This window comes from Cydia pomonella, chromosome 7 (genome assembly GCF_033807575.1).
Source record: "Cydia pomonella isolate Wapato2018A chromosome 7, ilCydPomo1, whole genome shotgun sequence".
Lineage (NCBI taxonomy): Eukaryota > Metazoa > Arthropoda > Insecta > Lepidoptera > Tortricidae > Cydia > Cydia pomonella.
In genome coordinates, this window is record NC_084709.1 from 16,192,446 (window position 1) to 16,695,287 (window position 502,842).

The following is a 502,842-nucleotide window of genomic DNA, read 5'->3' on the forward strand; positions in this document are numbered from 1 at the left end:
TATTGTTACCAAAGAAATTAATGTACTTAAGAAATTCAAATGCACATTTCCTAACCCTTTTTACGCCGCTAATCGGTGTTGATCAAATATTTATTCTTTGACCGTCGCGATGGGAGTCGTCGACACTGTCAATGAAAACTCGTCCTAAGAAAACAGTGTGTTCCAACAGGGAAAAAGTTACCTTACTTCATGTTAATACGGTTCAATTTTACACAACGTCCAAATTTTACGATATTGATACCAAAAAGCTTAATCTACCTTGTCAACATCTGAGAAACGAAATACATGCAAAAATAAGCTAGCTCTTTTTTGATATCTATTTACTGATTTTGAAGCTATAACTTAGTTTTTGTTCTCAGGAAAGAAGACAGCAGGCGCCATCTATTGTTTGACCACTACATTTGGACGCGGGAGGCAACTGGTGGGAGGAGCAGCCTGCATGTCGCGTTACGTAACTTTGTTGTGGACGCGGAATGTTGTATAACATCGCATTACATAAACAAACCAAGTTATTGATCAAACTACATTATGTAACCTGATGTGGTCTTTTGTAATCACTGAAGATGCTAATTTATTTTATGGCTAGTTGTTTCTTACAATAATATATATTAGTAAAGTAATTTAATTAAATATGTCCATTTAAAGGGAATTAAAATACAGTTCATAGTTGACCATTTATATTTATCAAAGTTGTTCACATTTTGAAAAGAGTATAGACACATTTTGGTATAGTGGGTTACATAGAAGCATTTACATAACAATATTATATTAAATATATGTATTCCTTACATATTATAACTATAGATTATTAAGGATCCTCTGGATCTTTAGTTTCTGAAATTGAATTAGCCTTCATTCTCTTGGCCTGTGTTGCTTCGCCATCATTATTTTCCTCCTTACATAATTCATGTAAATTATATTTCTTAAAGTTATAATAATCCTCCACAATGCTCAACAAGCAGATTCCTTTTATAATTTCAACAATCACACAGAGCCTAGGATTCTTCAAATCAGCCTTGTTATCACCATTCTTTAGCGTTATCATCTCCGCAAGCTCCTTTATGACCAAGTCGCGGGACACACTACTGTTAAAGCGTTTATTAAAAATCACAGCAAATGTTGAAGACTCTTTCAGAAAATATTTGTCAAACAGTTTCCCAGCACACTCCATGATGTCAGGCAGGTTTGCTTTGCAAGTCGCCATGATGGGAAGTAAGCGCAGGACATGCCGGGTTTTTTGCACTTTTGTTTCCGACAAGTCTTTGATTATGGCGATGGTCAATTCTTCTGGACTAGGCAGATTAGTTTTAATGAAAATGCAGTTCGATGCGCCGGTCTCCACGACCTGGAAGCGTTTGTGCCTGAGCGACTTTTGCGAGTCCACTTTCATAGATTCTACTTCTCGTTTTAGCGCATCGCCGATATCAGTCTCTTCTTCAGATTCACTGCCGGAGCGGTCCTCCGCCGCGCCTGCCGCCGGCTGTGACTTTTCACTTCCCAAATCTGGATACACCTTCTCTGTATACTCATTCAACAGATTGTAAACTTCTTTCACGCAGTCTTTCTCCCTGTAGTTACACGTGCAAAAAAAGCCGCGAAAGCCGGGCTGTAAGAAATATTTGTTCCTACGCTTCCGAAAGTAGAACTTCTTCTTTTTTCTTGTGTCACCCATTATAACCGTTTATATGTAGTGAACTAAAAGTTAACTTTTGACGAAGCCTGGACTCTGGAGTATGATATAACAGATTATTACGTATTGAATTGGAATTATAAACTCACAATCATACCATCAACATGTCAAGTTGTCAACAAACGTCAAACAAGTTGTCATTTAGGTTGAGACATTTTTACGAATCTTAACCGCAAACAGGTATCTCATCTTAGGCGCTCTTCACACGATGAGGTAACAGCAGAGAGTAGTATAATGATAAAGTATGTGCCCTGTTGGGCCCAATACATTCCACGACTCTTCTCTTTCCGAACAGACTAACAGGTGTCATATAAAAATAAAAATTACGGCCATAAAATGTTGACCACTCATAATAGACCGAGAGCCAGGAACAATTTTCATTACCAATCGCCTCCCGGCTGAAAACTCGTGTAGTGGTTAACGGCTAGGTATGATGAATCCTGGTGGACGTCAGCTGCCGCTCCGTTGGTGGGTTGAGGAATGGCAACCACCGAAACACATAAAACAAAAAAAATTGTCATCGCCTCCCGTTTAATCCTTTTGTCAAACGATAGTTCAGATGCTGTTATTATTTAAAAAAAAATTCGTCAGCCGGTTATATCGCGGTGGTATGAACATCAGCTGGTCGCATGAACATGTAAAAAATAAGCGCTATATCTTTTATGCCAGCAATAACAAATCATAAAACTTTGCATGTAGCATTTCATCAGGCGTAAACGCCTGAAAAGCCATCAACGGATTACGCAATTTACACATTACGCATACTTTGCCGCACGTGTGGTAAGGCGCATATTTTTTACATGTTCATTTTATAGCTGACGGTCATTCCACCGCGATAGAACCGGCTGACGATTTTTTTGGTTTAAAACAGCATCTAAACTATCATCTGACAAATTATCAGCCGGGAGGCGATGACTGACGAAATATGCTCCTGGGCCGCGGTCTATAATATCTGGGGGCACGGTAATGCCCCACCAAGACGAGCGCGATAGTAAAATTAGGTTGTTAAAATCTAAAACTAATTTCGTGGTGTTACCGTTTTCTCTCGCATCGTAACTTTTATAATATATCACAAATTGGGGGCAGAGAAAGGAATAACGCAGCGAGAACAAACTATGAGATGAATATATTGGAGTATGTACCAATTAGGTCTTGTGTATGTGCACTTACCTCTATACAGAGCAAGTAACAAGCAAAAAAGGTGCAGACTCTACGTACAATGCATTTCTGCAGCTTGAGCAAAATCGAGTATGGTTAATTTCAGAAGAAAAAGAATTTATTAGCACAAAAAGAACATAAATTAATATATAAAGGAACAGAACAGAAAATTGTGCTAAAAGGTCTTCACTCAGCTTGATACCACGAAATGAGTCCTAGAACACACTACGTGACGCTGACGCTTTATAACTCAAAACTAATATTACTATATACATTCCTCATTGTATTTTTACTAGTATATGACAGAGATGGGCGCAATTATGGTAACCCGAGGCACCCCGAGGTCTATACCAGTGGGAACAGAAGTGAAGTCAGATGGATTTTTTATGCATTCTAAAATAAAATTCTTTATTTAGTACTTTATTTTTAAATCACATATCTTTTTTTCTGTTCATAAAATTATGTTATTCATAAAATAAGTATACTTAATGTTCTATATATAATGTTATTTTTTTATATTTACAATCTTACGTAAAAGAATAAAAAGACTTAGACATAATTCATATAAAATAGTAAAGTAAATTAATTATCAATAATGGTATTAATTAGACTATGACTAATTAAAGACAAAATCTAAAAATTATCCATAAATACTTTATAAATACTTTCAGTATAGATTTTGCATTGAAAACCGATTAATAACGCTAAACATGTAGATAACAATAATTATTAAAAATTATGCTCACACATAATAATCCAATGCATGAATTTTATTCACATTGAAATAAGCGCTGGTCAGCGAGTCATGTCACAAAAAATTCGTTAGGAAATTTAAAAAAATCTTTACCTGGCAGTAATTAGAATTACCATTAGAAGACTATGCTTGAAATTTACCTTATTTTTTTCGCCATATTTATGGGATAAATAAAATTATTGTGACATGTCCCTTTGGCCGAGCTTTAATTAGCTGATGTTGTTCTAAATAAGTATGAGAATTTTCATAGAACTGCACCTTATGAGTGAGATCTTTAATTGTAATATTCAAAGCTGTGTGACAGCTTAAAATCTGCAATATTTAGTCTTCATCACTGAAGGAAGGTTTGCAACCACTGGTTTATTCATTTTTGGACACACGGTGATACTGAAACAATTAAAAAAACATTGTAAAACTCTTAACATACGTGTTTTTTTTTTAGTTATTACACTTATTTCTTAAGAAATTCAAAGGTGTATGTGAAGTCCTCAATCCGCATTGGGCTACCGTGGGAACTATAGCCCGAGCCCTCTCGCGCATGAGAGGAGGCTTGTGCCCAGCAGTGGGACGTATATAGGCTGAATTATTATTTATTAATTTTATTATTATTTTTTACACTTATTTCTATTAACATATTATAAATACCTATTAGAAGTAGGTAATATCAAATCAAGATATTGAAGTCCAAATGCTACTCTTATTTTATATCCTTGGTCCTGACAATTTTTTGCACAACTACGTGTTTACACATAGATGCAATATTAATGATAATGACAAAAATAATGGGAATGGGAACCGCGTGTGAGTTCCGAACAAGCAACATACACGAACAAGTTGCCTTAACCAACAGCCAACTAAACTACCGAAAATTTCTAAATAGTCAATCCTTTTATTATATTACCAATGACATAATAATTAATAAAGACTTACTCAGTATTGTATTCAATGGAAGACAGCTTAAGGTACTCGACGTAGACGCTCGGGGATTTGAGCAGCCGCCACGTGATGGGGTTGAACAGGTTGGTCTCGTACTTCCACTCCACCATCACCGACAGCGGCGGCAGGCCGGTGTCCCTCACCGCCACCATCTGTTTATCTATGTCCCCGGGTTTGTAGTATTTCCTGAAACACGTAAGAGGTTAAGAAAAACGCCGGTCAAGATTTCAAAAAACGATGTTTACATTTTAAAACAATTACACCATTAACCTTTCGTATCGTATGCCTTGTCCCGTATACGTCCCAGACAATTTGGACTGTAATTTACGTTTCAGGGTTATTAGCCCCAGCGACCTCCAAGGAGGAGTTTTGGCCGAAGGATGTCAAGTTTCGTCGGTTCCGAGGCTGGCTTCCTGACACTGCGGCGTTGCGTAATGCATCACAACCATAATGTGATTGGTAGTGTTTAATTTTAAGATATATTGTTATAATATGTATGTTAGTTTTAAGGTATTTATTTATGGGCCACTAGTTGCCTGAAATAAACATTTTCATTCATTCATTCAGTAGTAATTTTTTAACAAGGGCATACGAAGGGATAAGGCAGCTAGAGTTAGGCCAAGCTAAGTTGGCAGCAATTTTGTTAGCCGAGACTATGCAAGGGTCAACATCAAACGTCTATCATATTATGACGCTTAAATAATACTTTTACAGTTTGGACTATCAAAATCGCTGCCATCTTAGCTTGGTCTAACTCTAACTATGTCTTTACAGAAAACCGCAACTTACAAGAAACAAGAAAACGACCTCTCACCATAAACGCATATGTACCGTCTCATTTCCATCGTTGGTAAAATTCGTGTTTATAGAAAGCAAATTTTCACTAACATGAAAATTTTAAAGAAAACTTGCTGATTAAGAAAATCTTTTGAGAAATAATAAACACTAGGGGGCTTAGCCAAAATGAGAATCATAGGTATAGGTACATCGATATGTCAAACGAAAAGTCACGTGACAATTTCCATGCGTTATTAGTAATGGTTGGCGTTGTCTATCAACTACTGGAATACAAACCTAGCAGACTCCTAGTTATGTATGTATTTCAGTATCGCAGCGGAATATTTAAAGATAACGGTCAAGGCTAAATAATGAAATAAGATAATCATCAAAACAAACATACATATTGACGCAATTTAGGAAATGCAATCAATAACGAAATTAAACAACAATATGTTTTTATTACGAAACTGATGAGGTGTGACCCGTGTGACGTCAATGACCGAAGCTGGAAGGTATGATTCGCGATAATGAAGGGAGATAATACAGATCCGGCAACAAATACGTCATGATGTCTGTGATCTGTTACGACCTGGCGTAACCTGATGATCTTAGAGCGTTTTCACATTGTGCGATCCGACATCGGATGTTGGATACGGCCACACAGAAGTAAAAATTTAAAGCACCCGTTTATATTTATTTATTCATTTCCGTTTATATTTAATGTTCAGAAAATAAACTTAAACAAAAAAAGGACTTGACGCCATAGGGCACTCTCTAGCAGCTGCTTTTCTCCAAAGATTATCCGACATATCTGATATGGGATCGGATTATATGAAGCTCTTATGTGGACATAAATACCGCAATACCTACAGCTCGTTTATTGTATCATTACAACTTATAATATAAAACAAAGTCCCCGCCGCGTTTGTCTGTTTGTATGTACGTTCGCGATAAACTCAAAAACTACTGAACGGATTTTCAGCTATCAATAGTGTGATTCTTGAGGAAGGTTTAGGTGTATAATTTAGTATGGTTTTGTGTAACCCCTGCGAAGCCGGGACGGGTCGCTAGTTGTTAAATAAGTACCCAGTTTTACAAAAATGTCACTTAGAATTTTAAAAGTCCATCCCAGACGTATTGGTATTACGATGATTTTGAATAGTGTTCTTCTCATTGATTGTTGCAAGGCTGTGTCAAGAGCGGTGTCTTCTATGTTAGGATATTTTTTGTGGGTTTATTCAATAGGTAGCTACAGATTCAGAGTTCAAGAACATAGCAATAGTGGTTTTAGGAATCTGTATTTTGCAATGCCTAACATAGGTGCTTCTTGCTTATTTGCGCGAAGTAAAATTATTAAATTTAACTTTCAGATTGTATAAGGTTCCCCCAACGTGCAAGGGAGCGTAAACTTTAGGGGCAGCACCTGCATATTGGCATAAAGATGTCAAGTTTGAGTTTTCAATTTAGGTCACAATGTCCGGTACACTCCTGCCTACACATAGGCCTGTACCGGAAAGGTGTATATGTAATAGTACATTATTGCAGAGGCCGGGAAAGGGCAATTCGTGGAAGAACTTCTATTGCTGTTCCTGCCGAGGCATATATAGTGCTTTTCTCCAAACATGCGAGGAAATCAAGTAAAATAATCATAATTTAAGCATCAACCAGCACTCAAATCGAACCTTCACATGAAAAACGTCAAAAACAATTTCCCTCTTTAATAATTTTAAAAGTTAAAGGCACAACTATTCTGCCATTCAGTACCATTCAATATTCGCTCAATCAATACAATTATGCAATACGAGTATGAGCTGTATTTGCACGTATGAGATCCTTAAAGTGCCCTTATGCAGTATTCACACGACCATACACAACGGTCTTACACGACTCTATCATATAGCTAGAAATGATGCTGACCGGGTCATGTAGACGCAGCCTGCGGCTATAATTAATTGGCTGTTTGCGTTTTTCTTAGTGGATTCATGTTTTTAAAAAGTAAAAAAACAATACAGTAATAACTTCCTGTCCGCTAAAACACGACAACAATGGTTTGATTTTTTTTAAGTTGAGTTTGACCATAACGAAGAACTTCCTGTACTATTTTTGCTACAATAAGGTGAACATTTCCGAGCATATTGGAGAAAAATTGATATTATTGATACTTACTGTTCCTCGTCCAAGAACTTGTGATTGCTCTTGTTGTTATTTCTGTCTATGAGAGTGATCTGCACTCTTCCCACATCAGGTCCGTGCGTTCTGCTAGCCGTCGAGTTGGACACCTTCAGCACCACTTCGTAATGCACTCCTGAAAATGATACATATTTCGTTATTATCAGTGTCGTGGCTAGGCGTGGGCGAAGCGGCCCCTCGACCACGGCCTCGCACTAAAGGGAGCCCCGCGGGAGCCTTTTTACCTTGGGAATACACATTGAAAGAAAAAGGCCTCGCAGTTAAAACTGCACCCACGGCTAGATTAGTTCATTATACGCTACTGGTTATTATCATTAACGCTGGTTATTTAATTCACTGGGCAGACACCATTCTTCGGAAATCGAAAATAATTAAATAAACATGTTTTTACTGTCTTTTAATTACTTAAGCGTAAATGCCAAAAAAGGGTAAGTACTTACTGCAGTATGGTTTCTTGCTTCCAGTTTTCCCGTACAGCGCGACGTTCGAAATGGTGTCCACAAGCCCTCGATCCAGCAGTTCCTTGTACGCCTTGTACGAATGGTATCCCATCGGGATACAGAGGTGTGTCTGACTGCATGATGTACAGTTCCCGGCCACGAATGCCTGAAAGACAGGGTTATGGTTTATGGTTTAAGATATTTATTTCTCAAAAGATTTACATAAATCACTTACTGAGAAAACAATAATTTTGCTTAAATCTAAATAGGAGAGGGTAGCATGCAAAAACGGTGAACGACTTACGTACAAAGACGCTTGGTAACAACATGCGCAATGCAATAATATCTTATGTTATGTGACTATCATCTAAGTATGGTCAATCTCTCAATCGTAATGTAACAAATCATTAATATAGGGAGCGTGCATAAATTGTGGGGGCAGTACAGGAGACGTCAGATTTTCGGCGTGAGGTGTAAATGTGAAGTTTATGCTTCCAATGTAGGCAACAAGATGGCAGAATTTACTATGCACAAGAAAACGTACGAGGACAGTAGATTAGGCAGTTTTAGCGTGAAACGTGCGCTACAAACCTTTTTAAAACTATTTTACGAAAAGACTATATAATAAAAGCTCTTCGGTCACAATTTATTTAACGCAATGTTTCAAGACCCCATTATTAAGAGTTTCGTAGCTAAAACGACAGATATAGAACCCTTATCGTTTCACCACAGCTATTTTTAAATGAAAGGGAACTAGTTATTTGTTGTATCAAATCATGCCTTTGTGATTACTCTCATAAGATATTTGTAATTACATGTAGACTTACAGGTGTACAATATACGTGAATAAATATAACAAGACTGACCTCATAGGACTCGCACTGTATGAACATAAACGGGCAAGACGGCGAGATGCTCTCAGTGAAGAACTCGTAGCTCCTCTCGTGGTTGCAGCCCACGGACTTGACCATCCACTTGTACATGTCGTCGTTGAGGGTGGTGACGTGGTTGTCGACCTTCTTGCAGCCCGGCTGGATGACGCCGCCGTTCGGGTAGAAGTCCACGTGGCCTATTGCCTCGGACATACCCAAACCTGGAAATTGTGAATACTGTTTTTTGACTGTGAAATTGTGATTTGGAAACCGTGAATTTTTAATTGGATAATGAGAACAAAACAGGTGAATTTAATATAGACACAGGCGTATAAATTTAACTAAATGTATTATTAATTCAACTATTTATATATTTAAACGAAACAAGTACAAATGGCGGACTTAGTGGTATTTAAACAAACATATCTGCGTTACTTTCGTCACTTTCCGTTATTAAGAAAACGGATGTATTCTAAATATTTCGTCAAAACGGCAAATAGGCAAGTGTGATTCTGTAACAGATTTATGGCAGAATAGGTAGCAATAAATAGTTGTACTGAAGTTTATTACCTGCATAATACAACGGCATGGCGTTACTGTGTATGATGTCCACGTACTTGGCGTCCGACCGGTCTAGTCGCACCAGCGTCACGGTCTTACTGAAGTATGGCGCAGCGGGATCCAAGCCTGTTATTCTTCCTAGTTTCAAGTTGAATTTCTGGAATAGGTACGATTAGGTGATTATCAAATGGTTCGAAAGGAAAAGACTCGGAATAGAATTTTCAAATTCAAAAACTTATACTCTGTATATTTAGGTATATAAATAATAGTAAACAAAATCTACCCTCAAATGGATATTTGGTAGCGGGTAGATGAAAACATTACATGATCAAATAACGTAGGACGTTAAACTCAGGTCGTTCAGTGACAGATCCAGGTGGTTTTGTTTTTGGTTGGTTAACCAATAAATGTTATAACTACCCCAAAATTTACAAATTGTTTGTTTACTTTTATTTAAGTACCTAAAGATACAGTCTCAAGTAAATATCGGAATAAGTTATATAATAAACCTTTTGTAAAGCGTGCCCGCAGTAACCGCCCAAATGCGCACCTAGAGAATGTCCGATGAAGTGGAAGTTGTCCAAATTCTGCAGCCCCAACACTTCCTGTAACAAAAAAATATACATTATTGTGGAGGCGGGAATATTTTATTGAACAACGACTACTGTTGCGGCATCTTTGCCTTCAGTGAGGCATGTGGCAGTAGCTATGTAAAAGGTCCACTTTAAAAAGCAAAGACTATACCTTAATGTCTTTGACGAGATGAGCTGTCATGGCGCCAATGAGCCTGATGTTGGCAACAGCTTGTCCGTAAGGCGGCTGGGAGCCTCCACGCCAGTCTACCACGAGTACTGTTGCCGCATCGTTGCCTTCTAGATTCAGTAAAGCGTCCGCCATGTTTTGGATCTGAAATAGAACAGTTTGTTGTAATGGTAGTTGTCATTTAGATTTTTTATACTACGTCGGTGGCAAACAAGCATACGGCCCGCCTGATGGTAAGCAGTTTCCGTAGCCTATGTACGCCTGCAACTCCAGAGGAATTACATGCGCGTTGCCGACCCTGACACTCCGCACCCTCGTTGAGCTCTGATTTAGATTTTAATCTAGAAGAGTAATCTTAGATAATTAAGTTAACTACCGAAAGAGACCATATTAATAAAAAAAAAGTTGGTTACGGGTGGTGTATGAGTAAACTAAACCAGCATCTCTTTTTCTCAAAATATTTAATGAAATTAAGTCTAAGTCGGGAGGAGTAGAAGAGGGAGCTGGAAGGGGTAGACCTCTGTCGACTTTCTCTGATCAAATCGGGTAAATCCTGATGAAAGGCCAGGTCAAGAGCACCCTATACCGGCGAGCGTATCTGAGGAATGTTATGAAAATGAAGGAAGCGAAAGAGGTATGTCAGGATCGTAGCAAGAGGAAATCCTTGGTCTCTGCCTAATACCCCTCTGGGAAATAGGTGTGATTATATGTATGTAAAGTCTAAGTGCAAGTTATAAAGCAGTTTACCATATGTAACTTCTGAAAGATACCTTAACCTTCTGAAGGCGACGCCTCTTACAATCCGAAGGTTAATAAAATACACTTCTTATATTTAATCGTGCGCGTCTGTGGACATCTTCGGTGTCAAAGATTTAAAAATATGTAACTACCGAAATACAGCTTATTTAAAAATAGCAGTTCCATAATACAAGAAAAGCATACCCATTTCTTATCCCCGCCTTCCAAAAACCCGTGGGAGATCAGATAGAAAGGTCCTCTCGGGTCCAGATTCGCGTTTCGAACTTTTTCAACGTTGTCAGCTTCTAGTAACACTGGTATCTTCCTGTTCCGTCTGGTAAACACTGGATATCTGAAAGTAAAGATAAGTTTTTACAATAAAATATTGACTTTGACTTTACATTATTAAATACAATACAATTCTAATTCGTAACATTAGTGTGAGGATGAAAGGGTTTTAATATAATTATAATTGCTATAATTTAACGTCCGATCCGTTTCATGTCTACCCACCAACGCTGTCACTGAGCATATTTTTCAAACGAATTCCTATAAAAAGACGTAGACGTAGTCATTGAACTAGGTATATTCTATTTTAAAATAACCCAATCCACCCATACAGGATACCATCAAAACTTGCATTTCCAACATGGTTTTAATCTGTCAGACCTGAACATTGATATTGAATATTGATTGAACTCTTCAAATAATGTTATGGATTATTCTAAAGTTTTTCAGGCATTTGCTCTTAAATATATAGTTATTTCAGATAAGATCGAGACATAATCGTATTGTTTTAAAAGGTTTCATAAAATTTTAATATTCGTAATTTAAATAAGACCAATACCAATGCTGATGTATTAATTCCGAATAAACCAATTAACATATAACTATTTAATTCCGAATAAACCAATTAACATATTAACATTATCTAGTTTAAACAACAATACGTAAGTACAGTTGTTTACAGCAAGCTAGGCTGTTTCATTTCTTATTTAGTACGGACAAAAGATTACGGCCAAGCCATAAGCGTGATAAGGCGGGGGCTCGTCCGTGACATCAATCATTAACAGACATAACAAATGTTTACGTCCCATAATTGCATAGTGACGTGCCTTGATAAACAAGCTAGCTATCCACGACAGCACCGTGCGCATCGTGTGCAACAAGCCAGTTAGTGTAGAATCTTGCAAGTTTCCAATAGATGTTCTTTTTGTGAGGATTAAATATTTATAGAATTAACTTTATTAGTAACTGCACTAAAGAAGTAAAATGAGAGCCAAACTCATGGCTTTCTTCAGGAAATCATACGGTTAATATCATGTTTTATCGTACTGTGGTGTCTGTGTGACGGGAATTAGGTCGTCCACTAGCTGGCGCGGTTGCACGGAACGGGTGAACGAGTTAATGAAAAATAGTATGAACAACGCTAACTGGCGCGGAAGGGTGCGAAGGATTTTACCTACAATAGCACCCGCGTGCGTGCACCCGTGGCAATTAGCGGACGCCCTTACAGTGTGAAGACTATGAAGCGTTGTACGTTTTTAAAAAGGGTCAACTTTTCTTAAGGGCGTAATTTTTGTTTTTATTTAAATTTATTTTTTAAAGATACTTACGTCCTACGTATTTAAATAAAATCCTAAAAAATGGAAACAGATGCATTGTATTTTTAATTCATAACACCGTTTTCATTTTTGTTTTCAATTTTCTAAAATTGGCCGTTTTATTTATTTATTTAAACTTTATTGCACACATAAAGAAAAATGTACAAATGGTGAACTTAATGCCAAAAGGCATTCTCTACCAGTCAACCATTGGGTCAAACAGAGACATTTGTGTATGTTGGTGCTGGGAAAAATAATAACAAATAATAAGGAAAAAATTAAACGTGAAGTCAAATAATCATTGATCATTTTTAAAACACAACTCTCTACTTATGAATGCAGTAGGAGTTTTGAGCTCAAGTAATACCGGACGAACTCAAACGAGATAAAATGCATAGTGAATTACGTGTTTGTACTGCATGTGCATTATCGGTTCTGGGTTTGGGTCTAACGACCTTTGCGCGTGGGCGTGGCTGATAAGAAACGGATCTCATTGTCTTGAAAATAACCTCCGCGTAGGTCGGAGTTCGGCTCTCGAAAATTCTAATGACAGTTCTAGATTATTTTCAGATTCGTTAGATTGGCTTATGTTAAATATTGTATTTTTGTGTATCCATTTGTTAATTTAAAAAAATGCAAAATATATGACTGAAAAATTCGATCAGGGTCCTTATCACGCACAGAGAGAGACAGTTATGAATTTTAACGGCATTAATGGTGAATGATCTATTCACAACTAACGTACAGGAGATCCCCCATTAGGGTTAAAAAGGGGTTGAACATGTGTAATGGGATCGATTTGAGCAGGGACTTGAAATTAGTAGGATGAGAAAATATTAGAAAGTACCAATACAATTGTTTGTACTTTTTAAATTTAGTTAAAAATGGGAAGTTAAAAAAGAAAAGTGTGGGAAATAAATGCACGCGGGTGAAGTCGTGGGCAACAGCTAGTCAATTAAAATGCGAAGTGGATCTTTATTTGCATGTTCTCGCAATCAGTATGAAAACCACAAGAATACCTTTATCAATACGATTTAACGCTGAATTGTAATGAGGATAAATAACAACCAATTAGTTGTAATCGGAGTAAATTATATTAATTAATAGTCTTAATGGTCTTTCAGGGATATGTGTATTTGCGTAACAATTAATAATTGTAGCAAAAGAGCTTGACATCGTTTTAGTTTAGACTAGCGTATAAGTAGAAATATACCTAAAGCTGTAAGTCATATCTCGCAGACAGCTAATAGTTAGCTTCGAAATGGCATATAATGCGGGTGCTGGTCTTATAGCCATTCACTGGCTCCTTATAAAGCAATGGGAATTATTTTTTCACCTCGTAGTCAGATTTGGTGGCTAGCTTAGAAATCGGAAACGTTTGAGTATAATAACCAATTAAAAATGCGCACGCGTGTCCTAATCTGTTAGCCAGAATAGATAGCTTTTGAGAAATGTCGCCGCTCGTATTGTAACCAGATAAGAAATAGGAACGATATTCCCATTTTGTAGCGAGAAAGCGAGATCTAATGTAACTAAATTCAAAATGAGATATATGGCTTACCGTTTCGTAGGCAGTTATGAAATAAACTATTCGATCGAGCTTCGAAATAGAAAATTTTATTTCCCGTCTTATAGCCCTAAGGACAAGGAAAAGAGGGAGCAGAAAAATTGGAAGTGCCAACTAGACGGCGGAAGTATCAGAATGTCTAACCCTGGCCTCAAGGCGTGTATAATTCACCTTCTATACGTCCCATTGCTGAGCACAGGAAGGCACAAGCCTTCTTTCATGTAAGACGCCTTTGGCCTAGCTCGTACATAAGTCGGATTAGTAAGGATCCTAATTTTTGCGAATTTCCTCATGGTGTTGTCCTTCACCGATTGTAAACATTAATTTAATTTAATTAAGTTAATTTAGTTGTAAATACCTAATTTATGATTGAAGCCTTTTGTTAAATAAATAAATATTTGTAATATTTAGTTATGCATCTGCCTAACTTTATAACACTACCAAGAAACTTAAATCTTGTGATCTAAAATTCATCTCCACCAACTTCTTACTTGAAATAAACAAACTACTAATTGTAAGTTAAGTTTCCTCACATGTATTATGGCTTCCGACTTTCTTTATAGGGTTCCGTAACTCAAAAGGAGAAAAGGAACCTTTATGTTTAATGTACGTAGAGACAAAGTTTCATTCTATGATAAAATGCGTATTTAACAGATGTCGATTATGTTATGTGATAGGTGCGTAATTTGAGATAGGATAGGCCTGTTCGGGGCATTGTACCTACTGCGAAATTAATTCCTAAGCGCGATTTGTACCAATACTACAAAAGCATGACGCGTCAAACAAGAACGAATTAGTTCATAAAATTGTAAGTTATTACTTACATATTATACTTTTGTACATATATACGTAATTAATTTTAAAGTTACCTACACGCCAAACTGCTTATGCAGACAGTGTTCACTTTTTTATAATTTTATACTGCACCTAAATGAATCAAGTAGAGTAGAGAGCGGTTTATTCGTGGCAAAATAAAAGAAGAAAACAACAAGTAACAAAACATAACTCAGCATGGTACTAGCCTGACTGGGCTAGCGCTGGTCTTCCGTCGGGGCCATTAAGTAGATACCGTACTTAAGTTGCTACTGGACTTATCCTAAATTTAACTATATTGTCTTCTTATAGGGTGAATACATAAATACTCAAATGGTATAAAATGCAGGTTCATCAAAGTACATTAAATTTATATCATGGTGTTAGGTGCATTAGTTGGGGGAAAGAGACAGTATGCTTGAATATACGTTAGAAATAAAGAGAAGAATGATTGATTGAATGAGAGAGATAGAAATAGGATTAGGTTAGAGTTAGATAAAATAGAAATATATTCATTATGGCCGAAAACTTGTTTCAATCTTACAATGGGACTTTTTTTCTTAAATAGAAGCGGCTCGTCACTCGGCGAGTCCCGCAAGGGATGTGAAACAAGTGCAGTGAGCGCCAAAAAAATAACTCCTTAATTAGTATCAACGCAATCATGTTAACTACATTACTCATTTAAAAATAATAAGCACCTTTTACACTACAAGGATGTGTTGATAAAAAGAAAACAATATACTTAATTGTAATGACCGTAATTACTAAAGCACTTGCGATGACAAAAATTTCATTTGATTTTCGACTTTACTCGCATGTATAGAGCACCGTTTCTTGAATGCTCTTTTTGTTTAATCGTAGAACGTAGACGATTTTAAAATTAACCGCCGTGAGAATTTTAATTGGATAAAAAGGTCTAGTTGAGGGGAAAACGCTGTTAATGATAATTAGGTTTTAAACATAACAATGTCTCGGATATAAATTACCTAATACATTTTTCACCACAACAGCTTGTAAAGGCTTTCTTTATTCTTACGAAAACTGAGGAATTTACATTTTATCCACAACTAATTTGAAGCAAATTTTGAGTTGTTTCCTTAAATTGGTGGAATTTACTTTTAAGTGATAGTTTTGAATGATAAATATTTAGCGTTTAATAATAGCGTTCGTTCGGATTTGATTTGTAATTAGTATTTTAATAGCGTTTTGGTGCCGTAATAATTTTGTTTGGCTCGGTAGCAAAGTTTATTTAACCCTCGTGCCTTGAAACCTTCGCAAAGCTTGCAAATCAGTTTTTTAACAATAAAGAAAGTCTTTATCAGCCCGGTATAGTGAAATAGTTATTTGTTTTACAAGGGGGCAAAGTTGTTGTTTAACCGCTCGTGCTAATATTGATACCCGAGCAAAAGATTCCAAAATTAAACCACGAGCGAGCGTAGCGACGAGGAAATGGAATCTTGAGCATTACGAGGGTTTCAAGCCATGAGGTTTAGACAAATTTTGCCTCCGAGTGAAACAAAAAATTTTACCACACCAACGCGAGGAAAATATTAACTATGAAATACCAATAAAAACAAACCACATCAAATCCAAATAAACGTGATAAAAAAAGTATCATTTAAAAGTCAATTCTACCAGCTAACATAAGGAAACAACTCACAATTTGCATCTGCTTACTTTGCCCGAATGCAACTTTCTCATTAGTTTTTGAACAATCAAGAGGGCCTTTACCAGTTCGTGTAGTGAAAAATAATAGAATGGGTTTTGCATATGTTATTATTGTACTTATGCGTGGTGGGGCAAGACAGCGGTGAATGAAGCCAAAAGAAAGGAAAACGTACCTTATGCGCATGGATTGAGGAGACTCTGGGAAGTAGTTGTCAGGCCGATGTTCCGTCCAGGGATACGCCTTCGAAAAGCACCCGAATGATTCGTAGCATCGCTCCAAATCCATATCATCTACAAAATGATAACAATAACTACTCGAAATGATTAGGACACTATTTAAAATAGGTACCTTGTTGTTACATATAGATAATTTCAGTAGATAAACAAAATAAATTTTCTACTAAATATTCAAAGACAAAAAAATTTTTAGGTATTTATTATGTTTATTGTTTATAACCGTAAACTCGGCAACGGATAGATCGTAGTTACTACAATGACCATAATAATATAGGTACATTACTGTGATTTGAGATACACATTTCTACTGCCATGGTAATAATGACGAGTTCGGTTATAAATATGTAGTTTAGTTTATAAGTAGGTACTTTAGTTAAAACCAAAAGGATTCTTTAGATTTCCAAGGAAAATGAATTTTAAGAAAATTACGTTGAAAAAATACTGTAGTTCTTTAAAGTAGGTATTTAAATTTCACATGTAGGTAATTAGATAAACTTGGCGTGTGGTACAATTAATCTCATAAAGCGAATAAATGGTAGCAAAAAAAAAATCGGAAACTATCTTTAAAAAATTAAAACATGTACTAACCATTAACACTAATCTGAACTCCAGTAGAATTCTGTTTCTCCATCAAGACCAATATGGTCTGCACCATGAGAGACATACTTTTGTTGAACATTTTGATCACTTCACAGCACGTGTGTTATCGAGACGCGATTGATTTGAACTAATTGTTCCGAGTGTGTATCGTTGAATGAGATGCGACCGCGAAGTTTGTTGTTTAAATAGACGCTGAGGGTGCGAGCGCGAGATACGAAAGGGTTCCTGACATAAATTTGTTTACCAAGGCTATTATCTTAAACAGGTAGGTAAGAGGAAAACTTGCATTATGCACGAGAATACGCAATCAAAAAGGATAAAGAAACCCTTTCATATTATGAAAGTGCCAAACTTAAAAGAAAATTAAGCGCTTGATGCTGTGCGCATTCCACAAAAAATTGGATACAGGTGAAAAAATGAAGAGAATAGTCAAAAATTTTAAGGTTTTCTTTGGTATTGGTAACGCATTCCGCATCCAGCTAATCTTCTTTGTGATCTCGCGACGCCCCTACTGACCATTACGCGTAGCAATACCAGAGCGTGCAGATGATCCGGTGTAGATATATTAGGTACTCAAAAATAATTTATATTAAAAACGCGAACTAGACCAAGCTGAGTCAACCAGACCCTTAACAGTCATTACCTAACAGACCATGTATTCCCTTGATTGGACGTGCGAGTATTTAGAATTATATCGGGCCAATGTAACATGACACAAAGATCCGTAGCAACATGTAATGTATGTAAAATGCTTTTATGCTGGTTCATCTAAACCTCGTCCGTGTTCGGGAGCAATTAGATTGACACAACAGATCCGACGGCAGACGTTCCGGGAGTCGATAACAGGGGTTACACGTTATCGTGTATTTGTTGAAAACCATTGACGCACGAACAGTCTGGACGATTGTGCAAGTACACACTATCTACAGAGAACTATCTACCTATAGTGCAAAGCTTCGTCTGTCATGTGGTCTGCACTGAATAAGTATGTATATATGTACCTATATGTAATACGCCTGTTCATGAGATAGGTAGGCAGATGTCGGAGATATTATTTTTCTTTTAATTACTCTTAGACCATCTCTTGCTAATACATATTAACTACATAATCTGTTAGTAAACTTAATACCTACGATGACCCATTGACATATATATCTAAGGACAGGCCTTACGGGCACTAAGAATGGCGGTAGTTCAGTGGTGTCACTCACGAATTCGAGCCAATCGTGCAGTCTAACGGAACTAGTTACGACCAATCGCGTTGTGGCATTAAACTGCACGATTGGCTGCGCCCCATTCTCATTGCCCGTAAGGCCCACCTTTAGATATATATGTCAATGCGCTGACCCGATTTCGTATAATTTGAGTATTGTAAGGAAAAGACATATGTAGAATATTTTTTTTTTTAATAAAGAAGGGGATTAAGTCGAGAGTGGGATTTACTAGGCCTTATGATGTTCTTATTCTACGTGACGAAGTCGCGGGCAAAAACTAGTGTCTATATGTTTTTTTATTGAAGATATTTTTTGTGATACAAAAGGGAGTCACCTAAAATTATTGATATTCACACCGGCATTAGACGCAGACGTTTATGTCACACATCTTACTGAGTAAGTCCAGGGATCCCCAAACTATGGCCGCGAGTCCTCTAATCTGGTGAAAAGAAAAAGGAAATAAAGACCTAACCCTAGCCCTCAAATCAAAAAGTTTGGAGAACCCTGTCCTCATCTATAAATCCTTTTTGTAGGTACTTTGTGCCTACAATGATTTATGAGGGTAGTTTCATAAGTCGAATGATCTCTATAAGCAACCTACCTTTTCAGTTAATAAACAGATTTACATTACAATACTTCACAATGAATTGCCTTATTAAGTACAGCTGCCACTACAAAAGGTTTATTTTGCAACAAGATAAGCCAAATATAAGACTGGACTTTGCATCCGCCTACTGTTATTGACTAAATAAACTAATTAAGTTTAACGATGTTATTACAGACACAACAGAAAAGGGGTATAAGCGAAAATTTATTCTTACGGTAACAACTTTACAATTGAAACCATTCCGTCCATAGCAAAAACATTGAAAATATAAATCCCCATCAATACTAGCAGCTGTTCCCGCGAGGATGGGGGTGGAGGTATTTCAAACCTTGTGACATATTATCCGAAAATGGATTCCGTGAAACGATCTAGCACACAGATTGACAAATTTAGTTTCGATTTTAAACATTACCTAGTTCATGGATATATGAACGGACATTGTTTATTGTATACCAAGATTCAATCCTCATCTCGGGAACTCGATATTGAAGTTCTTATGTGGCAACGCTCGCACCTCCTCATAATTGTGGAATATCCGTTACACGAGTTTCTACCCTTATCTGTTATTTGATTCAGACTAAGACTATGTTAGATAATACATACACGGTGTTTCACAAGGAAACCGAAAGATTTTAATAGTGTATTCCTGATCATAATTAAAGACTTCTGGAATTCGCCTCATTTCAGTTATCCATTATTGTTACTTAGTGCTAGCCGCCTTTTTGATGGCGATGTTGCTACTATTGAACGTAGTCATAATATCCTTATTGATAGATGCAAAAAGTGAAAAACGACACTTTGCAAAAACTAAGAATTAAGAAAAAAAACATTTTAAGCGACAGGTTTATTTTACATGACATTTGATTTTAATGTACAAATATTAAAAAAAAAAAGAAGATCAAACCAAAAAATATATTTTTCCTTCTTTTAACCTCAGAAATGCGTGGTTATGATTTTTCGGGTTCCGCATGATACACCGTGTATATGAGAAATTGTACAAGGGTCGCCAACGCCTATAGTCTGTATCTTTAGGTATATACAATAATGTAAATAAACAACAATTAGGTATTTTATTGGGCAAGAAAATGCTTCCATTTGATTAATTTCACTTGATGTGCCAAAACTTACAGAAGTTTTACTACGGTATATTAGTTACTCAATGTAACAACGAAGCTGCTGTTATCGTGCTATTTTGTTAATAGAAATATATCGGGATGATTTGATCAATAGTAATTTCGTTTTGTAATATTTGCTATTACTTCGCCCTAGTAAAGAACCTAAAACGAAATCGAATATTTAGCTCTTTGAGGGTAGATGAAAACATTACACGATTAAATGAAAAGGTTAAAGCCGATGAAGGAACAGATCCTGGCAGTTTTCTATGCGGTTGGTTAACTGATAAATGTTTCAAGTACCCGATGAATAAAGATACAGACTAAAGCTAAATATAGGAGCCAAGTAGAGAAAAATAGTTGATCTATATTGAGATTTTTTTGTTTATATTTTGTGATTGTTTAAAAAAAATATATTTAAGTGTCCGCAGCAAGTTCGGCCGAATTTCATCTTCCCATACAAACGGAGTTTCTTACTCATTTTAAAACTACGTGTTGGATTGTAATGAAACTTTGCACATACAATGACATGAGGTATATCTATGTATATAGCTCCAGCTTATAAAACAAACGACATAGAGAGAGAGAGAGCAAAAACAAGTTCTGTATGAAATCTTAAATTCGCTGTGTTTTTTAACTATGGCATACCTTATCCTATTGTAAGTACAAGTTTCAGAGCAATCTAGCTAGTCGTTTAAAATAAAGGCGTAACTGTAACTACGTTTGTATGGAGAACCGAGCTTGTTGCTACCCAAGTAAAAATAAGCGTGGGGTTAAGGCAGATCGCAAGGGAGATGGCGGGATGACATGGACGCATTTTACTCGGAATGGTGGGAAAATACCAAGGGAGAAAAAGGTAATCGTGCCTTGCCTTCCGTATCAGTTTGTAACTTAAATCAATTATGGCTCGTGCGAGCTCCATCCTTAACTAGATAACGAACCTAAATTTAGCTGCACATTATTATTAGAATACTATACCACAATTCTACATGTTTGTCTGCTGTCAGTCATACTAAAGAGGTCAGAAGGCAACAGGATAGCAGCGCAACTAAATGATGCTAATATGCAAGATGGGTGCCCTTCAATCGAAATCATCGTTTATGAGTGTGGTTGACGTATAGTGTTGCTTGCTAGTTAAACACTGGCACTTTTTATAATGAAGTAAATGAAGAACTGCATTTCGTGCAAAGAATAAGTTATTGAGAGAAAGAGTGAGATGGACTCTGTTTCAGCTTGGGCAAAAATGCTTTCGTATGTAATCGATTCTCGTGAAATTTGGTGAGGAAGTTCGAGCACTTAGGTGCAAAACTGTCCCAATAGTAGCATCTTAGTAGAATGTGGAGAAGTTGGCTCTGACTCGCGTCTCTAAGTTTTAATCGCTTAATGCGGGCGATAAACTTCAATGACTAAGTTACAAGAAAAATTTATATTTTTCACTAGTTTCAGTCTTTAAAACTTTATTAAATTTTTACTTGACTCAAGTAAACAATCATCAAAACTACAAAATACAAATTTCATGCATTATTATTATCTGCTAACTCTTTCATTACATTACCTTTGACCCGACGACCGAGTTCATATTGTATAGGCTGGCAATGAGTGTTACATTAAGCTCACAAAATCAGACATAATCCAATAAAAACATTAATAATTATTCTACGTAAAAAAATATCTAGAATTCACATAAACGCCTAAAAAATAAGTTTTCTTATAAAAGCTCATAAGTCGTAAAATTGGCACTACAGAACACTACAGAATTAGAAACAGAAAACTGACATTTGCGTGTGTTTAATGAGATAACTACGTTATTAAGATTGTTTTCCAGTAATTAAATTTTAATTTCATTGGATCTACGCTTTGTCATATACTTACATTTTTATATAAATATTCATAACTCAGACAATAGTACAAACTTTAACTCTATCTCTGTCTATCTATAGTCCGTTTTTTAGCATTAGAAAGAAGGTAGGCGATTCTGATGTCTTTTTATTGAAAAACACGGTTGAAAAATAAATCACGACAATTTAGTAACAATTATAAATAATATGCGATCATTTACATTATTTTGCATTTAAATAGTTACAGATTTTTAAAAAGTATTTTCATCACACTTGCTCGAAAAAGATCTTATTTCATGCAGGTGTACTGAAGGACAAAGGGCTATATTGATCCCGCGGGAGTTATGGATTGTGAAAAAAAGCTATAACTCCCTAGAGAGTTATAGTTTTTTCTTTTAATTCTGTCACTAATTCATATGAACCATGAAAGTTTACTTTTAAAATAATTTATTATATAACGTTTATTATTTAAAATATTTTTTTATGTTTAAAATTATTTAATTCTATTTATTTAACAGCCGTTTAAAATATTTTTACATAATTTCCAATCGTGGCTGAATGCCGAATAGGTCTGTGCCTTCCATACCTAACCTGTCAAGAAAATACAAAATGGCAGACGAATGTTTGATATGTCACCGTATTTAAGGATTATTTCGCTTAAAATTTAGTTTTTTCTTCACAAGTGTGATGAAAAACATTGTGTGTAACTCCGGGGGTAAGAATATTGCAAACTCGGGTCTTTAATTCCCTCCAGCCTGCAGATGTCGAGAATTACCACCCTCGTATCCAAGAGTTCACTTACCCTCCTCGTTGCACAATGTACTATTTTCAATAAAAAGACATGATTGTTTCCTTGTTTCGATACCGATTCCTTCTGAGATACCGATCATCCCTTAATCATTTATCTCAAATGCTTAAAAGTATAATTCTAAATATCAGTTTAGCTGTTAAGTGTTGGGTTTGCTTTTGGAAGGGGTCGAAGAGAAGTTACAGGTGAAAGTCATGTCATCTGGGAACAAATCAGACATTGACATAACCTCACCTTTGTTTGAAGGTTGGTTCAGAAACCCGCTGAAGTTTCCAGTCATTAGATTTTCCTTGTCTTCTAACTTAGCCTCAGTGAAGCGAAATACTTTAGATTTCGAGTCAATCGTAGAAAACTGAGTATTGTCTGAAGATGTCTCATCTTTGAACCCACTGTCCACTCTTGCCCAGTGTACATTAGAGATTTCTTTTAACGCCGACGCATTAGTATTAGTAATAGTTAACTCTGAGGGTTTTATGGCGCATTCGTAGTAACTAGAAGCGTTCGTAAAGAAAGTGTTCTCGTTAATTCCACTATCCAGTTTCTTAAAGCTAGAGGTTGCGTCCGTCGCGTTCTTAGTAACTTCCGTGGCAGTGTAATCGAACTTAGTAATATTTTCAGTCAAAAATTTGAGATCAATGTTGTTGAAGTCTATCTTCTTGTCCTCCATGCTGAGGGCGTTATCTGAGATATCTAAGCTATTATCTAAGGACATATCCATTGGAGTCATGGTCAATGGTGCCCGAATTTTGCTAATTTCATGTCGCCCACTGTTCTTCGTTTTTCCTTTGATAGGTGTATTGTCCATAGTTTCCAAGCTATACTTCTTGGCAGGCCTCTTAGTGTGACTGAGCTCCTTGTGCGATTCTTTCTCTAAATGGCTGACGCTGGCGTCTCCGACTAGTGACCACGAATTGGGTGCATCTGGTGATGGTGAAGATTCACAATCCGCTGAAAATTTATTCAGGTGTAATAAGTAGATGTATAAAAGGTTAATTTCTTCTAAAAATATTTATGTTTTTCTATCCAATCTGTAGGCTGGGCACAGTAATATCATTATGTATATCAAAATTAGAAATTGATTTTCTTTTTAATACTACGTCGATGGAAAACAAACCTACGGCCCGCCTGATGGGAAGCGGTCTCCGTAGCCTTAGTACACCTGCAACTCCAGAGGAGTTACATGCGCGTTGCCGACCCTAATACTCCGCACCCTCGTTGATTGATGTGATTTTTAATATTTCGAAGCAATACACTGTAGGTACTAATATACTAAATTCAAAGAAAATTGTACAGTAATTTACAGTACATATGGGGCTACTTTATAGCACTAGTGCGAGAAGTAGCATATTATGTTACTGTGTCGAACATTTAAAGGGCCATATGTACTGTAAAACGTTGTACGATACATGTGCGAATAGGTAATTCGCAACTCGTGTCGATTTAAAACACTCCCTTCGGTCGTGTTTTAATTTATCGCCACTCGTTTCGAATTTCCTATTTTTCGCACTTGTATCGTAATGTACTATTCTAGATGAAATCCATTTTAGGCATTTATAAAGATATTCAAGAGTGATAATCTGGTAATGTAAGCGCACGTACTAAATTTGGACATAGAATGATCACTTGCACCCCTATTTGAGTGCCGGATTACTGGGTGTACCGGACCATCGAAGAACCGGATTATCGAGATGTCACTGATACATTTTACTTTTGATTAACGATTTTTTTCCATAGTAGTGATGATTTTGTTTGCGAGTAAACCCTTAATTCCCTAATTTTCAAATAAAATCATAAAATGTGACGTTTACAACTAAAAGGTAAAAACCACATTGTCGGTTGTCTATGCCTTATTGACAATCGACGATAAGTACCCTTTTGGTTGAAAACGTCAGAAATAAGGTAAGTAAGCGTACATACCTTGCGAATGGTCATGCAGCGAGCCGTCCACACTCATGTTCATGCTAAAGTCGAGCTTCTGCACCGACCGACTCCGATGCAAGCTCGACAGACTCAAACTCCGCTTGCCCGCAAACGAGAACGAATGCTTCCTCCGCGGCGGCGAATCCTTTATTATGGATTAATAAAAATTAATACTGCGAATGGCATTTTTACATGATAATCGTAAGGCATGTCTAGATATGGTGAACGCCATTAGGCGGGTCCACACAGAGCGAGCGAGCGAGCACGTACGCGCGAGGCAATTTCCTCACGCACAAACCCGCCAGTGTAGACGTGCCTCGGCCGAGGCGGCGCGTGCGTACGTCTACACTGGCCGGTTTGTGCGTGAGGAAATTGCCTCGCGCGTATGCTCGCTCTGTGTGGACCCGGCTAGTCGACTACCAATGAGCAAGAAGCAGCGCGCAGATAGTGTGCGAGCGAACAACGAATGAACAAGATCTAGACGCTCATTCACACATTCATATGTAGTGTAGGGTTGGTTAAGACTCAAATTCTTCACAAATCCTCTGCACAAATCATTAAAAAAAATCCTTTGTGTTACTCATAGATGAAACCTATAAAAATGTGGACGAAGTCTTTGTTCGAAGATTCAAGTCCTTTTGAAGGACTCGACTCGGGACTTAAGACTCGCAATATTCTATAATAACGACTGCAGTTCTTCAAATGTAGACTTAAAAGACTCAAGTTCTTACTAAATTTAAATCCTTCTCAAGATGCTGTTGTTGCAGACGTCCATGGCCGTCCTCGAACTAAAGTACCGCTAGACTTCTGGTTTTTCATACAACTGCATAGGTCTCTGTGCACATTTACCGAGAGATGTACTGAGCTTTCAGGTCCATTGCCTAACAATCATTGTAGACTTTAATTAAGAGATATATCTTTACGCCTCGGAATTCGGAATTATGCTGTGTAAAACTAATAGGTACTATGCTCGGCTTACTATTACTATGTAATTACATAGGTACGTAGGTTTCGTAGGTAAATTTAGATTTTATTGTATTTTGGATTTTTGTTCAATTTTGTACAGTCAGTGGTGGAATTGCATGGCTACTTTATGAATGAATTCCATTCATTATATGTCTATGCAGTTTTGCAGCTTGCTGTACACACTAACCTTGGCTTGTGCTGTAGGTAGGCACTTGTGTGTGTAACTGAACTGCAATTTTATTATATTTGATATTTTATGTTAAATTAAATTGTTTATAAGTGAGAACCTGTAATTAGCTCTGTATTTCTATTATATCGTATAGAAATGTTTAAAGCTGTTGGTTTTCCATGTATGTAATAAAAAATAAAAATAAAATAAAACGTCTAAGTAAAGATAAATGAAGTACCTTCAGCGAAGCACTACGTTTTAAGCTAATGTTGGGCGTGGACTTGCAGAAGCAGCGGCCTTTCTTGCCGCTGTCAGGATCCGAGTCGGAGGCGATGCAGTCTAAACATGTCGCCATGGCCTCGGATTCGGGCGAGGTGAAGTTGTTTTTCTGTAAAATACAAAAGCGATTAAAATTTATCGTATGATCCTCGAAATCTGTAAAACGCTGCTACTAGTGTGTGCTGTCAAAACAGCCAGAACATGTTGCAGTGAGGCGTGCGAATTGTTCAGGGAACTGGATCAGCGGCTGAGAGAGGGGTAACGACACCCGTTCTGGGTCTTGGCTGGTCCAACAGATCTCCATCGCCATACAGCGCGGCAACGCTGCAACTGTGATGGGGACTTTTGGACTGGGCATGACACAGAACAGGTTTTAGGTTAGGTAGTTATAAGTACGTGTAATTTTGGGTTTTTTGTTGAAATAATAGTATATATAAATTTAAATATAAAATATAAATAAATCTGTAAAAAATATAATGACGATCAGTCGCATGGGTTCGCCAAAAGGTGCATTCAGAACAGGCGAATGAAAGCGGCCCTTAGTGGCCTATTCAAACGTATGGGATCGAGACAGACATCCATCAAATTTGTAGGTAAACCAATGCAGATGAAGCACACAGCCGTGTGGTATACTTACCTCACGGATCAACTTAACAACATATAAGACAACTCCACAACTCGCTGCCAGCATAGTTACGCCCTCCCGTACTAATTTTGGTAGGTATGAGAGCGCGAGCGCTAAGAGAAGAAGATCTGTACTAGTTGTGTAGGATTCAACCCAGTAGCGCTACTTGCGTCGTTGAATTGGACAAGTAAAACTGCACATATTTATTTGTGATGACTTCGTTACGAAGACGTAAGCGCTTCATGATGCGGGTCTGTGTAGTCCGGGACTTACTTCTTCATAGAAGTGACTTTAGTGACCAGTGATATAGAGGTTGAAGCGAACGATGGCGTGAATGACTGCTGATCGAACCTCTTCGATGGGCTGTTGATCTGTATAGGGCTTAGACAATGGTCTCCAAAATGTTATATGATGTATACCTCTTCATCACTAGAAGTGACTTTAGTGACCGGTGATAAAAGATGTTGAAGCGAACTATGACGTCGAAGACTGCTGATCGAGCCTCTTTGGTGGAATGTTGCACTCTATAGGGCTTAGGTAATTGTCTCTAAAATGTTATATGAGGGACTTGTATTACCCCTTCATCACTGGAAGTAAATAAATATATATAAATAAATATTATAGGACAATATTACACAAATTAACTAAGTCCCACAGTAAGCTCAATAAGGCTTGTGTTGAGGGTACTTAGACAACGATATATATAATATATAAATATTTATAAATACTTAAATACATAGAAAACACCCATGACTCAGGAACAAATATCCATGCTCATCACAAGAATAAATGCCCTTACCAGGATTTGAACCCGGGACCATCAGCTTCGTAGGCAGGGTCTACCCACTAAGCCAAACCGGTCGTCCAATTGATTTTAGTGACCAGTTATAATATACGTTGAAGCGAACTATGACGTCGAAGGCTGTTGGGTGAGCCTCTTTGGCAGAGTTTTGTACTATTCAAGGCTGAGGTAATGGTTAGCAAAGTGTTATATATTACCTCTTCATCACTAGAAGTGACTTTAGTGACCGGTGATATAGACACCGAAGCGAACGATGACATCGATGATTGCTGGTCGAGCCTCTTAGGTGGAGTGTTGAAATGTATAGGACTTATGCAGTGGTCTCCAAAATCTATAACGTCGAGGATTTTGTTGTGTAGCTTGCAGTGGGACTGGCCTTTTCCTACAGGCGTGTCGAATGTTCGCTTCATGCCTTTTTTAACTAAATCTTTGTACTGAAAAAAGATAAAAAAAGGAAATTTAATATTTTGTGTATAAGACATGAGTTTGTTTCACTATTTTTTACTTAGCTTTGACGTAAGCAATAATGTCATTAGCTTGTTGAATGGGTTTAATAAAATAAATACATGATATCCCAACAAAAACCAATGTGAAATGAGAGCTAAGTACAATATTAAGAATATGTGTCGTTGTTGACTCGCCGACAATAGAACGGAGATTACATGGGTGCCAACTTCTGTGTTGAGTAATTATAAACGATTTGACTTGGCTAGTTTTTACCAACATACCAAAGTTTAGAAAAGTAATATAGAAAAATATGGTTATTATATATAAGTAAACTATCGCGTGTCTAGATTTTATAATATAATGATAAAAAACTGCGAATTCGAGAGATAGAGAGAAGTGAATAAATATTTGTAAAGTCTATTAACTTTTCACGCAAACCGCTGAAACAATTTTAATGAAATTTGATATATAGATGAACCAGGGGAAGGACGTAGGATAGTTGTTATCACGGATATCATCTCTACGCAGACAAACACGCAGGTAGAAGCTAGTGTTGTATACAAACTTAAATACGTAGACAACACAACACGCAACGTACGGTCGAGGAAATTGATTCTTTAGCATTTTACGATTCACTTTACATTGGACATCAGCTCTTAGCATAAGTATGTACAGTCAGCAATACTATGCAAGAGGGGGGGGGGGTCACTTTTTTCTGCAGCTAACTGTACAACCAAAACTTGAATCGCAGATTGCTATAGAAACAATTTCCTCAACCGTACAAATATTTATGTGCATTTCTCAAAACAAATCCTTATACGTAAACAAAATGTTTAGATAGTGACTTTTATCTCTCTGTCCTGATTTTCTTTTCCGCACCAATTGTAAGTTTCTGTTTGGCCCAATGGTTGACTGGTAGAGAATGCCTTAAGGCATTAAGTCCGCCATTTGTACTTTTTTGTATTGTGCAATAAAGGTTAAATAAATAATAAATAAAATGTATAGTTATATCATTACAACATCGTACAAAACTTTGAAAAGTAAAGATAAAGAGTTATCAGATAAAGATAATTTATTATTCAACTAGTTTTAAATTACAATGCGCTTATGAACGAGAACGTCAAATAAAGCTACACCGGCTCTAACCCTACACCTCTGACCCGAGAAGATTTAAATCCTCCCTCAATAGGATGAGGGTATCCCAATATGGACCGGCAAGAAACTCAGCGGGACACATCTTTTCAAAACATGCATCTTATGCAAAAAATACAATTTAGATTACTATAGAAATCATGCAATTATATACTGTAGCTACCTTTGTTTATAGTTTGATTAAAAAATATACATGTACATCGAATCATACAAATACGTAGCTCATTCAGAAAACATATCGAATTCTTACAAAAAGAAAAGAAAATACACTGAATAAAAAAATGAGAATATTGTAGTGTGTCTATGAGAGTAGTGAGGACACCCACACACAATCACACGTAACTCATGGTATTACGGTAAGTAATTAAAGATGTTGATTTAAAACAGCAGTTTTAATATTTACGTAAAAGATTGTGAGTTATGGCATGCCTTGTCTGGTTGCTCTGTTATTATTGTTTTGATTTACACGTGTTTTATACTCATAATATAATAAATCATATGACACACGGTAGTTTGTACCTACTAGCTTATTATATATGCATACTGTTTTAATTTACTCATTTTGCATGTATCCCTGTTAAAAATACTCTCATCGTTAATAGAAGCATGTCAGCGGTCGCGTTGTTGTCTCGTTATGTTTACGGAGTATATACAATCTGATAGCTGACATACAATTCCAAACATTACAACAGGCGTTTACACGAGCGTGTCTACGTGTGTACGCAGCGGAAGCAAGGCTACGGAATGTATGCGATGGGGCAGCTACAATACCGTAAGCAGTCGCGGCCTTAGGGGTAGGCGAGCAGGGCAGTGGCCTGTCGCATCAACCCGGTCACATGTTGACAAGGGCCTCGCAGAGCAGATTTATACAAGGACCGCCTGGGCCTCGCGAAGGTTAAGGCCCCTACTGACCGTAAGGCGGGGTGGAGTTACCCCCAACAGTTTAGTTATAGTAATTCGACATCGTGATGTTCATCATCAGTTTGATCCCCACTGCTGTGTGAACCGTTTCTATCTATTAGCCGTCTCACTCACCAAGTCAGAACTGAACGTGACCGGGTCGTGCGTCTCGAAGCTCGATGGCGGCCGAGCGCCGTGATGTTCGTCATCGGTTGGTTCCGAATCGCACCCGCTATGTGACGCCAGTGTGACAAGTTTCTCTCACTCACTCACCAAATCCGGGCTGGATGTGAACGGGTCGTGCGCCTCGAAGCTCGATGGCAGCCGAGCACCGTGATGTTCGTCATCTGTTTATTCCGACCCGATATGTGACGCCAGTGTGACAAGTTTCTCGCTCTCACTCACCAAGTCTGGGCTGACCGTGACCGGGTTGTGCGGCTCGAAACTCGACGGCGGCTGAGGGTCATGATGCTCGTCATCAGTTTGTTCCGAATCGCACTCGCTATGGTGCCCGATGTCGCTATGCTCGAAGAACAACTTGCGACGCAGCGAACCGTTTGCAGTGATTTCGTACTCGCCGAAGATGTCTCGGCCCTGTAATGTCGAGATGAGAACTGAGGGCCTAGTTGTCTTGGAACAAATGTTTCAACTTAGGGAACAAATCAAATTATTTTAATAAATGTTTGGATTTGTGTCTTTTAAGTAGTCACACTACTTAAAAGAGCTGAAATAGCCTGGAGGTCTATGGCGAAGGCAGCTTGCCGGTTCGATTCCTGCCTCCGCCACCGGAGGGCTTGCTAACTTTTTCTTCAGTATATGACCTCTATAAATAAAGCTTTTGTCGCCTTCATTGATAAGTAGCGATGGCTTTAGTTCCAGTAGTCTAAAGCCTCTGGTGCAGAAAAATGGCCGCAATTGACGAACTTTGATTTTTGCGGTTATAGCCACAGCAGAGCCCAACTGGGGAAGTATGTCCACCTTACAGAAAACCGCAGCCAAATAACACTAGACCCTACTCAGTGTTGTGTTCCTGCCAGTGAATAAGGTTGCCAGAGCTCAACGAGGGGAGGGAGGGTTGTTAGGTCGGCAACGCGCATGAAACTCCTCCGGAGTTGCTGGCGTACATAGGCTACGGAGACTGCTTACCATCAGGCGGGCCGTATGCTTTTTTGCCACCGACGTAGTATAAAAAAAGGTACTAATTGTTTTAGTAATAACCACAAAAAACGCGCGAAACAGTCCACTGATTTTTGATGTTTTGGTGGGCACTTTAATCTGCTTACAAAGTAATAATAATAAATCAGGATATTGAGATCTTTACAAGTGATCCTTGCAAAGGATTTCACTTATTTAATATCTTGTCTGTACTGTGAATTATACGGATGCTGACCAAATTCTTAGTCATCTTTTTGTATTCTTTTTTCTACGTTTTTTTTTCAGCTCTGTACAGAAGCGATGAATTTTGACCATCACACATATGAAAGGTAAATAAATATAGGAGAACTTAGTATGTATATATTATTACCTGATTGAATGTGAAGTATGGAGCTAATATTTTCTCTAACTCTGGAGGTAGTTCTGGAGGTAAACTGAGGGTGGTCTGAGCTGAAACTGGTAAAGCACGTCATAGCTTTTCATTGCAGTAAACAAATTAAAAAATATGTCTAAGGTAAATTTGGATAAGACCATTTATAAGGAAAACCGTTTACAAGATGTTTCGTCGCTTTTAGCAAGAGCGTTTGTATACATACTTCTGATCTGTGCAAGATTGTTCCCAAATATTTATTTATTTAATTTTAAAGTGGAATAATGACCTACTTACCATCTTTCAAAATCACAGTGCTGTCTTTAAAGCTTTCAATCAGCTTCTCACTTTCAGCAAGAGGCATAAGTTGTGGTTTCTTCTTTGAGGACTCCATTGGACTTGGCATTACCATTTCTTGCGAAAAGAATCTGAAAATGAAATAAAATATTTACCCACCTCTCTTCTACGCATTGCATACGGTCCGCCTGATGGTAAGCAGCATCCGTAGCCTATGGACGCCTGCAACTCCAGAGGATTTACATGCGCGTTGCCGACCCTAATGCTCCGCACCCTCATTGAGCTCTGGCAACCTCACTCACCGGCAGGAATACAACACTATGAGTAGGGTCTAGTGTTATTTCGCTGCGGTTTTCTGTAAGGTGGAGGTACTTCCCCAGTTGGGCTCTGCTCTAGATCTGGAATGACATCTGCTGATCTGTGCCCTACCACACAAAGCGAGATGACATTCACAATACCCATACCTCTCTTTTGGACATAGTTAAGGACATACCCGGGGTCAACTTCTTCATTAGTGGTTAAACTTTCATTTCTATTTATAAATTTACAGGCAGATGATTCCAGGGATAACCTATGGTCAGCGGTCCATCAGTTAAGAACCACTCCACTACAGTGTAGGTGTAAAGTCAGCATCAATAATAGCACATAAAACAAGGTACCAAAAGTATCTGCCATTCTGGAATACCTTTCCAAATAGATATCTCTACAGTTATAATTATTTTCATTGTCTTGTTTTTGTCCCCAATAAATGTGATGGAGTGGAGCTTTCTGTATGAGATGAAATTTTGTTTTTAATTTATCTCATGTTAAAATAATCTACAGCTAGAAAAACATACAATAGCACTGAACTCTTTTTTATTTATTTGATAGAAGACATAAAAGCATGACATCTCACCTCTCGGTCAGAAACAAGACAATGAAAAGAATTTTGCTTCATCTGCTACAGTCTAATTGTTCAACATATAGACGTCTCTTTTTGTTAAGTTATTATAGAATGGTAGATATTTTTGATGCATAGGCTGATCCACTACTTTTGATGCGTACTACTAAGAGGTGAAATCATTTGTATTGGAAGAAATGACTGGAAGGAACTGCACTGACAAGATATTCCCTAGTTTTAAAGCGAATATGGGACTTAAAACTATGAACGAAAAACATGTTGGTTTAAATCAATATAAGATATTCTCTCTTAAATTTTAATAGAATATAGTTCAGGTGGCAATAAAGTGCAACAAAAAAATGGTGTTTTTTCCGTCTGCCCCCACCAGGCACAGATGGTAATAGGCGCTACATAAAAATCATTCTCATCTGTGCCTGCCTCTTGTATGGTGTTGGTCACAGGGAATACACAAAAACATGTACAGTCAGCAAAGCTATTAGCTAGGCACCCCTGCATACATATTTGTACTTACTGCAAAACCACTCAATCATAAGTCTGGTACTACAACTACAAGTTCATCACAAAATTGAGTACCAATACCAATCTTCTTTGCCATACAATTGTGACACTCAAGTAATATTCTTCACACCTGAATGAAGATATATGGCAGCTTTCTTCACAAAGGTAGTAAAACCTAGCCTAAAGTTAGTCAGCCTCCCAAATATTGGCAATCTACACCTTTTTACAAGTTTTTATGTAACTTGCCGTTATTATGTTGGTTTGGTAGTATGGATCAAATCTTGGAAGCTATAAATTTGACACGCTTCCCAATTTCCGATAATGCTGTAAATTTGCATACATATCTAAGCCGGGTGACAATGCAATATTATGGTACCATTGCACTAACCTGATGATGGAGACAGGAGGTGGCCATAGGAACTCTGTAATGAAACAACGCAACCTAATTGTCTTTCGGGTTTTTAGAATTGTCTCAATGAGTATTAGCTGCCTGTGGTAAGAAAAGTACAGTCAGCAATAAAATCTTTTACCAAAAATGAAATTTATGCCAGAAACTTATTGTGGTGGTTGTTTAATAACAACACCCAATGTAATCAGGGTTGAAATGAGTAACCAACTTTAAGGCATTAGGAATGATACACCCTGCCTGTTTACAGTGACAATTAATATTTGACCTTAGCCCATGAACACAGACTGAAATCTCATGTAGCGTAGCGACAGTCTTAAGACGGATTTTAACATCTAAAGACCACATGACAATACTCACATTTGTTACAATACAATACTCACATTTCTGTAGCCTCCTCAGCTATTTGATCTAAATTAGGGTCGGGGGAAGGCTCGAACTGACTGCTGCATGCGACTATGTCCGTCGGCTGTAACGTACATGCCTGGTCTATATCCCAACGGAACGATCCCCGCCGTTCTTTCTTATAAATTTTGCACATTGAAGGACTGTAAAAAATATTTCATAACTTTCCTGAATATTTAACATAACAGTGTCAACTAATAACGAAAATGCAGATATAAAAATATGCAAAAGTAAAACGTTAGCTACGCAGCTTGCAACGAAGTTTTTTTTATAACATTACTGGAATTTCACCCACCTGCATATTGGTTTGTGTAATTTATCGATCAGTACTCTATCAAAGGGATTTCGCACTTTTTTATATGTTGGCGGAGTAGATACAGAACTATTTGGTGGGCTAAGATTTTTGTCGGTCATTTCGAAATTAACGTTACTTTTGGTTTTGGCATGAGCACAATGACCCTAAGGACATGTCAACCAAAATGCATGACCACAGATGGCATGGCAGGATGGCACAGATTGTAGCTGGCGCTCTAGTCTTGATACAAAAAGCTCAATACCGTCTGTAGCACGACGAAAGCGCCACCTATCAACAACTAATTTTATGACATTCGAATATGCCGATCACATGTTAATTCACTTCGTTAGATTAATTTTCTTGGATTGCTATCAACTTACGGAAATAAATAAATACTGTCACTTGAATCGATGGTTAACGAATACGTAGGACCTAACTCTTAGTGTGGTTTCTTATTATAGAAAAATACTCCAAAACAAAGCTTTTGATAATTTTAGGACTTGAAAACACTTTATATCATTCCTTTTTTTAATAAGTTAAAAAACAGCAACATAATTATGTGAGCGAAAAGAATTCGTCGACCTTTGTTAAACCTGTCTGTATGTTTTAGTGAATATCAACGATCGTTAGTTGGCGTTCGTTTGGTTGGTGTGTAGATCGGATGTACCTTCGAAAGCCAACGAGTGAAGGAAAGGAAGGAAGCTGTCGTTCGAGCGTTCATTGGCTTGGTATGTACGTGGTATCAAATGTTGGTTGTTAAATCTCACAATATATAAAGTTAGTTCTTGTTTGGAAAAAATATTATCAACGTTGATGTTGATACGTTGGCTCAGTTGGCTGGCTATACAACGTCACTACTGGCAATACCACGAATACAAAGAGAGCAAGTGACCATTGAAAGGCAATATACGTGACAGCGGTGTTAGTAGCTTAACTAGCTTATCATTTCATGTGCAAAAAAATACAACCATTAACTATTTTTAGCAATAAGAGACAAAGTATTTTTTACAAATTAAATATTGTTAACGATGTGCTGATTTTCCGTGAACCGGAAAACGATTATCTGGGGGCCTACCGCGAAAAGTTGCTACCAAGTTGCCGAAAAGTGGCCACTGGTGGCCTCGCACTATGGTAGTAGGTTCTCGAGGCGGCGCAGCATAACAAAATTTTGACTTCATTAAAAATGATTGCAAAAATATAATAAGCGATCGTGTCATGACACTTTTTTACAACTCTTTTTTTTTGCAATTAATAGATATTTTTACGGACGTTTAAGAGTCCGACTTAGATAACTTCTGCATTGACTCTACTCATGTTTCACGTAAAAAACGACTCAGCCTATTCCGCGAGGGTCCCCGCAAGCGCGAGGCCCCAGGCGGTTGCCCCGTTCGCCACTCCCAAAAGCCGATATGGCGCCCCTGTCGCCATGGAAACAGAAATTTTAGAAAATGTACGGTGATACCAACCTTTAAAGTTGTATCTTGCTTTATCTGTGGTTTTGACAGCCAGATCATTTACGAAGTAAGGCATTGATTTATTCTGTACGCAAAAAAATATTTATTAATGTTTTTCTTCAAATCTGATGATAATTAAAAAATATGTCTGTATAATCTTTGAAACAAGAAACATATAAATATTTTCATTTTATATTAATGAATGTCAATCTCTGATCTCTAGAATTTAATAATCAGTAGCTACTTATTTAAACTCAAGCATTCCGTTGTTTTTGAAAGTTTTGACAGCAAGTTATCTCATGTGTAATGTTATGTTATGTTTAATTTGAAGACTGAATTGCACATAGAAGAAATCGATTACATATGGATTCTCAAAATTTGGATGTAAGTTACGAGCCAATGGACGTAGATTTAAGCTCCAATACCATCAAGAATATGGACGATACACATTCTGAACCTGAAGACCGAAAAACTATTTCAAGATCGTCTTCTCCTATAACATTTTTTACAACTCTTATTAAACAAGAACCTGTAATGGAAAATATGAACCCAGTTTCAGTTTGTGACAGTGAAGCAAAAGGCTTCCAAAATGTTAAGAAGTACCATATTATTATGCAGCCAAAAAAGACAATAGGATCATGCCTATTGGTAAAACTTTCAGTTTTATTTGTACTCTTCGCATGTGCGTTAGTATATCAGAATACATTCACGTGTTGTGAAGGATTAGATACAACTAATATGAAAGAGATACTTAGTAGACAATTGTATGGGCAAAAGAGGGCTATTGAGTTAATATCAAGATCACTGGATGCTCGAGTAAATAGCAAGATCTTATTTCTATATGGTGGTACAGGAGTTGGAAAGACATATGCTACCACTCTGATGTTTGAAGAAGTGTGGAACATGACAAATGTTTACCACTACTTGATGCCTAGTTTCATGGAGACATTTCCGGATGATTTGTTATTAGGTATGTCCTTTTGTAAGTCCTCCATATTGATTGTTGATGACTTATCACGCAATGACTTCCATATCAAGGAGCACATAAAAAATGTTATTGATAAAAGTGAATATTTAAAGAAGAATATAACTGTTATTCTGATCTACAATTATGATAACATTGAAAAGAATTTAATGAAGAATTCAAACGCAGCTTTCTTTGAGTTTGAGCTGAGAGAGGCTTTTAGTGACATAGATGCTTATAAAGAATTTATTAAATTCGAGCCACTAACTGAGGATCATCTGAAATTATGCATAACGTATGAATTGGGGTATCACAATGTGGCCAACATGGAGCAGATAGTGAAGAATTTTAATGTAACGCTGGACGGCTGTAAAGGTGTTCACACTAAAATGAAGCTTTTGAATGTTTTCTGATATTAGGTATGTTATAATTTTGATTTAAATTTGTAGCTAGACGCTTGTAGTTATGTTGATTATAAAATTATTAAAATGATGATTTACAAATTATACAAATCCCACATGAATTATTTTGTACACTGCCCATTCCTATTCTCTCTAACGGCTAACTGATACCTATACTCAACAAAAGGGTATACAGGGTGATAAATTCATAAAACCCACTTAGGGAAATTTCAATTGCCTTGTAGCACCATTTTGGTTGCAGATATATTTTTCCATAGTTATGTTACGAAATAAACAAACAAGGAATGTGACAAGTGATGATGATGCTGTTGTGTAGTATAGTTAGACTGCATTTCTAAAATAGGTTGTGCAGTTCCTAAGAACAAAATGAAGCTGTATAATGGTTTCCGACTTTATTGCATTGTTGTCATGGCACTATTTGGATTTAAAACCCTGTATACACCAAATAGAATTTGGAATAGAGGTGGATTGTCAAAGAAAACTTTGTAGCCACAGTAAATTTACTGCCATCTTTGACACATGATTAAAACTTTTAGAATGATATTCGACTTTGATCCTTATCCTTTCACTGATATGTGTTAAATTTGTTAAATATCAAAAATTGGCGCCATCTTACTGGGCATAACCCAATGCACCAGTCTCACATAACAAAAAGGAATATATCTCTTAACTTCAAACTCTGATATAAATCCATTCGACTCTCTTAGGAAATATCTACCTATCGTATTACTTACCAAATAGTACCAAAATCGCAAAATCTTTGGATTTATCAGAGTTTAAAGTTACGAGACATATGTAGAGCAATTAGACTGTACCAGATACTTATGAACGCAAACTGTAGAAATATATATTCCTATTTGTAAAATTAAAATTAATCTAAGGTGGCAAATATAGGTATTATTAATATAGGTAAGTAGGCTTCGGTGTCTTGTTTTATGCATTGTATTGATGCTAACTGTACTATCTACAAACCAAAATTACAACTAGAGCAGCTGTAGCCGCATTTTTATCATTTGTCACTATGCCTGTCACGTTCTAACAAGTATGTAAGTGCGAAAGTGACAGCCATAGTGACAAGTGATAAAAAGGCGACCATGCTGCAGCCGGGGTTGCAAAACTTCTCGCTATCTGAGGTGGTTGTTATAGATGTTTCGCGGCGATTTTCTTGTAGAAGGCAGCTGAGGTTTTAGACTATTTAAAACTAGTATAAGTATTTTTTTTTTCTATTTCATATACTTACCTAATAAAAATCAGCTTCATGCAGCCAAGTCTTCAACCAGTACATAGCTGACCATATTAATAAAATATTAGCAACCGCCTCAGTTAAACAGTAACCCTATAATTATGTCATCAATTTGGTTTGAACACATACATAAGTTAAAAAAAACCGGAATAGTGCGAGACGGACTCACCCACCGAGGGTTCCGTACTTTTTAGTATTTGTTGATATAGCTTCAACAGACATTATCTGTGAAAATTTCATGAGATACAGCCTGGTGACACTGGTGACAGACGGACGGACAGCGGAGTCTTAGTAATAGGGTCCCGTTTTACCCTTTGGGTACGGAAACCTAAAACAAAAGTGTAAAAAATTAAATATACCTACTATAATTTTGAAAAAGCCTTAGTATTTAATTTACTGCGGGTCGAGGTCGATTTGTATAAGATTGTCCAGTATTTATTTTATTAATGAAGAAATTCATAAGTGGTTTGTCAAATTTTAACCACTTTTACTACCTTAACACGAACCAGCTCACCTTTTTACAAGCTTTTATAAGTATGTATGTATGTTAGCGGGGGTCAATTCATGGAAGCTATATTTGACCCACTTCCCGATTTCCGATTGAGTTCAAATTTTGCATAAGTACCTATATATCCATACCCTAGTTCAGAATGGTACTTAATTACGTGAAAATTTTGGTTGTAATTAAGACTAGGTATGTCTGTGCACTACAGTACTAATTAGTACCTACAACAAAAAAAATCGCGTAATTAGTACGATTGTGAGTTGTGAGCTAGGGTATCGATATGTAAGTCGGATGACAATGCAATATTATGATGACCTGGAGCTGATCTGATGATGGAGACAGGAGGTGGCCATGGGAACTCTGTGATAATACAACCCAAAGTAATTGTTTGGGTACCTATGTTAGATTTGTCTTAATGAGTATTAGTTGCCTGATGTGCAAACAAAAGTACAGTCAGCGATAAAAACTTGTACCAAAAATGATATTTATTTCCAAGCATGGTGACAAAAATAGAAGGGGTGTTTACAAAAAAATATACTGGCTGACACCTATAGTCGTCAATAATATTCCTGGTTAAGTGTCAACCAGTGTACTCAGCGTTGTTTTTGTAAACATCTCTTGAATCGCTCTATTTAAGTATTGGCAATGGTAGGTGATTGGAAGGGCATAGGTTAGCTATTCCTTTAAAAGCGATTTCTTTCAGACAACCTTTGGGAGTGGAAATTAATTTTTAAATAAAATTAAGTATAACAAAATATAATGCAAATAAAGGAAATGAAATATCATTGGCTACTTGACAGTTTTTTGTAAATAATGTCAATCTATCTTGATTTTCCTGAGGATCAAATGTCTATATAGGACTCATGGCATTTAAGCAACACAAAGGTCAGAAATGAGAGTTACGAGTAAAGTCTGACTCTCGCACTTGACGATTGAAATTTGAAACGCCTTTAACAAAATGATATTGTGATGCGACGTCACATTACATTAGTCTGTCCTAAATGTATAGAAGATCAAGAAAATTGCCATTTTGAGCCTGAAATATTGCGTTTATGCATATAGTTGTCTAACATTTTATTTTTCAATAAAATGTAAAAAATTGAATGGTACCATATTCTTTTTTTTTGTTAAAAATATATATATTTTTTTTATACTAGAGCCTTGTATTTTTTTATAATCTCAATATATTAAATAATCTTTATACATTTCACTTTTTTTATATAATGGATGGCTTATTTTCTATCCATTTCGCTAAATTTTGTTATAATATTCAACACGTGTCAAGTACCCAATTGCTAAAAAAAATCCGATCCTAGGGAATTCTAATTACGCCTTTTGAAAACTTCGGTGTTCGCGGTAGGCCCCTGGTTTCGCTGTGTTCGTCTTTTCTGTGGCTTTCTGCAATGACCGGTTTTACCAGGAATTTGTAATTATTGTGACATTGGTTTACACAGTCAGAATCAAATAGTGACGGCCAAAGTGGCCAAATATATCGCAACACATCCTTATATGGTAACGAAGATGTGACACGACCAAACCCCTTTATCAATGTTGAAATTTACTGAAAATAAGGGTTGGCAGGACTACCTATCGTAGAGAACACTAAATTCACCGTTGGTGCCCGACTTCGGCCAAGTAGAATAATAAAATAATAACTTTACCAAGAAATATATATCTATTTTGAATTCACAATTTATAGAGCTGCGTAAATATAATTACCTAACTTTGCCACACGTCCCCATCTTTATATATATATATATATATATATATATATATATATATATATATATATATATATTTTTTTTTTTAATTATGTGAGTTATATATATAGGTACGGACGGTCACGTCTGAAAATATTGATACGAAAAAAAGTGCCAAAAAGATGTATACTTACACAACTTCATTGCCCATATATTAAGGTAGTGTATACATATTTTTGGACGTGACTGTACATACTAACTTATTATTAAGAAGAAAGTGGACGTGGAGTGGACTTATAATGTAATTGTCTAGGTACTTATAATTTAATGCCAAGCGAATTTACGGTAAGTACGTAGTTTTGCCAACCCTTATTTTCAATGAACTGTACTACTTATTTGATGCTAAAACTGCTGAATGTACATCAATCATGTCGACAGTAGAATTTTAATAAACTGCAAATTTTTAAAAGCAACAAAAACTGCATAGGTAATAGAAAAGTTAAGCTTTTTGTTAGGTACTTATTATTTCTCATACCTACCCCACAACAAAAAAAAAAGAAATAAAAAGTAGAATAATACCTAATTTTAATATCCTTGAAGAGAATTAAAATAATTCACTAAAAAAATTTAATTTAATAACAAACTTAGATATTTTAAATTGTCTCTATTTTAGTTACCTTTTCAAAAGTAATTTTTGTTGTAGGTATTTGATGAAATGTATTTGAAAGCAAGGAAAACCACAAGGTAATAGAAAAATTAAACTTTTCGGTAGGTACCTACTTATTAATATTTCTCATTCCTAACCCAAACAAAAATCCCAAATAATACCTAATTTTATATAGATATGGTCACGTCTGAAAAAATCGATACGAAGAAAGTGCCAATAATATGTATGTGTATGTACTTTATTGCCCATATATTAAGGTAGTATATACATATTTTTGGCACATTTTTCGTACCGATTTTTTCAGACGTGACTTATTTTAGTTAGCCTTGTGGGTATTAATTAGATTGTAATTGCCGTTAATTACTTAGTTAAAAAAATAAACGTATAACTGTAGTTACAAAAAGTAATTAGGAAGTGGATATTTTAATATTATAGATTTATTTATATCTACACGAATACCTACCTATAAAGCAAATATTTATACTCGCAACAAATAAAAATTAGCCTGGAGTTCAAAGTTACCAGTTATGGCAGTAATATTATACAAATATACATAGGTACCTACAAGAGTATGACAAGAATGAAATATAGTTTAGATCAAAAGAACTTTATTTTAGAGAATGTTACATGGTAATCGGCAATGCAGAGGTTGAAGAAATTATTTTGAATACGAATATACTGACATTTTTTTCAATACACCTACACTTGCACATATGGAAATTATGCTACAACATTTTAGCCTTCATCATAACAATGTTTGAATATTTAAAAAAAGTGGTGCATTTAAAGTACTTAATGTAAAGTTCGTTAATCACTATACCAAAAGTAATCTCCAAAGTTTTATCTAGACACGGATGGGTGTCAATATTAGTATTTTGGACAAATAAGCTAAACATACACCCTAATTATAATTTCAGTACAGGGTACACATCTTATAATGAAGAGGCATAAGTAACCAAACATGCAAAATAACACAAAACAGTAACAATAATGTAGGTTAATTTAATACAATTACTAGCTGAATGGTGAAAATTTTAACGCTATGAAGAATTGTCAATAAGCTTTATGACTTGAGTTAAGTATATATGAAAAACATAATTAAAATCTTAACATGTTATTTTTTTACTTCTGGTTTTTTTTTATTGCACTGTACCCATTAGTTGGTGTTTCAGATAATTTTTACTTGCGAACAGCACTTAGTTCCATTCCAAGTTATAGGTTACTTTATAACGAATAATTTTCAAATATAGGTAGCACTTGGCATCCAAACAAGTTCTCATTAAGAATGACTAAATATTTATATGCAGGCATTATAAAAGTAGCCAAGAGAAGAAAATGAAATCTCATTTCAGTAGCTCTCCTGATCGTAGAAGCATGTGTAGTAAATGCAAGCAAAGAGATTAACGTGCAAAAAGTAGTAGACAGCTGTGTGTACACTTTGAAATAACCAAATGTTGGCATCCCTTTTGTAGGTATTATAGAAGAGCGTAACACTGGAACACTGTTTAGGGAAGACAATGCATAATGAAAACGTCTGATAACTTGGTAAAGAATTCTGGAAGATACATGATATATTTGTGCATCTTTTATTTTTTATTTATTGTTACATCATTCAAGGAGACTTCCAATGCTTTGTTATATTATAAATAGTTAAGTAGTTAATAATACTTACTAAACATGTTATTGAGATATTCTGGTAACTATGTTCCTTACGTACATTTATTTTAAAAATAATAGATGAAAATCGGTTAGAGATTTAAGTCTTATTTGGGATGGCTCCATTAATGAAGTATCTCCCTTAAGTCACGAGCAACAGGTACTTAGGTTATATTTTCAAAGCAAATAAAAATACTATATTTTGCTAAATTATCTCTGAAATGTTCAGATCATAATTTTTGCATTATCCATTATTAATGGTCACGAAAGCTTAGTTAGATCTTGTTTTGTAGCAAACAAGACAAAATAAGCAATAATTTCTCTTTTCACTCTATTTGTTTTATTAACGTATTTTTGATATTTTGTAAAGGAGGATTATTTTATACAAATCATACAAGTAAACTTGATAATTGATAATTTTACCATTCAGTTAGGCTCAAGAGATTCTCAAAATTTACTAGTCTATCCAACACTGTCGTGATACAAGATTCCAAAAGAAGGCAGGTTAGGTACTTAACACTTGCTAGACCTAGATATTTAATTGTGATAGTTAATTTCCTGTGACGGACCCAAAGTACAACAAAAACAAATTCTACTACCTAAATATGCGTCTGTTGTGAGCATGGCGGTAAAGTTGCTTAACAATATAATTTAATAACTTCTGTATATTTGCTTTATATGCCAGGGAACCACAAAAAAATAAGTTTAATAAATTATGACCTAAATACAATCGGTTTGATAGATGAAGGGAGGTATGTAGAAGACGACACTCTTAATCACACAATGTGCAAATCAATATCTATTTACATAATGTTACTATTAACCTATTTATAGATCAAAATTAAATTAGAAACGTTGATTAAATACTAAATATGCATAACAATAAAGACTAGAATACATCTTTAGTTTTTACAGTTATTGGCACTAAATTCATGATAATGGCACAACTATGTACTCCGGTTACGTGAACATGATGGTAACCATAAATATTTTTTATTTATATGCATTGCATTTTATAATTACAATTCCAACTCCTTTCAGGTTTATACAAATTAAGTGTTGCTAACTATACTAAAATCCTAAAATATGTTACAAAATTGTAAAAAACACGGTTCAATGTTATTTATATCTAAATATATTTCTAGGAAATACTGAATTTACTGCAGACTTACAGTTAGGTTTAGATCCAATAGTTAAAGCACATTTTCTTAAGTGAAACTGTGCAAAAAACACTTTATATCTTAATACACATTAATATCACGGTTGACAAAGCTCCTCTTATTAATGGCTAAAGTACCAACAACCAGACCATTCTCTTGCACAGTTTTCACTTTCAAATTATTAGCTATAGCATGAATATAGTAAGTAATACATATTTTAATAACCAGGTATAACAATGTACGCGTTGAACAATAATAACGCAACATAAATAAAAAGCTGAATAATACAACAACATTAAGAATAAATCTAAAATTGACGAAATTGATATAATTTCACTTAAAATATGTAACATGTTACAAGAAATCCACTCAAAGCTAATAGCTAATTGAAGTAAAATCTTACGAATATTCTATAGAAACATTCAGTGTAAGATGCGTAGTGCCAATAACTGTACCATCAGTTACTTAAACCTTACTAACTAGGTATTTGATAACAAATAGAACACCATTTTTAAGCACGACAAAACATTCATAGTTAAAAATGTAGAGAGACTTACTGAGAAATGTGCTAATAATTCTAAACTTCTTGAAATTCTTGACGATCTTTTATATTCAATATAGATTCATTTTTATCAGATCTGACTTTGATTAGATCGAGAATTTTAATATTACATCGGTAAGTTTGCCTCGATGTTTGTTTCGATCGTGGAGATCAGAATGGTTGTACACTCTTCTAGAACTAGTACAAAGCATTAGGTATTTAAACGGTATCACATTTTAGTCACATTGTGATGTAAAAGACATTAATAGTAAAGTGACTTTTAACGTTATAAGAACTTTTGAAATGCTTATATTGGTGTAGATAATAACATTTACCTATATGTAATTAACATAATTCCTTGAGATTACAAAGAATTTCTAATAAAATTCGTGTAATTTTATAGCAGGATTGGATATTAAGTATTTATTTATAATTTACGTCGCTGCCGTAGGACTTTTGAAGGGTCTAATTACATAATATTTGATGTTTGAACTTACGCGTGTTGCTATGGCTTCACCTTTACATTACAAATACTTTTCTTCGTTAGACCAACATCCTTCGGCGTAAAAGTTGGGATCGAAAAAGAGACTAGTTAGGAGCGATGAAAATGTATCGCTGTCCACTTGTTGTGGCGTTTGTGCCAAATACGAGTTTCTTTAGTTTGTTGTGTGGATCGCCTACCTTCGGCATCGACGCTCTGCGTCACACACACATATGCTATAACAGCTCCATCGTCACCAATAAGGTGGACGCGAGGATTAAGTATGGTTGTATTGGCCTTTACGTGCTGAGGGGTGTTATCAATGAAGAATTTATGAAACTCTACTCCCTCAACCATGTTACCTAGTACATCAGGATCAAAAGCAGTCACATTAGGATCACATAATTTGGAATATGTATCGTAGTCGCCATTGTTAATAGCGTCTATAAGTACTTCCGTGGCTTTGATTACTTCTGAGCGACGCTGTGACGCATTGCTATCACCGCGGGCTTTGCCGAATGAATCAGCTTTAGTAAGTCCTTCGTCATCATGCTCTTTGGAGATTACAGTGCAAGCACGGTCTACACCCTTCTTGTCCTTGTCCAGATCATCATCTTCCAAAGTAGTACTGCTGTCAGTCGACTCCTTTACTTGTGAGCCGTCTCCTTTTTTGTTGACCATAGACTTCCCGGAGAAGTTTCGTGTAGCAAGCATAGTAGTTAGAATGGCGCCTTTTAGTTTGCGACGTGCATTGAACTTCTTCAAGCAGTCTACAGTCTCTTGCCTATGCATCACAGATGCCACGCGTTCGCGGTGGCAAATCCACGGGTGCTTCAAAGCTTCAGATGCAGTAATCCTCTTACTGGGATTAACGGTTAACATTTGGTTTATGAGGCTCTTTGCCTCAGGCGTTACCGTATCCCATTCAGGAGAAGGGTAATCATAGGCACCTGCTTTAATTTGTCCATAAAGCCGGTGCTGGTCCTCGTCCCAGAAAGGTGGATAGCCGACCAATAAAATATAAAGAATCACTCCACACGCCCATATATCTACTGGTTTACCGTATGGTTCTTTTTTGAGAACTTCAGGTGACAAATATCCAGGAGTTCCCGCGAACCCAAACCATGCCTGCTGGTCACCCTGCACTTCAATAGCTAAACCAAAGTCGGCTAACTTGACTGCAGCCCCTTTAGCTTTGCTAGCCAATAACAGATTTTCAGGCTTCAGATCCCTATGCACTACCCCGTTATGGTGGCAGTGATGAACGGACTCCAAAATTTGTTGTATGCAGTGAGAAGCGTCAGCTTCGGAATAAAACTCACGTGCCACGATGTCTTCAAACAGTTCCCCGCCAGTGACGAGATCGAACACTAGGTAATGAAAATGCTCCTCTTGAATGGAGTCGTGTAGTCTTACAATATTAGGATGTTGCAGCTTACGACAAATTCGGGCTTCTCTTTCCAATTTTTGAAAATCCCTGGCTGAGAGTTTCTTAGTGTTGATTATTTTGGCAGCGAATTCATATCCCGTCGACTTCTGGACAGCACGTCTCACAATAGAGAATGCTCCTTTTCCTAGTTCTTCTTTAAGATCATAGTTATCAGAGAAGCGTGTGCTGACACCATCGCGATTCGGATTTGCCATGATTAACACACGATACTCACTGTTCTAGTTTTAGTTGAAATAAAACCGTTACTTTGAGCACGAATATTTCAGATTTAGTAACTGCAACAAAAAGAAAAGAAAATACGTTATCAACGGGTAGCTAAGTATTTTTTTACTCTTATCTTAATACCCTTAAAATTGATTCAATTCATCTCTAAATTTTTTTTCGTTTCCGCACTAATAAACATTAACATATTTTAGAAAAGCATGAATTATTAATATGTACATATTTTAAATAATCAGTTTTACGATATGCTTATTGGGAAAAATATTAATTATTTTCCTTTAAAACCACGATAATTGTTGCTTTTGTATTAATAAAAATATCATCATGTTATTGAATTATTGAAATATGATTCATTTATGTACATGCACAACAGCGGAATAAATAAATGTTGATGATACCGAGAGAGCAGGTCACAATTATCCGAATGAAAATCTTTGGCAGGCACTATTTTTGTCACTCATTCTAAATCGAAGATCTGCAAGCTCAATATAAAACGCGTAGATACCTAGACAATTGTAATCGTGGTCACAAACATAGACTTCTAATATTAACACAACGGCACCGGGATGACATTTCGTTTGCGCAAAATAATCGATACACCATTGTCTCGACACATTCACCAAAACTCGAGCATCTTTATTATAATCCACTTATGGATGAAATAATTCCCACGAGCGCCCGCCGATGCATCGCGGCTTGATAAAATTGCGGGGATAAAATTTAAAAATAACACTGTTATAAATAATGTAGTAATGTAGCGATCAAAGCGCGACATAAGATTATATTCTTAGCAATAGTAGTCTGTATGAGTACGGTTCGGTCATGATAATTTTCGATGATAAAAAATACTACAATCACTCCGCGGCGTCACGTACAAATAATGATACATTTTTGAATTACGATAATATTATTACCTATTTATGTGCCCATTTTATACAATCTCCAACGAGATGAAGATCAAAATCGAAGGGCCAGGCCCTACACTACACTCTCCTGCTCGTTCGGGACACGAGCTTCGGGGTCAAATTCATAGACATTCTGTGTTGCCCGAGTGCCGCGCTAAAAATATTTTTATTTCGTCATCGCAAAAACGACCTATTATTTTACACAGACGTGTTAGTCTTACTTTGCGTACTTAATGAGTTATGTGTCAAATGCAATTGTTTGCATTTCTCGCGTATTTCTTGTTTAAAATGTATTTTTCTGCTAACGTATTTGCGGGTGTAAACACAGACGAGTGTTGGTAAATCGATACACTAGCGCAGCGCTAAACGTGTTCCAGGCGGCATCTACCGGCTTGGACGGGTAACCGAGAATTTCGTTCAGAAATAGACTTATTTATTATAAATTGAAAATATGATATTATAAATCTTTTATTTTTTTACAGGAAAAACTCTTTTAATATTGTACTATACTAAACACAGTATTTAGTTATATTTATTTCACATATCTATATAATTCTATTTCGTGCTATAGGTAATTCAAGATAGGTGGAGTTTGTAATACGTATAAGGCTAAGCAAGGCTACATATACCATGATTATTTATGATCCATGATATTACAAAAACCTACATGGTTATTTAAAATGACTCGTAACTTGGACCTATACTTATCTCTCGGTATTTAGTTTTTGTTTATCGGTAGGTAATTATAATTTTAGTTTAAGATGTATGTATTACCACAAAATTTTTATTTCTAAATAGATTTGGACTTTTTAAAGAAAAATAAATTGAATAGTGGGATGTACTGTACTCTGTTATCGAGTATTTTCTTCTTTGTCGGTCTTCTTTCTTGTCTGATGTGATGATTGTGGCACTCTTCACCAGTGCGCTCCACGCCCGACATGCTCGTGGCTGGTTTTTTTATCTTCCCGCGCAGTATTAGTAATAGTAACTTGACCTGTCATACTTAGTACCTTATTATTTAACAGTAAATAGTTGAACCTGTACATATCCCTATTAAATATTATACGAAAGTAACTCTTTGCTTGGGGTAAGCAATAGAAAAATATACAATGCGTATAATAATAAAATGTATAATTGTATTTGTTTAATAATGTGTATTTATTTATTAATTTAATTTATTTATTTAACAATGAATAATGAACTTCAGGTATAAAATCGTTTACGATAAATTGTATTCCTTTAAACGAGCAATTCTTGTACAATATATATATGTATATATATATTTCGGGGGTCTCGGAAACGGCTCTGTCGATTTCGATGAAATTTGCTATATGGGGGTTTTTGGGGGCAAAAACTCGCTAGGTCTTATCTCTGGGAAAATGCGCATTTTTTTAAAAATATAATATAGAAGTGGCCTAAAGGTAAGAGCGTGCGACTTGCAATCCGGAGGTTGAGAGTTCAAACCCCGGCTCGTACCAATGAGTTTTTCGAAAGTTATTGGTACGAGCGTATTATATTTACCAGTCGCTTTTCGGTGAAGGAAAAAATCGCAAGGAAACCGGAACCGGACTAATTCCAATAAGACCTAGTTTACCCTCTGGGTTGGAAGGTCAGATGGCAGTCGCTTTCGTAAAAACTAGCGCCTACGCCAATTCTAGGGATTAGTTGACAAGCGGACCTCAAACTCCCATGTGCCGTCGCAAAAAATGCCGGAAAACGCGAGGAAGATGATGAGAAAAGCATTATACTGGAATTTTAAAATTTCTGCTTTTTGGAAAATTCTTCTTTTAAGGGGGTTGAGAAGGTACATATCCAGAACAATATTTATTTGAGTGAGGAACTTGAAAAGAAATACATTTTCACAGTCAAATGTCACGTGTTGTCAAATTATTAACTCTACTGCTATCATTTGCTGCACTATGTTTATGCAGAAGATATAACAACCAACATGTACTTACAATCCACGCGTACGAACTTACGAAGTCATGGGTAATGGCTAGTTACTATATATTCAGATACATTACTTTTATAAATGAGGTATATACATATAATTTTGCATGTCGGATAATTCCGAAAATCAAATTAAATCACCCAAAATTCCATCATAATATGAGTCCCTTTTCTGAATTGTCAAACTGCTTTCGACATTCGGAGTTACCCGAATACACCATACTGGTTTGATTTATCGAAATTACTTTATTTCCTGAAAGTTTCATTAAGACCTTTGCATGGTGGTACTAAAATATTCAAACCACATTTTTAATTCAATATGGCTATACGTCTAATTCTTGAATTAATAATGTAGAATGGAAGAAAGACTCCACAAGCACCTCAATATGTGTAGTGGTCATATAAAAGAGACTTAAGCGCGTTTATGCTTATGTTCTTAACATTGCATTTGTCATCGATAACGGCGTAGGCGCCTGCCACGCTAGGGCCCCTTTTTTGCAGAAAACCTCACCCGTATCCTTAACGCAAATAATGATAATTGGGACTTGACACATGTTGAATTTTGTAACAAAATTTATCTAAATGGATACAATATGAGCCATCCATTATAAAAAAAGTGTAATTTAAAAGAACATATTGAGATTATAATAAAATACAAGGCTCCAAAGTAAAAAAAAAATTGCTTTCTTACTTTCAGAAAGAAAAACGAAAATGGTACCATTCGATTCCTTACATGTCATTGAAAAAAAAATTGTAGGCCAACTATATACATAAACGCAATATTTCAGGGTCTAAATAGCAATTTTCTTGATCTTCCATACATTTAGGACAGACTAAACGTTATGTGATATCATTTTGTTAGAGGCGTTTCATTCAATCGTCGAGTGCGAGTGTCAGACTTTAACTCTCATTTCTGACCTTTGTGTTGCTTAAATGCCATGAGTCCTATATAGACATTTGATCTTCAGGACAATCAAGATCAATTGACATTATTTACAAGAAACTGTCAAGTAGCTAATTTCAGGGCTTAGGAAATGTTATGTTACAAAGATGACGTCAAAATGTAACTACAAAGTGTGAAATTATCAAAACGTAATAAGATTTTTCACGAAATATTTGTGTATCTTTTTGAATGTATGCATTAATGATAGGAGCACCATTTACATTAATCAGCCAAAAACAACTTACTTATGTTTATAGAGGATATAGTGTTAAAATACCTGACTTTAAAAGACACTTAACTAGACTTCCTTTACACTTAGTATTCCTTTACCTATGTGTTGGTCTTACGGTCTGTACCGAAAAAATATTCTAAATTCTAATTCTAATTTTGTTTCTAAGCAAGATGACTACGAATTTCTTACCGCGATAATAAGGTTAATTATTATATTATATGTATTCCAATATAAATAATTCTGTTTTACGCTGTGCGACGTTACACCGGTAAATCGAAGAGATCACTAAAAATTTGGTCTTTTCCATTTGTATTTTTTTTGGATTTTTGACTATGTAGCAAGAAAATTTGCAACACCCTACATATATGCTTGATTTCGAATCACTTAAAATTATCTCCAAGCTCGAGCATTTCATAATAAATAAATCATTTAGTATGTTGGCCTAGAAGCGGCAAACCTTTAGGAACAAGTAACTTAGACTCAGAAAGATTGCTAATAGAATTTGCAAAATCGAAGCATGCCTGTCATATTTATCGTAAAAACTGGGGTACATATGCGGCTAAAGTGGAACGAACTACGACGAAAGTCAGTTCAGTTCTTCGTCCGCAGGTTGGGATAGTTAAAGGAACCGAACATTTAACGCGAATGCAAAATTGTAGATAAGTAGAAAATCATAAAATTCCCTTCGTACAAAAATCGCATTTGGTAATTGACGAAGAGCAGAGTAAGAACATCAAACGTCCTGCAGTGCTGTGCTCTCAACTATTATTGGGCTCAAATCAAAAGTGTACCAGAAGAGAAGAATCAAACAGCCAAAAAAGTATAACAATTCCAGCAGGCGATGGGCTGATGCAGGCAAATATGAATTATATGAAAAAGGGTCCGTAAAAAGCTGCCACTAAATGCGCTAGGAAGTAGCTGCCTATCACTCCTAAAGAAAATAAATATAACAAAAAAAACTGTCATATGTCTTAATTAAATGTCGCGTTTTATTGTAGTTATTCTAAAAACCTTAGTTTGTTCTCAATCGCCTCAGTTTTTTCATTTGAAATTTACAGTTTGTTTTCGGTACACCCCTTACTTTGTTTTGCTTACTATTCATCTGAAAAATTAAAATAATACTTAGAGTACAATGAACAAAATAGTAGATTGTTTAGCTGGGCCATTTTATTTAAAGCTGTACATACCACTTTTTTATTTTGGGATTTGTTATGTTATTCCTACTCAGAGTCACGAGCTGTTTCGATGCTATTAGGAGAAAAAGTGTTCCACATATCCCATACTTTTTTCGTTCCGTCAATTCCGTACGTTACCGTCATATAAAACGAAATGGTAAAAATCTTGAGACACTTGTTTCTCCTAGTAGGATTGAAAGAGCTTGTGATTCTGGGAAAAAATAATTAAAAATATTTTTATTTTAAAAATTTGGCATTACAAGTGATCCCCAGACTAGGCTCAGCCTGTAACGTGGGAATCTCAAAGAAGTATTGAAATGGTGCGGTTCTTATTTTAACAGTAATGAAATGTACAACTTTAAATAAAATGACCCAATGCGAGTAAAGTTAGTTAAATCAGCTACTTGCACCGCGTTCTCCGCGATCTGCAAATTAGCAGTCTCTAACGGTGGGCTGAACCCCCTCGTCAACGGGCTAACTCCATGCTTAATACACGAAAATCAAAACTGGTTCGCATCTTGCGCAAGTAGAGGGGGAACAAACAAGGGCTTCGGAGCGGGCCCTTCCGAAATTCGCCGGTGCACAATGCACCCTCTGTACCATCCCCACGCGTAGAGTACTCTTATTATTACGCGACTCCTGTTCCTGTCCCCATATTGTTCACATTCAGATTATTTTTATATCGGTATACGCATGACGCGTCGCGAATTCGCAGCTCCGTTTAAAATACCGCCAGCAAACTGAAAGTGAAAATTGTTTTTTTAAATATTTATTAAGTGACTGGAAATTGTGCAAATTATTCCCTCGGTATCCGATCGGGTTTGTAGCGGCATCTGTCACCTAATATTTGTAGCGAAGGGAAGTATTAAGGTTTCGAACGCTGCGGTCGTCTCAGGTTGCTTTTCTCATGAGTGGACGTGCGTGTAAAATAATAAGTTGAGAATATTACGAGGTGTTGTAGGTCGGTCCGCGAGCGTCGCGCGTCGGGTGCCGGCGAACGGACGCTCCGCGTACTGACCGGGCGTATCGATCGTCTCCCTAGCTACTCGCTACCCGTGAGATGCGTTGTGTTCGGGTGTTCAATTTGGCGGGACGCCGGTACCCACTACGAAGTACGGATTAGTTGGTAAGTTCATGAACTTTTGCTTATTGACAGAATGTGTTCAATCAACTTGTTACTTTAGTCTATCTTGTTTTTGTTCGTATTTTGATGTTGTTTTGCAATATTGAAACGTTTTGTTAGTTTGCAACTTGCCATGTGACATTTGTATTCGTTATGGTTTAAATTTTTAAATTGCTCCGCCCAATTGCCACTTCTGTACCTATTTATAATGTATACATGGTGCGAATAACATGTGGATCTTGACAATATCTAATTCTAATTTTCACACATGGTGTTGTTAAGTCCTAACAAGCACATCTTATTTTATCTGCACCGTTATTTTGTGGTCGTGTAATAACTTTTCTTAACTTATTATTTCTTTTTATTAAGTTTTTTCATTACTAAATACCTTTAATTGGGGGAAATCGGCTTCCCAATTAACTGTTCCATTTACTTGGCTCAACTTTAATTTTTGCAAGTTGTTTGCTCTTAATTTGTTTTTGTGGCAACCTTACAGGATAATATCTTTATCGGTCGATCGCCCGCCTTCCTGATTTCGTTTTACAGAAATTCAATTAGCAAATGTCGGTCATCCATCCGCTTGCAGGAAGCAGGGCCTTTACTGCTACTGATTTTACCTCAACTATTTGAACGATGTGAATAATACCCTGCTAATATGAAGATATATATACAACATACAACTTATGATATATTTTTTTGATTCAAAGGTCACCGGGATAAGTGGCATAACTATAGTCCATAGATCTATTTACATGCACATCACACCACAAGGATCTATAATACTGGTCCTATTGTACACCTTTTAGCAACCAAGTTTGATCAAGCTTAATTGCTTCATAGGATGTAATCTAGGATAGACACTAATGAAAAAAGTTTTCAGAGCTTGAGCTGTTTAGCTCCAGTTTATTCCCGCGTTGTTTAGGATAATGCTTAAACAAATTAAATAGGTACCCTGGGAAATATGATATCTTTATACGCTGACAGTTACCTATATAAGCTAATGGAGCCCCTTTAACCATATTTTTAATTCAACCAGCGTCATGCAATTGACATAAACAAGATATCCGAGTCGGATTTGTAGAATTGTGAATCTTCCGTAACACGGTTATGTACCTACCTTCGTAATTTTACATAGATTTTATGCTTGTTATCCAATAATAATTGCATGTTATCCAGTGGAGTATGTTTTTTTGTTCTTAGGACTCCCATGGGTAATGTTACATCTATGTTAAAATGTTAAATTTCGCAGATCCGAAACCGTTACATACGAACGGACAGAACTATGAATGACTAAATTTGTAAACCATATTAGATTTGAATTAGACTTGCATCATATAGGAGCGTTCGCTTCCTCTTATGCATGTAACCTATTCTATTTTGTTCTACCATCATATCCTATTAAATTAATTGGTATTTTCTTTAACAGAATGTTTCTCTTTCCATTTCGTATTCGGAAGTCGTTTAATTATCCGTGAGAGAATAGCGTCAATACCACGTTCTGCAGTCTCGTTCGCTTAGTTAGCAGTAGTTAGAACTTAGACTACCCTTCCAAATAACAGTAGGTCGTTACCCTCGATCTCCCTCCCGGACTGAACCGAGGGGTAACATGTTGACCATTGTGGGTCTCTCAAACGACTGATAGCATCATGAAATCATGATACTCTGGTCCAATTGAAATTTAAGGAATCAGTATTTAGACGAGATATTCGTTAGCAATTTTATGAAACAGCGCAGCGTTAGTTTTTAGGTAAATGTTTTTTATAAGTTGGAGTTAGAATAAATTGAATTTAGTTTTCAGTTTAAAGAAAAAGCTACCCTAGATCGTCTCTAATAGGTATCTTAACCCTTTATCGATACGAGGCGGATATGATATTCAACTGTATTGACAACTATTCAAGTTCAAATTTCAACAAATATTTTTTATTACACGCGGTAAGGGATTAATATTTTTTTCCATTTTAAAGGACCTGTTGTTATTTTTATTGGTTGTAGTTTTGGTCAGTTCCTCCATGTAAGAATCCGAAACCTACATTTAAAAAAAAGTACCAACCTAATTTATTTCTTTTGAGCAAAGTCATTCCATATGAAAATAATAAATAAGTGTTAATTACATAGGTTTGAGTTAAAAAGGACAATCTTGGTAGTCCCAGAGCCCTTAATGTAAATTTATTCGATAGCGAAACGTGACGTACGCGATTGCGTTAAGTCTCTTTTTGTACGGGATTTAGAAACAGCGCGCCAAGCTGGACATTTTGGAAACTCAAAATCCGATACAAAATGAGACTTAATGCAAACGCGTACGTCACGTTTCACTGTCGAATAAATTTCCACTAGGGGTACAGAAATGCTCAACAGCCAATTTTTATTGAACTGTTTTATGTTCAGAGATCAAATTCCACTAACATTCACACTTTTATGTATAAAACGCGCTTTGGCTTAGCTTATTCTAGATCGTGTCATTCACAACGACGCGTACCTTGACTTGTATTGTCAATTGTCATGTTATTAAAGGTTAGATTTGACAAATCTGTGCGTCATCGGGGATGACACGAACTATACATAATTATGTACACCCGATGCCAAAAGTATGGAAACAAGCTTATGACAATACATTTTCATATGATGGATTGTTATACTACTCATGGACAATTAGAAAACAAAATAAGTAGAAAACTTATAATCGAACATTATTTTTAGAAATGAATAAGTCACGATAATTGCCAGTTTAACATTTTGTAAAGCAATTAAAAAGGGCGATATGTTACTTTTTCAAATTTATATTTTTTATCTTTTTTACAATTTATAAGGAAGTTTTAATAATTAGGGTGTATTTTTTTTCTTTTTGTGGTTGCATTATGCAAAAGTTTTTGGTTGGATATCAATATACAATAATAATTATAGACGCATTAAAAAACAACGTTTGTTTCTATACATTTGACTGGAGATGTATGCCTATAATAATTAGGATGTTGATATAGATTGATGCTTTGTTCAATAGGTTAGTAAATTATTCAATTCAATGTATTTATATCAGACTCTGGGTCCATAAAATTGTTAATAATACAAGTACTTAAATTGAGGAGCTACTAGCCTACATACTACAAATATATTCAAATAATAAATAATAACAAATATTAAAAATTAAATACATTTTTTTCATATTATAATATGAAACTATTCTTAATTATAAAATGCTATGCTTCTCGAAAGGCTGCGATAAAATTAAATAGAAAGTCATCAAATATGTTAAAAATAGAGCTCAATACAATAAGTACATACTTGCCTATTTATTTTTTGCGTACCTATTGGCTATCGCGTAACCGTGACGTGTTTTACCACGTTACGTTGCCGATGCGTGGGTCACAAGAAGCACAGATGTTGCTAATGAGCTATTTTAAATTGAGTGACAGACCCTCTGTAACCAATCCAAGCCATGTTTTATAGGAATATTGAAATAAATTTGCCTTAATATGGTAACGATTAACCTGGGACACAATTATAGTACAGGTGTTTGAGATAGCTTTGGTCATTGTATTTTACGTAGTTTGCGATACTATATTTATTTTAACTTTTTCAGGGTGTAGCGTTCATCATGGGTGAAGCGAAGGTCATTGATAATAGAGGACCTGACCAGCGGTGGCAGCATGCATGGTTGCATTTTTATCACCTGTCACTATGCCTGTCACTTTCACACTTATATACTTGTTAGGACGTGACAGGCATGGTGACAGGTGATAAAAATGCGACCTTGCTTAGCCCGCAGGAAGGCCAATGATAGGAAACTATTAATTTTCGCTTTATACCTACATATATATGGGCAGGGGGGAGAAACTGTTCCTTTCGGTCGTTCTGGGCTCCGTTCGGCTCAGCATTGCTAACACAAATAAGATAATTACTTGAATTTTGACAACCCTAAATAGCCGAAAGGGATAGTACCATACACAAGAAAGGGACAGCATGATTTGTCCCTGAATCGCTGTACTGCTCGCCTGAACTTCTGTTTTGTAGGAATTTTCTTTTCTGTACGGTAGTACTATTACTTATTCTGTGATATGGGGGTCAAATCGGTAGCTCTTAAGGTCCTCTATCATTGGCTTTGACCCGTAATGAATGCGACTCCCTGTACATGGAATAGCAATAATATGTACTATCGAACAACTTGATACCTAACCCACTGTAAAATCTTTTCACGTTTTACTACGTCATTGGCATTACATTGATTGCATACCCACTTTATGAATGAAATTTTTTATTAAGTGGTTATGCACTTTTGCAGTTCGCTGTACATATCACAAGTAGGCTTAGCCGATCATAATACATAGTAGCCTTAGCTGTGAATAAAAAAGAACTTCGGTGAAATGTGAACCACAGGACAATAACAACCACCACTAAACCACCAACACAAAATACAACATACCAGCACCAAACATTAATACCACTTAAGTACAGAACATTTCCGTTAATAATATAGTCGAAAACTATTATCGAATTCACTCACACTCCCTCTACAATTATGCATACAATTTCTAAAAACTACGTTTTACTTGATTGTCTAATACAAAAGCAAAGTAACATAAAAGGCTTTTGTTATGTGTGAACGTAATCGTTTTGGGTAATAATATCAATCTATAACCGAGGAGGGGAGGGCGGGGTGCAGTGGTCGTTAATCGTGTACGTGATATGATAACTAATTAGTAAATCGAGGGTTACACTCATTTATTACGAAACTTGGTTCTCTCTACGACGCGGTGTAGAGAGACGAGAGACAGGTGCTTTTACCCACTATGCCAACCTTCTGTTAATTTTAAACGAAAAAAGTGACCAGGACCTCCATTCTTATGACTAATTTTGACTTTTATCTAACATAAAAGTTAATATCAAAATTAGTGGACTAATATGAGAGTAATGTTTTGACTGCATCGCCTTTAAAACACGATACAGGTAGGCAGGCGTTTGAACACGAATACCACGATCTCACCTGATGGTAAGTGATGTGCGGTCTACGGTGGAGCACCCTTACCAATGAGATACCTATTTCCTCTAGCCTTGACATTGTACTCATGCGAAAACACAGACTCGGGCAGGGTATTCCACTCCTTGGCAGTTCGCCGTAAAGGATATTGAAGCGAAACGCTTCGTGCGGTATTTGTGGAATACCTAACATGAAGCGATGCCAAAGTGCCGATTGTCTGGTAGTCCTATGGTGAAATGGGGACGGAGGTATAGGTTGTGCAGAGTACACGCTCTTATCCTTGAGGTTGTGTTCAGTTTATTCTGAACAGCAGCAAGTCCTGCTGTTGTCTCTACCCTCAGCACAGACCGGTTTACAATAGAAGGCGTGCAGTTTTTATCAGACACTTTAATTGTTAATTATAATGGAATTATCTTATTTAGCATAGCCAAATAATTTACTTCAAAACTTTACCGCATAAAGTGCCCGACTTGAAACCACAAGCATACTTCTGCGAAGTTCTTTCTAATACTTAAAAAAACAAAGTATAGAGTCTGCCCTCTCAAATATACTCTAGTTTCCGAGTAATTTTTTGCCACGGCAATTTCCCTTGAATTTAACGTGTAAAAATTCAATATAAAAACTGCAATTTTGCGGAATCCCCTTCTTAAAGCTATTCTCGAAAAACTGGCGAAAAAACAGATTGCGTTACGTTAGGCTTATCGCCAACGGCTATTAGTTCGTAGGCCTGGTGAGATTGGGCTTTAAGCTCGTAACATTAGGCAGAGCCTACATGGAGGCGGAATTGTTTTTCTATTGGTAGCCTTTCGCCAAAGTAGATTTTTAATATAGAGTAGTCCAACTTCTTACAAGGCACGTGTGAAGCCAGGCGCAAGAAAACAAGTCACGATACAAGCTACATGAGCACCGTTCTGGAATAGTGAAGGGTGTAATCGTCACGTCCGACATTTGAACGTCGAGGGCCAAGAGAATTTCTGAACGTCCGGAGATAGGTTACTCTAATTATCCCTATACTGTGTTTTTACTGTGGGTTGGGTTGGGTCCATCATTTACGCTGGGAAAACTATGTCTTAATACATTAGGAAAGCAAAAAATAATAATGAGTATCTAGTTTTTTTTTTTTTATACTACTTCGGTGGCAAACAAGCATACGGCCCGCCTGATGGTAAGCAGTCTCCGTAGCCTATGTACGCCTGCAACTCCAGAGGAGTTACATACGCGTTGCCGACCCTAAACCCGCCCCCCCTCGTTGAGCTAAAGTAGAGCAAATTTCTTGCCGCTGTTTGTCTTTCCCATCACGAAATAATGGTGTTCCGGACCTTTGAGAGGCGTGCGCGGAGCCGAAGCCAACACCTAGAGGCCCTTTGGACACTTTAATGGAACGTACGCAGAGGCAGCACCCGCCAGGGACTATTGAGAGTTGATAAAATCTAAAATCAACTAGGTTATCAGGTCAAACTGGTGAAAGCGATGGACTAGGACTGAGTGCTGCGCTATGTTGCTGCTGTTTATTATTAGTGAAAATGAAACTCAACTTTACATAGGTGTCTAAGTTACACAAGGAGAATAGGGTCCTAGCCAAGATAACATCTTTGATAACAATGCCAATCGGAACTTAAATAATCTATGGTATTAGTTGCGTGACTTTCTTAGCATCTGTCATCCCGATAGGTACATTTCATCAGGTAACAAGCAAAACTCACTAATTACCACCACAAGTCATAGCCATAATGAACCATATTACTTCTGCAATATAGTACATTACGATACAAGTGCGAAAAATGGGAAATTCGAAACGAGTGGCAATAAATTAAAACACGACCGAAGGGAGTGTTTTAAATCGACACGAGTTGCGAATTACCTATTCGCACATGTATCGTACAACGTTTTACAGTACATATGGCCCTTTAAATGTTCGACACAGTAACGTAATATGCTACTTCTCGCACTAGTGCTATAAAGTAGCCCCATATGTACTGTAAAGGTTATTTTTAATAATTAGTGAGTTTTGTTTGTCACCTGACGATTTTTTCTTGGCTTCGTTTGGCGTGTATCGATCTACGATTGTCTTCTGGGATAGGTTCCCTGGCGATAATACACGGGGCTAAAATAATTTTTAGTTTAAAGCTTTTACAGGTCATCAATTTAAAAAGCGGCCAAGTGCGAGTCGGACTCGCCCATGAAGGGTTCCGTACCATTTATGACGTATTAAAAAAAAACTACTTACTAGATCTCGTTCTAACCAATTTTAGATGGAAGTTTGCATTGTAATGTATAACATATATATTTTTTTAGATTTTTCATTCTATTATTTTAGAAGTTACAGGGGGGGGGGGGGGGCACATTTTACCACTTTGGAAGTGTCTCTCGCGCAAACTATTCGGTTTAGAAAAATATTATATTAGAAACCTCAATATCATTTTTGAAGACCTATCCACACGTATGGGTTTGATGAAAAAAGATTTTTTGAGTTTCAGTTCTAAGTATGGGGAACCCCCAAAATTTATTGTTTTTTTTTTCTATTTTTGTGTAAAAATCTTAATGCGGTTCATAGAATACATCTACTTACCTTAAGCTCTTATAGTTTCGGAAAAAAAGTGGCTGTGACATAAACGTAAACGGACAGACAGACGGACATGACGAATCCATAAGGGTTCCGTTTTTAGGGTTCCGTAGCTTGCCATTTGGCTACGGAACCCTAAAAAGACGATAGCAAAAAACGTATAGTTTTACTCTGCCTATTAGCAGTATTGGTAGTTATTACTATGGACCTACAAATACACATTATAATTAATAACTTTATAAAATTATGAAGTCTTTAGAGTTCCTATTTTTCATATAAATTAAATAATATATACAATGTACGCCATCCATTGCGTTGCTTGTCACGCCTTAAACCTAAGAAAAATCGAAGTATACTAAAAATCAAACCACTAGCTATTTTTAAATGTCGCTGAACATAATGTTCGCTGGTCAATATGAATAGTACAGCATACAGTTTAATTTTTTGCTCCTGTCACAACCTTAACCGGTATTATCAAATTGTAAATTTTTAATAAAGCTTTAGGTAGAAGTTCTCACAAAGTATGAACCTTGACATCTCCTGCGCTTCCTATCTAGCGCAGTGGCATGTCCTTGACAAGGCCATCGGTTCACCTTGTGGGAGGCCTTCTATTACGCATCAGTTTAAAATTGCATTTATAATGCAGATATTTCTTTTTAGAACCACTTAATCAATAAAAAAGATATAATTATTGTTAGCTAGAGAGTAGAATTAGGGTGCAAAGTGATTAAGGGCATGGTTTTGATTTTAAAACCTAAACTTTGGTTGGTCGCTATAGGTAAATATTTGAAGCCTACCTATGACCGATCTTTCTTCAAAAATGCACGAAGAGTGGTTATTTGAGCTATGAGTCTATGTATGTATATTTTTCTTGCGTGTTCAAACGTGGCGTTGACGCTAGCAACTCGAAACTACTTAGGCGAAATTGACGAATGAGGTGTCAATCGATTCGTCTTCAGGAGGCCTATTCTGGTTGTAATAAACGTTATGAATTTGATCTGGATTTATTACGTATCTTTAACCAGAAATGTTACTTTTGAAACTGACTGATCACAACGAAACAAATCCGGGTCAAATTCATAACCTTTTATTACAATCAGAAATCCTTTTTACCTGTGCCTGACCTAAAAAAAGCATATTTGATATCGCAACGTTTACACTTGGGTACAGTATACATACATACTTGTCATATCATGTTAACAATATTGCGATCAATCATTTGCCTAAAAGCTGTTCAGTGCACATATCAGCTTACCAATGCGATGAACTCTATAATCGAATGTTCTGGAATAGGATACAATCTAAATTGCATGTAGGTGGACATCTGTATAAGATAGAAATGTGAATTTAATACTAAATTAACGAATTACCTACCCAAATAAGTAAAGTTAAACCAAGCTAAGTTGGCAGCGATTTTGATGGCGCTGGCGGTGCAAGTATTAAACGTAAAACTTCTATAAGATTATGATTATGAGTATTATGACACTTGCACTGTCTGGGCTCTCAAAATTGCTGCCTATCAAAAACATTATTAACTATTTATCATTCAAAAACATCATTTTATCAGATAGGTATTAATCATTCAAAAGTTAATTTTACCAGCCAACATGAGAAATCAATTCAAAATTTGCATCAACTTACTTTGGCACTCTTGTGGACAAAATGTAAATTTCTCATCAGTTTTTAAAGAGTCTTTACGAGCTTGTGTGGTGAAAGAGGTGTTCTTTTTCTAGTAGGTAGGTTTTTCACGTTCGATTTCCACTCTGAAGGAAAACGAGCCTGATTTTGGGGCAAAAACACAATTTATTTGGCGTTTATTTTTCATGTACCGTCAGCAAAACTATGCAGATATGTATGCAGGGTTGCTGGTGCCGACTGTAATTAGTTGTTAGTTACTAATAATACTTATTATTGAATATCGCTTTAATATGAATAGCAAAACTCTCTCCATGTTACAGTGATGTCTGATTAAGATGATTAATTATATAAAACCGTTAGATATTTTTGCCAGTCAATGAATCAAAGTTGTATTATCAATATAAGTATGACCAGCCTACATACCTCCCACTTCTGGCATTATCTCATTGTCAGACATAGAAGTTTTTGTGGCAAAATAAAGTGATTGGCAAAATCAAATATTGAAATGTCTATTATCGATGTTACCTTAGCATTAAAGATATTAATACGCGAAATACACAACACGTTTGATATCTTCTTTGATACACCCATTGGAATAAGAAAACTTTCTTATTTTTTGACACTGAATTCTACAGTTTACGTTTCTATTTTTAAATACATAATATATGTGATAAAGAAATTATGGTCGGATTTGTAATTGATTTGCATTCTTGAAATTTCCCGGGAAATTATGGCAAGTAGAATTTACATCTTTTAATTTATCTATGGCTGACTTATCGATGTTATTATTTGTCGATGTTTCATTTTCTCAAGCACTCGTATTTGCCACAAAAACTTCTATGTCTGCTCATTGTAGAAGAACGATAAATTTATTTTATACAGTAAATAAATTCTTACCTCGATATCTTCGATATTTATCGGAGCCGAAGCGACGACACGAATCAAACACACGACTTACATTGAGTAAAAGTATGTGGTACCTCCAATCACGACATCTTTTTATCCTATTGTTCATTGTAAACTATTTAAAGCGTACGAACGCCACATAACTAATTACGACAATTGTAGACCTTAAGTAAAAGCCTCAAAGTCTATTGCACATAATTGTCCACGCTGTGTGGTGCACCATACCTATTAAAAGTGTTTAACTAGAAGGCCGAGCACTCGGAGCTCCAGATACAGGCTCGGAATAAAAGATACTTTAATCAATATGTTTTCTTTGCACAGCAAGCTTCGACAACATTGATTAAAAGACGAGTTTATTTCGTCGGGTGTTTGCTTAAATTGTACCTGGGTTAAATAAATAAAAAGTCGAATGAAACCGATTTTTCACCCAACCAGCATTGCTTACAGACGAAATTGTTTTTAGAATTAAGTTGCCAAAAGAGAGACCATTATTACGAGCGGAAAGACCATTATGTCTCTATTGTTTGTCTTTTTTCTACCTCGTATTTTTAAAATCATATTATATTAATTTGATAGTAGGCATTTCTTGGCTGTTATTATAAAAATGCTGTCAAAACCAAACATACTCGATGCCCGACTTGCACTTGACACAAAGATAAACTTAAGTCACGTAATTATGATACCGACAAGAATGTACAACAATTTCTATGAAGCAAAATGTTATTGAGAGGCAAAAAATTCTTACGCTATGCTTTGAATAATAAGTATACAGCCACATGTTCAGAGAGTTTTAAATATTTAACATTGGTACTTTGCCAGGGTAACATGTGTCTAAGACAATTTTACTTGCGATTTTCAGATCCCATATGATGTACGGGACATTAGCTTAATGTTAGGTATATTTGAAGATTTGATATACGAGAAATTGCAAATCGAATCGCAAGTTCCCGTTATATTTGAATATTAAGTTCGAGTGGTGTGGTACAAGGTAGGACTTAAGAGTATAAGGTTTATTGTGGATATTACGTTAGGTTTTTCGGCGACCTGAGAAGCTAGTAATTGGACTCAATGTGATTTTTTCCCCTAAAACTGATGCCATTATTGTTTAATTGGCTTTATTTAACCATGCTTGATGAAAGTACTGTTCAAAAATTACTATAGACGGAGGAGTTCCAGAACAGTAAGTTCTGATGATGAAAAAACACTTAAAAGCAGTCGGCTGAAATTTATCACAGCACATGTACCCCTATTGCGAGATCAGTACCCCTAGTGTAAATAAATTCGATTTCGAAACGTGACGTACGCGTTTGCGTTTAGTCTCATTTTGTATGTGATTTAGGAAGAGCGCGCCAAGCGGGACGTTTTGGAAACTCAAAATCCTATACAAAAATGACACTTAACGCAAACGCGTTCGTCACGTTATGATGTCGATAAAACTTACACTAGGGGTACAGATATATAAGTACTCGTACATACCTAGCATCTAGGTGCCAGTGAGTCAAGTATTACTTAATTAAGGATATTTTCTTGAAGTTATAATAATTTAATATCATTTATAATGGAGTCAAAAGCCGTTACTTTCTCTTCTACGTTGTTATTATTCCATCGATCTTCAGCTGTCGCCTGTTCTAGGAGAAAGGACACTGATCTGAAAAGCTTTCCTCGTAACAACCGATCTTTGTAAGTTACGGGATTTTTTCAGCCAGTGTTCAACATATTCGATTCGCCAAACAATTGCCGCTTTCTTGCTGCTGAATTTCTTTTGGCAAGCTTACCTTGTTACATTGATGTGTTTCCGATTTGCTCTTTATTTTGTTGTCTAGGCATTTGAAACGTACGGCCATGTCACGTGTCTCGTTCAGGGTCGGAAGTTATTGCGATGGCTTTCTACACATTCAAGCGACATAAGTAGGTATAACTGTGATTTCAAGATCTAGGTATAATGACTATTCTTGAAGAGCACTTCGGGCCTGTTACAACAAACCTTCTGCAATCGCAATGAGGTTTTATAATTCCCTGCTATCAGACCTTCAATCGTGGTTGATGATGATGACTTGGTGCAAACGGGTGTTCTGTTCCCTTGAGCGTTTAAATTTAATCTTATGGCCGTATGCGCTCGATAAGTCATTGGCTGGAATATCTGTTCTGCCCATCCGTAGGCGAGCGATAGCCTAACACAGACCAGTTTAAAAATATAATTCAGATTAAGCAGACTTATTACTGGTCTGAGATCACAGAATTCTGGTTTACTGACTCTAAGGATGTGTTGCGTTCAGTAAACGATTGAAATACAGAGGCAGCTGAATAGCATGCTTACGTAGGGTCGGGTGTGTTGACGTCACTCGTCCGTGTTATCGTAATTTTCAGGCCCTCTGTTGTTTCCATAACTGTTATTGACCCAGCACATCTATTCAAGCATCATAAACCTGAACTCCAATTAAGCACACTTTGTATGGAGCTCGAGCTCACACTTATATTGGTTTTAGACGATTGATAAGCGTTCAGAACATTCCAGCTCGTATTTCAGGATTGCGTTTGTTTTTGCGAAGCTGTATTTATAAGGTGTTTTATAATACCAAGTTAGCGTTTATCGCCGACAGTATGTGAATTACTACTGTTCTGTTGTATGCATTTGCATATATTAGTTTCATTGCTTAGTTATTTTAAATACCGCATGAAGGTAATTATATTCCTGGACAACACTAGAATTACTTTGTTATTTGTAAATTACAGTAGATATATCTACTATCTACTACTACATGTGTAGTAGTATTAGGTAGATGTATACAGTATACATTTATAGTGACGACCGGTCTGGCCTAGTGGGCAGTGACGGTGAACCAATGAAGCCGATGGTCCTGGGTTCGAATCCCGGTAAGGGTATGTATTTGTGTGATGAACACAGATATTTGTTCCTAAGTCATGGATGTTTTCTATGTATTTAATTATTTGTATATTATTTATATCGTTGTCTGAATACTCACAATACAAACCTTCTTGAGCGTACCGTGGGACTAATTTGTGTAAGATTGTCCCTATAATATTTATTATTTATTTATACTTAGCATCAATAGTAGCGGATGAAACAACGCTCCAAAAGAATCTCTACACTTTGCGTTCTAAACTATCACTCACAATCTCAATTATTTTACACCAGTTTTTGTTAAGCTATTAGAGAATAGATATTTTTGACGGGTAGTCACTAGTCGGATCCGTTACTTTTCATGGTGACTATACAAGATACATTTCCCAATAATCTAAATGTAAAATAGTAGCTAATACCTAAATTACAAGCGAAATTACGATGCCAGCTTATGTAAAATATTTACCAGCTCTAATTCCTTTGTTACAATTTCTAGCAACAAAAACTAGCTGCCATGTTATTCGAATGATCATGCAAATTTCAAAATACATTATGAAAAATAGCTATGCTTAAATCGAATACTACTACTTTCTTTTTCATTCTTTCACAACTAGGTATATATTTACGTTGACTTTATTATTTTTGTGCATCAACTTAATCTTAAGGTATGCGAAAAATTTCGATCCTACCTTCGTAAACGATTTTTACCTTTCCCTTGGGAATTCCCGTCCCAAGTTTCTGGGGAAGGAATCCTTAATTGGATGAATGAAATTGAAACCGTTATCGAAATTAGGGTCTTGAATATGCACAAAACATTGCGAATTTTCGCCCCGGTTCGCTTTTGTGGGAAATAGGGTGACATAATGCGGACATGGCGACTAAGCCAATATAAATGCTAATTCTAGATTAGACGTGAGCCGTGACGCGACAAAGGTAACGAACAACTATTGTATTATAAGCGTTAACTTGAAGAGGGGTACATACTGTTTGTTTAAAAAACTTTGATTCCGTTATTGACTGTCTCTTCATCTAAAATCGAAGTAAATGTTTATTTTCATACGTAACTTCATATGTTATACCTAAGTTGTTTAATAAGCTAATTAGGGTTCCGTAGTCAACTGGGAAACCTTATGGTTTCGCCATGTCTGTCGATCCGTCCGCGGCTTAGCTCACTAACCGTTCGCGCTATAAATCTGCAATTTGGAATGGGTATTTAAATCAATTACGCAAACGAAGTGGTATAATAAACTCGAAAAAAAATAAGGTATCTCCTCTATACGAAAAGTGGAGGTGTTTTTTTTAATATGGAAAAAATCATGAGTCTTTAATTTTTTGAACATGAAATGTGACATTTAATGAAAATTATGCCGACTATGATCGGTTAAGCTGTGTTTGAGTTTTCGCAAAAAGTCTTCTCTTCTTTGTAAAAAGACGTTACGTTGCGAGTGCTGCGAAGATACCTAATCCCTTTTGCCACCGTTGAAAGCAGTTTATTGTGACGTAACTACGGAACCCTACACTGAGCATGACTCGACATGCTCTTGACTGGTTTTTTTTCTAGGCTTTATGTAGTGAATTAGCCTTAATTCATTCATATATGCTGTATTTACATTAATATGGGCGTTACTATGGGCCATTGGGCCTCTTGTTGCCTGAAATAATATGTGGATTGGCCCTTTCGTTACCGTCATATGGGCTTAAGGTGAAAAAATTATTTTCAACACACTTGCTCTAAACGACGTTTTTATTCCACCGATTTTTGGCTTGTAATCCTAGATATTAAACACGCGTGCTTTTTCAGTATATTATAACACTTGGGCTTTTTCATTATATTATCTGACTGAGTTAAGAAGGTAACTGATTGCAAATAATATGCATGGAAACGGAGCCTTCTTAATTTGTTCGAGTAATACATTTTTTTAACCAACTATTACATTTCAAATGTTAGTTCAAAGAGGTTTTATCACACCAAACATAATTTATAGATTAAATTATCTCGTAAATTACATGAATGAATAAACATAATATTTTATCGATTTGATCTCCATCCGTCGAAAAGAAATACGAAAATATTAGCTTTTTTACATTTTTTTAATTGGCTGTTTGGCGAATTCGTGCGCGTATTTGTCTTGCGCGCGCATTGGAATCGTGCGTAAAAAAAAATAACGCGCCAGCCATTTTCCGTATTTGTCATAAAATTGGAATAGTTTTGCATGTTTTTAGTTTATATATTGACGAACATGTCATTTTCAAGCATTGAAAATGAAGAACACATAAAATTGACGCTGCCAGTAATACTAATAGAGGCAAGAGCCGAGAACGATAGCTTTTTACCATCAAAATCGGGTGAAAAATAATTGCCTGCATATGAAACTTTTATTCAATGGAAAATCAGCAAAAACGCCCAGTCTTTCTTGGAAAACGTGTTGGTAGCTTATTCCAATGAACTGGCGAATATGTGCTTACAAGCCCAGCAAGCTTTGGTGCAATTATTCGGTGTTAAAACTGTAAGCCACCATTTTGAAAATTGTAGGTACCTTTACTGTTTTGACAAAAAAATCTGATTTATTAGTTTTGTTTTTTCCTCGCAAGTGTGTTTAAAAACGTCGTATGACGTACCCACATCGGCTTTCTTATTGCGCGCTCGCTTACAGCTCGCGCGCACAATATCGCCTCGTGTGTAATGACCAACTTAGCACACTTGTATCATAATGTACTATTACTATTTATTACTTTTTTGTTATAGTTCATGTAACGAAACGGTATTTTGACTAATGAGTAGAGTCTGTGAAGTTAGGGCTTGTAGAGTTAGAAGCTTGGCTCTACATGAGATCTGATAACTTTTTGACAGTGCAAGCCCTTTGGTTTCGTCTCGGCAACATTTTACATGACAATGATTTTGGTGGGATACAAGTTGACAGCTTATTCTATTTATTTTTACCAACAGATACAACACTACAAAAAATACAGATAAAATCCCAAAAATACACGAGTAAGTGTCTATCCAATAATAGGTAAACACAACATGCGACACGACACACATTCGACGACATTTACATGCATGTAACTTAAAGTAAAATTACCAATCTTGGTAGCATTATAGAATTTTTAATATATTATGTATTCTTTTTTGCAATTTATTCATAAAGAATAGAAATAGGTAGCACATTCTCAATTCAATTACCATTAAGCATAGGCAGTAGTTGTTCGCACCTGGCTATTCCAAGTCCGCACTTAAACACTTCACTTTTATTATAACACTATATAGAATTATAGATCGTGTCAATCACGCGTGCCTTACCATACTGCTAACTCATCCTCGTTACTGAATTCACCTAGGATGCCAATGGTTTAGAGTTAAAATTTCGTTAGCTAGTTCATATTTTAAAAAGAAACATCTAGCGAGCGATTCAGTAACTAATACATAGTATTTTGTACAGCTGCGTTCGTGACCCACAAATAGTCTAGCCGGAAGATCAGCGCTGACTTTTGGGTTAGCATTTATGCTGAGGCGGGACCATTTATTTATTTTATGTATAATAATTTCTTTCTTTTCCTATGCTATACTTTTGTATGTTATAGTTTATCACGAATAAATGCGATGATTTCTGATTTCTAAAAAATTGCCGCTATTTTAATTCTCAACAATATTCATTTTTTTGCTTTGTAGTTCTGTGTACAAGTAGTATTTGTGAAAACTATCAGCTCATACTTCTATTTCCCATACATTACATAAGGTGTAATAACACGCTAGCCGCTAACCTGAAGTCGTATAAGAGAGCATGTGGTTAGGATTAGAAATTGTTTCATATTTTTAACACTTGACCTTTAGCCTATTGATTTTAGATGGTATTAATATCGTACGTGCTCACTTGCCTTAGTTGGGTATTCGGAACGTTTGCTAATTACTAATTAACTACGTGCTTGTTTCGCTAATTTTGTATACCATTCATAAGAAAATATGAAAAAAGAACAATCACCACTTTAAATATAAATTAAGAAAACTTTTCATATCTTTTTTTTGTTTCATTTACCGAACAATAAAATAAATCACAAACATACAATACAATAGTTCTCATAATCTTTGTTAACTTTACAATACGAGTATTAGTAAATTATCCTACTTTAGTATGGCCTCGATAATTCGTACATAAAAAGACAACCCCTGTTTGGACTTACGGAACGTTCGAATTATAGTATGTAAGATATAGAACAATAGTACATTCTTAAAAAATATATTTAAGAGACTCAAAAATGACAAGAACAAATAAATAAAATAAAAGCAAACTTAACACTACATAATTTTGAAATGCGAATTAATTGTACGAACTCATCTAATTTAGTCTGCCGGATTCTATTTATTGACCACGGAAAGGCTTTGTCCCTCAAAGAAAGGGGTCACTCGGCAGTTCGGATTACAGCGATATTCGGATTTGCTTGTGTATGGATTATCGAGGCCCTATCCTATTACTACGATAATATCGATCCTATAACCTCTTATTAAAAATTACAGGTTTAAGTACCAATTATTTCAAGCGGCGGCGGTCAGTCAAGTTGTGCGTTGATTTTATAGTAGAAGTTAGCGGAGTTTTGAAACTAAGGGCCTCCGCTAGCTGACGCGGATTATCTGGAACGGACGCCCCGTCTAATAAGAAATTTTATGAACAGCGCTAACTGGCGCGGGGGTGTGCGACGGATTTGACCTGGGAGCAGGACCCGCGAGCGTGCGCACGCGGTGGGCGTCCGCGTCAGCTAGCGGAGGCCCTAAGGGCCACCCCACGCTAGCGGCTTATGAGCTTCGGCGTCTAGTCAGCGCTATGAAAAACGGCGTCGCCGTCGCAGCGCAGTTGCGTCAACGTTGCGTCGAGCAGCAGCCATAGAGTTGACTAGACGCCAACGCTAAGCAGGCGCTAGTGTGGGGTGGCCCTAAAAGTCCAATAATACAAATCAGCTTCATGTGGCCAAGTGTTCGGCCAGTTCGTAGCTGACCATTTTTTTAAAAATACTACGACGGTGGCAATCAAGCACACGGCCCGCCTGATGGTAAGCAGTCTTCGTAGCCTATGTACGCCTACAACTCCAGAGGAGTTACATGTGCGTTGCCGACCCTAAACCCGCCCCCTCCCCCCTCGTTGAACTCTGGCAACCTTACTCACCGGCAGGAACACAACACTATGAGTAGGGACTAGTGTTATTTGGCTGCTGTTTTCTGTAAGGTGGAGGTACTTCCCCAGTTGGGCTCTGCTCTAGATCTGGAATGACATCCTCTGGCTGTGCCCTACCATACAAAGCGAGATGACATTCACAATGCCCATACCTCTCTTTTGGACGTAGTTTAAGGACGTACCCGGGTCCAGAACCGGGTGACCATAACTTCTTCCTACCAACCGCTTAAATGGCAGAGCTACAATAGGGTGATTGATAGTATTTTAACTTTTCGTAGTATGCTCCTGACAAAAAATTGCCATTTATATAATGTTACAAATTAGCTACCAATATTTTGAGAGATGGTTCTTTGCGTTATAACAATTAACTTTATAATATAATAATAATTTAGCCTATATACGTCCCACTGCTGGGCACAGGCCTCCTCTCATGCGCGAGAGGGCTCGGGCTATGGTCCCCACGCTAGCCCAATGCGGATTGGGGACTTGACATACACCTTTGAATTTCTTCGCAGATGTATGCAGGTTTCCTCACGATGTTTTCCTTCACCGAAAAGCTAGTGGTAAATATCAAATGATATTTCGTACATAAGTTCCGAAAAACTCATTGGTACGAGCCAGGATTTGAACCCACGACCTCCGGATTGAAAGTCGGACGTCATATCCACTCGGCCACCACCGCTTCTCATTTTATATATATACTTCTCATATCAATTAACTTTAGTCCACTTTAAATATAAATTAAGAAAACTTTTCATATCTTTTTTTTGTTTCATTTACCGAACAATAAAATAAATTATAAGTGTATCTAGAAATAATCACATGTGCATTTAAGAGGAAAGGGGACGGCCGCTTCTCCATACAAACGTAGTCCCTATTTTGCTCTCTGGATATTGACATTATGGAAAATATTTTATCATAATTTGATGTATATTAACCCACGTTTGCTTTTTTAGAATTTTTGATTGCTGTTAAAATTAGGAGCAAAAAACACATTTCATACATTTATGTAAATGCTCCTAACTCTTATAATAATTAAAAAATTGATAAAATCACGTAGGGCATAGTCGGCTATGGTTCGTTCAATGAGGTCTCATTTAATTATCTCAGGGTGTTTTCTCCAAAAAAACATCATAAAACCTACAATGTTTCATATTTAAATATACTCCAGGAGTCGAATACTATCAGCTGTAAAAATCTTGGTAGCTAATTTCTTAGCACCTCATATAGTAATCATGATAAATTCATGTTTAAGTCGAATATATATGGAGCATATCTGCTACTAAGAATACCAAAGGTTAAGGAGACGATTGGTGCCCTTCTCCGCTCCGCTAGTTGGGCAAACCTGGGCTATTCGGTGATACTTGGTTATTCAGTGATAGTCAGTTTTATTGTCTTTTAGCCGAGTTGCCCTGTAATTTTATTGCTTAAAACGATGTCTAAGAAATAGCACGAATGTGGCTAATGTGGTGTAATATGGTTCCAAGTCATAAAATTACCAGGTAACTTGGCTAAACGACAATAAAACGGACTATCATCGAATAACTATGTATCACCAAATAGCCAAGGTTTGCCCTACATTACAGCCAATGCTTTATATTAGTGCAAAAGTTACCTCGCTTGTTCTAGGTGTGTTTGTTTGTCTTTAATTAGGTAACCTATACTAGATTTTGTAAAAGTTAACTCAATACGAGTAACTTAGGTATAAGCTGGTCGACACTGGATACCGCGGTGGCTCGGGTTACACGCAACAGTGGGACTGATGCAGTCACATTGACCATATTTAGAGCGTAGAAATATACAGATTATTTATTGATAATTATTAATTACAACCATGCCATGCGTAGAGGTAATGTTATGAGTAGAGGTGATAAAAGCTTAGAAAAAGTGATCGTGGTCGGAAAAGTGGAAGCTGAAAGACAAGGGGTCTCACCAACTACATGGTTTGACTAAGTTAAGAAGGCCATCTCAGGCCAACTCCATCAAGTGAGGATTACGGGAAATCGAAACCGATGAACATAAATCACAAGAACTGCAAAACCAAGTGGTCATGACTCTCAGTAATGAGGGACCGACAAGAAGAGAGAGACGAGATAAATTACAAGTTAACTTACCCGACTAATTCATAATAAATAAAAATCAACTAAATAATGTCTGGAACGGATCACGTCACTTTTGGTTGCATCTGTCATACCGATACGACGATATATTATGATTAATTAATCAATCGACGAGTACCTATTAAATCCCTAACAATGTAAAACCTTAATGTAAATCTCTAGCCATAATAGTTTTGAAAATATGGCGCAGTAAAATGATGATAACATACCAGCGCCTCCTGCGAAAGTTTTCCGTTCAATACGTCCAGGCAGTAAAGGTTTAATGAGATGCTGTATGTAAACAGTATTTCATTACAACTTTAATTTGTAATGAAATACTGTTTACTTTGTTAAACTTGCCTAACGGAAAGTTAAAGTAAACCGGCACACCATCTTTCCATGAACTCAACCCCAACTTGAGTTGGAATTCAAAGTATATAGTACGGTCGCCAAATCTCAAAAGCCCTCTAGAAACACGATTTAATTGACTCGGCTCGGCCTTACCCACAACCGGTATCAATGTGTTCGGACAGTTCTCCTGATCACCGTACATGCGGTAGTAAAGCGGAAAAATGGTGGAGGGGATAGTAATGACGTCACAAAGATGGCGGCCGGACCTATTCTTTTTGGCGGTGTATCTCGAAAACCACTTAACCGGTTTTAATCATCGAGGTGTCAAATAATAGCTTATATTATGGAGATTATTTCCTTTTCTACAAACATTTACGTGAAACCTATAGGAAAAAAAATAATCACAAAAAACAGTTTTTTTATAAAATTATTATTTTTTATTTTGTAAAAATCTCCGTAAATATTAGCATTTCGCAAATTTTGTTTAATATAAAACATATTGCTTCATTATCAAGGAATATAATGAGCCTTAAAACATACAGATCGAGTAATAAACAATGAAGCTACACTCATTTATTTGCGCATGGGTAACGATAACTGGCTTTTACCGGTCGAAACTGTGGTGACTGTTACGATACGTATTGAATGGAATTTATAGAGTATCGGTTTTAATTACTGAAATTATAATGACAATTATAAAAACCAGACACAATAATGTTACCTTACTTCGACGTTTAGTCTCTTTTTTCGTCTTAATCATAGGTAGGTACATATTTCTTTTTACTTAAAAATTTTATACAGGGTGAACTTTTAACCACCAGTCATACTCTGCGCAGCGACTTTATAGGTCATACTGAACAACTTTTACTATTAGTAGTCCCCAAGCCGCTCCGAGGCCAGATTTAATTGACTCAGCTCGGCCTTACCCACAACCGGTATCAATGTGTTCGGGCGTTTCTCCTGATCACCGTACATGCGGTAGTAAAGCGGAAAAATGGTGGGAGGGGATAGTAATGACGTCGCAAAAATGGCGTCCGGACCTATTCTTTTTGGCGGTGTATCTCGAAAACCACTTAACCGATTGTATTCATCGAGGTGTCAACTAATAGCTCTGTTAAGTCCCATTGATGCTTGAACTACTAATCTGTGAGTATATTATAGCGGCAACAGAAATACATCATCTGTTAAAATTTCAACCTCCAACTATCACTTAATGGGAAACATACAGCACATAATAAAACAAAATGGTAAAAACTAATCTAAATTAAAATATATCTAAATAAGGCCCCCGCGGCATTGTGCCAAAGATGCTGGCAGCATTCCCTCGCTGAATGGCAATACTAATGCGCTGCGAGAGAAAGCTGCCAGCTCTCTGGTCACCGGTAGAGTCTATGAGCCTTTTACTCATTTCCTTAAAAAGTATCTTGGCGCTTGGACCCCACGGCCCTAGTGTCTCGACTCCAAACGCCACAAAGTGGTATTGGGGGCCGAGACTTCGATATTTGAAAACCTTTTTGGTTTCAGCCGCCTCGGCAGCTGCCTCAGCCTTGGCCGAAGTTCTTGGTAGATGGGACGGTGCCAGTGTATCGACGCATGTGGCGTCCCAGACTAGCACTCGACCCATCTTCCATGGGACCAGGGTCATACCGTCCGGTCTCTTGCCATCGTCCCTCGAAACGCCGTTTGGTTCAAGGATAGCCGGCGCGTTGACGGTAGCAAGAGATCGGCGGATGATATCGTTTAGGGCAGCGTGCCTGGAGAGGCGACCGGCACTTAATTGACAACAAAGGCCGTGGTGTCCAAGCACGTCGACGGTTGCGCCGCAGGGGCATCTGTGGGGGGCGCAGACCTTTACTCCTAATCTAAGGCTTGCGGCTAAACGGAGGGTATCCGGCTCTAGATATGTACCGGTGGGGGGGGAGGGGTAGGCATGCAGCCACTGGCCGGATTCTAGTTCTGCAGCTGCGAGGAGCCGCGCGCGTGTAGGACCAACTGAGCTGGAAAGTAGTTTATCAAAGTTAATTTTGCACAACGTGTCGTCCCAGCAACGTTGAATGTTTAATTTTGAAGGTAAATTTTGACCCGGACAAGCCGTCAGCCAGGCGTTTCTGGCCTCCGTCAAGCACGCTGTCTCGTAGTTTAAAGTTTAGTTTTTCTCGTCTAATAGCTTATATTATGGAGATTATTTCCTTTTTACAAACATTTACGTGAAACCTATAGGAAAATAATAATCACAAAAAACATTTTTTTTTATACATTTGGTTGGTAGGTTTGTCTTATGTTTTAAAGCAGTAAAATCTTTCAAGTCGAAACACAGTATAAATATACATTTTGTTGTCTAATCTAAAAGTATGATGTTCATTGTTTAAGACTGATTAGTGATTACTGAATTAAATAACATGCTATTTGTTATTTTTGTTTTATTTTTTAAATCAGGTATTAATTTATTCACTATGTATCACTATACAGGCAAAATGTGTATCATAGTTGGTCTGTAAGTACTTACTACTTGTGTCGAATATAGGTATAAGATGAAATTTTAACCACCAGCCATACTCTGCGCAGTGACTTTACAGGTCATACTGAACAACTTTTATTATGGGACCAATGCCGAATCACGCAAGAAAATTTGGATCTGGAATGACACCCACTGGCTGTGCCCTACCACACAAAGCGAGATGACATTCACAATGCCCATACCTCTCTTTTGGACGTAGTTTAAAGACGTACCCGGGTCCATGACGCATGCTCGCCACACCGCTGCTTAAAATAAGCTGACGCACCGTAAATTGAACTGCGCAAAAATCGCAAAAAATATTACACGGAGATCTTATGGCAGACACCGTACCGGTGACGTAAAAGACGCAACTGTTTTGCGAACAAAAAAGATTCGCGTGAAGCACGTCACTGCGATTCCGTACCGTCACCGTTTTTTAAACAGCGGTGTGGGGAGCATGCGTCAAAAACGGTACGCATACGACGCGTCACTGCGATTCCGTATCGTGACCGTTTTTTAAGCTGCGTTCTGGTCGCACCTTGTATTGTATTGTATTGTATTCGGGCGATTTTTCCGCAACTCGACGACTTGCGCCTATTTTGCGTGATATGTTGGGGGTGGGCTAGTCCTGCCAGCCCAGCTCCTCGAGGAATCCTATCAAACCTTTGATGTTGAGTAGGACCTCGGTGAGGTCTCTCGGAGATCCGAGATGTTTAGCCCTGTATGGAGTCACTCCGCTGCATTCCAGCACCACGTGAGAGGCTGTTTCTTCTGTCTCCATGCAACCTCGGCACAGGGGACTGTCTGTGACACCTGTTGTGAAAAGATGTTTGTTAAATAGTCCATGACCTGTTATGACACTGGTTACCATACTCAGTCGGACCTTCCCTAGTTGCAGGAGCGCCCTTGTGAGTTTTCCGTTGATGCCAGGCATGGCTTCTTTTGCCTGTCTGCATCCAGTCTGGTTCAGCCAGTGTTCTGTGTGTAGTTTCCCTGTACGTGCCAGCAGCATTGAGCGTACCTTGCTAAATGGTATCGGAAGAATCGGTTCCGGACCAATCGCCCCCGCATTCGATCCTTGCCTGGCAAGCTCGTCCGCAGCATCGTTACCTCGGGATCCACTGTGTCCCTTGATCCATTGTAGGGTGATCTTGTTATTATGACATACCTCCATTAGTCGTTCGTGGCATTCGTGTATAAGTTTGGATGTAACTATATGGCTATTTAGAGCCATTAAGACTGCTCTACTGTCGGAGAGTATGCGGATGGAGGATCCTGCTACCTTCCTTGCAGTGATGGCAGCCGCCGCGTTTATGATGCCCATGCACTCAGCTTGGAATACCGAGTTATGGGCTCCTAGCGGAGTGGTGATCGACATGTTCAGGTCTTCTGAGAAGGTTCCAGAGCCCGATCCGCTGTCTGTTTTGGACCCATCAGTGAAGATTCTCAGCTCCCGGGGATTGAGTCCTTCATGATTGTCGTCCTCATATAACTGTATTTTGTACCTTTTATCGAAGATAGCTTGTTTGTGAATCCGGTCCGTGCCTGACCTAAGCACTGGAAATTCGTCATACACCTTTTCCAGGCATTTTGTGTGAAGAGCTCCTGTGATGTTAGACCATATCTTGAGGGTTCGCAACCTTACCGCTGAGAGACTGGCCTCTTGCTGTATGTGTAGGTGCAGCGGTGGAAGGTTTAGCATGACCTCCATGGCTGCAGTCGGGGTAGACCTCGTGCAGCCAGTGGTGGCCGCGCATGCGAGCCTTTGAAGTCTTTGTAGTTTGTCTCGTACGTTGCCTAGGTTTGTTCTTGGCCACCAAACCAGAGCACCGTAACAGAGTAAGGGGCGGATTATCGTCTTATAGAGCCAGAGGGTAATTTTCGGGTTGAGTCCCCACCTCTTACCAATCATCCTTCTGCACTGCCAGAAGACAACTCCCGCCTTGTCTATCCGTTTGTTGATGTGGTTGTTCCAATTGAGTTTATTGTCGAGAGTTAGTCCTAAGTACTTAACTTCATCGGACAGCTGTAGCTCAGTTTGGAAAAGTGTTGGTCTGGTAAAGTTGGTCGCACCTTTATATGGGACAGTCAAAATTTTTTTCGCGATTTCGGAATTGGTCCCATAGTAAAAGTTGTTAAGTATGACCTATAAAGTCGCTGCGCAGAGTATGACTGGTGGTTAAAAGTTCACCCTGTATAAAATTTTTAAGTAAAAAGAAATATGTACCTACCTATGATTAAGACGAAAAAAGAGACTAAACGTCGAAGTAAGGTAACATTATTGTGTCTGGTTTTTATAATTTTAATTATAATTTCAGTAATTAAAACCGATACTCTATAAATTCCATTCAATACGTATCGTAACAGTCACCACAGTTTCGACCGGTAAAAGCCAGTTATCGTTACCCATGCGCAAATAAATGAGTGTAGCTTCATTGTTTATTACTCGATCTGTATGTTTTAAGGCTCATTATATTCCTTGATAATGAAGCAATATGTTTTATATTAAACAAAATTTGCGAAATACTAATATTTACGGAGATTTTTACAAAATAAAAAATAATAATTTTATAAAAAAACTGTTTTTTGTGATTATTTTTTTTCCTATAGGTTTCACGTAAATGTTTGTAGAAAAGGAAATAATCTCCATAATATAAGCTATTATTTGACACCTCGATGATTAAAATCGGTTAAGTGGTTTTCGAGATACACCGCCAAAAAGAATAGGTCCGGCCGCCATCTTTGTGACGTCATTACTATCCCCTCCACCATTTTTCCGCTTTACTACCGCATGTACAGTGATCAGGAGAACTGTCCGAACACATTGATACCGGTTGTGGGTAAGGCCGAGCTGAGTCAATTAAATCTGGCCTCGGAGCGGCTTGGCGACCGTACTAATAAGGCTGATTGCATGAGAGCTTATAAATGTGCCAATTCGGTATTGCGGAAAACGCGGTAATTGAAAAAAAGACTCGGGACCGTAATTACTAGTCTTGACTGAAATAGTATTAAACTTTTTTCCTTGCTTGCTCACGCAAAATGAATTTTATCACAACAATAAATAAGGATTATGACAGTTCGGTTATGGCCTCTCATAAAACTGGAGATATATTAACAGATTTAGATGAATTATTCACATCCTTTGTATGACTACCTACTTTTTCATAATGTGTTAATTTTCTTTTATTTGAGGAATATTGTCACAAATCAATATCGTCAAAGATTAAGAGAATTTATTTGAAATGATAAAATACTCGTATAGTAGATCACATACTTACAAAAAAAAAAACCACTGTATTAAGTCTGCGTGCAGACAGGCAAAGATTACAGAGGAGCACATTCTAACATCAAATCATAAAGCAATACAAACATGAATAAAAAATAGTATAATAATTAATAAAAAATATGAAAATGTCTATGAAAAAAATTAAAAAGAATTAATTGCAAAGTCAGTTACTCATAAAAGCATCTGTCCAAAAGCCAGCTAGTCAATTTGCGCTTGAATATGTTGCCTCTGAGTATCTTTAAGTCATCAGGTAGTCTATTATAAATTAATATACACATGTTATATACATCATTGTCATTCATCATTGGATTTACTGGGAATTCTATAAATATACGACAATATCTCGATCCTAACCACCAGCAATCAAGAACATTAATCAGTCAGGGTTTGAAAAGGATAATCAAAATTAAATTAAAACTATAGGTACATAGACGTGTGTTTGAAGCTTGTTTCCATTTGGCGGGATCGGCATGTATTTGGCATAATTCAGTGACGTGTACATTTACATTTTGATTCGAGCGGGTTGCGGTTTGGTGGTTGGGCGAGTTTCCGTGGCTGAGCGAGCGTGAGCGAACAGGGTTATTGGGCTAACAAGTGTTATGTGACTTTGAGATCCATAGACAACTGATAACTTTAAAACGCACTAAAACTGGTAAGTCTTCGGTCTTCTACTTTTCTACTCGGTAAGCATTTGAAACCAAGGGGTCGGATCGGATGGGAAGGAGCCCGGCGGCGACGCGATGATTCGCAATATGCGAACCAAGTTGATTGGAACAATTTATACTTAGATATATAAAATTAGCTTCTACTCGATACTTCTCCTGCGTCGGATGATGATGATGATTGATATAAACTATTCTATGTAACGTATAAAGTAACAGAAAGAGTTGCGTTTGTGCGTATGTACCTACATAAAAATCGAATTTAAGCCATGACTTTTGATTCGCATCAATCCTAGCGTACGAGTAAATACTATTTTATGCGATAGAATATCCGCCCTTAATCCCTTTAGTGTAGTTTTTTCCTTGACATAAACGCAACTCTGAGATGTCTTCTTTCCTTTCGCCAAATTTGAGTATTGACGTAATTTTACGACGAACATGGATAAGTGTGAAGCAACCCAAAAAAAACATATTGTAACCTCGATTATGGTGTATATTTACTGGGCTACATTTGAGTAAATACGGCTCTGCATCGATTTTGTTTTTCCATAGAAAGAAATTCAACACAACATTTAGGTAAATATGGAGAAGTAATTAAACTTACATATATACTTACAATAATATTTACAAAGAGTCCTGACCACCAATGCTTAAACTAATTTTACAACTTACGTCTTTTGAATACTCATGGGATGTTTTTTTTTACAATTAGCCATAGTTTGTGCGTTGATGTCCTGAGCTAGGCCAAATTGAACAGCTTTTATATTTAGTACATTTCCAAAACAGCGTTGTTTCCTAGTTTTCAACCACTCAGATTCAGGTAGCCTTTTTGTCAATTTTGGGAATAGTCTCATAGTGGAAGTTGTTTGTAAATCTGTATATTCACCTCACAAGCATGGCCAAGGGTTAAAAAAATTCTATTTACAAATTAGGAGATATTTATTATTATAGTTCGAAATACAGGCGATTTCAATTGCACTGTCCGACAGCATACCTACTGTTGAAAGCTTTCACTGGAGAAATATAATTAATTATTTAATTGAAAACTACAAGATTAAAGCATCACGTAAGTTAGTTTTCGCGTTACGTTGAATAATCAACGTGTTTACTTGTTAGAAGCCATGATTAACTAGGTACTAATTAAATCCTGCCATAATACATTAGCTACCCTTCCACGTTTGCCTAATATATTCCCGTGTACCGTGATCTAATGTTCTCGTTATGTCTTATGTCTGATCGTCGATTTTCATCACTTGACTTATTGGCACGCAAATCTTTTGAACATTTCGCCAACGACTTGTGTTTGTGTGATTCGTTGCTTATTTCGATTTGTTACGCGTGCGTGATTTTTACGCTAACATATTTTTCTTCTAACGTTTTCACACCGGGGAGTGCTATAGCAATCTAAAGGCGGTCCAGAACGTTAAGCTGTGAGAGCTTACTTGATAGACTATTTTAACAATGACTTTTTATCTTATTCCAGGTGGGTGCAGACAATTTAGCAGACAGGTATGAATCCTAATCCGGAGGCGTATTTAAATACGTGTACTAACTACTAATGTAGTGTAATTAGATATCAACATTGTCGCGCATGCCTTCGAGCGCGGATTTAATACTTGTTTCTCACGAGATATGATTTTAACGGCGTATTTTATACCGCAAAATTTTGTGAAGACCAACCTGTCCAGGGACTGATTTCGGTTACGGTATAACGGTATGGTAGTGGTATAAAATTATGACACCAATACATTATACCGGATAGGCGGCGCGGCTCTAATATAAAGGTATCGCTACCGTTTTAAAATAACGGTCCCGGTATTTTTCCAGTATATACCTTAACCGTTATTATAGCCAAACTGAGAGTATTAAGTAAAATCAAAAGGGCTTACCTACGGGCTTACACTTACATAGACAACTTCATCCAATAGGAACCAAGTTAGCGCAAGGCGCACGACGCCTAAGCCTATAGGGCACCTTTATGAAAGCGGTTAAGGTACCCGAAAACGGTACAGTTATATTTCGGTTACGAAATAAATTTATTCGGCTACCTAAATGGTTCGGATTAAACCGGTATGATGTCATACCGTTATATAAAGGTTTTTTCGGTTATGCAGTCCCTGAACCTGTCTGTTCTTTAGAATCACTTTCTTCTAGAGAATCAATCAATCTCTTTCAAGCAAGGCAATGTTTGCTGTGCGTAAAAAGCACTTATATAGAGTTAATTTTGTACGATCGTATAGGTATATAAGCCCGATTCGCACTTGTCCGGTTTTTTAAGGTTGAAAATGAAATAAGTCAAGTCGACTTCAAAAGGTACTCGAGAACTGCAGCATAACGAGGCTTGCTTACTCGATCGTAAAATGCGCTGGCAGTCTAAAAATAGTCCTGTCTGAGAAATCGATAAGACAGAGGTAGAATACAGGAGTGATCCTGCCATAGATTAACTCATGCTTAGTGATGAGACTGGGAACCTAGCGAAGATGACTACAATCGTTGTTAGAAAAAGCAATCAAAACCTCATGTTGGACCTCCTTACGTAGTCGCCATTCAGGAACCATTCTGTCCCAGACGTCCTAGTGGCTTGTAGCTAGGTCTGTTTTGAGCGGCTGTAAGGCGTCAAAACGTTACAAGACCACATTATCTTATTATGCAATTGCATAATAGATAATGTAGGTACTTCTGAGTTAAATACTTTCCTGAAAGAGATCCCTTCCGTGGACAACATACTAAAAGTTAACGACCCGGGTTCATATACATATATGACGTTTTTCTTATTTCAGTCTTAAGTACTGAAAAAATGCACCTACGTGTCTCCCGCCTGTTAGCGTTAAATTTGCCTTAGGTTCTATTAACTTTGCGAAGTCTACAGGAAAGGAAAGACGCGAACGAGTTAACATACAATTAAATGTATATGGCACTCCCACACTATTACTAAAGTGGACAATATTAGTAATATATAAACTCACTCGCTTTAACATCTTGTCGGTTTAGGCTTAATTTAATAAATACAAACGAAATTTTTTACTTTTACCGGAACATTACGTAAATTAATTCAGTAAATACAAATGACGTCATTTTAGTTAAGTAATGTAAACACGCAAATGTAGTCAAATATGAAGTTTGTAAAATATGTAGTCACTTGGGAATTAACGCCAATTATTTTTATGATTTTGTTAATATCACAAGTATGATAAAAATTTTGTGTAGTTATACTGAGTTTGGCGATGTAATGGTTAATTGAGTATAAAAAAATCTTTGACTGGAGCGTAGAAATTCGCAACAGCGGCAGTGCGTGCCTTATCTATTCTTCTCGGAGCTTACGGCGCTTGTACCCTTTCCGGTAATAATGGGTTGGTGCAATTTTCTTTTTCATTTAAGGTTATCTTTGGCTTTATTACTGCGGTGCAGAAATACTACACCGAATAGCATTACTGTTACTCTACCTACAACAACAAGCAACAAAATGATATATTATAATTATTAATCTACTTTACAAAAAAAAACAATTTTTGTTTAAAAAAATGTATTAGTGTCATTATTTCGTGGTCATATTTATGGTGAAGTAACTGTAGATTAATATATATACTAATATATAATAATATATAATACCTATACCTATATTTGTAGGAGACTTGACCGTCTAGCATGAGTTGCGTTCTCGCCCGCGAGTCCATACTTGAAGTCGTGCAAGATGTATGGAGTCGCGCACGAGAACGCAACTCATGCTAGCAGGTCAGTATATTTTTCAGATAATCGGGAAGATCATCAAAAATATTGCCACCTTTTAAAAATGTGCCCATGAGAGTTTATTGGAACAAAAGGTCAAATAACGGGTTCTCAACCCCAAGAAATATGAACATACATTAACCATTTTTTTAAATTTGTTTCCATACCGTGGTTAACCGCTATGAAGCGATCACAATACCCAATGCGCATTCTGAAATTGCTAGGGCTCTCAGCTATAGAAGCGAAATTACATTTAATATCAAAGATTCCATATCCTTTTACGATCGGCTTAAATCGTGGCTCTGATTTTCGGGTTTTGCGTAGACTCTATTGAAAGCAAATTTCTGACATAGGTTCCGTTTGTAATGTAAGGGTGGGCGTTCAGATTCTTTTGCACTTGATTTGTAGAATATGCTTGAATTTACTCTGTTAATAAAAGCGTAAAGAAATTTGAAGAACGGTAATTACCTATATTATGCGATATGGAATTTCGTGTCAATCTTTATGAATAACATCTTTGACATTGAAAATCTCCTCGATCCCTTGATGATTTTACTTTACGACAGACCATATTGTTAGCGTTATAAAAGCTGTACATTTCTAAAGAGAACATACATTTTTAATATACGAAGTAATAAGTAAACGCAAATACTTCATTCGTATCCACCTTCCATTTGGATTTCACTGGTTTAATTTAAAGTGAGTTTTCTTGAAGTCTTTTAAAGCGTTCTATTGAGACGACGTAGTCATATAAGCACTCTGTTAACTATTCAGTTGCTCGCTCCACCATTTCCGTTGAAGTCTGGAAATATTACCGAGCTATTATTGATGGGATTACAGTGTATGGCAGGAGCAGGGTAGGCGCTTGACGCCTCCATCCCCCTGAGCCATCTCGCCCGCATATTGATGACTACTAAAAACATAACTTTACTAACAGCCGCACTTCTCGCTGGCTGCAAATTCCCTTTACATAACTTATTCCTCTCGTGTAACTCATTTCCAGTCGACTGTCATTCAGATCAGTCAATTTGTAAAAAAATCCACGGTACGAGGCAAGTTTCGAGGATTGGAGATACTTTTTGGGATAACTTTGTTGACGGATTCAATCAAATATTGTTAAAAGAAACTAAACATAGTTGAAGTAAACTCTCACTTTTTCCGCTGATGTTCTCAATTTAAAACGCTGTTGAAAGTCAATACATTAATTTTACCTTTGTACTTAATTGTGTTTGGTCGAATAAATTTACTAGAATTATCAATTTATCAGCAATAATAATCTGTTTTTACATAATACATCTCCACCAAAATCTAACATAAGTAGAGTAAGCTGCGGAGATAACTGGCTCCCCTGCAAACAAGTCTCTATGCAGCCCCCCCCTGCAGTTATCTCTGCAGCTTACTGTACACAATTTCACATCTATCTATAACAGAAGAATGCATCTTCTTGAAGAGTTAGAGTTAAGATCCTTTTACGAGTTTAGGTAAAGGTAGGTTTCTCACTTTTCCCGTTGATGTTCCCATTTAAAACGCTGTTGAAAGTCAATAAGTACATTTTACCTAGGTACTTAATTGTGTTTGGTTGAATACATTTACTAGAATTATCAATTTATCAACAATGTCCGCTTCACAGAATGTTTGTATATTTTGTGGTTAGATCATGATCACGACCTGCGAAACTTATCTTGGTGGTACCTATAACAATTTACTTTGTTAGAGATCCAACTGGGGCGAACGCACCACAGTAAACATTGATACAGTGTTTCGACTGTTTTTAACCTAACCTTCCATTTATAAACCAAAGTTATACCAAAGATACATTGATTGAGTAAGTAAGTTTGACAAGTAAACGAGATGGCGCTGTAGAGCTCCACGCACTTTGCGGTAACTCTGATGGTCAAAAGTTGACGTTTGATAAGTCAGTGACCGCAAAACATATGGCGCAGTACAGCGCCATCTGTTTTGGATGGCAAACTAATGGGCACATTTTTTCTTAGATTTTACCTCTCTATTTCAATCATTTCTCTTTGCTTATACATAGGTCTTGCATGTATAAGTTTTACAGTACCTTTATCATTAGTTTTAGAGTTAGACCAAGCTAAGTTGGTAGTGATTTTGATAGCCCAGACAGTGCAAGTGCTATTTTAAACGTCAAACTTCTATCAAATTATGATGTTTAAATAACACTTGCACAGTCTGGACCATCAAAATCACTTCCAACTTACCTTGGTCTAACTTTATCTCTTTTCTATGTCATAATAAGGTATAAATATGCCTATTTGTATGGAGGCACATACAGTTTAATTTGTGTTTAATATATAGGTAGTCCCCCACCGTAACATTTATCGTTCGACAATTCTTGTCACGTCTCCGGTTCAAGGTATTCGAACTTCTGTATTTTATATAAGCTGTGGTAAAGCGAAGCGTAGGTCGATAAAAGTTATTTAATAACAAGAAACACTTCCCTCAGTGAAGTTGTGGGGCTGCTAACATCTTCATACAATCCTTTCACAGCTAACCGCCTGGTGCAATGCTTTTAATAAGTAGACGCCTTTAAAGACCTAGCTTTGGCTTTATACGAAGAACTAGTCGCTGCCTGTGACTTTTGACACTGACATATCTTAACCATATCGTATCTTTTGTAATTTTTTGACGTATCTTAAAGTTCGAATCGGGCCGTTTGTCCATAAAAGTCGTTAAATCGTTAGACCAAATCACGCCCATATCAAAGTTAGTAGGGGAGTAATACCCCTTCCAAAAATTTGTGCTCTCATTTCACATGAAATGGGAGCCTAGGATAAAATAAATCCTGTATCTTCGACATCTTCGTCCAGGTTATACGATATTTCAAATCAGTTGATCTGTTTTTACATAATGGAACGCCAAAATTTTACATGAGTAAGCCGAAGAGATAACTGACCCCCTTGCCAACAAGTTACAGGGCGGTAGAATGCATCTTCATAAGGAGTTTAGCTATTCATTAATATATTTTAAATAATTTTAGATAGCGATCTGAGGCCCTACCGCGAAAAACGAAAATCGAAATTTCGTTATCTGTCTCTCTACCGCTCTTGCATATTCGAGCATAGAAATTCCAATTTTTTGTTTTTCGCGGTAGGTTCTCAGAACCGAAAGGCTTATTTTGTAATTAAGACCAATTCAGTAATTGGTCTCAAAATTTTACAATATCAGGCAAGACAAAAAACTTAGAAAACTAGTCTTTATGTATAAAATTTCTATGCAATAGTACACATTTATGTGTTACATACTACTATGGTACCCAACTACTACATTGGTACCCAAACAATTATATTAGAAGCAAGGCAAGGTCACCTCTAGATTTGTGAAGGTCTAATAGCTACAATGTAGGCTACAGCCTATGCCAGTAAGTTTGGTCGTAACCCTTTCGGAAATTGATGCAAATTGAACCGCGCTAGCAATATTGTTGGGCGAATTTCGTGAACTGTGTTTATGTTGGGTTATATTCAATGTTAACGCTGTTTTCATTTACATTACTTTGTTTGAAATAATTTAGAGAGTCATTTTGTTTATCTTCAGGGGTTAGTTATATATAATTTATGAAATATAAAAGAAGCTAATATTACTTATTAGTAAAGTAAGACTACGTGACTATACCTGAGTGTGCAGGTAATACCTAAAAAAAGAACACCCCTACTTTTCATTTAGGGGAGTCATCCAAAAAAAAAAATGTTTTTCGTTACATCATTTTGCCACATACCTATAGTCGGTATGATTCATTACTGTAAAAACCCGTTTTTAGTGAAAACGCTTAGTTGAAACTAGTTTTCCGTATCGCCTCTATGAAAACGGCCTTTCATTAGTTAAAACTAGTTTTCGCAGTGTCTCTCTACCGTGAAAATCCGTTTCCACTGTCGCGATAACGCATTTTCACTGTCGCGTAACGGAAAATTTGTGATAGGCAGCAAACGAGCAGACGAGCCACCCGATGGGAAGGAGTCATCGCCGCCCATGGACATAAATAGGGAAAACGCGTTTTACTAAGGAACGGGTTTTCGCGACTTACCCATGCCAAATTTCAGTATTGAGCACCAACGATCAGTGCGATACGCTGCGGAGTGCCAAACGGACAGATTGGCAGATAGACACGGCGAAACATTTTATCTTTGAACCCTAAAAAAAAACATTTTTCACAAGGAAAATTGCTCTAGCTACACAATCGGGAACTTAAATAGGTATTCCCAAAGATTTCCTTTTCCAAACAAATTGGGGCAAACAAACAACTCGTCACAATCAGCGACCTGGTAGATTCCTGTTGAATCTTCAATACGGGCTCATTAGTTACAATTCTTTGTCGGTACTATTATCCTTGTCCTACTTTTACGAAACTCGACCAAAAAGGACAACCTATGTATGTAGTCAGACCAAGCGAACTCTGCAGCGATTTTGATAGCACAGACTGTGCAAGTGTTATTTTAAACGTCAAACAGATAAGAGCTTATGAGAAGAAAAACATTTGATTGCTGAAGTCGCCGTCATCGAAATCAAAGATAATTGATTGTAATATAAAGGTAAAGTCTAACAAAAAAACTTGCTCCTTATTTTGACATCCAAAAAAGATGGCACTGTACTGCGCCAAATGTTTTGCGGTCACTGAATTGTCAAACGTCAACTTTTGACAATTACAGGTACCCCAAAATATATGGAGCTGTACAGCGCCCTCTCGTTTACCTGTCAAATTAGAAGGACGAAATCGTCTTAGATTTTACGCATGTATCTTTGTCGAAATCGATGTGGAGGACTATAATATAAGTACTTCGACCAAAAAGCTCGCGATTTAAAATCTCTTATACCTTACGGCTTTGTTGAAATTGTGCACAAGATATCTACTACTTGTATGCTAAATATATAAGGGTTTAAGAATGTTAGTAGCTATATACTATGCCTTTGTTTTTTTCCGCATTTGTCGCATTGTGTTAGTCTAAGTGTAGAGCTGTAATAGCCCTGAAGACACCGCAGTGGCATCGTGCCGGCTGGCACCGTGTTTGCATTAAGCCATTTACCTTTATTATAATTAATTTAGCAGAGTACGAGTTGCAGGCTGTCTGCTCCACATAACTGGGTCAATGACAGGCCCCCCGAGAATAGATCCTCTGCTGTAGGGGAGGATGTGTTCTATTGTTAACTCCAATGAAACTGGGGATGAATTTAGGAATATATTCCATCGAAACTTTGGCCTATTGTACCTATTTAAATTTTGAGCGAAATGCATCTCTAAATCTCTATACCTATTTGAACATCATTTTTCTTATTCAGTGTAATAATATTAAGAGCCACTTGCACGTGACAGGGTCAGGCAACAACTCGGAGTCAACCGTTTAAACTCGGACTTAAAAGTACATTTTAACCCTGTATAAACGGTTAACCGAGTTAGTTGGCTACCCCTAGGGGCCTACCGCGAAAATCTAAGTTCATCAATTACGGGCATTTGTCTCTGTCACTCTCATTACGTCTTAGTGAGAGTAAAAGAAAAAGATCCCCGCAATTAGCGAATTTCGGTTTTCGCGGTAGGCTCCCTGGAACGAGAAAGTGGCCTGATCAAAGACTTTTATTAGGGCAAATTAGGAAATAGCCAGGATATTAGTAAAATTTCTACCTTAGGCGTGTTACAGTTTTTTTAATGGTAGGTATACATATATACCTCTATATATATTGGAGGACGACCTGCAACACACCAACACACAACATGTTCATCGTAGCCATACTAAAGTATTCTACCACGTTACCGATCAGAATTTTATACTTTTCTCTTCTCTTTAATTTTGACTAGCAGTAATTATATGTATTATACTCGTAATATTCACATTGTAAATTACTATTTGTGTCAATTAGACACTACTGACTCCCGAAACGCTAAATAACTTTTAGTTTAAAGGTATAAAAATTTCAATCCATCACCAGTAAACAAATAACAAAACAAAATAAAATAATTTCTTATTTACGCGTGTAGTATACGCGTATAAAAAAGGGTTTCATTAAAACAAAAAGCTTTTGATAGCGCTATTTACCCAACCATTTAGAACAATTTAGTAACGGCGATCCTAGTTGGCCATTAAAAGCTAAATTACTTCATGACATAGCGTTTAAAAACATACCTACAGTAGTGAAGTAGTCTAATGGGGTGAATGACGGAAGGTATTCGATATACATCCAGGTAATGTGCGTAGCTTTGTCTAAAATAAATTGTGTACAATCTTACCAAGTAGATGCGCTGCATTTGTGTACACTCAGTATTAGAGTCCAGTATTAGACTAACAAGGAAAATTACCCAACTGTCCGGTTCCGATTTGATTTATATTTATATATGTTATACAGTAGTCTAAAATAACAGACACGTATTTTTTTTTAGCTGCCCAAACTCAACCTATTGGGAGAAATTGTCCTCCGAAGTATTAAAAAGTTACTAAATCTTTTAACTCCTATAGAAAGTGATGCTCAAGCAACTTGCTAGTTGATGGCTGGTTTGCGAAAAAAATCGAAATTCGATGTTTTATAATATCTTATCGCTAAAGTTACACATAAAGACGGGTGTTTTTTTAGGAAAACTTGAGTTTAAGCAGATATAACAAAACACGTGTACATTTTTTTTTCTGTTCTCAAACATATACTCAAACAAGCCATTAACTAGCAAGTTGCTCGAGCATCACTTTCTATAGGAGTTAGAAGATTTAGTAACTTTTTAGTACTTTGGAGGACAATTTCTCCCTATAGGTTGAGTTTAGGCAGCTAAAAAAAAATACGTGTCCATTATTTTAGATTACTCTATAACATATATAAATATATAAATCAAATCGGAACCGGACAGTTGGGTACCTTTCCTTGTAAGTATAATAGTTGTATGTTGTTATGGAAACGTGGAGAAATTAGTCCCTAAAGTACAATATTAGGTAATCGGCTTTTTAAATAAGGTGGAAACTTTAAAAAAATCCAATCCATTTTTGATAACTTGTAAGTAAGTAAGACCAGCAACTATTTCGATTCCGCTGTGATCCCAATGAGATCTATCTACGATATTTCTAACGTCAAAGTGAAATTGGTTGCTCGAATCGAGCTGCATCTGTCAATTATACGACATACAAACGATATCTAAATGAGAACTTATCTAAACCAGAACTTATCGTTATCGTATCTCATTCTTCGAATCGGGCCGCTACTTTTGCTTGATGCCTAAAAATCGAAAACTTCGGAACTTTGGGATAATGTATATCTCGATAAATGTAGGTAGATTGCTCTTCTAGGTTTTGTTTTACTAGCTAGCTCATTTTGTAGCCGTTTAGCAAGTAATCTATTAAAAAATTCATCATCCCAATTTACCGCACGGCATTTTCCCCAGGCTTTCAAAATTCATACTATTAACAAGTAGGTAATACTTATTAACGGCAACGGCAGTGAAAACAACATGGAAGCTGAGGGCCTGCCGCGAACTACTTTTGAAGTGTTGCCTCCCTGTCACACTTACGTATAAAGTTACATTTGCAACAGAGAGGCAACACGTCGAACGTGGTATGCGGTTAGGCCCTCTGTTGTCACGTACGTAGCAAGTGAGCTAGCAACGGGTTTTGACTACGGCGTTACATTTTTCGAAGAAAACGATAAACATGCCAATTGGAATGTGCACTGACATTAAACCGCTATTTAAATGATATTGGAATCATAACAGTTAGCCGTCATTCGCGCGGGCATCTCGCTCGCACTAATCCTTGTGCTGACAAGACTGAGCGAAATGAACGCGCGAATGACAGCTAACTGATATGATTCCAATATCATTCTAATATCGGTTTGATGTGAACGCACGTTCGAATTGGCCTGCTTTAAGGGAACGAGAGTCTAACGAGCCGTTGATTTTATAGTAATAACGTCGTAAAGTCGATTAAGGCCCCGTAGATTCGTGTTCTTCTCTCACATTAACTAAGCGTAAAGCCTGAGCGAATTGGATGTGAGTGCTCGGGAACCGCGAATATAACTATAATAAAAAAAAAAACGAAGAGTTCCCTCAAAAATAAAAATAGCACATTTCTAAAAGCAATTTTCATATGTTTATCTTTTGTGCATAAATTGTTTCAATTTCTTTAAGTGCGTTTTAGACCTATATTCGTAATTTTTTTCTGTAGAGGGAAAACAAAAAATCTGAATTCGATTCGATGAACTCACTAGAGAAAATCTTCAAGGTTGCTAATTGATTGAAAAATGTGGCAGGTCATATGTCTGATGGCCAGGGAAGGGGGAGGGGCATAAATTTTCTGAGTTAAAGCACGTGAGGTGTTAATGCAACGTACTTTTAGATTTGCGAATTTTTATAAAACCTATAACACCTACCCACCTAAGCTTTAGATTCGCCTCGCCTCGTTGATGGAAATTTAACGTATCGCAGTAACATTCAAAATATTGTTTTGTTTCTATTTGCGAGTCATGAAATGCCTACAATGTACAAAGACAGCGGGGTGTGCCAAAATGAACGAGCTAAAAAGCGGGCGAACGAGGTCCCAATTTGCCTACTTATTTCATTCTGGAACACTCGCCTAAATATTTTGTTACGTTCTAATAATTTAATTTAGACTGATCCCCGTGTTTTTTTTATTAAATGAGCAAAAGGTAGCCTACCCCCGGACTGTAATTACATCGTACAAACTAAACAATGTATCTAACTCAGGCGTAACACAGACTGCGTTAAGAAAAGGGAAACAAACGACTAGGAACAGCCATTTGTCTTATTACCTCCAATTTACTCGCTGCTCTATACGAACGAATGATTTTGCCATTTTTAGTCTCATATTATATGGGATAGGGCTGAATTACACGCTATTCAACGACAATATTTCGACGGGGTCGTAATCAACGGAAATGAAAAAGTTGTTTATCAGGGAATCTTGCGCTGGAAAATAAGTTTCCTTTATAAAACCTTTCCTGAATATCAAACATTACAATTTTCTGAGCTTGTTTCACCAAATTGACTGATGTCAATTGGCCATACCTACTTTTAACAATTTGCCGTTCTTTTAACATTAGTTTATTGTTAATGTTAAATAATGTATATACACCGTGGGCTGGTAAAACCCTACTGATTTTTGAGGTGTATTCTTAACCGCATTTTGAGACTAAAATGTTATACAAAGTTTTCTGAAATCTGTCTTGTTTTAGAGATAATATCAATTCTTGTGAAAAATTGTTTTGTAATAACTTAGTGAAAAACGCCTTTTTGCTTGGGACGCTGCCAATGCCACTATGTGACTTGGTTTAGACATACGTACTGACACACGTCAAAGTTTTAAAGATAACTCACAATGTTAATCAATAAAACATAAACGGACAGACAGACGGACATGACGAATCTATTAGGGTTCCGTTTTTTGCCATTTGGCTACGGAACCCCAAAAAAAAAAGCCTAGATGTAAAAGAAAAAGTTACATCTTCAGCACACGTTATTGAGCTGAATAAAAAATTGGCGAATTTGACCACAACGAACGTGTGCAAAAATAACAGTTGGCCAAGTAATAATAAAAATATTGCAGGTATAGTATTCCCAAAGTTAAACTCGCAAGAGAAGGTGGTGCCGAGCGATTTTAATTAAAGTTGGTAGCATTTGAAACATAAAATTGCACGATAAAACTTTCTTTAAAATTAAGAGCAAACTAAACTCATAAATGTTATTAGATCTGAACTCTCTTGATCGATAAACTCAATTCTCGATACTTATCGTGTGTATGGGTGTTTATAGCTTTAAGGGATGGGTGTCGGTAACCTGTTCAAATTAAGGTCTGTTTTTCTAGAATAAGTTTTATGCAACATTTTCAGACACTTATTCTGTTAAAGCCGTTTTTATATTATATTAGTTATATGTATATTATGGTGATGTAAGCCCATTTTAAATTAAGTTGCGGCGTTTGCATTCTTATGGCCAACCTTAGTCTCTGTGATCAGCTTAGTTCTATGGTACAGTCAAGTGTAAAAATATGGGTGTATATAACTTACTCAAACATGTCCTATAGTTCTTCCTTCGCATGCATGAACACCAGGACAGCTGAGATTTAATTCAGTCCTAAGAAAATACATATGTAGTATAAAGTCTGCTAGTTTTCTACTGTATCAATATTTTTGCCTTCGTAGCTCCTTGCTTGTATTAATACGTCGACTATCATTAAATCCTACCCATTTAAAGGTTTTCAAAGGGTGGAATTTGAGGCAATTCTCGTTAATGAGCTCTCGTAATGAGGGAAAATTAAATATCTTTTGTAAGCTCATGTTTTTAATCCCAGTATAAAATATTATTTAAGACGAGTATAATACAGTGTATTACCAAACAGGCAGCCGATAGATTTACACACAGAACAAAAAAGTTATCGTTCCTAAACTTGTTGAACATTGCCTACCATACCTATCAAACGGCTGGGTTTAAAAAACAGTATTTCTCCACTGGTACCATGACACCCTTTTTGTTGGTGCTTTATACCACAACTTTTTGGTTTATAGCGTATCCTATTCAAGTCAATTATAATGTTAAGCACACCATGTTGCCCTTCAACGTTTGTCATGTTTTATATCATCCCAAAGCGCGCTTGATAACTTAGATATCATGAATTGAAATGAATGTCATATACTAAATAAAAAGTAACCAAGCCTTCGCAGCTATCGCCCTAAGAATCGTTAGGCACAGACACACACAACACTAATAACAAAATTTAATAATATCATTGATTATTCCCTAGTTGAACTCAGAAGTTATTACTCTGTGGTAGTTACTAACGTAGACAACTCTTTATTTGTTTTGTACGAACAACGGCGCTACGATTATGGGTTTTTCGCAGGCCGTTAGTCCTAAATTACGTGGAGTCATGCGTTCGCCGCGCCATCGCCTTACCGCACAATTTACGACTACATGAATATTATTATGTTTCAGCTTGTCTGAAATTATTTTCCTTGTTAATTAATGTTGTACCGGTCTTGCGATGAAACATTGTTGTTTCTTTTATGCGCCTTCTATTATTTTTTTATTTGGTGTCTAGATTTTATAACACTTATTTTTCTCTGGGTACCAGCTATAAATTATACGCTGTATGTTCAGTGCTTTTAGTTGTTGGTATTATTATATGAGGTCTAACAAAATCGATGATGGACACCTAAACGTAAACCATGCTACTTTTACACAATCATTGCTTAAAGTTGCCTGCGTAAAACTAAATATGCTACGCGCCCTGCCACTATTAAATAAATCCCAGCGAATGACGCTTTGTTGTTCAGCAGTGTTGGCCGAACGTTAATTAAAATTGAATATATTGAAAATTAACTATAAGAAATCGAACCGTAAATCGTAACGGATGGTGACATTATACAGTGTAATGGTTAATTTCTAAATTTAAAAAAAAATCTATATAACTTTCGGCCAACACTGTTGTTTAGCGTCCAAAAAGCTCAATTGCTTACTAAATTTGTTCGAGTAGCTTATCTATTGGCTTCTAAATGCCTGTGTTATTTAATAATAATGTTCAATTCATTATCTTATTTACCTCGGCAACGTTAGGCACATTTTATTCTCGTTATATTAACCCGGCGAGGCCGCTGCGCCGCAAGGGCGGTCTCCAAGGATGTTCATATTTCTGCAGACTGTGCCATTGGACCTTCCACTGAAATTTATGGAAGTGGCGTTAGCGTAATGTGATACCTTGACTTGCTTTTCAACTCTGTACCTACGTTATGGCTATCATTTGAAGTTGTGAAGTTCGACTTATTTTGCGCTTTTGAAATCGATCATAATTGTTTTAATGGAAAGCAAAATTAAAATCTCCGTAAACGCTTTTAAAACGAGTCGTCGCAACGCTCAGGTACACGCAAAATATCAAACAACATTGCATATAAAACCAACAACCTTAATAACATAAGGTACAGGTAGGTAGGTATATAATTATAAAAAGTAGGTATATCTAACGCAGTTAAGCGTCCATGCCACGCTATATACGACGTTAAACTAATACGAGTATATGCGGTGCAACCTAATTATTCTTCATTTTTCCTAGTTTTCGCAGTACATCTTAATTTAAGAAAATTGTGTAGTGTTTTACATAATTTTCTCGGCGAATTCTTGTTTACATGGCGTATTACAGAGTGTAATTTAATTAGAATTTTGCATATTTAGTACCTATTCTTGGCTGCGCTGGATAAGTTTTTATTGTAAGTCCTTATTTACAACTTACACATTACCTAATGTTGTTGTTAGTTATACATTAACTTAAAAAAAAAAAAATTGAACCTATGCTGTTCAGTAATTTAGTCATAACTAAAAACATTTAAGATCAATTGGTATTTAACCTATTGTAAACAAAAGTAATATATTATAACCTTTTAGGAGCTGCAATCCCAAAACTCATCCAAATTTAATTTTTTTTTTTTCACATGTACATGTACTTATAAAGTTAATAGTAAAACTGGCACTGAAAATGAATTTTTACGTTTTTTTTTTGTAAAACCTTGTTTTTGCAATGGTTATTTGTCACGTTTTGACATCTATCAATAAGGATACCCATTACGACCCATAATGCCATTTAAAATGTCGTTTTGCACTAAGTTACAATGAAAAGATGTTTTTTTTTTTAATTGCTATTAACTCTGAAACTAGGCGAAATCTAGAAAAGTTTATATAACATTTTAGTCTCTAAATGTGATCAGGAGTACACTGTTAAAATCTTTTGGTTTCCTCATGTTACACCGTGTATATGTGACGATAGTGACGAAAAATTAAATTATTGCAGATATTTTTGAACGCAAACTGTCGAGATATTGTATATATTTTGATTCTGAAAAGTATTCGAAGGTAGCAGATACTTTTGGTGCGTTGTTGCATACGCCACTATTGATGCTGACTGTCAGCTCTATAAGTTAATTTTTCAATTTACCTCCAACTGAAGACATTACATTAATTTAAATGTAACAAAACAAACCAGAAAAAGTTTATTCCATTTAATTGTACACCAAAATGCTTCACTTATAGACGAGGTCATTCTGAATGTAAGAGACTTAACCGCATTAAATATTAAAGGAAATTCGTCCAATTGTTCGGATGCTCTCGCCCCCATTTCGGTGCAGTTTCAATTTATGCTTTCCAATTGAAATGAAATATCGAATCGTTGTCAACGCGAACTTCGCGCCCAAAGGCCGGTTGGCAATACTAAATTATGTTCGACCTAAATTTTAGAAATTCAGTCATTTCAATATATGCTGAAATAAAACAGAATGAAAGGCAGATGGTCGGCTACGCGCATGCAATATCTCTGGTGTTGCAGGCGTCCATAGGCTACGGTGACTGCTTACCATCAGACGAGCCGTATGCTTATTTGTCACCGACGTGGTATAAAAAAAGAGAAAGGCACATACGTAGATCAAATTAAACCATTTCTAAGGATTGAATAACGTTTTGTTTTCAGGTAATCTACAAGAATATTGAGTTTTACTCTAAAGAAAAACCTCGGGGTAAGTTAAGCATGATTATTTTCTACTAGGTAGTAACCACGCTAGCCAAGCGGGCGTTTTTTTTATATTTCAAAATATAAATCTTTGTGGTTTTCAAAGGACGAAAGTACTTAATTATGCCTCTTAACTTTGTAATCTAAGTTCGTCAAGTCAAGCCAGCAGTGGTGACATACACCCGGGATGTATGCCACGTTTGCGGTCCGTCAAAGGCAAAGTTTCGCCTGTCCTTTGCATAACTCCTGTGACACTTATTAGTCGGCTCATTAACGGACAAAACAAAAAGGGCATAAAATGCTCAAGGCATTGTTTACTTCAGACCGCTGAAATTTTGGCAGGCCTAATTAAAATAATGAACATCGACTTTACTATCTGCCCACCGCCCCGAGCGCTCTTCAAACTATAGAGTGGGATAGAACCACGGGTCTTAGTTAGGCCAGAGTGAGAAAATAGAGATGTCGCTCGAGGCAGTTGCGGGCCGAGTGGCTGGACTTGTTCATTGTCACACGTTACTTACACTGGCTTGCTCTAATTTGCTTGTGCTGCCAGGTGAAAAACAATAGCCGCGAGCGGCACTTTCGTAACATTCGCTTACATTGCGTTCTCTTTATATTTTTTGAAGGTAAAATTTTAATTGATATTTTTAACTTGCAAAATCACCAATGCTTATTTCATTTGAATGAAAAAACCTTACAAAGGCACCGTGTCTCAAAAATCGAATTTAAATATTTGGCATACATTACCTAAGACGGATAGTGTCGAGCGATTTTATATTAAGTAAAAGTTAGACTAGGGTGATATAGGTGGTGACATGGTGGTAGATTATTATACCTGTATTTGATGCTATAATCTCGTACTATGGAATTCAAGTTAAATAAAAGCTTATAAAATATATGAATTATTAACCCTTTTCCAGGCCGCACCAATCTACAAGATTTTCCCAAAAAATCTAAATATATTCCATTTAATCCAGCTTTGATGATTCATTTGAAGACAAGTCACATTTCCTGAAAGTGTAATCTAATTTGAACCTTAAATCGAAATGCTAAAGTTGAAATTCTAATGGCGCGTATGTGGTCGATAAATCGTACTATGCCTGGAAAAGGGTTAAAAAAAAAAACATAGTCTGGCGTGCCTCAAGGAGGTATCTTATCTCCACTTATTTTTTCTACCTTTATTAATTTTATCACACCTGGTCTTCGCTGTTCCTACCATCTGTATGCTGATGATTTGCAACTCTACGACCAGTGCTCCGTGACTGACGTTCCAACTTGCATTGGTAAACTAAACCTGGACCTTTTACATATCCAGCAGTGGTCCGAGAGGTTTGGCATCTTTGTAAATCCGTCTAAGTGCCAGGCTATTATTATAGGTAGTTCTAAACAACTTACTAAACTAGACTTAGACGCACTTGCACCAGTAAACTTTAATGGCTCCCCGATAATATTTAGTCAAAGTGTTAAAGACCTGGGTGTTCTTTTAGACAGTACCTTGAGTTGGAGAGCACAGGTTACTGAAATCAGCCGTAAGGTCATGGGCTCTCTTCATTCTCTCAACAAACTGAAGCACTTCTTACCGATCAAAACTAAAGTTGCATTAATGAACACCTTTATACTGCCCATTATTGATTTTGGTGATGTGTGTTATCCGGACTTAAACGAAGAGCTTCTCGATAAATTGGACCGCCTGCTTAATAACTGCATTCGCTTCGTTTTTTGCCTCCGCAAATATGATCACGTTTCTTCTTTTCGCGCACAACTTAGCTGGCTTCCTATTCGTCAACGACGCAATATTCGCTTGCTTTCCACTCTTTTCTCTGTGCTTAACGATCCACATTCCCCTGAATACCTCAAATCCTTCTTTCAATACCCCAAATACCCGATACCCCAAAAATGTATGTAGTAATTCTGTAGAGCGGTCACCACGATACAGGCCTAGCCTAGTGTGGGACCACTGAGCTAGTTATGTAATTTTATCTTCTTTCTTTTAATAAACGATTTTTATTTATTTTATTTTTATTTAATACATATTATGGCGTTGCCCGCGACCGTCAACTTCGCTCTTCTGGCAATATGTCTCTGTCCATCCCTTTTCACCGAACCGGGTTCATGTCAAATTCGTTCACCGTGCAGGCGAGTCTTTGGAATGGACTTCCTTTTAACATCAAAAATGCGCCAAATAAGTTCGCTTTCAAAAAATCATTACGTGCTTTCTTTGCTAGCAGAATGAAAGATTCCTAATGTATTTATTTATTAGCTTCATATGTATCGTCTTTTTTATATGTATATGTAGTATATTTGTATATTATATTTGTATGTGTATGTTACTATATGTATTTTTGTTTGATTTGTTTTGCTGTTGTAATTGTAGCACCGCTCACAATATGTCTGCTTAGCCTTAAGGTTGGCTGGTAGAGAATGCCTCGTGGCATTAAGTCCGCCTATTGTACTATAAGATTGTTTTTCTTTTGTGCAATAAAGATTAAATAAATAAAATAGTCATCTCAAGTTAATCCATTTTAATTTTTGCACCGTTAAATGCAGTTATGCTAATAAATGCATGGGTAACACTACTCGTAGCAAACTTCTGAAAATTGTAAAACAACAGCAATTTTTTCAGCCGGTAGCCAGCGAAAGAGATAAAGAAGCATTTAGAACTTTTTACTGTTTAATCTGCAGTGTTTTATGGGTCTGCTAGAAAAGATAAGTCGTGTTTATACAGACAGAGTATTACATTGTGTGCTTTGTCATAGCGATCAAAGATAGCGGCCGCGGTCCTGTGTCAATAAAGCTTTCGCCAAATACTGCGGTTTGTAGAAGAGGCACATCGCTTGTAACTATTACTTTGTTTTCTTTCATAACTATCTGTTGTTTTTGTATCACAAGCTACACAGCTTGTATTTTCTGCCGAGCTCTAATATTTTCCGTTGGTATTTTAGGATGTTGTCTTGATAGTTGTTTCTGAACAATATTTGAACATTATTTTTGATTATTTATTTTTATTGCTGTTCCATTGTTCCATGTTTGTCTCATGTTTTTACGTAATACATTGATATGTTATAGCTTTATGGGTTTAAGTGATTAAGTTTCTATTTTTGGTTAGCTGGTGCTGTATTTAGAAGGTTTTTACAATAATAGTTATTTACGGTACAAGTGCAGAAAAGAGGAAATTCGCAAAGAGTGGTGATACTGATAAATTAAAATGTTTTAATCGACACGAGTTGTGAATTACCTATTCGTGCGTTTTACAGTATATATGGGTCTTTAAAGTTTAGACATATGCACAGAAAGTGCTCATTCCCGCACGGTTGCCGGAAAGTACAACGTCCTTATAGCATTGACACAAGGCTTACATTCACCTAAACCCAGAGGTTTTTTCCTCTTAGGAAATATATCCTCTTTACACTAAACTTGTTTATGGCGGCTAGATAAGTTTCTGCTTTGAAACTAACTGTCAATGTCTGTCACGGAACCTCAAAACAAGTATAGTATAGAGGTGACACATGCGTGCGGCTGTAAGCAATCCGACGAAATTATAAACACCATTTAACATTTCTGACAACATCATTTTTTTTCTTGTCAGGTTCAAGTTTATACTCGTATTGCCGGGTTTCTCAAAATTGTCGGGTTGTTTAGTAATTCTATTTGCACTTTCATGTCATAATCTAGATTTACGATTCATTTCATACATATATAATTAACACCCCTAGAATGGAACAGGCATCGGTAATGGGATGGTATAGACAAATACCGTAAATCAGTTTCTAAACGCTGGCACTATTTACCATAAAAAAGAGCCAAAGAGCTACTTAAGTTTATTTTTCATTGATATTTGTTAGTTTGAAAATTAATGACACCATACATCCCGTTACTGGAGCAAAAAACCATAGTTTTAATTGTTTAATAAAATTAACCCCAATTGCAGTAGCTGTCATTAAATACATAGAGGACGAATTGGACATTCAACTTTTAAAGCATAAAGCGGCAGAAATTTTACAGATGTCGATGAAATATCAACAATACTCCAGCTTTTCTCTTAAATATCCCATGATTGGTGCCGTTAACAGTATATATTACATATATGTTGTATTTCATAGAGGAGGCTCAATCAATTAACAAAATTGACGATCTCCTTTGAAGGTGTCTATTAATCGAGAAGTGGTATTGAAGATTTTAAATGCAGTCTCGTGTTTGCCTCACAGTAGCGCTAATATCATCGTATTTATTAAAACTTTTATATCGCGAGAAACTCATCAAAAAGTTTTACGAGTTCGAGAAGTGAAGATTTTTTATGTAAGTTCTTCAACTACTTCAAGTAGTCAGCAAGGTAGCCAGTACAAAAAATGTCCTCTGTCACCAACGCGGAACTTTCAAAGGTTTCTTTAATAAAAATCTAAAATCGCAGTGGAGTCACGAGCCGTGAAGTGAAAAGTTTCAGTTGCTACTCGGGTTTGCTTTTCCTCTTTTCTTTGCCGACACAAGAAAATATAATACTAAAATATTGCTTTCAATACTAAAACCTCTCCGCCTAGTTATTGTCACGAACATAATTCAGACGGAAGTGCGGCAATAATGCGCGGAACACTGTTCCAGTGCTTGTTTTTATGTTAAGAAGCACTTCTTATTTCTTTCTAGGAGCAAATGTAAATTTACTACAATGCATTTTATTGTCTCATTCAGACAAAAATAGAACCTTCAGCTACCAAAAGTCGGACGGTACCAACTCATTTATAGTTGCATACTTATCATCAACTACAAATGATATTTGCATATCATCAACTACAAATGATATTTGCATATCATTTATAGATGGTTAATTTTTTAGAGCCATTTAGGCATGTATTTGATTCTCATACATATCAAATTTTAAGAAAAGATTCTTGTAAAGAAATAAATTATCCACATATAGTCCTCATTTATTAAAAATAAATTATCTTCAGTATTTGTTAGTTAACTAAACGTAAACTTGCTTTTTATAATTTAGTAATACTTACACACCGCACATGTCAAGCACAAGTTACAAATACAGGTAACCGAAGGAATTGAATTAACCCCAACAAAGCGTTCATGATGTTTTCATTCACCGAAAAAGGCAGCAATAAATTTCGTACGTGATTCCGGCGCAGGTTTCAGGTGGCTCGGAAGAATGCCCGCATACGAGATTATCTTATCTTCAGGATTCGAATAGTTACGATATGTATCTTTATTTTTATATGCTACTTATCATATAAATGTAAAAGATTGTATGTGATTGTATATTTTGGCTGTTAAAATTAGGTACCTTAATCATTTATATCCAATAGTTGTGTTATTGATAATTACGAGTAGTATCATCTTTATTAACACAAAATATCTATAGAATAGCTACATGTTTTGAGAACCATCATCTAAAGCTCATGTAGTCGTGTAGGAGGGCAACATATAAATATTTCCTATTTATGTGAACTTATCTTTGCTTTTTAACTAATTAACTGTCCAAGAAAAAAAAAATCGCTTGGCTTGCAGTATTTAAATTATACGGCGTGATACAGGCGACACAGTTAATCTACTCGTAAATAAATGAGTTTTTACCTGACTGCAATGTTTCAAAAGTTAAAAGTACTTATTCGTCTACAATGATATTTATTTGAATGCTTGTTAACGGCTAACAGTAACATATATATGCAAACGGTAAAGTACGTAATATTTGGTAAACAAATACCAAGCACATGTATCGTAATTCGTATTGGGTCCCTTAAGAAACATTATGTGAAAATAATCTCGTATTTTCACCAAGTTGGAGTGGTTTAGAAGCCGCAGCACTGTAGATTCTCCTTTGGCGTTCGAAACCTAACGTGAACAAATTATGATTGTTGTTCGAAATGATCCTGCCTTATTGCTTTATTGATGTACAGAAGTCGATAAAGTTTTCTATTCAGCAGATAAGTAACGACATACTCGTGCTTTGGACGTTCATTGGTAGCTTATTAAGAATGAAAGAGCCTGAACATTTTATCGCTGGCGGCGTGATACAGGTACATAGGTAGCCGTACCGGTCTGGAGGGTACTTTAGTGGGTCACACAGTGACCGATGTGCGAGTCGATAGGGGGAGGCGTTCCACCTGTGTGTACCGGCCATTACACCTCTTGTGCTGTTTAATCTGTTTACATTGCGCCATTAATCGAGTTTATGTGCCACTCGCCGTGAGACTTCCGCGACTAAAATAATACGGTCATTACACGACTACCCTTGAACTCTGATGCCTATTAATCCGTATTGATGTTTTATGCTTATCTGAAAATACATTAATAGTGTCTATGAAATACACTTTAGTTTTATTACGTTTTATATTCGATAACGGTCTTATACTTCCTTTTTAGGGTTCCGTACCAAAAAGGTACAAAAGGACTGCCATGGTGCGACTCTGTTCGTCCGTCTGTAACATTGCTATTTTTAAATGAATAAATAATAGGTATAGATAGTTTGGCAAGGCATTTCTGTCAGTATAAAAAGGCGATAAATTTGAAAAATGTAGGCGCGAACGAATAGTCTTCCATACAAAATTTTACTAATTGATACACAACTGGTTTTATCAGGCTAACAAATAACACATATACAGGGCTAAATATATAGGTTATACTGAGCAAGTTTTACTTATGGGACCAACCCAGAAATCGCGAAAAAGTTGCTCAGTATGACCTATATATTCACCCCGTAAATTATTGCAGGTAATTATATAAACATCCTGTATTACGAGTATTTTAATGATGACGATGTCTTGAAATGTCATTAAAAAAAAGAAATTGAAAAATATGTGTTTATAATAGATATTGTTAATCTCCACGAGATAGGCGGGACGTCTGATTTAGGTATTCCTTGTGGAGCAGCGCTACCAGCCAGTACGTAATAGGGAATTTATTATTTCATGCCATTGTTGCCACACGGATGCTTGAATAACAGAAAAAACAGGTTAAAAACGATAACAAGCGCTTCGTTGTTTTCCAACACAGGAACTTACTACAGACCCACGTCCTACATTGATCCATGTAGGTTAAGAAGATTTGATTTACTTGATATACAACTTGTATTATCAGGCTAACAAACAGACATATATTCTATGAGCTTATGTTTCAACTATGGGATAAAGAGAATAAAAAGTCACGTTACAAACTAAGGGAGTAAAGTGAACAAGAAGTCCTACGAGCACAGTGGGATCTATTTTCAAAGATCAAATGTTAATACCAAAGGTTTACTTACAAGCTCTTTGATATCGAGCGCCCGAAGTAACGTCGGGACAAAGGAGAAAATGATTAAATAAAATCGGTCGTAGAACCCAAATAATATTTTGTACATTCCTAAAACGATTTGTAGAGTATGTAAGGTAACTGTAGTCTAGCACTGAATATTAAAATATGGAGATCAGACACAATTAGCAAAGTAAACTCAGTAAACTGAAGTAAACAAACTGTAGATCTCAATTTAAATTATAACCACAAAATTTGAAGTAAAGGTACCCGAGTCAATACAATTCACCAATCAACATACGGCGTGATCCCCATTCGCTCGAACGCGTCTACTTTCTTACTTTTATACAAATACTTTTAAGCTACGAGTACCTACAGAAAATATTTTCAAAGCTAAGTTCCACGCCGGAGGACTTTTGAAGTCAAATTGCCGGAATCGCAACCTTGAATAATAATTTTATACGCTGGTCGTCAACATAGCTGTTCTGAAAAAAGTTTCATTACATTTTTACAGGATTTGTGTCGGAAAACCTTGTAGCTTGTTAATCTCGAACCGCGAGCGTTTTAATAAAGTATAAAATCAATGTCAACCAAATCAAAGAAACTTTTACTGACATAGATTAATATCATCTACTCGTCGTATCCGGTGCTTGCCGTAAATCGTTTCAGAAATTCACCGCTAAAAGCGAGTATAGATATTAGATATTATTACTTGGCTGTTAACTTGGAAATTCCGAAGCGCGGAAGTGGTAGTACAGTAAAGGGTGTTTATCGATACACCATACCCACCTCTTGTCTCATATCTGTTTGCTTAGAGAGATTTTACAAAGACTGGTAGGTATTACCTCTAGTTCTGTTGTTCTGCGTCGATTGTTTCAACGGCTCCGAAATTTGAGCCTCCTCCGGGTGAAAATTAAATTGTATTTCACTAAGCCGTGCTGATCTGTTTATCATGTTTCAGTGTCTAAACCCGAGCGTAAAATTACTTGGGACGTTTTTCAGTAGTCAAAGAGGCATCTGGCTTTTTTGTTCCCAGTTTTATATACTATTTTTTTTGTACTTAAATTAAAGAAGGAATAGGTTCGTGAATTGTAGTAGGTAGGTATCCGTAAATGTCTGCACCTGGCTATGTATTATAATAGTAACTTCGTTCGAATAAACATTAAAGGAACACTCTCCAGGCTTCATTTCGTATTTGAAAAACGCGTTTTATTTCTTTTCAGTTATATTGAAACGCGGGCGTAATATTTAGGAAGGTATTAAAGTTATAAGATTTTCTCTCACCATTCCTTACCACAGTTTCTGAAATAGCTGACGCTTACAGTTCGTAATACGAAACAAACTTGTGTGTTGCGGATTGAACAACTACTTTCTCCGACTTGGGCGTAGGTAACTACTTTATTAAATAGCCATTCCGCAAGTTGCCGCAGCGGGCACTTATAATGAGTTACACACTAAGCCATTTGCTTAGTTTTAGCGACCTATATACAGGCGGAGCTGAATGGCCTGGTTTCTATTATTTCTTGCAGGGTAAGGGTAAACAGCGATAGGCATTGTATTTTGCTCGGGACCAAGATGAAAGACACCTCTGAAATACTTGACACCTATTTATACGTTCCGGTTTATTGTTCGCAAAGGCGCCGCTCCCTGTTTGCGAGGACGAGACGAGTACTTACTTAAAGCTATTAAGTATTTTGTCGATATTTTATTTTTCCTTCAGAATACAAATTTCGGCTTGAGTTAACTTTGACTGTAACAGGGTAATATATATGCTTACATTGCTGGAATGTAAGCATATATATTATTCTGCATAGATTATGACCTTCTTTTTTTAAATAAATATACATTAGTGAAACTTTATGGCGTTTAGTAGCGTATCTAAATTAATATAATTTTTGATGTAGGTAATACTAAAGAGGGTCGTAAAATATTCTCAAAGGACACAAAAATCAAATCATCATTTTGCTTATAAATACATTTTGTAGCTCTTTGTACATCTAATGGAACAACGTTAAATAGCTGTACCTACCTATATTGCCTACTCGGAGGCTTCAGACATGTGTTCTGTACAATAAAGGTAGGTAATACATACGGACACACAAGAACATGCGCTCACATCCACATTCGGCCTTATAAGCAAAGACGAAGGTGCAAAATTGTGAATTTCACACGTCAGTTGACGTCAGTTGTACACTCGGTTTAATTTACCGTTGACAGTTTGGACCGTAACCCTAGAATTGCGGCGACAGTGCCGGCTTCAGGATAGCCACTCTCTATAGAAATTAAATCGCTTTGAATGGGAAACATGACGCTCTACAATGTCTATTCATAACGGTAGATCTCCCTTATCGGATGACAAAGCTAGGCGCTCGGGGCTTGGCGCTTGAGCACACCCGTACGTAGGACAGGATTCGGATTTCGGAATATAAAACTCAATATGGATCAATACGAATATATATCAAATATATAAATGCATCGCACTGAAAGACCTATGTTCCAACCGAAACCGGTTTTTTGCGAAACCTTTGGCCGAAACATGTTTTAAATAAATAAATAAATATTATATGGCATTCTTTATGCCGAAACCGAAACCAAAACTTCGTTTGAACACTACTGATAATACAGTTTCGGCGTTAGTTTTTTGACTGAAACCAAACCTTCAGCCGAAACATGATTTTTATACCGAAACCTTCCGAAACCCAAATAAAAGAAAAGGTTTTAGGAAAAAAATCATTAATGGAAGTCATATTTTCGTGGAAAGTAGTTATTAAGCTGCATTTTTCTGATTTATTGTACGCCCAGTTAAAAAAGGGGATGGGCGGACATTATTTTGGCCTTGAGGCGGCAAGTTTTCGATGTTGAAAATGGCGGCCGCCACATGGGCTGTTGTCGGAGAGCGTCCATCGAGGCTTCTAGCTGCACGAGGGGTTATAAAAGAAAACGAAAATTCATGACAGCAATCTTTTCCAAGAGTTGTGAACGATGAGGGATATCATTACCTATACTATAAAACTTATAGGTAATACAAGAGGGCACATAGTGGGGCAGAACGTAAAATATTCTTCGCCCCGATATGAACTTTAAGATACGTCAAACATTTCCTAAAGATACTATATGGATTGGATATGTCAGTGTCAGAAGTGACGTTTTTGTTTGAAGAATCGTCACTTTTGACACTGACATATCTTAAAGTTTGAGTCGGGCCATTACTATACACATACGTATGTATTTTCTGAAAACGCCCTTGGACTGCCTACAACGACGCCCTAAGAACTTACCTAACTTATTTTCCCGCAATACGGCTAAAGCAAATTTGTTTTAGAACTAACAGGGTTTCAAGGCAGTCTACCAATTAACTTTTTATTAGATTTATTATTACCTTTCAGGGCTCTACCTTACTCCGAGAGAGAACGTTAACGAACTTTAGACATTTTCGGTTCGAAAGGCTTTTCTATTTCTAAGACTCTTGAAACTTTTTGGTGCCGTCTGTATTAACACATTCACTGCCGGGAACCCACCTAGTGGGCGCTCGTGAACTTTGTTCAGATGCCGGACACCCACTGGGCGGGTTGTTTTGTACGCAGCTATAGACCACCGGTTTCTGGGGTAGTGCGCCGTTTTTTGTCTGGCAGTGAATGTGTTAAAGGTTTACATAAAATCACTCCTGTTTCCCGGGTGACAGTCAAACATCATGGAATCTCCACTTACAATATTAATAACATCTTTCTCTTAAAGGCCCATTTTTAGGGTTCCGTACCCAAAGGGTCAAACGGGACCCTATTACTGAGACTCCGCTGTCCATCCGTCTGTCCGTCCGTCTGTCACCAGGCTGTATCTCATGAACCGTGAGAGTTAGCCAGTTGAAATTTCTACAGATTATGTATTTCTGTTGCCGCTGGCTTTTCTAACATTTTCATCAATTTATACACCGTAGAGCGTTCAAGTAGAGCATATAATTTTTCAATTGGCACGCTCTATAGAACCATTTGTGTGATATATGTACGTCTGTGACAGACATGCCGAATATGCTGATGGCTTTGCAGTGAGGCGACATGACATGAATATTACGAACGATTTTGGTAATAGCGCTAGAACGCTGCTACATATTTCGCGTAAGTGCACCCCTTTAACACTTATTAGCTCTGTAGGTAATTGACCGATCACGTGTCAATCAAGTTATCGTATAATATAACATTTTGGCCCGATTCCTTTAATCTGCATGTAGGACGAAAGTGCAAGAGCAGGGAACCACTAAAGAAACGCTCTGAGCGAATTCACACGACGCTGACGTTTGAAGCGTCGACCGATATGCATTTAACGTTGCTTGAGGTAGGGTAAGGTCATGTAAATGTTTGTCGTTACCTACTTTAGACTTTATAAGACAAACTTACAAGAACATGCATTTATGGTAACTTTGAGGAAGCGGGACGACAACATTATTACCGTACGAGTATTACATTGAAATTTGATTTGAACTAAATTAATTTAACAAATACCTATAAAAGTCGCAAATAATACTTTTATAAAATATAAAGAAATACCTTAATCTAAAAACTTCCACGGCAAGTGGAATAAATATATAATTTGCTAGGCACATTTATTTCTCTTAGTTCTGAACCATCATCACCAGTTCGGCCGCTACCTCTACCGACCGCACCGTACGGCCAATGTGCCAAGAATCGAAAGTGCTGACGCACGTAGCATCCCATAGACAGCTGTAATTCTCCCACGGGATCAACGTTAACCTTAAAATTTATGTACCTACATAAACTGTTGACCCTATTGTCTAGGTTGTCTTGTATTATATGTATAATACAAATACATATATAAAGGAAAATTACACCCGACACACAGAGATAAATAAAAACTTGGTTTGCGCCATTAGTTTCTAGTGGGAATCTAGTTTCTCGTAGTTTAGATCTCGTGTCTTGCTTGCCCTAGTACACAAATTGTCTTACCGGAGTGTTTAGCAAGCTCACTTAGTTCTGCCATATAGTCTATCGTGGCTTACGCAGACAAAATAGGTACCTACGTGTGCTACCAAAAATATCAAAAATAGCATCATTCTGAAACAACTTATTAAAAAGGTGCTTTGTGGGGTAGGGCACAGCACAGCGGATGTCATTCCAGATCTGGAGCAGAGCCCAACTGGGGAAGTACCTCCACCTTACAGAAAACCGCAGCCAAATAACACGAGACCCTACTCATAGTGTTGTGTTCCTGCCGGTGAGTAAGGTTGCCAACGAGGGTGCGGAGTTTTAAGGTCGGCAACGCGCATGTAATTCCTCTGGAATAGGCTACGGAGACTGCTTACCAACAGGCGGTCCGTATGCTTATTTGCCACCGCCGTAGTATTAAAAAAAGGGATGGTTCTATATTGTAGAACCATTAAGTAAAATATATACTTTTGAACGTGAATTTTAGACACGCAGTGATTGTTCTGAAAATTGGTCAATTTCTAACTTTTCTGAGATTGTGACATCGTTCTTTTCAAATCATTTTTACTGATAAGTTATTTCAACATAGATACAACCGTTGTATGTATATATTACGAGTTTATAGAAAGAATTTTTTTCGAGAAAATTACATGTGAGATTATGTTAGGTTAGAGGACAGAGATTCCTTATAACGGATCTTCCACTGTAAGTGTGCATTTACCATCGTAATGCATATATACTTAACACTCATATAAGTCCATAAGTACAAACGTTTCTTACAAAAACAGCATATAGACAGGCGGTTTAAATTTCACCGGGGAAATCCTACACGACAGCCCCACCCGGCTTTCGTGCTTTAGTTTTTCTCCACAAAAACAGGAAAAAGCTGAATCTCAAGTATCAAGTTAATGTATACACAACGCCCTGGTTCTATATGCTAATTTCATTACTTTGCACGGTTACATTCGCATCAGCGAACTACTGATTACCAAGTACTTAACTGGATTTGCATTTCAGTTTCATTAAATTACCCACTTTTGCAGTATATATATTAAGGCTATACGGGCTTAAAACTGTAAGTTGAAACTTGGATTACCTGAGGGATTCAAGTTAAGCCATTTCGGGCAATTAAGAAAGTGGTTATTTCGTATTAATTAAGCGTAATATTTTATGAATTTTATGGTACGGTTTATAAGAGGATTGGATGGAATACGAAATGAACTTGTTACTGCCGTTGTTCAAACGTTTATTGGCCGTAATGTAAAGCTATATTTTAAAGTTACTAAGAAGAGCGATATAGAGAGTACCTGTAGAGCCTCGATAATCCGTACATCGGCTAATCCGAACTCCTTTTTTTCCGCCATAACAACTGACCCCGGTGATGTTTGTGGTTTGTAATATTGTTTTGCAAAGATGCAAAGTTACTGTGCTGTATTGTAATAAAGGTGGTTCTTATACCAAAACGTAAAAACTTTGATCATTGCTGAAAAGTGTGCCATATTAGACAGCTTGAAAGATAGAGTGTGTGCAACTTGCTTTTTCAAAAGTATGGTGTTGGAAAAGTAAAAATTACCTACTGATTTGGAGAAAAAAGAACAAAGAATTTGGTCATCTGTTACTATAACAGAAACTGGTGCTGCTCGGCAATTTCTAAATCTGTTTAAATATACTTTTTCAGAATATACTTATGTTTTATTTCTAACAAGTACTATAATCCGACCACTCCGTGAGTCCGAACACTTCCTGAAGCCCTAGTGTTAACTTCACTGTATCTGAATCAGTTTAATAAATATACTTACGTACAATACCCAATAAGTATAATGGGACGTATGTAGTTTAGCGAAAAGGATCCATCCTCTTAAACTTGTCACTTAAATAAATGACTTTTCCTTTTGGCAGAAAGTTCAAATATTATTAACAGTATTTTGTGGATTGGATCCTTTTCCCTTAATTACGTCCTCTATATCCTTCTCCGCAATGCAGTTTCGCCAATTCGAATAAATGTGAGCGTAGTAATATAAACGGAATCAAAGTTTCACCGATTAACTCAATAAAACACGCGGGCTCGATACCAATTAAATAACAATAACTACGAATCCTATTACCCCAGTGGCACAAGGGAAAAGGTAAACATGCCTTAGCCTAGTTAAGGCTACGTTCTTCGATTAGCTAAAGTGACGATTAGTACCGTATTAAAAGCTACCTCTATCGCCCAGTAAATACGGTGAATCGTGGATCGATGTGTTATGAATATTTGTGTACCTAATAAAATTGATTTAAGTAAAAGCCGTACATATATAAGAGTATAAGTGTTTCGAAGCCTTATTAAAACTTTACAAATTGAACACACTTTGATCTTGTTTTGACACTTGCAGCGTAATTCACTAGCAGAGCAACATACACTGATGTCAAAATTAACATAAATCATAATGAAAACAAAAATGAGATAATTTTGTCCCTACATTTTGTAATTACATATATGCGCACCCACGGCCTCCACGCTGGCATTTTTGGCCTCCCTAACCTCCACCTTTCAGTTATGTTGGGTATTCGTTTACAGATGTTTTGACGATGCTTGTTATAAAAATAATGGGTTGTATTTAGTAATTATATAATAGGGTCATGAACATGCTTGTGCGAATTACATTTGTGTATGAAGCATGCTGTGGCGGATTACCTGTGTGTTTGATAATGAATAAAATATATGAGTAAAATTATTTTGACGAAACATCAAGTCATTTCTGAAAAACCTGGCCTTAACTCCGTAACTTGAAGTCCCTAGACGCTAGAACCTTTGTCAGGGAAGTATCATCTTACTAGCTTTGTGAAGCGGCAGGATGCGTCGCAATTGTCCAGGACTCTCGGCGCGGAACCTCGCCCGCTTTATAAGACTATCCCAGAGCGCGCAGCAGCAGTCCAAGTTGTGTCATTTGCTGAGTTTGTTTCGTGTGTGTTTTATTTAGATTTTTAGTTAATTGAGTTGGTAATTCACAGAATATGTTTGGTTACGTTTGAGTTTTAATTGTTTTTCTGATGTGTAATTCAAAGTTTTGCGTTTGATCTTCTAATTAATAAGTGTAGGAGGTATACTCAATTAGGAGTTCAAAGAAATTAGTACGATAACTTCCGTAATTACAAAATCAGACTTCCTGGCCTCTACAGTATTTATAGGTAAACAATATTTCACGTGAATTGATCAATTGCGATGAAAATACATAAAAAATAATGTTTTTTTTTTGTGTAAAGAAAGTTAAAGTATGAATGTTACCATGTTATTTTTGTAAATGGCGAGTCGTTTAAAAATGTTCACATTTCATCACTCATGGTTCTTTTGGGTGTGTAATTAAAGAAATAATTAATGTGTACAGTATATTATACATAAGTATATGTCAACGTCTAGTACCCACAGCACAAGCCTTATTCAGCTTATTATGGGTCCAGGTTGATCTGCGTGTCATATAATATTAATTAATTAATTTAATAAAATTATCGTTCCTTTTGAAAAGCACTCCTGTCAAGTCACCTGACCAAAATCTTTCCAATTGGAAAATTTTGTACTAGATACTGATAGTGGCCATATTACATGATTTGCAATATCCTGACCGGTCGAAATTGACCGTCAAAATTAGTTGACTGACGACCCTAAAGCTTGATAGTGTAAAAATGTAGACAGACTTAATAGAGAATATTCTATCTTGGCGAGTGTTATACCTGAGGACCGTAAGCGTGATGTAGAAAGTGCTAACGCCATCTGTTACAATCTTGTGGCACATCGTTGAGACAAATGAAACGCGACAACACTGCGAAAATCTAAGTTCGCAAATTGTGGGCATTTTTCTGTCACTCTAATTAGGCCTTCATTGAAGTAAAAGAGGGGGTTGTCGTTGAGATTCAACAAAACGTTTCGAGAATATTTTTTTGTGTTTTGCTCATTAATGTTGTTTAAAGTGTAATATTGATAGCTTATTATGCAGTGAACTAACGTAGAAGTGTGCAGCTAATGAAAAACTAATCTTGAAACGCGTTTAACCATGTTTTAATCAACACCCGGCAATCCCTCGTGGCTTTTAGTAAAGTCCAGCTATCTCTTTACTAAAAGCAACTACCGAACAACGTCATGCTCTACGAGAACACTTAAGTAGTAACTACAGAAAACCACTTGACAGTGGCAAAATCATCATAGATTTGATTTAGGTCATATTTTAAAAGAAGAAGAAGATGTAAAAGAGATTTGCGAATTTCGGTTTATCAGCCTCAGTTTTTAAAGGAGAAATAGGACCCCTAATAAAAACCCTTCAACCAACGGAAAATCCTTACACTATGTCTGAAACGGAAATTGTAATATCGGATTACGGTATAGGCGGGACATCCGTCGCTTCTCAAATATTTAAGATAACATTTCGCACCTTTAAGTTTCTAGTCCCTAGATTTTTACATAAAAGATGTAGCAGGTATATTATTCGTCGAAATTTGCTTTTGATACTTACATAGGTCACCAACAAGCACCGTTATCAAAGTTGTAGTACATTGAAAATAACGGTTGGTAAAAATACGTAGGCTAAATTCGGCTTTAGTACTTACATAACTTCGCCTTAACTAGCACTAAATCATAATTCCACTAGCTATAAATTGTAATATGGGCGCGTAGTAATTTCTAATTTAGGGTTTGGAATAAGTTTTAATATAAATTTCACAGTTAAAAAAATAAATTTAGGTGAAGTTGGGGACGTAAATTGACATAATTGAAGTTGACTTTTTATTATAGTACAAATAAAAAAGCAGACTTTTGTGCTGACATAATTGAAAGAGTTAAGCGCAATATTTCTGACCTTCATAGAATCAAATGTAAATCAAAATTCCTGACGGGTTTCATATTACGGGCCGACATACTTTTTCGAGTGATCCGCCTCGTGACGCAGATTTCGTTCGCGGCAAATTGTTCAAGTGGAAAGAATTTGTTATCTTTTTTTTTATAATGTAAATACGGATAAAGGATGACTAACCCTATTAGAAAGGTCCGGGACCGGGCCGAGGCGTCCGACACTGCATTTTATATGACGGGTGTTCGGTGATCACGTGGTGCTTTGTATGGAAAATGAAGTGCCGTACGCCTCGGCCCGGACTCGGGCATTCGAGCGTGACCCAAGTGGCATTCGGGGTTCTATATGAGATGTCTAGTCGTTCACATGTACTCCACAAGCTGTGTAAGTCAGCTGTATAAGAGCTGTATAGCTTGCTATAATGCTCTTATAGAACCAGTTTGGGCACAAATTAGACAGCCTTAAGTTCACTATGGCTGTACATTAGCAGTATAATAGCATTATAATAGCAGTTTAAGTAGTAACATCGGACTTAAGGCTGACTAATGGCACTATATGGGACGCAGTGTGAACCATACAACGTACATGAGTGTAATAAAGAGTAACAAGTGGCTAAATACACAGCTATCACAGTTATAAAATCCGACAAAAGTACTCCAGTGCTACCTAAAATTCACGTGGGTCCATTATATTTCTTTATTTTATTTATTCCTCATTAGTTTGGTTTTTTGTGTGCCATCAGAAACACCGGCGGATATCCTTTAATTGGATAAATTTTATGATAACACGCGGTAAGTACCTGTTTTAAATTCTTAATAATGTTAAATGCTATGGGAATGCAAGTTTATCGTGAAATGTATACATAGTTACAGCTAAAATATTCACGCGCCTCTGTAAAAACGCGATATTCATTTTAAAATATTTAAAACTGGCTGAGAGGAAATCAACAATTTTCAGTTTTTGACATTATATTGGCATTATAATTATACTACGGTAATTAATTATGGCATGAAACCAAAACTCAATCGCTCTATCTGCGTATTTTGTGATAAATCTGCATGATAATTTTGGAGATTTATTTGGTAAATATTTTAGGTTACGCAGAACAAAATGGTGGAAATGAAATACGGCTATGTGAACTGATATAACTCCAATTTAATGCATTTTCAGCTTACAGCAAATTAGAGTAGTACTTGTGGACAAATAAACTGCTATTGATGTTAATGGACAACACATATAATCCTTTTAACAGCCTACAGTGCACATGCGAACCATTTAAACACTTCTGTACAGCTAGTAAAAAAAGGTTATTTCAATGATCACAAACAAGTCCTACCACAGCTACTAGCTGTATAACAGTCTCAAACAAGTAAACATAACAGCTTTTGGCTTTATAAATGACCATGTGTGTTCTATTAAAATGCTAGCTCTACAACATCGTACAAGTAGGCTGTTAAACAGCGGTTGCCGTATCTCTACCCTCCTATAATGCTCTTAGTCAGACGGCTGACTAAAGGATAGTTGTTAGAGTATTATAACACCAACAGTCGTATAAAAGTATAACTCTACCCTCCTATAAGTCCCTTAGACAGGTATAGGTGTTATTAATCGCAATAATGCAGCTTATACATCACAAGTGAACTGTAATAATGCTTCAAGTACACCTGGGAACTAAATGTGTACTCTTAAATGGAGTAAAATGCTACTTGGGGAGTTATCCTTTTAGTGTGGGTCCGGGGCCACAGGGGCTGCGGTGGGTGGGAGTGCGGGCGTGCGATAAGGACAACTGCAGTTCGGGCTAAAATTCCCACGCAAAAAACTCAAAAATGGAGGTTTCGCTGTCGACTGTTTCCTCCTCCAAAACGCAACTAATCATTATGAAATTCTGGAAACTGCAAGAGGAAGAAATAATCTATGCCGCTATGTTTTGATTTTTTGGATATTTGATGTCATATTTGTATACCTACTGCGCCTTTTTTGTAGCCAATTCAATTGTGCCGTTTTTGCGATTTTCGAGCCGCCGTAAGTTTCTTCAAAATAAAAAAAAATCTAAAAAAGCAAAACATAGTGGCACGGATATTGATGATATTGATCTGATTTGAAAAAAATATTGCTCTAGGTTAAAAATCCAAGGAGCAAACAGTCGAAAGCGTTTGTATGGAAAAATCGCAACTAGGAATTCCTCTTAACACATTCATTAGTGTTTAGTGCGAGTTCATACATTTACCACTAAAACGCAAGTAGCAGGTAACAAACGTATGAACTTGCAATAAATACTACTAATCAATGTGGAAACAGGCCTCAATGTAAAAGCTTGCCACACTTATCCCGCAACCATATTTAAATAACAACTTAAATAAATATTATAGGATATCCTTACACAAATTGAGTAAGCTCAAGAAGCCTCGTTTTGTGGGTACCTACTCTGACAACGATATATATAATATACAGTGATCGGAATAGGTAGTGCCATTTCGGGTGAATGACCTTAAATATTGTACATAACATGGATAAGACTTGAGATTCTCCAACTCGTATTTCTCACAAAAATAATAATTTCAAAACTCAAAACTAAAAAAATGTTATTATAAATACATCATTAATTTAAAATTACTTTCGTTTAACAATTATAATTGACAATGATATAATTATAAAATAAAACACGATACATCAACATCATTAAGTATATAAATGAACATTATTAAATTATTAGTTATTTATTTAACATTTTTATGCCTTACTTTCTTTGAAATTAGAGTAACAAATCATAATTTTTTCAATATTTTAGTAGTAGTATATTTTCTACTGTCAATCAATTTATTTTGACGTCTAATATCCATTTATATGTATAAAATGACCTTTCCACCTCTACTGATGTCAGGACTGAAAATTTATAAAACGAAACGTCACCGGATGTGATTCTTTTGAAATAATTTCTCTGAATTCTCTTATAGTATCTAAATCCGGATTTCGAGACATGGCCGCTTTAAGTTTGCTTTCTACGGGAAAACTAGTAGACCGATTTATGACCATCCTAACTTGGTCAAAATCTATTGGCATCGACCATTGACATATTACGTTCCTGTAAACGAGTTAAAACCACCTCGATTATATTAACATTTTTTATGAATAAAATATAAATCTCCTTTAGGGTTTTTAAGCACTTGTTTAGCCTTTTTAATCGAAAATGCATCTGAAGTTTTTAATCGTGACAAGACCGTATCTATTTCATTAAAGTACTTTAAGTAGTAAGACACTGCAGCGAGCCAGGTACCCCACCTAGTAATTACTGGCTTAGGAGGTAATGGCAAATTTGGATAAATTTCCTTTAACAGTTGCACTCTACTAGGAGACTTTAAAAATACTTTTATCAAATTAGCGATCAGGGTGTCTACATCCGGATATTGACATCTTATTTGGTCTGCCATCCGATGCAGAGCATGAGCTAAGCATGTAATATGTTTCATTTTCGGTAAAACACTTTTTAAAATTCGCCCCGACTTCAACATATACGCAACGCTATCAGTACATAATAGAAGCACATTATCGAGTTAATTTTCAAAGGATTAACCCCAAATATTTTTTAAGCAGTCGGTAACAAACTTAGCAATAGTCTCCCCATTCTTTACTGCTAGCACTTTACATGCCACTGAATAAGTTTTTGAGGAAACAGTTGCATCCAAGGGCTTCACCAAGAAATGGACCACATATCTGCCTAAAAAGTCTGTCGTTTCATCAATCGATATCCATTTTTTTTATTTGCTACTTCACTGTGTATAGTAGATATTCTGGCATGATAAAACTTATCCTAGAGGTCCGCGGTTCTTTAAAACATTTTTTACTAAACACAAACTTTTACATTTTCATATCAAATCCCGGGGTTAAAAACTATATCCATACTAAACTTACGCACCGAAGTCCCGCGAAATGGCACTACCAATTCCGATCACTGATAATATACAACAACAACAAACACAAATATCCGTACTCATCACAGAAACAAATACCCTTACTGGAGTTACTGGGATTTGAATCCAGGACCATTGGCTTCATATTGTATTGACCTTAAATCTTAAAGCTATTGTAACGTTTCAGTTGGATTTTCAGAGTAAGTACCTACCTACAGGTATGTTGTCATAGCGGATATATGTATACAGGGCGTCCCAAGACTATGGGACATCAAGGGAAAGTACCTTAAATATCGTAGATAGGATATTTTGCTGAAAGAAGAATTTATTTTATTTTTAAAAGTAAGAAATATTACATTCAAAGAATTTCTAAAAAAAATTTGAGAATTGCTTACTTTTTCTGGGAATTAAACCGAATCTTGAAATGTTAATCAAAAATGTTACTCTATTCATTTCTTTTGCGATATCATATTTCTGAAATAACTTATTTTTTATGCATTCTTTCGATTGGCATCATAAAAATACAGTATGTTTTTTTTCACATTTGAGTCGGTTCGATTCCAGACAAAGGTACTTATTTTTTTTAAATCTTTGAATGCACTATTACTCAGTTTTGAAAATAAAATAAAGTCTCCTTTTAGCAAAATATCCTATGTCTTATATTTAAGGTATTTTCCCTTGATGTCCCATAGTCTTGGGACACCCTGTATACGCGAATAAAAAGGACATAGGTGTGTATACGTTTTATTTATTTATTAGTTTTAATTTATTACGTTTATACTTAATTTTAATCGTCGTTGACCACAGTTTTTGGTTTGGTGAAACAAGAAAATATATCTGAATATTCATTGTATGTTAACTATAGTATTCAAGTCACGAAAAAGCATTCCGAAATTAGGTCTTAAACTCTTCTTGAAACAGATTTAAAAGTCTTTATTTTTTCACTTACTTGTGTAAGCCGCCCGGTTACGTTTAAGAAGACTTTTGGTGTGAGTCTAAGTAAATGAATCTGTGTTACTTAGACGAGTGAAGCGATGTTTTAAAACTCATTAGTTTTCTGTGTAAAAGGAATCCCAAATTTTCAGGCGCGACGAAAAATATGCCAAAGCTTCCATTAGGCAAAATATTATTATGAGACAAAAAATGTTACGCTTGCCGTGCTCTGATTAATAAGTAGCCTGCCATATATATGGTTTTAAGTATTAAAAATGTACACCTTACATTTTTAAGACAATGCATGCAACAAAATGAAACAGCAACAGTGGGAAATGAGCGATGCTACTGACAATCTGCTTGATTATATCAGTGCTTCGAGCAACACCGGGAAGGGAGTCGGCATTCGCACTATTTCCCCTCTGCCGAAGCACATGCCCAACTGGGCATAGCGCGATCCATGTTGTAACTCGTCCTCAAAAAAAGATCGACGTGTGCAAGGTTTGTGTTTGACGTGTGTCATTTTATATGTATTTGTGTCGTCATTACAGATGGGATTTTGTATGTAGTGAGTGGAAGTTTCCCCCCGCAAAAAAATGGCAGAACGATTTGTACGGTAAGATATCGCTTGGGCTCCTCCCTTCTGACGTGTCGGAAGCCGGTGTTGCTCGAAACCTCAGTGACGGATCATCATCATCTTGCTAGGCCTTGATCCAATTTGATTGGGATTGGCCTTCCCTGTTCTTTTCTTCCATTCTATTTTGTTTCAGTGTTCCTAAGCAAACTATTCCGTATAGACACGTAAACCTTATAAATACATTATGTAGCACCCACTCTACATACGTATATTATGTGTTGACCTAATACATTATATAATATTTGTTGCTTTTAATTCAAAACTTGGATTATGAAATCATTTGAACAATAAAAGGAAAGGAAATAAGGACCAAGGACATTTGGTTTTTAATTATAATCAATTAAAAACCAAATGTCCTTAAAAAGATACCATGTTTTCTCGCAGTTTTCGAAATTCAACAGACCTACATAGGTTACGACATACCTACGTAGGTTACATTATAATCTTACACCCGAAAAATAAAATGCATTACCTACCTAATATTTTATTTTTCGGGTGTAAGATTAATCCTAGTTTTTTTTTCACACCTCACTTTCAAGTGTAATACGGATGAGTACCTATATTTAAATTAAACAACCTGTTAATGTGTTCCGTTTAAAACTCGGGCGGCTGAAAGAAAACTTATTTACGTGGAAATTTTAATTTGGTTCGCCTCAATTGGAGTAAACTCATTACATTCCCACGTACTGCACTTAATGCGTTTATCTCACTCAACCATCCTTCAGGCATAATCAGGTTTTGAAATATGATACCAATATTCTCGTAGTTGGTTTTCACTAATGGATTGGTTCGCACCAGATGCAGTAGACATCATAATGGTATAATATTTTTAGAATCTGAATAACACTCCTGAACGTACGTGAAGCAATTATGAAATTTTCGTATGAAGTCGGCTCTTGATATTAACAACGCTCACCAAGCGCACTCCCACAAAATACCAGTATAAGACTGGTCTCGGTATTGTTGATAGTTGTATGCATGAGCGGTCAAGTTAGAGTAGCTACGAGTTAACGGGCGAGACAGAATGTATTGTGAAGGCTGGATCGCTGAGGGTGGCGCAGATCGATAACCGGACAGGTAGACCTGCGTAAATAATGAAACCGCTTCGAGCTGTTCAAATGTCAATAGCGATCTGATAGGGTCCCACTGTGTTCGATACCGTAATATAGCATAGTATGCTATTTACTTCGAGGTGCATGAATCGACGATATACGTGGGCAACGCAATGTCTGTCGTTGTATAGATCCTTGGGGAAGGCCTTTATCCGTTACTGGACGTCTTTCGACCGATAACATGCCTCTATGCCTAATTTACCTTGTATCTTATAAGTACCTACATAAATACTCGTATTAGAAGAGGGATTAGGAACAGTGATTGCAGATTTCCTTGATAGGATTGCAACGAAGTATCCTCAAGCTAAGAGATTATCTTCTAATTTATATGTAATAGGTAGTTGTTTTCTTCAACATGCGCAATATAATTCTTACGGTCGTGGTAATAAAAGCGTGCCGTGAATCGAAACGCCGACAATGCAGTGCCATATAACATTGCCGGCCTAGACTAGCAGGGCATTGAACTTTTAAGTATATAGTAGTTTTAACAGAATATCTTTTCCCTTCTTCGTTAACCACGATAGTTACTCAGCATCGAATCGTTGGGATGTATTTTAAGTTTATTATTCGAGGGCTGGGAGGTCAAACCCGATAAATCAAAACATTTCTTTAAATTGGAACTCCACGTACGTCACATACTTAGTTCCAATTTCAAAAACCCTTTTGCTCGAGTTATCGGGTTTGACCACCCACCCCTCGATATATGAGATTAATAAATTCATAATATATAGATCCGTTAAAATAGTTTAATTTCATAAAATCTTTTGTCATTCTTTGGAAAAATCATACTTATACCTAAACGTTTCGTAACAGGTGACAGTCAGGGATTGCAGGGATATAATTATGCTGTTACAATATTCGACAGATTTTCATGTCTGGTTACTAATTAATTCTTACTTGTAAACAATTGAATCACATAATTAATTGATATCGTCGTGATAAATAATTGGAACTAAACACTTTATTAAACTGTAGAATAAGTACTACCTGCAGTTATTAGGTTATTATGTTAGTTATAGGCTTTCAATGTGTCCAGTTTTCGCACACATTGTCCTTAAGAATTAATCCAATTACAATTTTATAGCTCTATAGAACTTGGTCGTTTGATTGGCTGTTTAGGCACTAAAACTTACTCGCTGAAAATAGAAACATGGAACATGCTGGAATAATATTCCTTTTTCAACTTTGCAGAAAATTCGCTGAATATTGTACATTCGTCTTATGTTGCAGGATATCTATGATTGGATAAATCACATCTCTCTTTTTCTTGAGACAACCGGAGTCAAGATGGTGGACTTTTTTGACAACTAGATGAAAATACATTTATTTCCAATTCAATATATACAATACATAATGGTTTACAATACAGAGGATTACTATAACTAGCTTAAATCTAAAATAGCCCCTTGAGGCAATGTACCAAGGATGCTGGCGGCATTTCCTCGTTGTATCGCAACTTGATTAGAATTGAAGCAATGAGCTAACAATGCGTTGAACACTGAACTTTAACGAGAGCCAACCATTCAGCAACAGTCACACTCTACTCGCTACTCAAAACGCAAAAAACATGTCACTGTGTCGTGTATGTAGACGCTTGTTTTTGCAATGGTGCGGCTGGGTAACCATGACTTGGCACCTTGATAATTAGAAATCGAAATGAGGCGACGGAAATCAAAAACTGCATTGGAGATAAGCCGGCGAGGTAACCACGATTGGACAATTAGAATCGAGATATGACTATGATTTCACATCTGGATTCGAGACAAGGCGGCGGGTAACCATGATTTGACAACTGTATTCGAGTGCGTGGGTAGAGTTTTCATTCTCTAGCACCATTCGAATTCAGTGCTCGAATTTGGGCTTCCATCGTAGATCGAGATTGGGAAAAGGAACTACGAGCATCGAGGATTATGAAGAAAATACGCTCTTAAATTAAAACCGATCTTTCGCTTTTTTGTATTTATGTGTTATATTTTAAGATTTCCAATGTAAAGGTAGAGTATTTTATCACATTTCATAATTTGCTGCCAATTCACTTTGTGTTTTTCTTGTCAGGATTCTCTCAAACATTCGTATTGAATCTTTTTCCATTATACGCAAAACGAAAGTAATGCAAATGCACTGCTTTACATAATGCATTTGTATACACATATACACAAAATGTACCATTAAGGCTATAAAATTAGTGAAAGGTTCAAGCCTAAAAGCCTTTTTGACATTTTGACTTTTTTACCCTCACCCCCTGCAAAGACATGGAGTCCATTTCATACTTACATTATAACATCAAAATGATATCTAAATAATATTAGTCTCCCGTGCGTCTCGCACATGTACGGAGTACCTACGAGCGAAATGCACACGCGACAGAGATCATTTGGATATAATTTTGATGTCGAAGCACGTCTACATCTATCGTCTCCATCAATAAGATGCTCCGCGTAGCTTTCTCAAAACGTGCGGAAATGTCGAACAAGCTTTTACGGGGAGAATATATTGTTAGTCTATACTATAAGAGTTTATATCTTTATAAAGATATTCAAAATTTAAAAGAATAATTTGAAATTTGTGTTGTTTTATAGAAATAATTGTATATATCTAACTTATTATGATAAATTTTATTTATATAATAGGTACAGAGATACTTCTATTAATAACTAGTATAAATCTAAAATAGGTCCTTGAGGCATTGTACTTTTTATGGTTCATAGATTTGCGTTAATTTTGCCTTTAATTTGCATAACGAGTTATATTAATTCTAATGTTATAACTAAAGGGGCTTATTTTATTTAGTTCATAGTTTTACACATTGCAATTTACTCTAAAGATTAATAATGCTTATGTTTAATGTTTAATAATAAATTGCTGTCCTTACAGAGTCTGTATACTCGTATACAATACAATAAAGATGTTTGAGTTTGTGATAATATTACTCTTTCTCATATCGTCAGGGGACAATGACAACCAAAACTCACAAATTGCAAAAAAAAAACACACCTCGTTTTGTGTACTATCGTAGGGTACAATATGGCTCTGAAGCCGCGGTAGTAATTAGTAAGTTTTGGTTGTCACCTGACGATATTTCCACCGAAAAATGTATAAATTGCATCTTTTTAAATTGCTGTTGGTTCGCGCTGTCTTCTGAATAACTCTTAACGTGTGTAGCATTCGGATAAATTAATTAAATTAAATTGGACACATTAAAGATACAATTGACTGTATCTGACGCTGAACCCATATTGTAACATTTTCAGCTGACCCCCACTACACAATGCCTGCCGTTTTTATTACTCGCATCGATTATAAAAGCCATGAGGCGACAACACACAGGCGTCTTTGTCCTAATTGTTATAGAGCCATAAAAGCGAGGGGACCAAACTTTTCCTTATCATCCAGAATTCTGTCCGTCAAGTTTCAAATGAAGTTCAGAGAGCAATTGCTAGATTTTACAATTAGATTGAAGGAATACCTGTGTTTGCAAAGGTCCTATTTAAAAATGCGTTTTTGGCTAACAATATTTCGTGATATTATCAAGCCACTTAACAAACACACGGACCATACAAAAATATGGTGGCAATTTTTTTCTCACAGTTCTTTTAAAAAAGCGATATACATAAATCTATAAACGCAGATTTTTATTGGACACATTCATATCTCTATATGCGTTTCATTGACGCCCTTGGCCACTATTCATAATTACCGGGCCATATTAATACTGCCCTGCAAGTTGCCCGTAAATACCTACAGAGCAACATCATATTTCAGCAACGTTAGGTAAGTTAGGAAAACGTGATTGCTTTTGTGACAACTGCGGTCGAACTGACCGCAGCACCGCAGGGCCGGCGCCAAACCTATGCTTCCGTTAGGACACAATTAGAATTTCGATCCCAATTTACGTTTCGCTAAGTTAACGATCCTTCGACATGTGCAGGTTTAGTGATTAGATTGCTATTGATCTCGCTCTTACACATTCGACTGATTGAACATGTAAGAGTAAGCTAGCATGCTACGAGTATATTCCAACTTTATCTAAAATACATAGGGAGCAAAATGCTCTAACATCAGCCATGCATTATTTAGCTCTTCCAAACACTTAGAGAATCGATAGATTTTCAATAAACATCCTATAACGATTCAATAAATATTTCCTCATACAAATCGACAATGACAAAGACAAATACAATTTATTGGTCACCCCCAGACGAGTTAGCGAGAGTGACAGCTTGAATACGCAATTGTAATCAGGTCCTGTAATACCATCGTTTACCAAGCTTAAGTACCAGGGTAAGTAGGTCCTTCATAGCTTTGTACTGAACGTAATTGAAGATCATGCCTTAAATTGGTTTGCCTAAGGCGAGCGTGGCTATGGGAATCGCCTCGCCTGTTGCTAACTCCATCATACAATTCTGCCACGTTTTCTTAAAAGATTGTACTATAATAGGATATCCCGGGCACTTAAGCCCTTTTTCTATAGAGATAAATAGTTTGAGGGTTGGCTAAGCAGCTGCGACAACCAGTTCTACTTTAAATAGGTGCACCTGGAGAAAAACTAGTTTAACTAGATAGCAAAGTTTAATCAAAGCAATTTTTTTATTTACTCCTTTGTCCCGGTCTTAATATTGTTGTGAAGTATTTCGCAGTTATATTTATTTGAACCGAAGCACGGCCGTCGTGAACGCTGCTCGCACTGTTAGTGCTTGAGAAAGGAGACCTAGGCTCTCCGAAACATGTCGCGCTGATGACTAGACACACATGAGTGTAAACCGTAAAATTAGTTTATATTTATTTAAATCAGTATGGATACAATATTGGTTAAAAACTGAACTTCGCAAATGGATAGTCTACTAGAGACGTCTTGTTTGTAATTTTCTGTACAAAACAGTCTGCCGATTTGGCGGGGGAGGAGAACGTCAAATGTATTTGTACGTAACGTACAAATAGCCATGTCAGAAAAACGTGCTGACCTTATGTATGACGTTGGCTGACGTTATGTATGATGGGCTGCCATACAATACATATGACCAATTGACTGTTGGTCGTGGTCTAACTCGAACGTAATAAAATAATTAAGGTTACACTTATGCAAATTACCAGGAGGCACTTATTTATATTTAGCTTTAGTACAGCATATTATTATTTGGTAAAAAATGTTTTTTATTAATTCGTTTTCAATTCAATTAACAATAATTGCACCACTGACGGCGGTCGTTGTTATTTTTAACGTTAAGGCGACCGACGACCCCTTTCATTTTATGTAATTACCCTGCAGCTACGGCCATGAAAGGGGTTGCTAACCAACTATAAACTAAACACTATTTTCTATAGTGGATTTGACGATGTATAAAAATGCTACACTAATTACGCCTCCATTTTCATTTCATATGTCCTACAACGCTCAGGGAATTTATAAGTAGAATACAATTTATTAGAATATCAAATTCTACAGTACCGGACAAAAATATATCACCGGGAACCATATAGGGATAGAGTCCCGTAGTCACTTAAAAGGTTTGGTTAAACCTGAAGGATTTTTGGTCGATATTGTAGCGGCATAGATCGTGTCATTCACGAGAACGCTTGCCTTGACTCGTATTATCATGTCATTAGAGGTTAGATAGTTGTAGGCATAGCTGTTGTTGATATACAATAAATTCTGTTAAAATATAAATATCCAGAATATTCAGAGGAAAATGAGGACTAAGTTTGTATGAAAAGGCGATTTCGCATGGGTCCTCCACTTTCGTCTTAACGGTCCAAGTTCAAAAAAATACATGATTCAGTCCATGAGGCTCTCGACACCTCTTTGAAGTCTTAAAATTCGGCATAAGAAAAAATACAAAAAGATAATGTTTTAGGGTGCCCATTTTTGCCGTATAATAATATCTAAGTGTGCTATATATAGCGTTAAAGTCTGTTTGAATTTATAAGTACTTACCTTTTGTTATTCCACACAAATCACTTAACTAATTTTACTGTAAGTGAATAAGCATTTAACTTTAATGTGATGAGTGAAATTTTACCGCTATAAAAACGAATTACTTATTAATAATGAAATCGACTGATACAATCTATCATTAAATTGTTGTCGAACACGAATGTCTCTTGTAATTTATTACATTAGAAAAACACATTAATCTTGATTTGACATTACATTATTAACGGATGCCATTCAGAAAATGGCGGACATAATTTGATGGGATAAATAAAAGGACGCAATAAGAGATTGGAAAAATATTTATCATTCAATATGTTCAGCGTTCATATTCAACCATCGTTGGCTGTACAGGCAATGTCAATAGTAGCGGATAAGAATACGCGTTAAAATTTGAAGTATATGTATGTATTAATATAGTCCCCAATTAGTACCATGCTGTACACCCACTGGTTAACAGTCCGGCGGACGGTATCGGCGTGTCAGTGAGAACAAAAAGTTAACGGTTCCGAACAACTGACAGGCCGATACCGTCTGGCGGATTACAATAGGAGACTCAGCATATTACTAAAAAAACTAATAAAAAATTAAGTTGTCAATATGTTTAAAAAAAAAACAAGAAATAACCATTACATGAGACCAATTTTTGGGGTTGTCGTTGAGATTCAAGATGGCGAAGACGTCTCGAGAATATTTTTTTGTGTTTTGCTCATTTATGTTGTTCAAAGTGTAGTATTGATAGCTTATTATGCAGTGAACTATCGTGGAAGTGTGCACTTAATGAAAAACTAATCTTGAAACGCGTTTAACCATGTTTTAATCAACATCCGGCAATCCATCGTGGCTTTTAGTAAAGTCCAGCTATCTCTTTACTACAAGCAACTACCGAACAACGTCATGCTCTACGAGCACACTTAAAACTTACAACGAAACTTGACATTGGCAAAATCATCATAGATTTGATGGAAGCCATATTTTAAAAGAAGAAGAAGAGACCAATTTTTCTCAACACTCGTACAAAGGACTACTACAGGACTACCTAAAGTAGTGAGGTGGAAATTACTTACAAAGATAAAATGGTTCTACCGTAAGAATATGGAGGTAATATATTATTGGCCGGTACTGTGTATTGTGTAAAACTATTAGAAGGAATGCTTTTGACGCGTTGTTCTATCCGACCCGCTCCTATGTTAACTGTATGTCTCCAATGCTCACTATATGCATTTATACCCACCTATGTATACAAGGTGCCCACGAGGAAACCGAGAGATTTTAAACTTAACCACGCATTAATTAGGCTAAAAGAAGGAAAAAATGTTATATCAGTTTAGGTCAATTTCACAACAAAAAAAAACTATTTTAAGTAAGTATTTGTACATAAAATGTAATAGTACATTATGATATAAGTGTGCTAAGTTGGTCATTACACACGAGGCGATATTGTGCGCGCGAGCTGTAAGCGAGCGCGCAATAAGAAAGCCGATGTGGGACACGCGTTTCATACGACGTTTTTCAACACACTTGCGAGGAAAAAACAAAACTGATAAATTAGATTTTTTTTGTCAGAACAGTAAAAGTACAATTCACAAAATGGTTGACACCTATCAATAAGGATATTTGGACTAGGTTAGGTATAGTGGCAACATCGCCATCAAAAAGCATTTTGCACTAAGTAACAATAAATATATTTTTTTATAAGTGGCTTTAATTTTGAAATTAGGCGCATTCCAAAAAGTTTATAGGACATTTTAGTCTTTAGATATGATCAGGAATATACTGTTAAACTCTCTCGCAATGCTCACGTGCACCGTGTATATTGCTGGCTTTATATCTGGTTTGTATATCGATCAGTAAATACATATAGCAAGAGACGAACGAACATAAAACATAAAAATATAGAACATACTAGGTCATGAACAACTAAGGTAAAAATGGAAGCTATATTTCAAGCAAGCAAGATTAAAGAAATTGCGCGTCCCGTTTTTTATTCGTTCCATTATTTTCATGGCAGGAAATAGCTGTGTCAGTTCCATTATATGCGGCCGTATTAGAACCCTTCAGTGTAAGTATGAAGTATTCGAGCTTTTAGGTCAACGGGCCTTCACCGTGCTCTGTTTTAATAATCGCACAAGTGGCGGCTGTATGTCTTAAGCAGCAAGCTCGGTTCTCCATACAAACGTAGTTACGCTCTCATTTTAAAACTAGCTAGATTGCTGAATCTTTGTACTTACAATAGGATAAGGTATATCTATGCCTGTGATTAGTTTATGCAGCTTCAGATAACATAGTTAAAAAATACAGCGAAATTAAGTTTTTCATACAAAACTTTTTTCGCTCTATTTCATTGGTTTTATAAGCTGGTGCTATCTAAACTAATAACAGGCAGAGATTTACCTCATGTCATTGTATGCGCAAAGTTTCATTACAATCCAACACGTAGTTTCAAAATGAGAACGAAACTCCGTTTGTATGGTGAAATTCGACCGAGCTTGCCGCTGACTCTTAAGTTCAGATATCCTATCCTATAGGGTCAAGACTTCACTTGAATAATGACTTCTGCCATCTAATTCGTATTGTTTAGAAAATAAATGAAGTAAGGGGAGACTTGCTGCCCATAGGTGTACAGTAAGAACTGTTTGTGTTGCAGGTCTTTACAAAGATAGACTAACAAAAAACATGAAATTACATTACTCAAAAATATTACACACCCTTCCTTGTTAGTCAAGTAGAAAGAAAATCCTAAATACACCGTGGGCTCATATAACCTGACAGATTTAAAGGTATATTCTTGACCGCATTTAGAGACTAATATGTCATACAAAATTTTCTGAAATCTGTCTTGTTTTAGAGATAATGATTTTTTTCTCCAATATATAAAAAGAAACAGCGTGTCGTGTGCAGAAAACGCACACACATATTTTTTTTGCTAATTTGACCAAAAGTCATTAAACATTTTTTTCTCCTTATGACCTCAGGAATGCGCGCTTAAAATCTGTTGGGTTATGTGGGCCCACGTTGTATATTGTCTCTAACGTGCCCGAATTAATGAGTAATTTTTGAAGTACCTACCTATTTTTCATTTACAAAAAATATATATAAAAAACACAAAAAATACTTCCATATTTATTTCATTACCTGCGAATAAATCTGTTTCTGTTAAATAATTTTCTCATACGGTATGAATAAGGGTATGAGTCATACCCTTATTCATCTTTGTCATACTCGTTGTTAAAACATAAGCTTGTCTCTTTCTCTTTCGGTGTGCCCGTCCCGTTAGCACTTAGCGCGGTCACAATTCTCACTTGGCTAATCGCGACTAAAGGCAACTTGTACAAGGTAAGCCCTTCAATTTTGAAACGCCTATAACATATCTGGATCTGGACTATATATATCATTACAAAAACAGTGATTATGATCTTTTTATCTGCAGTATAAAAAACACAGATATCTATCTGCGGTATTATTACCAATACCACCCAATACCTATATCTGTATCTTTCGTACCTATACAAACAATAGCCACGTATCATTTTAGCATTAAGCACGAGCCAGCGGATCCATTGAACGTTTTTCTTACGCTGCCTATTCTCTTGATTGTATTTTCACAAATATGATTTTGCATCTCGTTTATTTTTCTTTACTAAAGAAAGAGATGGAACACGGATATTTGGGAAAATACGAAATGAATTGCCGCCCTATTGGCCCGGCAATAAAAGGAATGCTTGAGCAGATCGCAGAAAACGAGGATTTTCTTTATTTAGTTTACCTTTCAGGGAATTTATACATACATGTATGTAGGTGTACTATTTGTTGACCGAGTTCTGGGGTTTATATTCTTGTAGAACATACTGCCCGCGTAGCCAACATGCCAAGCTCCGTACCGAACGAAACGCAACTGTCACTGTCGCACTAATCTGGAAGAGTGATAGAGAGAGTACGCTACTCTGCAGTGCTTTAACGATTGGCATGTTGGCTACGCGGGCTGGTCTCCGCTTGCGACTTCGTCCGCTTAGTGGTGGTTATTACCTATCTAAAAACAGCTGTACACCACTTGAAAAATATACAATACATATTTATACTATTATGTTACAAAGAACGAGGTCATTCGCCTGGCGTTATTCATAAACGTAATATTAAGTAATTCGTTTATATTAATCTGTCATTTTGACTTATGTATTTATAAGAAAGGGATAACCCATAAATTAGTTTTTATATAGATCGCTTTAAGGGTTACGAAAGTACCCGAACTGTGACGATCGGAACCCTATTGTTTATTGACGCCATCTTTAAAATAAACAGCAGCAGAACTAACAAGCAAGGCGGGAGAAGTTTTCAAAATAGTTTGACGACCGGTTTGGCCTAGTGGGTAGTGACCCTGCCTACGAAGCTGATGGTCCCGGGTTCAAATCCTGGTAAGGGCATTATTCGTGTGATGAGCATGGATATTTGTTCCTGAGTCATGGGTGTTTTCTATGTATTTAAGTATTTATATATTATATATATCGTTGTCTAAGTACCCTCAACACAAGCCTTATTGAGCTTACTGTGGGACTTAGTCAATTTGTGTAATAATGTCCTATAATATTTATTTATTTATTTATTATTTATTTAAAGCAACATTGCTTGTAAGAGATTAAAAGCGTCCACAGTATCATTTTGGACACTTGATCCGCTTAGCTACATCTTCGGCTGATGTCCACACACACACTACACACACAACAACAAAAACAATATACACTATACATATTCTTATATCGTATTTACTTCCTATGTACATAATAAACCGACCATCCTCCTTCCATCACTCGAGGGTCACTTGATAACTTCACCTTTGAGACCGACCTTTCCAGGCGCGGATACAAGGGGGGGGGGCATAGGGGCAATGCCCCCCCCCTAAAACCCTGGCTCTCACATTACTAAATTGAGTAAATTTTTTTTACCTTATTTTCTGTGCAAAAATATATGATTTTCTCAAAATGGCCCCCCCTAAGCCAAATCTTGTATCCGCGCCTGGACCTTTCACGGACCTACGTCACAGTACTTTTAATTAATTGTCGAACTTCGATAAAAAAAATCTATTATTGCAGACACCTACATGTTGAAACCCACTTTTTTTCAAATAATAGTGTTCGGATTACACAGGTTGGTACTAGGTACATACATACGAATGTAGACTACGGGTTCATGATCACATTAAATTACTATTAATATTATCTACGTTTTCACTTACCTATCCAATTTTAAAAAAAATATGGTTTTAATCTTTTTCATTTCTTATGCTCTGAAAGTGGGTCGGTGTTGTTCTCAAAAGTATGCAGAAAATGATATGTTTCTGCTCTAGAGCACTGTACTTTCTAAGTACGGCTTTTTTTACGATAAGCAATTAAAATGTTGGTTTTAAATGGATTTGTTGTACAATTTCCCTCAAGAAATACTACTGAAGTTTACTTAGCCGTGTTTTTTTTTGTGCACACGTATTTTACTTTCCTAAATGATCCTATAAATGAAAAGTAGAGTGTTTAACTCAGGTGAAAGGCACCATATCAATTTATGGTACCAATTTAATTTGCGTTTTATCAATTATGATCAGGTTCAAGTTTAATTTTTCATGCACGGTCTTTTTATTATAAGTAAAAAAATTGAATTATGATACTCTAAAAATATAATAAGTTTTTTAACTCCCCGGATCTGGTAATCAAGTGACTTAAGGCGGGGCGGGCTTCTATTTTTCTCTGGGAGACTACACAGGTAAAGGAATAATACCCCGGGGTTGCCAGGCCTATTCAGGTAGATTATCCAGTTAAGAGGGGCTAACGATTTTGCGTCCAACTCTCAACCGAGTAAGATCTTCTCACCTACTTTAGATTAGGTAGTGGTAGAGTAGGTACTTATCTTATCTTACCTACTGCGCTGCGAATACATACCTATACTTTAGGGTTGGGATACCTTGTGTGGTGGTGTTTCGCTGAACTCTTCTGGAAAGTCTCCCCTGTTGTCCTAGCCGATTTCTACCAACAGCGACTGCATAATATTTCTATTTCTGAACAACAATGACCCACTTTCAGTGTATGAGAGATGAAAAATGTTTTGTACTTGCTCGAAGGTCCGTAGTAACCACTATTGTCATAATCGTGTAATGTATACCTCTGTAATATAATATAATTTGTGTGTTCACTGTGAGATACTTCTATGGAAATATCTGTATTCAAATATGTAACCAAAATTTGACTGTAGGTATACGTATGTTTCTGTGTTATATCCTTGATAAATAAAGACTAAGGACCCTGAAAAGCGTATTTGTTTCCGCGGCCGGCAAAACGGCCCACTTTGTCACTTGCGATAAAGACGCTTTGTCAGGTAATCCGTATATAGATACAAGCAAATCTCGTCCTTATGGCAAGCGCCAAAGTGAGACGTTTTGCCGGCCGCGGACACAGCGCCAGTAGGTTATAACGCTTATAATATGGTCTGGGGAGGGCGCGCAGTTTATACGTAAATGGTTTATCCCTTTTTGACCTCCAGAGTTGCGTTTTTCCATACAAACGCTCTCGACTGTTTCCTGCCTGGATGTTTAACCTAGAGCAATGATTTTTTCAAATAAGATCAATATCATCAATATCTGTGCCCCTATGTTTTGCTTTTTTGGATTATTTTATTTTGAAGAAACTTACACCGCCTCGAAAATCTCAAAAACGGCTCAATTGAATTAGCTGCAAAAAAAGGCGCAGTATACCAATATGACAAGAAATATCCAAAAAATCAAAACATAGCGGCATAGATAATTTTTTCCTCTTGCAGTTTCCAAAATTTCATAATGATTGGTTGCGTTTTGAAGGAGGAAACAGTCGAGAGCGAAACCTCGATTTCCGAGTTTTTTGCGTGGGAATTTTAGTCAGAGCTGCAGTTGACCTTATCGCACGGACGCAATCTCGCCCACCGCAGCGCGACAGAAGCATAGCTTCAATAATTCGATATTTGAAAAGTTGCTCAGCTAGGAATTGCTCTCAATGTAGCTTGGTTTCTCTCCCCGGAAGTCAGCGCCCGCATTATATGGGGCAAAACAAAGTTAAGCCGTTAAGTAAAGCCATGCTTCCCTTACGTTGACTACCCCTAATAGACTCTGAATTATCAAGCCGCCACGCTTTTATGTTTGGGGTAATCAACTTGTTCTATGCTGTTTGACTGTTAGAGAAATGCTCCAACACATGCCTACTACTTACAGGATTAAAGAAATGATCTTAAAATTACCATTAAATGCCTGTTTGATGCGATATAATTATTATATTTTAAAGTGTGACCCAGGTGACGTAACCCTGGCAACCAAGTGAACCAAAAATTTGATTCACCCATTTGCATGACTGAACTGAACAGGTGTTATCGAACTATAGATTGTGTCATTCACGAAGACGCGTGCCTTGACCCGTATTATCATGTTTTAAAAAGTTACATTTGACACATCTGCGCGTCATCGTGAATGACACGAACTATAAATTAGTAAGGGAGCGCAAATGCGTGTTGACTGTGAGTCTTCTTTTGCTCCATCTATTTTTTTTATAGGTCAACTTAGCCCCAAACTAAACAAAGTTTGTACTATGAGTATTAGGCGATATTATACATACGAACATATATAGATAAATACATAGAAAACACCCATGACTCAGGAACAAATATCTGTGTTCATCACACAAATAAATGCCCTTAGGTACTAGGATTCGAACCCGTGACCATAGGCTTTATAGGTAAGTAGGTAGGGTCAGTAGACCAGACCGGTCGTCCCATCTGTAATTTATTAGTTATAGTAGGAAAGTGCTCTGTAATTATTAAGTAAAGCTGTCTTATAAAACCAAGTTCCAGAACTCCCATTATATCCAAGGAAATGTAATAAAACACAACATTTCTTCAGGCTTATTGTGTATTTGCGTATGTTCAACGACATCTTACAATATAAAGTGCATAAATAGTAATTATTATTTACAATTATTATTTTTATTAGAACCGGACCGGAGTTTTCATAGCACCGTACGAAATTAGAGAGATATGGTGCCTAGATTATGTTTACAAGGAATCCTTGAGAGAATATAATTATCTTTCTTATTATAGATTATATAAAATTAATAAGTAACACTTAAATTTCAAGTACCAGAATATGATGTTCGCTTTGATTGACAAGACAAAGAGTAAGAGGTAAATTCTGTAATAATATTTCATGTAAAAGTATATTTCAAAGCAATAATTCATTTTATTAATAAATTAAATATTGCTTGGCGATCTAAGGGTTAATAAATCAATATATTTAATTAATAATTTTGTTCTTTGTATTATGTTGTATGCTTGCATGTTAGTATACAGGTACGTTACTATTGCTAACATGAAAGCATACAACGTAAAATACCAATACTACCGTGCTCCCGCCAAGACGAGCCAAGAGAAGTGCAAGGGCACTACCTACCCTTTCTCGAAGCGCTTTGTCGTTTTCTTAAATCCTCATAACTTGGGTTTGGATTACACTTATAACAGATAAACATTCTCAGGATATGATGTCAATAGTGGACTTATTAAATAGAAAATATACGAATATGAAATCATTCGTTTCTGTTACTATTTCAATATACGGAGTGGCTTTGTTCTCCAGAAGCCATATCTCACGTTTCGCGGTGCTATGGAAACTCCGGCCCCTTATCAGACACACCGCAACCCTTTCGTAACAGCCACTTATCTGAATCGACCTCAAGGAACATGTACATTGCTAACAGTTTCCGTTGAAGCTTCGTTTTCTACGTTGGTTTTACCGTAAATAAGTTATTTTGCGTATTATTGTAAGCAAAAACATTTAAAAGCCTCTTCAGGTTTTACGTGACAACGTCTTAAGACTTTAATAATAAGAATAGGTAATTACAACTCGACGTTTAAATTCTATACGGCTTGCCATCTTGATCTATTTCGAAATAAATGGACAAAGATGTGCGTGTTTATTATGGCAAGGCCCACTATGGTTGCGTTTAACACGTGATAAAAAAAAAAAAAACATTTAAACATTATTCAGTATTTTAGTATAGAATTTTCTATACATAGGTACGCTTTGTTGTACCTCGCTATTGTTATGCGATAAGCGAAGCCATCATACAGTTGCAGGTGGATGATAACCGAATTATTTTACATTTTTGATCTGACGCTGCACGGTTATACCCTTGGCATTTGAATAATTTGGCTTTGGTGTACGTGGCTTCAGCCCTTACAATACCACACGTACTTATCGCTTTCAGGGTATTATTTTAAGGGCTAAGGAGTTTTGACCTGAATTCCCTGGTCTTTCACCCTACAAAACTAAGTAAATTTGTTCCAAATGACGCTTTTTTTACCAACTAAACCAGTTATCCTCAGTTCTCATCATAAATATATTTTTTTTCCATAAAACATCATCAAGCATAGTTACCTAATCGGAAATAAATCCGAAACAACAGACATCTATGATAGGAACACCTTTTCTTCCATTGATTTAGCCCTATCTAATTTATTAGTTACTATGTACTATGTACGCTCAATAACACAATCAGAGAACAATGAAATCTTTAGCTATAAATATATCTTATATTTACTTAACTTTATTTACACATAGTAGGTACTGACATTCAATTTCGATGGGTACTTCATTGTCGCTTATTCGAATCAGAATCCACTGAAACCTAACTTATAATATGAGGAACATTACAGTTACAAGAATAGTTACACACGACACCTTTACCCCACCGAACGCTAAAGCTTAAACAATAATAAGTGACTAATATTTACAACACTTAATCCTAAGTACAGTGAATCGTGCAGAAGCGTTTATATTGAGGTAATAACTTATATAGTGTAACTGGTGACTACTAATTGACTAAATAACTTTAAAAAAATACTTCCCAAAGCCTAATAGGTAACAGATTGTCATGGATTCGGATGTCGAACGTAAACGTTACGAGCCACCGCGCTCACGGTAAATAGCTTAATATTAAACAAGTGGGAATTTATTGATACTCGAGCTAGTATCGTGAAATGACTCGTAAATACCGAGTCGTTAACGGAACCGCCAGGCCGCAACGACGCTATTATATCACGACGCCGCTTCTCGAAATAATTTTCGTCGTTTGATCTTTCTTCTCGTCGTTGAGATTGAGTTTCGGGTTTTGTATTTTCTTCCACGTGTCGCCGAGCGCTTTGCTGAAGTGGTCGTCGACGCCGCCTTTGGCTTGTGTTTTCTCCGTTTCCCTTAATCTGGAGGTTTGTATTTGCCTCCACGTGTCGCCTAGGGCTTTGGCGAAGTGGTCATCGACGGAGAGAGAGGCGTCGTCGACCTCCATGGCGATGATTTTGGCGGGTTTGGGAGGCTCCTCGGGTTTGAACTGGATAGGGCTGCTGGCGCGGTCCTTGGTGTTGGGCTTGGGGCCGGGCTGGCTGTTCTCGGTGTTCTTCTTGAACAGGTTCATGTAGTCGTCGCCGAGCGACCTTCTGAAGTGCTCGTCGATTACTGGGTCGCACATCGACATTGAACCTGAGGAAAATACAGACTTAATAATAAACACTATAGACAAGACAAGTTTGACAACATTGTGTGGTAATAATCATGTAGTACTTACAATAGGGGGACTGCTATAGTTATTGTTTCCTCCATAGTAATTGGCAACTCTTAACAATAACTATAGCCGTCACCCTACCTATTCCAATTTTAGACATGCCAGGGCATCAAACATCGCTAAATCAAATTCGTAAAGAGCAGGAACTAAGTACGCTACGTCCGTTCATAATTAATGTAAAGCCTATCGTTTAAAATTAGAATAAATTGCTCGCTTCGACACTAAATTGCTTATGCAAATACTTATGTATATTAATAGCTTCAGCCCGGCAGTCGGAAAATGTTGTGGTAATAAACATCATGGTAATTTCTAATTGGGTGTATAATTGGTAAGTAGGTAGTAGGTATAGTTACCAGGCGGCGTGTCGCTCTTGGTGATGACGGAGGGCCGGTTGTAGGGCGGCGGCGCGGGCCGCGAGCGCAGCCGCATGTCGATGGGCGCCTCGTGCTTGCCCGGGTACTCGGGGGGCGCTGCGGGCGAAAGGGATTTGTTCACTAAAGTTTTTAATCACAATGGAAGCATAATGGCGTAAAAGGAAACGATAAATGCAACGTTTTTAAGCAATAGTTAACTGTTCAGTTGGTTGTATGAATATATATATAATGGCCTTTTTTTTTACATATATTCTACCTATATTTGAAATTGATAGTTAATAAACACAATTTTTTTTGTGTTAACTTGCTAAGGCCATTGAAAAAATATTTTGCCTAGTCTCTGATGGGTAAGTAATGAAACGTATACGTACTTATGGTATATTCCATAGAACATATAAACTCTAATAGTATAATATTTAAAAGTATAACATTCACTAAGAATAACGATTATAACGAATAACAACGAAAAATATAATTTCATAATTAATAACACCCTTTAAGTATACTATCATTTATGATAAAATTCATGTAATATAATGTTGAATTAATATAACTTTAAAAATATATAACAAACATTACCAATAATAATATAAAAAAGTAACATACTAATAAACGCCGAACTTTCTCTCTTTTCTGTCTATTCAATTCAATTAAATTCAAATATACTTTATTCATGTAGGCCTAGCAACAAGCACTTATGAATAGTAAGACAGTATTACATATAATTATATTAATCTAATTATCAGAGCAATTTATTGATGTTGTAAATATTATTCCATATATAATACTAATGAATATAATTCATAGATCAAATTTAATACTAAAACTTTCACAAAATACAGTCATACAAAAAAAAAATGTATAAAAAATACTAGTCTAGATTGTTTCTAGAATAAATTCTAAATGTCAAACAAATATAATAAAAACAACAAAGGAAATACATGCATTGGAATATCCATTTCATCATCATTATTCAAATATAACAAATAATTAATCATTTCGAATCACAATTAATCCCACGTTGTTTTATTCATTCATGTAGTCTTGTGTGGTATAATAAGCTTTAGAAATAAGTTTACGCTTTACATGATTTATTATTTATTATTATTATTATTTCTCTCCATTAGGTACCCATGTTTCTCTCTATTCCCCGACAAACTTTGTCTCTAAAATCTGTAGGGTTATGATGAGTAGAAACTAAAATAGTAACACAAAGAGTTTTATACGAAAATCAATAAAAAAAAATAAGTCAGTTCAATTAGCTCGCAGTTCACCTAACACGCTCCTCCTCGCTTCGCTCGTCGTCGCACCTATCTGTACTCTGTCAAACAATACTCTTCCGTGACAGTATCTACACGCTCTGCTGCTTTATATTCAAATATTATTTAAAATGTTATTCGACATTTTGATATGTATACTAAATCGAGATTATTTCAAACGGAATTATTTCTTATGCTCGTTAGGCGAAACAATGATATATTTTATGTATGTTATATCATTATGAGCTTATACTATTTTGAAAATAGATAATTCGTACATTATACTTAACGTTATTATACGTTATGCACGTTTGTAAAGTAAAATTATACCAAAAGTGCGAATACGTTTCATGACGCACCCATCTCTGATCTCTTAAGTTCTGGAGTCATTTTGCAGTTTAAAATTAGGAACATTATTTAATATCATTAATTCAATTTGAACAGTTCCTTTACAAGGACATTGGCACGTACTAGATAACAGACAGTAGTTAAGTATTAACACCAAATATTTACTTCGCACCGACCTTTAGTACTTGTTTACAACAATAAGTACTTCTCACGTTAAGATAACGAGGAATGTCGATTACCGATTGTTATTCGAGCAACGTGCGAAAACCAATCAGACGCCTATTTTCCTATAACTAAGGGGGAGTTTTCCCATTCTTTGATTCAGCAACAGGTGGCGACCACCTCGCGCTCGTGTACGTTGACAACATAAATATTAAGAAGTCTTTGTGACATTCATACATGATTTATTGGCACTCATAACAATAAAGCAACAGCTTTGATTCAGTAATTTGTTGGCTTTAACTTTGTGCAACTTCCGTTAGAAAACAATTTTACAGTTTAAGGTTATTTGGAATCAAAAGTCTATCTTTTACTTTCGTAAAGTAGGTGTTATACACGTAGCATCATAGGTTAAAAAGGGGCGAGGGTAATATTGACAGCGATATTCCCTAAACGCCAGTAAACCCTTAATAAACTTCCGCAAGAAGTTTTGCCCTACTTATGGAATTGTATTCGCTCATGTAGTCAAGATAGCCGCTTACCATCGGGCGTACTTTTTCCAGTATCATATTAAAGAAGTGCAGAGTATTTCATATTACATTCCTAAAAAACTATAAAGCGCTCCTTTATAACATCTTTCAGCTATTTCATGATCATAAAATTTATTCAATCTCTCAAAACTTGACAACAACTATTTTATACGTGTAATCTGAAATCCTTTTCAGCAAGGCGCGCGTGTAACCGAGACGTTCCTCCGAGGCGGGTAACAAACGCCCAACGTAATTAAATTTAGAGAACGTGGCTGGAAAGTACGAGTCGAGAGACTGTTTTGTATGTTTTCTGCGAAAACTATTATTTATCCGGGCGAGCGTTGAAGAGAATACATAAATTCTAATGGACACAGTTCTTGTCTAATAATGTTTTATTTACTTAGGTTATTAAATAGCAGTTAGGGAATGCCCTTGGGACTGAACGGGATTTGTGTAGGAAAATAGCACCGGCAGTACACCTTAATAACAACAAATTATTTTGTTTATAGATACAAGTAGGTAGAGAAGGACAGATACAAGTAGGTACACAAGTGTCTGGTCTTGCTAATTTCGCAAAGCATGCAATGCACACGTAAACTAATAGTTTTTATTATTATTATTAGCATGTTTACATTAAGCGATAAAGATGATTAAATATTAATGTATGTTTAATTTTCATGAATAAGTCTATAATTTCTATCATTATGTTTGAGGTTTACAACTGCATAATTCGTGTTTTCCTACCTAGAATCAATATTCTGTTAATTTATACGAATAATTATTATACTTGATGATTAATGGTCTATAAATTAAAATGGCGGCTGTTTAAGAACATCACAAGAATGTCTACCTTTATTACTCTTTCCTCGGGGCAATCGAGAATAAGAGTTCATTTACTTGTAATAAGGGTTTTATGAACACTTTGTTGAATTTGATGAGCAAATTGTATTATAATCCTATTTAGGCTATTTAGCTGGGGAAAAATGGGTCGTTTACACGTGCGACTCGCTTAATGTGTCGGCGTTTGATGCTATTTCGGAAATTTGGACAAGGTTTTATGTCATCAAACAAAACCTTATGAATAATCAAACGGTTGTAGTTTTAGTTAAAGGCTACGTACTTATACGTATATCTTAGTGTAATAGTGTTTTCAATAGTGGGATCCAGAATCAGATAAAACAATGTTTTTATTGTTTCTAAAGCTCAATGCCGGGGGTGTCAGAATTCTCAGCACCTGACTGTATAAAATTAGCGAAATAGCGCTTTTTTTATTCAGAGAAACACTTTTTCAAAATCTTCTTCCTCACGTTGTCCCGGCATTTTGCCACAGCTCATGGGAGCCTAGGGTCCGCTTGGCAACTAATCTCGACAACTGGCGTACTTTTTCAAAATAAATGAAATTAATAATTATAGGTATTATTTCACAAGTCCCCAAAATCTCTTAACGTTAGGCGGCGCACTGCTGTTGTTAGGAACGTAGCCAGTAGGCTCAGGTGCAAAAGCACACATAAGATGATTAAATTGAATACCTACCTATTTTAAGTAGCTGTCAATGCTTAAATCGTCCGGTAAAGACGTAAATGCCACTAATGATGATGATATCTATGTGTAGGGTACATTTAAAATTACATATTACACGCGATAATAATCGGTTCGCAACATCAATACAAAATTCTAAGAACTCAATATACAATTCTCAGTGAAGGTTTCCAAGAAACGTAGATTACACTTCATATATAATTCGCTATACCTACTGCAGAATAGATAGGGATTCTAGTTGTTCGTATCTTTACGCTATAAATATGTATGACAGTTTGAATAACACAATTCGCTGTGAAAAAGTGTGGGTAAGTATTGGGGTAAAAAGCGACAGGTGTTGTATTTTCTAAGCCGGATTTTCAGAGAGAATTTATTTTTCTCGATTTATACTCTTAAAACAGTATTATCTATTAATGGCAGCTTTTATTATAATTTATGCAGTTTGATTTCTGTTCCTTATGCCAATAGAGTAGACTAAAAAAACACTCGTAACAAAAGAAAACTTCACACCGTCAGATTGCACAATGGGTGCTGTATTTCGACTATGAAGTCGGCAGTATTTCTTTCATGACTTATATATTATTCTTATTACCTTTCCCATAGAGGTAAAGGTTGGTGCAGTTCGCCTTCCTACGCGACCGTTTAGCTGTTCATTAAATGACCTACTACAAATTCACTGCCAAATGAAGATGATGAGACCTAAATAAATTTATTTACTTTAAACTTTATTGCACGTAGCAGAAGTACAATAGGCGAAGTACAATATAAGTCATAAGGTGTCGATACGGACCCAACAGAATTTAACGACATTGGATTTATGGAATAAAAGTCTTACCTTTCCCATTAGTAGTCAGGTTGGCGGGCGCGTCATCGTCATCCAACTCGCCATCGCTGTGCGGCGCCCGCGACAGTGCGGGACCACTCCTCCGCTCGTTGAATGATTGCGAGCGGAGCGCCATCTTGCCGTTTTCTCTGGAAATTTAAATTTACATTTCAAACGTCGTCGAAATCAGTAGGTTCAAGTTCGATTATTGCTTGCTTCCAACGAAATGAAACAAGTGAAAAAGTAGGCGATCCCTGCTTTGTTCGGGACATACAGTGCTCACGAAAAATAGTCCTCCCATTCCGATATTAGATAGCCAAGGCATCTACCTACGTCTGGCACTTTTCTGTACATGATCTTAAAGGAAAAAACACGACTCGGTGATAAATAAACCTTTGTTCGAGAAACAAGTAGGGACTAAATGTACCTACAATACATATTTTAAGAAAATGTAACCAACGTAGAATAGTTAGATAAAATATATCAGCAAGAATTAAGAACATAATTAGCGACTAACATCAGATCCCCATGTCTGTGCCCTGCGGTTACAAACTTAGCTTAAATCAAAAATTCAATTTCACCTGACATCGCCTACACAAAGCCGAGGAAAGGTGAGAAAAACGATTCTAATAAATTCATAAGCTAACACGGGTGCACCATTTCCATATTAATACCTGAGTGGAAAGCAAGTGAAAGTTGAAGGTCTAAACTCTAGGGAGTCTAGTTACATGTAGCTTGGATAATGTTCTACGCACATTTGATACAACGTGGCTTATTAATTTCGGCATAGGCAGTTGTGTAGTTTGGCAAACCAACTAAGTATGGAGAAAAGCTAGGGAATAATGCCTGCTTGAGCTAGTTTGTGAAAGAAATTGTAATAATAATAAAATAAAATAAAAAGCCTTTTATTTCCTTAGGATAGGTATACTTGCATACATATATTAAAGTAATATCTTTTGGTTTTCTGCTCTAGTAGTGTATAGTGCGCTAAAGGCCAGACTGTTTACTATTCGAATAATAAGTGTAAATCACTCGTAATTTACATGGTGACAGGGCGGAGTAAAAATTACCAAAATATTCCTTACGTAATTATGTCATAAATCATCCCAAGGAGTTACAACATCCCAAGCAAAGGTTCGCCTCTGGGATTATCTACTTTTTGGGTAGGTAATCTAATCTAACATCCTCGTGAGAACAACTGTGATGTGATGTGTTCTAACCTGGACCTGTAGTTGGGCTGCCTACTGCCTAGTCCGGCGCTCACGTCTCCGGTAGCCTGTGAGCTTTTTCAGCTGAGCGCGGCGTTTCCATTGGCAGTGTCCGATCGTACTCTCACTGTAGCAACTCTTGTTTATCATCCTCGTGTCAACAACAGTGATGTGAACTAACCTGGGCCTGTAGTCGGGCTGCCTGGTTCGACGCTCGCGCCTCCACTTGCCCGTGAGCTCCTTCGGCTGAGCCCGCGGCGTTTCTGGCGACAGCGTCCGATCACCCTCCGACTCGCCGCTCGAAGCTGTGCTTGGAGTTTCTATAACAATACAAAGCGCTATTAGAACCTGAGAATCTGCGGTCAGTTATTGGTAGTCCAGTAGCCTATAGATCTTTTGGATTTAAATACTTAAGAGCAAAAATTGTGTAATACCTAAGGGGATTTATGATGTTGATGATTGTCATTACTTATGTCGTTTCATTACGTCACACTTACTTGTACAAAACGTTTGAAAACTTACATTACATATTTACAAATACAACAGAAATATACAATCTCCACATGTGTTTCCATTCTTGGGGCGTTTTTATTTTGCGGAAGTTGCGAGACGTTTTGTATCTGAACTTATGTATGTTGCACTCTATTTTTTGCACATAGGCGTCAAATGCTATGAATGAAATTAAACTATGGTTCGTTACCTTAATGTGATGCGATGAAGTATACTAGAACAAGCTTAGAGTAATATCTTAATGAGAAATATTCATTGTTAAAATAATTACAATAACATATAGACGAGATAACACAGTGTGAAAATGATTATTGGAGGAAGCTCCAGCCCTGTTGTGTAAACTCGAGCTGAGCCTAAACTTTTAATTGGAATCCGGTCCAATCTTATTCTCATCAACTGATTTAGATAGACAGTAATTTTATAGAGACGAACTCATTAAGGAGCGTGGTTGGCGCCACATAACTACCTACCCACTTAGTTAATTACCAAAATAATTATGAATCAGAATAGCGCCAAAATATTGAGGTGCTCCTATTGTTTAATGATCATATGAGTACGACGTAGAAGAAGACGGTAAAAAAATATTTTGAAGTCTATTGTACATAACAAATATAAAAGGCGTATTAAAACTTTGAATCTTTCATATGAGCAAAGTCATATAAAAAATGTAGGCCATGTCTATACATACAGTCTAAAATCGTAATATTCTTTGAAATACTCGTAAATTTTAGATTATACCTTTTTGAGGAGATGCTACCCACGGCTGCCATAAAGGCAGATTGAACTTGGGTGAATGAGGAGGTTCCATTTGTAGAAGATCGAGGTTGTGCAACGAAGTCCGAGCAAGAACCAGCAGATAATCCAGCGATTCCATCATCACAGCCCGCAGGCAACACACAATCAAACACTAGTGCACCTAATGCTGAACCACAAGAACATATTCTTGAAAATGTAGCACTAAAAAACGCATGTAATCGCTAAGCACTTTCACACCAGCTAATTAGATTGAATTTGCAAAAAACTGATTATCCAAAGACAACGGGGAGCGAACCGATAGACAAGGCATTGGCGTCCCGGCACAGGTAACACTGAAGGCCGACTGAACAAAAAACGAGCTGGAAGAGATTACATCGGAATAAATAAATGAGATGAACAAAAAACAAACCGAAAAGCAAAAAGAGCATCACGCTACATCCACGCGGCCGGACGTTGCGGCGCTTCCTTCGAACCCTCACATACAGGACGTGCACAGGCGGCCACCAGTTGTGATACCAAAAAGAATCTTAAACTTAACGATGACAAGCGTTGATACAAGCAGACAAATGATAATGTTTTCGGGATTCAGAAAAATATTTACAAGAGAAGTATAAATATTCACTAAAAGCATTTTCACCTGACGGTAAGTAATAATAAGATTGACGGATCTTAGGCCCTAAGCCAGTGTTTAAAGCAATAAACATATACAGTGAGGTATAATACCGAAGACGAAGACAAATTGAGAATACCGTAGCCGTTACAATAACTTTCGACGTTGTACCTACAATAAATGTACACACGCCCATTGTGTTTCGGTCAATTCCGTTTTTATGTCACGAATGCGATTGCCACTCATCTCCAAGGCACAAAGGAATTGATGACATCACACATTTTAAGTCAGCAAAGTGCCAATTTTGCATTAAACATTTTTGTTGGTACCTCGATTTTGTTTTTCTCGCCGATCGACCTGAATTTCTCAAGAATGTATAAGTAAAGAGGTTTAGATGGCACACGATTGTCTATTCCACTTTATGTGCTATTGTTCTACGAACGATTAAAACATTTAGGTTTGGTTTTAAACATGGTATGGCCATCACACTCACACATCAATGTGTTTACTTTATAGAGCCTCAATTTTTAACAAGTCACTAATTTAATCATCCTGTGATTGGAATACATCAACCTGTTCGGTCCATTCATGAAAGTGCGTGAGCGCAGGGCGCGGGGATTAATGAACCCCCTTTACACTTCCACCTTCCTTCACCTTGCTACTAACTCCAGCCATCCCATCGACTTCAAAAACAAACCTTGCAAACCGGAAATAGAGTCTAAAATCGCTTGCGAAATCAATAAAGTGCAGTGCAGTCTCAGCTAGACAAATCGAATTCTATTCTTTGCTCAGCAGAGTTCGAATTGATTCGCAAACACTGAGGTAAGCCGGGTCTTAAATTACGGTGGTTGTATCCTTGGAAGGTTGTTTTATTCTATGGCGGAGCGGGAGAGGGGAGGTAAGAAACTGTGAGAAGTTACTGGGATGCTGCACTGTATAGGCATTAGTTTTTTATTGTCTAATAGAGGCAAAGGCTCGCCGACAGGTAAGCTTTGGCGCCGCTCTTCATTAAATGCCGAAGGGATTTGCAGAGATAAATGAGAAATTGAGGGACAGACTGTAGTAAAACTGTATCACGGTTTAATGTTTCTACTTTAATTGCATTGGTAGGTTGCTTTTTCCTATGTTTTCTTTTTTAAGAACGGAATGTACGACAGCTGGGTACACTAAACTCTTATTTATATTCAGAATCAAAACTTAGGGTGTGATTGACAGTTTAATTTTGAATATAAATAGTAATATAATAAGACAATATAGTTCTAACTGTACTCTTAGATGTACCTAGAGCAATTGAAACGAGTCACTTTTTACAGAAAAATCCATAAAACGTATCGAGTATAAATAGTAAATAAGCAAGGAAATAGACAAGTACAGTATTTTTTTCTTCGGGTCATGGAATGATGTGAATTTCTATCCAACCTTAATAGTACCTATTAGGTACCTAACGTAGCTGTAGGTAGCAAAGTGGTTATTGTGTAAAACGTAATGGGTTCTATATCTGAAGATGCTAATGACCAAACTTCCTTAATTAAAAGTTAGCGAATTGTGGCCTCGGGACAAAAGGTTCCGCCAAAACATTTCAATATTCCTTAGGTACCTACTTATTATACATTCTCCCTATAAGAATATAACGAAATACCTACTCAATTTACTTGTAATAAAAATATTAATTAAATGATTACTATTTGAAGAACAGAAAGCTATTCAGTTATTAGGTAAATTGTGTCTAGAGTATTTGTTTCGCTCACTTCATTAAAATACCTACTAGCTAATTATGAATATTAGGAATTTGTACCTTGCGAAAAAAATTGCAACTTACGCGTGTGGTATGACAAGACTTGTACAATGACAATTCTTGTTGTTTTACCTCTACTTCTTTACTTGATTTAATATATGTATATAAATACTACATACTTGCATTACCTTAGTGTTTGAGATAAGATAAAATAAATGTTTATTTGCAAGAATGTAGGTACATAGATTACAAGATGTTAGGGTGATAATTTGGGTTTCCATTTACATTTAGCCATTTATTGGCGTGCAACATTGTGTCACATTTAATACACAGTAAATAAATGTCAACATATCTAATGAAACTAATTAGCAATAATAACACTATCTTATATAAATTAGAAATACATACATCAAATTCATTTACAATTAATTATATGTCAAGTTACCAAATTTAAATTATAAAATCAATTATTAATAAAATTATCATAGTATAATAGATATGAAAACAGGAGAAGTTAATTATTACATACATATTTGATTAGTTGATTGAAGAGTGGATTCAGAGAATATTCCACATTAAAATTGAGTAACCTATAGGGGAACGTCACATCAACTTCGAAATTAGTAGGTATGTGTATGTGGTCTATTTGCATTATCAAACTTATTATCGGCGTAAGACCTGTGTCACAGATACCTATTTAAAATACTTAACTGCTTCAAAATAACAACACTTAGCTCTCAACCTTCATTATGACAAATATACTTATCATTTATTCTTAGCCTGTCCCAATATAAAACCATTTAACACAACTTATAAAACAGGCTAAAAGATAAGATCCAGAGGAACCTCGCTCAGCGGACTGTAATTAAAGGGTTGGGCGTTATTTTTCCCAATTTCTTTTTCTTTTTGCTCTTTTGTTGGTTCGGCGCCATTGGACCGGAGCGAGGCGAAGCTACAGCCGTAGGACGAAACTCATTATGTCAAGTAGAATGAGAAATTTAACTACTAAGTAATCGTGTACCTACTTGTAAATAAAGCAGATTAAGAGCTTCTTGCACCAACCACATTTAGCAAACTGACCAACATCACTCAGGAGTGAGTTATACAATACAATACTCTTTATTGCACACTTTACCTTCAATACAGAAACAATACAAATAATACATCACATTATGAGGAAAACAACAGGCGGTCTTATCGCTTATCAAATTATGTAACTTCCCGTACAATAAACTTTTGCGAACGCTTTAACGATGACAGACGGTTCGGTGCCACCCTCTCTAACTTATTTGCTGTTAGTATGTTGAATGATACATATATAAAAAAAAAAAAATTTTTAACCATTATGCCTGCTGTAGTACCTTGATTAGAACCTGCTAGGCTTTTAATCCTTTAAAAAAAAGTTGGTCGATTAACTTCAAGAAGTTATTTTTTTAACTACAAAAAATCGCTGGTTGTCAATAAAATATAATTAATAACACATCCAGATCCAAAGGTAGCGGCGTTATATCCAGGCTCCAGTAGTTAGTGGCTGATCCGTTAGGAATATTCACTCTGCATAGATAGCCAAAAATCGTAAATACTTATACGCTTGAATCATATAACTATGTATTTAATAGGAATTAGGAACACGACACAGGATGTATAATGTCAAAATCAAAATAGGTTTTATAACCCTAGGACTCCTGGAGTTGCAGGCGTACATAGGTTACGGATACTGCTTACCATCAGGCGGGCCGTATGCTTGTTTGCCACCGACGTCGTATAAAAAAAAGGTAGTGTGGATTGTGGAGCGTCCAAGTATGCAAGCATGATATAATATTCGTATTTTTTACGAGATATGCATTATTATTTTTGATTTTTTATTGAATTATTATTAAATATCTGAAAGAGACAGATTAAGCGCTTTTAAAATGTGGATATGGAGAAGAATGGAAGATATAAGCTGGAAAGAGAGGAAAACAAACACGGAAATATTAGATTTGGTACTTAGATGAGAAGAGACCTCTGCTGAGAATGATTGAAAACAGAAGAGCAAATATGTTGAAGTACCTGATACAGCATGATACTTTCATGAAATCTATAATTGAAGGGAGAATAGCAAAAAAGAGAGGCAGAGGAAGACAGAGACGTGAATTTTTGGACTAAGCTAAAGAAAAGATCAACATAGTGACGTATCAGGAACTCAAAACAGTGGCAGAGAGTAAAGTAAATATTCTTTATTGCACTAACAATTATACATTTTACATACATGTAAAACTACAAATGAATTTTAAAGGAAAATAGAACCAGGTAACAACAGGCGGTCTTATCGCTAAAAAGCGATCTCTTCCAGACAACCTTTAGGTAGCAGGAAATTTCGAACTCATACAAAAGTCAACAGGTAGTGCAAGGAGCTAAATATGGAGACTATTAAATACAAACACACATACTACTTAAATAAGTATTAAAACAATACCTAATATACTAATAAATATACAATATAATATAATACAATGTATATATATGTATACTTACACATATACAATATATAAATGGCAACTTAAGGTAGGGATAGAAAGTATAGTTTCAGCTGATTTTTGAAAATGGGGAGAGATTTAGCTAATCTTAATTCTTCTGGCAGAGCATTCCATAACCGAACAGCCCGGAATGTAAAAGAGCTATTATAAAATTTTGAAGTAGATAAGGGAGGAGCAAGAATATGAGTCTGAGAACATCTGATAGAAGAGAGATACTTGAAACGCTCTTTGAGATAAGGTGGTGTAGCGGGGTTAAAGAGAATGCCATAAAGGAGGGCAAGAACATGAGAGTCACGGCGAAGACGAATAGGAAGCCACTTGAGCTGAGAACGAAACTGAGACACATGGTCATATTTGCGCAAGCCAAATATAAACCTAATGAAAAACGGAATGGCGATTACTCCAATGACAGGAGCCAGACTCTTACAATTAATATGATTATCATTAACACATTTTGAACAGATATCCAAAACGGGTTTTAAAGTCTATTATAATATAATAATTAAAGTAGGTACTACTATACATAAAACGCGTCTCCGATTGCTCTGTTCGCGCAAATTAACTGGTAGAAGTTGAAAGTTTGAAACATAGTTGCATATATGAAGGATGTGTAATTCAGTGAGCCAGTCCGCCGCGGGGCGCGCATCCGTTGCGATTTGCGAGCAACTAATCGCTACGGGGGATGATTATTTGCACGCAGAACACTTGTTTAATTTGACCAAAATTAAGTGTTGTACGATTTTAACATTTGAGGAGTGTTTTTTCAAACAGGCATGGTTTAGCAAGATTTTTTTAGAGAAATAAGCCCTTTTGAAAAGACACTCCTTAGTTGCTCTTTGGGTACCTTCGTGATTCTAAGCCCAGTAAAAGCCTATTATTTTTCTGAGTTTTAATGTCATTCTGGAGGATATAAGTATTCAAAGTGCGATTGCGTGGCTCCTGAGCAGGTCATCGAGCATGTCATTCAGTACGTAGCAAATTCGACGGAAATCCAGCAGACTTGTTTGCCCTCGCCAGTGTCGTAATCCAATGGATACATAACCATAAAATATCCTTATAAACGACTGACCAATTATGCCATACGAATAAATAAAATATCATCCTAGTATTAACACCAGTTGCTTATAAATTAAATTAGAAATAACTAAAATAATTGTTATAAATATTTACCGACCTACTACCGATGATAATAATAAAATCATTTATTTCAGACCAAGTTGATCCATATATGGTTAGTATCCTAATAACTATGTTAGTGGCACAGTACAAAAACAAAAGCAAAAATAAAAAAAATACTTGTATTAATAGTACAACTATTGCCAGGGACAAGCAGGGCAGAGAACCTGCTCTACTTGGCCCTGCCAATCGCCACTTCCACCCAGTAGCGAGTGAGAGGAGAGTCGAGGCGCTCTGCCAACTCCCTCAGAAGGCTGTATAGCTGCTGCCCCGCATACGATTCAGCAGTGATCCAACTCTTTTTCTCCTGATGGCCAAAAAGTCATCTGTACGCGCCTCAGCAAACATTCTGGATGCACTGTTATGTCTCGGCAGCCGCAACAACATAAAACCGCGTATAAGCATAAGAGAAGTTGAATAAATTTGCCTATCTTTCCTTCACTTGGCCCGTAGAGAATTGCTGGGCACGCTTGCACGCTTACTGAGCGCTTCGTCTCAGTTCCACCAATATCAATATGATCTCCCTTTACGTATAGTTGACAAGGAATTAGGGATCTGGAGATGATGTAACATGGGAGTTATGTATTTTGTGAATATCCTTGCTGAGGGTGGCTGCAAATAACGACGGAAATAAAAGTCAAGACAGGCTTTGAGGTCAGAGCGAATTTCTCGTGGGTTCTCTGTTATTCACATTAAGAACATACACTCAGAATAACGTAAGAGCGACTTTGTGGTGATAAAATTTAACTCCAATGTTATCAGGGAAAAGATAATTTTATGGATGAAAAATTTGCATCATGGGAAATGTAATTAATTTTGCGGTGTGGATAAAACATGAATACTCTCGCCTCTCGCCTTTAAATACAAGACAACGTAATGAAGATTTTATCACAACGACAAAAAACAAACATTTTACTATTGCTTAGCTCGTACTTCGTAGCATACCCAAACAAAAGAAATTTCACAACAATTGCTATAGATAATCTTGCAAATCTTATAACCACACATTCTTGAATAAATTAAGTTTAACGTGGGTATAATTAAAATACCAGCGCTGTTTTTACATCTGCGTTCGCGGAATGCCGATGACGCGTATGCTAAAGTTGCGGATTCCGCATACTTGCTCATTACCTAGGGGCATGTTCAGAAACTGGCACTTATATATCAAATCCAAGCCCTCACTTATGTCCATCATGCTCACATTAGAGCGAAATCACATGTGTGCGAAAGCGATGCAGATATATTCAAAAGTAATTGGTATCATAAAATAAGTTTCTGGATAAAATCCAATGCACATTTCGTTTTCAACGTCACACAAGGTTAGGTTTAGAATGTGAATGTTGTAGACAAATGCAATTAAATTTGAAGAAAAAAGTATGCTTAGGTAAGTATAGCATTTTATTGCAGGTATGAAAGCATGAAGACGTACCAACTGGCAATATAACTGACATGAAACCGGTAATAACATAATTAAAGTAAGCCAACTTTTAAAAATAATAATTAAAAAGCTTTTATTTCGGACATGAATTCATAATAAACTTAATACTAAATTACAAGACGATAAAATTTAATATAATTAGGCAAAACGATAATTAATTAAATAATTTATAATATACATTCGCAATCTCATATTATAATAATAACACAAAAAAAACGTATGAAAATTTAATAACGAACCATGTGTCATCACAAGGTGCTATTTACTGTTTACTTATTTAAGAAATCGTTAAGAGCGCAATAATCATTTTCAGTACGTGAATGTTTCATAACATATATGTTGATTACTCAGAAATATTTTTTTTTTTTTAGAAAACCAGCTTGTTACATTTGCGTGTTATTATTATATTAAAATCGATGAGGAAACGGATGCAGGATGCTCTTAATTTCAGTAGTCGAAATTCAAATAGCTAAAAAACAAAAACCCAGCGCCCAACGGCCACGGGCGCGAATTATTTAAAATTCGAATGCAATTCGAACATGATGTAGGCATCTAAAATTCTAATCGCTTCGCGTGAGCCGGTAGTCGTTGCCTGAGGCTGTATGAGGTAAAGTGTTCGGCAGAAGCTGAATTTAGTACCATCGTCCACACGTTTAATTGGCAAGATTTGTAATCCTTATTGTATGGACGTTAGGTCCACCGAGAGCTAATAAAAAACGGGTCGAAATTCTTTTCGTTATCTTGTTTAGGACCACTCTGTCACGCTTGTATTTCTGTATTTTATCAAATAAATAGAAACGGCGAGTGCATGTCGTTTTAGCTGTAGAATTACATTTACCATGAGAAAAATTAAAAACTCATCTCTTACTCGTACAAAAAGCTACACTCCGTCACATTTTTTGGGGACAAAAAACAAGACAACGAAAAGAATTGTGACCCAAATGCATGAGTGCTATTCGTTAGTATTAGTACAGTATGTAAAATTCTAAATGTCTTCAGACAAAATTTGCATCTTTTTTTTATGGAAATATATTTTATTGGAAGTTACTAATAATTACCTCGCATAATTATCACAATACAACGCTTACGCTTCACTGAACAGCCGGCTTTTTCATGCGTTCAGTTTTCTAATACATTAGGTATACCTACATCTAAATAAATTCGTTATACTTCATTTTTTTTTAAATATGAGAAACAATGTTTGTATTTGTTCTAAGTAAGCTTACAGGTAGGCTTATCGGAGCGGCCAAGGTTATCAATATCTGAACACCCACTCTAGAGTGACGCTTTGATAATAGAGGCGTGTACAGATATTTGTGAGCACCTTGGCCGCTCCGATATATCTGATGGCGATCGTACAAGATGAGATTAACCCACGACCTCCAGTTGAATGGGTTATGGGTTAGTCCAGTTAACCTATTGGTTAAGAAATGCAATTACTGTCCATTAAGTAGGTTATCCCTTAACTACAGTAAAAAAAAAATTGCATTAGAAAAAAGGTAAACAATCTTGACGTGTCTTTTTATTGAAACACGCTTATTTAAAATTAGTACAAATTAGGTACTTACGAAAGCAAAATAATGTAAATAATCGTATAATATTTATAATTGTTATTTTTCCAAAGTGTTTTACATAAAAAGACACGTCGAGATAGCTTGTCTTCTTTCTACTGCAAAAAAAAAAACGAACTATAGGTAGGCCAGTGAACAGTGGATCTTATTACTTACCTATGTCTCTGTTAGCTATGTTATCAATATCAATGATGTCAGTTAATAGCGTGGTACGACTACACAATATGGCACATGATCGCACCCCGCAGGGCGACGTTCACAATGTTTACATAACCGAGGCGCCGGCGCAGCGCACGGAAGGCGGATGTTTGCGGCGAAAGTACGGGAAGGCGCACTTTCCGCATTCCGCTCGTCGACTTGTTGCAATCAAATGTCTAGTCTAATTTAACCTTACTATGGACTGGATGAATCGGGCACAAGATCGACAGGTGTGGAAGAAGAGGGAAGAGGCCTACATCCAATATTGGATCACCAAAAGGGCACAATGATGATGGTTGTTATAATACCGATAAAGGTATTTAAAAAATTTAACAAATGTCGGTGACATTCTTTGTTTAGACATATTTAAAGGTTAAACAAGCAATATATGCCATATGTAACTAATATGATACGGGTATGACGAGTTGCAAAATTGCATGGAAACATAACGAATGAATTCATTCATATACAGAGTGTTTTTTTAGTCACCTGCAATATTTATTATTTGGGGACCGAGCCCGAAATCGCGAAAAAAAATTTACTCTCCCATACAAAATTTTAACATCAGCCAGCCAAAACATATGAAACAGAAATTCTTTTTTTTTTGCGATTTCGGGTTTGCTTCTATAGTAAAAGTGGCTCAGTAAGGCCTATTATATTCACCACGTAAATTGAAAGGTTTGCAACAATACAGCCAACATAGTTACAATGGGGATTTCGCTGTCAAAGCAAGCCGTAGGTAGTTTCATAGTTTGACACCCAAGTCCCAACACGGAGCATTCGCTTTGCACTCTGAGTGCTGCAGTCAGCTATTTTGGGCGGATTAAGGTGGATTACCTTGTCTACTCTGTACGAGCTTACATGCGAGTTGAATGACGTTGTGCTAATACCTTTTTTAAATATTTCATACAGTCTTGATGTGCGTAGCGTTCCCACACAGTTTCCAAGTGTGAGAGTGATTCGCTTAAATTGATAGAGTCTATCTATTCTAACTTCGCGCCGATTTGAATAGAACATAGTGTGAAATTTGACAGTATTTACGACATTGTGTAAGCATCACAATAGTTAATATCCTGTATGTGTCTTTATACTGATAATAACGTGTAGTATGCACCTGGCTTTATACTTTTTGGTTGTTGTGTTTATGGTCATTTTAGTTTATATAGAGAATTGTCAGATTTTGGCGGAATGCCGTCGACCGATGTTACGAGTATGTACGATTTGATCTTATTTAGTTAATACGGTGTATCGATTTAATAAAAGAAATATTAACTGGATGCAGTGGTTTGTGTGCTAAACCCCATTTACTGAGCATTAAATCAATGGATGTTAACAATTGCCACACTTTATCATTGCAAATGCCATTCGACTCTAGGCACTTGTGATAGGTTTGTAAAATTGACGTGACATAAAGCTTTTTAAATTGTTGCAAACTGGTCCGGTAGCGAGAAACAAGGAGAGATATGTATGACTGGTTTTAGAAACTAGTAGCTCGTCAATTAGATTGTAGGTACACTAGGTACCTACATAAATGTGTTGAATAAAACTGACAGGAAGGCTATAACCGCTCACGTCGATCAAGCAACGACGTAAGCCAATTTTCCAACCCCACTAACTTTATTTCCCTGTTTTGCATCACGCCGGTGTTGTTCATTATTTATTCAGCATCGTGCACGGTATAGATTTTCTGCTACGCGCTTGCGTTATAAAAAACACTCGATCAAAGTAATTTCAAACTTGTTTTGAACAGGGTTAGCAGCGCCATCTTGTGACCAGACTCTGTACTGCAGAGAGCGCGCCATCTGTGTAACGGCGAAAAAATGTCGACGCGACGCGGTTGAGGTTCCAATTACATTCCGTAGATGGCGTGTTTTTACTTTTCAACTAAATATAAGCTCATAATTTTAGAATTGGAATAATGGGATCTGTTGGTAGATAACGCTAATTGATTTTAGCATTCTTTCACGACACTTTACTTCGCACTAGCATGTGAGGAGAGGATAGCGGGTTGGTCGTTTAATATATAGCCGCTAAATACCACATGCGGTACAAGTAAATACCTGCTCGAGAATACTTGCAAATTATTGCGAATACACTGACCTCAAGTAAGTGTATTATCTTAAAATTAAATTACCTATGCCTTTGTTGTTGTAATACTTATATGACTGTATTTCAGGCCAAACCAACCAAGTAACGCAGCCGTATCTAAGGGTAACTAGATAAGTAGATTATTATATTTATATCTTTTTGTGTTTTAATTTCTATTATTCATTCATTTATTTATATGTGTAGATTAACAATAACAAATCAGTATTTATTCAATAAAAAAATATATATATTCACATTTTATATCATTGACTTAAATATTTAAGGACTGACCTTACGGGCACTAAGAATGGCGCTAGTTCAGTGGTGTCACTCACAAATTCGAGCCAATCGTGCAGTCTAACGCAACTAGTTGCGACCAATCGCGCGCGTGATGCGAAGTCATCAACCAATCGCGTTGTGGCGTTCGACTGCACGATTGGCTCGAATTCGCGTACGTGACACCGTTGTACTGGCCCTATTCTGATTGCCCGTAAGGCCCGTCCTTAGATATATATGTCAATGATTTATATAGACTCTTTGGATCCTATTTGTAGCTACATATTTTAGGATTGTCAAAAATATTAAGTCCAAAGAAAAAACTATCCTTTCTCCATGTGGTATATGGCCCGGATGTAGGTAAGTACCTACACAGAATCGGATAGTACGTACTTACTGTTTTTTTTGTATTCAAAATTTACCCCTATCACCGAGCAAGACCATCTTAGGATCATAGGAAACTAGAGAAAATGGTCCGAAATAGAAAAACTAGAGGACTGTGTCCCACTCGCAAAAAATTAACATAATGACTTATTGTAATAAGATAAGATACTTATACAATCAATGTTGGAATTATTGTCTAATGACGTCATTGCTCCCTTAATCAAAACGAGATGCGATGCGATCCTCTAGTTTGACTTCTCTTTCGCTCACACTTTTATGACGATGTACTCAGCAGTCCGGGTATACATGTCCGTGGTGGTATGACGGCCATGGTGCGTGGTCGATGGAATAACTATAACTTGCAACTACCCCGGGAGCGTGACGGACACAATCCGCTGCGCTCAGTTGCGCAATGTGCATTTCGCCCGTGACCTCACCTCGCCTCCCAAATGACGTATCTGACTGTAATGTACTACTACATGCACCTTTTCAGACGCAACCCTGTAAAATGCGCCGAGTTCAGTTGTAAGTTAAAGATGGTTAAGGAAATTGTAACTTATGTTCTTTAATTGTTTGATATACGAATATCAGCCGAATAGATTTTGGTAGCAACGCCAGGGTGACTGGTGCCTATGGTTCCCGGTAGTTTTGTATCGTCCTGCCGAATGTGCTTAATAAATCACATATGTTCCTTCGCATTAGTCTGATGCATTTTTAGTTCTACGGTTTCTGGTAGTTTCATCAATAGGAAACGCCACATATTTTCTTTTTCAAGTATAATCTAGCTTATAAAGCGAAGTTAATAAAAACTAACTATTGTTTCTCAGATAACCTATCATGATGCACAATGATCAACTCCTGAAGGTAAGCAATTGCTATCGATTAAGATTCAATATAAGCGAGGCCATCGCTTATTGTTGCACGCGACAATACAAAGCCATACAAAGCTGTTATAAGGATGTGTAGCTGTAGATATATAAGGATGCGCGATAAAAGGCGAGTTATGTACCAATAGCACATAGCGCCACGTACTGGCACGGCATGGCGTAAACAGTACCATGACTTCATACAACTTTGAAACGCGGACTTGGGACTCCGTTTTGAGACTGGTCAGACGTAGCTCAAAACAGGGACGAATGGAAGAGGAGGGAGGCCTTCTCCCAGTAGTGGGACACAATAGACTCACAATAAATAATAATTATAATAAAGATGCTTGCATAGCAACAGGTCAGTACGAGTAGAGCAGTTACTGTTATACTCGTACTTTGATGATTCTTTCTTTATAAGGATGGGATGATATAATTGATATATTAAACAATCATCCAATTATAATAATTATATTTTTGGACATACGAAACTGCATAAGGGGAAAGTGCGGGCGAAGTGTGCCTACCGTCTAAGTGCGCCTAACTTTCATAGATATATAGGTGTAGGCGCACTTCGCCCGCTTCATCTTATGATTTTCAACTTCTATAATTTTAGAATAACACCTTATTTTTGACTAAAAATTTAAGAAATATCCATCACGTAGGTAAAAATGACTATGCTCTTGTCGGTCGAATAAGGATTATACAAGGTATAAAACTCAGTGAAGAACAGTGATACAGTTATTGTCGTTATTGTTTACGAAACTTAAAGATATGGGAATCAGTTCCCTATATTGGGATTTAACCAGAAAGTATGTTTTTGTGTGTCGGCATGAGTCTGACATGAGTCCCTAATACCCTAAAATCTATTTGCATCCAACCAATTGAACAGTGTAATCGCTATCTTAGCTTGTTTAGAAGTTAGTCTTTTCCGCTCCGATGGGGATGGGGGTTTAGGCCCATACTTAAATAGGTACTTACTTAAAAAGTCTCGACCAGAAATTACGCTATTTAAATAGGTGTATATGGCCCTAATACGAATGAATTGAGAAGTTTCAATGCTACCCTAGCTTGTTAGACGCTAGCTAGGGCTAAATTTTCCTTACAATTGCTTTAGTAGTTTGTTATGGTGTTGCTCTAAGTAACTACGAAATAACCGCATAAAGATATGGGGAACCAATTACTCTACGTAGCGAGCGGTTTATGTCTACAATAACCAGAATTTAGACTTTTCCATATTCGTATCGAGCCTGATATTACAAGCAAATTCAGCAGTGTAAACGCCAAAAAGGATAATTATTATTGTAGCTTTCACAGTTTTCATGGAAATGAATGTAAACTAAAAATAGGGATATAAAACTGGAGGCAGTGTTTCTACTTCTATTTAGTCTTGTAAAAGCTATATGCATGCCAAGCCGCAGAAAGCATTAATCTTGGCAATGCCAAGTTACGTGCTTTCTGCCGGAAGGACCATAGCTGAAGCTAAGAAGCCGCACTATATCCAAACTTATTACTCTTATTAGACATTAAGGTTAAAAATGTCTACGTAAATAAATAAACTTGTTCTATTTGCTTCTCTTCTCTCAATACATCAAACGAAATTGACGCAGAACGAAAATATGGATATGGGAGAATGTCCTATGCTGCGCTTTATGCCCAACACAAGTAATAAGGAGCAGCTTATGCCCATAATGGCCAATATTTAGGCTTTTTTATGTCTTTATGACCCCAATACAAACGGAATGAGAAGTGTAAACGCCACGTTAGCTAGCTAAGGCTACTGATTACGATACTGCGTGCCGGCACGCTACGGTTCGGCGCGGCTAGGATCCCTTACAGGCCATCGGACACGATAACGTTCTGACATCAGTGGCACGTGCTGTCATTGATACGATATGATTACTAATCTGTTTTTAAATTCCCGGGGGCCTAGCCAAGATGACAACCATATATCGACAAACGCCATACGAAAATGAAATACCTCAGTATCGGGATGACAGATGCTACGAAAAATCATGTGACATTTCGATACATTAATTCAATACACGGCGGGAAGAAGTTGATAACTCGAGATATACATACAATTAAAGAAATTTGAACTTAAAATACAAGGTTCAAATTTCTTCACTTGCGTATCGAGATACGCAATCAACTTCTTCCCGCCGCCGCCGGGTACCGATTTAAGGTTCGATTGGGGTTTTCTATCAACGATTGTCATCTTGGTTAGGCCACTGATACTAAAATGATGTATCAGCCAATTTACTACCTGTAGGGCTAAGATGGTCGGCTCTTTATCATTTGTCACCATGCCTGTCACGTTCTAACAAGTATGTAAACGCGAAAGTGACGGGCATAGTGACAAGTGATAAAAATGGAACCATGTTGCCACCGCTGGTCCCTTTTTTGTAGCAATTTTGTGCTGTAATGACAGAACAGCCGTAAAAATTGGGGCATAGAACTGTCGTTTTAGAATCTGGAATATAATAAAAACACAGCCTTTAATAATGATCGATTAATTTAGGTTTTGAGAGATGAGTCCCTAAAGTTGTACTAAAGGTAGACTCGGTGCCTAACATAAGTACCCATTTTACAAGCTTTTATTTACTTTCACCTGACCGTTGTCTGTTTGTAATCAAATCTTGCAAGTTAGATTTGATCCACTTCCCGGTTTCCGAGCTGAAAATTTGCATACATATGTAAGTCGGGTGACAATGTAATATTATGGTACCATCGAGCTGATCTGATGATGGAGACAAGAGGCGGACATGTATGTACTGTGATAAAACAACGCAACCTAATTGTGTTTGGGGTTTTTAGAATTTGCTCGATGAGTATTAGTGGAAAGAAAAGTACAGTCAGCGATAGAAGCTTGTACCAAAAAAGAAATTTTTGCCAAAAACTTATTTCTATACATCTTAGTATGATGACGTGGGTATAGGTACTTAAGTTGAGGCACTTCCTGTACATATATTATAGATGAAAGCTGGAACATGCTTTTGATGAAGATTATGAACAGCTCGATGTACTTACTCGTATTACTCGTTAGCTCTTTCGGTTGCATAGTCTAAAAAGGCCCGGTAGGCTATGCAATTGTGACATTTTTAACCTTTGCTCTGAAACTTAGTATTTACAATAGGATATTAAGGCACATCTATGCCTGTAATTATCTTCAGATACCATAGTTAAAAAATACAGCGAATTCAATTTTTCATACGAATCTTGTTTTTGCTCTATTTCGTTTGTTTTATGACTAAGCTGGAGCTATATAAACGAATTACACACATAGATATACTTCATGTCATTGTATATGCAAAGTTTCATTACAATCCAACACGTAGTTTTAAAATGAGAACGAAACTCCGTCTGTATGGGAAGATGAAATTCGGCCGAGCTTACTACGGACTCTTAAGCGACTGACGATTCATTTGGCCCTCCAACTCAAAGAGGAAACCAGATTTTGGTGGGGATAGGCCCATTTTCAGGGAATAATTAAACTAAGTAGATCGTCGTATCAGTAAACTTTATATAAATTATTACTGATCCCCCTGCGACTTGTTTCGCGTAGTGCTCGTCAAAGTGATCCCACCCCACCCCCTTGATATTACTCTCGTGCTAAATTGCAATTCCAACTGCATCCCCTTACAGAGTTAATTCCAGAATAAAGAATATCCTTTTCCAGGTTTAAAAATCTGTGTTGTAAAATAACAAGTGCCCTAATGTAAAAAGCGTTCATATTTATGAAATATTAGAAGGATAGAATTTTGTATACCTAAATGCAAGGCAACATATGAAATGTGGATTCCGCGAAGTCACTTATCCTCAATGATTTAGTAAGATAACGATTGACTAAGTGGTAAGTGGTCTTATGAATGACGCGTCCCAAGGCATCCCCAACTATTTCCGCAGCGCATACATATGACTAACACATTGAACGACGTGCAATCTCTACCTTACCTCTCTATTGCATCAGGTCTGCAGAGTCACACTTGCATTCCATAGATTAGTGTTATATTATACCATGATCGAAGTCTAAAAACACAACAAGCCTGATGATAACTGTGGTCTCTATTTTGTACGGTGATTTTTCCTCCTTAGGATGAAAAATTGCTTCGCTCTACCCCTGCCCTTAGGGCAAGCGACAAAGTGGGACGTTTTGCCGGCCGCGGTCACATATTTCGACAAGACTAAACAAATCGGCGGTATTCTCCGTATCTCTTCAACCGCTGACGTATCGGTGTCGTAACTGGCGGAAGCAGAGGCTACTTGGAGGGCAGATCATTCCGTCGATCTGGTCCCGGAGGAAAAGTCAAGCTAAGCGGCGTGGGACGTTATTAACGTTAAACTACGACACCAGCTCCTCGTGCGGGAATCCCGTGACCACCATGAGCGAGCTAGACTACGAGTACGAGTTTGCGGCGCTTGAAATGGAAACATTGGGTTCTTGGTCGACCGACAGCAAAAAAATTGTAAGGTAAGTGTCGGTTCGACTGGTAGGCGTCTCGGGCGACCCAAGAGCAGGCTCGTTCTTTTCCCAGATGCTAGGCTTGGCTATTCAGAGGGGGAATGTCGCTAGCATTTTGGGGAGTTTTCCGGAGGCGGGTGATTTTGGGGAGGTTTTTTTTATTTTTAGTTTATTTTTGTTTTTTTTTTTAATATTTTCATTGTATCTAGTTATTGCTTGTTTAGTTTTATGATTAGTTGTAAGTTTGATTTGTGTTTGTTCTTTTTATTGTGTTCGTCTGTAAATTGTATAAGTACCCATGTAAATAAATAAATAGGTACAAGTAACAAACTAATGTTGGCGAAAATTAAAAGTCAAGCCTGTGGCGATTTACACGATTAAGAAAATCTTTCTTATTTATTTATAATAACCCTCATAAATAATTATTGTCACTTTCAACAAAATCCCTTGTAATGAAAATTCATGTAAGACTATGTTTATTTTATACATGCTATGGCGACACAGCCATGTTTGCTTAGGTATAGTTTTGACCAATGTATTTTTACGGTCGGCACCTACTTTATTGATATAAGAATAACATCCAGACATAGTTTTGTAAAGTATTCGGAATTCAGTTTTATCTTACGCCTCAAGCGTCCACATACCAGACATACTTAATGTAGTAAACATCCTCGTATTAAAAGATATGCCGATAACGCCATATTGAAAGGTCACAAGAAAAATCAGTCTTTAAACTGTTAACATTCCGGCTAACTATTAAAATGTATTTAAATAAAGCGTGGAAATTTGTGTAAGAAAAATGTAATTTGTATGTACAAACATAAACAAGTACAGACCGAGAGTCTTCATACAAAGTTGTGTTTGTCATCACGAGTAAATATACTGGTATGTAGAGATCAAATGAACGTGATCCATATACATGAAGGGAAGACCACTTCCGTCTAGTCACTTTTTTTTCATTAAATGAGTTTTTAATTTCAATGAGCCATTACTTATATCTTCTGTCACCACTGCACAATGCACATTGTATAATATATATATATATATATATATATATATATATATATATATATATATATATACTTTAAAAAGCCTGATCAGTCGGAATCAACGTACAGACCAGTATTCAAGACTAGTAGCATATAAATCTTAACGCGTATATAATAAGTATTATCATGTCATGTTTGTCGATACTTCATACTTATTCAAAAGTTGTTATAAACGTAGAACGTGTTTTACATTGTGCTTTTCACCGAGTGTTTTGTAAATCTGATTTCTCAAATTCTGTGTAACCTCTTACTATTTAGCTGAACCTAAACGTAGATAGGTACTTTTCGTGCTTCTATATAAAGATATGTTTAACAAACATGGAAACTATAGGTCTAGATTAAGATAAGAAACTGTAATAATATTTTTTGTATGACCGTTTGTTTCATATTTAAATTAAAATAAAAATATTTTTTTTACATGGATCCAAACTTAAGAAACATGATTACTTAAATGTTACCAAAGTAACTATTAGACATGTTCTTTTACATATTTTGTATTAAACTCCGATTAGAGCTCAAAATCGTAACATAATCCATTTTTTCTTCCTTAGATAGTTTTTAGATTAGCATTTTTATAGCATATTTGAGGAGTCTCGACTTTGTATGGAGATTCAAAGTCTTTATTTTCAACTTGGCTCTGGTAAAGGCATTCCAACGTGTGTTAGAATGATCATGAACGGCTCAAATAATTTGGAGGTCGGTATCGTTAATATTGTGCATTCCAATCTTGTACTCGGACGTGCTAATGACTGTATTATACCTAAGGTTTCGTTGGGTAGTTTGATCCCAATTAAGGCTTCATGCCATATGTGGAATATGTACTTATTATGATAAAACATACACTTATTCAGCATATTTAATCTAGTTCGAAGTCAACTAGTAACAACTGCGACTTGTAAGACGTCCCGAGTCCTCTGGGAACTTTCTAAAGCTTTTGATTGAGTAGATCACCTTAATAACCGCCGCCTGTTGTTACCTAATTGTAATTTGTGTTCTCTTTGTATTCTCCTTTTCGATATGTGGTGTACAATAAAGAATATTTATTATTATTCTCTTTATTCATTGCATATCTTAGATTAGGTTTTTTTATAATATGAATATAAAAGTAAAATATAAAAACACTTACAAAACAATACAAAATACATATAAACACATTATAAAAAACCTAACCTAGGGTGCCGCCAGCAGCGGGGCAGGGCCCAAGCTGCCGGTGGTCAGGGCCGCAGAGAGAGGAACCGACGTACTATACGCGTCGTGTCCAAGATCACCGCCTTTTGCATCTGACCCTTGATCCAACCACCTAGCGAGAGTCTCTCAAGGTGTTGGTCGAGTCGAGACTCATCGCTATGAGACCGTTCGCTGAAACGACTATCGGGACAATGATCGTCGAATCAACATCCCACATGGCGGTGATCTCGTGAGCCAAGTCTAAGTACTTACTGGACTTGTCCTTCTCGGCTTTCACGAGATTCTCATCATGGGGGACGGTGATGTCGACGAGCACGGCCCGGCGTTGCGATCGATCTATTATCACGATGTCAGGCTTATTGGCTACAATAGTCCTGTCACTGATAATAGATCGATCCCAATAGAGCGTGGCACGACCATTTTCGAGAACTGATTATTATTATTATTATTGTATTATTAATAAGTGAACTTAGTAGTAAAATAATTTTTACCACACCAATTGGTAAAGACTCTCTTGATTGTTCATAAACTGATGAGAAAGTTACAGATGCATTGTGATCAGATGCAAATTTTGAGTTGTTTCCTTGATTTTTTGAGCTGGTAGAATTGACTTTTAAATGATAATTCTTTATTAAGTTCATTTGGATTTGATTTGGTTTAATTTTTTTGATATTTCATAGTTAGCATTTTCCTCGCCTTGGTGAAGTGATTTTTTTTTGTGTTTCACTCGGAGGCAAAGTTTGTTTAACCCTCTTGCCTTGAAACCCTCGCAACGCTCAAGATTCCACATATCGAACCACTCGCTACGCCCGTGGTTCAATTTTGGAATCTTTCGCTTGCTCGAGTATCAATATTAGCACGAGCCGTTAAACAACAACTTTGCCCCCTTGTAAAACAACAACTATACGTATTACATTGTATCCCGATTCCCATAAATAATATAATTACTTTAATGAATATTTTACACCACAGAGAGAACGATATATCAAGTGGTATCAGAGAGCTGTTAGAACTGGAAATACCCCAAGGATCAATTTTAGGCCCATCCTTTTTCCTTTTTTTGTAATTAATTTGCGAAACAATGTAACATCTGATCAGACAACGTGCGACTAGCTAAAATATCCGTACTCTCACTTCGTCAACGAAATGGAATCCGTGGCTATTAGAAATTCTACGTGATGACTTCATTGGTATCGGGATGCCAGCGATGCGTGCGAGTGCCCGTGTCACCTGATCACGCCACCTCGCATTTTTGCTATCACACTGATCAATTGGCGAAGGAATTTACTAACGACAAGCTTTCATGTTTGAATTACGTTTTTGTAAACAATCCATATGACATGTTATTTGGTGAGGGAATGTGTGAGCAAAGATGTAAGCAAGACACGATGCTAGGTCGCGTAACTAGAAGATGTATCAGTCATGTTTGTCTCGTAACTCGTATGTGTGGCTAAAACTATGTAGTGTTTCTGGACTGTGTGTCAAGTAAAACATTCTGCTTTCTTACCAAGCCCCATATAAGTGCATAAAAAAACTACCCTTCCCTTCAAATCCCAAAACCTCCATAACTCGAAATGGACCCGGGTACGTCCTTAAACTACGACCAAAAGAAAGGTATGGGCATTGTGAATATCATCTCGCTTTGTGTGGTAAGGCACAGCACAGCGGATGTCATTCCAGATCTCGAGCAGAGCCCAACTGGGGAACCTCACAGAAAACCGCAGCCAAATAACACTAGACCCTACTCATAGTGTTGTGTTCTCAGTCTACTCTACTACTCAGAGCTCAACGAGGATGCGGAGTGTTAGGGTGGGCAACGCGCATGTAACTCCTCTAGAGTTGCAGGCGTACATAGGCTACGGAGACTGCTTACCATCAGGCGGGCCGTATGCTTGTTTGCCACCGACGTAGTATAAACAAAAAAAGAAAAATAAAACCTCATTAGGACGAAGTAACCAACGATAAGAATTTTTTTTTATGGTAGAGGAGGCAAACGAGCAGACGGATCACCTGATGGTAAGCGATTACCGCCGCCCATGGACACCTGCAACGCCAGAGGGGTTGTAAGTGCGTTGCCGGCATTTAAGATGGGAGTACGCTCTTTTCTTGAAGGTTTGAAGGTCGTATCGGTCCGGAAATACCGCAGGCGACAGTTCATTCCACAGTTTAGCTGTGCGAGGCAGAAAGTTCCTGGAAAAACGCACAGTTGAGGACTGCCAACCATCTAACTGGTGAGGATGGAAATGTTGTCGCGTAGGGCGATGGCGAAAAGAAGCGGCAGGGATTAATCCGAACAATTCCTCGGAGCACTCCCCGTTGTACATGCGATAGAAAATGCAGAGCGAGGCCACATCTCTACGCAGCGCCAAGGAGTCAAGCCGATCCGAAATGCACTGGCAGTCGACAATTCGAGTCGCTCTTCGTTGGATGCGGTCCAGAGGGAGAAGCTGGTACTGGGGTGCCCCTGCCCATAGATGAGAACAGTATTCCATGTGCGGGTGCATCTGCGCCTTATAAAGCTGTAAGCGTTGGGCCGGTGTGAAATACTGTCTCGATCTGTGGAGCACACCGAGCTTTTTTGAGGCTAATTTAGCCTTACCCTCTAGATGGCCGCGGAACTGGACTTCACTCGAGATGTCGACGCCAAGGATTCCGATACCGGGTGTGGCAGTCAGGGGAGTGCTCTCAAAACGTGGTGATACGACAAACTCTAACTTTTTTGCGGTAAACGCGCAAACTTGTGTCTTGGTAGGGTTGAAACGGACTAAGTTAAGTCGACCCCATTCAGAGACTTCTTTTAGGGAAGTCTCAATTTCAGACACAAGTTTGTTCCGGCTCTCTATGACGTTTTCCCGAGAGATATTGGTGCGGCCGGTGTAAGACGCATCACCCGTACTATCATCAGCATAACAATGAATGCCGCTGATTTGCAGCATGTCATTGATATGAAGAAGGAATAGGGTGGGTGATAGCACACAGCCTTGGGGGACACCAGCATTCACAGACATGGAGTCTGAGCATTTACCGTCAACTACGACCTTTATGCTTCTGTCTGCTAGAAAGCTCCTGACCCATACACATAATCTCTCGGGAAGCCCATAAGATGGTAGCTTCGAAAGAAGTGCTTTATGCCAAACGCGATCGAAGGCCTTCGCTATATCCAAACTAACAGCCAATGCTTCACCCTTTGTCTTGATCGCCTGTGCCCGAGAGAATCGTTGGTTACTTCGTTCACGACTAACCAGTACATTGTTTATCTCTATGACTCGAAAAAATAGGCGCGTTGCGTTATCCCCTCTAACTAGAACCACGCTAGATTGCATTATACAAAGTAAAATGTACTCAGAAATAAAGTAAAATGTACTCAGAAATAATAAATAAATATTATGTGACAATCTTACACAAATCGACCTTGCCCCTCAGTAAGCTCAATAAGACCTGTGTTGTGGATAACTTAGGAATAGGAACAAATATCTGTGATAAACACACAAATAAATGACCTTACCAGGATTTGAACCCGGGACCTCCTGTTTAGTAGGCAGGGTCACTACCGACTAGGCTAGGAGGCCGTTAATAATAGATATATTACTAGTATTTGGTTTCGATTCTTTTATTACATCGTCAAAACAGCTATTAGGTATCTTACTTCCGGAGCTCTGGAATTAGCCCTTGGAAACCCCTTTAAAGTTCTCCGCTGAAAGTTATGACAATGTTGATAATTTTTCACATCTCAACTTTATGATCAGTAAAGAGCGATTGCATGCCTGTGAATGCTCGTAACTGTAGTCGGCATGTCGGCGCAACCTACATTCTGCATTCTTTCCGAAACCGTAACACGCCGCCTCTGCGTACCGGATATATATGTACATGCCACATTCAGTTCAATATCTTTCACAATAAAACTCACTTCTCTTACCATTTCCTACTCTGCCTAGAGAGTTATCGTGGTGTTTGGTCGATAAGGATATTGTTGATTAATTTGGTGAATCAATAGGTATTTGACTTGTCGTAAACAGATTTTGCAAAGGTTATGACCTCAAATTTGGCCTGAAATTTAGAGCTCATACTCATAGGATCGTGTACGCAGGCATGGATTTATATCAGTGTTAGTTATTTGGTCCAAGTATTTATAACTTGAATAAAATATTACAAAAATATAATAACATTAAAATGCTTTAAATAAAGTGACAAAGCCAAAAACGAGAATGTCAATCTATCAAGTGATATGAGAGGGATAAATACTTCATTTCCTTGTCACTCGATAAAAGCGCCCAGGATTTTATTACGAAGTTTCAAAATGATATTGAATTAAATACACAGAAACGAGTATATTAGGTATAGTCTGCCATTAGATGGTTAGATCAACGAAAAATACTCTCATTTTTGTAAATTTACTCCAAGTATAGATCACCCAATGATGACCAAAATCCTCAAATCAATCTTGAAATTCGTGACAAAACGACACGGAAAAATATTATTTTTATAGGATAATTTGGCAAATTTCGTCATAACTATCTATCAGATTCTTACTAAAAAACATTGTGAAATTGTGCCCATGTTCAACTCTGTGGGACGATGTGGCCCGACCAAATTCCTGAGCGCTTTCTCTGGCCGCGCACGAGCTATGCGCGCGCAACTAAACTAACGAAAGTGAGCGCCCGCGACGCGCCACTGTCATCGCGTTGCATAATTACTCGCAATCTGACCACTGTTTGTAAACACAAATAAGTGAGCACGTATAGCATGATCGTATTTGATAAGTTCATTATTTATGGGCGTAGTTGGGTTTTGATGAGAAGACGTGTAAATTTTTCAAAGATGAGGAGTTTTATTGTTTTCACATTAAGTGAAGCGTAGGTGCTATGTTAATAAAAGCAGCCAGCAGTAAGTTTATCTGCTGGAGAGTCCAAGTAAAAGGTCAGCTTGTGTAAAGGAAAAATATGAAGATTGCATATAATGTCCAAGTTAGGCTTGTACCTACTTGTTCACTACAAAGAACGCTCCGCTCTCGGTCAATCGGTCAAACGAACTAGTTCGGTCTTTTGGTTCCTTTAGTTCAGTTCGGTTGTTCAGAGCCAGGAACGAATAGGAATCGGTTCAATCTTTGGTAAATGAATATAATTCAAGGTGCAAGATAATATTAACACACCTTAGTCCTTAACTCAATAAGAAAAATATATATGGAAAAATATTAGATTTTCCTTCATACTTTTCGGGCTTTGGCGTGTCTCGTCGTTCTTTCGTTCTTAGTTGAAGACCGACTCAAGCCTAGTCCAAGTGTTAATTTTGCCTCGGTGTTCCTAGTGCATGAACTTATTCAAAGAAGGAGAAGAGTGCAGTTAATAGATTGCAACCTACCAATAGGTAGAAAGTACCTAAGTAACTGTTAATACTTATACCTGTTAAGTAATTGTCCTAATGACCAATTTACTACTATAGAAAAAGCCTTTAGGCGCTAATTCCGCCGTTGGTATATTTTTTATATTGAACTAGATCTAAAAATGAATCTAAACATTAGATACATGTTGGAAATTCAACAAAACTCATCCAAGATACTACGAGAAATTGAAAATAATGAGACGAAACAATAAACATATACGTGAAACGTTATTGGGCACTTTTTTCGCGCTGTTACTAATGTTGCTGATCTGAATTACTGCTTGTACAATAACTACTTGTAGAGACTAAGTCTATAGGAGATTCTCATCCAGGATGTTTATTCGTGCAGATCCGTAGAGGTAAAAGACATGTCAACAGGATGTAGCAGTTAGTAGGGCGGCGAAACGCACAAGGGAGTGCGGGACGCTCTGGCTCGCTTTCAGCTAGCTTTCTAGACAACATTTACTGCCATTGTTCAGAACAGAGAAAGGAAGGTACAGTGAGGAGCAAAGGGTTGTCACTTTTCCACTTTATTGTCATGCCGTTGTGGTTCAAAACATAAGTTAGGTATCCTAGACTGTACAAAGCGCATTCAGCTTCGCTGTTCTGTTGTTCTTGCATTCATTTTCATGCACGTGATTTTAATTATATGCTATTATACTGAGTGTATTTTCAGTTATTGACACGCTTCAATCTAAACTCACTGTTGTTTTTGCTGCTAAAAATCTCCGTACGGAATTTATATCTACTTACTGAAATACGATATTTTCATTTAATAACTAGGTATTTGTTAGACTCAGTGAATTGGTTGCCTATATTGAGTATACAGACTATACATACTTTTAAAGAAAATTGTTAAGAGTTTTCGGTTTTCAAAAATTCCATTGATACGCTTTTGAACGCTCAATTCAGTTCGGTCTTCCGCGCATACGTAAATATTCCGTACCTATTGTAATTGTATTTCTTACGAGTAAGTATTTTAACTAAGTTTGATTTATCGCATTGTTTGCTAAAAGTCAGACAATTTTAAATAAGTTCAAATCGTCGCGAATTTCCTGTAATCCTGGCTCACCCGGATATATCGCTCGGCTGCGCATCGTCATATAAAAAAACAGCAAAAAAACGCGACGGTCATAATCCGGCAATAGAGATCGGCTGTGTTGCCAATGAAGCATTTCATCGTGAAACCAGTTCACAGCAACAATGGCGCATTGTTAAGAGCGGGAGTCGTGAACCCTGTCGAAGAAGCAGCTAGAGCCAATGTCTTTCACAACTGTGTATTATCATCGTCATCGAATTAAAATCAATTGCTGCTCATCACATCGGACACCTAAGTTCTTCGGCTATTAGATGCAGGGGTCTGGATGGCTTTTAGGTCCTATTCATTGATGTGTTCACCATCCCTAGACGGTAACATGTCGCCAATTTGCTTTTCAACACTGGCATGCCGTTATTACTGTTATCCATTCAGCTATGGAAGCTCTCATCATATGGAAAAGGCCTCTGCTTAATTTCTAGTTTTTAAACCAGATTTGTTTTTGTAGAAATATCAGAATCACGTGCTCTGCGACGCCCGCAGCGGGTAACTATCAAACAATACGAGATGGAATCTGGAATGTGATCCGCCTACAAGGCCGTATCGCATCTCAAACAAACTCCAATATAATACACAGAAAACGCCGTATCTACATTCGAGTCTCAACTGGACAAGACGTTACCGTAGTCGCTCGAGTAGGTAGATTCCATTGCCATACGGTAGCTGTTGAATTCCTAGACGATTCATTAGTGTTCGTTGATTAATTGATAGCATAATAGCCATGTTTAATGCATGAGGACAAGTCAATTCGGAATGTGTAGCCGGAAAATATGCTACTGGAAAAATTACCCGACATTCTGGTACGCGTTTTAGACATGCGACTTAATGTTTTAATTACTTACCGAAGCCATCAGAGTCACTGGCTGGATACGCCGGGCATGGTTGTACCATAGTCGCAGCTCGGGACAATACGTCCAACGGGGATTCAATCTTCTCCATTTTATGTACCTGAAATGAGAGCGGGTTTTAAAACCATTGTCTTGAGCGAGTATTTAAAACATTCAGAAAACAAAACAAGCCAAATTGCCCGCCGATACTGACTCCTACTTTAATAATATAAAAATATTTGAGCATTGTTCGACTCGCACATCATAATATGCTGTCATTGTTTTGGGTTGTAAGTACGTCATTTGCTAAATATATTTGACACGACTGCTGTTCGGTAAGCTAAACAATGACTGCTTTAAACAAGGGGTCTTAGCGACCAGTATTATAAACTGAAACCGCTTTGATCGAGCGAAATATCCAAAGAATTTATCGGCAGACTTGTCTAATGGAGTATAAATATTTTTGGCGACGGGGCAACGATGTCTATTATAGTATAAATATTTCTGGCGACAAAGCATTGCAAACATGTCGCAAAGGCCGCATGCAAATAGTTCGGCGGCGGAAATTCCTAATCGCACGTAAACGACTAGACGGTGGACAGACGCGAGCCAAGCCGTACGAGCACTCACGTAAATAAGGCGTATCCTGGTAGCGCAACGTCGTATCTATTTATGTGTTAGAGGCATATACGTCTTTATTCTCCCACGGGCAAGAGGAGGCAGATCGGATCAAACAAAGAGTTGTGAAACGTGGATCGACCGCATACCGCGGCGGGATCGGGAACGCGGCCAATGGTCCACGCTATGGCAGATAAGACATTCTCACTGCGTTGTAACGGATTTGATAGATGGTACGGTTGAACGGTTGAACACTATGGCTTTCTATTAAATTCCATATCGTTATTTTCTTCGAATGTGACAGTTTTGTTTTATTAATGTGACAAATTAGTCGCTCCTCTAAGAACATATTAGTGTGTTGTACCTAATTGATTTGACAGAGTGTCCACGATCCATTTAATAGAATATATTTTAATATTAAACAGAAAGCATTTAATCAAAAAGACATGTAAATAGTTTGCTTCGATCAAAAATTAATATTTCATTTTGGCAATGTGTGGTAAGCTAGAGTAAATGAATAAATATCACAGAGTAAATTAACCAACTAGGTAGTAATGGATTTTTTGATCCAGTAAACATTAGGATAAACAACAACATCATTTATTATATTATCTCTTATACCGTGAGAATGCGAATTCAGACGATATTACAGATATGATACGACATTATGATTTGATTGCTTGGGAAGCACTGCAACAAACTGACCTTACTAAAAGATGCAGAGATTGAATTGTACGGAGCAATTACTATCATTATAGTAAATGAGTACGGTGGCAAAGTCACGGATACAATTGACCACCATGAAGTTCCCAAGCACACGACAGAGTTCGTACACAATAAGAAAGATAAAATTCCCATATACAATATAATCACAGATCTCATTTCACTAACTAAGAAAGCTAAAGGTAAATAAACTTTGAATATTCATAGCTAAATCAAAACGGGATTGTTAGTTCTTTACTGCATGATACTCGCCAAATATTGTGATAATAATAAACGAGATTCGCATGGTTAAATTGGCATACCACGCGAAATATTTCTGCGACGGCCAAGCGAGGTGATAAATAAAGAAACATGCTTATTAAATGATTATCATTAGCTAAATCATTCAGTTTTTACTGTTCACTTATTGTGTTAAAGCCCGAATAAAATATAATAAGTACTACGTTCTAGTAGTCTTGTCTTCATTGTCTTTGTAGAAAACCACAACAGTAAAACATCTCGATTTTCGTTAGTTGTGAGCCTGAGAATCTTGAACCGTGTGGTGTGAGTGTGAGAACTTTCTTTTATCACATGTCAGCGACACTGCATGAAACGGTCTACGATTAAACGGATTCCACACATATCTGTAACATTTCAACGGATCCTGATGAATCATAATGAGCACAATAATGGATGTCAAATTCCTGGAACGCAGGATGACATTGAACTTACAGAAGTGGACATTCCTTTAGACAATCTTGGACAAATAAGAGGTTTGGATGAGTGCGGGCAAACAAGATTCTGGTATGACGAGTGATGGGTACGTTAATGATGAAGAATTTGGTTGATACATTAGGCACAATAGAATTTTTCTGGCCAGAGGCGAAGTCACGAATTGTGCGGGCACGCCGACTGAAGAATTTCGTTTCGACACATAAGTACCTAATGTTTTAGTTACAAGGCAAAATGAAACTTATAGTGCAGATAATAGTAACATAAAGGCCAGTGTAGTTGGCACGCAATTTTGGGGAAAAATGAATTAGAATGGAATTTTAATACGTCGCTAGGAAAGCATCAATCATTGGAAGTTTGACATCAACATTCAACAAGCGAATTAACAAAATGAAATTCATGATTTTAATTGCTATCTATTCCTTACGTAGCACGCTTTAATTGAATGTCTAACAAATAAATGTGGGTTGATTATAATTAATTTAATTTGTTGACATTTCATACATAGAGTCATTAACCGTTCCAGAAAACGGGGTGTATCCTGTAAACTAAATAACACTTAACTATTTAGATACCTACAATTTACAAATGCTTTCATCTTAAAGCTTTTAAGAAGTTCAAGTTCTTACGATTTTATCTTATTTCCTCCACTAAGTATTTCCTGTATTAGGTAGGATAGGTGGTGTGTACATAACATATAATTTCCATTGCTTATTTCCATGAAATAAATAACTTAAATTCTTTTATAATCAGTTGTTACATCTGAATGATATTTAGATATCGTGCGTCTTGCTCGCGCCAATACGTGTACACTTGTACAGATATCAGTGTAAATTCGAATTGGCCTGCCATTATGTTCGATTTAAAGGCAATAAAGATTAGTTGTAACTGAAAGGAATTTTAACATAGGGATATTCTACCTAACTGGGTGTAATTATGTGTGTTGTCTGTATAAGTGTGTGTTATTTTATGTGCAAATGACAAAATATACAGTCAGCATTAAAAGCGTGTATAAAGATACAGAAACTTGGTTTGTAATATTTTGCAGTAATCAATATATCAAGTTAAGGAAATATCAGTTAGGCAAACTCGTGAATACCTAACTTAAAATCATGGGGAGGATAATATACCAATGGAATGTTAAGTTATTATAGTACATTGTTTAAAGTAAGCACCTAGTTACCTAAGTACAGGTGGCGTGCCAGTGCGTTATTTTTTTTTTACAGCAAGCCGAAAGTAATTTGTCTCTTTTTCCATGACCTGTCGTAAAAGCGCTCAACTGTTTTAAAATTCGACAAGCCGATGGGTATTGAGTCCTGTTAACGCTCCGCCACTGCTATATATGTACTATTAATTTTTCTTACCTACACCATATAAGCCCTGCTTGAACTGACGGTCGATTATGGTCGATATCCGCACCAAATTTGCGCGCATGGTTTTCTGATAAATTTCTACAAGAATGTCTTTTCAGGACAGATGTTCGTTTGCCTAAAGTTTACGTAAAACGTTATCACCTGCTAGTCTCCTGACGAAAACCACATGGTGGTCGAACCTTGACATTCCGAAAGTTAAAAATAATAATCATTCTCCTACTCCAGTCCGATGGAAATGCTACCTTATTGCCTTACATTTAGGTAGCATTTGCGTTGTTATCGGTAGTCTTATTAGGGCTAGCCTGCATTTTGGGGTGCGGTGCATTTACGCCGGTTGGTAGGCTACCCCTGCTGCGTAAGTGTTTCGTGGAGTAATGTCGTAAGTATTTTTAATTTTGTATTTTCATTCCACGTTTTTATTCTGAGATGGCAACGCGCACGTGGCCGGAGGGGCCGGCGGGAACGAGCAGATGTTCCCCTTGAAGTAGGGTTGCCCAAATTCTGTATAAGTAAGCATCCCTTTTATATCTATGCATGGTCGCCTAGTAAGGTCTCAAATTAGATGGGTTGCTAACGCGAAAAATACATTCTAAAATGCTACTTTCGTAAACCACTTGCCATGTCCTGCAGTTTCAGTTTAGTAAACTGTCCTGTAGTTTGGCACAAGAGTTGTTTTGTAAAATGGGGTATATTTATTCTAAATAAATGAAATTTTATTTTTTTATTTGTATAAAATTAGTTGAATTACTCCTACTAATCAAATGTAAACTCATTCAAATGTTGCCTATAAGAAAAATATTGAATAAAAAAATATTATACCTACTTACTTTTTTAAAATAAGATCGTAAGTAGGAATAAGAATGTATAAATCCAAGAATTAATACCTACCTATATTTAAGGAATGTAAATGAATTATAGTCCTACACAACTAAAATAAAAATAAGTATCCCAAAAAACTTCAGTTATATTCGGGTTGCCAAATCGAAATACAAAGATATCTGGATGCATTTTCTAAATTTCATGATTCTGGAGTCCATGGCAGAATCAAGAAAGGTTCTATGACAGGAATAATAAAGATTCTCGGCTTTAATACTTTCCCTTCCCAGACGCATTTATCGGGAGATTTTTATTTCTCGCCGGGAGGCAAACGCTGGGAGAGTTCAGACAAATCACAACCATCAGTTCTGCTGCTGAAAGTATCAGCAAGACGACATTCCACCGAGGTTTGCCAGATAGTCAAGAATCTGCTGAAATTTTGCGTGGTCTTCGATTCCAGGGTCCATGTATGTAACATATATTGGTATGCAAATAAAGATCTCTATGTCTAAAATATAATTAGGTATATTATATGGTATTGATATATGAATCTCCTTGATGGCAAGATCTATTGCAGATTTAGAAGATTTGTATGTTTAATACTAGATTCATAGATATTTAATTCCCGCGAAACTGACTCCAGCTGAACTTATAAATTCTATCCTATATCCTATAGATATTTTGGGGCTTCCATCTAGCAATCCTAAAGGCGTGATCTATAAGTAATACGGCAGATGCGACCTAAGGCATATGGGAAATGAATCTGCCGGGTCACATTGGCTAATCAGGCGTTATCGACGCGTTATCTGCCAGTGCCACATGCGTTCGCACAGGCCGAGCATTCCAATTATACAAGCGAGTTCACGTTGTCCCCAGAACCAGTATATTGAAACCTCTAGAACCGTAACAACTATGCGAGGATCGGAGCGTGCTCTTATAATGGTTAGCATGAAAATTTTACTCTGTAAGCGATCGTAATGACACCCCTATTGGTCGCATTCCGCGCTATTATGTTCGCGAGATTCCACGCTCGAAAATAAGGCCATTACATGCTCCTTACAGCTTTGACATAAGGTCGTACTCGCATGAACATTTTTTTGCGGTAAGTAGCGGCGAATTTTTTGCTCGCACTCGCAAATCAAACCGGTAGGTAAGTACTAAGTACGTTGTGAGTTGTACAAGTAATGGAAATCAAAACAGTGGGCGACTTGATCTGATTATGGCGGCGTGTTATTGTAAAACATAGAAAAGTATTATCAAGTATAAAAATTCATGATTTTAAATGATTAAATTGTATATTATATTGAATAAGCAACAAGTATACGCTGCATAATTATACATTTTCAAGTAAACGCTATGTATTTTTGTATTGTATTTTTTCTTACAGGTGTTTTAAGCTTGGAAAATAACAGATTATCTACCAAAAGCTGTAAATACCAAATAATAAATAGATATGTATGAACATGGCAATCATAAACAAACATGGTCCTGAATAAATATGTGCCTATATCGTAGATATGAATTTAATCTATAATTGTTTAACTACTTCTTAATAAAGGTTGTAGAATGCAATAAAATCTGTATAAATCCATATCTGGCATAAATGTAAACATCAAGGAATTCAAGTAGGTAGAGAAGGTACTTACTTAATTTATTCCCAATTCGATATCCCGTCCTCGATAAGCACCACTTAACAATGTCCTCGCATAAATACAAAGAACAATACGTTAATCAACATTAGATTACGACCAGTAAAGTGTTTTAACTCGAATAAGTTAGGAAAAAGTTCATAACAGCGTAACAAAACCGGTGACGAACAAAAATCAATACGGCATTGCAAAAACTGTTTAGTTTCACACAACTCGCTACCAGTTCACTCGGCGCAAAAAAACACACTGGATCTTAACGTTGAACATCCATTTTACTTTAATTGCACTGCCGTATTATTTGTTGTTATTTCATAAAACCCAACTAGCGCGCCACGACACTGTTGACGAAATAATCGCGTTTGACATTTGAGCCGAGCCCACAGCTATAGGAATGCAGGGAATGTCAAATATTTTCAGTGCCGCCATCTATGCAATGGAATGTTAAACGTTACAACGGCGGCGCACTGGAGTGCTTGCTTCTTTGAGCATAAACGGCATACACTTTTTACAAAGCCTGTTTTAAGCAAAAACATTGAGCAAAAACTGACAAAATTAATAAAACTATAATCTTATAATGGATAGCCGCAAGGTAGTACTAATATATATCACTGAATACAAAAGTAAAGTAGCACATTTGCGAATCTAATGGAATGCGACCAAGCTAAGGCCGCCGTTCCTACGTCACAGCCGCGCAGGCGTGATGTTAGTCCGTCTGCTGCAGGGTTATCGACACACGTTGGAAAGAACCAGGGTCAGGCTTCATTCCTCAGTGCACGTAGCATAGCGAATAAATGCTTGGTTTCGGTTCGGTACTTTAATAAACATTTATAAGCTGTAATTAAGTAGACAGATATTCTTAGAGTTTTGCTACGAATTTAAAAATGAAAACTGGCATGAAATATTCATGTAATTATTAGTCTCATTAATTTTCGGTACCAGTACCTGCTACTCACTAAAGTGCTTTTTGCAAGTTCATTAAAGTAAAAAAAAAAATGTGCTTGTAAGCATTTTACATTACGTTGTACTACCATTATAGTTTTTAGCGCCATCTGTTAGAAATATGTGATAATAGCAGCTAAACTTGGTAGCCTTTCTTACAAACATTGCTGATGACATTTATTTAATTCAATACTTTTTCTCGAGATGGCACTATAGACCGGCAAATATTTTTTTAAAATTCATAAAAGTTGAAAGTCGTTGGATAAATCAGTTTTACTTTAAAAAAAGTAACGTTTATAGTTTAATGTACTTATTTATTTCTGTTTAAAATATTTAATTTGATTGATTTAATAGCCGTTTAAAATATTTTAATACAATTTTTAATCGTGGCTGAATGCCGGATGGGTCTGTGCTTCGTTGCCACAGAAAACTTCGTTGCCAAAACTTGTCAAAAAATGACAATATGGCGGCCGAATGGTTGAAAACTGAAATGTCCCGTATTAAGAAAAAAATCGTTTAAAATTTAGTATTTTCATCGCAAATGTGACAAAAAACATTGTGTTCAACTCTGTTGTAAACTGAGTCTTTATTTCACGACAGTTGCAGGCTGGAGTGAATTGAGCCTAGGTCCGCTTGGCAAACTAATCCCGAGAATAGTCGTAAGCACTAGTTTTTAACTTTTTACGAAAGCACAACTGCCATCTGACTTTTCAACCCAGAGGGTAAACTAGGCTTTATTGGGATTAGTCCGGTTTCCTCACGATGTTTTCCTTCACCGAAAAGCGACTGGTAAATATCAAATGATATTTCGTACATAAGTTCCGCTAGGCCGGATTAATCCCATGCTCATTTTCTCTTGTAAGACCTATATTATTCAGTTCGATGATATTTAAATCATATTCAATTGGAACAGAGTTGCATTTGAATGTTTCTTTCAATTATCAAACAAAATAGAATCAACTCTATACCTTGCACCATGGGTTCCAATTTCAGTGGCAAATTTTGGATTTTTCATTCGTATGGCTGGACCTTAGGGGGGTATTAGACACTGTGGGTACTGTAGTCATATGAAATGAAAATCTTTATACATGACACAATATTTATTCCACCTAACAAAACACTCGTTATAAACCTCAGTACAAATCAACAGATTTTATCAACATAAAACAAGGGTATGGATATCTGCATCCCTACTCAACAACTGAAATATAGTGCATTTCAGTAACTAAATTCAAAAATATTTTAGATGAACATTATTTTACGAAATCTGTCATGGCCATTTATTTGATCGTTCTTACCTAGACAGTAAGGTTGATTTTATAATAGATTAAAAGGATTGGCCACGGCCGCTTTTCCATTCAGACGTAGTACCCATTTTTCTCTCTGGATATTGATATTATGGAAAAGGTTTTTTTATGTTTTGATGTATACTAATATTACTAACCATAGCTACTGTGTAAAAATTATGAGCGAAAAACAGATTTCATACATTTTTTTTTACATATTCAACGCTGAGCGGTCATGGCTTTACGTCGTAGCCGATAACATAGGTTTCCCGGTACGTAGAGGAAATGCTTCGTACAGGCGAAACGACAACGTGTCGTGATAAGCGTCCTAACTTTAATAATAATAAAAGATTCGAAAAAAATTAACATAGGGGCGTAGTTTGATATACAAAATATTATTTAATAATGTTGATATCTAGAGAGGAAAATGAGCACTACGTTTGTATGAAAAGGCGGTTTCGGGGTGGCTGTGGCGTATCTCTTAAGCGACTCGATTGACTAACCCTTTGCCGACTTGTAGGTACACCTGCCTGCAAGTGCATGGTCACGTTATGAATGAGTTTCAGTATCGATACAGTGTCATGCACTATTTTGTTTTTAAATGGCGCGGTACGCGGTAGCATACCAATACGTGCGAGTGAGATGCCTTGTGACACGACTAGCAGTGCATTTCGCGCGCACAAATAAGCGCGAGCAATTTTATCATATCGAACCCCTGCCCTGCACCGTGCCGAACTGGGGGCCTAGCCAAGATGACAAACGTACATCTACAAATGCCGATCGAGAATAAAAAATGTAATATCGGGGTGACAGATGATACATATACATGATTTCACTTCCAATTGGCGTTTTTTACCAACTAATGTCTAGGCCCCCAGACTCATGTCGCCCCGTTACTGCCAAGTTAAGGGACTAGTAATTTAAGGCTTGTGTCATATTACTGCCAAGTTAAGGGATTAGTAAATTAAGGCCTGTGTCATAATGTCCAAGTAAAGTTCTGGATAAAGTATTTGCCACTTATCTGACGAATAAAGTCATCGTTGGCGTTTTTCAATCTTCAAATAAGCTTAACTGGTAGATAAAGTGCTAAGTATTGCAGGAAGTTTTATTTGGCAGTAATACTTTAATTGGACATTGTGAAACAGGCCCTTAGTATATCTATGTTTTAATCGGACACTTTCTCCTACCTTGCTGCTAAGAAAACATATAGGTACCTTATATCTTACTCTGTCCCTCAACAAAGCGTCCTAAGGATAGATGTTACCCCTTCAGCAAGGGCCTTATTCCGTTCTGTTCTGTTCACCTCAAATAATTTAGATCATAGATACACAATGTAAATAATGTTCATAATTTGATTTTCCGGAAGGCAAATAAAGTTTCTTGCTAATTAGCAACCTAGTAAAGATTTAAAAACCGAACGGATTAAAGCACCTAACCTAACAGTGTAAGTTACAATAATAGCTCATTGAAAAATTCGTTTGAAGACCTTACTCTGACTAAAGATTAAGTAAAATAAATCTGAGCGTGATATCTGCTCGGACAGACCCCAATTAAAAATTTAACAATAGTGCAAAGGCGAATGAATAATTGATTTTCAAATCAAGCAGATATGTGTGCAATATTATATAACTCCTTGAAAACGGGCCTATAAATCCCGGTCTTTTGATAGGCTTGCGTGGGGATATAGATCCAACTCGTAGAGGCCTCTTGGAGAGCTTGAATATCATGTAGAACGCCTGCTTGAACCCATTCACAGGCGCAACAATAAACATCCATATACCGGTCGCAGCAGGCATTGGTACTATTGTAGAAAAAGTGAACAGTATAACGGTCTATGGATTGAAGTTTGGGTGGACACTTTTTTTTAATAATCTTTATTAAATTAAGGGGTTTTATCAGGGTGGACAATAAGACCGGGTTATTGCAAAGACGTCCGGACACCTGCCATAACAATGTTTTCACATCGAGGCAGGCGGTGACTCGCCGCCCACGAGATGGCCCCTGAAACTGCTGTCATGAAGACGACCAGGAGCAACACCGAAATTTGTTTTCATTGAAATATATGAAGGTTTTTTATTATTGTAATCACTAATTTTATCTCACGTTACTTCATGGTAGATTTAAGACTTTTACGGTGTTATCAATAAGAACTAAAAATGTAGGCCTTTTAATAGAAGCGTGTGAACATACAAAGTAACTTTAATGAGAGAAAGGCCAATTTTAAAGTAATGATCACATTCATATACTATTTTTTTATTACATGTAAGTATATAATAAACATCTCACTTGGGATTCTTAATAACTATACTATACCTAAACTAATAATACTCGTAAATACATAAATAGGTATTTATGGTAATAATTTGGTTCCGTTAGTTTATTCCAAAAATCGTAAGGTATAACAAAAACATTATTTAAATTAGAATTAAACAACATAGTGGACATGATTTATTAAATACTTAAGTAAAATTTAAGGGCTCTTATAAATAGTATTAACATGTAATTTGATATTTTTTATTCTATTTCACAGAAAAATACAGGAAGGTTTAGGCAATAATGATTTTGAATCATGGGTAGATATATTTATTTCATAAATATAGTATATTTTATCCTTTCAACACATCCATAGGCATTCTCTAAGTATATGTATAAATAAGTTATAGGCAGATGAATAGATATCTTTAATCCATTACAAATGTAAATACAAATACCTATCAGAAATATATGCCTAATAAATTAAATTCTGTTATCAAACTAAAAACCTTAGAAAAAAGTAAGTACCTACCGGAAAACAGTGAAAGGGCCCGAACCTTACGAAGTTATTGCAATGACGAGTTTTTAATGTTTGTACTCTACCTCTTTTGCATAGTGGCGTAGCATGAACTAATCTAGCCGTGGGCATAGTCGCATCTGCGAGGCCCTTTTCATTCAATGTGTATTCCCAAGATAATGAAAAGAGTTGGCTTCTGCGAGGCCCCTTTAAGTGCGAGGCCGTGGGCGAGGGCGCACTTCATCCACGCCTAGCTACGCCACTGTTTGCTTCATTTCAAATGTTTACAAAATTATGAACGGTAAGGGATTCAAGATATCATTCATGTCATGGGAACTTCTTAGGTATCACATTCATACGTTTTCTATCTAACTAAATACGTTTATCGTACTTTGTAAATAATCTCCATAGTTGTTACGTTACGTGCTCTATCATACTCCGGTTAACGTCCTACTTGTATATTTTACACTTATTTTAACTTGTAATACAATTGGGGGACGGTTCGTATCAAATTAAATATTTTACGATAACTTATATGGATTAGTATTAGTTTGGGCCTGAGTTAGAGAACCTGTAATAGGTACGAAGTTAACAGGTTTCCTGAAGGCTTAAGAAGGATTTGTGCGGATAAGTCGAAACACTTTCAAATCAGTACTTAGGTATATTTAATATTAGGAAGGAATATTGAAGATTGTATTGAGCTCAAAATTATTCTAGTGAAAGGACAAATGTCTACAAAGCAAAAAAGGCAAATGTGTAGTACGAAAATTTTGTTTTTGCATGAAAATCTTTTGTGAGGCGATTAAATGGCATTGATTTGTATCTTGCTCTTTCTTAAGCATATTTTAGATGCTGGTGAGAGCTCCACATCATCAATGCCATCGCCATTATTATTGAACTTGTTCGCCTTAAATGGATGCCGAAAAACGATAGGTAAGGTTGACGTCAAAAATATGTTTGTGAAAGTGTAAACATATAATTGACGTCGACTGTACCTACCTACCTAGTTCAACAAAACATTATTTAAGAGGCGACATGTAAATAATGTAAAAGTATGCAATTAACATGTTTATCGATGTAATCATAGGTTGCATTCCTAACTAGAAAGTTCTACATAGTCAAGTTGCTAGAAAAAAAATACACATGCTACCACATATTAGGAACGCCATAGTTTATAGAATGGGCGACTATGAAACGTACGGTACCACTACAAGTAAGTGGTACCACATAGAGGCCAGAGACCACATACACACAGAGCCATGCTTGTTGGAGAAAAAAAATCGGGTTTAGTTTATAACTTTCTGATAAAGGCTGGAGAGCCTTTTTACGATAACGACCACAGTAGCTGCTGCATTCATTCTGCTTCTCTGCTTAACTTTACGGAACTACCCCTTCCTTATTTTTTAATTAGTTATCATTACAGTGCATTAAAAAGGTTTTCAAACCCTGCGCAAAGGAGGTGCTGAGGACGTGTCGTGTCTGTATCTTTAGGTAATTCAATAAAATTAAATTAAATCTACCCTCACATGGCTCCTTAAGCCAGTTGAGGGTAGATCAAAACATTACATGATCATTTAATGAAGGTTAAAGTCAGGTCGTTCAGTCACAGATCCAGGCGGTTTTGTATTTGGTTGGTTAAGCAATAAATGTTACATCTACCCGAAAATTTACAAATTGTTTGTTTACTTTTATTTAAATACCTAAAGATACGGAGTTATAGGTACAATTGGGGCACGACAAAATGTTCAGAAAAGCCGTTCTGTCAAATCTACCTACACATGACTCGGTAGTCAACCATTCCAAATCACACACATCGAGCAGGTAATCTAAATTATTTTAACACCAACATTCCAACATAAAGTCGTTGGGCGAAGGCCTATCTAGTGCTCCGGCTACCTGGTGCAGTCCACCCACTAAACTAAAGCTAATGAATATACCGATTTCATAAGCAAAACCGCAGCAATGGGACCTAGGATCACATTAAGTTCTATATTAACTATGTAATAAGCCAGCTTGTTTGACAGTTATTAAAAAGCCAGCTGATTCGTCTTTTCAATTTCAGTCAATAAATTGTTTCTAAGTAAGTAATATTGATATTATTGACCCATTTCATATTGGTATTAAAACCAGATGGTATTAAAATAAAGACGTAACTTTAAAGAGCATTGTAAAATTTGTAGGGTTCTCGCATTTAATTACCTACCTATACAAATACATTCTTTTTTGCCACTTTACCTCACTATATAAACTTTCGTTGTTAATCGCTCATTTAGGTAATTAGTCCTAAATCTCTAGAACATTATGTTTTCAATAAAATTTTACATTTGTCTATAGCAAGAACACAGAAGTATTATAATACCAAGTCCTTCTCTGTTTTCCTCTAGAATTAAAACAGCAACGTTGTATTATGTACCAGTTTGGCTAATGTTCAAGAATGTCGACCTACCGAGAGCGCAACTAACGTGAAACGTTCCGTTGAGATTTTGTCAAGACTTTTTTTTAGAATATTTTATTTTATAGATAAAATCAGTAACCGGTAATAGATAATCGTTATTTAAGTAAATCGTATTACCTTGATTGGAATGTATTACGAAACTAATATCTTATTACGGAAAATTAGTGGAAAAAACAACTCAAGATGCGAATTCAATTTATTGAATATGTATACAGGATAACTTTATCTATTGCGCGTTGACTTCAAAGATTATAGCGCAAATTCGAACTGTAGGTGTAGGTACTACGTCAATAAATTTGCTTCCATCTTGTTAAACACGAGCTTACTTCATAATTCGTGTTTTCTCTTTGGGTCTTGGAAACTATGTGTTTCCTAAGATACCTACGGGTTGTTATTATTATTGACGATTTGTTAATTGTGTATCGGCAATGCCGGACCAAACAGGAAAGATTGAAGACATCCCAACGTTACAGCATGGAACAAGTTTTAATAAATTACATTAATATAATCTATGGACTGTTCTTGATAGTTCTATTAGCTCCGGAATATGTGGACTTTTATTTTTTTATTATAATTGAATTTCTGTATCATTTAATTTGCAAATATTATGGTACAACGGGCATAAGTAACAACTGTTGTTAGGCTCAGCTTAGCATATTACATATTAACCCATTAAATTAAGCTACTGTGAAGTAGATGTAAACTTGGTTGTTATAAAATACATATTAAAGTATATATAGCTTTATAAATGGGCCCGGATTCATATTAACTTTAAAATAGATTTTGCTGTTCCTTATAATATATGTATCTCCATTCCTTAATTGATAATAAATGCTATAATTATATATTTAAATTTTACAAAACTTGTAAAGCAACAAAAATGTATTTTAAATTAACCTTAACTTTACTCTAATTAATAACACCTTAGGTTATCACAATACATAATTAAGTAACTATAATAATTTTTAAAATGATATGTTACGAAAGTAATTAAATATAATCACGCATAAGTATATCATCTCCCTTTAGGTATAAATATAAAAATACAAGTTCGTAAATGTATGACAGGTATAAAATAACTCTGTATTGAAAAGAACGTATCTCACAAATAAATTAGTACTTAGGTCTCCAATTCAAACATTATCTAATTCTGCCAAATATGTGTAAGCTACGAGGTTATCCCTCAATTAAGGGATCTATTTGCACAGTGTAACTAAATATACCTAACTAAATCTTTTGATGCCGATTTTTATCCTATTTCTAATCTAACGCGTATGTCTTTAACAAATAATGTAGGTATGCTACTGAATTAAAACTAATAACTGTCTGCACAATCTTCAACTTGATAACATGTCTAATTTTTAACCTTCCGCTTAAAAACGGGTACTTTCCATTTGTTCCATAGAACTACGGCAGCCTTAGAGTTTAAACTCGTACAAAAAGTCTTAGTCCTATAGCACTAATGAGAATTACCCCAATCGCATTGAGAAACCCTGCAAGCGCTCCGCCTAATTCCTACCTTACAGCACGTTGACCCCAATGCCGTAAACGTTTTATAATAAAACTTTCCAAAAAAACAGCCTTAGTATTAATAAGGTTGCGATGCGATTAATATTAATTCGAAAACATTTCGGACAGAGGGGTGCTACCCTATTTAAATAAAGAGTTGCCTAAAGAAAAGTAGAGGGCGTTCACGTGACATCAGAGGACGGTTGCCATCCCAGTCGAGATCGTCTTGCTCCTGAGCTGTGCCAGCACATGGCTTCATCTTTAATGGTCTAGTAGACGAGGAAGCTCCGCATCTTCGGCATTGAGCACGTCTAACGCCTAGAGGCCTGCGCCACCACCAATAACCTTCCATAGATTCTTCGTAAGCTTTATCAGAAGTTGAAGGTCTATCTTCGTACCGCTTATCAGAAGTGGAGGGGCCTTCGTACCGGGTGGTCGTCGCGCCCTCGTAGCGGGCGGTGGAGCTCGGCACCTCATAACGCGTGTCTGAGGTGGAGGGTAGTTCGTAGTACTGTCTCTCTCGGCTGGATGAGGCTCGGTCAGACCAGGTGGAGGTTTCGCTGTCGCAGGGGGTGACGGGAGCACTTTGTGTGGGTTTCGGAACGTAGAGCGTATGAGTTTCTTCGGTGAATGATCCGCGTTTCTAGAATTTGAAAAACCTAGCGTTAGTAAGTGGATTTTTACATACATCTTAATTCATTGCCATCTTATAGGTAGTATAATGATCTAGCCGTGGAATATTCTGAATTTTCTGAAGCGTCACATCTTCACGTCATCGTCACGTCCTTTACCAGATAAACGTTCATGCGGTTATATTAATATGTAATAATAATGGCTAAATAGCCTGAAGTCTTAAGGATAGTCTGTCGCTTCCTCTCTCTGCAGTCCTGACCACCGGCAGCTTTGGCACTGCCCTGCTGCTGATGGCAGCCTAGGTTAGGTTTTATGAAATATTTTTATTATTTTTGTATGTTTTATATGTATTTTTTTTAATTTTGAAAACATGTTTAGCCTAAGATTAAAACTAAATAGAAAACGGGATCAACATACTGTCATGAAATCGTAGTTTGATCTTCTGAAGCGTCACACCTCTTGTAGGAACTTGATCGGACACACGCCCTGACGGTTGTCGCCCGATCGGATCATGACCATGCCGTCAACCTCGTCGCCCACTTGGATCACGATCTGGTCTCGCAGGAGCATTAGACCATTGTCACCGTCAGATACCTTCGAATTTATAAAACATTATTATTTAAGTAAACGAAAACTTTGTCACGAGAAAAGTGTAACATATTTTAGGATGTTTTTGAAAATTCCGTATAAATCTAACATGATCGTATTTATACCGGATTTACGATCTATTGAAAATTAGTACCTACATTTATATTAACCGTAAGATAAGGAAGGATATACGTTATTAATAAGAGAATATTATATATATTGGGCTCCATACACCACCGTGGCAACACCTGCTTGCTGCTGCAACACTGTCTTGTCATAACAATAAAATTTGTGGATCTCCAGGGTCTCATCATTATGCTCCATAATTATGCATATATGGAAAGGTCCTTATGCACATTAAGCATAAGGATCCTTCTCTGGGAAAGCCACATTCAAGTGTCATACATATTTGTAAACATAGTATTTTATATGGATGTTTGGATCATGTGTTGCCTGTTGGAGCTCAGTGGCGCCCTCAATCGGTTTTAACAATTTCTCGTAGCATAATAGAGTCAGAACAAGACAAGTCTGCAACGATTTTGATAGCACACGCAGTGCAAGCGTTATTTATACGTCATAATTTCATAGAAGTTTGATGTTACTTGCACTGTGTCTGCTATCAGAATCGTTGCAGACTTGTCTTGGTCTGACTCTAAGTCTGTTTTATTAAAAAGAGGCATGAAACCTATACAGAAAATCTGAATATGTGGATCAAATCAAATTCTATATAATTGTCGAGTTCAATATTGGCATTGTAAAGGGTGCAAGCTTAAGAGGGAAGTATACCACAATACTCGTCCATACAAAAAGAGCAAATGTTTTTCCACTTCTTAATGTTTTCCAATCTCCATGTTTTTTTTTTTTAAATATGTTATTGACATATAAAAACTAGGTTTATAGGTTTTTCTTGTTTTTCAAAATTTGCAATACAAAAAAAAAATATTTTGGAAGCGAAACCTATACCTAGAAAACATGCTGAAGCGATCGACATCAAAATCAAAGTGATTTGTTAAGATTTAGTTAGTGAAAACTGTTTATTCCCAAAATGGAAATTTCATAGAAAAAGTACCGTCATTTCGTTAAGATCGTAAAGCTATTCTTCCCTCTTAACACTTAAGCTGTCACTGTGGATGTGGATCTGAATCTGGCAGGCGCCGTTTATGCTAAAGCAATAAATTACTTGTCATTTTCCTAAGCGCTTTTACTCGATCTAACAGTCGTAAAATTTAAGAAAAGGAAATCAACACGACTCTTAGTAACCGTGGGCTTTGATGGTTATTTATGTATAAGTCATTAATAACTAAGTACTTAGTGAAATCCCTTTTTAGGGTTCCGTAGCCAAATGGCAAAAAACGGAACCCTTATAGATTCGTCATATCCGTCTGTCTGTCCGATTATTTTATAAGGTACCTAACTTATATAAATTTTCCTTTTAATGGTCATTTCATCATAACCTGTGGTAAATTTCCTACTAAATAAAAACCAGCCAAGAGCATGTTGGGCTATGCTCAGTGTAGGATTTCGTAGTTATCTGTGCGTCAAAATAGGCTGCCTTGAACGTGGACTATTAGTGGGTATCCTGTATTACATAACAAGCAAAAGGCGGGCTTTGTAGCTTTTTTACTAAGAAGGGAAGCTTTTGTAAAAACTCTAAAACGGTTTAACCGATCATGTTTGCTATAGTTTTCCTCGAGTCTTTACTAAGCTTTACTTTCAGATTTTATTCATATTTTTGAAACCGTGGTACAAATGTTAGAAGAGAACACACCATTTTTTTCAGAGTTATTATTTCCGAAAATATTGTTTATCAAAAATTTGTTCTTAAAAACCCCTTATTAGTTTTGCATGACCTATCTAAAAACACCCCACTCCATAGGCTTGAATCGCTTATTAAGCATAAATTGCAGCTTTTTAACTTTAACGACCACCGACGAAAGACGCGGACAGACAGACGGACATGGCGACATTATAAGGGTTCCTAGTTGACTACGGAAGCCTAAAAAGGGGCTTATAACGTTACTTTCGCCTGATGATGGGTTACTTAGCAGTGTTTCTCTTAAACTTTTTTACCCCGCGTGCCCTTATCAATTTCCCAGATATCTCTGAACCACATGACGAATAAAATAACAACACTGTATTTTAAAAAGTGTGGTTATTCTAGTCGCTGTGTCAGCGAACCCCTTTACGATCGCTGGCGGTGGCGAACCCCTGGGGGTTCGCGTACCGGACTTTGAGAACCCCTGTCCTAGAGGTTATTAGCCGCGCAAACTGAATATGATGATTTGTAATGTTGTATCTCGTCTCGTGCACTTTTTCGTTAGAGTATTTTGACATCAATTTTAGCTTTTTTTTAACGTGTACCTACGAAGCAGGAGGTCTCGGGTTCGAAGGACACAAATATTCTTCTTTGTTTTGCGTTTTTTACAAATATTCGTTTTTATTTTTTGAGCTATGGAGTATTTTTTTTTTCTATATATCTATTTTTGTTACGTTATTAGAAAATCGTAGATACTTTTGAAGCATAGTTTAAACTTTTAGTTTATAGTTACTTTTGACGACCTGTCTGGCCTAGTGGGTAGTGACCCTGCCTATGAAGCCGATGGTCCCGGGTTCAAATCCTGGAAAGGGCATTTATTCGTGTGATGAACATGGATATTTGTCCCTGAGTCATGGATGTTTTCTATGTATTTAAGTATTTATAAATATGTATATATTATATATATCGTTGTCTACGTACCCGAAACACAAGCCTTATTGAGCTTACCGTGGGACTTTGTCAATTTGTGTAATAATGTCCTATAATATTTATTTATTATTATATATAGTTTGATCCGATACTTTTGATGCTGACTGTACAAGCTTTACTTAGCTCGGGACTTGGTCGATCTGTCTAATGTTGTCTATGCTTGTCCCCCAATATTTATTATATTTACAAACTGACCTGTAAATTATGCGTAACTTGCAGCGGCCGCTCCCCAGCCTGCAGCTTCGTGCAATATTTGGAGGGGAAGTAGCCGATCTTGCCCAGGCACTTGCCCTTCCACCAATCTGGGTCCGAGGTGTCGATGACCGTGACCTTGTACCCCGCCTTCAGATCGAGCTCGTCAGCGTGCCGCGATTTGAAGTTGTAGAGGATCACGTAGAGGTTGGTTGGTAGGAGGCGCTGATGCTTCTGGAAATGAGAGTTTTCTTTTTTAAGTGATCAGTAATGCACTTTTTTGACAGATGGAAAGTGGTAACAGAGCATAAGATGAAGTTTAGAGTCAGGAACAGACTAATGACTTATTAGATTTATGTTCTCATTTGATATTTACCACTCTCAATCCATTTTGGAGATAATCATTGATTTATATCTGATATTCTACGAGCGTGTACACTTGCCTTAGGGTCTGTTTACTTATTGATTAGTGTTTAGTATGAGTTCATACATTTGCTACTAAACACAAGTTCAGTACTATCTCGGACGATCGTTATTCGAAATGGTATTTATATGTCATAGTTTTCAATAGTTTGGTGGATTTAAACATAATGTCCATGTTACAACAACGCTATTAATTACTTTTTACAAAAAACTATAAAAATATAGAATATTTTAAATAAAATAAAAATTACTATGCCATTCGGTTTCCTTAAATGTACATAGCTATTGTTAATACCCCAAAGTTAATGGAGTTTAAAAAAACAAACACCGTTCTTATATTATAACACAAACAAAATTTGTACATTTCAATCCTCACTGCGTCGTAAACGAATAAACGTCTTAGATTACTTATCTATAGGCTATATGCACAATTTTATTCGATCATGGTAGCTAAAATCACCATTGGAAATTCGACATCGACATCCAAACCTTTTCCAATTTATCAATCAGGATTAGCTACCCTAATCCTAAGTTATTGACGCAGGCACTAGTTTTCAACCACGAATACCGATGTAAAGAGGAAACTAGATTGAAACATTATTTGTAAAACAATTTGACTGTTAAAAATTATTATTCTAAGCGAAAACCTTTTGGATTTCTTGCAACAATTTATTCAGAACTGATACGGGACAATGGGGTAGTGATGGATACGTATATATTCACATGGTTTTAACTCACATGCTTAGTTGAGGAAACGAGGTGGTTAAACAGTAATGATTGACCATTTATATAGGTACTCTCTGCGTATTATGCAGTGATATTGATATACGGGATAAAAACGGGACGGGAAAAATACGGGACGCGATACTTAAATACGGTGTCAGTCCCGTATATACGGGACGTTTGGCAACCCTACCTATCCATAATCAACAATTGCTAAATATTGCACTATGTTTGCTATATTCGTACCTACCCCAAGCATAACACAAGCTCATAGACGCTGAAAACAATTTGCTTTAGTAAAACCGCCAGCGAATTTTAAAACCTCGTTTCAGCCAGACGTTAAGCTGATTCCTTATTCCTAAAGTATATTTTGCAAAGTGCTAAGGAACTTGATATTCCGAAAGTAAAATCATCTTATAGTTTTTGTAGTTAAGGGGCTGTCAACACCCAATTCGTGTAAGGTTGGTGTTACTTAAGCAGTTTTATAAGAAAAACTATTTGTTTACAGCTAAAAAGTTGATATTAATTATATTTCAAAGACCGTGGCCGTACTCGATAGAATAATTGGACGAAATCGGCTCGATAGAAAGTAATTGCAAAGATTAGTCTTAAAGTCACCATTAAACGGTTCCATGCATGTCTTTATATTTTCCACTTATGGATCTGTACTAACTAAAACTTATGTACCTAAACTGCTAACGAGTAATATTACACACATAATCCACTTTTTTATTTTAATAGTTTTCCCTTGCCCAGTGACAGTGACAGTGCTATCTCATTTACTCCGATACAAATTAAAAGCCTCTTAATATTATACCGGCAATATACTTATAGTAAATGGAACTATCACTTTTTCTTCCCTTACAAGCAGTTAGTATGGATGACCTTTAAATATGTAACAGCGATCGCAGTAGAGGGCTGCTATAAAAATCAGAAATCCTATGTATTTTATCATCATGAATCTAACAACTTTAGCGCATCGCTGCACACTAACTTATACCGACTGCACGTCAACTGCAACGTCGGCGTGCAGTTCCAATACAAGTCGCAGTCGGGTTGCAGCCCGTCTGTATCGTCCCTTAGTAGTATAGCCTGAAGGGTACAAGCTTAGGTACTTAAAGAATTTATATACAATTTCTTGTAAGTTGGTAATGTCGATTATTGTGGTTAGGTCAATATGTGAGACATTTGTGATTAATAATATAACTGACAATATTTTAAATAAAATAATCGACAAAGATTTCAGATAATGATACTAGCTACTGCGAGGATTGCGACTATGAAAAGACATGTAGTAAAAAGCTATTGACAATGGCTCGTTTCACTGATGACCAGTAAGTGCTTACTGCTTACGCTGGTCCCAGGTTTCGCCAAGGGTCGTGAAACACCTCAACGCTTATATGTATACTAGTTATACACTTACACTAGTCTGCTTGACAGGCGACGGGCAAGGGCTCGCACTGTTCGACGAAAGACTCTTGTCAGGCTCGTCGGGCAGTTCCACGCTACTCATTCTTCCCCCACGAGCGCTCAGCAGCCGCCTGCTATGCACCGGTGATGATGGCGCTACAATTCAGAACGAAAATCAAGAACCGCTTCCATTGTCACCACTAGCACAACTTTTTCATGCTATTCTTGCTGTTACTATTTCACACCAAGCTGTTCTAGCTAGATCATTGATGAGTTGCACAGACGGTAACATATTACCAAAGAGTTATTGATTGTTATAAAAAGGTAAAGTCCAAAAAACGTGCCTCTCAAGTTTGACACCCGAAACTGGCCGAAACAGATGGCGATGGCGCTGTACAAACAGCAACACTCTTTAACTGTCCGTCGGTTTAACATGCCTTTTGTAATAAGGTCCACCGAATGGACAGTTAACAGTGTGGACGATGACACTGCAGCGCTGTATTTCAATACATGTATTGTGGTTACTAAATTGTCAAACGTCAACATTTGATAATCAAAGTTACCTTATGATTTACGGAGCCGTATAGCATCATCTCGTTTAGCTTTCAAATTCTAAGCACGAATTTGTCTTTAGACTTTACACATCTTACACAATCAATAGATCTTTATTGGTTTTATCTGCCTATGTGTAGTTAATTGGTATAAATTTAAATTGGAGCCGACTGAAATCTTTTGGTTCACAATACTTGAGAATTGTGACAAAGTTTTCTTACTTGATAATTTCTGTGCTGCGTGGCCATATGTTATTAAATGGGCATTGACGTTTAATAAAAGACTCTGCTGATTTTTTTATTTAAACACCGTAATTATTTTATAAATATGCTTATAGAATAAAGACAAGAGAGTCCTTTGAATTTGAACGTACACATTACTTTGAACTTCAACAAATTACTTACTTTCATTACGATCAACAAATTTTACGATCTGCATTTGTCTAGGAGTTTCAATAAAATATCAGCATACTCGTATTATTTTTAATAAAGACATGCAATTAAAGTATGGAAATTATTAATTAGAGCTCATTTACATTACACATTTTTGAATGTTATCAGTATTTCACCCAAGTTTCAAGAAGTGTAGGTACGCAGCTACGCAGTATCGAGAGGATTGAGAATTGAAGACTCTAAAGGACTTATTTATGCTGAGAAGTTATAACGAGTTCTTCGCAAAATGTTTTATTAAATTTGAATTACGTGGAACCTGTAAATAAGCCCTTGTTAATGTGTGTATTGGTGCTAAATTTTGTCTTTCCTGTTCCAGAACTGTAAAATTATTATGTTGGTTTCACTTTTTTAGTTTATCGTGTCATTCATCTATCTCGCTCATACATACTTCTTAGCAAGTGACAACCACAACAGCCAACAGGTTACCTTGGGCCCAGATTTAAGTGGGAAGCGATTTTTTAGCGCATAAAAAAATAAATTCTTAGGTACCAGGTATTCCAGTTTTATCGAATTTTAGGAACAGAAGGGACAACATTTGCTTTTCTGTCTGTGTGACTAACTTTTATATTTTAGTTAAATACGATACATGCGGTGTTTAATATGAAAGATTATAAAATTTATAAAACTTAAGTGTCTTATGAGATTACGATTGCTTATCAATCTATTGTTCAATGGACAAACAATGTTGTATCAGTAAATCGATAGCCGACCGTTAATGAATACTTTCATCCTTGACTCGGGTTTCATATTGCCCGTGTACCTAATGAGTAACGTCAATAATGTCAATATGTTCTGATATTTTCTTCATTGCTGTTGGACTGGAAATGGTTGCTACGAGATTTTTTCTCGTATCAAATTATCAGCAGATTAATATCGTTGTCTTATTATCAGTTGTTTAATGTAAACTATTGAGCACCTCTCAGATTTTTAGCTTACCCATTACTTACAGGTACGTGTTTTGTGTACGACAACTGTTTGAAATTAAAGGGGGTAAGAAAACTGTATGCACATGTAGTTTTTGTCCAGTTATTCGCCTTATCAGATGATCACAAAGCCATGATTCAGGACTTTTTCTGCGCAGGAAATTTAAAATTTTGCTTAACTTTTCTAGCGGCTTCAAACTTTTTAGTTTAATTTGTTTTGATCCAACAATTTGTGAATTATTTAAAATGTTATAAAAGTATGGAGACATTGAATAGATGTCGCCTATCGATTTACTTTTACAAGCGTTAGGAAACTAACATACACGATCGTGTGGTATAGTTATGTATCATATGCTTATTAATCTTAGTAAAGCCATGCCTCGTGCAAAGTGCCTTGCTCGAACCTAGAACCAAAAGAAGAATCAAAATGACATGCCCGTTAAACCAAATTGAATGTTGTGTAGAAATTTCGGACATATAAGTGAGAAATCATATAAAATGACATAAAGGTGTGATGATGACGATCGTATGGCAGTGATGAATAAGTTCGATCAACGAGGGTTTCAAGTTTATTTACAGCCAACCCGAACATGTTTTACGGAAAGGTAAAGCGAGGTGGCAATGTAAAACATAACCTCATTTTAATCATGGATGATTATCTATATGCAATGGTTAAAATGCAAGTACTAAGCACATTTATCGTTCCGTAAAATACAATTATTTTCGGGTTATTAATACAAAAATATATATTTTCTCGTTGATTACAATATGCTCATGATCGATTATCATCAATATAACATTATCGCAAAGCTCATTTCGTCCATCCACATTGTACAACAACAATGTACGCAATAACAGAACTTTTAACGTACAATATCGTGAATCACCTTAAAAACGTCGAATAACACCACATAGTAGTATATCTAAACAGTACAACAGTCATAAAGTTCTATACACACGCACACAAGCCAAGCTAGAGGGTAATCTGTAAGGATAACATCGCCTGTGCGAAAACATAGCTTGGTTGACATTTAAGTACATTTATAATTTTATACATTACCCGAGTCCAAAAATACCAAGAAATCACTAGTAACGTCAAGTTTGTAACAAATTCCTGTTTGCAAACATAGGCAGGTAGCAAAAGCGGGCAAAGAGAAGTATTTTGAAACAGTTACCCTTAGTACACAATTTTAGTTGCCAGCATAAGTTTATTCTAATAAGAAACCCCTAATATATTGTAGAAGAATTTTTTTATCGTCATTTTGCGTTGGTTTAAAAGAAATCAAATAACTTAAGTTATTGGAAGTTTGTAAATACAACATTAAAATATTTTAGATGTACATTTAAATTAAAATAAATCAATCTATTCGAAATTGATTCAGAATATAAATCACTTCTTTTTATTATTTTCATTTCTTTAAAAAAAGGAATACAGTACTGTTCATTTCATTCCAAGTTCTGATTTAGACGAGACTTATGCAAGCAACTATAGAAATCTCATTTATAGTTTCTAACAAAACTACTTATAAGGAATCTTTGATTTGCAGTAGGCAACATTAAGCACGCTTTACATTTCCCATGAAACCGCATAAAGTGGCTGAAAGCGGAGTTTATTTCTGCCGCCGAGAGCATGACAGCAATAAAATCTTAGAATGTTAAGATCTGGTGGATGTATTTGTACTGAAGGCATTAATATCAAGGTGATCGAATAATCTTTTACACCATATATAAGAGTGACAGAATTGTATTAGCTTAAATTTGACAGATCGGCTGCATAAAGGTTATTAAAAACAAAGGAGTACTTTCACCTCTCTTGCGTGAATCAGAGGATATGTAAGTAAGAGACGTCGTTCTGGTTGGTTGGACCCGGGCGTTTAGAGTACTCGGTGTGCGTACAGAGGACGCGGCTGCTTTGCGAGGGCTGGTCTCTCCCCGGTCGTCGCCGCAGTTCCCCGCACTCCGGAGAATCCAGCGAGAGGCTCTTCATTCTAAGGTTCAACTTTTGACGTCTCGGCGAGTGCGGCGCTATAACAGTCACGCATGATGAGCACACTTACCCTTTGAGACGCTGGGGTAAACTAGCGTTACAGTGAATAAAAGGGTTTTGAGTAAGTAGGTTTAAGTAAATATACCTATTCAAACAACGATTGCTAATGTAAAGTGGTTATTAGTAAGTGGGGCATAATTGGTTACGGGATTATTTTATGTTTTGATAGATAATGATAAATATAAATATTACAGTTAACACTTAAAATTTTATATGCAAAATGTGACTATTGAAAGATGTTATGTATTAAAAATATCACACGATAAGCAACAAATATAAAATAGTAAAATACAACAATCAAAAAATAATGTGCGTAAGCGTTGCAAACAATTTCAAATATCTAAAATGAAGTAAGAATAAGAGGAGAGAAAAAGATAGATAATAGAAAATACATAAGAAAACGTATCAAAACCCTGCCTTATTGTTAGTTGAGCACTACTGCACCTAAGAACTAATTCTACTCTAATTTTCTACGGTTTTTACGGATGTAAGCATCCTACTTGAACGGACTATGGTTGCGGCGTAATCATAGCCCTATTACATAGTGAATGAAATCTATTAATCGGCCCGTCATCAGCAGCGTTCATTGGATAGAAACAAACAAATATGGCTTCGGATGAGGTAGCAAAATGCTCGTTGATGCAACGAATCTTCGAATGAACAAAGAAGTCAATCTACAGGGAATCGCTTAGATACGATGTCATTGTCGGTACCAGGTAATGGACTGGCGCGGTCGGCCTGCCTCAACATTTGGGCACTCTTCGAGTTCTTCATCGACCCTGTATGGACAAAGTAAACAGCAACCGTCTATAAGTGATCAACTACTGAGTTAACTCAATACCTCCGTACTGCCCTGTAAATAGGTAAGTAGTTGTAAAGTTTGTGAAAAGAATAAAAATAGTGATAGGAAGGTGTTAAGAAAGCCAACGAAACTAAATGTTAGTCGATTGGTTAGTCAAATAATGAGTGTTGAACTAGATACTCCGCTGGTGGCGTGAGGTGAGTTGCTCGCCGCGTGAACTAAGCTAAAGACAATTGTAAGTCACTCCGATTTCGCAAACAAGGAAGCAATCTTCGAGTCCTCGACTGTTATTTGTTCGTGCGTAAGTATAAGAAAGTAGGTAAGTTAGCGTTATCGTGTCAGATGTGTATCGACGATATAAAAACGCATGCAATCGTGAGCGCGCCGCCAAGCCATGCACCACTCATCTGCGGGTAACCAGAATAAAAGTAAGCTGCTCAGTTCTGATTTTTATTGTAACAAGTAACAATATACATATCACAGTACGCGGGGCGCTTCGGGGTTTGTAATAAGGGAGTCCGAGAAGCGGCTGAGAGCTACGTCGGGACTGTCGCCTATGCGATATGTCGAAATTGTCTGATCTCCGCGGGTCGTGAGTTAAGGAATCATTTTTTCTTGCGCACGCTGCCGGTGGACTTAAGGATGGAGGGCGGTGGATCACCGTTTTCGTTTGTGAAACAAAGAGGCTGTCCGAAAGGCCGGGAATGCGTCTCCTCCGATTCTGCAAAGACAACGGGCAAACAAAACAAAATAAATAAATATAAATAAATAAAGATACCATAAAATAAATTGTAATAAAATAATAAGGGGTTAATTACACAAATGCAAATAAAATTAATAACAGTTAGGTAGGGGGTTAAATTTGGAGTATTTGAATTAATGTCTTAATTATCTGATTTATCGTAAAACGATCAATCCAGTAAAGGATGGGTACAAGCATCTAAAGTGTATTGCCGAGCTTTGTCTATTTATGACTAAACTAACACAGCAAACGCAAAATAAAAGTACATAAGTTATAACATAAATGACGATCGAACACACATCGGATACGAGGCACTGTAATCCACTTAGAGGACGGGACAAACAAAGCTCATTTCGCAGCTGTGAGACAGTGAGAGAACGATGCGCTACGGCAGCCGTGGGCGCATACTTTCCGGTAGAGAAATGGACCGGTGCTGCGGCGAGCAGCGGCGCGAGCGCGAACCCCACATGGACAAACTCTTGACGCCGGCGAACAGGCGCCGCCGCATGCCGCCGTCGGGCCGCGCGCCGCCTACGACAAGCACCGCTCAGTACCGCGCCCGACACCCCGCAACCCGCCCCCGCTTGCGCCCGCGACTATATTAAATGCGTGCAAAAAGAATTCGACACTACTGAAAACGAGTGATAATCTGAGTGAAGCTGCCGGTCGGCCGTCGCGCGCCTCGTCGGGGCGGAGCGGCGCGGCGGCCGGCGGCCTACGGCGCGGCTCGAGCGGAGAAGCGAGCGAGCTCGGGTGCGGCGCAGACCTGAGCTGGAGGCGACGGGCTGCGGTGCCACGGCCAGCCCGGCCAGGCCCACGGCCGGCCGCGCCGGCGAGCGCGCGGGCGCCTCCTCGGGCGCCGCCGACACGCGCACTACCGGGCCCCCGCCACCCGGCTTCGCGATTTCGTTGGCTCGCTTCAGAACTTGGTAGGTCTGATCCACTTCCTCCTCTGAGCATCGAGCGAAATGCGGTTAGAGACAGATTGCGATCGCCACATCGACCGGGACAACATGAAACTCGTCATTTATAACACATGTGCGTTAGACTAGAATAGTATTATTTGTTAGTAGGTAATGTTTGTGGCAAACCTATTTGTGGTAAAAGATTTGGAATGTTAATGTTCTTGAATGCTCGGCTCAATAAGGTGCAGAGGGGTCACTCCTAACAGTTCAGATCATACTGTACCCTCGTCATAGTAGCTATCAAAATCATCATCGAACTCGACCGATCCCTTGAAGGAGATCTTGGTGAGCCTCTGTCCCGGTAGCCACCCGTCCACTGGTGAATAACGTGAAGTTAGCTTCAACTAAAACTTACAGTAGCAGTGTCGCATGTAGGTAGTGTAGCTTGGCAAGCTTTATGATAGTGTAAGCGTATTAAGTATGTGGATGTTATGTCGCATAAAGCTATACCTTTGAGATATGTTTAGCCAATCATAGTTATGGAGGTAATAACAATAGGTAAAATAATTTGCCTAACTAATATACTTACCATTGCTTCTGAAAGTCTGGTCTGGGTTAGAATTAGTATAGAATATAAAAGAGATAAAACTACAAAGGTATCGTAGTTTTTTTTTTCAACATTTTTTCTGTGTGTATTTAGTTTAAATTAATTATGCGCTTTGTAAGTCTAGTACGACCATCTTGAAAAATTATCGTCTTAACATAAACGATAACGGTCCACTGTAGCCTAAATACTAAAGCTTAGGTAATTCAAAGGTTCCAACAAACAAAACACAGAATTCATTTATTATACCACTTTAGGTTTCCTCACAAATTGCTTTTTAGTGTTAGTCTAATCAACAAGAATGGTTTTTATTCTTACATTATAAACGTAACGCTTCAGAATTTTGACGTTAAGCTACACATTAAGTCCTCAATGAAGTCTTAGACGTATTTGCTGTTTGGTCAAATCGGGCATAAGTAGATCGTATTTATAATAAGTTCTTTTCAAAAGTGAATGCTTACTATCTTCATCGAAAGCGGCCTCCTGTACGCGGTGAGACTCGATCTCCGAGGTGCTCTTCTGGCGGCGCAGCAGGCGGGACTTGGTCTGACATTTGCCGACCTGCGGCATGCAGTCCGCGTGCACGTTGAGCTTGCACAGGCGACAGCGGAGCCCCTGGCGCGTGTGCCCTGTGGGAGACCAAGTTATCTGAAGGATCACATTCATCGCACATATAATATTTAAATCGTTTTTATAATAATAATAAATAATGAAATGTTTTATTGCAGGCATAAAAAAACTCATATATGTCTTTTATACTCGTATTGCTCTTAATGCGGACGATCTAAGCTATAAGTCCGAACCTGTAAGTGTCAAAGCCAGAATAATCAGAAGCAGACATAGTTTAGTCGACCGAATAATGGAGCCAAGTTGAGGAAACGGAAAAAGGAAAGATCCCGTCGTAATAGATAGATACCCAACTGAATTATTAGTCTGACATAGGATAATGGACGGAAATCTAGGGCGGGTTGACGACACGGAGAAATTTTAAGATCAAGGGTCACGACCCGAGTAAGAACAAGCGGAATCCTACAAGCACTTTTAGATTTAGATTTCCATTCATCTTTCACGGTTGCATCTTGTACGAGCCCCGAGACTTTAGAAACCTTCGTATACTAGCTTGTGTGTTTTTTTTGTTACAAACCCAAACAACTTATATTTGAAAATATGTGAAGTATGTTATAAGTACCTTATACAACGTGTCTCTGTCTCTACCCTCTGGACATAGATGAATAGGGCGTGTCGATTAGGGTATTTCTAACCTATGTACAAAGTCTCATTCCAACGCCACAGTATTATAATGGAGAAATTAATGATTTACGATTTAATATGTACTTCGGAACATACTGTATGTAGATACACAGTAATTAAATTTTTTTTTTACGTTTATCTAATCAAATAATTTAACATATTAGAACATGCCTTAGAAGGTACTCTACTCGGGATCTCGGTCAATATCCAGAGAGTAGAGACGAGTTGTATATTTATGTAGATACGTTAATCAGTAAAAAGCAGTCGGTAGTCAGTATTGATTATTCCCTTCTATTTGACATGTTGTTTATCTTGTTACGAAGAGCACAATTTGCCGTAGAACCATGCTACCCATTAGCTACAATCACCCCCAGACAATCTAGCATCAGTCGTAATCACTTATCCTCTGTTGAGGTTGAGACCAAGGTCAAACGCATTTAAATATCAGTAAAGCTTTAGCCACTAATTGCAGGAAAGATCATTAGGCTAACGATAGACCATCGTCGTTCACTGAATTTATATATTTCTAAGGCCCATAGGATTGATTTAACTTGTTTTAATGAAAGATGAAGATGGCACTCGTTTTACATTAATGTCAACAAAAGTAAAATAAAATTTTAAAAGCGGCAGGTGTATTATGGTTGGCTTTATCCACGTGATAAAATAACCTGCACTTTTTAACACTGCGGGATAGAAAGTGACGGACATCGTTTTATCACGCTATCATGTAGACATAAACGACCATCATATCCGTACAGGACTTAAGTTTACAGATAATATCTGCCAATAATTTGATTGTGATTTTACGATAACACAAAAAAAAACAGTATTGGTACTCGTATTAAGGAAAAAGACAACCAAATGTATATATGATATATATCCGCCATACTATCTGAGATTTCTGTAGGCTAAGATGCACAATTTACATAAATTTCATAATCGAATTTTATTGGAGCCTCACCACTTTTAATATAAAGTAACGATAACAATTATTCAGTGGCTAAAAAAAACAAATCCCATTTTAACTGAAGTCATTAATGAATGTGGTAAAAAAATTCACCATTAACGGTTAACACATTTGTTTCCACATGAGCATTGACTTACATCGTCACTGGGTGGGACGTACTTATTCAAAGTTCCTTATCGGTTTTCGGTTTAACGGAATGAGACAAAAGGTCTGACCTATGAAAGGCACAATGTGACGATTCTACATTTAGTTCTACCACGAACTCGTATAGAAATTGATTGAAGGTCGCGGTCGGCATTAACTCACTATGCAGTTAGTGTCCCGAGTTCGAATCCCGGTAAGGGTGTGACGAACACAGATATTTGTTCCTGAGTCACGGGTGTTTTCTATGTATATAATATATTATCTATGTATGTATTTATCTATTTACGTATGTATATCGTCGCCTAGTACCTATAGTAGTTACAAGCCTTGCTTATTTTGGGGCTAGGTCGATCTGTGTAAGATTGTTCCCACATATTTATCTATTTTTTATTTTTTTGCACGTATTTACCTATAAATATAAATACCATTTTATTCCTTGCAACATAGTAGCTAACTGCAAAGCTATACGGCTACCACCAGTTTGACACTGATATATTCGATAGCATGTGCGTAACTTACTCTCTATGCAACTCGCTCGTACTCGCATATTAGTGCGAGCGAGATGGATAGACAGTAAGTTACGCAGACGTTACCGAATAGGTCAGTTCGACACTGCTAAGGCAGTCGTGGTAAGGCTACTGATGGTGCCTTCAAGTTACGTTGATGTTTGAAAATGATGATAAAAATAATAGAACATAACCATTGTTCGATAAAATGTTTTTGGGCAAATCATCAAGTGAGCCATGACGATTCATGGTGTTAGTCACGTAAACTATCACTTTTCCACCCATAAAAAGTATTACTAATGAAAGCTTCTTTTATACGCTTTTCGCGAATTTGCTTCAATAAAATGTCGCGTGATTCACTATGACCCACTACAATTCATCGTTACTTTACTAGAATCATGAGATTAGCATTCTAAGCTACATACTAACTATGAAAGTCTTTCATGTCCTGAAAAGTGCTTACAAAAGATGCTTTCTGGGTCACAGTGATGACATTGCCGATAAAACCATATCCGAGGTTGGAATATATAATGAAGATATTGTAATTTGGCAAATAAGATCCAGTTCCCCTTTGTAAAAAATAACAAGTATGGTATGACTCTGTTAATATTGTAATCAGAGTTTTAACTCGTCATCCCGTCAAACATTAAAAAAACGGTTAAACACTACCTACTGTATAAATGTACCTTTTATTGCAGGTAGAAGGCTAAATAAAACAACTAAGTGCAAGTTGATATTTTTTACAATTAATCTAAAATTAAAATAAATAAGTACACATCACTCACTCACTCACTAAATTTACATAAATGAAAATATGATTTCTGCTTACTTTCAAGTTCACTTCAACTTTAAAATGAGTTTTAGTTTTAAGTTTTGATTTATTTCCTTTGGACATTGAACAAGGCAATACGCTCAATCTAAGTAAAGTCAACTGCAATAAAATACTCAAGGCAATACGCTCAATCTAAGTAAAGTCAACTGCAATAAAATACTGGATTATATTCTGTAGACTTTAAGTTTTGAAAGAATGGGTATCGATACAAAGTAAGTAAGTAAGTAAGTAAGTAGTAAGTAACGAAAAGGCTTCGCATGCTTCGAAGCTCAAGTAATAGAATGCTACAGTTTTCTGTCATACTCGTATCTCAGGAACTTGAGACCTTTTTGAAATTAAGGGGTCAAAATAGTGGTTCGTCGAACCTCAAGTCACGAGCGTCGCGGCTGAGCAACAGTTCGTACGGGTTGGTGCGAGGTACCAGCAAAAAAAAGTCTTTCTTTATAATGCCATTGTCGAGGTTAATCGCTTGTACGTGGCCACCAGAACGTCGGTAATCGCTAACGATATTGTAATTAGTCGACAAACCTCATTTTTATGGTTTAGCCGTAAAAAAATAAAAACTAGGTAGGTAAATAGGCGAGGCGCCAACTTTAAAAAAAAAAAATTTTTGTCTTATAATCTACTTGCATCAGTCACAATCAATAATAAACATTAAAACATAATTTAAAAAACTTGACAAACTTAAGACATTTACACAGTGTGAATTTATTCGATAGCGAGACGTGACGTACGCGTTTGCATTAAGTCCCATTTTGTATGGAATTTTGAGTTACCAAAACGTCCCGCTTGGCGCGCTGTTTCTAAATCCCATACTAAATGAGACTTAACACAAACGCGTACGTCACGTCACGAAATCGAATAAATTTACACTAGGGCCTCTGAAGATGATATTTATCCGGTTAATTTTGACGACCGGTCTGGCCTAGTGAGTAGTCTAGTTAGTGACCCTGCCTATGAAGCCGATGGTCCTGGAATCCGAGTAAGGGTATTTGAGTGACGAGCACAGCTATTTGTTCTTGAGTCATGGGTGTTTATATGTATTTAACTATTTGTATATTATATATCTGTCTGAGTACCCACAACACAAACCTTCTTGAGCTTACCGTGGGATTTAGTCAATCTGTGTAAGAATGTCCTATTTATATTTACGATAAAATAAAATAAAAATATTAGATACAAAAAAAAAATCATTACTAGAATTTAAATAACTGAGCATTTGATAGTTAATTAAATAAAAAAATATTAAATCATTTGAAAATTATGCGTTATCATGAAAATACTGTAAATGTAGGTGTATAAAATATTGTCAGCAATCACAGTGACACTATATAATTTGTTAAGACATGACAAATGAAACTAGGCTGCCGTAGGGTAGACCAGGGACAATTGAAACATGTTATGATTTAAACAAGTCATATTTCTCGATAACTATACGCATATAGAGAGACGCCACCCTCAGGCCACGACATTGATTTAAGTGTAAAATTCGTGTCCACGTGTCGGCTAAGTGTACTTATAGGTATTAACTCCATTTTATTTATAGTATTTTGCCCTTACATAACTAGGTGATAAGCCTTTTTTAATAAATTGAATGACCTTTACCCTCGAGGATCTACTTTAAACCACGTTACGAACGTTTTTTGATGTTACATATTTTCTCTCTACTGTTAGTACCTACTAACAAAAAAATTACATGCACTTTCTTGGCATCTTGTAATTCAATCAATTATTACTACCAGAAAATGTAAAAGCGAAAAATTCTTAGTTCGTTAAGTCGTTATCACAGTGTACTCACAATAGTCTTAGGCCCCAAATACCTTATTGGCGCTTAACTAATTTATGCCAATTTTCGAATTTTGAAAATTTTCAAAAAACTAGATCGACAAAAACAAAAATCATAGAATTTGGTCACATAATTTCACGAAAATCGTAGAATTGCGACCTGTAGAGGAAAGCATCCGGACATATGCTCAGGTCAAAACGGAGAGCTTCGCTAACGCTACGGTCAATTAGAAATAGTTGGGTAGAAATTTTAAGCAGGCATAGCATCAAACGTTCAATATTACGAAAATTATGAAAATGTTGATGAAATAACGGAGCATCATATACTCGTAATTCAACTTGCTTTAGTATCGCCCGAAAAGCGAAGCACTTAAGGCTTAATCTTCTAATTCGTCAAAATGAACAAATGTTAATAGTAGTACAGTGGAGCCCTAAACAACAGCAATTGGTTAATGAAGCAATAATAGGGTAAACTGGGGACAATTGAAACAATTTATGCTTAATGGCCTGTAACTATTTTATTTTTACAGTTAGAAAGACATATGCCTATGTTATCCAAGGTTATTTAGCCGAGAGGTGGACACGAAATCTACACTTAGATCAATGAGAATAAATGACGAAACATGTTGAAGAATCTTGCTGACTATGGAGTCTGTCAAACAATGCATTTTGCCAGTGTGATACTAAGTATTCAAGATCGGCAATATTCACTACACCATTCTGATGAATATAAATATAAATGGTATACTTAAATATGAATATAAATATCACTTTTAAAAATCTAAATGACTCAAAACAGTCTGAAGGTAGTACATTTCAATTAATAAAATATGTCTACAATATGTTTATTTAATATAAATTATTCTTTATTTCCTAGTTGTTAGATATAGATTTATTTGTTCCATAATAAATTAAAAATACACACATATAAATATTCACATTATAAATTGCAGATTATCTCAATCTACAAGAATTCATATTATGATCATCAAAATAGGTACGAGTACAAAAATATAATCGATTATTTATCGATGAAAAAATTTAACATTTATAGAATAATACGATTTCAAAATAATGTCAAGATATCGCCTGTCTGTGGATTATCTAAATCTATAGATTGTTAGGTAAGTATGTTTTTGTATTTTGTTATTGAACGAGTTTGTATATTTTTTGTTTTATGGTCACTATCAGTAACGGATCAAATATAAGCAAATTTACCTCTAAGAACTTGCGAGCAGACATCGCAGGGCGTTATCTTCTTGTAGGTGTACTCCTGGAAGTTGTGCGCGTCTGAGTCGCCGCGGAGAGCCTCTCTGCCCGCGCCGTTCCTCCTACAGTAACACGAATCCATTTAATACCTCGAAAGTGTGAGCATATTTCAAACATGACATATAAAGATTTGACTATAAAACCTTTCAGATATTCTACAATAAAAAGGGCTCAGAAGGAAGACGCTGATAGACGAAAAATTATATGGTAATAAAATATGACGCAAACATGTTGCTTAAGTACAGGATATAAGTTGATATAGGGGCTAATAAAAATATTCCTTGAATATTCGCAAATTGTTTTTATTGAAATTGGGCGATGCCTTCAGTACTTTATCATTTGTACATCCCTCTATTTTACTAAGTAAAAGTTTATATAAGTTAATTTTTCACTGATTGCCTACCTTTGATTGGTAGCAACTCTAACAAACCATGTCCTATAGGTTTTTCATAAACCAATCAATTATTATTCAACTGCAGTTGTTATCAATCAAACCATGTATGCAGTCTGAGCCATTTACAACATCGCACTTCACTAAAGTGGTTATAATACGTCAAACATATTGATCGATGAAGTTCAAGGGCAGGGGGGGCAGATAGATCAGACTGGGGTAGTCAATCTAATACTATTTTAACCCTTAATGACACCCATTTGTCTACCTTGACGTTAAAAAATATCAGGCAAGCAACAATCTTATAGAAAGTGTTTAATGACTAAAAGATAGGTTCGAGGTAATGGCGTTTTATATCCCCAGACAGAAAGCTGAAAGCGGTAGTATTGTGAAGCGAGTTTGCAGCTGCAGGATAGGAAGCAAGAATTAAGCTGGTGTTTGAAATCAAGCTATAATTATCTGAGTGCTTACTAACATTTGTTCTTTTAAACTAAGGATCCCAGAAAATAATTTTGCTAAGGAACTGCCCTAGCTGAAGCGCCATTCACGGCAACTCTATGCAGGTCAGCAAAAACCTCAACATTGATTGAATACATTTGTCACATAGTAATATTGTTATGTAGTTGTGTACCTAGATGAATTTGCAAAATTGCATGGGTCGCTTTTGGCGCTCAGCTTGGACAACGGGTGAGAATTCTATCAGAACAAATGAGAAGCACTCGATTACGTGTATTAACTCTGTATTTATGTCATGCTGTTTATTGAATATCTGTACGAGACTACGTGTGAAGGGTCAGGCAGTATCCAACATGTTGACGGGTAACAGTAACACAGGGCACACCTACAGGGGCACATTTACCTCATCGCCATAATCGTCGACACCGCGTGGTACATTTGATTTTTTCTTTATTGATGCAAGAAGAGAGAAACATCAATATGAACACGGCTTTTGAATAGTGAACACACAATTAAAACAATGGATGTTAATGAACCTGTGATAGATTTTTATTTACACAAGCCAAAAGAATGCGAGTATCGAAATCGCAAAGCATGACGATGTATGATTACAATGTTTTTTTAACAAAAACTTCTCGAGTAATTTAATTTTCTCATTCTCTTAAAAATCATTCAATAATACTTAAGCCGAGTGTATCTTTTTTGTTTGACGACAATCTTATTTCAAGCTGTGTATGATTCCTTTAAACTACACAAGTTCATGGAAAATGCAAACTTGGATTAACCAACCATAAGTATATGTTTAAGATAAACGTAGAATTTATCCTAAGTAACTGATATTAAGAAGATATAAATAACTGAAACTATATCATGAATTGCGATTTCAGCATGAAACCGTGTTTAATTCTACAAATATTTGATTGTCCGTAATTGTAAAGGTCTTTTACATAGAGCACTGAAGCGTATTATTCGTGGGCCTCTATCACAGATTGTATTTGTACAGGTGTAAATAATTCAATGTCAGAAAGCAAATTAACTACGACTTGAAAGCAGTAAAAGCCAATAGCTGTTTAATATTTCAACATGTATATTGAATAACTTACACCCAAAGCATTCAACTTAAATTTTAAAGGATGATGTGACAATACGATACGGCGTTAGACCTAAATGCGAACCGTTGTGAATATTGTGATAATAATGTACATGTTTGTGTATAAATTAGACTGCTGTACAATGGACGAGAAGAGCCTCCAGCGCTGAATATTCTGAAGTCGAGTGCATCTCGTTATCTCAGAAAACTACCTATATCAATATTTACCAAGCCGAGCGCTCCAAATTTGCAAGCCTCTGAAATTTCCTACATTTATTCACACTTACATTTTAGGTGATGTTTTATTTACAAGAATATGCAAATACCTAATTATTTACCATTTTGTGACAAGTCACTGCCACTTCATACACTCAGATGAAGAAATCAATTTCTGAATAGTTGTTTTTCAGATACAGTGCCTTATTACTAAGGCAAACATTACTAAGTTTATTAAAAAGTTCCCGTCATATATGAATTCTTAGGAAAGAAAAATCTTCCAAAGAAATATATAACAAAGCAGTTTCTGTGAGTGCAGGTTTGAGTGGCTACCTACTTACGTTTGAAGAAGCCGTACCAAATGCGTGCTGGGACCTATTTGCCATAATCTCATTTGCGAAAGACAACGAGGGTAAATATTCTTTGTCTAAATGGAACTTGAAACCCATTCTAAGTCAAATACTTTGTAGGTATATCTACGTTTTCTTTCCACTTGACTCTAGAGGGGAGCGAGTTGTTGGAGACATAACATTATAATAACAGACACGGAAACGTTAGTTACGACATGAATATGAATTTAATTTACGTAATGCGAAGCGTATTCATAAACGTAAAATATGATATAAACGTCATACAACGTGTTGTATTTTGATATCAAATTGAAGTCATAGTTTAGGCTTCTATTAAATACGCCTCTAGGTGTCGTAAGTAATCCTAATAATATATATGTTAAGTGGACAATATTGTTCAATTACTCCAGCATAACGTTATAGTGGTTAGAGTTTGGCTAAGATAAGTTGGTAGCGATTTTGACAGCCCAAACAGTGCATGTGTTATTTTAAACGTCACGTTCGATGAAATTATGACGTTTACTTAACAAGTGTTAAGTAAACGTCAATCTATCAAAATCGCTGCCAACAGCTTGATCTGAATTTAATTAATTATGGATACTGCAACCTGCATCCCAATACGTTTATTGCCATCAGTGTTGTACTATGAATTCTCTACTAACTTCATTCACCGATAAAACACTGGTTTACAAAAACTACATAACATAATACTGATTGACACCGGAGTCATAATATTTTAGGTGTCAATCATAGGCAATTAAATTTATTTTAAAATGCAAGTATTATAATGGACTACTAACGTAATAGTCTAAATTTATTACGATTAATATTATAACTGCGACTAAATTGCTAAATTGGATATGTAGTTGAAAATTATTGAATAAAGATAAATGATATAACACTACATAAGTATATGTTATATTGCCTACCTTTCATTTCTACCGGCTGGCCGCCCGGTGAGGACCTTGGAACGTGGTTGATACAATAATTACAACTGCACCTCTGGAGTTAATTGGAAACTGTGATGCTCTACACAATATTCTCGCTAACACGTTACATTACAACACCATATACTTAGCAAGGGTGAACGTGGCTGAGTAGGTATTTAATCAATTTCCTCTTGCAAACACATAGGAAGTTACCAATTGCCCTAAATAACAAAAGGTAGAAAAATTATTTTACAGCACGTGTTTTGAAAGCAATGTTAAGGATTTAAAGTCAGCTATAAAGCTAAAATGTAACCTCTTTGCTTAGTAACTACATTAACTTCGTAAGGCGCTTTACTGTGGCCGCGAATAAGTACATATTACTTAGTTAATCTGCTCTTGTTTGCAGCCATAACTTTTCATGCTTAAGTTTTGGAAAGTAGCTAAGTAAAACAGCTCTTATAACAATTATATTTATATAAAATTAAGAACAGTTGAATTCAAAAATAATAGTAGCCGAATTTCAAATAGCTTTACGCTTAATAAAAAAAAATATATTTCAAATTGTTGGCTTCTTCCTTTATTTGGCACTGAAAATCTGGCAAGGGACAGTCTCGTCGTGTTTCTTTTGTTTGAGCGCATGTAGGTTAAATATCAATGGGGTGGAAGTGCGGCAAAATTGTGACCACTAATAGTGTAAGTTACCTAACAGTATACGAGTGGGTGTGATGTGTAAAAGTTAATATTTTCTAAAAGAAATCGAAGCTTTTCCAGGTAGGTAAATAATTAATCGACAAGCCGTAATCTCATTAAATGTGGCATTACACGTTATAACTTCGAATTTCTTCCATATTATCTAAACTTGCAATTAGCTTGGCACATGTAGTATTGAAATCTTACTTGTCTGGTGGCGCAGCATGGGGTGGGGGAGCGCTGGGGGGCTTCAGGCTGCGGAACGCTTTCAACCATTTATTCTTCATGCTGCCGGCGGATGACGAAGAGAGTTTGCGATCGACTGCCGCTGTCCCGCTATCTGCTTTCGCTGCGAATAGCTCTCTCTGTCAACAAAAAAAAACATGGTTAGCTAAAAGAAAGAGGGAAGGGGATGCGCTAAAAGTGAAATTTATTCCTTAACTGTGAGTTATGTCGGATGGTGAACCGAATTTATTTAGTTAAATTAGAATAGATTTCTTGTGCTTAATTACTGTTTTTTTTTAATAATATAAGAGTGTCAACACCAGTGGGGTTGCAAGTTGCAAGTGCGTGGCCGACATTTAAGATGAGAGTACGCTGTTTTCTTGAAGGTTTAAAAGTCGTATCGGTCCGGTAATGCCACGGATGACAGTCATTCCACAGTTTAGCTGTGCGAGGAAGGATGTACAGTCAGCAAAACCATTAGCACCTATGCAAACAAATATGTATGCAGGGGTTCCAAGCCAATAGCTTAGCTGTTCGTGGGTAATACGTACTGAAAGTTTATATAATAAGCCTCATAAAAACCACGCAGTGAAAGAAAAAGTTTATTATTTGAAAATATCTCTTTATGTATTTTTTTAAGATACAGTTTATTTAGGTGTATACACTGTATGTATACAGCAATTTTAGGAATACTAGCAATATAAAATTGTATGTTGAACGTTTTTATAATTGTAATCCCAGAAATGTATCAATTTGATAATGTTAGAATTTTATACGACATACGCCATTCTTATGAAGCCCATCTTTCGTGCGGCTGTTTGTAGTAGGCTTTATAATTTGTCTGTCAACAACGAGGCTCTAACTTAAAATAGTAGTTTTGTGCGGAATGACAAAAAGTTCCAAAAAGTATCTACTAAGTTTTACATACCATAAGTACGCGTTTTATAACACAATATGTAGAAACAGTCCTCAAGTCACTGCTATTTCGTGCAAAATACCTAACCTGCATACCGTTTCTGATATCAAGCGAGCACAACAATTCGATTTACACTATTATGCTAATCTCAAATGCAGGCTTGTAACAGCTTTGCAGCCCACACTGGCTATAATCTAGTTCCAGACTGACAACTTGACTACCACATCAACAAAGTTAGGTTAGGTTACAAATTACCGCCCCACAGAGAACAAATGGACTTTGACCTTCCCTTAACTTTTTATTTTGTGTGTGTAAGGTGACACAGCAAAAATATATAAAGCAGGGCTTAATGAATTGATAGGCCTCTTGGGTATGCACGGTTTGGTCAATTCGAGTGTCTGTATTGGCTTAGGATCAGGTGAGTAGAAACGTAAATGTACCTACCTAATGAATGTTGTGTCTACGCGTACCAATATATACATAAAATAAGATAACAATAGGTACGGCTGGAGGACAAATTAAAATCTTGATTTTACATTTTCTTAGCTCTGTATCTAATTAACTCATTATCAATTATTTATTTAGTGTTGCACAGCGACGAATATAAAATGAAACATAAATTAAGATTGTATTTAGACTGGTAAAATATCCGAGCTTCTTCGCAAGCTAATCTAAAAATTTACGGTTTCACTACAAGTTTAGTAAGCTTGATACGATCATGCAACTGCACTGTCCAAACCACATGATACTACTAAATACTAGGAAATACTAGATACTAGGTAATTCTAGTATCTACAAGTATAGTAAAACATACATTTTATTTCATCTTGGAGAGTACGCTGGAAACAACGACGGTAACGTCTCGTACAACAGTAATGCTTTTCGGCAGCGCTTTTGTTCTGAAGCGAAACTCGACTATTTATTTGGCAGTTTGGAATATTGTCATGATGTCATAAAATTCTATGAGTCAATCCATTTTAAATGCACATTCACGCTGTTTACAAAGCTTACTGTATTGGCTGTGTGCGCGACAGCGGCCTCCACTTGGCGGCATTGGACACATTGGCAGTTGACGTAAATATTATGAAAATTTGGGTCACGAAAGTTACCACATCATGCTCGATCTCCTTTTTTAGTTCCTATACCATGGACTTTGTTCATAGCTATATAGACAAATAATAAGCTATAATAGCCGAGTGGGTCAGGCGTTTTCAAACCAAAGGGCTAGCCGGTTTCAACTCCTTGTTCTTAAAATTCGAGGTTAAGGTGGTTGTCTAGGGATGTCACGCCAATTAGAGATCAAAAGTTGGTGCGAGTGTACACAAATTGTGGATTTTCACCGTTTCTCCTAAAACCCAAATATTTTCTTAAGATGTGTTGGTATTTGCGCAAACAATTAAGATCACTTTACAAATTTTTCACGTTTATTTTCCTGAAAACTAGGAAAAGGGTGTGTTTCATGAATTAAACCTAGTTACCTATATTTTCTAGTTTGCTTATTCATCGGACCCCATACTCGTAAACCCAGAAACGCCGCAACAAACATTTATAAGAATAACAGATGATGTGGCCAATGATGATGAGGTTATCCATAGATATTGTTAGGCATTATCGATTGATATTGTCACATCTGTGTTTGAAACTGATTTATTTATGTATTTTATTTATTTAAAGTTTTAGGAAACAAACACAACACATATAGTTTATTAGATGACATATTCACAAGCCACATAGTTTCCACTAATGAACTATAACAATTATGTTTCTCAGAAACTAACATTAATATAATTCAATTTAACAATACATATATTTTTAAACAAATTCTGCTCGTTGAATAGAGTGTTAATATCGTGATATTTTACTTACATTATTTAAATGTAGTTGACAACGATTAAAAAAATACCAATGCTTCATATCGCGTGCACGATATATATTAAGGCAGCGTGATTTGGGCAAACATTGAGTAGGCATGCCTATTTGTACGCAGTTCATTTAGATTACATCGCAATTAATTAAAAAATTACATATAAATGATTTAGATTCTCAGTAGGTAAATAAGTTTATATAAGGTAAAAAAAAATACGGAGAGAGAAATGCCGACAATTTAATGTTCTGACAGGATGTAATTATTTTGAACTTATCTGTGTCTCATTTTTTTTTAAATTTAATCCGTTAAGTAGGTACTAGATATATCCCCATGCTTTTTGGTTAACTCTTTTTATGATTTTACGAGATACAACTTTTGGACGGGGCAAGTTATAATATAAATAAATTAGGAATGAAACAGAAACAAAACTTGCTTGCTTTTAATTATGAACAAAGTATTTTTAGGTCTTCAACTCTTCAGACCGGCTAGCATGAGTTGCGTTCTCGCGCGCGAGCCCATAGGTACTTGAAGTCGCACACGATGTACATATGTAGTCGCGCGCGAGAACGTTACTCATGCTAGCCGATCAGGATTAGGTTGCATTATTACATGAAGCCTATTTAAATAGGTTTCCGCGGCACCACGCGCTAGGTTTCCGCGGCACCACGCGCTAGGTTTCCGCGGCACCACGCGCTTAATGATATCCTGCGGAGAGCGCTAGTTTCTGCAAACGGAACCTCCGGGCCTCAGTCGCTCTGATGGGAAGAGACCTGATGGGTTGACGTTGGTTCCTTGGGAGAAGGGGAAATGTTTAGTGTGGGACGCAACGTGTGTCAGCACTTTCGCGGCGTCGCATATTGGCCGTACGGTGAGGATGGCAGGGGCAGCGGCCGAGTTGGCTGCGGTTCGCAAGCGGGAGAAATATGAGGTCCTTGCGAACTATTTATTTGTCCCGCTTGCTGTAGAAACCGCCGGGTGCTGGTGTGCCGAGGCCAAGGCCTTTTTCGAGGAAGTGGGGAGACGCATGCGAGAGAGAGGGTTGGATCCTCGCTCAGGGACCTTCCTGATGCAAAGATTATCCATAGCCGTTCAACGTGGCAACGCGGCGAGTGTCATGGGTACTTTTGCGTCGGGGGGTCGTGGGGTGAATTTCTAGTATAGGGTGTTATTTAGGTTAGGTTAGGTTAGGTTGTGTAATAATTGTAAAATAGAATTTATATTAAGTTAAATCTGTTACTTATGTCAATTTGTAATAAAGGTTTGGTAAAAAAAAAAAAAAAACAAAAAAAAAAAAAAAAAAAAAAAAATAGTATGCTGATATTTAATGACAAGAAATTACTAAGTATCTGAATATGCCCCCTAATGTTTTAAATACATAGGTATATTGATTTGAAGTGAAGTGCATTCAAATATGTATGATTTAATATAAGTTAAGAATAGAATTACAAAAAAAAAACATAGTTAAGGCCTTCAATTAAGTTTTAAATAGTCTATAGTTGTAGTACATACATACTTATTTCGTTTATATTACTGTTACTAACACGTATATGTGTCATACCTGAAAAAAAAAATTATTTACATTTATTGTATTATCTTGCATTGTATTTACATACACCTACAAGTTACCAGCTATCGTCAACACACTTACATGTAACTTAAAGAAAAGCTAGTTCATTTTCGTAGGACAATGGAATCAATCCACTTGATACTAATCAAATATATATTTTTAAGTTCTTAACTACGAACTTTTTTTGTTTTCGATTTACCCAAAGATCAAATGGCATCAAAACAAAATATTTCTTCAAGCACGCTTCAAATCCCTGTTTGACTACCGAACTCCAAAAACGATTTTGTGTAGGTGGTCATGGCGCTGGCGTGATAAATTTGTGATTGAATTTTGCCGGTTTGTTTGCACCCAATAATGATTAAAGTGGTATGAGTAAAGAATCAAGTGGAATTTGATGACGCAGGCAGATATTACCTATCTACTATTATAAAGAGTTTTACTTTAGAGGTATATTTGATTCAGTCTTTCGATTTCAGATGAGCAAATGTGGGCTTTTTAAAACCAGCCACCAGCTTCAGGGTGTCTCCAATGTAAACCGTACAAAAGATGGGAAGATGACTTTCCTCAAGACTGTGGAAGACTTTGAAAAACCCACGAGAAAGGGCTAAGACAGACTAACAAAAATAAGAAACAAAAAAAGAGTAAAAACATAAATAAATAGATACTTGTATAACTGTAAATTTGTAAAAAGCTATGTCAAGAATAAAGGCTATTCCGATTTAAAAAAAGGTGGACTGTACCGACCGCATCTGGCGGATTATAAGGAAGCCACTTAGTGTATAGTACATTACGATACAAGTGCGAAAAATAGGAAATTCGAAACAAGTGGCGATAAATTAAATCGACACGAGTTGCGAATTACCTATTCGCACATGTATCGTACAACATTTTACAGTACATATGGCCCTTTAAATGTTCGGCTCAGTAATGTAATATGTTAATTTTCGCACTAGTGCGATAAAGTAGCACCATATGTACTGTAAAGTACATATTTAAACTATCCTAAACGTTAACCTAAGCGTTATGTGTGCAAACTACAATTTTCAAACTGCTAGAATTTGTATAATTCAATAATTCAGTATTGCACAATGAAGCATTTTCTATTCTAGCATCAAGAATTTGGTCGAACGAACGCCGGAAGTTTTTGGGATTGTGTTGATCCAAATATACCTTTTGGATTCCTGAAAAAACCTTTGCCAGGAAATTGCGGCTAAATTTGCTTTTCTCTTTAAGAACGCAACCGTCACAAACCTATCCAAATACGCGCCACTACATCAGTCTATGTTCCAAACTTATTGCAAGTTAAAAGGATTGCTCGAAAAGTTGCATGTCCATCGCACACTTAGTTAATGAAATCCTGGCTTACCTATTTCTTAGTTCTCTGCCCACACTCAACTTGATCATGAGGGAACTGTGGTATTTCTGTACATTGTTAACACTTAACTAATCTTTAAGTAAGTAAATGTGGAATGCTGAATGTACTTGTTGCTAAGTTTAGCATACAATACGGTCTAAAAGTACCCAAACATTTTTATAAAGATTCATGAAAACTTGTAGGTTACCTACCTGCTTTGATTTAAATTCTTACACAAAATATCTACGTACACCTAAAAAAAAAAAACAAAGTATTCTTATATGCTAATCAGAAAAAAAACTTTCGTTACAAAGTTATTTAATTGTTCGTGAGTAAACATGAAAACTTATTACGTATGTAAAAATGCAACGAAACTAGGTAATGTCACTGCAAAAACTCAACGATCAAGATAAAGTCTGATTTGTGAAATGGAAACAAGGCCATGGCACGCGATTATGGCACAGCACAGAGTTACAAAAGTGTTAAAACTTGGCATCTTATAGAGGGCTAAGCAGTTTGGACACTATGTACGTATGCAAGCAACAGGGATATCATTAAATATTGAGAAACATGTGCGTTATGTTTGGACTCTGGCTCTTACTAATTCCTAGTAAAGTAACTTAATGTGTGGAATGACTTAAAAGCAAAGAAAATACGACATTGTTCACACATATATGACCCATTTTCAATCTTCTAGATTTTGAGACATAAGCTTTTCGATAAGATTAATGCTTTTTTTTAAAGTTCCATAGTTCAATGAGGAACACTTATTTTAAAACAAAAATAATATTTTGCTCATCCGCGAAAAGATAACGTGCTAGTCAATCAGAGAATCAACTCTTTTGAGTTTTGCCTTTTGGTGGTGGTTTGTTATATTTATTTGCGTAAGTATTTATTTTTGCGGTGGGAGGATGGCAACATTCATTGCATGTAAAAATACGCACTCAAAATCTTTGAGTTTTTTACTTTTAGCGGTGATTTATTATATTTATTTTTGCGGTTAATTGCATGTAAAAATATGCAAGTATAACGGGCACTGATTGACTAGCACGTTATCTTTTCACGGATTAGCTAAGTCATATTTTTTTTAATTAATACCTATAGATTTCCGAAAAGTAACGTCTGGCAGAGCGTGGATGTAACCAAGGAAATGCTTAGATAAGATAGAGGTGAAAACATCCTTGCAGCACTTTTATTACGTGAATAGTAGATATACTCATGTTTTAAATTTAGGAAAATGTAAATCTGCCTTTAGCGTTGGTGAAATCGTAGCATGACATTTTATTCCTTCTATTCAATTTAAGGGCCAAGCGAATAATATAATGCGTGACCGACCTAGATTCAATCGCGTGGCACTCAACTCAACTGTTCTTAGAATAGGGCATGTAATGTTGACTTGCTGGAGACGCAGGTTACGAATCGAATTGGACATTTTTTTACCCACTCATTTCTTATTATATTTGCGTAAAAGCCTAAAATCATTCCTACAATAAAATTAATGTTTGACGTAAGAACGAACGAAGTTGAATAACGAATTTTGGATAACATAGGTACCTGTCTCATTTATTTGTTTCATACATATTTACATAATAATAAATTTAGTCTCTGTTGTAATCGAGTCTCATTTCTGAAATAATTATCGCTCCAGATAATTCTAACAATCCATGCAGTCATCAATGCATGCATTGCTCAAGCGGTGCCCTCTCCAGAACCTGTTTGCTTCGGTTTGTTGATTATATGGCCGAAAAATGGTTCTGTTAGATTTTGTCTATTTTTATATTTGCTATTGGCTGCTGCCCGCAACTTCGTCTATATAGAATAATTTCCATACTGCTTCCATAGTAAGTTCCACCCCTCTTTTAACCAACTTTAGTGATGATTTCCGGCACAAAAACTAGGTATCCTATGTCTTATCACAGGACTCAAAATATTTCATACCAAATTTTAACTAAACCGATTCAGAGGTTAAAGCGTGAAGATATTAAAATTATTTTAAAAGGGTGTAAAGTGTGGATAGGTAAACATACAGTAAGACAAAGTTACGTTGGCATGTATAATCATTCATAAGTTATTTATTCACAAAGTTAATATGACATCAAATTATTTCTAATAATATAAAAATAAGAATTACTTGACATCCTTTTTGTGTTTAGGTGATCGTCACAATCATAATAATGTTTCACATGCCGCAGAAGATACCACATCAAAAGGACGCTCAGCCCGCAGCGGAGTCAGTAATTTGTTTCAGTTTCAACAAATTCGAGAAACGTAGAATTTTTCTGATTTTCACAGTTGTAAATTAGGTGTCCTCACGATGTCGCGACAAGTGGATACAAAGGATCCTGATTTGAGAATGTGATGAAAATTTCTTATGTCATCCGTTTCTACTTATTCAATGATAATCAAGAAATAGGTTAAGCATGCTATTTGATAAACATTAGCAAGCTTAACATATTTCTACCTATACTTATTGATATTGAAGATTATGTACCTAACAATATACCCACCCTAAATTAAACAGCTAAATTGTAAACGTAATTAAAGCTGTTGTTTTAAAGTCCTATTAATATACTCAAAACAACCATGGCAGCCCTGGGAAATGATCAATAATGTATCAATCGGATTTCGACTATTTGGCATGCCTAACGCAACAACTGGGGATTCCCGAGGTACTGCCTTCTATGTCTTAACACGTCGTGTTATGTTTACGGGAAGTAGTGCCTCGTCAGGAATTTTACTTGGCAGTTACATATTCGTTTAAGGGCCTGTTTCACATGTCCAAGTAAAAGCATTGGATAGTTAATTAACAAATAAATACCTAATACGAAACTTAGCACTTTATCTACCAGTTAAGCTTTTTTGAAGATTGTGAAACGCCAGAACGATGACTTCATTCGTCAGACATTGAAACAGGCCCTAAGTGTCGCATTCTCCCACTAGGTGTGGTTTGGATCTTAGATGTTCTTGAATTTGTAACGTGGTATCAAAGACCAACCAAATTTATTAGAAAAATATTAAAAAAGTATCAAAGTAGTTTTTTTATCTATTTGAATTACAACAAAATTATTCATAAACGCGTTATGGCGGGACAGGGCGGGCGTCAATGTTTGGGATTTTTGAAAGAAATCTGAGTATATGGTCCATTACTTACGTTTTAAAGGACACATTTACACACAAATGTACTCCAATACTGAGTTTGTGAGTATATAGATTTTATCTTGGTAGGTATCGAATATGATAGATGCAATCTGAAACCCATTAATGTGAAAATCGCACATTTTACTGACGTGTTCAAGCTGCGTAGCGCTGTCGAGGCCCTTCAAACAATCGAACCAGATGAATGCCAAATGGAATGAAAAAAACGTTGATTGTTTTTAGTATACTTAGTTATTGTTGATGCTCCGTTGATGGACATGCTCCGTAAAAATACGCCACCTATATATATATATATATATATTTACCTATATATATATATATATATATTTGAAATGTAAGTTAATATGGATCCTGTTCTTAGTAAAAATTAATAGGGATCGGTATTTGACATATTTTAACGAATACAAGATTCCTACTAAACTTTGGATGAAAGGCAACAATTTAGAATATGCATTATAATGTCAAAATAGCGTTTCTATCTGTCTACAGCTGCAATTATACATATAATCCTAATCGTTAATTCTTCTCTTGCCTTAACCCTTATTTACACATGGATTAGTGTTTAGTGCGAGTTCATATATAGACCACTTGGGATTACTAGCAAATGTATGAACTGGCACTTAACACTAATCAATGTGTATATGGGCCCTTACAGTGGGCGTTGGGGGTAAGAAAAACTAGTTATAAAATATGTTATAAAATGCAAGGTTCACAACTTTCACAAGACAGCATAGTCTTATCACGGTAAGACTAGGGAAAAGTTAGTTTACGAAAGTGAGCACGGATGTATTCATTCGAGGGGCGTAAGAGCGTGAACCCTAATGAACACTTCAACGTTGCCGCGATCCAGTATAATTCCCATGTGATACAAGGCACGAGGGCAAGTCAAGTTAGCAGGAAAAACAGCGTAGCCTGACCGAGTGATACGTAATAAACATAAGTAATCGTAAAACGCACTTAAAACTGGTTTTCTTGAACTTTCGAGTCGCTAATGCTTAGCAAGCGATTGTAATTTCGCTCTTGATGCTCATAATACTGGCCACACCTATAGTGAATCTGATTTAGAGAGATGCAGTAAGCAAAGATTCTATGCTTACTTTACGCGAATTTTCTATACAGTATAGCCAATAGAAGTTCATAAAAAATATTTTGAAAACGATTGTTTATAGGAACAAATACTTACTAAAAAGATTGACGTATTTAAGTAAGTAATAACAATGTTTAACTACGACGTCAATTGACGCATTAATGTTCGATGTTATTTGTAATTGAATGTATTTATCAAACAACAATATTTAACTAAGCCTGTAAATACCTAAATTGTTCATAACAACAATTTAAAACTAACTAACGGCAACGTAAATTTGAAGATCCCTATTTTAAAAGTAGGAACGTTTATGGTAGCAACAGCGAGAAAACTGAGGGATGCAAATTAACTCATTTACATGTCTTTCTATGGAGAGCTCCCTTTCAAGTTAGAGGGCCTATTTACCTGATATAAACTTTTTTTTCTTTTCGAACTCTTGTCGTATTATTATTTTACATTCAATTGCTGATTGTCTAGATATTGGATTTAAATATTAAGCTGCGGCATTGACATTACATCGACAAGGTCAGCTCAACTCATTGAAACAACACAGTTTCAAGGACTGACACTGGTTTTTATATAAGACTAGTGGACACCATGGTAGATATGCATCTCGGACGTGTTAGTATTTATGAGATCCGGTCTGTTGATTTACAGCAAGGACGCTGCTACCTGAAAAACTTTACGTTTGGTGCTTTATCAACTTCTTACTGACCCTAGGGATCTCAGATATGAAAAATTACTCCGAATGGTGAAAAAGGTATAAAATTTTCTTTTTTCTTTCAAAAGTGAAAGTTTAGACTTTTACAGAAATGTTTATTCCATTCATATTTATGATAATGTATTAAGCGTAATGTAAAAATTAAAACAAAAATATTACTTTGCTGATCCGTGAAAAGATAACGTGGTAGTCAATCAGTACCAAACTCAACTTATTGTTGTTGTTGTCTTTGAGTTTTGTACTTGGTGGTGGTTTGTTATATTTATTGGCGTGTTTATTTTTGTGGTGGGAGGGTGGGAATATTAATTTCATGCAAAAATACGCAAGTAAGTAGGTATAACGGGTTGGCACTGATTGACTAGCACGTTATCTTTTCATGGATTAGCAATATATTATTATTTGTATAGATTTCCGCAAAGTAACGCCTGATCCTATTCATTATTTCTCAAGGGAGGTTAATCACCGACTTTTGTGAATATTATATTGCTAATAATATATAACTTTTACATTCTCCATTTATATGTATTCTCCAATAAATTTTAGTTCCTAATTTTCTTTTCCATGTTCTTAGTAAAAATTAAAAGAGAAAATGGTAAATATAAATAAAATGAGATTCATAAGATTATTTCCATATTGTAAAAGGAAAAAAAGGAAATTGTTAAAGGAAAAAGAGGAAAACTTAGTACATTTGTTTAGAGAAATGGCAATACGGATTGAACCTAACGGGCAAGCTCAAAGTAGTTCACTACCAGCAACCTAGGTTACTTATTTGGACGCAAGTAAGCAGAGATTATAAATATAGAAAATTGCGGGGTTAAGAACGTATCAAGCCGTTAATAATTCTAGTATTTGGTGTATACAAGTTTGGGATATTTATTGGTAGGTAGGTATGGATAAAACTCGACTGTGATTTACATGTTATTCACATCGAAACGATATAGCTGCACAATTTGTTGTAATTTGGCAATTACAAATATTCGTATTCGTGTCTGTCTGTTTGACCGCAATAAACACAAAAACTATTGAACGGATTTTCATGCGGATTTCACCTAATACAATGATTCTTGAGGAATGTTTAAGTGTATACTTTGTTAAAGTATACCCGTGCAAAGCCGGAGCGGGTCACTAGTGTAGGTAAGTATAAGTAGTACCTGCATACTAAGAGATTCCTGAAACGTTAACATGGTCAGAATCTCATATGAAATTGCTCCATTTGGAATATCACCCTTCAAGAATTCGGCCGCAACTGTTCACAGGAGGTATGAGATTTGTGGTGGGTAATACCCAGCGGAGACAACTCAAATTGGATTGCCTGTCTAACTAAAAAGTATTCCCGTTTTGACCGCTAGAAACGCCTATATTATTCTTCTCCACTAACTTTAAAGAGGAGTATGCCACATGCCGAATAAGTGATATTTTTGCTATGTATTTTCATCGTAATTAATTGTATTGAAGCAATAAGGCCAATATTTCATATACCTACCTTATAAATTAACATAAATATTACACGAAATTAAAACTAAATACTATTTTGGCGACGGTGTGGCTCCATTGAAACGAAAGTGGAGGACCCGGACATTATTGAAAATATTTTGACACACTTCGTTGTATATCGACCACAGCTATGCCCCTATGTTTGATATTGATCGATTTTTTTAATTATTATAAGAGTAGAGCGTTTAAAAATTTGTACGAGAACTCTTTTTCGCTCCAAAATTTTACAATAACCAAAAAATCGACCAAAGTTAAACGTAGGGACATAGCTGTTATTAATTAATACACATTGATAGTCCGGTCTGGCATAGTGGGTAGTGACCCTGTCTACGAAGCTAATGGTCCCAGGTTCAAATCCTGGTAAGGGCATTTATTCGTGTGATGAGCATATTTGTTCCTGAGTCATGGGTGTTTCCTATGTATGTAAGTATTTATAAATATTTATATATTATATATATCGTTGTCTAAGTACCCACAACACAAGCTTTATTGAGCTTACTGTGGGACTTAGTCAATTTGTGTAATAATGTTCTACAATATTTATTTATTTAGATTTATTAAATTATGTTAAAACATTTTTCATAATGTCAATATCCAGAGAGGAAAATGGGGACTACGTTTGTATGGAGAAGCAGCCGTCCCCTTTCCTCTTAAATCGTTTGTTTTTGTGTAGGATTCGGCAGTTTTGCCCCGGAACCTCTGAAACACGACACCCTTCGGCAAGAATTCATCGCCCTCGATGGTCCCTTGCGGCGGTCGTGGCACGCGTACCACAAAAGAGTTGATGCTACGAAGTACTAAAAGTACCGAACTAGCCACACATGGAAACACTTTTACAGAATTTATACTTTAAGAATGGCTCAACGTTCTTTGTCAATTGCGCAACTATGTGCGATCACACAGTTTTTAAATATTTATAACGTAAATATCCGATAACGTGTCAGTCTCGTCTACTTTCCATCAAAATTAAGAAATGATGAAATCGAAGCAAGGAAGAGATAAACACAAGTGCATATTTATACATAGTAAGTCCTTTCAAAAACAGCATAAGTATTCATGAGCCTTTTCATCAAATCCGTCGACAAACATGGAAGACAACTGTAGTTTAAACTTCATTACATAACAATACAAACGACTCATATCCAATTTAACAAAGAGTTATCGAAACGAAATAGTTTTGGACAACCGACGAGATTGAAAAATAAATTGACTCAACTACACGAATAGACACAGACGTGTACATACACAAACCAAAGAAAGGTCGGAAAACTATCGCCTAATCTTTCGATTTTTGCATGTCTTAAGGGTCAATGGACTAGTTCTAAAGGCAGCGTGTCTAATACGTTTGGTAACTAAATCTACTTCTAAAAGCCACTTAACTAAGTACCTATTAACTTGCTTCAGGCAGGGTCTGACTCACTCGCCCGCCAAAGTATCTTAGTAGGTACCTATAGTATGAATTTTAATAAATGATTTTTGCAGCTGGGCCCTAATCTGGTAAAAAAAGCCTTTTCACGTCAGCGGCTCGAACAAGGGTAATTTTCTGCTTTAAAACAGTGAGAAAAATCGCATTTTGCTCACTGAGTGAGACAAAATAACATTCAAGTGACCTTTATATTCGAATGTCATTTCAATGTGAGGGTCCTAATACAAGTTCGAAATATTTGGATTCTATTCTTTGTCCCTTTCACGTCATTAGCAAAAAAATACAACAAAAGTGCAAATGCAGTTTTTAAATTATAATATACCCCCGAAATAAGTCAGTCCGCATCATTCCAACACACCCTACGAGTCTTCATTCGTAATAATGAATTAAAGAAATAAAAGCTTAAAATTTAATAATAACACCATATTTTACGTATTTCATTATAGGTACAATCAAAACAATGTACCTACTTAAAAAAATACGCAATTGTTACGCAAAGTAAATAATTCTAATTTTAACGATCTTTACTATAAGTTGCCAAATAGTTGTATCCGCAATTACATTACCCAAACTCGTTATCTCCAAATGAGCTGTTACATAAATCTGAACCTTAATACTATTATGATAGTAGCTTTTTAACTACATCGTTGCTTTGGCGCGCCTAAGACGCCTCTCCATAAAATAAACAAAATTCATACCATTATGCGAAAATATTCATTTTGTCCATCACTTCATCCTGGGCACTTTTGTGTCACAAATAGAGTGTGGACGTTTAAGTACTTCCAATTTACAGTGTTCAAGTAGATCACAAATTCACCGCTGAGCTAGGGTAGTAGCGCTACGTCGTCGTTGCCGATATCATAGGTTTCCCGGTATGTAAAGGAAATGCTTCGTAGAGGCAAAACGACAACGTGTCGTGATTAGCGCTGAATATGTTAAATATCTAAAACTGTGGTACTAAGATATTTGTGAAAAATCTGCATTGCATATGCTTTTTTGCGAAGTAATTCGGAATAATAGTGTGGTTTTCCCAATCTGTGTGGGAACTGGTAGAGTTTAAACCCTCTTGTACAATGAGTGGAGGCCTGTGCCCAGCGTGGGTCGTATCTTTTACAGGGCTAGAATGGGCACTAACATATCTAACCTTAAGCTTATTTGAAATTGCAAACATAAGAGAACGTCACCATTGCAAATTGAAGGTATTTTTAATCGTTGCACGACTCGGTGAATCGGTGGCATTTTATAATAACCTATACTTATTTCATATAAGGAGCAACGGTAAAATGAGGTAGGTATTAAAATATTATAAATAATTTGAATAGCCAGACTCATATTCTTGCTCTTCCCTCATCTACTTCAAAATTTTATAATAGCTCTTTTACCTTCCGGGCTGTTCGGTTGTGGAATGGTTTGCCAGTAGAATTAAGATTACCTAAATGTCTCGTCATTTTCAAAAATCAGTTGAAACTGTACTTTCTATCTCTGCCTTAAGTTGCCATTTGATATATTGTATATATGTAAGTATAAATATATATTATATTATATATTTATTAGTGTATTAAGTATTGTGTTAATACTTATATAAATAGTATGTAGTATGTGTGTTTGTGTTTAATAGTCTCCATTTTTAGCTCCTTGCACTACCTGGCCGCGTAGCCAACGTGTCTACTGTTCACGCTCCGTGGCGAACGAAACGCAACTGTCACAGTCGCACTTATATGGAAGAGTGATGGAGAGAGATGACTACGCTACGCTACAGAGCGTTAACGATTGTAACGTTGGCTACGCGGCCTGTTGACTTTTGTATGAGTTCTACATTTCCTGCTATCTAAAGGTTGTCTGGAAGAGATTGCTTTTTAGCGATAAGACCGCCTGTTGTTACCTGGGCCTATTTTCCTTTAAAATTTATTTGTGGTTTTACAATATGTTTGTAAAATGTATAATTGTTGGTGCAAAAAAGAATATTAAATTTATTTACTTACTTACTAATAGCCATAGTCTCGTAAATGGATAAGCTTATACACTGTTGCGTGCTTTCCTGCTTCCCCTGCGTGGCAGGCGTCTTGTGATAAGGCTTTACTATGTCACTACGGCGATTTATCGCAGCGTTTGGTATGCTTAACGATCCTTCTATATATTTTAAGTCGAAGATAGGTCGGAATGTCGTGTCGAGTAGAAATAAAACTTGGCCATAAAAGGCTGTTATCAAATGATGGGAAGCCGGTTATCTGATCCATCTTTTTGTTCAAAGCCCCAAAGGAACTAGCTTTTGGAAAGGCTATTTTGAGAATTATTCTAATTGGTGCGCCGGCTTTAAATTAAGTATAAGTATTACGTTATTTCGTAAAATAAGTATTAATTGCCTGATATTTAATCGTTGCCTTAGGTTACGAAGTAACGCGTGTAGACCGAAATATTAGCGCTAATAAGAACAGTATTATGTGTAATAAGGGTGTTATGTATTGAAGATGATCATGCTTCATTTTAGGTATTAATTTGAGTTTTATTTTATTCACGCAACCATCGTTTTTAAATTAAATAACTATTTTACGAATTTTATTTACATAAAAGGTAGAATTCCTCTATGATTATAAGAAGCGAATTCCGTGACTGTACCTTCGGCTACGCTCAGCTCAAGCTAATAACAAAATTGCCCCCTTAACGGGGTTAAAAATCGGTTGAAAGTTTGAATGGGAAATGTTAAAATTTTAGAGTTATTTTTTTATGCATCTACGGGTTAAAAATGTGTTTTAAGGTGGTTTAGGAAATACGAGTATGTAGGTAATTATAATATAAAGAAAGAGATCTGGATTTACGGCCAAGTGCATGGGTTTTTTAAATATTATCACAAACCAAAATATATACATATTTTTACATTTAGTTATTAATCTCTTAACAGGATTAATCCGTGACAACAAACGCAAGTTCAACAGTGTTTAATAAATTATACAACTTACATCATTAAAATAAGCCTGTTCAAGTCGCTGCCTGGTTTTGTTGGCTTTGCTATATTCTGGAAGACTGGACTGCCGCCGCACGCGCAGCCTCTGTTCCCTCTCCATAGTCATCAAATCCGACTTCTGAGACAGCACCAAGTAATGCAACCGGTGCACTAGATCCATCTTGATACAATCTATATTGGAGTTATGCACGAAAATCCCGGCAAATCACTGTAGGTCGAGGTTGAGCGAAGGTTAAAGTTACACCGAGTTAATTACCTACTTCGGGTTGTTATGAAGTCAAGTGTCTGTTAAACGAACAAACGAAAGGCAGAACATTAAAAATATGGCCCGGCGGAATCGGTAGTTACAAAAACACATAAATTCACCGTAGTTGATTTCACTTTACAGTTAAAATATATTGTCTAAATTATAGAAATTGTCAGAGAATACTTTCATTTATTTTAAACTCTTGAAAAAAATACATCTTTCGAAAGATATATTGTCTAAAGTCAAAGATGAAAAGCACAACTTACTCAAATGGAACTGAAAAAACTATAACGACCACGAAATTACATTTTAACACTATTAAATACCGCCTTAAATTATCCTATTTTTTTCTAGTATAACAAACGCATATAAACATGAGTTCACGAATGTGTTATACTCGTACACAAAAGGAAAAGGACGTATGGTTTTCCGTTTTCCGTAGCAGTGCGTTGTATAAGGCGGGCGGAACGTGACTGAGGCTAGGCCTTGGGTTACAATCGCTCGAACGTTTGATTCAGGCGATTCAACGTAACCATTGACCTCTCAAGCCATGATAGTCGCTATCTATCATGTGATCGGAGATCACAATTATACTGGTTAGATTTAGGAGATCGCTTGCCTTATAACAGCCTAGGGCGGATAGAAGCGTGTCTCGAGTCTCGTGGCGTCGCGCGGCAACCGCTGGCAAACATCTCAACATGAATACTAAGTCAGAATTCGCCATAACTTTGAATATTAAATATGTACCTATATTTGTATGTATTTACGTTTAAAAAACAACTTGAATACCTGCTTACTAATCAATATAGTTCTTACAACAAAAAGTGACATACAATACGTTTACAATACGTTTTGTAATAGTCATATTAGCAAAGTAACATTTGCTTCTGAAAGTTGGCAACATTCGTGCTAATAAGAAAATGGAAATGCGCAGATTAGATATAATATAAATTTACATCAAATTTATTAATTGTTTTTCTATATATCAAATTAAGTATCTAAATAAAATATGTTTAAAGAAATTTGTAAATAGGTACATACGGCCCGATTCGAAAAATGACATATGATAACGATAAGTTCTGGTTTAGGTAAGTTCTCATTTAGGTATCGTTTGTATGTCGTATAATTGGCAGAAGCAGCTCGATCCGGCAACCAATGTCTCTTTGACGTTAGAAATATCGTAGATAGATCTTATTGGAATCAGAGCGGAATCGAAATAAACGTCAATTTTGACATGTCGTTTAGTTATCGATCTTTCCAAGATCTTAAACGTGTCTTAATCATTCTTCGAATCGGGCCGATTACTAGTGTTGGATGTTTCAGTAAGCTACATTTGGAATAATTTGGCCCATTTAAAAAAATCGGCCCAGAGCATGTCGGGCCATGCTAAGTGTAGGGTTCCATAGGTACCATTCTTTCAGAATAGTCTAAAAGTACTTTTGAGCTTCGCAGCTTTTTACTAAAAAGAGAAGACTTTTAGCAATAACTCAAAAACGGCTGGACCAATCATGTACGGTATAGTTTTCATTGAAAGTCTTTATTAAGGTTTACATTCATTATATTTTTCATATTTTTGGACCCATGGCTCAAGAGGTAGGCGGGTCATTTTTTTTCCTTTCGGAGCGGTTATTTGCGAAAATAAACAATTTTTCAGAAACTGGTTGTTGGAGACCCTTATTCATTTTGATTGACCTATCCAACGATATCCCACATTATTGAGATAAAACGAAAACACAACTTCAAAACATGTATCAGGTACCATAAAAAATTACAGGGTTTATTTTGCGACTTTTTCGGCTTTATTGATTTATACATGCCAAATTTCAGCTTTCTAGTGCAAACAGCGTGATTGTTAGCAAAGCCTCGGACAGAAAGACAGACGGACATGGCGAAACTATAAGGGTTCTTAGTTAACTACGGAACCCTAAAAATGGCTATTTGTTTTCACAAGTATTCCTTCTTAACGAATCGAATTTGCTTCCCGTCCCATTTCCTACAGATCGAGTAGATGTAAGTCGTATAACATCTCATTTCAAGCTGAAATCGCAGATCTCAATAGCTTGGTGAAAAATAAACATACGGAAATTAAATGAAGACACCTTCAGGCACTGGACGTCTGAAAATATCGATAGGAACAAAGTCCCAAACATATGTGACCTTATTGCCCATATATTAAGGTGTATAATATTAGGTGCATATTTTTGATATTTTCATAATTATATGTGATCGTACGAGAATCGATCGTGAAGCCTGCTTGTTATATCAATCAAGGCATTTATTACTTACTTATTGATATTGATAGAATCATGGCATTTTTTTTATATATTTACTGAGATTTATGCGTGTTTGGACTATTAGGAAATATGGCGATGTATACAAATATCCACTTCAATAATTTCGTCCCTGTATAGTTTTGACTAAGTATAAAAATGTACACAAAAAAACTGAAGCTCGTAAAAGTTGAGTCTCGCAATAAAAGGAATAATAGTATTTTTTCTGCTCAATTTCCTGTAACATCAATAAATATTACTAATTATTCCGATAGGTATGCAATTTTCTATAGTCGAAAATATAAATGTAGCTTTTAAATTTGGCCAAGGCTGTATATTATTATGATCCTGGTAAGTAAAGAAAATAGACATGTTTATACATCGTCGTTTTTAGGGTTCCGTGGCCAAATGGCAAAAAACGGAACCCTTATAGATTCGTCATGTCCGTCTGTCTGTCCGATTATGTCACAGCCACTTTTTTCCGAAACTATAAGAGCTATACTATTCAAACTTGGTAAGTAGATGTATTCTATGAACCGCATTAAGATTTTTACACAAAAATAGAAAAAAACAATAAATTTTGGGGGTTCCCCATACTTAGAACTGAAACTCAAAAAATTTTTTTTCATCAAACCACATGGTGTATCTATGGATAGGTCTTCAAAAATTATATGGAGGTTTTAATATCATTTTTTTACTAAGCTGAATAGTTTGCGCGAGAGACAATTCCAAAGTGGTAAAATGTGTCCCCCCCCTGTAACGTCGAAAATAAGAGAATGATAAAACTAAAAAAAACATATGATGTACATTACCATGCAAATTTTCACCGAGAATTGGTTTGAACGAGATCTAGTAAGTAGTTTTTTTAATACGTCATAAATGGTACGTACCCTTCATGGGCGAGGTTTTTACAATAGTCCTACCCAATGCCTATTGCGACCAGTTCATGGGTGTCTATTGTTGCCCTGTGAACGGGTTCCAGCAGAAGTTCTACATCTCTCTAAGTGGCCTCTACGTGTTAGATCTATATCCCCACGCAAGCCTATCAAAAGACCGGAATTTATAGGCCCGTAAAATCCAAGGAGATACAAAGTATCGTAAAATGTTATAGTATATGAGTATTTTTTCACACCTCTGAAATAATTCTCATTTTTTATTATTACCCGTTATAATTATAAGCTTTAAAAAAACATTATTTTAGATGACTCGTAGAAAAAGTATTTACATAAGTGATATAATCAACCTTTTCAATCTCGTACCTTACTTAGGCAACTCTGCAAGCTTCGTTGCCTAAACACGGTACTCGACTGAAAGCTCTCTATTATATCACGATTGTATAAAATCCTATTATCTGACAGATAGTTTTAACTGATTCCTGTGATGATTCTGAAATAGTAACCTCAACCTGAAATCTTCCTGTCTTGACGATTTATCTGCTGTCTGAACTCAGAAGAATTATATGCCTTAACCTAAAAAACTTGGAGCCTATAATTACTAATTTATAGCTGTCCTGGGTGCGTAGCCAACATGCCAATCGTTTAACAAGTCTCCGTAGCGAACAAAACGCAACTGTCACTATGGGACTAATATGGAGGAGTGATAGAGAGAGATGACTACGCTACGTTACGTAGTGTTAACGATTGGCATCTTGTCTACGCAGTCCCAGTCCACTTATTTATTTACCTACCTGTAAAACTTTTAACAAATAAATTGCTTTCGATTTTTCTCGCCTCATAAGTAATTGCGTGAGGTAATGGATAAAATGTCTCCGTACGGAATGATGGATGCTACGCTTCAAGGTGAGCGCGACGTAATCAAGAAACTTTGTTAACCTATAACCGCTCAGATACCTATTATCAAATACCATTCGATTTAAAATTTTAATATTGACAAATCAAATTGCATTTATTGCAAATTGTATCTTAGCAAGTTTTGACGCGTTGGACGGTTAGAGGAGGTTGAAGCATTAGTACCACATAGGCGGCAACCAAACATATACAGCCCGCTCCCTCTTTGGCCCTCCAGACTCTCCAGAGAGGTGTATTGATTGCCTTTTTCCACCCAACACAAGAGAGAATATCGAATGTTTTCCGAGTGAGTACTGTAAAAAGGCTCAAAAGGAAAGATACCTCTTGTTGGCTATACAGTACAATCATTTCATTAAAAGTACAACTGTTGTACTCGTATTGGCGACAATTTTTAGTATCGGCCAGACGTCTTGTTTCTCGGAAAAATCTCAACACCGCGAACTAGGATTTTCAACACACGGTACAGCGACATCTAGCAGGCAATTTGACAACTTTAATTAACTTCTTGCAAATAAAACTAAGAAATATGTATATACATAGCATAGGTTGGACAGGTACTATAGGTACCGTTTAGTCACCAATTTAATAGTTTTTTTGTAATTTTACCCGACTACGGCTAAGAAAAAGGAAGGTTTATTGATTTTAGTGGGCACTTACTGGTTTAATTTTAATTTAGGTAAATTTGTGACAACATTATTCACCATATTAACGCGACGAAAATTCTAACGGTATAAAATAAAATATCCAACAAAAACAAACAAAATATTCGAATATTTATCATTCAAGATTAACATTTAAAAGTCAATTCTACCAGCTAACATAAGGAAACAAGTCAAAATTTGCATCAGATTACTTTGGCACACATATAGTAACTTTCTCACCCCTTTTTAAACCACCAAGAAAGCCTTTACCAGCTGGTGTGGTGAGATAGTACATTACTATACAAAAGCGAAAAATAGGAAATTGGAAACGAGTGGCGATAAATTAAAACACGACCGAAGGGAGTGTTTTAAATCGACACGAGTCGAGTTGCGAATTACCTATTCGCACATGTATCGTACAACGTTTTACACTACATATGGCCCTTTAAATGTTCGGCACAGTAACGTAATATGCTAATTTTCGCACTAGTGCAAGACAGTAGTACCATATATATATATATATATATATATAATGAGCCTATTGTGTCCCACTGCTGGGCAAAGGCCTCCCCCTCTTACCATAGTATAGTACCATATGTACTGTAAAATAATAAAAAGCTCCACATAATATAAAAGGTAAATAATGGATTTTCCAATCTTTCCAGAGTATATCTAAGCTATTAACTACTCTGTCGAGCAGCCTTTTACAGTTCGTTGGATAATTCACACTTATTGAACTAAACTGATAAGAATAACCTATCTGTATAAAGACTAGATACTCATTACGCGGGCTGGTTTCTATAGGTAAGTAACAGGTTTCTTTTGTATAATTTATAGTATCTGGCTTTTTCTCGACTTTTTGTCACAGCTTATGGGAGCCTGGGGTCCGCATGGCAACTTATCCCGAGAATTGATATAGGCACTAATTTTTACGAATGCGACTGCCATCTGACCTTCCAATCCAGAGGGGAAACTAGGCCTTATTGGGATTAATCCGGTTTCCTCGCGATGTTTTCCTTCACTGCGACTGGTAAATATCAAATTATATCTTTGCATAAGTTCCGAAATACCTATTGATATATACGAGACAGGCTTTGAACCCGTGACCTGCGGAGTGAAAGTCGCACGCCCTGACCGCTAGGTTACCAACGATCTTTAGGGTTCCGTAGTCAACTAGGAACCCTATAAAGCGTTATTGACAACCTATTTTACTCGCCATGTCCGTCTGTCTGTATTTACGAGGCTTTGCTCCATGATCGTTAGTGCTAGAACGCTGAAATTTGGCATGGATATTATAACTATTTAAAAAAATATATTTTTGTGGTTTGCTATTTAACGGTCAGTTATGCTAGGCCCGCTGGGCTACCATGGAATCATATTAAAATGACGAATATAGATGCTAAGGAAAAAAGTGACAGCACTCCAGAGGCGGAGGCCGGATTCGAGCTATTTTGCGTCTAACGCCCAGAGGGCCTACCACGAACCACGTTTGACGTGTTGCCTCCCTGTCACACTTACGTACGAATTTACAAGTGCGACAGAGAAGCAACACGTTGAACGTGGTTCGCGGTAGGCCCTCTAGGCTACCCCATACCCATTTCTCTACTAAATGCCATCTTAGAAAGACTAGGCGTCTTTGACCTACTCTAAGAGCTCGTAGTATGTGCTTGCACCTCTTATATGAATCCCTTACGAGATTACACAACATATCGAGAGATGGTGCTGGCATGTAGGTAGGTACTTATAGGAACAAATAAAATTATTTTATAATTTAGGTATATATACATATATTGTGTGTTAATATAAATCAAAAATAATTTGATTTGTTTCCAAAGTTGTATATATGTTTGTTAAGGTACTTTGACATAGTTCTATGGTTTGCAAGGAATGCAAGGATTCCATTTAATTTACGAAAAATTTAACTAGGTTCTAACCAAGCTAACTCTATTTTGCAATAACAAAGTGGAAGTGTCACTATGAATGTCAAATATCTATAAAAATATGTATTTAAAAGTATTACAGTGAAACCTCGCTAATACGAACCGAATGCTAGTACCCTTCCCTTCAAAGCCCAAAAAGTTCGTGGTAGGACTGGTAGGTATTCAAATAAAATTAACCGCATTAAGACGAAGCAACAAACGATGATTCCCTTCACAGCAATCCAGTACAAATTCACTCCCATAAGTAAATATAAATATTAAATAAATAAATAATTTGACTTTTATAACTCGAAAAAATAGACGTATTCTTATATTACCTCTATACTCGTTAATAGGTATGTATGTGGAAATTATTTATCAACAAACCTCTGTAACTCGAAGAAAACTACCTAAGACCTTACATTTAATACGAAATTTTCATTCATTTTATCTCTGTGACTCAAAACCTCTTTAAGACGAATAAAAACTAATAAGAACCCCCCCATGTCTAAACTATGAAACAAAAACTCCTTGCCACGAACTTTTTGTCGTTTTCCTTCAGATTCATGCCAGAGTTAGACCAAGCTAAGTTGGACGCGATTTGATAGCCCAGACTGTGTAAGTGTTATTTAAACTTCATAATTTCATAGAAGTTTAAGATAACACTTGTAGTCTGGGCTTTCAAAATCACTGCCAACTTAGCTTGGTCTAACTCTATCGAGGTTCCACTGACATCCAGGCCACGCAGCCAGCTGATGGCGTTAGGTGTCAGATTAAAATAGAATATGTTTATTGTGTCACTAACACACTTTGTCACGTCAAAGTTTGTTTAAGTTGACGACAGTTTGGCCTAGTGGGTAGTGACCCTGCCTATGAAACCGATGGTCCTGGGTTCGAATCCCGGTAAGGTCGTTTATTTGTGTGGTGAGCACAGATATATATTTAGTCTTGGGTCGTTGGTGGTTTCTATGTATATTACATATACTCGTATCGTTGGCTGAGTACAGTGAGTACCCACAACACAATAGCTTTTATGAAGCAATTTATGAGCTTACCGTGGGATTTAGTCAATCTGTGTAAGAATGTCCTATAATATTTATTTATTTATGAATTTTAAGTGGACGCAACTTAGATTGAGCCTACTGTCTCTGCTAGGTAAGTATGTTAAATAAAATAAATAATGTTGTTTAGTTCACAAAGTTTTATTTTTAAGGCAGAAATTCTTACCTTATAGGTACAATCTCGAATTTTAAAAATATGTATACCTAATATTAAACATAGAAACCGAGACTCAACTTAGTCATCGTTTCCGGCAAACAACAATCAGGTTTTGTAAATATGTAAATACTTTTCTTAATTGACAACTATATTAACACAATTTCATTACTTCTCTTATAACAGATATAGTTTCCTTTTCACTTTATTGTGCAGAAATGGGATCACAGAAAGTCCATTAATAACATTAAACTACCCCTTACACAATTTATGGACCGGGACATAAATTTTGTCAAAAATCTGCTTTTTTTTTTACTATTAATTACCCTACAACAATGATAGCATGAAAATCGTGGAAAACAATACACAAAAAAAAATAACCGTAACATGTAAAGTATCACCAAACGAAAAGTATAGATGACTTTTTCCTTTTCATATTAATACTAAGTCATAGTCACCTTTTAAGTCTTAATAGGAACAAAAGTGACAACTACAAAAAGTTTGTGTCATTGAAAAATTATTCATAGACAAAGGAATGATTGACATACACAGTGCAACGATATTAACATAGGCCTGCCATATAAAATCGAAGTTTGTCCGTTAAAGGGTTAATAATCTAGTTATCTTATGACAAAGCAAATATACATTGATTGAGAAAGTTGCGTCAAATCTAAGACAATTTCGTGCTTCGAATTTGACAGGTAAAGGTGATGGTGCTGTACAGCTCTATACATTTTGCGGTAAATCTGACTGTCAAAAGTGACCGAAAAATATATAAATAAAATTTTATTTATTCGTTAGCATACATGCTTTTTACAATAACAGGGTAGATGTCTCTTTTTAAGTATTCAGAGATACTTGTGATAAGAGACACCGCTATGGCGCAGTACAACGCCATCTGTTATGGATGTCAAACTAACTAGACTATACCTCTCTATTACAATCAACCCCCTTTATCACAAAGCGACCATATAACGCCATCTAGTTTAGCTCTGAAACCTGTGCCTGACACTGTCTTATAATTCCATCAACTATGCATATGGTGAAGCTTTACGTGTTTAGAAAATAAATATGACCAAAAAAATACATATAAGTAAGCAAAGCTTGTGCGTTGATAACTAAAATTTGTATGCACATAAAACTTAAGTAGCTGAAATTTCTGTAACAGCACAAGAAAAATAACAATTAGCACAATAAACTTGATATGTAAGAAGGCTTACAACATCCAGAAATATGCAATATCTAGTAAATATACTAACATCATTCCATAAGTTCAATATATAGCACTCAGACAAGTAGTTTTTTTAATGAAAATATGTAACAAATAAATTAAACGTGAGACATGCATGACATTTCATTAGATGTACTATGCCTTAAAAAATAAATATTCAGTTTCTGTACTTATGAGTTATTATTTTTGCAATTTTTTTAAGTGTTACTTAGGATGGTATCCCACCTATCCAATTTCTTGTTCCAATGTGTATATGCAACCCACCTTTTGCTTAATGAGAGAGGGAGATACAATGCACATTAGACAAAGAAATTGGACAAGTGGAATACCATTCTTATATCAGTGACAACTCCTTATCACTACTCATATGTACAAGTACATACCATGTATAAATAGTTACCTTAAAACTACAAAATAATAAGGAAATGGAAATGTGACTGAACACAATATGTTACAATATTTGTTGTGTATACAAGGTGAGTTCATTTATAACTTATTAAAACTCTGTGAAAAACTATTATATATTAAGAAAATTAGGCTTGTGCGAGTCACATTCAACAAATTCATTGGGATGTATGATCTTTGCTGGAAAGCAATTTACTTGAGCTAGTTGTTTGTTATTATTGCACTAGTTCAGTCAAAGTAACATTATTTTTGTTAAACATTCCTTGTTTAACCCATGAGCGCCCACACCCACTATTGGGTACCCACCATTTTTCAAATGCTAGGTTACAGAGTTAGAGTTACAGTAGAAAATCAAATCAAACGCCGTACCCCAGGTGTACCCAAGTGGGTACAATGGGCGGTAATGGGTTAAGTTAGTAAGTTTCTCTAAAACATTAATAATCAATTTCTTCAAACTCATTCATCATGTTAACTTAATTATACAAGGGTAACTCTTAAAATTAATTTTAAGATGCTATTGTTACTGTTCTAATATTTTATATTTACCATTCAACTTGGACAGTTGTCCTAACATGAGAACAGTATTAATTAAGTTTTCTGAGTAAATCCGTTGGTTGGTTTCCATTTTCCTTAACTTCTGAACCACATACTTCGAGAAGAATTCTAGATCATTTTCATTTCCTTGGGACCTGCCAACAGAGTCATCACTGCTGTGCTTGCGTTTTGTGCCTTTAGGACTGGTTTGAGTTGTTAATGAACGGGACTTCCTTTTAAACAAATCACTTGATTTGCTTTTAGTTGTAGCATCTTGCTCAGTAATTGCTTGGTTTAAGTCCTCGCCAAGATCATTTGCCTCTTCTTCATTAAGATGGATAGTCAAGTCATCAGGTACAGTCACCATTGGTACATGGTTATCAGAGAACAACGGGGAAGGGAGAAATGATACCCGTTTGCGTACCTTCACAGCAGAGTTCTTCGGTTTATCATTTAACCTTTCATGAGATGACACGGCTACTGTGTGCCTGCGATTTGAGCTTTCTTTTTTTGCATCTGGTTTGCGCATACGGTTGAGAGATTGTTTGCTGCTCCAAAAGTTAACTTTGATTTTCTGTTTGGGTTTCTTATCAACTGCTAGATTTTTTACTAAAACTTTTGGAAACATGTATCGAATACCATCATCAGGTTCTACATTTTCTTGTTTTTTGTTTGGCTTTATTGCAGCCTTGTTAGTATTATTAAAGAACTCTGTATTCAGCTTGTATCGCACGGTATCGTCGTCAGACTGGTAGCCATTGCTCCTGGATGCCAATTTAGAAGAACTTTGTTTCATTATGATGCTAGTGCTTCAAGGTTTCTTAGAGATGAAATACGTGGTTGTTTATATTAAAAGTTTGTTTAAGTTTTGTGTATCTGAAACATCAAAATAGACATTATTGAAGACACGTTCTGAGTGAAAAGGTTTTCCCGCCCAAATTACGCTAATGAATAAAATTAGCTAAAATTTACAGCGTTTTTGACAGAGAGAGATTATGACAACTGTTTAATTATCACAAATTAGGAAATTGACAATATTTAGATAAATATATTAATTAGAGCGGGACGTATTAGTGACTAATCAAGCGTTACGATAATATCGTTTGAGGTTATGCAGATAGTCACTGTAAACCAATAAGCGTGTAGATACACGTTACTAAAACATTAAAATCAATACTTCGCAATCTTTAGCATTATTTTTCAAAGTATTCCATCTATAAAATGACTCTATCCAACAAAAATATGTCTCGTCATCATACACTTCTCGTATCTTTAACAATTACATAATCAATATTTTTAATAAAGTAAAACATACCTGGTAATCTCTGCATTCTCATCCAATTAATTCACAATCACTGTATATTCCGGTAAAAGCTGAAATATTACAATTTCGTACACAAACACGAGTCCACAGTACATAGATAGCCTTCATGACGCAAAGTAGTTCCAAATTTATCCGCAAGTGGCAGGGTAAACGCGCGGGAAACGTTATGGTTGCGTTCGTAAAAATGTAGGCGCGATGAAGTATTATTAATTACAGATTAAATTGCGTTTGCGTAGGTAGGTAATGCAAAAAATAATATTTTTACAGTACATAATATGGTGCTACTTTACCGCACTAGTGCGAAAATTAGCATATTACGTTACTGTGTCGAACATTTAAAGGGCCATATGTACTGTAAAACGTTGTACGATACATGTGCGAATAGGTAATTCAAACTCGTGTCGATTTAAAACAATCCCTTCGGGCGTGTTTTAATTTATCGCCAATCGTTTCGAATTTCCTATTTTTAGCTCTTGTATCGTAATCGTACTATTCTCGTGTGTACCTACTGTTCTCTAATATGCTCGGAAATATTCACCTATTTGTAGCAAAATTAGTAAGGGAAGATCTTCATTAATTCCATTATGGAAAAACTTAAATTTTAAACTCAAAATCATCATGGTACTAAGAGCCTACCGCCAACAACGAAAAATCGAAAATCGTGATCTGCTTCTCTATCGCTCTTGTGTGTGAGAGAGAGAAAGATAAGGTTTTTTATTTTTTGATGTTGGCGGTAGGCCCTAGAGGGTCTCCGGGCTAGAGCCTGTATAGCTTTATATCATCTTAAAACATAATTATATTGACAAAAAAAATCAATGCAAACAACCTCGTCTATAGCGAGCTACATACTAAACTGAAATAGGGAGATCAATGTCCTTAGATGTCTCGTTCTTACAAGACTGTTGTGTTGTGTAACAGGCTAATTCGAAGGTGCACTGAAATGAAATCAAACCGATATTTGCATGATATCAGTTGGCTGTGATTCGCGCGGGCGTCTCGCTCGCTTATGCTCCGACTTGCTAATACTTGTTTGTGTTGACAAGTCCGAGCGAATGACAGTTAGTGAGTCAACTAATATGATTCCATTATCATTCAAATAATATATCGGTTTGATGTCAGTGGATCTAAAGTGGAATAATGTTAATATCATGACGTTATAATAAAAACTAGCCAAGTGCATTTTCTTTATAACTATACCATAGTTTATGTTTCATACATGACAAGTTTATTCGTTTTAAAGATATATACCTATAACAAATTAAAATTTATAAGTTAGTGGGTCATACACAGCTGTGTAACTGCTATAAGGTTCACGTCTCTCCTGTAGGCAAACTACATTTTTTAAGTAATACAAAATGTAACAAAAATAATGGGGATCCGTTTGAGGCTGGCCACAGACGCACGGAATATTTACCCGATTTATTTATTTTAATACCCGGTTTCCGTACGGAATGACATGTGTAAACGGGACGTCGCTCTACACATACATGCATAGTGCTGTCTCGCTTGTACATGTAATTGTAAGTCGTTTGTCGCATGTCGTCTGCGGCCATTGTAACATATTCGGTATCGTGTTCTGATTAGTAAAAACGTAGAATAAATTTTTTTTTGACGGTATTTTTTTTTTCTATGGGACATGTCGTCCAGGTCGGCCAACCCTCCATATAAAGGCCAACATTTTTTGACGTCTAAAAATTTTCTACCTATTTATTTAATGTACTTACTAACATGTAGCGATAATGAAATGGTACCAACAATATTGTATGGAATTTTAATACGAAATAAAGTTTTTTTTTCTACTCTGAACATGATAGGTATCTAATATCCGGACAGGACAGTGTATTGTATAGGTACTTAGTTCTTATAAAGATCCCCACTATTTTTGTTAGGTACATCCTGTATAAAACCAATTTTTCTGCCTTTTCTATTGTGTGATAAAATCATTATATGCTCATAAATGTAGGTATGACCCTTGTACCAAATAATCCCAAACAGTATATTATTGTATTTTTTTACCACTGTACACAAATACACTAGGTACTTGGCCTACTTATAGAAACGAACTAGATTACTACCTACTGCGATTTTTTAAATTCTGTGGCCCTCAAAAATCTGTCAGGCGGCTGTTTCACAACACTGACAAATTATTTATTGTCTGACATTGATAATTCACCGTACACTGCGGGTTGCGTATTCTGATAACAGGCTACAAATTTTTGTGGATTTATTAATGGATAGCCTGGATATGACCTGTCAGCCTCAAAAGTGACGTTTCCGGTTCAAGACATGTCAAATTCATAGCCTGTTATTACAATCAGAATGCGCCTCCTGGTCCAACAAGTAGGTCCCTACAATATGTAGCGTCGTTACCTACCCAGATCCAGAGGTATCCTTCCATACCCAGAGGGCCTCTTTCTTGCGGGCATCTTTCTCATTTACTCCAATTAAGGCACAATTAGGGTGACAGAGAAATATGCCAATTTGCGAACTTCGGTCTTCTCGGTAGTCGCCAGAAATATATGACATTGTTAGTGTCAGGTGTCAATTGTCAAGTTGTTAAATAAGCCCCTGGGAGTAAGTACTATAGTTTTTTTGGGTACTTACTATACCTGACGCGGCGAATGTTGACCCCTATGACAATTCCTCCAAGTCGATTTTGGATAGACTTAATTTAAAATATATATATATATATATAAAATTGGTTTTTACCGTACCTATTTTTATTAGGGTGATTAATATAGTTCGTTTCATTTCCAAACAAAAAAATGTGTTAAATTACCAAAAAAAAGTCTACAAACATTTGTCATCGACAGATACTCCATATAATAAAAGCGGCCAAGTGCGAGTCGGACTCGCCCATGAAGGGTTCCGTACCATTTATGACGTATTAAAAAAAACTACTTACCAGATCTCGTTCAAACCAATTTTCGGTGGAAGTTTGCATGGTAATGTATATCATATATTTTTTTTAGATTTTTCATTCTGTTATTTTAGAAGTTACGGGGGGGGGGGGGGGGGACACATTTTACCACTTTGGAAGTGTCTCTTGCGCAAACTATTCAGTTTAGAAAAAAATGATATTAGAAACCTCAATATCATTTTTAAGACCTATCCATTGATACCCCACACGCATGGGTTTGATGAAAAAAGATTTTTTGAGTTTCAGTTCTAAGTATGGGGAACCCCCAAAATTTACTGTTTTTTTTTCTATTTTTGTGTAAAAATCTTAATGCGGCTCATAGAATACATCTACTTACCAAGTTTGAACAGTATAGCTCTTATAGTTTCGGAAAAAAGTGGCTGTGACATAATCGGACAGACAGACGGACATGACGAATCTATAAGGGTTCCGTTTTTTGCCATTTGGCTACGGAACCCTAAAAATGAACTGTCATATGGATCATCATTAGCCGCGTCAAGTACCGATAGTTATAATTATAACAGACTATTTCAAAAACTTCAGTGTTGTATGTATGCGCACAAAGTATAAAAACTTTTTGTTAGAAGGAATGAGGCAAATTATCTCGCCATTTGGCGCTTCTTTAACACTCAGCTTAATTATTTATTTTCACTGATGCCGTGATGTCATTGTTACGGAATTTCTTTGTAAAGTTAATTATTTTCTCACTAAATGACAAAATGAAATGTAAAACTATACATGACTATTAACTTAAACAATCAATAAATTAATCCGATTATTTGTAATTCCGTATCTTTTAGAGAAATGAAGAGCGTTTTAGGTTATTTTTCATAAATATGCCTGTTGTTGCGGAATAAATAAAGTATGTCTAATAAATCAGTTGGTACCCTTTTTGTATAACCATGTAGTATATGTTGTTATTGAATAAAATATCGTAATATGAAATGTATTGATAGAAAAGTCTTAGTTACGAAAAACTTACCATATGATTCTTCATAGATATCCAGCCCATTTTGGCTCGGAATTTAATTTTCAGTTTATTTTCCGTGGTTGCTGAATATAACTGACGTTAAAGGACGGAAACACGTGTATTATAGATACTGGCGAGTGCTTTGTTATGTACACGGACAGCGTCGCAAGGTTATGTGTGCCTGCGAGATCTCTTCTCAGACTGAATGGGAGGCTGTGCGCAATGCGGCAATCGCACGTACGGAAAATATTAAATGTAATTGTTTTATCATACATTTGCTTACTTAATGGTATTAGTAATATAATTTTAATAAATAAGTCAGCAAAAAAATACATATTAAAAAAAATATTAAAAAAAAACTAAGATTTTTTTTTAAATACCTATGGTAGTTTACTGTTTAATACTTACTTACCAGAGTTTGATGGTTGATCTAAATCGAAAACAGCAAGCACTAAAAAAAACTTCCTAACAGCTAAAGCTCCGCAAAAGAACTTTCAAGCACTGAATTAAAAGCGGGAAAAGTTGAAACTATTGATTCAAGCTGCCGGTTTCCTGCACATGTGCAAAGGCTTTGGCGCTTGCGCTTTCGGCCCGAGCCCAGCAGCCTGTCGGAATGTAAACACTTAGAAGAAAGAGTAGTTGGCCAGCAACGAAATATTTTAGTAGCCGCCTCAGAAGCCTATAGTCTGATGTATATAGGTACTTTGAATGTACATACTGTAGAGTCTGTAGATTAGATGTGCCTACAGACAGTGCATACAATATCAATTGTATAAAATGTAGCATTATATGTATTTTCTTATAGTAGATAGAAATTTGATAATGGCAATATAAAATATTGCAACATTTCAATTGTATGTACTTTGACGACGTCTGAAATCACGCTCTTAGCTGAAAAGTTGTCTGTTGTCTGGGGTTCCAGTTGGAATCATTATAGTAGTTCGTGGTTTTTAACTTCATTGACAAAATTTCAAAATATGTATAGAGAGCTAAAATGAGAACCAACTCGATTAATATGATGATTGTAAGTAAGACGACAATAGGGTACTTTTCTACTCAAATCGTTTCTTTTTTCAAACGGTCAAAACGATTAGCTACTATGGAACTTATTTGAAAACTGAACTGTAAAGTCACGTCAAGTCACCAATATTTGTTTAGTTCTATCCAACTTATTAAATAGAAATTGTGTCAAAAATATTTGCTGTCTACGTTTTTCCAATAATTATCTTGTGCTTTATTTCGTCCATGGTGTGAAATAATTTATTTTAAACACATGAGACAACCTTATTGCGCCAAAGTGCAAACCGGAAGCGTTACGCTACTACAGCGCTTTAAAAGTTAAATAAATCCTGTGTACTGTTCATTTAAAAATATTATATTTTGATCACTTCCGGCTATCGATTTCAAAGATACTACAGTTATTGCTAGTGCCCAGACGTATGAAGTACTTACTGTAAAGGTTAATGAGACGTGTGTGCAGCTGCAGCAGTGGTTGTCTTGCTTGTGGTTGGACTGCTGAGAACTGTTCCCCGCCGTATGGCCTTAGCTCAAAAAAACCCTCGTGTGATAGGACCTACTTATTAACCTACGATACGACCTACGATATAAGAAGTGAACTGTGTGATCAGACATTATTTTGGTTGTCACCTAATGATATAATCACCTTAACCTGATAGGTAAAGTGGTTTTAGCGTAACAAGGCTTGTGATTCCAAGAAGGATTTCATGGGTATGCTGCACCTGTGTTGCATCAACTTTTAATATTGTATGCACAGTAATCAATATCTAATTACTATAAAACCATGTTAAGAGCGCACCGCCAACAAACTGTTAAGCAGTTTGGTGAAATTTTTGTTACTGTTCATGTATGTGTTTTTTTTTTTTATAAACAATAAATTAAAAACAAAAAATATCTATATGTGTTGACAACCCTGCAAAATCCTTTCCGAGAAAACTTCTTTAAATTCTGTTACTACAGCAGCCAGAGCGGGCGCGGGAGAAAATTCCTCTGAAACCACACAGTGCTCGAGGTTTCGGGATTTAGGGTATGAGGATGAACGCCCTTGCGAGAGCAAGCAGTACGATGGTAGAGAGCAGCCGTGGACATTATATCAAGTGTAATTATTCTTCCGAGCACTAACTTTCGCTGGGCAATCTACGACGACACACTAGACAATCATTTCGGGGACAAACTTAAACAGACCAAGCTATGAAATATAATGGTACTTCCTCAGAAACATATCATACATTTTCGTTAAAATATAAATTTACATGAGTAGATAATTTATTTACCTCGTTTTAGATACTAATTATTAAGGAATAGGACTTACCCGAGCTCATACTGCAGCTAGATAAAGCTGTGTCGCTCTGTCATATTTATGACCGAGGCGTTAGCGAAGATTTCCGTTTTAATGTGTTCTCCTCTACAGGTCGTAATTGTTCTTAAGCAATTCTCGTTAAATTTTGGGGCCTGATTCTATAACTAAGTTTTTTTGTCGATCCAGGTTTTTTTTTTTTTTTAATGCGGATTGAGGACTTAAGCATCAATAGGGCCTATGGCGCTTGTGATAACGTATACATATGTCCTTACGCGTATGTCCTTGGACCCGGGTATGTCCTTAAACTACATCCAAAAGAGAGGTATGGGCACTGTGAATGTCATCTCGCTTTGTGTTGAAGGGTACAGCACAGCGGATGTCATTCCAGATCTTGAGCAGAGTTGCAGGCGCAAGTACATAGTTTACGGAGACTGTTTACCATCAGACTAGCCGTATGCTTGTTTGCCACCGACGAATATAAAAAAATTATTCACTTACGAGTTAATATGATTCACTTTTACATTTTCTAAGGTTAACCCGACTAGTTTCATACTTTATCGCTAAGATATAATTTTTTATATACATGAGTAGATAATTTATTTATCTCCTTTTTATTATTAATTATTTAGCATCTGCGGGACTTACCTGAGCTCGTACTGCAGCAAGATGAAGCTGGGTCGCCCTGTAGTCATATTTTTTCATAGATATGTCCTCCTGCCAAAGTAAAAATATATATAAATCCTGTTTACCGATATAGTTCGTGTCATCCACGATGACGCGCCGATTTGTCAAATCTAACCTTTAATAACATAACATTATGAGTCAAGCTCGCGTCTTCGTGAATGACACAATCTATAGACGGGTGACAACATGAAAAACTTAAAACCTCAAAATATTTTTTTGACACTGACAGATAGGTATCGTATCGCTGTGACATCTTATAAGAATTGAGCCGTTAATCGTAACCTAAAACTTTTATACTTCGGGCTAGAGTGCTGCCCCCTAACGGTTTACGAACGCTCCTTATAGCTCGCTACGGGTGGAACTACATTGTTAGCACAAGTTAATCAGTTTGAGCACCCTTTAACAGATGGCGCTATTTTCAAAACTTTTAACCTAAATAATGTTAGTTGCAAAAGTCAGATGTCGCTTGAGTCTTGATCGTGATTTTGTGAAACAAACTTTTATAAGAAAAGTTTGAAAGCAGCTTGTGAACATGACTTATCATTTGGACCGCTTATGAAACATTAGGCTAAACATAAAAAAAAGTTTGTTTTATTAAGCAAGCATTCTGATGCCTGTTTAGTGCTTACCATACCAAAGTAAATTAAGAAAGTAGGATAAGTACCAAAATATTTTTTACTTGTTATAAACCGGATGCAAGCTGGACAGTCCTTAAGAACCGTGAGATTGAAGACCTAGTGGCTGGACCTAACATCATGGGAGAAAGTTCTCCTCAAAACTCACACACTCCGTTGGTTGGGCCACCTTGAGAGAATGGATCAAGATCGGAATGCAAAAAGAGCGTATCTGGGTCGCGTAGCAGGAAAACGTCCTATCTGACGCCCCAGGTATCGCTGGAGCGACATAGTGGAGGTGGATCTGCGCGAACTTCAAGTCAACAATTGGCGAGAAGTCGCAAAGGACGAGAAAAGTGGCGCTGACTTGTGTCGGAGACCAAGTCTTATTTTGGGTCGCTGAGCCATCGGAGTAAGTAAGTGTTATAGACACCTGATTTTTCTCTCTTATCATTACGAACAATACGAGTGGGTTACCAACAGTCTATTCGTAATGGTACAGTCAGCGTCAAATACTTTGTAGCAACCAAAGTAGGTAGCCAAATAGTTCGGTACACCATATATTTATAGTATGGTGTACCGAACTATTTGGCCATTTTGACTGCTACAAAGTATTTGATGTTGACTGTACCTACGTACGAATAAAGAAAGAGGTACCGACCCATTTTAATTGAGTGTACATATTACAGGTTTTTGCATAATTCCGTTCGTGTTAACTAATTCCGCAAGCTATTATTTTCCGGAATATTTTAGGCCACCGCTTCAATAATCGGGCCAAGTGGAATTGATACGTTTGTTTTAACCGCAAAATCAGACTGAGCGTGAATTTTTAATGATGTTCTACTACCAGCATTTGTTTTAGCTTATCCGTATTTTAACTAACGGTACCTACCTAAGTTTTTTATAGAATTGAGAGGAACGAACGATGGATAAAGTTAAGTTTTTTTTTGGTAAGAAACAAAACGTTTGCAAAACAAAATTTAAGAGGGAAGAATAGCTTTGCGTTCCTAACGAAATAACGGTACTTTTTCTATGAAATTCCATTTCGGGAGAAAATGGTTTCCACTAACTGTAACGGTAACTAAATCTTAACAAATAACTTTGATTTTGAATTTTGAGGTCTGATGATAATAGGTTTATATATTTCGTGTTTTTCTAAAAAAAGGTTTCATTGTATTGAAAATTTTGAAAAAAAAAGTAAAACCTATAAACCTAGTTTTTCATTTGTCAATAACATGCTAAACAAATATGGAGAATGGAAAATTATGTAGAAATGGAAAAACATTTTTCTCTTTTTATATGGAAAAGCACGTATACTTCCCTCCTAACTAGGTGCTTTGGCATTTTTATAGCGACAGTCATTAAATATGCACTGTCTGAAAAACATTTTGGCACATAATAATTTGATGAGGTTTATCATAAACGTCATATATCTTACTAAGACACTTCAATATCAGTGCGTTACGCTCACACTAAGGTATAACTGCTTCTGACTTTCAAAAATATTCTCAAATCGTCGGTAGCTACTTATTATCAATTGTATTTATCCGTGGTTGTAAAGCCATGATTTTAATTTACTTGTTAATAACAGATTGTAATTACGATGACTGCTTACGGTACGTACTTGTATCTCGTTGACTTTGCTGTACATGTTTGTCTCCAACCCGCGAGCCTGGTGCCGGGCGAGTACCTCCAATCCATCCTGTGAAAAAATCGTCTTGTAAGGCGGTTATTACACGATGCGGTTCCGTTCTTGGACTTAGTTAATAGGAAATCATACACATATCGCAACTTAAGAGGCTGTCAATACCTAAAGCGCGCACACTGTCTATTTGTATCGGAGTAAATGAGATAGCACTGTCGCATGTTACTGGGCCTGGGCAAGGGAATAATAAGAAAAATATTTAAATAAAAAAAAGTGGATTATTAGTGTAATATTTTACTCAACCACGGTTTAGATATAAATGTTTTGAAATTGTGATTTTAATTGCAGACCCATAAGTCAAAACAATAAAGACATAAAACCGTTTAATTGTGATTTTAAGACCAATCTTTGCAATTATTTTCTATCGAGCCGATTTCGTTCAATCGTGTATCGATCGAGTACAACCACGGTCTTCGAAATATAATTAATATGAACATATATTTTTCTTACTTGACTAAAACAAAAAGTCTTTCTTAAAAAACTGTTTAAGTAACATCAATTTCAAGGACATTGGGTGTTGACAGCCTGTAAAAGGTTTTTTTTGCAAAATGTAAAGCTTTAAAGGGGTTCTACATTGCACGTTTTACCTGCGCATATCGCGCGACAAGGGATAGGGACTATATTGCAATAAAAAAAATCACGTAGGTAGATTCTATTAGTTTTTTATACGTCACGCGTCAAATGATGGTCTCCCTGACAGTACGAGTACCTTAGTCTCTTTTGCTTGGAGTTAATTTAATGTTGCATTCCTAAATAAATAAATGTGCTAAACTTCCGAAACATTTCTACAAACATGTTACGTGACAGAGCTATTCCATATAAAATTAACTGCCATAGAACGACTGCTACTGCCATACTACGAAATCATGCGCTGCAGCGATATTGTCGCGCGACTTAGCTAATATGGAAGCGTTCATAAATATTTTATTCGTCACATAATTTTTCATTTCTCTTCTTCGTAATAACATTGATTTAAAAATCAGTAAATGGGGTTTAGCACACAAATCACTACTTCCCGTAACATTTATTTTATTACATCGCGATATACCGTATTAAAAATAAGATCAAACGGGACATAGAGTCAGACCAACACAAGTCTGCAACGATTTTGATAGCACACGCAGTGCAAGTAATATTGTAATAGTCAAACTTCCATGAAATTATAACGTATAAATAGCACTTGCACTCGGTGTCCTATCAAAATCGTTGCAGACTTATCTTGGTCTAACTCTAACATCGGGCGACGGCGTCCCCTCAAATGTGACAGTTTTTTTTTTTTTTTTTTTTTATAACGATAGGCAAGCGTTTGACCACGATCTCACCTGATAGTGAGTTCTCTATATAAACTATAATGACCATAAACACAACACAATAACCAAAAAGTATAAAGCCTGGTGCATAATACATGTGATTATCAGTATAAGGGTGGCCTTATGCCGAATGTAAGTGTATGTGGATACACTTACATTCGGCATGCTAACTTTTCACATGTAGATAGTCGAGTTGAAAATAGCTTTTTTAATTTCTCAAGCTCTGAAAGTGCGTCATTGTATTATCTATGAAGCGGGTTGAAAGATATACCCTGTCCTGTCCCATAGGAAACTAGGTGAAAACAAATGGAAAAATATTGTCCTATTTCCCCGCCTGGAACAATTGGAAATAGTTCTAATTTCCCGCATTGGATATACATATTTTATAATAATAGTGTTTGTAAGTAGATTGTTCAAATAAATTATTTTGATATATATTTTTTGTTTAATAGGTAATTCAACAAAAACATTGAGCAACGGCTGTTACTATACGACCACACTAAAACGTTTTTAAAACAGTATGTTTTTTTTGTCAGTTATTTAACATCGCACTCAATAAGCTACTGGACATTTATGAGAGATGTGCCTCTGGCACAATGCTAGTAGATTGTGTTTTGGGAAGTTAGAGGAAACCTTGCTTACTTTTTCCTGAATGCTTTGTTAATTAAATTTCACATAAGTTGGGCGCCGAAGGGAATTGGGTAAGTACAGAATGTACACATGGGACTGGTAAAGTTTGCATTTTACGAGTATGTTTTGAGAACAAGGGGGGTTAAGAAGTGGTTTTGTTGTAATGACATACAAACAAAAACATGGGTAAAGTTGTTCTAATTATAAGTATTTAATTAGTGTCAAAAGCATTCTATGTGCGTTGGATATAAACGTACACGTAAACGTACAGCTTTTGATCAAAAAGAAACTGGGCTCGATCATCCTTAGAGGCTTTATATGTATTATTACAAAGGGTTTTTGATTTGCTTCAGTACTTAAAAGGTCAGTGAAGAGTTTTATTAGTTTATTTTTATTTTTACCATATTTATGTGGCTTGTAAGCAGGTCTCAATTATTTTTCAGTTTGAAACCATGTACCTACTAAAAAAAAATTTTTTGTTCATATTTAATTTTCTACCTTTGTTTATGAGAAACTAAACCTTTTCAATTACAAAGACGAGACGTATTCAAATTATAACGTAATTCCAAAACCTTTCGCCTTTCCCATCACGCGTCGCTTGTCGCAACGCAATTCATCCAGCGTAATGGAGGTTTCCGTTGAAGTGATTTACAGGGAAAATATTCGGCAGGAGCACGCCGCCCAGTCGCCCAAACAAGGCAGATTCAAGGAAACTCGCCTTTGTAGAAAATGTTGCTAGTAATTTTGTTTAACACAAGCAAATCGAGGATTTGAATATTAGTATTTCATTGTCAATTTGGTTGGTTAAATAATCTATCGGCTGAGCGAGCGGAGTCGTTGAACTGGAAGTTATTAGCTACATATATATTCATTACAATCCACGCTCTAGAATTAAAAGCTGACATTGACACAATCTATAACGTCGTTATTCGAGTCACCTCGAGTAAGGACACACATATAGTTACTGTACAAGATATTGGAGCTAAAGTACCAATAGTTATTTGACCTGCATCTCCAGGTCTTGCACGTCCTTTCGCAGCTGCTCGTAGCTCACGTGCGTCTGGCCCCCGCTCATGCGGGCCAGCAGCATCTTCCCGCGCAACAGCGGTGTCATCTCCTGTGCGAGGTTATAGAGCTAAGGAGCTAACGTACCTGTAGTTGCTTGATCTGCATCTCCAGGTCTTGCGCATCCTTGCGCGCTGCTCGTAGCTCATGCGCACCTGTACATCACACATGTGGTCCAGTAGAATCCCCCCACACAACTAGGTGGCATCTCCTGTGGGAGGTTATAGAACTAACGTACCTGTAGTTGCTTGATCTGCATCTCCAGGTCTTGTGCATCCTTGCGCAGCTGCTCGTAGCTCATGCGCGCCTGTCCGCCGCCCATGCGATCCAGTAGCATTTCTCCACGCAACACCGGTGGCATCACCTCCTGTACACAATGTTCATATTTATTATATTATAACATGGTTTAGCAAAAACCTACATTTCGATTATTTTACTTCTTATTCCTAATGTATTGTAAAATCTACAAATCAACCAAAATATGCATTTTCTATAGTATGCATTATCCATTGACGTTGAATGTTGCTAATTGTGTTATAAACGCAAGATAGTATGAACTACAAGTATCAAGTAAGGACATATTTCGCTAGCGAGTGCGTGCATCATAATGCATGTCCATCGTCCTGACATAGGTGCAAGCGAGATACACTGCGTTTATTGTTAGCGTGTCTATTTATGTATTCATACAAAATAATCAGATTACCTAGTCTTCCTATATTGTAAATTATAATAGTTATGTCTTTTTCCCGACATATTCAAGGCGGGTTTACAGTTCTACACTTGGCGAACACATTATTAGACAGTGCTAAAAGTGTGACACTATCGACTTAATTTAGCAAATCAGTTTGAATTCAGTTTTAGCTGTTCAATATCCTTAATTCATACAATAGGCAGTCAAGACTTAATTCGGAATACATGTATTTAAGGGGCTTTGATTTAGTCTGCTATATGAGAGCCAATATTTATTTAAAAAAAAATTATTCGTGAATATTATTTATTGGGGAACACGATTTCAAATTTTTCATTCAGTAGGTGAAATACCTAAATGTATATTTGACGAAAGTTTCAATATTTGATAGCTTTGTTGGTCTGTGGTTTGTTTGGTTACTGATTGATTCGAATTGGATATGGGCGTTATTTTATAAATAACTACCAGTTGTACATTGGCATGCAATTTCAATTTGACAACACGTACAAAAAATAGAATATGTTATTATTTATATTTAATTTTCTACCTTTCTTTAATAATTATCAAAACGATGCTGCATTTTCACATTATATACACGGTGTAACACGAGAAATCCGAAAGATTTTAACTACGCACTTTAGAAGCCAAAAGAAGAAAAGAATGTTATATAAGTACAGATGTATGGAGTGAGCAGTGAACACGCTGTTTACTTCTTATTTCTCTATGTCAGAGTCTAGATATTCTTGCGTATCGATCTTTTCATGTCACTATTTTTATTGATCTACCTGTCTTTTATCGGTATTTAACTGGTTTAGTAATGTGATCTCGGCTCGACAAGTACGTTTATTATATCTGATGGTAGATCGGTTTGGATAAAAACAGGGTGTTTTTACTTATCCCGAAAGGGTCCGAGTGGCCGATCCTCGAGCGAATCTATTAGGACATTTAAATGGAATAGCCCGAAGATATATAGGGTCCAAATTGACCCCGTACGGTAACTTTCGTGTGAATCTCTTTTAGGAGATCTCTCTATTTATTACAGTAGAAGTACGCTATATACTATACCTCCGCTTTTCCTGATTTCAAATTTATTTAAACAGATTTTTAGTAAGTGCTTCCTCTTCATTTTCGGCATCGCCTTTTAAGCTATTATAATATTAATATTTTTTTTATGATAAACCATATGAGGGTCTCCAGCTTCATCACGACAAACATAGATTTATCTATATATTGACGTCTAACATTGAACCCCTATATGTAAACGGCATCAATCATGGGACATTTAACAGAAAACATCTACTGATTTATGCGCTAAAAGTGTGTCCTACTCGTCCTTTATGTTTTCGATGTAGTTAAGTATATATACTTCAGTTGGTTTCAATATTATTAATTAATTATTTAAAACTGTGGTTTTGCTCCAGTGATGGGATATATGACGCCATTAATTTGAAAGCTAACAAAAATCTATGAAAATTAAATCTTAAGCATCTCTAGTATGGAAGGTAGAGGTAAGGGATAAATACTGTATCGTTTATTATAAATACAGATTGAATCTGGTCTAACTGTTGACTTGTTTATTATTTTGTATTACTATGTACTTCGGGTATGATCTGAGGGTATTTGTACGCCATATCTGATATAAGAAGGTTTTATAATTTGTTGTTTTAGGGACTTTATGATGCTTTCAAAATCGTCTAGCAAAAATATTTCGGACAAGCCTATATCGAGCTTAATTTGAGACTATTTACCGACTCCTTGGTACGATTTAAAGAAACAAAAGGTTAATATGCTGCTAAAACATGTTATCAAGTGTCCTCTTCATGATTGCTCAATTGAGCGTCTGCAAAATAAATGTAGTGAATTTTTATTTTTACTTAAAAACAATTTTTCACGCAATATTTTGGATACCCGATTATTTCTGATGCAACCGAAATGAGGGAGACAGCTAAAAGAATCAGCTAAAAACCAAAGCCTATCGGACATTCATGGCGTTGAACCATCGCTGGTCGATAGAAACGCTCCATTATAGTTATATTGGATGTCAAAGTCGGAGTTGTCGTAAGTAACATGCCATTTTCTCTAAAAGGCCACATTGCACAGATCCTAAACTTTTTTTAAAACTAAAACATATGATTAGACTATGCCCAGATGTTTCGCTTTACAAATCATGTGTAATTGCGGTTCACATAGTACGATTTTTTTTGTGTAATGTTGTCTTGTTCACAATCCGTAATTTTTTTTGTAGTATTTGTCCGAAATCGTTAATGTTACTCGGGCGGATTGGGTAAATTCTTTCTAAACCATATGCTTTACATCGAGGTCCCAGAGAGAAGTGTGTACCTTATTAAATCACTAATAAAACACTAAAGGTATTTTTATCTGAATAAATCCGAATTCAATATTTTTCGGGCGCATATGGCATAGACGAGATATGGAATATTACTAATGGAACAATAGGGAAAAAAGGAACAGTTTTACTTTTGATTAGCTTCTGTCCGCGACTTCATCCGCGTAGAATGATGATTTCGGTGGCAAAAACTACCATGTGCCTGGATCTAAACTACCTCCATACGGAATTTTCTCGAAATCGGTTAAACGGTTGAAGGGCGGTTTATATCTTCTACAGACATCGAGCATGCCAGCCACGTCCCGTGACAGAAAAAATAATTTATATTCTACTATATAGTGTTTATTAACTTATTCATATTTATCGTTATACTGCCGCGCAAATACCGACAGACCATTATTAAGAAAAGAAAAATTTGCATTTATAGAATCAGTTAGAATAGCCAATCACGTATGCAAAAGCAAGGCAATAACATAGATTTTACTACATATAGAACTCTAGAATTCATAATACTATTATGTAGATAATCCTTCCTCACAAAATGAAATACCGGCGATGTAATAGAGAAATTCAATTTTGCCGTAAACCTTTTCATTCGCTGCGGAAAATTGTTTCAGTTTCAAGTTAAAACTTTGATGAACTGTACGTTTTTTCCTTAGGGGATAAACTATTATCCGACAATCCAATTCCATTATACCCTTAGGAAGATTGATACTTTAATCCACATACATATAAGTCTGCTTTTAAGCAGAGTCATTATAATACCTAAATTCATTACAAAAATGAAAAAAAAAGGAAAATATGTTAAATATGTGACTGGAGCGCAAGATAAGTGTAAGAACAACTTTAAATACAAAAATGTATGGTATGATATAAAAAAAGTTTCCTTACAATTAATATAGTTATGCTTACATCTAAACCCAACGGGATATTGTAATCGCGCAAACATTGATACCGTAAAAATCAATTTCTGGCTATATCTGATAAGCGCCATACAATGTCATATCGTACGACTACAAATACGGCTGTATAGATAGATCTTAATCCAACACACCTCGCAAGACAAACAACACCCGAACTATAGTTTGTCTTTCTTGGAATGCGACAGTTCGCCTCCTGGGATTTAGATGCAGACCGCACTCCAACTGGGACTAACTTTGTTGCATTATAAAGTTAACTCAAGTTGGGCGGGAACTTGATGTTTGCCAAGCAACTTGCTTCGATGGGTCGATTTTAAGGTTATATGATCAACTATATAATTTTTTGCAATTAAAGCAAATATCCAGTATTGTGTATTTAACATAGTTTAAGGTCTATGACCAATTCGTGGCAAAAGTTGACGTTTGATAATTCAGTACAGCGCCACCTGGTTCGGGTGTCAAAGTAGGAAGCATGTATTTCTTTAACTTTACTTCTCTATTACAAATCACTGTTCGATTTAGATAGATGGGTAAAGAATATACGATCATGTAAGTGCATCGTGCCCTTAAGGGGCCCATTGCCGGAAGATATTGGCATGTCAGTTATTCGTGATTGTCAGCTTTAGCGAAAAACTGTCAGGCCGATATCGTCCGGCGAACTGGTAATCAGTGGGCCTCTTTACGTAAGTATATAGCCGAACTCGCTCCCCATACAGGAACATATCGATTTATAAATTATAAGTTATGATATTATGAACCTACACCGTATTTTCTTTTGTTCGATCGTAAAACAACTAAATATTTACGATCTAAATTTGAATTTATTATTGCTTTCCCGAGTTGTGTTCTCTGTAGCTCCTAAGCTCTGAAGTATATCCTTTCTTGGTAGCTATCGTTGTGTATTTGTAGGCACCTGGTAATAGGACAAAGACATTTTCCTGATGGGAATTCCCATTGGGACACGCGAACTGACTGCTGTATATATATATAGAGCTTACACGTGTTACTAGATCCGAATCTTTTCAATACGGAAGCCTATGTGTTAGGCGCTATCAGTGATATTCATGATATTGGTCGAAGCAGAAAGTTCGCGTAGCGACACACTCAATATTGCGGTTTCCTGTCAATAGTTTATAGTTTTATTTTATTTTAGAGTAGCTTGTGTTACGGTATTATTATGTTTTAATAATCCACATTCAACTCAAATAAACACTTTTACCAAACAAAACCGAACGTCTTTCCGTCGTGTCTGCTGAACGCCAACAATACCGCGGCAGGGTTCAGTGTTTAAGTACCTACCCATCTGATGTCCCAGACTTAGACCTGACGAAGATTGTATTGCCATTTTAAATTCACATGTCATGGCACGAAAGTTCATAAAGCCGCACTGAATCGTTATGGGTTCTAAAACTTATTTTGCATGCCATTTCTATGACCGCCTAGGCGATAGGGATGACCCGAAGGACGCGGACCGCACGCTGCAAGCGTCACGAGCGTGCAAACTTGCTAACCACCAACAACGTCTTTGCTGTCGCAATGTTTTCTTTCATTATTTATTTTAGGTGTAAAATTTTATGCCATTTGTCGCTAAACGTGTATTGCTACTTAATATTATTGTTTATCGCAATAAAGTATTTCATTCATTCATTAATTACCGCAGCAACGTCGAGTGGCGGGTCATCAGGTTCAGGTGGGTACGGTGGCAAGAACTCGCGGCGGGGCGGGCGCGCCGGCGGCTGAGATGTCAGCAAAGCGCGCGCCAGGTGCGCGAGGTCCGCTGTACTCGACACTGCGCGAGCTTGCGCGCAGAGCGACTCGTATCGCCGAAGCTGCTGGTTCGACTGCGCAGAAAGTTAAGTTGTTTAAAATAGCCGTACATGTAACGTTTTTTGAAGAGTTCCTCCGTAGGTACGCTAACGAGTATGACCAAAAGTACTGTCGCGTGTGTTAATTTGGGATCCGTGTTTAGATCTGTTTATTTATTTAAACTTTATTCCACAATAAACATAAGTGCAAATAGCGGACTTGATGTCTTAAGGCATTCTCTACCAGTCAATAGTAAGGCAAACGCAAAACTGAAATTGTCGTGGGTGCAGTGAGAATAATACATCAAATTAAAGCCGTCATGTTACTTGGGTCAAACTTAAAACTGTGTTCACGTCTTTCCTGTAGACATACCCAAAAGTTAAGGGCTATAATGGCTAATTTTCTTTTTTAACCCTTATCCACATGAAAAGGTACTCCTTTTATTTGGATAAGTGTGATAAAATCATTACATGCCCACAAGCAGTTAACTATCGACGACAGGAGAAAGAACTGTACAGTTCAGATGAACACACAAATTTTCTCTCCTCAGAAGTATCTTTTTATGTGGATAAGGGTTAAAAAATTAAATTAACCGTTATATCCCTTAACTTTTGGGCAAGTCTACAGGAAAGACGTGAACACAGTTTTGAGTTTGACCCACTATGCTTATGACGTTACGCATTGGGAAGTCTATAAGCACTTTTGGTATTATCAACAGTGAAGTAAATGCATACTTGCATCTATGCCTACATACAGACATACTGAAATATCTAGGTCGGCTTAGTTTATATTTTCTGAAATCGAAAGCTTTCTGAAAGCGTGTTTTCGTTTCAAAGTACTATGTTTTCATTCAAAACATACGAACCTTTTTTTTGTTAGAAATAATAGGTACCTATCTGTTTATATCTGCTTCGGAACTAAGAGCTTTGGTTTCTGGGTTACATTTTTTTATAGTTTTAATTTAATTTAGTATTATATTTGTTTATATATTTTATGTTTATTTTCAATAAAAATACAGTTTAAATAAATAAATAAATATATTGGGGACAATCTTACACAGATAGCCTAGAGCTACTAGGCGATGACATACATCCTTGGTATAGATACAATACGAATAGATACATATTAGGTTTACTTGGACTGTTAATAGACTTTACTAAATAAATCAGTAACAATTTACATTTAGATATATTTATTTGATTTTATTGGTCAAATTTGTGGTGAAGGCCATGACAACATGCTGTATCATAATGTCCATTATATACAGAACAAACACGACATCTGTATGAATTACCTACAATAAACTAGCTATTGTTGCTCCGTCGTATTGATTTACATTTGGTCGTTCATTAGGTATTTTCACAATTACTTTTTCCTTAGTGTTATGCTCCCAAAATCATCAACGTTTGTTTGTTATTGCGATTCTCGTTAGTTGTGCAAAATACGAAAAAGTATTGAAGAACAGATACTTTCAAAATGTATCGGTAGTAACTATGAAGCAATATTCAATCAAAAGTTGTGAAAACCCGATGATTACTTAATAGCGGTAAACATGAAAACGGAAGGTTCGTTATTGCATTTTCTGCAATCCACGTTATAGGGCTTACCGCGAAACACGAAAATCGAAATTACGTTATCTACCTCTCTATCAAACTTGCTTATTCGAGCGACAGAGAGGCGATAACGAAATTTTGATTTCCGTGTTTCGCGGCAGGCTCTCGTATCTTGACAGGGCTTATATCTTACCTTATCCGTGATAATCCCCCCTTCATTACAAATGGCCTCGCTGACTGCCGTGGTCACGTCCGTCAATATTTCCTCCAGGTCCTGAAATATTAAATATATATTTAGAGTATTTAGACCACGGCTGTTACTGTTACATACATATTAACAAAAAAAAATGATTACGTACATATTAACAAAAGTAATATAATAAAAAAACGTAAGAATAGAATCCATAATTTCATATTCCCTTGACCATTAATTTAAATTTCCAAATTATTTACGAATTAAATATCTCTTTACAACTACTACTACTATATGGGCATATAAAACATTTCTCATTAATTAAAATGTTCAATGACAACCTTGTCATCATTTCCCCGAATCCTAGATTGTAATTAAGGGTTTTTACTCCGATAAGCTTAAAGTAAAGATAAAATTTAATTAAGTTTACATTGTAATGTAAATTAACATTAAATATTTCTAAAATGCCATTACTAAACCGTTATATAGTTACACACCCGTTTTCCGCATATATTTAATACTACTAAAATCTAGTTTTATTATGAATATGTATTGTAAGTGACATCTCCAGCATAACTCATCAGGCAGTTTAATTAAAACCAGACTTAGTACGGATGTCCGTTGAACAAGTCTCATGAATGGCAGGATTCCAATTTTAGGGTTGCCAACTAAATGCACCAATATATTGGAAACGAAATATAGGTTCAAATTAAATGAACATCCGAAACTATGAGTATTTACGTAAAAATCGAGCTGTAGCTTTTATTTACATTTCATATTCGTAGCAACGTCTGTGTAAATTGAGAACAAATTTCGGCACAATAGAGTTTTTAAACTGTGTTTAATCAGTGTTTCAATCAAAAAATCTGCTTTGCTTTTGTAAATAACATGACAATAAATTAAAACCAATACTCGAAACATTATTTACATAAATCTTTTATGCGGACTTAAAAACTTGGTTTTAAAGAAATTTCATCAAGACTCACACGGTGGTGGTTGGTTGATTGAAAGAGGATAAGATCACCGGTATATTTATGCAGCAACAGTTTTTAGCGGGCTTTAAGATCTAGTTGGCAATAAGAAATAGGCACCTAGCCGACCCAAAAAGCAAGCGTCCCGCGGGCTCCAGAGAGCCATTTGACTTATTTCGCTGGTTATATTTACCCAACTCCATTCTATTTTTGTTACCTAAGCGAATATATCTTTTCGAGTGTCACGGGAATTGCAGCCCTAATCGACCTCGTTTCGTTTGAGGCTTGGTTTCATTTCGGTCCGTAGACAGCCAACTACTAGGCGAAAACGTCGTATAAGCGATGGGCGATGATTGGTTATGTGCCTTTTTGGTTTATGATTGCAAGATAACCGTCCGTCTAGGCAAAGTTGGATGGGAACTACACAAAAGCCGGGAGTTTACCAACTTAGATTGAATACTCGTTCCTGAATTGCAGTAGAATGTTGTGACAGGTACGTCTCAATTGATTGATTAATGAACGGAAATCGAATTGCGACTGTGGAGTTTTACGACTATTCGAGTTTTGAAATTGCTGCTATTACTCCCTTGATTACACACCGATCAACCTCAATTGGATAGAAAATTGTTACTCGTAATATTTTCAATATCAACCTATAATAATTTAGGCAGAAACGTTTCTGGATTTAATTCAATGGTAGCAACGCATGATTTAATTACATTGCTAATACCGTCGTTCGTTCTTCCGTACGTCATCGTCTTCCGTTCTTCCGTCTTCCGTTCGTTGTTTCTTCACTTCGTTTATCCTTTGTTTGTAAGTATGAGCACTCGTATGATTCGGAATACTTTAATTATATGAATTGCATATTGCAGGGTGATAAGGGAAAGTATACCTGTAGTTGGGTGGTAATTCGCCTGTCCAATTTCTTGTTCCATTGTCTATTTGCGCTTCACAACTTGATTAATAAGAGAGTGAGATGCAATGCACAGTGTTACGCTTAGGCAAAACGTAGTGATATATCTTTGCATTGACCGGTCGTTGACTTGCTAGTTTCGTGTTCTCAGAAGTTACCAGACAAGTGAACCCGTATGTTTAATGTTCATACCACTTTTAATGAAATGAATATGTGTTTGTTTAAGTCTAATATATTCCCAACTAAAAGGAGCTTATGTAAGGTAAAGAGTTAGTAGTTTGGAGTAGGTACAACGTAGCAAGTTTGTTCTATTTGTAATCACCCTCTAGGGTATTTAGCTCTTCTGAGTCTGATGATTCTGAGTGAACCTTAATGTTTAATAAAATCTGTCTTTTAACGGAAATTTATTTGTGTGTCTGAAATTTATATGGTTAATTCTTTTTGAAAAAAAAAATAAAAAAAATTACTCTTTTTACCGCTTAGAATTTTTAATCGAGCGTGCTCGTTTTGCCGCCGGTATTTATGGATTTAAGCATTATTCCGCAAAACATATTGAACGAGACATTTTCTACTAAACAATCAGGTTGCAAAGTAGGCAAGATTGTAGACTGATCATTTAACAATCAAACTGAAAGCAAAATAAAAAATCAGTAGGTACAGAGATTAGCACAAAATAAATATTTAAGCTTAATTCAATTTTTTAAATATGACTTCTCAAGGTAAAATAAATTTGCCGTATAGATGGCCAATATATTTCCGTCTTTTCTGATATGTATTATTTCCAGGTGGCAAGAAATATAATTATATATTTAGGCGGTATATAGGTACTCATAGTCACGTTCAAGTCATACTTTAGGTTTCGAAGCATTGGATTTCAAAGATGTTTTTACGGGTTTTTCAATACAATTAACACAAAAAACTTTTTTCTTTAAGCGTGAAACACAAACAAGAATCTATTTTAGCTACGGAACCTTACAAGTTGAAGCATAAAAACCCAAAGGTAAATATAATATTACGCTACAATTTAATAAAAGCCAGTAAAAGCCTTGATGGTATAAAAGCCGTTAATTTGACAGGTTGATATTAAAAAGCCACTTTACTTATCGAAGAGAATTCCCACCACTTTGTGATTGATATTATTATTTTCCCCCTCACTCGACCGATACAAACCTGTGAAATAAATAAACTTGACGTTTCCATTTGCTAAATTATAATTTGTTCGATCATTTAGGATAAAATGTTTTTTTTTTTTTTTTTTTTATATAGAATATAATTTCGTAACGTTCTTCTTCCTCGCATTGTTTCGACATTTTTGCCACGGCTCATGAGAGTCTGGCGTTCTCTTGGTAACTAATCCCAAGAATTGGCGTAGGCTCTAGTTTATACGAAAGCGACTGCGGGCTGACCTCCCAACCTAGAGGATAAACTAGGCCTTATCGGGATTAGTCCGGTTTCCTCATGATGTTTCTCTTCACCGAAAAGCGACTTGTAAATATTAAATGATATTTCGTACATCAAGTTCCGAAAAACTCATTGGTACGAAGACGGGGTTTGAAACTTTGAACCCGCGAGCTCGGATTGAAACTTGCACGCTCTTACCGGTAGGCCACCAGCGCTCATAATATAATTTCTTAACGTTATTTTTTTATAGATGTATATATGTATTATGGATATACTTTATTGATACAACGAAATACAACTGGTAAACATAATAGAAATAAACATACAAAACAAAACAAACATATTAAAAAATGAACATATACTGTAATGGTAGCTTTATAATTCAACGAAGACCTAACGCCAATTCGAACTTACATTTTGATGTCAAAATTATATCTATATGATGTCATTGACCCGTGCGTCTCGCTTCCGCCAACTCATGTACGAACAAGTGCGAGCGAAATGCAGAATTTTATGCAGCGTACCTATATGCAGTGACGGATGGCGGACTTTGATCTTGAAGAATGGCCAGGTCAAGAGCACCCTAAACCGTCCAGCGTGTATAAAGAATGTTATGAAAGTGAAGGAAGCGAAAGAGGTATGTCAGGATCGTAGCAAGTGGAAATCTGTGGTCTCTGTCTAGCCGTCCGGGAAATAAGCGTGATTATCCGCCTTATTCATATACGTCTACTAAAGTTGACAAGCCGCTAATAATCGTTTGTCCCTTTCCGACGTATTGGTATGATGGAAATGGACAAACGATTATTAGCGGCTTGTCAATTTTAGTAGACGATCATGAATAAGGGGGTATATGTATGTATGAATATAAACACTATTGATAGCTCTTACCTGTAATATAGTAGGTAGAGTGTATTTGTGGTACTGGTCCAGCATGGCGTTGGTGGCTGTCAGCTGCTGGACGTAGGTGTTGTGGGAGTCGTAGTAAGCGGCCAACGCGCTTGGACTCGGGCTGTTGCAGTAGTGCACGAACGCCGCGCGGTAGTCCTGCCGGCTCTGTGGAGAATTGATGGCTATATATAGTTCGTGTCATCTACGATGACGCGCAGATTTGTCAAATATAACCTTTAATAACATGGTATTACGAGTCAAGGCATGCGTTGTCGTGAATGACACGATCTATGTAATGTGTAAATTCAATACGGGCAAACCTTTAAACGGTGGTTACCAGGGGATCTAAGAGGTATGTTGAGATAACGTTTGCTTAGAAATACAATGAAAATATTAACCATACAAAATAATACGTCCCGCAATGTAAAGCAACACACAAGTTAGATACGAGCTTTTTATAGTAACTGTCAACGCTTGTTAAGCTTGTATCTCGTTATGTCACGTTATGTTATGTCTCGTAATGTTTACATTCGATTGCTGCTTGGTAAATTTTATAAAATTAATTACGGGTCGTAATTAAGTGTAACTTAAAAAAGCTTCTTAATTCATGATTACACGGTTAAAATTCCACTTCTGGTTTCTTTTATTGTCCGTATTGGATTTACACACTGTATATATAAAGTTAGATTAAATCGAAAGTGTTTTTAATGTATATATAATATAATACAATCGTAATAGAATTAATGGAATGAAAAACATATATAGTTACTTTCAATATAAATTTAGATTTATTTCCTGATAAAAAATACATTACAAATTTGCACCATTATAAAAATAAAAAATTTCACCACACCAAATGGTAAAAGCCCTCTTGATTGTTCAAAAACTAATGAAAAAGTTGTATTGTATCCTAATGTCGGGCAAAGTAATTAAATGAAAATTTTGCGTTGTTTCCTTATGTTTGCTGGTAGAATTGACTTTTAAAATGATGATTTTGAATGGTAATTTACTTATTAGGTACGTTCATTTGGATTTAATTAGATTTGATTTTTTTGGTATTTTATTTTTCCTCGCGTTGGAATGGTAAAAAATTTTGTCGAAGGCAAATTTTGTATAAATACTTTTTTTTGCCTTGAAACCCTTGCAACGCTCCAGATTCCACTTCTCGAACGACCAGCGTAGCGAGAGATCAATTTTGTAATATTTCGCTTGCTCGAGTATCAATATTAGCACGAGTGGTTAAACAACAACTTTGCCCCCTTGTAAAACAAATAAATATTCATCATCCAAACATTACATCATTTGAAAATAAACATACACATACGGAGTGTTATAATTATAATACACTGGCGACTATTTGTCCCCCTCACGTTCGCAACATAGTATTTGGCAAAACAAACGAGGCGTGCCCGTCCACTCAACTTTAATGTTTCCATGTGTTCAAGAGCAGTAAAATGACGTTCACGCGAAATTTAAATGACTATTTTCGCCAGGATTATGGTTAATTTGAATTAATAGTCCGAGACATATAAAATCGTTTATTGGTCACAGCCGTTCAGTTACAGTGTATTAACGCCCCTATGAAAATCTTATTTGTTTGTGAGCTGTCGGTTCCGTTTTGCTGTCGTAATAGTTTTGTTACATGTTCAGTACCCCTAGTGTAAATATTTTCGACAGCGAAACGTGACGTACGCGTTTGCGTTAAGTGTCATTTTGTATGAGATTTTTGACTTTCCAAAACGTCCCGCTTGGCGCGCTGTTCAAAAACCCATACAAAATGAGACTTAACGCAAACGCGTACGTCACGTTTCGCTGTCGACTAAATTTACACTAGGGGTACTGTTTCAAAATATTGTGTGATATTATAATACAAACTATAATTCATCGTTAGCTAAGTGCGTTAGCAAATAGCAAAGTTTTTTATAAAAGGCATAAGAAAATTCTAACCCCCTTATTCATAAACGTCTACTGAAGTTACGATGCCGCTAATAATCGTTTGTCCCTTTCCGACGTATTGGTATGGTGGAAAGGGACAAACGATTATAAGCGGCATCGTTTTTTTTTACATACTTGTGTAAGTTTTTTAGTACGTGTTTTAGTTCTTACATTCAACTTTGGACGTCATTTGTGTCAGTCCAAAACAAAAGGGACCTTATGGCGGTATTTTTAGGTGGGTTGACTGTTGTATTAATAGTTAGGTATAAGTTTCTAGATTTATATCCCTTAGATAGATAACTCAATTTCCGCCAAGGTCCCTTTTGTTTAGGACTGACACACATATGTACACTTGCAGTTGCCTGTACCTCCCGGATATGATTATATAGGTAAATATATTTCGTACATAAATTCCGAAAACTCATTGGTACGAGCCTGGGTTTGAACCCGCGACCTTCGGATTGAATGTCGCACGCTCTTACCGCTAGGCCACCAGCGCTCTTCGCCGTAGATGCTTGTAATTTAGTTTAAAGTACGTACGATAAAAGTTCTTAAATAAATCAATTAATAAAGAAAAACGTACATTGTTTAATGAAACCATTAAGTATGCACAACTAAATTAAGTATAAATATTTAGTGAGAACATTACATATGCAGTGTCGTAGAACAAAAAGTTTATTTAAAGTTTCAGCGACCGACCTGTAAAAGCGTCAACCGCCTACCGCGAAACACAAAAATCGAAATTTCATAATCTGCCTCTCTATCACTCTTGCATATTCGAGCGATGGAGAGGCAGGTAAAGAAATTTCGATTTTCGTATTTCCCGGTAGGCCCTCAGTTCACTATTCTGGTTTATAGCGTGTTCACAGTTTAACGTGGCAATAAAAACTGCCGACTAGTGAATTGACGACAGTAGTTGGATTTGTTTGTAAACTTTTGGGTTGCAGTTAGTTAAAGTTTATTAGCTAGAGACGTGACAAAAGTGATATGGAGTAAATTTCGAAATATTACTCGTTGGATATTTGATATAATTATATTGAGAGTTAGAGTTGGTTAAAGGCGCCTAGCCTTTCAAAGATAGCATTCACTAGAGAATTTAGGACGGGTACCGCTGGGCCGTTAGCCGCGTAAGCTGAAGACGCGAGTTCGATTCCCGCCTCGGCCACCTGGACTTGGTCACATTTTCTTTAGTGTATGATAATGGTACGAGTATGATACCTATTTCAGTTTATGATTATATTGATTGTTTTTAAATAAATAAAGCTTTTAATATTGATCAACTTTTTTTGTTGGATATAAGGTACAAAAACATGTCAGAAACAATAAATAAAAACTTAAAATTACAATTAATCTAAATACAGACTATACAAAAATAAAACTACACTAAACTAAACTAAATCTAAAAAAGGTCCCTGCGGCAAGGTCCCGATGATGCTGGCTGCGTTACCCCGCTGAACTGCCAGACTGATGCGTTGAGCGAGGTAACTGCCAGCTCTCCGGTCCCCAGTTGCGTCCCTGATTCTCTTTGAAAGGTCTCTAAGGAGACTCAGAGCGCCAGGACCCCACGGACCCAGGGTCTCGACGCCGAACGGAACAAAACTGTATTCGGCACCGAGACCGCGGTATTTCCCCACCTTTGCGTTTTCAGCCGCCTCCGCAGCAGCTGCCGCCCTTACCGAGGTTCCGTGGAGATGTGACGGGGCTAGCGTGTCCACGCATGTTGCATCCCACACCAGCACCCGCCCCATACTCCACGGAATCAAGGACATCCCGTCAGGTCTCTTGCCGTCACTTCTCAATATGCCGGTCGGCTCCAATAGAGCAGGCACATTGACCGATGCAAGAGACCGACGGATGATGTCGTTAAGGGCGGCATGTCTGGAAAAGCGGCCCGCGCTCCTCTGGCAGGAGAGACCGTGATGACCTAAGTGGTCAACGTCCGCACCGCAGGGGCAACGATGAGGGGCACACACCGGAATACCTAAACGGAGGCAAATCGAGAGCCGGAGCGTGTTGGGCTCTAAAAAAGTTCCAATTTTAGGGGATGGATGCGCGCGGAGCCAGTGCCCTGCTTCTCTAGTGCCCGCTGCCAAGAGTCGAGCTCTTTCCGCAGCGCTGCACTGGTCGAGAAGGGTAATTTGCACAATGGATCATCCCAATTTCTTTGTGACTCTGGATGTTCAGGGATGTCTTGATATACAGAAAACAAGGAAGTATTTTGGAGTACTGTCGATTGGGTATTCCTCATGGCTACCATTGTAGTATGAAAACTGCTGCTAGGCTTCTTAAATAAAGCTATACTTATTTTGATACCGATTTTTTTTGTAAATATGCCTAAAACGTAATTATTTCTCGTTTGCTAGGGACAAATATCGTATCAGTAGTCAGGGCAGCTAATTAATTACTATATGTATAAATACAACTACTTTATACCAAGTAGATAATTGAATAAATAAACCTATAAAGTTACACAATAACCATTTTACTGGGTGAGGCCATTAAAAATACATTTGATACTTCAAAATAAGCATGCGTGCCAACAAAAATTAAAAGGTAATAGCAACCAACCATGAAAGGAAAATAAGGAAACTTCGGCACTTAAACAACTACCCAAATCATAATCAGTTAACTAATATGTTTTAAAATAATTATATTGCTGAATAATGTGAAACAATACTATAGTCACGTCTAAAAATCTTAATACGGACAAAGTGCGAGAAATATGTATACACTAACTTAATATAGGGACAATAAGATCGTTTCTACATATTTCTGGCACTTTGTCCGTATTTATATTTTTAGACGTGACTGTACCATATGCTTAACCATTAAATAAATAGGTACAGTCACCTGCAATAATATGTTCTGATGACACGATCTATTTGGAGAGCCATAAAAGCATCTCATATATTTTTGCGGCCTTCGAGTAGAGTAAAATATTATTTTACGTGACGTACAGTCAGGTATAAAATATCGATACATATAAAGGGAAAAAATATCTATACGCTACCTTAATGTCTATTTTGTAGTCATTTTATAATTGTGTTAATAGTTAGTATTTTCCTCGCGTTGAAATGGTGAAAATTTTTGTCGGAGGAAAAGTTTGTTTAACCCTCATGCCTTGAAACCCTCGCAACGCTCCAGATTCCACTTCTCGAACCACAAGCGTAGTGAAAGATCAATTTTGGTTTCTTTCGCTTGCTCGAGTATCAATATTAGAACGAGCGGTTAAACAACAAATTTGCCCCGTTGTTTTTTTGTACGATACAGGAGGCTAACGAAGCAGACGAATCGCCTGATGGTAAGCGATTACAGTCGCCCATGGACACCCGCGACACCAGAGGGGTTGTATGTGCGTTGCCGGAATTTAAAACGGGACTGCGCTCTTTTCTCTCCACTAGTCTTATAAATATTCTGCGCCGCATCTATTTAACCAATTGATGATATTATTCATGTATGCTAGGTAAAAATACATGACAACAATTGTATCCCATATAGACAGTATTTTTAAAACTTAGGCGAATTGCGAATCGCATCCAGCAGCGGTATCATAGTCGCATTTTTTTATCACTTGCTTCACTTTCGCACTTACATACTTGTTAGAACGTGACAGGCATGGTGACAAATGATAAAGAGCCGAATATTATTAGCCCTGCAGTACGGATGTCGTTAATGTGATAATTTATCACGCTGTCTTGTAGACAATATCACTTCTCGTCTTGTAGATAAAACGGTGTCGGTCACTTTCTATCCCGCGGTGTTAAAGATAAAGATATTTTATTATTCCAGTAGGCATATTACAATGCGCTTATGAACGTCAAATAAAGCTACACCGGCTCTAACCTCTGACTCGAGAAGATTTAAATCCCCCCTCAATTGGAGGAGGGTATCCCAACATGGATCGTCAAGAAACTCGGCGGGACACATCTGTTCAAAACATTACATCTTATAATTAACACGCATTAAATAAGAGACAATATAATTTAGATTACTATAGAAATCATGCGATTACATACAGTAGCTACTTTTTTTTGCTTTAAATGTACGAGTAGTACAATTGTGGTGTTACAATGGTTGAGTGGGCGAACATTCAGACTTTAATAAGTCATGTCAATTATTTCCTTAATATCTAAATTTTCGTATAAGTATCGCCATACAGCGGGGAAATACGGCCAGCCTTCTAGGCCCCTTGCCCATTGACGGCGATTTGGGACAATTTTTTTATCTTTAGTTTAAGTTGTTAGTAAGTTTTACTATGTATGTTTATTTCTTTGTTTTTGGATATTAAAAGTACCATTCAATGGTTATATAACTTATAATTACTATTTACATATTTAGCTTAATTTTTAACGATAATTACATGAACAAGAAAGAAAAAAAAACATTTTAAAAACTGAATTCAAAATTCTTTATTTTCTTTTTTATCGAATTCTTACAAAGGAAAAAAAAAATTAATAAAGAAATGAGAATATACATTATATAAATCTGACTGATTGCTATACCTACATAAAATAAAGGATGACAGTTATTTTATCATGTAGATAAAGCCATCCATAATACGCCCGCAGGATAACCGCCTTACCGTCTAGTCTAAAATCTATATTAAAAAGTTATTATTCAATAATTGTCATAATTGTAATTGTAAACTACTATCAAAATGTAAATATAGTAAAACATTCAATTACATTCTGATGCGATATGGTAGCACAACTTGTGTACTGATACTACAAGTACATCCTTCGTTGGTAACAGGTTTCCATTTGTTTGAAAATCTCGTGCATGCGGAATAGAATTCAGTGGAAAATGGAGCGCCAGACTGAGCACCAAAGCTAAGGACGACCTCTCACAGATACCGCACTATGACGTGTTTACGAAGATTTGCGATCAACACACTGTTGATCTGTTATCTAATATAGTCCGCCTCTAAGTGAGGAGGTGTAATTATGAACGTCATATTTTCATAGCACAGCCATGCAAAAGTGAGCTTGGTCTTGATATGATGACAATGCCACACTTTATCATTGCAAATACCATGCAAAGTGACTTTGGTCCGACTACAGATGTACGAGTAGTGCATCATAGTTTGCTATAGTATTTTCTCGGAAAAGTTCGTGTTTGTCATGTACTTCAGTCAACCTTAGTATATACGGTGGCCTAAACTACGTTGACGACAAATTAAATTGACCATTGAATATATATATATACTATAACACACAAGTGTTTTTATGTATCAAACTTTTTAATTACACGGTGTCCTAAAATACGTTGACAAAAATTACTTACACGTATTTTACAAAATGTCATTAAATATTCTCAAAAAAATATTGTTTGGCTACACAAACGCTAAGGTTTGTTGAAATTATCAATAGTATGCACATAAAAAAAGCTTAATTTAATAATAAATGTTATAACTTATTTTTGGGCCAACTGTATTATCTGGTTGTATCTAGCCTACGCTACGTGTTCCACCCGGCGTGAACACGTACCTAATTCGGTATCACACTTTAGATAAAATGCGATAAAGCACGGTATCGCGATAATATGTCGTTGGCTGTCATAAGATACGTCAACATAAAGGTCAGAGTTGATTGATTTACGCAAACTGTAGTGTGACCAAAGGTTTTTTAATTATTTATGAATTAATTGAAATAATAATAATAATAATACAATTCTTTTAAATCTAACATACTAGGTATACCTGTGGACTTAGCTAAGATGACATACATCTATTAACTCCAAACAAAAAGAAGCAATTTATCGAGACGACAGATGCTACGAAAAGTCACGTGACTATTCCATATTCTTTAAGTTTTGATTGGCGTTTTTATCAAAGATTGCCATCTTGGCTAGGTACCGTCTCGTCCGCATTAAAATGTATGCATAACTTAATCTTCTTTTTATTAGAAGTATAAGTGCATCATTTAGAGTCGTTTAGAGTTCCGTAGCCAACTAGGAACCCTTATAATTTCGCCATGTCCGTCCGCGGCTTTGCTCCGTGATCTCTAATGCTAGAAAGCTGCAAATTAGCACGAATTACATAAATCATGCATGGCGACAGAACGGTATAATAAAAACTACAAATAATTTTTGGGTACTAACTCCCATAGAAAATGTTTTATTATTATTTTTGTTCGCTCTTACGCAATGGTGTACCGGTTCAGCCGTTTTTTGAGTATTGCAAAAAGTCTTCTTAGTAAAAATACGTAGGGAAACATCGCTGCGAAGGTATTATACCTACTCCCTTATGCTTACTGTAATGTCATAATCTTATCTAATACCTTTAAACGAGGAATTATTGTATATATATTTATATATTTCGGGATCTCGGAAACGGCTCTAACTATTTCGATGAAATTTGCTATATGGGGGTTCCGTTTTCGTTGGCGAAAAATCGATCTTATCTCTAGGAAAACGCGCATTTTCTATGGAAATTACTTTCAGGAATAAATTAATACCATTCATTCATTCATTCATTTTTGAGTTTGTAAAGGTTTTTTTTTATTTACTTTATTGGGGAAAAAACAGATACAGGCTAAAAATATTTACAGGTATGATTTAAAAATGGTAGATATAGCCTACATCCTAAGACAATTCCCATTATGAAGTCTGAAAGTAGTTTTAGGACAGCATTGTGATCGGAACTAAATAAACAGACTTATACTATACTTACACTCATACTTCATAATAACGACATTTATCATTTCCAAATTGGTTTGTTTTCCGAGCAAAGCCTGGTCTCCCAGATATTATTAATTAGCCCGTTTAGGTCTACGGAACCCTACACTGAACATGGCCCGAAATGCACTTGTCCGATTTTTTATAATTATTTACTAGTTTTAAACATTTAATCGTTACACGATAGTTTAATGATTTTTACTATTTTATTTATTTAATGTTTTATAGTTTTAAGATTTGGTATATACCCGAGTGCCTATGCTTCCACGTGTATCTGATATACGGTTTATATTTTAATTTAAGATTAAAATAAAGAAATAAAATAGCGCTATAGGGTAGGTACCTACTGTCATATAAAAAAGTGAACTTGAATAGTGAATATGTTAGTAAAGCTTTTCATAAATCAGATTTTTCGTATTAAAAAGTGGCGCATTAGTTATATGTCAAACAAAGTTTATTACTTGAATATATCTTTTTCGAAGAAATATGAAGGCTTATAATTATTTATTTGTTTGCTTAGGCTACACGAGTACGTGACCCGTTTATCTAAATAATGTGCGCCTAAAAGTTTGCTCAGTCGTTTGTTTGTAAGTATTTTACAAAGAAGATTAAAGTTTAATTTTCACTGGAAATTGGAAGATTAAATGTATCATAAATTTTATTAAATTATAATCTGCTTTGGTAAGCTTCATTTATAACCTGTGAATGGGTGAATTAACATTTTTTTTTGTGTAGTTATCCTGTCCCGTTGTCCAAGGGACAATACTGGCATACATTATTTGAAAAAATATACGGCCCGATTAGAAGAATGTGATATGGTAACTATAAGTTTTGGTTTAGATAAGTTCTTATTTAGATATCGTTTGTATGTCGTATAATTGACAGAAGCAGCTCGATTCAGGCATCCAATTTCACTTTGACGTTAGAAATACCGTAGATGGATCTTATTGGGATCACAGCGGAATCAAAATAAACGTCAGTTTTGACATGTCGTTTATCTTTTAAAGATCTTTCCAAGACCTTAAACGTGTCTTAATCATTCTTCGAATCGGGCCGATCGTATGCGGTTCTATTAGCATCCTTACCCATAAAAATGTGCTCTAAAATACCCTATGATTATATGCGTATCAAACATAGACGCTGTATACATACTCGTACAGTCACCATCAGAGATATGGGAGCGGCCAGGGTGCTCAGAAATATCTGAACACGCCTCTATTGTCAAGGCGTTAGAGTAAGTGCCGCTCCGATATATTTAATGCTGACTGTACTTAACGCCGGTGCAGCCTGAATCCGAATGTTTACTCGTACTTGTGGCGTTATTCATAAACGCGTTACAGCCTTTGAATTAGCTATGAATCGTTTGTCTTTATCTGTTATTTTGACTTATGTATTTGCAAGAAAGGGATAAAACATAATTTAACTGATTCAGGCTCGAAAAATTTTATGAATAAAGGGGTTAAAATTTTAATTTTATTCATTTGACTTGATTTGTCTCGTATTGACTAAAACATTAACAAGTATTACTCGTATCAGAATCGTCATACACTAGTACTGTATTAGACCCGTCGTTTCACATAGCGCCTTGATGGAATTAAGGAATTTCCTTTACACTACTGATACCGGTGGATCACTAGAGCCTAAAATGAGCAGGCAAATTCGATTCCACATTGCCGTGGAGCGTTTGAGCCTCGGGCTTGTTCGATTAGGCTTGATCCGATTAGTTACGTTTATAATATTACTAATGCCTATAACGCTAATATATATAATGTATAAAATAGGTAAGCTTAAGAGCCCTTAATCCTTGGAGCGTTCTCCGATTTCACGAAATAACGCTCGATAGATGGCGTTGGCGCTCGGTACGCGAGCGCCGGCAACGCGACGCGCGTTTCAATGCAGACTAGAATAATCTTGATAGTTTTCAATATAATTTCAAGCAACATTAATTTTAGTGTCATATGATATCATATGGGCACTCTTTATTTTATTGTATATGCACAGTAGTTTTTTTTTTTATGTACACTACTACTAAGTGTACAGACTACAGAGTGTACTATAACCCTTGCTCTTTATTCTGTCTCTTTCACACCAATAGAAAATGAAGAAGTTACTAAATGACTGCAGGTATAAATAAAGTATATTAGTGCGATAGAGAGACAGATAGTGTTTCGTTGTCGTATCGTAAACGATTGGCATGTTGGCCACACACTTGCTTAGTGCCTAGCCAAAATACCAATCGTTTGCGTATATTAGTGCGATAGAGAGAGAGTAGTGTTTCGTTGTCGTATCGTAAACGATTGGCATGTTGGCTACGCACCCATGATACCTAGCCAAGAAGCCAATCGATTGCGCATATTAGTGCGATAGAGAGACAGATAGTGTTTCCTTGTCGTATCGTAAACGTTTGGCATGTTGGCTACGCACCCATGCTGCCCAGCCAAGATGCCAATCGTTTGTGCATATTAGTACGAGAGAGAGACAGATAGTGTTTCGTTGTCGTATCGATTGGCATGGTGGCTACGCACCCATGCTGCGTAGTCAAGATGCCAATCGTTTGCGCACATTAGTGCTATAGAGTTTCAGTGTTATTTGAAATCACGTTAGGGTTTGTATTATTATTTTTGACCCGAATGAAGTCCATCCAGGTTCTTATGATGGAGTCAGGAGTTGGTCACCAGAACTCCTAATCTACTCATTATAATTCCATCGTGCTTGTGCTCAAAAGATTTGCCCTGACGAACACCATCGATCTAGATGAGGTCCAGGGTCTCATGACGGAGTCAGGAGTTGGTCACCAGAACTCCCCAGAACTCCTAATCTACTCATCATAACTCCATCGAGTTTGGGCTCAATAGATTTACCCTGATGAGCACCATCAATCTAGATGAAGTCCAGGGTCTCGTGATGGAGTCAGGAGTAGGTCACTAGAACTACTAATCTACTCATTATAATTCCATCGTGTTTGGGCTCAAAAAATTTGCCCTGACGAGTACCATCGATCTAGATGAAGTCCAGGGTCTCATGATGGAGTCAGGAGTTGGTCACCATAATTCCTAATCTACTCATCATAACTCCATCGTGTTTGGGCTCAATAGATTTGCCCTCACGAGCACCATCAATCTAGATGATGTTCAGGGTCTCATGATGGAGTCAGGAGTTGGTCACTAGAACTCCTAATCTACTCATTATAATTCCATCGTGTTTGGGCTCAAAAGATTTGCCCTGACGAGTACCATCGATCTAGATGAAGTCCAGGGTCTCATGATGGAGTCAGGAGTTGGTCACCATAATTCCTAATCTACTCATCATAACTCCATCGTGTTTGGGCTCAATAGATTTGCCCTCACGAGCACCATCAATCTAGATGATGTTCAGGGTCTCATGATGGAGTCAGGAGTTGGTCACTAGAACTCCTAATCTACTCATTATAATTCCATCGTGTTTGGGCTCAAAAGATTTGCCCTGACGAGTACCATCGATCTAGATGAAGTCCAGGGTCTCATGATGGAGTCAGGAGTTGGTCACCAGAACTCGTAATCTATTTATCATAACTCCATCGTGTTTGGGCTCAATAGATTTACTCCGACAAGCACCATCAAATTACCATTATGATGAATAGATTAGGAGTTCTGGTGACCAACTACTGAGTCCATCATGAGACCCTCGACTTAATCTAGATCGATGGTACTCGTCAGGGCAAATCTTTTGAGCCCAAACACGATGGAGTTATGATGAATAGACTAGGAGTTCTGGTGATCAACTCCTGAGTCCATCATGAGACCCTGGACCTGATCTAGATTGATGGTGCTCGTCAGGGCAACTCTATTGAGCCCATACACGATGGAGTTATGATGAGTAGATTAGGAGTTCTGGTGACCAACTCCTGACTCCATCATGAGACCCTGGACCTCATCTAGATCGATGGTGCTCGTCAGAGCAAATCTTTTGAGCCCAAACACGTTGGAATTATAATGAGTAGATTAGGAGTTCTAGTGACCAACTCCTGACTCCATCATGAGACCCTGGACTTTATCTAGATTGATGATGCTCGTCAGGGCAAATCTATTGAGCCCAAACACGATGAGGTTATGATGAGTAGTTTAGGAGTTCTGGTGACCAACTCCTGACTCCATCATGAGACCCTGGGCCTCATCTAGATCGATGGTGTTCATCAGGGCAAATCTATTGAGCCCAAACACGATGGAGTTATGATGAGTAAGATTAGGAGTTCTGGTGACCAGCTCCTGACTCCATCATGAGACCCTGGACCTCATCTAGATTGATGGTGCTCGTCAGGGCAACTCTATTGAACCCAAACACGATGGAGTTATGATGAGTAGATTAGGAGTTCTGGTGACCAGCTCCTGACTCCATCATGAGACCCTGGACCTCATCTAGATTGAAGGTGCTCATCAGGGCAACTCTGTTGAGCCCAAACACGATGGAATTATAATGAGTAGATTAGGAGTTCTAGTGACCAACTCCTGACTCCATCATGAGACCCTGGACCTCATCTAGATCGATGGTGTTCGTCAGGGCAAATCTTTTGAGCCCAAACACGATGGGATTATAATTAGTAGATTAGGAGTTCTGGTGACCAACTCCTGACTCCATCATGAGAACTTGGACTTCATCCGGGTCAAAAATAATAATGCAAACCCTAACGTAATTTCAAGTGAAAATGCGTTTTTCAGAAAATCGCAGCCAAATAACACTAGACCTTACTCATAGTGTTGTGTTCCTGCCGGTGAGTAAGGTTGCCAGAGCTCAACGAGGGGTGGGAGGGGGTTAGGGTCGGCAACGCGCATGTAACTCCTCTGGAGTTGCAGGCGTACATATGCGGGCCGTATGCTTGTTTGCCACCGACTTAGTATTAAAAAAAAAAGTAACACTGAAAATCCATCAATAAGCGAGTCTGTTAGGCATACTGTAAAAAATGAACTTTTATTAAGATTTTCTAATCGCAGTATATAGCACTTCTCGGAACTCCGTAGCTGATTACGATCGCAACGAATGCCTGACAATCGAGCACAGGTCCGTCCTCTAAGCGCGCTCCGCGCGGACTGAGAGCGGGGCGTCGCTGCTGCGTGATTTATACGTGTTTTAAAAAAATATAAATTTACGGCAATGTAGGTCCCATAGTTACGATTTTTTTTTTATAGGTTAACATAAAGTTAAAGTTTGCTATAATATTATTTTTAAAGTAAAATATGCGTACAATTTGCGGAAATAAAATATAATAAAACCCTGTTTTCGCCAAAAAAATGAAGAAAACTCGGAAGGTATTTTATCAGTTTTTTCAAATGAATCTTCGATTGTTAATCATTCCAGCCCCTCGTACGAGATATGTTGAATCAAATTGTAGTCATTCATGTACCAAATGATTCTTGTTTATAGCAAAATTGAGAACCGAAACGCCACATCTCATTGCAAAATTTGGAAAAGACTCCCAAAAAACCTCATTAAAAAAGAGGTTTAAAAGAGAAAATGAAAATTTGAACTGTTGGAGCCCCTAGTTTAGGAAACGATTATTTAAGTACGTTATCAGTTTTTGAATAAATACTAATAGTTACGTCGTAATCTTGAATGAAAAAGGAAGCATTTTACAAAATACGCTCGTCTGTAGGAATAAGGACTCTTAAGTACAGAATAATCTATAGTATTATACATTTTTCATACAGTCTGGAAACACATCACCCCACGCAGAATAGAAATACCTCATCCGCGACAGCAGTCTGGCAGTTTAGTATGTTTGTCAATTTGAAGTAAATATCTACTTTTTTTTGTACAGTTACGGATTTTAATTGATGAGCCATTTAAGGTTTACTTTATATTGGAGATTTCATTGCGTTAGTATTGACAACCATATTAGCTAACATCATAGGAAACATCATAATCTATAATACCTATATTGTACTAGTTACGTATACACTGCCTATATTGTTCTTCACTTGTATGATGCCAAAAAAGCATTTTAGATTTAGATTTTTAGTTTTATATAGTAGTTTAGTTAATTGTATTACTTATGTAATTTTTTTTATTAACTTGTCTATAAAATTGTATATGTTATTCCAATAAAAACTAAGTTTTCTTGTATGATTCTTTTTTATCTCCTTGAAACAATAGTACATTCTAGGAGAGGCCGGAAAATCGCAAGAAGATGGACAAGTGAGTTTAACGCCCATCTTTAACGTTTCCGGCCGAGGCATTACATAGTGCTGTTCACGACTACTGCGAGGAAATAAGAAAACATTTGCATAACTGTAAGTAGTTTAATAGAAATTAATATTTATATTGGCGTGAGGACAGTTGTTGAAAGAAAGCGACGTGTTCTGCCAGGATCATTTATATTTTCTTCACTAGAAGAACTCATTTTTATAGCGTAGATACGTGTTTCTTGTATTTTTTAGTCAAATACAATTTACACTATCCAATTCAGTAAGTATTTTCCGATCCCGCCTTTTTTACTTTTTTTAAGAGGCGTTTTCTTGTTGTTGCTTCAAACCGACTCTAAACTTAGAAGCGTTTTTGCTAAAAAACCACAAACAGCTACAAAAGTAAAAACGCCTCAAGCATGAACTGAATGGTTTTGACCTTTATTTTTTTTTTAATAAGTAATTGGTCCTATAAATAACCTTATTTTATTTTTGAAGGACCTTTTACCATTACCAATGACGGATCATGATAACAATGAAACATTGTAGTAGTGGTGCTACAGCTATTGCCTACTTTCCAGTTTGGTTTTAGACTATCTATTTCCGAGCAGTGGCGAGAAAAAATAAAAATAAAATGAGACCTTAAACGGCTCAACAATGAAAGTTCGTGACTGTACCATTACTTACGCCAAAATATTTTCAACTGACTACCTGCCCCTACCAGACATGACGTGAGCACACATATACGGTAGAACCTCGATTATCCGAACCCTTAATTATGCGGACGTTCGCTTAGTTTATCCGAACCCTCAATTATTTGAACGCTTCAGTCGTTTGTCAGTAAAAAAATGACGATTTTATAAACAAAATATGTGTACAAAAAATTTCAGATTCTTTTTTATTAATCCAATTTTATTATACTTACTGTACTGTTTGGTGGTGTTATTGAATTGTGTAATCTCGTCAAAAAAAATCGATTATCCGAATTGTTGACTACCTAATTCGGATATATAATTGAGTTTCTATTTATTACTGCGCTCAATCGAAGAAACGATATTTAATATAGCATGTACAGTCGACGTCATAGATAAGTTTACTTTTTTCGCCTCATTACAAAGGAGTATGATGCAATAGTTATTTACGATACAAGTGCAGAAAATAGGAAATTCGCAACAAGACGACCGAAGGGAATGTTTTAAATCGACACGAGTTGCGAATTACCTATTCGCAGGTGTATCGTACAACGTTTTACAGTACACACTTATGGCTCTTTAAAGTTTCGACATTTGCACGGAAAGTGCTCATACCCGCACGCGTGCGGGAAAGTAGCACCATATGTACTGTAAATATATATTCGACGTCGACTGTACGCCTAGTGGCTTAAGGTGTAAAGCGGAAACATAACTTGATTGAGCACTATTGATTAACAATATTTGGACATGATATGAGGGCGCAATAATGTAGTCGGTGTTGGCAATAATAGGCGTAGTTGAAATAAAACGTAATGCAAATTAAAGGCAGGACGTGCGATTTTTCTGAATTTATTTAAATTCATATGAGACAGACTTGGGAACTAATGCTTAATTTGCAATGGTATCATCTCATCTTCTATTATATTTGAGGTAATTGTTTCGATTAACTGCAGACCGGGTACCATCCTGGTAATTTATGTAAGAAAAATTAGCTTTTCTGTTATTGAAGCTATACACATTTTTATTTATATCTTACGGTGACTTTTGTTACTGTACAATCGACAGCAGATATATTGCAACGGTCGAGGTGCTATCAAATATCTGAACACAACTTTATTATAAGAAATATGTATATTTCTGAACTCCTCGCCCGCTCCAATATCTCTGATGGTAACTGTAAGTGTTTGTTTGTTCCTAGCTAATTTTGGCTTAAATTCGGTAAATTACCACATTTTAAGTATTTACATTTTCGACAAATAGTCTCATCCGCTACCATTGACACTAACGGCCCGATTCGAAGAATGAAATACGATAACGATAAGTTCTGGTTTAGATAAGTTCTCATTTAGATAACGTTTCTATGTCGTATAATTGACAGAAGCAGCTTAATTCGGGCAACCAATGTCACTTTGACGATAGAAATATCGTAGATAGATCTCATTGGGATCACCGTGGAATCGAAATAAACGTCAATTTTAACATGTCGTTTAGCTATCGATCTTTTAAAGATCTTTCCAAGATCTTAAACGTGTCTTAATCATTCTTCGAATCGGGCCGTGAATGTGTGTACCTAAAATGAAGTTTACAGAAAATTGCCGCTGAAAATACAATTTACTTCAATAAATTAGTAATGTCGCACTTCTTAAGGACAATCACGATCTACAGTTTATCTATTTATATCAATTATTAGTTAAAATATATGTTAATTAGTAATATTTCACAGAAAAAAGTTTGGTTATATGTAGGGTAGGCATAATTACTAAGAACTGATACCAGGTTCAAATACGGGACGCGATCCTTTAATACGGTAATAGTCCCGTATATACGAGACGTATGGTAACCCTAGTTATATGTCAATTGCTATCAAAATCTGTCACGTTTGTTTACAATATTTGCTATTTCTATTGATCTCCGGTACACCAAATACATACTAAATGTAACTAAGTAACAAAAATATATTATATCAACAGTAAATAAAATAATTACTTTGTAGCTGTCTTTGGAGTTTCATTATAACATGCGCGATCCTACTGCAGGAAACTAGATTTATGATTTTCGAATGATCATATTTACTCGAACGATGGAAATAGCATTCCGAGTGACTCCCTCATTCTACATTTCCATTCCGTACTTTAAGAACCTCGTATCTCGCCGAGCGATATTATTGAACAAGCAGTCTTATCTTTCAAACGTTACGGTTCATTTTGAAATATCATAAAAGTTACATATGAGGTAGAGACAAGTAGCAGTCAGAATGCATTATGTAGGAGTCACTCAGAGTTTCTGCTCCTGAATTATTAAAGCCGTTGAGATTACGAAAATTATTAACTCTGAAGCGGGACGCTTGACATGCGAAATTAAATTTAAGACTTTGACGGATAATTAAATGCCTTTGTATTCCCTACAGTATAACTATTTGGATTTGGAAGTTAAAAACAAGGATGAATAAAAGTTGTGACAAAATTTATACAATTAAGCATGCCTCTGAATATAATATATTTAAATTAGAATAAAGTACCTACAATAAATAATAATTTTGATTCATTTGAAAGCCGGTTTAAAGTTCAAAACCTTCGCTTGTTTGGTGTGTCCAATGTCTGCTTACCAAATGAGAATATATTTCTTAACTGTAACTCATGAGGGAGACGGGGCAAAAAGCCAGGAAATTAGAAGGGAACAAAAGATATGGCACTCCGCGCGATATAACCTCACCAACACTGAACACACCGTGGGCTGATAAAACCCGACGTATTTAAGCCACGCATTCCTGAGGTCATAAGGAGGAATAAATGTTATAGGAGTTTTGGTCAATCATTAAATTTTTTGGCATAAATATTTTTATTTTTTCGTATTTTCTGCACACAATATGTTACTTCTTTTTACATCTTGGCAAAAAACAACATTACAACGAATAAGTTTTTTTTTACAAATTAAAATTGCAAGTTTCCTTTAAAACTTTAATATATGTCAGTAGGTATGTAACTAAACCAAGTCACATAGCGGCAGCGTCGCAGTCAAATGGACATTTTTCGCTATAAGTTCATACATAATCGAATTTTGACTAGAATTGTCACTATCTCTGAAACAAGACCGATTTCAGAAAACTTTGTATGGCATGTAAGTATCTAAATTCGGTCAAAAATATACCTTTAAAATCTGACGGGTTTGATCAGCCCACGGTGTATATTTCCTTGTGTTTTTCATGGCCTTGATTAAAACTTGTATAGATTCAATATAAAAACTATATATTTAAATATAGTATATAAAAACTGAAGCGCTGATGGCCTAGCGGTAAGAGCGTGCGATTTGCAATACGGAGGTCGCGGGTTCAAAGTGTTCAAACCCGGCTCGTACCAACGAGTTTTCGGAACTTATGTATGAAATATCATTTGATATTTACCAGTTGCTTTTCGGTGAAGGAAAACATCGTGAGGAAACCGGACTAATCCCAACCAGGCCTAGTTTACCCTCTGGGTTGGAAGGTCAGATGGCAGTCGCTTTCGTAAAAACTAGTGCCTACGCCAAATCTTGGGATTCATAGATTACTTTATATTTTTAAAATTTACAACAAATAAAAACTCAAAACATGATATCCTATAATATAAACTAAATATAGTTAAAAATTAAACACAAAATGTATACTTCTTGCTCAACCTGTACCTACAGGTGTAATGATTTAAATTTCAGAACGTCGCGCGAACCAACATTAAAACACGTTTTGCGTCTAAGTAAATAATCCAGCGAATTGAATGAACTCTCCATGCCATTACAGAGACCATCGCAGTTCTACAGTTTCAGCTTCAGTAATTCCCAAGTTATTTGATTTCCTGTTTCCCAGAGATTCTAAAAGCATAATTTTACTCCATTCATATCCGGTTTAGTATTTGATATAAAAGAGATCGCAAAAATCTAATTTTCTCATTTCCGGGATTTCCGGGCTTTGGTCCCTACGAGCCAATAAAGGTTAGACGTAGAAAGCCCACCGCCTACATTGAAAAATCGAAAATCGTAATCTGTCTCTCTATCGCTCTTACATATTCGATTGATAGAGAGGTAGACAACAATTTTCGATTTTCTATGTCGCGGCAGGCCCTCATCAAAGGCTTATTGGGTATAAAAGGTATCGCGAAATAATCTCGTCATATGTTAAAGAAAACTTTGGTCAGTTGTCAAAATATTTCGTCCTATTATCATCTTCCTTCCTAATTCCGTGGAATCACATCTATCAGCATAGAGCCACATTATATGTATGAGAAATCGCTCGTTGGTATGACGATGCGTACGCATAGGCATGCTTTGAACAATTCCACTCTTACCTGAGGGCCTACCACAAACCACGTTCTTCGTGTTGCCACTCTGTCGCACTTATAAATTCGTACGTAAGTGTTACAGGGAGGCAACACGTCGAAGGTGGTTCGCGGTAGGCCCTCTGCTGCCTGCACGGAAAACTAATAACGCCGGCACTATTTTTTACGAAAGTTACTGCCACCTTTCAACCCGGAGCGAAAATTAGGCTTTATTAGGATTCGTCCAATTTCATCAGGGTGGCTGCTTTCACCGGATACGGACTGGTCAAACATTAATTAGGTAAATTAGTTCGGAAAAATTCATTGGTCGTAGTTTGAACTATACAGTTTTTTCCTCCGACTATCAAATTCATCGGACTAAGAGAAAACTCAATTCTGAGTTGTTCGGCAGACCAGATGGTGTCTCCTTTTTCTTTTAATCGGATTACACCGAGTTCCATTTATGTGTTGTTTGAATCTCCGGGCTAGGTATGTTTTTTGATCCCTGGTCTAATTGGTACGGGCAATTGATCAACGCAAAAATACACAAAACAAGAAAGACATGAGTAATGTTTACTCCAACCGTATAAAAACTTGGGTTTGATTTGTTAATCTCTTTTTCTTTTAATGCACTTAACCATTTTTTTTAATGCACATATAATTTACTTTTCTCTTATTCGATACGAGAAGTAGATTTTTTAACTCGTGTGAAAGGCACTATTTCATTCTCGGACTATTGGCGCTCTCACTACGTTCGCGCGCCAAACTATCTCGACGGGAATGAGTGTCTTTCATCCCTTGTTTAACAATCTACTATTGTTCCCTAGTTGATGTACTCCAATGGTTATCAACTTATTGTGGAAAGCGGGCAAAATAAACACTGTTTATATGAATGGGCCGTAATATAATGGCATTTGCTAAATTAAAGAGACTCCCTAAATCGTCCGTCTCAAGCCTGAGAATTACTTCATTATTCATCTCGACAGTAATTTACTATTGTCATAACCGTCTAGAGTTCGTGTCATTCACGATGACGCGCCGATTTGTCAAATCTAATCTTTTATAACATGACAATACGAGTCAAGGCATGTGTCCTCGTGTATGACACGATCTATACTTAATAATAATAAAACAACGAATAAATAGAATGCTGCGGTGCCTAATTTATCCTTTACTTAATAGATAATCGAATTTTGCCTTCAATGGTAATGTAACACCTGAAACATTTCAATCTAATAGTATTTTGTGTTCATGTATGTTTTTTTAAAGTTATAATAATAGGTATAAAATAAATTTCCAAAGTAAACACGTTTGACCAACGGTAATATGGACAATTAAGAACACAAGGGGTAATTAGGAACGGTCTCCTTTCCGTTGTTCCTGATTACTTAAGGCTTCCATATTGATTGTAACGATATTTTTTGGTATAATAAGTGCCTACTTAAAATTTATGAGGTTGAAAAAAAAAGTGTTATTTTATACAAAAATCGATTTTAATTACCACGAAGAAAATGAAAATTGGATTATTCTTTTAGATTTCTTTCAATTTACATTTATTTATTTTAAACATTATTGCTCAAAAACAAGTAAAAAGTACAAAAGGCGGATTTAATGATATAATTGTCTTGAGGCATCGAGGTCTTGAAGCGTGATTGTCTAAAAAGTTTGATCCGTTGCCGAGCCTGTTGCCGAGAGTTGCCGTTGCAATTCTTTCTTTCGCGCACGGCAGACAATAAACGAGTTATTTTTGTACTTATACAAGTACATAGAAAAAAAACGCTAAAGTTCTAGTCCTACAACAAGAACAGTTTAAAAGTTAGTTAACTACAGACTTGCGAAATTATCTCTTAAGAGACTGGGGTAGTTAAATATTCATGGGCATTCTTATTCTCTTTATGAAACCTTTAGACGGGACTTCATGCAAAAACTAACTCGAAAATGTAATATCACTCTTCTGCAAGCAGCATATTTTTTGCTTTACAGTCTAGAAGGTTACGAGTAAAACGATAATCAATTTGCATTCTAATTATTGCGTAATAAGTACTAATTATTATTAATAGAATCAGGCGTTACTTTGCGGAAATCCATGCTAATTAAAGCAAGAAATATTACTTTGCTAATCCGCGTGTGTAATATAACGTGTTAGTCAATCAGTGCTAACCCGTTATACTTACTTGCGTATTTTTACATGCAATTAATGTTCCCACCCTCCCACCGCAAAAATAAATATAACAACCCAAATTGCATGTAAAAATACGCAAGTAAGTATAACGGGTTAGCACTGATTGACTAACACGTTATTTTCTCGCGGATTAGCAAAGTAATATTTCTTGCTTTTATTTAGTACTAATTATTACAAACTATTTCGTGAAATTATATTTATACGTAAATCCTAAGCCTACCACACTCATAGTTATTATTCCGATTAGATAAAATAGAAAAATGCAATTAAGGTTAACTAAAATTGTTCAGACTTGAGGACACCAGATTTCGGATAATTATGTGTAAATAAGCAAATGTTGCATTCATATGGTAGTAATTCCAATTCCAATTCCAATTCCAAATTATTTATTTGTTAAACATAGGTATGTACAACAGTAGGTCTTAAATTTATAATAAAGTATCACTATGCTACGCCACATGGCATACAAATAGCTACAGAGGACATGTAGCACGCATTTACAAACTAAATCTATGGTGAATAATGAAGACATGACATACAATATAACACTACAATGCCGTCATATCTCTAAAACCGCTCAAAGCTGCATAATACCAGTTTTCATTTGGACAAATATTCTAAAAGAGAAAAGAATTCTCTATCGACTGGTCTTGGAATCATATTTTTATCTGTTGTAGTTACGGAGATACAGACTCGACCTAACACGCTAACTGCATTATAATTTGATACTTCTCAATACTATAAAATCGCAAACCTACATTATTCTTCTATAAGTAATATAAAAGCGCTTAGCCAGTTTTTTATTTTAATTAATCTTTTACGTTATACATAGCTAAAACACATTTACTTGGAAAAACTATTAATATGTTTTATCAAGTACATTTTTTTTTATTAAATACTACACAAAAAAACAGTTACTATGCTTAAACATGGTTAACGTTCTTTAACCGTTTGTGTAAAAGACTTTTATTGCGATTCATGTAACAAATACATCACTAAAACCTATTTAGTGTGCTTAACGGGTAATTATGTTTGAGAAAAAGAATAATAATACAACAGTTAAACACAGCCAACCAACAATGCCACGCTAAAACCCCGCTAAGTGTAAAACATATTCCCTTGAATTTTATTACGCAAGGCAGACGAGTTTATAGAGTTTAACAATGCGCCGTGCGCTGTAAGTTGTCTTTTTTACTCGGTGACTGATGGATGCATGCTTATATAAAAAAAAACCGAAAACCGAAAGTAAGTGGAACGATTTACATACAAAAATGGTGAACGATTAACCAATGATAATTCACGTTGGTAGTGGATTTCTACGTAGCGAGAACATGGCCACTACGAAGACATGATCTAATTTAAAAAGCAACTATATACTTAATAGAGAGTTGCTGGAATTGCTCAAACATATTGAGTTGGTCTTCCAAAGGTCTAAGTAGCAAGTGTCAGCATAAACTAATATAGTAAGTAAGAGGGATTGAGCTAATGCAATCTTAGTGGCGTAATGTTTCGAACTATGCGGAGTGATGCTTTTATATCAAAAAAAAACCTTCTAAACTCGCTCATCTGAGGTATCCATGATAGAGAAACAGCGAGATTTAAGAGACCTGGGGAGAGTAGGAAATCTAAATAGGTACCGTTAAAAATAATGGCAATTAGGGTACTAAAATCAGTCTTGGCAGAACACTTTGACCTAGGTACCTATCACTATAACTTAAATTTCAGTGGATTTACCTTGAGACCGTAACGTGAAAGTCCAAATCAAAATGATTTCTAAATTAGTGTTCATGTGCATGGTGCAGATTGTCTATGGTAGATGAGTAAAAGAGCCTTGACAGTATGTTTAAAGTGGTAGAAGAAGGAAATATAACGTGTTAGAGTATATAAAGTAAGGAAATGAAACAGGAGACAACACGCTGCCCCGTCCTGTGCAGGCACAATGAAGATTAAGAGCAATCCACCTCTGTTGACGCCCTACTTAATAACTATGAAACTAGTTCACTGTCACAGGAGATACATTAAGAGAACGGAATATGCCTACTAAGATGTCGAAGTCACCCGTGTTGAAAGCATTACCGAAATCCAAGAATGATAACACCGTGATATACCATATCTGCAGTATTTTTACAAGAGCGATAATTGTACTGTGCCGAGTAGGATAACCGGGTTAATATACTCGTAGGTTCGTGAGCGCATGTCTGTACAAAACGGTAATCTGTTTATGTACAAAAGACACACAAGAACTTAAGAGAGGAAACAAATAAATGGAAATAAATAGAGCGGTAGTTTGAGAAGGAGAAGGAATTGGACTTTCTAACGGCATCTTACCAAAGCGACTGGAAAATATAAGAAGAATAGAGCTATCGAGGATACATATGATGATATGATCAATAAGGTCAATTAGAGGGAGGATCATGTTTTGGCTCGCATCGTCTTTTCCAACGGCCTTAGACGAGACGAACATTAAAAAAAGTTAAGTAGATGCATTAGAAGGGAAGTTTTAGATTTTTATACTTAACGAGAAAAAAAATCAGAAGAAAAGAAGTGCAGATTAATGCAGTCGAAATCAAAAAAGGTATTAATTGAGCTTTGTAATATTTACTAACTCCAAGTAACTTAAGAAACTACCACACTTTAGCGGGTCCCCAAATTCAACGGAATTATGAAAGTGAAGCCTCTGATCATCTCCGCATATTGTACTACAGCCATTCCATATTGCATGAGATTAATGCTTTATTTTTATGCGAAGGGTGTTAAAGGCTGATTTTGGCTACCCTATATAAAAACCTACTAGGTAAGGTGGGTAACTAATTATTGGAAATTCGTTTTTTATCTTATTTGTATCCATCTCGTAAGTACTCACCCGATTACAGAGACACCTGCTCCAAAATCGGCACAATTATTATGATTACTACAGATTTCTATGCCTCTCAACCCAGTAAATAGTATGTTAACTTACCTTTTACCGTAGTAAAACTCAGGAAGTCACAAATTCCGTATAAAAAACTAGTAGGGATAGGGATCTGAGAAATGATAGGTTTTAGTGTAGTCATTTAGCCTTACTAGGTTTTTGAACTGGCAATTAAAGCGCGGGGGGCTCATTTTCAAAAGTGGGCTTCATTAGACACTGGGCCTTACATGGATCAGGCACCTTAAAATGGTTAGTAATCTACTTCTTCACGTACATTTTTTTTATATAAAATTTAACACATTTTTGAGACTGACACACTTTGCGTTTTTAAAATTTTAACAAGTTGACGACTGATTTGTCAGTATTTTTTAAGTTTTTGGTTTTATTTTTGCATGCGAATAAATACATATACGATACAGATGTGATTTAACATATTGAATTTCTCTTAAAACTTAGTAGTATAACGCAGGTTAACATGATTTTGTTAATACAATAAACCTTTTTTTGTGAATATTTCCAAGACTTAAACCTAGTGAGCATTACTAGTTCGTCATTTAACGGGCTTTTAGTATAGGAATGCATACAAATTACTTCAATATGTATAGTCATTACATAGCTAAAAACGGTTACAGTCCAATAACGTGTTTATTACAAATGTTTTCTAGGTAATATTTTAACAGATAAAATACTATAAAATTGTTCAGTACCTTTGCGGTTATTAAGCTATGTTTTGTTTATTACACAATTCACAATTACGATACTATAAACACGTAAATTGACTTGGCCGTTATTTTAGTTATTTTTTATATGTTATTCAATTCTAAACAACGGTTAAGGTATACTTAACGGTGTTTTAGGAGTAATATCGCACATATTTTAGTAATTATTTGCAACACTAAAACACAAAATTGTGATTTTCTAATTAATAATATAATATTTGAGGAAATGGTTTTCAAACAAAGTAAGGATAAATTTAGTTTTAATTTTTGCACAAAAGAAATCCGGAAGAAATGTACACATTTTCTAGAGATATGGGTTTGAACGTTTTTTGCTCATATCTCAAAACTATAATTTGTGGGTTAGATAGGTTTTAGTGATAGGACGGCAGACATATTAAAGGGTAATAAAATTTCCTGAGTCTGACAAAAAATCTTGTATTGAGTAGTACGCTTTAGTTATTAAGAAATCATACAACATTTTTTTAAATTTCTTTAAATCATTAATTTTTAAAATCTCTTTTGGCAGTTTATTGTAAATTCTTGGTGCCATTCCAAAAAAGCTTTTTGCTAGTAATGCTGTTTTACATGACCTAGAGTTTATTTTATATTGTTGGCGATAACTATTGAAATAGGAGAACTGGTTAGGGTTATACTTAATGTATAATGCGACTTCGTATATATAAAGACAGGGAAGGGTGAGAATATTTAACTTAATGAAGTAGGGTTTACATGATTCTGTGTTTTGTATACCACATACTGATCGTAAGCACTTTTTTTGAGCTCTAAATACTAATTCTCTATCAGTACCATTACCCCAAAATATAACCCCGTACCTCAAAGTTGATGTAACGTGAGCGTTATAAGAGATTAAAACAGTCGACTGATTTACTACTTTTCGTAAATTATGCAAGGCAAATGAATATTTGTTTAACTTTTTACAAACGTTATCTATATGGTTGTTCCAACTTAAAGTACGATCTAAACTTAGCCCTAAAAAAGTTGTTGCATCCGTCTCCTCAATGTCTTGGTCTTTGTATGTAATTTTTAAATCAGAAATAAGTTCTTTTCGCTGTTTAAAGGTCATTATTTTGGTTTTATTTAAATTGATAGATAGATTATTTTTCTGTAGCCAATCAATTATTAGTTCTATTGTTTTGTTGACGTGTGGTTCAAATGATGATGGGTTTTCGCTAGTAAAAATCACTGTACTATCATCTGCAAATAGAACTATCTTATCTGTGATTGCTTCTGGCAGATCATTAATGTAGATTAAAAAGAGGAGCGGGCCTAAGACACTTCCTTGGGGGACGCCAGAATTTATTTGTTTTAAGTCTGAAGAAAACGTGACTTCTTTCTTAGACTTAACACAAATTCGAGTTATCTGTGTGACTTGCTCTCGATTCATCAAGTAGGATTGTAGTAGATTGTAGGTATTTCCGCGGATACCATAATTATATAGTTTTGATAATAAGATTTTATGATCTACAAAATCAAAAGCTTTTGTTAAATCCATATACAATGCTGTAACAGGCACTTTTTTATCTAACTGTGTCGTAATTGTATTGAGTAGATCATAAATGGCCATATTTATGGATTTATTTTTGCGGAAACCTTTTTGCTCGTCAGCAAAAAGGTTATGTGTTTCAAAAAAGCTACTTAAATTGAGATAGATTACTTTTTCTATTATCTTGGAGAAAATAGGAATCAATGCCACTGGTCTGTAATTATTTATATCTTGTTTGTCTCCTTTTTTTTTATACATAGGTCGAACGATGGTCGTTTTTAATTTGTCCGGAAATATTCCATGTTCGATACACATGTTAATAATATAACTAAGCGGTGTTGCAATAATTTCTGAAACTGTTTTAATTATTTTTGTGCTTATCCCGTCGTTTCCTGTACTATTGGTGTTTTTCAGAGAGTTGATAATTATTCTTATGTCATCTGGATTTGTTGGCTTCATAAAAATTGAATTAATAGAAGTGTACGTCAATGTCGTGTTACTTATGGTAGTTGAATCAACACCTATTGTATTGAGATGAACATAGTGGTTATTGAATGCCTGTGCTATATCTTTAGGGTCAGTTATAATTTTTCCATTCAAGTTGATTTCTGAAATGTTATCTTTTATGTGTTTCATTTTTGAACTATTTATAATATTCCAAGTGGCTTTAGACTTATTTGATGAATTTTTATATAGAAATTATTTTGAGATTTTTTTGTGAGCAAACAGCCAAAGTAAACGACACAGGGCGTCCCCCGTCCTTTGAGCGTTTTCACAGTGTCCGATTTGATAGCGGATATCGGATGAAAGTAAATTGTACCTCTACCTAAATCTAAACAATAACATATGTGTTTTTCTGTATTTGTAAATTATTCGTTTAATAAATTTTGTTAAAAAAGCGACTTTATTGCCAAAAACGTCGGACTTCGTGCTACAGGGCAATCTTTAACAGTTTTTGTTCACTTCACAGGCCATCTGAAATCCAATAACGGATTGTCACTTCCGATAATTTCAGACATATCGGGCCCTATTCAGCTGTCGGACAGATCATTTTTATTTGTATGTGTAAATATGTAGGCATAATGTTTGCATAATGGTTGAGTGTGCGTGACCGCTGAAGCACACGCGGCGCGCCATTACAAGTACACCCCGCGGCCCGACGTTGCGGATCTGGGATCCTCGGATCATACATCCGATATCGGAGCGTATAATATGAAAACGCTCTTAAGCGGCAGAATAAGATTGCTTTATAACTATTTGCTGTTTACAACCATCATGTAAACTTAGGCCCAGTGGCGCCCTTAGTATCATCTATTCTTTGTTCGCGCACTGTAATTACAAACCAACGTTCATCGTAATAACATGTTGCCCCTTTGTTACTAAAGCGTCTATTTCTGGGCTGGATCGATATCAATGTCTATTCGAAATACTACATTAGTGACATCGTTATTTCTGTCAATTAGGTCAGTATTTAAAATATTACAACGACACCAAAAGAACACTAGAATTGCACCTATATTCGGTAGTTTATTTCTGGTAATTTTGTGTCGTAATAAACAGAAGTCCTATTAATAATTATAAAAAAGCAGTTTTGATTGTGGGCTTGGTTAGAATTTAAACATTATTCCTTTTTTAATAACAAATCTTCCGTGAGACACCGTCAATATTTTAATCCGGGTCACTCACGTGTATAAAGTCGATAACGGACTTCAGTATGTGACTCGACTTCGATGTCGTTAATATATTTAATGAGTTGTATGAGTGACCCAGGTTAATATATTTAATATAATATACCATTCCTCTGGTCAAAGATGTTATGGTACAAAGTGACAAACGTAACGTGTGAATAAATAAATAAATATTATAGGACATTATTACACAAATTGACTAAGTCCCACAGTAAGCTCAATATAGCTTAGGGTGAATAATTTTAATTTAAAAATAATCAAACAGAACAATTTTAAGCATAATGGTTACAAAGTAGATATTTTCCTTCGGCTTAAACGTGGGTGTTCGTTTAATTATCTGACGATTAGCTTTCACAAATTATGTATCAAAATACAGAAATGGTTCTCTTAGCTGTTTTGGTATATTAATTTGGTAGGTATCTTATTCAAACAGTTCAAACAAGGGCATATACACTCATGCATAATCACATGATTGATGGCTCAATTGACTTGTTATATATATTTTTTTATTTTTTTACTAAGTCCCACAGTAAGCTCAATACAGCTTAACTACGGTGAACTATGTACATGTATGTATTTTAAAATCAACCGAACTGATTAACCCACTAAATTAAGCTATCTCTCGATCATTTAATTAAGAAAAAATATTCCACGTGTTTAGACAGCAGAGTCACCTAGAAAATTAAGTGACGTCAGCGCCGTTAAACATTGTACGGTTTTGTACCCGAAAATCACTACTACCTAATTTAATATAATTATAAAACCTATAAAGTTAGTTTGATAACCCTATTGAGTAATGTTCTGTATCAGTATTACTTTTCTACTCAACTATTGTAATATGTAGTAATATTGTAAATTAACAGGAACTAGGTTTTTTTTAGTCTTTATTATTCTCAAATTGTACCTTAGTAAGTTGATCATCAGCCTTCGCCAGAATGACTTCGCATCCTTCTCGGTGCGCGAACAGCTTCCTGGCCTGCACCTTCATATGGAACGTGCGGTCCACCAGTGGCGCGGCGACGTTGCGTTCCAGCGCTGTTGCCGCATTGTTGTTGGCGATCACATCTGCTTCCACTTCTTGCAGTAGCGTTTCCCATGTGTGGAAGAGAGATGACGGGCATGATGCTCTGTGGACAATAGTGTTGGTTGGTAAAGGATGGTCGGAACTGTCGATTAAATAAGAGCGAGGAACAAGTAGTCTTTCTTTAGTTGTGCCATGTTGGCGCGGACACCTTTGGTGATGCCCAGCTTATAAATCAAATACCTTTGCAATAGGTAGGTACAGTCACGTCTGAAAATATCGATACGAAAAAAGTACCAAAAATATGTATTTAATATATGGGCAATAAAGTCGTGTATACATATTTTGGGACTTTTTCGTATCGATATTTTCAGACGTGACCGTACAACTCCCGGGGGTTTGTATTAAATTGTTATGAACTGGTTTTGATACGACCTTGACGATCGTCTTGGTGATTGGCGCGCGTCTCACGCACGACTTTCTCACCATTTCTCATGCATCCATTGGAACATGCGTTCTATTTTTATCACTTGGCACTATGCTCATCACTTTCGCGCTTATATACTTGTTAGAACGTGACAGGTATGGTGACAAATGATTAAGAGCCGACCATCTTAGCCCTACTGAGCAATGTTCAAGGTCGTGTCAAAATAATATCAAAACCGCAACAAATTGTTAAATCTGAATCGGGCTGATATCCGTACACGGCGGGAAGAAGTTGATGACCCGAAATAATCGAATCTTCAATTTTATGAAGACATTAAACCTGATGTACCTAATTATATTTTAAGTTAAATTTTTTTCAATTTTATATCTCGAACTATCCTTCTTCCTGCCGTGTACGGATATAGTTAGTGTAGTAATATGAGTAGTTACTTAGTTACTCGTTTTATTATTCTTCTATGTACCTACCACATTTTGTTTATATTAAACTAATTATTACTTTGGCCTTGTATACAGTGTAGCCGCACGTAAATTCATTAATGTGGACGGTTTAAACGCACATACCTTTTTAACACCTACACATATCTAACTGTGGGTAAGTAAATGCAAACTAAAATATCGTTTAATCATAATAACTGTGTAGGTGTTATAATATCATGAGCTAATGTGCTAGGGCTGCAATTTTTTACCTTAATATTTTTCAGAAGCATCACCTAAGTCTATAAAATTGCCAATGATTGGAGAAAGGTTCATAATTATAAAGATAAAGTAGGTATTGCGCAGCTTTTAATATTCTTGATCACGAAATGGACCGCTTTTACACTCGGAGCCATCGCTGGAGACCCGTTTATTTGGCAGCCCTACTGAGGCAACCCCTCGAAATTGTGTCTAGTCAAGAAAATTAACCGCACCTCGTTTGTGTTCGCGTGACAAAATAAATAATGTTGAAAGACGACAAAATGTTATCCTATTTTTTTTGTAATAATTTGAATTCCAAATTACCTACGTTTATATTAAGATATCTGTGGGTGTAGGGAAACTTGTCCCTCGTGTTACTTTGTATAAACTGTGTTTTAATTTTGCATAAAACACTCTGTAACGCATTAATGAACATAAAATAAATTCAAAACATTCGGGTACTAAATTGGCCAATATTTGCTCAACAAAGTGTTTCTATTTTGATACTATTTCAATAATTAAACGGTAGTGTATAACATCGATATCCAATTAGAAACAGCACTAAGCGCTTTTGATATTTAATAATTAATCATATTTTAATTGGCGGTTGGTTGCAATATGGCGCCATTGTCCATTACAGTTCACCCGATGCATTGAAATTATACACATGGCGCAGATCATATTTTAATAATGAGCGAAGCCACATCGACCATTATGCTTTTCATTATAATACAATTAAGAGCTCATGGGGTCCATGCCGCAAACAGACCTGTTAGAAGGGGTATTCTCTTTATAATTGGTTCCTTTTTTTTTGTAGGCAAGTATATTTTATAGTAGATGATTTTATTTTATTTCTAGGTTTAATTTTAGTTTTAATTTTGTAATATTATAGTTTAGTTTAGTTAGTATACTTTCAATTTTAATAACGTGTCGTTTTACCTGAAACTGTCTACGATTTGCATTCTTATGTACTAACTAATAAGGTTCAATTTAGAAATGTATTTGAGGACTTAATAAAACCTTTGAATTACAAAGTAAATTTAAAAAGAGCTCAATTCCAGTCTATAAATAATATAATTAGCCATACTAATAAATAGTTTCTTCGCTTCTGTAATAAACTGACGTTACATTAGATTGATCTTTGCACTGGGGGTTGATTTTTCAATTTCGAGCGGGCGCTCGAATTCGTCACTTGAAAATCTGTGGAAAATGGCGAATTGATATTTTAACGGTAATACGGGCAATAGAAATTGGGAATCTAGTCAATTATATTAGTAGAATTTAAATGCCTAGGAGTGGAGATAAATTGAAGGGAATTAATCGAAATCGAGCACTCGACATTCAAAAATCGGCCCCCAGATCGACAAATAATTCTACTTTTCTATTTTATCCTTTCTTCTAAGGGATAGTCTGACAAAGTCAGAGTAAAGTATTGGATAGCTTATTAACTAATAAATTAACCGTCAGATAAAACTTCCTGAAAAAATGAGCACTTTATTTACCAGTTAAGCTCATTTGAAAATTGTGAAATGCCAATGCATAATGACTTTATTAGATAAGTAGCATAAATAGCTTATTTAGGACTTTACTTGGACATTGTGAAACAGACCCTAAATATTCTCATGATTTCTATTGAATTATCATATCATAGCACCTCAGTAAGTACATCTTTTTTTCCATTTACGTACAATTGTTGTTAGCAAACATTTATTTTTGCAACATTAGAAAAAAAACCTGTCTTATCATTATTAAATTTTTGCTTAATTTGTGCTTTAGTTATAACAGACATATGGATAGGAGTAGTTAAATTTTTTTATTCAAATTGTGCGAGGTTGAATATAATGACTGCAAGATTTTGTACTTCACTATGATGATGGAGATTTTTATACCTCCGACTTTATCGCAATTTATGTATGCTTTATACGCGCCAACCAGCATGTGCATCCGAGGCACGCGACACCTTTAAGCCCGCTGCCAGGTGGTTCGACGACGGTGCCGCCCTTCCACAAATGGATTGAAACCCCCATTTCTACACTAAAATTTTTCAATTTGTATTTTTATCCTATTGCTTATATATTAAAGTAAGCAATTAAATTTGAGTAAGTACTTCTAGGGATAATGACGCTCATCCTATGTGCATTGAAGAAAACCAGTAATATGTACCGTAAAGAGGGGTTAAACTTTATCAATATCAGATAACGTGTAATAGGTAATATAGTGTCACCTGGCTTTTGACACCGCCTGACACCGATGTACAGCGGTTAAGTGGGTGGATTGTTGAAACGGGGTCACAGCGATATCATATCACCGATTTAGGGCATAGGAAATTGACATGTTAAGTAAAATTATCGTTTTTTTATCATGAATTACGGCTGCATATAGTGCTATCTGAAATGTATCACTTACCTACTGTTGAAACCGTATATTTTAATCTTATGGATTTCTGTCGTACTTCACAGTTTGACTTAATTCACCGATAGATGGCATTAGTAGAAGCAATATTGGAAATTTATTTTGTTTGTTTTTGGTGGCAATTAACACTATAATATTTGTAAAATTATTTAAAATAACGTATATGTAATATTTAAAGACACAGATTAGCAATTTCTTGTTAAAAATAATGAATTACCAAATAAGTCAAAAGATGGCACTTTGTTCCCAACGCGTGTTTTGTAGAACGCGGTGTTAAGATTTTTCCGGGTTTATATATAGGGTCCGAAGAACAACAGTTCGTCATATCCCCTGCCTGGTTTTTCCGGTCGACTCTGTTTTCCATGTTAAAAAAAATGTTCGTCAGTTCAAAATCAAATCATGAGTGTTGTAATTGTATATAGTGTGTAGTTTTAGTGTATATAGTTAATAATGTGGTGATTTTACAAAGTATAGTGTTATTTTTGGACCTCGCCGACTTACGTATTAATGAAAAATAATTATTAGAAAATACTTGGATCCTACTGGCGAAGGTGCGATACTTATTGTTTTGCCATTGTGTTTATATGTCTAGTGTATAGCTCGCCCAGCAGCTTAAATGGCTACATGTATTTTTTGCCTATTTTCATTAGATTGGCTGAAAATATACTTTTTTTATAAATACATATCACTATCTGCATAGCCCGCTTACTGGAATGGAGGTATGTATGTAACACTTAATCTTCTACATACATAGTTGTTACTGACTCTATTAAAGAATAAAAATACTCACATCTCGCTTTAACTATGTAGGGGCGAATAATATTAATATTAGGTTAAATTTAATATGTGAGTCCTACAGTTAGAAAAGTGATTATGAAAACACGAGACAATGGAGGGCTATGGCTTAATAGGTTGCGTGATGTTATGCTACAAATTGTGGGGATAAACCTATTACTATTTAGCAGAGATCTATAGCACAGTTAAACCAAGAAAGTGTATACTAGAAATTTATTCAGTGTTTACATGAGAACTGTTATTGACCGACTGACATACATAAAAGTAAACAAACAATTCATAGAACCGTTGCTACACAAATACAAATTTGACAGGGTTCCGTCTACTGCCAGTACGGTGGCCCCTTAAAATAGGCGTAACCAGATTCTACAAATATCACATTAACATAATATTTCAATACGCCCCCTTAATGTGCATATTCAAAATAAACGGTAACACAAATAAAACATATAAAACAAATGGTATCAAAGGTAAGGTAATGGTAATGGTGGTAAGTGGTATCAAAGAACAACTATAAAAAAATAAACAATTAACAAGCAATGCCCAAACCGCGCATGCACATATAGTGCTTTTCTCTAGGCAGAGCCTTCGTTAATATGTCGGCGAGCATTGAGTCGGTCGGTAAGTACTTTAACTCAATACTCTTATTGTCCTTTAATACACTTCGTACAAAGTGGTACCTTATGTCAATGTGTTTACTCCGAGAATGAAACATTGGATCGTTCGCAAGGCAAATCGCCCCCTGATTATCTACATGTAAAGATAATGGTGCAAACTTACATAACCCAACTTCAGTAAGTAAGCTGTTCAAGTAGATAGCTTCCTTCATTGATGAGGCTAGACTTACATACTCTGATTGACAGCTTGAGGTGCTGACACATTTCTGCTTCTGCGACTTCCACGACACACATCCACCTCCTAACATGAAAACATAACCGGAATAAGAACGCCTATCTATCAAACATCCTCCCCAATCAGCATCCGAGTAACCATGCAAAGATTTACCTGTCTTTTTGTAAACAAGTCCATATTGTTTTGTATGCTTTAGGTATTGCAGTACACGCTTTGCAACATTCCAACATTCCTCATTAGGGCAATCCAAGAATTGACTCAATACAGCCACGGTATTCGTAATATCAGGTCTTGTTCCCGTAGAGAGATACATCAGTGAACCTATAATCTCACGATATGGGTACTGTTCACTGTCACTGCACTTATTTACAGATTTTTCAATCTTTTGCTTAACTTCCATAGGCGTAGATATTGGTTTACTTTTATCCATATTAAATTTGATTAATAAATCATCAATGTATTTTTCTTGTGACAATTTCATGCTTTTGTCACATCTGTCAAACTCTATGCCTAACATATATTTCACAATGCCATAATCTTTCAATTCAAACTTAGTGGCCAGTTCCTTTTTGAAATCTTCGATGCATTCACCTCTTTGCGAAGCGACGAGAATGTCATCCACGTAAACTAATACAAAGAGTTTAGTTTGCGAATCTATATTTTTAAAATAAAGACAAGGCTCATTTAAAGATGCTTGTAATCCCATGGACTTCAGCTGCTCGTCCAGTCTGATGTTCCATTGTCGACCGGCTTGTTTAAGCCCGTACAGCGATCTTTTGAGCCTGCACACACTGCCTCCAGACCTCAGGTCACATAACATCTTGCTAGCTCTTTCATGTATAAGTGAACCTGGCTGCTCCAATCGTGTTAGATCTTGCAAACATTCATCTAGGAGATCTGGCACCTTCATATATATCTCCTCTTCTAATAATCCATTTAAATATGCCGTATTAATGTCCAACTGATGAATTTTAAGATCCAGCTCCACTGCAAGTGCAACTAATAGTCTTATCGAGTCAAGCCTAGCGACTGGCGCAAAAGTTTTCTGATAATCGATGCCGTAACGTTGGCTAAAACCTTTTGCCACTAGTCTGGCTTTCTTCTTCTCAGTTCTATCGATATTCAACTTCTTTGTTAATATATATCGGCAACCAACAACATTTCGACCCATAGGTTTCTTGACAACATCAAAAGTATCGTTTTTGATTAAACTTTGAACTTCTGAAATTATTGCGTCTTTCCATCCTTTTCGTTCGTTACCGGATAAGGCCTCCTTTAGAGTTATTTCGGCGACTCCAACGAAATCCACACAGTCTTCATACTCTCCAGTCGACTCAACGCCTTCTTCCGTGGAAACCTGTGGCTCTACATCAACCATGTTGTATATCTTCCGTGGACGCCCAACATGACCTCGCTCCAGTCGTGGCCGCCCTGGACCTATCTTTACTATCCTCCCCCCATCAACATGAACATCGTCTTGATGATGATCGTGTTGAGATGGTCCCATGACAATATATGGATCGTCTGTCATTTGGCGGGTTTCAACGGGAACATCATCTCCTCCTTCAGGTTCTGTATCACGACTACTCGATGACTCGATGCACTCATCCTCGTGATTGGAGATATGTATTACCGGATTTTCACTAGTTTGAGTCGGATGGAACTCTACATCTACCGATACAGGTTGATTTTGAACATTTATCGATTCTCCCAAGTCGATTTCAAAGGGGTCAATCTTCAGGTTCACGTTTTCTTTACCTTCACTTTTTGCTTCGTGAAATTTCACATCTCTTGACATGATAACTTGTCGTTGTTTTGGCATCCATACTCTGTAACCCTTGCGATCTCTAGGATAGCCTACAAAGATTCCTTCCAGGCTTCTTGGTGCGAACTTATCTTTCCCGGTTGACTTGTCCAAGACGTGTACCTTAGATCCAAACTTGTGTAAGTAGTCTAACTTGACAGGTCGTTCAAACCATTTCTCAAAAGGTATCTCACCTTCAAGACTTCTGGTCGGACAACGATTTCTTACATGGCAAGCTGTTGCTACAGCATCTGCCCAGAAACCCGGAGAAAGTCCTGACGAAATCAGCATACATCTCGCCATTTCTAACAAGGTCCTGTTTTTTCTTTCCGCGACCGAGTTCTGCTGGGGTACTCCAGGAATTGTCAATCTTCTTGCTATTCCTTCTTTCTTCAGGAACTCGTCGAAATCCCGATTACAGTATTCGCCTCCGTTATCTGTATGGAGATAAGTTATTTTACGTCTGAATAGATTCTCTACGTGATTTTTATATACCTTGAATGTAGTGAAGACTTCACTTTTCTTGCTAAGAAAATATACTTCACACCATCTCGTATGATCGTCGATAAAGGTTACGAAATATTTCGCTCCATTTATTGACGTATGCCGCATGGGTCCTACGAGGTCAGAATGTATGATTCTCAACTTTTCATCGCATGGCCCACTCGATCTAGAAAAAGGCAACCTACTCATTTTTCCTTTCGCACAAATATCACAATCGTACAACTCGGCTACATCTGTCATCTTTAAGTTCATGCCAGATTTTTTTAAGACTCGGACAAGATCTTTCGCATTTAAGTGACCTAAATACTCATGCCACGACCATACGTCAACCTTTCGCTCAGAAATCGCTGACACTCCATCAAAATGTTCCTCGACGTAATATAGATTACCTTTACGATTCGCGACAAGTTTAGTGTTACCATAGCTATCTTGAACACTAGCTATGTTTTTCTTGAACGTAACGCTATACCCTTGATCAGTAATTTTAGCTACTGAAATTAGGTTACATCGCAAATCAGGAACAAATAGAGTATTTGGCAGTTGCACTTCAGTTTTAGAACCATTATTACATGAAGAAAATCTTACTGTCCCCTTACCTTGTACGTTTGTGCTCGAATTTGTCGCTAAATTTAGCTTGCCGGGCAACGGTAGTAATGTAGTACCAAATTTATCTGTATCGTTGCACAAATGTGACGTACACCCACTGTCAACGATCCAATTTCCATTCTCGTTGCAAACAGCATTAACTTCTGAAACACAATTGAATGTTACAAAATTGGAATCAACATCTGGTAATTCATTTAAGTTCGACACATACTTTGCACTATCATTACGTTGTACTTTCATCTTCTGTGTACACTCAGAGGCTTTATGTCCATGCTGGTGACATTTGAAACATTTATACTTAAATTTCAAATTAGCCTGCTCAGGGGCATCATATGCGTGTTGACGATGCTCTATTTGTTTCTTAGGCTTAGAAGATCTCTTTCCTTTTACAAGAAGTGCCTTATCTACACTTTCTTTAACATTTCTGGAATGTTCCTCTTCTAATATCTTAATTTTCAATGCGTCTGGTTTTGGCAATGCATCTCGAGATTCTATGGCACATCTAAAATTGTCAAAACTGGACGGCAAACTATACAGAAGCATTATAGAGATCAAATCATCATGCATTTCAATATCCATGTCCGCTAATTGGCTTACTACATCGAAAAATCGCATGACATGTTTTCTTAAGTCACCACCTTCATCCAATTTACGCAGTAACAACTCTTTTAATAGCGTAGCCTTTCTCGCAGGTCCCTTGGAAGCATGAATGTTCTGTAACTTTAACCATACGTCACGCGATGTCTTACAACCTCTCAAATGTCGTAATTCGCTCGGGGTTATGGATAAAATTAGGTCAGACTTAGCTTCAGAATCGCCAATTTCCCATTTTGCTGCTTCGGCTACCTCAGCTGGTTTCTTGATACTCCCATTAACGTATCCCCAGGCGTCGTTTTTTATTAACACTGCTTCAGCTTGGATCTTCCATGTTTCATAATTACTCTCGTTGAGTTGATCAATTTTTACAGTACTACTCATTTCCGCTGAAAATTTCTTTCTTTTACCGTTAATTAACACTATTCTTGAATCGTGCGTAGGCTACATAACCACTGTGGGGATAAACCTATTACTATTTAGCAGAGATCTATAGCACAGTTAAACCAAGAAAGTGTATACTAGAAATTTATTCAGTGTTTACATGAGAACTGTTATTGACCGACTGACATACATAAAAGTAAACAAACAATTCATAGAACCGTTGCTACACAAATACAAATTTGACAGGGTTCCGTCTACTGCCAGTACGGTGGCCCCTTAAAATAGGCGTAACCAGATTCTACAAATATCACATTAACATAATATTTCAATACAAATTATAATAAATGTTTATTGTTTATTGCAGCTGCACGCGTACATTATTGTGTTCAGGTCACGAAATAATGCAGAATGGACTGAGTTAAGATGATTTCACTGAACCAAACAAAGCTTATTGTGGTACTCTGGATTAGTGATGGGCAGCTTGAAAGTTTCCTAAGTGAAACTTACACTTAAATTTTATGTAAGTTTCTGTAAGTTTCAAATGGAATTTCTTTTAATTTTTCTTGGTTTTGGAGTTTTTAGCAAACAGACAGATAGACGGGGCGGGGCGACTTTGCTATATAATATGTCTAGATAAAGAATTTGTTAAAGCTCTGCCTGCTTTACTGTCTCAAAACTGTTCACAATTATTTTTATCGGAATGAACAGCATGCCAAATAAAATGAAACGTCAAGCGGAGTCTATAATGCTCAATAAAGACATTACGAATATTATGGTGTATTAGGTTAGGATAACGAATAAGAGAAAGTAAAATGAAATTTCATGTATGAGAGATTAAAATGAAACGAATGTAATATACACATACGAAACAAAGCAAATAGCAGATATGTATAAAAAATGAAAAAAAAAGGAATAAAGGCGCAGTGTACCTAACGTGGTCTTGAATTTCCGTCCATCGAATAACGACCGGGTACGATTACCCCATGATTACCCCTTAGCCACGCGTCTACTGTCACATATTGTCGAATTTTGCGATCACAATCCGTCCTACTGACGTTAGGCGTAGCGGAAAGGCTGCATGAAATTTAAGTGAAATTCATACGGTAACATTTCTATCAGAAAAATTTCCTGTCAACTATGCTTATATAATTTTCAACAGTTGAAATATGTCACCGTTAAGGAAATATGTGAAATGTTTCAGAAATTGCGCATCGCTACTCTGGATAGGCTTTAATTAATTTAAATGCATTCAGCAGCGGTTAAACGGACTGCGAGGATTTGCCGGGTGAGTTATATAGCCGGAGGCCTGTGTCTATAAGGTTATATGTATCTAAGTATATACATTTGAACATAGAAAGTATTTATTCCTCGTTGTATCGCACATGCGGATTCGTTTTGCGAGGAAGCCACCAGCCAGCTCTTCGGTCACCAGTTAGTCAACCAGACGCTTCGCAATTTCTGCAAAAAAGTTGTGCGCGCTGGGACCCCATGGACTTAGAGTTTCAACGCCAAATGGTACAAAATGGAGAAGGTGCCAGTACCAAGCTTAAGTTTACCTACTAAGTTTCGAGTGGCGTTTTCTATCTACACTTGTCATCTTGGCTAGGCTACCAGGTTATTCCTACAACCAGAAGTTTGACACTGACAGATTTTATCCATAACAAATCCAGGTCAAGTTTATCATCTGTTATTACAATCAGAAGCCACCACGACTGCCTTAGCAGTGTCAAACTGACATAAATATTCGCTAACGTCTTATTTCTATACATCTCGTTCGCACTAATATGCGAGTACGAGCGAGACGCATAAAAAGTAGCACGCAGTGTCGAAATGGTTGTACCTGTACTAATCCCGTTTTGAACACATGTTACATATTCACGGCGTAACCACATCCTTTAAAGTTGAATGGCGTAACATAAACAAAATATACATAATATAAAGTTTGTTATATATGTATGTACCTACTTGTAACAAGGATAAAAACTTTTTAAGTATAACAAGAAAAGTCTACAAAGGGATGGCAAAATGCGGGTGGAATCAAAGTTTGTTCCTTACATGTCATTTGCATAGGAGCTTTCTGAAATCTTCAATGGATTGAGAGAAAATTAACTTAATAAGAAGTTAATTATTTTGTTCAATTTAAGACGAAAGTGACCCGTGCCAACTTGCCCTGACAAACGTAGTCCAAATTTTCCTCTCTGGATAACATTATTGAAAATATTTTGACTCAATTTGTTGTATATCAATCAAAGCCCCTACGTTTGACTTTTTTCGTTTTTTCATTATTATTATAAGAGCATTTAAAAATGTGTATGAAATCTTTTTTCGATCCTACTTTTTACAATAATCAAAAAATCGAAAATAGTCAAACGCAGGGGCATAGCTATGGTTAATATACATAAAATTAAGTAAAAATATTTTTCAAATGGTTTTCCTCTTAACAATGTAAACGATTTCATTGTAATTTAACGGTATAAATGTATTTTCTTATCAACATGTCAACACATGTAATATTTTAAGAATATTATCAATAAATGAGTATGAGTATGAGTAAATATATAGGCATAATGACATATATAGTGATATATATTATATTAATATCTGGGTGACGATGGATCCGAGTAGTCAAATTTATATATTTATTTAATGGGGCTAATGATTATGATTAGGTATTTTGCTTGCTTGCTTTCACAGGAAAACCTTATTCATATGTCATATGGTAAATTATATGGGCACAAATATTTAAGGAATCTTCTCTGGTGGAAAGCCACATATATAGAGCTTTAATAGTGTTGGTTTATATTAGAAACGACGAGATATCGCGTTGAAACTATGTGGCAGAATTTTCGATGTAAATACTCATACACCGTCTTTTTATTTAATTCCATTAACTTCGGGGTATGGGTAAATACGTTTAAGGAAACTCAATGCCATAGTTTATTGAATACTTTTATATATAGTTTTATTTATAAAAGGTAATTATATGTTGCATTGCATATAACACAGCGTTTTTGTAGCATGGGCATTATACATTTAACTAAATCAAACAACTGAAAAATGTAACATATCAATGTCATTTCGAACATCGATCGTCCGAGATAGTACTTACGCCCAGTAGTAAATTTAAAAACTCGTACTAAATCGTACTAATAAATATGCAGACAGGCCCTAAGGCAAGTGTACAGGCTCGTAAGGGCCGTATCAGATAAAAATAAATTATTGATTATCTCGGAAATGGAGTGTCCTGTGTGACCGGTGTCTTTGAGAAAGTTAGTTAATTTAAGCTCAGGAATGCACCCTTGACATAAATGAAAAAAAAAAAAATGGAGATTGCATCTACTTAGCTATTAACTTCACCCGTTCATACAAATAGCCATATATGTATAGTGTTTGCCATGAAAACAAGTTAAACCTAGCCTTTGGTCTACTCACGAGGGTACGCCCCGAACGTGCCGAAGTGGAAATTGGCCCGGCTTCAGATCTATCTTCAGCACTTCTAAAAACCTTTCAAACCCGATAACTTAGCTGTTATCTAAAACCACTTATCTATTATATCTTGGTAAATGACTCAATTATAAAATAAAAAGATTCCGTGTGTATAACGTCATTTACACTTTGTAAATGGCGATCCAACACGTCCCCAAGTTGTTATAAACTTGTTTGCATCAAAATGTAAAAAAAAATGCAAATGACTTTACAAAAACTCGTTTTCACAAAGTTTATACACGAGAAGACTATTTACTACGGGATGGCTAGTACCAACGATCCATATTCAATTTGAAAAATTCATATTTAATATCTCAGCAGGATACTCAGTTTCTGTTAACATGTATTATTTATGAGTTTAATATTGAATGAGGTTTTTCCGCAGAGCAACGCCTCTAACTGGGTTAAAATTTATGTTTCACGCCTTAGGGGCCTAAACCGTGATTCAGTTTACCTACTCGCGCCATGCCCTTGCGCCATTTAACCAGCCGCAACAAATATTTTCGTACAACATAAAACTATATATAAATGAACAAACCGGACAAGTGCGAGTTGAACTCGCCCACCGAGGGTTCGGTCTTTTTAGTATTTGTTGTTATAGCGGCAACAGAAATACATCATCTGTGAAAATTTCAACTGTCTAGCTATCACGGTTCATGAGATACAGCCTGGTGACAGACGGACGGACAGCGGAGTCTTAGTAATAGGGTCCCGTTTTACCCTTTGGGTACGGTACGGAACCCTAAACTACACAATAGGCGTAACATTGTAAATAATGTTGTCAATGTACGAAATTGCTTATAGTTATTACGTTTTCCGAAATGTTTTTCTCACTGCACCCACATTCGAGAATCTCTGTTTATCCCTATGGTAGGCTGGTAGAGAATGTTTAGGCATTAAGTCCGCCAATTATGCTTACTATGATTTTACAATAAAGTATAATTATATGTACTAATATAATAGGTGTAACATTGTAAATAATATTGTCAATGTCCAAAATTGCTTATAGTTGTTACGTTTTCCGAAATGTTTTTCTCACTGCATCCATATTCAGAATCTGTGTTTTGCCCTATGGTTCAATGGTAGAGAATGCATTTAGGCATTAAGTCCGCCATTTGTACTTAATTTTATTATGCAATAAAGTTTATATAAATAAATAAAATTGCTTAGGAAAAATTTAACACTATTGTCCACATGTAATAATAAAAGTTGTAAAATGAAGGTTAAATGCACCTAAGTATACTGTGAAAGTGTTATTACCCGCTGGACGCATGATTTGTCGAGGTTGCTGGAGTTGTAGATTAAATAAAAAAAAAATGCCCTGACTGCTCTTTATGCGGTTATGAAATAGGTAACTAGATTCTGCCCGCAACTTCGTTTGCGTGGCATGATGATGCATGATGATAATTAATAAAAACTATCCTATCTCAGGCCTCAAACTATATTTATACCAAATTACATCTAAGTCGGTTCAGCGGTTTAAGCTTTAAGAGGTAACAGAAAGACAGAGTTAATTTTGCATTTATAATTATATGTATACATATAGTTAGTAGCGATGTCGGTCATAATATAAAAGTTATGGAAATGTACATTTCATAAGAATACAATGAAACCTTTATGCCCCTTTCCCCGGTGATGAAACTATTATTGCAAGACAATTCTGCACTTGATGTAGTCTGCATAAAGTTGCCTTAAGTTAGTACTTTTTTACTAGAATTCCTAAAATCTTCTTGTATCGAAAGTTGAAAAATTCTCGTTACGTAGACTTACTAATTGAAAATACAACCTTTAAGATACGAGTAGAACGACCAATTATTTTTTCACGTTTTTAAAGTCACCTCATAAAACCACTTTGACTCAATTTATTACCAAATAGAGAAATATGTCAACCATTGTTATTATTAAGGCCATGTTACCCTCGGGTGTCTTGGATGTAAATTTTGTTAGCAAGGAGACGGCCGCTTCTCCATACAGACGTAGTCCCTATTTTCCTCACCGAATATTGACATTATAGAAAATATTTTTAGATAATTTGATGTATAATAACCATAGCTACTTATACTCGTATTATTCGAATAAAATCAAACGTAGGGATATAGCTGTGGTTGATATTCAACAAATTGTGTCAAAATATGTTCGTTAATATTGTCAATATCCAGAGGAAAATGAGGACTAATTTTGTATGAAAAGGCGATTTCGTACGGGTCCTCTACTTTCATCTTTGACTTTTAAAAACAGTTGTATCCATCTTACTATAATTGATAGATAAATTTGAGGTTAAGGTGCAATGGATTACCCCATAAGTTGGATTGGATTACCATCGAAAGCAGGGTAATTTGAAAGTTACTAATAACTGCTTTTTAGGGTTTCGTAGTCACCTAGAAACCCTTATAGTGTCGCCATGTCCGTCTGTCCGTCCGTTCGCGCTTTGCTTCATGATTGTTAGTCCTAGAAAGCTGCAATTTGACAGGGATACATGAATCATGCATGGCGATAGAACGGTAAAATAAGAAGTAGAAAAAAGATTTTTTTAATGTACTCCCATAAAAATATATTTTTTTTATTTTATTATTATTAATTTTCGCTTTAATGCAATAGTGTGGGGTATCGTTGGATAGGTCTTTCAAAACGAATGAGGGTTTCCGAAAACTATTTTAGCCGATAGCTCTGAAATAAAAAAAAATGTGTCCCCCTCTCGAACTTTTGAGCCATGGGTCCAAAATATGATAAAAATCGTGAAACAAAAACTTAGTAAATACTTTCAATGAAAACTATAGCTAACAGGATCGCTCCAGCAGTTTTTGAGTTATTGCAAAAAATCTTTTCTTCTTAGTAATAAGACGTACAAAGCGCTGCAAAGGTACTCCCCTTAGTCCCTTATGCTTGTAATATACATGATACTTAATAATAGTCCAAGTTTGGCCTGTTTTGACAGAATGGTAACTACGAAACCCTACACTGAGCGGGGCCCGACATGCTCTTAGCCGATTTTTAGTCTCTGGCAAGACTTACACTAGTAGAAATCATACTAAGGCATTTTGTTTACTGTTGATACAGTAAAAAGTGCTTTGCAATTTTCAAAATTAACCCATTCTTCCAACAACTCTTTACAAAACCTTACATTTTTTTCACGTAATTTATTCCTTACCATCCATAGGTCCATTACTCTACGGCCTATCTCCGCCTCGCTTAAACATCCGTCTGTCTTCTTAAGTGTCCGTCAGTCGGACGTGGGTCCGAGACTCCTGAATTAAGGGTATAAATAGGTTTGCAACGAGCTCGTGTTTTTCCGTCGTCGCTGTAATTTGTTTAGGTAAAGAGATTAACCTTTAATTCGACTGTAATGTAATTCTTCTTGATTGTTTTGGCTGGTTGATAAATATTGGAGGATAATGATTCTTCATTTCTCATTCTCTGAAAGTGGGTCGTTGTTGTTCTAAAAAGTATGCAGAAAATGATACCTTTTACTTTACCAATACGTTTTTTAGGGTTTCATACCCAAAGGGTAAAACAGAACCTTATTACTAAGACTCCGCTGTCCGTCAGTCTGTCTGTCCATCTGTCACCAGGCTGTATCTCATGAACCGTGATTGCTAAATAGTTGAAATTTTCACAGATGATGTATTTCTGTAGCCGCTATAACAATAAATACTAAAAACTACGGAACCCTTGATGGGCGAGTCCGACTCGCACTTGTCCAGTTTTTTTCATTTATACTAGGATAAGTAATTAAAATTTGATATTGAATTGATTTGATTTACAATATCCATTGTAATATTTATAACCCCATTCTATAAAACACGATACATTTACCTAAATTGTTAACGGAAAGTATACCCTTAAGAAATACTATAAAAGTTTATACTTAGTCATGTATTTTTAAATACACATGTATTTCCTCGTATTCGAAGTTTACTTGGGTGAAAGGCACAGTTATTGTACATTTGTAAATATCATCACAGTCTAGTAAATGTTTACTAGCCTATGCTATTGCCTCTACTTGGCAAGAGATCGATCAATCATTGACAGCCTGTTAAGGGGCGTACTTGAAACTAATCACCAGCCGAAAGGGCCCCAGATAGAAACTATTTATACTTCGGTAATAGCTTCAGTTATTGTTGATGAGTCCTTGTACTTGTCCTAAATTTGGAGGTGGATAATGGAGGCGGTTGAGGTAATACGTGTTAGAGTAAATGGTTTTAGTTGCCTTAGTTTAGCGCTGGGTTTGCCCTGGGTTCAGGTAAGAGCATACTCGTAACTTTTTAACATTTGCTTCTGGACATGTTAGTTATATGTAGTAAAAAGTATATTGTTTCAAATACGTACACGGTGTTTTTAGGGTTCCGTAGCCAAATGGCAAAAAACGGAACCCTTATAGATTCGTCATGTCCGTCTGTCTGTCCGATTATGTCACAGCCACTTTTTTCCGAAACTATAAGAGCTATACTGTTCAAACTTGGTAAGTAGATGTATTCTATGAACCGCATTAAGATGTTTACACAAAAATAGAAAAAAAAAACAATAAATTTTGGGGGTTCCCCATACTTAGAACTGAAACTCAAAAAATCTTTTTTCATCAAACCCATACGTGTGGGGTATCTATGGATCGTGTCATCATCTTTAATATTGAGCCTTTAGTGCATTCAAAGTCTTATAATCTATCTATGGATAGGTCTTTAAAAATGATATTGAGGTTTCTAATATCATTTTTTTCTAAACTGAATAGTTTGCGCGAGAGACACTTTCAAAGTGAAAAAAAGTGTGTCCCCCCCCTGTAACTTCTAAAATAACAGAATGAAAAATCTAAAAAAAATATATGATATACATGATATACATTACCATGCAAACTTCCACCGAAAATTGGTTTGAACGAGATCTAGTAGGTAGTTTTTTTTTAATACGTCATAAATGGTACGGAACCCTTCATGGGCGAGTCCGACTCGCACTTGGCCGCTTTTTTTAAAGTCCGTTAACTGAGGTATGGTTAAGTATACATTTAAGGAAATTGAAGGGCATAGTTAATATATATATATATATATATATATATATATATATATATATATATATATATATATTTTTTTTTTTTTTTTCATAAAAAGTAATTAATAGGGTTGTGGTAACACGGACATTGAATTTTTAAATCCATCAAACAATTAAAAACTATGACATATCAATGCCATTTTGAATATCGATCTTCCAAAATGGAGTCAATTAGAATACCTGTTCATTTGAGAAAGTTATTCATTTAAGCTCAGGCACCTTTGAAAGTACCGGATTAAAAAAAACACCGTGTGAATTAGACGAAAAAAATCTGAAAATGTAAAAAAACCCTTCCAGCAATTATAAATGTAGTAGTAAGGCTGCCTTTCTACTGAAGCGGAAATGAGCGGAGATGAGAGGTAACTTGGAGGAATCAAGCAATAGTGTTGGGTGTAATCCACATCTCTTCGCTGCTCTGCTGGTACAACCCATGCTATTGGTTGATTCCCGCACGTCTTCTCACATGTCCACCTCAACTCAACGGAAAAATGTTTGTTTACAATTGAATGTTACATAACCTACTATTTATTAAAGAAAAGGTAAGCATTTAACCCCAATCTCATCTGATGATAAGTGATACAGTCGAGGATGGAGCATGTTAACTGAAAAGGTGTCCTTTCACTTTAGATTTGAAAAGATCCAAGTTATAATGGGCTGATACCTTCGGTGGCCTTTGATATAAATTACTTACCTACCGACCTATTGAACGAGAATCACAATATCAAGGGAAATTCAAATGTCGCCTAAACCGAGCCTGTCATAATCCCAATTAGATAGTTAGGAACATTAGCATCTAACTAGTTACTCCGCAGTTGCCACTCAATCTTCTCAATGTCTTAATTAATGCATTCCGGCATGTCATGTATGTAATAGTTCTAATACAATTCGCCGATTTAACTGTCCTATTATTAATTGATACACATTAGAGGAATTAAGCCTGTAAGCTCATTAGAACTGCGAATTGTTAGAGAAACAAAATTATATTCAATTTGATTTCAATGTCAGTGCAACCTTCCTACATATGCACACTAGATCGAACAGAATTATGCATCCAATTTTCTTTTCATTTGTTTCAATACGTTAAATTATTCATTTTCAAATGAAGGCCCTGTTCAGTGCGGACCGTTAATAGGATTTAGTTTGAGCCGATTTGCTTTTAACCACTAAATCGTCTGTCTGTATGTCTATATGATTATGTAGAGCAATGAATACGTATTATGTATAATGTGTGTTTTTAAAGTAGTTCGGCCCCTAAAGTAATTATAGTTAACCCCTTAAGTAAGTAGTTTAGTTTTCAGCCGTTCAAACAATGTATGAAACACACCATGAGCGGGCCCCGCGGTGCAGGCTTGCTTAGTGCGGGGTCCCCTAATAAATGTATTTAATGATTAGCCTAATATTACTACTATTGCAAACTTCTCATTTCATGATCACTTATGTTTACCAACTTTTGCCATTGTAATTTATGCTTATCGAGTAACTAAGTTTTTTTTTTCATTTTTCATACTGTCTCAAGAAAAAACTCACAAGAGTTAACACTCCGCTATGGTTTTGGGATGAAACCGCGTATATGTAGATAACGATATAACTTAGATATTCCTAATATATTCAAGGCCCACGAAAATAAATAACTGATATTGTATTGTACCGTTAGGACCTTAATGTCCTTCCAGAATTAAGTACTAACCTTTATAATTGTAGACATGAACATAGATTGCCTTAATTGACTTGGATAATACTACGCAGCTATCTAATACCAATTAAACCGAACCTTCCTCGTAAATCTTAGTTGAACTTTATTTAACCCTTTCAATTCAAACGTTAATTATACTATAATTTATACTCAAGCCTCGAGAGTGACCCCTAAAACGGGTGATCTTATCGTCTGTCGCAGATAGCGCAGTGTTTATTTAGGCCAGACCATTTGGATCCATTTCCCGAACAAAGCGTCTAACTGCTAACTATACCTTGGATTCAAATAAGTGATGCCTAGTTGAGAAACTAATTTGTAACGCAATAGTCCAGACATGCATATTTCTCAAGCTAAGTATTTAAAGTTTTATCAAAATTTAAAAATCAAATATTCAGTCAGCAAAAAAACACTTCTAATTCATGAAATAACTATACCTCTTGGTGACTGTTATCTATTTGTGTTACTATAGCTAGACCTAAGGTTTCAATTCAATGTATAACTTAAACTTATATTTTAAAATTTACCCATAACATCGTCACAAAGTCTGAGGAGTTATTTAAGGCCCTCGGTAAGACCTAAACTAAAAGCATGTACGAGTATACAATAGAGTTACTATTTACTAAACGCGTGTTCCCATGAGGGACAGAACATATAATGCGACGAAATTAAAAATACGTTTTAACGTAACTGACAACATACCGAACTCAAATTACGTAATTTAGTCGGGTTTATTGTTGCCCACCAAGCTTTGGTAGGGAACAACAAGACGTCTACCGTTTACGTGGTACTTAGGACTTTTTAGTAATTAAATATAAGACTATAACGACGAAAAACGAAAAAAGCGCTTTATCTGCTAATTTCTATTTAAAGTTCCATAAGACGATCCCGTTCGGAATTTGTATTACTTTGCCATCTCTATGGAATATTTGCTTTTAGGTATAGAGTTATGGTACATATCTTGCAGTGCAACGTGTGGGCAGAGCTTCTCGACGACGAGCCGTCTAGACGGCGTGGGATTCATCACGATGCACCGCCTAAATATATTAAAGCTGTAATGAATTTTAAAATCTGTTTCTAGGTATAATAATTTAATAAAGCTTCCTAAAGCTAAAGCTAGCTTTTCGAAGATTTAGTAACTAAATCACTTGGGAAACTTCGAAAGGTGTATAACTTACTTAAGATGGATTATACACTACATGATTGTCCAATCAAAAAAGAGAAAACGTTTTTCCACTTCTAAATATTTTCCATTCTCCATGATTTTTAATAGGTATGTTTATTACAGGTCTTCCTTTTTTTCAAAATTTGCATAATATTTTTTTTTTTTTAATGCGAAACGTATAAACCTAGAATAATAATCTATTATGCTGAAGCGTTCGACATCAAAATTGAAGTGATTTGTTGAGATTTAAATAAATAAATAAAATAAAAATTTACTTAACATAATTACGTATCGGTTATTACTTTAGTGATGACAGACACTCAGGACGCCCACTCAAGCGTTGGGCTGATGACATAAAGAAAACTGCCGGCATGGGGTGGCATTATCTAGCCCAAGATCGAGATGCATGGCAAAAACTGGAGGAGGCCTATACCCATAAGGGGATCCCAAAATAAAATAAATAAATAAAAAAAGCTCATGTACTATAATATTTTATTAACTATGTTTTTATGTTTGAATACAGTTTATAAAATAATAAATAAATAATAATAAATATTATAGGACATTATTACACAAATTGACTAAGTCCCACAGTAAGCTCAATAAGGCTTGTGTTGAGGGTACTTAGACAACGATATATATAATATATAAATATTTATAAATACTTAAATACATAGAAAACACCCATGACTCAGGAACAAATATCCATGCTCATAACACGAATACATGCCCTTACCAGGATTTGAACCCGGGACCATCAGCTTCGTAGGCAGGGTCACTACCCACTAGGCCAGACCGGTCGTCTAAAAGTCTGTAAGTGTTTAGCATGCAACACAGAAAGAAGGGGTCGCAAATAAAGGCTATTTTATTTTATTTATTACTTTAGTACTTTTGTGAAAATGTGAACAAAAATAACATATAATTACAACGTATTATTTGAAGTCATAATCATAATACAATGACCTGTGATCAATACCAGTATGTAATAACCACTCGGAAGTTTAAGTTTTAATATACTAAGGTTTCAATATACATACGTATGCAAAAGCGGCTATAATTATTAATATTTTTTTATATCTACTAGTTGATGGAGGGTAGATTTAGTTTTTTTCTGCCAAGAAACTGTACTGCAGTTTGGCAGATTAGTAGTTTAAGGCTTTTTGTATTTTTTTTTTTTAATTCAAATAAATTAAAAAAAGTATGATTACTGGCTAGGTACTCAACTATTTTTAAATGATTGCACTCATAACTGTGAAAAACGTGTATCCACATTAATTTGTAATTTATAATTATGGCATATCTAATACATAACAAAAGCGTCGAATATCGGAAACTCATCTTTAAAAGTAAAGGGCAAAATCTTATAACAGGCCAATTCGAACATAGATTTTAATGTCACATGTCACATGCATGCGCCTGTGCATTTCGCTTGCACTTGTCTGTACATGTATTGGTACAATCAAGACGCACGGGCGATAACAAAACAACATTATTAGGATATCATTTTGACTTCATAATGTAAGTGTGAATTGGCTGCCAGGTTGTTTTAAAATGAATAAATAATCGTAAATAGATATATTTTTTAAATCGTATACATGTATTTTGTACCCATTGTAATGCAACAAAAAAATCAGCCGCGTATACACAGATAAAAAAAAAAGTTTTCCGTTTCACGAGACCATTAAGGCATTTTCGCAGAATGATAACAATAACGGTAACAATATCGCCCACGGCGAGTCGTGTCGTTGTCTCTAACAACCTACTCGGGCTATATTTACTCGCTCACTGGATGGTGGTAAGCGGCTAATGTGCATATAACGAGTGGCACAAAAATAAAATCGTTATATAAAGAAAAATATTATTAAATTACCGTTTTTTAACCTATTGTCCCACTGTTGGGCAAGGGCCTCCCCTCTTTTACTTCATGCGGCCCTGTCGTGTAGAATTCATCCACATCATCTCGCCATTTCCCCTTGTGGTCTGTCTACTCTGTCTTTTGTGGTGTTCTTGGGTCTCAATTGGTAGCCATTATGGCCCACATATCAGAGTGGATGCGGCAGACATACCAGGTCAGTCCCACTTTAGTTCAGCGGCCTAGATGTGGGTATCTAACAATTAGAAATCAGGAGCACAGTTCTGTATTTCTGATTTGATCAGTCCTTCGAACACACTATTTAAATGAGTCAAGTGTTCGATTTGAATATATATTGACGACTGCACCTGCGTACAATCGCCATTAAGATGTATGGGAGCGGCCAAAGTGCTCTAAAACATATGAATATTCACTTAAACGTCTTCTTAATTCCTTTTACCTTTTAACAAAGGTGAACTTTTCTCCACTTTATTTAAAATTTAAATGTTTGTCTTAACTTCTAGCAGCGCACCATACAAGAAAAAATACAGACAAAGTTTAATTAATGTTATTAGAAAATGGTTATAAAATTTGTTTTGTTTTGACCCAGATAACCTTAAAATTAAAACTTACCCCTGGATTTTTTATGATTTTTCGATTTGGTATCAATTAACCACTACAAAAATCCAAAAATATAAAGCGGTGTTTATAACACCTGCAGCGGTATCATGGTCGCATTTTTATCACCTGTGTCATGCGTCACTTTCGCACTTACATACATGTTAGAACGTGGCAGGCATCGTGACAAATGATAAAGAGCCGACGATCTAGTCCCTCTGGTAGGGGTAAATGGGTTAAAATCGATAGAAATAAAACAAAAGCAACTCTGTTCCATTTAATAATGATTCAAATTTAAGTAATGGTACTAAGTATTAGGACGCCAGGACGCTATAAGGGTATCCAATCCAACACCCAATATGTTAATGGATAAAGGTCGAACCATTGTCTAAATAATTCTGTTATCCAAGCTGTGTTAACAGCGACACACTTACTGAACATTGGTAGGCTTTAACTCCTTGCAATAAGTTTTACGACATGTCAATTAATTGTGTCAACGATTGTACAAGGAACCGGCATCCTTAATGGACATTAACCACAGCCGTTTGAGAGTCAGGATAGGGCCGTAAAATGTAATTCAGTTGTAATATAAATGACATACAGAGTAAAGTGGATTATGTATATGTCTATTTAATTAAAATCATATTTTCAAAATGAAAAACTATTTTCACATATTATTCAAATCTGGATAAAACGAATAAATTAAAGCGGTTAAAGTTTTTATTATGGGACACAGAGAAGGCTCAAAATCAAATACCTACGTCCATATTTTAGGGGAAAATGTCTGTAAGAACATAATAAGTTACCTAGTATATCTTTAAACAGTAGGTAGTCTTGTGTATATTTTTATTATAACACTACACTAGTACCAACTAGTATGCAAGTTACCGTAGAATGTACCAATGTGCTCCGTAATTCGAAATATAAATGAATTTTAAAATTATTATATTGTGATAGGTATGTTGGTATACAGGATGGAAAAAAATGGGCCCTGGAGGGAAAGTGCCATAAAACCTTAAGGGTGGAAAAAAATAATGCGGATTTTGATTTTTTTTGTAAATAAACAAAACTGCAATAAAACATTTTTTTTTTAATTCACTAGTCTTGCCCGAGAAACGAACCGATAAAAAAAAAAACACTTGTCGATACAGTTCATATTAGCATTAAAATCTATTCAAGAAACATCAGGTCTTACACTCGTCTGTCATATGAAATATCCAAAAAATCGAATATTTGTGTGATTTTTAATCGGTTTGATACCCAGGCTAGACAAGCTAATTAAAAAAAAACATGAATGCAGTTTTGTTTCATTTCAAAAATTAAATACGTTTAAGTAAAATGAGCTAACTTAAGGTTTTAAAGTACTTTCCCGCTTGGGCCCATTCATTTTTTCACACCGTATATACCCAACGGGGAGCAAAATAAATAGGCACATTTTACGGTACTGTATAATGTTTTTTTTGTCATTTTAATAAACCAATTCATAAATTGCTATTTTTAGCATATCAACAGATTGAATGTGCCGGGAATAGACACTAATCAATTTCACATTTTAACATAATACACATGGAATCTGCAGCGTAACCAACCATCTGACCTCACAGAGACAAAACACTTGAGTTTAAACCGTAACATTCATAACTTAAGACTTAAATTGGATAAAGAAGAGCTGAGTCGGTTACGTATGCTTGAATTTGTAGCTGGTAATATCCAATTAAATTTTCATCTACCCACTGAAAGGAAGGAACCATCAATTCACTCAAACGATCAATTTTTATACTTGATTGATGTTTTCTGGAAGTATTCAATGCTTCTTTTTTATGAGACTTGGTTGAGTAAAGATGGCGCGTAAATATATACAAGGGTTTAAAATTTAATTCGGTTGTTAAATATTAAGGTCAGGAATAAAAAAATATCGCTTTTGTAGTATCATGATGGTTGATGTTTTATGCATAAGATGATTCGTATAGGTGTGGCAAATCTTTAGAAATTTCATCTCTTCTTCTTGCTTCCCTTAGTCCCAGTTTTATCTGGGGTCGGGCCTTCTTGTACGGCGGCGCCAGGACGCTCTATCCTGGGTTGACATAGGGGTTAGGTTCTGGGTTTTCATCTCCCTCTTGATATTGGACCACCATGTGTCGGGAGGCCTTCCTCGTCCCAGGGATTTTTAGGACAGATTTAACTGAGAAACTATCATCTCGTCTCATTATGTGGCCGTACCATCTAAGCCTGCTTTCCTTTACTTTGTCAATAATAGGAGCCACTCTGAAAGATCCTCTCACGTGTTCATTGCGTATTCCGCCGCCCAGCGCAGCATCTTCATTTCCACTGTATGCAACTGCTGTTCGTGCTTTTTTGTGTGTTCGGGCACAGGCACACAGAAGGGATGGCGGTGGAGGAGCCTGGTAGGGCCAACGGCGGCGCCCACATCTTGTGAAGATGAAAAACTTCAGCCAATCATTCTCCTTGTACAATGACAGCACAACTTAAAGATCTTTGGAAATTTCATATTAATAATAAAACTAAAACTAAAGCCCAATCGAATGAAGTTATAGTGAAAGTAGGTAGTAGGTATTTAGGCATATTTAAATTTAGATGTCTTTACGTTTGTATTTATTTATGTTGAGATAATTTTAGGTAAATAGTAAGTGTAAATTATAAACATGTTGATGAAATATTATTGTTTCAATATAATTATTTCTCAAGGCATCTTAAGGCATTTAATAGTTAGGCATATTTTGGTCACTTTGATCAATTATATGGAAAAGGATTTTCCCAAGTTTCCAAGCACAAATTCGACCCCGCGTCCCGCGCTCGTTTAGTATTTTCAATGGGAGCGCGGCGGCACGTGATTCGTATTTTTTTATAGTCGACTACAGCATATCGCAAGGAATCTTATAGTTGAGTGGGAGACTAAACATGAAAAGTACGCAATTATAGTTTGGTATACGAAATCTTAATTCAGTCATTCAGTTGACGAGTAAAAAGAATATTTTATGAAAATACTATTTTTCTTGTCTGTTTCAATTGCGAGAGCACGTACTTACCTTAGCAATGTAGCTCACGGCGAAACGGATTTAGTTATAGTCTAAGTTGCGCATTTATTGATATCGGTAGCTACACCACGCATAAAGAATTAAGTTACTTTAATGTTTAAATTATTTATTCAATCTGTAGTTCACAAAATAAACAAAGTGTATAGTTTTTGCTAACTGATTTTACCTTAAAGTAAGTAATGTATCAAATTGTTAAAATACCGCTACTTTAAAGAAAAACGCTTAAATACCTAAGTTTTATTTTAAATCGATATTTTTTCAAATGGAAATGATGGAGTTAAACTTGTCACCAACATAAGGGGAACACGGAAATTGCCAATAAGGCGGGGATCACAGCAGAAATTACACCATTAATTTTGTCAGACAAGTGTCACAATAATTGCTTTGGTGTCATTTAGGATTCAGACAATTACGTTTTCAGTTTTGATCTTAAAATTACAATCTTTTATTTAGCTTGTAATGTTAGTGTCCAGCTTTGGCCTTGTATTCTATAAGATTTTCTCGTATTTACTGTGGCAACATCAGCTCACAGTTGGAATTTGAATATTGCTCTGTCATAGACACGTCAAGTGTGTCATCAACCTACCACTAGTTAACATCGTATTTCGTCGTTCTCGCTAATTTTCGCAACTTATTGAAAGCACTACTGCCAATCACGTCTCTAGCATTTAGACTCAGTGTTGTGTGGACGAAGGACACCAGGCACATCCGCGAAGTGGAAAATCCGAGGTCTAAGTTGGACGACTCAAGGTAACGGTTCTGAGCTTACTTCTAGCTGGCGACAAGGACAGCCAGAATCACCACCAGCGGTCTTCAACGGCGACCAACGATTCAGCCCCACAACTCCCGGACTGAAAGGTAACTTCGCCCTACACTATTTCACATTTTAGTTTTAATTTAATATTCTAATTTTAATATGTCACAACTTTCTTGCTCAACCGGCCCCTAAATTTCATTCCCTATCGCCCCCCTTTTTCGAATTACAGTCCACTCTCTCGCTATTGAACATTTTGGCCTTCGATCCGCATAATTTGAAAAGTGACCTTTGGTTTTTCGTTTCTCGTTGTTTGTTGCTTATTCAAATTTGTTTGGTCATATCATTTGTTTAATTCAAAATTTAGGGTACACTTATAAAAAAGTCGAGGGTAAGCAAGAAAGTTGGTGGCCGTGTAGTAGTGCTTTTAGTAAATCATTCGTTCAGTCGTGGTTAATATTGCTGGCAACATTCTCATAGTTGTCAAGGGTTAACGTCAACTGTCAATGTCACTAGTGTCAGTCAGTAGTACTTCGTTGTTATTGAATTAATTTTGCAATTAAGTTTGAGTTTTTCGCCGTTTTAGTGTTTTTAATTGCACTTAAAACAATATGAGTGTACATGGTGATAGTGACACGGATCCCGCGACAGTAGACATGTTCCATGTCGCGCGAGGTTACGCCATTTTTCGGTTGGAAAATATTGAGGGTTCCGACTTGAAAGGGTATGATGAATCAGACATTAAGGATATAGAAAAGGACTTTCACAAAGCACAACTACGGATTTTACGTCCACTGAAACCTGAAAAACGTGTGGAGGAGTATGAAGTCACCAAGGAATTTGAAAGTAAGCTAAAATCCGTAAAATGTAGGTTGAGACAAATGGCTAGAAGTGAAATAAGTGATAAGCCTGAAGTGAAATCTTTAACGCTTGAGAATAATTTAGCTAAGCTTCCAAAAATATCGATTACGCCTTTTGATGGGAAACTGGAAAGTTGGGTGTCTTTTAAGGAGCTTTTTGATTCCCTTATACATAGTCGGAGCAATATTAGTAATGTGGAGAAATTGCACTACCTTCTATCAAGCGTTCAGGGTTCCGCACATGATTTAATAAAAAGTTTTCCTTTGTCAGGTGACAATTACAGCAGTGCATATGAAACACTGTCCAACTATTATGATAGGAAGAGGCAAATTGCTGTCATGTACTATGAAAAACTGCTAAATTGTGAGCCAGTCAAAACCAAAATAGATTTGGAAAGGGTTTTTAGAACTTTTAATGAGAATTTAACTATTTTGTCAAAATTTAACCTCCCCGACAAGAATTTTATGTTATATTATTTGCTTTGGGCAAAGTTAGATGTCGCTACCCGAGAAGCATTTGAGTTACAACTCGCTTCCAATACTGAAGTTCCAAAGTTTGAGGAATTAAAAAACTTTATTGAAAAGCGGAGCAGGGCTTTGGAAAACTCCAGTGTTAGTGTTAGGCCTCAAGTTCAGAATGTTAAACCGTTAACCAAAAACAAAACGGCCCTTGTCGTTTCGACTACATCAACACAGAGTTGTGTTTTTTGTTCGGGTCAACATAGTCTCGATAAATGTAACAAGTTTATAAATCTCAATAATGATGGCCGGTTTAATTTTGTTAAGGAGAAGGGTTTGTGTATTTTATGTTTCTCAAATGCACATAGGGTGAAAACTTGTCGAGCTTCTCGCTGTAGTGTGTGTAATCGCTCGCACCACAACTTATTGCATTTCACAAAGAGTATGGAAGCACCCACGGGCACAGAGATTGCCACTGCACCGTCTAGCAATGGCATGAGTAGTAGTAGTAATAACACGGTTTTAGCTGCTATGGCGGGAGATAATACAATCTTCTTCGCTACTGCCCAGGTGTTAATTCGGGACAGTTCTGGTGTCTTCCGCCCAGTGCGGGCGCTCTTGGATGGTGCTAGTGCATGCAATTTCATGTCGAAATCCTGTGCAGAAATGCTAGGGTTTGAAACTTCTGGCCAACACACCGTGTTTGGCATTGGCAATTCGCCATATCAAACATTTGGCGCACTATCATGTGAGGTCAAGCCAATGGGAAATGAACCCTCTTCACTGAGTACTAAACTCGAAGCTTTCGTTTTGTCGCCGGTATGTGCCGACCAACCTCCTCAACCTGTCGATTCGTCGGGGTGGTCGCACATCAGGAATTTATCGCTGGCTGATCCTGGTTTCGCCCGTCCGGCGCCGGTGGACCTGTTACTTAACGCACAGGTCTTCGTTTCGTCGTTGTTGCCCGGTATACGGCGCGGGGAGCCTGGGCAGCCTACTCTGTTGAAAACCATCTATGGATGGGTCGTTATGGGTGAGTGTGACGGGAGTCAGCTCACAACAAGCGCTCTCGTATCGTATCGTAACAATAAAAATCATTGTTTTTTCGTGTCGAGTCCTTCGCAGATTTTGTCGCTTGATGATTCTATAAAAAAATTTTGGGAATTAGAAAACGTTAGTTCTCCGACTAAACCTTTCGTATCTGAGGAGGACCAACGCTGCGAGGACTATTTTCTTGAAAAATACTATCGCAATGAAGAAGGCAGGTTCGTAGTTCCACTACCATTTGTCGATCCCGCGAACAAACCTACCTTCCTCAATTCGCGTGAAATTGCTCTCAAGCGGTTCACGTCGTTGGAACGCAAGTTGAACTCCAACCCCGAGTTCAAAAGGGCGTATGTGGAATTTATGGATGACTATGAGGCTCGTGGTCACTTGGAAGAAGTGGAACCTCCTTCCACAAGTGAAGGCCACTTCTATTACATACCTCACCATGGAATTCTGCGCGATTCCGTCACCACTCCTCTTCGCGTGGTTTTCGACGCAAGCGCTAAGGACGCCAACGAGGTGTCTTTGAACGCTACTCTTCTCGCTGGGCCCAAGCTTCAGACCAACATCTTCGATCTGCTCACACGTTTTCGCTGGCATGCCGTCGTCTTCACAGGTGACGTGAAACAGATGTACAGGCAGATCCTGGTCTCTGATGAAGACGCTGAATTTCAGCGCATTTTGTGGCGCCCTTCTGCTGTCGGTCCTGTGCGCGACTACCGTCTTAAAACGGTAACCTACGGGGTTTCTGCTGCGCCATTCCAAGCTCTTCGTACAATGGCTCAACTTGCCAGTGATTCTGCAGCCGCATACCCAAGTGGTTCAACTGTTCTCGCTCGTGACATCTACGTCGACGACGTCGTCACCGGAGCGGATTCTGTCGAGCAGGCGCGTTCGCTTCAGGCGGACCTTACGAAAATATTGTCGTCGGGGGGTTTCCACCTCAGGAAGTGGACCTCCAATAGTAGTGAGTTCTTGGAGAGTCTTCCGTCTTCTGATCTGTACTCGGAAGACTTTAAACATTTCGAAGAAATGACTGATATTTCTCTAAAGATATTGGGCTTGCTATGGCAACCTCAATCAGATTCTTTCCGGTTTCGTGTCGCCGCTGCTCCTAACGGTCGGTGCACCAAGCGCACCATTCTGTCGGAGATAGCTAGAATCTTCGATCCATTAGGTTTCCTCTCGCCTGTAACATTTCTCGCCAAGTATCTGATGCAATTGCTTTGGGTTTCGGGCGTTTCCTGGGATGGAGATGTCCCGGAAAGCATCAGGCTGGAATGGCAGGAATTCAAAACTCAACTCTCGTCGCTGAGTGCTGTAGCTGTGCCACGCCGTTTAGTCGGGAAATTCGACGTGCTACATCTCCACGGATTTTGTGACGCGTCAGAACGTGGCTTCTGTGCCGTAATCTACTGCCGTACAGTAACTGAGGAGGGTGACGTCGACGTACAGCTCGTGTGTGCTAAGTCCAAGGTCGCGCCATTACGTAAATTGTCAGTGCCGCGTCTCGAATTGCTCGCAGCGGTTCTGCTGTCTGACTTGATGGCTTCAGTCGTGGAGGCTTTGAAGCCTTTCCACTCGGTAGACAGAATCTTTGCATGGTCGGACTCAAGTGTGACGTTGACCTGGATTAAGTCGTGTCCGTCCAGGTGGAAAACGTTCGTGGCCAACCGTGTGAGTCATATCCAAGACGTTATTCCTCCCGATTCTTGGCATCATGTCAGAACCACTGACAATCCAGCCGACTGCGGATCGCGTGGTTTGCTTCCCCAAGATTTAGTCAACCAAACTTGCTGGTGGAACGGGCCTGATTGGCTCAGGCACCCCACTGAGAGCTGGCCTAAGTCAGTGCTGATGCCAGATAGGGACGTTCTCCATGATGAGCAAAAGATTACAGTCCTCGTAGTGTCCAATGACAATGCATTAATCGACAACCTACTGGAGAAGTTTTCGTCGTTAAGAACACTTCAACGTGTTTTAGCGTATTGTTGCCGCTTCGCGAACAACACGAAGAACCGAAAAACGTCCGGGAAGTTGTTACACGGTCCTTTAACATCTTTCGAAATAAAGCAGGCACTCATGGTTCTTGTACGTTTCGTGCAGCAGCGCAGCTTCGCTCAGGAAATCGAAATCATTTTGAAAAATCATTCGAACTCTCTCCCAAAAGCGTTCAGAAAACTGTCCCCATTCGTGGATGACGCGGGTCTCTTGAGGGTGGGCGGTCGCCTGTCGCGAGCTTCTCTCGACTTCGACGTGAAGCATCCTTTGCTTCTACCTCGCGACAATCGGCTGACCTTCCTTCTTATTGATGATTATCATAAGCGGTTCATGCATCCAGGCATCCAAACACTTCATAACTTGCTAGCGCAACATTTCTGGGTTATGTGTCCGAAACGGGCTATTTATGCAGTCGTATCGAAGTGCATGAAGTGCTTTCGGGTTCGGCCACCGGGTGCTCCTGCGCCATTCATGGGCGACTTACCATCGTATCGAATATCCCAGCTGAAGGCTTTCTCGAGCGCAGCGGTTGACTTTGGTGGGCCTTTCGACATCGCTCTCGGTCGCGGACGTGGTAACAAGACGTACAAAGGTTATATTTGCGTCTTTGTCTGTACCGCAACAAAGGCCATTCATACCGAGCTCGTCACCGAGTTGTCCTCGGATGCTTTTCTCGCCGCACTTCGGCGTTTCGTCGCTCGTCGTGGTCGGTGCAGCCGGTTAGTGTCTGACCAAGGTAAAAATTTTGTCGGTGCGAACAACATCCTGCAACGCTTAGTGAAGGATGCTGCCGCACACCATACAATCAACTTCGAGTTCAACCCGCCGGGTAGCCCACACTTTTCAGGACTCGCTGAAGCTGGAATTAAGGCCGTTAAAACACACTTGTCGCGTGTCGTCGGGAACCAAAGGTTGACATACGAGGAGTTCTCGACGATCTTGGCCCAAGTCGAGGCTTTACTCAACTCAAGGCCACTAACTCCTCTCAGCACCGACCCCAACGACCTGTCGGCCTTGACACCGGGTCATTTCCTCACCACGGAACCCCTATCGGTCGTACCTGAGGAAGACTTCTCAGACGTTCGGGTTAGCCCTCTCCAACGCTGGAAGTTGCTTCAGAAGATGCACCAGGACTTCTGGAACAAATGGTCGAAGGAGTATATGCATACTCTCCAGCAGCGGATGAAGTGGCACGACAGACACCCTAACGTCCAAGTTGGCACACTTGTGCTCGTTGTAAACGAGCAGACGAGCCCAATGAAGTGGCCCCTGGGTCGCATTATCGACACACACCCCGGATCTGACGGGATCTGTCGTGTGGTTACTGTGCGCACTGCCACAGGGTTGTACAAACGGCCTGTGGTCAAGCTGTGTCCACTACCTGCGTAGTCGCTTTAATGCACTACATTTGTGTCGTCCCTTCTTCGTTTAGCTTTAATATTATCGCACTTGTTTCACTTTTACTGTTCTTTTCGCTTAGTCAAAATACAAATGCATTTTGGTGGGCGGAATGTCCAGCTTTGGCCTTGTATTCTATAAGATTTTCTCGTATTTACTGTGGCAACATCAGCTCACAGTTGGAATTTGAATATTGCTCTGTCATAGACACGTCAAGTGTGTCATCAACCTACCACTAGTTAACATCGTATTTCGTCGTTCTCGCTAATTTTCGCAACTTATTGAAAGCACTACTGCCAATCACGTCTCTAGCATTTAGACTCAGTGTTGTGTGGACGAAGGACACCAGGCACATCCGCGAAGTGGAAAATCCGAGGTCTAAGTTGGACGACTCAAGGTAACGGTTCTGAGCTTACTTCTAGCTGGCGACAAGGACAGCCAGAATCACCACCAGCGGTCTTCAACGGCGACCAACGATTCAGCCCCACAACTCCCGGACTGAAAGGTAACTTCGCCCTACACTATTTCACATTTTAGTTTTAATTTAATATTCTAATTTTAATATGTCACAACTTTCTTGCTCAACCGGCCCCTAAATTTCATTCCCTATCGCCCCCCTTTTTCGAATTACAGTCCACTCTCTCGCTATTGAACATTTTGGCCTTCGATCCGCATAATTTGAAAAGTGACCTTTGGTTTTTCGTTTCTCGTTGTTTGTTGCTTATTCAAATTTGTTTGGTCATATCATTTGTTTAATTCAAAATTTAGGGTACACTTATAAAAAAGTCGAGGGTAAGCAAGAAAGTTGGTGGCCGTGTAGTAGTGCTTTTAGTAAATCATTCGTTCAGTCGTGGTTAATATTGCTGGCAACATTCTCATAGTTGTCAAGGGTTAACGTCAACTGTCAATGTCACTAGTGTCAGTCAGTAGTACTTCGTTGTTATTGAATTAATTTTGCAATTAAGTTTGAGTTTTTCGCCGTTTTAGTGTTTTTAATTGCACTTAAAACAATATGAGTGTACATGGTGATAGTGACACGGATCCCGCGACAGTAGACATGTTCCATGTCGCGCGAGGTTACGCCATTTTTCGGTTGGAAAATATTGAGGGTTCCGACTTGAAAGGGTATGATGAATCAGACATTAAGGATATAGAAAAGGACTTTCACAAAGCACAACTACGGATTTTACGTCCACTGAAACCTGAAAAACGTGTGGAGGAGTATGAAGTCACCAAGGAATTTGAAAGTAAGCTAAAATCCGTAAAATGTAGGTTGAGACAAATGGCTAGAAGTGAAATAAGTGATAAGCCTGAAGTGAAATCTTTAACGCTTGAGAATAATTTAGCTAAGCTTCCAAAAATATCGATTACGCCTTTTGATGGGAAACTGGAAAGTTGGGTGTCTTTTAAGGAGCTTTTTGATTCCCTTATACATAGTCGGAGCAATATTAGTAATGTGGAGAAATTGCACTACCTTCTATCAAGCGTTCAGGGTTCCGCACATGATTTAATAAAAAGTTTTCCTTTGTCAGGTGACAATTACAGCAGTGCATATGAAACACTGTCCAACTATTATGATAGGAAGAGGCAAATTGCTGTCATGTACTATGAAAAACTGCTGAATTGTGAGCCAGTCAAAACCAAAATAGATTTGGAAAGGGTTTTTAGAACTTTTAATGAGAATTTAACTATTTTGTCAAAATTTAACCTCCCCGACAAGAATTTTATGTTATATTATTTGCTTTGGGCAAAGTTAGAGGTCGCTACCCGAGAAGCATTTGAGTTACAACTCGCTTCCAATACTGAAGTTCCAAAGTTTGAGGAATTAAAAAACTTTATTGAAAAGCGGAGCAGGGCTTTGGAAAACTCCAGTGTTAGTGTTAGGCCTCAAGTTCAGAATGTTAAACCGTTAACCAAAAACAAAACGGCCCTTGTCGTTTCGACTACATCAACACAGAGTTGTGTTTTTTGTTCGGGTCAACATAGTCTCGATAAATGTAACAAGTTTATAAATCTCAATAATGATGGCCGGTTTAATTTTGTTAAGGAGAAGGGTTTGTGTATTTTATGTTTCTCAAATGCACATAGGGTGAAAACTTGTCGAGCTTCTCGCTGTAGTGTGTGTAATCGCTCGCACCACAACTTATTGCATTTCACAAAGAGTATGGAAGCACCCACGGGCACAGAGATTGCCACTGCACCGTCTAGCAATGGCATGAGTAGTAGTAGTAATAACACGGTTTTAGCTGCTATGGCGGGAGATAATACAATCTTCTTCGCTACTGCCCAGGTGTTAATTCGGGACAGTTCTGGTGTCTTCCGCCCAGTGCGGGCGCTCTTGGATGGTGCTAGTGCATGCAATTTCATGTCGAAATCCTGTGCAGAAATGCTAGGGTTTGAAACTTCTGGCCAACACACCGTGTTTGGCATTGGCAATTCGCCATATCAAACATTTGGCGCACTATCATGTGAGGTCAAGCCAATGGGAAATGAACCCTCTTCACTGAGTACTAAACTCGAAGCTTTCGTTTTGTCGCCGGTATGTGCCGACCAACCTCCTCAACCTGTCGATTCGTCGGGGTGGTCGCACATCAGGAATTTATCGCTGGCTGATCCTGGTTTCGCCCGTCCGGCGCCGGTGGACCTGTTACTTAACGCACAGGTCTTCGTTTCGTCGTTGTTGCCCGGTATACGGCGCGGGGAGCCTGGGCAGCCTACTCTGTTGAAAACCATCTATGGATGGGTCGTTATGGGTGAGTGTGACGGGAGTCAGCTCACAACAAGCGCTCTCGTATCGTATCGTAACAATAAAAATCATTGTTTTTTCGTGTCGAGTCCTTCGCAGATTTTGTCGCTTGATGATTCTATAAAAAAATTTTGGGAATTAGAAAACGTTAGTTCTCCGACTAAACCTTTCGTATCTGAGGAGGACCAACGCTGCGAGGACTATTTTCTTGAAAAATACTATCGCAATGAAGAAGGCAGGTTCGTAGTTCCACTACCATTTGTCGATCCCGCGAACAAACCTACCTTCCTCAATTCGCGTGAAATTGCTCTCAAGCGGTTCACGTCGTTGGAACGCAAGTTGAACTCCAACCCCGAGTTCAAAAGGGCGTATGTGGAATTTATGGATGACTATGAGGCTCGTGGTCACTTGGAAGAAGTGGAACCTCCTTCCACAAGTGAAGGCCACTTCTATTACATACCTCACCATGGAATTCTGCGCGATTCCGTCACCACTCCTCTTCGCGTGGTTTTCGACGCAAGCGCTAAGGACGCCAACGAGGTGTCTTTGAACGCTACTCTTCTCGCTGGGCCCAAGCTTCAGACCAACATCTTCGATCTGCTCACACGTTTTCGCTGGCATGCCGTCGTCTTCACAGGTGACGTGAAACAGATGTACAGGCAGATCCTGGTCTCTGATGAAGACGCTGAATTTCAGCGCATTTTGTGGCGCCCTTCTGCTGTCGGTCCTGTGCGCGACTACCGTCTTAAAACGGTAACCTACGGGGTTTCTGCTGCGCCATTCCAAGCTCTTCGTACAATGGCTCAACTTGCCAGTGATTCTGCAGCCGCATACCCAAGTGGTTCAACTGTTCTCGCTCGTGACATCTACGTCGACGACGTCGTCACCGGAGCGGATTCTGTCGAGCAGGCGCGTTCGCTTCAGGCGGACCTTACAAAAATATTGTCGTCGGGGGGTTTCCACCTCAGGAAGTGGACCTCCAATAGTAGTGAGTTCTTGGAGAGTCTTCCGTCTTCTGATCTGTACTCGGAAGACTTTAAACATTTCGAAGAAATGACTGATATTTCTCTAAAGATATTGGGCTTGCTATGGCAACCTCAATCAGATTCTTTCCGGTTTCGTGTCGCCGCTGCTCCTAACGGTCGGTGCACCAAGCGCACCATTCTGTCGGAGATAGCTAGAATCTTCGATCCATTAGGTTTCCTCTCGCCTGTAACATTTCTCGCCAAGTATCTGATGCAATTGCTTTGGGTTTCGGGCGTTTCCTGGGATGGAGATGTCCCGGAAAGCATCAGGCTGGAATGGCAGGAATTCAAAACTCAACTCTCGTCGCTGAGTGCTGTAGCTGTGCCACGCCGTTTAGTCGGGAAATTCGACGTGCTACATCTCCACGGATTTTGTGACGCGTCAGAACGTGGCTTCTGTGCCGTAATCTACTGCCGTACAGTAACTGAGGAGGGTGACGTCGACGTACAGCTCGTGTGTGCTAAGTCCAAGGTCGCGCCATTACGTAAATTGTCAGTGCCGCGTCTCGAATTGCTCGCAGCGGTTCTGCTGTCTGACTTGATGGCTTCAGTCGTGGAGGCTTTGAAGCCTTTCCACTCGGTAGACAGAATCTTTGCATGGTCGGACTCAAGTGTGACGTTGACCTGGATTAAGTCGTGTCCGTCCAGGTGGAAAACGTTCGTGGCCAACCGTGTGAGTCATATCCAAGACGTTATTCCTCCCGATTCTTGGCATCATGTCAGAACCACTGACAATCCAGCCGACTGCGGATCGCGTGGTTTGCTTCCCCAAGATTTAGTCAACCAAACTTGCTGGTGGAACGGGCCTGATTGGCTCAGGCACCCCACTGAGAGCTGGCCTAAGTCAGTGCTGATGCCAGATAGGGACGTTCTCCATGATGAGCAAAAGATTACAGTCCTCGTAGTGTCCAATGACAATGCATTAATCGACAACCTACTGGAGAAGTTTTCGTCGTTAAGAACACTTCAACGTGTTTTAGCGTATTGTTGCCGCTTCGCGAACAACACGAAGAACCGAAAAACGTCCGGGAAGTTGTTACACGGTCCTTTAACATCTTTCGAAATAAAGCAGGCACTCATGGTTCTTGTACGTTTCGTGCAGCAGCGCAGCTTCGCTCAGGAAATCGAAATCATTTTGAAAAATCATTCGAACTCTCTCCCAAAAGCGTTCAGAAAACTGTCCCCATTCGTGGATGACGCGGGTCTCTTGAGGGTGGGCGGTCGCCTGTCGCGAGCTTCTCTCGACTTCGACGTGAAGCATCCTTTGCTTCTACCTCGCGACAATCGGCTGACCTTCCTTCTTATTGATGATTATCATAAGCGGTTCATGCATCCAGGCATCCAAACACTTCATAACTTGCTAGCGCAACATTTCTGGGTTATGTGTCCGAAACGGGCTATTTATGCAGTCGTATCGAAGTGCATGAAGTGCTTTCGGGTTCGGCCACCGGGTGCTCCTGCGCCATTCATGGGCGACTTACCATCGTATCGAATATCCCAGCTGAAGGCTTTCTCGAGCGCAGCGGTTGACTTTGGTGGGCCTTTCGACATCGCTCTCGGTCGCGGACGTGGTAACAAGACGTACAAAGGTTATATTTGCGTCTTTGTCTGTACCGCAACAAAGGCCATTCATACCGAGCTCGTCACCGAGTTGTCCTCGGATGCTTTTCTCGCCGCACTTCGGCGTTTCGTCGCTCGTCGTGGTCGGTGCAGCCGGTTAGTGTCTGACCAAGGTAAAAATTTTGTCGGTGCGAACAACATCCTGCAACGCTTAGTGAAGGATGCTGCCGCACACCATACAATCAACTTCGAGTTCAACCCGCCGGGTAGCCCACACTTTTCAGGACTCGCTGAAGCTGGAATTAAGGCCGTTAAAACACACTTGTCGCGTGTCGTCGGGAACCAAAGGTTGACATACGAGGAGTTCTCGACGATCTTGGCCCAAGTCGAGGCTTTACTCAACTCAAGGCCACTAACTCCTCTCAGCACCGACCCCAACGACCTGTCGGCCTTGACACCGGGTCATTTCCTCACCACGGAACCCCTATCGGTCGTACCTGAGGAAGACTTCTCAGACGTTCGGGTTAGCCCTCTCCAACGCTGGAAGTTGCTTCAGAAGATGCACCAGGACTTCTGGAACAAATGGTCGAAGGAGTATATGCATACTCTCCAGCAGCGGATGAAGTGGCACGACAGACACCCTAACGTCCAAGTTGGCACACTTGTGCTCGTTGTAAACGAGCAGACGAGCCCAATGAAGTGGCCCCTGGGTCGCATTATCGACACACACCCCGGATCTGACGGGATCTGTCGTGTGGTTACTGTGCGCACTGCCACAGGGTTGTACAAACGGCCTGTGGTCAAGCTGTGTCCACTACCTGCGTAGTCGCTTTAATGCACTACATTTGTGTCGTCCCTTCTTCGTTTAGCTTTAATATTATCGCACTTGTTTCACTTTTACTGTTCTTTTCGCTTAGTCAAAATACAAATGCATTTTGGTGGGCGGAATGTCCAGCTTTGGCCTTGTATTCTATAAGATTTTCTCGTATTTACTGTGGCAACATCAGCTCACAGTTGGAATTTGAATATTGCTCTGTCATAGACACGTCAAGTGTGTCATCAACCTACCACTAGTTAACATCGTATTTCGTCGTTCTCGCTAATTTTCGCAACTTATTGAAAGCACTACTGCCAATCACGTCTCTAGCATTTAGACTCAGTGTTGTGTGGACGAAGGACACCAGGCACATCCGCGAAGTGGAAAATCCGAGGTCTAAGTTGGACGACTCAAGGTAACGGTTCTGAGCTTACTTCTAGCTGGCGACAAGGACAGCCAGAATCACCACCAGCGGTCTTCAACGGCGACCAACGATTCAGCCCCACAACTCCCGGACTGAAAGGTAACTTCGCCCTACACTATTTCACATTTTAGTTTTAATTTAATATTCTAATTTTAATATGTCACAACTTTCTTGCTCAACCGGCCCCTAAATTTCATTCCCTATCGCCCCCCTTTTTCGAATTACAGTCCACTCTCTCGCTATTGAACAGTTAGTTACATATTAAATATTCTATTGTTGGATATTTTTTACGACAGACGAGTGTAAGACCTAATGTTTCTTGAAGAAATTTTAATACTAACATGAACTGTATCGACTAGTGGAATTAAATAGCGAGTTTTGTTTTTTAATTTTTAGGCGGTTCAATTCTCGGGTGAGACAAGCGAGTTAAAAAAAATCTTTGGTTGCAGTTTTGTTTATTTATAAGAATAAAAACGCATTTTTTTTCACCCTTAAGGTTTTATGGCACTTTCCCTCCAGGGCCCATTATTATTTTTCGCCCTGAATACCAACATATCATAATATAATAATTTTTAAAATTCAATAAAATTTCGAATTATGGAGCAAATTAGGCACATTTTACGGTAATTTATATAAGATACACAAGAGTACTTACCTACTGTTTAAAGATATATTTGATTAATAATTAATTACTGATAGACTAGGTTACTTATTATATTCATACAGCCATTTTTTCCCTAAAATATAGACTTTGAGCCTTCTCTGTGTTCGATATTAAAACATCTTTAATTCCTTCGTTTTTCTAGATTTGAATAATGACGTAAAAATAGTGTCACATTTTGATTGAGATCTTTACAAGCTTTCATTTAACTTGTAATGTAAAGTTCTATGTATGTTTGTACGGGTCAAATCTTGCAAGATAAATTTGACCCAATTCCCCGTTTCCGCTACAACTGAAAATTTGCATACATATTTAAGTCGGAGTCGGGTGACAGCAATATTATGGTACTTCGAGCTGATCTGATGATGGAGACAGGAGGTAGCCATATGAACTGTGTGATAAAACAACGCAAGCTAATTGTGTCTGGGGTTTTTAGAGTTGTCTCAACGGGTGTTAGTATGTGGAAAGAATATTACAGTCAACAATAAAAGCTTGTACCAAAACTGAAATCTTTGCCATAAACTTATTGGTAAGATACGATGTGGTTTTATCTTTATCGCGCACTTAAAAGCTTACACAGTATGCTCGCGCCATTTTATTCCAAGCTTAACTCGTTCGCCTCATTCCTGTAGAAACCATTAAGTTAAAAGAAAAAAAAAATTTAACTACATTTTTTCAGTACTTGAGACTCAAATAAGAAACACGTGATACATATATACAGTCGAGTTCATAAATATAAGTACTTAATCCATCGCAATAAGGTGAACAAAATTAAATGTATACTTATGTATATTTATGAACTCGACTTTATGACCGCTTCTCCAAACAAACGTAGTCCCGATTTTCCTCCCTGGATACATAATGAAAAATTATTTTACACCTTTTTTTGTTTTTTTTTTTTTTAACCATAGCCATGCCTTGGTTATATATTTTTTTAGATTTTTCGAGTATTAAATATGATTTAGGAGCGAAAAACAAATTCCATACTTACAATGTTAAAAAACCTGACTCATAAAAAATCTAAACTCTTATACAGGGTGGACAAATAAGAATGATACACTTTGTTTTTAAATTTTAATTACATTAAGCGGAAATTTTATAAAATATTTTTTCATACCTATATTATTCAGGGTTGGCAATTGTATACGGAAGATAATTTCTGCCAAATGTCTACCACTAGCAGCAAGCAATTTTATCTCAAATGTTTCTGTTGTTTAAAACACGTTGTTTGTTCGATTAATTTTGAAAAAAGTGACAGTGATTGGCAACCAAATTCCCCAAATTTTGCAGCTCTTGACTTATTTCTGTGGGGCTATTTAAAATTACGTGTCTATGCTAACGAGCTGATGAAATTTAAACAGTTAAAACCGACTATTCGACATAAATGTACTAAGATAATGCCAAAAATGTGCGAATAGATGCTGAAAATTGGGATGATAAGGGCTTACATTTGCCTGCTGTTAGAGGTGGACATATGTCAGACATTATGTTTCGCATGAATTTGCCAACCCTGGAGAATATATTTTTAAAACAATACTTAATAATTTTTGAACTTAATACAGTTAAAATTTAAAAACAAAATGTATACTTCTTATTTGGCCACCCTGTAATAATGATAAAAATCGAGAAAAATCAAACGATGGGGCATAGCTATTGTGAATACATCAAATTGCGTCAAAATATTTCCTTTAATGCTAATATCCAGAGAGGAAAATGGGGACTACGTTTGTATGGAAAACGCGGTCACGTGACTTCGTCCAATTTCGTCTTTACTTTTGATCTTTTGTCCGCTTAAGTGACCTTTTCTGAAGTATGTTTAACCCGGTCAGACCTTCAATAAATACTGGTACCTATAAGACTTGAGCACGAGAAATACAGCAAGTCTTTTATAAGTTCAGATTTATAAAGAAACTCAATTTCCTGGGCCGGGTGAAGACGATGGCTTTAAATACACGTATCTAAGTTAAGATTACTCTTTGATTTAAAACTCCCCGATATATAAAAGATGTACGTACCTATATACTTGATAACCTTTGATATATGTTATGAAAAGTTTTGTAAAATGCCAGTGTTAGTAATGACGTTAAGCGGGAAAAAAATAACCTTTTGGTAGAATACATTACAAAGCAATTTCAAAACAGGCTCAATGTACCATGTGCGGTTTAAAACTTTAAAGAGTGAGTACTATTAAATTGTCGCCATATCCATTAAACCTTACGAACCGAAACTAAGTTATTGATAACTCCTAATACTTTATTACAAGAAAGTTTATGATAAAATAGATCACCTAGAAATAAAGAATTGTTTTTCTATAGCACGACGAGATAATTCTCGGACATAACACGAAAACGGTTACAAAAGGTGAACTTTTTTACACTGGCATATACCTTGTCACTAAAGGAACTTTTTGGCGAATTTCTCCACTGACATGACTTTATCTGATTCATTAAGACTCGCAATGTTTCAAGAAAAAACATATTGGTTTCCTGGTATTGATTTAAAATCAGCCTTCCCATACGTTTCGTCATCAATAATTAAGCAGCCGTATTGAACCAACTACATAGGTGTCCAATGATCCATAAAGCTCCTTACTGCTCGATTGTACTGTTCTATTGTTTTCTTTGGGTCTTTTTGCTTTTTGTTAGTAGTTATGCCTCACCTTTTTTTAGTTTTTTCCACTATAGATTGGCTTCGCAATATTTTTGAATACATCTGGAGAAGAGATCGACGGATTATTATTAAACAGCATACACACTTTGGATTCTAATTTTCTGTTCCGTTTTCTTGAAGGCTGAACTTCTCGCTGTTTTCTATCAGTAGTTCCACCTTGCCTTCACTTTTTTTGGCCCTTTGCATCGTCCTCCAACTCGTGTTGTAAGTATTCACAAGCTCCGAAGTAAAAACATTGGAATAAAAAAAAAGTGTGCGATATTAATACTAACGCTTGTCTCTTTTGACGATATATTGACAGATAAAAAACAAAGTAATGTTTTTATTAACAAAAACGTTAAAAAAATATTGTAAATTATATATTAACCAGAGTAAACAAAAAGGTCGCGTGACAAAAAAAATACATAAAAAATTTGACGACAATTTAATATTAGGTACTCATCTTTTATTTTGATATTCAAATAACATTTTTATGACAAAAAATATCGGCTTTATAGAAGTTAAATATTATTTAACCGTATTTTTTTTTCGGCGAGTGAATTCCACCTTAAATGATGTTTTGCGTTATCTAAATAAGTCAGATATATCGTTTAATTGAATGAGCGTTAGCGAAGGTTTCCATTTCAGCTTGCGCAAAAATGCGTTTTTATGTCCGGATGTCTCTTCAGGCCGCATTTCTCAACCGATTCTCGTGAAATTTTGTGATCAGGTTTGGAAGTGAGATATCATTTTTCTAAGTAAGTACTAGTAAGGTTTAAGGCACTTAAGGCTATTGTGAGAATGTGAGATCGCTGTGATAATGACTCAACGAAGTGCCTAATTTTTTTAAATATATTTCTTTAAGCTAATGAAGCTTATCAAGTTATCACAGAGCCACTAGTAAAATAAGATATTGGTTAACTTTTGACAGGGGATCAAAATTGAATAATCAGGCCTTTGATGGGGCTTTTTCTAAGAAATCCGTTCAATATAAAGTATAACAATAGGCACTCTAAGCTACTGTTGTTAAGATATCTCTATGGTTGTTAACGATATCAATGAGGCATATTCAAATAATAAAAATAATCGAGTGCAATTTATTACAATAGCCGGTTTTTTATTAATCCTACTGTATTACCTTTTGCACCAATTTAGGTAGGTATCTATACGAATTAGGTGCACTAATTAAAATATATACGACTACCTATACTTCATGAAACTTTTCAAATATGAAGGTGACAATTTTGCCAGCACAGTAGACTCGCTAATCCGGACCCTCAATACTCTCTAATCCGGTGATCGTCTCGACGCTCGGCACTCCCTTTTTGATAGTTACCAAATTTTGAAATTTATTCCCCGACTAAGAGTGCCTTCGAAATGAAGTGCAAAAACGTAAATCAGAGGGCTTACCGCGAACCACGTTCCACGTGTTGCCTCCCTATCACACTTACAGATGAATTTACTAGTACGACAGGGAGGCAACACGTCGAACGTGGTTCGTGGTAGGCCTTCAGAAACCTAAACTTAGCTGATTTTGTACTGCTAATTATTTTTTTTCCATAGTTTATGCGCTAAGTGCTTTTTATAGGTAGGAAGTATAAAAAATATAGATGATAACAACGACCAGTGTTTTGCCTGTCCGAATAGGAAGGTCCTACTACTGTCCATAATAACTATGGTAAACGAACAGATCACTTAGCTACATAACTTGTCAGAGATATTTCTCGCGCTCTAAGTCGATAATGCTGAGTGGTTCGCGTGTAATGAAGTCAGGCCGCGAGGTGACGAGACGGGGCTCCGGGATGCAGGCAACCAATTAAGCGCCTACTTCAATTCACCCTGTAGCGTCGAAACGAGGAATTTCGTAGTTATACGTCTCCGTGCCTAGAGATTTATATTTTTCTTTTTTTTCATGCCGCATAGCTGCAATTGTTGTGGTGTGATGAGCTTTCAAAGTTGTTAAAGATTTTTAATGTACAGTCGCCGTCAAATTTATCGGAGCGGCCAAGGTGCTCAAAATAGCTGAACACGACTTGAACGTCTTGATAATAGAGGCTGTGTGATCACCGGTATGTCTGATAGATATATATCGGAGCTGCCGAGGCGCTTACAAATATCTGAAAACGCCTCTCTATTGTCAATGTGCTAGAGTACGTGTTCAGATATTTTGCGCACCTTGTCCGCTTTGATATATCTGGTAGGTATTATAATTTTTTATCACTGAGTAAAACGTTAGCTACGTTCAACGGGCTTCACAAAAAGATAGACCGCCATTTCCGTACTAGCAAAGAGAATTTGAAATAGAGGTATATAAAGAAAACTTTGTATGGCGCCACTTTTTGATATTTAACAAATTTAACGCATATCAATAAAAGAATAAGGATCAAAGTCAACTGGCGTTCTAAAAGTTTTAATCACGTGTCGAAAGATGGCAGTAAATTTATGTGGCTACAAAGTTTTCTTTGACAATACCCCTCTATTTCAACTTCTCTTTGGTACTAGCAATACCCGTGATAAAGTTTTTATAGCGTTTAACCGGTCTGATTTTTGAAAACTACATTTTGTATTTACAAATGACTTGAGATGACAAACCCCTTGCACGGCATCACAACATTTGGCGCTGGCAAACTGCATGCTGTACAGTCGTGTCGCTCGCGGTACAATACACGTGGGTTCATTTTTAAGCTTCGTTGTTGTTAGTTTATTAAGCATGGCTCTTAGTTTGTTGATGTTGTTACATGAACCTAGAATACGTAACATTTCTGGACATGTCTTCAGAGCATGGAAATAACAGGCAGAGGATTTAGCTACGTATTATATATAGGTACCAGCTCTGCCTTTAAGCGTTAAAAAAAGTCGAGTGGTTCTGGTTCCTTAAAAGCTGCTAGAGAGCTGCGGATTCCGTCGCTCGCGCTCGTCCCATTTCCGCACGTCGATATGGCCGCTAGCGCTGCTCTAGTTTTATTGCAAAAAGGCATATACTTAAAAGAAAAGTCTGACTTACATAAATAGTTACCTACTTATGATAAAATACCACAGAAATCGTACTTGAACTTTTTTGATTTACATATAACTTGCTGCTCCACGTTTGCAGGCATATAGTTAGGTACCTACTTAAAGTAAAATAAATACAACATTCGATAAAATAAACAGACTACAAAAATTCGAATGTAATGTATGTATTAAAAATCATTCGATGTTTTAAAATCAGATGTTTAATTTGAAGCGAAAATACATATTTAAGAAAATAGCTAAGAATAGAATGTGATAAAAGACGTAAATTTTAGCGTCAAACTCAAAAGTAGCTTATTATGACAAAGTAGCTTATGATTTTATTTGTCTTAGATATTGTTGCGCCAATTCGATAAAGATGATATTCGTATTCTATTTAGATTTGCAGTAATTGTATTCCATTCATAATATTTAGTTGACTCTAAAGAATTATAATTTACCTAAAATAACACTAAAATTCTACTCCTATAATACTTCTTTGAAAAACAAATGCTTAAACTTGAGACTTTGGCACTTTCAGTGCCACACGCCCCATTTCCAATACAATATGAACATCACACTTAGTAAGTTACGCAACAGAAGAATAGAAAATAAAGACGGAACACCATTAAATTATTGATAAATCCGAATATTATTATTAAATCCGAATAACAAAAATAAATAATGCTAGCCCTGCCAGAGACATCGAGGAACAATCAATACAATCATGCAAACGTACAAACTTTCTCATCTGTAATATTTATTAGTAAATACATATATATATTCGGTATAATTGATGGAAATTGAGGAATATTTTAACAGACAATCATTCTCCCGGAACATAATTGGGTTTATGAAAATCCGTGCAATGAAAATAAAATATGTTGTAGGCCCGATCTAAAATAATCGGCTATTCGTTACAATCGAGGAAAAAACGGTTTCTTTTTACATTGGCCAATATCGATACGGTATTGTTTGCAGACCATTAAGTTGTTTATTCAATTGGATCCTTAACGAGCTTGATCATTAGCAATTTGATTGACGTTGACTTTGTTAATTAAAAGCCCCGATATTCGAGATCTAGGGATCTATTATTTTAGCCAGCTATGGCCGTATTGCTTTGCATCAAATTCTATTCTACTATTGTTGAAATAACCAGCAAATGTTGTCATGGTATAACTAGAAACTTAAACAGTAGACGGCCGATCGTAAACATATACAACAATAGACTCGGTTTTATATGTCATCTTAGGTGATGAGATGAGAAGTCCCTATGACAGCTCAAAAATGCTACGAAAATTTCGGGCTCTGGTAATAAGTAACAATTCGAAATAAAATAAACGAATTAGGTGTCACCTAAGATGACATCGAATATAAAACCGAGCCTATTCGGCATGTTCGGCCGTCTACTGTTTACATTAAGTATGTAATGTAACGTAAGTACAAACGTGTAAATACATTGCGATTGTGCAAATACAAGTAGAAATGTTTTGTAGATGTTAACTAATCTTAAGTCTAATGAAATGGGCTCAACGCTTTAACGACAAACAATAACAAAGTTGAAATGTATTTATGCTGTTTGGTGAATACTCCAAGTAAAAGTGCATTTCCTAAATTTTCAATATCTAGATTTCTCTATAAACGCGGCGTGTACGTATTAAATAAATGCATTTTATATTAACATATCTTGTTTGGTAGTAAATCAGGTAAGATAGAAGTCTACAGAAACCACGAAAAAAATCCTGTATTCAAAAAAGTTTTGCTTCATGTAATTACTACCTATATGTATGGGCCCGATTCGAAATTTTTAGATACGTCAGACATTTGCTAAAGATACGTTTCTTCAAACAAAAACTTTTGTTTTCATTTGACACTGACATATCTAATTCTTATCGTATCTTTAGCAAATATTTGATGTACCTATCATAAAGTTCGAATCAGGCCGTATGCATGTATTAGACGACCGGTCTGACCTAGTCAGTAGTGATCCTGTCTATGAAGCTGTTGTTGGTCTTGGGTTTGAATCTCTGCGCAAAGGCATTTATTTGTGTACTGAACACAGATATTTGTTCATAAGTCATGGGTGTTTTCTATGTAGGTATAAAAGTATGTATTTTTCGATTTATGTATGTATATATCATCACCTAGTACTTTACTTTATATAATACCTTACAGCATTACTTACTTATTCTGTTCAATATTTTATAATGTTTTGGAGAATTACTGGTAGCCTGAATAAGTAAATACAAAGTTATCAATCGGGAAAACAATCGCTTAAGTCCAATTTACTTATCAAACACCAAAGTCCCTCATGAATTACAAACGCCTGACCCCAAGTTTCGCTGGAAGCATTCGGGTTTAACTTTTAATCCTTAGGGATATTAAGTTTTCTGAATCAATGCTCAGTTAGCCTGTGGAGTGTTATTGATCTGGGGTCTTATTCCATTGGCTTATGAGCGCAAGCGAGCCGAATGATCACGCAAAAACACCGGGAGGCAGCTGCCTCACAGACAGATAGTTATCTGTCAGAATAATATGGCAATGCTGCGGATATTTTCAGCGTATTGTTGTCTACGTCCAAAAAGTGTGACCAAAAGAGAAATTAAACTACATAGTTGCAGCTCGCTTTGATTACAGTATTATGGGATTATTTAACTTTAATTACCCCTTCTTCCTCGCGTTGTCCCGGCTTTTTGCCATAGCTCATGGGAGCCTGGGGTCCGCTTGACAACTAATCTCAAGATTTGGCATAGGCACTAGATTTTACGAAAGCGACTGCCATCTGACCTTACCAACCAACCCAGAGGGTAAACTAGCCCTTTTAGGGATTAGATTTCCTCACGATATTTTCCTTCATCGAAAAGCGACTGGTAAATATCAAATGATATTTCGTTCCAAAAAACTCATTGGTTCGAGCCGAGGTTTGAACCCGCGACCTCCGGATTACAAGACGATTGCGGATTATTTAACTTTAATAACAACACAACAAAATCAACACTTATAATTATCAAAGTAACGTGTGTAAGATCTTGAGCTTGAAACACTCTTCCGGACCACTTTTTTATCATCTCCTAGTTTCATCTATGTTGCTCGAAAAAATGGTTCAATATTCATTGTCAAAAAAGTACCTACTCCTATATTACGGTTTAGACCAATATATTCATGGGAAATATCTACATTCACATTTAACTGTACAACTTTCTCAGTCTTGTCAATAGCATCCTGCCCTTAGAGGCCTGCAATCAGAACGGTGAATGGAAATGTTTTAGGAATTTTCAGCTTATATTGGATCCCAGCTTCGACTTATTCGCATTCGCCAAGCAAAGGAAATACACGTTTTGGGAGTCAATAAGTCAACGGTGGATAAAGCAGAAACCTTACCCAATAAATTTGAAACCAACGGACACTTGGATTGCTCTTGTGGTTGACTTGATAGATAACAAGTAGAATTCTTTAGGTTGCGATACAGATCGGGTTAGTTTGGAGTTAGTTTAACGTTGATTAATGTGTAAAGGAATAATCATTATAATCAGTAAGTTTACCCTTAAAATGTTGTTTGAAAATTGATATTTATAGAAAATAAAGGATTGCTGATACCGTTATTTTGTATGTCTGAGACGAGTAAAACTTACAAGTTGTTAATTAATTTGACGTACTTATGAACGTACTAATTGATATTTTCATCAAAACTTGCTAGTGTAAAATATTACCTACTATTAGTTTATTAAAAAAAAAACATTTTTACAATTTCCAGACGACTCAAAAATGCAAAAGAATATAGAGTAATAATTCATTTAAAATATATTACCTACCATTGGTTTGCGAATAAAGCTACAAAATGCTGCAGAATCGACGCGGCCTGCACATATAAAGAATTTAAAATTCATAAAGATATATTTTGCACCTATATAATATATATTTAACATTTCGCTTAGCTAAATCCAGATAGAGTGAACATGTTATACAAGTATATAAATGATGTCCCAGAAGGGACGATTAAACGAAGATGGCTTATAAATAGTGTAGCTAAACCTCATAATCCATCAGAATCATCCCGTCCCCTAATATTTTGTACTTTCGGAGATCTTGCCCATTTCATCCGAAACTTTTTCTTTATCTGTGTGCGCGTTACAATAAATCGTCTATTGTATTTAGGAGGAAAAATCAAAACCTATGTATAATATGTTGTTTTCTTACGTGATTTGTATTTTTTAAAATATTTTGACATACACACATGAAAACATATGCTAGTTTTATTCAGATATTTTTGACAAACAGACGGATTGATGGACCGGCAGAGATATAATATAACAGAATAATTAAAAGGGTTGTTCGCCTTTTGATTACGGAACCCTAGAAATGAAATCTTACGTAGAAATTTGAATGGGGGAGTTTTAAATTAAACCAAAAAATGGACCGAATTCGATAACAAAGAATTACTTCACGCAACAATTAACTTTTGATCAACTTTGCAGATTTATATTGTTTCCGGAAGTCTAAGGAAAAAGGAAGAAGTTACGAATTCAAGATTGCTTCTGAAGGTTGCAACTGTTGCAAGTAACGTAAACGAATGTTTCATGTTTATTTCTGTACAAAAAAGCAAGATTAACTACTGCTGGGAGCCATACATGTAATGACACGGTAGCAGGTTATGTCATAAATGCCAGCTGCTTTGACATTGGAAAAGGTTTTACCATGTTACAGGTACATACATACTCGTAGATGTTATATAACTTAAAATAATATTGACCTACCTAGTCCCAGATTGTATTCTGTACCTGATGTGTATGCATTTGTATAATTTCTGTCCTAAATTTCGCAGTGCATTAGTATATACTGTAATGCTGTGTAATTTTGTTGTTAAAAAAAAAAAAATTCTATTTCAGTCTACCAAAACGCTTCGGGACTCTATTAAATTAATTGTATGAAAGCGTAATTTGTAGTTGTATAGTCAAAGGTAAAATCAAAAAATAAACAAAATAATGTATACCTAACATTACAGTGGCAAGAAGATTGTGTTTAGGTCGTTTTGGTTACTTGGTTGCATCTTTCATCTTTAATATATTTCAGAATGTGGTGGTAACCAGATATAATTACCGACATCTCATATATCCACATAATCAAAGACAATTATGCAATTATTTTTGATAATACAGAAACAAGATGTATTGTGATAATTTAGCTCACCGTGTTGTAGACAATAACAGTAAATTATTGTCGAGGAAGGAGGCTATTGCTGGCTAGTCATTTTTTATTCTAGCAATACTCTTAGCTGTACTGAAAAATATGTATGTAGTATAAATAAACATAATATTTGTCATTCTTACACAAATTGACAAAGCCCCACAGCAAGCTCAATACGGCTTGTGATGTGGGTACTCAGAAAAACATATATATATTACATAAATACTTAAATACATAGAAAGCACCCATGAGTCAGGAACAAATATCCGTGCTCATCACACAAATAAATGCCCTTACCGGGGTCCGAACCCAGAACCATCGGCTTCATAGGCGGGGTGGTGAAAGGCCAGACCGGTCGTCAAACTACTCTTAAGTATACTAATGTTTTGTGATGTGGCTGTTATCCACCTAATTTCATAATTTTTCTTGCCAACCCCATTAGTCTTTATACTTACTACGAAAAAGAAAGCGAATGAAAATAAAACTCGCGAGCAATTGCTAACTAGTTCAACCAGAAACTCTGAAGAGATCCGAATCCCGTCTTTAGGTGCCATTCGGATGTCAACTATAGCTGCTTGCTTGCTGTGTTGATGTCCCCGCAGTATCCGTCAATTACCTTGATAAAATGAGTGAAGTTCGTCACCGCATTACTACCGTGATTATGACATTCAATCCGCCTCGTCACTCATTATCAAAGTAATTGACACATACAGTGGCGGGATCAACGTCGCCGCAGTTATGTCGCAACAGTAATACAGTGCAGGTGAAATACGAATGTTACTTTTGAAGTGCCATTTGGATAACAAATGCAGTAGCGTTACTGTTGCGGAATTACTGTGGCGTTGATGCGAGCGTTGTCACCGTCAATTTCTTTGGTAAAAATAAGCGTAATTCGTTGCCGCATTTCTGGCGGGAAAATTTTCTATCCGTCACTCCTTCTTTATTTATCATAATTTTTCCAATTGGCCTTCGTATTCCCTTAGGCATATTAGGACTTAAAATAGGAAGATTTTTAAAAATGGTGCCTTAAAAAAAATATTTGATTTCAATTATATACTTAATCATACAGTGGTTGAAATGGTACCTAATATTATTTTAAATAATAATCATCAACACCTACCTACATAACAGTTATAGTTTATTTTTCAATCGTTGTTAATAAAAGAGTTAAATGGTGTAAACTTGTAAAGTGAAGTAATGTAAGTATACATTAATTTCCCTTTGACGGACTCAATAATAATTTGACTGTTGAGTTGAACCTTATTAAATATTTTGTTGTTTCCTTTGTTTCCACTTTCCCGCAATACTCATTAACCATTTAGAGGCTTCTTTATCCGCTAAAGAAAACAACGAAGAAAGGTAAATATTTTCGTGGCACGAAACAAAAAAATATCTAGAGAATTATTTCCGACGTTTGTAGTCTTTGTGAAGATTGTCAATATAAAGAATGAGTGCGTGACGTTTCAAAGACGTATGGATTGCAATATGAATAATATAATACCTACTGAACGATCGGATATATCCTTCGTGAAACTAGCTTAAGCTAAATATAAAGGTACTATTATCATGTAAATTGAGGTGATATAACTAAAACTCTAAATCTGTGGCCCTAGTGAAAAAGGGTACAAGTCTCTGGCAGCGCAGGTGTAAAGGGGTGTATGTTCCACGTAACACTTATGCCCTTATACACCTAAACTACCAGAGACTTGTACCCTTTTTCACTAGGGCCACAGAAATATAAGACGTGGTTAGTATTCCTTAAACAGGCCTGACGTATTTTTAAATTTGGTTACTGATTCCGGTAGATAATAGCGTTAAAAGGAAACTAATTTCTTTTTTTATCATTATTTTAATGAACAATTCCTGTGGTTTTTAATTTTTTATATGCCCACTGCGCGTTAGGGACGGTGGTATAGTTTCTATTTTCCTCCGTGAGCTTCTACGGATTATCGTCTTATCTATTGTTTAAAAACCGCAAAGGCGCGTGCCACTATGAAAAAATGGTCAAGCCGCATAGGTAGCGTTTATTGAATTACTACTCTATTGAGCACGGAATAAGATTCATTATGAACTAATACAGAATTCTAACAGAATAGCTGTCTGATCTCTATTGGTGCGTCTAAGGTAGGCGACTAAACGCTCTCAAACCAGCTTAACATGTGACACTGCAATCCGAAACAAAGATACGTATTCGAAGACCTCGCTTGCACTGGTAATGCGAGCGCACGGCTAGCTAGCGCCAAGGAAGCAATGTTATGTTTCTCGAGAAGCAGGTAAAAAACAGGGCCGGATTTTCACACAAATATATTTGGGTGGTTTTACGAAATAACGCTAACTCTTCAGACTTCTAACAAACTGACACTGTTTGTATGGTTTGCTTGAAAGAGTTAGCGTGATTTGACTCTAAACGATATGCATATTTTGTTTTATATTTATTTATTTTATGCATACACTATTATGTATATGTTACTTATTTTTTTGTTGACTCATAATATAAATTTGTATAAATGTTTTACTAAATGTGTACTCTGTTGTAAATAATATCTTTATTTTAGTGTACATAATTATAACATATAGGTCTATTTTAACATTATTAGTACGGGATTGTTAAATTATTTATTACTATTTTACCATTGTTATACATATTTATTACTATTTTACCATTGTTTTATTGTTTATTTAAAATTAGCCTGTTTAAAGTTTAAAATTAGCAAACAACTGTTTAAACAGTTGATTATAAAAATGAGTATATCTCGTTATTATTGTAATTACACAAACCCATTCTGTTAGATGTGTACCTACTATTTAAATAGTGTTATGTTTTATCTCTTTAAATTAAAGAACGTAAAACCACCCAAATATATTTGTGTGAAAATCCGGCCCTGTTTTTTACCTGCTCCTCGAGAAACATAACATTGCTTCCTTGGCGCTAGCTAGCCGTGCGCTCGCATTACCAGTGCAAGCGAGGTCTTCGAATACGTATCTTTGTTTCGGATCGCAGTGTCACAAGTTAAGCTGGTTTGATAGCGTTTAGTCGCCTACCTTAGACGCACCAATAGAGATCAGACAGCTATTCTGTTAGAATTCTGTATTAGTTCATAATGAATCTTATTCCGTGCTCAATAGAGTAGTAATTCAATAAACGCTACCTATGCGGCTTGACCATTTTTTCATAGTGGCACGCGCCTTTGCGGTTTTTAAACAATAGATAAGACGATAATCCGTAGAAGCTCACGGAGGAAAATAGAAACTATATGTGGTACATACATATACAACCACGGCACTGCTAGCTAGCCATACATAGTAGTTTTAAGGGCTAGTCACGTCTTTACATATAATCGACGAAATAATAAAACCACAATGTAAATAAGAAAATACAGCCATCTCTAATACAGCAAAATAAGGTCTGTTATATACTTATGTTTCTAAAAAACAAATGCCTGTTTTTGTTTCAGACAGCAAATCAAGTACATACAATAGAAGCGAAAAAACAAAGAAGTTCTGTATTGAACTTAAATTATTTTCGTTTGACTACATCACAATTGGTATGCTATAGCATTTTTCAACAGGGTTAAGACTGTTTTACTTGCGTCAAAAATACACTAAGTAACTACGGGCACCTGCTCGGCTCGCGCGGATTTCGTGGCTCGTAAGGTAAACCTTTGAACAAATATTAAATGTATAAACCAATGGTAATGTTTTGTGAATATTGTACTAGAAGGTTTCATTCATAGTAATAAATAATCTTACCCTCAAATTCTGACATGTACCTAAGCTCCCTGCAGGGCAGTGGCAACATCTTGTACGTGCCTCAAACGAGCAGAGGTTACATATGAACCTCAAACTTTTAGAGCGAATATTTTACCAAAAACAATAACTGTGATACATTATGACTTTAGTTAGTCATGTTTCGTAACACACTTTTATATCGAGAAAAACGTACAAAAACAGCCATTTAATGTCGATTTGAGCTTAACACCTAAAACGTCAAAGAAATTTCTTTTGACTCCTCCCATTTTAACCGTTCCGAAATCGCCCACGTTATAGACTACGCGAATGACATTTTGTAGTCGTTGTCTTTTCTCTGCCTGTCAAAAAATTCATTTGCTATGTAGTAGCTATCAGATCACCACCTGGTTAAGGAATAATTAACGGAAATGTTAGCCACATTTACATATACTTATGCAAATCAAATCGGGATAGCTTACTATTGTGTTATAAGTTCATAAAATATCGCATTTAATGCACCCTACAGGATATAAAAAACATGTGTCTCAGCAGTTCAGCTTCACAAGAATAAAATGCATGCTTGAAATGCATTGTCAAAGAATGTATCCGAACGGGAAAAATCAGATTCCTAACGCGAAAGTATGTCATTATCTACACATATCGAGAGAAAAATACATGTTCTATATTCCTCAAGTATGAGAAATATTCTTCGTATGTTCGTTAAATAGGTACGCTGCATTTTTCATGATGAAATTTAAAATGTACTTATAGAAACTAAAATTTTACTTAAAAAACTAGATAGCTGTCCGGTTTCTCATATGCGAAAACCAGAGAGGTAATCATCAGTTTTCCCCCGTCGTAGCCTAGATTTTTAGATTCCATTAAGATCGAGATTGGCGAGCGGTATAACTGCGTGCACCTCATGACACGGATATATCCCCTACATGTACCCATCACATTTAATTAAATTGTTGACAGTGCCTCTACGTGTTGGCTTTTGTTCCACGCTGGCCTCCCAAATATCCGGAAATCATTGTCTAGTGCACGAGAGAGGTATACAAATAATAAACTAGTACCTGGGCGACCGAGCTTTGCTCGGTTATAACTATTTATTGTAATATGGTGGTCTACAGGTGATAATCTTAACTACATTTTTTTACTAAATTAAACTTGTCTAAAACAATAAAAATTAAAAAATTATATATAAACTTGAACATATAAAAAAAAAAACAAAAGTTAGTCACCGGGCGAGATTCGAACCCGTAACATTCGTTTAGCAGTCCGCGTCTTTACCCGCTGGACCAGACGGACAGCGGCCGGCATCACGAAATTAGCGACCATATTCTGCGTCGAAAGAAAAACGCATGAAAACTCGAAAACACGCGTTTTCCCAAACATGAGACTAATCTAGATCGATTGTATACCCCCAAAAACCCCCATATACCAAATTTCAGCGAAATCGTTAGAGCCGTTTCCGAGATCACAGAAATATATATATTTATATATATACAAGAATTGCTCGTTTAAAGGTATAAGATAAATTGTTTCGAAAGACATATAGGTACGAGTATGTTTCGATTCAAAAGCATTTTGACCACTTGTCTTAATCTTACAAAAAGTGGACACTAATCAACCTGGTATGTAAAGTCGATTGAACACTTTTGCATTGTATCATCTAATTTAACACAAGGTAAAATAATGAGAAACATTAATTTGTCAAAAGCACGTTACAAAAATAACAAAGTTATTAATGTCATTGACAAAAACGACAGAAAATAGAAACTATAACAAAAAATAAATACCTACTCAAAAATTCTATTTGAATAGATGAGTTGGCTAAATCACAAAGAATAGTCTTAAAAGTGATCACTGTAATTAATGGGTCAATCACCTCATGCAACAATTTTATTATTTTACTAATAAACAAGCGACTAGCATTACGAGGAAGCGAAGACCGCTCAATCGTTCCGTTCGTTCAACGTAATGCGTAAGCTGGATGCGAGCCAATAGACCCTGGCCCTGTATTTCTATATGTAGTTCACTGAGCATCGCCGAGTTTTCAATGTTTTCATCTTGGGTCTACCAGTGTAATTGGGATTCCAAAGATCTGTTGAAATTATTCATAATAACAGTTAACACTTAAATTGGTTCGCTTCAGGCGAGAATTCGGTTTGACATCGCAATGACAGTTTTGCCATTGAAGCGTACCGAGGCCAAGGCGTCAGTGTCAACGAAGATTATGTTGCGATGTAATAATGGCAATGAAATCACATAATTAGAATAGATATGTAATAGGCAAACAGCCAACAACTTTTGGAGACAAATTCGACTTATTTCAATGAAAATACGTGACTCGACATTTGTGGCATGTCAGTCTCTAATCACATTGTGCAAAACACATAAAATAAAATTTAATGTAACATTTGATTAGAGACACAGGTGAACTTAAATACGGTGTAAGTAGAACAGTGTAACTTTAATTTCCACGGTTTTCCGATCTGAAAATAGAAAGCCTTCTAAGTCGCTTCTCAGGTTGCAATGCTCCTGAGAAAAGTGTTTCGTTGAAAAGCTTTTTGTGATCCAGGGAACGCTGCCGTCGCATCGTCTGATGTCTCTAAATGGCTTCTGTCAATTATCTTCTTAGTGCTTTACGCTACAGTAATGTTGGGTTGAAGGATTAGTACAGCTGGATTTGTAGTTAAACTCTTTTACTCGTAATATTACTGGAACTTATGTAAATGTGTTTAGGTTAAACTTTAACACCAACTTAAAAATTATGGGGAAAGCTAGATTTAAGCACATATTATACTGTTGCATAAATAAAGCTGCCTTTTATTTCATAGAAACATTGACGGTAACAAAATCGTGTGTATTTCTGATTGAATCCCTAATAATGTAATAATATTATCAATGCAAAAGTAAAAAAACTTGTTTGTCTGTCTCTGTATTATCAGTTCACGCTTAAGCCACTGAACCATTTAGATAGATGATTTAGTTTGAGGCTCGTTCCCCGAGGAAATATGATAGTTTTTAGGGTTCCGTACCCAAAGGGTCAAACGGGACCCTATTCCTGAGACTCCGCTGTCCGTCTGTCCGTCCGTCCGTCCGTCCGTCCGTCCGTCCGTCTGTCACCAGTCTGTATCTCATGAACCGTGATAGTTGGCCAGTTGAAATTTCTATAGATTATGTATTTCTGTTGCCTGTTGATTGGGTACTAAAACAGAATAAAATTAATATTTCTTTCCAATCTCGATGTTCTCATCCAATCACCGAAGTCAAGCAACGTTAGGCGGGGTCAGTACTTGGATGGGTGACCGTTTTTTATAGATAATGATACGGAACCCTTCCTGTGCGAATCCGACTCGCACTTTGCCGGTTTTATTTATAATCATCATCTTCCCACGCAGACAAAGTTGCGAGCATAAGTTAGTTATTTAGTGATGTAAAAGATGAGATTTTAAGTAGTTTTGTCAGACGATCTACTTATTGATGTCCAGTGCATATTATTTACAAGCAAAAGTTCAAATATAAACTATGAATTTTATTAAGCCAACAGGGCTTTACTCAGATCATAACTATGTACACGCTATTAATCATATAATAACCTAATAATACTCCCCAAATCGAGTCGAAATAGGATACTACAGGTGAAGTTAATAGGCAAACACATGGTATCATTACATCACTATATTTCCTTTCATAGCGTCATTAAATAACCCTTAATTATTTTTGAATGTGCACTTTATGTTATACGCTATAAATATCATTTTCGGCTGACTTGATAGGGTAAGATACGCAGTTGGGGAAGTAAGGAGTTGATATTTCGGTATCGGCCGCAGTGCGCTGGGACCTGAATTCAGGGCTTGACCTCATCCATAATTCAGGACAACAGTCGCCGACACAAACTGGCTTATGTTTAAGACAAAAAAGCCAAGTGAAAGTAAAAAGCGTATATAAAAAGGTTACAAAAAATATGTTACGAATAAGTAATATTACAGGATTTATAAGTCATACGGTATACGTTTCACGTGTCAAGTATAAATCTTAGGGCCGTTTGCGCGTTTCAGGGTTAGCCAACTAACTTGGAGTTAGTTGGCTAACCGTTTAGGGTTAAAATTACTGTTAACTAAAAGTTTTAAAGGTTAACTCTGAGTAAGTTGGATAACGCAGGAACATGTAAGTTGAGTGTATGTTTAGGGTTCCGTACCCAAAGGGTAAATCGGGACACTATTACTAAGACTCCGCTGTCCGTCCGTCCGTCCGTCTGTCACCAGGCTGTATCTCATGAACCGTGATAGCTAGGCAGTTGAAATTTTCACAGATGATGTATTTCTGTTGCCGCTATAACAACAAATACTAAAAAGTACGGAACCCTCGGTGGGCGAGTCCGATTCGCACTTGTCCAGGTTTTTTACTGAGTTAATAATTTTAAAAGGGTAGGTTGGCAATATATTAATTTTTGTTTTTTTTTAGACGCCGGGTCTATAGATCGATGTACATATACATATAAAATATGTTTAAAGTTGTTTGATGACTTAATTTGTGTGTTCTTTATAGTGATAAGTAATATAGAAATACCTACGTAAAAATTACCTTCGAATAAAATAGGTATACCTACCAGGGGCGGCGGCTCCATACAACTCGATTCCCACCGGCTTGCCTAAAATTTATTGCTACATAAACCAAACTTATAAATCATCATTAAAATTAAAAATATTATATCCATAATGAAAACACTACGTAATACATTACCTTGGAATTGTTAACACGATTTACTAAAGCTTCACTATTGATTAAATTTCAACTAATCATAGCGAGCGCGCGAAGAGAAGCTCAGCTTGACTATTCATTCATGCGCCACTACACAGATACGAAAACTCACGCACACGCTCATAAATTTTGCTATATGCGAATGAACTTCAAAGCAACTCGGTCTTATATCGAGTTATTCATTTGAATAAAAACCTTAAACGTAAGAGTATAAGGTTTATATTGGAAAAATGCACGCACATATTCATAAAGTCCGCGAGTACTGGGGGGCCTACCGCGAACACCGCAGTACGCAAATTGCGGGCAACTTTCTCTTTTACTCCAATAGCGTAATTAGGGTGACAGAGAAAGATGCTCGCTATTTGCGAACTTCGTGGTACGTGGTAGGCCCTCAGTACACGGCCGCGATAACTTCAGTTATATTACCATGAAGCTTCATTTGAATTTAAACCTTAAATACAAACAGGTAAGATTTATATTGGAGTGTAATGTTTCACAATTTTGAATCGGGTGCGTTTGCCACGCGTATGCTTAATATTGCCATACAAAAACATTGAATTGAATAAATGGGTAAAATTTTTATTGTATTTTACTATCATTAATACCAATTTTTGTAAAAACCTTTTAAAAAAAGATAAATTTTAATACAAAATCCAAGTATTTTATGTAGTCTCATCTCAAGTTTCATCATTTGATAACGAATGTTTCTTCAAAGAAAGTACTGTTTATAGGTTTGTACTAATAGGTTTTAGAATTCGTGGGTGAAAATGGAATTATGTTATGATAACACTCCCGTCGCGGTTGATACCAAGGCTTGTTGTTATTATTAGAGTTTTAAATGTTTTTATGTGATTTTATTTAGTTTTGTGCACAAATTTATATATAAAGTTACTAAGCCCGTGAAATTTTGTATTTTTTGTGTATAATAGTATGGCAAAGGTGGTTACTCACTAACTGCAAAAGGTTGCGCCCAAGGATACACCTAGCGCACGCTTCACTTTTATCATGAAAAAAAGTACATAATGATAAATTAGATTTTTTTTTTGTTCCGAGTTGCCTAGCCAGAATTTTCACGCGCCGCTACTGATACCTACATTTGGTAAAGTCAAGCGACGCAGAAAGTGCTCTACTCAGAGTAGGTAATAAACACAGTTTGTGCTCTGAAGATTCCTGACATTTTAACGTTAAGTAATTAGATTTTTGAAATGCATCCTTTGACATAACAAAATATATAATTACGAGTAGTAAGAATTATTATTATTCAACATACTGGGTTTTATATTTGTATATGCTTATTTTTCGTTACATTTAGTGAATCAAATGTATGTATGTATGTCACTTTATTGCACATAAACAGGTTAACATAAAACAGACAAAACAAACCAAAAAACGAACTTTTCCCTAAAAATAGAACCTTTCCTCTTCCAACTATCCTTTGAGAAAATGCGAAAGGATCAAACACTGAAAGGTGAAAGACAAATCAATATTTACAGTAGTAATATGAGAATTTTGGATACATATAAAAGTAGCATGAGAGCAATAAATAATAATAAAATAAAAAGTAGACAACTCGTAGTATGAATACGCAAACTATGACATATACATAAATCTATAATGTGTCTATATATAAGATACATATTATAAATAAATATATGCATACCTACATAAACATATTATATATGAATAAAAAGTACTCAGTTCTAATATCAGGAACCACAACTTTTTCAACTTCTCCTTGAGTGAGGTAACAGATTGCGATTTCCTTACATCCACTGGTAGATCGTTCCACAGCTTAGCTGCGGAAACATACAAATATTTCAGCAATATAATAAAGAATATTGCGCACATATATGTTTTTGTAAATATTAAATATGTTTTTTAACTGACTTCCAAACCAAAAAAGAGATTCATCCTATTCATGTTAGAAAATATGTTATTTTTTAATGTACAGTGAGCTGCAAAATTACATGGAGAAAGTATACTAACTTACTTACTGCTGTGCGCAGCGACCCGAAGTGGATCTTGGCCTCCGACACCAAATACCGCCATGCTTCTCTGTCCAAAACCGTTTCCGTCCAGTCGACGGCGCCAAGTTGGATGGAGAAAGTATGAATGATTTAATTGATAAAGGCGCCATGCACTTTTACGGCGGGTGGTATCATAGTACCTATGTTCACTGGTAATTTACTCTGTGCCATTGTCTGATTATTGCTCGGTCAGCACGCTAGTGGTAGTGATGGAAACTAGCTACTAAAGTTTTAATAAAGCCAGGCACAAGGTTCTCTCTTTGAAAGAGAACAAACAGGTCCTCAAACATCAAACCAGTATAAAACGAAGTCAAGACTAGTAAATACTGTACGTTATTGAAAATCACACAGCACATTCCATTAAAACGCCAGTAGAATAGAACATTAAAGCGAGTACAATATGTACCTATAACACCCCAATGACATGTACCCATGTCAACTGTGTATGCTCAGGTAAAATAAATTAATGTGAATACGAGTACCTAATACGCCAACCGTGAAACATTTCTCTACTTGTCGCTTTACAATATAAATACTTAACGAGCGAACTAAGGTAAAATTAAATCTACGTCTATTTTAATCTATACTCTATACCTATTATTATTGCATACCTATTCAGACATTCTAAGATCACATGGGTATGTTTTTATGTATGTTTTCGAAAAAAATTGTGGTAAGATGCTCCGTACCTAAAGCGTCCGTTCTTAATACAATGATGGTTGAAGTTAAGGTGTGGAATTGAGAAATTGGACATACTTATTTAATTTACGGTTCTTTCTTAAAAATTATATTTTTATACGAAATAGGGCTTACGCCAGCCTATGGTAAAATATCATGTACCAACTGTTATTATTATAGATTGAATAGACTATTTTCTTTTTCAGTGTCCACACTCTTCTACGTTTTTTAAGCTTTTTGTATTTGTTAATGCACCCTTGTGGGCAATTAAGTGCCTATTTGCAAAATACATTTTATTTTGGTAATTAAATAATAGACTACGCTTTAGGCCCTGAAATTTTACGAAAGATATAAACAATCCTATTAAAAGTATTCTAACTTATTATAATTATTCAATAAAAAAATAATATGTATCAAAGAGTCGCATCATACTAAATATTTTAGCTTATAATTTTACCCAAATTGGTTTGTAAAGATAAACTTACTTGAATCAGATTTCAAAGACTTTTTACGTTATCTTACGCAAAAGTTGCGCAATTTATATTGTTCGAACGAAATTCTGCCCCAGGCTTTTGAATAAGTAAAGTTATCATTGTAACTTTCAACCATTCTATGTTTGCCAAAGAAAAGTAAATTTCGGCAAGATCAACACAAGACTTAGAAAAAAAGGTGTCTTGTCCTTTCTTAAATTAAAACAAATGTTATTACAAAGTTAAAATTATCTAAAGGTTTATTTAAAATTAATTTAGAAATCTTTACTAAGAAAACAATATCCCCAAAGTGGGCTGTGGTAAATTTTAAAGCCGGGATAAAGCTGAGAAGATGAAAACTCTAAAAGATAAGTATAAGTTACAATATATCATTTAATAATAGAATATATGATTAATATGGATAAAGTATAAGCTCATGAAATCATCGATATAATTTATTTTTACTTGGATGACGATAGCTTCATTTCATTGGCACGCCCGATTACACCGTTTGATGGATTGAACATATTATAAGGCATCATTGGATGTGTCTGCAATCTAAATTATACTTATAAAACAGTTTCTTTACGTACTACCAGATAAACGTTACCCTAGAAATTTGATTCATACATTATTTTCTTCAAATGTTGTAGAACTGGACAAAGAAAGGTTTTTTTTTAATAGGTACGACCTTCAAACCGTCAAGAAAAACTTGCTTACTTATAACTCCTCTGGTGTCCATGGGCGGTGGTAGTCGCTTATCATCAGGCGATCTGATTGCTCGTTTGCCTCGTATATCATAATAAATCCAATCCTTAAGAGGGTGAACATCGGGTTGACAGTTATTAATGATTGTGACGAACGGTCTGGCTTAGTGGGTAATGACCCTGCCTATGAAGCTGATGGTCCTGGGTTCGAATCCCCGTAAGGGCGTGTATCTATTTGTGTGATGAGCACATGCAGGTATTTGTTCCTGAGTCATGGATATTTTCTATGTATTGAAGTATTTCTATATTATATTTATCGTTGTCTGAGTACCCACAACACGAGCCTTCTTGAGCTTACCGTGGAACTTAGTCGATTTGTGTAACAATGTCCCTATAATATAATTTTTTGATATATTTAATTTAACTTAAATACGGCTTTGGAAGGTTGCGGGCTGCGAGTAAGCTGCCAAAAAACCGAATATATGCACTGCCGCTTTTCAAAAACCACCAACGTGCAAAACGTGGCGCCAACTATTGAAGGGATACCTCTGAAACGAGTAGAGGAATTTAAATACCTTGGATCCATAGTCAACACTGAAGCTAACGCCGTAAAAGACCTAGACAATAGGATCAAGACAGGCTGGCTCAAGTGGAGGTCACTCTCAGGGGTCCTGTGTGACCCAAAAATTCCTATTCGAACTAAAGGCGCCGTATACAAACAAGCAAGCGGTTAGACCGGCCATGCTATATGGGTCCGAGTGCTGGGGAGTCAGAAAAAGTGAAAACCAGAAAATACATGTTGCCGAAATGAAAATGCTACGATGGGCAGGAGGAGTTACGAGGTTAGACAAAATTCGGAACTCATACATTCGAGGGACTTTTAAAGTAGCTGACATAACACAAAAAATGCAGGAAAGCCGTCTATGCTGGTATGGCCAAGTCATGCGCAGAGACCTGGATCATAATGACCAGAAAGGTTCTGGCCATAGATGAAGTGAAGACGGGAAGAGGCCGCCCACCGACAACCTGGACAAGGACTATCAACAATGATATGCTGACGATGGGCTTAACGCCAGAACTGACTCAGATCCGCCGTGACTGGCGCAAATGTATTAGGAGGGCTGACCCCGAATAGGGAAAAAACCAGGGGATTGATTGATTTAATTTAACTTAAACGGAATTTAATGGCGTTTAATTAAGATTTAAATTTACCTCCGACGTTTGAAGACATGGTCTTTGTGGTTCAGGAGAAAGACTAAGTGAAGGCAACTTCAATATTTTATTCTAGCTGCGCGATTTTTTCGAAATACTTGGACTTGGTCTTATTTATTCACTTGGGCGTTACTATATGAACAAAGTCTCAATAGTACCTTATGCAACGAGGGGGGTAAGTGAAATTTTGGATACGAGGGTGATTATTCCCGACAGCCGCAGGCTGGAGGTAATTAAAGACCTGAGTTTGCAATATTCTTACCCCCGGAGTTACACACAATGTTTTTCATCACACTTGCGAAGAAAAAACTAAATTTTAAACGAAATAATTTGTAAATACGGTGACATATCAAACATTCGTCCGCCATTTTGTAATTTCTTGACAGGTTAGTATTGAGGGCACAGACCTCTTCGGCATTCAGCCACGATTAATGATTATGTAAAAATATTTTAAACGGCTGTTAAATTAATCGAATTATTTAATTTTAAACATAAACAAAAATATTAAATTATAAACGTCAGTATTTTAAAAGTGAAACTCAGTTATGCTACTTGGTGTGTATGAAAAAGTGTCATAATTAAAAAAAAAGCTATAACTCCCCAGGGAGTTATAGCTTTTTTTTCACAATCCATAACTCCCGCGGGAACACAATAGGCCTTTGTCCTTCAGTACACCTGCATGAAATAAGAACTTTATCGAGCAAGTGTGATAAAAAATATTAAGTATAGCGTCACACAATTTTCATTGGTTGAATCAAGTAAAATAATGATACATCTTTATTAAATAAATTTAACAATGATAAATTACTTCAGATACCGTTTTGTTCATAAATAGAACTAAAGTTCGTTCTAAGAAAGTTTACGCCCGCACAGTACCAATTGAGTCTCAATTTTGATAGGTCACTGAATCGATTTAACTCCGCTATTTTGTTCAGTGATCGGCTGAAAATACGTCCATTGCGTCCGTCCAGTTCAATTGTATTTTCAAAGAGATTCGGATCATATTATACAAGGCCGAGGGATAAACCTATTATTTCCACTTATTGGATGGGATATGTTCATTTATGTATAGTTAATTCACTGTTTTATTTTCATATAGCAAAAATATAGGAGAATATTTAAGTATTTACTTAACTTAAGGGAGCTAAACTTGGGTACTTTATATACTCTTAGTAATGGTAAAAAAACGAGGTAAGTTCGTTAATTAAAAGTTGCATTATTATTAGTAGCGTTCTGTAACTTAGCGCTATCAGGCCGTGTAGCCAACGTGCAAATCGCTTACGCTTCGTAGCGATCGAAACGCAACTGTCACTGTCGCACTAATGTGGAAGAGTGATAGAGAGACACAAAGCGTTTCGTTGTCGAAGCGATAGCGATTGTCACCTTGGCTAGGCTCTCTTTTAATCGTGTATCTCTTATCTACGAGATGTAACATTGATTATAATACAAAGTAATGTTTTCGGCTCAGTTGAGTTGCTAAGAACGCGGGTTTGCACTACAGACTTCCTACTCTTTTATTATATTATGACTAAAAAGGACTGGAGTCATATATGCTTAGTTAACTAGTCACCTGTTATAGTGACCAGCTTAACTTGTTCAATAGGCACGGACATAAGACTCTGAGAGTTAATTTCCGCGGTAGTTACAACAGGAATAATATAGTTCAAAAACTAACAGGAACCCCTTGGTGACCCATGCACTAACAGGAAGCCTTTACGTTCTGTTTGCGTATTAACTACGGCACTAGCCTTGGTTTATTCCACGGCCGAGCGCTGTATAGTGAACAGTGCACATGCTTATTCCGTTGATGTGCAGCTAAACGAATCACTGCGGCTCATTACTGGTTGCCTCAAAACTCCCCCAACATTCTTGCACGCAGCTCAAGCACGCGACGAAAAAAGTATGAACTCCGAGAGGCAATAAAAACGAAATATCAATCTACGCTGCTTATCCATAAAGATCTCACTGATTACGGAGAGAGACGAGTCAAGTCCCGCAACCCAAGCTCTTAGGATGGTGCATATTGACAACGAGTGGGACATACACAACGCATGGATGACCGAGTGGAGTACCCGACAATTACTTTAGGGTAAATAACCTTTCACAGAGGGTCAATGAGAATTTGAAGAATGTAAACCTCAATCTATAGATTAATTTTTATTAGTAACTGTAATGCTTTACGATTAATAAATAAATAAGTTATTCAGTATGCGGGATATGAATTAAAATGTTCTTTGACTAAGATTGGCTGAGATAATCAATCACTCCTTCTGGGTTGACGCGAGAAGAAAGAGGAAAAGTACTACCAATAATACTGTAGACCAGGGGGAAACTGTGGGTTTCTTTGATAATTAATATTAGCTTTTGCCCGCCACTTTGTTTGCGTAAAATGATGATGGATAAACATTAGGTATCCTATGTCATTCTCCGCCCCCAAACTGTCTCCATAACAAATATTAAGTAAAAGAGGATAAGCCTAGCGTAATCAGCACTTATCTTTCCTTCTTTCCAGAAATGCCGACGTTGTCATTAAGATATATAATATAGAATAGAAGAGTATGGTGGGACAATTTTAAAACCTTTAATCATAATTCTCAAGGAGGACTAGTGGTTAAAAAGTCCCGAAAGCAAGTCGCTGACAAGAAAATCTCCACAATGAAAACAAATTGGTGTTCCCGTTTAGTGTCTTTACGAGGTACCGCCTTTAATGGCCGCCACTCCACTTCCACTCATAAAATATCTGCGATCTATTGTAGATCTTGTTGAGGTTTTATTTTTTGACAATTATGGCGATGTTTGTCTAGAAGCAATTTTGTGGCACCGTATTGAGTTAAGGCCCCGTAGGCTCGTGTTCTTTTCTGTGCTCTCACTGAGCATGAGCGAGATGGATGTGAGTGCTCGGGACCGCGAATACACCTAATTTTTTTTTTTTAAGATTTATAAGAAAAAAAAGTAATGACCGAGTTCACTCAAAAACAAAATTGAGCATTTATAGGAGCAATTTTCATATTCTTAGCATTTGTGTATAAATTGTCACAATTGTTTTAAGTGCGTTTTAGATTATATTTCTATCATTCGCTCGATAGAAATATAATCTAAAACGCACTTAAAACAATTGTGACAATTCCTAGAGAAAATACTCAAGATTTCTAATTAAATTTTTGGCAACCGTATCTAAAAAGCGATACTTACGATTTTACAAAAAACTCCGCTTTTTAAACCTACGGCACCTTAAAGTAATCATATAGGTTTGCCAGTTATCCAATAAAAATTAATAACGTTTACAAAGGCCTTAATTGTAGATCGTCTTTGATATTATTTTATGACGGTTACTTTAACTTAACAACACTGGCACGAAATTGCTACCCGACTAACGATCATAAGTTATTACTCGTTGATATTTTGATAAATATACCGGGTGTTTCCTGTAACAGGAGCAATAAATTAAACTGTAGGCTGTACTCCTCAAACTGACCAACATTTGTTCAGCGACTTTTAAAAATAACTTATGTTTTGATTTTTATTACACTTTAAAGTTTATTTTAAGGCGCAATGTATTGCAAATTTTGTTATGTTTTAAGCGTGACAAGCAACGTCAAACACACTGATGTCAGTGTACATTGAAAATAATATTTAATTTGTATGAAAAAGGTAAAATCTAAAGATTTCGTAATTTTTAAAAGTTGTTAAACAAAAGTTATATCGTTTGAGGAGTACAATATATGGTTTAATTATTTGCTCATGTTACAGGAAACACCCGGTATAGAGAATTTCCCTGTTCTAGTGACTGTCTCTTTATGGGTAATCAAATCTAGCACGTCATGCCTATGCCTCTTGACCTATTTTTCGAATCTAAAATTTAAATAATCTCAGATTTAAAATTTTGATTTTAACGTTTTCTTCTTGCAGACACATTCTGTTTTAAAGTTGATTTGACTTTTCCGGTACCATGTGTTAAAAAACTATATAAATAAATAAAGACTAAGTCCCACAGTAGGCTCAATAAGGCTTGTGTTGAGGGTACTTAGAAAACGATATATATATATACGATATATAAAAATCAATGCAGTAGCTAAACGCAGCCGTCGGGCTCGGCTAGTAGTCGGAGGCTTTTCAAAAGCACCAATAGGAGCGCTCCATATATTTTCTAACGCGGCCAATTAAACGCACCTAAATTTAAACCACCTTTTGTAGGTACTGATCAAATATTGCAAATCACTCTTTCATCATCCTCCATACTATCAACACCCATTTTCTACAGTTAACCGTTTTGGCAAGAACCCTTCTAAACCAGTACCTTTTGGAAGATTATACTTCATTTTATTATCAATCGAAGTTTTATTTGAGTCGTCGAGATCCTGATCGGCACGGCGGCTACAATATATATATATATATATAATATAAATATTTATAAAAATTTAAATACATAGTAAACACCCATGACTTAGGAAAAATATCCATACTCATCACACGAATAAATGCCCTTACAAGGATTCACTACCCACTAGGCCAAACCGGTCCTCAAATGTATATGTGCAATAAATGCCATTAACAAATTGGAATTTCTTGCACCTTTACAATGTAATTTAAAATTTTATGAAAGTTGACAACAGTTTTCGACTTTATTAATGTATTCCTTACTCAAATTACACCTCGTTGGGTTCACAAAATAGGGCTGGTATGGATTTATAGGAAGGTTTCGATTGCAAGAAATAGGCGATAGATTTGTAACACAGATAGGCCGAAGAAAGGTATAATGCGAAGGACCGGTAGGGTCTGGGCGAAGGTCGCGAACTTAATCTTGGAAACTTTTCTAACTATGTAACCGATTTTGTTACCTGGTGTAAAAAAATTGTTTTAAAGGAAACGGTAAACGGTAAAAAACGGTGTATTAAAGTCATCTTAATTAACATACACATAGTAAAAAATTTTTTGGCGAGATAAATATTCCACGTATGAAATAACTTCATTTTTATCAGATCGCACAGAAAACGGATGGTCTGTGTCTAATCGTTATTATACATACCCTTTTTTATTAGAATCGTATTGAAGTAACATCAGCCCAGTTTGTAGATTTTAAATTTAGAGTTTAATTTCTCCGCTACCTAAAGGTTGTCTGTAAGAGATCGCTATTTAGCGATAAAGCTGCCTTTTGTTTACTCCATCTTTATGTTTTATATTTGTTTCCTTTTGAGGTTGTGCGATAAATAGAATTTGTATTGTACTCGTATTGTAGAATTGAGAGTTATTTTCTGTTTAAAATCTAACATGTCCAAGTATAGCTCTGATACAAACTTTAAGAAGACTTATCATCGCAATTGTAACTCGACTTACAAAGATATACGATAAGTAGCAGAATGGGAACGAAAATCAGGACGTAATTATTTATAAGAAACTCTGTTTCATTCAAGGAAGAATGGTAAACAGTGAATGAATAAAATTGATGTATGTTATTTGTTTACATTGTCAACTTTTCTTTAGTAGTGAACAATAAAGTTTATAGCAGTAGTTCTGTCGTATTGGTTTAGCTTATTTCTAATATTCTTATCATTTGTTCGTTGCGATCATTCATAAAAACCCATAACTCGGTGTTCCGCCCGTTAGCCAAACAAATCATCACCTACCTCTCTTTCTTGAGTTCGCCGTTCTTTTTCCGAAAATTGGCGACGAGCACTTGCAGCTCGGAGGAGTGCCGGTCGTAGATCTGCGACAGCTGCGTCGTGAAGTCTGCCACTGGAACAACATTACGTTTTTATTGTACACTATTAATTGTAAGCGATAAAAGGCGAGTATCTACGAAGGCAAGGATGCATTTTCATGGGTACACATACTGATGTGCTGTTGAAATATTTCCTATTACGATAAATTATGCATATAATATTGACGGCCACTTCGCCTAGTCGGTTGTGAACTGTCTAAAAAGCTGGAGGTCCCGAGTTCAAATCCTAGGAAACACATTTATTTGTGTGTGTGTTTGAGTGTTTTCTATTTATCGAAGTATGTATTTATCTATTTAAATATATATGGATCGTCGTACTAGACCAATAGTTTAAGCGTCGCTTAGTTTGGGACTAAGTTGATCTGTGTAAAATTGTCCCCGAATATCTATCCAGGGGTTCAGGGTATGATTTTATCGATCATCAAACAAATGGGCTTTCTACAACCTAATTGATTAGTCACTAAAATAATAGATCTGTCACCAAACCATGTTCAAACAATAAAAAATGTATATATGCAAGAATTGTGTTCCTCGATACGACCTAAATTAACTTTCATGCAATCGATTGTAAAATATACGAATGAAAATTGTCGAGTCTTGTGTACTATAGAAAGTTCGACATAACTTTCCATTAACCAAAATCCTATTTTGGCACCCGTACATTACGTTTTAATTAATTTAGACAAAGTGCATAACAATCTATCAAGAGCTAACCAATTGCTTTTCAATTTAGTTTAGAATTTTAGACGCGGAATACTTTTCCTAAAATTGATATCGAAAGCGAGAAACCTGCCAATAACAGTGATATCCAATATTCTCCCGAAAATGTATAAATACCAAGAACAAGCTCAATAAACCTCAACTTACGAGTTACGATTAAAAAAATTTGCAATTTAAAGATTGTAATATGGTACGTCCCACAATAAAAAGAAAACAATATTTACATTTAAAACTAATAAATATAGCTGTCTTGGCACCAACTAAGAATTCGTAGCTTTTGGTGTCGAGGCACTTGGTCCGTGGGGCTAAGGCTCTTCAGGGAGCTTGGGGAAACGATTGAGCTAGGCAACGGGAGACCCTCGTGCAGGCAACTTTCTCGCGCTAAGCGATACAGCGCGGGAATGCTGCCTGCGTGATGGGCACCCTGCCAAGAGGCCAGGGTTTGTTTTAGGTACTTATTTTTATTTTTTCTAGGTAGGTTTAATTTTATTTTATAAGTAGTCATAATTTTGACGACCGGTCTGGCCTAGTGGGTAGTGACCCTGCCTACGAAGCCGATGGTCCCGGGTTCAAATCCTGGTAAGGGCATTTATTCGTGTGATGAGCATAGTTATTTATTCCTGAGTCATGGGTGTTTTCTATGTATTTATAAATATGTATATATTATATATATCGTTGTCTAAGTACCCTCAACACAAGCCTTATTGAGCTTACTGTGGGACTTAGTCAATTTGTGTAATAATGTCCTATAATATTTATTTATTAATTTAATTTTATTCAATTAATGTATCCTCATTTCATTGAAATCATATTTACATTTAGGTTACGATTAGTTAACGCTAATAACGCAAGACAACTTGCTTTGTATTTTTTACGTGCGTATGATTCTATTTTACCTCAAAATGTACGAATATTTTGTACAATAACACGCCTAAATATCGTGGTAATATTGTGAAAGTTTGCAAACAAGCTCCACGGCTCACTGGTTACGTGCGTGTAAACAGCCTATTAGGCTTTTCAGTCGGTCCGTTTACCAAACGTTTCAATGAGAGTTATAATTGGAGTAAATTGAATTTACTCTTGTGTAAAATTTGAAATGGTTATAATCAAAGGAATAGTTATTTATTAATATAACTATTACCTATTATTCATATCCAATATCATCTCACTTGTTTAGGATTCAATTAAATTTGGATAAATAATTCATATATTCGATTATACTAAAACATACTACAAATTTAAATACTGGGTGATTTTTTGTCATCAACACGGGGTCCGCTTTTGGTTTATCTAATTACAAATTTATACTTGATTGGCCTTTTTGGTAAGCGACTGCCATCAGGGCTGGAATACATAATAAAATACAAGCTAAATACTATTAGTGATTTTACATACAACATCACTATTAGCTTGTATTTTATTAATGTTTTTTTTAGAACAATAATAACTGCATCAATAAATTGCTCTGATATTTAGATTAAGATGATATTTGTAAAATTTGACGATTTAAAAGTGCTTGTTGCTAGGCCTATTTGAATAAAGAATATTTTGACTTGACTTGACTTGACTTATTATGCAATAAGCCACTCATTCTCTAACATATGTAAATTGGAGACTGGCCCTTCATTGGACTTGTCCAGTTCCTATACAGGGTTTAAACAACCTCCTGTTTGTAATGCCTTACTACCAAATCAAAACATACGATATCACTGTAGAGTAAAAAAAAAACCGGGAATGATATGGACTTTATAACTACAATGAATACAACTACTTCATCAACTTGTCAAAAAAAATCTTATATCATGCAGGTATATTGAAAGACAAAGGCATGTATTTATTGTTCCGAAAAAAAAAGCTATAACTCCCTAAGTTAAGTAGGTCAATATACAAATGTGTTTAACATTTCAAACACTGGCGTTTCTAATTTATTTTGAAAATTTAAGTTTAAAATATTTTATTTGATAATTTAATAGCCGTTTAAAACATTTTTATAGAATATTGACTCGTGGCTAAATGCTGGATAGGTCTGTGCCTTTGATCCCTAACCTGTCAAAGAATGACAATATGGCGGACGAATATTTGAAATGTCACCGTATTTAAGAATTATTTCGAGTCAAATTTAGTTTTTTTCTTAGCAAGTGTGATGAAAAACATTGTGTGTAACTCCGGGGGTAAGAATATTACAAACTCGAGTATTTAATGTACGACAGCCGCATTTAACCTCGTTTGCAAAATTTCACTTACCCCCCCTCATTGCACAATGTACTATTGATTTCTAGAGTTCCCAATATTTCTGCACAGTTACGTCAGTTACACATACCATTTTCTCGGAGTTACTGGTACGGTAGTGATCTATCCTCTCTTGAATCCATTTTTTTATACCTCGTCGGTGGCAAACAAGCACGATGTCATTGCTACTACTATCGCCCGCGTTCTCGAAGTACGTACCATGGTACCTTCCCCAGTCATTCATAGTATTTATTAATATTATCAATAATTGTATCGTATAATATGGACAAAGGAAGCGTTTCCAACCAGGCGAAGTTGAAAAGTTGCATAATTAGTAGATAACATTATATTGCCAATAAACCCTAAAGCACACTAATGAGCGTGCTCCGTATAAAAGTTACGCAGCACATTTTCTATACTAATAATGATCGGAGGTGTCGACCAACTCCTCATAAATCTTACACAACGTGAGTTTTACGGTGAAAACTTTGCCCACAAGCCTGTACTCAAGTTAAACGTGTTTTTAAGCTGTATTTTTTACAGAAACTTATAAGAATAAATTGACCTTTGGTAACTGTTGTAAAGTAATTTTATAAAATCAAGTATTAAAAAAATCCATTTTGCATGAATCACGTATCATTTTGATAAAGTTGTATTATATTGATTTGATTTCAATTTGTATATTACTTGCAAGACTGAGAAATTAGGATACGCACTAGTGATTTGCAAAAAAAATGTTTTACGAATATTTAATCAGAAATAAGTAGGTTTATATTGGCGATTATTTGTCGAGTAGAATGAGTGTTCAATCAATATCCTGACCGGAAAGGCTATTTAACGAAAAGCCAAAAGCGTGCGGGATTATTTTTATTTTGAAGATATATATATATATATATATATATATATATATATATATACAACCGATTTGTTCTTTCAGAGTGTGTTAGTATAATTAACGTGGTTTGTATAAGTATATTGTATGTAAATTATTTATTCTATTTTCGTTCCGTAAAATTATGGCTGATCCATTATTACAAAAAAAAAAACCGATACCTACCGGAAAACTGAATACAAAATTAACCCTATCCCTTTTTGTTTCCGCTCATGTTTTATGCAGGCTATATTATGCAGCAAGTGTCCGGATTTACGATGTCGAGTCGAGAGAACACAAATGTTGAAGTGTTGTTAGTGCTCGCAAGGGCTTGTTATATTTAGGCGTCTGCTTTTATGGTAAGTAATATGCAAGGTTGCTATTCGTATTCCCAAGAAACGTACTGGGGCATTACCATTTTTACTAGCATTTCCTTTTTTATGGATATTAAAGGTAAGATGTGTAGAAAAGATAGGTATTAGGTGGCTTATATATCATGTACGGTCAAACCCACACAAATACAATGGCTCCCAGCCCTAAGTCACATCCCTCCACCTCATCTTAGATGACAGCTGGCACTGGTAAAAAAAGCGAACAAATTCACAGCGATACGAATCTGCCGATCCACCAGGAATTCCTTAATCCACCCAGCATCATCTGGTCTCAACAACCGCCCCATCAAACCGCTCAAAATCTGACGCACGTTGGATTCAATATGTATAAAAGACGCTTGGAAAGATGAGTGGAAATCTAACTTGCCGAAGCCCAGCCTAAATACCTACGACCGTAACAAAACGCCGTATGGCTTTTCAGCATCTAGGAAGGAATGGTGCCAACTAAACAGACTCCGCACCGAACATAGACGCTGTGCGGACTACTTGTTTAAGTGTGGTTGGCGAGACTCACCACTGCGGGGCCCCAGTGCAGACTATACACCAAATTACACATAATTGCCCGATACGGAAATTTGTTGGAGAGGCCATAGATCTTCACTCACCTAATGCAAACACTGGCCAATGGGTGAAGAATTTCGATATTGTATTATAATTTATAATTAAGCGTCTCTGTAAATGCCATACGAATTAGGTTTTTATTGGTTGGCAATGCGTGTGACACCCCTAAAGTAACATACGTCCATAGACTAAGACGATCACATACCATCAGGCAGACCCCATGCTTATTTGCCACCGAATTGTTGAAAGAAAAAGTATTGCATAAATTTTATAATACAAGCGTATAAATAGACATTTACCTGTTTGTCGGCTACATACGTACAGAATACAGATCTTATAACTATCTGGTACATGTATGTTTAATTATATTTCTTATACAGTAAATACGTCAATGGCAAACAAGTACACAGCTTGTAACTCCTAGGATATTAAAAACCCGGACACTCCTTTTCGGCTGACAGTTTATTTCACATCCAGAGCGAAAAGGTAAAGTGGATTCCATGAGATATTAAAAAGAAATATAAATTTCACTTACCTACAATCAAGCTTAACAAAGCTTTTAAGCAAATTCGAAGAACAATCAGTCTTAAAAAGGTGTCCCTCTTTAGCCAGCTTTGCAAGAAGAAAGTTCTTCTCTAACCTTGTAGTTTAAAAGTAATTAAAAGTACTCACAGGGTTCATTAGGAACTGTTTAAATTCGAAGTTGAGGGCACAAAGTTTCTACCTTTTAAGGAACGCGGTCACAGAACTAAAATAGGTCATAAAATTAAAGTATGTGTATAAGTTAGGCCTCGAGTGTTTTATATAAGGTAGCTTACCTACTCATTTACTTTAGATATATTACTCTTTAGAAAGGCACACCTCAGTAAAAAGGTACAAAAGAAAAAAGGAAAGAAACAATTGATTAAATGTAAAGGCAGACAACAGGCGGTCTTATCGCTCATCGTCATCCGTAACATAAATTAAATATTAAATATTTTCTGTTTAGGTATTATGTAAATGATATCTTATATTTGATTTATCATTTCAATATATTTTATTTATACTACTTAATTGTAATAGATGGCTCATTTTCTATCTATTTAACTAGATTATTTTTCATAGGTCAATATTCGCATTTTAAAGATGCTCTAAACGTTTATATAATGAAACACCTAAATATCTTAATATTCAATTATAATAAAATTTTAAGAAACCAACGATATCTATCTTCTAGCGTTAAGTTCAAATCTATTAAGAAAAGTGCTCAATTTAAAAGTTATGCGACCAGCGTTTATGAATAGTTTACGCGGACCCATCGACCGAACAAACTCCGGAACTTTGCGGAAGTTAGGATGAACTGTGTTAGAAAAGCTATAAATTTTTAATGGCCTTTTAATCACCAACACTAAGTACTTAGCTTTCCTTGGAATCTATTTACGTTTAATTGATCACATTGAAATGTTTTTTTTCATTTCGTAGTGCACGTTCAGAACTCTCCCTTATTCAATATTACCCACTGAACTGAACTTACAGGCCGATTCAAACGTATACTAATATTATCAGACTGACATGTGACTGATGTCATTCAAATATAGTGCATTTCGCTCGTACTTGTCCGTAAGTGTATTGGTGCGGGCGAGACGCACGATAACTAAATAATATGATTCAAATATCATTTAAATTGAAATATAAAGCCAATTCGAATTCGTTTTATTAGGTGAGCGCAAATCAATCAAAAAAATATGACCTATCAAGATTAATTCAACTTTTAGCTAACCTAAATGAAGTAATTCATAAGGACAGAGTATTCTTCACCCCCCCCCCCCCCCCCCCCCCAGCTATCAAACATTTTGCCTGGCCTAGGAACATCGGACCCATTTTTTTGCGGCTTAAGGGCAAACAAAGCGCAACACAAGATAAGCAAATACAACCTATAATATAAGCAAAAAACCGTTGGAATAACAATTTTGCTCGTAGGTAATAGACATTGTAACAAGACAATCTCAGAAGAAAAATGAGAGGGGAGAAAATATAATTGTGAAATCTAAAGAGTACTGAAGTACACAACTCAAGCATGAGAATATATGTAATACAGCGGTGGCAGCATTGTTCCATTGTTATCACTTGTCACTATGCCTGTCACTTTCGCGCTTACATACTTGTTAGAACGTGACAGGCATGGTAGCAAATAATAAAGAGCCAACCATCTTACTCCTACAGGAAATTTGTCAAATCAAAATGATACCTTTATCATCTCTAAGCAGGCCATAGGAAATAATTGTAATTTAAAGTGTTGTGAGTCATATAGCTAGGATGTTTCAGGAGATGTGAGCAGGATCAACCCTGCGGTTCAGTAAATAATAAGCAACTGTTCGGTCGGTAAAAGTTATAGGTCCAACTGAGTATGGTAACCAGGGTCATAACAGGTCATGGAATATTTAACAAACATCTTTTTATAACCGGTGTTACAGACAGTCCCCTATGCCGAGGATGCATGGACAGAAGAAACAACGTGGTGCTGGAATGCAACGGAGCATGTCTCATGACTCATGAATTACCCTGTATTTGACTAATTTTAAGGTTTACTGACGTATTTTAGCGCGACATTTTTCGCGCGTTTAGTTTAAGGTCAAGAATTACATTAACAATTATTGAACGTTTTAAAATCATATTAAGTAAGTAAGTCAGTAAGTAACAAAAACTTTATTGTACAAAAAATATTGGTTACAGCAGATAATACATATAATGATGTAGTACACAGGCAATCTTATCATATTTCGACGACCGGTTTGGCCTAGTGGGTAGTGACCCTGCCTACGAAGCCGATGGTCCCGGGTTCAAATCCTGGTAAAGGCATGTATTTGTGTGATGAGCATGGATATTTGTTCCTGAGTCATGGGTGTTTTCTATGTATTTAAGTATTTATAAATATTTGTATATTATATATATCGTTGTCTAAGTGCCCTCAACACAAGCCTTATTGAGCTTACTGTGGGACTTAGTCAATTTGTGTAATAATGTCCTATAATATTTATTATTTATATTTAGAATAAATAGGTACAATACATTGTTCGTACGACAAAAGTTGCGATTGGACCTTGGTTACCTAACTTTAATTTATGTATTAGAGATTCGTTAACTCATGTAATCAATGATCTTAATTAAAATAATATAAAAACGGACACTTCAGATAAATCGCTATACCTAATAAAAACAACCTCATTATTCATACTGAATCCTTATTTTTTCCTCAGAACGTTATTATTCAGCTGCGGATGATTCTCATCTCATTTCCGTGAGCATTCTGATTGTGCCAATGCTTGTGTTCGTTGAATACGATTTGAAAAAGCGAATCGAATATTACAGAAAAGTAAATTCGACGGCATTTATACTTGTAATTTGATTCTGTAGCATTGCAAATGTTTTTTCAACACACTTGCTCAAAACGACGTTTTTATTCCACCGATTTTTGGCTCATAATCCTAGATATTAAACACGCGTGCTTTTTCAGTATATTATAACACTCGCGCTTTTTCATTATATTATTTGACTGAGTTAAGAAGATAACTGATTGCTAATACTATGCATGGGAACGGAGCCTTCTTAATTTGGTCGAGTAATATATTTTTTTTAAACAACTATTTATTTTTATTTATTTATTTTTTTAGATTTCAGATGTTAGTTCAAAGAGGTTTTATCACACCAAACATAATTTATGGATTAAATTTTCTCGTAAATTACATTAATGAATAAACATGACATTTTGTCAATTTGATCTCCATCCGTCGAATAGAAATACGAAAATATTCGCTACTTCATTTTTTTAAATGGCTGTTTGTCGATTTCGTTCGCGCCTTTGCCTTGCGCGCGCATTGCAATCGTGAGTAAAAAAAATAACGCGCCAGCCATTTTCCGTATTTGTCATATAATAGGAATAGTTTTGCATGTTTTTAGTTTATATATTGAAGAAAATGTCATTTTCAAGCATTGAAAATGAAGAACACATAAAATTGACGCTGCCAGTAATACTAATAGAGGCAAGAGCCGAGAACGATAGCCTTTTACCATCAAAATCGGGTGAAAAATAATTGGCGGTATATGAAACTTTTATTCACTAGAAAACCAGCAAAAACGCCCAGTCTTTCTTGGAAAACGTGTTGGTAGCTTACTTCAATGAGCTAGCGAATAAGTGCCTACAAGCCCAGCACGCTTTGGTGCAATTATTCGATGTTTAAACTGTAAGTCACCTTTTTGAAAATTGTACTTTTACTGATTTGGCAAAAAATATCTATTTTATAAGTTTTGTTTTGTGTGTGTTAAAAAACGTCGTATGAAACGTGTGTGCATTGGTCATTACACACATCGGCTTTCTTATTGCGTGCTCGCTTACAGCTCGCGCGCATAATATCGCCTCGTGTGTAATGACCAACTTAGCACACTTGTATCATAATGTACTATTAAAAACCATCTTGTATGTAGGCATACAAGATGTTGATAAGAGTGAGAAATTTCATACAAATAGGTATTACCCGTTCGCTTCAAGTTGGCAGTTATCTCCCCGCCCGCTTCCCCGCGTCACCCCTTCTAACGCCCTCCACTCGGCCACCACAGCAGCTTTACAACTACTTTTATTACTTACACTTAATACAAAATAAAAAATACATAAAAATAGTACTTGTGACATTATCATGTAACGGTCGCCGAACTGCCAACTTGACGGGAACGAGTACTTAGTATAAACCTTTGATTCTTTTATTCTTGGGGTAAATACAGAACGCGCTTAAAAATTAATGTGTGTGATGTAGACGGTTATTTAGGTTCAGAAATCCGTTAATAATTTTAAGTGCTATCCACATCAAAGAAAGGTACATCGAAACAAAAACACTGTGTATCAGAATGACCCGGCTCGGTAAAATCTACCGACATAGTGGCTTTCTGAAAAACAAAAACAGTTGGTGAACTTTCATTTGAGTCCTTTGATCCATTGTAATCTTAATTAATATTGACAGTTAAGTCTGAGCGTCGGCGTCTAGTCACCGCTATGGAAAATGGCATCGCTGCGCAGTTGCGCCAAGGTTGCGTCCAGCAGCCACAGAGTTGAGTAGACGCCGACGCTCGGGAGACGCTAGTGTTTGGTAGCCCTAACGCGGCCGGTACACTTGTAAGTTTTACTTACATAAGTAGGGACACAGCTATACTATAGAGTGAGAGATGAATATCATTATCTCATTCTAACAAATAGCTTTGTCCTTACTTACGTAAGTAAAACTTACAAGTGTACCGGCCGCCTTAGATACTCTCATATGAGTTAATGTCACATGACATTACATTACTACCAATTTATTTGTTTGCAATGTTTTTTATTATTATTTGTTATTTACTTAAACCTTATTATATGATATAAACCGGCGGACTTAATGCCTTAACATATTCTCTACAAACAATAATTAGGTCAAATAGAACCTTGTAGGTAATGCAGGATTGTAGGGGCTTAACGAAAATCATAATAGATAGATAGAATACTCTTTATTAATAATAATAATAATAATAAATAAATAAATAAATATTATAGGACATTATTACACAAATTGACAAAGTCCCACAGTAAGCTCAATAAGGCTTGTGTTGAGGGTACTTAGACAACGATATATATAATATATAAATACATAGAAAACACCCATGACTCAGGAACAAATATCCATGCTCATCACACGAATAAATGCCCTTACCAGGATTTGAACCCGGGACCATCAGCTTCGTAGGCAGGGTCACTACCCACTAGGCCAAACCGGTCGTCTTTATTGGCACACCTCAGTAAAAATATACAAGAAAAATAAACAATTGATTAAATTTAGAGGCAGACAACAGGCGGTAATACTTACCTAAAAATATTTATGTAAATATGAACGTTATTACTGAATAAAGAGCAACTGTCGGAATCTCCACACAAGAAATTCTCGTTGGTCGACATGTAGCACATATAGAGATACGACAAATAAACAGCGGACTACTCCTTGCGCCAGATGTGGAACTTAGCACTTACTAACAAGTTAGAAACCGGCAATGTTCTACCCTTCGTGTTCTCGAAGGTCCTAATTCGGGTGATGTTTCTACCTAGATATATAGAACTACAGTCTCTTAGACAAAAGTCTGTACAGCTGTTGGGGTTACGCCATTATTAATTTATAGTAATAAGGGTCGTGTAGTTCGGCTATAATTTATTTTGTTTGTCAAGTTTGAAGTTTTTGACGTATCTTAAAGTTCGAATCGGGCCGTGTCCCTAAATAACTCCAAAGAGTCTTAGTTAATTTACGTAGATATATTAAATTATAAATTTCTGTACGGCTATCATGAGCTGACACTTGACGTTTACGCTAGCGAATGCGTCAGCACGATCGCAGTTGATCTCGCTCGCATTGCTGTATTGGTGCGATCGAGAGGGAACGCGATCGAGATCACGCAGTCGCTAGCGTAAAAGTCAAATGCCAACTCATGGTAGCCGTGTTGGTAGGCGTAAGTAAACAAGCTTACGTGTAGAACAAGTCATTCTGATGTCCTTCACATAGACTAGTAATTATTGAGTGTCTTAACGCGCTTGAGGCATGCCAAATTTTTTATTGCTGTTATGAAAAAAATAACTTCAGTTGTTCTTGCGTGGACGTCATTAATTACGAGTAGCTTCGCTGTAACTGGATTCGTTACAAAACGAAATTTTTCGTTGAATTCAGTGATATCGATATAAATTGGTATCTGTTGTGATATGACTGTTTTTACTGCTTTGTTCTGTGGAATGACTGTACAATGTAAATAATTATAGCAACACATAGTTAATAACCATAAATAATAAATAAATATGATAGGACATTATTACACAAATTGACTAAGTCCCACAGTAAGCTCAATAAGGCTTGTGTTGAGGGTACTTAGAAAACGATATATATAATATATAAATATTTATAAATACTTAAATACATAGAAAACACCCATGACTCAGGAACAAATATCCATGCTCATCACACGAATAAATGCCCTTACCAGGATTTGAACCCGTGGCCATCAGCTTCGTAGGCAGGGTCACTAGACCAAACTGGTCGTCAACCATACATCGGGGTTTTCGGTGCGGGAATGTTTTCGTGTATTTATAACTTTGTTTATTGTAAAATTACCAAATTATGAATTAAAAATAGACAGTAAACTCCAAATGCGCTTAGAAATATTAAAATAGTATCGGTTTTCATAGTTTTTACCTGTTTTTTGGCTAGTGTAAAACATTCTCGCACTAAAAACCCCGATGTATATTAATAACCTAAACTTAACCAGTTATGTGGCTCGCGGTTGATATCAGTGAAATCGGCTTTTTTGCCCTGGAGAGTAAATTTGTCCTTTGAAGAATCATGGGCCAAATATTTACAGAATGTAAAAAAAATTGTTTTATGATTCATAGTAATAGTTGACAATTTACACAGCCCTATTTTGCTTAATACGTAGATTTTTGTGGGTTGGCAACATTTACACTTTAGAACAAAATTGGTTATGTTATAGATAACTTACTAAATTAGACTTATCATTTTAGCACAATTTTATTTACTACGAGTACTGCACACATTGCTTGAAGGTTTAAAATTGCCTCAGATAGCATAAGTTCCTAAAACTTACAAAAACAGATAGGAACTAAGCAGCGAGTGAGAAAAAGTGAAAAAAGGATAATACATATTTTACATAAACGACTTATCCAGAAAAAATACGGAAAGGGATGTTATAAGTTTTTACCTCTGACAGGCTGTTAGAAACAAACTTTCCGGGTAGATACACACTACCAGTGTTTTTAGTTTGAAACTGTTCTTAGGAGGTTTGGTGCAGCTGTTTGAATTACTAGCATAAAAAATACTTGCGAGTTAACTGCGAAAAAAACACAATTAAGGCAAGTTGTTGTCAGATTATCCCAAAGCCGCTTTGGTAATAATTGGTAATCCTTTATCGCATTGGCATGCATATTTTGCGGAGTTACTTCAACTAAGGGCCACCCCACACTAGCGTCTTTTGACCGTCGGTGTCTAGTCAGCGCTATGGAAAATGGCGTCGCTGCGCAGTTGCGCCAACGTTGCGTCGAGCAGCAGCCATAGAGTTGCTAGATACCGACGCTCGAAAGACGCCAGTGTGGGGCCTCTAAATTGATCTTCCGTCGAAACTTGAACCCTCTCAGATACCAAGCTACGGTATCATCGCTACTCAGATTATCCAAACATACAACTGTTGCTGTTATTACTTAGGTATAGTCTGCCTTGCATGCAGATTAGGCATCTGCTGAGTATAATATCTAGAACTGATATTGATTTTTGTGACAGAATACAAAACAACAGAATGAGCATCGTCCAAATTGCGTCATTAGTCCATTTCTAAACCGCCTAATGGTAAAACTCACCCATTAGCTTAATAATGTAATGTAGCACGGTAGAAAAGCCGAAACTTTTCAGACTACTCCCACACTCCCACGTTGTTTACAAAAGGCTAATGTTTTTGTGTAATAAAGAAGGATAGACAGAACGTTGGTAATTTCTTTCTAATTCACTTCGCCTTTTTGATGAAATATATGGGTTGCACCTTTTTCTAAATTTCCGAAAGAAAAAAGGCAAAGCATGTTGAGACAGAATTTCTTCGTATAATATCCTACCGGGTTAGTGATGAAAACTAATACTTGTACCAGTATTTTAACTTTATTTGTCTCTTACAAAAATAATTATAACCTATTTACAATACAATACAATACAAATACTCTTTATTGCACACCTCGATACAGAATCAGTACAAATAATACAACACATAAAGAAGAGGTAAACAACAGGCAGTCTTATCGCTAAAAAGCGATCTCTTCCAGACAACCTTATTTATTTACAATAAAGACGACGTCCTCACTATATTATATTATAACTTGTCCGTAATCGAACGGACCACTTGTCACTGCATACCCGTCTTTTTACAACAAACAAGGTCCTTACATTCGTTTTTTGCAAGTAATACACATGTTTTTGAATATTTACTACTATTTAAGGCATGCTAACTATGTGCAGCCTCCAAGCACTCAAATACCCTAGGGTTTAGAATTAAAATACACTTAGATTGGGAAATTGTCTTTATTGATTTAGATAATAATAATTATAAGAGGTTTGTTAATTAGTAGAGACTTAATAATTAGAAACTTAATCAGTTGGCTCATCGGCTTCTTTCCAACAGTGAACAACACTTCAGGGCAATGAAATGCCGTCACTATGTAATTCTTAAAAAGTGACCCGTTTTCGTTGCTCACGAGAAAAAATGTAGGATGAGTATTTCATAAATCTCAGATGTTTTGAACGGATATCGTCAAAAAATATTTTCTTAAAATATTCCATTATAGTTTAATTTTCTTACATTCTTCTGTTAAAATGAAAGTATGTAAGTTAGTTGAATTTGTAATTTAAAAATATTGCAGCATTTTTATCTAAGTATATTTGGAAATCTTATCACAAAAGACTAGACAATTTATAAAAAAAATAGTGTGGATATAACAATAAAAAAATCGAATAGTCAAGTGAGCAGAGACCGATTTCCGAAATTTTTATCCGATTTTGTTATTAATAGAACTTCAAGTAATCCTCCACTTGAAACAAAATGTCACTAAAACTTGTGAAATTTCACAAATCAGTCTGAGATGTGAAATAGACTTATAATTTTCCATCTGCTAAGAATATATTTTTCCGGAAGGAAAAAAAAAATAAGCACAGAAGGCCAGAAAAATATTATACCCATTCTGTGTTGCGTCTAAATGCTTAGTACATTTTTGTAAGTACTCAGGGTTTGTCACCAAAGCTTGAAACAGCCTTTTAGATATTAGAATTAAATTTTTCAGATAAACTGCTTACATTCGCAGGCAAATGTAAAGGGATCTATCTGCCCGCGTAGCCAACATGCCATTCATTAACGCTCAGTATCGTAGCGTAGTCATCACTCTCTATCACTCTTCCATATTAGTGCGACAGTGACATTTGCGTTTCGTTCGCTACAGAGCTTTATCGATTGGCATGTGGGCTACGCGGGCCGATGCGAAAGTTATTTATCAACGCAAGCAAATTAAGAATGTACGTAGAATAATAGACGCAACGAAATTAGATATTGTGATAAATATGATTTAATTATAATACTGGTTCAATTTCAAGTATAGTTTGGATAATTTTAATCAGGTATTTGGGTTATTCTACTTTTTACTGTCGGTTTTTGTGTCCCCAAAAGAAAATATTTGATTTTTATGTTTATAAGTGATGTAGTTTTTCAAATGTTTAAATTAATTTTTATAAAGCACATTTTAATATATATATATATTTATAGTAACAAAATTGTCATTATGAGTAAAAGAGCTGGGACGGTAACATAGTTGTATATTTGCATACTCCACGCTATAAATTCAAAAAAAACAAGGGTCGAATATTGATGTTTATTTGTGCTTGTTCAGTTTTAAGTAGTTAGTGTAAGTTAAAAATCATTACGAATATTAAAATTTAAAGGTTCTTTGAAATCATAAAAACCTGCCGTGAAAAGTAGAATGACCCATTTAAAATACATATGTTGGCTTTAGGTATCGGTGAGTGTACAGTATAAGTTAATAAATATAAACTGTTATAACTTTGTTTGTCGAATATCTAGCCGTAACAACAACTGGTGCCTTCTTATTTGGGAACTAACACCAAACAAAGTGTTTCATGACTATCAAAAACCCTTAATTCTTATACTTCCATCGCTTAAAGCAAAGATAATAAAAAACTTCAACTATAGATAATAGAGAACCGCCAAAGCAGAGACCGAAGCTGTTTCCAATCGCGACTACGAGGTCGAGCGTCGTGCGGGCAACCTGCCGGGTGATCCGTTCATAGGGTCGGTTACTCAAAGAAAATTTTGCGCTCCTCGCTTTCACGTTTTCTTCAGGCTCAAAAAAATCTTTAGCAACCACGTTAAAATCCGGTTCTTCACAAGACGGTAAACAGTCACAAATTAAGCCCGTTTCATTCATCCCAGGCACTCTTAGTTTTCTTAATATTCTAAAGTTGTTTGATAGGCATTTCAATCCTTCCAAATCACAATACCGTTCCTCGTATATTTGAGGAGAAAAGTGATGAGTGCAGTTGCAGAGTTCCAACTGAGCATCAATACGACATTGGCTAATACAACCAGAATAACTGTAGTATTTATAAGCTATATAATTTTCTGGAACTTCATTTGGGAATCTACATTGACGAATTTCTGGAGATAGCAAAGACACTTCTGGTTCATTCACGACATTCGTTATAGAATATGTCACGTTAGCTTCTGCACCAAATAGAACTGTCAACCTCCGATCGTATTCCATGTTCCAGAATGGGATGTCTTCTGGTGCGTGCAGGAATGCTTCATAATCTTGAGACGCCACAATTTCTATTGAAGCTTGCCTATCTTTATTTGATGTTTGGTAAACAGGTGACTTCTTGGGACCATGCACATTATTCATTGAATAACACGTGCCGTATTCCGTTATTATTGGCTGGAAACTGCTGCAACATTCGAAAGGTATTCCATTCCATTTGCAGCTTAATAACAAATCTTTGCATTCTGAACGAACAGCCAGACTTAGTTGACCAAAATCTGTGGGACAGAGAGGTTCGTTGTCGCAGAGAGCAAAACAACTGTGACATAAACCGTTGAAAAATCCAATTTCCCCGATGAATCGGTCAAGCTTACCTTTATCTCCAGGATTGATTTCCTGGCTAAGCATATATATTTTGTCAACGTTGGGTATTTCACAAAGGGTTATCGATGCAAAAGTTGTGTTCCAATCTAGATAATCCGTTCTCGTCGTAAACCGAATTGTGTTCTCTTGGTAGTGGTTGTAGTATCTGCGAATCGTGGCTACGGCAGCAATCCACACATGGACGTAAATAATAAAGTAAATTAACCTGTATATAAAATGCACATCTTTCCGCATGAAAAAACTTGGTCCGTGAACTGTCAGATGTTCGCAAGTATGTTGGAATCGTCGGTAAAATACTAAGACGTGGCCCTTAATTTTAGACCACATTTTCAGTCGCTTTACGACCGTGCCGTTCCTGTGAGCGGCGAAGTGAGAATGAATCAAAGGGATCCACGTCGTTTGGTTAAATAAGGTACGCATAAAGCACATCTAAAAGGTTTCCATTTAGATAATGTTTTGTAAGCGGTATCATTGTCCGAAAAGTGTAATATACCTTCAATAAATGCTATAAAACAACGGCGATACAAAGATTAAAAGCTTTTGATAAAAGCACAATCTATTATCTAGATAAATTATAATAGGTATAAAATATATCGTCACAGTAGTAATGATGTTTCTATTACACTTGATCATACGGTGTTATTCTACACCGCCTGAGTATCAGAGAGTAATAGCCGATATTTTCATATTGCTTATGATGTTTTTGTGATATCCAGAGCCCGTACATTTTATGCCGTTGACAGAAAAATGACGTCACGCTACATAGAGTGATTCAAATTAGTATTTTCGTAATAATTAATCATTTGTCAACCTCTTTAGGTAACTGATACATATACTTGACAATCAGTATAGAAACGTCTAACTGACTTTCGTTTTATTGTCACACAAATAAATAATAGATTATTAATTTATGAAATATTTTTGGTTTTTAACAGTGTAACAAGCTTTTATTCACGTAACAAGTATTTATTATGATACTCATCAATAAGTAAGTAACCTAAATTTGTAGTAACTCCCTGTATGTTAAATTACGTCATTTTTGCGTCAACGGAATGAAAAGTATGGGCCCTGGTGATGTCCAATAGACCTTAAAAGCAAAACACTTAAGACAAATATTTATAATATTTAGATAAGGAGACTTCAGTAGGTACGTATTTGGAGTAAATTGCAAAAAAATACGTAGTTTAATAACTGTAAATCGTTAAAGATAGTTGATTCCATTGTGTATTGACAATTAAGCAGTTTACAGTTAGGTGCAAAAGTAAGTCGAATGTAGTACCTTAGTAGTATGCAGATATATTTATAATAGTTAGGCATTATTTAAATGTTTAAAACACAATTTGTAGATTATGAAAGGCTGTCACAATCAATCCACAAAGGCTAAACTGTGAAATTCTTACTTTGTTACAACCCCGATATTTACCGAACCTCTGTATATAGGAAATACTCAAAATTATTAAATCAGGGAATGGATAACTGTATACGACAAGTAAATAACAGATTGGCTCATATATTTTTTATAGAAAACTATTGTGAATAAAGAGTGTATTGCAAAACTGAATCATTGAAATTATATATTTTTTCTATGATATAGGAGGCAAACGAGCAGACGGATTGCCTGATAGTAAGCGATTACCGCCGCCATGCACACCAAAGGGGTTGCAAGTTGTCGGCATTTATATGGAGCGAACCACTAATCCACTTTTGCGCCAATAATATAGGTAGAGAGTGGTTTAAAACTGGGTCAAAGGTAATGACATTTTAAATATAATTTCAATAATCTATCTAGAGTATCCTTAAGTATCCTTTGTGAATAATATAGATTTTAAGTTAATTTTACTAACCATATATGGACTTCTGGGTCTGAAATAAAGATTTATTAATTTATTTATTTATTTATTTAAGAGGGGACGGCCGTTTCTCCATACAAACTTAGTTCCCATTTTCCTCTCTGGATATTGATATAATGGAAAGTATTTTACATAATTTGATGTATATTAACAATAGCTATTTCCTTACGTTTGACTATTTTCGATTTTTTGATTATTGTAAAAACTAGGAGAGAACAGTTGTCATAAAAAAATTAAATGCTCCTAACTCGTATAATTTTAAAATACTAAAACATCAATATATCGGTCGATATATAAGAAATTGTGTCAAAGTATTTTCAATAATGTTAATATCCAGAGAGGAAAATGAGGACTACGTTTGTATGAAAAGGCGATTTCGCGCGGGTCCTCCACTTTCGTCTATAGGAAAGCTACTTAAAAAGTCAGTGAAAACTTTTATTAGTATTTTATTTATTTTTACTATATGTACCTATGTGGCTTGTAAGCAGGACTTCTGGAAGAATAAACATAATTAAATATGTGTCTCAATTGTTTCTGAATTTGACATGTACAAAAAAAAATAGATTCATATGTATGTTAACGAGAAATAATTTACTGCTAACATAATTACTTACCAATTTCATATTAATTTAAGATTCATCTTTAAGTAGTAAGTACAATGCCATTCAGCTTTGCATCTAACAATATTTATTTATTTAAGTTACATATCCACATAAAAACGTGTTAGCGTATGCTTTATACAAATTTATATGTGTATGAAATAAGTGCAATAAAAACAATAGGTACAGTCAGCATCAATAGTAGCGGATGAAACAACGCGCCAAAAGTAAGTAAGTAAGTAAGTAAATATTCTTTATTGCACCAACAATTATACATTTATACATTTAGTATCTGACATCTCAGATAACTTTTCCAAATATAGATAAATTTCTAAAATTCATGTTCCAAAGTATATCCTTTACAGTCTCAGTTGTTCTATAATAAAGACATCAGTTTTTATTAAGCGGTTATAGAATGGTAGATACTTATGAAGCGTTATTTGATCCGGTTTTTTGATGCTGACTGTACAATACGATTTCCATGGTTAATTTCCGTAGCAGAATTGGATCAATTAACTTAGATTATTTACAGGTCGTTTATGCTTAATTATGTAAAAACACCTAAAAAACACCTAATTAGGTACCAGTTTTATTCAAATGTGATACCGACTATACCGCTATAATGCCTGAAATCAACAAAAAATTGCGTCACACGTCATATACATTGGTAAATATAAGTACCTAAGGCTGTAACATAACATAATATTGGCTGGAAATCTGTCTCCCTGTTGAACATAATCCGACATATTGCTCTCAGCCACCCTGCGGTTGACGGTATAACACCTAGTAACGCGCTCTGAGAAATACAGAGTATTTGTCTTTACCACGAGTTTACACTGTGACTACATCCACTTAAGCCAAATTTCATGTGTGTGCGGAAGTTAACGAGGTCAATTTCATATAATAATTATAGTACGATAAAAATATTTTTGTACATTATTTCCTTATATTTGTATATTTATTAATGACTAAAACTGCTCGTATTTATAATCATAAATATCAGTAATTTTTATTTCAGTAACACTTACTATCTATCTATACATAAATGCTTGTGTCGCGACTGACTGACTGACTGATTCATCAACACAGAGTCGAAACCACAAAAGCTAGAAAGTTTAAATTTGCACACTAGGTTGCATTTATATAGTGTACAAGAGATAAGAAGCGATTTTGTAAAATTAATTTATATAAATATATTTAATTAATTTATCTTATTAATTTTATTAACAGCTTTGAATAAAATGTACTTCACAATAAAAACGACACCCTGCCCTTGTTATGGAGATATATCATAACTAAATAATCAGAAATCGAATTTGTATACAATGTGCACCGAGCCATTTCTACTTAAATCACGTCTAAGCAGTGGAATTTGTAATTGAATTAGGCGACGTTAGAGGCTCAAACCGCGTTCCTAGTGTCATCGCGACCTACTTACCCAATCCGTACACATTTCACAATCGGCTAATTAGGTTACAGAGAATTATGCGATATGAATATTAATACTAACAAAGTTATAGAGCACGGTACCATCGCCCACACTGTTAACTGTCCATCGGTGGACCTTATTACAAAAGGCATAAGCTCCACCAATGGACAGTTAAGAGTGTTGCTGTTTTTACTATATGCTGTTATTTAGGGAAAGGTAATAGAAGTAAAACGAGAAATAAATATTGTAAAATTGAGAAACATAATTTAATTAAAACAGTAGTTTAGCTAGTTATACTAAAACTATCTATGGCAGTGTTGCCAGAGCGCTTACAGCTTAATGTACGTTCATACGTCAAAAAAGGTACGATTTGGGTAAAAAAAGTACGGTTTTTTTTTTATTGTTCAAATTCCTTAAAGAAACAATATTTACATTGAACACATCTTTGTAACTGTCACAAATTAGTGTATTGACGTCATATTTAACCAATTTTGTTTCACATTGAGAAAATCACTCTCAAATCGAATCATTGACTCAGTCGCAATCCACGAAGTAACTTCTGTACAAAAAAAATTTTTTGTTATAATAGGGTTGTTTCCAATTTTTTGAAACGCTCGTATTACGTTCTATATTAACTAAAAGTTGCCCTAAAATTCAACTTTATACTAAAAACGGCTTTAAATATGTTAAATGAACAAAATATATTTTGACGGATGCTTTCGCGCCCAAAACGCTCTTTGAAAATTGAGTGACGTCACAGTTTACGGTTTGACACATAACTACATACACACGTAGAAGATACGAGCTGTCAAACGACATTTGTCATTTGTTGTCTATCGCCTAACTGTCAACAGTGTCAATCCGCGAGTTGTGACGTCATCAAAATCTTCAAAGACGTTTCGAGTTTGGTTACGTGACGTGTGCCAAAAGATATTTTAAATTCAATATTTACAAAAATATGGTCAGGAAAGATTACAAACTCCCCTAAAAGTAGTTTAACATGTTCTTATAATCCAAAAGAATTTATTGGGATACAATTCTGCCCTAAGATTTGTAGGTGGAAACAACCCTATTACAATGTTTGATTGTGAAAATTAACGGTTTGTAATTTTTCCGACGATTTTATCTAAGGTGTTAACGTCAACGCTTGGATAGTACTTCAAATGTGTTCGCCCAAGTGTGTAGTACGCCTGCTGTCACTGTCAGCTTGACTTGACATTGACATTGAGTACCTCTTGTGTCGATGTCAAAATTAGTGCTTACTGGGGTAAAATCAGGATCCCTAGTTAGTCTAGGGATCCTGATAGTAGGGGTGACAGGACTGATAAGATTAGGAACCACTAGTATAACCTACTACTAGTAGTAGAGAGCTTATTTGGGACAACCGACTGGTCGCCGTCCAGTGGGTCGGCCCAGATACCGCTGGAGCGACAGTGTACAGGCGGATCTGTGCCAACTCAAAGCCGACAACTGGCAGGAAGTGGCACAGGATCGGGACAGGTGGCATTCTCTCGTTTTGGAGGCCAAGACCCTCTTTGGATCACTGCGCCACAATAGTTAGTTAGTTAGTTAGTATAACCTATGCATATAACTTTGTTATTCCGGATTCTAAAAAGGTTATAAATCAGCATCAACTTTTGTCTACATTTTGCGATTGCAATTTGCAATAAAGAAAAGAACTATGTATTTTAAAGTACAAAATACAACTCATTTGTTTTAAGTATTTGTCTCAGGACAGTAATTAAATTCTAACATAGCAAAGTTAAATTTTATATACATGAAAAATAAAGTGGCTGGCCGAATTTTGACTGAGTTTTGTAATCTGGATAAAACAAAGTACACGCAGATGACTTAGTAACTTTCTCCCGGATATGCAAATGTATATAAATTAAAAATAAATACATTTGAATAAGGTAACCACCTTACAAGATAAACAAACATGATTTATTTACCTGATACCCCAACCCTGACCCTGACTTACCTGATAGCCCATGAGCAAAATTAAATTCTCTCTCAGCTTTTTTTACTTTTAGACTTTTTTATTTTTCTTCAAACAACTGCAGCGGAAGCAATCAGTGAGCAAGTAATTTGCAATATTATTTTTAAAGTTTTCAAACTAGGAAACGAAGGCAAGAAAAGACAAAACTGAACATTGGTTGAACGAACCCGCGCATTTCCATTTTCTTTCCTAGCTTGAAAAAAATAGAGATCACAGGTAAGACACAACTGCCGACTGCAACTTGTACGTAGTTTGGACGTGTGTTGTCTATAGTAATTTTTTTATGTTGGCCATCACTGTCAGATTAGGAATTTTGCCCTGAACCAACATAACGAAAATTTTTTTTTTGTTAAACAAATAAAACAATCATTCATCAAAATGTACGATTTTAGTACGATGTACGCTGCATACAAAAAAGGTACGCAAGGGTCCAAAAAAAGTACGTAAAACCGTACTAAAAGGTACGATTTGGCAACACTGATCTATGGGCGTTCACTTTTTCGTCCGCTAACGAAAAATAGTATGATCAACGCTAACTGGCGCGGAAACGTGCGACGGAATTTACCTACAATGGCACCCGCGTGCGTGCGCCCGCTACGTGCACCCGTGCCAGCTAGCGGACGGCCTGCTTGGTATAATGACATTAATCACACAGCTCATGGCTGGCTCCTTCGAGCAACGCCGGGAAGGGGACGGCAGGCATTCATAATATTTTCCCTCTACCGAAGCATAGGTACAACTGTACCTATAACGGTTCATGTTGTGACTCGTCCGTACACAAAAAGAGATCGAGGTGTGCAAGATTTGTCTTTGACGTGTGTCATTTTCTATGTATTTGTGTTGTCATTACAGATTAGACTTTGTATGTAATTAGTGAGAAGTGCGACTGTGGGCACGTTTCCCCCCACAAAAAATAGCAGAATGATTTTTTTCAGTAAGATATCGCTTAGGCTCCTCCCTTCCGACGTTTCGGAAGCCGGTGTTGCTCGAAGGCTGGCTCAGTGGATCATTATTTAAAAACAATTAATTAGAGTATCGCAGCCATTTCAGGTGATTAAATACAGACAGTGCATCCCTTCACAACCAATTCAAGCCCATAAACTGCAGTTATAATATTAGTAAACGAATTTTATAATTGTGTGTATAATAAAGTAAACAATAATAATATTACCGCTCGCGTTTTGCAAGTTTTACGAATCATACATTTTCTTTAGACAACATGATCAAAGGCATAACTTTTATGGAGGGACTCTGTATATAACAGATACAAATATACTACACATATCAGTTAGGTATATTAATAACTATTGCGATTTTGCTTACTATCTTATTATTTATTTTAAGTAGATTCTTATATAGGTAGGTCCTCAATAGTTTTATAAACTCCATTCAGGAGGATAAAATGTCTCAAGCTTAGATCATATAAAAATTTTAATGAAATAAAGCACTGAAATTAAATTAAATTATTCATTTAGAAAGATTAATTAAATAAAACAAAAGCGAATCAAGTGAAATAAAGGAATAATTTTGTTATACGGATTTAGTCGTTCGCTGTTCATAATTCAAGCGACGGCGACTTAGTCACAATCACAAAGTTACATGATTTATATACAGTACTTTAACTACGCTACATTATATATTTACTACGTTTACATACATACATACATATAATCACGCCTATTTCCCGAAGGGGTAGGCAGAGACCACGGATTTCCACTTGCTACGATCCTGACATACTACGTTTACATGTATTAAAAAATATAGATACCTATCTAATATTGATACAGTTTAAAAAAAGCAAGTCGATGGAAATCGTGTTCTGGTGACTACCCCGGTACTGAGTAAAATAAGCAGCGATTTGGTTCAAAATTACATCTCAAAACTTTTTTTGTAGTAGAAGAACTGCGTTGCAATTTGCGAAACATGCATCTTTTTATGGATTCCAGAAATCTTTTTTTCTTATTAAAAGGACGTAACAGCCGGTAAGATACGTTGTTATTGCTGGAATAGCTTTTTATATTTTATGAAGGTACGGAACCCTCCATTATGCATGTTTTTTAAAGGTACACCTAACATATCTAACAATAAGCTGTCTCGCAGAAAATTGTGTTATAGACTAGATTATTTGGCGACGAAAAACGGACAGGAAGTTACGGTACTGATTATTAAGTATTGTGTGATGATAACTTTATTGTTAGTTCTCCGGAGCTGAGTTTTGAATTATTAAGCTGGAACTGGCGCTCGTTGTATACAAGAATTCAGTTTGTACCGAACATAGATCGTACGAAGTGCTATCTAACTCATAGACTACATCAGCCCGTGTAAATAATAAAACAACACATTGCAGGTAGTTTGCTATAGGCTGTGAATGTTTATAGGTCGTTTTTTTTGCATTAGAAATATAATCTTTTTTTTATTATAAAAGCACTTTAGAAAAATAAGTCACAGCAAATATGTAACAACTAGAAATCATATACGATTATTTACATTATTTTGCTTTCGTAAGTAATATAAACTAAAAACTTAAAAACGCTTTCTTAATAATTTTCTATAACAAGACACGTCAATATTGTTTACCTTTTTTTCTATTACTAAAACAACGAAGCATACAAAGTTAATTTGGATACGTACTTCAATTGTTACTTAGATATACAGCATGTAGTAATATTTTATGCACAAGATGTTACCTCTATCGTTACCAGCCCTTTCCTTAACTTATATTTATTTATTCCATTAATTCTCTAAAATTAGGATTTATTCCACTTTGTGATGCACTATAAATAATATACAGTGTCCATCGATTGTCAAGTATTAACACGTGGCTTCGCTGCCGGTAGTGTGTGTTGAAGTTTTGACAGTTAATTTGAAGTATGGTAATATTTTCCTATGATCCGCATCCTGTTTATACCGTGATATATACAGCATCATATGCATACAATTCACATTGCATGGGTCTTACAAATTTTAAAGTATGCTCAACTTGTTCGCGTCTTTTCTGTAGAAATCTAAGTTAAATTCATCTAAAGAAAATTTTTACGCTGCACTCACTCAAATAAGAAATATGTAGTCGCTAACTTTTAATGTTTTGTCCACAAAAGTGACCTTTTTCGAAAATGTGCTTGACCCATAAAATTAGTCATATTAATTTTAATCCAAATAAAATGAGCCCGACATGGCCGTATGATTCAAAGTGATACTTTTTTAACCACGTCGGCAGCAAGCTAGTATAAGCAGTTACCGTAGCCTATTTGCTATGGACGCTTGGAACTTCAAAGGTTTCTCTGCGCGTTTCCAATCCTTTATAAACCCGTACACTCCTTCCTCTCTTTGACCCCATACTGCGAACAAACCTCGGGGACTTCATTCGATATACTTGTAAAAAAAAACTGAATTTATGCATTACTAATCTGGCTTTTTGATTAGTGTATTTTATGAAATTCATATTCGCTTATAAGAAGTGTTGTTGCACACGATGCGCTTGTTATCTATGCCACCTCTGTTTTTGTATGAAATCTATGTTGACTGAATTTTTGAATTTATTCCGTGACCATAGAGATTCAGACTCTGAATTTTTGAAAAAAAAAACAGCTCGTGTGTGTTGTGCCTTAAAACCCAACTTGCATAGTTGGCGAAACACGTGGCGTTGACCGGATGTAGTAAGCTATTATAATAATTTATTATGCATGTAGTATGCAAAGGACGATATTTTAGTGCCTATTTATGTAATAATGTGGTTAATGTCGTACAAATTAATAATTAATGAGCACCCAGCATTAACCGAAAGAAAATCAATGTTATTAAGCTTGAGGTTCATCAACCAAACAAAACGCTAAACAGTGAAGGCCTTTAACCCTTGCTAAAATAATGGTTAGAAAATCAGCCGTGTTGGTTCTTTATTGTATGGATTTCTGAATGCCACTTAACTTACCGACAAGGTGTTACATATGAAACTGTAGCCACCGTGCAGGCCAGGATCTCGACGACTCAGATAAAAAACTTCAATTTGTATTATTAAATAGATATAATCCAAAGATACTGGTTTACTGGGTTATTGCCGGTTAAATGTAGAAATTGGTGGTTGATAGTATGGAGGGTGATAAAAAAGTGATTCAGCAACATTTTACAATAAAAAAGGTGGTTTCAATTTAGGTGCCTCTAATTGGTACTTTTGAAAAAGCCTCCGAATACTAGCCTAGACCGGCTGCATTAGCAACTGCATTAGGGATATATTGATATTATAGAAATCAAAAGATCCGTTCCCAACAAAAACTATCAAGATAGCAGAGCGGACTTAGAAATTTATTTTATATAATAAAACATTCAGTACTTTTACTTCAGATATTACCAATACATAGTAGAATCGGGCCGGGCGGGGGCTGCATGAACAGAAGGGGTCCGTTGATTGTTAATGTGAGGGGTAAACAGTGTAAACGCAGCTCTTCGCCATTACTGCCATTAGTAACCCAGGAAAAAAATCTTTTTACGCATAATTTACGAGATTGGTGGGAATGAATAACTAAGTTTACAGAGGGTCGGTTTTTTCACCCAAGTATTTAGCAATCAAGATAAGAAATGGATTCCGATTAGAGTTTCTGTTTAAAAAATATTTCATCAACTGAAAATTAGAACGACTGGACGGATATTATGAAAGACTTTAGAACATTACAATCATGTGGGCCAATTGTACCCAGCGGGTAAGTATACGCATTGCAGTTTTAGCGGCTCTCGTTGTCGACAACTGATGTAAACCTTATACATTTTGTTTACATTTGAGAGTCAAGTAACAAGTACTACGGCGCATATTAGTAGCGCAAATGATGTGGATACTTCCGTGACGATTTAGTTTTTGCTCCATTTTAATCATTATTTTGTTCAAATTCGTAAGGAGGTATGGTAAAAGCTAATGAGAAATCAAAGTGACTATCGATAAGTGGTCTAAAGCAGCGCTTATTTGTGCTTTTTAGATTTCTTTAATGGGATCTTTTATATTCATGTTCATGCCTGATGCATGCCTATCAATGTTTCAACGTGCATTTACTTTAATCGTTATGCATATAATTAATCAAAAGCATGCGGACACTTACTCGACGATACGGGCAAGTATCCGCAGTTTCCTTGTTAATTAAAAAGTTTAATAATTATAACAATTGTCATTAAAATTATATTATTTGTTACGATCTGATATTGATCACAAAGGTTTATTAAATTAAAATAAAGTTTATCCATTAATCAAATAAGAATTTTATGCCAGAAGTACTCGTATTTTTCTAAAAACTGCGTTGCAAATGGATTAAATGGAACTTTAATTTTTGGTTTGAAATTCTCATTTATTTAGGATTATTCTAAGTATCACCGGTGATCACTGCAAATACAGCAATATTGTACATTTATTGGACAGTCTTATCACGTATTATGTTCTCAAAAGTAGTTCCATGAGTATCGTTGCACAAAAATGGCTGTGTGCAATGCTTTAAGTCCTCTAAGCCCTTTTATATGAACTCAGTCGTATTCACCTACTTAGTTGCTGTGAGATAAATTATTGGCTTCTGCGATAAAGCCGCTACCGACAACGCTGAAACGAAGTTTTACCACGGAGAATGGCTTTATAGTGGATAAAACCGAAAAGCGGTTCGATGCACAATGTGCTTCGCTTTTGCGGCGTTGTCGGTCATGCTGCGGTTACGCTTCCACAGCTGAAGTAAAAACAGTAACTAAAATTTACCCTCATATTCACAAAACTTATCACACCTATGTTTAATATTTTTCCTTTTGAGTAAAAAAAGAATCTAAATGTCGGTCAGGCACAGACGATTATCAACAGAACTGACAGGATTGAAAGACATTTATGAATAACGATATAAATTGTACTGTGTACTGTCCACCAGTAAGAGCAGTAGGTAACAATGTTTGTATATTCATTTTTATTAATAATAACCATAGTCCTTTTGACTTGTTTTTTTTTTAATTATTATATTAGTTACGAGCGATAACCAAAATTCATACAAATTATTAAAAGCTCCTAACTCCTATAATGATAAAAATTTAAAAAATCATACGAAGGTGCATAGTTATGTTTAATGCACATCAAATTGCGTAAAATAAAAATATCGTTTATGTTAATCCTGAAAAATGGGGGCAAGCGGTCAAGTGACGTCGTGCCCTTTCATTTCAAAACTGATTTTTATTTTTATACTCGATAGCATAAAAAATCTTATATTTCATGCAGTGTAAACTATTCACAAAGAAATACTTTATGTAAGAGAATGAGAAATGAGATAATATCTACTTTGTTATCAACAAAATGAACTTTTCATTTTTGGCTTAGATGTTCTCAATGAGCTTGATTTCAGTAGGAATATCCAGTGATATTTATTATTACTCATACTGCCACACTTTTACTGCGCCATGTTGTAGGTCACCGTTATTGTGGAGTTACAACGTAGAAAGCTTGTATCGCGCCACTAAAACAAGATTCACCCGCAAATGGTTCTCTTCGCTCATTTAATAAATCCATCGAGCACTTTAGCTGCAAGTTTCACTCATGTAATTTGTATAGCTCTGAAACTCTGTTTAACTTTTCGACAGTATTCTCGATACATTTGGGATTTGTTGAAATAAATCACTTACTGTTGTATATCGTTCCAATAGTGAAGTAAAGTTTTAGGTGCCGTACAACTGGAAATTAATTTCTAAGTACACAGAGTGTCAGACGCCTCTAGTCTGCAGCTGAGTGAACATGGGCGCGAGTAAGTAACTACGAAATCGAAATCATAAGTATCTATACCTATAGTATTCTCCATACTCGACGGATACGATGAAAGATGTCATCTCAATACAATTTTGCAAGATTTGGATTTTTAGGTTATAAATTATATGGAGATGACACCTGTCACCCAACCCATCGAGTTTGAATAATAATTTAAGTTTATATAAGTCCCGTTAATATTTATAATAAACCTCTGTTCGGGAAACAAATGGATACTATTACACTTGGTTTTTATTGTTTATATTGTTTATATTTTATTCTATTGTAAATACAGATTTTTCATAAGTAACGTTCATAAGCGAATCGTGAGTCTACAAATCGGCTTTCGTTCTTTCATCAAGACTTGATTCATTTGTTAACCTGTTCGAAGCGAGCCGATCAAATATTTCAATATTGTAATACCTAAATAAGTATTTGCACAAGAACATTAATATTAAAATCTAGCATCGACGTTGGCATACTATAGGTACGAGTATAATACCGCCTTTGTTACCGTGCTCCCTACCTACTAAATTAGGAATCTGTTCAATAAAGCTCCTCTGCTCCCAGTTTAAGCTACGAACATGAATGATTGGTATCCATAATACCTTTGGGGAATTTGATAGCAAACTATTGATACGAATAAAAATGCACGATGACACGTATATATGTATATATAAGAATCCGTAACTTGGATTAACATACAATACTTACTAATACTAATAGCATACAGGGTTCAAATTACATAGATTTTATAACACAAACGGCTTAATTCGACGAAGTTTTAATCACATTTCATACGTTTGTTTTATAAAAAGTATGTAAAAAAAAAATATAAATCGAAACCTACAAACCTAGAACATATTATGCGAAACCGTATTCTTCCGAAATGGAAATTTCATCAAACACGTATGTACGTTCGATTAGGATCGCAAAGCTATTATTTTCTCTTAAAATGTGAGTAAAAATTAGGAAATAAGCGTCAAATTAAAAACTTCCGACAGACTACTGTAGACAAAAACAAAACATTGCAAGTAATTTTGCAGTAAAAACCAACAGTTATTTTTATAAATAATTATGTAGATCAGCGTTAAAACATACCTGTCCTATCGAAGTAGGTCATCCAGGTAATTCTCGTTTTTGAATTCGCGTGTTAAAACAATGACCGCTGCCATGAGTGCCATGTACATGAAAAGTTCAAAGGATTCGTTGCTAACGGCAGATTCATTTTTTTTCTCTAGTTCAGCTCTGTTAAAATGGAAATCCACAAAAAGGTGTTAAAAGATTTTAGATAATTCAGTGTAGTAATAGAGTGAAAGTTTTCAACAATAGCTTTGCCAACACATTTAATATTAAAATACTGAATATATTTATACCCGTTATTATATTAGGCATGTAGTAAAAAGCCAAAGTAACAAAGTTAAATTATCTTAAATTTATCTAAAGCTTTTAATGCATAACGTTTCAACAATATCAATTTAAGTAAATTCCACTTAAGCTATTTTTCGATATTATATTTTATCGAGTTTCTCTAAAAGTTTATGATTAAATTGAAAGCATACATACTAAATACTTAAGTATGATGGGACAATGTCACACAAATCAACCCAACCCCAAAAGGTAAACCTAAGAAGGTGTCTTTTATTTACATTACATTAGGGTGGTTCGCGTTTGTATGGAAAAAATTCAAACTCTAGCTAGAATCATCCCCTTATTTTGTTACAATTATTATGTTGATAAAATACGCCAAGTTTTATAACTTTATCTCAACTACAAGGGACCACTACCACTTTGAATTTATTGAACGGCATATTAATTCCCAAAAAAATAAAATGAACTATTTTTGATTTTTATTTAACTAGTTGTTATCAAATTACTTGAATACGTGATTTATAAGTTATTAAGTAAAAAAAAATATCTATTTTTTAGTTGAAATTAAAAAAAAAACTTATGAAAAATTATAAAAAATGGAAATAAAAATGTTTATCTACTTATAAATTAGGGTGAATCAACTTTTTTTGTTTTGTTATCCTGTCCCGTTGTCCAAGGGACAACAGTGGCACAGTTTGTTTGAAGGGACGTTGTATGCCGTTCTATTAACATGCTTAGTAGGGGGCCCATTATGGACATTGGTTATAACGACCACAAAAACGCAAGTTTAATACATTTAAGTACCATAAAATCAGTATTTCAATGAACTTTTGTCCCCTGGACAACTAATCGTAACCATGGCAACGAGTGACGCTAAAAAGTTGATTCTCCCATTACATGTTCGAATAGTGTGGAATCAGATACTTGAATAAAAATCCATAAAATCAATCCTTTTTTTGGATTTCATACAAAATAAAAAAAAAACAAAGTGGTCCAGCACGCCCTTGCAATTGAGATATAGTTACAAAACTCGGTGTTTTTATCAGCATAATAAGTGTAACAAAATAAGGGAATGCCGATTCCGAAAAAAAAAAAGGTTTTTGAACCACTCCATTATACTTATAGATTCAACTTTGAACCTTAAATACTAAATAGGTATGTCAATGTCTACAATATAGTCCAGGGGCTTGTTTAAATAGTGCCTAAGTATATGATTTTTTTCATTGAGTATCAATAAAACGTTAAGGGTTAACGAATTTAAAAATATACGATAGAACCGTGACATTTCAGAGAACTTATTTCAATTTGCAACGAACGGTTGTTGAAGCGTTGATGTGAATTTATTATTCGTGGAATTACCATTCGACAAAGTATCTCTTAAATGGCACAAAGGAAAAGGGTTAACTATATTTTATGTTAGTTGCCTTCAGGGATTTTGTGGCATTATGGTAAATAATTATGGTGGAGCACATTGTGCTTGACATGACAACGTGATACAGTTCAGGGGGGGCTACCGCGAAAACCGAAATTCGCAAATTGCGGGGATCTTTCTCTCTTACTCTCACTAAGACGTAATTAGAGTGACAGAGAAAAATGCCCGCAATTGACGAATTACGATTTTCCCGGTAGCCGCCCAGGTCACTGTCTGACATTGTGTATTAGTTAATAAGAGCGCTATATTAAAACTTAATACTTCTATTATATCTGTATGTTGTAATTATATAGCATACCATATTATAAGGTTGAATCATTGAGTTATTACTATAGAGGAGCCATACTGAACAATGAAATTGTCGCAGTCGCTACTTGTACCACGGGACCAAAAAAATCGTAAGCACCGTAAAAATCATGGAGCTTACGCGTTTAGATCGCGAGATTTACGCTCCGCTTCTATGGTTTGTGATCATAACAACAACTCATGGCGCAAAATTCTCTGTGCCGGTTCTATACGTAATCGAGATAATCGCTCCGAAATAAAAAATATGTCCCCCCCCCCTCCTATAACTATTGTACCATAGGTCCAAACAATATGAAAAAAAAATCGTGGAAATAGAGCTTAAGAAATAAATTAAATGAAAACTATAGCGTACATGGTCAGTTTATTGAGCTATCGCAAAAATACTCCCCTTCATAGTAAAAAGACGTAAGTACATCCATAGTTAGGTAAACGTTTTTACGACATTATATGGGTTGTTAAAGTTATTTAGCATTATTAATATAAATAAGGTAATATTTAAGATAAAAATTGCTTATTTTTGTCATTCTATTTTTATTTCATATTTAATTTCTCTAAAACAGTTTCATTAGCTGTATGAGAAATGCTGTTCGACTATTAGCAGTTTTAGAACGAAAGAGTATAAAATTAAAAAACGGCCAAGTGCGAGTCGGACTCGCCCATGAAGGGTTCCGTACCATTTATGACGTATTAAAAAAAAGCGGCCAAGTGCGAGTCGGACTCGCCCATGAAGGGTTCCGTACCATTTATGACGAATTAAAAAAAACTAGATCTCGTTCAAACCAATTTTCGGTGGAAGTTTGCATGGCAATGTATATCATATTTTTTTTTTTAGATTTTTCATTCTGTTATTTTAGAAGTTACGGAGGGAGGGGGGGACATTTTACCACTTTAGAAGTGTCTCTCGCGCAAACTATTCAATTTAGAAAAAAATGATATTAGAAACCTTAATATAATTTTTAAAGACCTATCCATAGAGTTTCAGTTCTAAGTATTGGGGAACCCCCAAATTTATTGTTTTTTTTTTTTTCAATTTTTGTGTAAAAATCTTAATGCGGTTCATAGAATACATCTACTTACCAAGTTTGAACAGTATAGCTCTTATGGTTTCGGAAAAAAGTGGCTGTGACATAATCGGACAGACAGATGGACATGACGAATCTATAAGAGTTCCATTTTTTGCCATTTGGCTACGGAACCCTAAAAACTACTTACTGGATCTCGTTAAAACCAATTTTCGGTGGAAGTATGCATGGCAATGTTTATCATATATTTTTTTTGACTTTTCATTCTGTTATTTTAGAAGTTACAGGGGGGGGGGGGGACAGACATTTTACCACTTTGGAAGTGTCTCTCGCGCAAACTATTCAGTTTCGAAAAAAAAAATATTAGAAACCTCAATATCATTTTTAAAGCAGGGACCAGACAACCCTATCCGCGATAAAAACCTTTAAATGGGCGTCCCATAAACATGGCTAACACATTGAAAGACTGTCGAGTTTGAACTGCAAGCCCATTTATTTGACTAGCCACGACTAGACACGTATGGGTTTGATGAAAAAAGATTTTTTGAGTTTCAGTTCTAAGTATGGGGAACCCCCAATTTTTTTTTCTATTTTTGTGTAAAAATCTTAATGCGGTTCATAGAATACATCTACTTACCAAGTTTGAACAGTATAGCTCTTATAATTTCGGAAAAAAGTGGCTGTGACATAATCGGACAGACAGACGGACATGACGAATCTATAAGCGTTCCGTTTTTTGCCATTTGGCTACGGAACCCTAAAAAGTAAGTAATCTCGCACCCATTTTAATATTCATATTTATGTATTGCACTCACTTTTACTTTGTCATACTCTACTGAACAAAATCATTTCAAAATTACTGCAATTTACTACAATATGTGTTGATTCATTTGTATAGGAATCAAAAATGTATTTCGCTATGGGATATTTATTTTTAGACATGCAAAGCTCCGATAGCAAGTAAGTTCTAAGGAAAAAATCATGGCCATGCGTCTATTACATTCATCAGGTACTGATTATGAAAATTTGGCCATTTGGTTAACAATCTACTATACTAATAGCTTCAGTTTAGCCTATTGTATTGTGACAGAAGGATAACTACGGAAACCTACACTGAGCATAATCCGACATGCTCTTTGCTGGTTTTATTTTTTAGAAACTATTCGGTCACTTACCTGTTTTGACTAGCTTGAATGTAACTTGCTGTTGGTTCTTGAGCTGCTCGTTGTGTGCGGGGTGCGTCAGCTCCCGCAGAGCCATGTCTATGGACTGCTGCTGCATTACTGTGCGAGGCTGCATCGGTTCAGACTCGGTCTTAGCACGACTCAGCCTTCGAAAGAAACTAACTTTCTTCGGTTTTGTATTTGAACCTGTCAATAAAAACACAGCAATGAAATTTCGAAACATCTCAATATGTTGGTTATGACCAACGTTACTGCGCCATACATAAATTCAATCAAAAAAATACGACAAACAACTCACATAAAACATGATAAACAACCAAAATGAAGATGACTTGATTGTAGTGAAGCTTTAGCCGTTATTATTGCGAAATAACATGCGCTATGGATGTGATCGGTTAGTCAGTCGCCAGGCATTCCAAACCACTCTCGTTCAAAACCTTCAAAAGACGATCGTTGAGGCGATGGTGAAGGCGTCGAGGTTCTGAAGGAAAACGGCGAAGGACTAGGCGCGGAGTTGGGGCGCGGAGGGAGAAGGCTGAGTGAAGATGTGGCCGGGGAGGGAAAGTGCGCCGCTGACACATCAGACCGGCGATCCGGCTCTGGAGTGGTGACGCGGATCTTAGCAGTGAATTGTGGCGAGTTCGCCACTTCAAACAGTGCATCGAAATCACGGTCGAATATATTCTTCCGCGAGAAAGCGGGAGTCGGCAGCGGGGCAGGAAGCTCGAATTCATCAGGAGCGGGGGTTCTAACTATTTTTCCGAATTCGTTGTCCTCATGACGGCCGAGTTTTTTGAGCAGTTTGCTCGCTTTGGTGCGCTCGCGCAGCTTAGCCGGCCGCTCGATAGAGGGCGTCGGCGAGGCCGGCGCGCGGTCCGCGGGCTCCGGGGGCGCCGTTTTGGGGAGGGACGCGGCGCGGGGGGGCGGGGGGCTGGGGGCCAAGGGAGGGTCCGCGCGGGACGGCGCGGGCGGCGGCGGCCCGAAGAGGACGTCAAGCGTGGGACGCTGCCGGGGCCTGGGCAGCGAGTGTGTGCCGTAAGATTGGGTAACTACTTCGTCCGCGGGATATATTACGTACATCCCTGGTGAGACCGCATCGCGCCGGCCTCTCGCGCCCTCCGAAGAGGTTCACGCGCGTATTTATCTACCACTTTTCTTAATCTAACAGTCTCAACGTTGTTTTTTTCGCTCTTAATAGAGGTTTGATTTCACAAAGTATAGAAGAAGACGAAAACCGTGGAATGTTTTAAACGTATTCTATATTTGTTATGAAATAGAGGAAAGAAGGAATGTTTAATGGGAGGGTAACTGAGCCATAGGTTCTTTGATCTAGGAATTGTCTTCGGGCCACTTCAGCTTCAAGTCCACACAAGGCATCTTCATCCTGAGTAAAAATAAAACATTTTATTTCTAAAATAAATACAGAAATTATTCCGTAAAATTATACAAATTCATAGTTGAATTATTTTTATCTTTTATGAACCAATGAAACTATGATTGAAAAAAAAACAAAACTTTATCTCGCAATTGTATCGAGTATCAACAAACAATAACCGTGATTCTTGTAAGTAACACTCTCATATATTATAAATAGCATCCGTAGCCATTTTGCAGCGGATTACCAAGCTGGTGACTTGTTGACCTAGGCTATAGTACTTATTGTACAATATTAAAACCAGACACACTCTTTTCATACTCTTAAATCCTTTGTAAGACTTAAACATTAACTTGAATACCTATGCTTACAGTCCGTAAGCAGGGTAATTCCACGAGACTGTACCGTCAGTTACCAATTCTTTCGTGTGTTCTTACATTAATAAAGAAATAAACGATGTCTATGCTATCTAACAATAAAATTCCCGTGAGACTCGGAACTTATTGAAAACGGGTTACTCACGTATTATTAACGTATATAATTCTAATACGATGTCTATGATATAAGTGTTCCGTGAACAAAGTTTTGTACGGAACACTTAGAAAAACGTTATTTTCATCTAGCTCAGTGAGAAGACAAAGAGTCTTTTTCACTACACCAGTTTTAAATGTTGATTTTATATAAGGTACGGTACAAAAATTATTACATTATTTTATTGCTGTTTCGAACACAACTTTAAGTAAGTACTGAAGTACTTAGATATTGTAATACTTTAAAACATATCCAAGCTATTTGGCCATAATGTTGGCGAGTATTTTAAAGTTAATATACTAGCTAATTGAGATAAAATGCTAAAAATGTGGTTTGTAGCCGGCATACCATACCCTGGCTCGAGACAATCGGGTCAAGTATCACACAATAGCTGAATGAGGCGCCTCTAGCCTCGGCTTCTCAAAGCTGGCTACACGACTCAGCGTTTTTTAACAAGCGGCTTTATCCTTATACCTAATATTGCTTTTTGATTACGCATTGTTAAGGCATAGTGTTCCCGCTAAGTATAGAATTCAACTGTCATAAATGGTTACCTAGTAATGATTAGTAAACATTTAGTTACTTATTATAGTGACCTCATCAAGATTAGAGATATTTAATATTAGAATGTTAAACAAGGGATGAAAGGTACTCATTCCTGTGGAGGTAGTTTGGAACTCGAACGCAGTGTAAGGGTCAATTAGTCCGAGACTGAAATGGTGCTTTACACCCGAGTTTAACACTCAATTTTCATTTTGAATATGAGGAAAGTAAAATACATGTGTATTAAAAACCACGACTAAGTATTAATTTACCTAGTACGTCTTAAGGGTACTTCCAATTAACATTATAGGTAAAAGTATCGTTATTTATGGAATGGGGAGTAAAATATCAGACTGGAAATTGTCCTACAAATGCATTTAAAACCAAGTTTTAATTGCTTATCGTAAAGAAAAAAGGTAAGTACTGTAAAATGCTTTAGTGCCGAAACGTATCACTTTCTGCACTCCTCATTAGAACAACAATGACCCACTTTTATTTCATGTGAAATGAAAATAAATGAAATCACTTGAGGCCCATTTTATTAATATTTTGATCGAAAGTGGCTCAGTAAGCGTTTTCGGAAAGCGCTAAATCAGCTAAATTAAATTTATCGAATTACAGGGTATTTTCACCTTTCTTATTTTCCGGAAACCGCATCGGCTCATTTCATTTTGAATCGGAAAATTAAGCAAATATTTTGCGCTCGAACTGTAACGAAATTTTCAATAACTAATCGAAATTTGTGGGAGTATTTGTAAGAACCTAAATGAGAATGTGGCTGGATTTAATTTCCATTAAAAATCTAAAATGATCAGTATAAATGAGCCAAAATATTTAAAGAAATATAACAATATTAAGCTATTAAGCGATAAGACCGCCTGTTGTTACCTCTATCAAATTGTCTTTGTTTGTTTCTGTGCATTTATTGTAAACTATGTGAGGTGTGCAATAAAGAGTATTGTATTGTAATATTTTGAGTATGTAAAACATTTAAAAAAAAAAGTGTATGTACACTATGCTGCTTAAATTAACCAATTTCGATCATTATTTTAGATACTTATTACCAAATAAACAAAATAGAAGCCTAACAAAATGCAACTCTCGTAAACGTCGCAGTTAATTTTCAAGTTAGGTAGTACCTAACGTATCTTGGTCATACCAATAATTGCGGCACAGACACTGTCCTGTCAAAAAATTTCGTATCTAAATCAATATTCCTTAGCATTGAAATGGGCCGGAAACTATCCAAACTAGAGCCTACGCTAATTCTAGGGATTAGTTGCGAAGCGGACCCCAGGCTCCCATGAGCCGTGGCATAAATGCCGGGATAACGCGAGTAAAAAGAAGAAATGGGTTAGTAATTTTCGCCAATATACCTACTTCTCTAATGATGAATAGAATCAGGCGTTAATTTGCGAAAATCCATACTAATTAAAAGAAAGAATATTACTTTGCTAATCTGCGAAAAGATAACGTTCTAGTCAATCAGTGCTAACCCGTTATTCCTGCGTATTTTTACATGCAATTAATGTTCCCACCCTCCCACCTCAAAAATAAATACATTAATTGCATGTAAAAATACGCAAGTAAGTATAACGGGTTAGCACTGATTGACTAGCACGTTATCTTTTCGCGGACTAGCCAAGTAATATTTTTTGTTTTAATTACCTACATATCTACTTAGTTACGATAACTAACCATAACACCACTTACGGGTTATAGGACCATAGGCAGGATGGATAAAGGCTAAGCAAACCAGATTAATGCTCTCTCCGATTATACATAGCTGTTACGGATCTCTAGTTCACGCCATACGGGTTTATTCGATTCGCTGGCGCTCAAACTAAGTGGGATGAACGGTTTGATTGCATTAAACCCTTTTCAATCAGAGGCTTAGACGTATTAATAAGGTCAAATTGTTTCATTGTTTGGATAGATAATCTACATATATCTCATAGACGTTGGAAGGGTTAAAACGCGTGTGTAAATTGCTGTCTTGAAGACACAAGTCGATCTATCTTCCTATATATATATATAATAACGGAGTGTATCATAAGATATTTATTAGTTCGAACAAACGGAGGTGCTGACGACGTGATATCTATGAGTTTTTATTGTGGTCCACCCACATAATAATATAACGATGTACCATTTATCTGATCGTTGTTTCGTCTCTGAATTTAATTCAATACGATTACTTTTCTAACACATATCATTCATAAAATCAATTCAGGCAATCAAATAATAAATAAATAAAAAACACAAATAACAGTTTGTATGGAATAACACAGAACATAATTATCAAATTATATTTATGGAAAATATCCCGATACGACATTTGAGAAATTTAAGAAAAAAATAATTAGTTTGACGATTTATTTAATTTAATATTTACGAAGTTTTCGTATTAATGTAAATACGTAATTGGTGTCACCTTTTGGATGCACATTTTTCACGACATGAGCTTTGAGCTTTTGTAATAGATACATTTATTATTTACTTAAGTATACCTACATGTATTATAGCTATTATAATGCCTCGAAACTTCGGCTCAGAAAAATTCACATTGTTTCTCTCACTTAACCTTTTGCGTAGTCTTAGCTTAGCGTTTAATTTATTAAAACAATACCATTAGAGTCATTTTTGTCTTAAGCAGAAACGTTTTTATATGATACTAATGCTTAGTGGGTAATAAAGGAAAGAGGAAAAAATTCACCTCTCGAAGTTTGAGTCTCGACCGAGAGAGTGAATTTTAACTTTTCTCTTAGCACTATAGTCTGTTTCATATTACAATTTTTTTTCTTACATGCTAGTCTGTGCCAAGTGGATTCTTAGGTAAATCTGAGCAGTCAAATCCTGTGGCCTACTTCAGGTGTTTAATTACGTTAAACACGACCCAGACTTACAATCCTTGCCAATGCCACTATACATAGTTACTTCTAGTTACACCGCATTATTAAGCGTTTATTAAAAGTACCAGGTCACCACATATAGGTCCAAATTTTATTTTTAAAATGGTACGATTCAAGCAGCACAACTGAGTTATATTATATACCAATTTACTGTAACAACCCCGGTAACCCAGGCTACCTGAAGCCTAAACTTAGGCTTTCAACCTAGGTAAAGCGTAATTTTTGTAGATATATTTAATTTACATGTGTACTAGACTAGTCATAATTGTGGACGCAACTGTAATAAGCGGTCGCACTCCCATACTTTTGTACGAGAATGCTTATGTGTGGTGACCTCGATTGCCTGTGTTCCGGCTAGTAGTTGAAATGGTCTGCGTTCAAGTACGAGTGCCAGCTAGCTGATCTATTGTAGTTTGCTATCCTTACTGATATTAAAGTCATTTCTTAAAATGTTCATAATGCCATCGCTATGAACATTTTAACGAATAGCTTCTTGGTACTGAGTCACGTTGCCCGCAATGCTGCTGATAATCTGGAACCTCAGAGGGTAATGAAAGTAAAAGATTAAATTATTGCATAGGGCAAAAATTGGACAGCATTTTCTTAACACAAGTAAATTTAATAACGACACCAAAAAATGGTTTATATTCCAGTGTTTTATAAAATAACTATTTAATTGTTATTTTAATTGTTATTATGAATACTTGATTTCTATGGTAAATTCTCTAAAATCATAAACTCTCTCCTAAAATCTCCAAATGGGGAGGAATTATTCTTTCATCTCTCTTGCAAACGGTATCAAGTTAACTAGGTAAAATAACAATTACTTCATAAGAAATGCAAAGAAACGTGGACGTCAATCTCTGACAACGACCCTTGACATAAGAATCCAGTGAGAGGTTTCAGCTACCCACTTCAAATTGTTTGATTAAAGTCAAGGAATCCGTGACACCATCTTAAACCATTAAGGGGCTAAGGCTAAATTTTCATAGCCTTATTGCTTTTAATTGTTTGGTATCGGAGGCTAGAGGGATATCTGAAATTATGAATATCTGGCAGTTAATTAAATTTTTAATTGGTAATCAAGAGAGTAAATTTTGATTTTAATATTATTACGTGATTAAAGCAAAGTTAACTATACTCACTGCTAGTGTAATCAAGACGAAAGCATAATATGCTAGCTATAAATTTGATATATATGATAGCTATGATATATAAATATGCTGAGTAGTCTTGTAAGATGGTCATATTAAACAAAGTCCCGAAAAAAAAATCTAATGATTACTTTGAGGGCCTGAAGTAGATGAAACATATGGACCCATTGGTATACTTTATTCATGATTTTCATATCTGTACTATTTTTACCCAACTATTTTGCTCAATAGCATGTCGTTAGAGGTAGTTGATTGGTTTTGCTACCTAGGTTCGACAATAACCGACAATTTCTACTAGCACCAAGATGCTCTTCTGATGTCTTTCAGGCTTCTGTGTCGAGCATACTCTTGTACGGAGCTGAGACCTGGCCCACGTATGCCAAAATCGAACGCCGCGTCAACTCCTTCTATATGCGCTGCCTACGAAAGATCTTGGGCATATCATGGCAAGACAGGGTGACAAACCAAAGGGTTCTAGAAGATGCACAGCTGCCCAGCCTGACCGCGCTTCTCAAACACAGGCGTCTGCGTTGGCTGGGGCATGTGCATAGGATGGAACTTTCTCGACTGCCACGCCGTGTTCTTCTGGGTGCAGTAGCGAATGCGAAAAGAGATGTTGGGAGGCCATTGCTTCGCTTTAAAGACTGCGCTAAGAGGGATATGGCAGCCTTTATAAGTTAACTTATGGATAAGTTTGCGGAGAAGCGAACGGAGTGGCGCAAGTGCGTTGGAGATGGTTGCAAGTTCTGCGCCGAGGCCTGGTTTGCGGCACTGGTAGACAAAAGGGAAAAAAGGTACCGTAGCGAAACGTCGCAATCCGTCGCGAACTTCCCGTGCCAGCTCTGTGGCAAAGTATGCCGCTCTCGCCAGTCTATTCAGCCACCAAAAAATGTTTTTCGGACATTGCACCATAGATCGTCTGAGATAGACGCTGAGGCCAGTAACATATCAGTTCCATGGGAAACCTTGTTTAGTATGACCATCTTTCGATATCAAGTAACATGCGAAATTTACATTTTATACATTTGGGATCACGAATTTTATAGTATATGTACCTATTTAAAATTGCAAAATTCATTCATATTGGGCACACCAAGACTATTTTCATAAAAGCTACTTGACAAGTGACCACGTTAATTTTTGTTTACTTTTTAAATAGAGGTACTAAATGTTGAAATATCAAACGATGTTTTGCAATAATTCATTTGAAAAGGGGGGCACTTAATCCGAGTAAATCGGTGGGAGGAATTAATTTGACAAGCCACTTGACGCAAATATTACGAATATTTCTTTTAAAATTAATCGCAATTAGTAGGTATATTGAGTAAAATAGATGATCAGTTTAAACTTCTGGCGTACATTTGTGAATACTTAGTACATTTGCTCAAAAATTAAGGTCTTATATTGCTTGCTAGAGGTCGTTGGAGTAAAAGTTGCCAAAACCATAAAGACAGTATACAAAATAATTCATAAGCTTACTTAAATTCCATACACTGGAAATATAAATAACCATAAATTAAAAACCTATTTGTCGCTGGAATCAATTCAAATCCTCCGTAAATGCGATTTAAAGGCAAGAAAAATACTTTTCTTTTTCAGAAAGCCCACAAAGGCTCTGAAAAATATCAATCATCCGGATGGACATTGGCACTTTGCTAATAGGGTTCCTTTTTCGTCACTGCTACAAAATAAAACGATAAGTTTATCGTATTTTTATTTCGGTAAACGGTTCCATTGAGCCGCGAAAGAATAAAGTGGATTTCAACACAAATATTGAATTCTACTTTATTGGGTTTCCAATCTCGAAATAAGACCATGAAAATAGCAGATTCTGTTTATTTTAAAAGGTGGACGAAACTTTGCCGGTTGCATTATTTTGGCTTCGCGCACGTGTCGCGCTGGCTTCCTGACCTGGGTCTATATTCATCTTTGTAAATAACTCAGACGTCACGTTTTTCATTTATTTATAACCTGTTATACAAATTAAAAATGCTCAGTTGGATTTATGATCTATGACCTTGTGGCGTGTATATAATTCAGAACTTACTACTATTTTAGGATTCCGTAACTAGAAGAGTTTAATTTTCATAAATAAATAATAAGGTATCTATCGATCTTCAGAGATGGTAAGACGAGCTTGACGCCTTTTGCTTGTCGTTTTTAATTTTAATGATATATTAAAAAAATCTTGTTAACTATTGCAACACGAACAAAGTTTAATAAGAAAAAAATAAATTTTATGATCATTATTTTATGTTAATAACTTCAAGCTTGTGGTATTTAAAGTATAATGAAAAACACGATTGTTTCCTGGATAATGGTCGTAAATTATTTCTTAGCTAATTTTCCGCAACGTTAATGAGGAACCGAGGTGGGCACGGGCAAGGCATTGTCGAGGCACTCGACCTCCTTATGCCGTCTGTGAGCCCTCTAGAAGCGCGGGTCACTCGGGCCATGTTATACACAGACTAAGTTAAATTGTGTACGTATTTTATACCCTGATACAATAGAATAAGATGAAAAAATATTTAAATACATTTCAAGAAATGTAAAGTTTGTATTAACTTGAAATGCATTGTGAATAGGTACCACTATAGGGATACGAAAGCTAAACAATGTATTACTATACGTATATTGTTTAGCTTTCGTAAAAATGAAGGATTGCAGCATGAGTGTATTATATTCGCTCGATATTGCAAATAACTAAGTAAATATCCGACTGTCACATATTTTTGATGTTTGATCTTAGTAGTCTTTGATAGCCGTTATAATAGCTACCTATAAGGTAACTTATAGATCCGGCTTTGGCAAGTTCATCTGCATTTCCATTGCCTAAGAATCCCTCGTGATCCTGGGATACCAGTTGCACCTTGTTTTCTCTTCCAAGCTTGTTCAGAGCTTGGACGCCATTGTATATTATTCTGGAGTTCACTTTATTCCAGTCCAGTCTATTGACAGAGTAGCTGTGCTCGCAACGCCACTCGCCTGGATTTCTACCTGTTTCGCCAGTGTAAGTATAAAAATATATTAGAGTTAGACCAAGCTAACTTGGCAACGATTTTGATAGCACAGACTGTGTAAGTGTTATTTTAAATATTATAATTTTATAGAAGTCTAAATTTAGACACTTAAATGGAATTGTAAAATAATGATACGATAATAATACGATAAGTTTTGACTCTTTTGCTGATTTAAATCACGGTGAAGAAATGTTATTATTAATACTAATATTGTGTGAAAATCATTTTAGTGTCATGTGCGAACGACATTCTGTGTACGCTGCGCTGACAATTTGTGTGTAAGTTGCTTAGGACAGTCAGTCACTGTGTATAAAAAACTCGTTGCCATGTATTCCATGGGTGATGCCAATGAGTTACAAGAAGTTAACCCAAATAATAACTATTTACCTTCTTTGAATGACGACATGAGAGATTGAGGAGAACAAACACTAACGGCCCGATTCGAAGAATAAGATACGATAACGATAAGTTCTGGTTTAGATAAGTTCTCATTTAGATATCGTTTGTAACTATGTCCTATAATTGACAGAAGCAGCTCGATTCGGGAAACTAATGTCACTTTGACGTTAGAAATATCGTAGATAGATCTTACTGGGATCATAGCGGAATCGAAATAAACGTCAATTTTGAGATGTCGTTTAGCTATCGATCTTTTAACGATCTTTCTAAGATCCTAAACGTGTTTTAATCATTATTCGAATCGGGCCATATATCAAACTAAATAAGTTACATTATATTGTCAATACTTCAAAAATATTAAACTTTCAAAAAACATTATTTTCCGTTACTATTTCTATCATTCCATAATTCCAATCATTTTTCTGACAATATCGTCATTACTCCAATACTGAAGCAAGATTTTACACTAAGTCCATTATTTACCATCATTCCTTCATTTCAATGACTGACACTAGTAATGTTATTTCTTAAAATTAATGTCATTAATCATGATAGTGTCTTGCCTGTATTAGGGTTAGGTATTATTCTCGGCAGGCGACTATGCACGGTATTAAAATATAGCGCTCCAAATCAGGTCGATTTTTCAGGAAACTTCTTAAGCCAGGGATAAAGTAGGCGACAAATGTTCCACGACACGTGTCGTCAGGGACGTCGGACAGGGTTGCCGAACGTCGCTCGACATGGCAATATAATGTGGCGCCGACGTCGACTTCACCCGACATCACTGGCGACAAGTGTCGTGGAACGTTCATCGCCTAGTCTATATCTCTGGCTTTAACTGGCTGATTTTTTTAAATTTTATTAGAGACAATATTGAAATTACGAACTGATATTACACACCAATTCCTACCAGTTTTATTGTACCTATAAAACGTACGTAATTTCACTAGTACGATCCAGTTAAGAATATTTGTCAGCTCAAGATCGGTGTCTAAGATAATAAATACAACCACTAAGATAATAAACGTCCCTCCGTAATTTATGTTTATTACAATGGTACCCACCATGATATAATAATTTCGTTTGAAGGTAAAGATGTTTCATACCTATTTAATTATTTTTATAGTAAACTGTGCTACTAAATATTATTTCACTATTAATAGGTAGTATTACTAGCTTTTGTTATCTACCGTTGGGAAATAAACCTCTTATTTTTTACAAGTTTAATCATATTCATTAGTATTGCTTCATAAGTTTGGTTTTTTACAAAATCATTTTATAAGTAATATAAGATAAAGATAACATAAGGAATAATTTATTGACACATGACATTACGATGCAAGATGGTATATTAAAAAAAAAAAACTAGTGCAGTCATTATCAATAGTAGCGGATGAAACAACGCACCAACAGTATCTGACTTAGTTGATCTTAGTTATTATATATTAAAGACATCACTTTTTGTTAAGCCGTTACAGAATGGTAGATACTAATGAAACGTTATTTGATCCGCTACTTTTGATGCTGAATGTACATAGTAGTACATAGTAGTAGTTGTACAAAAATGAAAACGAAACAGGAAAAAAACATAATATTGTTTAAAAATGAGAAAATAGAAACGCACCAGTTAACATTACACCAGAACCCCTAGTGTAAATTTATTCGATAGCGTGACGTGACGTACGCGTTTGCGTAAAGTCTCATTTTGTATGGGATTTAGAAACAGCGCGCCAAGTGGGACGTTTTGCAAACACAAAATACTCAGAACCTCGTACTTCACGTCACGCTATCGAATACATTTACACTAGGGGTACAGATTATTTTATTTTCATCTGTATAATGTATGTCGGCGGCCGTAAGATAAGGCAGATCGTAATTCTCCTGTGTATTTTTTTGACGATAGTCACATTCAATCAATAAATAGGTAGGACAGGTTCGTAAATCCTTAGGTTGCTTCAGATGCTCGAAGAGCAAACTGTCTAGAAATTACGTGGGGCTCTGTCGACTCAGGGAATGAGACAAAGATTTTCACGTTTACAAATCAAAAATGCAGATTCAAATGAAATAAAAAATACAATGTCAATTTAATAGTAACACAATATTTTAATATCTAAAACTTTCTCATAATTGATTCTAAATAAACTTCTACCTTCTAAACACGTACCTTACTATATTTGATCTCGTGCTAATTGTTTCAGAGCACTATTGTTCTCCACATCGTTGGGTGGCTCAATTAGATTCCGTGAGCAGAAAAATGAATGCTCCGAGCTTCCATTGTCGTGGCATTTTCAATATACTAGTTACGTGAGTGCAGTCAAATTATCGGGAGCCGTATTCGACTTTGTTCTTGGGTGGCACAACTATTTCTTGTCCCTCGTTGACATGGTTACGATCGCCTGAGTCACTCTTAAAATCCTGGTTTTATAGTATTAAAAATAACCGGTCAAAATTGATAACAATTTTAGAAACGACAACCACACATAATAATATGTTACGTAAATATTCATGTAAAATCAGAATGTCGTTTTAATGAGAGCGTAATTTATTCGAAACTTATTCAAATTCCATTTTCATTAGATATGGATGTGACTCTCCAGTGCATATTTTACATACGGATTAGTGAAATCAAATGCTGGGCGCAAATCAATACGTTATTCATCTCAGCCTACTACTTTAATAATCCCCAATTCCCCATGTATGTAATTAAATCTGAAATGTATATATATATATGAGTAAAGAATTATTTATGTTTGTGTTGCAATAAATACACATATTGAAGTACCAGTGGGAGTGACCATTTTGCATAATTAATGACCCCAATGTTGTCATTACGTTTCGCCCATGAGAATACCTACAGAGTCATTAAATGGAATTACATTCGATTCGAACAACGAAATAACCTTATCTAACCTAACACCACACAGTAAAAAATATTGTAAAACGGGGTAACCACATACCTATTTCAATACGCTGACACTTAACGCTAGGGTTTGCAATCTCGATCCGAAATGTATGAAATTATCCGGATCTGGATCCGGATCCGCGGATCTCCCCATATATTTCAGATTCGTCATGTAAACCCTACCTGATGCTGACAATTTAATAAATTAATAAATTTAAGCGTTAATACATACATAATTACTTCTTAGATCACCAATGTACAGTCAAAGAATTTAATTTCTTACCCATTTCGTACCTTGTCACAGTAACAATAGTATGAGGTCTCTAGCGAGTTTCATGTTGTTTGTCACTGTGACAAGGTACGAAATGGGTAGGAAATTAAATTCCTTGACCGTACGGCAAACCGTGAAATAGGGACAGACAAAACCCTATTCAGTGGTGGGCCGTTACTAGCAATTTTTAACTTGTAGAATATTCTTCAAATTTCCGCATTTTCTAGAAACTTTCATGAGAAAATTCTAAGGCAAGTTTCCACTTTTAAAAAGTTCCCGCTCAGATAAGCGTTTACTACTCAATGTTCTTAATGTTGACGACTGTTTTATTTAACGTTTAAGTTCGGTCATCCACGATGACGCGCAGATTTGTCAAATCTAACCTTTAATATCATGACAATACGAATCAATGCACGCGTCGTCGTCACTCAATGGCGTCTATTTCATATGTCATAGAAATTGAAACTAACTAACTTTAAGAAGCTTTGGCAATAAAGATGCAGAAAAAATACCGTAAACATTTCATGGGAACTTTGCAATTTTTGAAAATTATCTTTGGCACATTGCTAGGCGTTACCATGTCCACAAGGCAAACTGGAGCTTATCTAGTTACACTTGGACAAGTGCAGTTTTTTTTAGCTCAAATAATATAGAAATTAGCAAGCTAATGGGAATCCAGTCCTAGGGATGCAGCGACTTTTGTGTATGAATGAACCAGTAATTGATAAAACAATCGCCTAGCTTAGATTAAATTCTCCATTTATTTGCCACATCGAGTTATATGTTTGACGACCGGTTTGGCCTAGTGGGTATCACCCTGCCTATGAAGCCGATGGTCCCGGGTTCGAATCCCGGTAAGGGCATTTATTTATGTGATGAACACAGATATTTGTTCCTGAGTCATGAGTGTTTTCTATGTATTTATCTACGTATGTATATCGTCGCCTACTACTCATAGTACAAGCTTTGCTTAGTTTGGGGCTAGGTCAATCTGTATAAGATTGTTCTCAAAAATATTTAAAATGTTTGTTTGGTCCTATTTTATGGTGGTTTCATATAATTAATTAATTACGTTGATACATTTCCTCTCCTATTAAGTTTATTATAATAAATTAATGTCAATGTGATAGTTCTTCCTCAATGATAGTCTTCCCAATCAAATGTGCCCACATATATTTACCTTAGTAAAAATTCTCGTACTCATAGTTTCTAAGAGCTACGTCTTTTGACAGTCACCTCTCGGGTGTTATTAATGAATGGAGTTCCCTTTGTGGCTGAATCCTCCATTCCATTTGCTATCCTTTAACCCGAAAAATATTTAATTTCTATCAAACAACCCTAACGTGTGGTGCCGTCATTAATGGATTTTTGCTACATACTCGTATTTCGTTACAAGTACATAATATAAGTTTATGTAACGCGTATATTGTGTAATGCCTTATTAAGCCAGAGAATATGATGTGGAAAATTCGCTTCAGCTGAAGGTTAATGTGGTGGAAGTTTTAATTACCTTATGAATCTTGCAAGAAGGCACGATTTTACTTGTAAGTCTAAGTACCTACTCGTTACTCGTAGAACATAATATAATATTTTAAACCTGATCCTTCATTTCCCACGCTTTAATTTGGTACGTGTCTAATGGTTTTGCTTGATTTGGGCATCATAAGATCTCATAAAGACATCGTGTGAATAATATTAATACTGTTTGGCGCATTTTTTCAGTCCTCCGTCTGTATGCCTTATTTTGTCTAAAGTAGTTAATTTTGACTAAGATATTTTGGAACGAGGGCAGATCGTAGGAATGTTTTGTGAGATATATAAATTTGCTAGCTGCATGGAAAATGCGTGTTTTGTATTAGCTTGTTCTGACCCGATAGTTTGAAGTCATTTCCTTGATAAGGTGCATAAAACGCCTTATCCATTTGTACAGATTATTATTGATGTCATTAGAAGTCGTGAGTGCAATTCCTAGAAGTAATTTCCCGCGGAACGATCGTTTCCGACGTGAGATACGCAGTAGAGCAATGCTTTTCAATATTAGTGCAGAATCGTTCATCGAATACGAGCCACTAAAAAAATGCGCTCATCGATCACGTATAGTTGTTAGGGATCTAGAGGTCACGTTACTTTGGTATCACTGAGAACTTAACACGTCCATGCTCGCGAATCCAATGTGAATATGTTTCCCAGGATGCCTCCCAGTTTGCACAGTTCATATCCTGTGGTGTCATAAACTTGTTTGTCTCTAAGAAGATTCCTCTTCAGAAGGCAAACTCCAATTGGCTTAATTTAGTAATGGTTGTGGCAACTTAATATTACGAATTCATTGTAGGTAGTCACGACGTGTGTAAAAAGTGACGAAATGTCAAATATTGTCGATTTACATTAAATCATAGAAAGTAGTATGTTCATTATTATGCAATGTCGACCATATCATAACTATTTTTTTGCACCTCCAGGGCCTTGATTAAGCTTGTTACAATCCACACCATGAGATACCCTATCAATTTTAGACCAAGTAAATAAATTTGTCTTAATCGCTTAGGATTTAATTTTATTCTAAATATTTTCATAAAGCGAATATGTTTCTGTAAAAAGGTAATATTTAAAGCTTTAATATTGTATAAAATTTCTATTTCTTGTTTGTGTAGCAAAAAATGACTACTCATATATGATTAACTTTCGTTTCACAATAAAGTTAATCTGATTGCAAACTAGCTAAATTTTTCAATTATATCCTTTTGAAGTCCATCTTACTTTCGGACTATAGATTTTCAAAGCATGAACTGAGCAAATATTTGTGTACTTGCTAAGTAAATATACCTGAATGACTGAAAGTTTTCAAAATATTTCAAAAAGGTTTTCTTTTTCAAGGTATACCTTTTAATTATAAAGCGGCAGGCAGCAGAGGTCGGTCGGCCATTACTCTCAATTTGTTTATTTCCGCAGTTTGTTTGCTTTTCTTGTGTGACGAATTTGAGCAGGAAGAGCCATCTGTCATTTATACAAGGCCTTATTTATACAATTGAAGCTTTTACTTCTGAATTATGATGATGAGGAAAATCACGTTTAAAATTAGCAATTTGATTGAAGTGAGTAATCTAAACCGAGGAAGCGAGCAAGTTAAATGAGACGTTGATAAATCTCACAGTTTTATCCGTCTAAGTGATGCCAGGCAACTGCTAGTCCATCTTGTCGTATGGTGGAGTGCTTTAAATCTTGATTTTATGGCAAGTAAATTTTTATTTACTACCTTACTGGTGAAAAAGTGGGATTAATGTTTTATGATTTGCATTTAAATAATATTCCTTATAGGTACACAGTGCTTTTAATTCCGTTAATTTAAAGGGTGCATTCCTGACTTAAATTAAGTTACTTACTCAAAGACACCGAACTCGTGTCATTTCAATTGTTTGGTTGAGTTAAATAATAATGCCCGTATTACAACAACGCTATATGCAGCATTTAATTATTTTTCATGAACAATCAATGGGATGCTAAAAAAAGTTTTTAAAAATAACTATGCTATTTAGTTTCCTAAAACGTACTTAGGTATACCCCGAAGTTCACAGAATTCAATAAAAACAGGGCGTATAGTTTTTAATAAAACATACTTTTACAATAACTACTACAACAATCTAAACATAATGGCTCGTATACTCCTGCAACTGATTTAACAAGCGAGGTGTAGTAGTAGGTACTATATTATTATATATGCAATTTTAGGAAATTGAGGCAATGGCGATATTTTTCCTGGAAGGTATTGAATGCTTTGAAACTCATCAAGGTGTTTGGGTGACAAAAAATAACTTACTGGTAGTCAAAGCGTTAGGGATAGAAAATGCGACTTCCTGAAGGTTTATAATTTAGTTTCCCTTGCATTTTCCCATCCCAATTTTTATTGCTGTCATAAAATGAAAATAAAATTCCGGTTATCTCCGTTTCTAAACATTTTATAGGCATTAAATGTTTTACTTTAACTGATCCATCGATTTACTTACTTAAATAATTTGTTATCAAACTACTTACATACCTATAGATGTATCCTTTAAATTTAGACAGATTCATTCACGAAGACGCGCGCCTTCACTCGTATTGTCATGTTATTAAAGGTGAGATTTGACAAATCTGCGCGTCATCGTGGATGACACGAACCTCCATTTATAAAACTCGATTATGTTAGTAATAGGAAATGAATATGTAGGTAGAAAACTTTTAGTCGCTTGTCGTAAAACGTCGAATTGTTACGAGGTAATAATAATTATGTTTCTATAAATAACTGGGTCGACTAGAATATTCCAGCGACAATTAACGGCTTAGAATATTTTATCGAGTAGTTATTTTCTACGTCCATTATCTTTGGTCGTTAGACGTAATAGTATTTGTTTATGAAGAAGAATAAAACACGTTTGGTTATGAATTGTCACGTACCTCTCGTTGGTTATTATGATACAGAACTGTTTGCCTAATAGTAACTTACATGGTATGAAACAGCCTGCCCTAAAAGAAGGAAGAGTTTAACAATTACCTATACATTTAATCAAAATCATATTTAATTTTAATCGAAGGATATTTTTCACAAAAACGTGGCATGTAGAATTTGTAACAGAACAGAATCTAATATTACACCTATACGAAGACGTTAAAGTGCATGTGCAGATATTTTTGAACACCTTGGACGGTCCGATATATCTGACACAATTAGAAAAATTGCTTGCACAGCTTTCGGAGGTTGTGTTATCGGTACGGTTATATCAAATAAACGTTGTTCGTCAGCAAATTCGTGAGTAGAGCTGTCACTGTCCAAAGAAACTAACGAACAAACGTCAGCCATCACTCTCTCTATTTACCCTTTTTGTTAGCTTTTGACGGTTTTTTAAATTTTTTTCATCACACTTGCTCGTGAACGGTGCTATTGTATGTTAGCATACTGAGATGGAATGAGGTATATTATGCCCACGGGCGTAATAGATTTTTTTTAATTAATTACTCCCGCGCACTGACATATTGGGCATGATGTTTTTTTCACGTACTTAGGTATGAGTGTTGCTTTTAAAATACTGACGTTAATAATGTTGTGTTGTATGTTTACAAATATTTAATTTGATTAATTATATAGCCGTTTAAAATATATTTACCCAATTTTCAATCGTGGCTGAATGTCGGACAAGTCTTAACCTAACCTGTCAAAAATGATGGACAAATGTTTGAAATGTCACTATTCTTAAATACAAGAACTATTTCGCTTAAAATTTAGTTTTTTCCTCAACAAAAACATTGTGTGTCACGGGCCGTACAAGAATTATGAACTCATGATAATTAAAATTAACACTTATTCGTAAATTCTTGTTTACCGCCCTTCATACCTACACAATGTATTTTTACCTATGTCAAGCTATGAACGACTGTCAGTTTTTAGAATAGGGAATTCTATATTTGTGAATTCTTCGGCATAAAGACGCGGAAATACAAATAGTAATGGCGAGCACGTGAGCGCGGGGTTATTACGAAAGAAGGAATTCCCAGTGAGCCCGCCTAATGAACATTTATATGACGGTCAGTTAATGCCGGTACTGGCGGACTATAACTAGCAGAGCTATATTTTTTATAGCTTTCTATGTATGAAAACACGTATATCAAAATGACCTTTTAGACCACACAGCAGCAAAATGTATAGAAATTGCTTTAATTAAAAGATATGGTATTTTTTTATTTCACAAAATGTTTTGATAGTAAATATATATGTATAAATTGTTAGTGTACATGAACTAGATTCAGAGTGATCGGAATTTACACGCCAAAAAAGCTTTATGCGTTAACGACAAACAACAGGGGATATATTAAGAAAACTATTAAGAAATCATTATCATAAAATAACTTCTGGGATCTGTTCAGTGCATCATTTTAATATACTAAATATTAGCTAGCGATTTAAGTTTTCATGTATACATTATGTGAGCGTAAAGCTTCGATCACACTGACGCGGATCCACTGTGTGAGCAAGACAGCGTTATTTTCATTACATTAGCGATCTCCCGTTTGCATACCACCGTGGCGCGCGGATCCGCGTGCATTTGACCGAACCGTAAGAGCGAATAAACGCAATGATTGTACTGCAAAATATGTGCATTGTGTTTACAATATCATTTCTCCGCATGCAACTCACGATTAATAATATAGGTTAGAATGTGTTCGTGTAAGAAAAAAAAACAGAAAACCAACAGGTAATAAAATTTCAAACCTGACCGATATTAGTGCACTTGGCCGCTTAACAAAACTATGTCAACGCACATACATCCCGCAGTCTATTTTGGATACTCATTATCAGACTGTGCCAGATGATGGCGACTACAACGCGAAATACTTTCGGTTCAGCGGTCTCTCGTGAAATGTGTATTGTATGCAAGTAATTAATAGTCTGCCAAAAATAAGTTATATTTCATACTTTTTGTATACTTATATTCAAAGTTTAAGTAACTAAGTATATGTAATATAGATTACCTACTCCTTAGGTTTGCAGTATCTTTAAAGGTTTACAATTATAGAATTGTTCCTTCAATAGACTAGGTTAGATTTATTTATTTCACAACATATGATTACAGTACAAATTAAATCAATGTCGATTTATAAGAATCTATATTGTGATCGTCAGAAATAAATTTAAATAATAGCAAGATAATCCAAATAAATTAATGTCATTATGTCATTAATAATATATATATGAAAATTTTCACCTGAAAAGGATGGTCAAATAATATCAATAATAAGCAAAGACAATGTCAAATCAGTATGCGATTATAAATTATACAGTTATGTCAAAAAAAAAAACACTTATTGAATATTCTGTTGATTTCAAATGGGCAACCCAAACTCTTTTTCTGGGCGACGCTTAATTAATCAAAGTTGATGAGAAATGGTAGTGACATTTTAAGGACGTAAGTATAACGTTTACTTTCTTATATGAAAGGGAAGAAATATACAGGCTGTCACAAAAGTATTTTTGTTATATTCTATTTGAAGTTTGAGAGAAATACCAGAAAAGCTATACTAGTATAATAGAAGTAGTAAGATAATATACAGGATGAAATTGTTGTTTGACCATACGCTGCGAGGTGGAGAAGAATACTGAACAACTTTTACTATGAGGCCAACGCCGAAAAACAAAATCTTCCGTCTGTGATTCCTCAACATGTAAGCATTTTGGTGAATCACGTGTCAATATTTTCTAGGCAGCAGCTGTTTTTTTTCGCGATATACACCTCTCGGAGTATGGCCAAACATTAAAATTTCGCCCACCTACGAGTATAGCTCAATGAGTTACCTTATTGAAACGAGATCTAAATAATCAGTTGTACATTAAGTGTATTGCTATTAATACTAAAATATCAAATGTAATAAATGATGAACAGCAGGCTAACTTTCACTTCTATTATGTGTAATTTTCTACAAACAAGACTGTATTCATTTTCAGACTGAAGCTGCTGCCTCAAATAATTGAAATTAATCTATGTTAGATATAAATCTAAAAATTGACTTGTAGTTATGGATTATATTTCGACTAAGCAACCCCATCCCATATATATATATATAGTGATATGTGTATTATTTATCCATTATTTATTATTTTGGATGTGAAATTATTGTAGTACCTACGGTAATTGGTCCAAAAGTCTTCTAGAAATCGATTTTGGCACAAGTCATGTGGTATCAGTGTATTCAGTATGATGTCTTGAACACAAATATATACGAGATGCTGGGGGTAGTAACTATGACGTAATAAAGTCTGCAGTACAAAGAAAACCTTTTATTTATTTTAAACATTCCATGTTGGGTATCAAAAGAAAGGGATTTGTGAGTAGATTACAAATCTGATTCCTTCAAGCCTTATTCGCCAACCTACTAGGACTTAATATAATATTAAATGCATATAATAATACCGTAATTTAAGTCTATTTTAATCATTTTGTCGTAGTATCCGGTTTTCGTTCCATTTTATAATCACCCAATTTCGTCCTCTGCCCGTCCCTTGTCGGCCTCCATGCTCTGGTGGTTATCATTGCCTAGTTAAATTTGGCAACGCAACATAATTGCGAATGGCGTTGATGAATGCGATAAACAAGAACATTAATGTAATTTAAAAGTAAGCGACTTATCGTTTAAGGGGCTCCCTAGCGCCAATGACCTTCGATCTCAATCCCTTAGTTTTCTAATGGTTTTTGCAGCGTATCATATTATCAGCAACGGCTTTAAGCAATACAGCATCCCATATTTACTTCAAAGTATATTGTCTTCGAGATATTTGGCATCAAAGTTGAACCATTTTAGGCCAAAAAACTGGTTTTCTGGGCATAACTTTTGCGTTAATTAGTTTATAAAGACATAAATATGTAATTTTCGTCTATTTGAGATCCGTCACAGCAATAGAGTTTTGAAAAAAGTGTTTTTTTTTTATTTATGTTTAAAAAAACATATAAAAATAAGTACTTCTTTCTTTAAAAATCCGGCAAACAAGAATGAAGAAATGACTCAAAACTTGTCAACTTGCCCCTTAAAGTGTATTGGGGTACTTCAAAGGTGGGGTGATTTCTAAAATCGCTAATATCTACTAAACCAGAAGCAATTCATACTTTGGTAACAATTTATAAAGAATAAAATTAAAATAAATAAATATTCTTACACATATGGACTAAGTCCCACAGTAAGCTCAAGAAAACTTATGTTGTGGGCACTCAAACAACGATACATATAATATACAAATACTTATATTAATACATAGAAAACACCTAAGACCCAGGGCCAAATATCTACATCACACACAAACACAAATTACAATCATACTACTGCAACGCTTACAAAGGCATATTGCTTACTGTTGCTGTTAATAGTTTAAATTTTGCTAGTGGCTCTGTGAGCTGTAGACCTCGCGATAAGCTTAGAAAATGTAAAAATGAAAACTTACTTCGTTGAGTCATTATCACAGTGAACTCACAATAGTCTTAAGCGCGATAAACCGTATAGGTGCTTAAGTTTTTTATGGAAATTCTCACATTTTGGAAAAAATTCAAAAACCGAATCGATTAAAAATTTATTTTCATCATGGAATCTGATCACAAACATTCACGGGATTAGTTTGAGAATTGTGACCTGTAGAGGAGAACATCCGAATATATATAATATATTATATAAGGCATAATGTATAGTGAGTTGACATAAACGTTTCTTACCGGAGTATTCTAATTTTAATTATAGTAATATGAATTATATCTGGATTAGTCATTACGTACCTGTTTGGATATATATATATCTGGATTAGTCATTGAGTGACCCGTTTTTATACAGTGTGTAAATCTAATACGGGCGAATCTCTTAACGGTGGTTAGTATAGGTCATAAGAAATGTAATTAGATAATTTTTAATTAGAATTGCAATTAAAATTTTATCCATACAAAATAATTCGGCCCGCAATGTAATGCAAACACACTCGCGTTAAATGCTCGTTGACAGTTACTTTCAAAAGCTCATATCACGTATGTAATGTCATTATTGATGAGTGGGTAAACAATAACCAAATATGATGCTTTTTATCTGATTAAATTATATGTTTAAATACTAGTTCACGTTTTAGATACTCGTCGTTATGTAATTTACTATTCAAAACAGCAGTACTGTTTTGCAATATTGTTTTCAGTTACATCTAAACTAACTCTTGTTATTTCATTTAGTTTAGACAGCAGTCGAGTAGCTAACATAAATATTTCTTCTATTACATCAACCCGCACGTCGCACATACGAGTATACTCCCAAGAATAATACAAGGGAAATGGAATCGTTGAATACGTATTGATATATAGCTACTAACCTATACACAACCTTTAACCTATATTATGAGTAACATTAACAACGGCGAGTTAAAGCCTCGGTACATCGCATAGTTATACTTACATGCGGTTTAGAGCCGGAGGCGTTTGTAGCCACCCTTCAAGCGCAGCTACGCAGGTAGTGAAGGGCCGTTGACCGTTCCCGAGAATGTGCCCTAGGCCGAAATATTCCTAGAAATTCGACGGAAATTCCTGAACTAATTGAATATTGAATTCTTTTATTTTTTCACGTTTAAAGATAGGTGGGCCTGCGATCCCATTGAAATAAAGGTTTAATAATTGATTTAGTATACCTACCTACCTACTCTTTTATTGCCAGCACAGATGAGCAGTTTATTAGCTAAATGTTTAATAATGTGTCGTTTCCAAGCAAATAGCCGCACTTTGTGGCTTGCCATAAGGATGCTTTGACAGGTTAGTCGTATAAAGATACAAGCAAATCTCGTTTTTATGGTAAGCGACAAAGTGGGACCTTTGACTAGACTTCGACACATTTTATTATTAAACACATTTTTAAAGTGTTTAATTAACAAACCGAAACCTTGAATTTTACCGAGATGATATTTTATTTTTTATTATTATATTATGCACCTAAATACTCAAATGTTTTTGGAAATACATAATGTAGTGCCTGCGTTCCTAGAAAAGTGTCAGTGCACATTGGCTAAATACTTTGAAATTAAAAACAGGACATTATAGGTATTCCTTCAGGAATATAACCTTGTCACGTCACTAACACGCAGGTACCAGCTACTAATTCTAATTAAACTACGGCTTCTCTGTATCTAATAATGAGAATGGCTACTGGCAAGTTGGCAACTCGTGTTTAAAGCCATACTTATCTGACATTATTATTCAAAAAATTGTCATAAGTTGAACGGTGTTAGACTCAAGTCCTAGGAAAACCATTAACAGACATGATTTTTTCAAGTACCTAATGTAAAATTTCAGAAAAGTCCAAACAACCTTTTTTAAAATGCTATTTTAAAATCCAGGTAAAATACACCGCTGCGTAATATTCGAATGATAATTTATATTTTATTGATATTCAATTGAATCAGAAGACCCGCCGCTTATTACTAGTACTTTAAACATTTTATATAAATTAATCCAAGGCGACCAATACGTACTTCTTATGCATACGAGAGGATATACGAGAATTTATTACTTTAAAATTATTGCCCAGTTCTTCTGTTTCATTAATCCTAACAAGCATGTTACAAAATTTCTATCCGAAAGTAGGTTATTTACATTTTTATTAAATTTATAAATAATCGGTCCAATAGATATGAAATACCGGGTAAGGCTTGTAACAGGAGAAAAAAAAACTATGGGCTGTACTCCTCAGACATTGTATTCTGCGAGTTTTAAAAATAACTTGGGTTTAGATTTATAGTACATTTAAAAAATATTCTAAGAAGCAATCTACACTGAAAGAAATGTTTGCATAACTGTAACAAAATTTTGGTTACTGTTTACACAAAAAATGGGACTTGCGAACTATGTGTTATATGTTACAAAACCGTGTTTGGCTATCAGTGTTCAGGTACTGGGTATACACTACAAAATAAGTTTGTAAATTTATGCAAAGTTTATTTTCTTATAACCGTAGTTTAGTTATTTAGTAAAGTTACAAAACCAGTTCGGCTATCTATTTTTTTCAGTGTATTGAAAACTTTGTTCTGTTTAACGCATGACAAGCAACGTCAATTACGATGTTGATTTCGTACATTGAAGATAATATTCAAACTGTATGAATTATAATTATTAATTTATAAAAATAAAAAAAATTGTGGCACTTGAAATAAAATCAAATCTAATAGGTATCTTTTCTTGTCCAACTATGGCCATAGTTACATATTCTTCTCATTAGCATTAATACAATAATAATAATCTTAAAACCTAACAATCATTTTGGCAACATAGTTTTCTGCTGCGTCACCTGTTTCGGCGTAGGATACGGCAGATCCCCACGGAACTACCGAAATACCCCTTTGGCCGGATGTCCGCGCTCGCGATGGTTTACAGCAGCGTGCAGCGGCCGCAGCATGCGACGCGATCGAAGATGGAACACTCAGCTTGTAACGAGTCAAATAAATAAATATACCTAACATTAAGTTTTTATTAGTTTTATAATACTTGGCGTATTTTAATTAGTTATCAATATAATATGTACCATTTCATGAATTATAATTATTTAATAAATTCTCTTTATATAGTGAAAATACAATAACAACGCTTATTGGCAATGAAATAGTGAAGAGATTCTGTGGTGGCTTGCTATATATGCGGTAAAATCAATAAATGTCCCTAACTGGCTACTTGCCTAGGAAGCTACCGTATTTTTATCGTCAATTATGTAATAATACTATTAGTATAATGTCTTATAATACCCAAATTTAATACTAAGTACTGTTTCATTTCGAGGATTGTTAATGAGATTTACTTAAATAATTGTGTTACATTTCTTTCCTTGGTCATTCTCAAAGAGCGCGATTTTCGGGCGTTGGGAAAAATATATTTATATTCTAAATCATATTTCAGTTTTTGAGCAAACTTGTGGTAAAGTTGCCACGTTTGAGGGCATCTACTTAGTTAGTTGATCTTAACAGTAACTAATGCCAATAAAGATACTAAATTTTGTTGAAAAGTTAATATTTAGGTTTTATAGCAAAAAAGTATTATTAGATGACTCGCAGCAAAAGTATTGTATGCAATAGTATAAAATACTATTATATCACGATTATATAAAATTCTAATATTATGTGTACAGACTCCAAAAACGCGAGCTGTGTGAGAGAGATACAACTCTCTTTGAAAAAGTATTCCAGGGTGGCAGATACATTTGGCGCGTTGTTTCAACCACTACTACTGGTGCTAACTGTAACTCATATTTTAAGACGATCATAAAATGCGGCGGTGGCGGTAATGGGGCAAAAGCCTTCGTCTGGAACAATTCTAAATGAATAATACTTCACTAGGTATCTACTAATTATCTTTCAACCTTCTCTGTTGTCTAAAATGAATACCGATATCGTATTGTTTACTTATTAATAAAGAGTCAAGAGATAAAAAGGGTATTGAATTAGCACAATAGAAGAAAAGTTATCACGTCGTTGTTCACGCCCTTTTCTTTGAACCTATTCTTCAGGAAAATCGTGCAATGGGAAAGGTTGAAGGGTACAATAATATACACGTGTTCAAGGAAAATACATTATTAAATAAACTGATACAAAAAGATTTATCTGATTATGACATAATATGTTTGTGATATAACAACTTTAAATTAGAGCCAATTTAATTTCTAGTTTATTTATTTAAACTTTATTGCACAAAAGAAAAACTGAATACACACTATGTATGTAATGTAAACTTAAGTTCACGGGTCTTAAGTTTTCCATTCTGTGACCTTTATGCCAATTCCAACTTGAATTGTGACCTAAAAATGATATCAGTCGCCTGTTCGTCTTGCTCGCGCCAATAAACGTGCGGACAAGTGTGAACGCAATGCACGCGCGTCTGACATTATTTAGATAAGATTTTGAAGTAACTATGTTAGTTTGAATTGGCTTTATTGTGTTTAAATGAAACTAATATCATTTGTCTATCGGTTGCTTAAAGACCTTTAAAAGAACCGCTTCTCCATACAAACACAGTGTCTATTTTCTTCTCTTAATATTAACATAGGTAATAGAAAACATTTTTAGACATTTTTATGTATAAAAACTCCAAAACTACATATGTGACTTTGACTGACTTATTCCGATAGTTTATTTAATTAGGAGATTTAAAAAAAAAATCCCAATTCGTATTTTGCTCTTAACTCAGGCATAGCTAGGGTTATAAGGAAAATAGGCACCTACTACGTTTGTACCTATATGGAGAAGTGATCGTCCACTTCCCTCTTAATTTAACGTTCAATTAAAAAGCTTTCCGCCTAAATCCAGGTGTAATGTAATAATTAAATTCTGGCCACGAACGCAAACAAAATCGACACGTCGCATCTCAACGAGCGTCTACGACAAATTGAGTTACGGACTCGAAACACGTACCGAATCAATCTTTTCAAATATCTATCTAAATTTCCAATTTGTTTACTTATTTTTAAAATAAATTATATAAAAATAAAGTAGGTTGAATTATGTTTTGACCCTAGAGTTTTTTTACGGACGGATCGTGTTTTTATCATTGAATTCTATCTATTCTATAACTGGATTAGAAATATCTTACAGTGGCTGATTGTGTACAGGATGATTCAGGAGACGTGAGCAGGATTCACTAAATTATGAGCTACTCTTCCGTACAAGTATTTATGACATTAAGGCTTTTGTTGTGTTCTAAACAAAAAGTTTTTATTTATTCACGATATGCTTGGTCAGTGGTCACCCTACACTTAGAGTAATTCCGACAAATACCGCTTTATCCGTGACAAGTGAATGTTATTTAAGTCAGCGGCTGTAGCACTACGGTCATATTCTTATCACTTGTCACTATGCCTGTCACGTTCTAACAAGTATGTAAGTGCGAAAGTGACAAGCATAGTGACAAGTGATCGTGCTACAGCCACTGGTTACTTTAAAAAAATCATATCTCACTCAAGTTCTCAAGTAGTAGTAAACACTTTATTGCACAAAACAAGTACATAACACATAAAGAATACAGTAAATGTGTACAAAGGCGAACTTATCCCCTTAAGGCATCTTTTCCAGCTAGCCTTTAAGCAACTGAGAGATACATACGAAAAATGTCTTACAAAAATTCTTACTACTACCATCCCTAAGGGCTAAAGGGTCTTAAGGGTCATAATTCCACAAATTGGTTGTAAAATATGACATAGATAACTTGAGAGGACTTTTGCCACGAACATTATTGTAGTCGGAAAATAACAGGTACATAATAACATGACAAGGGTTTCTTATTTATAAATAATTTATTAGCCCCTTACTTTAATAATATTGTATTGTTTTGTAGACTACTTTCGACGGACTCGGGCACATATGCATTATAAATTATCTTCAAACACCCACAATCATAGTCAAATTCGTTGCACAGTGACCTTTTTATTTTTCTTATTGGTAAGCTTATAACCATTTTATACCTTTAAACATTTGTCGGTACGTGGCCTCGGTCGACCAGAGGGCAGTCCGCTATTTCGCACAGCCACTTTCTGGCCACCTTGTCCGTTGACGGCGATTTGGGCCAATTTTTTTACCTATAAGTTTTTACCAATATATATTTTTAATCTATAAGTGCCAAAATGGTTTGCGTGATCTCCAGAGTACAAGTACAATTTCAACCCAACTGAAATATGCGGTAAATACTGAATTTGTATGTGAGCACTAAAAAGTTTGGTGAATGCAAATAAATTTATAATTTATCGATATTGCATGTATATAGTTCGTATCATCCACGATAACGCGCAGATCTAACCTTTAAATACATGTAAATACGAGTAAAGGCATGCGACGTCTTGAATGGCACGATCTTATATTAAGTATGTGATTCGTATATCGATTACAAAAACCATACAACCTTGTGAATGCCCTAAAACACACACAAAATATATTACAGGCATAAAAGCTCGATCACAACCCAATGTTTGTAATGAAAAATTGAAAATGGAATTCTTTTGTTTAGTTCACCGATTGCGATTGCTTTTCGGTATTTTATAAAAGGAAAATTTATCATATGTATATTTACCATTTTCCAAACGACCATTTGGATTGGAAAATATTCTGGTATGATATTCTTCTTTTCTTTCTAGCATTCGTCCCGGCTTATTGTCACGGCTCATGGAAGCCTGGGGTCCGTTCGGCGACAATGGCAACGAATCTCGAGAATCGGTGTAGTCACTGGTTTTTACGAAAGCGACTGCCGTCTGACATTTCAACCCAGAGGCGAAACTAAAACTTATGGGGATTAGTCCGGTTTCCTCACGATGTTTTACTTCACCGAAAAGCGACAGGTAAATATCAAATGGTATATCGTACAAAGTTCCGAAAAACGCATTGGTAAGCCGGGGTTTGAACCCGCAACCTCCGAATTGCAATTCGCACGCTCTTACCGCCCCGCTTGTTTGATATTTAATACCTCACAATTATTATTTTGGCGTTGAACCGTTTACGGGTGGGAGTCGGTTGATCAAAGGAAAATCTTATAAAATGGGTCATCGTACCCGAGAATTCAAGCGCCGAATGTTCTTACGGATCATATCAGACGATGCAGCACATGACAATGTGCCCTCTATGCCCTGTCACCTGCACTACCGATGATCTCCTTAAAGCAACTTCCTGAGGAATACAAGTGGCAAAACATTGGACGAACATAATTTAGGAAATTGAATCACCTTTACACGATAAGAAGAATTATTATTATTTTTACACAAATATTTAGGAACAATCTTACACAAACTGACCTAATAGTGCCACGTAACTCAAGAATACTCGAAAATATTACTAGGATTCGAACCCAGGACATCTAGCTTCATAGGGTCACTATCGGTTAAGGGGCCCACTGCTTGACAGTCCACCGGACGATATCGGCCTTTCAGTTGTTCGGAACTGACAACTTTTTGTTCTAACTGACAGGCCGATATCTTCCGGCGGACTGTTAATCAATGGGCTCTTTATACATATACTTTGCTTGCTAGATAAGTAAGGTTCTTTATAAAGTTTATTTTAATTTAGTCATGCTTATTAACTTTCTGTTTGGCAACTCCATTAAAATAGTGACACTGAAAGTAATTCTACGAATTAACACATAATTACACTAGACCAACGTTCCCGGCAAGGCCAAAGAATCCCGAGAGATGGCCCGCATTAGGTAACGCAAATTGCTAACTACTACCCGTTAAATGTGCCCATTTATATACAGTGTGTCGAGGCCTGCGAGTGAGGCGAAAACAGTAAATTGTGCAACGAGGGAGGAAAGTGAAAGCCTGAAGCTGTCGTGCATCTAAAGACCTCGTTTGCAATATTCTTACCGCTAGAGTTACACATTGTTGTGTAGCTAGGGTGTTGTGAGTGAAACGAGATTTAGAGATGTAATGAATATTTATTTAGGTAACCGTGTTACTTATATACTAATTTGTAGACATGCAACAAACATACTGAGCACATAAGAAAGAAAGAAACAGAATGTAAGTATGCTGGATAAAGGGTACTTGAGATTAACATAATTTAGATCGACCTACCTATAAAAATAACAAATGGTTTTCATAAGAGAGACAGAGACAGAGCAATAACATAAACTAAATGAGTAGTTTGGAATGAGCTGATTTAGGTTTACCCTTCACTGAAATCATGATAATATAGAAAGAGACAGAATAAATATATGCAAAAATATATGAAAAGGGTATTTGGGAACGAGCGTATTTCAGTTTACCTCACACTTTACATATCACTCGTGTGTAGATATTTATGCGGCCACACACATCATGTTTTTTATCACACTTGCGAAGAAAAAACTTAAGCATAATAAGCGAAATAATTCTTAAATACGGTGACATTTGGAACATTCGTCCACCATATTGTCATTCTATGACAGATTAGACATCGAAGGCACAGACCTATCCGGCATTCAGCCACGATTGAAAATTCTGTGAAAATGTTTTAAACAGCTACCTGTTAAATTTATCATTTTATTATTATTATTTAATATAAACATTAAAAATAAATTAAAAACGTCCGTATTTTAAAAGTAAAACTCATTTATACCTACTTGATTCGTTAGAATAAGTGACACAAAAAAAAGCTATACCTCCCTCGAGGGTTATACCTTTTTTTTACAGTCCACAACTCCCGCGGGAACCTTTGTTCTTCAAGTGTGATGAAAATTAACTTTCCAACGTCTTATCAATATTTAATATTTACCGTAGTTCATAAGCAATATGGCTGATGTATGATCGCTATGATTGAACTGATTTCACAACACGCCGATTTGCTCGAGTTATGTATATATTTACCATTCGAGGCTGAGCTATCAAAGGTTCAAACTCAATGTGATAATGTGTATGTGCAAAATCGGTTTATTATAAAGTCATAATTTTCACGTGACTGCACAAAAAGGAGTGTTTTGTGTTTAAAGCGACGTCAACTCTGGTTTTATCAAGATATCGTTACGACGGTGCTGGTGAAACTATTATGTGTATTTCGAGGATATTTTAGGTAAATAGCTCGATAAGTCAACGGGCAGTGGACTAAAAACCCTTTCTGTTTTTCTACGTGTTAATGACTAACTGACTGACTGAATGCTTTGGCTCAGCGATCCAAAAAGAAAAAAAAAAAAAAAAAAAAAAAAAATTAATAATATTTATACACTGTATGACTGTAATAAACTCAATATAGTTGAGAAGGTATTAATTGTTTTATTTTTAATTGAAAAGAATAGCACCAATTTATGTACTTACTATGTAATTATACTAATTATTCAACTATATATGGTAAGCCACACCTTTTCTATGCTTACTTTTTTACCCCCGTATTCATAAAACTTTATGGGCCTGATTTAGTTAAATTATGTTCTATGCCTTTCTTACAAATACATAAGTTTGAATGACAAATAAAGACTAACGATTCATAGCTAATTCAGGCGAGTACTGCGTTTATGAATAACGCCATTATCTCTAAAAAACAAAAAGTAAAAAGTAACAAAGCCTCGTTCGTAATTCAAGTGTTGTTGCCATAGCAACCCTTTCAAACTAGCAACTTTGTAATTTCTGTTGTAAAGTTGCTAATTGGCATCAGGCGGCCTCTTTTCAAAACTTGCAAGTCATAAGTACAGTCAGCAGCAGAAGTAGCTAAGTGTGTGATATCTTCAATATAATCTACACACTTTTTCAATAATAAAGATGTTTTCAACGTATGCATGATAAAATTGGATACAGTGTTATTAGGCTGGCCTCCCATTTTTCATTCAATGGATAGCTCAATTTGAGCCCATCCTTTACAACGGTCCTAGTACATTTTCAATTCCATTAACAACTTCGGTTCCGCGCACGCCTGTTAAACATCTGACACAGGGATTTTTCCGTATCGTAGGTGAACGTTGTTTTTAGACTAATACCCGTACCATGACTCACTAACAATGTCAAAACTGACGTATACACTATCGAGAACGTAATTTCCTTTCTATACATCTCTCTTGCACTTATATGCGAGTACGAGCGGGATGCATAGAAAGTAAATTATATTCTCAATAGCATTTATGCCAGTGCTGAACTGGTGGTAGCCACATAGGGCGCCGATTTATGAATTTCGACCGCTCGATTTCCTGTAGCTGCCTTTAATGCTATCTCCACTACTAGGCATTGAAATTCTACTAATAGAATTGAAAACGTTTTGCCGTTTTCTACAGATTTTCGAGTGACGAAATCGAGCGCTCGAAATTCAATGGTCGGTTGTTAGTAGGCTACCTAGTAAAAAAATATTAAAAAAAAACTAATACTAGATATAAGAAAAACAGCGTAAAAATGTATAACTTAATTTTATATTCGGAACAGCGCTCGGCTAAAGTGAAACATAATTAATTCCAGTCACTTGCACGCAAAATATTTTTCTTGTACCTGTGCAACCTTATGACTGAATTAAAATGTAGGTAGGGTAATTCCGTACACGGTCGGAAGAAGTTCATAAGTCGAGATATAAATTGGTCACTGACGCATGAATATGGAAGAGTGATAGAGTGATACGCTACGCTACGGAGCGTTAACGATTGGCATGTTGGCTACACGAGCAGGCGAGAAAAGAAGTAAAATGTTAAACTTAATCGGTTTTCTCACGACACATAATTGATGGATCACCCGCCTATTGACGATAGCGACAGTCTAGAAGAAATTGCTAATAACCATGAGACAACCTGTTGGTGTCGATTGTAAATGTTTATAATGTATAATAGTTATACGTCATAATTTCATAGAAGTTCAACTTCATTTAAAATAACACTTGCACTGTCTGTGCTAGCAAACTCTGTTGTTTAACCCCTCGTGCTAAAATTGATACCTGAGCAAGCAAGTTTCCAAAATTGGACAACGATCGTAGTGGATGGTTCGAAAAGGGGAATCTTGAGCGCTGCGGGGGTTTTTAGGTGCGAGGCTTAAGTAAACATTTTTTAACACACCATCGCGAGGAAAATACTAACTGTACAAAATTACAATTAAATCCAAATGAAGCATTGATTAAATATGTAGGTATCATTCAGAATGATCATTTTAAAGTTAATAGCACCAGCCGACATGAGGAAACTTTGTGGATATGCAACTTTCTCATCAATATATATTAAGGGCATTTATTTGTGTGATCAACACCGATATTTGTTCCTGAGTCATGGGCGTTTTCTATATACGTATGTATGTCGTCGTCTAGTACCAATAGTACAAGCTTTGCCAGGTTTGGGGCTAGGTCGATCTGTGAAAGATTGTCCTCAATTATTTATTGTTTAATATTCAAGAATAAAGAGATCCTTTACGAGCTTATGTGTTGAAATAATATCCGTTTACTAACATTACCTGGGCTGGACATGTCTGCCGCATGCACCCGGAAAGGTGGGCCAAAATGGTTACTGAGTGGGACTCACGGAACACCATAGACGGTGCAGGACGGGGTGCAGGCAGACCGAAAAGGAGATGGCGGGATGACTTGGACGCCTTCTACCCAAAATGGTGGGAAAATGCCAACGACAGGGTCGAGTGGAGAAAACGAGGGGAGGTCTTTGCCCAGCAGTGGGACACTATAGTAGGCTATTAAAAAAAAAACATTACCTTAGTATAGTTACGCAGTAAAATGAACAGTGGTAAAGTTTACATTTGCGTCCCGAGTGCGCTGAGGCCGCTACTAGCGTTCCAAATTACACAATAGCACAGCCCCTGACGCGGTCCATGAGATTAATAATTAACATGTGACACGCATTCAGTTCATTCATAACCTATTAGCGATGCGGCTTTTCCGTAGCGACTAGCACCGCGGAACCCACAAGTAGGTAGCTTATTAGTATCCCCGTTAATAGACTGTTAGCAGGGATACTACTCGTAATAGGCTACTTGTGGTTGTCATGCGCTCTAACCTGGGCTGCGAACGGTCGTGTTTAATGAAATAATTATCCTATCAAAACCATTTTCATGTAGTGTTGCCAAGAAAAACATATTTTGACTAAGGTGTAGAATTTGTGAAGTTGGGCTTGTAGAGTTTGAGGCTTAGCCCTACAAGAGATCTGATAACTTTTTGGCAACATTTTACATGAAAATGATTTGGATGGAATTTCACTTCTTTTTGTAAGTTGCTTATGACAATTTTCAATCCCCTAATTTAAAGAGTTGGGAGTGATTTACTATTAAACATTCTAAAATACGTATTTGGGGGCATCTTTTATACAATCTGCTTTTTTTACTGATTGTCCATACAAACTTCAACCACTTTTTCCCCCTAACGCCCTTTTCCTCCCCCTTTTGACACTTGGGGTTGAAAACTGTTTTATATCCTTCCGCATAACACAAACTATCTACATACCAAATTTCAACATACGGCCCGATTCGAAGTATGAGATACGATAAGTTCTCATTTAGATATCGTTTGTATGTCGTATAATTAACAGAAGCAGCTTGATTCGGGCAACCAATGTCACTTTAAATAATTTGTTTGTGTACTAATACTATTCTACATACCAAATTTCAGCTTCCTAGGACTTCAGGAAGTACCCTAATTGTTTTGATGATCACATGATCATCAGCGAGTGAGTGAGTCAGTGACGAAACGGTTTTATTAGATATCAATAAAATCTAAAGTATGAGAATATGCAATAAAAAAAATATGCTTGATAAATCCACTATTGACATTACATCCGAAGAATTTTGTTTATTATGACAACAATCTGCATGGCCCAGTCAATTCATTTCTGTCACATATTCATTCTTATTAATTTGCGCCAACTTTCACACATTGAATTCTTGTCCATACTCCAATGGATTAGTTTCTTAGTATCTAGTATCATCCGTCAAAACATTTATCTAATCCCCTCCATGCGTACCCTTGTCAGGACTCCAGAAGCCTAAGTAATATTCAACGTAATCTTCGTGCAATCCGCAACGGAAGTAGCTGCGCAGAACAACATGTTTGTCATGGTCTGCATAAGCTGCTTATATTGTATGCTATTTGAATAATTTCGAACACTTCTGCGTAGGTTCTGCTACTGACTGTACATTGTAGTCGTTATATTGCAGTCACGTTGGATCGAAATTAAATGAAAACAGGGGGCCTACCGCAAACAATGAATTTCGCAAATTGCGGGCATCTTTCTTTTTACTCCAATTAAGACGTGATTAGAGTGGAAGAGATAGATTCTTCGGTTTTCGCGGTAGGCCCTCAAACCGCAATTACGTTAATGTAATGTGCCCACGTGAAAATAAACAACAAGTTTCTATTTTATTGTAGTAACTTAAGGAAATAACTGTTGACAATACAATATTAATGTACTAACTACGTTTAAAGTAAATTAAAAATTATAAAGCAGATTTAATATGATTTTGAACTTTGTTTCAAAGTGATAGGGTTCAATTTTGCATAATTTCTGACACCCTTATGTCTTACAAAAGGTGTGTGACTGTTGTTTTCTAATAACTGTAGTCACAATTGATGTCTTTGATATATATAAAAAATATCACAATTGTAATTCAGCGAAAAAAATAATTTAGGCCATGAAAGGACATTGTAATAAAGTAGATTCTGATTTTAGTTTGAACGAAAACACAAAAAGTTACGAAACTTGATTGAAGAATTGCGTTTTAACTACAGCAATATATAATATGATAAAACATTGTAGGTACCTATGTGAATTTATATTTTCAAGGTCGCTTCACTTTAAATATACATTTTCTAAAAACGGTAATTCCTGAAAAGACATTCTTTTCAGAATAAAATAAAAAGTCAGTTGCATGAAGAATGTATGTATATTAACCTAACCAATTTTGATAAAGATGTATGTAGGCTTTCACCGTCTGTTGACATCCTTGTTACTGGTAAACAATATTTTATTACGTCAAAAGGTCAAACGTTTTAATAATTCTCAACGCAATTCAAACTCGCATTTTGATATCAAAATGGTGCCTTTATAAATGATCTAATTTTGTTATTATTCGGACCTGCGTCTCGCTCGCGCCAATACATGGACTGACAAATACGACCGAAATGTACATGCAAATTACAACAAAATGACGACCTTTAGATATCAATTTTGATGACAAAAGGTAAGTTTGAATTGGGTATAGATTGTATTCGATAGTGCAAAATAGTAATGCTGCATATATTTTGTATACTAAAACATAAAATAAAAATAATAAAAGTGATGAATTTGCCTTACTAAGCTGAATAATCTCAACCCTCATTATAAATAATTGTCCCTGGCGGAACCCTCATATTGTGGAGTTAGGTTCTCTTAATTAACTTTTCACTAATTGCGACTGGAAGAAATATTTTAGGAGAATCCTGCAATAAGATTTATGGTTGATATCATTTTATAATTTCTGAATTTTGTTGATTTTTTGGTTCATCATCTGCGATTCCTTATTCAAATTTAGTTACCTACTTAACGCAAATTACAATATACAAAAAAAAGTATTCATATTTTTCTATAAGTACAGGACTATTGTGAATTCACTTGTATACAAATTAATTTTATATACGGATGATTTTCAAATGTATAACCCAAACACAATGTATGAAGAGTCGTGACAAGTAGACGTGACCGCAGCCATATTCTCAGAGAATGACCCACAAAATGATTCTATGAAACATCAGTGACAAAGACGACCAAAGTGGTCATACATATCGTAACAGACCTTTGTTGCCATAGAAATAAGGAAGTGTTCTGTGAGCACTTTTGCCGCCACTATACAACGTGTCTCTAGTGTCTGTACTCTCTGGACATTGACCGAGAACCCGAGTAGAGTTCCTTCTCAGGAATATTCTTATATGATAAATTATTTAATAATATAAACAATTAAAAAATATTAAAGTTAAATTGATTCAAATAAATTATCAATAAATAGGAGGGTATTAGTCGTTTACAATGACGACAAGATTAAAGTGACACTAGTGACATGACATATTCTTTAATTACCGTGTATGTACATACAGGCTGTTCCGATGTCTTAAACCGTAAATCATTAATTTCTCCATTAAAACTTTGGCGTTTGGAATGAGACTTTGTACATAGGTTTGAGATATCCCAATCAACACGTCCTATTCATCTAAGTCCAGAGGGGTAAAGACACGTTGTATAACTATTTAATGCTGATTGTAAATAAAACTTGAAAGTTATAATTAGCAGCGTTTTATTAACTCTTATAAAATAACGTCGTCGTGAACTTTGGCTAAAAATAAGTATAAAAGACAGTTCTCAGGACGGACGCTAATCCTGATAGTATCGCATAAAGCGTTTAAAAGATCATTCTCAGCAGCGGAGATAAATCGTCGCCAGCGCACGTGCCAGTGCTGTCAGGTATTTTTACTCTTTAATTCGTCACATCCGCTTAAACAAGTCAAAAATATTTGCACAGAATTCAAACTGCACTATATATTATATACTGTACTGTACTTGAGTGTTAGCGGTACGCCAAAAAACGCTGCAAATTATGTTAAAAGCATGAAAATAGGTACGATTGATATTAGTTCAATTGAATCAATTTGACCAGTAGAACCGAAAAAAAAATGGAGAGAAGTTATGAGTCATATTTTTTTATATGGTATTAAATTAATGGGCTTTTTGAGCCTATTCTAAATTATATCAAATCAATACATTCCAGTCTTTTTTTTATTATAATAAAAATAATTTTCAAAACATACCAAGTTTGGACTTCTCCAGATAAATCTCGTTCAATTTTTTTTTGTAAAATTTACTTTATCCATATTATACCTAATATCTAACCCTAAGAAAGCAATTTTGAAAATATTTAAATTTAGTTTTTTTTTTTTTAATTTTCGTTATGCTAAGTGTCATCTACAAGTAATGAATATTTAAAAATATATTGCTATATGGAGATTATTTTTTGTTATTTTTTTTAATTTCAGTTAAACCATTTGTTTACATTATGCACTTGTTACATAACAGTAGTTATTGCTTGGCCAACAATTTGTCTCGGGCCTTGGCGCGTAGTGACAATGAACGCGACTCAGCGCTAAATATATTCGGCGACCCACCTGCGGCCGGGATTCATACTGCTACAGGAAACACAGACACAGCAGGGATACAAATATAATTTATAGATGAAATGTTATTGTTGTTTCATAATTATGACATATATTTTAGGAAGTAAAGTACACTCTTGAGCATAAAATGGTACAATAGTTACTTACAATTTCTACATTAAGTATGTACTTTATATATGTTACCGTAAAAAGCCGTTTTAGTGAAAACGCGTTATTAAACCTAAAACGTGTTTTCACTAGTTTTAGTCCGGCATTTTTTAGTCAAAACTAATTTTCGTAAAATGCCTTATTGAAAACTGGTTTTGACTCATGATTCATATTTATTTTACTGATGAAAACTATGTAGTTTTGATTAGACGATACGCATAACACAAAAATAGGTTTCTTTTTCAAAGTTAACATAATAAAATATATTATAAAGTCAGTTCTGGCGCTCCTGGCCGCTGCCGAAGCACTCGCTTCGCTCGCTCGGAATCGCGCGTTATTTGGTTACGAGTTTTTAAGATAACATTTATTTATATACACCGTGTTTTTATTGAGTTCCGTTAGGGCTATGGGTAAGTACGTTTAAGGAAACTAAATGTCATAGTTAATTTTTCTTAAAATAATATGATTTTTTAAAAGTAATTAAAGGTTGCATATAGCGTTGTTGTAATACGGGCATTACATTTAATTCAACCAAAAAAACCCGATATAGAACTTAACTTTAGTTGCAAAAAAACTCGTACTAAACACTAATCAATATGTAATCAATATGTAACAGGCCCTAATTGTACACGCTCGTAAAGGCCTTATAAAAGAAAACTAAATTATTGATTATCTCCAAAATGGAGTTAATTAGAAATCAGAATACCGGTGTCTTTGAGAAAGTTACTTATTTTAAGCTCAGGAATGCACCCTTGAAATTAACGAAAAAAAAACACGATGTATTTATTTATACAGGTAAATAATAGCAATTATGTTCGTTCTAAAAACATAAAAAATATATCTGAGAATAGAAACTAAGAGGAAGTTACTCTCGTTTCTTCGCCAATGAAAATACTTCCTCAAGGTGGTGGCGAAAAAAAAAATTCTTTACCAATTAACTGAAACGAAACGGGGTAAATACTTTATTAGCCTAGAGTGCGATAACATTATAGAATACAATAATTGATAACTGGGATTTTAATATTATAGTTGTTTGACGATCCCGTCTGTAAAGTTCGTGGACCAGGGTTGGATGTAAAATATTTTTTCATGGAGGATAATTATATATTTACGAAAGAATATTTTATTTTCAGGCTTATTTAAAAGAACGCGACCTTGCAAGATTGGCCTTGTAAGTTTTTGGTTAATATTTTTAAAGCCTATTTTATTACGTAGACGAGTTTGCAAAATGAATATAGGTTATTAAGACTTTAATGTGTAGGATAAAAAAAATAGGTACATCGATAAAATTCAGATGACACAAGGCATTACTTACTAAAAATTGTCATTAAAATATTACTTCTATTAACTGATTTATGTGATTCATATTTGAAATATATATCACAACCAAGTAAATAACGGCCAGTCTCTCAGCAAATCACCTCGTTATTTATAGTTGGCCTGCTGTCTAATCCGCTCATCGCTCAGCTGTTAGCGACTTCCTCAAAGTCCGACCTTTGAATTTTTATAAACGGTTTGCGGCCTTCCGGACTGACACCGTGCTGCCGGAATATATACAACTCGTTTTAAAATTAATACAAACTGTATTCAATAAGTGTTTCTGACATCTGAAGTCCACCGCTTACGACGGCTTTTGTAAACGATTTATTTATTGTACTAATCTCATAGCAGATATTTTTGAATTTAATTGTCACTGCGAATTTATGTTGTACTGATTGCTTGTTTTGTTTTATTTATGGTACATTTGTTTCATTATAAACAAGTTTTTGTTCTATTTTGATGTTCAAATGAATATCGCTCAATGGTAACTAAAGGCCCGGCCACACCCGCTGCGTGTGCGTAGACGTGCAAATGTTCGAATCATACACGGAAACGTCACGCAAGCGATGTGGCGTCTCTCATAAGGATTTGTGTATTACAACGCGCACGAGCACGCCGGTAAGCACAAGCCTTAAACCTCCACCGTAGAGCTTTTTCTCAAACAATGCTATATACATAGTAGACGGTACTAAGCGGGTAAAGTGTAAAATAATCTGCACAAGTTATTATTCTATAAGCAATAAACGTGAGCTTAGGTCATTTTGAACACTCTACCAGTGTAGCGACTTCAGCTAATGACTGAAGAGTCAGCATCAATATTAGCAGATGAAACAACTCTCCAAGTACCTATCTGCCACCCTGATATACTTTCCCAAATAGAGATAAATCTCTACAGTTCGAATTGAAAAGTATATGTTCTAGGCTATTCTATATACAGAAACATATCTCTTTGTGTTATGGATAGTTCGTTCTTTTTAGCAAAGAGGTAAACAATATTGACATATCTTTTTATTTATACGCTTTGACAAAACGCTTTTTAAAAATCAGTACTTAATTATTACTTATGAAAACAAAAGAAAGCAAATGATGGTATATTATTTATAATTGTCACATATTTGCCGTGACTTATTTTCCAAAAGTGTTTTTCAATAAAAAATATAAATAAATAATAATTAATCTTTATTGCTTTAAACCTTACATTACAATTATATTATTTAATTACTTACAATACAACAAATACGCAACAAAAGCGCATACCTTCCTTTAATGCAAAAAAACGACCTATAGTTTAATCCGCTACTTTTGATGTTGACTGTACAACCGCTCTGTTCTGCTTGTCTGACTAATTTTCTTACTGCTTTCACAATATTAAAGGGTACTCAAGGATCCTCCCAGCGGACACATATATCCACTATATCCAGAGACATGAGAGACAGCTCGGTAAGGTTCGTAGAGCTGTCATTTACATATCGGAGTAGTGCACCTGCGATTCACTTGGGAGAAAAAGTACGGAACATCTAAAGAAGGGAGAATGTTAGTAGATTATACCCGTTTGAAACGTCTTTCTCGACTTTTAGAGAATAGAATTTTAGTGCGACACTATTTCGTCAGGTAGCAGAGAGAGTATTCCTACTATTTACAGATAAAAGGACTTTTTCTTTGAACAGTAGCTGATAATACATTATTGAGTGATAAGATAAGAAATAGATGCCCGGTGGTATGTTAATAATGATTGCACCTGTAATAAAATATCCAAATATATGTTTTTGCAAATATTTTTATGTGATCATATTATTATTAAATGGCGATTAATTTAAAGTTGTATAAATGTATACTTAACTACACTTTTTTAATATTTAGGAATTTTTATATTATTACTCTTCAAAATCACGAGCTTTGAGTAGACATAACATTAAAATTACAAGCAAGTGTAGTGTAACTACAACTTTAAACAAAAAAAAACAATATTTTTATGTAGCCTTCCACTTGTTTATAATCTATATAAAGTTCGGGCGTGCAGAAATTTAGATACATCCCATGACTAAACGTCACTTTGTCTCCTTATAACATAATATTGAAATAACAGGTGTTAAGACGATAGTGGAGGACCCGCGCGAAATCGCCTTTTCATACAAACTTAGTCCTCATTTTCCTCTCTGGGTATTAATATTATAGAAAATATTTTGACACAATTTGTATATCAACCACAGCTATGCCCCTATGTTAGATTTTTTCGAATTTTTAATTTACTAGTGAAAGGCCTAAAAATTGTTATTCATATTTTTTGGCAACCGTATTATGATCTGATAAAAGCTCTACGATTATTCAAAAACTATGCTAGCTGTACCTCCTGCTCCTTAAGTGTCGAGCACAAATAATATTTAGCAATAAGTTCACCTATCGATCGTCGTAGCTTCGAAATACTTGGTTCATACATCAGTAATATGAAAACAGAAATAAAACGAAGGACATATTGTCTAATATGTATTAATTATCTACTTACTAATATTATGGTAGCAGACATAAAGTTACAATATTATCTGTTCGAAAAGCTAAATTATAGTTAGTATTGCTGACAGTCTGACACGTCGTGCTAAAAGGAATATTCTACGTTGTCTGGTTCCAAGTTATTAAGTACTTTGAATTCACAAAGGTACACAATTTATTTAAGGACACCTAACTCCATCACAAAATTAGAAAGGCAAAGGTCCAATACCATAATAATAGTAGGTAGGACTGCCTTTACTGTTCTGAGCTATATTCTTGCCCTGGGGTCCACGGAAGACCAGCGCTGTAGCATATGCTAGAGCATATGCTTAGTGGTGTCCATTTGTAGCCTCTATTGCAGCATCATCACTGTAACTATCGCATGTTATTGTAGTATAAGTTACAAGTAGTTATAACTGTTTAGTGTATTAGGGCTTCTTTCTTTTTTTATTCTTATGTGGTGCTGTTTGTAGATGGTTTTGGATTAAACGTTTTTCTATTCTATTCTTTTTCAATACTACAGTTGATTAAGCAATGAATGCAAGGTAAAATAAGACATTATACTTTTAATAGCATCGTTCGCAGACGTTTTTGCTTGTTAAAATTAATTTAGTATGGGTAGCACATCATTACTGGTGAATTTCCAATATGACTTTGAACTCCGGTAGCCGTCTAAGAAGTGTAACGTTCTTACGGTAGATGTCGCTAGGGTCCCCTAGACCCATATGGTAGAAAATTTGCTGCCTATGGATGAGGTCTTGGTGGCTCAGATGGCAGAACGCTGGAGTATCGATCCAGAGGCCGTGAGTTCAAGTCTCACCCAAGACAGTATTTTTTCCACTTTTAAATGTATTCTAAGCTTGATAGCATCATTCGCAGACGTTTCTGCTTGTTAAAATTAATTATAGTTTTAGTTCTATTTTTTTAACTTATTAAAAATATCATAGACAACCATTATTTACTTTTGTTCCATAAAAATTCTAGCTTACTCATTTTGAAGCCATTTTACTGGATTATTTTAAATAACTAAACATCACGCTATGACGCTGCTGTCAACATAAACACATCAGCTCCACTTAACATAAGTGAACAGCTTTAAATGTTCAATTAGTAAATATATACACTAGTCCTACATTTAAAATGCGTGTTGGCAAGGGTAAATTGTTTTTTTTTTTTATAGAGTCGGCTGGAAAGTTATTTTTTCTGTACAAAACTCACACATCTTTCCATTTGCCTCTGACTTTTTTTCTTTCCACAATTGCTTTCTGCACTTTATTTCATTGCAATCACAAATTGCACTCTTGTGTTGCTTACGCTTCGCTTTCATGATTGACCGATCTTAGCGAAGGAAAAAAAAACATTATTTCTTTAGAATATCGCTGAGCCCAGCCAAGAATAACATTATAAAAGTGAAATAACAATACTTTGCTTGCACTTTTGCTTTTAAAAGACACCTATTGTTTATTTCTTAAACTTGTAAATAATCTATGGTATTTAACATTACAGAAGATACAAAAAACACTGTTTCTCGCCGCTAGGAACACAATTTAACACGTTCCTCTGAGTACTATACAGTCCACCTTTTTGAGCAAGCACTCAACAACTAGATAATTCAGTAAATAAACTATGAGCCTTGGACTTCACGTAATGCCAGACCCGTGGTGAATATTTTATTTTAGGATATATACTTATGTTTTGTTAATACGATCGTTTTCTAGGTAGTCACGTATTTGTAGGGGCGTATTTATTTTAAGCGTCCGTTGGGGATTCTGCTTTTTACGACACTCTGAAAATGTCATTTATAGAAATATTATGTAATTACATATGGGAAGGTAAATATTAAGGAGAAAGACTTATCAACTACGCTGCTGCATTTCTATTTACAATTTACATATATGTAGTATTTGAAACGCCATAAAAGTTTTAAAACTACCGTACTACATGTCGTGTCAACTATATGTGGGACTTATTACAAGAATTTATATATAACATTCACATAAACGTCGGCTCTTGACCGTCAAATCAACTTGCGTTGATTGCGTCTCCTCAAAGCCGATCGGTGTCAAATGACACGCTCTGCGAAAATGCCACTCAAACACACTCTGCCCGTCGTGTTTGATGAGAACAAGTGACCCAAGCCCTGGACACTGTGCAAAATCTTTGACACTCTGCCAAAACTCTAACACAAAACCAAAAAGGATTAACAACATAAGAGCTGCGTATTCTTAAGAGCTTTTCTTTATCAAGCGAAGAAACAACTCGAGCAAATATACTTGTAAATACAATCTCACGGTAGCGACAAATTTGCGGTGCGTATAAGATGGACCAAACACTATTCAATAGCTAGCAGATTGTATGATGTGTAGTAATCTACGAACGATTAAAATTAAACAGCGAAGAAGTGTTGAAACGTTTTCGACGTAGGTAATTTTTTTTGTCTTTTTAGGTGTGAATATAAGAAAAGGCAACACCTTCATATTGATGTTTTTTTCGGGCGCAGCTATTTTGTGAACACAAAAGTAGAATCATTTAGCCATTATTTTTCGAACCGTGACAGAAAACATGTAAAAGACAGATGTAGGAAGTCATAAATTTGTCGAAAACTTACAGGCCAATTTGACTGTATAGATGAATTCCCCAAAATTTTCTTTCTCCGATATTTTTAGTTCCTTTCGCGTTTTTCTCCATTTTCTTTATTTTCTATACGTTATTTCTACCAATAGATAACTCCGTCTAACGCATTTTTTTCTACTCGTTATTTTTGCTACACACATCTTAACCAATGCAATTTTTCACCAATCTGTTTTACCCGTAAAATATATTTCCACTGGTTTATTTTTGTCACACGTTTTAATAACTAATCTTTTTTTCGCGAGATGCATCTTTACCATGTTTTAGCTTGAATACTACGCGGGCTAGGCTCGAGCAAAAGCTATTAGTTGTAACTGATCCCACCAAAACATTTTCATGTAAAATATTGCAAAAATGTGACCATTAGGCTATGTAAAAAGTTATCAGATATTAAGATAAGCTTCTAAATGTATGTATAGGGTAAAGGCACCAGTAGTCAGCCTTATAACACATTTTTAAAGTTTGTACTCTCGACGTTTCTACAGGATTAGTCGGATAAATAAACGCATGACATGATTAGATCAATTGTTTATTATAGTTTTAAAACAAAGTATGTCAAAAAATAACAATCCTCTTTATAATATCTATAATTAAAATTAAACAAAAAATGGCACTTTTCTCCAGTAGTCAGCCTCTAAAATCCAGTAAGCAGCCTTTGTGTACCCAGTACTCAGCCTTTATAAACTATTAATAACAATGAAATAAAAAACACTATTATTTGTATTAAAGTTAACGATATTATAATATTTATCATTCCTAGGTAGGAAGCTAGAGTATAGGTAGGTACCTATACTCTTATAAGTACAATTCTCATGCCACGAAATTTGTAGGCCATAGGTGCTTAAAATTATTCTTGCAAACGAATAAACACTGTATTTATCTTCTTATTTTTTATTAATGAATCTGTTTATTTAATAGAATTCATTATTTTTAAAATCGGTTTAAATGCTGGTGAAACCCGTGCAGGGGCCCGTTAGATATTGGAATATTTCTCAACAAATGTATGTATACACTTTTGAACCTTATTTAAATGAGTTAAAGTTCATAATATTTGGCAGCGACGTACCAAAGAAGATAATGGCTGAGTACTGGATCCGTGAAACCCAGTGGTCAGCCGCATTAAAACGTTATTTCAAATGCGGCTGACTACTGGGTTTTACTTTAAATTGACTGAGACATGCCTAACTAAATTTGAAAATGTAAATGTAACGGTCCTAACGGTCGTATTGGATCAAAAATAATAGAAATAACTAATAACCCAAAGGTCAGCCGCGGGAGGCTGGGCACTGGATTTTTTGTAAAAAAGTGGTATCCAGTGGTCAACCTCCTCAATTTATAAGTTAAATATTGATATTTATATTTAAATATAACGCAATTTAATAGATAAACTAACCAATAAACCCATCATTAACAAAAAACAGTAACTTTTTATATTAAAACATATTTTTTCTCACGCGTTAAAAGAACACCACGTGCAGTAAAAAATATGGCGGACATGACATTCTAGCTCTCGTCAACAAACATCACCTTTATGAACGAGTATATTTCTTCTCCCCGATACCTCACCGCACCTGCCGCGTTACGTATTAACGAATAAGGAATCAGAGCTGCTATTTGACTACTCGCGATTTGTTTAATCGAATATACCAGATATTTATGACCAATAAACGACTTAAAAGGCTGACTACTGGTCCCTGGCTGGCCACTGGTGCTGTTACCCTACCTAAGCCCTAACACTAAAAGCCCTAATCCTACACTTTTGTGAACTTATGTGTCCTGTATCGCTGCCATCACTTTTCTATTATACCGTAGCAAGAACTAAGTATACACCGTGTTTTTTTTTTCCGTTAATTTCAAGGGTGCATTCCTGAGTTTAAATGAAGTAACTTTCTCAAAGGCACCGGTATTCTAATTTACTCCATTTCTGAGAGAATCAATCATTCATTTTTATATGGCCCTTACGAGCGCGTACACTTGCCTTAGGGCCTGTTTACATATTGATTAGTGTTTAGAGCAACTTCATACATTTGCTACTAAACGTAAGTACTATCTCGGACTATCGATGTTCGAAATGACATTGATATGTCACAGTTTTCAATTGTTTGGTTGAGTTTAATGTAATGCTCGTGTTACAACAACGCTATATGCAACATTTAATTACGTTTTATAAAAATAAAAATAGTTAAAAAAATTGTATTAAAATTAACTGTGCCATTTAGTTTCCTTAAACGTACTTACCGATGCCCCGAACTTTAGCGAAATTCAATAAAAACACTGTGTACATTTGTCGCATAACGCTGATTTTTGGAATGCTTAATCCTAAAACAAATGATTTGAACTCTTCGAAGTCGTAAAAACTCGCAGGTATTTCTTAGTTTTGGTTGAAAGAAGACTGCCGAAATGTAATTGGATAAATATGAATCCCGTACATGTTGCTCTACATATAAGTATATATTCCAAATGAGTTTATTGTAGGTTTGAAGTAAATAGATCGTGGCTAACTAAATAAGATTAGTTACAAGTTTAGGCACTCAGTGTTAATTAGTCTAGACATAATTAAATATTCCTGAGCCTATGTAATTAAAGGTATTCTAAACATTTAGATATGGAAGATAAATGTTTACTTTTTAGCGTGAAATTAACTGCAAAGTCAAATGAAGTTGACTAAAAGCAGTCAAATTCTAACTAAGCCATACCCGTTTTTTTTACATATCCACTGAAATCTTTTTTAAATAATCCTAAGTAAATGATATAAAATATTATTAAAAAAACTTTTGGGAGTTTTGTTACTCAGTAACAATTTAGCGTAGGTCACGAAAAACCACGCGTATTTTACGAATTTATAACTTTTCTTACTTTAATTTTTTTTTTTTGTTTTTTAATTGCGATCATTTTCAGGACAGCTTTAAAGATCTCATTAGTGTTCCATGTTGCAGCTGTTTTAAAGTAGGTAAGTACTTCGAAATATTATAATTGTGCATTTAATGAAATATTGGACTTAATGATTGCAAAATGCTTTATTATAAGCCATTTGGGGCACTTGTATGATTGGGCTCTGACAAACCTACTCACAATATTCGTTTCGTTGTTTATTATACACCGTGGGCTGGTAAGACCCAGCAGTTTTCAAAGACACTAAAATGTCAAATTTTGGAAATTTTCAATCATCATCAATTCTTGTGAAAATTTGTTTTTGTAATAACTTAGTGAAAAACGCCATTGTTTTTTTGGAAATCTTCAATCATCATCAATTCTTGTGAAAATTTGTTTTTGTAATAACTTAATGAAAAACGCTATTTTGGCTGCGACGTTGCCACTATGTGACTGGTTTAGACATACCTACTGACAGACATTAAAGTTTTAAAGGAAACCGCAATCTGTGAATAAAAAAATACTTTACTTATGCGTTGCAATATTTTTTTTCAAGATGTAAAAATAAATAACGTTTTGTGAGCTTAAAGCGCAAAAAAAAATTTTTGAACATAAAAAAAAAAAAATTTGCTGACTTTAATCAAAACTCATATTATATTTTTTGCTCCCTATGACCTCAGAAATGCGTATTTATCTGTCGGATTTTATCAACCCACGGTGTATATATCGCGGGCCAACATATGCATAATAATAATAAATAAATAATCTTTATTTACTTGAAACCTAATACAGTATGTGAGCCTTCCACTAAATTACAAAATAAAACTTATATTAGATTTGTAACAGTTCCATTAGGATTGAGCCTCTGTTTCCTGAACTAGGACAAAGCCTGTGACTCAGGATTCAGTGATTCCTCCGGAGAAATTGGTACAGGTTGTTTTAACTTAAGTACTTTAAGAAGTAAAAAAATACTAAGATAGAATGATATTGGAATCAAATCAGTTAGGTGTCATTCGCGCAGGCGTTTCGCTTGCATTAATACGTGGTCGGATACATCTACAGGCCTCTCCCTCGCACAAAATTGTGCGGATAAGTCTGAGCGAAATGACAGCATGAAACACATCTAACTGATATGATTCGAATAGGTATGTAAATACTTTCTGGGTCATAAAGCAAGTGACTGCAGGCAAAAGCAACTAGCATAAATATATGTAAATATTTCATTTAGAAACACGAAATGAGTTTCTTTGCGACTTTTACATCTCAGCTAGAGAGAGATAATTTATGTTTACTAAATAAATGTCAATATGCATAAGTTAGTAAACCATAGCTCATAAGTTAGTGTTCAAACTCGAATGATAATGAAATGTTTATTACTTGAACTACTACTAAAACTATTTAATCATCTTTAATAATGAATATAATGATTATTTGAAGAATTACAACAACTTTTTTACACTGTCGGAAAAATCATGAAAGCTAAATTTGAACCACACCTGACGTCTAAACGTTGAGTCCGAATTTTGGATACTTATAAAAGACCGGTAAACAATATAAATTATGATGACACTGAGCTGGTTAAACGATGGATACCGAAGGTAACCACAGGAACTAGGCAAATTCACTCTATTTGGAACGGAATGATCACCATAACATTAAAACTGCAATTTGTTTATTTTTTATTTAAACAAAATAATAAAGATATAAAAACAAGTTAATTTGAAGCGCCTGCGGCCTAGCGGTAAGGGCGTGCAACTTGCAATCCGGAGGATGCGGGTTTAAACCGCGGCCCCGGCGGCGAGTTTTTCGTTATGTACGAAATATCATTTGATATTTACCAGTCTCTTTTCTGTCAAGGAAGACATCGTGAGGAAACTGGACTGATTCCAATAAAACCTAGCCCTCTGGCTTGGAAGGTCAGATGGCAGCCGCTTTCGTAAAAAATAGTGCCTACGCTAATTCTTGGGTTAAGTTGCCAAGCGGACCCCAGGCTCCCAAGAGCCGTGGCAAAATGTTGAGACAATGTCAGGAAGATGATGTATAAAAACAGGTCAGTTTGAGCTAAAGTCTCCATACAAAATGATATATACTTAGTAGTAGTAGTAACAGTAGTAGTAGTAAAACACTTTAATGCATAGTACAAGTACATAACAAGGGAGATTACACTTAATGTGTACAAAAAAGAACTTATCTCCTTACGCGATCTCTTCCAGCTATCCTTTAAGCAACTGAGAGAAGTAAATCCGAGGTGAATCCAACTAACATGTGCATATGACGGCAAGACTTAATAGAAGTAGCTAACCATAAAATCATAAGTAAATAAGATGCATTAGGTGTAACGCCATTCATAAATATACAAAAATTGACATATTTGTAAAAACAATAATACATTCTTATAAATACATCCATATATAAAAGTTTATAAGCGCACAATCTACCTAAGTTTTTTCCGTTTCTTGGTTTGATAGCCATAACCTTTTTAATTTTGCCTTCAGCGACGCTACATCTTGACTCGTACGTGCTCAATTTTATTGTATAAATATTTAATGTCAATATAACTGTCATAAACTGGGCTCTTAAACGTCGTACATTATCTTGTAATTTTATTTGACCCGAGTGAATTGCTGTTTATTTCAGGACGTTACGCTCCCTTGCACAGCATAACGTCGTGTAAGGCTCGTATTAAAGCTTCATTTGCCCAATTCACAGCACTACCTGCAATATTATCAAGTAAAATTACTTACGGAAAATAATTGTTGTAGCACATTAATTATTAATATGATATGTAGGTAGCAGTCATATGAGCGCTTTGTAAAAAAAATGCTTTAAAAATAATCATTAGCTAGAAGTGAAGTAGATATACACATATACGCATATATATATAAACTTTAAACATACGTTATATACAAAACAGTGACCAAGACCTCCAGTGCCCAGGGTTGCGAATAACTATGTATACTAGTGTTCATATTTACAATAACACAAATTAAAATTTGTTTTTGAAATAATTTGACTTGTTTCACATGTATGTCGAGAATATTACATGAAAGCGGAGGGTGTGGCTGGCATTCGCCAGCAACCGTATAAAGCACATTTTCTTACAGCTGCTAACGAGTTAAGATCTAAGAAAAAGTTGTATTTATCTTGCTTTTAAAACGCCTAACGTAAATACACGAAAGTTTTTGAAGACGGCTAGATCTTTTCAGATGCTTAAGTTTCGAGATACTTACATCTTGATTAAATAAACAAGCCAAGTTGAGTGCTTTTTACTTACTTATATTTATATCAGTTCAGTCAATCTAATAATATATTTATTGATATTCAGAAAACAACAATAGCTCCCCACTTTCTCAATTAGGCATCCGTGAAGGCAATTTCGCTACGCCGTAGACCTCGTAGAGGTTTGTAGCACATTTCGTAGCAATGTGAAACCTATTTCGATACTTTTAGATATGAAACAAAAAAATATTATACAGGAGTGGCATTTAAATTTTAAAATTCTCAACTTGATTAGCTATTTGACTTTACTAACAGTGTATCTGCCCGTACAAACTTCAAATGCATATAAATAAATAAATACAGTCGAATAGATATACGTTTAGATTAGATGATAAAACATCAAATGCAGCTTTAGGACACATAAAATTGTTATTTTATTGGTTTTTTGATCGAGAAAAATAATCAACAAAAACCTTTAGAATATACTATAGGTTCTGTATAAGTACTTTACATACATCTACGGTACGTAATATGCTATTTGTATTCGGAGATTTTCCACGATATATTTTTTAAGCTAGATGTTATAAAGCCAGCTTGCTCTATAAATATTCACTTTAAAGGTAAGTATTTCTTTAATATTGTACACGTATAAGTGATTAAAAAACAACCTTGTGAACCCTCTTGTCTTGTTGAAGATTAAATTCTTGGTAAGGCGCAAACACATAACATTGCAGTAAACTTAATATTTTGTTTCGTTATACAAAATGTAGAATTGGTAACAAACGAAATAAATAATGATTCATTACTTAAAAAACATATATGTGTGATGATCTAATAATAAACAAATATTTGATTGAGCTGTAGATGTTTGTTCTTTAAGAATTTCCTTTCATTCTTCGTCTTGCACATGTTGAAAAAATACTCAGAAAACATATGGGTTAAGTAGGTAACCTAAACTTTTTTATATGTATGTACGTACAGTTACGTCTGGAAATATCGGTACGAAAAATGTGCCAAAAATATGTAAACACTACCTCAATATTTGGGCAATAAAGTCGTGTAAAAGTATAAATATTTTTGGCACTTTTTTCGTATCGATATTTTCAGACGTGACCGTACCTGCACACTTTTATTGTTCTGAAATATATGCAACAGATATTAACGCGTACAAACCAAGATCATTGACCTTTGTAAAGTTACATTCGTAATGATTCAAAAATAACATAAATCGACTCACCGTTTTCAGTATATAGCACGCTAATACACAATCCACACAAAGACACACACTATAGTCTATTATTAAAGTTTAGAACTAGTTCCTAATGGCACACTTAATTTGTTTTTAACACTTGAGACAAAACCACACACTAGGTATTTAAATTCTAGATAATTCCACACGCACTATTACTATTATTTTATTTATTTTTAATGTCTTTGGTCACACTTAACTTTTCTTAAAGGTCTTTGGACCAGTTAAAGGGGATAAAGAAATGTCTAAAACCATTTATAAAACAGTGTAAATAGTTTTATAAATTCTGTGTATAGTTTTCAAAGGTTGCAAGTAGAAAGTTTCAGTCGCTTCTTGTGTATAAATAGGTTTTGGTAAAATGTTCCTTTGAGTTGCATGGTGAAGAAAGAAAACAATGTCAAGCAGGATCAACGGTGAGGAGCATAGGATATGTCAATCGTTAGTGAGCTGCGTGTTCGAAAGTCGGTAAAAGTTCTCTAAACTGACTGACTACAATCATTTTATTTAATCTCGCGATTCGGTAACTCGTTCCGATATGGTTTCGATTTTAAGAGAAGTAGAAAGATTAGAAATGTGGAGATACGCGTGTTCGTTTGGTCGATCGTAGTCCATGGGCGCGGCGCGGCGCGCGAGCGGCGAGCGCGGTGGTTGACGGAGGACTGAAGCCGAGCCAGCACCGAGCACCAACGTCGTCCGCCAACCTGCGTGCACACCAGTATGCAAACATACTATGCAATTACCATGGCCTACCGTGACACGACACTTGTATCACAGTTAGCGTTACTAACCCAGTTACGTCAATCATAATTTCGGTTACAATGCAGTAGGTAACTAAAACATAATATATTATATTATATGGGTATAGCACAAAAAACTCCGATGTAGCCAATTAATTAATTAAAGCGCTTGCAAATCAATTAGTTCATTAAGCCTTGAACGCGCTGCTGTAAATTTTCGGCGTTGAAATTCCAAGTGCTGACCCAATTGCCACCATATTGTTCAATTGTTATCAAAATGTCAGTGTGTACAAAGTATGTTCCGTGTTTCTATTTTATACGTTCAAAACACGCCACATCACGCTTCAGTAAGAATGACCTAAATGACCACCGCTATTACTGAAAGTAATTGTCCTGAGAATATTATTTTAACTTTTGACTAATCCATTAGTTAATACTTCTTAATAAAAAGTGACAATAGGTATCTTACGTTTTTTTTTTTAATGTGCATAATTCCTCAAGTTCGTAGTTATAAAAACACATTCGAAGCTGGAAACAAAAATATGCGTCATATTCAGTAAAGTAACTTAACGTTTAAAATAGTATTATTAAGTTAACGTATTAAAAATTGCAATTTCAAGAAAATGACAGTTTTAAAGTCTGCTTTCGGAAGGAAGAGAGAAGAATAACGAAAACTATTAAACGGGGTAATAAAAGAAAATTTTATTTCTCCCGAACCGTCTGGTTTTTATATGACAACTATTAAATTTTAAGTTGACATGTCGGTTATTACAATCGTTTCTCTCAAAAATATGTTATATAATCTTATAGAGTACAGTCAAGTGTAAAAATATGGGTGTACACATCTTACTCAAAAATATGTCCCATAGCATCTTATTCCAGTGTAATAAGAGCGTAGTACCATATTTATGAGACGATTCTTTCGATACCTACATATTTTTGCACTTGACTGTACACAAATATATGAATATAGTAATATAGGCTTAGCAGAAAGCAAGAAACTGTAATAATATTAGTTAAATATTAAAGCAGGAAAGCGTGCGACTTCCTAACTGGAGGACACTGGTATGTCCAGCATTGCATTTAAGCATTTTCATACATTGTAGTCATAAATTACCTACTATGTATAAGTTATTTTAGTTACATAACTTGAGACTGACGACCCCACAGTCAAACTCATTGTTGAGTTTTGTGGGGCTACGACTATATTTAAGAATAGCACTGTATTTTAATAAGTAAATAAACTGGTGGTTAGAGCAATTATGACGATGTCTTTTTGTATATTACTGACTGACCAATGATTGTCCCTATTCACAACTGATGAAAAATAAATAGATATAAGCAAGTACAAATATAAAACACCACAATTTAATAAATAACCTAGTATCGTATTTGACAAAGATCAAAAAATACTAAATCCCACCCTTTAGCCGTTTACTCGTACATGAGGCCATATTCTATTTTCTATAAACTTTATCTATCAATTGACCATTTAGAAGTATTGTTTGTTCGGAACTTTAACTAATTCGACGAAGTCAGATCAAGGAAAGTTCGATAAAAATTAACATAATTAGTTACTCCTGGCACTCGCACGGTACAAAGAAAATCATAACACCCCTGGTTAATTAGTATCTTCCAGTCAAAACGCCCATCAACAGTCGTAATTCCATAGCGGTAAATGATTTAATAATTAGTTATGCTCATGCGCATCGTGACATCATGGTGACGTCACGCACGCCTGTCGCCAAGTCCCGACGCAAAGTCTATTCTCGTCGCGCGAACGTCGGGCGACACTGAAAATATTTCCGACCACTCAAAGGTCAATCGTACACATCCATAATATGATATGTCACTAAATACTTGAAAGAAATCCATACTGAATAGTTTCAAGGACAGCTCGAGTGAAACGACTATTGTCATTTATTTATTTATTTAGCCATACGATTAAATAAATAACTATTGTTAACCCTTGAGAGGAAAACAATGATAAATTTATTCGCTGTCTTGTGTAAAACATAAACAGTATAAACACATTTTATGATCCTAAATTTACTTCATACTTTTAGTTAGGTTATAAATATCAAACAGAGACCCCATTTTCGCTAAAACTGGCAATGTTACTGACTTGCTCTCAAGTAATTTCCTGTAGAAATGCAGTAATAAATAAACAGTTAAAGTAAACAAATATTACTAAGTTCGTTATCTATATATTATCTACCGTAAAATGGTCTACCGGTCCGGTACCGGTACCGGTTAATTAATTACCGGTAAATCTACCGGTAATTAATTGTGCTCCAATAGTTTTAATATATGAAAACTATATCAGATTCCCGTTTAAGTGTTACAACATGATAGTGAAAATAGAGAAAGGTATGTTGAGATCGTTTGGATACGTGGAAAAAATGAGTAAAAGAAGGCTAACAAAGAGAGTGTATAAGGGAGAAATAGAAGAGGGAGCTGGAAGGGGTAAACCTTGGCGGAGTTTCTCTAATCAAATCGGGTAAATCTTGAAAAAAAAGCCAGGTCAAGAACACTCTTAACTAGCGAGTGAGTATGAGGAATGTTATGAAAGTGAAGGAAGCGAAATACGTAAGTATATCAGATCGTATGGATAATTTTAAAATATAAATTTTATATTTTTCGTATGATATCCATAAATTATGATTCGCGTACGTCTCGGTATGGCGAGACGTGTCAACCACCAAAATCATAAAAACTTATTTTTTTGTACCTAAATATCTCATTATGCTACTGTTACTCAATTATCCCAGTCAAAATATTCTTCTGTCACGGTCGCCGTTTCCATATTTTTTGAAACACTATATAATCCCAAATGAGTGATGCGTAGCCAATATGCAAATAGCTAACGCTCCGTAGCGAATGGCACGCAACTGTCACTGTCGCACTAATATGGAAGAGTGATAGAGAGAGATGACTACGCTACGCTACGAAGCGTTAACGATTGGCACGTTGTGTAAAGCACCCAGGAGTTGTCATAAAAATAATGCCGAATAGCGCTCCATTCGTTGATTTCCATCTGGTGATGAGTTAATGATGTATTTGAAACGAGAAACATTTATGCGGATAGGTTTATGGTCGTCGGTTTGAGTGCTGTTCAGTATTTACGTTGTGATTCGAGGTATATATTTGAACCAATTGTAGTAAATTAGAGCAATGACCCATGTTTTTCGCTAGCAAACAATTTATTTACGAAATATATACAATCATGGATTATTTTTATTTTCTTTATTTACTTCGATCACATTTGCTCATAATAGTACATTGTAAAACGAGGGGGGTAAGTGAAATATTATACGAGAGTCTGTATAATCGCAACAGCTGCAGGCTGGAGTGAATTAAAGACTTGAAGTAACAAATTGATACCCCAAATAAATAAATAAAAAAAATATATTCTTATGTCCGGAGTTAGACACAATATTTTTTATCATACTTGCGAAGAAAAAACTAAATTTTTAGCCGAGTAATTCTTAAATACAGTGATATTTCAAACATTAGTCCGCCAAATAAACAAATAAACAAATATTGTCATGTTTTGACAGTTTAGGCATCGCAGGCACAGACCTATCCGACGTTCAGCCACTATTGAAAATTGTATAAAAATATTTTAACAGCTATTAAATTAATCAAATTTAAATATTTTTAAACATGAACATAATACTAAATTATAAACGTAAATACATATTTTAAAAGATGAACTCATTTATAACAAAATTATAACATACTGCAGTAAAACAAGAACTTTTGCAGATTACGTATAATTTTTAAAACATTTTTTTCAAAAAAATCAAAGTTTGTTTTCACCCTGTATAAAAAATTAAAATTTACAAAATTTATAAAATCACTTTAAAATAGTAGAACTAAAAGTCTGCCTTCCGCATAAGGGGAAAGGAGGGGTAAAACTGCAAGGAAAATAAAAAAAATACGGCTGAAAATTTAGAGAAAAAATGAATTAATGTGATGAATAATTATGGACTATGAGGGTTGATACGATGGCGCATGATACCTAAATTTTTAACCGGTTAATTAAACAGCCCGACAAAAGAGGCTTTTAGAATTTTTAGGAAAATTTAGTATGGCGGATCACAGAACTTTAGCAAATGGATAAATTAAAAATATAACACAAAAATACACAAGAAATAATTGGAACTGACGTTAAAATTTAAAAACAAAAATATTTCAGTGGAAACAGGGTAAAGGGGATGAATGTGGCACACGCCAAGGTACCGGCAGCTGGATTCAGGTTTACTTGTGTAGAATGGATGGCGCACAAGTTGGCGACTTTAAACAAGCCGACGAGGTAGCCTTACTCGCTTTCTGGCGAGCACGTATGGCAGCAGACCGGGCGATAACGATGAGATTTCTTCACTTCACCACTGCTTAGCGCCGACCTGCGCACGGCTTTGGAGACCTGTCGCTTCCTGGCTAGCGCGTATGGCAACAGACCGGGCGATAACGATGAGGTTTCTTCACTTCACCACTGCTTAGCGCCGACCTGCGCACGGCTTTGGATACCAACTGTTTATGAGAGGCCTCTCCTCTTCGAACGCCGATTTACGCGCGCCTTTGGTAGTCAACTGTTACCAGGAGCTTCTCCACCCGTGGATTTATGCGCACTTAAAAAGACTTCGTGTTAACTATTAAACTGGCTATAAATTGCAAAACTGGTTTAAAACGACCCGGGAACACAAACGACTTCTCCACTCCAAATTCACCAAACCATCTGCCGAAAAACAACTTCAATCTTCTCTTTTTCGAATATTCCATAAAAATTTAAATTCAAAATAAGCGCAAATAAGCACTTAATTTATTAGAAACGGCCAGGAATTATACGAAAAAAGGTCGGCGCTTTCTTTTTCTTTTTTTTTTGCTAAAAGCGCCATCTAACCATCAACGCCTGAATTATGAAACCGCATAGAGAGACAACAGAAAGAGAACTGAGCCAGCTGACAACTAGAAGAAGAAGTTTAAAAATAAACCGACAGATGTTGATTATGTAGCAATTTCGCTACAATACATAATATTCTCATACCCACTTTTCTCCAATCTCTCAATCCTGCACCAAACTAACTGTCTCTGTTTAACCTAATGTTTGACTGGTAGAGAATGCCTTAAGGTGTTAAGCCCGCCATTTGTATCCTTTTTTTGTAAATTTGTGCAATAAAGTTTAAATACATAAATAATATATGTAACAAAATTTAAAAAAACCCCTCCCAGGGAGTAATATTTTTTTTTTTACAATCCATAACTCCCACGGGAACAATATAGGCCTTTGTCCTTCAGTGCACGATTTTACACATCTTACTGACTCAACGTATATGTGATGTTAGTAGAAACAGATATGCACATACTAATACAATTGCTATTTAAACACTAATTTGTATTTTTACAAATGAAATAGAACGGTCTGAGACCAAATGAGAAATATAATATATACAGGCTTTTTTTAGTCTCCTGCAATACTTTACGGGGTGAATAATGTACATATATAGGTCATAGCAACTTTGAAAGTTGCTTGTTTACTAAGTGACCAATAACGAAATCGCAAAACAAGAAAGTGTTTTTTTTTTGTAGGTCGTCTACTAAAACAGGGTTGACGTGCACGGGTATTTATCTTTTTGTGTACACCATTACTCAAGGTACATGAGTTCATTTTTAGAAAAATACACCATGCCACACATGAAATGATTTATTTACTGTACGTTTAGATAATTTAAGTCACCTAATACCGAATCATAATGAACTTAGGGTCCATTAATGAAACAATCCATCAATCACGGCGATCTTTCCTGACACAGAGCATAGTAATATTCTTTTTCTCAAACTTGTAATGAAATGTTGACATGACTTACTTCAAATTAGGTCGGGAAATAGTACATATCAGGTGCGATGAGTGATGATGATATGTAAAGGAATTTCATACAGCCTTACACACCTAGGCCTTTTTAAATTTTTAAATAATCAAATTTTCGTTCCCCTTTCGGTAACAAAAAAAAAAACACAAAAAAGAAAAAAGAAAGAAAAAAGCGTAATGGCGTGCGTGATGGTAGCGCCAAAATAATTACATTTTTGTTCCCCTTCAATACCCCACGCACTGAATAACCTATCACATTAGGACATGAAACAATCATCATCATCATCATCCTATTTTTTTAAAATTATTTCATTGCAAGTTTGAGAAAAGCACTATACAAATCTCGGCGGGAAACGGGGTTGCCGGCCGCGTCTCCCTATCTGACCTCGCTACGCTCGGCCGTCTATATCTACTTGGCCTGCAACCCTTCGTTTCCCGTCCTCGATAGTAATGTACTATTTAATACAGTTGCTCAAAAAGTGCTATTTTACGTAGCTGTTTAGCGTGCGGAAAGTTGGATTTCACGAACTAGTGCTTTTTACTTTTCCACGTGTTTTTCACAATTCATGACTACTTATTGATGAGTGTTAATGTTAGTTTCCTTTAAAAGTCGTAATCAACATAAAAACCTACTGTTCACTTTGTGAATTTGCAATAAAATATTGAGTATTGAAGAAAATAAAATAAAAAACTCAACGAATTATTTTAGTAGGTAGGTAAGTAACTAAAAAAAAATTGGCGTCACAGCAGTCGTTGTTGTGTCACGTTTCTTCACACAAAAACGTCACTTTTGACACTGACATATCCGATCCCTATCGTATCTAGACCTAATAATTTACGCATCTTAAAGTTGGAATCGGGCCGTTTATCCCAAATCTGAACTTCGGGTATTACCTTGAGAATCCGTTAAATCTGGAGATGATGGGTTTCTGTTATTTGCTTGTCCTTATACTGTATTTACAAAGGGAACACTCGCTAGATGCTATAGGTGTCTTCTGCGATCTGTCCAAAGCATTTGATTGCGTGGAGCATGACACACTTCTAAACAAGCTGAAGCACTACGGTCTGTCAACGGAAGCTCTAAGCCTTGTTAAGTCTTACTTAAACCAAAGAACCCAGAAAGTGGTTGTAAATGGAACGGAGTCTACTGGAATGGCTGTAAAGCTCGGAGTTCCACAGGGTTCAATTTTGGGTCCTTTTCTCTTCCTTGTATATATAAATGATCTGCCGAACCTTGTAAAACATAAATGTGAGATAGTCTTATTTGCTGATGACACCTCACTAATTTTCAAAGTTGACAGGAAACTGAGCGATTATAGCCAAGTCAATGAAACTTTGGAAAAGGTACTAGAATGGTTCACAGCAAATAACTTACTTCTTAATGCGAAAAAGACGAAATGTGTCAAATTTTCGCTGCCGAATGTAAGAAAATCTGAAACTATCATCACATTAAATGGCGAAACGCTGGACCTTGTCGAGAATACGGTTTTTCTGGGCCTTACTTTAGATAGTAAACTGCAATGGGCCCCTCACATATCTGCCCTGGCGAAAAGGTTGAGCTCTGCCGCGTATGCAGTAAGAAGAATCAGGCAGTTTACTGACGTGGAGACAGCTCGCCTAGTTTACTTCAGTTACTTTCACAGTATTATGTCTTATGGCATACTGGCGTGGGGCAAAGCAGCTGACATAGAAACCATCTTCGTTCTTCAGAAGAGGGCAATCAGATCTATTTATAACATGGCTTCTCGTGACTCACTGAGAGAACGATTCAAGGAAATAGATATTCTCACAGTAGCTTCACAATACATACTAGATGTGATAATGTATACGCATAAAAATATAAAGTCCTTTAAAAAACTGTCCGATATCCATAGTTATAATACGCGAAATAAACATAAGTTAGTAGTCTCCAAGTTTCGTCTACAGAAAGTTAAAAAATCGTTCATGGGAAACTGTGTAACATTTTATAACAAAGTACCCTTAGAAGCATGGAACCTGCCCTATACTTCATTCAAGCAATACGTCAAAAATGCACTTCTCAAAAAGGGATACTATAAAATAGATGACTACTTGGGAGACACGGAATCATGGCCAAGTATCCAGTCTCAAAAGCTGTAATAGTTTTGCGTGCAGTGTCCCGGAGAGGCATATGGCGCTGTTGTTTCTAGCTGTTCAACCTTATGTATTAATGTTTGTTATGTTTTAGTTATTTTGATGATGACATTGACATATTAAATACATAGTAGTTATGTATTCTGTAGAACTAGTTTTAAGATTGTTAGCTTAACAGTCTCTTGACGTGAAATATGTATTTCATACAATTTTTTTTTTTTTCTTTGACATTTGGAGAACCTTTACACCTCCAAATCTTATTATTGTGTATTATTATTTTTCTCAGACCGTGGGGACCTTATACATCTCCAAACTTAATGTATTAACCGTGGAGACTATACGTCTCTGTCATATTGTATAATATACTTGACTTGGTACATACTAGTTATGTACAGAATGTAGCATTTGTTTATGAGACTGCTAGTTTAACAGTCCAGACGCGGTTTATTTATTTAGTATAAATTTTATTTTGACACTTGGAGAGACTTTACACCTCCAAATTTTATTAGTATTAGTACTCTGACATTGGGGACCTTTTACATCTCCAGATTTAATGTGTTTTTAACCATAGAGACTATACATCTCTATTGTATTGTATTAATTATTTATTTTAAGATTATTATAATGTAATGTTTACCCAGGTATTGGCTGTTGTATTTATAAATGTTGTTATGTATTTTTCATGTCACTATATGATGTTACTATAAATGTTGTATTGACTTGTAAAAGAGCCCTTGAGGCTTACTTGCAGAATAAATTTTTGAATTTTGAATTTTGAATTTTGAATTTTGAAGGATTCTAGAATATATAGATTAGGTAAATTTGTTCTGCAAAAGTGTTTTTAATCATATTATCGCACGGGTGTTTTTTTAATGATATTTGAAATACAGTACTTTTACGAATTAAAAAATTAAGAATATTTTTTTCTTTTCTTAAAATTACTATTTTTTTTTCTAGTTATGTGATTTTTACTTAAAATAATGACTTAATATATTTGACTTCTGACCTTGTTTCCTTGTTAACACCATGGCGTTGATTTCATTAATATCTTACCTTCCAGATATCCATTGTAAGGCCTGCAGGATTTTTATAATATAAAAATAAGTTTTTATTTATCATTGAAATCAACTAGGCCATCTTATCCGTTACCAAAAACTTATAGGTATATATAAAAAAAACAAACTAAAACTCTAGGTCCATGGGGTCCCAGCGCGCACAAGTTTTTCGGAGAAATCGCGAAACGTCTGGTTGACGTAACTGGTGACCGAAGAGCGGCTTCCTCGCACAACGTATCAGTATTGCGATACAACCAGGAAATGCCGCCAGCATCCTTGGTACAATGCCTCAAGGGCGTATTTTAGATATAAGCTAGTTATAGTAATCATCTGTATATATCCATTATGTATATTGATATATAAATATATTCTGATGTTATTTAGTAATGTGATATGACTTTACAAACCTTGAACTATATAATACTGGATGCTGTGACACAGGCTCATCAGCTAATTACATATTAATAATAATTCTGTTTGATTGTTTTTTAAGTGTTTTAAAAACCAACCTAAAGAAGAAAAATGAATAAAAGACATAATAATAATAATATTTCATAAAAAAAAATCGGAAACGGATAAAGATTTTTTAAATGAACTAACGTAATTATTTTTAAAAGCATTACTCTTTAATGAGAGAGTTAGGTGCGTACAACCTTCACACGTGATTTATGACGGTGGCTTTTAACGTAAATTAGTCATTACATTATACTAGACATGTTTTTTTAAAAGGATTCTGGGTCGTGGAAAAGGGAATAACTACTTTGGGTCTCGTGTGATGAAAACTCTCGTGTTTTTTTTTTTCAAATACCACACATTAACTTGTACCGAGTAACGTATCAGAATGAATACAGGCCTTTATTCAAACTAAAAACTCTAGTTGGGCTAAGAAATAGCTACATCGCTTTTATTTCCGTTATCATTTATTTCCTAAGCAAATCAGGTAGGTAACTGTATTTAAATAAGAAACAAAACAGATGCGTTTCACCATCATTTTCCTCGCATTGTCCCGGCATTTTTTCCCACGGCTCCTGGGAGCCTGGAGTCCGCTTGGCAACTAATCCTTGGAATTGGAGTAAGTACTAGTTTTTACGAAAGCGCTCCATCTGACCTTCCAACCGAGAGGATAAAATAGGCCTTACTGGGATTAGTCCGGTTTCCTCACGATGTATTCCTTCACCGAAAAGTGACTGGTAAATATCAAATCATATTTCGTACTTAAGTTCCCTCTTTGGTACGAGCTAGGGTTTGAACCCTCGATCTCCGGATTGCAAGTCGCACGTTCTTACCGCTAGGCCACCAAACCTTTTTTTCGTTTGCATTTCGTTTCCGTTACAAGTCCATAACGTCAATATAAAATCCACTTACAAAATAGTATTTTATACAATCGTGATATATTAGAGAGCTTTTCAGTCGAGTACCGTGTTTAGGCAACGAAGCTTGCTGAGTTGCCTAAGTGAGGTACGAGATTGAAAAGCTTGATTACTTCCTTCCTTTGTTTGTTCCTTTCTTATATAAAAATAAGTAAAATAAGTTCTGCCCTGAGTATCATATATAAAAATCAAGAGTGAGAATGTAAGTAAAGTTACAATATTTTTTGACAGCTTTAAAGAATCTGGTTATAGTTACCTGCGGCGGAAATGGTCTGGCAATTATGAGTATAAATTTTTAACAATATTTTCTAAAACACACATAAAAATTAGCTGTGAGAATTTAAGAAAAGTTAGTAATATTTTTACCTAACTTTAGCACCTTGTACATGACAAATGGACATCGGGCCAATATAGTAAGTATGCAGACATTAAAAGTACACACTAACACTATATTATCCCATACATTTTATTCATGAGAAAATAAGTAAGGTCTGGCGGCTCTAGGATCTTGCTCTATTATATCAAATACACTGTATAGGCTCAATGGCTGACTGAATTTTATTGTATCTCTTACAGAAGTCCAATTGCATTTTTTCATTTCCATTTCCTTTTCATGGACTGGGTCAAATAATCCCCGTGGATAAAGGACTTGACATATATTTTTAATTCTTTTGCAGGTGTATTCAGGTCACATTTTCCCCGGGTTTGTCAATAAAACGGTTCGGCATGAGCGAATTGGTTGAAGAAATACACATTTTACATCAAAAGGAAGTCAAATAAACGCCGAGTTTGGGGGTGGTCGGTAACATGTATAACATATTATTTTTATGCTGATCTCACATAAAGTAATATTATTTCAGGTGCTTATCCTTTGTACTTTGTTGAAAAGAAACAGAAAGTAACGTGGAGTTTATTAGAAATGGCAAATAATGTAGAGAAATATGACAGATTCTGTTAGCATTTGACATGTATGTAACCTAACATTTTTACGAAGGTTGTTTTCACACAAATATTAATACCTAATTATTATGTGTTTAACTAGAAATAAAATCTAAACTACAAAACTTAAAACCTAGGTCTAAAAATATATAATACTAGTCTTAAAATAAAATACTAAAAACTATCCCCGTGAGGCATGATGCCGTAGATACAGCATTTCCTCGCTGTATCGCAAGACTAATTCTTTGAGCGAGGAAGCTGCCAGCTCTGCGGTCACCGGTGACCTCTCCAATCCTCTTCGATAGTTCCTTAAACAGGTTAAGGGCGCTCGGACCCCACGGACTAAGGGTCTCGACGCCAAATGTACGAAATTGTAGTCGACGCCGAGACCCCTATATTTAGGCTTTTTTAATTTTTCGGCCGCCTCTGCCGCCGCGCCAGCCTTAGCAGAAGTGCCATGGAGATGAGACGGGGCTAGGGTGTCTACACAGGTGGCGTCCCACACTAGCACCCATCCCATCTTCCACGGAATTAGTGTCATTCCATCCGGTCACCATCAACTCTTATAATGCCGGGGGGTCGAGTAGAGCTGGCACGTTGACGCTGGCAAGAGACTGGCGGAGAATGTCGTTTGTCGTTTTCTAGTATTATTTATTTCTAGACCTAGGTTTTAAGTTTTGTAGTTTAGTTTTTAGTGTAAGTTATTAATATTAAATTGAATCTTATCAAAATACCGCGTGACACTAAATAAAATAGCGCATATTATTTAATTCTTAATGCCACAAGACAACACCAGAAATTGATATAAATAAAATATTTAAGTATATAAACTGTTAATAGGATCATGATTTTCCTAAAAGGTTACGAGATTACGAAGTAAGTAATGAAGATAAATTGGATTGTTTGTTTCATTATTTGCCATTTATATGATACATTTTTAGATAAGGTATAATGTTAATGAATGTCACTGTTAAATCAAACAATGAGATATATAATTATAATATATACTTATAAAATTATTTTCAACATATTTCGATGCCACACCTAGATGTTTTCTAACACTTACGGTCACCGAGCGTCGGCGTTAGGGAGTTCTCCCGGTACTGGTTTTCTATGCAAATACAGTACTGGAACCGCTCGCTATACAAAGCCAGTACTTACCGAGAGAATCTCGTAGTCGGCGTCTTACCAACTCTAATATGGCTGCTGCTCGACGCAATGTTGGCGCAACTACGCAGCGACGCCATTTTCCATAGCACTGACTAGACGCCGACGCTCAAAAGATGCTAAAGTCAGACCAAGATAAGTAGATAGCGATTTTGACAGCCCATACAGTGCAAGTGCAGATTGGGCTATCAAAATCGTTGCTAACTTAGCTTGGTCTGACACTAGTTTGGGGTAGCCTTTAGACTATGTGTACTATTTTATACACTACAGCACACGCCAGATTTATTGAATGGAACTGTAAAGCTCTTACAGTTAAAAACAATAAAAAGATCGTCCCTCTAAATAGTTCAAGCCAAGTAACTCCATTTCCATTGTAACAAAAATCATTGATAACGAACTTTTCTTACAAGTCCATTTTAACAATCCAACCTAGAAAAGAAGACAAGCACTCGTTAAATTTCCGATAAAAATAGAGTTAGTGTTGGACAATGACGAGAAATGGATAAAGGATTTTATGAGAGAGCTTTTTATAAAAACGCCCTCCATTTAGTACCGGCTAATAGCTACGAACATATCACACGGAAACTACAAAGCGTAGAAAAACCAATATTTTTGAAGGTTATTTGTTTTTCAGTCACATGAAATATTTATTATGGATACATTAGAGTTCCCCTAGTCATGATGAACAATGATGTCAATGATACAATACAATAGAGCCATTATATCGTTTAAGGAGCTACTAAGAAGTGCACATTATAATTTTAGATTAAAAACAAACAATAGAGGAGATTCAGTGGTCAGAAATACTAAATAACCTATATTTCCAGTAGGTGCGAAACGTCTTTAAGTAAGTCAGTAAAGTACCCTCAACACAAGCCTTACTGAGCTTACTATGGGACTTAGTCAATTTGTGTAATAATGTCCTATAATATTTATTTATTTATTTACATATTTAAACTTGATACAAAATACTTAACTACCAAAGAAACTTTATTTAGACTCTGCACGTTTTCTTTCTTCCTCCTTCCCAAGCAACCTTAACTTTAACATAATAAAATACATTTGATTTATTGTTTATTTGCCATACTTTTTCTCTTTGTATATTTTCTTTACTGGAAACCAAACAACAAAATATGTATAGTAGACCTAGACGAATCGGGTCATAGAGTGAATCGAATCGGATTAAAAAAGAAATTGATACTTATTTAAAATATTTTCTATGACTGGCATCGCAGGCTAAGAGGATAGACGTACGGTGAAATTTTAGTGTGCTCACATCAATGCAATTTTTTAAATATCAACGGATATCTAATCCTGATCCGACTCACCTCGGTCTACGCTAGGTTAAATAGGACACTAAAATTAGCGCTGTATGGGTAGAATTCGCCCTTACTACACATAAGGTAGATAGAGGAATTCGTAGGCACCCCGAAATATATTGAATTCAGGCTCAAATTATTCGATATTACAACTACAAAATACTTTATAAGCTACGTTCGGCAAAAATACATATACATAGAAAAATACTATATCATATACAATAAACCATAGGAACAAAAAGAGACGCTCGCTATGTGCACGACTGTCACGCAACCTAGCGTCCACAAGTCTAGGGGAAAACGTCAATTCACTACATCTTATAAAACTAGTCCAAAACTAAAAACTACTGAACGGATTTTCATACGACTTTCATCTATTAATAGGGTGATTCTTGACGAAGTCTATAACTTGTTAAGATTTTGTCTAAATTGGTTAATATAACGATGTTGTCGGAAAAAATCACGCTGCTTAGGAACTTTAATCGAAAACACTGCCTCATCCGGTTGATATATAACAAACCAATGTGTGTTGCGGTTGTCTCTCTTTCATGGGTCTACAAAAAAGTTTGAATGTCTATCTTTTAAGGTTAACTTACTATACCCATTCTTAACATCTAGAAAAAGATTACATAGTATGTGGCATTTGCAAAGCTATTTACACGGATACAGTATTCATAATTATCAAATTACTTAATACGTTACTTATATTAAGCATTTCATACTAATTATAATGGTCCCTTACACCATACAATTTATGCCATTTCAAGCCATATCACTTGTATGAAATGTTAAAGACGCTATCCGCAGTTAGTTCTAATTTTTACCACCTTATGCGCTGGGATCGCTTTACTTACCCCCACCATGCACTTCGCATGGTCCCAATATTCTACATATAACGCCATCTTTAGGCCTAACCAAGCTTCATCTTCTATTCCACGGGAGTTATCATCCCTTTTAAATTACAACTCGACGTAGCAGTATAGTTCAAACATTTTTACTTAGATGGCGTTTACGAAGTTTTTTTTTTCATTTTCATTATTTCTCTTTTTAATCTTGAATTTAAATTTGTATTGTTTTTTCGTAGGAATATTTTTGTTTTTATAACTTTGCAAGTTTCGTAAACTGTAAATACATTTTAAGATATTAAATATGTTACCTATACCCATAAGGTCTAGGGTCACTCACGTAGGTATTTTAAGTCGAAAACGAGGTCACGTATTTTATGTCGAGTGATCCGTTGTAACATATTTAATATGTCTATGTCTAACGGAAGTTTTATTGTTATTAAAACATTTTAAGATATATATTTTCATTTAACAAATTTGAGTGAGCGTTGCTCACAACTATTATTTGCTAAGTATATAATTACATAGGTATTAAGAAGTTTCAAAAAAAAAATGTTCAGAAAAAAGCGTAGGTAACCGAAAATCGAGTAAAACCGATCGGTGTTAACAGTCAGGTAAGGTAACAGCCTACCGAGAATCCTTAGGAATTATTCATAAATTCGTTTTTTCTTTCGAGGGTTAAGTTCAAGCCATATTTTATCATTATTCGACTTCGTCTTGAATATTTATATGCACCTTCATCAGTTGAAAGATTATATGTGAATGATAATAGATGTTGTGACGTATACACAATAAAGGCGCAATGTCAAAATACCCGCTAGCTAGCTCACATTGTTGAGGAGTGTCAGATTTTTTTATGTGACATTTCGACGACTAGCGTCTATTTTGCGTGTTGTTATTGTGTTTTATTCTAAACTAGCGACTCGCCCCGGTTTTGTACTGGTTACACAAAACCTTAACAAATTATGCACCTAAACCTTCCTCAAGAATCACCCTTTTGATAAATGAAAATTGCATGAAAATTCGGTCAATAGTTTTTGAGTTTTTCGTAACATACATACACACAGACAGACGCGGCGGACGACTTTGTTTTATAAGGTAAAATACGGAAAGTTTACCCAATTGCTCGCTAGATGGCGCTAGCGTCGAGTTAGATCGCGCAAGCCTTAGTCTTTCTCAGTTTCATCGCATTTGTTAGACATTAGCATGCAAAACGATTTCTAGATGGCGGTGGCGTCGAGATAGAACGCGCAAGCGTTTGTCTTCCATATAATAGTTAAGTTCTATTCTAAATTTGAGTTATATGTATTTGATAATTCCCCTCTGTGTACTTGCTTGGAGATAAGTGAGGTAACTGGTGCTTTGTTTCGTGTTGAGAGTGATTACAGCTGCTCCTGCATGCTCTTGTGGGTCTGCGCCTCTAAGCGCGCGTGAACGAGGTGGTTACCTTTTCTTCTCACCTATGTATAAGGTTTTAAGAATTTAACTACTTGTCGTTAACACTGTCTTTTGCTGATTACTTAGAACGCTCCATCGATCCTGCCACTTACAGTAATTATATTATCCAGGTTATACACAGTGTAACATGACGAAATTGTTTTTATTGTAACTTAGTGCAAAACGACTTTTTGATGGTGATGATGGCATTATGGGGCGTAGTCTAAATATCCTTATTGATAGATGTCAAAAAGTGACAAATAACCTTTGCAAAAACAACATTCTACAAAAAAATCGTAAAAATTCATTTCCAGTGCCAGTTTCACCATTAACTTTTTATGTGCATGTACACATTAAAACATTAAAAAAAAAAAACAAAAAAAAGTTTTTTGTGCGAAATTTACTTAAACTTTTTTTTTTCTTTCTTCTGGCCACAGAAGTAAGTGATTAAAATCTTTCGGTTTCCTCATGTTACACCGTGTATGTATATATTTACCCATTTAGACAAATGACAAATATCCGGAGAGAATGAACCAATTCAGTCGACATCAGCCCAGGTTAAATTAGGTCGGAGGTCAAGGGTTTTAGGATAAGAACACCCACCGTATTGTTTGTTACTTTTTATCAATTGAAATACTTTTGGATGCATTTTATTTCTGACCTAGCCTCCGTCCTCGACTTCGAATGCGTAGACGTCGTTAAAATGTTCAACCCCATTTTAATTCCCTTTTCAACAAATTCGTACTTAGTGAAATGATATCAAACATTATATGTGTTCTTCATATTTAATAATGTAATTATATTTGAAGAAAGGTGATAAGACGAAGGTATCTAACTATAGACCGATATCTATTTTTCCTAAGGTCTTCGAGTGCATAATCTGTAAAAAACTGGCTTGGCATGTTAAAGAAAGAATTTTTCCTTTGCAGCACGGTTTCAAAAGCTCCAAGTCCACTTCTACAAATTTGCTTTGCTACGTGAGCGATGTTGGTACAGCTATTGACTCACGTCACCAAGTAGACGCCATCTACACCGATTTTAGTAGCGTTTTTGACAAAGTGGATCACAGTATCCTCATGCAGAAACTTCTCGACCAGTTTAACGTCACAGGCGAGATGTGGAGATGGTTTTGCTCGTATCTGTCTAACAGACGGCTACGGGTAGTGAAAGACGGATACTTTTCAAACACGTACTTGGCAACTTCGGCGGTTCCTCAAGGTAAAAAGCCTCGAACTGTTTGAGTGTTGTTGCACACCTGTTATTGGTGCATAGATATTATACGTGTTCACTATACTTGTTACTTTACTAGCTTTGTTTATGTATTGTGGTGTGTCTTATAAAAAAAAAGTAAAATAAAAATATATGAATCTTCTTCTACCTTTAATTGTTTAAACTGTCGGCCCGATTCATCACGTATTTTTTCTAAATGTTCAATATGGATTGGATGTGTCAGTGTCAAAAGCGACTTTTTTGTTTGAAGAAACGTTCCTTTTGACACTGATATATCTAATCTATATCGTATCTTAACTATCCAAATCTGTGTATTTAATTCAAAATAAATAGTAATTAATAGATACAGAAACTAAAAAAAGAATGACTTATATAATAAATTACAAATAAATAAAAAAAAGTAACTTAAAACTAACAAAAAAAGTCCCCCAAGTCTGTTCCCTGCGGAAGGGTGCCCATAATGCTGGCTACATTCCCCCGTTGAATCGCAATGCCGATTCTTTGGCCAAGGAATGAGCCAGCCCTAGGGTCTCGAGTGGTGTCGAGGAGCATCTTTTTTATTTCATTAAATAACCTATGGGCATCCTGACACCAAGGTCCCAAAGTCTCAACTGCAAACGCCGCAAATATGTGGTTGCTTGATAGAACCGCATATTTGCGGCGCTTTAGAGCTTCAGCTGCTGCCGCCGCACCGCCAGGCCGTGATGAAGTAGAGGCCAAATGGGACGGCGCCAGAGTATCCACACAAGTGGCATCCCAAATGAGCGGCCGTCCCATCCGCCAGGGAATAAGGGTCATTCCGTCGGGCCTCTTATCTTTAGCAAATGTTTGACGTATCTTAATGTTCGAATGTGTGTTGTCTGTCAGTATCTAAGTAAGGGGACTATTTTATACTCGTATATATTATAGATTAAGAAGGGTGAATCCCGCAACATATCTCCGACTATTTTAAGAAATTAGTTATGAGGCGGAATATTTTAACCTAAATCAAACATATTTGTGTTAAATATGGTATAAGTATATTAATTTAAATAGCTTAGAATTTATCCCTAAGATTTTCACATCAGCTAACACAATTGTTTTTAATAATTTAAAGTAGTTTTTTTAGCTGCGAAATTAAGCCGTCATCATTTGTAATGAGAAAACTTTCATGATTGATATTTAATTAAAAAAGTGTAATTATTCTAAATACGAGTACGGTTTTATATACCTTTCCAACATTAGAGTGTTTTTTATGCTAGGAAAAAATATTATAAACTTAATATTATTTTTTAATAGACCCTTAATGATTAACGATTTTGGTCATAACGTTTTTTCTTGCACAACGTATTTTTTAAAATCTTAAATGCAATAACAATGCAAAAAATTAAAGGAAGGTACGTAGTTGCGTGCAACTGGGTCATGGGACTCATGGGTCAAGGCTTCAGTCAAGGGCTGTACGACTGACCCGGCGGCAGCTTTGCTTCTCGGTCTACTTGAGTCCCGGGAAATTTTGTTTTCTTTGTTTTACCAAAAAAAAATTGAGACTTAGGATCAATTTTCTCGTTTAAAAAAAGTGTTACCGACTTAATCAAACAACCTATCTAAATCTAAAAACAATCATATACTTAAGTAGATATCTGTAGGTCTGTAAATATTAATAGGTTTTAGCCAATTTCAAATTAATTTAATAAATCTAGTATGAAGTTACTCAAGTCTACCATGTAAATTTAGGTAAAACGGTAAATTTCCACCCACTCGAAGCGGATAATAAAATTTCCTTGAAATCAGGACTTTACCTTTGTAGATAAGTATGCAGATAAATCTAATAGCTGCCGCCTGCGAAGATGCCTGTTTCCAAAAATAGCCTCTCAGTGCCCCGTGAATTCCATACATCTTAAAATATAACAATATGGAATTATATTGCTGTCTCGACATGACGACAATTTTTTGGATTAATTGAACAATTGGTCGACCTGATAATGTTTATAAAGTTCTTGTTTTTCTTGTATCTACTAGCTGAATTGAATATTATTCTAAATAAAATAAAAATAATAATTATCTAAGTGATTAAAGTGTATGTTTATAATAAATTGGTAAATTTTATCAAGGTCATTATGAAACTCATACATTTGAATCCGGATTTGTTTGATGGGTAGTTTGACAGGCTGCTCGGGCGGGCGCCGTGCGCGCGCAATAATCCGCCATCTTGAATTTTCTCCCCATGTCATAGGGAACTCGGCGGACGTAACAGCTGTGAGTGCGTCTCACTGCTTATTCCTAACTCTTTTTTTAAACATTTAATAGTTTGGACACAAACGCACATTTATTAAACAAAATAAAAATAAAACAACATTCCGCGAGCACCGTTTTAGCAAGTGTGTAAAAACAAGTGAGTTACGACATAAAATTATCAAGTTATCGATTTTATATATTTCAATTCGCTGAATTTGTTAGTGCCGTGTTCAAGATTATAATTGTTGTAGTTACTTCATTATTGTAGAATATTTTATAAAGTGAGGAGAGTGGGACGAGGCGGGAAATCAATAAGCCGTTGGAGATACGTCGGGTGGTGCGAAAGTTACAGCTGCGGATTACTGTTACACTAAGTCGTTCACAGTGAAATAATAATAATAATATTACCTTTTACTGCAGAACAAATACAAGGTTTGTAATGACGGTCTAGAGCATCTTAAATATGTTTTACAAATGTAGGAATTTTTCAGACTTTGAAGTTTAAAGTAAAATGTGTTGAAATATACAAAATATTATTTATATAAGGCATGAGATTTTTTTTATATAATAAATCATTGGAATCATTTCAATTATATACCTACATTGAGCGGGCTTATTTCTGGGTACGTTCATGATAAGAATAAACGTATTTTTGCTGACTTTAGAATAATAACTATAAATAAATACCTACGTAAAATGAATCAAGTGAACGAAGCAAGCTTACTACGAGTAATTAAACTTAGTTATTATTACTGACGTCAGAAACAACGACTGCGCGCTGTCTGAGATATTTACATAAAATGCAGACAAATTAAAAAGGCTTTCATTCTATTTATAGAAAACGCCAGGGCTAATTGTGACTCATTCCTAATTTACATCTTGAACGGAACTATTAATTATTACATACAAGTTACGCTGACTGACTTCAGTCAGTTTATTTAGACAAAGTAAGCAACGAATAGCCTAAAATATTGAATATAATGCCTTAAAGTTGGACACAATTAATATTCTTCGATAGTTGCATAGGTTTGAAAAGTAGGCTGCAAGAAAGGTTTTTTTAAAAATACAATCGCTAAGTTGCCGAAAATTAGTGTTTAACTATATTTACGCGAAAAAGTACCAAGTGGAAGCTAGCACATTCTAAAATATGACTGGCTTGTTTTTATCAATAATTATCATGTATAATTAAATACGATATGATTCCGGCCTTTGTTTAATTAACTTATTTTTTTTTATATTATATTTTTAGTTAATAATCTTCTAATTTATTAAGCCTTACAATCACCTTATTTTTTTTTAATATACTAACATTATTTATAGGTAACTGAAAAAAATTTTAAATGGATTTAACAGTTTAGAAACATATTTGATCTCATATTAGTTAATATCTTTTCATTACCTCTTTAAGTTACCAATAAAGATTATTTTTGTTATTTACGCAACAAAAAAAAACAATACTTACAGTTAGTGGGACATTCTGTTTACGCCAAAATAAATTGCGCCCATATCGCAAAGGATGTGACGACACTTTTATTATCTGCGATTCTGGCAAAGGTATTTTATTCTCACTTATACCGAGTACACGTTTAGACTAATCTAGTCTTTGTGCACAGGTCGTAGAAATATTATTTCTTCAACGTTTTTTAGAGATACGGCGTTTTGTTAGTGTCAAACAAATGTTCCGCCGATGTGGGCTTATTTGAATGTTAATGCTACGGCTAATAAAGTTGCGTTTGACTTAATGATGCCTTGTATAGGCCTGAGTAACGGGTTATGTTCTGTACTTGTGTTTAGTAGGACATAAACAGTTGAAGTGGTGGTACAATTTGTCATTCGGTACAATGTATGCAAAAATTATTGACGAGCACGAGATTGTTGGAGGAGAGGTGTTAACCTTTTGACATTTGTATTGTTTTTTTTTTTGTAAAATGTGTTATCGATCGATAGGTTTTTAACAATCGACCTTATTCGGCGATGAATCATGACGGTTGTCTGCTAAAACTAAACTTCAAATGTCAAGTAAAACCTCTTGTGAATAAAGTAGTGCAGTATTAGGATAAAATTCAAATTCAAAGTGTTTGCTAATGAAAAAAAAAATCTAAAAGTTAATTAATTCTAACCTAAGAATCCATGTGTAACTTAAAACATGTACTAATAACATTAAACATAAATAGATTAAATAATATAACTGAATTAAACAGAATTATGCATTATTATAGACTTTACACAACTATACACGAGAGCAGCTTTTTCATGTACCTATCTCAAAAACAAACAAATGGTAATTAATTTAGCTTGAGGTTTAAAATTGCGAAGAGTAGTGCCAGAATAATAAATATTCTATATACAATCTACTAAGCATAACATTGTTACTTAAACAACTGCCGTGTTCTATAGAGGTTTTTTTTTTCAGATGGCTGGTGGTGGAGACCCGAAATGGCAGAAAGATGCGTCGGATCAGAATTTCGACTACATGTTCAAACTCCTCATCATTGGCAACAGTTCTGTAGGAAAAACCAGGTAAGACGTGGTATCTTAAACTAACACGAACCCAATTAGACTAAATTATAATCACACATCCAAAGCATGTTTAACAGATACACCTACTCATATCAAGAAGGTACTCTTACCTATTACTACATATGTATAACTAGGTAAAACTGCTCTAAGTTACGCTTTGTGTTACCAAATACACAGATAAATATGGCTGCGGGATAAGTGTGGCTTGCCTTCACATTGGGGCCTGTTCACACATCGATTAGTGTTTATTGCCAGTTCATAAATTTGCCACTAAATAGAAGTAGCAAGTAGCGAATGTATGAACTCGCAATAACTAATCAATGTGTGAACAGGTCCCGATGTGTCGGCCAGCCCGTATGCTACACTTACGGCCCAATTCAAACATTGCTTTTACAACTATAAAGTGACATTTGATCAACCAAAAACTTCACTGTTCACACTGACAGATCGGTATTGAGTCGCTGTGACATCTTTTAAGCGTTGTTCAAATTGGGCCGCTACTCGTAGATATTAACCTTATATTATACACCAATAGGATTACACCACCAATTATTTGTCTGTCAATCATCTAAATACTTACAGCATATAATGTAAAAGATAAGTTATTATAAAATGTAGTTCCTACGATTTTTAATGGCTGCATTTTGTATTTAACTTTTTTTCAGTTTTCTATTCCGTTACGCGGATGACTCATTCACATCAGCATTCGTATCGACGGTGGGGATCGATTTCAAGGTGAAGACGGTCTTTCGCCACGACAAACGCGTTAAACTTCAGATATGGGTGAGTTGCGACTAGGAAATAAATCAATAGCAGATTGTTAATCAAAGTATAAAAGGCTCCCATTTCTGACAAGATAATTTGGCGCTCGATCAAGTTAAAGACTCTAAATACTTTTCATTTGGAATACGAGGAAAGTAAAATTACGTAACATAACTACGTACTAATTGAGGTAACATTCATTGGAATTTTTTTAGTAAAAGGATTATTTTGGAATCGGCAGTTAAATATCAGATAACCCTTTCAGAACATGACAAATGAAACTTATTTTTAATAAATTATTTTGGTTTGTGTAAGTCACGCTTCTATACCTAAATTATCAAGTAATGTTAGAACGCATCTAGCTAGTCTTAAAAAGCTTGCATATATTCGAAAAACTAGGACGGGTAGGTACTGCCGTAACCGTGTGGTCCAGAGGAGCCTAACCTAAAGACACCGGTTCTATGTGGGCTCGGACACTGAAGGGCTTTTTCACTTTTTCTACATGTGTATTTATCGTACAGAACACATAAAGATACAAATATGGAAAAGGATAGGCAGTACAAAAGCGAATTTATCTTTAAGAGGTCTCTTCAAGTTACGTACATTTCAGTTTCAGAGTCGTATTGTAAACCATCGATACAGTTGACTGACCTTTCGTAATTCTCATTGTCATGAGGTTATTAGGTCTACCAACCGATCAATTTTATCAATTTATTCTGACAAGAATTAAAAAAAATATTAGTAGAAATTGATCAATTAAGAGTATCGTAAGTAACTAATGGTTTAGTAAACATATCACTCCAATGATTATGAAACTATAAGCTTAAGTTATCTGAAGCAAGTAAGCAAAGTGTTCAAAATAATCAGCATAAATGATGATCCTATTGATGTGTTTAGATCATTTTAAATATCAAGACCGCTTACCTGAATCTACAGCAGACTACATAACAAAAGGAAATAACTTATTAATTCGTTATAGCCAAAGATTGCAACTGTACCTATAAAAAAGCGGCCAAGTGCGAGTCGGACTCGCCCATGAAGGGTTCCGTACCATTTATGACGTATTAAAAAAAACTACTCACTAGATCTCGTTCAAACCAATTTTTGGTGGAAGTTTGCATGGTAATGTATATCATATATTTTTTTTAGATTTTTCGTTCTGTTATTTTAGAAGTTACAGGGGGGGGGGGGGACACATTTTTTCACTTTGGAAGTGTCTCTCGCGCAAACTATTCAGTTTAGAAAAAAATGATATTAGGAACCTAAATATCATTTTTGAAGACCTATCCATAGATACCCCACACGTATGGGTTTGATGAAAAAAAAAAATTTTTTTTTTAATTTTATGACGCTTTAAAAAAAAAACTACTCACTAGATCTCGTTCAAACCAATTTTCGGTGGAAGTTTGCATGGTAATGTATATTATATATTTTTTTTAGATTTTTTATTCTGTTATTTTAGAAGTTACAGGGGGGGGGGGGGGGGGGGGACACATTCTTTCACTTTAGAAGTGTCTCTCGCGCAAACTATTCAGTTTAGAAAAAAAATGATATTAGGAACCTAAATATCATTTTTAAAGACCTATCCATAGATACCCCACACGTATGGGTTTGATGAAAAATATTTATTGAGTTTCAGTTCTTAGTATGGGGAACCCCCAAAATTTATTGTTTTTTTTCTATTTTTGTGTGAACATCTTAATGCGGTTCATAGAATACATCCACTTACTAAGTTTGAACAGTATAGCTCTTATACTTTCGGAAAAAAGTGGCTGTGACAGAATCGGACAGACAGACGGACATGACGAATCTATAAGGGTTCCGTTTTTTGCCATTTGGCTACGGAACCCTAAAAATGATATTAAAAACCTAAATATCATTTTTGAAGACCTATCCATAGATACCCCACACGTATGGGTTTGATGAAAAAAAATTTTTTGAGTATCAGTTCTAAGTATGGGGAACCCCCAAAATTTATCGTTTTTTTTTTCTATTTTTGTGTAAACATCCTAATGCGGTTCATAGAATACATCTACTTACCAAGTTTGAACAGTACAGCTCTTATAGTTTCGGAAAAAAGTGGCGGTGACATAATCGGACAGACAGACGGACATGACGAATCTATAAGGGTTCCGTTTTTTGCCATTTGGCTACGGAACCCTAAAAATGATTCCAATTTAAATAACAAGGAGGGTTGGAAAATAAACTTTTATTCTCTTGCATTAAAATTCCACGACATGACAGTGAAGCGCCATCTATTTCTTTTGTGTCGGAACTAATACTCACTTAACAATTTAATCACGCCTGTAAACTTTAATACCCTATTTATTATGTAAATAAAGTGCATGGATGAATGATTTTAAAGGAAGTAAAGGATGACTCACACTAGACCGGGCCGAGGCCGGAGCGTCCGACACGTCATTTTCTTTGACGGCTGATCGGTGATCACGTGGTGCTTTCCATAGAAAACGAAGCGCTGGAAGCTCCGGCCCGGCCCCGGCCCGGTCTAGCGTGAGTCGTCCTTAAAAGAAAAGTACCTTCACGAGAATACAAAATTATGCAAATGTTTTTGGCAAAGTTACGCGGGTCGTAAATTTACTTGAACCTTTACAGAAACTCTGCGGGATTTATATAACAACCTATACAGGGTGTAATCGTTAAGTGTTTACATGCGATCATTCCGTAAATATAACAGGTATCAATAAAATTTGAACAGACATCAAAAGTACATTATACAATGAGTAAAATTACACCAGTAACTTATTTTTTTAAATAAAACTAGAAATATCTAAAATATTCAGTTTAAACGGCCCCATACATTTAGTTGACGTTCGTTAAGTAGTTTAATTACTTTCAGTAAGAGACAGAACTATGATTAATTATTAACATGATTATTCTACTTTCGATGTCAGTTATTTTTGATATTTACCGAGTAATCGCATGCAAACACTTAACGATTCCAGCCTGTATAATCTGTAATATGGTACGTTATTAAGTTATTTAGAGTTAGTAAAGGGAGACCAATTAGCTAAACTTATGTGGGGAATGTTAAAAACAAGTAGCAGGTTACAATATTATGTAGATTACAGGCAAAATTATCCACAACATTTCATGTGAGTGTACATACATGTACTAATGATATATGTATAAGAAGCGCTGGTGGCCTAGCGGTCAGAGCGTGCGACTTGCAATCCGCAGGTCGCGAGTTCAAACCCCAGCTCGTACCAATGAGTTTTTCGGAACTTATTTACGAAATATCATTTGGTATTTACCAGTCGCTTTTCGGTGAAGGAAAACATCGTGAGGAAACCGGACTAATCCCAACAAGGCCTAATTTACCCTCTGGGTTGAAAGGTCAGATGGCAGTCGCTTTCGTAAAAACTAGTGCATACGCCAAATCTTGGGATTAGTTGTCAAGCGGACCCCAGGCTCCCATGAGCCGTGGTAAAATGCCGGGACAACACGAGGAAGAAGATGTAATAATGATATATAAATATCTATTGTGGTGTTCACCTATGAAAATTTTAGGAAAATCCAGTTCAGAATGGATTTTAATTTTTAATGAACAAGTAATAAATTTCATCAATATTCTTCCAGGATACTGCAGGACAAGAGCGTTACCGTACTATTACAACGGCATACTATCGAGGAGCCATGGGTTTTATCCTCATGTATGATATCACCAATGAGGAGAGTTTCAACAGTGTGCAAGATTGGTGAGTCACATTTTACAAGTATTTTCTTCTTTCTTTCTTTAAAACTTTATTGCACAAAAGACAAACTTAATGTACAAAAGGCGAACTTAATGCCATGAGGCATTCTCTACCAGTCAACCTTAGGGCAAAGCAGAAAAGATTGTAGGCGGCGCGTTTAAAACTAAAAGAAATTGTAATTGAAAGAATTAGAGTCCTAATACACATAAATTAATTATAAACTACTTAAATACATAAAGACACATACATACATTACATAAATAAATAAATATATATATACATATATATACATAATATACATAACCGATTCGTGAGACTGATACTTAATTGATCTTTAAACTGCCAGCAAATAAATCACGCAAAGATTTTTTGAAAGCAAACTTGTTGGGAGCTTTTCTAATGTTAGGGGGAAGACCGTTCCAGAGACGTGCTGCCTGAATGGCGTAAGAGTTAGACATGAAGCTTGTTCTATGAGTGGGGATAGAAAGAGAGAGATTGCCAGTAGAGCGAAATTGACGGTCACGAGAAGCACCATAAAAGTGAAAGAAGTACTTAAGGTATTCAGGGGAGTGTGGATCATTGAGAATGGAATAGAGAGTGCAGAGCATACGAATATTACGCCGTTGACGAATAGGGAGCCAGCCCAACTGGGAACGAAACGAGGACACATGATCATATTTCCGGAGACAGAAGATAAAGCGGATACAATTATTAAGAAGACGGTCCAACTTGTCAAGTAGCTCTTCATTTAAGTCAGGATAGCATACATCACCATAGTCGATAATGGGTAGGATTAAGGTGTTAACTAATAAAGTTTTAGTTTTGACTGGCAAAAAGTGTCTAAGTTTGTTAAGAGCGTGAAGGGTGCCCGTAACCTTCCGACTGATTTCGGCAACCTGCGGTCTCCAGCTCAAAGTACAATCCAAGTGCACACCTAAATCCTTTACAGACGGGCTAAAAGGTATAGGAGTGCCATTGAAACACACCGGCCCAATCGTATCCAGATCCAACTTGGCCAGCTGACGAGAGCTACCGATAATAACGGCCTGACATTTGGCGGGATTTACAAATAGGCCAAACTTTTCTGACCACTGCTGAATATGAGCGAGGTCCCTGTTTAGCTTTTTCGTAGCGGCTAACATATCCGTTACTTTACACTGGTCGTAGAGCTGTAAATCATCGGCGTAAAGTATGACTTTTATCAACCCGGGATTCAGATTACACATTAATTAATCTTGCCTACGAGTTTCCGTTTTTTTTTATTTATAAATACATAATAATGGTATCGATCTCAAAGATATTTAAATAATATAGCATTTTATAACACCGCTTGACTACGAGTATTGTGGATCATCATAAAAAAGGCCTTTTCCGATTTTTGTACTGATATTTTAAATCAGATTTTTACGTCATAATTGAGGCCTGGGAAGCCGAGGGCTTTTACTTCAGTCATGAAGTACCCAAGTACTTACCTAATTACTGGCAAACTATAGACAGCTTGCCAGGATGTCGTAGACCAATTCTGATCAGTGTATGTGTATTTTGATATGATTATATCTTTCGTTTCTGGTCAAGAAGAGCACAGGTAGAGAGAATATTACTCAGGAAGAGAGACCATTAACTGATTTGACTTAGACTTAGGTACACATTTCTTTCATGAATTAATTCGATGTTCAGTTATATCTGGTTGTTTACAAACTTTATTATATTTTCAGGGTGACGCAAATAAAGACGTATTCATGGGACAATGCGCAAGTGATCCTGGTGGGTAACAAGTGCGACATGGAGGAGGAGCGTGTGGTGAGCGCGGAGCGCGGGCGGCAGTTAGCTGAGCAACTCGGCGTCGAGTTCTACGAGACCAGTGCTAAGGAGAACATCAATGTTAAGGTACCCTTGAGTTTTATTTCTTCGTTTTAATGGTTGTATTCTTAGAACCTGTAATGTTTCATTTATGATAATTACGAACATTTGCATTTTGCAGCTACGTTTTTTAAATAATGGACGTCCAGTTAGAGGCTGCATGAAGAGCCCTCTTGATTGTGTCGCTTATTAGTTTATTCGTGCACATAATTTTTAACGTTTTCCAGATGTAAATTATTATAATGCCATGTTTTTTTTTTATATTTTTGTATAATATTGTTTTAATCACAAAATTACTTCACCAGTCTGTGTTCGAGCGCCTGGTGGACATAATCTGCGACAAAATGTCAGAGAGCTTGGACTCTGAGCCGGCCATGCTTGCCGGAGGAGCCCGTGGCCAGCGTCTCACGGAGCAGCCTCAAGGGAACACGAACAGCAACTGTAACTGTTAATGTACTGTCAATTTTAACTGGGCTACGGCTTGTGAAGGAGCTGTTGAATCTGTAGCGTTTAGCACTCGTGGTAGACGCGGTGACGCGGTCGTAAAACTAATACGTCAATATAATATCATCGTGCACAAAATCCAATTTGTATTGAACCGATACATTAACGAGGTGTCTGGCGACCGCTTAGTCGTTTGCCTGTTAAAGCGAATATTTATTCTGACGGCATCTAGAAGTTATCGATCAGAATGTAACTCTCACGACCTTGTTCAGGCAATAGGACCAATGAATCACTCGTTAGTTTTGTTTCATATCGTTATAGCATTTTTTAGCATCGGTGATTCTGTAAACGCTTTTCGTATGTTACACATATTCTGCTACGAGTGCTTTGTCCGCTGAGTTGTTTAAAGCTGCCTTCAAAAAGTAAATCAATATTGAGGAGAGAATAAATAAAATATAGTAAATTTAAAAATCAATGTTATACATTTCTGTAATTCCTAAATTGAAATAAATAACCCCCTTACAGTTCCATAAATATGATGTTTTTAACCACATACGAGTACCATAGAAAAACACTTATTTGAACGAAAAATATTATTAATACAAATGTTAAACTTATATGTATCTATATAATATTATTGATTATCTATATAGGTGTTAGGTAGCTATATCTATTGTGAGCTGGAGTAGGGATCTGATACTTCTTATAGCTAGTTGTTAACCGCCTGATGTTTCCCTTGAATTAGTTCTGCTTTCGTTGACTATGTCTCTTTATGTTTAGCTCGTATTAAATGTTGTGTATGGCGAAGTAACATTGTTTTTAAAGTTATAAAAATTACAACGAGAATAAAAAAAATAGGGATTTGATAAATGATTTATATTATCATCAATCACTATCAAATAAATCAACTGATAGCCTATCCGCTTGGAGCAATAAGCGTAACTCCGAAACAGGTGGCGGATTCATTGTACTATGGACAAAAATTAAACCCAAAATTGTAACTTTCATTTAAGGTCTTAGCAATTGTTAGTAAACATATATTAAAATTTTGCTGATGCTTATTTTTTCAACCTGTATTCAGTTAGAGCCATGAACATAGCTACTTTATTCAACAATCAAGTATATATAAGTAGCTAAATTAGTTGTTGACTTCGTTGTAGCTAAATTTTATTTTGGCCTGCTATCGAATCGTAATACGGTACATACTGCTTGTACTTAGCGTTTCACTTTGTAAATACGTTAACCAGTGTATAAAATAATCTACTGTATAGTATTATATCTACGTACTATATAAATCTGTTTGTATTCTTGTTACTACGCTATGTTAATACTAAGTATAGGTGTTTATTTAACCACTGACGTTAGGATAAGGCATGTTTTATTTGTGTCCTTTATTTCCACTGCGTAAGTTACAATCATACTAATTAAAACCGTCTATAACGACTGTTTATAAGAAATATAATATGTATTTTTGAAGGATTGTAGAGTACAGATTTCAAATTACAAAATATGTAATCATTAACATTACAATTAGTGATTTATTGAACATTACAAAGCATATTGAACAACGCACTTTTTTTTGCAGTTGCGGCATCATTTATGGTTGTTCGTCTAACATTAAGTTAGCTTTCCGTGTCTGTTTTATAACAAAGTTTTCTTATAATCAATGATCGGCTCCCGATAGCAATTTTTCGACGAAAGTATTACATGGATATGATTTTATTTAAATTTAATGCACAAAAATATAAAACGGCTCCCGGTAGGAATTGTTCGATAAAAGTATTACATAGATATGATTCTATTTAAATTTAATGCACAATAATATAAAAATGTATGCAGTTTCTTATTATCGAATTACAATTTTATCAAAAATTTGTTAGAAGCTTGAATACAAAAGATACAAGGTCGGTTTACAATCTGTTGATGTAGAAATGTAAATCTCTTTATATAAATGAATCCTCAATATTAAAAGAGATCGATTAACAATTACATATATAGAAAAAATTATGATAATAGGTAACAGATTAAATTCAGTGCGTTTTTAACAATATACATGTATATATGGTTTTATTTTTAACAGACTTATCCATATTAGGCATTACGTTTGACGTAAAAGTCACATGAAATGCTAACGGTCGCCGATCACTGCTTATAATGTACTTAACCATATTGTCGTTATGGGCGGACCCCACAGTATTGTGTAGGTATATGTATTCGGCGTGTTTCCTTCATGTGAAAATTACAACTAGGTGTATCTGTATTCTGTAGACGACATAGACAATACGATTTATATCAAGTTATGTTGAAACATGAGCACATTTATTTTTTTAGATACTAATTATGTATTGTTTAGATATTAATTAAGAATAAGTCATCAATTTTTTTGATGTGGTAAAACCGAACTATTAAAAATACGTACTTACTTCATTAGATGACTATATTGCATTTGCTTGAAAAAAAAAAGATTTGTAAAAATAAACATATATGACGTCGCCAAATTTATTAAAAGTACAATAGAGATTGTCTAAAGCAGATTAAATTTTATTAAAAACTATTAAGAAATCTCATCTTATGATTCTTATGAATTATCAATAGATAAAAAAATAGTGATGTTTTAATAAAATCTTGCCATCAGTTTGAACCAGCGGTAGCAGCATGGTTGCTTTTTTATTGCTTGTCACTATGCTGGTCACTTTCGCATTTACTTGTTAGAACGTGACAGGCATGGTGACAGATAATAAAAATGCGACCGTGCTGCAGCTGCTGAGTTTTAGAAATGTTGCTTAATCAATTACCTACCAATAAATTACGATGGGAAACATTATCAAAAAAGGTGCTCATTTTGACCGGTTGCATAACGTGAGACCTAAGAAATCGTCATTTTGAAGGTCAATAATCGCTGGTGAGTTTACTTTGTTATGAAAAAACTGCAGCTATTTCCACACGTTATTCATGCGTGGCGTGGCCGGTGGGAACGGGCTTAATATAACAGTAGACGTATCGTATCTAGCAGTGTGTGTGAGTCCTGTAGCAGGACGTGAGAGGCATATCGTAGTCACGGGCTTTAGTAGATTGTGTTGTTTAGCAAATAATAATTAAATTATCTTATTTTAACTATTTTAAGTATTATTTGCAGTATATAAACTTAATGAACGTTTTTCCTACGTTGTATCACACAAATTTTGGCTCGATAAGCTGCAGGAAAGAATTAAACTAGTAGTATTCATAATTGTAAGTTATATAATATTTGTTGTGTGTTAAAGGAATTATTTAAAGATACACCCGTGTAAAAGGTTCACGAATATAATTATATAAATTATTAAATATTCAGATGTTTCTCTGATTATTTATTATTGTGTACCTACAGGCATTTCATTATCCTTAAGAACATATTTTCGGCGAACAGTTCTTATATGGTATTTTTGTATGAACTTGAGGCCAAAACTCATAACGTATTCGTACTGATGAAATAGTAAGGGAAAGAAAAACATATATTACAGCTAACGACATGCGTACATGCAAAGCCCCTTTATGTCTGTCTAGGCCTGCCATGACGCCGCACTGTTTTGGGATGTCAGATGTAAATAAACCAGTCCCTCTAACGCTTCCTTATCCTGATAATTTTATCATTTCCTATATAATGGATTATAAAGTTAACCTAGCATTTTATACTAAGCACCTATCATATTTTTATGCCAATGAAAACACTGAGAGACATGTTCTAAGAAAAAACACTAAAGTTAAGGTAAGGTGGTTTGGCATACCCCGAACAGACGGGGGCAATTTAGGTTTGATAATAGTTCAAAGGCAAATGAAAGTTACACTATTGTCAAACTTAAATTGCCCCCGTCTGTTCGGGGTATGACATCACAGATTTCAAACCCAAAAAGTGTGTTTAGTCAGATAAAGACGATATAAACCAGAAATGTATCTCAGACTGATGTTACAATAACTAGGTCACAAAGTGCGATCGATTGGGTCAAGGATGCTCTCAAATGAAGGTTGAAGTTCAGTCTACAATGAAAAGGAGAGAGGGTTTATGTCGCGTTAACATCCCCAGATAACAACTGCTACGTCACTACCATTTGCTTTGTGAGAACTATAGAAAAAGCGGCCAAGTGCGAGTCGGACTCGCCCATGAAGGGTTTCGTACCATTTATGACGTATTAAAAAAAAACTACTTACTAGATCTCGTTCAAACCATTTTTCGGTGGAAGTTTGCAATGTTTGCATGGTAATGTATATCATTTTTTTTTTTCATTCTTTAGAAGTTACAGGGGTTAAAATTATTGGGGATTGAAAGTGGGGATGAAACGTTAGAGGCCTTTTAAAACGAATAGGGGTCTTTAATAACCATTTTAGGTAAGTAAAGTGATTTCGATAGTAATCGCTCCGAAAGAAACACAATGTGTCTCCCCCCAACGAAGAAACAATCCTAAAAAGAGCAAGCTTAATAAAGATATTCAACGAAAATTATAGCGAATATGGTCACTTAAGAGCAATTTTTGTCATAAAAAGTATTCACTTCATAGTAAAGACGTATAAAGCTGTGTTTTTTTTATACTATGTCGGTGGCAAACAGGCATACGGCCCGCCTGATGGTAAGCAGTCTCCGTAGCCTATGTACGCCTGCAACTCCAGAGGAGTTACATGCGCGTTGCCGATCCTAACCCCCCCATCCTAACCCTCGTACTTCCTTTTCCTACATACATGATACCCCATGATACCCCGTTCAAGGCAGCCTATAGTGAGGGACGACGGGTAACTACGGAACCCTTCACTGAGCATGGCACGATCTACTCTTAGCCGGTTTTCAACAAAACGATTTGAACTGTTTTTCCGATCATTAACCAACAATAATTGAATATTTTTTTATCATAATAACCCTATTTTTTCAAGGTTTTCCCGAGGGTCCACAGTATGGGGTTCTTCAAAAAAGGAGTGCTCAGGTTTTGAAAGGGTCAGCAACGGGCATGTCACATCTGGAGTTGCAGGCGTCCATAGCCTGCGGTGACTGCTTACCATCAGGCGGGCCGAATGCTTGTTTGCCACCAAAGGGGTATTAAAAAAATATTTAATGCAATATATATAGTACCCAACAGGCGTAGCAAAGTGGGTATTTTCTAAAAAATTAATATGTTTGTAGTTCATTTTGAACACCTTGCCCGCTTACCAACTTTTGCTGCTGAATGTGTAAATTTTGACACATTAGTAAATTTACATATTTTATTTATTAGTAAGTAACTAGCGCGTATGAACGGCATCTCGCGGGACAGTGCTTGAACAACAACCTCGACTGTTGGCTTAGAAGAACTGTAACAGAATCATATTGTCAAGAAATTCAGAACACCTAAGTTCAATTTAGTACAACCTTTTTTAAATAGATGGCGTTAAAATAAATTATCTCAAAGAGTAAGTAGTACAGTCATATCTACCATTCTGTAACAGCTTAATAAAAAGTGATGTCTTTAATATAGAACGATTAAGACTGTAAAAGATATATTTTAGAACACGAATTTTAGAAAACTACTTTTGGAAAAGTTATACGGAATATCAGATACTTTTGGCGCGTTGTTGCTGACTTTAAATTATAAAATTTATAAATATTCAAAACCATTTTCCGGTTTCTGTTGAGTATGAGTGTTGAGCTCGCAAGCCAAAAATGTAAAAAAACACAGCTCGAGACAATTTCTTGTAGTTTCTTCTGTGTAGTTTTTCACCTGACTAAAAACGCTGTAAAGGGTTCAAATCGTCGGGATGTATTTTAAATGAATTATACGCAACATAATCCATCTAAATAGTTTTATTTATGTAGTTTAGGACCTTATGTTACTAGAATATAAAGGTTAATAGCTTATTGAACATCAGGTTAATTTATGTTGTGACTACCACTGCTAGTATAACCCATTACACAACAGTTTACCTTATCACCCTTGTGGGATTATAGGTCACGTTAAGTGTTCAAAAGGTCTCTCGTCTGTATACTTTAGCAACCTCGTATATGTTTAACAAATTACAATTAAATTTCATTCACTCCACGTCAACTTTGCTTCTCTGCTTGGTTCAAAGGTTGACTAGCATGGCATTACCAACTTTTGTAATTGTACATTTTTACTGCGCAATAAAGTTTTTAATATATAAATATTTACACAACAAGTCTCTGAAGAAAATTGTACCGCCAAGCGTAAATTTATGTTATTTTGTTTCTTATGTAACCTATTTACATTATCAATATTTTTATAAACAGACTCGCGCTTCTTGTTTCTGCCATACCATACCAAATATATATAAATTAATAAATAAAATACTTATTAAATCCTATCAGATATGGCTAAGGTTATACGTAAATATAGAACATAAAAGTAGCTTCTAATTAAAAACCTTTTTATTTGAAGTGAGAACAAACTAAAATTTTGAAATTGTTTGATTACGATCACCTTAAATAAAAAGGTATAGGTACATAAAATTGTTCTTCAATGTAAAAACCTGATAACGCAAATTGGGATTCCGTATTTTTGACGAGCAAGAGTTTAGTCAAATTATTCGTTCTCATATTAAGTGAGTAAGAAATACAAATTGATAGAAAAACAAAAACGTTTCTAGCTCCACTTTCAATCTCGAACAAATCACTCAACTTATCAACTCTACTCTCGTACATCGCGTCTAATAAAACATACATAAAATTTTCATTCAATGTAAAAAGCTGATAACGCGAATTGGGATTCCGTGTTTTTGTCGAGCGTTCCATTTGACGCGTGACGAAGGCAACCGAGGTAATCAGTATGTGTCACTCAGTCGGGTCTGTACTAATGCGAAAACGTATACATGAATTATACGGGTTACTATTAAATGCCGGAGGCGTGTTTAGATTTTTTAAATAATTCGTTGTTTTGATATTAATCCCGTTGGCCTCTGACATAAATACATGAATTTGTTAGATATCTATTATTAGTATAAGAAATGAAAATGACGTCATGCTCTCTGGTAACCTCACATTGCTTTTTGGCATTAATATATATATTATAAATAAATTGTATGATGATTTAGTACACAATAGGTAATTAATTTCAAGTTACTACAAAATAAATGTACCTCTTTAGTTTGGGAGTAAATGACGATGCCGAAGACCGGGTAAAGTGGAGAAGATTGAGAAGGAAAGTGGACCCTGGCACTAGGCCGGGAAAACGCTACTACAAAACCTAATGACATGATAAGCCATTCTTACGGTTTTGATTTTATTTTGTTTCGGCGTTGAAAATCGCTCACGCTGTTTGGCGCATGCGAAATGAAGTGAAAGTCATGCATGAGATGCGCGCCAATCACCAAGACAATCCTCAAGGGCGTATCAAAACCATATCAAATTGGTAAACTGAAATCGACCTACTTAGCTGAAATACACCACGCCGATGACAACGTATTCAGTAGCAACGGCAATATTATTGTGTTTAATTAACTACCTATCAAATTACACAAGTGCGTTTTAATCTAGCTTGGAGATCAATTCTGTTATTTGTTGGTTTTATTTTTTTATCATAGTTTTTTTTGTGTAGTTTGACATTTAGAGACAGTATACATCTCTAATAAAGTATTTATTATTTCATCGATTCCATATTTGTAATTGTTTTTTGTAATTTTTATTGTTTGTAAAAATGGACATGTAAAAGTGCCTCTGTGGCCTATTTGCTGAATAAATGTTTGATATTTGATATTTGACTGCTCTGACAGATTAGTAGTTGCTCTGAAACTTAGCTGTAATTAAATAGTAGCTGTAGCCTAGAAGAAGAAACAGCGAATTTAATATTTTCATACAAAGCTTATTTTTGCTCTATTTTGTTTGTTTTTAAGGTGGAGCAATATAAACTAATTTCAGCCCTAGATATACCTCATGTCATTGTACTCGTATGTGCAAAGTTTCATTACAATCCAACACGTAGTTTTAAAATGAGAACTAAACTCCCCGTTTGTATGGGAAGGTGAAATTCGGCTCAACTGTGTTTATCAGAGTCATATAATTAAATCGAAACTTGTTAGAGACCAGAGTCTTTTGTAGAGACTGTAATACTTTTCAGGAAACTCACATTAAAAATGCATTGTTTTCAGAAAGAATTCATGGGTAAGGTACATCATACAGTAGTAACGCGTTTCTTTTTTATTACTACTAGTATTTTGGTAAAACCTACAAAATATTTGACATACTTAATCTTTATTCAGAGGCTCGAGCTGCTACAAACACTTAGTCTATGCCCGAAAAAAAGCACTTCATAATCTACTCTTATGTACGCAAATCGCACAATGTGGCCTGTAACGGAAAGTGATCAAGTTAATGAAACGATTAAAGTAATTTTAACAAAAAAACGCAGAATTCAGTGTTATTATATTTCTTATAAAAACTTTTTTTTGTTCAGTAATAAAGATACAGCCATCCATGTTTCAGATCTCACTTGGCTATTTTATTTAAAGTTGTACCTAAGTATTAAAATCTATATTCTCTTTGGTACCTACAACTTTAAATATAATAAACTCAGTTATACGTAGTTAATTCGTATGAATAAGTAACAATTTTTTTTACAAGTGCAGAAAATAGGAAACTCCCAACGAGTGGTGATAAATTAAAATACGACCAAAGGGAGTGTTTTAAGTCGACACGAGTTATGAATTACCTATTTGCACGTGTATCGTACAACGTTTTACAGTACATATGATTCTTTGAAGTTTCGATATATGTACTGTAATAGTAGTCTATGTGACTGCTACATAATACTCGTAAAAGGCATTAAAATACACGAGTGTGGGTGGGAAGAAACGACCGAAGTGAGTACCCATGTACTCTCGTGTAGTTTTCGTAGATTGAACTACCGTATTAACACTTGTTAATAAGAGATACGTATGGCATATGGTTTATTGTGTATTACGTAATTACACAATTAGGTGAGTCCGGTTGGAAAGGATTGATTTATGTGGGATTATCCAGGACAAAGCCTGACTAATGTAAACGAGGCGTCAGTCGGACGAATTCATTTGAGACTCGATAGCTGAATCGAGCCTAAGCCTGACTTGTGAATGGTTTAACTACAATACAGGCTTCAGTGTCGAATAACTAGCATTGAAAATGGGTCAGCAAATTCCTGATTGTGTTGAATACTACTACTAATCTACTCCTACAAAATTGGAGCGTTTTGTCTCCTACCTAATTTCTTTGGAAACATTTTGATCGAAGGGTTTCAACATTTTGATACTATTTGTGCTTGCTTGGTAGATGCTCCTGAGTACTAACTAGCAACGAAATATCATGAAAACATATAAATGTGTGAAAATGGCTGAGAATTTATAAAAATTGTAAAGGGTCCTAATAGAGCTAGCGGGAAAATTGCACTACATTACAGTCTGGCAACTTGGGAATTATAGAAGCTTGAGAACTCTGAGAACTGAGAGTGAGAAAACGATTTTCTGAAGAGCAAACTATGGCGCTATAGTTTTAAAAATCTCAACCTAAATCATGCTTACTTCATGAATTATTGAAGGACATGAAGGAAGACGTTAGCCGCGTAAGCTGAAGATGCGGGTTCCATCTCCCCTTGGCCACTGATGGACTTGGTCACTTTTTCTTTAGTATATGATTTATTTCGGTTTAACATGAATTATTATGAGTTATAAATTATAATTTATGAGTCATATCTTTGCTTCTATAATTTATTTTATTTTATTTAGATATCTCTGTACTAAAACTGCTACATCATATTGCAAATATTGTCAATAAAAGTACGATAAATATACGTAATGGGTGTTAATCTCAGATTCAGCTGTAACCAAGCTTTAAAGTTAACAGTCGTAAACTTGAACGAATCCATCTTTAACCTCTATAAAACTGCGAGCATTAAGTACCCTCACTTACTTATGAGCTCGTTATGCGAATGGCTAGACCGATTTTAATGCATAATTATAAACATTTCGGTTTATCGAATTGCTTTTAGTACCTATAAAGCATATATAAATGTTCATGTCAAACTCAAAAAATGTTTGTCATGAAAATATTGATATTTGCTCACGAGTAAAATAAAAAGGTGAAAAACATAGGTACATCTATTTAAAATTACCCATGTGAAGTGTAGCTCATGTGGTTTTTCGAGCTTAAGTCTCAACACACTGATAAACCAAAAAACAAGTTGTTAATAAATAAATATAAATAATCAAACTAAGCAATTATTGGTACTAGGTAACGATTCACATACTTTTACACCGTGGGCGAGTAAGACCCAACAGATTTTAACCACGCATTCCTGAGGTCATAAAAAATGCTATATGAGTTTTGGTCAAACTCAGCCACCATCAATGTGCCTGCTCTTCTTGAGCCAACTGGCATTATCAGGGATGATGGCAAGAGGCCTGATGGGGTGTCCTTGGTTCCTTGGAGCTTGGGACGGATGTTAGTGTGGGATGCTACCTGCGTAGACACACTGGCACCGTCCCACCTCCAACGGACTAATGTAAAAGCGAGCGCAGCGGCGGAAAGCGCCGAAATTTTGAAACGTAATAAATATAAGAGCCTCGGTAGAGAGTACCATTTTGTACCTTTTGGCGTTGAAACTCTAGGTCCATGGGGTCCCAGCGCGCACAAGTTTTTTGGAGAAATCGCGAAACGTCTGTTTGACGTAACTGGTGACCGAAGAGCTGGCGGCTTCCTCGCACAACGTATCAGTATTGCGATACAACGAGGAAATGCCGCCAGCATCCTTGGTACAATGCCTCAAGGGCCTATTTTAGATATAAGCTAGTTATAGTAATCATCTGTATATATCTATTATGTATATTGTTATTGTCAATAAATAATTTATTTTTTTGAAGAATTGCTAAAATATTTTTTTTTGCGTTTTCGGCCCACAATGACACGACACGTGCTTTCTTTGAACGTCTTGTCGAAAAAAACAGTACAACGAGCAAGTAAATTTTTTTTAATGTCCGTCTAAGAGGCGTTTTTCACCAAGTTATAACAGGAACAAAATTTCACAAGAATTGTTGTTATCTCTAAAACAAGACCGATTTCAGAAAACTTTGTACAACATTTTAGTCTCTAAAATACACCTTTAAAATCTGTCTGGTTTTACCAGCCTACGGTGTATAGATAAATGTATACATAGATAACAACCATAAGTTGGGACGAAATATTCGTGATGTACATGTCGCAGGGAAATGACTAAAACAGAGATTAGAACAAATCTCTAAGAAATATGATCAAATCACGCAGGATGTTAAAATGGCGAATACATATCATCATTTCCCTATAAAAATTCAGTCATTTGACCAAATCACTGACTCTATTTAGTGAAAAGACAAAATTGGTCAAAAAACGCGACACGCTTTTCATTTCACTAGACTTGTTAAGGAATTTGACAAAATCCCTAACCACAACCACGACAGTAAGTTGACGAAATTAACTCAAAAAGTCAACTAGTTTTATCATTTCACTAAACAAGTTTAGTGAAATGATAAAGTCTCAACTGGAAGATGTTATATGGTGATTTGATGAAATCTCTGAACTGGTTTATTGAAATGACGAAAACAAGTACCTACCCAATACGACATTTTACTCTACAATTAAGATTTGATCAAATCTTTGACTAGATTATTTAAGTAAAATGAAATGTCAAAAGTAGGTATCAAAATTGTTTATTGAACCAGCTATTTTAATCAAATACAAGAATAGGTGGTTGTAAACAGAAACATAATTATTTTATTTAATTTCGCTAAACTTGTTTAGCGAAATGATAAAACTAGTTGACTTTTTGAGTTCGTTTCATCAACTTACTGTCGTGTTTAGGGATATTGTCAATGTCCTAAACAAATCTAGTGAGATGAAAAATCGTGTCGCGGTTATTGGCCGATTTTGTCTTTTCACTAAACAAAGTCAGTGACTTGGTCAAATGACTGAATTATTCTAGGGAAATGATGATATGGGTTCGCCATTTTAACATCCTGCGTGATTTGATCATATCCTTTAGATTCGTTCAAATCTCTATTTAAATAATTTTCTGCGACATACACACAAATAAATATACAGAGAAAGTAAGAAAACTAAGATATAAAGTCTGTTTATTTTTTATGATGTGCACAGGAAAGATGCATAACCTTAAGTCTAAAAATGTTTCTGACCTACTTGAGCGCTACGATGTAATAAATATGAAGTAGGTAGCTTTAGTTTATAATGCGAGTTAATAAAAGAATACGAACGTGACAAAGTAACAACAATACAAGTTCGTGTGGGTACACAAAAACTCTCAGGTTGCAACCACTTCGATGTAACGTAAAATAAATTTTCAAGTTTTTATAGGAAAAGTGTCGACGACGCGACGTCTGTCGGCTGCTTATTAAGTTATGTATGCAAAATGAATACGCAAACACCACTGCTCTTTGACCAAAATATTTAGCTTAAAAGCTGTCATAGTTTGTCGCGTGAAATATTTTGCATTAAGGACTATTTTGGTGTTACAATTCTACTTGGTCATTCAAACCAAATTTAAACGCAAAAAACGTCAGTGGCGCGTTTGACGCGTGTAAATAGTGAATAGTGGTGGATAAATACAGAGGTATTATAACTGGCTAAAATCTAAAATAGGCCCTTGAAGCATTGTACCAAGGATCCTGGCGGCATTTCCTCGTTGTACATTAAGTTGTGTAAAACTACATAGTTTAAAGAACAAGTTTGTTAACTCAGTGTCCGATCGAGCTAGTAGAGTTTAAAGAAATAAAATATTAAAAGCTTACTTTTTACAAGCAGATAAAATTGTACGGAGTTTTAAAGCGGGGACGCCAAGACATTTATAATTTTTGTCATTTTCTAGGAAACTTTTAGTTTTCTTTATACCAGTCGTTTATTTTCCGCTAGTTTTTGCAACATATAAAAATAACGTTTTAAATTTTTAGCCTAAAAAACAGTAAATGCTTAGTAGAAATAAAGTGTTAAGAAGAAGATGAAGAACCGGAACCCAGTGTCAAATTGTACAAGTGACCAGGGTAATTCCAGGTTTAACCGGTTAACCCCAGGTTAGTGGGATGGTGCAAGTGGCGCTAACGGGGTTTAATTTTATAATATTACTCATATATACATAATATTACGTAACTTGCTTTGTAAATTCGAACTGGTGTAGTTTTGGCTGAGTTTGACTTTGATTAGTGAATCAGCCAGTACAAACTATTTTCAATAATGTACTTATAGAAAAAATAAAGTGATCATTTAAATTATTTAGTAATTTTTGTTTACGCAGGTTACAAACGATGACTTAGAAAACTGTCACTCAACTACAGACTTATTTATATATTTCATATTTTCTTCGGATTGATCAAGTTATGTGGCAAACTTAATATGATAAGAATGCACAAATACTTCGAGCAACACCGATTTCCGACACGCCGGAAGGGAGGAGCCCAAGCTATATCTTACCGTACAAATCGTTCTGCCATTTTTTGCGGGGAAACGTGCACAGTGTCGCACTTCTCACGCTATATATATATATAAAATCCACACACGGCAAAGACAAATCTTGTACACCTCGATCTCTTTTTGTTGACGGACGAGTTATTCACCGCGCTATGCCCAGTTGGGCATGTGCTTTGGCAGAGGGGAAATAGTGCGAATGCCGACTACCTTCCCGGTGTTTCTCGAAGCAAGAACACATAGGCACATAGTATCCAAAATGTATTAATCCTCCCCTTTCAGTAAATGCTTACAATTTGGTAATATGGAGCGTGCATAAACTGTAGGGCAGCACAGGAGACGTCAGATCTTTGGCGCGAGATGTAAATGTAAAGTTTTTGCTTCCAATGTATCCCACAAGATGGCAGAAATTACTATGCACAAGAAAATGTACGACAACGGTAGATGGCAGCACTTGCTTTGACGTGAAATGTCAATGTACCTACATGTTTATGTTTCCAATTCAGGCGACAAGATGGCAGACCTTCCAACGCGCGCGGTCCCTATATCGTAAAAAAGTTCCCAATAAATTCACGATATATCAAGTTTTTATCTCTCACTGATCCGGTTGAAGTAGGTATAAAACCGTACGTAAAAACGTTCCGTACAATTTTTTTTTTTACTAATTAATAGGTCCAGATTTTTCCCTGTACTTGTAGTGTAAGATGATATAATATAATTATATTACTTACTTCATGGGTTCTAGGTCAACGAAAATTACTCTATTAATTTTGATTCCCTTGAGAGTGTTGAAATATACGTTTTTTGCGGCATAAACGGCCGTTTCTTTTTTTATGTTAACTTAGAAGTTTGATTTTGTCACAGCTTCCAGGGACTGTAGACCTGTAGAGTAACTTAAACTCGATACAAAAAAGTAATCCTATAGGTATAAGGGTTTCGCTTTTTTTTTTGTGCTACGGAGCCCTAAAATTGCCATATTCCCAACTCAGATCCGTAGAAAGTAGGGTTACCAGTTTACTTGATATTCTCCGAAAATCAAATATCAAATGACATTATGTTCCAAATAACTAATTGTTACGATGCTAGTTTAGAACCCTCAATTACTGATTTATATGCCGCACGCAAGCATAAGCACTCCCATTTGGCATTTTATGGATTGCATATCACATGATTTAAAGCGAAGTTTTACTAGTGTATATATTATATGTTCCTTTATCGCGCAATAAATGCGTCAATAATAAGCACACAGACGGCAGTACGTACATAAGCTTGATAAATGCGTTAAGATTTTTGTATTTTAGATAGGCCGGTTGTATAAGGCGCCATATAGCTGAGAAAGTGAATTAATTATGAGCGAAGGTGACACTTACCTTCAAGAATGCCAGCTATGGATGTCGTAGATGATTTTCCTGTCTTCGTAGTTTTTAGCAGCACTTTTTACTTACTGGTTAAATCACTTTATAAATTAAAATCAAGCTTGCTATCTTTTTATCCGCAATTTTCACTTTCAAGTTCTAAATTTTGTCAATATATATAAAACTTTTTTATTTAATATGACATGACACTTATAGACGTAACAAATTATACTGACTTTTCTTTTTCTGATTGTCTCAGTCTTACTGTTTGTATTTTCAGCCGGTTAAGAGCAAAAGTTAAAAGTTTACGTGCTTTTTTGTATATAGTATGTGAATTTAATACGGCCGAATATTAAAATGGTGGTTAGCAGAGGACCTTAGAAGTATCTTGAGATAAATTTAGTTCAGAAATACAATGAAAATAATAATCATACAAAATAATTCGGCCCACGACCAAGCAACCCACAAGTCACGATAAACAAACTTTTTATAGTAACTATAAAAATCTCGTATCTTGTAAGTTGCAGGTCTACACGCTGGATATAACTTATGCAACTACGCCAGCGGCGGCATCATGGTTCCATTTTTATCACTTGTCACTATGCCCGTCACTTTCGCACTTACATACTTGTTAGAACGGGACAGGTATGGTGACAAATGATAAAGAGCCGACCATCTTAGCCCTACAGATATTGTAATATTATACAATACTACAATATCTGGCACCACACAACAAACCTTATTTTATACATTTGTGTACAGACTTAATGCCAATGTCAATTGAAAATTTGATTATCTTTTCAATGTCATCTTATAAACAACAAGGTAAAAACATGTTGTTTTTTTATTTTATTTTTTTAAATAACATATAATATATGGCATAGCATTACATTAATTTAGGGGGACGCAGCTCAAGCGATATGGTATTAAATTTGGTATATGTATTGGTTTTAAGCAAACAAGATCATAACCTTTGTCCTCTAATAACCGAGCCGGTTTGGATCGTTAAAGACAAGACGTTGCTGATCTCATTCCTTGAAAGTTTTGGTACGACCTTTGTTAGCTTAATGTTAAATCATTTTCCTCAAATGACGTTATATTTTTGGAACGAAGTTCCTTATCGGACGGTGTGCGGATGGGGGCTATGATTCAGTCAAATTATGCTGAAAAACAAATTATATCCAAATTGAAACTAATCCACCCCCCCCCCCCCCCCCATTTAGCATGAAATATGTCCCGGTCGACAGTTTTTATTTTTTGGGAAAAGGATACATTTGTGGAATAATAAATAATAATAAATAAATAGTATAGGACATTAATACACAAATTGACTAAGCTCCACAGTAAGCTCAAGAAGGCTTGACGTGTTATGGGTACCTACTCAGACAACGAAATACATAGAAAACATACCTACATGACTCAGGAACAATTATCTGTGTTCCTCACACAAATACATGCCCTCACCGGGATTGGGACTGTCGGCTTCATATGCAGGGTCACTACCCACTAGCCCGGACCGGTCATCAAGAAATAAAATGTTGATAAAAGAAATAAATATTTTTCGACATTCTATTTTGCAAAAGTTATGTACAAAATTTTTGAAATTAGAGTTTGGAAATCATAAAATAAAAAAATAAACTAGGTTTTCATTAAATTAGGTTTTCATTTTTCGTTGCTACCCCTATCCTATTACCGCCTATTTAATTAGATACCTACTTACAAACCTATGAAAACATATTAAATTCCTATTAGTGGTATCGTTTGAAAATGTAAAATACTGTAATATATAGAGAATTAAGTACTTAATGCGTTTTAAGTAAAGACACAATAGTCATAAACTCTGTAAACGATTTCCAGTTCTATGAACCCATCCTAGAATTTCTTAGAATGATGTCTGGACATTTCCAGTGAATTCCCTAGACAGCTTGAGCTTTATATTCGTAAGTACGGAGTTATAAGTTAGAAGCGAACTCTTTATTATCGGAATTTTATTTTAAAGTAGTATTAAGTGCATTCAGAACGTTTACAAGTGGTTTATTTTTATTTTAACATCAAAAGGGACATAAAAACGGTTCAATACTGAGATAAAACGTTTTATATTTCATATAATATGGATACTTAATTATTTTTCATGCTCTGAAAGAGGGTCATTGTTGTTCTAAAAAGTGTGCAGAAAGTGATACGTTTCTGCACGAGAGAATTTTACTTTCAAAGTATGATTTTTTTTACGATAGTCACTTGAAATTGAAATTTAAATAGACTTGTTACATACAATTTTCATTCTGATATTTAACTCCCCATTCCATAAATAATGATTTTTTTTATCTAAATTATTATATAATTAGGCGCTCGAGTCCCTTAGTTATCAATCTAATATTGTTACACTCCATGTCTTAAAAGGGAAAATCGGAGCTCAGAAAGATAGACTTATAAGTACTCATAAATGTTTAATCTAGTATTTATTTTATCAAATCAATGTTCTCATATTGTTTCTTTTATTATGGTTTGCATGCTAAATAATGATGGACCACTTATTTTAAAGCAGTTGTCTTATTATTAGACGTAATCTCACGAAATGGACTGAGTAATTTTTCGAATTCCGCCCAAGAGCAAATTCCTCCTTCGCAAACTGATCGTATCGGCTCTTCATTCATGTAGAACATGACGTGGTAGTCACTGGACTTCTTAAACGCACATCTAAAATCAGAACATTAAGGTATATACATGAACAATATGGTCAAAAATACGTCAATAGGTACATTTAAATTTTAAACAAATAGATATATGTATTTAATGATTTATACGTACTTGTTTAAAACCATGACAATATTTGCTGCATGAGGATTGTTTCGGCTGGTTCTCCAATATCGATCTCGTTTTTTATCAGCTGCTGTAATAGGCTTGCTATCTTTGAACCAACCAAGAGCTGTATAGACCATATCCATTATTCTGGAGTGCGTAAAATATGCCGTTATTATTCTACCTTTACCAGCTTTTGCCAATTGAAAACTCTCTAGTAGATCTGCTAAGGGTATTTGACCGTTCATCTCTGCGTTTTGACGCCCATAACCATATTTGTAGTAATGTTCTAAGTCTCCGATGTATTCTAAAACTTTGAGGTCCTCGGTCGTAAATAGGGCACACCAAGGACTGGCCTTGTTGTTCAGTCCCGACCAAGAATACCGACATAAATCATATACAGCAGTTATGTTGTCGCTGGTTAGGCTAAATTCGATACCCAGTCGCCTTTGGATCCTATCTTTCGCCTATAATAAAAATAGGATATATTAAAAACTTGGTTAGCAAGACTTTTTATTCAAATGAATGTAATTTTATTAGTTATAAATAAAGTAAAAAATAACTATTTGGAGAAGTGTTATATCTATTTTTAGTTATTGTGTAGCAGTATAGTTTAAAAATATTTACTTACTTGTTTATTATTTGTTATTATTAAAAAATAAAAGTAGTCGCATTACAATATATTTAGTTAGTTTATCTGAATATAAATAAATGTGACATATTCAAATTAACTGTATTATGTTACACTTTTTAACAGCTAAACTCTTTTAAAGCCGGACCTGTAAGGCTAAGATGGTAGGCTCTTTATCATTTGTCACCATGCCTGTCACGTTCTAACAATTATGTAAGTGCGAAAGTGACCAGCATAGTGACAAGTGATAAAAATGGAACCATGCTGCCACCGCAGGAATATATGATCATTGTCAAGAGGGCGCTGTTATTCTCATGTATAGGGTGACAGTTCAGTTTAGTATGAAAAAAATTGTTCCAGTGAAATTCCGCAACATGGCGCGGGATCATATACTGGTCAGGCTTTACATTGCTATAAATATCGTCATGAGACTAGTTAGAATTTTTATGGGAAAAAAAATATATATATATTACTTTTTCAATCAATAAAATAAGGGAGTAAATACAATGAGACAAAAGTACTTACTGCTAGATAGTCTGAGGAAATTTTATATTTGTTCGTTTCTTTGTTCCAAGCGGGATCTTCTTCGGAATCAGATTTGATCGGCTGTAAATTTTATAAAACAATATCAATCTAATTTGTTAAATTTTTACTATGTTATTAGCTAGGCACATGCCTACACATACATATATGTACGCACATAATACGTCCGTTAGATTTTTCTAGCAGACGTATTTGGCTGATACATCTGTTAAGCACTTACATCCATAAGATCATCCATTACTACATTTTTGCTTCCAAGCCCCTCCAAAAAGGCTTTAGCACTTTCTTTAACCCAATGATGATGAGTTGGTGTGAATCTGTAATTAGCTCCTTCTAGTTCGTTCAGCTTAGAATAAACCTGTTTCAATCTGCTAGCGATACTAAACATTTCCTGGCGCCCCTCATCATGTAAAGCGCTTGTTTTATCAAACATATTGTTATCAATGACCCAGTCTCGAAGATTGTCGATATCTTGAGCGCAAAGTGAACACCTGCCGTTTTCGTAACTTGAGACAACGAGGTCACGAATAGCGATTGCTTCCTTCATCCTTATGGCTGATTTTGGATCAGGGTATGTTTTACCGTTGCGAAATATGCCCCAGATACTGATCGGTTCACATTCTGTTAAAAATATTATAAAAATTAGTTGATTAACATTTATAAGTCACTTCGAATTCTTATCTTATTAATGAGCAATTCTTGTATATATGTATATATATTTATATATTACAGAGATCTCGGAAACGGCTGTAAATATTTCGATTAAATTTGCTATATGGGGATTTCGGGGGTGTAAAATCGATCTTGCTAAGTCTTATCTCTGGATAAAATCGCATTTTTGGGTTTTTTTATGTTTTCTGAGCAAAGTTCGGTCTCTCAGAAATTTATTATAATATAAAAAAAAAAAATTCATTGCCCGTCCAAAGAAAACAACCGGCCAAATGCGTTTCGAACAAGTTAATCAACAAACAAAAAGTCACCACTAATATAATTAATTTAAATTTATAAATTATAAATAAATATTTGTGGCCTATCCTACACAGATAAACCTAGCCCCCAACTATGCAAAGCTTTTACTAGGGGTAGGAGGCGACGATATAGGTAAATACCGACGTAAATAAATACATACCTAGTTACATTGATAACATCCACAACACGGGAACAAATATTCGTGATTAACACACAAATAAATGCCCTTTCCTGGATTGCAACCCGGGAGCTTCTGCTTCGTAGGCAGTCGCTATACTATCGACTAGGTTAGGTAGTAGGTATGTATGTAGGTAGGTACGCCATTAAAAAATGTGCTATTAACAGAAACCGTAGAATCCATAAAATTTACAATCAACAAAGAAAACTCTACTTGTTGTCTTATTATAGCGAGCGGGATACATACTCGTATTTTTACCTTTGGAAGCGACTATTTATAATATGGTAAGAACACAGTTTTAGGTTTTATAGGAGTCGCGATAGTGTTCTACTGATATGACAAATCTTAAGATATAATCTAATTATATCTTAAGATTGCTGCATGAGGCATGCATTTTAATCCCTAGTACACCTGTGATTTACATCAATATGTAAATTAAAAGAAGGATTTCAATTTTGTTTTTGCACCCAGTATAAGCCTTCTTAATTCATGCACATTTTAATTCATTTTATTTTGTTACTAAATTTAGTAAAATTACTGGTATAACTGTAGGAAATTTTGGTAGGTTCGACCAATGGGACCAATTAAATAAAACTGTTTAAAGTTCTTAACTATGAAAAATAAAAAAAAATCAAGGTCAAGGGTAAAAATTTGGGTGCACGTAGTTGCTCAAAAATATGTTCCATAACTCTGAAGACGATGAAGTACAACTTATAGGACTTATTTTTGAGTAAGTTGTGTGAACCCATATTTTCACAGTTGACTGTACCAATTTTTTTTATAAAAATCACATGTATAATACATAATTACACAACAGTATAATAAATAAGTATACTTGCCTGGTATATTTATGACGGAGTCCCGTATATCACCTCGTACTGCATTGTAAGGAGTTTGTGTCGAAAAATATCTATAAGAACATGCCGTGTTCCAATAACAAAATGACGATAACGCAATATCTGCGTATAGATACAAAATAAACACTATTAAATTAAATTTTACTGGCATCATATTTTCAATGGTTAACAAAAACACGTTATTTCTGGGCTCTGCCTCTGCTCAATGACGAGCGAGTGCACAATAACAAAGTTATATGACATTTTAGTAGGCCAAAAGACTGGTTTGACTTGTGTATCCTAATTAATCCTAATATAAATTCAGACATCTTTTTTTTCTTACCAGGCAAAATTTGTTATTATTTGACGACCTTTTTTATAGTATAGATAGTTCTCTGGCCTGGTGGGGTGCCCTGCCTATGAAGCCGATGGTCCTGGGTTTGAATCCCGGCAAGGGCATTTATTTGTGTGATGAACACAGATATTTGTCCCTGGGTCATGGATGCTTTCTATGTATTTATATCGTTATCTGAGTCGTGTCTGTTATATTATCGTTGTGTTATTATCTTTGTCTCAGTACCCACAACACAAACCTTCTATAGCTTACCGTGGAACTTAGTCAATTTGTGTAAAAATGCCCGTAAAATATTTATTTTATTTTTTTATCAGTTGGTATGAACACCGTATTTGTATCTAAATAACGAATTTGACACAATGTTACGGTCAACTATATACCTACCTAATAATATAACATAACATAATGTAACAACAAAAATATGATTGAATGAAACAAAACATACTACTTTTATTTGTAATGATTACAATCATTACAAATTTTAACCCGTCCTGTGTACAACAAAGTGTGTACATACATTTAGTAAAATGTTTTTTATCAAGCGAAGGCGAAGGTCTCCGATTCAGCTTGGTCAACTATTCTTTCATATGTCCGGATGTTCTCGTCTACCGGTCGCATTTTTCAACAGATTCTTGTGAAATTTGGTTATTAGTATTATATATTGAAATAAGAGCCCGAATTAATGAATCAGCTTTATTCAATATACATATTTTTGGCAGAGAAAAATAATTATTGATAATTGGTGTCGTTCGTGTCATAGAGCGGGGAAAACTTTCCGTTCCTCACAAGTACTTAGGTTGGATAGTTATACAAGGTGTAACAAAAATAGTGCGGATCCGTTTACGGGCATCTTTGGTATCGTGTTCTGATTAGGAAAAAGTATAAAAAAAAACATATTTGACGTTAATAATTGTTGGGCTTTGTATGGAGAGTTGGCCGACTTGAACGACATGCGTCATAAAAACATTTTTTTTTCAGAAATCAGAAATTATTTATTTGCATCGATACAGTATGGTAATGTTATACAGTATTACAGTTCATGTAACTAACTTGCATGTAAGCGTGCAAATTTATAATCAGTGAAATCACAAAAAAAAATATTTTTAGTTAATATAAAATGTCAAATTGAAATAATAATGAAAATTTAACATAATAGACATATCACAGGTAATACAACTCTTCTACCACTTCTACTTTTCTTCTACTTTTTCCTAATCACTGAATATGCCCTTAAACGGATCCCCACAATTTTTATTACATCATGTTTCTTTTTTTTCGATTCTGTTTTTAATTTTTTTTTCTCAAAATAGCAGTCATGGGGGTTCGCGACGTCTACAGCTCACAGAGCCACTAGTTTTATCACTATTTATTCTACAATCGAATTTTCCCAGCCGAGTAATGGAAAAAAGGGTATCTTTGTATTTGTTTGTGTGAACCTGGACTTCCCCGCCACACATATCAACCGTATGTTATATTGGAAAACCAGTTTGAACATATTATTTTATTACATATATAGGCTAATACGAACCTGACATCACAACGATAACTGAATGATGTCAATTAGGTATCATTCACGCTTTAATTTCGCTTGGAGTCCGTACATGTATTAGTGCGAGCGAGACGCACGCACGAATGATAACTTATTGACATGATTCACATACCATTTTGATGTCAGGTGCGCATTCAAATTGGCCTGTACGGTAAAAAATTGATTGAATTTTAGAATATCACATTGAGCTGTCATGCGTAGTGGGGTAGAATAATAGTTATATACATATTGTATAATCATCTGCAGAGAGAGGTGCCCCCCCCTGCATACAGTCAGTTTATGCAGGGGGGTTACCTTTCTCTGCATCTAACTGTACATATGCCTGCTTGCCTGGAATTCCTGTGAATCCGTTTTTGTCACAGCAAACATGTATAGGTAGGTATTACACACTTCTTTTAAAGTTCATACTACTTACTAAGCCGTTTGATGTATAACACTAGGTAACCATCATTATTATCACCTGCCAAATCATACGCCGAGTCAGACGATGCTACGCGTAGTCACGCTGTTACGTGGTCGCCCAAATGCAATGTTTAAATTGTATTTTGTTATTATTTGTGTTTTCTCGTACCAAGCTTTGTATATGTTTTGTAGTTCGCAGTGCCTATGTAGTAATACTACTGTAATGCTGTGTAACTAATTTAATAATAAAATAAA

At 36.0% G+C, this 502,842-nt stretch overlaps 11 protein-coding genes across 20 annotated transcripts; 2 read left to right on the forward strand and 9 right to left on the reverse strand.

Moving 5' to 3' along the window:
* Positions 1 to 660: 660 nt before the first annotated feature.
* LOC133519985 (THUMP domain-containing protein 1 homolog) lies at positions 661 to 3,088 on the reverse strand. Its single transcript, XM_061854205.1, has one exon. It carries the CDS (start codon positions 1,670 to 1,672, stop codon positions 809 to 811), a length of 864 nt encoding a protein of 287 aa, XP_061710189.1. The 5' UTR covers positions 1,673 to 3,088; the 3' UTR covers positions 661 to 808.
* Positions 3,089 to 3,226: 138 nt separating this feature from the next.
* LOC133519984 (pancreatic lipase-related protein 2) lies at positions 3,227 to 17,752 on the reverse strand. Its single transcript, XM_061854204.1, has 11 exons — positions 17,359 to 17,752; positions 16,707 to 16,824; positions 11,086 to 11,233; positions 10,126 to 10,287; positions 9,891 to 9,986; positions 9,391 to 9,538; positions 8,815 to 9,041; positions 7,949 to 8,114; positions 7,485 to 7,623; positions 4,533 to 4,724; positions 3,227 to 3,989 (listed from the first exon to the last, which is right to left on the reverse strand). The coding sequence occupies exons 1-11, from the start codon at positions 17,447 to 17,449 to the stop codon at positions 3,908 to 3,910; spliced, it is 1,569 nt and encodes a 522-aa protein (XP_061710188.1). The 5' UTR covers positions 17,450 to 17,752; the 3' UTR covers positions 3,227 to 3,907.
* Positions 17,753 to 21,743: 3,991 nt separating this feature from the next.
* Positions 21,744 to 34,874, reverse strand: LOC133519983 (uncharacterized). The gene is made up of 9 exons (XM_061854203.1): positions 34,537 to 34,874; positions 34,220 to 34,384; positions 32,032 to 32,162; positions 31,735 to 31,820; positions 30,615 to 30,803; positions 27,908 to 28,144; positions 26,243 to 26,392; positions 24,867 to 25,014; positions 21,744 to 23,897 (listed from the first exon to the last, which is right to left on the reverse strand). Exons 1-9 carry the CDS (start codon positions 34,653 to 34,655, stop codon positions 23,089 to 23,091), a joined length of 2,034 nt encoding a protein of 677 aa, XP_061710187.1. The 5' UTR covers positions 34,656 to 34,874; the 3' UTR covers positions 21,744 to 23,088.
* A 1,348-nt stretch (positions 34,875 to 36,222) lies between these two features.
* On the forward strand, positions 36,223 to 37,477 carry LOC133519986 (uncharacterized). Its single transcript, XM_061854206.1, has one exon. The coding sequence runs from the start codon at positions 36,354 to 36,356 to the stop codon at positions 37,365 to 37,367; it is 1,014 nt and encodes a 337-aa protein (XP_061710190.1). The 5' UTR covers positions 36,223 to 36,353; the 3' UTR covers positions 37,368 to 37,477.
* Positions 37,478 to 42,082: 4,605 nt separating this feature from the next.
* Positions 42,083 to 63,475, reverse strand: LOC133519987 (calcium/calmodulin-dependent protein kinase type II alpha chain). 3 transcript variants are annotated; one of them, XM_061854209.1, is made up of 2 exons: positions 63,400 to 63,475; positions 42,083 to 47,054 (listed from the first exon to the last, which is right to left on the reverse strand). In XM_061854209.1, the coding sequence occupies exon 2, from the start codon at positions 46,971 to 46,973 to the stop codon at positions 45,441 to 45,443; it is 1,533 nt and encodes a 510-aa protein (XP_061710193.1). In that variant the 5' UTR covers positions 46,974 to 47,054; positions 63,400 to 63,475; the 3' UTR covers positions 42,083 to 45,440. The 3 variants fall into 3 exon arrangements, with proteins under 3 accessions (XP_061710193.1, XP_061710192.1, XP_061710194.1); XM_061854208.1 differs by lacking the exon at positions 63,400 to 63,475 and adding an exon at positions 47,916 to 48,051; XM_061854210.1 differs by lacking the exon at positions 63,400 to 63,475 and adding an exon at positions 47,507 to 47,875.
* A 71,466-nt stretch (positions 63,476 to 134,941) lies between these two features.
* Positions 134,942 to 178,283, reverse strand: LOC133519989 (transcription cofactor vestigial-like protein 4). 2 transcript variants are annotated; one of them, XM_061854212.1, is made up of 6 exons: positions 177,916 to 178,283; positions 172,044 to 172,149; positions 144,082 to 144,220; positions 142,705 to 142,841; positions 138,014 to 138,130; positions 134,942 to 137,578 (listed from the first exon to the last, which is right to left on the reverse strand). In XM_061854212.1, exons 2-6 carry the CDS (start codon positions 172,138 to 172,140, stop codon positions 137,136 to 137,138), a joined length of 933 nt encoding a protein of 310 aa, XP_061710196.1. In that variant the 5' UTR covers positions 172,141 to 172,149; positions 177,916 to 178,283; the 3' UTR covers positions 134,942 to 137,135. The 2 variants fall into 2 exon arrangements, with proteins under 2 accessions (XP_061710196.1, XP_061710197.1); XM_061854213.1 differs by lacking the exons at positions 172,044 to 172,149; positions 177,916 to 178,283 and adding an exon at positions 145,149 to 145,287.
* Positions 178,284 to 179,938: 1,655 nt separating this feature from the next.
* LOC133519992 (uncharacterized) lies at positions 179,939 to 450,668 on the reverse strand. 6 transcript variants are annotated; one of them, XM_061854217.1, is made up of 21 exons: positions 449,934 to 450,668; positions 398,280 to 399,226; positions 397,834 to 398,028; positions 363,301 to 363,409; positions 293,411 to 293,633; positions 263,760 to 263,924; positions 259,587 to 259,667; positions 257,690 to 257,875; positions 252,318 to 252,446; positions 248,994 to 249,071; positions 246,717 to 246,785; positions 211,703 to 211,860; positions 208,624 to 208,668; positions 207,323 to 207,435; positions 201,081 to 201,248; positions 198,280 to 198,345; positions 195,843 to 195,923; positions 193,606 to 193,748; positions 191,040 to 191,270; positions 187,928 to 188,104; positions 179,939 to 187,520 (listed from the first exon to the last, which is right to left on the reverse strand). In XM_061854217.1, exons 2-20 carry the CDS (start codon positions 398,920 to 398,922, stop codon positions 187,961 to 187,963), a joined length of 3,027 nt encoding a protein of 1,008 aa, XP_061710201.1. In that variant the 5' UTR covers positions 398,923 to 399,226; positions 449,934 to 450,668; the 3' UTR covers positions 179,939 to 187,520; positions 187,928 to 187,960. The 6 variants fall into 6 exon arrangements, with proteins under 6 accessions (XP_061710201.1, XP_061710202.1, XP_061710203.1 ...); XM_061854218.1 differs by lacking the exon at positions 208,624 to 208,668 and having other exon boundaries at positions 449,934 to 450,665; XM_061854219.1 differs by lacking the exon at positions 195,843 to 195,923 and having other exon boundaries at positions 449,934 to 450,664.
* On the reverse strand, positions 236,339 to 240,321 carry LOC133519991 (uncharacterized). Its single transcript, XM_061854215.1, has 2 exons — positions 239,856 to 240,321; positions 236,339 to 239,416 (listed from the first exon to the last, which is right to left on the reverse strand). The coding sequence occupies exon 2, from the start codon at positions 239,334 to 239,336 to the stop codon at positions 238,527 to 238,529; it is 810 nt and encodes a 269-aa protein (XP_061710199.1). The 5' UTR covers positions 239,337 to 239,416; positions 239,856 to 240,321; the 3' UTR covers positions 236,339 to 238,526.
* LOC133519454 (sodium channel protein Nach-like) lies at positions 378,233 to 380,511 on the reverse strand. Its single transcript, XM_061853459.1, has one exon. The coding sequence runs from the start codon at positions 380,332 to 380,334 to the stop codon at positions 378,901 to 378,903; it is 1,434 nt and encodes a 477-aa protein (XP_061709443.1). The 5' UTR covers positions 380,335 to 380,511; the 3' UTR covers positions 378,233 to 378,900.
* A 19,475-nt stretch (positions 450,669 to 470,143) lies between the features above and the next one.
* On the forward strand, positions 470,144 to 482,867 carry LOC133519993 (ras-related protein Rab-3). 2 transcript variants are annotated; one of them, XM_061854223.1, is made up of 6 exons: positions 470,144 to 470,263; positions 472,656 to 472,762; positions 473,428 to 473,545; positions 477,122 to 477,240; positions 478,953 to 479,124; positions 479,403 to 482,867. In XM_061854223.1, the coding sequence occupies exons 1-6, from the start codon at positions 470,159 to 470,161 to the stop codon at positions 479,547 to 479,549; spliced, it is 768 nt and encodes a 255-aa protein (XP_061710207.1). In that variant the 5' UTR covers positions 470,144 to 470,158; the 3' UTR covers positions 479,550 to 482,867. The 2 variants fall into 2 exon arrangements, with proteins under 2 accessions (XP_061710207.1, XP_061710208.1); XM_061854224.1 differs by lacking the exon at positions 470,144 to 470,263 and adding an exon at positions 470,423 to 470,674.
* Positions 482,868 to 496,767: 13,900 nt separating this feature from the next.
* Positions 496,768 to 500,608, reverse strand: LOC133519997 (multiple inositol polyphosphate phosphatase 1-like). Its single transcript, XM_061854229.1, has 5 exons — positions 500,285 to 500,608; positions 498,519 to 498,919; positions 498,281 to 498,361; positions 497,134 to 497,591; positions 496,768 to 497,022 (listed from the first exon to the last, which is right to left on the reverse strand). The coding sequence occupies exons 1-5, from the start codon at positions 500,454 to 500,456 to the stop codon at positions 496,857 to 496,859; spliced, it is 1,278 nt and encodes a 425-aa protein (XP_061710213.1). The 5' UTR covers positions 500,457 to 500,608; the 3' UTR covers positions 496,768 to 496,856.
* Between the last annotated feature and the right edge of the window lie 2,234 nt (positions 500,609 to 502,842).

Coding starts and splice junctions, on each gene's coding strand:
- LOC133519985 (XM_061854205.1), bottom strand. CDS start 1,672: ATGGGTGACACAAGAAAAAAGAAGAAGTTCTACTTTCGGAAGCGTAGG.
- LOC133519984 (XM_061854204.1), bottom strand. CDS start 17,449: ATGTTCAACAAAAGTATGTCTCTCATGGTGCAGACCATATTGGTCTTG. Junction 10,288..11,085: donor AAGGCGGGGATAAGAAATGG/GTATGCTTTTCT, acceptor GTTCTATTTCAG/ATCCAAAACATGGCGGACGC. Junction 7,624..7,948: donor AAGCAAGAAACCATACTGCA/GTAAGTACTTAC, acceptor TATCATTTTCAG/GAGTGCATTACGAAGTGGTG.
- LOC133519983 (XM_061854203.1), bottom strand. CDS start 34,655: ATGACCGACAAAAATCTTAGCCCACCAAATAGTTCTGTATCTACTCCG. Junction 34,385..34,536: donor TTACACAAACCAATATGCAG/GTGGGTGAAATT, acceptor TATTTTTTACAG/TCCTTCAATGTGCAAAATTT. Junction 31,821..32,031: donor CACTGTGATTTTGAAAGATG/GTAAGTAGGTCA, acceptor GTGCTTTACCAG/TTTCAGCTCAGACCACCCTC.
- LOC133519986 (XM_061854206.1), top strand. CDS start 36,354: ATGGATTCTCAAAATTTGGATGTAAGTTACGAGCCAATGGACGTAGAT.
- LOC133519987 (XM_061854209.1), bottom strand. CDS start 46,973: ATGGCAAATCCGAATCGCGATGGTGTCAGCACACGCTTCTCTGATAAC.
- LOC133519989 (XM_061854213.1), bottom strand. CDS start 145,287: ATGATGGAATCGCTGGATTATCTGCTGGTTCTTGCTCGGACTTCGTTG. Junction 138,131..142,704: donor CCTGACTACTAATGGGAAAG/GTAAGACTTTTA, acceptor TTTCGCCCGCAG/CGCCCCCCGAGTACCCGGGC. Junction 137,579..138,013: donor CAAGAGCGACACGCCGCCTG/GTAACTATACCT, acceptor TATTTTCCTCAG/GTTCAATGTCGATGTGCGAC.
- LOC133519991 (XM_061854215.1), bottom strand. CDS start 239,336: ATGAAACAAAGTTCTTCTAAATTGGCATCCAGGAGCAATGGCTACCAG.
- LOC133519454 (XM_061853459.1), bottom strand. CDS start 380,334: ATGTGCTTTATGCGTACCTTATTTAACCAAACGACGTGGATCCCTTTG.
- LOC133519992 (XM_061854217.1), bottom strand. CDS start 398,922: ATGTACGTAATATATCCCGCGGACGAAGTAGTTACCCAATCTTACGGC. Junction 252,447..257,689: donor CGCCACTCGACGTTGCTGCG/GTAATTAATGAA, acceptor CATTGTGTACAG/GAGGTGATGCCACCGGTGTT. Junction 211,861..246,716: donor TTGCTGCAGTACGAGCTCAG/GTAAGTCCCGCA, acceptor TTTTGTTGACAG/AGAGAGCTATTCGCAGCGAA.
- LOC133519993 (XM_061854223.1), top strand. CDS start 470,159: ATGGGTAGTTTGACAGGCTGCTCGGGCGGGCGCCGTGCGCGCGCAATA. Junction 473,546..477,121: donor GCGTTAAACTTCAGATATGG/GTGAGTTGCGAC, acceptor ATATTCTTCCAG/GATACTGCAGGACAAGAGCG. Junction 477,241..478,952: donor TTCAACAGTGTGCAAGATTG/GTGAGTCACATT, acceptor TTATATTTTCAG/GGTGACGCAAATAAAGACGT.
- LOC133519997 (XM_061854229.1), bottom strand. CDS start 500,456: ATGATGCCAGTAAAATTTAATTTAATAGTGTTTATTTTGTATCTATAC. Junction 498,920..500,284: donor CTCCGTCATAAATATACCAG/GCAAGTATACTT, acceptor TATTTTTAACAG/AATGTGAACCGATCAGTATC. Junction 497,023..497,133: donor ATTGTCATGGTTTTAAACAA/GTACGTATAAAT, acceptor TTCTGATTTTAG/ATGTGCGTTTAAGAAGTCCA.